The 576716-nt window shown below is 43.2% G+C and overlaps 3 protein-coding genes across 3 annotated transcripts; 2 read left to right on the top strand and 1 right to left on the bottom strand.

Annotated features, from left to right (window-relative positions):
• The first annotated feature begins 148237 nt into the window (after positions 1-148237).
• On the top strand, positions 148238-401662 carry LOC126203955 (uncharacterized). Its single transcript, XM_049938348.1, has 9 exons — positions 148238-148543; positions 352863-353051; positions 356240-356377; positions 358258-358413; positions 368970-369188; positions 378044-378212; positions 386325-386535; positions 393938-394202; positions 399701-401662. The coding sequence occupies exons 1-9, from the start codon at positions 148289-148291 to the stop codon at positions 401381-401383; spliced, it is 3285 nt and encodes a 1094-aa protein (XP_049794305.1). The 5' UTR covers positions 148238-148288; the 3' UTR covers positions 401384-401662.
• Positions 401663-475978: 74316 nt separating this feature from the next.
• LOC126203892 (ADP-ribose pyrophosphatase, mitochondrial) lies at positions 475979-477618 on the top strand. Its single transcript, XM_049938275.1, has one exon. The coding sequence runs from the start codon at positions 476127-476129 to the stop codon at positions 477051-477053; it is 927 nt and encodes a 308-aa protein (XP_049794232.1). The 5' UTR covers positions 475979-476126; the 3' UTR covers positions 477054-477618.
• Positions 477619-490772: 13154 nt separating this feature from the next.
• On the bottom strand, positions 490773-540667 carry LOC126203891 (uncharacterized). Its single transcript, XM_049938274.1, has 12 exons — positions 540418-540667; positions 540111-540327; positions 539860-540032; positions 539596-539690; positions 538387-538563; positions 531265-531490; positions 528077-528373; positions 526882-526999; positions 524156-526599; positions 519308-519535; positions 514488-514629; positions 490773-492482 (listed from the first exon to the last, which is right to left on the bottom strand). The coding sequence occupies exons 1-12, from the start codon at positions 540501-540503 to the stop codon at positions 492276-492278; spliced, it is 4410 nt and encodes a 1469-aa protein (XP_049794231.1). The 5' UTR covers positions 540504-540667; the 3' UTR covers positions 490773-492275.
• Between the last annotated feature and the right edge of the window lie 36049 nt (positions 540668-576716).

Raw genomic sequence — 576716 nt, 5'->3', positions numbered from 1 at the left:
AACAGAAACACAGCTAGAGTGTGTGTGTGTGTGTGTGTGTGTGTGTGTGTGTGTGTGTGTGTGTGTGTGTGTGCGCGCGCGCGCGCGCGCGCGCCCCTTGACAATGACTGTCTTCACTAGAGCCAAATTGTTTTGCAGTTAAGGGAGTTGCAGAAACTAATGAAGTTTAATTGTTTCATTCGATTTGCAACATAATGGACTTCCGCGCACTTGAAATCGTTAACCGTCGCTACAGAAACCGTTATACCATGTACTACATGTGAAACTGTTTCGTCAAACTGTGAATTCGCGAATGTTCTAGCATGCTGGAAACGGACGAGCGTTAAAAACGGATAAGCTAACTTCAATGAACAGCGAGTGAAAGTGGATTTTAAATTCTGTCGAAGCTGTGTATTTGATATTATCAGCTGTAACATGGGTGTCAGCAAAGTTATTGGCGAACAATAATGGATTCCAATTCGAACAGTATCAAAAATTACTAACGACCTCTCTCTCTGGCCAAAGGAATACGACGGACGATAATATTAACGCCAGCAGAATCACATACCGAGCAAGAGTATGTATCCGCTGCAAATCACAAGTGATTGACATATTTTAATTATGCCGCCGCTGTCGACAATTTCACGCATCACCGACCACTCACAAATAAGCTGCAGCGCGAAGTTCTGGCTCTCTACAAAGACTCAGAAAGAATTGTCAACTTGTTAAATGTAATTTCTTTCTTCGTAACGAACGTTTGGTAGTCAACGGTTTTGTAAAGATACAAGTAGTTTTTCAGTGGAAGTATCTACAATTAAGCGTTATTTATCGTATTATTAGTGGTAGTGATTACTGGGAAGAGGAATTCCGCCTTATTCAAGACACCTTTTTTCTGTTTTGTTTCACCCAGACATGTTTCAGCACTTTTGTGCTTCAGTGTGTTATTTTTATTTTCTCACTGTAAAATTGTTGTTACATATTAATATTTAGCGAAACTTTTGGTACATAATATTTACAATTGTGAGTGAATGAATAATTGTTGTAAAATATTATACGTCATTTGTTCATTGTTAACAGTTCAGATATTTATTAACGACCTGATGCACTACGTGTTGTTTATAACATTATGTCAAAAAGAGTAGATGTATGCATTGGTTTACATACCTTACATAATACTATTGGGCATTTATTTTAGTAGTTATTCTGCTGTACAATCTACAACTTCTCATCTGCAAAACAGCAAAACGTATTTTTTATTTTGCTGTTTATTATGCATTTACAAACGGAAATGAATATATATATATCAGGTTTTTTCGTGTGTAACTTAAGGTTTTGATATTGTGGTGCTTTCTCATACGTTGTTGGCGAAGTGAATAGACAGATTTCGTGACCTATGGTCGCTTCACCCTGCACTTTTTCCGCTTTTTCAAAACATAGGCAGAATTTTCGCCGCTAATACGTGTGACTGTGTAGTGTTCATTTGTTTCGTAGAACGTTTGGCTAGATGAGGCGCCCGAGTTTGAAGTGTATTTGGCATCTGATCTGTGTGTGTGTGTGTGTGTGTGTGTGTGTGTGTGTGTGTGTGTGTGTGTGTGTGTGTTTTCAGGACTGGGGCGCGGAGAGGGAGAATTTTTTTGTTTGCATGGTTTTTCTATAGTGACGTAGAGAGTTTATTGCACAGTGATGTGTATTCATTGAGTACTTTCTTTCCTTGGGCTACTGATGTTTGGATGTGATAGTTTCCATCTATAGTTAATTTATGGTATAAGCAGAACATTATTGACAATGTTATAAACAACACCGCAAGGTCTTGATTTAAGGATGTGTAAGTCAGTTTCAATGTTTGTTGAGTGGTGATTGTGTGCTATCAGGTAGTCTGCAAATATTAAGTGTGAGCTACTGCTTTTCAGTGCTCTAAGGTGTTCTGTGTTCCTGGTTCTGAAATTCCTGCATGTTTGGCCCACATATACAGACTGACAGCAGTTGCAAGTAATTTGGTATATACCGGACTGGCTGTATTTGTCAGTATTGCTGGTTCTTACATGTCTGCTTTGTATTGTGTTGTTGGTTCTGTATGCTATGTTGAATCCTTGTTTCTTTAGTGTATTACCCACCTTGTGTGTGACTTTGTTGTTTTAAGTCACTATGTGCCATTTGTTGCTTACTGTCTGGTGGTGGTGGTTGTGTGTGTGTGTGTGTGTGTGTGTGTGTGTGTGTGTGTGTGTGTGTGTGTGTGTGTGTGTGTCATGGTTGTGTGTTGTTTTTGTATTTTGTGGCTTATTTTGTCTACTCTCTTTGCATCGTATCCATTCTCCTGTGCAATTTGTTTTATTGTGTTCAGTTCTTGTGTGTAATCGTGTTTGTTCATGAGTATTTTGTTCAGTCTGCCTAGCAAATATCTGAAGGAGGCTTCTTTGTGAGTTATGGGGTGATTGGATTGGTTATGAATAATGGTGCTGGTGATTGTGGGTTTCCTGTAGATTGTGAATTCAAGTTTGTTGTTTCTTTTGTGTATGGTGAGATCGAAGAAATCAAGTTTTTGATCTGTTAGTGTTTCAATAGTGAACTGTATTTGTGGGGTGGATGGAGTCTAAGTTGTCATGAAGAGAGAAGTTTTAGATTGTGTAGCAGAATAGCTACCAAAATAAATGTCCAATACTACCATGTAAGGTATGTAAACTAATGCATACATCCACTCTTTTTGCCAATTAGCTATAAATAGAACATTATGTCAATGTTATAAACAAAACCGTAAGGTCTTTATTTAATTATCATTTCATAGGGCATCAGGTCGTTAATAAATATCTAAACTGTGAACTCTGAACAAATGATGTATAATATTTTACAACAATTATTCGTTCATAATTGTCAATATTATGTACCAAATGTTTCGCTAAATGTTAATATGTAACAATAATTTTACAGTTAGAAAATAAAAAATAACTCACTGAAAATACCTCAAAATGTGCTGAAACATGTCTGGGTGAAATAAAACGCCGAAGAAAAACGAACTGCATGTAGGAGTGGACATGGTCCATGGATAAACGAACACTTGTTTTGATCCACTGTGCCTTCCACAATGACGAGATCACCCACGGAACCCCAGAAAACACCGCCGAGACCGAAACACTCCCTCCACATTTGAGTTCAGACATGCCACGCCAAACATGTCAACAGCCACCTGTCTGTGGACGTCCAGTGGCGTTACTGGCGTGCAAATTCCAGCCTTCGTCGCCGATGAACACTACGTCACCGTGGGTGCACGAACCAGGCGCATGCTACGGAGGTCCAAAAGCAGCAACGTTCGCTGAACGGTCGCTGAGAAGACACTGTTGGTACCGTTTAGCTGCTCAACAGTTGCACGTCTATTAGCCCGTACACATCTTCGCAGCCGTCGTTCACCCCTGCATCTATAGCTAGTGGTGCGGGACGCGAGCGGTTTACAAATTATGCCGTTTAAGAAATGCTTCCGCCCCTGGCCCGAAAACCAGCGATTATGCTCTTGTGGACGTCAGATAAATCGCTCCGTTTCGGCATTACGATAATGACTGCACTGTTTTCCACGTCCCGCCGATACGCTTCATATACCCTCCACTGCTAGTGCTGCAACAAGCCGTCTGTATGTTGACGTCACACACAGGCGGTTGTCGCATAAACGTGACCTTGCAGTTTCCAGTTTTGGAGTATAATAGTTCAAATCCCAAACCGCCAGTCGCACTTTGATTTTCCATGGTTTCCGTAAATCGCTTAAAGCGAAATCTGGAATGATTCATTTGAAAAAGATACGTCCGATTTCTTAACCCATCCTACTCACACCAGAGTTTATGATCCGTCTCTTTAAACCCACTCTTCCTCCCTTCAGTTCTTTTACCGTAAGAATGGCGCGTGGTAAAGGGTCTCCATACGTGTTTGTTGTGCTGTGCATTTCGTTTCCTGATAAATATGAATTCCTGGCGCGCCTAATGGACGGTTCGAAGTCGCTTTCAGTCCCCTAGGACCTGAGGCAGACACTGGAAGCAAGCGCCGCGAAAAGTCCTGTGTCCGACACTAGCGACAGAGGCAGACTCCAAATTTCCATTAAAGAAGCGAATATTATACTTACACACACGTGCATACATTTGAACAGTCTTCAAAGAAACAACTGGTCATTTACCTGTCTTGGAACGGGTCTTCCATGAGCTCGGAACCGGAAAGAGAGAGAGAGTGAAATGGTGTGTAGAGCTACTGATCGCCAGAGGCAAAACACTGTTTAAACGAGACATTTCGCTTTCGTTCCGTCATTGAGATCAGCCGCAATTCTCCTCCTACTTAATCGTTTGACTTCACCATTAGCAGAAGTCTAACATAAACATATTTTAAATTATGAACGTTTTAGGCTGAGGTGAAATGAGTTACATACGCGTATTATCTGAATTACGGTTACCATTGTAGCTCTGAGAATGCCACCTTAGTATGGGGACATATTGTAACTCTCCCACTCTAAGATACTGGTCATGCATGTGTATGCCTAATAGGTCGAAAAGTCATGGCTATCGTCGTCAAAAAACGATAATTAAAAGGGTAAGTGTGCAGTTGGTTAGTAGAGTGGGCAACGCAAACGTAGAACATTATATAAAATTGTGCAGTTACACACTACGGAATAATAAAAGCAACACAAGATAATCCAGATAATGAAAAGACATCTGTAAGCTGCCCACAACATAACGTCATTGCTTAGCCAGTTAATTATTCGATTTGTATTTTTACGCAATTATTTTGAATCCTGTAAACTGAAAACATATTTTTCGCCTGTACTAAGGACATATTTTGTATAATGATCGATAAATACTAATTTTCTCAAAATCCTCAAATCCAAAGTAAAACTATCTGAATAACAATCCTTGTCTCCTAAAGACAATCTGGTAGATGGTATTCACGAACTAATCGGCGAGGGGTTAGAAACCACAAATCTTATAACAGAAAGCGGATCTATCACAGACTATACTCCTTTGATGCTAGTATCTCGTCTTTCGGCCGGTAGTCTCATTAAATCTCACCTTTAAGGACAGAGAAATTTACAACATACTGGCAAACTACACCGAAGAGCCGAAGAAACTGGTACACCTGCCTGCACGCGGAAGTGCCGTAACACGACGTGGCATGGACTCGACTATTGTCTGAAGAAGTGCTGGAGGGAATTGACACCATAAATGCTGCAGATCTGTCCATTAATCCATAAGAGTACGACGGGGTGGAGATCTCTTCTGAGCAGCACGTTGCAAGGCATCCCAGATATGCTACATGATGTTCAAGTCTGGGGAGTTGGGTGGCCAGCAGAAGTGTTTAAACTCAGAAGAGTGTCCCTGGAGCCACTCTGTGGCAATTCTGGACATGTGAGTAGTCGCATTCTCCTGCTGAAATTGCCTAAGTCCTTCGGGATGCACAATGGATATGAATGGATGCAGGTGTTCAGACAGGATGCTCACGTACATGTCGCCTGACAGAGTCGTTTCTAGACGTATCAGGGGTACCGTATCACTCCAACTCCACACGCCCACACCATTACAACGTGTCCACGAACTTAAACAGTCCCCTGGTGACATGCAGGGTCCATGGTTTCATTGAGTTTGTCTAAATACCCATACACAACCATCCATTCGATACAATTTGAAACGAGACTCGTCCGCCCAATCAACTTATTTGCAGTCATCAACAGTCCAATGTCGGTGTTGACGGGCCCGGGCGAGGCGTGAAGCTTTGTGCCGTGCAGTCATCAAGGGTACAGGAGTGGGTCTTCGGCTTTGAAAGCCAATGTCGATGATGTTTCGTTTAATGGTTCGCACGCTGACACTTGATGGCGCAACATTGCAATCTGTAGCAGTCGTCGTTGGTCCTGTTCTTACAGTATCTTTTTCAGGTCGCAGCGATGTCGGAGATTTGGTGTTTTGCTGGATTCCTGATATTCACGGAACAATTCTCATGGGAAAATCTCCACTTCATCGTTATCTCGGTCCGTTGACTATAACACAACGTTCAAATCCTGCCACTGTAGCAGCACTAACCGATCTAACAACTGCGCCAGACACTTGTCTTATATATGAGTTGCTGACCACAGCGGCGTATTCTGCCTGTTTACATATCTCCGAATTTGAACACGCATGCCTATACCAGTTCCTTTGGCGCTTCAGTGTATATCGTCTTAAACAGAAGCGTCAGGTCTTAAGTATAACGACGCCCGACAAACTGAAGAAAGGCACTGAGGCACTTACTGCATATCTCATCGCCAACAGCAAAAGTAAAATTTATTCTTCCACTGCAGCAGCCACTGGTGAAGTATCAGTGCAACAGCAGTGCAGTAGCGAGTCGCATATTTAGCTTTCATATTTGTTTTGTAGTGTGATTCTTCTTTCCGAGTGTTTGTGCACTTGTGTACTTAATTACATAAAATCCTTGCGTATTCTCGTATTTGAGAGGAGTTATATTGCTTATTGATAGCTGTAAAGTATAAATTCGCGGAGTCGTTAGTCAGTTGTTTGTTTTGGACAGGCAGTGCTTTCTGTTTACTTCGTAGAGTCAGTCAGCAGGAGACAGAGGCCAGTGCAGTTTCATCTGTGCTTGCAGAGTGACGCGTGCGAGCAGCAGTAGCAGAAACTAGTAGTATATTCAGTTTATCCTATTAGTTCCGCAGGTTTAATTCAAATTACTTTGTGTGTTTGTGTGCTTGCTTGGCGAAATTTTTCGGATCTTTGCGTATTTTCGAATTAGAAAGGGGTAGTATCAAAATTTGATACCGATAGAGTGTAATATCGCTTAGGCGGTTGTCATTTGTACTAAGACAGGGGTAGTACCACATTTTAATATCTGTATAGTGGCGTAGTCGTGGTCATTTGATTGCTTAGTTCGTAAGTAATTGTTCATATATCGCTGCTCAATCTGGCGGTGGTGACGCAACTGTGCAGTCGCATATTGCTGTTTTATTTGTCGCAACTCTATACATCCAGATATTAGCAGTAGGATGGATAGGGTGTGTGCGTGCCGTATGCGGGCGCAGGAGGAACTGGCCGCAGTTCGCGAGCACCTGAGCGTGCTGTTGGCCACGGTCAGCCGCCTTCAGGCTGCTGCCTCGAGGTGCAGCGGCGGCGGAGGGTCTGGCACATCGCTTGAGACACCCCAGTATTCGCTTGCTGCGTCCGCTGACTCAGTCGCCGAGACACCTTCTAGTGTACCAGGCGCGTTGGGGCCGCCCTCACCTCAGAGTGAGTGGCGGACTGCAACGCGCTCGCGTCGCTCGAGGCGGAGCGCCAATGTGGAAGCTGGCCGGCTGGCCTCGCCCGTTCATCCTGTCAATGGGCAGGTGGCCGCTCCTTCAGCAGGGCCCGAGCAGGCACACGGGGGCAAAAGCTTGCTGTTTATTGGGAGCTCCAACGTTAGGCGGGCGATGGAGCCCCTCAGGGAAATAGCGTACAGGGCTGGAAAGAATTCCAACGTGCACTCGGTTTGTCTGCCGGGGGGCCTCATCCAAGATGTGGAGGCGGCCTTACCTGCGGCTATCGAGCGTACGGGGTGCAGTCGTCTGCAAGTAGTTTCTCGCGTCGGCACCAATGATGCCTGTCGCTTGGGTTCTGAGGCGACCCTCAGTTCGTACAGGCGGCTGGCGGATTTGGTGAAGACCGCTGGCCTCGCACGCGGGGTGCAAGCAGAGCTCTCTATTTGCAACATCGTTCCCAGAGTGGATCGGGGTCCTTTGGTTTGGAACCGAGTGGAAGGTCTCAACCAGAGACTTCGTCGACTCTGTGACGGTCTTGGTTGCATATTTCTAGACTTGCGATATTGGGTGGGGAATTGTAGGACGCCCCTAGATAGGTCAGGGGTGCACTACACAAAGGAAGCGGCTACTCGGGTAGCAGAGTACTTGTGGCGTGCACATGGGGGTTTTTTAGGCTAGGCAGAACTGCGAGGTGTCCTGATTAACACTCACCAGTCGACGTGCACGCAGGGAAATCAGGACGCGCTCAGTGTAAAGACACTTCAGCTATCAAGATATTAGCAGTAAATTTTCAGAGTGTTCGGAATAAAGTTTCTGAACTTACTGCCCTCCAGGAAGCGTGTGGCGCGCAAATTATTCTCGGAACTGAGATCTGGCTGAACCCTGAGATAGAAAGTTCTGAAATATTTAGTGAGGGTTGGAACGTGTATCGGAAAGACAGATTAGACACCGTAGGAGGTAGTGTCTTCATTGGAGTTGACAAAAATATTGTGCCTACTGAAGTCGAAGTAGAGTGTGTCTGTGAAGTTATCTGGACACGTTTAACAGGGCTAGGAGAAATAAAGTTAATTGTTGGGTGTTATTACCGGCCACCAGGTTCCACCGTGTCAGTTCTAGAATCATTCAAAGGGAGTCTACACTCTGTTTCACAGAAGTACCCGGATCATGCTGTATTAGTCAGAGGCAACTTTAACCTACCTAGTATAGACTGGGATGTCTATGGATTCATTACAGGTGGTACAGACAAGCCGTCGTGTGAATTACTTTTGAACACATTATCCGAAAACTGTCTTGAGCAGCTAAATCGACAGCCAACGCGTAATGGAAATATTTTAGATCTGGTAGCCACGAACAGACCAGACCTCATCGACGGTGTCAGTGTTGAGACAGGGATTAGTGATTATGATGTCATTACGATTATGGTTACGAAAGTTAAAAAGTCGGTCAAGAAGGCTAGGAGAATATTCTTTCTAGAAAGATCAGATAAGCAGTTGTTAGCATCCCACTTAGAAAATGAATCGACTTCATTTACTTCCGGTACGATGGACGTGGAAGAATTATGAGCAAATTTTAAACGCATTGTAAATCACGCATTGGACAAGTATGTGCTGAAAAAGTGGGTTACGGACGGGAAAGACCCACCGTGGTTTAACAGCGCAATTCGGAGAATGATCAGGAAGCAAAGACAGTTGCACTCGCGCTACAAGAAAGATCAGGAGAATGAGGACAGGCAAAAGACAGTAGAGATTCGTGCTGCTGTAAAAAGAGCGATGCGCGAAGCATACAACCACCACCACCACCACCACCACCACCACCGTCATACCTTAGCAAAAGATCTTTCTGAAAACCCAAGGAAATTCTGGTCTTACGTAAAATCGGCAAGCGAGTCGGAGGCTTCCATCCAGTCACTCACTGATCAGTCTGGCCTGGCAACGGAAGACAGCAAAACGAAAGCTGAAATTTTAAATTTAGCATTTGAGAAATCTTTCACGCAGGAGGATCGTACAAACATACCGCCGTTTGAGTCTCGTACAGATTCCCGTATGGAGGACATAGTGATAGACATCCCTGGGTTTATGAAGCAGCTGAATGGGTTGAAAATAAATAAATCGCCAGGTCGTGATGGGATTCCAATTCGGTTTTACAGAGAGTACTCTATTGCATTGGTTCCTTACTTAGCTTGCATTTATCGCTAATCTCTTGCCCAACGTAAAGTCCCGAGTGACTGGAAAAAAGCGCAGGTGACGCCTGTATATAAGAAGGGTAGAAGGACGGATCCTCAAAATTACAGACCAATATCCTTAACATCGGTTTGTTGCAGGATTCTCGAACATATTCTCAGTTCGAATGTAATGAATTTCCTTGAGACAGAGAAGTTGCTGTCCATGCATCAGCACGGCTTTAGAAAGCATCGCTCCTGCGAAACGCAACTCGACCTTTTTTCACATGATATCTTGCGAACCATGGATGAAGGGTATCAGACGGATGCCATATTCCCTGACTTCCGGAAAGCGTTTGACTCGGTGTCCCACTGCAGACTCCTAACTAAGGTACGAGCATACGGGATTGTTTCCCAAAAATGTGAATGGCTTGAAGACTTCTTAAGTAATAGAACCCAGTACGTTGTCCTCGATGGTGAGTGTTCATCGGAGGTGAGGGTATCATCTGGAGTGCCCCAGGGAAGTGTGGTAGGTCCACTGTTGTTTTCTATCTACATAAATGATCTTTTGGATAGGGTGGATAGCAATGTGCGGCTGCTTGCTGATGATGCTGTGGTGTACGGGAAGGTGTCGTCGTCGAGTGACTGTAGGAGGATATAAGATGACTTGGACAGGATTTGTGATTAGTGTAAAGAGTGGCAGCTAACGCTAAATATAGATAAATGTAAATTAATGCAGATGAATAGGAAAAAGAATCCCGTAATGTTTGAATACTCCATTAGTAGTGTAGCGCTTGACACAGTCACGTTGATTAAATATTTGGGCGTAACATTGCAGAGCGATATGAAGTGGGGCAAGCATGTAATGGCAGTTTCGGGGAAGGCGGATAGTCGTCTTCGGTTCATTGGTAGAATTTTGGGATGATGTGGTTCATCTGTAAAGGAGACCGCTTATAAAACACTAATACGACCTATTCTTGACTACTGCTCGAGCGTTTGGGATCCTTTTCAGGTCGGATTGAGGGAGGACATAGAAGCAATTCAGAGGCGGGCTGCTAGATTTGTTACTGGTAGGTTTGATCATCACACGAGTGTTACGGAAATGCTTCAGGAACTCGGGTGGGAGTCTCTGGAGGAAAGGAGGCGTTCTTTTCGTGAATCGCTACTGAGGAAATTTAGAGAACCAGCATTTGAGGCTGACTGCAGTACAATTTTACTGCCACCAACTTATATTTCGCAGAAATACCACAAAGATAAGATAAGAGAGATTAGGGCTCGTACAGAGGCATATAGGCAGTCATTTTTCCCTCGTGCTGTTTGGGAGTGGAACAGGAAGAGAAGATGCTAGTTGTGGTACGAGGTACCCTCCGCCACGCACCGTATGGTGGTTTGCGGAGTATGTGCGTAGATGTAGATGTCACTATTCCACCAGTATAGCAACAGTAATTCCAAAGAATCTTCATCGTGCTTCCCAAAATATGGAAGAACTGATGATCACATTGACAGGTTAAGTCATAGAGCGTCGTTAGTGGAATCACAATGGTAAATATTTCTGTTAAAAAGCCACTCATAACATAGAAATTAGCCACGACGGACTACCTGTTACCGATTTCCTACGAAGAGTTGAAGAGCTTTAACTAGAGAAGTATCGAAGAATGGTGGGAGTCTTCTACAAGTGTGGGAAAACACTTCGCACTTACTCTCGCTAGCAGTGTGTCACGGATATGGCATCTGCACGGCGCCGGTTTCACACCATTCTCACTGTGTAAATAATGGTTATAATGAGGATAATATCCATATCTTCCTCGGTTAAATAATTTTGCATGATTACACAAATTTCCTGTTGAAATATTTGTTGGAAATGACTTGCCGACAAAAGTTATTATCAACGTACACAAGATGTTACATATGTTTCAGTCTATTTGGAAATCCACATTTAGCAATGAAGGTTGTGGGAAATTGATATCAAGTAGTAAACTGATTATTAGACAGCAATGTACAGGATGTCCCACATACAACCGGTGCGTCTCACGTACCGGTTAATCAGGTCTAGTTGAATTGCTCGTGAAGTGGCAACATTGCCGCCAATGTTGGCTACACTGCATTTTATCGGAAAGTTGAGTGCAGCAGTATGATCGTGCGTCAGTTGTTGTGAGAAGCTCATATTATTGAGTTGGTACAGAAATGGAGCAGTTTACTTTAAATCAGCAAATTGATATTGTGTAATGTTACACAAAGACAGGCTTCAGCAAGGAATGTAAAGAAGCGAAGTATCCTGGTACAAACTGCCGACGACCTGCACTGTTCGAGATCTGTATAACAAATCGAGGGCTGTAGGATACGTTCACAATGTGCAGAGGAAAAGGCAATAAACAGTGAGGACCCCTGAAACCACATACAGAATTCGCACGGACATTACGAGACATCTCCGCCAGTCGGTAAGGAGGTTATCGCAGCAGGTTTGTGTGTCTCGTACATCGTGCATTAAAACATATGAAATTAAAACCTTTCGCTTGAGTATGGTGCAAGGGTTAAAATTTGAGGAGCAGTTGGGAAAAAAAAATAAGAGTTCGTTATTGCAGCTGACTGTTAACAATTGCTAACAGCTCCTTGGATCCCTTGCTTTATATCATGTCAGAAGAGACCTGGTTTCATTTGTCATGTTATAAACTCCCAGAATGCAGATACTGATCGCAGGACAGTCCATATATTCTGTATGAAGAATCTCTTCAGACACCATAGGTGTTTGATGTGCGTTGTCCGACATGCGCATTATTGGCCCTATATTTTTCAATTACACCTTAGTACTGTATATCTGGAGTTCTTTGACTCTTTCTACGCACAGTTAACAAATGCAAAGAAGCTGTAAGCAGTATTCAAACAAGGTGAACCAACCGCTTACGCATCAACCCGAAGTATGGCAAACATCACCAACGTGTTCCCCGAAGACAGATTTGTCAATAGATGCCCCTGCCCCCCCCCCCCCCCCCCCCCCCAAGCTCCTTGGACTTAACATCGTGTGATTTTTATGTATGGAGGGCACTGGAAGCAAATTGTTCGCTGACAGTCCTCGCACAATAGATGATCATAACGGAACATTACTAGAGAAATTAACACCACCATCCAGAGTCATTAAGGTACGTGTTCCTGGTAACGTCATCAGATGACGTCAGCGAAGCCGGGATGCCCACGGCCACCGCTTCCAGCATGTCTTATAACAGGTAAGTATATGTTTTTTAACGTTAGTATTATTTATTCTTTTCTAGTTAGTTCATTGTTATTTGAATCTTGGGCGTGAGGCGCACCGGTTTTACGTGGGGCACTCTGTACAATTAATTATCAGTATAATAGCGGACCGGCCGCTGTGCCCGAGCGGTTCTAGGCGCTTCAGTCTCGACCCGCGCGACCGCTACGGTCGCAAGTTCGAATCCTGCCTCGGGCATGGATGGGTCTGATGTTCTTAGGTTAGTTAACTTCAAGTAGGTCTACGTGTAGGGGACTGATGACCTCAGATGTTAAGTCCCATGGTGCTAAGAGCCATTTGAATCATTTCATAACAGCGCTGCTGTATGAGATCTGACACGCCAGTAATAAAAACAATGATGACGAGAGACAAGCTAAAAGAAAGTAAAACTTAGACTGATACCGATTCGACTCTCAGCACAGCAAATTACAAACAATAGGACCTGTTAACTCACAGTCACTTCTCCTTTCTCCCCATGTAGGTTCATTTCTCCTATTCTTTCGGCTCACTACATCCACCGGTATTGTGATCAAAGCTGTGAATTTCGTCTATGAACGAATTTATATGGTGTTAAATTAGTTCGGGATCTAAGCAGTCTCAAGGTATTACTTTTAATTATGTTTACCGGTGGAGTTCCACTTGCTCTGTCAACACAACCATTATTGCTTGTACAAGTATTTCAGCAACGAAAGTCAAGCGCAGAGCATTGTTGCATCAACTAGGTTATTCAAAAAACAGTTGGATAATGCCCCATAATATTAAATGGAAATTATTATCGTTTATTATAATTGCACAATATCCTGCCAAGGAATACTACAGAAAGTGGTGAAGTTTTAAGTACTCTCAAGTAGCTCTCTTCCGTTCTTGGCGTAAATTTCCAAGACATTTGCACCGCCTCCCATAACACCTGTTGATGGTGCTGGAATTAATGACCGCTAGTCACGGAACATGGAAATTAGTTCCGCAAGGAAAGCGACGGACAAAGGCGAAGCCGCTGGTAGTAAACCGTACTGACTCAAAGGTGTAAGAGTCAAACTATCTCATCGAAATATATGTTACATTAATTAGTCTTTCTCTTACGCGCTGCCACATGATGTCCCAATTCCGTCAACTTCTGCTTCTATCTCTTGATCGTCGTCGTTTACATATCTTAGCACCGATGAGAATTTCATATCAAGCATGTACAAAGATGGTGTTTTTGGTTGGTTTGGGGGATTAAAGGGACCAGACTGCGACGGTCATCGGTCCCAATGGTGTTTTTCTAGTCACGTTCTGCTGTTCGGAATCGTAGAGCAAACTGGTCTGGTTACATCTCCAGCTTACATTAACATTACTGCCGGATATTTTTACAGATCTGTTTCACAATACTGCATCGCCCTCTACTAAATTTTGTCTGTTTAGAATGCGATTCCTAATCAGTACCGAAGCAGGGAAAGGGAAAGTAAGGTCATATTACGTATCCTGCACCAATATTTTTGTTTAGTTACCTTTCAACTGAAGCAACACTATTAAACTCATTAAATGTTGAAGACATAGATTTACGTACTTGTATTTCCTTACATGACCTGCGGAAACTGCTCGTATTCCGGGTATTATTCTTCTGATTGTATTTCCTGTCTGTTTCATACCGACTGCAGGAAGAACCATTTTAGTTATACCAGCTTAACTCGACTCAATGACATATCAAAACTTATTACATAGACTGGTTCTGTGGTGTAGTCGTTAGGGTTACATGTTATTTATTAGGACATCCTACTGTCAATTCTTCGGAACCATCTCGATTTTTATGCAATGGGAAGATGTGGAAAATAATCCAGCCTCTACAGGCCAAACGAGAAGATATTTGTACAAATAAGAATCAAAACTGATACGTACGCCGCCGGGGTGATTGCACCAGGGTGGCAGCTACATAATTTATTGTGTTGAGTCCGAAATATTTCTAGCACCAAAAATCTGCTGTGCGCGTTTTTGTTTACGTTTTATATTTCCTCAAAGCCCACAGAGACCATGACGATATAGTGAAGTAGCATCTTTAACATAATATATACAGCTGAAGTTTTTAACGATTCAGGAGTGAACAATGTTTCAAGAATAAGATATGCACGGGCCTATCACAACGAGGGAGAGACTACTATTTTCTATTCGTGTGCGAATATACTTATTCTACCCACATCCATAAAAAAATTAGTAAGATTCCTTTTCACAACTCAATACGACCACAAAAAGTAAAAACTTTGAAAATTACAGGAACTACGAAATACTGACGCGCCGCATTCTTCTCTCGAGTTTACTTACCGTCGGCTTGGAAGAATATTAGTGATATCAGACACAGAAAAAAAGCTTTGGCACAATGTTTAAGGTTTACTCAATAGAAGATACACTTACCTACAAGCAACAGATACAGAGCAAAATTATCACATACAAGCTACTGATACCGTTGTGGTCTGTCTGCTAGACCAGTATATCGCCTATCATTCACTCATTTAAGTCAACCCATCTCGGAATTTGGTATCTTGAAAATAACGTGTTTCATAATATTACTTGGGGTTGTGCGACCTATGTAACTAATGGCTGTCTGATCATCTAGACTCTCCTCAGCTATTCGAATATCACGGTGATGATTTTATCAACGAAGGAAAACTTTTCATTATTAATACGTCTGCTTAAATTGTAATTATTCACAGTACACAATTGTCATCTGAAACAAGACAGATGGATTCCAGGACTGCTGGAAAATCGTTAAAGAGAAAATTGACCTTGACTTTGCGAGAAACACAAACGACGTTACTTTCATAAAAGAAAAGAAAAAAAAAACAGAAATAACAAGTTTGTTGAACATGATTTATTGTTATAACAGTCATTATCCATGAACAACACAAGTGATGAAATGTCGCAAAACTCGGCATTTCTAAACTCGCCTCAGTGAGTACTTGGATGTCTAAAGAGCACTGGGTAGATAACAGATTATGTGAATAGAAGCAATGGTCGTAGACGAAGACTTGTTGCTGCTGAGCGACAGGAACATGAAAACCATGTGTTCCATACTGACATGCATCTACCGGATGGAAGTGTGATGGTAATTCACAAACGATCCGATGATTATTACATATGTAGTAAAATAAAGTAAATGATGGCAAAGTGTGCTTTGCTAACCACTGTTGCAGAAATTAAACGGAATACGGAGCATCGGTAGGGAAAGATACGCAAAAAGACACATGAATATTGTGTGTTCCGTGTATAAGTCTACTTAGAGCTGAGTGTTACCACTTGAGTCAGTCAGTTATAAATGCAGTAAGGTTTTTCACATTACGTGCCACAGTCACGAATTTATTAAAAGACAGCTCCATTTTCCACTTTGGTTGTTATGCAAACACTGTCCTCTATATTATACGATCAACTGATTTCAGTGCTGTCCCATTTTCGAGTCTTACTCTTATTCTCGTGTAAAATTACGGTACGAGTAAAACTTGAAAGTGGTAAAGTGCTGAAATCAGTTGATCGTGTAATATACATGACAGTGTTTATGGAACACCGAAGGTGGAGAATGGAGTTCTCTCTTAATAAACGCAGTAAATACCAGAGTCAGAGAAAATTAGTACTCCTCATTCCAAAATCAAACAGGGAGTGTGTAAAAAAATAATTTCTTCCTGTAGCATAGCAGTGTTTTGCTCTGGATGTGGTTAATTACTTGAAATCACTGTCCATCTGGCAGCTTCCCTACTGTCCTACGTACGGCCCTAATTTCAGTAGATACTCTGCAAGTAGTATGTGGCATCACTGCACCTGAAGTTTCACTCTTATCACGCTGACGATCCCTCGTGGTTTTGCCGGAACTGTGTCAGAAAGCCACGCTACGGCTCGATGCACACGAATGATTGATTGTCGCCAGCTCCCAGCATTACTACTTCGAGAGGTTAGCAATAAGTGTAAAACGTAAGGAGCCATGCGCACTATGGCAGTGACGCGACCAGATAATTGGGCGATGCGCATGTATTCGCAACCCTAGCACCAGCTGTTGTCAGCCTGCCGTGGATTCAGCCGATTTGGATGTGGGATTATTCACTGAAAATGTGAAGAAATACCCTGAAATAGGGATACTTCCCGCAAGGAGTATCACGATAAGAAGAAGAAGAAGAAGAAGAAGAAGAAGAAGAAGAAGAAAGACTCTTGGTTTCAAGTTGTAAAAAAGTTTTGTGACTGTTTTGAGGTGAAACCCGATTAGGGGACAAACAGTACAGGCAATTATAATTGTTAACCTATTTTGTAAAGCACCTGCTTGCGAAAGGCAAGGTCTCGACTTCGAGTCTCGTTCCGACATACAGTTTTAATTTATCAGCGCACACTTCGCTGCACAGTGCAAATTTCGTTCTGGTACCTATTTTGTGTTTGTGATTAGAGGCGGTGTTTTTGCCGGTATGTGACCATTCAAAACTTGAAATAGACGAAACCATCAAATGGTTGCTCCCTGGTGAGTATCCATTTCATCTGAATGAACGAAGCTTCACAATTTAAAATACACTGCTCTGCAAATCTTAAGGAGGAAAATAGCTTCCGTGTGATGTGTCACTGCCAAGTAACACAGCTCGAAGAAACTTGGGACACACATAGAAAGAAATGCTACAGTAGAATACAGAATGTAAATGAAAAAGGTATGCAACGAGATGAGGAGGACTGACGCTTTTACCACACTGTAGAAAATACTGCAACTAGGCACAAGTTTTCTTGAAATGATTTTATTATATCATTACTAGTTTAGGGCCTGCACCCATCGTCGGATGGTAGCGTTGGCTTCTTCTACATTTGTGTCATTTGCAGTTGTGCACTTCCACTGTTGCTCCTGATTTTCGCTTTACTACACTTTGGAATCACTTTTTTAGCTAGACATTTTTTGTTAAATGCTATACCAAGTATTATTTTGGTTAGCTGCGGTGCGGTGTTCTCCAACCGAAATGGACAAAACAGTGTCTTTATTACCACGCCATGTAAAGAGAACTACGCATTACTTCAGAAAGTGCAAGCTTCAGCTAATGAAAATAATACGAGGGTCACTCCAAAAGAAATGCACACAATTTTTTTTTAAATCCATCTTTTATTCTACATGTTTGAAAGTTTTACAGTGTGTAGATACATCCTTTAGGAACAATATTTTCATTTCTCCACATAATTTTCATCCCTCTCAACTGCCTTACGCCATCTTGGAACCCGAACCGGAAAAATTCTGGACCAACCTCTTGGAGCCACTGTGTGGCAGCGTGCTCAAGGGAGTCATCATCTTCAAACCTTGTTCCACGAAGAGAGTCTTTCAGTTTCCCAAAGAGATGATTGTCACATGGAGTCAGGTCAGGACTGTAAGGCGGGTGTTTCAGTGTTGTCCATCTGAGCTTTGTGATCGCTTCCATGGTTTTTTTACTGACATGTGGCCGTGCATTGTCGTGCAACAGCAAAACATTCTCCTTTTGCCGATGAGATCGAACAGGACTCAATCGAGCTTCAAGTTTCTTCAATGTCGTCACATATGCATCAGCATTTATGGTGGTTCCACTTGGCATGATGTCCACAAGCAAGAGTCCTTCGGAATAGAAAAACACCGTAGTCATAACTTTTCAAGCAGAAGGTGTGGTTTTGAATTTTTTTCTTGGGTAAATTTGCATGATGCCACTCCACTGATTGCCTCTTCGTCTCTGGTGAAAAATGATGGACCCATGTTTCATCATCTGTCACAATTCTTCCAAGAAATTCATCTCCACCATTCTCGTACTGTTCCAAAAGTTCGCTGCATACCGTTTTACTTGTTTCTTTGTGAGCTACAGTCAACATCCTGAGAAACCACCTGCCACAAACCTTTTTTAACGCCAACACTTTCAGTATTCCGCAAACACTTCCTTCCCCAATCCGAACGTAGCGTGACAATTCGTTCACTGTGTTGTGTCTGTCAGCAGTCACCAATTCGTTAACTCTTTGCACATTGTCTGGAGTGTGTGCAATACGAGGCCTGCGGCTGCGAGGACAATGCTCAATATTGCCGTGCCCGCTTTGATCACGAAACCTGCTTGCCCACCGACTAACTGTACTGCGATCGACAGCAGCATCCCGGTACACTTTTCAACCTCTTGTGGATGTTTCCCACTGTCTCGTTTTCACAGCACAGGAATTCTATGACAGCACGTTGCTTCTGACGAACGTCAAGTATAGCAGCCATCTTGAAGACATGCTGTGACGGCGCCACTCAAGGGAACAGGTTGAACTAAGTTTAAAAACAAGCAGGAAGGCTGTATCTACACACTGTAAAACTTTCACACATGCTGAATGAAAACTATTTTTACAAAAATAGTGTGCATTTCTTTTAGAGTGACCCTCGTACTTCTTTCAGCGTTTAGCAAAACATGTCTAGCTGAAAAAGTGATTCCAATGTATATCAAAGTGAACATCAACAACAACAGTGAATGTGCACAATTAGCAAAGGACACAAATATAAAAGAAGTCAACGCTACGATCTGACGATTGGCTCAGGCCCGAAACTAGCAATCGTATAATAAAATCATTTCAAGAAAAGTTGTTGCTGGTTGCAGTATTTCCTACAGTGTAATTTACGAAAACAGCTGCGGTGTTCTCCAACGAAAATGGGTAGCACAATTACAGTGTTATTCGAAGGCAAAACATACACTGTAGTCATTGCGATTCATGATGGTCCGCTGTACATACAAAAGGCGAGACATGGTTCTTAATAGGGTGTGAATGATCACAAAGGCTCGTATGCTGGCCACAAGACTGGTTAGCAGTTCTTGTGGTGGGGTGTTCCCCCAGAGCAGTGGCAGCTACTGGATGCTCGTTGGTGGACTTTGACGTGCTGCAGTATGTCTCCCTAACATGTCTTCCCCCACAGGCGCGACGTGATTTAAATCGTTTCAAGAGCTCCTACAGTTCGGTGCGCCACGCACTGTAATCGATAAAAATGAAATCAGGGCCGAGCGCACCCCTGAAAATCCGTAGGTGAGGAAAAAGTATAGTAACACAATAATGTTGGCTGCTGAGTGCACCGCTTTCAAAAACCTGGAGATCAGTACAACAATGCTCCATTATTCCTCCCGACACCATAAAATCTGGACCAGTAAAACCGTCACGTTCGACCATGTTCCTGAGTGCACTGTGTGTTCACATCTGCCGCGTTATGACGATACGTCCAGTATCACTACTCATACTGAATCTGCTCTCATTCAAGAATAGCACGCGAGACCACTCCTCGCTGGTCCAGTCCCCATACGCTTGGCACCGTCGCTCGAAGTACTGGTCGTCGGACAGAGAGACCACCTCAATGCAGTCATCGTGCAACTGCAAAGCGTTGGATTGTGTGCCTTGCAGTCCAGTAAATCTGGTTGCAGCTGCACGCGCTGTTCGAAGCGGATGCCCCTTCTTGCCAGTTGGACGACGTATCACTGATCTGCTGCTACAGTTGACCATGGTTAACCAACACCTCTCCTTCGGGCAGGTCCGCAGACCAATAGTCTAGTGCCTAGCGTTGCTGCCTCTGGATCACAGGGTCCCGGGTTGGGGATTTTCTCTTCCCGGCGACTAGGTATTTGTGTTTTCATCATCATCATCATCATCATCATCATCATCCGTGACAGAGGCGAGATTGGACTGGGTAAAAATTGGACTATGTAAAAATTGGGATTTGGTACAGGCGCTGATGACCGCGCAGTTGAGCCCCCCCCCCCCCCCCCCAACAAAGCAAACATCATCATCCTTCGGGCAGCGGTGCCTGTGGTTCTGAATGCTCCTCATCTACATCTACATCTACACTCCGCAAGCCACCCAACGGTGTGTGGCGGAGGGCACTTTACGTGCCACTGTCATTACCTCCCTTTCCTGTTCCAGTCGCGTATGGTCCTCATGCACGTGTCACAATGCTGTGAACAATACTAAACTCCTGAACTACACACTTCGTCCTCTTCCAGTTTCCCCATAATTCTTCCCCGTGTGAGAGAAGTCATCCGAATGATGTCTCCGGGTCATGATTTAATGAAGAAAACTGCCACAATACATCGTAATTGCTTGCTAATAATCTTTTTCTGTCCCTACAACTGCCTAGAATTGCGGGGCCAGCCGCACGTGGCGCTATAGTCATACTGACCTCACGCCATGTCACTACTGGGAGACCTCTGGCAACTTGCCTCTGCACTTTCATTCGTTTTAACCGAGTCGTTACTATGTTACGTTACTCTGTCCATCTCGTCCTGTAGTTTTACAGAGTAATGTCTATCCTGTTAATTGAGCCGGTTCAGTGCAGTCACTGCATTATTGTACACCGGCCACGAAGCCTGACTACTAATGCCTAGGCCCACACTGGTTGCCTTCCAGTCTAGCACAGTTGCGCGACTTTCGCTGCAATGTCGCCGTGTCGCGACCACGCGAGGTTATTACTGGATACTATGCATCGAGCCTACTCCAGCTTTTCTCAGCAGCTTTCTCCAGTGGACAAAAACGAGGTACAACAGGCTCCAAGGTGCTTACATTTTGTCAAATCAATCAAAGATGTGCTCAGCAAAATATCAGCCAGGAAACTCTAGGGTCACGCAAGCAACTACGCATAGCGCCCAGCAAGGTTTGTGATCGGTGTTTCGTTCTCCCACAGTAAACTTCGCCAGCATAGAGCTCCAACGGTAGAAACGCCTATAGAAGACCGCTCCGTAGGTCCGTGTATCATTTGTCTGTGAGAATTGACAGTAGACTTGACATTTCTCCACACAAGTCAATGTTAAGAGCCTGACACATATCCTATCCGACCTTCATGGCCTTACTGTAACACTGCCGTTTCATACAGGGGATGATGTGGTTATAAATATGCCTTCCAGATGACACCACATTAACAAAATCAGAAATGTCTGAAGCACTCGCTCCCTTTCGTCGGCGTAGCTTTAAATACAAGATTCATCAACTCAATGTTTCGCGCATCCAATAGCGTTTTTCCTCTTCTCGAGCTAATTCTTAAGTCGACAATGGAACTCCTTTTCGCTTGCTGGTAGACTATATTTAAGGGAGCAGCTGTCTGTCAACCAGCCCACAGAATATTTCCAGCCAATGCCTTGATGACCGACCCACGTTGTGAAGGCTGTACTTGTGTTGCATTAGGTAGCTGTTCGCCCTTGCCCTCGGCAATTACGTATCAGGCGCCCCTGAATGCCACTGACGCAGACTGGTGGCAGAAGGGAGTTAGCGGCGATAGTATCAGCCCCCGGCTGGGCAATACCATTAGTAGTGCGTTTTGGTCCAACAGTAAAGATATGGCAGGTGGCGCGACAACCGAGAGAGCCAGCGGGCGACGTAAGTGAGGACGCGCTGAGAACAGCCGAGGCCGGCCGGTGTGATAGGCGGTGTTTTCTCGGGACTGACGACGGGACTATCTGCGCCGGAATCCCACAGCCGGGACACACACGAAGCGAGCTGGGGGCGGGGGGGACGCTTGGCTGGCGCCATCCCGAGTTCCACGCAGCTCTGATGCATCATCAGCTGCGGCACGCAAGCACGCACGCGCCCTGCACGCAGCCGGCCCCTGTGGGTGGGCCATCAGCAAGGGACCGAGGGGTGGTGGAGGGGAGTGAGGTGGGGGGGGGGGGAAGAGCTTGCTAATCGACGGCATCGTCGCAGTCACGGCTGCGCTTCTCGCAGCTCGCCGGCAGCTGCGCGCTCTGGGTCTCCAATAGCCGTCCAACTAGCGAGCGACGATTCTACCTGTTCTTTCCAGCGACAGGAATGCAATCCTGTACACGAGCGACTACCTTCAACCAAACACCTTTTTTACGAATAACTCCATCACCCCATCATCACACGACAGAAAAACATACTTCATTAAGAGAGATGACACCGTCAGCTGTATTTATACGACTGGCGTTCAATAAACAGTGCAACACATTTTATTTCGGAAAAGTGGGTTGGTTTTATTCAGGATTCCAATTCATCATGTTATTCCCCATTCTTCTGGCTACAAAACATTTTTTTTTCTCAATATAACCTCCGTTCAATGCGACGGCCTTATGCCACCTCAGTGGTTGGGTCTGTATGCCCGCAGGCTACCACTGTACTGGTCGACGTCGGAGCCAACGTCTTTCTGCATCAGTAAACTCATCACCCACGTACTGCTTCCAACAGAGTGCACCCTTCATTAGGTCAAACAGATGAAGTCGGAAGGTGGGCGAACCCAGCAGGTACTCACCTTTCGTTACCCCAACTAATGGACCAAAGTGTCAGCACTACCAACAGAAGATGCCGAGTTGTGCAGCGAGGCGTTTGTTTATGACCCGTCGATCACCACGAATGATAGTGTCCGCACGTTCCAACATTGCAGGAATCACAGCTTTGTGCGTCCAGGTCTGACAGGTTTGCGCTACCTCATTTTCATGACGGCAGACCCCTCGCCCAACAACTCACTGTGCTTTTGTTCAATGGCAGGTATCCGTAGACATTCTGCAAGCATCTACGAATATCTGCAATGCTCTGTTTTTCCGCCAAAAGAAACCCAGTGACAGCTCTCTGCTTGAAATGCACCTCCGTTGCAGACGCCATTTTTAAGATTACGCGTCGCGCCGACATCTATGGGAACTTCAAGAAACTAGAAGCTGAGGTGGGAATAATCCACGCTGTCCTAGAACAAATTCCGTACTTTTCGAGCGAAATTGGCCGATAAAAAAGTGTGTTGCATTACTTATCAGACGTCTCACGTAAATCTTACTTTAGTTTCAATCGTTTTCAATGCTACGAGCATTTTTCGAGCGTGTAGTCAGGCAGGAATCTAAGAGCACAACTTAAATTAATGCGAATGAAACTAGCAGCAATAGTCTTTATACTTTAGCTTGTCACAAGTATTTATCTGCGATCGAATCCTTACACCAGAAGATAGAGACGAAAGATTCCCGCCACAATATTTTTAGACTATACCACCATATACGAAACATTTTTATTCATCAGATGCATGTTGTAAACTACAACGAACTTCTATAGCTTCACTCGCCACACGCTCTCGAGAAGGTGATTTTTTTTTAAATTTTGTTTTTATGAACCAAATCGCAGATGTATCATATAGTGAAGTAGGCTACTTCATCGTTTGGATCTTTAGGAGCGAGTTACAACGACATTATATGCATGTTCTTTTCTTTGACACTCTCTTAAACAATTTTTCAGGTTCGTGGAGATGTGTTCCGTCTATGCAACTAATTGAAGGCAGTTTGTTTATTGCCACACGCGTTTCGCATATTTTATTTGTGAAGCATCTTCACGAATAAAAGAAGCGTAACAAGTGGGGCAATAAACAAACTGCCTTCAATTAGCTGCATGGGCAGAACGTACCTCCATGAATTTTGAAGCAACTAACGAACGACGGAAAACAGGAAAAATGACGAATTTTTCTGGTATTTCTATATATGTGTTTGTACCATGTGTTAATACACTCAATTCATAACTCATATTCCGAAACGTAAAATCTAAAACAAGGCGTCGATGTGAATGAGAATAAAATGACAATGTCAGATTTATGACAGTTTCCAGAACACAGTCAATATTCTATCGCTATCATGCATTCATGGAAGCACATGGTCAGCGAAATTTGAACAGTATTACGCACTGTAACCACACTTTTCGGTCCTGTGAAAAACATGCTGCTGTGACCATGCAGTGCGGATGCGCGGATCTGAGGTAGATTGCTTTTGATTGGTTGGCGCGAAGAGAACTGACAACAGCGTTTCGGTTCGCTGGACCGTATGGAACCGCTTCTGAAAAGTTTACAGAATAATGTTGGGCTCTCCTTCGAAAACAAGACCGTTCGGTGCGTTCGTGTACCTAACCGTTCGGCAAAATGGCGGAAAGATACAGAATTGGTCCCCTAGGCAGCACACCGGTCTCCCGCGGTTTTTGCAGAATTTCTACGCAGTAGAACCGCTACTATTCGGTTAAGCAGCTCCTCAACTGATATTACGAGCCCGAGTGCACTCCTTACTAGGCTTCTCACCACGCAAAAATCCTTGACAGTACTGGGAATCGAATCGAGTCCCTGTACGGCATCTATCTACAGTGAAACACAGGTACGCAGACGGACTGCGAGGTAAATGGTTTCTCTTTAAATGTGAGACTATTCTTGAGTACGTAACTCTTTCGAATATTCTGAAGAATGATGTCAGTAAGAGATCTGGATTGTAAATTAAGTATCTCTTGTCACCTTTTTATAAACAGGTTTAACACTTGCATATTTTAATCTATCTGGAAAAAATTACCGTGCCAATGATGCTTTACCCTTATCACTAAGCACATTACTTTAACCACTTTTCAGAATTCTGTTTGCAATTCTGTCAACACCACATGAGCTTTCGTTTTTTAGAATTTTTGAATTCTATAAATTTTTGTGAACGATATTGGTGATACTTTAAGTTGCTTTAAGTTTTGTGGAATGATATTATTAAACTATTCACTTGCTTCTTCAACTGTACCACTTAATTCTGTTTTGCTGCTACTTGTCACAGATGGTAGAACAAAATGGTGCCCTCTGTTCGGAACCTTCTTTCCAGCTACGCACTGCCGATCTTCACTCCATTAACAGGAATGGTGGCTCAGTATAGACGACGTCCATTTCTTTTTACTGCCTATGAGATGCTTAATGAAGATTATACGGTTTCTACATGATCACCTGGTAACACACATGGGTCTGAAGAAATCGACATAGATTGCGCATGATATAAACCTACAAATATACATGAAGGTGTCATCCCTACTGCAATGAAGCGCCAAATGAAGTGGTATAGGTATGCGTATTCAAATACAAAGACATGTAAACAGGCAGAATACTGCGTAGCGGTCGCCAACGCCTTTATATGACAATAAGCGTCTGACGCAGTTGTTAGATCGGTTACTGCTTCTAGAATGGCAGGTTATCAAGATTTAGGTGAGTTTTAATGTGGTGTTATAGTCGGTGCACGAGCGATGGGACACAGCATCTCCGAGATACCGATGAAGTGGGGATTTTTCCGTACGACCATTTCACGAGTGTACCGTGAATATCACGAATCCGGTAAAACATCAAATCTCCGACATTGCTGCGGCCGGAAAAAGATCCTGCAAGAACGGGACCAACGACGACTGAAGACGATCGTTCAAAGTGACAGAAGTCCAACCCTTCCTGAAATTGCTGCAGCTTTCAATGCTAGCGTGCGAACCATTCAACGAAACATCATTGATATGGACCTTCGGAACCGAAGGCTCACTCGTCTGTCCATGATGACTGCACTACACAAAGCTTTACTCCTAGCCTGGGCCTGTCAACACCAACATTGGACTGTTGATGACCGGAAACATGTTGTCTGGTCGGATGAGTCTTATTTCAAATTGTATCGAGTGGGTGGACGTGATGGGTATGGAGACAACCTCATGAATCCATGGACCCTCCATGTCAGCAGGCGAAAGTTCAAACTAGTGGAGACTATGTAATGGTGTGCGGCGTGTGCATTTGGAGTGATATGGGACCCCAGATACGTCTAGAGACGACTCTGACAGGTGACACGTATAATAAGCCTCCTGCCTGATCACCCGCATCCATTCATGTCCATTGGGCATTCTGACGGACTTGGGCAATTCCAGCAGGACAAATCGATACCCCCATACATCCACAATTGCTACAGAGTGGCTCCAGGAACACACTTCTGAGTTTAAAAACTTCCGCTGGCCACCTTACTACCCAGAACATTAACATTATTGAGCGTATCTGGGATGCCTTGCAACGTGCTGTTCAGAAGAGATCTCCACTCCCTCGTACTCTTATGGATTAATGGACAGATCTGCAGCATTTATAGTGTCAGTTCCCTCTCGCACTACTTTAGACATTAGTCGAGTCGATGGCACGTCGTGTTGTGACACATCTGCGTACTCGCGGGAGCCCTACACGATATTAGACACGTGTACGAGTTTCTTTAGCTCTTCAGTGTGCATAAAAATGTATTTAGAGTTGTTGTATCATGGTTTATAGGAAGATAGACGTATGGAGAAAACCATTCGTCGAAGCAGTCAGCCTAGAACTACTATAACAAAAACGCTCGGGCGCAACTCCTTTGCTTCTTGTCTTCTGTCTCAAGACTAGTATGCAATTCTCCACGTTAGTCTATACTGCAGAATACTCTCTCTCTCTGTGGAACTAAGGACACCCATTCGATAGTTTTTTTAGCTTTGGGGGGGGGGGGGGGGGGTCTAGACCTGGAGCTATTAACTATTTTTAATATTTTGGAACAGTGACATGTAAGTAGCCATAAAATAATTCCGTTTGTGAAACTGTTAAAAAATGCGTAATAACGACTTGGAATTTTTTTTTTAAGAGAAACACCTGACTACACAATTTTTTCCTTTCCCTGAGAGAATGGGGGAGGGGTGCCCCCAACCCCCTTGCCTCCAATCATGAGTGCCATTCTGTATAACCGCTGCAATCTATATCCATTTCAAATGTTGATGGTGTTAGGACAGCAACCAGCCATAAATTTACTTTGAGTTCCTTTATTCAAAGGAAACCGTTACCGGTTTCGAATCGTTGCGATTCATCATCAGACGGTTTACACGCTTTCTTTCTGACATTTGGTGTGTTTTTATAGATTAATTGTCCTAAAATATAAATAAAACATAATTACAAACACGCCACACACAGATGGTTGCGTTGCAGATTTTCGTTGCATGTGACTTACGTGAAGCGTCGGTTTCGAGTGATTGTTTTCAGAACGTTCATCCAAACGATGTAAAGGCATTCCCACTGCATCCTCGTTGTTGCACACGTAATAGTTCTCACTGTACACTTTAGATTTGTCGCTGAGATCATTCCAACCACGCACCACATTTTTTGGTACATACAAAGAGCTTACAAACATGAGTGTCACAGATGCTATGATATATCGTAACATTTCCAAAAATTACTTTCCAGCCTCCAAAGCAAATAATATTAATACACCTATCTGCAGATCAAGTAGAAAATTTATATGTTACTTTAATTCTCATAGTGCCAAATGTAATAAAATAATATACTATTTTACCTATATAGTTCTAAATATATATAAAAAACTTTATAATTAAATTAGCAATATCAGATTTAAAAAAAATTCAATCTCTCTGTACTAATGTAAAAGGCATTACACTTTTGTAAAAGAATATATGATCCTTTCCAAACATAGGACATCATCGTCAAATGTTACGATATATCATAGCATCTTCAGAAAAGTCTTCACAACATTAAAATTTATAATCGATGTTAAATTTCTCTTTTTTAGAAGAGTACATCGTTACTGACACACTGCCGATTTGCCGCGCAAAAGGAAACGCGCTTGGCCGTAGCACATAGTAGTTGCTCGTAAAAGAGTAGCGAATGAAACAGAGTTGTTTTTGAGAGTGACTGACATCTGCCAGACACTGCACAAATCGTCGATCCCATACTGTATCTTCCTATAGCATTCTGCGTCCGTGAACAGCGTCACGCAGCTTTTGACAGTCCAGATGCACGGGACTACATTGTTTTGAAATTAATCAAAATATACACTACTTCTTTTTTGACTCGCGTGGTATTCTTTGAGGTTTCATTTCATTGCGAACTATCGGATAAAGCAGAAATCATGCCAGAGGCCGAAATCCGGAAAAGTCGATTATTCGATACTGTTTCTTCAACGACAAAATGGTTTGTTGCTATTGCCAGTCTGTATTTTGTAACGTCTCTACTTCGGCTATTCACATTTATTTTGCAGCCCGAATAAAAAAGTATTCTATCTTTAATTTTTTTTCTAATATAATTTCCTGCGCCTTGTCTGACGTAATCTGACTACATTCCGTTACTATTGTGTTACTTTTATTGATGTTCATCTTATGATATCTTTACAAGACACTATCCATTTTAATCAACTAAGTTTGTTTTTATTTCTTCTCCCTGGACTACCTTCGACGAAACACTTTCAACACGAATAGCTGCGAGCTGATCAACCTATCATCACGCGACAGAGAACTATTTGTGCATGCAGTCAACACAGAGCACACACAACGGAACATTAGCTCTACGATTAAACACATGTTATGTGTTTAACCAATTGTGGTCAGCGCTATTAAGACTACGCTAATCCTACATCAATTCAGTGCACCTAATTTTGAAAGCACTATTAGATACACATGGTTCGCATCGAAATTAACGGATGAAAGAATAATCTTTCTAAATGCAAAAGAATTGTGTTTCGCGGTATCTTTCATGAAGAAACCGCGCGTCTGCAAGACGGTTGCTATCATAAAATACGCGTGGTGCTGCGAAAATCTGTGCTTCGGTTGTTTCTATGATAAGTATCACCCACAATATTGTTCTGGCGCATTAAGCAATGTGGACGATAAAATATTAGATTTTGTAATATTGTAAGACAGAAGAAATTAATAACTGAATATATCTTTATAACTTCGCACATCTTACACTGTTCGTTGATATTCTTTGAAATGAAATTGAAAAATTCGGTCGATTTTGAAGGGAAAAAAAAGGTACATGAGCAGGATTCGAACATGGTAGCCGTGAACTTTCACCGCTGCGCTACGTTGACTTGCTCGGAATATATGTAATGTTACGGATATACAAAGCGCGCAATGAACTTCAAAATCGATTTTCTCAAAAACCAAGACCCGTCGCTACAGGTACTCAAGGTAAGTGCCTCTACAACATAATTGAAGTGCATCAAAATCCGTGATTTACAGTATGGGCTGTCTCCTTGTTAGCAGTACTCTCCGAGTCAGAAACGCAAGAAAGTTCATCTTTGTTAACGGTGTTTAGCATAAATTTCATGCTTTTTCGAATCACCCAACACAGCGGACACACGTAGAATGCAGCACTTATTGCCAGAATTTGCGTTATTGGTGATATTTATTTGGTCAGAGTAGGTATTTCTCCTGGAGACAAAGAGGACACTAACCCTGAAAAGATCTAGAAATTCTAACGAAAAAAAGAAGCAACTACATGGAAATTTATCTTTCCATTCGTGAACACTGTCACAGATCACACCGGGAAAGTACTCAGTAAACATGATATTGATACAGTATTTAAACCAACAAGAATGGAGCGCTAATATTTAATTAATTTAATTTAATCGTGGTAAGGTCTTACGAGACCAAACTGCTGAGGTCAACGGTTCCTAAGCTTACACACTATTTAATCTAGCTTGAACTTACACTGAGGACAACACACACACACACACACACACACACACACACACACACACGCCCCCCGAGGGAGGGGGGGGGGGCAGCGTGATAAGTCGCCCCAGACCGAGCAGCTACCCCGCGCGGTACGCGAATATTTGCAACGGTACTACGCCCGCCACTTGCCACAGCAGTAGTATACAAAATCCCTTGCACTTGTGGCCAAGTGTGTATACAAACAACAAAACGAAGCATTAGCACCTGTAAGGGACGTAAGAGCAACTGTCGCCAGGGCTGTAGCAGATAATGCACTGGAACCAGGGAACCACCAAATTCTCTTCTCTGATGTTGTGGTATTTATCAATGTCTAATCGTTCTACACCAGGCTGTACAGAGGGGCCACACCAATTCAAAAACACAAAAACAAAATTAACAGAAAACAGGAAGGACAGATTAACAAGTTGTGGGTCTTAGTGCTACACGTAAATAAAACCAACAGCGCCAACTCCTCCCCACTACAAGCTCGTAGTACACGTCGATTAGACTCCGCGATCTCAGGAGCGGTCTGATCACGTCACGAACCGACCGCTGTGTGGATGCGTACAAATAGTTCGGCTTGCTGAGCTTGTCTGAGACTATAACTGTTTTCCGAGTCCAGCCGAGCGGTCAGGGCGCTGCAGTCATGGACTGTGCAGCTGGTCCCGGCGGAGGTTCGAGTCCTCCCTGGGGAATGGGTGTGTGTGTTTGTCCTTAGGATAGTTTAGGTTACGTAGTGTGCAAACTTAGGGACTGATAACCTTAGCAGGTAAGTCCCATAAGATTTCACACGCATTTGAACATTGTTTTCCGAGTCGTTCGAGCATCTGATGATGCACCCAGCATTGGAACACGAAACGCCAGGGAGAGAATTATGCCTTGGACCACGGCTTTATGTCCAAGAAACAAACATCATCAAACAGAGTGTAAACATCTTGGGAAATGCTACAATTTACAAGAATTCATAAATTGCTTCTAATTATTTTAGTAGTTCCAACTAGCATTATTTTTCTATTTTAATTTCCGTGGTACACTGGATAAGTTCAGTCTTCACATTGTACCACAATTAGTAACAAAAAGACTACTGCACACCGATTACTACACCGATTACTACAACGTACGTTACGACTACTCCTCCAGCCCAACACCATGAACCCATACTTGGTCAGCCTCTTCATGGTTTTGCATCCGATAGAGGGCAGGAGCCTTCTGATATTCGGGAACTGTGCGTTTCGCTCGGAATCCCCGTGGTCGTGAATGGTCTTGACGCCCGCTGTCCTGCCTGGAAATCAAAACAATTATCTTCCCAACGTATAATCAGTATCTTCATACAATATCACTTAAGTAAACAGCGACAGTCAAAGAAGTAATGTATACTAAACATCAGCAGCTGATGAAATAGGTGGCAAACGCACACGTCCAACCTTGAATGAATGGTTGTGGGCGTTACGTCTGCAGCATCCGTCGGTTTTACCATGTCAATTCTTCACACGCACAATTGGGAGCGCTGCAGCCAGACAAGGTATGCGACTACCACACGTTATGTTTACTTTAGTAACTCCTCTTCGCATATGCACCTCAGTACATCGCATCAGAGAGTAATCACCTGTCACCTCACTATGATGGAAATACCGATCTCACATACTTATATGGTTGACGCCGTTCCCTATTTATTGAACCTAGCAATATTAAGGCCAGGAGGTGGTCTTTTACATCTAGCGAGGCATTCTGTATGTTCTACGTTATATTCATTACCCCAAGCATATAAGTTTTATATGGGATCTAAAATTTAGAAAATCCTACAACATTAACAGTACAGAAAGAAGCAAAGACAAATTGCATGCAGGTAGATTTAAATTGAGTGCTAATAACCGTGTATACGAGTAGCGGTGGAAGATATATACCAACGCCCGCTAGCAGCTGAAGGTATTAAAATATAATTTTAATTAAGATTTCACATACAGTATCACAGCCATAAAACAAAAACATTCGCAAGCCAGTCCTCTGTTGCTGCCATCCGTATCTGTAACGAGCTACCCTGCACTCAGCGCGCGATTCAGTGCCCGATGCTTTGAAGAGTTGAAGCGTTTCCTTCGGTCAACCTCAAAACGTCTGTACAAAAATTAAAGTATATGGCAAACTTCCCCCTAACAAACAATAAAGCAATTCCTCCCATCTTCTTCCAATCAAGTTCCAATGTTCCGCCACTTTCTTTTCCGCACCTTCAGAAATTGTGTTTTGACATATTATTCCTCTCCCTCCCCCCCCCCCCCCCCTCCCTCTCGCATCTTTTTGGTCCGTGGATATGTACAATACGATACTAAAGTTCTGTCGGTCAGCAGTTCTTCTCATGCTGTCGTTTTAGTTATACTTCGATTAAAACAACCTTATGATTGACGATTCAAGTGGAAGAGGCTAAACAATCTCAGTTGTTCACAGAGTGCGACGTTATAGATAGCCAGCTTGTTTCGTACGTACATGCAGAGATTGGAGAGCTTGGCTCGCTGCACGCCGCTGTACTCTGCCAGTCAGAAATTCATCATCAAGCCAATAACAGTTTCGTCCAACTGAGGATACCGATCAAACTTGCTGAAGTGGACAATAGTCGTCGTCAGTGTCCTCCCTAGGAAAAATTCCTTCATACTCACTTGCAGTAACGTATACAAACATGAGACTTGTGATTGGCACACGAACAGGTGTTCTCGGACAACAGCGAGTTACTCCTTACACTAATATTACAACTATTTGTTATCGCATTTCGTTACTGAGCCTTAGGGTTTCTGTGAGGGCGCGCGCGATCCTACTGGCGCCACTTGTGCGCACGTTCCATCGATTCTGATCCTCGTCATATCATCTTTGCTTGGTTGTGTGTTCCCTCTGAGGCGGTGTGGTAGTGAGTGATGTGTGGGACACGGAGCTAGAAGGATGTGCCTGAGCACTCGGCGTCCTGGCGATTGTAGCGAGTTGAAAGCGATGAGTTGGGCTCTGGGGTTCGTGTTTCCCTGCAGCGGTGACCATTGCTACCGGCGAGTTTGGCGGATAAGGAGCGGCTCTCGTCGCACGCAGCCTGGTCACGAAGTGCAGTCAGTCAGTTGTGGTGTGTTAAATATTGAGCAACTTGTTAGCAGCTACGAACAGGAGGGCAGTATTATCTGGTACCTACCAGAAGTGGTGAAGCTATTGGCATCCTTGCCAATTATCTGAAATTATGTTGGGTTGGGATGTTTGGGGGAAGAGACCAAACACCGAGGTCATCAGTCTCATCGGATTAGAGAAGGACGGGGAAGGAAGTCGGCAGTGCCTTTCAAAGGAAACATCCCGGCATTTGCCTGGAGCGATTTAGGGAAATCGCGGAAAACCTAAATCACCTAAATCAGGATGGCCGGACGCGGCTTTGAACCGTCGTCGTCCGAATGCGAGTCCAGTCTGCTAACTACTGCGCCACCTTGCTCGGTGAAATTATGTATGAAGACGTGTGTGTGTGTGTGTGTGTGTGTGTGTGTGTGTGTGTGTGTGTGTGTGTGTTGATTGTAATTTCAGTTTGTTGTAGACCTTATGGCCTTTCCTGGGGTGAGATATTGGATTTTGCCTGTGACTAAAGTTGTGTGCGCTCAGCCTAAAAGTACGCACTTGTGGGTCATGTATGCGCGTGCGTGCTTGTATTTGCACATTCTCTTATTCCGTGTTGAGGACTCCTTTGGGTTATAGGTATATATTTTAATCGGTTATCTGCCATTCGGTGCGTATCCAAATTGCAGTGTCTATTAGTAAAAAATGAGGCCCCAATAAAGGTATATCTTCTTTAATCTTTATTGATTATGACGTGATTATTCTTTTAAATGACTTTGTATATTAGTTCTTGTTATTTCTAGGAAGGCTAACTTGCAATGATTATGAGCCGGCCGCTCCTGTAATAGTTGGTTTCCTTGCAAATAATCTTTAATTGCCCGTTTAAGTACTGCTTTGTATGTTAACTTCTGCCAAACTTGTGATGTTTGTTGTTTGGTACACGCTGACAGCCTTGTATCGGCAGAAGCTCAAGCGTTGCTGTTCTGCTGGTCCGGGGCAGGCAAGAGTTTTCCTTCTGTTTCGGCAGCTTTCCCGTCATCGCATGAGCCCTAGGTGTTGGCGTATCACATGCGCTTCTGCGGATCTCCCGTTCCAGCCCCACGTTGAGTAGTTTATTGCCGTTCTTTTGGAATCGTGCTGCGGTGGGGATGTCGCGGGACTAGGAACTGGATTTAGTGACTTTGAAAAGGCAATTTACTCTGTGTTTCTATTATTGTAAGCTCCTTGTGGGCGTGTGAAGGAAGCCTTTGGATAACCTGAGCACTGAATTTCTTGATTTATTTTTAAAAAATAAGAGTTTGTCATTGTCATTTTAATGGTGTTCTAGGGGCCCGGTAGTTTATTTAAGTACTTGGTTTATGTCTAACGGCCTTGTGGCTGATCAGTCAAGTATTACTGTCTGCTTCGGGTTTTACACGTGGGTAGCGTTTGGTCAGCTTGGTCGTATTCGTCTATGTGCGAGCAGAATAACATTTTCTTATGACACCAAAGTATCGTCATTTGCCTTACGCTCGCTAGTATCGATAGTAAAAGGAAAATTTAAAGTTAAGGTGTACCTCTAGTGGTGAGGCGGCTGACGAACTTTGCACACCAACATTATATGCACTTGTGTCTAATTTATTGCCTTGGTGTAGGCCTGGAGCTTACCGTTGCAGTGGTGATGTATGCCCTTTAATGTATTTTATTTAACATTTGTTGAACTTGTGCTCAAGTCCTTGTGCGATCAGCCCATAGTTGTGATGATGGTCACGCGGACAGAGTGCCGCCGCGGGTTTCTTGAATCAATTAACTGTCTACAATCGGACCCCCACTGTATTGCAGACTTCATATGTTCTTCCAGTACCATTTTCTATTTTATGTATAATGCAAATGCCCTTATACGTTGTGATATTAACTTAAAAACCTTAACTACTGGTATGAATTTGACAAGAATCTTGGTAACTGCTAGTTGGCTTATGGTTGAATTATTATTAATAATAAATATTTGTTTGGGAATGGTAAATGAAGCATCAAGTTGTGCCACCCTTGCATTTGTTTTCCTTAAATTAATCCCAATCCTTTTCCCGGGTCTCAAATTCTTTCCAACGCAAAGATAGTTTGATAAAAAATGTATCAAAAGTCATATTTTTTTGAACTCGGGGAACGTTCACGTTAGAATTCACACATCATTAAAACTAAACAAATTTATACGTGGCGATCAAAAGTTTTCCGTTTGAGGATGTTGCTGCAGCGTATATGCAATGTAGCACGACACCGATGCAGATATACGGTTCAAATGGCTCTGAGCACTATGGGATTTAACATCTGAGGTCATCAGTCCCCTAGACTTAGAAGTACTTAAACCTAACTAACCTAAGGACATCACTCACATCCCTGCCCGAGGCAGGATCAGAACCTGCGACCGTAGCAGCAGCGCGGTTCCAGACTGAAGCGCCTAGAACCGCTCGGTCACAGCGGAAAACATAGAAACAAGGTGACAACTGTTGCAAAACGGCACTATCTCAAACAAATGCACATGCGAATACAGCAATCGAAGTACCTTTTTATATTTCATGTGACACCTCCTACAATCGAATGAAGCACAAACTGAGACCATTCGCTCAGTCCGCGGTCAGACTGTGCACATTACTTCAATGATTCGGACTGTACACATCTCGTCGCAACGACGTTAACGATTGCAGAGAGCGTCAATGTCATTGCCGCATACGCTGAGGCTCAGAAAAATGTTGAAGCTCGTTAAGGGTATGGTACTCTGTTCCCCGATAGGAATGTTCCGTTTGCGAAGACGTTTCGTAGTATTGTCCACCTGTTAAACTGAAAAGGGAAGTCTTAAACCTAGAGAAAGAGTCTGTGACAAACGAAAATAACACAGTGAATGTTTTAGCTGCGGTTGCTGCAAATCCTCAAATTAGTTCTCAGCGAATTACGCAAGGTTCAGGAATTTCGCAAAAAAGTGTTCCATATATACTGGATGTACACAAATGGCATCAATTTGATTTATCGCTGCATGAAAAATTACATGGTGATTTTCACAATCGCCTGAATTTCTGCAACTGGATCCAGGAACAACTGGCAGTCAATGAGGATGTCATTTCACACACTTTTCTCTGGTGAATCAAATTTTAGGAATCGTGGTCAAGTGAATCGACATAATATGCATTATTGGTTGGTGGAGAACCGCCATTGGGCAAGGCAAGCTGAACATCAACGCCCATGGGCTGACAACGTTTGGTGCGGTATTTTAGGTACGCAGGTAATTGGCTCATACTTCATAGAAGGTAACCTGACAGCTCAAGTGTACTCGACATTGTGGATGTTTTACCCATACTAATGGATGATGTTCCACTTCAAACAAGACTGGACGTGTGTTTTCAAGACGATAGATGCCCAGCGCATTATTCACAACTAGTTCGAGAAGTTTTGAATCGAAACTACCCGGGTTGATGGACTGGACGAGATCCTCAAATGTGGCTCGCACGTTCACCCGGTTTGACCTCTGCCGACTTTTTACTATGTGGATGGCTAAAAGAGTGTGTTTACATAGATATCAGATCGTCATTCAGATACAGAGTTTCATGACAGCGTTCCCCAAATATCAAATTATGTACTTCGATTTCCGTAATCGGATGTGTATTTTTGTGAGATTACCGTTTTGCAACATTTGTCACACCATTTTCATGTGTGCCGATTCCAGCGCCATCTATAATGAAACGAAGTATGTTTTATACAAAAGTTACGTATTTTTCACGGACAATCCAAATCTGCAAAAAAATAAAACAAAAGAAATTCCTATTTAAGATTTCGAAGTCAGCCCCCCCCCCCTCCCTACCGCCCCCGCGAGTGGTGAAGGAGGGTCACAAGTGTTATGTTAATAACAGTTTAAAATGCCTCACCTCGTATTAGTGTGGCATTCGTCTCTTTCCGACGAGCACACGGTAAATGTGGAAACTTGAACTATGGCGACGTCATTACCAAATGGGACCAAACTTGGACAAACGTGCTGCTGTTCTTTTCTTGTCCGCAGAAGGCGAAGACATATCGGAGAATAAAGAACGTCTATGGGACAGCAAGTCTGTCAGAAATCGCTACTGTGGACAAGGCGCGCTGCTGCTTCATGAAAACGTACATCCCGATATAGCAAATGCCTTAAGCAGAAGTTACACCAGTTCAAGTGGGGGGACACTCGAGCACCCACATCCTGATTCCTCCCCATGCAATAATCACACCTATGGTCCTCTCAAAAAGGCCTTGAACGATGACGATTCTCGTCAGAAGTGGATGTGCAGCAGGCTGTTATGGACTTCTTCCCGCAGCAGGACACAGTGTTAGCACACATGTTATCATCAACCTGGTGCGTTGGTGGTGTGATTGTCTCAATGCTCATGGCGATTCTCCATACCGATTCTGAGTGGCGTCCCTCTTACATTGATCTTTGCAAGAAACATGTATTCCTTAAACCCAAATGGTCAAGTTTGGAGTCTGAAAATACTAGCTTCCAACTGCTGCTTTGCAAGTGTATCTAAATACTAACAAAGCGAAATAGCAGGGACGATCCCAATACTGGCAGCAGTGAGATGAATGAGAACAGGAATTTAACAGCCACGATGTAACAGCCATATGTGCCAAACCTCGTTGACAAATTCAATGAAATGTAACTTCTGGGCTGGGAGAGAGAGGGGGGAGGGGGAGGAGAGGGGACGGCGTGGAGAGGGGATGGGATGGAGAGTGGAGGGATGGGAGGGGATGGAGAGGGTGTGGTGGGCAGTGGATGGGGAGAGGGGGGGCAGGAGAGGGGTGGACCAAGAGGGAGGTTGCGGACCAAGAAGGAATGATGATAGGGAGAGGGGGGAAGGGGAGTGGACCAGAGGGAGGGGCAGTAGAGTGGTGGGAGAGGATTGAAAAGGGGCAGCAGAGGGTCAGAAGAGGATGGGAGAGGCGCCAAGGGGAAGCAGGTAAGGGGAAGCAGGTTGGGTAAAGAAGGGGATGCGGGGGGAAAAGGGGGTTATGGGGGAAGAAGGGGGTGGGAAGAGGAGGGAGAGGGAAGAGGAGAGAGGTGGGGAGGGACCTGAGAGGGGAAGAGGGAGTGGGAAGTGAAGGTGAAAAGGGTGGGAAGAGAGTGAGGAGGGGCAAAGTGAGTGGGGAGTAGTGGGAAGGAGTGGGGGAGAAGTGGAGAGAGGGGGGGAGAGGGGGAGAGAGGGGGGAGAGAGGGGGGAGAGAGAGAGGGGGGAGAGAGATGGGGTGCAGGGGGCGATATGGAGTGCAGGGGGCGATATGGAGTGCAGGGGGCGAGATGGGGTGCAGGGGGCGAGATGAGGTGCAGGGGGCGAGATGGGGTGCAGGGGGCGAGATGGGGTGCAGGGGGCGAGATGGGGTGCAGGGGGCGAGATGGGGTGCAGGGGGCGAGATGGGGTGCAGGGGGGCGAGATGGGGAGATGGGGGGGGAGATGGGGAGATGGGGGGGGAGATGGGCAGATGGGGGGGAGATGGGCAGATGGGCAGAGGGGGGGAGATGGGCAGATGGGCAGAGGGGGGGAGATGGGCAGATGGGCAGAGGGGGGGAGATGGGCGGAGGGGGGAGAGATGGGCGGAGGGGGGGAGAGATGGGCGGAGGGGGGGAGAGATGGGCGGAGGGGGGGAGAGATGGGCGGAGGGGGGGAGAGATGGGCGGAGGGGGGGAGAGATGGGCGGAGGGGGGGAGAGATGGGCGGAGGGGGGGAGAGATGGGCGGAGGGGGGGAGAGATGGGCGGAGGGGGGGAGAGATGGGCGGAGGGGGGGCGAGATGGGCGGAGGGGGGGGCGAGATGGGCGGAGGGGGGGGCGAGATGGGCGGAGGGGGGGGCGAGATGGGCGGAGGGGGGGGGGCGAGATGGGCGGAGGGGGGGGCGAGATGGGCGGAGGGGGGGGGGCGAGATGGGCGGAGGGGGGGGCGAGATGGGCGGAGGGGGGGGCGAGATGGGCGGAGGGGGGGCGAGATGGGCGGAGGGGGGGGCGAGATGGGCGGAGGGGGGGGCGAGATGGGCGGAGGGGGGGGCGAGATGGGCGGAGGGGGGGGCGAGATGGGCGGAGGGGGGGGGGGGCGAGATGGGCGGAGGGGGGGGGCGAGATGGGCGGAGGGGGGGGCGAGATGGGCGGAGGGGGGGGGGCGAGATAGGCGGAGGGGGGGGGGCGAGATGGGCGGAGGGGGGGGGGCGAGATGGGCGGAGGGGGGGGGCGAGATGGGCGGAGGGGGGGGGGCGAGATGGGCGGAGGGGGGGGGCGAGATGGGCGGAGGGGGGGCGAGATGGGCGGAGGGGGGGGGCGAGATGGGCGGAGGGGGGCGAGATGGGCGGAGGGGGGCGAGATGGGCGGAGGGGGGGCGAGATGGGCGGAGGGGGGGCGAGATGGGCGGAGGGGGGGCGAGATGGGGGAGAGGGGGAGATGGGGGAGGGGGGAGATGGGGGAGGGGGGAGATGGGGGAGGGGGGAGATGGGGGAGGGGGGAGATGGGGGAGGTGGGAGATCGGGGAGGGGGGAGATCGGGGAGGGGGGAGATCGGGGAGGGGGGAGATCGGGGAGGGGGGAGATCGGGGAGGGGGGAGATGGGGGAGGGGTGGAGATGGGGGGAGATTGGGGAGGGGGGAGATGGGGAGGGGGGAGATGGGGAGGGGGTGAGATGGGGAGGGGGTGAGATGGGGAGGGGGTGAGATGGGGAGGGGGTGAGATGGGGAGGGGGTGAGATGGGGAGGGGGTGAGATGGGGAGGGGGTGAGATGGGGAGGGGGTGAGATGGGGAGGGGGTGAGATGGGGAGGGGGTGAGATGGGGAGGGGGTGAGATGGGGAGGGGGTGAGATGGGGAGGGGGTGAGATGGGGAGGGGGTGAGATGGGGAGGGTGAGATGGGGAGGGTGAGATGGGGAGGGGGAGAGTGGTGGTCATGGGGAATAGGAGGAGGAGGGTGAGAGCAACAGGAAGAAGGAGATACAATGTCTCCCCAAAAAACAAACACAGATGATTACACTAAGTAGGACAACATATAACGACATTTTATTTATGAACTTACACAGTGCGGGAGGAAGACTTCAGTGTTAAATTGGTAGGTTAATTGGGTTATACACAGGATGTTAAATTTAGTACAGAGCTGACATCGCTGGTAGCAATAATGGTTTTAAGGTGACTGGGCATTGTATCAAGCTGAGCTTGGATGATAAATATGGATACGCCGTTGAATGCTGCAGGAACTCTATGCCAGACTTATTCGATCAAAGTGGCTCGGGAGTGTGGCGTAGTATTACTTCCGAAACCCGTTAACAGTGGTTTTCAATGGCTGAAAACATGTGAACCAGTTGAACACCGGCTTTATCGAGGTAGGTCACGTTAGCACAGACAATACAAGCTTGGTTATCTTACTGAAAAACGGCATCATGAAGACCTCGAAGATAGAGCACTGCAAAAGGCATTACAACGGCAGAAATGTAACAGCTGCTGTCCAAATTACTGGCTATTCCAACCAGAGATGATAGTTTTGTGTACCCAAGGATAAGAAAGCGGCAAGCTGGATCCATATGAAGGTGAAGAATGTAATCAATCACACAACGTTCGTTCTCCTCTGGGACTCCGCGCTATGTACGACCATCTTGATGCTGTACAGAGAACCGAGCCTTCCTTGTCTGAAAAGATGACGTGGTGCCGTTTCTTCGCCCAGTGTTGTCACTGGTTGCACCACTGTTGACGTCCCTCCCTCTCCTACCGCGTCGAGGGAAACCGCAACAATAATCGGCGTGCTGATAGTCCGTGGAGCTCCAGACGATGTCGCTCTGTCCATAAGGGTGCTTGCCTTTTTGAAAACAAGCCCTGTTCCCGACTCACTGTACGTGTCGTTGCTCTACGATCCTGGACGATTGTGTGAACCACACGTCTGTCGTCCTGTGCGCCTGTCGTTCGGGATCGCTGAGGTCTTGCATGGCGTTCAGTATGGCCCTCCTGAACCCATACATTTCATATTCGCATGACAGTCGTGGTATCCTGACCAAAGCGAGCAGTAACGTCGCTCAGAGATAGACCACAGTCTCGATAGGCCATATACCTGATACTGTCAATTTACGACAGCTGCTGGTAGATATATTTATTTATTTATCTTATGACTTACCGAATTATATTTCACACGTACAAACATTTCAGTTGATACAAGATGTTATAATAAGATATGAATCAGTACAAGCCGATACATCTATACAGGGCGATTCAGCCTCCAGAAACCACGCCCTAGATTTTCATATTCTCTCGCTCGCTAGTCGCAAACTATTAGTCTCACAGAGAAAAGTGAACAGGATCTTTTTGTAGTAAATTTTGTGTAGTTGAATTTTGTACAGTCATACATTTTCGTTGGATAGCACGGTTTTCGAGTTAGTCAAGAAAAATGAGTTTGAAGGCAGATTATTTACGTTTTTCTTGAATAATTCAAAACCTATGGCCTCTAGCGAAAACTTGTTCCAGCACAAAATTTAACTACATCAATTTTCTTGCAAAAAGGTCCCATTCATTTTTTCTGTAGGACTAATGTTTGCGCGTAGTGAGCGACAGAATATGACTACTTTGGAAGTAATATTTGAGGGTGTAGCAGGTTGCATAAAACCCATAGATAGGAGCAAATGAATCACCCTGCATATATGTATGAGAGCTGGAGAACCGGCAATAGCTCAAAGAAGCTGAGACATCCATTGTCCATCATAGCTGGATATCCAAAGACTCCATCCTGTTAATTGCTGCAGTATTGCTTATACGAAGTCTTTCTAGGTACCCACGAATTTTCCTTTTGGGCAGTAGTGAAAAATGTGGTGCGCGGTTTGTTACGATGTTCCGCAGTCGCATTCGTCATAATCTGTAATTCCCTTCTTGTGCAGCGTTGCTTTGGTCACAGCGTGGCCAGTTCTGATACAGTTGAGGCAGCCCCATGTTTTTCTTGGTTGATTCGTTCGCAGTGAAACATCCCCTTAGAAAAATTAATGAATTACTGTGCTGATAAACCTCTTACATTATCTGATTTTCAAACAGCCGAGCAGAACTGAACGTACTCAGACATTTCGCTCTTTACCTATTCTGATCAACACTAAACTGACAGCCAACAGTTTTAGCGCAATGCAATCTGACGTTCAATAATCCCTACAAGAGAATGGCCCTGACTAACATTAACCTATACGTTACCTCACAAAAATCTTCGTTACTGGAACTACTGCAATACAGCGAGCGCCCCTACTGCCAGCTAAATAAAAGACTCAAACTACTGAAGGCACTAACTACTGATAGGCATAGTTAGCAAATGAAAGATTTTGATAGAGAACAAACAATGTATTTACCTTAATAGTGTTCAAAACTCATAAAATATATATATATATATATATATATATATATATATATATATATATATATCAGTCCATGATATCCAATATTACAAATTTACTCTTTCTGATGGACACACGTCCAGATCGTCCGCTCTCAAAATTCCGCCATCTCTCTCTCCACATCCACCACTGCTGGGGGCTCACCTCCAACTGCGCAACGCTACGCGCTGTTCACATCCAGCTGCCCAACACTGCAATAGCAAACAACAACGCAAACCAGCCCCAGATTGCACACAGCACAGCCAGTGATTTTCATACAGAGCGTTACGTGGCGTTACCAACAAAAAAACCTAAACAGCCTACTAACATAGCCCCCATGCTCTCCACAAAAAATTTTACAAATTGTTTTTGGCAGTGGCCAATACAGATTTGAAAAAAAATTTTCATAGTTACAATAACAAAGATATCAAATGCACACACTTATTGATACACTGTTCATCAAAAGCAAAAATTGTTCTCATGAAGACAGTCCTCATCATTTATCACAACAGTAATTACAGTTTTTTTCACAAAGTCTCATTAGTAAAAGAAATTGCACACCGAAGTAGTGGATTTCCATGCAGTCTTGAAGAAGTAGTGTTGTTCCAACGGAGAGACAGTGCTGACTCTTGACATCCAGACAGGTAATGGGCCACAACAGAGAAAACCCACAGCAGAGTCAGTCGAAGTTGAAGAATATTGGTAGGTAGGCCATCACAGAGCATACCACTGTAGTCTTGTTAGAGATTACGATATTAGTGGACCACCAGAGGTGCAGACCCACTGCATTCCTTGTAGAGACGACCAGCAGCCATCTGTTGCGACTGTGCAGGTGCACAATCACCATCGAAGAGTCGTGCGGACAATATAGGAAATCCATAAACCACCACTTGTGCACTCACAGAGTTTTTGGAGTTGACCTTAGAACCAGCAATGCTGTTAACCAGTCCCTTGCTGAATTATCAACACACATGCAAACACTAATGGTCCCAACTTCTCACATATTGTGCTTATACTATGACCAACAGAAACATGTGCACTGAAATGAATGCTTACAAGTTACTTAATTTGCTGAACTGGTGTCCATTACAATTTTATAGCATGAGAATACAATTACAAAGATACAGAAAACATCATTAAAAACATAATAATACAGATAACATTTGTAGTAATACAGGCTTTACAAAAGAATAGAAATAAGCATATATATCAGTGTTACAGGAATTATGACATAATTAAATATATAAAATAATGAGAATAGTTTTCAAAACATTAATTTCACACATGAGCATTGAAACAGAACATAATTAATAATGCATATAAACATCTTTACAAAGAAAATAACATATTATTAATGCAAATTATATTTGAGGATAACAGTATTCCTCATCATAGTGCATTGGGTAACACCCCAATGCAGAATCCTGGCAGGGTCGCCATGTGAAACATCCCCTTAGAAAAATTGATGAATTACTGTGCTGATAAACCTCTTACATTATTTGATTTTCAAACAGCTGAGCAGAACTGAATGTACTCAGACATTTTGCTCTTTACCTATTCTGATCAACCCTAAACTGACAGCCAATATTTTTAACGCAACACAATCTGACTTTCAATAATCCCTACAAGAGAATGGCCTTGACTAACATTAACCTATACGTTTCACAAATCACTTACCTCACAAAAATCTTCGTTACTGGAACTACTGCAATACAGCGAGCGCTTCTACTGCCAGCTAAATAAAAGATTCAAACTACTGAAGGCACTAACTACTGATGTGCATAGTTAGCAAATGAAAGATTTTGATAGAGAACAAACAATGTATTTACCTTAATAGTGTTCAAAACTCATTATATATAATATATATATATAATCAGTCCATGATATCCAATATTACAAATTTACTCTTTCTGATGGACACACGTCCAGATCGTCTGCTCTCAAAATTCCGCCATCTCACTTCCCCACATCCACCACTGCTGGCGGCTCACCTCCAACTGCGCAACGCTACGTGCTGTTCGAATCCAGCTGCCCAACACTACAATAGCAAACAACAATGCAAACCAGCCCCAGACTGAACACAGCACAGCCAGCGATTTTCATACAGAGCGCTACGTTGCGTTACCAATGAAAAAACCCAAACAGCCTACTCACACCAGGTGTTGGATCTATGTTGCCAGACTTCTTATGAGCATGGAAGGACACTCACTGATTTCTCAACTCAGCTCTTAGATTATAGCTTTCTGGAGCGGGTTGGCTCTTGTTTATTTGGATTGGTTCTCTAGATTTTAGTCGGGTGGGTGGTTATTTGTTGAATGTTTCAAGAATTGGTCTCTGGATGTTTTGACTTTTATTAATCATGTCTTACTGCTGTTGTCGTCGGAGTATGCAGGAGCAATATTGGAGGGTTCTGATAGCCATGGTGTTGGTGTGGATTTAAGAGATGCCACCTAACAGAAGACCATAAAGAGCTACAAAAATTGGCCCAATGATGGAGGCACTCCGTGAGGAGGAGTACGTGGATAATGGGGATGTTACTGATGCAGCAAGATGTGGTACCAACGTCGACCATTAGAGTGGCAGCATGCGGTTGTAGAGGTCCTCCCAGTATGGTGGCCTAAGGAGGTCGCATTGAACGGAGTTACATTGAAAAATACGGTTTTTGTAGGCGAAAGAGTGGGGAATAATATGGTATTTTGTATCCCAGAATAAAACCACCCTGCTTTCAGAAAAATAGTATGTTCCATTACATATTTAATGTTCTTCGTTTGTTATCTATTGGTTTTATCTTCTGTCCTGTTAGTTCTAAATATTTCCTAAATTGTTCATAAATGTCTAACCCAAAATTTGGGGTGTCGACTATACCGTAATATTTTATTGGTGAAGATTAGATTCAATTCTGTGTTTGCCATTCTGTTGGCTAGGTGGAATGAGCTGATTTCAGTTTTTTTACGGTTCGGCCAAGTGTCCACTTTCTGTAAACTGCCAGAGGTTTACGAGATCGTTACTGTTTGTTCACCTTCCTCGAATGTGCTGCATTCTCTCTGTCGTTGCGCGCGCGCGTACACACACACACACACACACACACACACACACACACACACACACACACACAATGAATGTAGGGTTACTCCTGCCCATTTTGTGTGGCTGCGCTAAAATGTTTATACGAAAGTTTAACTATACTACTGCATAAAGAAAGGCCGGTGTTTAACGTTCTTGACCTATTTATTTCAAACTTTAACACGACACTTTATTGAACATTGAAACGGAGTTAGGCTCTACATTTTTTATACGATAATCTACACGTTTTCTATTATAACCGACTGCGAGAATGAAAATACTGTGGTGTGAAGATGCGTGGTTTCGTTTCCTTTCTCGCAGTCAGTTTCAGCGGGCAGCAGGGGGACAAATTGTTCTTCCCATGTGTGTTCTTTTTATGTATAATTCTGAACAGTAACTGTGTACACGTACTGTTTTGTCTTCTTCCTCGCAACACTGTTTTAACAGAAAACAGGTTATTTGTATTTATGGCTTGTCGCCTTATTATTTGAATACTTCTGTGGAAATTGAAAAGTCCAAAGTATTGTAATCAAACCCATTTATAGGTTAAGTACTACGCAAAGTATCATCATTGAAGCTACTGTCCTCACAGATCCAGCAGCATGAGATTTGTCTTATACCCTGTATACCAATGACCCCAACCAGTATACCTATTCACTTTAAGCGACTTTAGTTCCCGACTAGGTCTCGTTGGCAGTAACAATGAACGCCGCTAAAGGTGTAAGATATGGGGGGGGGGGGGGATTGCACATGGAGAGGGGGGGGAGGAGGGAACGGATAGAGGTGGGAGGGAGGAGGAGTGGCGAGAGACGGGCAGAAAGACGGGGAGGAGACGAAACGCAGATGTAGGGGGAGGAAGAGACGGACGGGGGGAGGGGGGAGGGAGGGTTGATTAGGACGTATATCGAGTCCCCATACAGTTTTTTTTAGCTATTGTAAAGCGCTTCCGGGCTCGTTTGAAAACTTATACTATCAGTTGTACGGAGTTCATGTGGTAGAATGAGATTCTCTTGGAAAATCTTGAGACATTATCGTACCAGATAGGTTCATACAACACTGCGAAGCAAAGCTGCACTGAATAAATTCAAGGGAGCTGTTCTCAACTACTACTGGAGAGTTCCTCTTAATCATAGCCATCTTCACGCCGTTGTAACTAGCCTGTTTCGACCACAACAAAGTGAAATATTGATATTCTTCCTGAAAATGGCTGCCAGGCGGATTTAGGGAATGTAAGTAATTTATGTAAGCTTCAAAGCAATCCGATTTTCGTAGGGCCTTATGACAACAGTAGGAAAATTAAGGAGCAAACACAGGCACAAGATGATTATTTTTGCTCCCCTCCCTGTTATGGAACGAGGCAGGAAAAGAGTGCCAGTTAGCGATATACCTCACTGTCGCTTACCATGCGCTGTGAAGACTCTTCCGCAATATTTATCTTGCTGAACAACACACGCCGTGTTCATTGCTGCTGTGTTTCAGTCAGCTTCTGAACGCAAGCAAAAGCACGATCTATTCTTGACGTCTCTGATGCTATGTATGAAAAACTCATTTTAAGTAGTAATTTACCGTCGTCTGGACGGGAATTTTTCTAATTACAACGACAAGCCACGCGTTACAAGCATAGCTTCTCCGTATTATAACACACACTGAACGCTAGAATATTCTCGCACTTAAAGGGTATTCTGTGTCCCACCAGCGGTCCTTCATTCCAACTGGTATTCCTGACACGTACCACTTGAATGCCTCACGTCCCAACGAGACAAATGACTCCCACTTCCAGTGGAACAACGCTTCTCAATCGCGAGCGGACCACACTGCTCGGTTCCCAACAAACATTGAAGCAAGCCGCACAGATAAAAACGAAGACACTTTACGGTCTTCCTCAGTGCAGGTACCGAAAGGCATTTCTTTCCCGAAGAGTACTGTAGTGAATCTCTCAACAACAATCATCATCAATATCAACAAAGCTACAAGATCTCCTTTTACTACAGTATGCGAAAGAAATAACAGAAAGAGCGGAAATGAAAAAAAAAAGAAAAGAAAAAAAGGGCTTAGAAAAGAATACGTGGCGAACCCGTTTCAAAAACAACTTTTTCATTATTAATTAAGTTAAGACTAATTTAATTTGTAGCACACGTTTAGTCTACCATTAGCTTACAACTGTTTAATTCTGCAGTTTACTGGATGTATGGTCAAATTCATGCACACTTTTATGAAAGTAATTATATTAATACAGTTCAAAGAAAATATTTGTCCTTCTCGCGAGTTTCACGTTAAGACTCTAAGAACTGTCGGATTACTCCCTCTGCTACTCTGCAGTAACATCATAAATCATAGACAATCAAATGTATAGATCTCCATAGGTTGTCCTTGACTGGGTTATTTTTTGTTTGTTTGCTCGGTCATTATCCGTAGCAAGCACAGAAATATTCTTTTTGTAAATGAAAACCGCCTGTTCTTGTTACAATGTTGTTTTATTTCTTCCACATGCGTTTCGCCTTTTACTTGAAGGCACCTTCAGTGAAATCTAGAATGATAATTTTGTTTTGATATGCGTTATTTGTAGATTATAAAATAGCCCACGTCTCGTTTATTACGTAAATAAGTGATTAGTTACAGTTCTTCGCATTTTTGATTAGTCTCTGCGTTTTCAGTCATCTTGCCAAATGCTGCAGGTTACACTACTACTTCACTTACAAAACATAAACACGTTTTCAAGTTACGAACATTTTTCTTCACAATTTTCGTATTCTTTGCCCTTATTGCTGTGGAGCACTATTGTTCGTAACATGAAAATGTGTTTGTGTTTTGTAGGTAATAGTGCGACCTCCAGCGTGTGACCAGATGAGAGGAAACGCAGAGGCCAACCAAAAAGAACTGTAAGTAATCAAGTATTTACGTAATTAAACGAGACGTGATTTGTTTTGTAATCTACAAATATAGCATATCAAAACGAAACTGTATCACTCTAGGTTCAACTGAAGGTGCCTTAAAGTAAAAGGCGAAACGCGTCTGGAAGAAATAAAATAACGTTGCAGCAAGAACAGGCGGTTTTTATTTGCAAAACGAATATGGCTTACTTTTATTTATAAGTATATTCGCACCGATTTTAATTTTTTCCAAGATCTAAATCCCACTTTCCTTAACTGTTAACGCCTCAGCCAACACCGTTGTGTTTCCGACTCCAGAACTGCTAACAGAAACACTTTAAATGAGCTGCCACCTACAAATAAATACAAAAACTCGAGAAGTCTAACTACATTAATAAAGATCTGTTGGTTCTTATTAGTATTAACAAGAATCAGAACTGTAGAGCTTAGGATCAAGGAACACGAGCAGTAATGACGAAAATCCCATTTTGCGGCTCATATGTGGACACCGCGACCTTCGCTCAACAGTTATTTATATAATTAACTCTATACGGCGAATCAGTGTCACCTCTATACTATCTTGATAGATAAATCCAAGGTCCTCTGCTGATCATTTTTCCACTTGTTCTGTTCAGCTTGTGCCACTTTTATTCGTCCTGCAGTGTGATGTCTTCTGTCCCATTCCCTATTACCGCTACTTCGTATTATCGTTGACATCTCTCAGAAATGAATACAGTGTCGAACAAGCGTTCAGATTTCCGCATGAACAGTTAAAGTCTACGCGGGGTGAAGCCGCGTCCTGTGATAGAATGGATCGTACCCCTCGATGAAAGAATGTATTTCATCTGATGTATCTCTCCCACACTACGAAGAAACGCATAGATGCATCGTCCCATTATATCTGCATCTGAATTATCCTGCCACTCCCGCATGGTTCTTCCAAAAACTCTGTTCTTTGTTCTAATATCTTCCACTTTTTCTGTGTAACCTCTTCCTAAACTGTGCTGTGCTGCATTCTTCACAGTTAGTAGCCTTAAGGAACACAGTATTAATATTATGAAAAGAAGTTCCATAGAGGTGGCCCTGTACGAACCTGTAAATCTCATTAATACTGCTCCTCTGCAATCCGCCTGGAGCCGGTTCAGATGTTATTTGACCGATTTCTAACTATTACTCCCACGGAATACCAAATACTTGCAACTATTCATCTGCGCTAAAGTAAACCTGTGCATGAATAATAAGACAGAAGAACACAAGGTTTAAAGAAGTTGAAAGGGATGTACACGAACTCCGAATTAATCAGGAACACGACTGCCACTCAGAAACAAACAGCAAAATTCCAAATGTTTCCATGAAAAATTCAAAAAGACTGACCCATTGGACAGAAGAAAGATGAGAGAAATGTGGTAGGAAGCAGAAACAGTTGAAATAACCGCACCTCATAATGCTAACGCGTAGAAAAGGTAAGAAAGAAGGAACGGAAGAAAGAAAAAATAGTGTTCACTATGCCGGCTTATGGAACGGTCTCACAAAATATGGCGATAATTTTTAAGCCTCGAGCAGTCAAAACTACATTCCAGGTTAATAATTTAGTGAGGTATAGCCTGATACATGACAATGCTAACAAGAAAGACAACATTTAAAAGTTGACGGTATATAAAATACACTGCACATCCTTGCTGCAAAATATATCGGACAGACAGGAAGAACATTTTCGGCAAGATGCGAAGAATATTAAAACGCTTTCAGACTGAGGAATTAAGACTAGTCAGCAGTAGCCAACTCCCGATAAAGCATAGAAAATGACTTGAAAATCCTGTACATGGAACAGAAAGAAAGAAACCTAAAATTGCTCAAAGGATCAGGAATTGCCATTCAGCAGAAAAGACGTTCAAGAATCTTCTTAACGTGCCAATGAATGACAACAGAACTGTACATTTACTTATTTTAATGCAGATGAACAAAAGTATTTAATACTTCAGGTAAGTAATAGCCAGGGGGTGGCCCAATAGAGCCTTTGGAAACATGAACGCAAGACACCAGGAAAAGAGTCAATTGGGTACTCTTGGTCACCACATACAAAGACGACACGGCATGCTGTGCGGTTGCAGTGTGTGGAATGGACGATTTTATGAACACGAGGTCCCGTAGTTCAAATGGTTCAAATGGCTCTGAGCACTATGGGACTTAACATCTATGGTCATCAGTCCCCTAGAACGTAGAACTACTTAAACCTAACTAACCTAAGCACATCACACAACACCCAGCCATCACGAGGCAGAGAAAATCCCTGACCCCGCCGGGAATCGAACCCGGGAACCCGGGCGTGGGAAGCGAGAACGCTACCGCACGGCCACGAGATGCGGGCGTCCCGTAGTCCAATGCATATTTTATTTTATGAACGCCACAAATTAAGCATCGCCTCTTACAACGCATAATTGAACTGTATCAAGTATGGCTGAAAGCGAGTAATTATTACAGACTATGCCCACTGGGGGACAATTTTTGTTTCCCAAAATTTTGCTTCTCATAAAAAACAGTAGCGCGTATGTGGTGGGATTTTAGGCGCAGGTCACACCAATATTCAAGAAAGGAAACAGGGGTAATCAAAAAAATGGTTCAAATGGCTCTGAGCACTATGCGACTTATCTTCAGAGGTCATCAGTCGTCTAGAACATACAACTAATTAAACCTAACTAACCTAAGGACATCACATACATCCATGCCTGAGGCAGGATTCGAACCTGCGACCGTAGCGGTCGCTCTGCTCCAGACTGCAGCGCCTAGAACCGCACGGCCACTCCGGCCGGCCAGGGGTAATCAGCTGCTTTACAGACCACACTGACATCTATTTGCAATAGGATTTTGGAACATGTACTGTGTTCGAACATTATGAAACACATTGAAGAAAACGATCAGTTGACACACGGCCAGCACGGATTCTGGAAATGTGATTAATCTGAAACACAACTGGCTATTGAGGTCTATCGACAGGTATCTCAAGCTGATACTATAGTTCTAGATTGCGGAATTATTTTCAACCCTTACTCACATGCGCCGTCTAATCAAATTGCGTACCTATCGAGTATGATCTCAGTTGTGCGACTGTGTTCGTGGCTTCCTGTCAGAAAGGTCACAGCACGTAAAATCATCGAGTGAAGCGTATGTCATATCTGACTTTGCTCAAGGTATCTTCTTGGTCCTCTGCTGTTCCTAATACAAATAAACGATTTAGGAGACAATCTGAGCAGCCCTCATAGATTGCTAGCAGAGGATGCTCTCGTTTACCTTCTCCTAACGTCATCTGATGATAATAACCAATGGAAAAATGATTTGAACAAGGTATCTGCATGGTGTAAAAAGTCGCAACAGACTGACTAATGAGAAGTGTGAGGTCTTCCACATGAGAACTAAAAGGAACCTGTTACATTTCGGTTACTCGATAAATCACACAAACCAAAAAGCTGTTATTCCACTAAACATTTACTACGAACAGCTTCGGACGACCGCATAGATAACGCTGTGGGGAGAGCCAACCAAATTCTCTGTTCTATTGGCAGACCACTTAAAAGCTGCAACAGATCTACTAGAGAGAGAAAGCCTGCACTAAGACTGGCCGCCCTCTTCTGCAGTATTGCTGTGCGGTGTGGGACCGCATCAGATAGACGGAGGATATCGGAAACATTCGGAGGAGGACAGCTCTTTTTATATTACCGCGGAAGAAGGGCCAGAGTGCAACGGGCATGATACTCGAGACGGGGTGACAATCATTCACACAAAGGCGTTTTCCGTTGCGGCGAGATCTTTTCACGAAATTTCAAAACTTTCTCCACCGTATTCGAAGAGATTTTGTTGACTCCCACCAACAAAGGCAGAAACGACTATCGCGATAAGGGAAATCAGAGCTCGCACAGAAAGATTTAGATGTCCATTTTTCCCATATTCGATTGGAAAGTCGATCGATTGAGAAACAGTCTGAAAGAACACGAAATGTATACACAAATTGAGAATGCGATAATACACCAGCCGAGCCATTTACTAGAAACACATGAAAATTTGTGTCGGACCAGGTCTCGAACCCGGATTCGCGGCTTACCACAAACTGTCGCCTTTACCACTTTGGCTATCCGAGCACACCTTCGGGTCCGATCCAAATCTGCACCTGTCCTACTATCTGGAGGCTTCCTTGGACAGCCGAAGATGTTAAGGCGGCCGCTCGACAAAAGCGCGAAATCCGGGTTCGAGTCCTGCCACTGCGGCTATCCGAGTATGCGCGCAGACTTCACTATGTGAACGTAGATTTGTATCGGACCTGGAGGCGTGCTTGGATAGCTGAAGAGATTGAGGCGACAGTGATGAGGGAGACGTGTTAAGGTAGTCCGTACAGTTGTGCAACGCCACAGTAACAGGGTGGCGTAGGGGTTAGTGCATCTGCCTGCTGAATAGGAGGCCAGGGTTCGCATTCCCGGTTTAGTACAAATTTTCATTCATAATTTCAGTCTGCCTATGATGATGACGAGGTCCCATAGTTCGCGGAGCGTAGGGGGACGATGCGGGAAACCCGCTCCGCCCACTAGGCAAGGTCCTAGCGGAGTTTGTTTGCCATTGCCTTTCTCCGACCATAATGGGGATACATCATAAATGTTCACGTGTTTCTAGTAAATGATACAGCTGGTGTATAATCGTATTCGCAATCTGCTAATACATTTTATGTTTTTAATACAGCTGTAGACTGTAAGCACTGTCTCTTCCTTCAGATATGCATGCATGAATGAAAGAGATTTACATCGAACTACAAGACACTGTAAAATACAGACACTGCTATGACTGTAGTTTGCTGTGAGCCTTCTGCTAAGCACTGAAGTATAAATTGCACAATAGTCGTGAAAATGTGAATGCAGATGCAGATGAGCGCGCACCTAAGGGGGCGACGTCCTGGTTCGGGCTCCAGCGGCCTAGGCGCCGTCGGTCTATGAGGCGGCGCCGGTCAATCTAGCATCGCAGGCCGCGTCCGGCCCCACTTCACTTGTTGGGTCGGCGGATCAATACGAGCGGCTCGCAGCCAGACGGGCGGGCGGGCTAGCGAGAGGACGCAGACGGAACGAGCTGACAGGACGCAAGTGAGCAGGAGAGGACTCTTGGTCGGGACACGGGGCGTCGACGCGCCTTCGAGAGCAGACCCAGCGACGCCACACACACACACACACACACACACACACACACACACACACACACACACACCTTCACGGCGCACGGGCGGCCTCGGAAACCGCGCCGGTTAACGAGCCCGTCTCAAAGCGCCGGCCCTCGGAATGGCTTGACCCCTAGGTTAGCGTTTCCTGATTACCCCGCTGCCGCGCTCGTCCGCCCCAATCTGATGACCCCCCCCCCCCCCCCTCCACACACACAAAGCGAGAAGAGGAGGGCGCCCGCCGCGCTGTTTCGACGAAACAGCAATATCTTCCCCTAACGCCGCGCTCACCAGCACACGGTCTAGTTCATCCACGTGTGCAACTACATCTTGCGATTGCTGAACAGGTTCAGAGTGTGCGTCGTTAAGATAGATAAGATGTGGGCGTTTTTAGAGAATTCGTGTCCAGGGGGCTATGTGCAATGGACTGAAATGTGCCTTCTTGAGTCAATTAGCTTCGGTCTTCTCACAGACAGCCAAAAAGAGACCATGCGGGGCAACTAATGCGTGCCCAAAGCAGAAGGATGTGGCGTGCCACTGAGGGGGCGGGGGGATATGAATGAAGGAAATATTCTTTCTTTCGACTATGTTATTCAGTAGTCGTGTTTTAATTCCCATTATATGCGTTTAGCGATTTTTTTTATTTAAAATTACTCATGCGCGCTATCTGTGTGAGTTTCCGCCTTTACGCAGCACGGAGCGCTAGGACGAATGCTTAACTTTTTACATGCTTCAAGTCTTCAACAGTGTTTGTCAGGTTTTACTATACTGTATTTAAATGAAGCCAAATGTTCGTAATTCTGTACGTGTGGTCCTATTGCAGCACCGCCCTGCCTGGCTTTGTGTGTGTGTCGCCCTACTCCGCGCGATCTTGACCTTACAGCATAGGAGTAAACAAAATCTTTTGATGCCCTAAAACGACGAAACACTGTGCTAAACAGTAACTACTGCAGCCAAGACTTTTTCTTCAAAATAACCTTTATATGTTTGCTGCACCATCCAGCCTGATGGAAAGGATACGTCAACACTGACATTGGATGTTGATGACTGGAAACATGTTGTCTGGTCGGACGAGTCTCATTTCAAATTTTATCGACCGGATAGACCTGTACGGGTATGGAAACAACCTCATGAATCCATGGACCCTGCATATCAACAGGGAACTGTTCAAGCGGGTGGAGGCTCTGTAATGTTGTGGGGCGTGTGCACTAGGAGTGATATGGGACCCCTCATACGTCTAGATACGACTGATAGGTGACACGTACGTAAGCATCCTGTCTGATCTCCTGCATCCATTCATGTTCGTTGTGAATACCGATGGACTTGGCCAATTCCACGAGGACAATGCGACACCCCACATGTCCAGAATTGCTACAGACTGGCTCCAGGAACACTCTTCTGAGTTTAAACACTTCCGCTGGCTACCACACTTCCCAGACTTGAACATTATTGAGCATATCTGCCTTGCAACGTGGAGATCTCCACCACCTAGCACTCTTACGGATTTATGGACAGCCCTGCAGGATTCATGGCGTCAACGCCCTCCAGCACTACTTCAGACATTAGTTGAGTCCATACCATGTCGTGTTGCGGCACTTCTGCGTGCTCGCAGCGGGCCTACCGATATTAGGCAGGTGTACCAGTTTCTTTGTCTCTTCAGTGTATATAATCTTCAAAACAAAAGCTTTACGTTGATTTCATTTTGAATCTACAGTTTCCTGTGCAAAGTAGTTTTCTTAGCCGCTGTCTCTCCTTCCGAGTAGTTTATTTGTGTCTAATTTAGAATTAGGGACACTCGTTTTCTTCTAGATCCCATAGTCCTTTATTCATGAGTTATGTGCACATCGCACTGACTTTTGTATACGGTGGTATACGGTTGCAGAAGAAGCATTCACGATGTGACTCCGTTAAGCCTTCTTTTACCTTGTAAATTACAGTTAAAGTCAAGTTATAATTTTCTTATGTATTTAGAAATTACTTCTGAAATCAGTTGCGTTGTTGGATTTAGAATTGACGATCACCAAACTTACAAGTCCGTGTGAGAAAGTTTCAAATTTGAAACTGTCTCGTAGGGTCTGCCAATGGAGTTAGTTTGATCGTCTCCATAATGCTCTTGCGTTTGCTTTATGATCACATGATGAAATTAAGCACTTTTCAATTAGTCTTCTCTATCTTATTAATGGAAGCGTGTAAAGGACGTTGACTGAAGAATCGGTCGAACGAGTGTTTTATAAGGCCTGACGTATTTTAAATGCTGACTCTTCCTTATTAACGCAGCATGACGTATTGGTTTGCACAAAGAGAGAGCAGCAACATAACGAATGAGTGATATGAATTGCATGTATTATATTATGAAACGGCTTAGTTTAAGGCAGGCTTCAAAACATCATTCAAGTAGTAGAACGTGGGCGGGTTGGTAAGCACCTGCAGAATTACAAATGAATTGGTATGGATAGAACAAAATTAATGTGGCATATTTTGAATATAAAACAAGATTATCTCAAAGGTACATTTTTGATGTTAATATAATATGGTGGACCCACTCCATCGCTACCTCGGAGATGCTATGTCCCATCACTCGCGTACCGAATATACACCACGTTCAAACTCACTTAAATCTCGATAACCTGTCATTGTAGCAACAGTAACCGATCTAGCAACTGCGCCAGATAACTGTTGTCTTATATAGGCGCTGCCGACCGCAGTGCCGTATTTTACCTGTTTACATATATCTGTATTTGAATACGTATGTCTATGCCAGTTTCTTTGGCGCTTCAGTGTAATTGTAATACGTCTATTCAAGACAGATGAGAAAAGCCCCGAAACTTATCTTGGTATAATCAAAGTGGCTGGTTGCTGTACTGTATATGTTGAAGTAATGTAAATGTATGATAGATTAGTCCAGATAAAAGAAGAAAGATTTTATCGCAAGGAAGCTTAGAAATCATCGATTTTGTCAGCGTTGATGTCTTCAGAGATTGGGCGCAAGCTGCGATTGGCTAAAGATCGGGCAACGAAATTGGGCATGGCCTTGTTGCAGTGTGAAGCTTCGACTTACCTAGGGACACAGCAGAAAGCTCATATCTGCGTGGCCTATTGGGACTAAAATCCAGCTCCTCTCCAATAGGAGTCCGCTGCGCCAACTAGCGTGATGATGATAGTCAAAGCCATGTACCCGAAAAAAAAAAAAAAAAAAAAAAAAAAAAAAAAAAAAAAAAACTAGGGAATTTAAAGTTAGTGTGTTCTTGACTGATAAAAAAAAAAAAAGAATGAAAAGCAGAGAGAAAATGACAAGAGACGAAAACCGGTACAAATGGGGCATTATCAATGTCACGGTGATTTGAGCAAGAGCGTTACCTAGGCGATAGATGTATTACCAAAAATTTATAAACGACAATCCTACCTGTCATTCCAACATCACTTTTAGAGGATTCCACAGAGGGTACCTTGCCAGCATCGATGTCACTTACCTGAAACAAAATGAAATAATTATTAAAAATTTTAATTTCAACTACACAAATAACAAATACAATAATCTATAGCGTGACCCAAAGATCAGTTAACATTTGAAAATGTACTAATTCGCGAAATAATGTAAGTAGGGAAGTAAAACTTGTCACATATAGCCGAAAAGACATGGCTGTTTGTCGAAACCCTAAAGGGATGCAAAAACTGGGCAACAGATGGCGCTGGACAGCAAAAAGTAAATGACGCCCAATGAGAATAGTGTATAACATCAGCTATAGTGCGAGAGGGAGTCCGATGTGCCATTAATCGCGCAGTGTTCACTTTACCACAAAAGGCACTGTCAGCGAAGCTTTACTATCAGAATGGAGAATCCGCTGTTGCAGTTTTGCGAACCTATCACGACAAGAACGGTATTCGAACGTGTGAAAGTCCCGTGACAAGTGTCGCTGTGAAGAAAATGCTCACGAAGTTAGAAGCCACGGGCTGATCACACGATCAGCCCCACTGTGGGCGACCAGACAAGTGCTACTCCTATTCGCACGTTCAGGAAGAAAAGAAGACGTTAGAGGGGGTTCATCTCCGTATGGTGAGCAGCATTCGCGAAGTCGCACGTCGCCCCGGCATTCCGCGCACTACTGCTTGAAAAGCACTAAGGCGTCCCCTCGAATGGTATCCGTACAAAATCCAGCGTCGTCATAATTTGTTAGCCACCGATTTTGTGACGCGGAGAGTATTTGCGGCGAAGGCACTTCAAAACCTGGAGAAGGATTACGATTGGCTGTCTAACGTGTTGACAGACGAAGTCCACACTGCGAGGGTCTGTCAACGTTCTCAACTGCAGAACTTGGGCTACCCAAAATCTCAGGACTGTCATGGAAAACCTCTGCATGATGAGAAATTCACAGTACGGTCTGGTTTACCACGTCAATCGTGACCGGACCATTTTCCCACGAGGAAATGCGATATGCTGCTTTCCAGACAGTTAACGTGACGGGTGCGAGGTACGCTGGTATTTTACCGAATTGTATCATTCCTAGCCTCGCTGATGAACACGACTTTTCTGCAGTTGAGGGTGTTGACAGACTCTCGGAGTGTGAAATGGGCTTCGTCTGTCACAGCACGTTAGGCAACCAATCGTAATCTTCCCCCACGCATTATTTGTTGAGGATCACGTGCCAATCCACCATCTCCGTCACGCTCGACTTCCCAGGTCCGCAGACCTCATTCCGTGTTATTACTATTTGTGGTGTTACATGAAGTCTCAATCTACCGCGACCGTCCGAATCATTACGGGTGTTAAAAGACAACATTCGACGACAATTTCTCACCGTACCTACTGATATGCTGTACAGTGTTGTTCACAACATTGTTCCTCGACTACAGCTATTTTCGTGAATGATGGCCGAAATGTTGAGAAGTTGTTATAGAGAATATCGTCTTCACCAAAAATCAATTGTTATGCTATTTATTGCTTTTGTTTTACATGAAGCGTCGTCTGTTGGTCAAATTGTGCACTTCTTTTCTTTCAATAAAAGCGCATGCTATTTCAAGCTTGTGTGTCAATTTTTACCTCTCCACCTACATTATTTCGTAAAGTATTAAAGTTTAATTGTTAACGGACTTTCGGGTCACCCTACATAAAACAATATCAATCAGTGGAAACAGTAAAAACCGTAAAAAAAAAAAAAATTCGGCAGCATGAGTCCGGAGCGCCTGAAGTGGGACGACTACAGGGAACTAGTTCGAAAAGCAAATACCAGGCTAAGTTTCAGGGGTAGACTTCTACGCAGCGTATTTCATCCCCGAAAGAAGTGGCTAACAATGATGCGAAGGTCCGAAAGGAAATCGGCTCGCTTTGTCACGTAATCGTGAGAGCATCACACGGAGATACCCATTAACTTTCTATGGCAGACGTTAGAAGAGAGGAATTGCGTCACGGATAGGTTTACTGTTACAATTCAGGGCATTTACGTTCCAACACACTGGTATTACTTCCTCTGGAAACTAACATGACATGACAAACTTAAGAAATTAGAATTCATGCAGAGTCTTGCCACAACTGCTCTTCCCATGCAACACTGGGACAGAAGAATGGAATTGGGAAATTATACTGGTACCTGAAAGACTCGTCGCTACACACTGTAAAGTGTCTTTCGGAGTGTAGGTAGCAAAACTAAGCAAACTGTACCATTTTGGGAAATAATATGGAAAATACGAGTAATGTAAGTATTAAGCTGTGATAAAACTTAATGGAAAAATCTAAATATAAATGAAAAATATGAAACAAATACTGATTTTCGTTATCGTTAGTACTATTTAATGTGTGTCTAACAGAAATTAACGACTACATACAGCTCGCAATACCAAATACCCATAAAGTAAACATTCACTGCGTAGTAACACTAGCATTGACTAGATTATTAGTGTTATTTAGAATACGCCACATTAGAGAAAATTTAATTTTCAGCAAACTTATGATGGAAGAATGAAATACTGACGATATCGAATATAAGAGTATTATATGGACAGGGATAGGAAGGGAGTGAGCGTAGATGCGTGCCGAGAATAGATCAAAAGGGATGTAGAGCGGGTAATTACATCGTGAATGAGTTTGCACAGCAGACTGCGACAACAGCGTAGCGTCGGTAAATTGCATGCAGTTTTCTTTTTTTAAAAAAAAAAAATGTTCCACTGTGTCTGAATCGGTTCAAAGGGCGGTATTTGGAGTATGAACACAAGCGTACTAAAGTATTTGCTATCATATTAAGAGTAATAAACATAAGACAAAAGCAAGCGCGGTATAGCCGACGCATCGCGTGTAGATTACGGAGGAATAGCGTGTAACTGCAAGAGAAACAGCAAATGGATCAGATAGCTGAAAATAATCCGTGACCATACTTGAAAATAAAAAAACATCCTCGCTGTAAAATCTGTGACTACCTACAGGAGACAGAGTTGCAGAACACAGAAATAGAAATTACAGTTAATGTACTTTTTACAGCCAATTTCTCCTCCTGTTTCACGTTCGGACGTCGTGTACAATTTGTTGTTGTTGAATACTTGCACATCAGGTTCCCCACAATTCCCGTTCATGGCATTCGAACCACTGCATGTATGTGGCAAAGTGTCAACATGAGGAATGTCAGGCTGAAGATCCTCACAACGACAAGAGACTCTCGGGATACGTGTGTCAAAAGCAATCAGAGGGCTGTTGACGCGTGCAATTTTTCAGAACATGACAATATCTGCTAAAGAGTTCATCACGGACACACTTTTTTTGCCGCCATCATTCAGTGTCATGTCGTCAAAGATTATCGCGGAAAATATGTCGTCAGCCACACATATCGAGAGGTACGACGAGGTACGACTTGAATTGTGGATTATTATTTCTTTTCTAAAACGTACCCGAAGGAAAAGATGATGCGACGTAATGTACATTTGGAATACTGAAACATTTATTTCTACAGGCAAAGTTTGTGCATGTCGTCCTTTCTATCCCACATTAAGGACTTCAATACCCAGTGAGGTGGTGCAATCGTCAGACACTGGACTCGCAATCGCATTCCGGACGACGGCGCTTCAAAATTTCGTCCGGCCAACCAGATTTTGGTTTTCCGTGCTGTTTCTTAATAGCTTATGCCCAATTCCACAATAGTTCCTTTGAAAGAGAACGGCAAACTTCCTTCCCCTTCCTTCCTAATCCAGTTTGTATTCTGTCTCTCATGATCTCGTCGTCGACGGATAGTTAAACTCTCACATTTCTTCCCTCCTCCTACGAACTTTAATGCAATAAAACTGCCACTCAACAGATCTGAAAGGCAACCTATTCTATTTTGCCACAGTGACGAGGTTAACAAAAACTGTTAAGTAGGATAACAACAAATTAGAAAACTGTTTCGACCTACACTGATACGCGATACAGAACGATAATAGCATAAAAGCTCATTCTGAAAAGATTACGAACCAAGAACTGGTGTCATGGAATCCCCCGAATACCTCACACAGAAGATGTTGCACCTCCATGGAAGTAATATAGTCCAGTCAAATTGCAGATATACCTTACAAAAGTTGGGGTAGAAGAGTTTATTTTTTCAGCTCGTTCATATGGTTGGAAATATTAGAAAACCGAGTTTTGCCAACAAAATTTCGCTTGGGAAAACTTTCTGTAGACAAAAAACTTGGAAAATTTCGGCCTTTTTTAAGTTTTTCCAAAATATCTCAGTTTCATTTGCTCCTATCGCTTTGACGTCTATTTTCTTTTTTTAAAGAGCACACAATTCTCTACAAATTTGATTCTTGCCATTTTTTCTACTCCCAATACCTAAGGCTCTACAGCGCCTCAAAAAATGCCAATTTTTCAAATTTTGAGCATAGTGGCAAGATACCTTATTTTTGAACACTATTTTTTCAGTTTCTGTTTGCGTAGTATAAAAACATTATACATCATGTTATATGTTGGAGTTTACCACCTCACTTTCGGGTATTCAATTTCTCTGTATGCAACATGAGGGTTGCTGGGCACCCAACTATTGTGATCTCACATCACTACCTGAAGTTCACTGTGGGCCACCTCAGCCCTGGTATTTGTAAAACTATAAATATAAAAATACATCATTAAGAGACTTACACACACACACACACACACACACACACACACACACACACACACACACACACACACACACACACAAAATAAATTGTCTCAGGAAACTGAACTATTATTAGCTGTAATAGGCAACCTAATTAGGTAGGTAATTATTCTTGTGTATAAAAGCCACACAGTTGACATTAAAAATAAGTAGCGTTATTACAATTAAAATGCATTGTCAGTTACTAAAAAATGTTGACAGTTCTGGTGTGTAATACTTGTAATATCGCACATTAGCGCACTTGAGACAGATATGAGCATCACTTCCAACGTTTTGATGGGCCAGGTTCCTCAGTGTCATCAGAAATACCTTGAGTTACGGATTCAGGGTCTGTACTTAGAGTTGATCCCAGATTGACTTCTCAGCAAGTTCGTTGATTTCGTCAGCGGTTTCCTCAACATCCTCCATAACATCTTCACTGTCTTCATATAAAAATTTTGGCACGTTTTCACATTTGACCCCAATACATTTCTTGCCTTCCCCCATGAACCATTGACCTTGCCGTTGGTGGGGAGGCTTGCGTGCCTCAGCGATGCAGATGGCCGTACCGTAGGTGCAACCACAACGGAGGGGTATCTGTTGAGAGGCCAGACAAACATGTGGTTCCTGAAGAGGGGCAGCAGCCTTTTCAGTAGTTGCAGGGGCAACAGTCTGGATGATTGACTGATCCGGCCTTGTAACATTAACCAAAACGGCCTTGCTGTGCTTGTACTGCGAACGGCTGAAAGCAAGGGGAAACTACAGCCGTAATTTTTCCCGAGGACATGCAGCTTTACTGTATGATTAAATGATGATGGCGTCCTCTTGGGTAAAATATTCCGGAGGTAAAATAGTCCCCCATTCGGATCTCCGGGCGGGGACTATTCAAGAGGACGTCGTTATCAGGAGAAAGAAAACTGGCGTTCTACGGATCGGAGCGTGGAATGTCAGATCCCTTAATCGGGCAGGTAGGTTAGAAAATTTAAAAAGGGAAATGGATACGTTAAAGTTAGATATAGTGGGAATTAGTGAAGTTCGGTGGCAGGAGGAACAAGACTTTTGGTCAGGTGATTACCGGGTTATAAATACAAAATCAAATGGGGGTAATGCAGGAGTAGGTTTAATAATGAATAAAAACATAGGAGTGCGGGTTAGCTACTACAAACAGCATAGTGAACGCATTATTGTGGCCAAGATAGACACAAAGCCCATGCCTAATGCAGTAGTACAAGTTTATATGCCAACTAGCTCTGCAGATGATGAAGAAATTGATGAAGGTGACTGGAATTCGTCAGTAGGAAAAGGGAGAGAAGGAAACATAGTAGGTGAATATGGATTGGGGGGAAGAAATGAAAGAGGAAGCCGCCTTGTAGAATTTTGCACAGAGCATAACTTAATCATAGCTAACACTTGGTTCAAGAATCATAAAAGAAGGTTGTATACCTGGAAGAATCCGGGAGATACTAAAAGGTATCAGACAGATTATATAATGGTAAGACAGAGATTTAGGAACCAGGTTTTAAATTGTAAGACATTTCCAGGGGCAGATGTGGATTCTGACCACAATCTATTGGTTATGAACTGCAGATTGAAACTGAAGAAACTGCAAAAAGGTGGGAATTTAAGGAGATGGGACCTGGATAAACTGAAAGAACCAGAGGTTGTAGAGCGTTTCAGGGAGAGCATAAGGGAACAATTGACAGGAATGGGGGAAAGAAATACAGTAGAAGAAGAATGGGTAGCTCTGAGGGATGAAGTAGTGAAGGCAGCAGAGGATCAAGTAGGTAAAAAGACGAGGGCTAATAGAAATCCTTGGGTAACAGAAGAAATATTGAATTTAATTGATGAAAGGAGAAAATATAAAAATGCAGTAAATGAAGCAGGCAAAAACGAATACAAACGTCTCAAAAATGAGATCGACAGGAAGTGCAAAATGGCTAAGCAGGGATGGCTAGAGGACAAATTTAAGGATGTAGAGGCTTGTCTCACTAGGGGTAAGATAGATACTGCCTACAGGAAAATTAAAGAGACCTTTGGAGAGAAGAGAACCCCTTGTATGAATATCAAGAGCTCAGATGGCAACCCAGTTCTAAGCAAAGAAGGGAAGGCAGAAAGGTGGAAGGAGTATATAGTGGGTTTATACAAGGGCGATGTACTTGAGGACAATATTATGGAAATGGAAGAGGATGTAGATGAAGATGAAATGGGAGATAAGATACTGCGTGAAGAGTTTGACAGAGCACTGAAAGACCTGAGTCGAAACAAGGCCCCAGGAGTAGACAACATTCCATTAGAACTACTGATGGCCTTGGGAGAGCCAGTCATGACAAAACTCTACCATCTGGTGAGCAAGATGTATGAGACAGGCGAAATACCCACAGACTTCAAGAAGAATATAATAATTCCAATCCCAAAGAAAGCAGGTGTTGACAGATGTGAAAATTACCGAACTATCAGTTTAATAAGTCACAGCTGCAAAATACTAACGCGAATTCTTTACAGACGAATGGAAAAACTGGTAGAAGCGGACCTCGGGGAAGATCAGTTTGGATTCCGTAGAAATGTTGGAACACGTGAGGCAATACTAACCTTACGACTTATCCTAGAAGAAAGATTAAGAAAAGGCAAACCTACGTTTCTAGCATTTGTAGACTTAGAGAAAGCTTTTAACAAAAATGGCTCTGAGCACAATGGGACTCAACTGCTGTGGTTATCAGTCCCCTAGAACTTAGAACTACTTAAACCTAACTAACCTAAGGACATCACACACATCCATGCCCGAGGCAGGATTCGAACCTGCGACCGTAGCAGTCCCACGGTTCCGGACTGCGCGCCTAGAACCGCGAGACCACCGCGGCCGGCCTAAGCTTTTAACAACGTTAACTGGAATACTCTCTTTCAAATTCTGAAGGTGGCAGGGGTAAAATACAAGGAGCGAAAGGCTATTTACAATTTGTACAGAAACCAGATGGCAGTTATAAGAGTCGAGGGGCATGAAAGGGAAGCAGCGGTTGGGAAGGGAGTGAGACAGGGTTGTAGTCTCTCCCCGATGTTATTCAATCTGTATATCGAGCAAGCAGTAAAGGAAACAAAAGAAAAATTCGGAGTAGGTATTAAAATTCATGGAGAAGTAGTAAAAACTTTGAGGTTCGCCGATGACATTGTAAATCTGTCAGAGACAGCAAAGGACTTGGAAGAGCAGTTGAACGGAATGGACAGTGTCTTGAAAGGAGGATATAAGATGAACATCAACAAAAGCAAAACGAGGATAATGGAATGTAGTCAAATTAAATCGGGTGATGCTGAGGGGATTAGATTAGGAAATGAGACACTTAAAGTAGTAAAGGAGTTTTGCTATTTAGGGAGTAAAATAACTGATGATGATCGAAGTAGAGAGGATATAAAATGTAGACTGGCAATGGCAAGGAAATCGTTTCTGAAGAAGAGAAATTTGTTAACATCGAGTATAGATTTAAGTGTCAGGAAGTCGTTTCTGAAAGTATTTTTATGGAGTGTAGACTTGTATGGAAGTGAAACATGGACGATAACCAGTTTGGACAAGAAGAGAATAGAAGCTTTCGAAATGTGGTGCTACAGAAGAATGCTGAAGATAAGGTGGGTAGATCACGTAACTAATGAGGAGGTATTGAATAGGATTGGGGAGAAGAGAAGTTTGTGGCACAACTTGACTAGAAGAAGGGATCGGTTGGTAGGACATGTTCTGAGGCATCAAGGGATCTTAAATTTAGCATTGGAGGGCAGCGTGGAGGGTAAAAACCGTAGAGGTAGACCAAGAGATCAATACACTAAGCAGATTCAGAAGGATGTAGGTTGCAGTAGGTACTGGGAGATGAAGAAGCTTGCACAGGATAGAGTAGCATGGAGAGCTGCATCAAACCAGTATCAGGACTGAAGACCACAACAACAACAACAACAACAACAACAACAACATTTCTTGCAAATTGAAGAACATTTCAAACCCGCTTTTCTGCAAGAGCACGCTCCGCCACAGTTCAGCTTGCATGAGCATGAAACAATGTGAAGAAGTGCTTCAGGTGCTGGATCTTGGCTCATTATAACGGGTATTGGAGCGTGGTCACTGTGATTCCAGCCCCATTTCTCAGGAGGTTTCCAGTTTCCCTTCCAACTATTGGAATTGTTCGTAAGTCCGCAACGAATGATGTTGTGCAGCATCTAGTGTACGTGGCAACCGTGCAAGATTCAGTTTGCTTTTTGTGGCAGACTTGGCGAATAGCTGGTACCGCATATAATCTAGTGTGTAGGAACTGCTGACACCTCCACTATACAATGCGATGGTAACCTGTTCTGTTGCTGTTATTATTTCTTCACGGGTAGCATGTGGTTTATTCAACGTGCAAAGCGCTGAGGTTAGGTGTTCATTTTTCGCAACAATATTGCAGCACTTAATTTTTCCTTGACCAAAAAAAAGCGGATGTTGTATCACATCCGCTAAAGGCGTGAGTGAACAGAATATATTCACTGTCAGACTTGTAAGATGCAGTGGAAAACCACTTGTCTTCTGCATTTCCTCTTCCTGACTTTAAGAAAAATAATTTTTCAATGCCTTGCCCCAAACCGGTCATGAACAGAAGCAGGTCAACATCTTCTCCTACAATGACAACACTTCCAAAATCTTTGGTTCCTGAAATGACAGATGTTACAATCGTAACGTCAGAATCTTCTTGTGCCTGGTGCACTTCAACGCTACACTCCAGAAATTCCTTTTTAAGAAGTGCGATCAAACGCATCTTGTTTCGTTCGTTATACAAGAGCTTGTCCTGAGGGACTTGGTTCACCATCTCTGATTCAACCACAACGTCAACCGAATAATGTATTTGGACCAACGAATCCTCTCAGCACTCTTTGTGCTACATTTGTCTCCCTCACATGGATATCCATCAAATACAATAGCAAATTGAGGTCCAAATTGACGTTGTAGGTAAGAAGCATAGCTTTGGGCTATTGACTTGAAGCAAACATTTCGAGTCCAAGTCACTTTGTGGATAAGGAACCCTCCATCAAAATTTCGTTTGGCATATGGCAGTCTTAACTGCTTGGTTAAAAAGTCATCAAAATTTCGTTTGGCATATGGCAGTCTTAACTGCTTGGTTAAAAATTCATCAGAATTCCCTTTTCAACATAAGACGCATTTCTCTTTGAAACTGAACTGACCTTTTTCCTGCGACCGACGTAGCACGCCTGTTGGTTCCTGAGGATGTCGAAGGCTAGCTGCTATCATTCTCTCATTAATGTACTTCTTGTAGCATGCTTCATGCACCATCACTTCACTGAGCGCTTTCAAAAAACGGGTGTGAGCAGACTCCCTGCGTTTAGCACTACAATCGATAAGTGTGCTCAGTCCTTTTTCACATTGCATCCACCACTCACCACAGTTTTTTCGCAAATGAAACACAAATTCATGTCAGACATACTCATTTTCAGCACCACAACATATACTGAATGGAAGCGACTCCAAACTGTAGGACCCTTATTGTTGTGTGCTAATAGCTGTCAGCGCGCTGTGAACAATCACTAGAGATAATTGCCTTCCGCTCGCCAAAGAATAAATACGCTTTTGTCCGCTAAAGAACAATTCCTACATACTTTTACTTATAACTGATCATTAACGTCAATCAACTGTAGAAAATGTGCGGCACCTGTATGCAATCGTATTACATACTGTAACACAAATAAACTTCACGCAATCCGGCGTGAATGTGTTCGTAGTTACTGAATATGATGCTGTTTGTTCTGGCCCTCTAGCAGAGTGAGATGGTAAATTCCAATGAATAACATGACGAGTAATATGTTTATACTACACAAATAGAAACTGAAATAACAGTGTTCAAAAATTAGGTAATTTGCCACTTCGCTCGAAATTTGAAAAATTTAGATTTTTGACGCGCTGTAGCTCCTTAGATATTGGGAGTAGAAAAAATGGTAAAAATCAAATTTGTAGAGAATTTTGTGTTCTTTAAAAAAGAAAATAGACGTCAAAGCGACAGGAGCAAATGAAACAGATTTTGAAAAAACTGAAAAAAATCCAAAATTTTCGAAGATTTTTGACTGCAGAAAGTTTTACCAAGAGAAATTTTGTTGGCAAAACTTGGTTTTCTAGCCTTTCCAACAATATGAACGAGTTAAAAAAATAAAATCTTCTACCCCACCTTTTGCAAGGTACAGGCTTTTTTTCTGACAGTTTCACTGAACTAATACTGGAGATAGCAAAACGTTAAAATTATCAAGAAATGAAGGAGATATTACAAAATAGAAAAGAATGGTTGCGCCGGAAAGGGAACGGGGACCCCAGTGTACAGTGTCATTCATAAACATTGCAACTCCTCGTCATGTTTAATGGTGTGCGTTGCACAGGGTGGTCAGAAAGCGATTGATAAAAGTTGATGCAGCATACGCTGTGCCGAGAAATAATTCGTAAGAAAAGAAAAATCGATACATGTGCCGTTTCGAAGTTAGTTAGCTAATCAAGCCGTTGTGGGCGCAAATTCAAGCGGCCCGCCATATACAAATAGTGTCAGTTGTTCTTAGAGCGTAGATGACAGTGAACGAGACTATTCAGCCTTTATCTCGGATCCGATCTTCATACCGTCCAATGTTCTACAGTTAGATTTTAGGGACAAAAACGAAGAACACGTTAGGCGACACCGTCCCCGACGCGCGGCTTGAATTTACGTGCAGAGCAACGGCCTAATTGGCTAACTTCCATGCTAATTAACTCGGAAACAGCGCTACGTATCTAATTTCTTCTTAACAATTACTTCTACGCACAACCTACCCTGAATCGTCCTTACACGTACTTTCAGACTGTTTCTGACCATCGTTTATATAACGTTTCGCGTCTATAGCCCATGTAAGCCAACTTCCAGGGAAAAAAAGGCTATAAAATTGATTCCAAGTTTAGCAGGAGGTTCGCTAGGACCAAATGCACCTATTCGTAGTATTACGGCTGGCACAGTTAAAACAGTTGACAAATGTGGTGGTTGATACTGAACTACTACCCGCAGCTCAGAAGCTTGTGACCAACAGGAATGAGAGCCAGTGACAAGCTCCAGACAGTAGTACGTGCCATTCTGAAACCACTTTCAGAAATGCAATTACATGAAGATTGTTACTTCGACCTGAATGGTTTCGAGGGATGTAATAACAGGGTGTACCTGAATTCCATTTACAGACTTTGAGGACGGGTTCCTCGCACCAGAACAAAAAAAAAAAAAAAAAAAAAAAAAAAAAAAAAAAAAAAAAAAAAAAAAAAGATCAAGTAAACATCGGCTCTAAAACGCTTACTTCAACGGGTACGAGCACTTGCTCATCTTCGCCACTTGTGAAACACGTGTTTTCTACTGAACAAGTGGTTATAGCTCTTAAGGTATGCATTTGAGCGCCCATGTGTTCAAGACATTTTCTCGTTTTCGTGTAAGGAACCTGACATCAAAGTCTGTAAAGGGAATTCAGTTATACTCTGTACTGTATATTAATTTGCGTCATCTCTTCAGTGTACTGATATTTCTAAAATAATCAAGGTCTCCATTTGTGTCTAGGTAGTATCAATAGCCGCTGCTTCAGTAGCAGTAGTAATAGTTTTATTCATCCACAGATCTCTTTTATAAGGTTACTGGGCATTCGTGGTATTACAATTTAAAAACAACGCAAAGTAATTCATATACACAGACTTACTGGTCTAGTATGACAAGGTTGGGACAAATAATAGTCCGTGGGCTTACAGTAGGAACTATCCCGCCATTTGCTGAAGTAATTTAGCGAAACCACAGAAAACCTAAATTAGGACGGCTGGATGAAGATTTGAAGCCTCCAACCTGCAGAATACAAGGCCTCTCTGTTTACCTCTAGTGTAAAACACTTTTTTACAAAAGTTATTTAATAATTTAAAGGCTAATGCTACACTGTTCATTTATCACTCCCAGTCACTGTATAAGTACACACACTATACGCACGTTGTTTCATAACACTACACTCACTATCAGCCGAAGGCAGGACAATTTTATTTACAGCCACTTCCCATTTGCTAGCCTGAAAAACTGAGTCGTCATCCCTCTATAATGAGTGAGATGTTCAGCTTAGAAAGAGGATAAGTTAACAGAATTATACATTGCATAGCTTTGGGAATGGATTTTTCCAGAAATGGAAAAAAAGAAGAAAAAATATAGTGTGAAAGTGTTGCGTCAAATAACAGATGTTTTATTAACGTTATTATTTATTATTTATTTCTGTTACGTTTTTTTACCAAACCCCTTTCTGTGTTATCTAAGTAACCCTTCAATGTATAGAGTGTATTACTTAGTTACTTTTTAACTACCTTTTTAAGCAAGTATGTTTTAACAATTTCTTTCATCTCCTTTGGCAATTTATTGCGAAGTTATATTCCTTGGCAGAAAACACTGTTTCCAGTTTCATGTTTATTATTCTTGTAAAGTGAAATGTTCAGTGTATATCTTCGTCCGTGAAACTGGACAAAGCGGTTTGTACGTAATCATCAATGTTATTTTCGATGTGAACAATTGATTAGTACATGCACTCACATGGTGCAGTTAAAATTCCCAGTATTTTGAACAGATCTTTACAATGAGCTTGACTATTATTTTTGGTTATTATTCTTATGCCACTTTTCTGCAGTTTGAAAATTTTGTTCGTATTCTACAGATTTGTTCTCCATTAATCTAGTAACAGCGGTACCAAGTATGTTTTCATCATGATAAATGTTTTGTATTACTCAGTTAAAACCGTTGACAATAGTTGGTTTTTCTCGTCCTTTTCTTCCTCGCAAAGTGTGCGATGTCTGAAAACACGTTTTACTAAAACTTATTTCTTTCTGACTGGTGCTGTAATAAGAGAGACCATAACGGTGAACGGTGAGACGCAGCTAGGCTGACAACGAATTCTACTAGCACAGCAGTACTTTTCGTACGGCCCCGCTCCCTACCTCACAAATCGCGTGGCTTCTTCGCAGCTGCCTACTTAACGTCAATCAATAAGGGGTGTTTGTGAAAACGGAATCGTTTTTACGGATGTGCCCAATCTGAATTATAAAGCGAAAGGGTATCGTTCATATCCTCTGAGAGCTATATGACCAACAACAGAATTAGCTCAGGGGTTGATGAGAGAAATTTCATCGGAGCACAGTAACGGCTGGAGTAACGTCAAGAAAAATGGAACTGTGTACAAATTTCCCCATGGGCTACAGAGGATATTGCCAAAATACATACACTTTATGTCAGCCCTTGCTCTGAATAAGATATCCTAACCACCAGCTTGGAAAAATAAAACTAACAGTGTTCTATGTGACACATTAACCCAATCTGTAATATGTGAAGTTGGTTACCACCTTGTAATCGATTAGACATCCACAGGACTACCACCAATAGTGGGTAACGTCTGAGGATTAGAATACGGCCGAAATGCTTACAACAAGTGACATACACGGAGGTGATAGGGAAGCGACATGCACATATACAGATGGCGGTAGTATCGCGTACACAGGTAGTTGGCGCTAGACACATGGAACATTCCATCTCTGAAATCGTTAGGAGAAATTTCAGGCATTACGTCTCACAAAAGATAACGCAGCAGCCGACGCCCATCACTTAACGACCGAGAGCAGCAGCGTTTGCGTACAGTGTCAGTCCTAACAGACAAGCAACACTGCGTGAAATGACCACAGAAATCAATGTGGGATGTACGAAGAACGTATACGTTAGTACAGTGTGGTGAAGTCTGGTGTAATGGACTATGGCAGTAGACGACCGATCCAAGTGCCTTTGCTAGCAGTAAGGCATCGCCAGCAGCGCTTCTCCAGGGCTTGCGAGACCATATCGGTTGGACTCTAGACGACTCGAAATCCGTGGCCTAGTCCAATGAGTCCCGATTTCAGTTTGTAAGAACTGATGGTAGAGTTAGATTGTGGCGTAGACCCCACGAAACCATTGACCCAAGTTGTCAACAAGGCACTGTGCAAGCTGTTGGTGGCTCCATAATAATGTGGGCTGTGCTTACCTAGAATGGATTGGGTCCTCTGTTCCAACTGAACCGATCATTGACTGGAAATGGTCGTGTTCGGCTCCTTGGAGACCATTTGCAGCCATTCATGGACTTCACGTTCCCATGACAACTTGCCATTTCACTGGGCCGCAACTGTACGCGATTGGTTTGGAGAACATTCTGAACAATTCGAACAAATGATATGGCCACCGAGACAAGCCGACATGAATCCCATCGAACATTTATGGGCCATAATCGTGAGGTCAGGAAGTGTACAAAATCCTACACCGGACGGCTATAGAAGCATGGCTCGATATTTCTGCAGGGAACTTCCAATGACTTGGTAAGTCCATGCCACGTCGAGTTTCTGCAGTATGCCGGATAAAAAGAGGTCCGAAACGATATTAGGAGGTATTCCATAACTTTTGTCACCTCAGTGTATGGCACGTTGAATAAATCTGAAGAATTTGCTTACAGAGAAAACTTCATGAAAAAGGCAATAGAGTGCACACTCTTTTTGTCGGTGAGGTTATTAGAGACGGACTACCGATTCAGCTGGAGGAGGATGTGAGGAAGAATCTCTCGCGATTTCTTGAAGGAACCATTTAAGCATTCGGCTCAAAGTATGAAACGTAAGGACTGGAAGTTGAGGATGTGATTACCACTTGTGATGAACGCCAGTGCAGTATCTTCGCCACTGCGGCACATGAGCGAAGTACTTTGAAAGCACGAAGTTATAAAGGAGGCTATGTAATAACTTACTCTGAAACCTATTCCGAAAATAGCTAATTTTCAGTTGCGTGTTGCGGCGCAGGGCAGACTTATTAAACTTTTTGGCACGTCGCCGGTTAGTAGAAGACTTGGCTTCTATCCGCTAGCTATGTCTTTTGTACTGCTATCACGACGAGGTGCGAACGGTTCGCCAGACGCTCGCGCACGCATGCATTCATTGTGCGTGGCTGCACCACGCAGGAAGCCGCCGCGCCTCACACGTGAATGTCGATGCTGAATATTACTGACACTGAATGCGAAACACCTGTCTCGGGCAGGAAACGACACGTCTCGAGAACTGTCAACCGATGTTTCCGGCACCACCTCGAATAGTTTCATTGTGACGTGTCTGTTGCATATTATTTCCCGGCACATGGCTGCAGTGTATTACTCTGTGCTTCAAGGTCTTTATAGGAGTAGAACGTAACTATAAAAAAGCAAGAAGACACATACAGATGTACAGATGAAGGAACAGATACTGCTGGCATTAAGATGAGCTATCTGTGTGCGGTTTTAACCTTTAAGATCTCTCTATGCTGTCTCAAGTCTCATTAATATACGTAGAAACGTTCAGTGGCACATTAGACCAGCAGTTTTACTACAGATGTTTTGTAATTCTCTGCCGGAAGCCAAACAGTGACAAGAGGAAATTACGGGTTGTTCCTTGTCGACTTTATCATACTTTTCTTATTAGAAATAAGAGTACTCGGTCCAACGATGTATAATGCAATTCTACAAAGTACCAAAGATTTACAAAGCTTTAACAGAGTTGCTGCTAGGTGGGCGCGTCGTACCAATACCTACACTATGTGATCAAAAGTATCGAGTACCCCCAAAAAAATACGTCTTTCATGTTAGGTGCGTTGTGCTGCCACCTACTGCCAGGTACTCAATATCAGCGACTTCACTAGTCGTTAGACATCGTGAGAGCAGAATGAGGCGCTCCGCGGAACTCACGGACTTCTAACGTGGTCAGGTGATTGGGTGTCGCTTGTGTCATACGTCTCTATGCGAGATTTCCACACCAGTAGATATCCCTAGGTCTACAGGTTCCCATGTGATAGTGAAGTTGAAACGTGAAGGGACACGTACAGCATAAAAGCGTTCAGACCGACCTGTTGACTGACAGAGACCGCCGACAGCTGAAGAGGGTCGTAATGTGTATGAGGCAGACATCTATTCAGACCATCACGCAGGAATTCCGAACTGCATCAGCATCCACTGCAAGTACTATGACAGTTAGGCGGGAGGTGAGAAAACTTTGATTTCGTGGTCGAGCGGCTGCTCAGAAGCCACACATCACGCCGGTAAATGCCAAACGACGCCTCGCTTGGTGGGAGAAGCGTAAACATTGGACGACTGAACAGTGGAAAAACACTTTGTGGCGTGACGAATCACGGTACACAATGTGGTGATCCGATGGCAGGGTGTGGGTATGGCGAATGCACGGTGAACGTCATCTGCCAGCGTGTGTAGTCCCGACAGTATAATGCGGAGGCGGTGGTGTTACGTCGTGGTCGTGTTTTTCATGGAGGGGGAAACTTAATCTTATGATCATAAATTATGGATCAAAACAATAAACATAAATCAATGATATAATAATGAAGAGTTTATGTATTCTTCCACCCCTTCTTGTTTTGAGTGGCACTATCACAGCACAGGCCTACATTGATGTTTTAAGCACCTTATTGCTCCCCACTATTGAAGAGCAATTCGGCGATTGCATCTTTCAACACAATCGGGCACCTGTTCATAATGCACGGCCTGTGGCAGAGTGGTTACACGGCAGTAACAACCCTGTAATGCACCGGCCTGCACAGAGTCCTGAACTGAATCCTATAGAACACCTTTGGGATGTTTTGGAACGCCGACTTCGTGATAGGCCTCACCGACCGACATCGATACCTCTCCTCAGTGCAGCACTCCGCGAGTGCCCAAAAACCTTCCTGCACCTGACTGAACGTACACCTGCGATAGTGGAAGCTGTCATCAGGGCTAAGGGTGGGCTAACACCATATTGAATTCCAGCATTACCGATGGAGGGCGCCACGAACTTTTATGTCGCTGGTTCGATCCTCGCTAAGCGTCGTTTTTTTGAACTACTAATTCGGATTCAGTATTTGTTATCAAACTGAAATGTTATTTGAAAAGCGTCTCCAATAATTTATTAATAAGTCTTTTAATCCTTAATTAACGATCGCATGAAAAGGAGTCTCCAGAAAACAACATTTGACACGACAATGGGAAAAGTCTTCCTATGGAAAGAATTTCTGGGTGTTAACGAAGTGTGCTTCCCCACAGACATTCCAGAAGAGTCTTGTTCTTGTAAAATGAAAAAAAAATCTCATTAACACAGTGTGCCACATATCGTGAAACAAACTCTGGCTGATTAAAATTATTCCCGACGCTATTACTGAACACTGACATAGAGCGTGTCTACCCTTCGTGTTTACGACGGCTTGCACTCTGCTGCGGACATTTCCAGTGATGTGTGAATGTCTGCGGAGGATTGGCAGCCCGTTCTTTCTCAACAGCAGAAACCAGAGGACGGTAGCGGTGCTGGACGCTGACGTCTGGAGTTAAGCTGACATTCTAACTCATCACAAAGGTGTTCCATTAGATGCAGTTCGCGACTCTGGGCATGTCAGTTGATTTCAGGAATTTTAGTGTCTACAAGCCACTGCCTCAGAAACGCTGCTTTTGACAGGGTTCATTTCATACTGACACAATCATCGTCCCGGAACTGTGCCTCGAGAGCACGATTTCCCAAACTGTGTACCGCAGAACATTGGTGCGCCTCGGGAAGTGAGGAAGTGCTCCCCGCGCAAAAAACAATTAATAACATGGCGTTTCCGTTTTCGACATTTTGACATTACCAATTACTGTTTTTAATTTTATTATGATTTCTGTGTTATCAGGTACGATTTAAAATTTTAGTAACCACTGAACAAAATAAGTTTCTTTCATTTTTATAATTTTATTAATCTTTAAATTAAATGTGATCAATCAAAGTAACAGGATTCTTGGAGAGTTTCCTCAAAGGAAAAGTTTGGGAACTCCCGGTCTAACAGTAACAGGTGCACAATTCTGTAAAATGTGTTCATATCCTGCCGCAGTTTAGCGTTTTCCTATACGCAATAAGGGGACAACACAACTACGAAAAACACCCTCCTATCCTAACAGCATCTCCTCCGCACTTCACTGTCGGCGCTACACGTGATGGCAGGTAGCGCTCTCCAGTTATTCGGCAAAGCGAAACCCTTCCATCGGACTGCCATAGGGTATAGCATGATTAATCACTACAAAGCATTCGTCCTCAGCCATCCACTATCCAGTGAAGTCGCTCTTTACCTCAAGAGTCGCTTAGCACTGCCTACGAAACGCGTGGCTTATGAGGAGCTGCTCGACCATCCTAGATGGACTACTTGTGGCACTCTGGAACTCACGGGTGATTCCTTTCGCCAATTTCATGCGACTTTTTACAACCACCTTCTGCAATACTCGACGGCCCCTCTTCCTTAGTATATGAGGTCTACTTGGTCTTGCTTTGTATGTGGATGTTTCTTTGCGTTTCCATTTCACTGGGTCATCACCAACTGAAGACATGGCCAGCTTTAGAACAGTTGCAATGTTCCCGATAGATTTGTTACTCAGATGACATGCAGTGACTGACCCGCCATGTTACCCGAGGGCGCTAATGCGCTGCTTCGTGGACTCGGGTAGGCGCGCCGGCCCCGGATCGAATCCGCCCGGCAGATTAACGACGAGGGCCTGTGCAGCAGCCAGCCTGGATGTGGTTTTTAGGCGGTTTTCCACATCTCCCTAGGTGAACACCGGGCTGGACTCCACGTCCTGCGTCAGTTACACGACTCGCAGACACTTGAAAACGTTCGCACTCTTTCATGGCTTACACTAGACGCAGACAGCTGGGGTACACTGATTCCATCCCGGGGGGTTGAGTGTGTCAACAGGTATGGCATCCGGAGTCCCTGAGTTCTCCTGGCTGATCCATTCTGCTGTTACTGCTTCTCTACTGGCAACACAATACCTCTCGCGTCCTTTTATACTGGCGAGTCAACCTCCCGTGTCATCGAGTGGTCGATTCTGGGTTACATAGCGGTTTATTGATCAGGTAATGGTTGAGTAATCAACTACGCTACGACGAAGTGAAACATTGGTGGCATCAATTGCCAAAATTTAAATGAAGTGCCTGTATCAAAACACTGCCTTCAGTGCTGCGTTCGAAAAACAATCGTTGCGGTTCTTTTCGCCTATACACTGAGGTGACAAGAGTCATGGAATACCTGACAATGTCGTGTCGGACCTCATACTGCCCGGCGTAATGCAGCAGCTCGGTGTGGCATGAACTCAAGAAGTCGTTGATTGTCCCTGCAAAAATACTGAGCCATCCTACCTCTATAGCCGCTCGTAATGGCGAAAGTGTTGACACTGCAGGATTTCGTGCACGAACTGCCCTCTCGATTACGCCCCATAAATATTCGATGGGATTCATGTCGGGAGACCTGCATGACCAAATCATTCGCCCGAACTGTCCAGAATGTTCTTCAAACCAATCGCCGACAATTGGGACCCGGTGACTTGGAGTACTATCATACATAAAAATTCCATTGTTGTTTGGGATATGAAGCCCGTGAATGGCAGCAACTGGTCAATGATCGGTTCAGTTGGACTAGAGATACCAGTCCATTCCGTGCAAACGGAGCTCACACCATTATGGAGCTACCACCAAGCTTGCTCAGTGCCTTATTGAAAACTTGAATCCATGGCTACCATTAGCTCTTCTGACAATTCTACGTAAACGCCGCTGCTCTCTGTCGTTAAGTGAAGCCCGTCGGCCACTGCGTTACCCGTGGTGAGAGGTAATGCCTGAAATTTGGTATTCTCGGCACACTGTGGATCTCGGAATATTGAAATCCCTAACGATTACTGAAATGTAATGTTCCGTGAGTCTAGCACCAACTACCGATCACGTTCAGAGTCTGTTAACTCCCATCGTGCGGCTATAATGACCTCTGACACCTTTCCATATGAGTCACCTGACTAAAAATGACAGTTCCGCAAATGCCCTGCCCTTTTATACCTTGGGTACACGGTACTACCATCCGCTATCCCATGACTTTGGTCGCCTCAGTCTAAGTTACAGCAGGGTCGCTACATTAAATCTTGTTCAGCTCCCTTCATGCAGCTGCGTTACAAAAAAAGTTTCGGACATCTCCTCATCGTGCCGAGAGAAACACATAATCAACCATCTGCTGAGCTGCCTGCAGAACGCGTCAACGTCTGCAGTGTTTTTGCTTTCCTGGAGGAAACGGCTGCATTGTGGTAACAGCTGGCTTTTATTATAGCGATGCATCCGATGTTAAAACAAGCACGTTTTTCGATCAGCAGAAGCGGTATACGTCATTAATGACTGTATACACTGGTATGCATAATTAAAGCAACAAACGGGAAGTTTGCAATGTTTAGTTTATTTTCCACAAAACAGTATAAACAGGTGATAGCAAAGTAGAAAAAATGTAAAGAATACAGAACGTTATCAACTGCAAAATGCATAACGATAGACATAAATGTTCTTCCTTTTCTTCCACCTTAACAGATTTGCACACACATTCTGACAACTGGTTAACGTGCTCAGTATGGAGCGTGACTATCTCTGGCACCAATACACGCCTAACAACGACGGGACATGCTGTGAATGATGCATAGCTGCTCAGAAGTCTTGGAGAGTCGTTGGTGGATGCTGACTTGATGCAACCCGTCTCCCTAGTGCATCCCTGACATGCTCTATGGGATTGAAATCGGGAGAGTGAACAGGCCACGCGTACATTAGCTTTCTTTGCCAAAATAACATCAACCAGCCGTGCTCTATGAGGTCGGGCATTATCGTCCATCAATAGCATCTCCTCACGGTACCTGACAGCAGTTAAATCTTGCTGATTCACTCGTAAAATTTCATGTTGAGGTGTTCGAGTGATCATCATGATCCCTGCTCACACCATTAGGGATCCTCCTCGACACCGTTCCCTTTCCACAACGTTTGTGTCCCGCAACCGTGTTCCACGTGCCCTTCAGATGCTATTACGTCGGGAATTACTTTCGAGACCAAATCGGGACTCATCTGTGGAAAGAACATTGGCCCACTGCTCGACTGTCCAGGTGGCATGTTGACGGCTCCGCTCTGGACGTTCCCCTCTGTGCAGACACGCCATAGGTAAACAGACAGCAGGTCTAATGGCTCTGAGCACTATGCGACTTAACATCTGAGGTCATCAGTCGCCTAGAACTTAGAACTAATTAAACCTAACTAACCTAAGGACATCACACACATCCATGCCCGAGGCAGGATTCGAACCTGCGACCGTAGCGGTCGCCCGGTTCCAGACTGTAGCGCCTAGAACCCACGGCCACTCCGGCCGGCACAGCAGGTCTCCGACAATTAAAATCACTCTGCGGAAGCCTTCTGTACACCGTTTGCCTCGATACAATACGATCATGGGATGCTGCGAGGTCAGATGCCAGTTGAATTTCAGTACTGAGGTGGTACTGTCGTGCCCTTACAGCAAAATAACGGTCCTCTCTCTCTCTCTGTCGCTGTCCTGGTCTCCGGGATACAGTTTCGGTCTCTATAAACTATCGCCTCATATGAGAAAGGACAGAACAACTCACATGCAGCCATCGGGACATATGAGTTGGCGACTCCACTGCTTCCATTCTTCCTATGGCCTTCCACAGCATAGTGTCTGTAGGCGTCTTGTCTGTGCCATACTGCACCGTCTGTGACTGTGTACACAGCGATTGTGGATGTGGGAATACCCTGCAAACACTATCGCAGCTTGATAGGTGTCCTGACTCCATTGTTGACATTGTTGTCTACTGATCGGAATGCCATTTTCCGTGCAGAACACGATCGTAACGACACCTGATGACAATTGACAGTTTGTATAATTCTATCGAGAATTATACGCAGGACGGGGATACAGCAGTTTGTTGCTTTAATTTTGGATGCTAGTGTATGTGGCTGCACCCACTACCTTGTAAGCTTTTGAGACCCTGGATACTGCTAGGTGCAATGTGGTATAGCTCCAAGGTTTGTAACTGTATGAATATGCCTGTTTCCAGAATGAATTTTCTCTCTGCAGTTTAGTGTGTGCTGACGCGAAACTTCCCGGCAAATTAAAACTGTGTGCCGGACCGACACTCAAACGCTTGACCTTTGTCTCCCGGGGGCAACTGATTTTCAGTATGTCTCTTTCTTATAGTTCACTGTTAGCCGTAATCTGCTAATTATTCGTCATGTTTCTCGCACTGTTTCACAACAATATGGAGGTGGACATGCCACGTAAAAGCAACAGAGAAAACAGAAGAAGAAAAATAGAGCGAAAGAAAGAAAAACTATACGAAACTTTTAATTATTCTTGTACTCATGAACGATATCTGTTTCTAAGTGGCCATATTAAAGATGCGAACACTTGTTATAGATCTGCTAAGAGTAACAGAAGCAGCTACCTGAGTTCGATAGAAGAAACCACGACAAACAACCCAGTATGGCCAGTACTAAGATGTGAACTTGTCGCAGGAATACGTAAATGACCTTGGGCTTCGTTTCCTGGGGCAGATAATAATAGATTCTCTGAACGTAAGTGAAAAAATTGAGGACTTTTTGCTCAAGCACAAATATACTCAAGCATATATACATACTTCCCAACATTACACTTGCGGAACATAAGTTTGGTATAGCCTGTCGGAGATTTAAGTGTTGTTTGAAGTGCAGAAATGATCATATCTGTCATCGTAGAAATACAGCGGTGTTACCGAATTGTTCCGCATCGCTGAAGGCTCCTCCTGGAATCATTTAGCGACTTTGGTGATGAAATGTATTTCAGTAGGCTTCTCTCATATCTGCCACTCGTGGAAACGCATATCATTTTACCATATTCAGCAATTCCGTTTGTAAGACTCTTTTCCAGCCTCTGCGCTTTCAATGAAGTACCACTGTATTTACTAGCAGTTTATGATGCGAGATATAGTAAAAGACGAAAACGCTCCTGAACAGCCACGTAGCAAAGTGTGCCAAGAACGCAGTGGCACTAAGCAACAATACCCCATCGAAGTAAGCAATCATGAGAGGTAAAATGTTGCAGAATCGCCCTATATATCGAAGTTCATTATAAATAGTGATTTGCTGATTTTTAAATTTCAAAGAAATGTGCATGAATTCTGAAGGAACAAATGTCCAGGTATCGATGAAACAAGAGTGGATTTCTTACGTCCATCAGGCCAAACGGCGAAGCAAGTGCTGTACAAAATAGATACTGAAATTTATTTAACAGGCAAAGTTCCAACAGATTATGAGAAAGCAGATCGGATGGATTTGTAAATACTCCACAATCAGTTTCGTATCACATGCACTAAAAATTATGAGAAGAGTACTGCTTCTTCCAAAACCGGAGAGGGAAGCATTGTACATTAGGAGAGGACGAGATTGGTCTTAGGAGAAGCAGAGATACTCCACAAGCGATTCCAGCACTGTGGTTTTCGGAAAAACAAAGAAAAAGGATTGAAGTCGCACATGTGAAGAAGGCTTCCGATAATGTGTAATACGATATGTTTCCCATTGCTAGGCAGCGTAGTATCAACAACAGGAAGGTATTCCACTCTTTTTACGAGAACGGACCGAAATAGCACTGACTGAATTGTACAAATGCCAAAATCAGGTCTGGCTTATATCACGGTTATTTACTGTCATCACTAACATTTTATTTGTACATTGAAGAGGCAATCAGGGAAGTAAAAGGATATCTCAACACGGAAGGAGTATGGCAGAAAATGAGCGGAACAGTATTTGCTCGTGGCACAGCACCGGTATCCGAAAATGAACAGGAACTGAGTCGGGCCCTCAATGAGATGGGACGTCTGATAACAAGGTACTGGTGTGCGTAGTAGGTGAACATGTTGGATGGCTACAATTCATCATAAATCGTCCAACTACTCAGGGATTACTTATCTAATACTGTCTCCAAAGGAGAATAGATAATGAAAGATTATGCAAGAAGAACATTAATTAGAACAAATAAAGAAGGGCTATGCAAGACAAACATTGTAACAAGAATTTGACAAGGCAAATGAACGTTTGTTAACAAGGAACAGCTGTTAACATCCAAAAGTACAAATCCTGAGACCAAAAAGTTTAGTGAGCACAGTTACGAAGATTGAGATGTGGACTTGCAGGTTAATATTGAACATCAGTAGGATCGAGAAAGTAAGGAATAAAGTGTTCTTAAACGAGTGAAAGAGAAAACAGGTAAAAGAGAGAAAATGGTTGCTGAGAACTGTAATTGAAGGTATGATGGAAGGAAAAGATCACTGGGGCAGGTCTAGTCGTATGGCGTTGTTGGCTTGGAGACCACGAGGGGCAACCTCATGCGCTTAATTGGGAAGGGTTTTCGTATCCTTCGCGCACATTGGCGCCTTTCCTTTGCGAAGCGTTAGAGTTATATGTTAGGTACATATGATACGTGTATATGACGTGTGTGTGTGTGGGGGGGGGGGGGGGGACAGGGTGAAACCTGGTGCCGGCATAGCACCAAGGACTGAATTGCACTGAACTTGCTCACCCGCTGAAAATCTTTAGAAAAAAGGCCTGCATGTTACGACCCGATGGCTGGAGGCAAATATCAACTCAACGGGGAAAGACCGACGAAAAGAGGAAGATAGAGGTTGCTGTTTCACACGGCGTTGCTCAAGCAGCCGTTTCGGTGGGTCTGCGTCAGCTTCTCAACTGGCGTCATTCAGGAACCTTCAGTACCCGGAAGACTATATCCTTTCCTACGCAGGCTAGGCGCACGCGCAACTTCCTGGTCTCTTCAAATGACGATTAACTAGTTACTGTGTACCCAAAACATCTGGTGACGACGACTTGGTAATAGGTCGAAACCGGTTACGGTACTATTGTGAGACTTGAGCCTGAAAAATACAGGTGTCCAGCTTGTCCTTTTATCACACGGTATCCTGTGAACCGTGGATGAAATGTAATAGGCACGGTGCCCCACTGCCCACTATTAACGAGTATACGAGCATGCGTTATAGGTTCTACATCTACATGGATACTTCGCAAGCCACCGTGCGGTGCGTGGCGCAGGGTCCCTGTGTCACTACTAGTCATTTCCTTTCTGTTCCACTCGCAAATAGAGCGAGGGAAAACGGTCGTCTATATGCCTCCGTAAGAGCCCTAATTTCTCGAATCTTATCTTCGTGGTTCTTACGCGCAACGTTTTATATATTTATTTTTTTCATTAACAGAACAGAGTACCCCACCGCCTTGAAGTGTAAGGTGGATCGGATGTTCTAAATGTAACCGCAAAGAGTTATTATTACAATACCCTTGGTAAGCAGTTTTTAATGCTATTTTAAATAATATAAAGAACATAAAATATAAAAATTTCCTCTACGCTCGCAGAGAATTGAATTCTTAACATTTGTTAAAGTGATTCTATATCATTTCTTTCTGCCTAGTTGAGGAGAATATAATTCATACAAAGCAAATGTAAAAAACAGTAAGTGTTGTGAAAATGAGTTGCAATATGTAGAGAAGTGATACACTATTACACATCCAAATATTGCATAAATAGCTTCTTGGTTGACAGCCTATTTCTACCTCTTTCATGTGAGAATATCTCAGCAGGACCTCGAGCTATTCTCAATGGAAATGGTTTGTGTTTACATATGTTTATTGTGTTTGTGTTCAAATGGCTCTGAGCACTATGGGACTCAACATCTGTGGTCATAAGTCCCCTAGAACTTAGAACTACTTAAACCTAACTAACCTAAGGACATCACACACATCCATGCCCGAGGCAGGATTCAAACCTGCGACCGTAGCAGTCGCGCGGTTCCTGACTGAGCGCCTAGAACCGCTAGACCACCGCGGCCGGCATTGTGTTTGTGTGTGTTGATATATTACTTGGAGTGTTGCATTTCAGGACACTACACGATATTCAAAAATGGCTCTGAGCACTATGGGACTCAACTGCTGTGGTCATCAGTCCCCTAGAACTGTGGTCATCAGTCCCCTACTTAAACCTAACTAACCTAAGGACATCACACACATCCATGCCCGAGGCTGGATTCGAACCTGCGACCGTAGCAGTCGCACGGTTCCGGACTGCGCGCCTAGAACCGCGAGACCACCGCGGCCGGCACACGATATTCAGTAGTTGGTTGGTTGTAGTTGTGGTATATTCTGTGTGATACGTTAGATGCACACACACACACACACACACACACACACACACACCTGGTGCTGTGCAGATTATATACTGATTGAGCATTTGATGCATGGAACACATGAATTTTAGCTTTACGTGAAGAATACACTTATGGTTGTAAATCCGTTGGGAGAAATAGAATGTAGTTCATTGATACTCAAGTGCAGTATTCCTTACATAAGTTAATACATTAAATTTGTACTTTTATAATAGTTTATACAAAAATACATTTTATAAAAAAAATTCCTTAATTGTGACTTTACATAAAAAAGGGACTATACTTCTGTTTACACCTAATAAGACGAATAATACAGGGCTATTACAAATGCTTGAAGCGATTTCATAAATTCACTGTAGCTCCATTCATTGACATATGGTCACGACACACTACAGATACGTAGAAAAACTAATCAAGTTTTGTTAGGCTGAAGCCGCACTTTAGGTTTCTGCCGCCAGAGCGCTCGAGAGCGCAGTGAGACAAAATGGCCACAGGAGCCGAGAAAGCGTATGTCGTGCTTGAAATGCACTCACATCAGTCAGCCATAACAGTGCAACGACACTTCAGGACGAAGTTCAACAAAGATCCACCAACTGATAACTCCATTCGGCGATGGTATGCGCAGTTTAAAGCTTCTGGATGCCTCTGTAAGGGGAAATCAACGGGTCAGCCTGCAGTGAGCGAAGAAACGGTTGAACGCGTGCGGGCAAGTTTCACGCGTTGCCCGCGGAAGTCGACGAATAAAGCAAGCATGGAGCTAAACTTACCACAGCCGACGGTTTGGAAAATCTTACGGAAAAGGCTAAAGCAGAAGCCTTACCGTTTACAATTGCTACAAGCCCTGACACCCGATGACAAAGTCAAACGCTTAGAATTTTCAGCGCGGTTGAAACAGCTCATGGAAGAGGATGCGTTCAGTGCGGAACGTTTTTTCAGTGATGAAGCAACATTTTTTTCTTATTGGTGAAGTGAACAGACACAATGTGCGAATCTGGGCGGTAGAGAATCCTCACGCATTCGTGTAGCAAATTCGCAATTCACCAAAAGTTAACGTGTTTTGTGCAATCTCACGGTTTAAAGTTTACGGCCCCTTTTTCTTCTGCGAAAAAAACGTTACAGGACATGTGTATCTGGACATGCTGGAAAATTGGCTCATGCCACAACTGGAGACCGACAGCGCCGACTTCATCTTTCAACAGGATGGTGCTCCACCGCACTTCCATCATGATGTTCGGCATTTCTTAAACAGGAGATTGGAAAACCGATGGATCGATCGTGGTGGAGATCATGATCAGCAATTCATGTCATGGCCTCCACGCTCTCCCGACTTAACCCCATGCGATTTCTTTCTGTGGGGTTGTGTGAAAGATTCAGTGTTTAAACCTCCTCTACCAAGAAACGTGCCAGAACTGCGAGCTCGCATCAACGATGCTTTCTAACTCATTGATGGGGACATGCTGCGCCGAGTGTGGGAGGAACTTGATTATCGGCTTGATGTCTGCCGAATCACTAAAGGGGCACATATCAAACATTTGTGAATGCCTAAAAAAACTTTTTGAGTTTTTGTATGTGTGTGCCAAGCATTGTGAAAATATCTCAAATAATAAAGTTATTGTAGAGCTGTGAAATCGCTTCAATCATTTGTAATAACCCTGTACATTACTGCTTGTGTACAATATACTTTAACAATATGCAATGTGTCATTGGGGAGGACGAGCCCCAGAATAAAAGTTCTTCGAGTATTCTCCTCCCAAGCGACGTTACCTTATTACTGGAGTCTTAGTACGTGATGTCACTGCTTCTATACGTATGTTTGTTTGTTTGTTTAATAATTGTTACTGGTTGATGTGTTATTTGTGACTGCGTTATGGCATGCAGTGTCATGTGTTGTTGGTTTGGGTCCCTCCCGTGCTGATCCCTTGTGAGTCACGTTCACTAAGTGAGTTGGTTCCTTCCTCGGTTTCGGTATGTGTGGTCGTGATTGTGTCCTCCCAAGCGATTTGTTGTGTTGTTTGCGCTTGTCTACGCCTCTTTCCGTATGGGTTTTGGCACTTGTATTCTTCGTGCAGTGTGTTCGATACATTACCGGCTACCCTATTTATTGTGTTCCAATCATCTGAATTACGCATTATTGTGGTGATGTCACTGCCGTTCTGTGTAGGTCTCACGTGTGTTAGCGTGTTGCATAGCAGTGTGACATGTTCTGATGTCCCAGCTTCTCCGCAAATGCGTATTTTATTGTTATCAGTCCAATGCGGTTTAAGTGTACCGGGTACGGCCCGTGGCCGACAAGGAAACTGACCATCCCCCGGCTGCGGTCGACATGTTTTAGCTGTAATCTTTCGCGTAAGTCAGGAAAGAAAGCGTGTTCATGTTTGAATCCGCCCTTGTTTCATTTAGGTTTTGTTTACAATGTTGGTTCCTGTAATCTCGGTGACTTTATCTAATCTGTCCGTATTAAGCCTGTAAAGTGCAGCTCTATAATGTATTGTTACGTCTATGGGCAAGTCCCCATCACAAAGAAAAATGCCTCTAGTGATGCGGTGGCTCCGCTCCGCTCATTCTCAGCAGCACACTACGTTGATCTCTTCCTCCAATTGTCTTGTTAGTCCGTATGTTCGTCTGTGAGCCCAAGCACTTGCGGCGAAGCTTGCGATAGATTCAAATATCACAATGTACTAGGTCTTTATCGTCTTAATAGGTAATTTGCACTGGGTTTTGTTGAGTCTAGCTAGTTTTTGCTTGATTTTGGAGGCTTTGTTAATTGTCAGCTTGATACGACCGTTGAAGGTCTGTTTTTCATCAAGATGCAGTCCTGGATAACGTATCCCCTGTATGCCAGTATTGTCTAATTTTAGAATTGGGTTCTTCTATATAGTGTTCCTCTGAGGAGTAAATATACAGTTTTGTTAGGCACTATTTTTAATTTATTTTCTTTGCACCAATTGTTCATTTTCTGAAACGGTTCCGTGCCTTTGGTCTCTACTGCTGCTCTCGAGTTGGCTGACACTACTAAAGAAGGTCATCTGCCTACGACACCACACGTTTTACCGTGTCGTCACCGCCCAGGGTGTTCAGTAAGGGCTCGATTGCTATATCCCCAAAATACTGGTCCGCAGATCGAGCCCTGTGGGCATCCCAGTGTTGTTCTCGTGACAACCTTGCGTGTACCACCCCTCCACTCCGCCACTCTGCCTCCGCAGTAGTCGAGGAGACTATTCTAGAGGAAAGCTGGCAGCCGCACTTCCCTTAACCTAGTGAAGAGGGATGGGCACCACAGGTTGTCAGAAGTCTACGACGATTAGTATGACGGCCACGCATTTGTCGCTGATGCCATTTGTTACTGTCAGTGCTTGGTTGACGGCGTCTTCTATTGGTGTACCTCCCCTGTAGCTGAATTGATGAGGCGTTAAGCCGAGGAGGCCCCTGTGCGATTGTAGGGGGTCACACAGGAGCCTGACCTGTACCTTGGAGAGAGTGTTTAAGAGGCATATCGGTCGGCAAGTTTTGGAGTCTGTTGGCTCTTTGTCTTTTGATTTCCTGATTATTACTATATAAGCAGTTTTCCAGAGGTTTGGAATTCTGCCTGTTAGTAGTGCCTCGTTGAACATATTCGTAAGAAAGGATGTGATTTATGTTACTGTTTGTTTTAATGTTGCTGAAAGTATTTTGTCTGGGCCCGGTGCTTTTCAGTTTTTAAGCCTGCTGATTGCCGTCGCGATCTCTTCTTGTCAGAATGGTATGGTTACACTGCCATTGCTGTGTAGTTGCCTCATCCTGTCAGAGTGGTGTCGCTCGTCTTGTGTAGGATCGTCATCTGGGAGGAGGCTGTTCAGGAGGTATTCTGCTGTGCTTCTCCGTCCTCTGGTCATTGTGCCGTCAGTTAAGTGTTGACAGAACTGTCTGTGTCTTAACTCGTTCTGTATCTGTCTTGAATGGTTGTTCCCAGATGTCGTTCTCTAGTTAGGTTTTGAAGACATTGGTCCAGTAGTCTTGCCTTGTTGTCTTTAGTTGTTTTTGTTATTTCTGTTTAGCGTCACGATACAGGTCGAGTCTCATCTGTCTTTCAGGAGCTTTCTTTGTTGTTGGTATTACTTTCTTTTGTCCCGTGAATCCTTCCTTAATCTTTCTAGTTCTGTCGACCACGGTTGTTTGTCCCCATCCAGTTTTTGCCCTTGATATAGCTGCTTCCTGTGATCTTTGTAGGACCTCTGCCAGAAAGTGCACTTTGTAATCTACACTGCCTTTAACACTGTGTAGTGACGAAGCTTCAACAAGGTCTCTAACTTTTTGGCAGTTCGTCCTTCCTGTGAGTGGATGCTGCTGCTAATGATAGATGTTATGTATACTGACATATCTGTCTGCGCATATGAAGATTGCGTTGTGGTGGCTGTGCATGGAGGCTCTATCTAATACCCTTCTTATGTTGACTACTGGAAGAGATTTTGAGTTCCCCAGAGACAAATCTATTTTACTTACGCCACCGGTGTCTCCGCGGTAGGTTTCAATATGAAAAGGTTTCATTCATTTACCATGTCAAACACTAGTTGTCCTCTGACGTCAGTTCTGAATTCCAGAGGGGGAATTTTGCATTGATATCGATTAGAATGAGCAGCCTTTTTCTTTCTGAATGTCGTACAGTGTCCTTTATTTCGTCTAAGAAAGGTTCGAGTACTGAGCGCATATAGACGACATGAGCCTTATATCCTATCCGCCTGTTATTTATGTTTTGGAGATGTGTTCAGAGCAAAACTAGGTGATTTGTGTTATTGTGAGGTTTTTCGCATTTGGCGTTCCTACTATTGTGATGTGACGAAAGGGTAGCCCTGGAAGTTTCTCGCCTCGCGGGCGATGCCTGCTTTGGTTTCGTCTAAGAGCCTGCCTAGTTCCATGTTTACTGGGGTACTAGCCTGGAAATTTAGTTGTGTCCAGAAGGAGTATCTAGTGAAGAGAACACTTGAGTGTGATTTCTTTAAAATCCAGAAACACACGTCCATGTTCCCCCACCAAGTCCTTGTATTCTTTCCCTAGGTTTAGGCCCTCTCCTCTTCGCGCACATGCCTCCCCTATGTGCCGTGCGTCGAAACGTTCCGCAAAGTTTGTTTTTTGACTTTGTACCTGTCTGGTGGAATCGCTGGTTGTATAGAATCTCTTTGCCACAGAGGCTTGTGGTGCGAATGTGTTCGTGAGACGGTGTGTGGCAGGCAGCGACGGAGATTCTTGAGTTATCAGGGGCGCGAGGAAGGTGGCGAGCAGGGCCCTGTGCTGGGAGCAGTCCATATGTGTGCTGGAAAACGACTTGGCCACACCTGGAGTGACAGCGAGGCCTTCTTGTAGTTGAGAGCCGCTGTTTGGGAAGCTGTAATTTGGAGAGGAGCTCCCCTTTTGCATGCACAACACTGGTGTTGCGCGAAGGAGATCGGCGGTTAAAGCAAACGTTCGAAGTCCACACAGCCGTCACTATATTGTCGCTGCGCCCTGTTGCATTCACACACGAGTTCTGATAACTACACGTCAAGCTGAGTAACATTGTTATTGAATACTTGGGCAAGTGTTCTAGTTGTTCATCTTGCAAAAATTGTAATTGAGTCAGCGCCATTAGTTGCACTATTGCGTAACTGGTCATTTGTTTGTTTTACCTGTTCACGTTACAAGGTTGTCACTGGGTTGCCCTCGTGTTGCCGTTTATTTGTAGGCATGTGTGGGAGCAGTGGTAACTGATATATATTTCAAGTGTTATCACGCCAATTTAATAATGTGTGTACGTGTGAAATAAAATAAGATGGCAAGATTACGGCTCTGTAAACCCACTGAGATAACAGCAGCCGATAAATTCTAATGCTGCAGATTTCTTCTTGAGTTAACTTTGTAACTGAATAATTCACGCATCTTAATTGAGCGTTCATCCGAAGAAGTTTGCACCTTAACTTGTTTGAAATTGTGCGGTACTCGTGTACAGTAAATAAGCAAACTCTAAACTGTGGCAAAAAAAAGTGTGTACCAAACTTGTGATAAGGAGTTCCCGCTGCAATTTGTTGTGTACGCCAAGTGCTCTGGTTAAGTTGCATTTCTCTGACTACTGTTTTTATGTTTTAGTTGCTGTCAGTTTGTTATTCTAAATTTGTTTAAAGGTTACTTCATGCATTTTGAAATAGCCTTGGGCATTTTAAACCTTTCATCACAAATGGTTATCGAGCTTGAGTTGAAACTTTTAATAGCTGTTACAATTGCTTTGGTCTCGAACTGTTGTGTACGAATTGTTGTTAATAAATTTGTTTTAAAAGATGTCTGAATTCATGTTAGCCGGCACCTCACCACTCCTTCACAGTTCCTAACATACCACCCTAAAAGTTTGCATGGTTGTTTGTGGTTCGTAGGAAGATTTTCAATCCTTAGGATCATGCTGTCAGTTTGTTCTGTAGTTGGGAAGCAGATTTCATCCTCATTTTCATGGTTATTCAGCGAATAGTCTGCTAAGCCACATGCTAGCTTATAAGTTTTCATAGTATAGATGATTAACGGTATTCAGTTTGGTGTTCCTGTTTGTGTGTGGTTGGTGTTCTTGACTGTCCGTTTGTTGCCCCGATTTCGAGTAATTTTGTAGCATAGCATGTCTTCCCTGTTTTATCGTTTCTGGTAATGTGGTGTCTGAAGTGTGTTCGTTGAGCATTTCCCCTGATAGTGACTTCTTGGTTTTAATCTCCAACGGGCACTTGTTCATGAAAGCTGACTGTTGTATGTCCGTTTCTGGGGTGGCTGTGTCTGGCGTTGTGACGGTGCAAGATGCGTCTTTGTATTCAGCTACGTTCCTGTTTTGTTTTTCATAGTGACTGTGTGTGTGTGTGTGTGTGCGTGTGTGTGTGTGTGTGTGTGTGTGTGTGCAACCCCCCTTAGACAAAACGAACTGGTGGTGTAAAGCGTCTACACTTGTTTGAATCATATTCTACTTGTTGTGCAGGTGCTGTGTAGTTTGTTTGTGCTTGCCTGTGAGATGTTGCATTTCTTGTGAAATCTGTAACATCTTCATTCTCAGGACGTTTACGGATGTCGTTACATTTCTCTGTGCGTTCTCGCAGTATTTCGTCTTCCCGTTCGTCAAATCGTAAAGGGAGACCACTCTGGAATCAAACATGTGACGTTTAAGGTACCTAGACACTTCATATTCAACTATGCTCTGCTTGCACATATAAATCGTCTACGTAGTCGGTAATGCTGAAGTACCTAAATTGTATTCTCTCCCAAAATTGACGCATTACATTAGTATTAATGAGGAAAATTCGGCGACAATGCAGTCGAAGGATATTTCATCCTCACGCCTTAAATTGCGAATTTTCATTCCTACCTTAAAAATACGCGTCTGTCTTCTGGTAAAATGCATTTGTAACGAAATAACAATGTTTTGTCATCAGAATGAGAGGATAGTACTTTTGCGTAAACTACGCATAAATAACGAACAATGGTTGCAATTTTTCGCTGTAGCTGCTGTTTATTTAGGCCAAGTACTGTCCTATTATCCGCAATGTCCATGTATCAAGTAGTGGAGTGCGTGTTACACATTTACTGCTTCCACGAAGTTCCAACCTGGCACCACAGTTAAAGCTAATCCGACTGCCACAAAGCTCCTTTCTTCCAAACTTGACACACTGTCTGAAACAGACCTGAGGAAAATTAAAGGCATGATGCACCACAGTTTTATAAAGAGTATTAATAAACTGGAGAACACGTCTATTGTCCGTGCAGTACGTTTCTGGCTTACTTCCGACCGCCTTGTTGTTAAGAACAGCAGCGCGGAACTGCCAAGTCACTGCTGCAGGTAGAAGGGAGGTGATAGCTAAAGCCGAAGGGAGAACAACCTGTTTTAATCTTGTCTCAAGTTTAGTAGAGTCATAACAACGTCATAAATTATAAAACTTTGTTGCCTCAGCCGATGAGACAAGTGCTTAAAATTAAGCAGCAGTTGTACCTCCTGTTTGCAGAACGAAACCAACTACGGAGCAGGTTAAGATAGACACACAATCAAAATCGAAAGTTTTCGGTACAGAGGCAAGTAGAAGACGTATTACAGTTTCCAACGTGAAGCTAAAAATGTCTGCCTAGAAATATCTGCTCTAGACGTAATGTGTCGAATCCTGGAACAGTTACATTTCATGAGACGTATTTAGGAAACCGTATGGGAGAATGCTTTATCTACAGAGACTGACCATGCTCCGGTGCCCTGGCTGTTCGTTCATCGCTCTAGATAGAAAAACTTAATGGCTGTCACATGTTACAAAAGGTAAATCGGCGTATATACTTATTAGAAGGCCATTCCGTAACACTCTTACGCTTATGCTAGGTCTGCATCGTGTTCAGGCTACCTGACGTAATATTGTAAAATTTTCCCCGTCACTTGATCGTATCACCCACTCGTTCTACGTGCATTCATTTCCCACGCGTAATACACTGGACAGTGAGAGTACAACTGAGAAAGGAAATAATCTAGCATTAATCGAGCGCCGGAATGTAGGAGAAACTACGGGGTTCGCTACTGCACTGACGTAACTAATTACGGAGTCACTGTTTCGTATGAAGCACTGAATCGCACGAATATTGTTTACTCACAACCCATGTGTGAATCCTGCCAACTGATAACCTTTCTTCTTCTTTTTCCTCGCCTTATCCCATATTTCCACAGTGTCGGCATCTTTACCTAGATTTGACAATGTTAGCAGTAGACGTTGACCGAATGTCCTTGTCCCCGTCCGTTCCCCGCGGGGACAAGATGTGTGTACCTCGTGTCTGTGTCTAGTGTTACCTCTTTCGTGAAAGTGTGGAAATGTGTTTCGAAATGTTTGCGAATCGTTTAACTGAGGCGGGACTTGAGAACCGGGCCTGTAGTTACCTAATAGGATGTGGGAAACTGTCAGAAACCGACCTCCAGGCTTGCCGGCACACCGGCTGTCGTCGTCACTCTGCGGATTCGATCCTGGGACGGACCACCTCCCCGAATTCCGGAAGCGTCGTACCAATGCGCGCAGTCATCCGCTCAGGTCTTAATTCTGTCTACTGACGATTCGGATATATATTTCAAAGATGAGTGTGTGTTTTCCAAAATCAGTTTCTTGGCATGAGTGATTCACAATCACGTACTTGGATAATTCTCATTTCTTTTCCAACCGAAAGAGAAACTGCAAGTCGCACTAAATCAGTGAATAAAATCTAAAAATCGAAATAAGCAGTAATTGACAGTGTACGCTGGAAACATTGAAATACCAGTGCAATAAGACCCCGTTCTACGACGTTTCAAATTCTGAACAAAAGAAAATTACCAAAAGTGTTTTTGAGAACTGTTTAACTGGTAAACAGTTTACTACCTAAGAAGAGGATACAAACAATTATTAAAACTAATCAGTGAACCGGAGATTAGCTCCATTTATAGCGAGTCCGTTAACAACGCGAGAACAGCTGTGTGTGGAGTAAAATAGTGAATCTGCAGAGTAACAGCCTACAGGGAAGATGAACGTGTTTTTCACGTATGCAGGATTGAAGGATTCGGCAGGATTGCGACGAGAGCATGTTAGGAGTACCTCACGCAGGTCTTAGAAGAAGCATTCTTACCTTTATTGCAACGAATGTACGGAAGTGCATTAGTGTCGTGTAACAGCAACACTGACTCTTGCTTATTTACGAGTAACGTAATGTTAAGGCAACTATACGACGTGTGATCAAAAAGTATCGGGAATTTAATTTCGCGGTCCTTATAGGTTCGCCGCGCGGGGTAGCCGTGCGCTCTCAGGCGCCTTGCCACGGTTCGCACGGGTGCCCCCGTCGGAGGTTCGAGTCATCCCTCGGGCGTGTGTGTTGTCCGTAGCGTAAGTTACTTTAAGTTAGAGTAAGTAGTGCGCAGGCTTAGGGACCAATGACCTCAGAAGTTTGGTCCCATATGAACTTACCACAAATTTCCAATTTCCTTATACGTACGATTTTCAATTTTTTGTGTTGTCGGTACAAATGTTCCTGATGTACGGTTGCATTTCGAACTTTTCTGGATATTTAGTTTATTACACACTGTCGAGAAGGTTAGACTTTCGAAAAAGATGGGTCAAATAATTGACATTGAATTTCGCTTGAAAAATGGAATAATGTGCAGCAGCGCATTCGAAATGTTGACCGTCGATTTTGATGATTCTAATATGAGTAAGACAAGAGTTTACGATTGACATAAGCGTTTCGAAGAGAGTCGAGAAGACGTTGAAGAAGACAACCGCCTGGACGCACTAGCAAATCAATTACAGAGGAAAGTGTGGAAGAAGTAAAGAGAATTATTTTGGAAAATGGCCGAATCGCCGTCAGAAGGGGTTGTCGATGAAGTCAGCATATTCTTCGGCTCATTCCAAGTAATTTTTTTCGGATGCTTTGGGCATGAAACGTGTAGCAGCAAAATTTGTTCTGAAATTGTTTAATTTTGACCAAAAATGACGTCGCGAGACATCTCTCAGGAATTGGTGAATGAGGCTGACAACGGTCCACACGTCCTAAAGAACGTTATAAAAAAGGTGACGAAACATTGAGGTGCGGGAGTGACGTCGAAACCAAGGCCCAATCGTCCCAATGGGAACTACCTGAACAGCCAAGAAACGAAAAATCGACAAGTTCGACCACAATTGAAGGTTCTTCTCACTGTTTCCTTCGATTAAAATGGGATAGTGCATCTTTAGTTCTTGTCTTATGACCGTACGGTCAATAAGGAATACAGAATGGAAGTTATGCGCCGTCTACGTGATGCAATCCGCTGGAAACGACCAAAACTGCGTCTAAGCCACTGGAAATTTCATCACAATAATGCTCCCGCACACACCTCAATGCGTGTTCGTAATTTTTTGGCAAAACACAAAACCGCTATGTTGCCTCAGCCACCATGTTTGTCGGACATGGCCCCCTGCGACTTCCTTTCCCGATGCTGAAGAGAACCATTAAGGACATCGTTTTGCCACCATCTATGATATAAAAACAGAATCGCTGAACGAGCCGAACACTATGACGAAAAGTGAGTTCCAGATGTTCTTCCAAAACTGGAAACAGCGCTAGCACAAGTGTACCATATCTAAGAGTACTCTGAAGGGTGGACAAAGCTGATTTTTAGGAATAAAAAAAGATTACTTAAGAAAATAGAAGTTCCCCACTCTCTGATCACAACTCGTATATAAGTGAAATTCAAAATGCTATAATGAATTTTTAACCAAATTACCAGATGATAGAATATGGTGCATATAGAGACAAACTAAGTAGCTTAACGAAAGAATTTTTGAAATCCCCTCGCAGCGACATCAACAACTGCTTTTAAAACTAAGTTATACATTATTACAGCAGGCCAAGTAACTTTTACTCAATGTTGTACTTCACTTCGAAGTTTCACCTGTGCATGACAGTTTTTTCAACGTCAGTCACCAAGTCTTTGTGAAGACCTGTCGGAACGTTCTATCACTCGTCCATTTTCTCTAAAACTGAAATCCGCTCCTTGGTCACTGAGCCATTCGAGAATCGCTGTGTGAACGTCCTCATTGCCGGAAGATCTGAGATTGTTTCGAATCAGTTATTCGATTGTCTGAACGCTATCGTCTGTGGTCGACGTTTTTTCCCGATCAGCAAAATTCACGGCTGAGCGGTCTTGGTCAAATTGTTGGCACCATTTCACTGCGCCTGGATGTGACTTTGCACTTCGTCCAACCACCGCCAAAAATTCACGATGCAGCTTAGACGTTTTGTTCAGAAGTATCGTATAGCCCCAGGTTCGGAGTTCATTTCGAGTTACCGCTTCATTCCCGGCTCACATTTTCATGCATCTGTTACGCATACCGCAGCAGAAACATCTCTGCAGGAAACCCGAAAAATGTTATCTGTTCTGACAATGAGCCACTTTTGCTGCGCAATGGCACTAGCGTGGGACAACATGTTTAACTCACATTCAGAAGCCGGTACGTATACAGTACGTCTTTCATGAAACATGCTACAACTGTAGTGCACCAGCTTCTAAAAATATTATCAAATTTTGGCTCATCACCGGTATTCTCCTTGTAAGTGTACTGTCATATCGCTGGCTTAGTTGTGGAGTATCTTTGCGGGCAGCCGCGCCTAGAGTCGAACACGGGACACGAAACTTACGTTGTGTAGTGTGTAGCTCTGCATGTAAGAAGCATTGTTAGTATTCAGGTTGAAGTGTTGCTACAAGTGGTACTACAGTAAAGTGATTAAATACGCAAGTAATTCAGAGGTACGTCAAGAAGCAATTTTAAAATGTGCAATGCTGCTGATAACGTATTTGTGTATCCTCTCGTTGCGTGTCGCACAGTATCAATCATCCGCGCCGTGTTCGGTCTCTCAGAATGAACTGATGTGAATCAGTAGGAATTAGTTACTATAAACGTGTGCAGTCAAGTGCCAGTGTCTTGTAGCGAGCGTGAGGACGTGCGTTCGATGGTTGGTTGGTTGTTTGAGGTTTAAGGGACCAAACATCGAGGTCATCAGTCCCTTGTTTCAAATATACACCATTCTGCTAACGGGACATCTCAGAAAAGTCTGAACAATAAAACGGAAAACAGGGAAAAACGTAAAAGGACAGTCACGTTGTCATTGGTAAAAACAAATGAGGGAAGTCGGCAAGAGAACGAACCCAACACTATGCTGAAGCAGCATAGGCAAGACCACCGGTGACTTAAAAGGTACAACTGCTATAATGCAGAAAATACGTATGGGAATAGAAAGACTAACCAAGCCTTAAAAAAAGGGTAATAACATAGTAAAAGGGGAAGAAAAGAGGATTCCGGTCAGGGAGGTGAATCGGGAATCTCTGAACACTGCCTACAGTGGGAGACACCCAAACACTCACCGCCCTGCCCCAACACCAGAGAGAGTAAAAACCTTAAAACTGAGAATAAAAACCACTCTCCCGGAGGAAACCGAGAACCAGAGAGACCATCCGGGAATCGTCAGCCAACATCAAAGGTAAAGTGTGGGGGAGACTGTACTTAGCACGCAGAGCCAAAAGAAGGGGGCATTCAACCAAAATGTGGGCCACTGACTGGAAGGCTCCACAACCACATAGCGGGGGTGGCTCATCACGCAAAAGAAAACCATGGGTCAGCCTGGTATGGCCAATGCGGAGACGACACAGTGTGGTCGAGTCCTTTCTGGAGAGGCGAAAGGAAGAACGCCATGGGCCTGGTGTCACCTTAATTGCACGAAGTTTATTAGACAGTGGAGTAGCCTCCCAAGAATTGGCCCATGACTGTGCGAAGTGGGATTTGATGTGAAGCCGTAAATCCGCTGCAGGAGGGGTTACAGAAAACGGGGGGTAAGTAACTGCTCCCCCAGCCAAACGATCAGCGAGCTCATTTCCCGGGATACCCACATGGCCAGGGACCCATAGGAAGTCAATGGAACAAGCAGCACGGTGAATATCAGCGAGATGGTCATGGATGGCAGAGACCAAGGGATGGCGCGAAAAGCACCGGTCAATAGCAATAAGGCCACTCATCGAGTCCGTACATAACAAAACGCGGTTGTGTTGGGATTGTTTAATAAAGATAAGGGCCCGGGAAATTGCCATCAATTCCGCAGTAAACACCCCCACATGTAGGTGGCAGCAGATGATTTTCCGTTCCAACAGAGGACGTGAAGGCATACCCAACATGATCAGCAGATTTAGAGCCATCAGTGTAAAAAACAACAGCATCCCGAAACTCCCATAAAATTTGGCGGAAAAAGGAACGGAACACCACCGGGGGGATGGAATCTTTCGGACCACGGCGGAGATCCATCCGAATTCGAGGCCGAGGAACTAACCAAGGAGGGGTGGAGGGGAGGGAGCGAGGAAGACAGGACAAAGAAGGAAGCTGAAAATCACGGTAAAGAGACGCAAGGCGCAGCCCAACCGATAAACCCGCCCGAGGGCGGGAGTCGGGTGGGCGACGTCCATGGTCTGGGAACAGGATAGAATAGGAGGGGTGAGTGGGAGAAGAACGGATAGTGAGGGCATAAAACACCAGAAGCTGGGACCGCCGAACAGAAAGGGGTGGGATCCCAGCTTCAACCAGGAGACTATCAACAGGGCTAGTAGGGAAGGCACCGGTGGCCAAACGGATACCACGATGGTGGACTGGATCCAGCACGTGCAGTGTGGAAGGAGCAGCTGAACCATAAACTTGACAACCATAGTCCAAACGAGACAGAACTAGAGCACGATAAAGACGGAGGAGGAGGGAACGGTCCGCACCCCAAGAGGAGTGGGCAAGGAAGCGAAGGACATCGAGTTTACGGAAACATCCTACCTTCAGGAGTCTGATATGGGGCAACCAAGTGAGCTTGTTGTCGAAAAGAAGACCCAGGAAACGAAACTGTGAAACCACAGGCAATCGTTGTGCAGCGAGATAGAGCTCTGGATCAGGGTGGACCGTAGTACGGCGACAGAAGTGGACCACCCGCGATTTTAAAGGAGAGAATTGAAACCCGTGTGAGAGGGTCCATGCAGAGGCACGCCGTATAGCCACCTGGAGCTGCCGTTCTGCAGATGCCATCGAGGAGGAACTAACCCAAATGCAGAAATCATCCACATACAGGGCAGGGGCGACCAAGGGACCGACAGAGGCCACAAGTCCATTGATAGCAATGAGGAAAAGAAGGACACTCAAGACAGGACCCTGAGGGATGCCCGTCTCCTGGGTCCGTGGAGAACTAAAAGCAGTACCAACTCTAACTCTGAATGACCGATGGATCAGGAACTGGCGGATAAAAGTCGGGAGTGGGCCCCGAAGACCCCACTGATGAAGGGTTAGTAATATGTGATAGCGCCAGGCCGTGTCATAGGCCTTGCGAAGGTCAAAAAACACTGCAACCAAATGGCGGCGCTGGGAAAAAGCCTGCCGAACTGCGGATTCCAAGCGAAGTAAATGATCGATTGGAGATCGTCCCTCTCGAAAGCCACACTGGTAAGGGGACAATAGATCCCGAGATTCGAGGACCCAAGTGAGCCGACGGGCTACCATCCGTTCAAGTAACTTACAAACAACATTGGTCAAACTAATTGGCCGATAGCTGTCAACAGATAGGGGTTTCTTACCAGGCTTAAGGACAGGAACCACAATGCTATCCCGCCACTGAGAAGGGAAGTCACCCTGGAGCCAGATACGGTTAAACACCCGAAGAAGATGGTGCCGTTGTGGAGCACTGAGATGTTGAAGCAGTTGGTTATGAATGGAATCTGGGCCAGGGGCCGTATCATGAGAAGAAGATAGAGCAGAAAGAAATTCCCATTCAGTAAAAGGTTCGTTATAAGATTCTGACTCACAAGTGGTGAAACATAAGGTGAGAGCTTCAGCCTGCTGTTTTTGATGAAAGAAAGCAGCGGGATAGGAGGCTGACGCCGATGCCACTGCAAAATGGGTCGCAAGATGTTCGGCGATAACTAATGGGTCCGTACAAATGCCATCTGGGAGGTGAAGGCCTGGTAAGGTGGACTGCCGATGGCAACCTTGGAGAGAACGAAGTGTAGCCCATACCCGTGACAGAGGGACAGTGGAACCAAGGGAAGAAACGAATCGTTCCCAACATATCCGCTTGCTCCGTTTGATTAAATAACGGGCTTTAGCGCGAAGGCGTTTAAAAGTAGTAAGGCTGGCTACGGATGGGTGCCTCTTGAAGTGTTGCAAAGCTCGACGGCGATCACGGATGGCAATGGCAATGGCCGGACTCCACCACGGGACTTGCCGGTGACGAAATAGTCCAGATGAGCGCGGGACAGCAACGTTAGCAGCGCGAACAATCGCGTCAGACACGTCACGTAGGACGTCATCAATACAACCCGACAAAGAGGGAGAAAACTCGACCTGTGCAGTGTATAGAGGCCAATCGGCGCGGTGGAAAGACCAACGAGGTAACCTGTCCATCGGGGAGCGCGAAGGGAGCGTGATAATCAACGGGAAATGGTCACTATCACAAAGGTCGTCGTGTGGCGACCAGTGTAATGAAGGGAGGAGAGAGGGAGAAGAAAGAGAAAGATCAATGGCAGAAAAGGTACCATGACCGGCACTGAAATGAGTAGCGGAGCCATCATTAAGAAGGCACAGGTCGTGGTCCGCAATGAATTGGTCTATAAGAAGACCTCGTCTAGATGGAAAGGCACTGCCCCACAAAGGATGATGAGCATTAAAATCCCCAAGGAGGAGGAAGGGAGGAGGAAGTTGCTGAAGAAGGGTGGTTAAGGCAGCAGGTGTAAGAGCCCTGTCAGGAGGGAGATAAAGATTGCAAACGGTGACTGCAGAGTCTAAGTGGACCCTAACAGCAACCGCTTCCAATGTAGTTTGGAGAGGAATCCACGTGCAAGCAATGTCGGTACGGACCAACGTACAAACGCCACCAGAAGCCCGCAAGGGTCCGACCCGATTTCGACAGAAAACACGGAACCCACGGAGGGTCGGTGAGTGAGCATCAGTAAAATGAGATTCCTGGAGAACCACACAAGCTGCAGAGTAGGACGAAAGAAGGGATTTCAATTCCGGAAGGTGTCGATAGTAGCCATTACAATTCCATTGGAGAACCACAGAACGATGGTTTAAATGAGGGCTGAACACGCTAAATCCAGTCATACTGCCGGGTCCCCACCCGTCACAGACAAGGAGGGGGCGACATCCATAAACGACAGGTCAGAATCCAGTTGTGAAGTCGGGGAAGGGACCTCCGGTGACACCAGAGGCTCTTTGTCCCGGGACTTATGTTTCTTCTTCTTTTCAGGCTGAGATCGAGGAGGGCTGTGTGGCATAAAGGAGCCAGCTGCAGCAAGATCAGGAACAGAAAGAGACCGGGCGACCTGGGGGCCGACAGACCGCGGCTCTCGCGGTCGCCGCGCGGCAGCAGACCTTTGACCTGGAAGGTGCCGGGAAGGGGCATCCCGGGAGAGGCGCCCTTGACCGGCAGACGCCGAAGGAGTGGGACACTTCTCCGGCTGGGGAGGGGGAGCAGCGCCCAGAGGAGAAGGTGTGGGAGCCGCAGGGGAGGGGGGGAGGAGTGGGGTCCGGGATGGGGGTAAGGAAGGGGGGGGGAAGGGGGGAAGATGTAACCAAGGCGTAACTTGATGTCATGGACACAGGGTGCAGTCGTGCATATTTCTTACGGGCCTCTGTGTAGCTTAAACGATCGAGGGACTTATACTCTTGTATCTTTTTTTCTTTCTTATATACTGGGCAATCTGGTGAACGTGGAGAATGACTACCACGACAATTTACACATACAGGAGGGGGAACACAGGGACTCCCCTCATGGAGTGGACGTCCACAGTCACCACAGAGAGGGTCCTGGGAACAGCGAGAAGACATGTGGCCAAAACGCAAGCACTTAAAACACCGCATAGGAGGTGGGATGTACGGCTTCACATCACAGCGATAGACCATAATCTTAACTTTCTCAGGAAGGGTATCCCCTTCAAAGGCCAGGATAAAGGCACCAGTATCAATACGGTTATCTTTAGGACCCTTCTGAACACGCCGAACAAAGTGAACACCCCGCCGTGCGAGATTGTCCCGAAGTTCCTCATCAGTTTGAAGGATGAGGTCCCTGTGGAAAATCACACCTTGTACCATATTTAGAGACTGGTGAGGGGTAATAGACACAGGAATTGTGCCAAGATGGGTACAGGCACGAAGGGCCGCAGATTGGGCAGCTGAAGTAGTTTTAATCAGCAACGAACCCGACCGCATCTTGCTCAGGGAGTCCACTTCGCCAAACTTGTCTTCAATGTGTTCCACAAAGAATAAAGGCTTGACACTGGTGAAAGTATCTCCATCAGTCCTGGTGCAAACTAGATAACGGGGGAAAGGTTTTGCCCCTAGACGACGGGCCTGACCCTCTTCCCAGGGGGTAGCCATGGAAGGGAAGGCCGAAGGGGCAAGAGAAGCAGCACTTGAGGAATCAGTACCACGCAGAGAGACGGCCGCAGAACGGCCAGAGTTTTGGACCCGTATGCGTTTCATCTGCATAGCGTCCGCCCTGATACCACCCACTCCGATCAGGGGCTCTCCTCACTGGCGCCACCCAGCCACAGCAAGGGCCGTCTGGCACGGCGGCCATTGCCGGGAGTTCCGATGCTCCAGGATGACGAGCAACCACTCCAAGGCATGCATGAGGAGGTCACAGCTCAGGTATCAGAAGTGTGATCCCTGTGTGTTCAGGGGGCTCAACCAAAAGGGTACATAGCGACCCCACCACACGGGCTGGCTACCGTGCTGGCTATGCACCCTAGCATCAGACCACGACGTGAAAGAAAAGGTGGAATGTACTAGGAGGGCGCACGTCGGAGACACTAGGTAAGGTGCTCTCCCCAAATGGCTCACACTACGGAAGAGAAATTTTGGAATGGAGGTCAAACCCCAGAGGGGGACCAAGGAATGCCAAAAAGAGGAGATAAGTACGCAGCAAAGCCGGAGAGTAAAACCAACAGAACCAGGAGGATAGCGGGGCCAACATAAGCAAGGACACCAATAGAGAGAGAGGAGAGGAGAGGAGAGGGCGAGGGGAAAGGAGTATGGAGGGGAAAGGAGGGGAAGGGAAAGGAAATGCAGCCCGGGAGAGAAAGAAGGCTGCAATGGCTCGGGGCCCCGTGCTCGCCACGCACGTATCCACACAAGAGTTGTGGACCCCCTGGGGGGACGTGCGTTCGATCATCGCGTTTCCGCATTATCAACAATCAGCCGCGCCGTGACGGTTACGCGCACGCTCGTACAAGTGAGAACTGAAAAATTAGCTTTAGGAACAGTGTTATACCATTACTAGTGACAAGGAGGACTATTACCAGGTATCTGTGTCCGCCCCTGGTAGCTGCGTGGTCAGCGCGACGGAATGTCATACCTAACGGCCCGGGTTCGATTACCGGCTGGGTCGGAGATTTTCTCCGCTCAGGGACTGGGTGTTGTGTTGTACTGTGTTGTCCTAATCATCATCATTTCATCCCCATCGACATGCAAGTCGCCGAAGTGGCGTCAACTCGAAAGACTTGCACCAGGTGAACGGTCTACCCGACGGGAGGCCCTAGCCACACGGCATTTACATTTTTACCAGATATCTGTATGTGTGACGAGCGTAAGAACTTTCGTTCGATCATTCGGCTTGAAACGTCCCCTTAGAAAAATTTATGAATTACTGTGCTGATAAACGTCTTACATTGTTTGATTTTCAAACAGCTGAGCAGAACTGAACGTACTCAGACATTTCGCTCTTTACCTATTCTGATCAACACTAAACTGACACACAATACTTTTAGCGCAACGCAATCTGACTTTCACTAACCCCTACAAAAGAATGGCCCTGACTAACATTAACCGCCGGCCGAAGTGGCCGTGCGGTTAAAGGCGCTGCAGTCTGGAACCGCAAGACCGCTACGGTCGCAGGTTCGAATCCTGCCTCGGGCATGGATGTTTGTGATGTCCTTAGGTTAGTTAGGTTTAACTAGTTCTAAGTTCTAGGGGACTAATGACCTCAGCAGTTGAGTCCCATAGTGCTCAGAGCCATTTGAACCATTTGAACTAACATTAACCTATACCTTTCACAAATCACTTACCTCACAAAAATCTTCGTTACTCGAACTACTGCAATACAGCGAGCGCCACTAATGCCAGCTAAATAAAAGATTCAAACTACTGCAGGCACTAACTACTGATAGGCATAGTTAGCAAATGGAAGATTTTGATATATATAATCAGTTCATGACATCCAGTCTTACAAATTTACTGTCTCTGATGGACACACGTCCAGATCATCCGCTCTCAAAACTCCGCCATCTCTTTCCCCACATCCACCACTAATGGCAGCTCACCTCCAACTGCGCAACGCTACGCGCTGTTAACAGCCAACTGCCCAACACTACAATAGCGATTATTAAAACAATGCCAACCAGCCACAGACTGCACACAGCACATCCAGTGATTTTCATACAGAGCGCTACGTGGCGTTACCAACATAAAAACCTGAACAGCCTACTTACAGGCTTCCGCATCATCAACAATCACCCGCATCGTGTCGGTTACGCGTAAGCTCGTCCGAATGATCTTTTGGACTATTAATCATCAAGAATGTTAATTGGGAGAAACATTTATGATTTAGAGTGTAAACAGTGCAACCTGTGGTTTCCATATCGTCTCAGAATATAAATGTTAATACCAGACATAGGACAGTGTTGTGTTTTAACGTTGAGTGGCTCCCCTAAACCTTTCATATTTCGATAGATAATTTCAGGCAAGCCAACAGCAGTGTGGAGAAGGATAATGCGACCGCCGCGGGATTATCAGGTACGTGGTGTGAACAGGGCGCACGGTCAAGTAACGACATACACTTTAAGTTACCCCACCCTTTTGTACTCCCGCGCGTGTTACATCCTGACATGACACCCAGTGACTTATTCCTCTTTCTTCAGGTGAAGGCCACTGCACGGTAATCCTTTCCAGAATGACGTAGAGGTAATTTTCGAATGCCTTTTACAACCAAGGTCTTTGTCAAATTATCCATCGTTGGTATAGGGTGTTACAAAAAGGTACGGCCAAACTTTCAGGAAACATTCCTCACACACAAAGAAAGAAAATGTGTTATGTGGACATGTGTCCGGAAACGCTTACTTTCCATGTTACAGCTCATTTTATTACTTCTCTTCAAATCACATTAATCATGGAATGGAAACACACAGCAACAGAACGTACCAGCGTGACTTCAAACACTTTCTTACAGGAAATGTTCAAAATGTCCTCCGTTAGCGAGGATACATGCATCCACCCTCCGTCGCATGGAATCCCTGATGCGCTGATGCAGCCCTGGAGAATGGCGTATTGTATCACAACCGTCCACAATACGAGCACGAGGAGTCTCTACATTTGGTACCGGGGTTGCGTAGACAAGAGCTTTCAAATGCCCCCATAAATGAAAGTAAAGAGGGTTGAGGTCAGGAGAGCGTGGAGGCCATGGAATTGGTCCGCCTCTACCAATCCATCGGTCACCGAATCTGTTGTTGAGAAGCGTACGAACACTTCGACTGAAATGTGCAGGAGCTCCATCGTGCATGAACCACATGTTGTGTCGTACTTGTAAAGGCACATGTTCTAGCAGCACAGGTAGAGTATCCCGTATGAAATCATGATAACGTGCTCCATTTAGCGTAGGTGGAAGAACATGGGGCCCAATCAAGGCATCACCAACTATGCCTGCCCAAACGTTCACAGAAAATCTGTGTTGACGACGTGATTGCACAATTGCGTGCGGATTCTCGTCAGCCCACACATGTTGATTGTGAAAATTTACAATTTGATCACGTTGGAATGAAGCCTCATCCGTAAAGAGAACATTTGCACTGAAATGAGGATTAACACATTGTTGGATGAACCATTCTCAGAAATGTACCCGTGGAGGCCAATCAACTGCTGATAGTGCCTGCACACGCTGTACACGGTACGGAAACAACTGGTTCTCCCGTCGCACTCTCCATACAGTGACGTGGTGAACGTTACCTTGTACAGCAGCAACTTCTCTGACGCTGACATTAGGGTTATCGTCAACTGCACGAAGAATTGCCTCGTCCATTGCAGGGGTCCTCGTCGTTCTAGGTCTTCCCCAGTCGCGAGTCATAGGCTGGAATGTTCCATGCTCTCTAAGACGCCTATCAATTGCTTAGAACGTCTTCCTGTCGGGACACCTTCGTTCTGGATATCTGTCTCTATACAAACGTACCGCGCCACGGCTATTGCCCCGTGCTAATCCGTACATCAAATGGGCATCTGCCAACTCCGCATTTGTAAACATTGCACTGACTGCAAAACCACGTTCGTGATGAACACTAACCTGTTGATGCTACGTACTGATGTGCTTAATGCTAGTACCGTAGAGCAATGAGTCGCATTTCAACACAAGCACCGAAGTCAACATTACCTTCCTTCAATTGGGCCAACTGGCGGTGAATCGAGGAAGTACAGTACATACCGACGAAATTAAAATGAGCTCTAACATGGAAATTAAGCGTTTCCGGACACATGTCCACCTAACATCTTTTCTTTATTTGTGTGCGAGGAATGTTTCCTGTAAATTTGGCCGTACCTTTTTGTAACACCCTATGAATGTGCAGAGCAGGACTAACACCTAGTTTCAAGATCGCTGTTATAGTTTTTCTAGGTGATAATTGAAACTCTACGACAAGCCCTAGGGTCTGCACAGCCAGCTGCGGTGTTGCGCGCCTCGGGGCAGCGGAGTGTTGGCGCCGCTTGGCAAGCACGCTCGTGCAGGCGCACAGTTGCGCAAATATCTGCGGGTGTCTGGCAGGCGGGCAGGCGGGCAGGAAGCTCTTTATCCAGCTATCGCAGAAAGCAGCCGTCCCCCAGAAGGGCGGCTCCCGTCCGGTACGTATCGCAGCAGAGTGGGCGCTGGCTGGTGCGGCCGGACCACCTCACGGACCGACACAAAGGAGCCTTCTGACGCGCTGCGCCACTGCTAGGCGGCGGGGGCTGCGCCCATTAAAGGAGCTAATTTCACCAAGGCGCCGTAATTAAACACTTGTTGCACAAGAAGACCGGCAACAAGACACTAAAGGAGGAGCGGGAGGAACAGGTTGCCTTTGTTGTCACACTATTCCTTCATCTACTCTCTCTCTCTCTCTCTCTCTCTCTCTCTCACTCACTCTCTCCCCCTCCGTGTGTGTGTGTGTGTGTGTGTGTGTGTGTGTGTGTGTGTGTGTGTGAAGGATGCCGCCGCTTCTGCTTATTACCAGCTCTTCCTTTACTATGTACCACAAAGCAAAATCAATAAAACTAACTTACACCACCTCACCGACAACTTTTTCCTACAAAAGGCTACGAGAGCTAGTTGAGTAAGCAACAAATAAAGTACCAGGAAAATTTTTGAAACTGTCCGTTTTTCTTTTGCTATCGCACCGGCGATCAGCAGTGTCGGCGAGGTGATTGGGAGGATGGAGGAGGGGGTTAGACGAGCCAGCTGGGGAAACTGTGTATGAAAGAGCCGCCGCTGGTCCAGAGGGGAGCTCATTAATTTACGGCTGGCAGCGGGCCGACGCGCGCTCCTCTCTTGCGATCAGCGTCGTGAATGCTCGTAGTTTAGCCTCATTAGCAGCCGATACCTGGAGTAATGGCGTGTCTCTGCCGACGGCAAAGCGGTAGCAGGGTGTACTATGAAACAGAAAGGGGGCCTGTCTCCGCAGCTGAGGTCGCTAATGCATCCAGAGCCCGACAGCTCGAAATGGTAAAATGTCCACCGGTAAGTATGGCCGGAAAATAGTGAAGTGCTGATGGCCTATGAGTATGCACCAGTGTCGAGGTTTGAATCCCAAAATCCTTTCCTCAGCGAAAAACGTTTTGTAACAGATACCAACCACTAAACTGATGGAATAGTTTTTTGATCATTTTCACCTATTCCTTGCCAATGCCCGTTTCAAACGTTTTATTCGTCATCAGGTAAGTGCATTGTATACAGACAACGAACTAATAATTACCTGTATCAAATGTTCCCCACTCGCAGCGTCTTTGTTTCCATCGCGATGTATAATAAGGAACACACTTCTCTGTAGTCACCACACACACACACACACACACACAATAGTTTAAGTTTTGGCTGGGACAACACCCTCAATCAAGGACGAAGTCTCAGAAATAAATTAATGTTTCAAACCGCCGGTTCCGAACACGCGCTTCGAGAGGTTTCCCTTGGCTGTAAGGCGTATGCCGGAACTGGTAAGCCCTTCCATTTATTCCCAACTGGGATCCCTCATTTGTCCCTCAGCTTGTCTGATAATTGGCTGAAAAGAACCTCGACTCTTAATGAGCCGGATGTCAAACGGCCCGCCCTACTCCTAGGAGTGATAAAAAATCTATGCAGTCACCATCACGTCATTCCGCACAGTAATGCCTACGAGCATAAGCTGCGTCGTTACATAATACATATAGAGTCAAAAATACTCTTAAAACACCACGTCTTTCATATTACGATAGGGGTAAAATAGGCATTACATGGCAGGACGGTGACGATGTATCATATTATTCATCACGGCAATTACAGATAATGAAAATAGGTATTTAAATACGTCATCCAATATTTAGTAAAAACGTTCCCAGGTTTCTCTAAAAAGCTCGGTAGGAATGCAAGGTTAATTCTTTATCGAGGTGGAGGAGGAGGAGGAGGAGGAAGAATATTGGTGTTGACGACGATGTTGGCTGGTTAGTTGATTTGGGGAAGGAGACCAAACAGCGAGATCATTGGTCCCATCGCATTAGAGAAAGATGGGAAAGAAAGTTGGCCGTACCCTTTTTAAAGGAACCACCCCGGCATTTGCCTGACGATGTTATTAAGAGTCTGAGCGTAGTGAAGGGTTGGGTGGGAGAGTGGAGGAAAATAGGTTGTGTACTATTTAATAAACGATCCCTGAAACTGCTCTAAGCGATGAAGGGAATAACAGCAAACTTAAACACGGATGGCGTGACCGCGGTAGGAACCCCGCCCCCTCCTGAATGTGTGTCCAGTGCCCTAATCCAATAAGCCACTTTGGTCGGTGATCCTTTATAGTCATAGACAATTTACTGTCATAAGTCGCCAAATCTAATACGTGTTACACTTGTGCGCATTGGACTGTGGATAAATTTATGTACACAACGTGCAAAAATAAAAGTGTAAGTCTCCTTAATCATATAAAAATGAACAACTATCCAGAAATACTGAATCTTCAGGGAAAAATGTTCAAATGGCTCTAAGCACTATGGGGCTTAACATCTGTGGTCATCAGTCCCCCTAGACTTATAACTACTTAAACGTAAATAACCCAAGGACATCACAGACATCCATGCCCGAGGCAGGTTTCGAACCTGCGACCGTAACAGCAGCCCGGTTCCGGACTGAAGCGCCTAGAACCGCTCGGGCTCAGCTGCCGGCAATCTTCAGGGAAATGAATAAGAATAACATGTGGAACGCTTCACCATTTGCGTGTCGTTAGTATTACTTTATGCAGAAAATCGAATATTTACATCTTACGTCAAAACAGACTATGCACTTTTGTCCTTCAGACAAGTTCTCATTTATAAGAAATTTTATTGCTTACAGGAGATACGTTATTCTCCAGTTATTTTCTTTTCGCATTCTACCGTACATCCTTTATGCAAATAAGCCCGCCAAGAACAGAAGTATAAGTTCCTCTTCCTCGCAAGAAACCGGTAAGGCGAGTCTGTACAGGAAACATACTACGCGATTTAATTTTAAATGGAGGTTTTCTGCTTCAGAAGTCAGTGAACTCGGTTTCGTACCACCGTAAGAACAGTGCGTCCGAAGAATTTCTCGTCAAAAAATTTAGTGTTTCCTCCTAAACGACAAGTGACAGTCAAACTGAAGAATAAGGGGGGAGTGCGTTTCGAGGTTACGTAATACTGTCTTAAATGTCAGAAGTAGAGACAGAAAATTCGTCTGCACGTGTGTGCCACGGACGTTGTAAGACCTAAGTTTCTTTTTAACTCCGGCGCGTTTTGTTTCTCTAGCGTGAAAGTTTGGAGACTGCTGCTAGAGAGAGATACGCAGCCGATTCCATGCCCGCCGGCAAGCGCACTCGTCAGCTTTCGCTGAGAGACTTCGTTTCTATTCCAAGCGCAACAGTCAGCAGCGACCTTCAAGTAATGGTTGGTTGGTTTGTGGGATTAAAGGGACCAGACTGCAACGGTCATCGGTCCCTTGTTCCAAAACTTAGAAGCTACCACACAGAGTAAAAAAATGGATAATAGAAACAACAGACAACACAGGACAAGAAAAACTCAAAGAACAGACATAACAAATTAAAATCACAGGGAGTGTGGCGGTGGTTGGCCGACCATTGAATAAAAAAAGAAAAGCCAACCACCGAGAACACATTAAAAACTCAGTTTGAAACCGTAGGCCAAAGGCCAGAATCAACACAAAACAATAAAATAAAACAAACACTCAAATTAAATGATAAAAACCCCCTGCCCGAATAAAACGTAAAACTAAGCCAGCCATAGCAGGCTCATCAGTGAGAGCGCAGGGACGCTGACAGGGGTCCGATAGCCATAGAGGCGTCGGATGTTGGCCCAGACCTGCGATGGAGAGACATGGAGGCCAATGGTGGACACATACCGCTCCCAGCACTCCTGCTTGCTTTGGCGGATAAGGCGGCGGGCCCGCGCACGCAGCCGTTTGAAGGTGATGAGGTGTTCAATGCAGGAATGTCGCTTGTGACGCTGTAGCGCCCGCCGGCGATCTTTAATCGCCTCAGCGATCTCAGGCGACCACCAAGGCACAGTCCGCCGCCGAGGGGACCCAGAAGAACTGGGAATGGCAGATTCTGCCGCAGTAACGATGCTGGTGGTGACTGAGTGAACCACCACATCAATGTCGTCACTAGAGAGAGGCTCAATAGCGGCAATCGAGGAGAACAAGTCCCAGTCAGCCTTATTCATAGCCCATCTGCTGGGGCGCCCAGAAGAGTGACGCCGTGGCAGTGACAGACAGATTGGAAAATGGTCACTACCACACAGGTCGTCATGCACACTCCATTGGACAGACGGTAAGAGGCTAGGGCTACAGATCGATAGGTCAATGGCGGAGTATGTGCCATGCGCCACACTGAAGTGTGTGGAGGCACCATCATTTAAAATCGAGAGATCGAGTTGCGCCAATAAATGCTCAACGGTGGCGCCTCGATCTGTTGCCACTGACCCACCCCACAGAGGGTTATGGGCGTTGAAGTCGCCCAGTAACGAGAAAGGTGGCGGCAATTGGGCTATCAGCGCAGCCAGGACATGCTGCGCGACGTCACCATCCGGTGGAAGGTAAAGACTGCAGCCTGTGGCGTCCACACCCGAACAGCGACAGCCTCTAATGCTGTATGTAGAGGGGCAGACTCGCTGTGAAGAGAGTTAAGGACATATATGCAGACGCCACCAGACACCCCTTCATAAGCTGCCCGTTTCTTATAGTAACCCCGTTAGCCACGGAGGGCGGGGGTTCGCATTGCTGGAAACCAAGTTTCCTGAAGTGCAATGCAGATGAAAGGGTGAAGGCTGATAAGTTGGCGGAGCTCAGCTAGATGTGGAAGAAACCGCTGCAGTTCCACTGGAGGGTGGTATTGTCCATGTCTGAGAAAGGCGTGACGGGACTGGGAAGGCAGATTACGCCGCTGGGTCACCTGCTGCCTCCGAATGAGCACCTGTGCTAGTGCTTTCCATGGCGTCTGAGGGACCGGCGAGATTGAGGTCCTCAGCGGACGCCAGAATCTCCACCTCGTCCTCAGACGCAGTGCTTGTAGGAAGCGGTGGGATGGGTGCCACCGCAATGTCGTTAGCCTTGGGGACTTTCTTCTTCTTCTGTTTCTATCGCTGTGCCTTCGCTGGTTCAGGCTTGGAGGGCTTCACTGGGTCAGTCTCAGGGACGGACGACGACCGTGAGGCCCTACGACCAGGGACTGGTGGTTGTTTGAGCCACTTGCAGGTGTCCGCTTTTCCACTGGTCGGAACTTGCGAAGGTAGGTCCCCAAGGGACCCCTTCCTGGCGAGAGTAGCCGAAGAAGTCTTACTCTTCTCCGGCTGGGAAGGGGGAACTGACGTCCCCGATGGTTGGGGGGGGGGGGGGGGGGCTCCTGAAGAAGATGGAGCAGGAGCAACAGGGAGTGAAGTGCCCCCCACAACCAAGGGGGCCGGTGGATTCTGACAGATCTTAGAGCCAACGATAAGTGACGATGGGAGAACCGTTGTTGCAGCAGCGGCGTAGGACGACGTCATTGCCACAGGATGGAGCCGCTCATACTTCCGTTTAGCCTCGGTGTAGGTCAGGCGGTCCAGGGTCTTATATTCCATTATCTTTCGTTCCTTCTGGAATATCCTACAGTCCGGCGAGCAGGGGGAATGGTGTTCTCCGCAGTTAACACAGATGGGAAGCGGAGCACATGGAGTATTGGGATGCGAAGGACGTCCACAATCTCGACATGTGATGCTGGAAGTACAGCGAGATGACATGTGCCCGAACTTCCAGCATTTAAAACACCGCATCGGAGGAGGGATATATGGCTTCACATCACAGCGGTAAACCATCACCTTGACCTTTTCGGGTAAAACATCACCTTCGAAAGCCAAGATGAAGGCACCGGTGGCTACCTGATTATCCCTCGGACCCCGATGGACGCGCCGGACGAAGTGAACAACTCGTCGTTCTAGATTGGCGCGTAGTTCATCGTCGAACTGCAGAAGAAGATCCCTGTGGAATATAGTACCCTGGACCATGTTTAAACTCTTATGGGGAGTGATGGTGACGGAAACATCCCCCAACCTGTCGCAAGTGAGCAACCTCCGTGAATGGGCAGAGGATGCTGTTTTGATGAGAACTGACCCAGAGCGCATTTTGGACAAGCCCTCCACCTCCCCGAACTCGTCCTCTAAATGCTCCACAAATAACTGGGGCTTGGTCGACGTAAATGATTCCCCATCTACTCGCGTACACACGAGGTACCGGGGTGAATAATCTCCACTGCTTTCTTTGGACAAACGTTCCTCCCATGGAGTGGCCAGGGAGGGAAATGATCTCTGATCAAATTTCTTTCCATTGAGGTTAGACCTCGATCGCTTCGAGACTGCTGGTGGAGGCCCACCAGCGAGAGATGATGTACCACGCTTCATTGCGGGTCATCCGCCCTGATGCCACCCACTCCGACCGGGGGCTCTCCCCACGGGCGCCACCCAGCCGCAGCAAAGACCACCTGGCAGGATGGCCTTTGCCGGGAGTCTCGATGCCCCAAAGGGATAGGCATCCACTCCTCGGCATACGTGCAGAGGTAGCAGCTCAGGCATCAGCAGTGCGATCCCTGTGTAGTCAGGGGGCTACCACGATAAGGGTACATGACGACCCCACCACAACGGACTGGCTACCGTGCTGGGTGTCGGGTGTCGAAAGATCCATGTACATCACGAGGGCAAAGATGGAAGTGCACAATGGAGGGAAGGGATGCTATCCGGAACACACTGCAGCGGATGTGGCCGGAAGCTCGATGTAAGTCCAACTCCATTAAAATATCAGGTGTGCCAGATCTTAGGGCAAGATGGATTTAAGATGCACCACATAAGGTGTCCTTCCCCAAATGGTACGCACTAACGAAAAAATTTGGAAACAGAGTGGTCAAACCCCTCAGGGGACCATCACATTAAAGGCCGAAACAGTTGAGACTCCTTTTAGTCGCCTCTTACGACAGGCAGGAATACCGCGGGCCTATTCTTACCCCCGAACCCGCAGGGGGGGGGGGGGGGGCTTCAAGTAATGTTTCCTGGTCCAGCCACGTTGGTCTGTACCAAACGTTTAGAACTACGTAGAGAGCAATTAGTAAGTGTGTAGAGATACAATGATTCATGTTCCTCTTTTTTTCAATGTAACTTTTTTTCTGAAACAGTTGCATTTGGAAGCTCTGTGGCAAGAACATTAGGTCAGCTATCCTACCTCAGAAGCAATTTATAATAGTATTTCTCTGTTTGATATTGTCAGGCAAGACGCTTCTGGCAACTGACGACGACGATGATGATGATACTAACAATTGTTTTTGGCATTTATGATAATATGTAAGACGTAAAAAAAGCTACCTTACGATTGACTCTTCACGGGAAACAGTGTCACATTTTTTGTTTAAACTTTACACACTTTTTAAACAAATGCTCCGAATTGTAATTGTAATTAAAAAGAAAATGCTATTGCGCAGGAACATAAATTGTTTTTCTAGCAAACAGATCTAACGTTAAAGCCCATTAACACAGTAACAGTTTCTTTAGCTTAATTCATCAAGGACTACATTATTATTTCATAACGAGCTACAAGCGTTTTTTGATTATTTGCTTTTCGCTAGAGTTGCCACTCATTAAGTGCATGATACGACAATGGAATCCTTAATAAAAATCAACTGCAGCAGACCTTCATCCGGCTTAACTGTAAAAATGGGTGTATCGAAATGCAAGAACCGGGATATAAATTTGGGATCCACTAGGTATAATCCAGAGCGCCCAGACTCTTACTGAACTCCGTGAATCCGCAAGTTATGAGTAGCACTTGCTGCACAAGGGAAAATCAAAATGAATATTGCGATTACCAACGGCTATATTTAATGCATAGCGACACAGCGATAAAAATTACAGACTGTAAATGCAAGTTCAAAAAATTTTATATGCTTAGTAAGGGTTCCATATTAGTCTCCTTGGTCATACTGGCAACATCTAAAAGATATCCGTTTCACGACTTATGTTGTTGTGGTATTCAGTCCAAAGACTGCCTTGGTGCAGCTCTCATTCTAATCTATCTTGTGCGAGCTTCATCTCCCAGTACCTACTGCAACCTACATCTTTTTGTATCTGTTTACTGCACTTATCTCTTGGTCTCCCTCTACGATGTTCACTCCCTTACACTTTCCTCCAGTACTAAATTGGTGATACCTTTGTCTTAGAATGTGTCCTACCAACCGGTCCCTTCTTCTAGTCAGGTTGTGCCACAAATTTCTCTTCTCTCCAATTCTATTCAATACCTCCTCATTAGTTATGTAATCTACCCATCTAATCCTCACTATTCTTCTGTAGCACCATATTTCAAACGTTTCTATTCTCTTCTCGTCTAAACTTCCACACAAATACTTTTAGAAAAGACTTCCCAACACTTAAATCTATATTCGATGTTAACAAAGTTCTCTTCTTCAGAAATGCTGCATCGTATATCCTCTCTGCCATCATCAGTTATTTTGCTACCCAAATAGTAAAACTCGTCTACTACTTTAAGTGTCTCGTTTCCTAATCTAATTCCGTTAGCACCATCTGATTTAATTCAAATACATTCCATTATCCTTGTTTTGCCTTTGATGATGTTCATCTTATATCAACGACGTAAATCCTCAAGCGTACGTGGAATCACGGACGCAGGGGCGTTATGCACATTTTGAGTTGTACAATTGTTTTCGGCAAAGGAGGCCCATATAGAGCGTCTTTTCATGGCGTCGTTATGTCCAGTACGATCAATACAACGGTTTGGAAGAAGTTGATTCAAAAAAATTGCGAACCTCCGTACCCCGTGCGGGAGTGTTCCATCTTGCTGAAAGAAATTTTGAACTTGCTTTTACAATCTGTAATGCTTATCCATGTATCGCTATGTATGAAATAGTTAGACATTAGTAATCGCTATATTCATTTTCAATTGACCTGTTATATCATAAAAGGAAATTGAGATCATATTAGTTTCTGACAAGTGAGTGTTGGAAGCAATTTGTCTTCTCAAGGTCTCACTAGTTCTGTGCCTTAAGTGTCCAGCATGAACTTCCGCGCTGAGGTAGTTCTTATTTTATTTATTTATTGATTTATTTAACCCGGTACTATTTGGGGCCATCACTTCCTCTTTTACATCTAAACAGGCATTCTACGCCCGCGCTCTGAAAGCTTTTTAAACAAAACAAACTGTATTATCTGTTACATGTCTGCGTATTTGCAGCCCTCTGGCGCTAGCGTGTAACATAGCAGTATGTAATGTTATTACGCTCACGCCGTCCCAACTTCGTCCAGTCCGAGTTTCATCCGCTTCTAAAACTTAAAGAAAACCTTCAAGGAGTTCACATTGATAGTGATTAAGCAGCGCAAGCATAGGTGAGGTTGTGCTCCGCCAACATTCTACTGTGACGGTATCACCTAGCTGCTCTCTCGTAGGGAGAAATGTGTTCGTCGCCAGGATGACTATGTTCAGAATTACATACACATCTACATGATAACTATGGAATTCATAATTAAGCGCCTGGCAGAGTGTTCATCGAGTCACCTTTAAGTTTTGTCTCTACCGCCCCACTCTCGAAAAGCGCGCGGGAAAAACGAGAACTTAAATCTTTCTTTGCGAGCATTCATTTCTCTTTTTTTAATCATGATGGTGATTTCTCCCTGTGTAGGTGGGCGTCAACAGAATATTTTCGCAGTCGGAGGAGAAAGCTGGTGACTGAAATTTCACGAGAAGATACTGCCGCAACGAAAGACGGTTTTGTTTTTTTGATTGCCACTCCAATTCAGGTATCATGCCCATCGCACTCTCTCCACTATTACGCTATAGTGCTTTACGAGCTGCCCCCCCTTGAACTTTTTCGATGTCCTCCGTCAGTCCCGTCTGATGCGGATCTCACACCGAACAACAACACTCCAGAAGAGGGCGGACAGGCTTAGTGCTTGCAGTCTCTCTTTAGTAAATCTGTTGCACTTTGTAAGTGTTCTACCAATAAATCGAAGTCTTTATTTTTCTCTACCCACAATACCACCTTGGTGACTGTTCCAATTTAAGTTAGTCGTAATTGTAATCCTTAAGTATTTAGTTGAATTTACAGGCTTTAGAAACGTGTGATTTGTCGTGTAACCGAAATTTAGCGGATTGCTTTCCGTACTCCTGTGGATGACCTCACGCTTTACTTTATTTAGAGCCAACTGCCACTTTTCGCACTACACAGATGCCTTGTCTAAATCGTTTTAAAATGGGTTTTAATGATCTGATGACCTTACAACACGGTAAACGACAGCGTCATCTGCAAACAATCTAAGATGGCTACTGAGATTGTCTCCTGTCGTTTATGTAGAGCAGGAACAGCAGAGGGCCTGCTACACTTCCTTGGTCAACGCACGTATTACTTTTGTTTTACTCGATGACCTTCTGTCAGTTACTACGAACTGAGACCTTTCTGACACGAAAACACGACGCCAGTCACACAATTGATACGAGACTCCACAAGCAAGCAATTTGATTAGAAGGCGCTTGTGAGGAACGGCGTCGAAAGCCTTCTGGAAATCTAAAAATGTGGAATGAATTTGACATCCCTATTTTCTCAGGCTTATTTGTTGCTAATAGGTCAAGTACGTTTTTGCAACCATTTACACTTCGAGTGAGCCCCTGAACTAATTGTTCGAAGTAATTTTCTGAGAAAGCATCCAGTACAATTGCGGACGATGTGCTATGCCTATCGGCTTTAAACATGTATTTTTCCCAAAATATAGAGGGCAGATTGAAGTAACCATAAACAAAAACTGTATGGATGGGGTACCTACTTGAAGTGAGATTCCAATTTTCATTTAACTGTTCAGCAACTGCATCGTCTGAGTCATGGCGTCGGTAAAACGAACCAATTATTAATTTATTCCGATTGCCAAGTATAACCCCTAACGATTTTAACTCACAGAAACTATCTACTTCAGTTTCACTACAAGGTAAACTACTTCTGGTGACAAACACTCCACCACCGACTGTATTTGATCTGTCCTTTCTTAACGCGATTAGGTTCTCTGAAAACATTTCGGCTGAACTTATTTCCAGCTTTAGTCAGCCTTCCGATCTTACACTACGTCAACAGCAGTATCTGGACACCCCCCAAAACATACATTTTCATATTAGGTGTGACGTGCTGCCACATACTGCCAGGTACTCCATATATGAGGCCTCAGTAATCATTAGACATCGTGAGAGCAGAATGGGGCGCTACACGGAACTGACTGACTTCGAACGTGGTCAGGTGATTGGGTGTCGTGTCATACGTCTGTACGCGACATTTACACAGTCCTAAACATCCCTAGGTTCACTGTTTCCGATGTGATAGCGAAGTGGATACGTGAAGGGTCACGTACAGCACAAAAGCGTGCAGGCCGACCTCGTCTGTCGACTGACAGAGACCGTCGACTGCTGAAGAGGGTCGTAATGTCTAATAGGCAGACATCCATCCAGACCATCACACAGGAATTCCGAACTGCATCAGCATCCACTGCAAGTACTGTCACAGTTAGGTGGGAGGTGAGAAAACTTGCATTTCATGGTCGAGCGGCTGCTGATAAGCCACAAATCACGCTAAATGCCAACCAATGTCTCGCTTGGTGTAAGGAGCGGAAACATTGGACGATTGAACAGTGGAAAAACGTTGTGTGGAGTGACGAAACACGGTACACAATGTGGCGATCCGAGAACATTGTGGAGGTATGGCGAATGCCCGACGAACATCATGTACCAGCGTGTGCAGTGCCAACAGTAAAACTCGAAGGCGGTGGTGTTCATGTGTGGTCGCGTTTTTCATGGAGGGGGCTTGCACCCCTTGTTGTTTTGCGTGGCACTATCACAGCATAAACCTACATTGATGTTTTAAGCACCTTCTTGCATCTCGCTGTTGAAGAGCAATGCGGGGATTGCGATTGCATCTTTCAACAAGATCGAGCACCTGTTCATAATGCACGATCAGTGGCGGAGTGGTCACACGACAATAGCGTCCCTGTAATGGACTGCCCTGCACAGAGTCCTGACCTGAATCCTACAGAACACCTTTGGGAAGTTTTGGAACGCCGACATCGTGCCAGACCTCACCGACCGACATCAATACCTCTCCTCGGTGCAGCACTCCGTCAAGAAGGGGCTGCCATTATCCAAGAAACATTCCCGCATCAGACTGAACGTATGCCTGCGAGAGTGGAAGCTGTCATCAAGGCTAAGTGTAGGCCAACAATATACTGAATTCCAGCATTTCCGATGGAGAGCGCTACTAACTTGTAAGTCATTTTCAGCCAGGTGTCCGGATACTTTTGATCACGTAGTGTAAAGCGATTTGAGATTCGGTGCATTATAATTAGCGCCTGCAGCTCTACTCCTTTCTTAACACAGCTACGACAATTTGCAACTAGAATACTGATTGTTGCTAGGTCTACCTTACTGTATTTGCTTTGCACCCTTTTCGACTAATGCCCTTTCTGTAGTTTTCCGAACATTCTGATCTGACAAACAGCCCACACAGCCCCTGTTACCTGTGTAGCCACTTCCTGTGTGTAGTCGACCCCTGACCTATTACGCGGAACTCAGAAATCCACCACACGACGGCCCAAGTCGAAGAATCTGCAGTCTACACAGTGGCAGAAGCACCTGAGCCTCCGATTCAGACCCTCCCAACTCGGCTCTGTAGCAAAGGAACACAATCTGTCCTGTCGAAGATGCTGCAGGTGATGAGCTCCGCCTTCGTCACTTCAGCTAGCCACCTCAGGCAGAATCTGTACCGATGCAAAGCGACATAGATCGCTGGTACCGACATGAGCCATTACCTGCAGTTGGCTGCACTCAGTGCTCTTTATGTCATCCGGCAGCACAGGGTCTTCGTCAGCCGCAGACAGAGCCAGAAACCCGTTTGGTAGACGAACTGGGGAAGCACTCTGATCGGACATCGGGAAGTCTTTCGCTGCCTAACACAGCTTGGAACGACCTTCCACTATACCAAGGGCGAGTGGTCAACCTCAGAGCAGGCATTACCCGGGGTGGCCACAGTTGTGGAGCGATAGGGTGACTCATGTGATGTCCAACACCCCCCCCCCCCCACCCTCCCCCACTGGCTCCTCAACTCGTCAGATCTGAATCCGATCGAATAAATCTGGAATATGACTGCACGTGGCGTCACACCTCATCGCCACCCCCCCTCCTCCCCGGTATTTACGGGGATTAGGTGATTTGTGTGCGCAGATCTGGAGCCAACAAGCTCAAATGACCTACCCAGGCCTCAATGCTTCCATGTCTCGACGTCCCGCCGCTTTTTCCGTGCTAAAGGTGGGCATACCGGCTATTAGCCAGGTGGTCATAATATTCTGGCTGCTTAGTGTAAATTTTGCACGCTGCAGGCAGTATGCGCTGTCGAACTTCTTGCCACGTTAAAACAAGTAGCAGACAGGAACTCTATCCAGAACCACGTTTATTGCGAGAAAATACCGTCATAGCTATCCAGGCAAGACTGATTACCCGTTTCATATTTGCCAGTGCTTCACTCTCACGCCCGAAATACCATGAAGTTACCTGACAGCGGAATGCAAGGTGTCGGATTAGAGTCTCGGTCTAGGGCACAGTTTCAGTCTGTACAGCAAATGATTCATTCTGTAAGAGTTTCTCCTAATGGCTTATCGTGTACACCTACATCTACATCCATACTCCGCAAGCCACCTGACGGTGTGTGGCGGAGGGTACCTTGAGTACCTCTATCGGTTCTCCCTTCTATTCCAGTCTTGTATTGTTCGTGGAAAGAAGGATTGTCGGTATGCCTCTGTGTGGGCACTAATCTCTCTGATTTTATCCTCATGGTCTCCTCGCAAGATATACGTAGGAGGGAGCAATATACTGCTTGACTCTTCGGTGAAGGTATGTTCTCGAAACTTTAAGAAAAGCCCTTACCGAGCTACTGAGCGTCTCTGCTGCAGAGTCTTCCACTGGAGTTTATCTATCATCTCCGTAACGCTTTCGCGATTACTAAATGATCCTGTAACGAAGCGCGCTGCTCTCCGTTGGATCTTCTCTATCTCTTCTATCAACCCTATCTGGTACGGATCCCACACTGCTGAGCAGTATTCAAGCAGTGGGAGAACAAGTGTACTGTAACCTACTTCCTTTGTTTTCGGATTGCATTTCCTTAGGATTCTTCCAATGAATCTCAGTCTGGCATCTGCTTTACCGACGATCAACTTTATATGATCATTCCATTTTAAATCACTCCTAATGCGTACTCCCAGATAATTTATGGATTTAACTGCTTCCAGCTGCTGACCTGCTATATTGTAGCTAAATGATAAGGGATCTTTCTTTCTATGTATTCGCAGCACATTACACTTGTCTACATTGAGATTCAGTTGCCATTCCCTGCACCATGCGTCAATTCGCTGCACATCCTCCTGCATTTCAGTACAATATTCCATTGTTACAACCTCTCGATATACCACAGCATCATCCGCAAAAAGCTTCAGTGAACTTCCAATGTTATCCACAAGGTCATTTATATATATTGTGAATAGCAACGATCCTACGACACTCCCCTGCGGCACACCTGAAATCACTCTTACTTCGGAAGACTTCTCTCCATTGAGAAAGACATGCTGCGTTCTGTTATCTTGGAACTCTTCAATCCAATCACACAATTGGTCTCATAGTCCAATAGGGGCTGCTGCCAATAAGTTTCAGAGGGAAAGCTGATTATTAGCTAACTGCTGGCCGGAGGCAGAAGTCTGTCTATCTCGAAAGACTGTAATTATCCACTTTAGGACCATAAGCAATGACGTTGGCTACGGAATTCGCGTATTTCTGCTCGGTGTATGACTCAGTGCGTGCCCTCGGATGTGTACAGAAGAAAAACGCCTAATTTGAATGTCAGTAATATGAAGTCAGACATTGTGGCCTAGCCGTAAAGTGCGCGCCTGGAAAGTTACCATTAGAAATCCAGGCTTTGTACGTACTTCTGAGTCTTGCAGCTACTCTTACACTCTATACTAGACGGAATAGTGCAAAGGATAGCATGGGCAGCGGACGGAAGAGGAGCAGAAATCCAGGAAGAAGGAAAGACGGAGGGACGAATAGTGCGCTAAACGGTTCGTCGATGTCAGAGTCTATGGTAACTGCGCTACTGTTCAGTTGGACAAGAACGGAGGAGAAATCTAATTTCTATCAGGTTACCTTCCATTCGGAAAGTTAGTGCACTCAGCGACAGTTATGTGGCAATCAAAGAAATTTGACTGACGCCCGAACAACAGGGACTTACATGCATCGAGAATAGAAAGTAGTGCATTGAGAACGGCTATCCACTAGCCGAATTCCGGATTTGAGTAATAAAATCTAAAAAAGGACGAATGATTGGTGCACTCTATAATTTATAAACTAGTTCCTACTTGACGAAGGAACTACTACAGCTTTAGACGGAAGTACTTACTGGAACTATATAGAAACTTTCTAATCGTCAAGGGACGCTGAAATAATAAGAGTAGCCAATTGTTATAAAGCAGAATTAGCCAACTGCAAACTCGAGATTGCATCTGTTACTTCCACTAGTTCTTTTCTGCCTGCCAAGTTATTCCGATGTCCTCCTCGGTAGCTGCGCGTTCAACGCGGCGGATTGCTAATCGAAGGGGCCCGGGTTCGATTCCCGGCTGCGTCGGAGATTTTCTCCGCTTGGGGACTGGATGTTGTTTTGTCCTTTCATTCGTATCGTCGTAACTGGCATTTCACTATTAAGACAGCTCTATGGGACTGTCCCGAAAGCCAATAAAAGAAGCTATTTCGACAGCGACTTATGGCCATGACCGCTTTTGCAACACGCTGCTGTCATCCTTCACAGATCGCTAAGGTATTGTTTAGAAAGTAGTATCTACGACAAGAGAAAGCTCAGGCTGCCATCGCTCAGTAGACTCAAGACTGGTGTTACAACTAAGAATCATTGTCATATTCTCATTCAGCTGTTCACTTTGCATTAAGGCTATATTATTTTCCTCATTTTTTTACTGGGGTAGGGTCTACCTTCTGGACAAGTCAAATATGAGTGAATATGTCCTACACCGAATAAGTAATAGTTATGTACTCAGTTCAAATGGTTCAAATGGCTCTGAGCACTATGGGACTCAACATCTTAGGTCATAAGTCCCCTAGAACTTAGAACTACTTAAACCTAACTAACCTAAGGACATCACACACACCCATGCCCCAGGCAGGATTCAAACCTGCGACCGTAGCAGCCCCGCGGTTCCGGACTGCAGCGCCAGAACCGCACGGCCACCGCGGCCGGCTGTACTCAGTTCACTCAGTGTACACGGAGAAATAATATGAAGAGAAAAAAAGAGAGAGAGCAATAAGGAAAAAAAACATTAAGGCCAATAAAGAACACCAGCAAGAAAGAAGCTACTGCTTTGTCCATCTTACACAATACGGCAATGACAACCCCCTGGGGCTCTGTTCACAATGTGGGCAAAATAAAACTAGTGAAGAGAATGTTATTGGCATTTTGGGACAATGTGGTCTAAACAGGAAAGAGATCATTATAACAGGGACAGACTTGGAGCAACAGCATACAACGGACATGCAACACTGGCGGCATTAACAGTACTCTTCATGATGTTCCTTGGAGTTGTTATTTTCATAAAATGGAAATAAATCTCGCAGAGACAGTCTATGGGATCATAACATTGGCACAAATTCATCTGTTACTTAAAAAAAAGTTTTCTGTCCTCGTCAGACAGGTGTGATTGGCTTAAACAAGGCTTGCAGTTTCACACCCGGGTGTGATTTTCTTTGTTATTGAAGTGCTTCTTTGACAGAAGTGTCAGTTAGCTATTTCTTTTTTAAAACCTGCATTCGCTTTACAGATAAAAGAAAACCTCCCTGGTGAAAAACTTCGGCTGCGGTTGTGTGGCTGTTGTCATACCGTGATGTGCATAACTTGAGGAAAATAACTTATCGTGATGAGTCATTGTCAAGTAACATTGCTCGATGAAACTTGGGCCATACAAAGAAACAACTGTTTCAGTATAGTACAGAACGGAAAGAAACACACAATGGGATGAAGACAAATGACACTTTTACTCAAAGACAATAATCACACTGATGCCTCTGCGATTTATGATGATTCCTAGCCACAACAAAAGGCGGGACATGGTTCTTAACAGGGTGGATGTCAGCACTTCATGCTCTGAAATTTGCTCCAACACTGCCCTTGAGGTTTGTAAGGACTTCATCTTGTAGGGCGTTCCATTCCTCCACGAGGGCGGTTTACAATTGCTGGACGGTGGTCGGCACATGTGGACGTACTGCAAAGCCTCTGCATCCCGCACGTGATCAATAGGATTTACCCCCTTGTTCCTAGAGGATCCTCCACCTGCCGTATTCGATGCCATCGTGCACTGTCACGCATACAAATGAAATTAAGCCGAACGCACCATTGAAGAGACGCACGTGGGGAAGGATGTGTGTACCGTCTTCAAAGATTTTGAGTTCGATACGTCCATGCAACGTTATACCTCACTACAATGTAACATCTGTACCACGAAAACGATTATGAGCGACAATACAGGACGTACCCTCACATGGCGACAGGTGAGAATATTAATGCACTCAGGAACACCGTAGAGAATAACCATTTTGGTGCTCATACACCTCATTAAAAACCATGCCCCGCATTTTGTTGCAATGTCCAGGAGATCATGTTGAATCTCTGCGATTACAATGTAATTACTGTCTTTGAATAAGTCATTTCTGATCGTCTGAGCTACCTTCTGTACTATACAGTAGCAGTTCTTTCTGTGTATGGTCGAAGTTTCATCAAGCTATGTTATTTGGCAGTGACATAACCCAAAAGTTATTTTCGTTGTGTCTATTCGCTGGGGCTCTGTCAAGCCTTGATTTCTTACCTTATAAAGGCAGATTTAGTTGCGGCACTGAAAATGTCGTGAGCAAGATAGCCAGTTCTCTCCCCCTGTGATCTTTACATGTGTGTAATGCTGAAGCATCCAGTGTGCTACAGCGCAGCCCGGAAAAGCGTTCTTGTTGCTGGCCGTCAGGTAGAGCCGGTAGGCGCGTCTCACAATCTGATGAATCGTGCACAGCGACGCATCCACGTCAACAGCGGCCGCTTCCATCATATATAAAGAGCAGGTTTCTTGGTTTTTTTAAGTACTGTCATTCTTATAATTATTTTCTGGGTCAGTTTCGTTTTTGACATCCTGTATGTGCGTCCCCTATATACAATACACTACAACGTATTATACACCCGCGTAATACAGATCTAAGCAAACTTGGCCAACATCTGATCTGTGGCTAGTATTGCTTTATGACGTAAAGCGAATAATCGAAAATTATTATTATTATTCGACCCAGTGGCTGATAAAGGAAGCAAACACCTAGCGTCTTATCGACTTTGCATATCTAAGTACGATTGAGGTACATACTTAAATGTAACAAATGCTGCTCCAGTAGGATGCTCCTCTTAGCCGTTTACCAGAAACTGAGTTTCAAAGATTTACGAGCCAGTCGAATACCACAAGAGACCGCCAGACAACTGGTGAATGTAGGCCTACCAGCCGAAGTGTCTTGTCCGTATAATAGGCCCATAATAATAATAATAATAATAATAATGTAAACGTATCTTTGCAGCCTAGAGTACCGAGAGATCTTCCTTAGAGTTTATGTATTTTAACAAACAGCTAACACACTTCTGCTATCGAAGAGAAGCGATTTGCAACGTAGCAGGTAGGAAAGCAGGCACCCCCGGCTCATTCCAACCAACTGAGAACACAGATTTTTTTCCACATATGATCTACAAGCAGAACAAATACAGTGCAGGTTATTCGAAGCAGGTGCGAACTCACAACGATAGATGTATGAATGATGATAACGATCAATGCGAAAATTTGTTTGATGCCGCTCTCAACGTTGTCTATCCCGTGAAAGTCTCTTCACCTCTCAGTAACTACTCCAGCCAACATCCATTCCAACCTGCTTACTGTACAGGATATTACATAAAAAATGACCTAATTTCAGAACCCCATTTTTATGATAAAAACATACAACAAACAAGGAATGGATTGAAATATACTCACAAAATCTTAAAGTTTAGCTCTTCTACTACAAATGCTCTATGTGTTCACCAACAGCAGCACAAACACCACCTAGACTAAAGCTGAATTCGTCAAACTTTATACCATGTATCTGCTTTTACATAAGTTATGGGGGCTGTTATTCTGTTCTTCACTTCTACGTCATGAGTTAAGGGGGAGATAAACACACATGCCTTCACATTCCCTGCAAGAAAAAATCGTATGTGCCATTTCTCCTAAAAAAATGGACGGTTCCTTCTTTTTTTAGGAAAACAGAGTGACTGGACTGAGCTATCTTCAAATGCTGCAGAATTAGCTTTTTCCGCAACTTCATGAGGACTTCAAAGGCTCTTTTTCTAAAACGATGGAGCTCCATCACACTTGCGTAACAAAATTGCTCTGAGCACTATACGACTTAACTTCTGAGGTCATCAGTCACCTAGAACTCAGAAGTAATTAAACGTAACTAACCTAAGGACATCACACACATCCATGCCCGAGGCAGGATTCGAACCTGCGACCGTAGCGGTCGCTCGGCTCCAGACTGTAGCGCCTAGAACCGCACGGCCACTCCGGCCGGCTGGCGTAACAACCTGCATCAGTTTCTCGATGACACTTTGCTTCAACGCTGGATAGGGCGCACGGGGGTCCGAGACACCGGCCTGCATTCTTGGCCTATAACATCGTCAGACATACCCTATGCGACTTTTTCTTGTGGGGACTTGTAAAGGAAAGTGTGTTCATCTCCCCTTTAAAAAAATGTTCAAATGTGTGTGAAATCTTATGGGACTTAACTGATAAGGTCATCAGTCCCTAAGCTTACACACTACTTAACCTAAATTATCCTAAGGACAAACACACACACCCATGCCCGAGGGAGGACTCGAACCTCCGACGGGATCAGCGGCATAGTCCATGACTGCAGCCCCTCAGACCGCTCGGCTAATCCCGCGCGGCCATCTCCCCTTTAGCTCATGAACAACAGAACAACAGCCGCCGTAACTTCCGTAAAAGCAGATACACTGTGTTTATGACTTATTTAGCTATCGTCTAGATGTTGTTTGTGCTGCTGTTAGTGGACAGATGAAGCATTAATAGCAGCATAGCAAAAACTCGAAGATTCTGTATTTTGCAATTCCTCCCATGTTTACAGTTCTTTCCATTACCGAAATGACGATTCCTTGGTGGCTGGATGCTTCCTATCAAGAGACAACTCCTTTTAGTGAACCTGTGCCACCAATTTCTTTTAATCGCAATTCCTTATTATATCACAAACTTCGCTTCGAACGTTGCACAATGATAATAATTATTGTTATTGTTTTTTCTAAAGAAATATTATCGTTGTAGCTACACAAATCGATCGCAGTACCGGGCAGAGTTCTAATCTGGCATCTTTGCCTTAGTCGGTTGCTCTAACGGCGCTGTTCGACTGTTTTGCTCTCGTTCTGTATTCAACAGACTCGTCTAAGTTTGTACCACAATTTCTCACATGAACTCAGAGGTGCATCGCAGTTGATCATTATTTCGTACATGTTAAGTAAGTACTGCAATAGTGCGAAAGATAGGTAAAATCGATAACCCATTCGTTGTTATGTTTCCCTTGTCAGTGAGTGTCACACTACAAATTTAAAGATCTGCGTTACGCTCCTCAGTCAGTCCTATTTTTCCGGTAACTTATCGCTTCTTTCACCTCTGAAAAGGATTTGTTAATTAGAAAAGTGCAAAGTCGTAACGTAGTACGGAATACACATCAAACCGTGTGCCCCCCTGTAACTGGCTGGCCAAATCAGTTCGAAGGTGGAAGAAGGCGAGGACATACCACCTCCAATAGGACTTTAACTACAAATTACTGTAGTGTTCAAACTAAGCATCGGAATGGCAGCTTTACTTTAGATATTATTCACAAATAAATATCAAATAAATGCAGAAAATATACCTAATTGTACTGCCCCCTTACTTGCTGATCAAATTTAACATCACATGGCAAGGGATAAAATTACTACATACACCCAATCGGAAATATGTGGGACTCATTTTGAGTCGTACTCTGACGTACACGCAGCACTGCAAGAATATGAGAATGAATGTGAAAGTCAGAAAAAATACCCTTCTTAAGATCACCGATAGTAAGCGGGGCTCTCGACCACGAACCGTGAGAACGACGACACTATCAACATGTTACAATGCTGCAAAATACGTGTGTGCAGTCTAGCACAATTTTACCCATGCAAGACGCTAAATGAAACTTGTTGGCTTATTGCAAATTGTCTGAAAACTATGCCACTTGTAAAACTATGAGCTCGCAGGCATAACGCCACCAGATAGTAGTCGTAATGTGTCTGGCAACGCGGGGAAAATAAATCAAGTTCAACAGGAAACACAGCCATTAATGGGGACGTTCCAGCAGCCCTAAGCTTGAGCTCCAGACAGAAGCAATTTCCTCAAGTTCGCTTCAGTCTTGCAAACAGCAGCAGCTACACCAAGGAGACTTGAAAATTGTGAATTTCTCGACTTGAGAATAACACTACCTGGTCCCTCTCTTCAAAAACCGTCCCACCTGGGCATGAACGAAATGGATCATGTGGAGGTCACTCCATCGTCATCGCTCTGGAGTTGGAAGTTTCAAGAGTAATCTTCACAAAAGGTATTTCTCTGTGGATATCAACAACTGTGACTGCAGAGAACCAAAGACCATCGAGCACACTGGATTGTCAACAGTGCCCTGCATCTTGTGCTGAAGAATCTTGTGCTTCTGACTCCCAGCGCAACTGAATGTTCATGATTTTGGTCAACAGTAGTGCAACATCATTAATTTTTCTTTTATTTACTTTTTATGGTAACAACCATGTATTGTATCTGTTTCTGACTGGAGCAAATAATAAGCCATCTTATAGGATTATGTCACTAATAAAAGGAATCTAAAATAAAACGATGCATTCCAAGACTGGGCAGTAAAGAAAAATATAACAACGGAAACCTCACACTGCCCATTAACAGTACGACTGCAGCTATCGAGCAGGTCTGTGACGGTACAGATCGAAACCGCAAATGGACGGGGAATGTTTCTTGAGGGCGGGTCGGCGAAGTGTCCAGAGGTTAAATACCTTACGAGCGCGTAATCACGAAAACGTGAGTTCCTCCCAAAACCCTCCTCCCCCCACTTCCCTCCCGCAGTTCCCAGCCGGCGTCTTCTTGTAGATGGAGACGTGCGTGGGATCGCAAGGAGGCGGAAGTCTGCACAAAGCACGTGGCTGCCCCCCGCCTACACATTAGGAGCATCGGCGGCCGATGACCTCTTTCCACTTGTTAAATACAAGCTAGCACACAATTTCGGTTCTCGTAGAGGTTGGGATCATTACTGACGGTGCAGCCGTGGCCTGTCCCTGCAGTTAATTAATAAATCCTAGAATTAACTGGTGAAACCTATGACTTGCAATCACGGTGTGGTGAAAGTCCGAAATTTTTTACTATATGCATAGATTTCGAACTTTTACCAAGAGACATTGGTAAATCTTAGGATGTACCCATACCAGCTGGTAAAAGCGTATTCATTAAAAAAAACAGCTTAGCAATTTATTGAAATAGGTTGTATTTAATGTAAATTTGTGTATGTCAAACATTCTTACATTCCATTGTGATTATAATGAGCAATATTCCATGTTAGTGAAAAATGTTGTAAAAAAATGTTACCCTGCGAACGTTAATTTTTGTTATAACATAGCTGACTATCGTGGCATTATGAATAGCATAATAAGGAAGACTATTTACATAAGCACTGTTTAGTTAAACGCTTTTTTAAGCAACTGCACTTTTTGAGCCATTGTCCTCCGTCAAAAGATTGTTTGGCAAACACTTCCCATAGATTAATTTCTTCTCTTGCTACTTATTCGACGTTGATAAAATTTTCCTTGCACAATGTAAATTGGTTCCTACGCAGCGGTGAGCGGACTGAGAAATCTTAGGATTTACCAATGTGTCTTGGTAAAAGTCCGAAATCTATGCATATAATGAGACATTTCGGACTTTTACCACAGGTTTCACCGGTTAATTCTATGCTTTACCGATTATCTTACTTTTACAGTAACACCAGGCTTCCCGACACGGTATTTGTACCCAGCTCTTCTCAGTGGGGGTACCAGCCCACATAAATTCTGTATCACAATATCTTGTAGTTCCCCAAAATTTTTTGTTTTATTTCTTCGACTGATTTTGGCCCTGTACTTATACACGCATGTACACACACAATTTCTAATCCTTACTACTCAATTCCTAAAATTTCTTAGCATCTTTTTAATTGAAATAAATAGGTCGCATATATCGTTTTTTCTTAACTAGTTGGAGATACGTAACGAGTTAGAACGAAGGCTCAGAATTAGACATTGTGGTGTTACGTTAGGTCAGTTGAAGAACTTGAGGCAGCAAAAGAGAGATGAAGTCGTAATGTAAGTTATACCCACACACCTAGGTAATTAATAATTTGCATTAGCAAAGTGGAGTGCAATGAAGTACTGGAAAGGATAAAGAAACAACTCTCCTATAACTGGCTAAGAGAAGGAAATCAACCTGGGTGGGACATATATTGCACGAAAAGAAAATATAACAACAGGAACGGAATGTACAGTGGAAGGACAGATTAAATAGAAAGGAGAAGAATATGAATGCCAGATGAAGCGGAAAGAGGAATAGCATTAGATACAGCAATATTGTCAGGGACCTGCCAACAAACTGAAAACTATTATTATTATTTCTTTACTTTCTCAGACGTTAAGTCTGGTTAAAAATGGAAAGTGACGCAGACCTTGATCAAGCGTCACTTCCTTTTAACTGTACGGTATATGTTATATTGCATTTAGGAACTTTCGGGTAATTGAACATGTATCAATAATTACGGATTTCTGTAATTTTATATATAAGTTTGGATGTAGCTGTATTGCATTGATGTACTAGTGGATATTGTGTGGTATGACTCCTGTAGTTGATACTATAATTGGTATGATGTCAACTTTATCCTGATGCCACATGTCTTTGACTTCCTCAGCCAGTTGGATGTATTTTTCAATTTTTTCTCCTGTTTTCTTTTGTATATTTGTTGTATTGGGTATGGATATTTCGATTAGTTGTGTTAATTTCTTCTTTTTATTGGTGAGTATGATGTCAGGTTTGTTATGTGGCGTTGTTTTATCTGTTATAATGGTTCTGTTCCAGTATAATTTGTATTCATCATTCTCCAGTACATTTTGTGGTGCATACTTGTATGTAGGAACTTGTTGTTTTAAAAGTTTATGTTGTAATGCAAGCTGTTGATGTATTATTTTTGCGACATTGTCATGTCTTCTGGGGTATTCTGTATTTGCTAGTATTGTACATCCACTTGTGATGTGATCTACTGTTTCTATTTGTTGTTTACAAAGTCTGCATTTATCTGTTGTGGTATTGGGATCTTTAATAATATGCTTGCTGTAATACCTGGTGTTTATTGTTTGATCCTGTATTGCAATCATGAATCCTTCTGTCTCACTGTATATATTGCCTTTTCTTAGCCATGTGTTGGATGCGTCTTGATCGATGTGTGGCTGTGTTAGATGATACGGGTGCTTGCCATGAAGTGTTTTCTTTTTCCAATTTACTTTCTTCGTATCTGTTGATGTTATGTGGTCTAACGGGTTGTAGAGGTGGTTATGAAATTGTAGTGGTGTAGCCGATGTATTTATATGAGTGATTGCTTTGTGTATTTTGCTAGTTTCTGCTCGTTCTATAAAGAATTTTCTTAAATTGTCTACCTGTCCATAATGTAGGTTTTTTATATCGATAAATCCCCTTCCTCCTTCCTTTCTGCTTAATGTGAATCTTTCTGTTGCTGAATGTATGTGATGTATTCTATATTTATGGCATTGTGATCGTGTAAGTGTATTGAGTGCTTCTAGGTCTGTGTTACTCCATTTCACTACTCCAAATGAGTAGGTCAATATTGGTATGGCATAAGTATTTATAGCTTTTATCTTGTTTCTTGCTGTCAATTCTGTTTTCAGTATTTTTGTTAGTCTTTGTCTATATTTTTCTTTTAGTTCTTCTTTAATATTTGTATTATCTATTCCTATTTTTTGTCTGTATCCTAGATATTTATAGGCATCCGTTTTTTCCATCGCTTCTATGCAGTCGCTGTGGTTATCCAATATGTAATCTTCTTGTTTAGTGTGTTTTCCCTTGACTATGCTATTTTTCTTACATTTGTCTGTTCCAAAAGCCATACTTATATCATTGCTGAATACTTCTGTTATCTTTAGTAATTGGTTGAGTTGTTGATTTGTTGCTGCCAGTAGTTTTAGATCATCCATGTATAGCAAATGTGTGATTTTGTGTGGGTATGTTCCAGTAATATTGTATCCATAATTTGTATTATTTAGCATGTTGGATAGTGGGTTCAGAGCAAGGCAGAACCAGAAAGGACTTAATGAGTCTCCTTGGTATATTCCACGCTTAATCTGTATTGGCTGTGATGTGATATTATTTGAATTTGTTTGGATATTAAGTGTGGTTATCCAATTTTTCATTACTATGTTTAGGAACTGTATCAATTTAGGATCTACTTTGTATATTTCCAATATTTGTAGTAACCATGAGTGGGGTACACTATCAAAAGCTTTTTGGTAATCAATGTATGCGTAGTGTAGCGACCTTTGTTTAGTTTTAGCTTGATATGTCACCTCTGCATCTATTATCAGTTGCTCTTTACATCCTCGTGCTCCTTTGCAACAGCCTTTTTGTTCTTCATTTACAATTTTGTTCTGTGTTGTATGTGTCATTAATTTCTGTTTAATGATTGAAGTTAATATTTTGTATATTGTTGGTAGGCATGTTATGGGGCGATATTTAGCTGGGTTCGCTGTGTCTGCTTGATCTTTAGGTTTCAGATAAGTTATTCCATGTGTAAGTGTATCAGGGAATGTGTATGGGTCTGCAATGTAACTGTTAAATAATTTAGTTAGATGTGAATGTGTTGAGGTGAACTTCTTTAACCAGAAATTTGCTATTTTATCATTTCCAGCAGCTTTCCAATTGTGAGTAGAATTAATTTCTTGGGTGACTTCATGTTGCAAAATTATCACTTCAGGCATTTGTGGTATCATCTTGTATGTGTCTGTTTCTGCTTGTATCCACCGTGCATGCCTGTTATGTTGTATCGGGTTAGACCATATGTTGCTCCAGAAGTGTTCCATGTCTGTTATGTTTGGTGGATTGTTTATTTTTATGTGTGTGTTATCTATTGTCTGGTAAAATTTCTTTTGGTTTGTGTTGAATGTTTGGTTTTGTTTCCTTCTATTTTCACTTTTTTTGTATCTTCTAAGTCGTTTGGCCAATGCTTGTAATTTCTGCTTCTTTTCATCTAATTTCTCTATCGCTTCTTGTTGTGAGATTTTACCTAACCTTTTTCATTTTGTTTCTGACATTTCATTTCTTATAAATTGTGTTAGCTGTCCGATGTCTTTTCTCAGTTTTTCTATTCTGATCTGTAGCCTGTGTTGCCATGCTGGTTTTGTGGGTTTCTTCTGTGTGTTGGTTGGTTCTGATCTCTGCCTAGTGTGTATATTTAGTGTAGTGAGTGCTCCTATATAAACCAGTAGTTGTAACTCTTCCATAGTTGTGTTTTCATTTATTTTGTTGTGTATGATTGTGTTGATAGTTTTTATTGTTGTTTCGACTTGTGGGTTATTTGGCGGTCTATTCAAGAATGGTCTAATGTCTGTATTTGTGTCTTTGTATTCTATATATGTCAGCTGAAATTTTTCTTCTATATCTAACATGTGTGTCACTTCGTGTTCTATTTGTGCTTGTTCTGGTGGCTGTCTTAAGATTTCGTTTTCCTCTGATTGTTTAATTGATGCGTGGTGTTCTTTGTTTGTTTGCTCTGGGATGTTTGAGTCCATTACTGTATTTTCTTCTTCTTCTGATTGCACATTATTTTGTTCCAGTATTTGTTGTACTTGTTGTTTGATGTTTTCTAATTCTGACTGGGGTATCCTGTTATTTTTGATTATTACACGGATCTGATCAGCTAGTCGTTGTTCTGTTAAAAATTTTAATTCTGGGTATCTGGTAATAAATGTTGTGTATACTTGTGATCTGTATCCAGTTGTGTCGGTTCCTAGGTTTGTTGCTTGGTAATAACAGAACATGGGGTGTCGATTAACTTCATCTGACCATCTCATCCTCTGTCTTTGTTTTCCTTCTAGGGTGGTTGCAGGAAGCATATCCTGCAAAACACCTCTATTTGGATTTAAATCAGTTTCCAGTTGGCTAGCAGTGTCGTTACCATTGTGGGCGGGCATAGGGTTCAAGCGTCGTCCCCGACCATGACGGCGCTTGTCCGTGGCTTCTTTAGTTCTGTCCTGAACCAACTCATCACACTAAAAGGGGGGTTAGCCCTATTAGTGGTTTGTTCTTTTCGTCGCCTTTTACGACTGGCAGAACATACTGGAAGCCTAATCTTTTCCCTGGCCTCCACGGGATTTATTATTATTATTATAGTAACCCCATTTTAACAACGGTTCATCATAACTTCTCTCCGATTTCTCGTATCTGTATCACATATTTAATTTTGACGCACACAGAAGGAGAAGAAATTCCTTGTATATCCTGTAGTCTCTTGTCACCAGGACACTCAGCACTAAGAACATTTTAACAATACGAGGCGACGAATCGATATTGAGATTTTTGTCCTCAACTGTGGCATCTGAAGAGCAGGCAGATCACAAGAACAGGTGGTTCGCATCCGCCGCGATTTCAAAACAATGTGGATGAGGTGTAGACGTTGGCTGAAGCATGCATGACAAACTCAATCTTGCTATAGTAAAAACAAATTTTCCTGCCGGCAAGTTCTTCGCGTAGCAGAATCCGGTTAGTATTTCTGGTGATATACTGGCATAGCGTCGGTCTCTGCTTTCGAGGATTCTCCCAATTCTTTGTTGTACCGTACTCATTCCTCGATAGTTTTCTATATTTTTGGAGAAAGACGTTTTATGATACTTGATGTTTTTCTTCTCTGTCGTATACTGCCTGTTTGGCGAAACTCTCTGTAATTTCGTTTCCTGTTATTCCAACATATTTGCCGTTGCCGTTTACTGTCTTGGATTTTTCTCAACACGTCCACTATTTTGTATTCTACGGAATGATCCTTTCGGTGGTGTTCTTTGGCTACTGAGTGGTGGTTATGTTTGGTTTGTGGGGCGCTCAACTGCGCGGTCAACAGCGCCCGTACTAAGTCCCAATTTTCACACAGCACAATTTTTTTGCACAATCAAATCTAGCCACTGTGTCAAATAATGATGATGACGATATGATGAGGAAAACACAAACACCCAGCCCCCGGGCAGAGAAAATCCCCAATCCAGCCGGGAATCGAACCCGGGACTCCGCGATACAGAGGCAGCAACGCTAGCTACCAGACCACGAACTGCAGGCGACATACTGAGTGCTGATCTGAATCAGACAAATAATGACATTGCTTTCGGTAATGTACAGAATAGAAATAAGAGTTTCGAAGCTGTCGTGGCGCATAGCTAATTTCTGAAAGTTTTAAGAAAAAAAAATCGTACTTTTTAAAACGATATAGCGTTGGTGAAGCTAATTTTGCTCTTAAAACTGGCTATCTTCATAAAACTGTGGTTCACTAGCAGCCTGCACGAGGCCGCGTGAATACTACACCAGCTCTTTCTGTATCGATCAACAAGAATATCAGTGCACTATACAAGATTGTGGTTAACAGGTGAAAACAGTTACTTTAGTTGTCCTGCATAATCTGTACAACAAAATTTGAAACCTTAAGCAACAGAAACTTGGCAAAACACCTTTGTAACTGCTGAACAGAATATCTTTACTCCTCACACGTAAGGATCTAAAGACCTTTATTCATAATTTTTCTTTCTGAAATTGAAAATAATTACGTACATGTTACGTAAAATATACTGGTTCAGGTTTTACAAGATTATACATAAAGAAGCTTAAAAATGTGGTAAGTTAACGGGTGTTTTCATCTATTCCTTACTATCTTCAACGCACACGAATTTTTCAAGCCGAAAATAAAATCCGTGAGCAGAATTTACATGGCCTTGTCCAAGTTTTTAGTTGGTAATCCAACTGACGTAAACGAACAAAGTAAGCCAGTAGTCAGTTTCACGGTCCTACCTACATCGTATCTGCCAGTAAACCGATAGCTCTATTAAAAACTGATGATTTCAAGAGCAAAACTCAGAATTTTTTTTTACTACATATTATGCGCTCTTAAAGTTTTGGAAATGCACTGAATTTTCTAGACCAAGATTAATGCACCTGCCATCCCCCATTTTTATTCTACGAGAAACTTGTGTTTCAACCATTGCACCACCTGCTTGGTATTTTATTAAATACTGTTTGGATCCAAATGATGAGCTGCTTTTACACACTTGTGCGTTGGAATGATAGATACTGTAATAATATGATCAATTACAGAATGTTCAGGAAGTCTGCAATGACGAATCTATAAATTTGTATGTTCTCGCAGTACTATACAGTTGAACATGTTTTATCCGTAGCTTACAAAGTAAATTTCCACAATGTTTGAGTTGACCTACTGGCTACAGAGGTATCATCAGAGTAGCTGGATGACATTCACAGAAAATCGAAGTATTTTATGCCATTCCGATAAAGCTGCACACACAGTGTCTGAAAATAAGTTACGGAAACTGTTAAGTCTGCTCTGCTTGGAACGAAAAAGCGTTCTCCGGAATTGTTTCTTCGGTGGATACAAAAAGGTGAACAGACATTCGGGAGAAAAAATAACCAGTTGGGAGCTGACGCGCTGCACGTGGAGTAGTACGCATCATTCTCTGCTGTTTCAGAAATATCTACCAAATAGTAACTAAGCTCAGCGACTATACTGAGCTGATTGTCAATTTCGTGATTCTATCTGCGCTTTGTTTTTCAATAAAACCGTTCACGTTACGAAATTTTTATGTTGTTATCAACATTCAACGACAACGTTTAGTTGCATATTGAATGCTGGACGGAGTAGGTCCCACAACATGGAAGAAACTGACAACGAATACCAATCAAACAATTCAGGACCAATGAATGAAAGACCCTTTCTCACGTTATTTGGAATATGAGATGCATACGTTTCTCGAAATTTATCATATATCATGCCTATGCTCCTTTCTTCGCAGACGGAATATCTACTGGAAGATGTGAACACCGATTGGGTGTTTTTATCCGTATTGTAATTAAGAGGATTTAATTTTTCATACACCGGACAACACATTCTAAACGAGTGTTTCAACACTGCACAGGTTGGGAGGAAGTCAAACACTGTGCTACATCATTCATCAGCATCTCCAGACACATTTTTAGCATTCTTTCTGATAGTGACGGCCGGCCGCGGTGGTCTCGCGGTTCTAGGCGCTCAGTCCGGAGCCGCGCGACCGCTAAGGTCGCAGGTTCGAATCCTGCCTCGGGCATGGATGTGTGTGATGTCCTTAGGTTAGTTAGGTTTAAGTAGTTCTAAGAGACTGATGACCAAAGATGTTAAGTCCCACAGTGCTCAGAGCCATTTCTGATAGTGACACAAAAGTAACATTTTTGTCCATTCGTTATTGGTTGACTGGACACAAAAACAGTGCAGGGGTACATTTAATGGGAAAAACAACTTTGTTTGAGGATATTTTAACCACTGCGTAATGTGTTGCACTAAGACGCAGTGGAAGGACAGATCAATGGATATTCGCGCTGGGAACACAAAGCACAATTTCACCTCGCATGTCTTAGACGAGACGTAATTTCTTGGTTTGTGTAATTTTCCAAGTCACTAAATCTAAAGTTACATTTGGGTAAATGAAACTGAAACATCTCAGACAATGATAAGCAATGTTGAAATGCCGGTGGCGTTCACAAAGACATTGTTAAAATACCTGCAATTTCTGTTATTTCACTTATTTTAATGTCAGTGACATGTAGTGTGCTTGTATGAGAACTGGATTCTAGACACTTACAGGCTTTACGAAATTGCGAAATTTCGGTCTTACAATTATTGTTTTTCATTCTCATTTTTTTTCTTTTTTTAACCTCTTACGGCATAACATTCTGTCTCGCTCGTTTCTCATAGTATTTGACATGAGCTTCTCGCAGTATTTGAAGACTGTGTGTTAGTATGTAGACATGGATATGTACACATATCTATTTACAAATGACATAGCAAGAACTTACTGCGAAATGAGAAAATATGACGAAGAAAAATGGCCCTTTTACTGTAAGACTCCTGTAAATTTTTGCTCCACTGAACAAGACAATTCCAAATCTAAAAAATATATAGCGCTCTTGAAGAAGGGAAAAGATTAGAAGGTAAGACTAAGAAACTGAGGACATCGAGATCTTCAGAATAATCTCTTACTGGACAATGATGAGGAAGATTTGGCGCTGTCCTTGTCGGTGAAAGAAGCAAAAGAAAGGTTTAACGTTCCATTGACGGTAGCTCATTACAGACGGAGCAGATACTCTTGATTAGGAGAGGATGGTGGTAGGAAATCGGTCGAGACCTTTTCAACGGAACCACTTGTCTTCAGCGATTTGGAAAAAAATCACGAAAAAAAATGAAGATAGCAGGGCGTTGATATCAACCACCATTCTCCGAATGCGAGTCCAGACTGCTAACCACTACACCACACACTGTCAACTTCTTCTGTGGGCTCATTTTTTTATGACTTCGGTGTGGTTTTGACAGCATATGAGACTAGTAATACTACAGTTCGATCTTTGGCGTCCTACACGAATTCACTACGGGACAGTTGGGTGGTCTTTTTACGCGCAAACAGCGGGCTTTGTTGCCCTAGTCTCTGGCATTGGAAGCAGTCAGTTCCTTCCATTATCACGCAAAGCTCTCAAGAGCCTGAAGGACGAACGCAAGCTGTCGCTTACGTCTTCGAGTCCACAGTTTTGCTCTCTCTCGGGTCATCAACATCCAGCTCGTAGACGACTATTATTCCCGGTTCGTTCCCCAACGATAAGTAAGAGGGCAGAGTCCAGGTTCGCTCCAGCAGCACTAGCGCTGGCAAAGCTTCGCGAAGAGAGCTGACAGCACGAAGCGATCGAACTGAATAACAGTACAGAACGTGAACCCTGATGCTATAAATCATGTTCTCCTGGCAAAACTACCGTCCATTGCTTTATGTTACAAGAAACTGAACAAAATTCGTCTCGGCTTCACATAACCGTGCGACATTTATGGGCAGGTGGTTACCCTCTTTCACCCGTTTATGTGCGGAAACGCCGCCAGAGTATCTGCATATCTGCGCCGCAAACTGGCAACTGTAGACAGAACAATACGAATTATAGCGCCGTAATAGGAACTTATTTTTCCGGAGAAGCTCTGAAATCCACGAACTAAAAATGCATGACGTGGATTATAATGAAGACACACACTGACTTACGTAATACAGAACCGCTACGATGACTGCGACCATTATTACTCCAACGTTGAACGCGAGTATCATTAAATAAGAACTGAGGAAAAATGTGAAGAAACGTACGGAAACATACTACAAATTATCATTAACATCTAACGATGCCATAATAAAAAGGTCAACAACGGCATCGACGTGGAGGGCGCTTTAATAATATTCAGATTGTAACCGATAAGCGCTATAAGCATCGCATGGTAATGAATTAATCGTCCCCTGATATCTCGCGAAATGAATGTGCGATGGATTCGTTAGCCAATCACTATTGCACATCTCCACCTATGAACCACTGGCTTTCGATGAATTCAGAATCTTAGACGGCCAATACTGTGTCATGCGGAAGCAGCCATTACTGTGCATCTGCACTCAATTTACTAATGAAAAATTCTTATGTATTGCTGACACTGAAATCCTGTATCCTTTACCTTACTTGTGTTCTGTACAATGAAAAGAAATGTGAAATGTGCGTGTGGTTAGGGCCTCCAGTCAGGGAGACCAGTCGTCTGGTGCAAGACTTAAGTTGGCGCCACTTAGGCAACTTGCGTGTCGAATCTGTACAATAAATGCTTTTTTTTTAATTTATGCAACACTGATCATCTCTCAGGAGGCTGCACTATGTGGTAAGTATCACGTGGGATACTGCAGCAAGCAATTTGAGAAGGTACGTACATGTAACAGAAACACCTATTAGGTCTGTGACCTATCGAAATGTCGTTAAAGAGAACACACGGTTTCTTTCACTTGCAATGAACTGAGAATGTAACAAAAATGTGTAGTAATTATTTTATCATTATTACGCTTTGTTGAGCAAATATTCATTATCGTAAGACCCTCTCATTTCATGTATGAATTTTCATCTTCTGCAATACCGCAGATTTCCTAAGCAGATGCTCCAGAAAAATTATAACGAACAATAAGAACAGAATTAAATTTAAAATGAGACTGGCATCATGTAACACTCAAAATGAGACTGGCATCATGTAACACTCAAAATGAGACTGGCATCATGTAACACTCAAAATGAGACTGGCATCATGTAACACTCAAAATGAGACTGGCATCATGTAACACTCAGAAGTTGAGAGGCCATAGCGACAAAATGAGAAAGGCAAGATTGAATACGTTGACAGAAGCAAAGAGGGTGAATGAAGATATGGGTTTAACGTTGAGTCAGAAACATGTCGTTAGGAACGGAGCACAAGATCGCATTGGGGTAGCTGTGTCCTTTATTAACAACTATCTCGTTATTTTCCTGGAGTTCTTTAATGAAACAATGGAAAACCTAAATCTGAATGGCTGTACGGGAATTTGAGCCCGCTCTTCCCGAACGCAAGCGCAGTCTTGTCATAAATCTCAATTGTTTTCTTAACCGCGAATTATATGCGAGTGCAACGACAGTCTGTAAGCCTCCGTATAAGCTCGTCCTTTGTTTTTACTGTCACGGTCATTCCACGACATATAACCGAAAGAACAGGTGCTTGTAACCAATAAGCCAATAAACCCCTCCACGATGCACAACGACTCTCCTGTAGCCCCTGCCACTTGAGGTTGAAATAATCTCAGGGACGCTATCGCGATTACTGAACTAACCGATGATTAAGCGTGCTGCTCTCCCTTGGATCCTCGCAACGTCTAATTAACCTTGCCTGGTAGAAGTGCCGGACTGCAAAGTAATACACGAGAATAAATCAACCGATGGTTTTTCATTCTTCCATTGAATGTTTCTGGCAACTTTCATTTCCAGCACCAAACGCCGATACTGTGTAGATATTCCTGCATTTCGTTACAATTTTCAGGTGTTGTGTATTTTCTATATACAAAATCACCACCTTCGAACACTCTCACGCAGCTTCCGACGTTATTAGTTCTCTCATTATTTACAAATATCGTGAAGCCTAATATTGCCTTGCGGCGCTCTCGAAGTTACTGTTTTGTCCGACGATCGTTTTTACGCCCCGATAAGATCAACTAGTGGTCTTCCATACGCTAGGAAGTCAATGTAAAAGCGAAGACAGCCCGGCATCCAGTAAACTCATATTTTGTTCACCAGGCAACAACACCAAGATGTATGGAACAACTTCCGAAGCTAATGAAAGAAGAATGCGAGCTGAGGTACACAGTAGCGGTGTTTTTGAATTACAGTTTCTTCCTCTTCTTCTTCCTTCTCCTCCTCTATTTTTCAGCTCTAATCTCACAGCGTTCCGCCTTCGTAGCCGAGGTTGCGAACGCAGCCCTTTGTTGTGATACTCGACTCGTCGGTAAGCCGGTTCGAATCTTGGTGGTGGAATATTTTCACTGGCAATATCTGGCCGGCAAGGGGAGACGAGGTGGTGGCTTAGTTTCTTATCACCAGTCTTTGCGCTAGTGTCCTAGATTAAATTCCAAACCCCTTCGCAGTGTCTCATGAAGTGAGTATATGTGACATTCTTGACGGTGAACTGTCTGTCGGATTGGGATGTTAAGATCTCGGCTTCATCCCTTGGTGCTAATAGTGAGCAATAAGCTATGTGCTGGCATCGGGTTTCACATTCTCCCTTGCCTCTATGCAATACAACATAAGCCTAACACTATACTGTACAAACCATCCACAAGACACGGACACACACTTGACACTTCATAGCAGGTCGGAAGAAGGCGACGGCAAACCATCTCTAACTGCCTAGAGCCCAGGACGACTATGTAAGATTCCTGCGTCTGCACCCAACCTTCATTCCCTGAGTAAGGGGCTCTGTTGTGTATGTGCACACACGATGTAGGTCACTGCGAAATCCGATTACAAATTGCCGGATTTTCTCGATCCCAGCTCAATCTATCCTGCAAATTTGCTTCTACTGTCTATTCCACAACGAGCAGATTTTTTTTTTTTTTCAAATTAAGCGTAGAAATTTGGATCTTTTGTTGTGAAACGCACATTCTAGCTACACAATCGTTTTGGATTTGGCGACAGTCAGCAGCTCTTTTTTTGTTCACCAGTAATAATAGTTGTTTCTCGCTAACTTGTCATATTTTCTGTATTATCCCGTGCAACCACACACCCCGAGATTCCAGTGGTATAACATGTTCAGAGCGGAGGAAATGCTTTGTACTGAGTTTTTCGGCTGGAAACGGAAGACTACGCCCCAGATTGTTAACAATAAATGATCATCGAAGGGAAATACTCTGTACTGAGTTTTTAGGCTGGAAACGGAAGGCTACGCCCCAGCTTGTCAACAATAAATGATCATCGAAGGGAGAGCACTACCTCCGTTGGGTCCAGATTACGAAGAAGAACTATGTCACTACCTTATCGAAGAAACCATGTCAGCCATCTCCCAAAGCCGTTCGGCGAACCAAACAAAATATTAATCCGGATGGTCGAATAAGGATTTGAACCTCGGTCTCCCTTTTTTAAAAAAGAAAAAAAAGGGAATCATAACGATTGACTCGCTGCGTCAGCACATTATACTTACTCCCGTATCATGCAGTCACTTGATCATGATGAATGCACCTGAGTTCCACATGGTATCTTGGTCTATACTAGGTAAGCTATCTTATAGCTTGTGGAAGGGGATACTTTCTGCAACACCTTCACGTCCCCCCTTCCGGTTTCATTCGCGAATGACGATTGGAAAGAATGATTGTCGGCAAGCTCCTGCATGAATGATTATTTCTCTAATACCTTTCATTTTCTCATAGTGATCATCTTGTGAGACATATTTAACAGAAATTAATATGGTACTGGCACCTATTGGTACATATGTTCCAGGAATTTCAACAGCAAGCCTTCCCGTGATGTCTGTTGTCAACTGTGTCACTGAAATTTATTGACCATCTACGTAAATTGCTTGGGCTTGGCCATGTGAAGAAACGTGTCGCTCTTCGTTCTCTCTCTCTCTCTCTCTCTCTCTCTCTCTCTCTCTCCTCCCCCCCCCCCCCCCCCCCCCAACGTTAATCCACACTAGTAAGTGGTACACACTGAAGAGCTTTAGTCAAGACTCGATCGTACTAGTGTTTCGTAAGCCAGTTATTTTGGGTATAATTTACATTCCTTTAAGATTCTCGCAATTAATCTCAAGTTGACATGCCCTTTTCCTAAAATTATTTTCATGTGGTCATCCCACTTGACGCCAATTCGAGTGGTTATTCCTAGGTATTTCACGTTTGTTGCTGCTTACAATGAGTTATCGCCGAGTACCAAACACTAATTGAGCTCGTCACCTATTGGTTGGATGGTTGGTTGGTTGGTTGGTTGGATGGATGGATGGATGTTGTTTTTGTCGTCGTCCTCAGTCCAGAGACTGGTTTGATGCAGCTCTCCATGCTACTCTATCCTGTGCAAGCTCCTTCATTTCCCAGTACCTACTGCAACCTACATCCCTCTGAATCTTCTTAGTGTATCCATATCTTGGTCTCCCTCTACGACTTTTACCCTCCACGCTGCCCTCCAACACTAAACTGATGATCCCTTGATGTCTCAGAATATGCCCTACCAACCGATCCCTTCTTCTAGCTAAGTTGTGCCATAAATATCTCTTCAATTCTGTTCAATAACTCCTCCTTAGTTACGTGATCTACCCTTCCAATCTTCAGCATTCTTCTGTAGCACCACATTTCGAAAGCTTCTATTCTCTTCTTGTCCAAACTATTTATTGTCCACGTTTCACTTCCATACAAGGGTACACTCCATACAAATACTTTCAGAAACGACTTCCTGACACTTAAATCTATACTAGATGTTAACAAATTTCTCTTCTTCAGAAACGATTTCCTTGCCATTGCCCGTCTACATTTTATATCCTCTCTACTTCGACCATCGTCAGTTATTTTACTCCCTAAATAGTAAAACTCCTTTACTACTTTAAGTGTCTCATTTCCTAATCTAATTCCCTCAGCATCACCCGACTTAATTTGACTACATTCCATTATCCTCCTTTTGCTTTTGTTGATGTTCATCTTATATCCTCCTTTCAAGACACTGTCCATTCCGTTCAGCTGCTCTTCCAGGTCCTTTTCTGTCTCTGACAGAATTAGAATGTCAGGATGGATGGTTAAAGGGACCGAACTACTACTCCGCCTATTGATGAGCAATACATTACTTTTACTTACATTACGGGTCAACGGACAGTCCCTGCAGCAACCGACGATCCTCAGCGATCTTATAGCATCTCGTTGGTCTTCTGGCGTTATGATCTTCCTATGGACAACTGCATATTTCGTGAATAGCCTCACGTGTCTCCCTACGTTATTCACCTCATAATGCATACTCTCGCTTTATTCCCCCCCCCCCCCCCCACGAAATTATCTTTACATCTATTTCACCCAGTTAAGAACGACGTCTTGAGTACGCTTGGATATAGGATGTAGTAGGGATGGTTACAGCTTGTTTTGCCAGCCTGTCGGTTCTACGTTCGGTGAAAGTCATCCTTTCTATTATATTTTCCTTATGGATTATCTTTCCTTTTCTCTCTTGCTTTCCCTCAACTTTCTGTAGAGTGTGAGTGTGTGTGTGTGTGTGTGTGTGTGTGTGTGTGAACTCAAGAAGGGTGTGGATGTATTATTGGCTGCAGGTATGGTCAAAAGCCGGTGAATGGGCGAGTTTTTTCCTGGCTGAAATTTTTTATGCAGCCAGTCAGGCCGCAAGGGGGGAGAGGGCGTCATAACCCGTGACTTAGTTCGCCCTTCTCCGGCTTCGGATTCACGCTTGGTGTTATGTTCTGTTTGTTATACATATACTTCGAAAGTCGGCAAGTTGGTATTTTGTTGACTAAACGACATTGCCGAACACTGTCGAATGGCCTCCGGAAGTCAAGGAACAATTCAGCAACCTGGGCGTCGTTCTCGACAACGCCCTGGATCTCATGAACGAATAGTGAGCTGTTTGCGGAATCGAGGTTTAATTTTATAAGAGGAGATACTTGCTCTCCAGACCGGTCAAACTGGGGATTTTATGTTGCGACTACAGGGGATATTCGTACGTTCCGTGCTGCAGCTACCAACGCTGTAACGGCAACACTTCCCATGTCGTGTCCGTAGCTCGTGGTCTAGTGCTCAGGCCAGCTGCCTCTAGATCGTGGAGTCCTGGGCTCGGTTCGCGGCCGCGTCAATTTTCTTCCCCCGGGGTCGGCTCGTATGCGTTGCCCTAATAATTTCGTTTAATCTTTTTTCAACACGCAAGTCGCCGAAGTAACGTCGAGTAGAAAGACTTTAACCAGGCGCCGAACAACCCCGGACAGGGTGCCGAGTTCCTCTAACTCAGTTTGCCATCCCCAGCACCTGCTAGCAAACTGGACAGGTCAGTTTTTCTAGTTCCCTGTCTGGGAACCTCGAATCTGTATTAGCGAGCGCCTATCCGTACCTTTGTTCCGGGGAGACAGGTACTGTTGAGGAGCTGCAGTTATCGGGCAAGGCAGTTACCTGGGCGAATCTGCAGCGAGCACACGCGTTTCAGCCACACAAGCACCTCATTGAGCGGACGCGCGAAGTGGCGGTTGTATGCTGTTGTATCTGTGGTGTAAGGGAAGATGTCTTCGTTGGCTGGCTGTAGGAGGATACAAGATGAGAGACAATATTTATAGGTGGCGTGGTGAATGGCAGCTAGCTATAAACAAAAAAAGTAGGTTAATGCGGATGAGTACAAAAAAAAAAAAAAATAGTATTCTTCGAATACTTCATTAGTAGTCACCCGCTTTACACACGTTTCAAGATCTAGGCGAAACGTTGCAAAGCTATATGAAATGAAACGAGCATTTGAGGAGTGTGGTGGTAAGGTACGGCGAATAGCCGAGTTCGGTTTATTGCGCGACCTATTCTTGAGTACCGCTCGAATGTTTGGGAACCGCACCAGACTCCACGGCAATTCAAAGGCGGGCTGCTGTATTTGTTACCGGGAGGTTCGGGCAACACAAGTATCACGGAGATCCTTTAGGAACTGAAATGGCAATCCCTGGAGGGAGGCGACGTACCACGAACACGCACTATTGAGAAAATTTAGAAAATCTGCATTTGAAGCTGACTGCCAAACGGTTTTACAGCCGCCAACACTCGCGTAAGAAGCCGAAGAGCAGAGAAATTAGGCCCATATAGAGGCGTACAGACAGACAATTATCCCTCGCTCAATTTGCGAAAGGAAAAGGGAATGACTAGTAGTGGCATAGGGTACTCTCCGCCACGTCCTGTACTGTGGCTTGCGGAGTATGGATGTACACTACTGGCCATTAAAATTGCTACACCAAGAAGAAATGCAGATCACAAACGGGTATTCATTGGACAAATATATTATACTAGAACTGACATGTGATTACATTTTCCCGCAATGTGCGTGCATAGATCCTGAGATGTCAGTACCCGAAACCACCACCTCTAGCCGTAATAACGGCCTTGATACGCCTGGGCATTGAGTAAAACAGAGCTTGGATGGCGTGTACAGGTATAGCTGCCCATGCAGCTTCAACACGATACCACAGTTCATCAAGAGTAGTGACTGGCGTATTGTGACGAGCCAGTTACTCGGCCACCATTGACCAGACGTTTTCAATTGGTGAGAGATCTGGAGAATGTGCTGGCCAGGGCAGCAGTCCAACATTTTTTGTATCCACAAAGGCCCGTGCAGGACCTGCAACATGCGGTTGTGCATTATCCTGCTGAAATGTAAGGTTTCGCATGGATTAAATAAACGGTAGAGACACGGGTCGTAACACATCTGAAATGTAACGTCCACTGTTCAAAGCGCCGTCAATGCGAACAAGAGGTGACCGAGACGTGTAACCAATAGCACCCCATACCATCACGCCGGGTGATACGCCAGTATGGCGATGACGAATACACGATTCCAATGTGCGTTCACCGCGATGACGCCAAATACGGATACGACCATCACGATGCTGTAAACAAGAACCTGGATTCATCCGAAAAAATGACGTTTTTCCATTCGTGCACCCAGGTTCGTCGTTGAGTACACCATCGCAGGCGTTCCTGTCTGTGATGCAGCGTCAAGGGTAACCGCAGCCATGGTCTCCGAGCTCATAGTCCATGCTGCTGCAAACGACGTCGAACTGTTCGTGCAGATGGTTGGTGTCTTGCAGACGTCCCCATCTGTTGACTCAGGGATCGAGACGTGGCTGCACCATCCGTTACAGCCATGCGGATAAGAAGCCTGTCATCTCGACTGCTAGTGATACGAGGCCGTTGGGATCCAACACGGCTTCCGTATTACCCTCTTGAACCCACCGATTTCAATTTCTGATAACAGTCACAGGATCTCGACCAACGCGAGCAGCAATGTCACGATACGATGAATCGCAATCGCAATAGGCTACAATCCGACCTTTATCAAAGTCGGCAACGTGATGGTACGCATTTCTGCTTCTTACACGAGGCATCACAACAAAGTTTCACCAGGCAACGCCGGTCAACTGCTGTTTGTGTATGAGAAATCGGTTGGAAACTTTCCTCATGTCAGAACGTTGTAGGTGTCGCCACCGGCGCCAACCTTGTGTGAATGCTCTGAAAAGCTAATCATTAGCGTATCACAGCATCATCTTCCTGGTGTAGCAATTTTAATGCCCAGTAGTGTAGATATGTATGTGTAGACTCTGCGGTTAGGAAACGTATGTCTCGACCAGCGAAGGGCCACAGCTCGCTGACACCATGTGCACTTTGTGAAGTATTACCGAACACCACCATGTACAGTTTCTCTAAAGTGTTAGGGATGGAACATGTTGTTTTGGAGTGGAAGTAAGGCGAGAGCAATGAGCCCTCACGCACTGTACGTTCAAGGTTCAAAACTTGAATGTACCAATGCAGGACGAGAGGCCAGGAAGTGATGAACTGCGTACACATCTCTCCCGGCCAATAATGCCATACGATCATTTCAGTTCATCGGTTAAGTTCACTTTCTTCTGATCAGATTCAGTGTAACAGTTGTTGTTGTTGTTGTGGTCTTCAGTCCAGAGACTGGTTTGATGCAGCTCTCCATGCTACTCTATCCTGTGCAAGCTTCTTCATCTCCCAGTACTTGCTGCAACCTATATCCTTCTGAATCTGCTTAGTGTATTCATCTCTTGGTCTCCCTCTACGATTTTTACCCTCCACGCTGCCCTCCAATGCTAAATTTGTGATCCCTTGATGCCTCAAAACATGTCCTACCAACCGATCCCTTCTTCTAGTCAAGTTGTGCCAAAAACTTCTCTTCTCCCCAATCCTATTCAATACCTCATTAATTATGTGATCTACCCATCTAATCTTCAGCATTCTTCTGTAGCACCACATTTCGAAAGCTTCTATTCTCTTCTTGTCCAAACTATTTATCGTCCACGTTTCACTTCCATACAAATACTTTCAGAAACTACTTCCTGACACTTAAATCCATACTCGATGTTAACAAATTTGTCTTCTTCAGAAACGCTTTCCTTGCCATTGTCACTCTACATTTTATATCCTCTCTACTTCGACCATCACCAGTCATTTTGCTCCAGTGTAACAGACTGTTCTGTAAAAGCAAGTGAAGAGTCAGGGGATAAGTCACCCGTTACGAGGTAGGTCAAAGTAGGCGCGGTAGGGAAGTGTTTGGTCGAGCCAGCCGTGACAGCCGAGCAACAAGTGGAGGAAGCGTCAAGTGTGAGCGGAGTGAGATGGCCCGAGGCGCTCGGCGCAGCCTTCGCCGGCCACCCGGCTGGACCAACTGGCTCAGCTGTGCGGCTGGTGCCTGGTGGGGTGTGGTGGTGCGTGGTGGGGGCAGGCAGAAGCCCGCTGGACCTCCTCCGGGCGCCGCGGCCGCCGCTGCGGCTGCTGGCAGCAAGGCCACACCAGTCTGCGGCGGCCCGTCAGCCGGGCACTCAGTCAGTGAGGGAGTCGGTGAGTCGGCCTCACCACCATGTGGCTGGCCGCGTTCGGCCCACTGTTGCTCGCAGCTCTGCTCGAGGTCGCGGTCGCGGTCGCGGTCGCGGCCGCGGCCGAAGGCGCGGCGTCTGCAGCGCCGGCAGCCTCTGCCGGGACGGCGGCTTCGGCGGCGGCGGCGACTCACGGGCACCACCACCACCAGCAACAGCAGCAGGTGTCTGGCGGGAGCGTGGGGATCGCCGCTGCGCAGTCGTGGATCCCCTACCGGCACTCCGCGCTCTCTCTTCAGGTAAGGCGACAGGGCGCACACGTCCAAGTCATAACATCTGACATTTTTGTTAATGAATGTCAAGCGAGGCAGTACCTATTCCCAAAGATTTTTACTTGACGGGAAAACAAGCCATCATGTCGAAGGGAGAGGGGGCATGACCCGCCCCTTCACCACAAAACATTATTATTTTAGTCAACGCATTTACATTCGTACCTACGCCAGTTTCAAAATTCCTCAGCTCATGTTCGGAGAAGAAAGAAGCCAGAAAAGGAAGAGTCTGCACAATGCCAAGAAATTCCTTGAAATTACAGGCTATGTTTAGCAAGAACACTTGTTTGAGGGACTACTCAAGTCGATGGGCTTGCAGCTTGACTGCTTGTAGAGGCAAAGGCTGACAGTACCTGTTGTCAAAAACAAACCCGACACGGTTCCCGAGTCCCGGGATACAATCGGCGAACGATAGAATGTGGAGTGAGGGAAAACAGAAAGGGATAAACCCTTCACTAAGAAATAAACTAACAAGAAGAGTGACATCTTGACTGCGCAAAAAAGACTGGAAGAAGCATCGCCATTTACAGTCTCGCGTCGACAGTCTGCAGACTTATGTTCACAATAGTGGCAGAATATGCATAATGTTGAGTGCATGCTTCGATTTTGTAATGAAATAATGACGTCGACAAATTTGTGAAAGTGCGTGGGAATTACAACTCTTAAATAAAATGCATTATAAATCTACCGGCACTCTTCAAACTTTCGTACGAATACTTTTTCCCTGAGCTGAAATTTCTTGCACGTTACGCTAAAATGTACTAACCACTGATACAAACAAATTATTATAATATTGAAACATTTTATATATCTAACTGCTATTATCATTAAAATCGCGGGCATCTGTGTTGTGCTAAAACAAGGAGTAACGGCAAGAGAGTGGGGTAGACACTAAAAAAATGGAACCCCTCCCACCCCAATCTCCCCACCCGCCCAGAAACGAACCCTTGATTCACGCAGCGTCGTGAAGACAATTGAAGAGCTACTCTAAGCCCAACAAACGGTCTTGGCTCAAATGGCTCTGAGCACTACGGGACTTAACATCTGAGGTCATCAGTCCCCTAGAACTTAGAACTACTTAAACCTAACTAACCTAAGAACATCACACACATCCAGGCCCGAGGCAGGATTCGAACCTGCGACCGTAGCGGTCGCGCGGTTCCAGACTGAAGCGCCTAGAACCGCTCGGCCACTCCGGCCGGCCATACGGTTTTGGCTTCGATAGTTTATGTTAATGGCCGGTTGCTAGCGATATGGAGTTCCAATATTCCCGTTCACTGAGGCGTTAGGCTGAGAATGAACAGCCGTCACTAACCAGCATCGCGAGCTCTCGTAAAGCCTAACCACGGTGGCACGTTCTCTATGTTGGACACAGAGCGTGTGGAACCATATCAGTGATCTTCACCGCCCGAATTCTTGCTGTTATGAAGAAGTACACTCCCAATGTGAAGAACAAGCTGTTGACAACTGTCGTGTACACTTCCTGTTGCTTCATCCATGTAGCTACGCGTAACACAAATGCAGCCCTATTATCGTTAACTGGTTAAGCGGAAATGGTATACCTCACACAAGTACTTCTAGTGTCTGAGGTGCATCATTTAAGATTCACCGATGCATCGTTAATTCAGATGCTTCGTGTCATCATTATGGAAAAAAAATTATACATTTTCACCGGCACCAAGTACTACATCGACGTCCTTCAGCGTCAGCACGTGTGTCCTGTCAGTGCAGAGGGAACGCTTCAAGTGAGCAGAAGAAACTATGTCAAAGTCTCTCCTGTATACCTGTAGAAGGAAGGCACATCGTTGAGACTAGACAAACGAAAACTGCAGTCTTTACGACTCTCACTGCAAACCACGTATTAGTTCGTTTGCTGTTATTCTTCTGACAACTCCGAATCTTGCTTTCCACGATATTCCGTGTTAACACTAAACCTTCGCCTGTCAGGTATTGCTCAGGCAACTGTGCTGTCAACACTGAAAACCTATTATGATGTGGTCAAGGTCATTTTCTCTGTATGTGACGAGACAAAGTCTAACAGTTCAAGACTGTGGATGTAACGGATGTTATGAAGTCTTTAAAATTTCACCTACTTGGAAATGCTGACTTGGAATCTACGAAAAACCTGAGGGAATTAATGATTATGGTTTCAACCACAAAAATTCACTGAACGTAATCATCCGAACAATAACGAATCTTAATGTACTAATTCTCTGAAGACGTTAAACCATAATCTTCCTTCCTTTCATTAATATACTACGCAAACACGTCAAATAATAAGATGATGGAGCTACCACGGTTGTCACTACTATTAAGCCCAATAGGATAGAATCACGAAGTGTATGGTATTCACCTGCCTTGTCCTCTGTATAAAACTTTTACAGTATCAATACTAAGAAAACGAAACACTTCAGTTAGCTGGTAACTCACGTTCTTTTAAACGCGTCATTTTTTGCTAAACTATGATATTAATAGTTAGTGAGCGTCAAATATAGTAGATAAAGCGAAAACGTGACGTCAAAAACACTCATTAGAAGGATGTCATGAACGGCATAATCACAGAACCAGAAACAGTAAAACAGTCATGCAGGAGTACGGAACATTACCACAGAATACTTCTTTAAGATTCCATGAGGCGCTCTCTCCTCAGAGAAGCTTTACTGAGGACAGAAGCTGTTACGACGTGCCACAGGCGCTATCTCATAGCGGACGCGGTTCACGAATTGGGCTGGCCCACCAGATAACCCACTAGAAGCGTCTCCAGGTTGCGTTATTCTAAAAAATCAAAGTCAATAATTTCGGTCTGTGACGTCCGCTGCTGGTCTGTCATACTGGAGCAAAAAACACAGTATCAATTAAACACGTTTTAATCTGTCACACTAACGATTAATAATTTCAGTGCCGTGAATTAGTCTGATTACATAAAAGGCCGAGTCTGAAGTATCTGAACTACTATACTTCTTATAACAAAAAGAAGAAATTATTTACTTTAAAATCGATGTTTTTTCTTAGACAGCCACTCTCTAAAATATGCACTGGTAAAGCGCCAGATGTCTACAGGACATTTGTGATCGGTTAGTCTTCTGCCACACATTCACTGCTGTCAATATTAAGATCGAAGATACTGTAGTGCACAAATATGAAAATTCTGCGAAGAATAAAAGCGTTTTTATTTACATATACGCAGCTTTATTCTTAACTAAGTTAGTCTTATTTCGTCATGGCTAGCCACATTTCAAGTAATACCTAAGAAGTGTCCAGCGTACACTCTGTATTAAATAAACACGATGTAACTGGTGTCTGTGCAGATAATTTTATATGTGGTACCTTGATATGTTCACACATCAGTATGTTGATTATATTTTTCCGCATCTAACAACATTCCCACAAATACATCACAAACTTTACGTCCTGATGTTTTCTGCATGGTCGAACCTGTCCATACGGCCATCTGCACCACTAAGTGGACTACGCCTGTAACTATGGACTACACGTTTGCGTCCATGTTTCAACACCTGACTTGCTGTTCGGAGAAAATATGTATTAATGGTTTGCTCTAGCCAAATGTACTTAGAGATATTATCCAACTATAGAACATACAATTTGAAATAGCTATGATTATTAGTATGCCAATGACGTAAATACTGATGTAATATTATTCAGTGCAGCGTCCTCTGCCACCAAAAAATTATCTGCAGTTCCACCCGTTACTCTCTGTATAACCACAGTAGTATGGACAGTGCACCGTGGGATCCTCATTGAAAATAAGCAGAAGTTGTGGGGGCACTTACGTGTCTCATTCTTTTGTTCTTTTTTGTAACAGAATGAACCATTTTTGTGTGTAATATTTGCACGTGGTACAAGAACTGCGTGTTGACAAAGTGGTGGATGTGTAAGCTTCATGAGCAAACCGTGTCTGCGTAGTAGTGTACGTGTTTAACGTCGAATGAAAGTAGTAGCATAGGCAGAGTGGGTTGGCGTTTCGTTCGAGATCGAATACTACTACAATTTGACGAGCGTAGGCGTAAAAATTACTTGTGTCGCTGCTGGATCTTGTATTCGCCTTAGTATTTAGAGAAGCAACGGGAAAGCTAAATCAAACAGCTTGAAACAATTAAAGCTGCCACTCCTAAATGAGTGTTCCGTGTCTTAAACAGCGTCCCACTTCGCCCACAGTAACCTAGGAGTAAATACGGGTATACACTGGACACCTTAGCGAAATTGTGCTTCTTCGTTTCTGTAAATTTCAGGGTTTTGATGAAGAATCTATTCAACTAAAAGCCATTGCGACACATAAGAGTACTATAAATACAAGGTGTTTGTAAATGCGTTTCACATACTTTGAGTGGTTGTGATTGGTGGCGAATGCAAGACATGGGTAAGTGAAATATATAATTATACACATTGTTTTTTTAATTTGCTGGCTTTCCGGATGCACGCATACAGCTCAATAGTGCAATGTCAATTACGACGATACGAAAGTAAGGAGAACACAAAACCCAGTCACCGAGCGGACAAAATCTCCGACTCGGCCGAGAATCGAATCTGAGTCCCTACAGTTAAGCAATCCGCCGCGCTGACCGCACGGCTACGGAAGCGGATCATTATACATTTGTTCCTGTACTATTCCTATTGGAATCTGAAAATTATTGTCCATAGTACAAGCCCTTAAAGATTATATTTTGTACTGAACTTCAGATGCAATGTGGAAAGAATTGAGAAGACTGTGTGCAACGGATCTTAGATGAAAGCTTACAAAGACTAAGAAATTGCCATGTATACCGCGGGTAAAATATACGAAATAGTGTACATTTGTAAATACGCCCAATGTGCTGTAAGGCTGTAAGAAACTTCAAGTTAAAACTTTTGGCGTAGTATTCGCGGGTTAAATTATCTTCAAGTTCGGTGTATCATTTCAAGGTAAGGACACCTGTTTGACAAACATGGCGTTACATTCCATTATGAATTCACGGTCTATACATAGGAGGAAGGTACACAGTGCAGGCCATACGCCTACGTATGTACTCATTAAGCTAGTGTGCAACGTGTGGTAGTGGTGTAAGTAGTATTGCAGTATTTTTTCCCGCAATTCCTTTTACACAGTGTACAGGAAGAAACATTGTGATAAGCGAGAATTTCTCCAATTTTACAGATTTTCAGATTTAGGAAGGTGTGCTTCCAGAATTTCTTGAAACGTCTCCTACTGCTTTTTGTTGAGGATTAAGCATTTCCGTGAGGCAGCGTGCAGATCATCTTTGGACCTCCCCCCCCCCCCTCTCTCTCTCTCTCTCCCTCTCTCCCCCCCCCTCTGTCTCATTGCCCCTCTCCCTCTCTGCCCCACCCCCTCTAATCCGACTTTGTGAGTGTCCCAGGCCGTCCAACAATAGTAAAGAAACGAAAGGGCTTTGCAAACTGATACCTTCGTGATGAATTACACTTCCTTAAAATTTTTTCAATAAATCTCACTTCGTAATTTGCCTTCCCCACGACTAGATTTACGCTGTCGCTCCGCCTTAAAGCGCTACAGAGATATACGCCAACATATGATTGACATTGTTTCCAGTCACCAATCACCTACCGTTTAGGTAATAGCTATTGCACCCTTTTGTGTATTTATGCGATTCACATTAAATTTAATTTTGCTGTGGCCCAGTTGGCCAATCTTTCAGACACGTGCTGATCAGTCCACAAACCCATTGGTACACGAGTAGTGCGCAAGGGCAACTTGTGTGATAATGTTTATTGCTCATGACGCTTGCAGCAGATACATTCAATACTGATGATGTCAGCGGAGAATTGCGGCACACGTTGATGGCTCGCAGTTAGCGAACTTTGTTTACTGGTCTAACGAACTGGGAGTCTCTGGCGCTTATTGGACAGGCGTGTGTTTACAGATCCGCCAGTAGTTCGGCTGTGGTCTAATCGCCGCCCTGAATGCGTGTATTCAGGCGCGAGGAATACACGCCGGCGCCGAGCTGAGGAAACAGTGATAACTCTTGTGACAGTTGTAATCAGCGCCGCTGTTGTATCTATATAGCTGGCGCTCTGTCAATAGCGTTGGCGCCTAATGTGGGACTTGGGGGTGGCAGACGCGGCTAGGGACAGATTCCAACGCATGGAATTCTGTCCACAAAGAAGGAAACCTTCCTCAAAAGTCATATAAAACTGAACTTAAGTACCACAATAGGTAATAATTATTTAATTGGTTCAAAAGAATTTTTTTTTCTTAAATGCGAGCTTCGTTTAGTAAACGGCAAGGATACGTGAAACACTTATGTTTTGCCTGGAGTGCCAACGAGTTTCAGAGAAAGTAATTTCGACATTCATGGTGTTTCAACTTTTTTTAGGATTGCCAGCTTTTTATACAGCGATATTTTTCTATTCCCACACGCCCTTCCTAACACACACGTGAAAAAGACTATCGCTGCTAAACAGTGTGGTACATTTTTAAATACACTCAATGAACTTCATACAAAGTTTAACTGATCTTCGCATTTATCAGTAAAAGCGTTCATTTCGTCTTGCTGCGGGCAACTTCATATGCGCTTAGCTATTGCGTGGCATTCTAAAACATCACTTACACGTATCAGAATGTAAGCAGCTTGTATAAATCATAATGCAAGCAATCCGACGTTAATTGAGCCAGCGAAGTGTACTGACATATCACAGTGGGCGCATCATCACTAGTCTTGGATAATAAATGCTATTTTGGAAGTGTATGTTTGAAAACTACACTGAGCTGACAGAAGTCAAACGATACCTCCTCATATCGCGTCGGACCTCCTTTCGCCCGGCCTAGTGCTGTAACTCGAAGTAACATGGAATCAACAAATCTTTGGAAACCTCCTGCAGAAACATTGAGCCATGCTGCTGCCTCTATCGGCGTTCGTAACTGCGGAAATGTTGCCGGTTCAGGATTTTGTGCACGAGCTGACCTTTAGATTATGTCTCATAAATGCTTGATGGTATTCATGTCGGGCGACCAGTGCGACCAAATCATTCGCTCGAACTGTCCGGAATGTTCTTCAAACCAATCGCCGACAATTGTGGCCCGGTGACAATGGCACATTATCATCCATAAAAATTCCATCGTTTTCTGGAACATGATGGCTGCAAATGGTCTCAGAGCAGCCGAACACACAGATTTTTAGTCAATGATCAGTTCAGTTGGAACTGAGGACCCAATCCATTCCATGTAAACGCAATCCACACCATTATGGAGTCACTACCAGCTTGCACAGTGTCTTTTTGATAACTTTGGTCCATGGCTTTGTGTGGTCTACGCCATACACTAACTCCACATTTAGCTCTTACCAAATGAAATCGGGACTCAGCTAATCAGGCCACGATTTTCCAGTCTAACGTCCAAGCGATACGGTTATGAGCCAGGAAAGGCGACGCAGGCGTTGTCGTGCTGTTAGCAAAGGCAATCACGTCGGCCGTGTGCTGCCATAGCCCATTAACGCCAGATTTCGCCGCATTGTCCTAAAGGTATGTTCGTCGTATGCCCCACATTGATTTCTGCGGTCATTTCATGCAATGTTACTTGTCTGTTTGCACTGACAACTGCATCCAAACGCAACTGCTCTCGGTCGTTAAGTGCATGCCGACGGCCACTGCGTTGTCCGTGGTGAGGGGTGATGCTCGAAATTTGCTACTTTCGGCGCCCTCTTGACACTGTGGATCCTGGAGTACTGAATTCGCTAACGATATTCAAAATGGAATGTTCCAGGCGTATAGCTCCAACTAACATTCCACGTTGGAAGACCACCGCGTTTACGGTCGTAATTACGTCGGACACGTTTTCACATGCGTCACTTGAGTAGAAACGATAGCTTCGCCAGGGCATTGCCCCTTTTTATCTTGTGTACGCAGAGCTACCTTTATTTGTAATTATGCATATCGCTATCCAATGACTTGTCACTTCAGTATATACACGAGTTAAATGTAAATTGATTACTTTAGCAAGAACGTTATATGTTCTCCACTGGATGTGCTTTCATTCTGACGATCGAATGAATGCTGCAGTTAATGGTTCAAGTGGCTCTAAGCACTATGGGACTTAACATCTGAGGTCATCAGTCCTCTAGAACTTAGAACTACTCAAACCTAACTAACCTAAGGACAGATGTTTAGTCCCATAGTGCTCAGAGCCATTTGAACCATTTGAAATAAAATAAAGTGTTTTGGAGTGGTTAAGATTCTATTTTAGGACTCACTGTTGTGTACTACCTGAGAAGATACGTTAAGACCTTCGCTTGTCTCACTTCATGTTCGTTTAACGGCGGTGAAAGTAAAACGCGCCTCCTTAAAACGCAGAGCAGATACAGCGCTATGCATCTACAAACAAGTATTTCTGTCAGAGGAGGCTACGTCGAAAGCTCGACAAACGAACAATCCACGGACGAAGCATGCAAGCGGTGAACGGGAAGCACCTTGACAACTGTTGGAGGCCAGCGGTGATGGCGAAGGCAGTGACACGGCGGCTTACGTCATAGCTGACGCCGCGTCATGACTGCGAGATCCACACGCAGGAAGAATGCCTAGGAACTCGACCGTGCCGACAAAGAGTACGAAATAAAACTGTGTGTCTGACTATGGGAATAACTCCGAAGAAACACAGACACGCACGACAATTACAAGGTGGCTTTACCGTCGACAAAATGTACGTGCCTCTCAAGCTGATTAGGTATGGGTACTTCATAAATACTACACGTAATTATAATGTATGTAACAGCTTCGAAGCTGTCATTCGGTATGACGCCGCTTAGGCAGACAGTTTATTTATTTAGGAGTTTTTGATTTCGCTTCGCGTGGAACGCCGTTCCACAGTATTCTGCGGTACAAAAATTCCAGGTCAGCGAGAACAGAACAACTCGACCGCTGACGTATTTTTTTTTCTCAGAACTGTAGATATTCCGTTTCATCGTGTATTAAATCATCGACTTGCTCTGATCTTTTAAGCACTAACATATCCTTTGTTGTCTAGAATGTATGCCAGCGATTCACCCTTATCGTTAAAATGCGCTCTGCAAGAGCGTTGCTTGGCGGATTATAGAAGAGTATCACTAAGAATGGGTTACTTACAATCACTAAACTGTTCACTTTATTACGAATACTCGGCTCTTATGACCTCTGTTGCTTATTCCCTCACCGTTCTGTTCTGGTACGACTAATGAAAGGAGGGAAATATGAAGTTCCTCTCAACATCAAGGCCTCTACTGTAGGAGAATACGTTTATGAGCGAGCCTGGTGTCGAAATGAATCTTGAACCAGGAAGGGCTCCCTATATGAGAGTCTCCTCAGCACGACGACTGTGCTACTGACGCCAACTTGCAGTGAAACGAATATACGAAAGAAATTTGGTAACTTTACAATTTAGCATATAGCCGATATACAGTGTACTGGAAAGGAAGCACTAAGTCAGTTTCACAAAGACGCATAAAAATCTGTCGTGATCTTTACAGAGGGCCCATCCGAGAAATCGCCACAAAGAACACCTACACATACATTTCTTCTTCAATTCAAAAGACAATCTGTGAACTACTTTTTGTACAACGTGAAAGTCGGGGAGCAGGTGCTTCCCAGGTAAACATCTCAAACGTCTCGCTACCCAGTTTCGTACCTGCAACAAGGAAGGCGTTTTCTTGTATAGGGATATTAGCGACCAACACCATTCCAGAGCGTTTAGAGTTCAACGGCGATTCCGCAGCGCTGATAATTCGCCGTCTGCGAAAAGTGGTGACGACTGTCGTACACTATGTACTGTCCGCCACACATGAACACACAGATATTAAAGACGACGAAAGCACGCCGTAGTGGCCGTGCGGTTCTAGGCGCTGCAGTCTGGAACCGCGAGACCACTACGGTCGCAGGTCCGAATCCTGCCTCGGGCATGGATGTGTGTGATGTCCTTAGGTTAGTTAGGTTTAACTAGTTCTAAGTTCTAGGGGACTAATGACCTCAGAAGTAGAGTCCCATAGTGCCCAGAGCCATTTTTTTGAAAGACGACGTAAGATGCCTTTAGTGTTTCAAAACGATGGTACGTCTATGATAGCCCTAAAATCCTGCTCTTTCAAGCATAGAAAGGTGACTTTTCTTCACACCCAGTGAACGTAGATAGGGTCCGTGCCTCTCAAAAACCACTCACCAAAAAAGTGTTTGGAAAACAATGGCAGTAGAGGCACTTACAGACATCCGTGAAAAATCAGGAACCCATTGTACATTTTCCTCGGTTTGCCAGCATGATTGTGCGGATGTGATGGACGCCATCGGTCGACGCAGTCCGTGACAATTCCCCAGCGCCGCCTGCCACTGGGAACAAGGTTAATCCCCTCGTCTGCAGTCGCTGTTCTATTCCCCGCGGAAGCTACGCCTCGCTAGATAAGCCGCGACCAACCAGTAGTCTGTTTTGCCGTCGTCCGTATCGCCCTCCTCCGAACCGCAACAGCGGTCAAACGCAAGAAGTTAACCCATCACCTACTACTCGGCGAAGTGTACGGAAGTCTCTATCCGAGTGGTAGCACTGTCATATTTCTGCCTGAGGATAGGGAAAGGAGGTAGCGACGGACAACAGTAGTCTTACAAGTGGGTCGCTGTTAAACGCTACACGTCTATTCGCCACAGTAGAACAATTGAACAATGACCGGCACTTCCATATGACGAACACTTATCGCAGACAACATCTACTCACAGCGTAATGTAAATCATTTCCCGTTTCGTTTGAATAAACTTCAGCCTGCTTTAATTCTGACGCATCGTAATAATCGAATGTAATATTCTCTTTGTAAACTTTTTCGCATACGTAACGGCGCATTTATTTAGGCACCTTCAAAACCAAGTCTCGTGGGGAGAACATTGTTTCTGAGAGCCTCCTTGCTTCCCCTTCCATGATGGGCGTGAAAGACTCTCAATTACCATTTTTACGCAAACAAGTTGGTCAGTTTCGAGATATGTCAAACCACGAAGACTATTTTCTAGATGTACTAGAATTGGCTAAACGAGATTCTTAGCAAAATACGGGAAATATCACTTCTAGAAGTGCGCGAGAGTTCGGTAATGAATAAAAACTCTGCACTTCAGAATACGGGGGGGAAGCGCGAAGACAAGTCCCACTCCTGAACACTGCGCACCACCTGCTGTAATTTGCAATCCACTGACTTGCCAATTCCGTCACTTCGTTTGTGAGTACCGTCATTCGATTTACCATCAAGTCATCATCAATAGCTTTAACCCTTAACTACACCCGGTATTTAGACTGACGTTAGTAACTTCGTGGGATAGTTTTCGACTCCAAAAACAAAACCCTCTGAAACTAACTAACTGCTATGTTTCTCGAAACTGTTGTTGACGAATCAATAAAAGAAATGCTTGTATTTACGAAAAATTAATCTTTATTAAAACAGGAAACATGACCTTACCAACATTGACCTCTTAAACGGAACCTTTGGAATTAACTTAAAAAAAGAAAAAACTGAAAACCTACTTAATTTTTGTTTAGAGCCATGTTTTGACATGAAGTGATGATCAATTAAGTAAACTATAAACAAAAAAATAAACGATGACTTTCAATAAAAGATGATAGTAGGTATGTAAACGAATCAAACAACCACTTATTTTCGGCCATCACAATCAAGGCATACCTTTTTGTCAATGGAATTGTCGCATCGTTACACCTTTGATTTTTGGGTGACTCGGTCGCGGTTGCACTTGCACTGCAGATTCATCCTCCCTGGTATCGTTTTCGAAATTTTTGCAAAGAACTTCGTCCATTGCAATCTACGAATCTCTACAAAAATTTCCGGAATACATTTCCCTCTTTGATATTTGCTTTGATCAATGCAGTGCCGGCTTATTTTATAAAATCTTGGTGCACCATCTTGCTACTCGTTTTTATACAAGTTTTTCCGTAAAAATAGCCCGACTGTCTTAGTACTTCTTGGTTTCTTTACGAACATTCTCGTCTTCTGGCCCTTCAACGTCCTCTATTTCGCGGTCAGTTTCGCGGGTAGATATTTTTGTTTCAATGTCACTAAACCTGACTGCACCTTGAAAAGAATCTGGCGTATCTAATGACTCAGTAGTCTCAACAATAGCTCGAAAATTTGATGATCATTCGAACGTTGCTCCCTTCTGTCTTAAAACAATTAAAAAGAATTTCTTATGGAAAGTAAGGAAAGTAAAGTTTATAACTTCATGAGGTAGATTTCGACACGAAGTGGTACGTACCTACGGAAATAATGATCGCATATGCCTACATAATGCAAAAGCGCAGCGGGTATTAAGATTACAGAGAAGCTGAGTGGCAACGCTGCAGTAGGAACGGAAATTTAAACGAAATAGCGACGCATGGGGTAATAAATTAACCCACGAATACAGTTAAGGGTTAAACCTGGTGACGAGCTATGCTTGCACTGCGAAGTGACGGCGCGCAATACGTTGAATTGGAACTTGACTTAACCTGGTCAGATGACAAAAGTCGCCGCCGCAACATCCGAGCATATGGTTCGCTTAGTGGACTAATATACTCCTCAAATTGGTTTCAGTTCAGGAAAATAACACCAGTATACTGAATTATCCATTCTTTGCTACTTTCACACACTGTTTATTTTAACGAAATACAGCACTGTGTTGTGTGTGGCAAGAAACGTTTTTATGACAGTTAAATCTTCATTAATTATTTATGCACAGCCTTATTTCGAGAGTATAAAGGCAATTACCATCACTGAAACAATACGAACGTCAAGGGTGTCAACAAAAGGCTTTGTACGTAGAGTGATGGAGGCTACAGGCGAGTCACATAATGACGGTACATTAACGACAACCTGTAATTTTTAACGCAGCTCTTAATTGACCTCTTACAATAATTTCATTCCCGTTATCCTCTTGAACATTCCTATACTGAATATGACAATCTAGTGGCGGTGCTGAGAAAATTACATTACAAAGGAAGCTCGGTTGACGCCTAGTGGGCCGTCGACTTCTAAGTGCTTAGAAACGAAACAATACCGTATCTGAAGATCGTGGAAAATATTCCCAAGGGAAATTAGGGAAACCATGGAATACATAAATCTAGACTTCCGGGCGGAGATTTAATCATCTATTTGGATGCGGAACTTGGTGCTTTTTTTTTTTCTGGTTTTAGGGCGCACAACGTCAACGGTCATTAGCGCCCAGACTACTGTAGAAATGCACCGCGAGTCACAAGTTTAAAACAGCAACGAAACGGAAAACACGGTGAAAGACATACTGACAGGCATAGGATTAAAAAGGGAAACAGCATAATCAAATGTCCTTTGAGAGGGTTGTCAAATTGATAAAATGAAGAACGCGAGCAGCTGCTCGTGGGTCATCCGCTAAAATGGCTTCTACAGTACATGGCAGGCCAAGATCGAGACGCAGGGTGTTAAAATCCGGACACGACGTTAAAATGTGGCGGACCGTCAGCAATTGCCCACATGGGCAGAACGGCGCCGGCGCAGCCGTCAGCAGATGGCGATGGCTGAACCGGCAGTGGCCAATTCGCAACCGGGCCGAGAAGGGCGTGAGGAGGACGTCCAAGCCACGGGAAGAGCTTTCAAGGCCCGAAGCTTGTTGTCTGGAAGTGCAGCCCAATCGGCATGCCACAGCGATACAATGCGCCGACAAACTACCCTGCTACAATCTGACGAAGGGACACAACAAGAAGCTGTCCGAGGCTGGAGGACCGCAGCCTTGGCCGCGGCATCTGCAGCTTCGTTCCCAGGGATACCGACATGGCCAGGAACCCACATAAAGCTAACCGGAGAACCGACGCTCACCAGCTGCTGAAGAGAGCGTTGGATCCGGTGCACGAAAGGGTGAACCGGGTACGGATCACCGAGGCTCTGGATAGCGCTCAGGGAATCGGAGCAGATGACATATGCAGAATGTCGGTGGCGGCAGATGTAAAGGACAGCCTGGTAGAGGGCAAAGAGCTCAGCTGTGAAGACCGAACAATGGCCATGGAGCCGGTATTTGAAACTTTGTGCCCCAACAATAAAAGAACACCCGACCCCGTCATTGGTCTGAGAGCCATCTGTATAAATGAAGGTCATATTAATGAACTTCGAACGAAGTTCGACAAAACGGGAGTGGTAGACTGAACCGGGGTAACCTCCTTCGGGAGCGAGCAGAGGTCAAGGTGGATGCGAACCTGAGCCTGGAGCCAAGGTGGCGTGTGGCTCTCGCCCACTCGAAAGGTGGCAGGGAGTGAAATATTAAGGTGTTGAAGGAGGCGACGAAAGCGAACTCCAGGGGGTAGCAGGGCGGAGACATACAACCCGTATTGACTGTCGAGAGAGTCATCAAAAAAGGAACGATAAGACGGGTGGTCGGGCATTGCCAGTAGTCGACAGGCATACCGACAAAGCAGTATATCGCGCCGGTAGGTGAGTGGCAACTCACCAGCGTCAGCATGAAGACTCTCGACGGGACTAGTATAAAACGCTCCGATCGCAAGTCGTAAACCCCGATGTTGTATGGAGTTGAGGCGGCGTAAGATGGATGGCCGTGCAGAGGAGTATACGAAGCTCCCATAATCCAGCTTGGAGCGGACGATCGACCGATATAGGCGAAGTAGGACGGTTCAATCCGCTCCCCACGACATACCACTGAGAACACTGAGGACATTGAGAGAACGGGTACAACGGGCAGCCAAATAAGACACATGTGGAGACCAACTAAGTTTCCTGTCAAATGTAAGACCCAAAAATTTTGTTGTCTCCACGAATGGGAGAGCAACGGGACCGAGTCGTAAGGACGGTGGGAGAAACTCTTTGTAGCGCCAGAAATTAATACAGACCGTCTTCTCGGCAGAAAAACGGAAGCCATTGGCGACACTCCAGGAGTAAAGACGGTCAAGAGAACGCTGAAGACAGCGCTCCAGGAAACACGTACGCTGCGCGCTGCAATAGATGGTAAAATCGTCCACGAAAAGGGAGCCTGATACATCTGCTGGGAGGCAATCCATTATTGGATTGATCGCTATGGCGAAGAGAGCGACGCTCAAAACTGAGCCCTGTGGCACCCCATTCTCCTGGCGAAAGGTGTCTGACAGGACAGAACCCACACGTACCCTGAACTGTCGATCCATTAAAAAGGAACGAATGAAAAGAGGGAGGCGACCGCGAAGGCCCCATGTATGCATGGTGCGGAGAATGCCCGCCCTCCAACAGGTGTCGTAAGCCTTCTCCAAATCAAAGAACACAGCCGCGGTCGGGCGCTTCCGCAAGAAGTTATTCATAATGAAGGTCGACAAGGTAACCAGATGGTCAACAGCAGACCGGCGCCTACGAAATCCACATTGTACATTGGTAAGGAGGCGTCGAGACTCGAGCAGCCATACCAATCGAGAGTTAACCATTCGCTCCATCACTTTACAGACACAGCTGGTAAGCGAGATGGGTCGATAACTGGAAGGCAAGTGCTTGTCCTTCCCCGGCTTAGGAATCGGGACAACAATAGACTCGCGCCAGCATGCGGGAACATGTCCCTCAACCCAGATGCGATTGTAAGTACGAAGAAGAAAACCTTTACCCGCAGGAGAAAGGTTCTTCAGCATCTGAATATGAATAGAATCAGGCCCTGGAGCGGAGGACCGTGATCGGCCAAGTGCGTTTTCGAGTTCCCGCATGGTGAATGGGGCATTATAACTTTCACGATTCGAGGAGCGGAAGTTAGGTGGCCTAGCCTCCTCTGCCTGTTTGCGGGGGAGGAAGGCAGGGTGGTAATGAGCGGAGCTCCAAACCTCTGCGAAAAAGCGGCCGAAGGCATTGGAGACAGCCTCAGGGGCCACAAGGACGTCATTCGCGACCGTCAAGCCAGAAACTGGTGAGTGGACCTTAGTGCCAGATAGCCGGCGCAGGCTACCCCAGACAACAGAAGAAGGAGTAAAACTGTTGAAGGTGCTTGTGAAAGCAGCCCAGCTGGCTTTCTTGCTTTCTTTAATAATACGACGACACTGTGCACGTAATCGTTTATAATTGATACAATTCGCCACTGTAGGGTGGCGTTTAAAGGTGCGTAAAGCACGTCGACGAGCACGTAAAGCGTCCCTACATGCTGCAGTCCACCAGGGGACCGGTACGCGACGTGGAGAAGAAGTAGGGTGAGGGATGGAATATTCAGCAGCAGTGAGAATGACTTCCGTGAGGTGTGCGACCTGACTATCGCAGCTTGGGAATGTTTGATCCTGAAAGGTCGCCCTGGAAGAGAAGAGCCCCCAGTCGGCTTTGGAGATGTTCCAACTAGATGAGCACGGAGAGGGGGTATGCTGCAGGAGATGGATAACACACGGGAAGTGGTCGCTCGAATATGTATCAGAAAGTGCATACCACTCGAACCGGCGTGCAAGTTGGGGAGTACATATAGAGAGGTCTAAATGGGAATAGGTGTGAGATGTGTCCGAAAGAAAAGTAGGGGCGCCAGTATTGAGGCAGACAAGATTGAGCTGGTTGAAAAGGTCTGCTAACAGGGAGCCCCTCGGGCAGGATGCTGGAGAGCCCCAAAGGGGATGGTTGGCATTGAAGTCTCCAGTTAACAAAAACGGTGCAGGTAGCTGAGCAATAAGTTGCATCATGTCTGCCCTGGTAACCGCAGACGACGATGGAGTGTAAACGGTACAAATGGCAAATGTAAAAGTGGGGAGAGTAATGCGGATGGCAACTGCCTGCAGGCCGGTGTGCAACGTGATGGGATCGTAGTAAATATCATCCCGGACCAGCAACATAACCCCTCCATGAGCTGGGATACCTACCACAGGGGGTAGGTCAAAACGCACAGAGGTGTAGTGTGCCAAGGCAATTTGATCGCATGGGCGTAGCTTCGTTTCCTGGAGGGCTACGACGAGCGGACGGTGCAAGCGGAGCAGCAACTTCAAGTCCTCTCGGTTGGAGCGAATGCTGCGAATATTCCAGTGAATAAGTGCCATCGTAAGAAAAAAGGAAGATGAAGGAAGGGGTCACCTCGAAGGCCGCTGAGGGCCTGGCTTCGAGCGAGCACTGCCGCCGCTATCATTAGGCGGACAGTCAGCGTCCATTGGGTCTATAGGTTCATCGGCCATCTTGGGAAGATGGCCGGGAGGGGGAGCTTCCTCCGCCGGTGAACGGCCAGACGTTCGGCTACCAGCGGTGCGGCCAGGCGAAACTGATGACGGCCTGGGGCGGCAACCGCTGGGTGGCGCAGGAGAAGAAATGCGCCGTGGCGGAGAAGGAGAACTGTGCTTCCTATTAGCCTTCTTGGAAGGTCGTTTGGTGGAAGTACTGGTCGATGGCTGGGAGGTTGAGGTACGTAGGAAGTCTGCACGGGACAGTTCCTTCTTGAAGGCCCGTGCATCTGACTTCTGGGTCTTCGTCTTAGCAGAAGCTGATGAAGGGGCTGGTGTCTGTGGGGTGATGGGAGGAAGAGGAGACGTCGACCGCGCGATCTTAGCACTGGCCGAACGGACGACCGTGGTGCTGAAGGTCAGATCGCAGGTCTGGGTTGCCACCTCCCTGGTAGTCCGAGGAGAGGCGAGGACAGTACTGTATTTCCCCGCTGGGAGCAGCGTGGGCTTCCTACTAGCCAATAGCTTGCGAGCAGCCGAGGTGGACACTTTCTCTTTGACCCGAATTTCTTGGATACAGCGTTCTTCCTTATAGACAGGACAGTCGCGGGAGGATGCGGCATGGTCACCCTGTCAGTTCACACAACGAGGAGACGGAGGTGGACAGTCACCCTCATGGGCATCCCTGCCACAAGTGACACATTTAGCCGCATTGGAACAAGACTGGCGAGTGTGATTGAAACGCTGACACTGGTAGCAGCGCGTAGGTGTCGGGACATAGGGGCGAACAGAAATAACCTCGTAGCCCGCTTTGATGCGCGATGGCAGCTGAACACTATCGAAGGTCAAGAAAAGTGTCCGGGTCGGTACAAGGTCATTGTTGACCTTTTTCATGACCCTGTGGACAGCCGTCACGCCCTGCTCAGCGAGGAAAGATTGAATCTCCTCGTCAGTCAAGCCGTCGAGGGATCTAGTATAGACCACACCACGAGACGAGTTCAAAGTTCGGTGAGCCTCCACCCGGACAGGGAATGTGTACAGGAGTGTGGCCCGAAGCAGTTTTTGTGCCTGAAAGGCGCTCTCAGTTTCGAGTAATAAGGTACCGTTACGCAACCTGGTACAAGATTTGACAGATCCGGCTATGGCATCGACGCCCTTCTGGATAACGAAAGGGTTGACAGAGGAAAAATCCTTCCCGTCCTCAGATCGAGAAACGACGAGGAACTGTGGGGCAGGCGGTAGTACTTTTGTCACTGGTAGCTGGTCACGTTTCCGTTTTTGGGCAGAAGTCGAGAGAGATGGATTGAAATCCATTGCGGAGGAATCCCCCATGATTGCCAGCGTCTCCGATGGCGCGCTCCTCCCTTGTGGGGACCCTCTCAGAGGGCACTCCCGCCTTAGGTGAATGTTTACACCTCAGGTCACACCTCCCGAGAAACAGACGGAGGGACCAATCGGCATGGTCAGAAGGTATCAGCTCAGGCAATCGCCCCTCCCCGGGCCTGGCCTGTACCAGGGGGTACGCGCGTGCCTTACATGTCTACCCAGGGCGGGGAATTACGCGTTACCCCGTCACCGGCTACGCGTGCGAACGCGTGGGTCGGCCTTCAGGTGCGCACAGGGAGGAAGGAAGAAGAGGAAAAAGGAGAGAGAGAGGGAGAGGGAGAGAGAGAGAGAGAGAGAGAGAGAGAGAGAGAGAGGACAGTGTCTCAAACGCCGAGGCGGAGACCAGAGAAGGCAAGGAGAAGAAGGCAATGAGAAGGCAAGGAGAAGAAGGCAATAAGAAGGCAAGGAGAAGAAGGCAATGAGAAGGCAAGGAGATTATGCAGTAGAAAGAGTAAGGAAGACAGTGAGGTGGAGAAGAGCAAAGAAAGGAACCAACCAAAGGAAGGAAGAAACGAGAAGTGAAAAAGCAAAATGACCGCAAATAGAGGTCGTGGAACCGTCCGTCTCCGGACGCAGGCGCTAACTACCCCCGTGAGGGGGAGGGGCTCCTTTTAGTCGCCTCTTACGACAGGCAGGAATACCTCAGGCCTATTCTTACCCCGGACCCGCAGGGGGAGGAACTTGGTGCGATTGCATCAGTTTTCGCTAGGAGCATATGCCCATTGAAGTGTGTACAAAGTGTCTCGTTATTCTTGTAATAACTGTGACTCAAAATTTTCAAGCAATAGCGACGAACAACAAATATGTACCTCAGAGTCTACTGCAAAAACAATTATGATAGAATATGAAGTGGCGTCGACAAAGAGGTCATTACAATCGGCGCACAATCTTGCACAAGAGATGGATGAGTCTGAAAACGGGTGATATATTTTTCGAAGGATCTATCCCAGCATTCGTTTTATTTAATTTAGGGAAAACTAAACGTAGCAGAGCAGGTATTTGAACCCTGCTCCGCGCTAATGAGACTCCAGTGTATTGCATTGCAATAATGTTTTAAAATCCTAGCAGGCCTACTCCAAGAGATTCTGAAGATAAATAATTAAAATATATTACTTGTGCATGTCACCGGTCTCCTTTAGAAGTTCCTTCCCAACTCTAGGCATCATGAGCGTGGTTGTGTTCATGCGACACACACAGTGCAGGTTTTCCTCTATGCATTAGAATTGAAAAACAATGTATTTCATTAAGAAAAAGTAATTATGTCAGTCATCCTCCTCCGTAGGTGAGTTGTCAGTATATGACTGCCACGCGTAGGACCCGGGTTCGATTCTTGTTACCGCCAAGGGTTTTCCCTCGGTGTGCGGACTAGTATGGAGTGCACTCACTTGTCGCCCTCGTGAAGCCGATTGAGAAGCTACTTGACCCGCTGGCCCGGGCTGAAAAGTCCACAAAATAGCCGGGAGAGCGGTGTGAGAGCGGTGTGCTCACCGCATGTCTTTCCACGCCGCATTCGCATGACGCCGCAAGGCGGAGGATGACATGGCGGCCGGTGGACATCCTATGTGACTCTACGGCCTGGACAAGGAGCTTGTTAAATACATCATTTCAAAGTATCTTCCAGTGCCAGAGTGCGTTAAAACTGTGTGCGTTTTGTAATTTGGAAGGGGCATTACTTTCAGTATTGTAACTGTGGTGCAAGCAGCGCTGGTTCGGATGGGATCACGATCAAGCTGTTCGCGGGCTTTTCGTTCTGAGCAGTCGCGGCGTGCACTACTCTTGATAGCAATAAAGTGAATTATTTGTTCTAACTGAGGTTTTCTTTCCGTTCAGCGAGCTGCATGGACTTTATAATACTGAAATAACGCGATAAATGGCACCGCGGAGTGGAAAAGTACCACCCATAAGCTCATGCCCTAGACGACAAGAATTTGACCCATTTAACCCTAACAACTTATTTATTTTACGCGATAAGAAGAACGAGAATTTTTCATACAAGGAAGTCATCGGGAAAAACTTCGTTCCCACACGAAAGACATGCACAAAATAAACTAGTATTGGAAACGATTAAGGGTGATAAGCACAAATGAAGAAGAATGTTACCTCATCTACTGGCTTGTCATTTAATCCGCAGTTTACGGCGAAAATTACCTTAAGGGCCGGACATCATATTTTACGTTACAAAAAGACTGAAGTCTGTTCTTTTCCTTGATGTTACATAGTGACTACAGCGACTCATCTTTTCTACTCCCCCATGAAGAGTGAGAACTTACGAAGTCTCAGAACGTGCTTTTCCACAACGCGGAACGCGCGGTTACAGAAGACTATGTAAATCGGAAGAAAATCATCACGCAACAACTGAAAAAAAACCTTTGCGAAATTTAACTGCCTACAAAACATGTGCCTTGTAATAGCTAATACAAAGAGTAAACATAAACCGAAATAGTTGAATATATTTTCAGAAACTCTGCCACTAGCCAGAAAAAACATACAGTAAAAGCACCAGTAATTTCCTACAGTTGTGGAGGAATGGCTACTCTGGTATTATTAACACAATACTGGAAAATTCTACAGCGCTATTCTCCGAGAAGAAACTTGGATCACATGACCTATAAAAGAAAACTACGGCACACAGACAACATCAAAGATAAATTTAGGGAACTATGCCTAAAATTTTACGGACACCTATGTAGGACAGATAAAAAAGAATAACAAAAATTTTAACATTGTTAATGCAAGCAAATTAAAGATTACTCAGGTGGAAGGAACCGAGAGGACCTGCAACAACTGAAAATTGCGGATGAAGAAATTCAGAATAGAAAACAGTTCAGAAGTAAAATTAAAAGCAGGAAGCTTCAACAAGTCAACAAAAGAAACAACAGGGAAAAAATGGACAGATGAAAGGGAAGAAAAGCACAGTGAATTAATGAGGATGTTTAGGAGAGAAGAAAATGAAATGAAGCAGTGATTGGTTCAAGCACAAACGCTCTCATAAAGTGAAATAACCGAGAATTATGTATACACTTCACAGGGACCTTTAGACAGAGAAAATGAAGCAACTCTCCAACTAGAAGCGAGGTCTCCTTGAAGTGCAGAAATCGTACCGTAAATTATGCAGGCTGAAAACATAAAAGTAGCCATGTGCCATGTGAGTTGCGCCTAGATGACTGGAGCTTCAATCCCTCAAGTTGACAAATTTAACAGATGCTTGGAAAACACTTTTTTGTATACACAGGTTCTCAGACACTTTCACCCTTCGCGAGTAGGTTACTCACGCACTCCGAAGAAGGACGTTTGAGGCCAACACGCACGGTATACGCAATGTTTGTGTTTTTGAATAGCGCCTCTTACTGCTGGCGTAAACACTACTACCAAAACAGCTAAAAGCATTCAGTAGGGATCTCGTGCGCACGTGAGTTTGGAAACACAGCAAAAGGAAAGCAGCCTCAAACTACCGCAAGGATGCATATTCCTTAACTTGTTGCTGTTAGTCGCGTTAACGGGGGTAGAAAATGTCGTATTTCGTGGGGAGTTATTTTTATAATACTAAATTGAGACCTTCCTCAGTTTTCGCCTCTGTGTGAGCGGGAAACGGTTCAAACAAAGGGATAATATATCGAAACCAGCATGACGTAATTCCATTCACGAAGATGTCATATCAGCCAATAAGAGATGTTATAAGTGAGTAGGTACGGAAGTTGCCACGGAGGGTTACTCGTCCCCCTCTCCTACGATGCTAACTTGAGTTTACATTTTTTAAAAAACTCAGTCCTAACACATCAACAGTAACTCAATCCATTATATATACTGACTCAATCGTTGCGATGTTACACAGGCTTCAATTGTCACAGTCTACTTACTTCACTATAGTGTACGTCACAGCGGACTGTGAGAACGACTACTTTTTATAATGGCAAGTGTAAACAGAGGCTGGGCAGCTTACGGATTTATTCGATCTCTTTTTCGATAGCGACTGTTGTAACACAAACTTCGCCACCATTACTGACGTGTATTTTTATACCACCCAACCGGTTGTCAAACGGAACGCTCCTATGTCAGCCGCAGTTAAAGCAAGTGACAGGCTTCGGTTTATTGCTACGATACTAACAATCAGATCATGCTGTCTACGAACGAGATTGAGTGCAAACCAATCGTGCGTGCCATCCTAGAATATTTCCTATGTATACGGGCCAGCACCAAGTGCGGAACCAGCACCAAAACTGAACTATCAGGGGACGTTGAACATATAAGGTAAAGGAGGATATTTTCGTAATTCAGATGGTTGGTGATAAATTTTTCTTGGAGGGGTGACGCGCCCCTTCGGCTTGTTGAGTCCCGGGACATTACTGTTGGCAGATAATGTGGACCTAGAAGAATTGCGAAAAATTCGAAATCGGTAACGGTATGTTTTGAATAAAGTAATCTAAAACCAATTTGTAACTGACTGCTGTACACCATCAACAATTTATTTATATCGCTGGTTTGTTTGACCTACTGGAGAGCGTAACGAAGATGCTGAAATAACTGAACTGTCAGACACTTTAAGATGCACACGAACCATCTTGAGAAAGTGTACTTACAACGCTACAAGAATCAGCATTAAGCGAGGAATCCAACCATGTACTAAGACCTCCTACATGTCGCTCCTTTAGAGATCGCGAGTACAAGATTAGGCTACTTGCAGCATGCAGAAAGGCGTTTAAGCCGGCAGTCTTCTCACACTCCATGCGTGAACGGAACGGGAGGAAGTCGTAAGAACTGGTATATGGGCATGTACTTTGTCATTCACTTCACAATGGTTTACCGAGTTTATATGTAGATGAAGATACTATTGACAAATTCCGCACCAGAAAGTGAAGCGGCGATGTAAATACTGTCGTCAAAAGCGTCCAACAGTCCTGTCATGTATAGGTAACTTTACGTGTTGGAGTTAAAGAACAAACGAGGACAGAAATTCCACACTGACGTCACAGAGCGGCTTTGGTAGGACAATGAGGCGCCGAATACGGAGTCTGTGCTTTTGCTGGAGACTGCCACACAAAGCGAGCCGGCTGCCGTGGCGCGTTCCAGAACCACCGTGTTCGCAGAGGGCAGTTCTTTTTCCTAAGAAGGCGTCGAGAAAACACACGCCATTTCTTTTCAGCCGTTTCGCCTTTCAGGATATACGCCAAAGGGAATTAAGTGGGAATAACGTTTAATAAATTAACGACGCTGTCCATGACAATATGTGGAATTCTTTTCAACTGCCGTTACTGAAGAAAGTCTGTAAGTTCTCTCAAAGGTAATTAACTGATTCCGAAGATGTATGAGGTGTTTAATAGTCACAGCAAGGCCGTAACTTCAAAGTTTAAGACAATTCCACCACCTACTTTGTCCATGGAACGTTTCTATCGGACTCAAACGTTGACATTTGACTTACTTACCGAATTAAAGTAATAATTTTTATGTTGCATTTAGCAGTCACGTGGTGGATGTTACGCAGTAATTGTGTGCCTAACTATGTGCCCAATCACGACGTTGTTTTCAATAACCCTGAACTATCTCCCAGCGTCAAATTTTTTCCACTCACAGATTATGCCCGTCTTTGTAGCGGGACTCGACAGCTGTGATGCTCTACTCGAAAGAGAGAGTTCGACTTATAAGAGACACTGTTGAGGATGATTCTTGCGTCTGAAGGAGACCCTCAACATTCCTTACACCTCTCCTCCTCTTCCCCCCCCCCCCCCAAAGAAAAAGAAAAGTTCTATATTCTACAGGAATGGGTTACAAGCCTAAAGACTAGCTTCTTTCATACATCACTCTAGTCTTTTCATTCCCACATGCAAAAACAAACTTTTACCTATGGGGTTAATTGAAGGCGACAGTGTACTGCGACCGGCCGAGAAGCTCGAATTCACGATGAACTATCCAAACTTCCCCCAGCAGTTATGAAAGTAGTATTTCATAAGTAAACCTGAATAAATGTTGCACCACGCGCAAAATTTTCAACTTAGTTTCGCGATTACTTTGTGCGTTATTCAAATCTTGAAATCGTCAAACCATTGTAAAACAGCCTACAGCTGCTTGTTTGGAACACCACCAGATGTAATATACACTGAAGAGACAAAGAAACTCTTACACCTGCCTAATATCGTGTACGGCCTCCACGAGCACGCAGAAGTGCCGCAACACGACGTGGGATGGACTCGACTAATGTCTGAAGTAGTGCTGGAGGTAATTCACACCATGAATTCTGCAGGGCTGTCCATAAATCCGTAAGAGTACGAGGGGGTGGAGATCTCTTCTGAACAGCACGTTGCAAGGCATCCCAGATATGCTCAATAATGTTCAGGTCTGGGGAGCTTGGTGGCCAGCGGAAATTTTTAAACTAAGAAGAGTGTTCCTGGAGCCACTCTGTAGAAATTCTGGACGTGTGGGGTGTCGCATTGTCCTGCTGGAACTACCAAAGTCCGTCGGAATGCACAATGGACATGAATGGATGCAGGTGATCACACAGGATACTCACGTACGAATAACCGTCAGACTCGTATCTAGACGTAGAAGGGGTCCCATATCACTCCAACTGCACAAGCGCCACACCATTACAGAACCTCCATCACCCTGTTGACAAGCAGGGTCGATGGATTTATGACGTTGTCTCCATACCCGTAAATGTCCATTCACTCGATACAATGAGAAGAGACTCGTCCGACCAGGCAACATGTTTCCAGTCATCAACAGTGCAATGTCGGTGTTGACGGGCCCAGGCGAGGCGTAAAGCTTTGTGTCGTGCAGTGAACACGGGACACGAGTGGGTGTTTCGGCTCCGAAAGCCCATATCGATGGTATTTCGTTGAATGGTCCGCGCGCTGACACTTGTTAATGGCCCAGCATTGAAATCTGCAGCAATTTGCGGTAGGGTTGCACTTCTGTCACACTGAACGTCTCTCTTCAGTCGTCGTTGGTCCCGTTCTTGCAGGATCTTTTTCCTGCCGTTGCGATGTCTGAGATTTGATGTTTTATCCGATTCCTGATATTGACTGAACGCTCGTCAAATAGTCGTAAAGGGAAATCCTCACTTCATCGCTATCTTGGACATGCTGCGTCCCATAGCTCGTGCGCCGACTATAACACCACGTTCAAACTCACTTAGATCTTCATAACCTGCCATTGTAGCAGCCGTAACCGATGTAACAACTGCGCGAGTCACTTGTTTGCTTATATGAGCGTTGACTGCAGCGCGGTATTCTGCCTGTTTACGTATCTCTGTACTTGAATACGCATATCTATACCAGTTTCTTGGTGCTTCTGTGTATGTCTCTAGTGTTTGCCGTTTCCTATTGGCGTAGCGCGTACAGCTCTCCAGGAATATCTTTTGGCAACTGTCTCTCTCTTCTTTCTCACGTCGAGACGTCGATACTAGCTGCAGGCAGAAGATCTCATCAAAAAAACTGAAATTCAGCTTTATCCCTTCAGATGACAGATGTGTGTTCATCGAAATTTCGCACGCTTTAGCGATGCTGATCCACGTCACGTACGATAGCAGCAGCAACATAAGCACTGCCGGGAAAGCCTGAAACAATCCGGACCTTTTTCCGTTTATATTCACTCTTCACTTGCAACGCTTACTGCAGTGTCTTGATCGCTGCCTGAACAGCATCGGTTACACTGATACTGATAACGGTGTTAGTGCAATACATTGATGTCGTTATTGCTTTTTTATAGGTCTCAGCGTGGCGTATTTGTGCAACAACTGGACTATCAGCGGGAGTTAGTAGGATAAACTGGCCACTATTAACACCTAACTCGAGCAACTTGAAACCTGTCTTTCGACAGAGAAAATAGCTTCCAAAACTCCACCCAGAGCACTGCTCCACAGTAACGTATGACCCATCGCGATCCTTTACCGCGTGTCTTTTCTACAAGACGAGGCACCATCACAAATGAAGCTTACATAAGCAAATCATCAATTACACTACTTGAAAGCAAAACAAAATCTAGAGTGAAGCCGAAAAACAGCTGTTCCGTGGTAAAAAAAGTTGTGACCAGGGACCGAAGAGCCGCCTGTGTGTACAGAAGTTAATTTACTGGGCCCGAAGGGCCAAAGGCATTCCACTGCAGAGAGAGAACGCCAGAGCTGGCTAAAAGCGTCGCCCGGTGCTCGGTTTCACCCCCCTGCCTTTCCGCCACCCTTCTATCCTGCTGCAGACACCGCCCCCTCTGTTCGGAGTCTGCTCATACAATACTGCCGCTTGTTAGTTCCCTAAGCTGTGTTTTCTGTAACGGATATGGGCACTGTAGAAACGCATGCCTCATTCGGTACGTAAATGACGGCGCTGACTCTATAACTAGAGCTGTATCAGTTATCCGCAAACTATCGTACGGTATACGGGAGAGAGTTCCGCTTCACATTACATTCACAACCAGCACCCGGGAAGAATTTATGCTCTATTTCCTCTAATTTTACCGTCGTAAGGATTACCAATTATGTGGGAGAAACTAATATGATTCTGAACACTGAACTGCTACATGGTTTCGGAACATAAATTTTTCGAACATTATGAAATACCTCCAAGAAATCTATTTATTGACACAAAACCAATAGGGATTCACAAAATGCGAGACACAAATGCCTCTTCATTCACACTAAGTAATGAATGCTTTCGACGGGGGATCTCAAGTTGATTCCATATTTCTCGGTTCAAGGCTTTTAACACCGTTCTCCATAAGGAGCTTCCAATCACATTGCGTGCGACTGGATTCGTGATTTCCTGTCAGAAGGTCATAGCTTTTAATAACTGACGATAAGGCACCAGCTGAAACAGAAGTAATATCTGGGGTTTCCCAATGAAGTATTATTCGCCCTCTGCTGTTCTTTATCGATCTATATAAACGATCTAGAAGCCGATCTGAACAACCCTTTTACATTGTTTGCATTTGAGACTTTTACCCTCTAGTTAAGTCATCAGAAGATCGAGGTGAATTGCAAAATGATTTAGACAAGATACCTTTATTCCGCAAAAAAGTGACAATCCCACACAATTCAAAGTAGGAGCCCTCCACAAGAGTTTAAAAAAATGGTATATTTCGGTTACACAATAAATTACATAACTTTAAAGGTGTTCTATTCAATCAAATAGCTGGAGGTTACAATTATGAACAGCTTAAATTGGAAATACCACATAGTAAACGTTGTGGTGAAGGCAAAGGCAGAACACTTAGAAGGTGCATCAAGTCCCCTGGGGAGAGTGTCTCCATTACGCTTTTTCGTCCTCTTCTGAAGTACTGCTGATTTCTCTTCATAATATTTTGCATACAGCCGCTGTACCACCAGTGGTGCCTGTTTTGTCCGACAGAACAGACATCACCGAGCGAGATGGCGCAGTGGTTAGCACACTGGACTCGCATTCGGGAGGACGACGGTTCAATCCCGTCTCCGGCCATCCTGATTTAGGTTTTCCGTGATTTCCCTAAATCGTTTCAGGCAAATGCCGGGATGGTTCCTTTGAAAGGGCACGGCCGATTTCCTTCCCAATCCTTCCCTAACCCGAGCTTGCGCTCCGTCTCTAATGACCTCGTTGTCGACGGGACGTTAAACACTAAGCACCACCACCACCACCACCACCACCACCACCAGAACAGACATCACATATCTATATCCTAAAATGGCTGAAGGTATTGATGCAGTTCAGAAGAACATGATTGTTGGCAGGAGGTTAGTACAAAGTTTAATGTGCCAAAAACAACATTTACGAAAGTAGGGACTACTGTGCAACAGAGGAAGCAGGAGAAACAAAATAGATATACCCCCAATTTTCGGTAAAGATATTGAAGAAGAGCTTCTTTAGTATTGCTGTGGAAGGTTCTTCCTTGGGCTAGCTCCTAATTATTTCTGACAGTAGCATTGGCAGAGACAAACAACATTCAACCCTTTGTTAAAGATGAAATTTCTGGTGTAAAGCGGATTAGTCTTTTTCTTACACACCACAAAAGCAAACTGTCACAAAGGAAGCTTATCATATAGTCAAAGACATACGTCAAAAAAGTTTTGCATCACCTCGGTTCGGAAAGTTCCGGAATCTGTACAGAAAATTGGAACAGAGATCAACATAAACATCATTTCTGCCCTTTTTATTGCTCATGAAAACCTTACAGTGCATGTTGTACCACCATACAGCGAGACCTTCAGAGGTGGCGGTCCAGATTGCTGTACACACCCGTACCTCCAGAACCCAGTAGCACTTCCTCTTGCACTGATGCATGCCTGTATTCGTCGTGGCATACTATCCACATGTTCATCAACGTATTGTTGGTCCAGATTGTCTCACTCCTCAACGGCGATACGGCGTAGATCTCTCTGAGCGGTTGGTGGGTAACGTCGTCAATAGACAGCCCTTTTCAATGTATCCCAGGCATGTTCCATAGGGTCCATATGTGGAGAACATGTTGGCCAATCCAGTTGAGCGATGTCGTTAACCTGAAGGAACTCATTCACAAGATGTACACTGTTCCCACTTTATTATCACCTGTTTGTACTATTTTGTGGCAAAATAAACGGAGCCTTAGAAAATTTCCGCTTGTTGCTTTTATTTTGGATACCAGTGTAAATGCTATGTCATGGTGTGGGGAGTAACAGTTGGCGTGGCTAGGCAAAGTTCTCTATCTTCCTCAGTTGATGAAAAACATTATTAGTAGATAAAGAAGCATCATCAACTATGAATGTCGTGTCCGTGTTAAAATCACGGAACTGTCTGCAGTTTACTGATTAAAATACCTCCTTGTCGTCCTATGTCAAGCAACAGACAATGAGCCTCATAGAGGTTATCCGAGGAAGTACTGGGCCCAGAAGCCGACACGCTCATGTGTGTACCCAGACAGCAGCCAAAAAGACACGCTTCGACACCACACGGAACGCTCGAAGCTTACGTTGTCAGCTGTTATGTTAGTGACAAACACACATGAGCGTGTCGGCTGTCGGGATCAGTATATTTAATAGTTTTAACATCCGTATTTAAACAACTGTCTACTGTATGAATTTGTTAGCTGTGGTTGCCCCAGTTTTAAAATTATCTGTAACTGACAGACTTCCTGCATATTTTCACAGCTTACGTCATCAGAAGTGAAGCGGTTTATCTGACTTCGAAAAATGTATGATCATGATCATAAACATCTTTGCAGATGACGAGGACTGATTTTGCTACAGCTTTTCAGCTGTTCGCGTGCATCTATGTTCCAAGTGCGTCGTGGGCGGATGTAGTGAAGAATCTTTGCGATTACTGATAAACTCGGCGCGCTGTTGATATCAGAGAGGAACATGTAGCATGGTGGTGCGTGAAGGACATTCCACACGCTATCGTGGAACAGTTCACCGCAGAAGTCAACCAGAATGCGACCAAATCGTCTATAACATCATTCAGCGAATCTTACTGTGTACCGGGCTCAGAAACAGGTTGGTATTTCGTGACACGTATTATATAGGTTCTTACAAGCGTTTTTATCCGACTTACGCTCTAATGAATGAGTGGTATCTGTGTGTCCCTGTGCCACACACTTTGCATTGTTGGTGTTGCTAGAGCGACTATTATGAAGGTCAGTAAGAATTATCTGCTACTAGAAAATCAAATTCAGAGACTACCATAAAAACGGGCCAGTTTCCGACGTAGTTTCAGAGAAAAATACACGAGAACGTAGGTAAAAGATTTTGAAAGAAATATTCCGCAATTGCTGAGAAGACTTTTTTATTAAAAAGTCACGGTCAGCTTAGCGCCACTAAAAGCAGCATCCTCAGGCGAGAACGATTCTTTTTAATACATCATCGCCGAAAGGTAACGGCCTCTAACAGCCATTTCCCATTGTTCGCGTCATATTGTAAACAGCGCGCTAAAAGCGAAGGGGGCTAGCAGAACCGCGCCACAAGCAGGAAGGTATTTGAGCGGCAGCAGGCAAGGCAGTCAGGTAAAAGAAAATATTTCCAGTATCTGAGCTATCGCCATTGCATGTTTGTCACGAAGGGAGCAGAAACGGAAACTTCAAAAGGTGCGGGAGTAATGGTTCTTTTCTATATCCATCATCATCATCAACCAGTTTTTAGCCACAGATGAGAGAACTTCTCTTCCAGACTTCTACACATACTGAAAAAAAAAAAAAAAAAAAAAAAAAAAAAAGCTTCTGTACTATCAGACCGCGACATTTCCCTCTTCTAGTTATTTAAACACTCGACGTTTCGACTCCTCTACTAGAATCGTTTTCAGTAGTTTCCTGTTGTCCACGGTCTGAACGGGGGAAAACAAGTGTGTCTGGTAATTCCACCATCCGCTTGCATTCCAGTACATCGTCGTCTAGGCCGTATGTTAGCAGGAAGTGTTCACTTTCTGTCATGCAAAAGCGCTCATCTGGAAACAGAGAGGTCGCGGGATCGAATCACGGTCGGACTACGGAAATCTGCCTTTACTCTAGCCTTCATCTCTGAAAGAGATAAGCAGTCGCTAGAAACGACACGTGGTTGGTCGTTAAACGGTAGGTCCCCTTTCGCTCGGTAGGCTAACTGGGTTACATTAGGAACACGCAAGTCGCCGAAGTGGTGCCCAGTCGAAACACTTGCACCTGGCAATTGGGCCGCAGGAAATTCTTATCGAAAATGGAAATCGGGGGGGGGGGGGGTGAACAGCGCCGATTACGCCCGAGCCGGACACGAATTGCTCGCGGGAAAGAAAATGCGTCGAATGAGAGAACGTATTGGTTATTCCGTGTCATTAACGACTTGCTCGGCTGAGAATAAGGACTTGGAAGAGTAAGAAAAGTATCGAAACGGCACAAACGTATGAAAAAGAAGACAGGCGAATAACGAAACTATACTTCCACTCTCGTGGAATACTCGTTACTCACAAGAAAACCACACGGCAGTCGGACTTCTGTATTTTTATAGTTATGGTACGTGGTGTACAGAACTCCAATACCAATCCCTAAAAACGCTTCGATACAGCTCTCAAAAATTCTCCAAGCGTCTTTAATACCCTAAAGCAAGGGTAGTTTTCCAATGGTACGTGAACGCTAGCGTGCCACATTGGGGGAGGGAGCGCATAATCAATGTTCAGTTCCCGGCCGACGGAAATTTTTTAAACGAAGTTGCATCTTGTACGAGCATTTCCGTGAAGTACATAAACACAAAAAAATTCACTTCGTAAACTTGTTAAATTCAAACAATTTTTGTTAACAATATTCTATAAAAGATCGGTAATTAAGGATTTATAGTTGCAATGAAAACTATTTCTTGTGCAGTAAGTCATTAGAAATATGAAGACGATCATTTTATTAAAAATAACAAATACGTCTTAATTAGGATTTATGTGATGAACTGTTGATTTAAATAACGTAGGTATTCGAATTTACCGAAAAACAAAAAAAGAAAAAATAACTAAAACAAGACTGCCAGTTTCGAGTGATACCGATTTCTTTTTGCGTCTTTACGTATTTTACGCTTCTCGGAAGCGTTCGCAGAAATGCACCTTTCTTTAAAAATTTACACTGGCCAAGAGTCGAACCCAGATTAACATTCTAGGAAAGAGCCACACGCCCTGTCGAAAAGTCGACCGTACCTTAGTGCATTGAAGACTCCCGGATAACTTCAGACCCGACTTTCTCCAGAATTTTCGAGAGATGCTTCGAATTGCTTTGGGACATTGATATTTGAGAACTGAACAAGTACAATAAATGTAAAAAACTAACAGAGTACCCGACGTTGGCCAGTTATGTATTTATTCTAGCCTTCTATTAGTCCATCTCCTCGTTGCCCTCTCTCTGTCCTCCTCCACCACCACCACCACCACCACCACCACCACCACCACCCCCCCCTTCCTTTATCTCTTCCACTCGAACCCCCCTTTCCGTCCATCTCCTCCTCCCCATCTCTCTGCCTATCTCTTCCTCCCCCTTTCTTTGTCCATATCCTTCCCTCCCCCCTCTCTGTCTATCCCCCTCCCTCGTCTCTGTCAATATCCTCCACTTCCTCCTCTTCCTCTCTGTGCCTATCTCGTCCCTTCTCCCCACTGTCACCCCATTCCTCGTTCTGCATTCTCTCTCCACTTTATCACGCTCACCCCAATAGGTGGCTTGCCGTTCTTACCCCTACAGTATTTCTTTACAGACTGTAACTAATACGTCTACCAAATCTGACTGAAATCTTACCAGGGATCTAGGATGAGTTTTTTACCCGTGGCTTTGGCCGCCATGTGTGTGTGTGTGTGTGTGTGTGTGTGAGTGTGTTGTCCTTAGCGTAAGTTAGTTTGTCAGATTAAGTAATGTGTAAGCTTAGGGACCGATGGCCTCAGCAGTTTGGTCCCATAAGATCTTAACATAAATTTCCAATTTGGCCGCTATGTAAAATATATTTCACAAACATTTGACGTATTTCACGAGTTCATTTTGACACATCTCAATGTTTATGGCATCGTTATCTCGTGAACCACATGCTGTATAAAGATATAAATTTGCATTTACATCCAGTGGTACGTGTGCCTGCTGTCTGCGAAATGCTGTGTGAACGGGGTTAGTGATCAAGAAGTAATAAATTAATATGTCATACATGATGCGACAGTTTCTGACGCATCTCAGTGTTTCTGACATCATCTCTACTGAACTATCTGTTGTACAATGAAATGTTTTTGTGGTACATTCAGTGGTACACGTGAATACCATCTGCAAAATATGTCATGAATGTAGCTGATAGTAAAGAAGTAATAAATGAAAGGATCATGCTTTGTGTTGCTGTTTTAATGTATGAACAGCGAATTTTGTGGGGCTCGAAGCGAAAAAAGTTTCGTAAATATTTGAAACTGTATGTAAAGGCTATTTCAGATCTCTTAAATGCTCTCATTCTCAATGACTAAAGTATGAATATCCTCGTGTCGTGGGGTACACTGCATTTCACCCATTCGCCCTTCACAGGTGAACAGTTCTTACCCCACAGCGATTTTTTCCAGTCAATGAGTGATACGTGTACTAAGTTTGGTTTAAGTCGGTCGAGTGGTTTAGGAGCAGATGCGGAGCATGCATGCGTACATATATTTTTACAATCTGAATGGGTTACAAAATTCCGATTGGCGTGTGACCACCTTGCCAGTGAGGAATACATACGATGTACAACAGCCCAATACATACGATGTGCAACAGCCCTGCTCCGGAGGTGCGCCTGGCACCGGCAGTGCCTAATGCAACTCCGCCACGTGTCTGACAGCACGGGGCCTCGCCGCCGTACGCATATGTCGCGCATGCCTCCGCGTCTCTCCATCTGGGCCCGTGGCGGCTGGGATCGTGACGGGCAACCGGCCACTCGCTCTCACTCTGTAGCAGGTCTTAATGATGCCCGCCTCGGGCCGGAAGGTGATGGAAGAGCACAAAAAAAGCTGGAAGGAGAGGGTAGGAGGTAGATGCCGAACCGCGGTCGTACCGCAATAAAGCCTTAATGTCTCCAAATTGCTGTACAGTGAGAGGGGGGAACTACGGACTCGAACGGCGCGTTTCGTAAGACACGCGGCGACACGAGTCGAACTGTACCTCACTGTTCCCACAGCGGAGTGCGCTGGCGGAACTTAAGAACACGACAGCTGCTGGCAGGCAATTCAGTGAATTAAGTGATGGGCTTCCAGAACTGAATTATTGAAAAACTACAACGCTCAGCCATACATAGCTGTAATAAGTGTCACTGGGGCGAACACAGCACATCAGTATACACTACTGGCCATTAAAACTGCTACACCAAGAAGAAATGCAGATGATAAACGGGTATTCATTGGATATATATATTATACTAGAACTGATATGTGATTACATTTTCACGCAATCTGCGCGCATAGATCCTGAGAAATCAGTATCCAGAACAACCACCTCTGGCCGTGATAACGGCCTTGATACGCCAGGTCACCGAGAAAAAACAGAGCTTGAATGGCGTGTACAGGTACAGCTGCCCATGCAGCTTCAACACGATACCACAGTTCATCAAGAGTAGTGACTGGCGTATTGTGTCGAGCCAGTTGCTCGGCCACCATTGACCAGACGTTTTCAATTGGTGAGAGATCTGGAGAATGTGCTGGCCAGGGCAGCAGTCGAACATTTTCTTTATCCAGAAAGGCCCGTACAGGACCTGCAACATGCGGTCGTGCACTATCCTGCTGAAATGTAGGGTTTCGCAGGGATCGAATGAAAGGTAGAGGCACGAGTCGTAACACATCTGAAATGTAACGTCCACTGTTCAAAGTGCCGTCGATGCGAACAAGAGGTGACCGAGACGTGTAACCAATGGCACCCCATACCATCACGACGGGTGATGCGCCAGTATGGCGATGACGAATACACGCTTCCAATGTGCGTTCACCGCGATGTCGCCAAACACGGATGCGACCATCATGATGCTGTAAAAAGAACCTGGATTCATCCGAAAAAATAACGTTTTTCCATTCATGCACCCAGGTTCGTCGTTGAGTACACCATCGCAGGCGCTCCTGTCTGTGATGCAGCATCATGGGTAACCACAGCCATGGTCTCCGAACTGATAGTCCATGCGGCTGCAAATGTCGTCGAACTGTTCGTGCAGATGGTTGTTGTCTTGCAAACGTCCCCATCTGTTGACTCAGGGATCGAGACGTGGCTGCACCATCCGTTACAGACATGCGGATAAGATGCCTGTCATCTCGACTGCTACTGATACGAGGCCGTTGGGATCCAGCACGGCGTTCCGTATTACCCTCCTGAACCCATCGATTCCATATTCTGCCAACAGTCATTGGATCTCGACCAACGCAAGCAGCAATGTTGAGAGACGATAAACCGCAATGGCGATGGGCTACAATCCGACGTTTATCAAAGTCGGAAACGTGATGGTACGCATTCTTCCTCTTTACACGAGGCATCACAACAACGTTTCACAAGGCAACGCCGGTCAACTGCTGTTTGTGTATGAGAAATTGGTTGGAAACTTTCCTCATGTCAGCACTTTGTAGGTGTCGCCACCGGCGCCAACCTTGTGTGAAAGCTCTGAAAAGCTAATCATTTGCATATCGCATCATCATCTTCCTGTCGGTTAAATTTCGCGTCTACACCACGTCATCCTCGTGGTGTAGCAATTTTTATGGCCAGTAGTATCTCTCTCTCTCTCTGTCTCTCTCTCTCTCTCTCTCTCTCTCGTTCGTGTGATAAAGGCCTGTTCAAGAGAATATTTTCATTTGGTGTCTAATATGTATCTCATGGTCTCTGAACACTTGGTACCTGAACAGGGGACAAATGTTTCAATTTCTTCTTGGTCCGAAAATTTTTCTTTCATCCTTCTTTGATATTGCTTTCGTACTATATGCACGAGACAGCGACTGAAAAGAAGCTAGATTTACTTTTGTATACTGTCCGTCCCAAAAGTTGCGAGACTTCTTTTCTTCCTAGCGTTTAAGTGGCCTCAGCGCAGTACTACGGTGGTACCTTGAAATAACAACTGTGAACAACAGCTGTTCATTCGGCAACTCAGTTGCAAGCAGTCACGTCGTGGACTTGCGGTCGTAGTGTGTCAACGTTGTTGTTGTTGTTGTTGTTGTTGTTGTTGTGGTCGTCTTCGTCATCGTCACAAACCGCAATGGAGTAACATCTTTAAATAAAGTGTTCAAAACATTCTCTGCAACGTTTTGAAGAAGAGAGAACTGTGCGCCGTTTGTTACGCACACCTCGACTCCCGAAACAAGAAGGACGACGCCCGTACGTCTCCCGCGACTTGACTCAAATGCAAACGAGAACAATTCTGTTCTGAAATAAAACATCACGGATGATAAGAAGTGATGTTTTCAAAAAATGGTTCAAATGGCTCTGATCACTATGGGACTTAACATCTGAGGTCATCAGTCCCCTAGAACGTAGAACTACTTAAACCTAACTAACCTAAGGACATCACACATATCCATGCCCGAGGCAGGATTCGAACCTGCGAAGCGCCTAGAACCGCTCGGACACTCCGGCCGGCAGTGGTGTTCTCAATATGAACCTACCAGAAGATGACAAAGTGCAGAAATTCATATGAAGGGTCAACGCTTTGACGACATAACTGACATTCAAGCCAAAGTGACGCGCTAGTTCCACAACATCCCAAAGGAAGACTTTGCTGGCAGTTTCACATGGTTTTATGAACGTCCTGTGCGTTGTACTCAAGTGGGAGAAATTATGTAGAAGATATGAAGCACTACAACCACCATATTAACTTATCTCTATTTGTTACTAAACCTGTTTCGAAATTTTTTTGGCTGACGGCGCACATGGAATACATACAGGGTGGGGCAAATAAAAGTGCCCCTGAGAACAGAGCTGTAGGGTGCAAAGAAACGTAGCAGAGGAAAGAAAATACAGTACTACCCTGACTATATCAGATGTTAAAAGTGACCAACAATTATCTCTTGGCACTTCTTGGCCATGGTCAGCAAGCTTCTGAAGGATGCTGAACGGCTGGAATTGCTGCAGTCTTATCCGACATGTTCTGCTGCAGTTCTGGAAGACTATGACGGTTGTTGCGATACGCCTTAGAGTTGAGGGGTCCCCACACTAAGTGTTAGCACACTGACATATCAGATGACCTGGGTGGCCGCGACCAGACTGACCTCTGCTAACAACTCTGTCAGGTGTGAAGATTGTATAAATGTGCTCGAAGGTTCGACCGGCTGTATGAGAAGTTGCTCCATCCTGTTGGAAGTAACTGTAGGTTTCAGCGAAAATAAATGCAGACATTGCTCGTTTGTTCTTCCTCTCTCTCTTGTTGCTTGTAAAAACTCAGTTTAAGAAATTACGTACCCCAGTGTCATGCAGTTATGGTGCACCTGCACTTACATGAATATTCTTTTATTTATTTTTAGAATTTTGGGTATACTGGTTTTGGCATCCTCCTAATGGAAACTTTGTAGTATTGTAACACGTTATTGGATCAAATGGTCATTACAGCCACGACTAATGTCAATTGTCCAATTTATTCCAGTGGTCCCCGCCGATTCTCTCGTGTAACTCTAACTATTTAAGCGGCGAGCATAAAGTGGTGCATGTCGAAATATCACTTCTTTGACACACTTGCTCGTGCACTTGGTGAAACTACAGACCGGTATTCACCTGTTCATATTGGAGTTCCGCTAATAATCTGTTCTTCCTTGCCCTTGACATTGGTAGGTCTGATCATGACACGTTGCTTCTTCCTCAAAAATGTTTCCATACGGGTATTCGACTAGCTACAATTACTGATTTCATACCAGGTGGTTGTAATTAAAGTGCAGTTACAAAGGTCCAGTGTAGACTGTAATTATCGTACGGCAGCGAAACTTGGTAGACACTGTAATGCGATAATGCGAAACAGATTTAAGATTGAAAAAATTGCTTCCAATATTGGCCACCAGGTCTTGCATTTTTAATGGAAAAAAGACGAATAGAATTGTTTCATATGTTATGTTTTAGGAAATGGAGAAGGGGCAGAATATTCGTTCTTGATGCAATAATTTACCAACAGTCGTATGTACTGTAGAAATTTATTTTATTTTATGAACTTATATGTGCTAGAAGTTCATAAAATAAATTTCTACAATACATACAGCTGTTGGTAAATTATTGCATCAAGGTGGTCATGCCAGCCGTCGTCCCACGATCCATAATGGATCAACGAAAAAAGAAAAAAAAAGAAAAAGAAGAGGGGCAGAATAGGTCAAGTAAGTGGGAGAAGGCGTAATATTGATCGTATTTCTAACCACCGCACACACAGTTTATTCGATATGAGCACTGGAGACTTCGACAAGATGCTGCATCCGAAATACGACGTGATCAACTGTTGCTCGAAGCAGTTCCGGTAGAATATGAGCAACGTATTCCTGTGTACTAGCCTTCAGATCAGGTAGAGACCTAACGTGTCCCTTATTAACGCTTTCTTTTAGACATCCCACAGAGCCGAAAGTCATATGGATTTAGATCAAGTGATCCTACAAGGCATGCAATTGGAAAACCTCAGGAGATTGCCAGTTCATGGAAAGTAGCATTAATCACATCTTTCACTGGGCGAGCGACGTGAGGTGTTACCCCATCTTGCATGAAAACAATGGTTTGCAGCCAGTTGTGCTCTCCAAAAACAGGGATGACATGCAGCACAAGGTGGTCTCTATAACATGCAAACGTCATGGTACACCGCATAGGCCCTCTTGGTATAGTCTTTTTAAAGAAGAACGGACCTAGAACAAATTTGTGCTTGTGAATCCACACCACAGTCACATAAGGCGACTGCGATGGCTCTTCGTGCAGAACACGCGGCAGTTCTGTATATTCATTGCTCCCTGTAATGTAAAATGTGCCTCGTCACTCTACAGAATATTGCCCTGTCACATATTATCAACTTCAACCTGTGTCAGAAACCTAAGAATAAATTCAGAATGCTGCTGCGAATCACAAGGTTTCAGTTGCTGCACCGCTTGGATCCTGTACGGGTACCAGCGTAAAATAGACCGCAAAACTGCGCACTGTTGACAATGCGACGGACAATTCTCGTAACACTCCACGGGCAGTACCCGGGGTACGTGCTGCATGGTCAATTACAGCAACAGCAACCTCGTTAGTAACTCCACCAGGATAGGACGCCTTTCTCTTCCAGAGGCCACACCAGGATCACCTGTGTTTTCGAATTTCATTATCAACTTCTTTAAACCATTTAATGACATCGGACCTCTCCTCAGACGTTTCAGTTGCAGCACTGTAACTGCTGCCGTTCACGTACAGTACCGTATCAGCGCACGAGTCTCTCTTCTTGATAGCCTTACCGTTCACTCGCATTGTGACTTGTCAAATGACAGCGTGACGTCATACCGTCATACAAACAGTGCACAGCGCCGGATTTGCACCTGGTGGCCCAAATTGTAACTAATTTTTTTGCAGCGTAAATCGGTTCCGAATCAGCATATCTACCAAGCTTCGCTGCCGTACGATAATTTAATCCCATACTGGACCTCTGTGGGAAGCTGCACTTTAATTATAAACATCTGGTACTTGTCGTATCATCACGGTCATGGAGACCTAAAACGTGTTCGTATTCCCCCACTTATATGCAAAGTTTAACTTCGTAGTTCAAAAGATGAGTTTTACAGCTAAACTACGGCTGTTTTTCGACTCAGCCCGTGTAAGATACGTCGTCCTTCTAGTTAATGATCCGAAGAACATGAAAACGGAACGGTATTAATGTTCCGAGCTGGCAGTCGATAAGTCTGTTGCCACTAATAACAGGAACATGCTGTGCGGGAGCGCCCGAGTACGCCCACACACGCAGCCAGGCAGCCCGACAGAACCACTGGGGAGAATGGCGGCCATCAGTCGCGCCGGAGAATGCGGACGAGCCCCGGATGCCGTGTAGCAGCGCCGTGATTAACGACGCGCAGATATCCAGCAGGTTCCAGAGGTGGATGCTGCGCTGCCGGCCAGGTACGGGGCAGGCGACGCGACCCGTCTTTGTCGCTCGCGATTAGTGTTACCCGAGAGGCCATAAAGAGCGCCGCCACGCGACACGGGAGGACCGCGCTGCGTCGTGTCGCTTCGTCTCGGCCCCAACCTGTTCGCAGTGTCGCCACCATTTGCTGTTCCCTGGCTCATTCGTGACCGCCTGGTTGCAGTTCCACTGACGTCGAAAAAAAAAAAAAAAAAAAAAAACTTCACGGTTTGACGTCCCGTCGACGATGATGTTATCACAGAATAAGTACCTGCTCTGGAGAAGCACAGTTGTAACGTACATTTCCTCGATGCGCCCATACAGTCCTCCTCCGGCTATCGTGAACGTCAGAGCTAGGGAAAAATGTTCAAATGTGTGTGAAATCTTATAGGACTTAACTAAGGTCATCAGTCCCTATACTTACACATTACTTAATCTAAATGATCCTACGGACAAACACACACACCCATGCCCGAGGGAGGACTCGAACCTCCGCCGGGACCAGCCGTGCAGTCCATGACTGCAGCGCCTCAGACCGCTCGGCCAAACCCTCACGGCTCAGAGCTAGTCTCCGGAATCCAGGGGAAAGGAAAGGGAGGGCGAGGGGAGGGGAGTATGGTGCCCATGCTGGACATGATTGATCGGTCTTTCCCCAATAAATCTACACACTAAAATATCGGAACACTAAAAACACAACACATTACCATGTAGGAAAAGTGCTCGAGTTCACAACGGCTTCCAGTCGTCTCCATACCGATAAATAGAGATACTGAATGATTTTCAGCGAATCAATCTTACACCATTCTTCCTGCAAAATAGTGGCAAGGATATGGAAAGAAATCACGCACCCTTCTCTTCAAAATAAACCACAAACGCTCAATACTACTGTGATATGGTTACTGTTGTGGCCGCGGGGAAGGGGTGGGGGCAGGTGCGTCGATTCATTCTCATGCTCATAAAACCACTCCTGGACGATTTGATCTTGCGGAACGAACTCTTTACCATGGGATGCACTAGGTCAGTCAAAATGGTAACATTATCTTTGGCAGTAATGCGACCCCACAGAGTACCAGTGGGCCCCAAGCAATACCACGGTACGGCTGCCCATATCACCATCGAACACCCCCCCCCCCCCCACACACACACACCGGGTGATCAAAAAGACAGTATAAATTTGAAAACTGAATAAATCACGGAATAACGTAGATAGAGTTGACACACATGCTTGGAATGACATGGGGTTTTATTAGAACCAAAAAATACAAAAGTTCAAAAAATGTCCGACAGATGGCGCTTCATCTGATCAGAATAGCAATAATTAGCATAACAACGTAATACAAAGCAAAGACGATGTTCTTTACAGGAAATGCTCAATATGTCCACCATCATTCCTCAACAATAGCTGTAGTCGAGGAATAATGTTGTGAACAGCACTGTAAAGCATGTCCGGAGTTATGGTGAGGCATTGACGTCGGATGTTGTCTTTCAGCATCCCTAGAGATGTCGGTCGATCACGATACACTTGCGACTTCAGGTAACCCCAGAGCCAATAATCGCACGGACTGAGGTCTATCTTTCACGCATCTAGCAATTTTTTTTTTTGGTTCTAATAAAACTCCATGTCATTCCAAGCATGTGTGTAAATTTTTACCTCTCTATCTACATTATTCGTGGTTTGTTAAGTTTTCAAATTTATACTGACTTTTTGATCACCCGGTATTTCACTCTTGGGACAAAGTCTGCTAGAATTTGGAAACAGCGTGAAACAAGACTGATCCGACCAAGTGACTTTCTTCCGTTTTTCCATTTCTCTTCGGCAACAAGTTTTCTTGTTAAGGGAATTTGCTTTAGTGATTACTGGTTTTGGAATTCCAGCTCACCTGCAATTCCCGCTTATAAAACTCCAGTCGTGTTGTTTTGGTGCTGAAAGAGTACGTGAGTACGACATTCAGTTCTGAAATGTGTTTTGCAGCTGTATCCTCTTGTTTTTCGTTACAATTCTATTCAATGACCGTCTGCGTTGTGACTTGTGGATGATGTTTTTCCGCCTTCCGTGCACGCGGTATAAATCTTCGATGTTGTGTCTTGAAACACCGAACACCTTCGTTGCGGAAGCACCCTCGATACGAACACCAAAAATTTGCTCGCGTTAGAATTCACTTAGCTTCGTCTTAAGGCACTCACAGTTCTGACCACGACTGACACCTGAAACGTAGTGAGGACACTGTACATGTGCAGTTCGCTGTCACGTCAACAGCGCAACATGCAGGCTTGATTAGCATCTGCACTGATGTTCAAGTAGGCGTTTCTCGCAGTGTTTTCGTAGTTTTGCCCACCCCTGTACGCTGGCCTAGAATCTGAAACGGCGTTCCAGTGCGCGGGAATGGAATTCTGATTGAGGCATTTCCGCTTTTCTGGACGAGTTATGCAATTTTGCGAGAAAGCACGTGCTCAGAAGGCAAAGATCTCGTTTCACACAGAGTCATCAGTTACCAGGAGGTGGTAGTGGATGAAAATGACGGACTTGGCAAGGCTGAATTTAAGCCATTAAATTCTATTTGTTGCTACGAAAACTGGAAGCGTGGTGTTTTTGTGTGTCTTCAGACCTAATGAATTTGAACTGTATTCCTGTTTTACTGTTGCGGAGATTACCGGCGTAATTTTCTGGGAGCCGGCTGGTGCACATTTTCCAGTCCAGGAGTAGAATCGCGCAATTTTTCCGAAATTAGACTGCTACACAGGGTTCGCTAGTGGTACAAGAATAGTGGCAATTTAATCCTGCCTCACAGGTCGAAGTGAGCCGACCCTCATTTAGACTGATTGAATAGTGTAGCACTGTCACAGAGGATTAATCCGGCACCACCAATAAAGGTTTCCGAGCAAAACTGCGGGGTAGCTCGTCGCCTTTTTGTTTCGTCTGTCGCACCTAGCTATGTTTACGCGTGCTACGGCCGTGACTTTTACTTTGAGCGGTGCCACGGAAGCTCCGAGAACGGAGGAAACTAACGTTTCATGGTGAAGGAAATCGGCCGAGTCCAGTTCAAAAGAACCGTTCAAGCATTTGCCTTAAGCGATTTAGGGGGCCGTTCTTCTTAATAAGAATCCAAAGTCTTACCGTCACGCCGCCTCGCTCTTTAATAACCGTTGGAGGAGGTGAGGCGAAGTAGCGAAGACAGTGTTCTCGTTTCCGTGAAAAGCGGCCATCCTAGGCTAGATTTTTCCACTGTTTCCCTAGTTTCTTCAGCATACTGTCACGGCTGTTTAGTTGCCATCGACTTTCAATATGCCTGTAGCCATGACGTGGAGGGTGTAATGTGTATCAGAATCATTGCCATTGGCATCTCTCCCAACACCCTAATGTAATGCTATTCATTGATGGATGTAGAAAGAGCGATTTCGAATTACAATGAAGCAACCATTATGATTTTTAACTCTCACTGGGACGCTGATTTTCGGAAGTTTCAGAATAGTTTTTACACGATGCATAGCGCCCCTCTTGCAGAGGCTCCCAGTGCTGTTTGCCCACTTCTGTTTTACACTGTTTCGCTTACTAAACAAACCTGTGATGAAACAGTCAGTACATTTTTTAATTTAATTTGCGAAGGGTCAGAAAAATGGTTCAAGTGGCTCTGAGCACTATGGGACTTAACTGCTTTGGTCAACAGTCCCCTAGAACTTAGAACTACTTAAACCTAACCTAAGGACATCACACATATCCATGCCCGAGGCAGGATTCGAACCTGCGACCGTAGCGACTAGAACCGGAAGGGCCAGAAACCTATGAACGATAATCCGCAATTGGTTGACTTAGTTTTTTCTAATATGTGGGTTTTTCGCATTTAATCGCTCCAGGTAGTTAGTTAGTCTCAGATTTTTGGTTTCTGAGGATGACTCCAAGGACTGGTTGTCGATCGAGGTCTTTTCGCCTCTCTGTCATCTGCCTCCAGATACTACGGGCGCTCACTTCGTCTCTGATGATGTGTTCCAATTACGAACGATATACTCATTTCTCTTTCCTAGGTATTGTTCGATCCAATAGCAAATCTATTCCAATCCAAGCTTGTACTCAGTCTCGAAAGAGATCAGTGTCAATCGCTATTTTCGACATAACCTCCGCGAAAAAATTCCGTACAAAATTTTCAACTGAGAAGAAATTGCACCAGTAAAAGATACATGACAAATTCTACTTGCAAAGGATTCAATTCAGCCCACTTACGTCATTATATCAACCAACATGTGGCGGAAGTATTATGATAGTTACCTGCCCTGGATTCGTTGCTATGCGGTTTTTGAAAATGAAATAGAATACTGAATTGAATGAGTATGCGAAGCACATACGGCTCATGTTGAACTGTGTTTCGCTACGAGATCGCTAGGTAACTGCGAAACTTAAGGAAGAACAGAGTTTAGAGGTTAATGAGCGGTCAACATCGAGATAGTTTGAGAAGCAACAACAGCTTATTTTGTGGAGCAAAGTAAACATCGAGTGAATTCACACTTGCACTGCTGGGATAGTAGCACAGCCCAGTCGGAAGTTCAACATTCCTACTCAAGAACTTTAAATGGGTATTCCAGGTAGACTGTGCGATAAAGCCGCTGCCTCCATCGTAGGGTGAGGGTAAGAGAAGCGATATTTGCCCGTATACATAGCCATGTAACCCTGTTTCTCCGACACTCCATACGTGAATCGAATAGGACAGACAACGGCTAATACTAGTACGAAGGACTGGCAGCGTTGTACAGTGGTTTACGGAACATTAAGTGTATATGTAGAGACAAACGCGTTTGTAAGGTTGTTGAAGGAACCGTCCAGGCATGTACAACACCTGATTTAGCGAACCCACAGAAACCACTGGGCGCTAAAATGCCTGTAGCACAAACAAAAACGTAAATCCTATGTTCCCGGACACTAGTCCAGTGACCAACATCGCTCAGTTACGCAGCACTTGATAACCGCACAAAAGATACAGGACAAAAATCGTTAATATACACTACGTGATCAAAAGTATCCGGACAACCCCAAAAACATATGTTTTGCATATTAGGTCCATTGTGCTGCCACCTACTACCAGGTACTCCATATCAGCGACCTCAGCAGTCATTAGACATCGTGAGAGAGCAGAATGGGACGCTCCGCGGAGCTCAAGGACTTTGAACGTGTTTAGGTGATTGGGTGTCACTTATGTCATACTGTGATGCGAGATTTCCACACTCCTAAACATCCCTAGGCCCACTCTTTCCGATGTGATAGTTAAGTGGAAATGTGAAGGGACATTTATAGCACAAAAGCACACAGGCCGACCTCGTCTGTTGACCGAGACAGAGACCGGCGACAGTTGAAGAGGGTCGTAATGTGTAATAGGCAGACATCTATCCAGACCATCACACAGGAATCCCAAACTGCATGTACTATGACAGGCGGGACATGAGAAAACTTGGATTTCATGGTCGAGCGGCTCATCATAAGCCACACATCACGCCGGTAAATGCCAAACGATGCCTCTCTTTGTGTAAGGTGCGGAAACATTGGACGATTGAGCAGTGGGAAAACGTTGTTTGGAGTGACTAATCACGGTACACAATGTGGCGATCCGATGGCATGGTGTGGTGCGGCTAATGACCGGTGAACGTGATCTGCCAGCGTGTGTAGTGCCAAGAGTAAAATTCGGAGGCGGTGGTGTTATGGTGTGGTCGTGTTTTTCATGGAGGGGGCTTGCACTCCTTGTTGTTTAGCGTGGCAATATCACAGCACAGGCCTACATTGACGTTTGAAGCACCTTCTTGCTTCCCACTGTTGAAGAGCAATTCCGGGATGGCGATTGCATCTTTCAACACCATCGAGCATCAGTTCATAATGCACGGCCTGCGGAGGAGTGGTTACACGACAATAACATCCCTGTAATGGATTAGCCTGCACAGAATCCTGACCTGAATCTTACAGAACTCCTTTGGGGAGTTTTAGAACGCCGACTTTGTTCCAGGCCTCACCGATCGATATTGATACCTCTCCTCAGTGCAGCACTCGATGAAGAATGGGCTACCATTCTCCGAGAAACCTTCCAGCACCCGACTTAACGTATGACTTGCGGGAGTGGAAGCTATCGTCAACGCGAAGGGTGGGCCAAGACCATACTGAATTCCAGCATTACCGATGTAGGGCGCGACGAACTTTTAAGCCTTTCAGCCAGGTGTCCGGATACTTTCGATCCCATAGTGTAGGTACGTGGCATGTTTATGAGAAGTGACCAGCGTCACAGGTAACTTACGTTCTGTTGGGAAGCCAGTATAAGAATTTGCGAGTACATATATTCGTTTTTATATCACAGACTGACGTCGTTAACAGAAATACAGTAGCACTGACAAATGACAAAATAGTGTCGGTCGTTTTCGCGGCATTTTCATTTACTCAACGTAACTCAGAACTACTGGACCGAATAATTTATTTTCGTTTCTATTCCGTAATCAAAAGAGGAATCGATGTTGAATTAACGGAAATCATTGGTGCATCTTGTATCTGCTGGCACGTAATAAGACAATCAACAAAAGGCTTTAGACAGCAATTTGAGCAATTTGTAGCGTCCTGTGATAGGGTCGGAACACCCGACTGCAGGTGCACATCAACAGAAACATCAACGAATCACTAGTTATAGGGTACGTACGATGACCCATTGACAAGAGTATTCTTAAATAATCTAATACGGCCTTCCGTTGGAAGACCAAGTAGATGTCTCGAGAAACGTTCCTTGCCCGATTATTTAACGGAATTTGAATCCCAAAAACTACAAATATTTGTTCTGTGTTCCTCTCGTTGGCCACAGATCGCCTCACCGTTTCACCTGAGGAATATAAACAGTTCCTTACATATACAACGAGATAGATGTATGTAGAGCATTTTCTCCATTTTCAAGCCGAGTCACGTCTGAGGTGAAGCTCGAAGTCTCGAAGATATTCAAAGCTTTTGTGTCAGTCAGCTCCCGATGAAAAATGTAGTGATAGGTCAAGCTTTAACGCCGACATAATGGCAGAAAAAAGACTGTACAACGTTACCACTCCGAAGAGCACAAAGGCAGACAAATAGTTTCATGGGGCCATCACAACCTATAACTTCCACTCGCGGTTATTTTCTGACGACGCTGGAAACCTGATGTATAGTTCGCAGAAAATGTCTGTGAAACAATGTTAGCCAAGTCATTCAAAGGAGTAGGCGTTGCAGTGAAGGTGTCCGCAACAGAGTGCTTGTACGGGAGACAAACGCTTTGCTACTCGAGTGGGTGTTTGGCATGCAATAGCGAATGGGTCGCTTGCATCCAGGAGCACTGGTTTCCTACAGGAAGACTTCTGAGCCGCTTGGAAGTTCTCTCGTGGTCGTTTGTTCTTTTGGTTGCATTTGGTCGTAAAGGGCTGCTGCCTGGGTAATAGACGCTAGCTAACTAGGCAGTCAGGTGTTGAAGACGACGCGATGCTGACCGGCCACAGTATCGGCCTCTCCCAGCCGCGTCACTGGATGCGGTCAGGAGAGGCACGTGGGCAGCACGGTGACGTTCCCGCCATTATCAGTTTACCGCAACCGGCATCCGCTAGAGCTCACTGAGGTTAGAGTGTGCCTGTGGTGAAGAAGGTACTCCAGAACATGTCATCTGGAGGTGTCCGCTGAATGCCGATGTAGATGATACTGATCGGCAGCAACAGCAACTGCCTCGGAATAGAATACGCGATGTCAAGGAGCTATTGCGTTGCGAAACAGAATGGTAGATATTTTATAATACTGCTGATGCTATTTCAAGAAAAGCTTGGGAGCCACACCGTATGTGCAGCCATCGTAACAGCAGAGAGAAGAACAGCCTTGCGCCGTGTCTCGCCACTTAAGTAACCACAACCGGAGTGACGTGGGCCCACGTTTGACTGCACTCGTCACCGGCAACAACTATGCCGCCTCGGAACATGGGGAATCCTTCCCTGCAACCGGTGAGCCAACAAACAATGAAGAGGCAGATGCAACCACAGCGCCCTCCAAGTGCTCAAGGCACCGGCAGGGCGTGCCTAAGGACTGGGGAGCGAAGAAGTGCATTGTAGAATGTGACAGACAAAACCTGACGCTGTTATAGCAATGGTAGACATAGATTTGGTAGTAGGTGTAGTTTTCATTCATAGTAGAAATAGATAGTAGTAGTAGTAGTAGTAGTAGTAGTAGTAATAATAATAATAATAATAATAATAAGCAAATAATAATAATAATAAGCAAAAATTACAAGCTTTGGCGAAACGACTTAGAAGATACAAAAAAAGTGAAAATAGAAGGAAACAAAACCAAACATTCAACACAAACCAAAAGAAATTTTACCAAACAATAGATAACACACACATAAAAATAGACAATCCACCAAACATAAAAGACATGGAACACTTCTGGAGCAGCATATGGTCAAACCCGGTACAACATAACAGGCATGCACGGTGGATACAAGCAGAAACAGATACATACAAGATGATACCACAAATGCCTGAAGTGATAATTTTGCAACATGAAGTCACCCGAGCAATTAATTCTACGCACAATTGGAAAGCCCCTGGAAATGATAAAATAGCAAATTTCTGGCTAAAGAAGTTCACCTCAACACATTCACATCTAACTAAATTATTTAACAGTTACATTGCAGACCCATACATATTCCCTGACACACTTACACATGGAATAACTTATCTGAAACCTAAAGATCAAGCAGACACAGCAAACCCAGCTAAATATCGCCCCATAACATGCCTACCAACAATCTACAAAATATTAACTTCAGTTATTACACAGAAATTAATGACACATACAACACAGAACAAAATTATAAATGAAGAACAAAAAGGCTGCTGCAAAGGAGCGCGAGGATGTAAAGAGCAACTGATAATAGATGCAGAGGTGACATATCAAGCTAAAACTAAACAAAGGTCTCTACACTACGCATACATTGATTACCAAAAAGCTTTTGATAGTGTACCCCACTCGTGGTTACTACAAATATTGGAAATATACAAAGTAGATCCTAAATTGATACAGTTCCTAAACATAGTAATGAAAAACTGGAAAACCACACTTAATATCCAAACAAATTCAGATAATATCACGTCACAGCCAATACAGATTAAGCGTGGAATATACCAAGGAGACTCGTTAAGTCCTTTCTGGTTCTGCCTTGCTCTGAACCCACTATCCAACATGCTGAATAATACAAATTATGGATACAATATTACTGGAACATACCCACACAAAATCACACATTTGCTATACATGGATGATCTAAAACTACTGGCAGCAACAAATCAACAACTCAACCAACTACTAAAGATAACAGAAGTATTCAGCAATGATATAAGTATGGCGTTTGAAACAGACAAATGTAAGAAAAATAGCATAGTCAAGGGAAAACACACTAAACAAGAAGATTACATATTGGATAACCACAGCGACTGCATAGAAGCGATGGAAAAAACGGATGCCTATAAATATCTAGGATACAGACAAAAAATAGGAATAGATAATACAAATATTAAAGAAGAACTAAAAGAAAAATATAGACAAAGACTAACAAAAATACTGAAAACAGAATTGACAGCAAGAAACAAGACCAAAGCTATAAATACTTATGCCATACCAATATTGACCTACTCATTTGGATTAGTGAAATGGAGTAACACAGACCTAGCAGCACTCAATACACTTACACGATCACAATGCCATAAATATAGAATACATCACATACATTCAGCAACAGAAAGATTCACATTAAGCAGAAAGGAAGGAGGAAGGGGATTTATCGATATAAAAAACCTACATTATGGACAGGTAGACAATTTAAGAAAATTCTTTATAGAACGAGCAGAAACTAGCAAAATACACAAAGCAATCACTCATATAAATACATCGGCTACACCACTACAATTTCATAACCACCTCTACAACCCGTTAGACCACATAACATCAACAGATACGAAGAAAGTAAATTGGAAAAAGAAAACACTTCATGGCAAGCACCCGTATCATCTAACACAGCCACACATCGATCAAGACGCATCCAACACATGGCTAAGAAAAGGCAATATATACAGTGAGACAGAAGGATTCATGATTGCAATACAGGATCAAACAATAAACACCAGGTATTACAGCAAGCATATTATTAAAGATCCCAATACCACAACAGATAAATGCAGACTTTGTAAACAACAAATAGAAACAGTAGATCACATCACAAGTGGATGTACAATACTAGCAAATACAGAATACCCCAGAAGACATGACAATGTCGCAAAAATAATACATCAACAGCTTGCATTACAACATAAACTTTTAAAACAACAAGTTCCTACATACAAGTATGCACCACAAAATGTACTGGAGAATGATGAATACAAATTATACTGGAACAGAACCATTATAACAGATAAAACAACGCCACATAACAAACCTGACATCATACTCACCAATAAAAAGAAGAAATTAACACAACTAATCGAAATATCCATACCCAATACAACAAATATACAAAAGAAAACAGGAGAAAAAATTGAAAAATACATCCAACTGGCTGAGGAAGTCAAAGACATGTGGCATCAGGATAAAGTTGACATCATACCAATTATAGTATCAACTACAGGAGTCATACCACACAATATCCACCAGTACATCAATGCAATACAGCTACATCCAAACACATATATACAACTACAGAAATCCGTAATTATTGATACATGTTCAATTACCCGAAAGTTCCTAAACGCAATATAACATATACCGTACAGTTAAAAGGAAGTCACGCTTGATCAAGGTCCGCGTCACTTTCATTTCGAACCAGACCTAAGGTCTGAGAAAGGAAAGAAATAATAATAATAGTAGTAGTAGTAGGAGGAGGAGGAAAAGTTGTGATGTTGATGGGAGGTAGTATTATGTAGAATAAAATTAAGTATAAATGAGTATTGCATAATTTCTGTGCGAATCAATGCGGCGTGTGTTTAAATTACTGGTAACAGGCTAGAATGGAATGGAATGGAATGGATGGATGGATGAATGAATGAATGAATCAATCAATCAATCAATCAGTAATCAATCTCACTGAAGTGGCACTTCAATTTGCCTCACTAGCGTGAGTGCTTCCTGTTCCAGTTCTCCCACCACAGAAAAATTCCTGGCAGTACCAGGCATGAAACCCTGATCCTCTGCATAGGAATGGGACACGCTATTCGCTGAGATACGGAGGTGGACCCTAAACATATTTGTTTATGCAGCCCCTTTTTAGTTTTGCAGAAGGGCGCAGCCTAATGCCCAAAAGGAGTTAGCTGGAAATGTCCAGTAACGGTATGATGAGCACGTCGATGAAGGATACGCCTTTTCTGGTCCTCAAATTTGGATCTTATTGAACCACTAGACTCTGTATTGCAAAAATACAGGTCTATTAACCTCTGCAGCATCTCTCTGCAAGCAAACAGATAACCTTTCCTACACCACAATTCAAGATTTACACGTATCGATCCTCAGAAACATTCAGAATGTGCTGATGTCTTGGTTGGCTCAATACCGCATTACGTGAGTGTTCATATTAAAATATTTATCCAACCCGTGTAGTGCACTGAAGGTCGACCTTGATGCATCCTGATACAGCTGACACAACGATGAGGTTCTAGTGCAAAACTACGAGGGACGTTCAAGAAGTAATGCAACACTTTTTTTATGGCAACTATTCCACACTTGTTGGCTACAAAACTTTATTTTTGAACATTGTCTCCTTTCGATGCGACGGCCTTACGTCACACAACTGGAAGCGACTGTATTCCCGCATGATACCACTCTACTGGTCGACGCTGAAGCCAACGTCTTGCTACATCAATAATCTCCGTATCAGCCTCATAACGCTCAACCAATTCCACACAGGTGGTCCTTCGTTGCTTTTTCTGGCCTTCTGTTGGGCGGCGTGGAACCCAGCGGGCAAACACCTTTTGAGTGTCCCAACTAGTGGACGACTGTGCCTCTACTAACTACAGGGACGTCCAGTTGAGCTGTGAGGTGTTTGTGATCCCCGTCAATCACCTCGAATGACAGTGTCCGCACGTTTAGACACTGCAGGAGTCACAGCTGTGCTCGCCTGGCCGGCACGTCGGACATGGACAGGTTTGCGCGACCATGTTGCGATGATGACCTACATCTCGACCAACAACTCAGCGTGCCGTTGTTCAGTGCCAGGTCTCTATACACATTCTGCAAGCGCCTCTGAACATCTGGGATGCTCTGGTTTGACGCCAAAAGAAACTTAATGACAGCTCTCTGCGTGGTATGCACTTCCGTTAAAGAACCATTTTGAAGGCCACGTATAGCGCCGCCACGCATCGGAACTTCATGCAAGTACACGGGCTGAAGCGGAAATATTCCAAGATGTCCCACAACAAATCCCGAACGTTTTTCAACCGAAACTGGCCGATAAAAAAATGTGTTGCGCTACTTACTGAACTCCCCTCGTACCGTACGTTTGGTTCCTAGCAGCAAGTGTTTCCGCGGCTGCCGCGCGACGCTTTCTCTCTGCAGCGATTTCCGTGCCAAACCGACCGCAGCTCGGCGCCGGCTGTATTTATAGCGGCAGCAGTGGGAGTGAGGGTTTTGACACGCAACAGCTGCTGGCGTCTGTTTATGTCTCCAGAGCACGACGGTCGATTAACGGCCCCCTGAACGACTTCCCATTTTCTATGACAGACGCGCAGACTGCGGGGAAGGACGCAACACTGCGAACCGAACATTCACCGACTTCCACGGCGCAACGTCAGTATTGACAATCCGCAATAAAGTACGTCTACAGTTCTGTGCGTCATGTTTGACAAGTTTTACTGCTGCGATATTGCATTTAGCTAGTCGTGTACGCATTTCAATCTTAGTTAACAACTTGTTTAAGACAAAGGGAAAAACAAAAAAAGCACGAAACACTAATAATGACGTGAAAACATACATCATTACGTACAAAAATTGAGAACATTGTGTCCAAAATTGTGCTGCGCAAAATAAGCAAACGCCGCAATCCAGCGGGACTGCATTCCAATTCCGTTATCTGCATATGGCAATGCAATGGGGTCTTCAGTGATTCATGATCAATGATCTGTCTTCACAACAGAATCTGATCATTTACTTTAAGTTGCATCGGATCCTTCATATTATTATCTTCTTTGGGATTTGACGTTTCCGAGCTTCGAAACAACCATATTCACTTATAACAGCACACACTGAACTTTTAATAACTACTTCCCCTTCAGCAGTGTTACAAAAACAATCTCCGTAACAGTTCTTCCGCCAAGACTGCCCATTTACATCATATTCCCGCCATTTACAACTTCAAATGGCTCTGAGCACAATGGGACTTAACTTCTAAGGTCATCTAAGAACTACTTAAACATAACTAACCTAAGGACATCACACACATCCATGCCCGAGGCAGGATTCGAACCTGCGGCCGTAGCGGCCGCGCGCTTCCAGACTGTAGCGCCTACAACCGCTCGGCCACCCCGGCCGGCGCCATTTACAACTAACCTACCGCCGAGACTGTCACCAGCAAAGAAGAACAGAGATATAATATAAAATCAAAGCGTTTACAACTTTGTCCGTGATAACCGCTAGACATCTTCGAAAAAATTAATAAAAATTTATTCAAATCTATGCAATATGAATCCTAAAATGAGAAACAACTAATTTTTTTATGAAAATGAATATAGGCTATACAAAGTTTTTTTACACCCAACTGGAGTTACCGATACCCACTGGTACCTTACATTTCTTACTGCGCGATTGACTTTATTCCATTACAGTAGACAACTGCGAGTATGAAAAAAAAGGACCTATGGACCTGTGTGCGTGAGCGTGTATAGTACGGGGACCTATCGATATGTACCGGTAACCGAACAACCTACAGCTAATGTTGAAAGGAATCTCATGCAAACAATTATTTACGGAGCTATCGCTACTTTTTTTCTAGCTTATAAACGACACATCGGAATAACAAAGCGATTCATTAAAAAAATTATCACATAACAAAGATATCATGGATTGTCGTTTGTGTTCTGCTTCCGGGATTCGGAAGAGCGCGCCGGCCACCGGGTGGAATCCAGCCAGCAGATTAACGACGAGGGGTTGTGTGCCAGCCAACCTGGAAGTGGCTTTTAGGCGGTGTTCCATTCGCACACTCTCACAAGGCTAACACTAGACTGAGACAATTGGGGTAAACAAATTCCGTCCCGAGAGAGAGGGGGGTAAAAGGGTAGCGACATGGTAAGCATCCGGCTACCATGTGAAATTTACAATTCCAAATCCGATAATAGTCAAGCCGATCCCACATAGCTGCTGGATAAAGGAATAGGATGATGATGATTTCATGGATCCGCACCGTATGAAAGAAGCATGTCGATCGCAAAATACTGCGAACGTTTCATATGTGAAGCAAACGAAAGAGCGTTATAGGAAGGGAGACACTGTGTCTCGTGCTAGCTTGGGTGGCACAACTACTAGGCTAATGTACGAGGATAAATCAATTATTATCCGCAATTTAGTTATATTTTTGTTAATTTGGTAGTACCGGCGTTTCACGTTGATGGGGCATGCTTTGTTTATTTGTTGTTATATCTTTGCAATTTTCAAGCTGTTAGGTTAGTTTCGCTATGGCTGCCGTGCTGTTAATCATGGCTGCTCCGCTGTCTATTTGCACCAAAGAAGAGCAACGTTCAGTGATCCGTTTTTTTTTGTGGTCGGAAGGGGTATCAGGAGCCGAAATTCATCGAAGACATTCGGTACAGTACGGGAACAGTGTTTTGCCACAACGAAGTGTCTGCGAATGGATTGAAAAATTCCGAAATGGTCGCACATGTGTTACGCACGATGAAGGAGCCGGACGACCATTTACCGCCTCAAATGAAGAGACCATTGAGCGTTCACGTGAAATGATTCTCTCAGGCAGACCATTAACTATTGACGAAGTGGCACATCGTCTGCAAATTAATCACGGTTCTGCCTACAAAATCATCCACAACATACTTGGTTTTCATAAAATTTGTGAAAGATGGGTCCCAAAAAAACTCAGTTGCATAAACAAACGCGCTTGGACATCTGCAAAAAACATTTGGATCGCTATGGTAACGAAGGGGATAACTTCCTAGACAGGTTCATTACTGGTAACGAAACATGGATCCATCATCACGAGCCGCACAGAAAACGGCAAGTATGGAATGGAAACGTCCACGCCGTGCAAGAAAAAGTTCAGTGTACATTACACTGAGATGATTACTGCCAGGCTAAAGCCTACAATTCGAAACAACCGCCGAGGATTGCTGTCAAGGGATGTTGTGTTGTTGCACGACAATGCCCTCCCGCATACTGCTGTCCACACTGCTGAAACGCCCCAGAAACTCAAATTTGATGTACTGGATTATTCTCCATATAGTCCCAATCTTGCCCCTTCTATCACTTGTTTGATCCACTCAAGCAGGCATTAAGGGGCCGTGGATTTGCCTCGGACGAAGCAGTGAAAGAAGCGGTGCATTCCTGCCTCGCAGCTCAACGGAGAACCTTCTTTTTAAGAGGGCATCAGGAAGCTTGTATAGCGATGGACGAAGTGCGTTGAAACGCAAGGAGACTGTGTCGAAAAATGATGTTCTTGTAAGTTTCCTATTTGATTACAATAAAATTTTATAACTACTTTGCGGGTAATAATTGAATTACCCTCGTATTTGAGTTAATGTAGGGTACTCTTCCGTGAACAAATTTGTCGGGTATTTTCAACACGAGCCACAACGTCTCCCGTGCGGCTGTCCGTTTCCGCCACAGGCGGTAGGTCGCTCTCATAATCAAAACACTTTCACGTTGATTACTGACTAAACCATCGGCCAAACAAAAAATGGAAGAGGAAAGTTTTTCTGACAATTACCTGTACTTCCTGCAGACACATTTTCGCATCGGAAAGTCGCCCTGTTTGTGTCCAGGTGTGTTCAAAAAATAACGGGCATATAATAATTTCGAGTGTTGTCTCAATCAGAATCACACCAATTTTTCGTTATTCTGCAAAAATGTCTCAAAAATATTTGTATGGTGTTAGTTATATCGGATTGTTGGTCTGTTTACAGCTATGAAAAAAGGTTAGACCTGTTTTGCTAGTATCGGTGATTATTTATTTTGTGTAAAAATGAATCAGAGATTTTATATTAAATTTTCCTTTAAGAACGGAATAAAACTGCAACAAAGCTTTAGATATTTTAAATGCTGCTTGTTGCGGGTCTGCTATGGGTGGAATACGTGTTTATGTGTGGTATAAGCCGTTCGAAGATGACCGCGAAGACTGAGTTGACGAGCGTCCTGGACGCCCCAGTATGTCATCAGCCGACGAGTTTCTTTCAACACCGAGACATCAAAAATTTGTTTCAAACGTCAAGCGGGCCGTTCTTCCACTGCCTCCCCTATTTCACCACGTTTTACCTCCAGCTTCAGCCATTGAGGTGCTAAGAATGTCATACTGTCACAGCATTTTTTTTTTCCAGACAGCAAATGATGTGATGCTTGCATGAAGTTTGGCAGAAATTGCACCAAACGTTACAATGACGCGTTGATACGTACTACCTTTATATTTAAACCCATGGGCTGTAACGTCGTAGGGGCAGTCATCTATGAACGTAAAGACTCCGAAAATTACGGATTCTGTACAAATATCATTCATCGAATATTTTAAACGTCACGGCTTCTCGTCCCCAGCCCTATCCTAGGAGTGGTATGGGTATATCACCCCAACAGTATTTTTAAGTAAATAATTAGCCATGGACATATAAAATTAGGTTTACATTGCTCCAGACGTTTCTGAGTTGATTTTCTGTGTGACTTCTCTCCACTACCGCCCCAGTCCCTTTGGAAGGTAAGTGGCTCTTACCTCAGTACTTCTTCCACACGGCAAGTGATATGTGTGCCACGTATAGTTGAAAAATAGATCCAGCTTGTGGAGGTGAGGTACATTAGACGAGTTCTGTGATCCAAACAAAATGGAAGAATGAAAACAAAAAGTTCACGGTGTTGGGGCGCTGTAAGTAACTGATCAAATACGTTACCGGCCTACTGTCGACGTGGTTGGCGGCCGGCTCTACGCTCTGGCATCTCACGAGCACCTACCTGGAGAAGTCTATTTAGGGAAGAAAGTGGCTGGTGTAAGGCGGGCTTGCGACAGCGCAGGCACCGCCGCGCCGGCGCCCGTGCCACCTGCTGGTGGTGACGTCACGGCGCCTCGGAATGCGCGGCGCGCCTCAGCGGCTGCTACGGCCACGGCAGACAGTGCGACGCCACGGCACGGCTCGGTGCTGGCGCTGCCTGCCTCCAGATCGCAGATCGCGCCCGCCGGCGCGCTTGGCAGGTTGCGTAAGCCGAGACGAGCACGGCCTCCTTCGCGGTCGGACCGCTAGCGGCGATTAGGAGGCACCGCGCACCTCCACGTGAGCGAGTCGATACCGCTATGTCACGCCAGCCACGTGCAAGGAAGACGATCCCTGCAGAGCTGTTTTATTTTATTCGAGCTAGACATTTTCCCGCTGGGCCTCTCGAACGCACAGTCCGACTTCTCAGACGCAGGCTTGGACGGTTGCTCTGTACGAGCACGTCTTCTTCAGTTTAGACCACTACGACGGCTAAAATTCTCAAAGTTCTGACAGCTGTTTGTGGTGTGACGGTGCATCATACTTTTGAGACTATGTACCGTACTCCGAAACGGGTCTGTTGAGATTCGTGATTCCATGGTGCTGTCCATAAGCAGTAGATTATGTACCAATAGCAGCTTCCCCGCGATTACTTCTCTCTCTCCTTAGTCCCAAGACTAACAAGAACAAGACCATTACATTACATTACATTACACACTCACAGGCATCGATCACAAACCCACAAAAGACACTGAAAGTTGATTTAATATACAGACATGGCACCAAAATTTAATCAAATGGTTCAATTGGCTCTGAGCACTATGAGACTTAACATCTGAGGTCATCAGTCCCCTAGAACTTAGAACTACTTAAACCTAACTAGCCTAAGGACATCACACACATCCGTGCCCGAGGCAGGATTCGAACCTGCGACCGTAGCGGTCGCGCGGTTCCAGACTGAAGCGCCTAGAACCGCTCGGCCACGGTGGCCGGCAAATTTAATCACACAGGAAGTGTAATACACTAATTTTTGTCCTTTAATGAGATAGTATGCAGAGATATATGTATATCATTTATCTCGATGTATTAGAATCGCTAGCTTAAACTCGTTCTTTTATATAAAACAAAAGAAATTCCTTAGAGTCTTACTTACTTCCCACTTCTTCTTCTTCTTCTTCTTCTTCTTCTTCTTCTGCCAAGATGCATGTAACAACCCGCCTCTCTAAATTAATTATAAATAATAATCTTGATCTGAATTACAGTGGCGTATTATTTATGGAATGTGTACCTTAAGTGTGACTAATTGTCTGTGCAAGTTTCAGCAGCTTAATTCCGCCAAGAAACGAAATTCGGTGATGTGACGATTACGCACCATCGGCGTACTACCGTATGCATACTTAAATCTTTTCTCTTAGAACGTGGAGTCTAAATTGTTTGTTGTTCGAAGTCCGATTATTCTTGTCGAGCACTGCGACATATTTCACCGCATTATACTCGTACTACTTTTTAACACTATCAACCATCTCCCAGTTTATCGCTCCCCTGCAACGATCCTTGGGTCTGGTTTCATCACAACGGGAAAAAATAATGGCAAAATGCGCAGAAGCAGCTGCAGTGGAATTTTGTTCAAATCATATCTTAACTGAAAACTAAAGACAATCATTTTCACTCCTACTGCAGTCTTTCTGCTTTTCCCAGCTCAGAACAATTGGTATTTGAGACACAGTAAATCAAGCACTTCATTTTTATTCTGGTTACACTTTCTTATGGGAAATATAACAAAAGTCTTTCACCAGAACGTGAGCCACACGAGATGATGATGATTGGACTTAGGTAGCTGCAGGCCGCGGTGGCCGAACTGTTCTAGGTGCTTCAGTCCGGAACCGCGCGACTGCTACGGTCGCAGGTTCGAATCCTGCCTCGGGCATGGATGTGTGTGATGTCCTTAAGTAGGTTACTTTTCAGTAGGTCTAAGTTCTAGGGGACTGATGACCTCAGATGTTAAGTCCCATAGTGCTCAGAGCCATTTGAACCATCAGATAGCTGGCTCGTTGCTTACCTGCCAATGAGGGAAATAACACGAAGTAAGAACAAAAAGAATTAAACTGTAAACAGGTACTATTTAATGAATTTTTTCTTACATTGCGTTTCCAGCCTTAATAAATGAAAAGAAAAAAAGATGAAGATGTGGCAGTCGACGACAAGGTCATCAGAGATGAGTCATTAGCTCAAACTGAACAAAATAGGAGCTTACCTAGTATCAGAACAGATATGAGACTGCATCCGGGGTCTTCTTGCAGATAGAGCTCAACACATTGCTATTAACGAAACAAAATCAGCAGAGACTCGTGTAAAGGTATTTCAGGAGTACCTCAAGGGAGTGTGACAGGACCATTACAGTTTACAGTATGTATAAATGATGTAATAGATGGTGTCGGAAGCTGTAAACGTGGTCGCAGATGCTGAGGGTGCCTAGAAGAGGTAGCCAGGACACTGCAGCGAAATGCAGCGCAGCGAAATGCAGCGCGGCCTGCAAGAGGATTGGTGACAGGTGCAGGAACTGGTACTTGACCCTGATTGATATAGCGTAGTGTGCTTAATTATGTGAAGAAATCCACTATTGTACCACACACACATCGCTGGGGAACAGTAACTACCATAAAATACCTAGGAGTAACCATCTGGAGAGAGCGAAAGTGGAATGGTCACATGAAGCAGATTCTACGAAAAACAGATTCATTGCGAAATGCAATTTATCTCCGAACGAAGTGGCTTGCAAAACACTTATTAGAACGATTCTTGAGTACTGCTCATCAGCCTCCGACCCTTCCAGGTTGGATTAATACGAGAGATGGGGACCAACCGACGAAGGCCGGCGGTCGTGTAGTCTAACGATGGCATTATGGAAATTGTCATCAACCACAAGTGGCAAACACTACTAGACAGGTGCTTTGCACACGTATGTTATTCAAATCCTGCTAGACTACTTTCTTGGAAAGCCGGTCTGTATATTAATATCTCCCACCTAAGTCTTGCGAAATGACCAAAACGATAAAATCCGAGTAATTGAGCTAATACGGAGGTTTACCAAAATCATTCTTCCCAGACGACATTCGCAAATGGAATAGGGAGAAGGGTGGGAGGGAGCGGGACGAGAGGGCGGGGGGAGGAGGAGAGGAGGGGAGGGAGAGAGAGAGAGAGAGAGAGAGAGAGAGAGAGAGAGAGAGAGAGGGGAGAGAGAGAGAGAGAGAGAGAGAGAGAGAGAGAGAGTGTGTAAGTGGTACCAGAAATACTTTCCATTACTGTGTGGCTTGTGGAGCAATAGATGTACACGTAGACTAGCGAAGGCCAGGGAAGGAAATGGACGCATTATTTACCAACGAACCATTCTGGCATTCGTCCTGAGCGGTTCATGGCAATACGAAAAACCTAAAGCTGGATGGAAATTTCAACAGTGTAACGATTTGCAATCGGAATTCGTTTAGACTAGTCCTTACATCTGCGTTTCGTATACGTCCAGCTAACTGTATATTCACGGCGACTGTCACAATTTTTATCAAATTGCGTTTATATTGTCGCTAAATTTTTCAGAAACGCCGTGTGGTCTTCCTCCATGGCGAAAGCAAAAGGGAAGATCTGCTTGTCGCTGGGCAGTGCAACTGCTACGTGGCATCGTGTATTTCAACACACTAAAAAAAAAACTGATCTCCTTGATTAGGCCCAGAGAACTGCGCGATGACGAACGGCCGCCGTGTCATTCTGTCGTATGGCGTCGTTCGAATGCGGTGTGTAAGAGCAAAGGGTTAGCAGCACACCGCTCTCCCGGTCGTTGTCGGCTTTCCAAACCTTGGAGCCACTACTACTGATTCGAGCAGACCCGAAATGGCACCGTGAGGTTCAACGGACCCTGTTCCAGGCTTCCCATTAAGGAAAAATCCACGAATTGACCATGCTGCAGTGCGAGAACATTTTATTCGACGCTCCTTCTGCACATTCTTTTAATTTTATCTACCCTGTGTGGCTCCTTGTCGTTACCAATTTGGGCTCTTTCAATAAACTTCAGTTCAACTCTTACATTTCTGGTCATCAGTAATGTGGTATCATACAGAGATCGCGTTGCCAAAACAAAGTTGGCAATGTGAATCGGATACCACGGACATCAGCGAGCTCTCATAGCAATCCGCAACGATGTATGGCGAGGCACTCCTGAAGACCAGGCCTTCATTCCCAGCATAGCAGCACCCTCACGCTTAGATCAGTATAGAATGTTCGGAAATTCCAGTTACAGATTTCTAGGACTTTTTAGAGGGGAGCGAGCAGACTATATTTTGAACAGGAACCCAAGTCCGGAAACGTAAAATTCCCATGTTACAAACACTTGAAAACCAGTTGGTAATGCAACCACTTTTACAAGTAATTGATTAGATGATCCAATACATCACTTGTTTTATAATTCCACTCATTAATAGACAAATAAATTGTCTCGTGTACTCGTAGACGGATTCTCTTCAAGGTGATGCAGTACGGCCTCTCTTAGTTCGGGTGTGCGGATTCTCCTTGGAGCACCACAGTCACACCTGCTGACGGTGAAGGCGCCCTTTTTCGAAGATGTTGCGTAATTGTGGCAAAAAGAATATGCGATGGGGTCGGACGTTGTGGACAACAATCTTGATAAAGGCGACGAGCAGCTCTTCCGCTATCGTCAGCTTCGCCATTCAGAGGAGTAACGTCGGTGTATTCTGCAAAGGTGCACTCAACCATGTTGCTGTAACACTCAAAGACACGTGAATCAGGCTCCAACTAGGCCAGAGGGGTAGGACCCCAGATGACATCAGCTGATCCGACGTAACCGGCCATCTCCCATGACAACCCTGTTGCACAACTACTGTTTTCAAACGGCTGTAGCACGAAAACAGTAAGTCTGCGGAAGCTCTAGAAGTTCGCAACGAGAATTTCCGAACATATTGTATGGATCAAAACAAACTGCAAAACGATTTAGAAGAAATATCGGAATGGTGCGAAAAGTGGCAGTTGACCCTAAATAACGAAAAGTGTGAGGTCATCCACATTGAGTGCTAAAAGGACCTCGTTAAACTTCGGTTACACGATAAATCAGTCTAATCTAAAAGCCGTAAATTTAACTAAATACCTAGGCATTACAATTACGAACAACTTAAATTGGAAGGAACACAAAGAAAATGTTGTGGGGAAGGCTAACCAAAGACTGCATTTGATTGGTAGGACACTTAGAAAATGTAACAGACCTACTAAGGAGACTGCCTACACTACGCTTCGCCGTCCTCTTTTAGAATACTGCTGCGCGGTGTGGGATCCTTACCAGATAGGACGGACGGAGTACATCCCAAAACTTCAAAGAAAGGCAGACGTTTTCTATTATTGCGAAATATGGGAGAGTGTGTCACAGAAATGATACAGGATTTGGGCTGGACATCATTAAAAGAAAGGCGTTTTTCGTTGGGTCGAAATCTCCTCACGAAATTCCAATCACCAACTTTCTCCTCCGAATGCGAAAATATTTTGTTGGTACCGAATTACATGGGGAGCAACGATCACCACGATAAAATAAGGGAAATCAGAGCTCGCACGGAAAGATGTAGGTGTTCATTCTTACCGCGCGCTATACGAGATTGGAATAATGGAGAATTGTGAAGGTGGTTCGATGAACCCTCTGCCAGGCAGTTAAATGTGATTTGCAGAGTATGCATGTAGATGTAGATACAGTCGAGGCAGCAAGAGCTTTGTCCCAGTTTGAGACCTCAGCTACAGCAGTCAACGTCATCGAGTAGGATAGTGATAGCTGAAGTATCTGATGGACTCGTTCATTTAAAAGGCTAACACTGTACTGCAAGACAACAGTTTGTTAATTAGTGCATCAAGTAACGCTTTGCAAGTCAATGACAGTCGTAAATTATCGACTACTCTTGTGACAAAGACGTGTGTCAAAGTTAAGTAAATCTTTTATTCATTTATGTAAGTTGTAGCGTCATAAGCCTTCTCCCAGAGCAATCGAAGAACCCACAGACATGGCCGGACGGAAGTAGTTTCGCTGGTCAAAAGTTATTTCTTATTTTTATCTATTTTATTACATTTTTATCGGAAGGGCTTTCTTGTGGTTTCCATCAATCAGCTTCCGTCACTTCTCATTACTTTATCTGGCACTGACGCACTCGAGTCAGCTTCGCCTACGCTCTGAAAGAGAGCATTATGGAATAATGCAACAGATTAAATAAAATAAACTAAAATAAGGAAAAATCGTTACAACCGCATTCCTCCCGAATAAAAAAAATGGGCTACCTGCGGCGGACACTTTAAATACACTACCCGAGACTAACACTGGACAGAACATTGATGTCAAGAATTTGTCACTATCACTGCTGACACGGAGAGCTCATAAATAGGGCTGCAAAGTTCATTAAGTAGCAAGTTACGAAGAAAGAAATGGTAAATCCACTTAATCTTTTTAGTAAAAATGACCCGTACGACTATAATACAAATTTCGTTGGTGACGATAAAAACAAAGCAATCACAATATTTTGTAACGCGAGCAGTAGCAGCAACCGTGCACACAAGAACGGGACGTATAATTTTCAGGAAACTGTACAGGCGTCATCCCGTTCCCAGGACGAGGCGGTAATATATGCGCGCGCTCCCTGTGACCCAGGGCCTGGGGACGAGGGACCACTGACCAAAATCGCGGAGCCGCATTCCATCTGGTGGAGGGGCCCGCCCGGTGACGGCGGCCGCGCGCAGAACAAAGACGCGCCGATGGCCGGGGTCAAACTAATCACCGCAGGGTCAAGCGGCGCGCGAACCGAGCCGAGGCACGCCCCTAAATTAATGGGACGCTCCAGCGCTCCGCTCTGCTCAGATTTCTGCATACGGGTGAAACAGCAACTTACCTCGGCACTAACACGCTACTAATGATATGGGTATCGCCAACATACTAGCCTCTAACGAGGACTTGTAGCAGCGTTCTTGAAAACAGATGATGCTGTGACAGAAGACGACGACGACAACGACGAAGACGACGATTATTCCAGGGCGCTCAACAGTATGGTTATCAGAGTTCTTTATTTTGATTTTAACCACACACGTTTCACCTTTTCATACTGGGCATCATCAGCAGTTTTTATTTTCTATAAAATGCGTGAATGTGGCGTACTATCAATTAAAACTTAGTCTGTGTGCATGTAGTGCCTACAGAAGCAGCAATGGATACATCAAAATAATAGAAGAATGGAAGCCAGTGGACTGCCTAGCATGAATAAGTGAAACATGTTTGGTTAGAGACAAAATAAAGATTGAGTGGCAGAAGACGGAATTTTTGTTATCTACATGATAATCGTCAATGAAATAGCAGGTGACGAGTAATAGCAACAAACATTCACAATGAACTAAATCCATAATGAGAGTAAAGTACTTCCCCATAAACAGTTTTATTTGGAAAACGATTCACAGAGACACATTACTGATCTGAAACACTGTCTGGCAATGATAACACAGACAAAAGTTGCTTATTAATATTTTAAATGGATAACAAATATCACTATGTGAGCACACATGTCTACATGCTCTTTCACGCCCCTTCAAATCAAATGGTTCAAATGGCTCTGAGCACTGTGGGACTTAAAATCTGCGGTCATGAGTCCCCTACACATAGGAACTACTTAAACCTAACTAACCTCAGGATATTACACACATCCATGCACGAGGCAGGATTCGAACCTGCGACCGTAGCAGGCGCGCTGTTCCGGACTGAAGAGCCCAGAATCGCTCGGCCACGACCCTTCCTCACGCTTAAATAAAACTATAATATAGCCGTGACACGTATCACTAGATAGTACGGGAATTAGCTGGATAAAGTTATTCACTTCTACAACTGGCTGACTGTTTAGGAATACAGTGAAACTGCCTGCTACTTTGAGAACAGGTAGAATTTGCTTAAAAGTTCTATAGACCCTACTATGCTACAAGTTACTAAATGGATTCGCAATTTGAGAATACGTACTGACACCAGCTGTTTGTGAGACACAAAATTTTGGGCCGCACCGGGACTTTAAGCAGCATTTCCCGCTTACAGCGAGCAATCGCCTCAACAATTCCGATTACCATAAACGCTTCTAGGACCGAATTCCACATGTCACGTTGTCCACATTCCTTATGCTCGCACGTTTCGCGATTCCCGCACAGGTAGATACAAATATTTTACTATCATCATTTTAGCCCGTCCAGGAATATACTATTGATGAAACTTCCTGGCAGATTAAAACTGTGTGCCGGACCGAGAGTCGAACTCGGGACCTTTGCCTTTCGCGGGCAAGTGCTCTACCAACTAAGTTAACCAAGCACGACTCACGACCCATCCTCACAGCTTCAATTCCGTCAGTACCTCCCACACAGTTTTAATCTTCCAGGATGTTTCATATCAGCGCACACTCCGCTGCAGAGTGAAAATCTCATTCTGGATAGATTACTGATGACTACAATAGCTATGTATGTTTACATAAAAATATCCTTCAGGCATGCATTCATTGTACACTATTCAGACACATATATGTGACGTCCCATAAAAAGCGTGAATAACTGCCTTTGCAGCGTGGACCGCTGCTTGACGGGCAGGAAGTGTGTGAATACTCCAGTGCCGTGGTCAGCTGCACTAGGTTTCTCGATTGAGGATCCATTACGCGAGCAGCCCGATTCAGGCGTTGCCACAGACTCTCGATTGGCTTTAAATCACGGAAGTTCGCTGGGCAGGGGAGTACGGTCAACTCGCCATGGTGCTCTTCGAGCCACGCACGTACACTGCTAACTGTGTGACACGTTGCATGGATCTGCTGGTACATGTCTTCGTGCCGAGGAAAAAACAAACAGCATGTAGAAGTGGACATGATCCCCAAGGACAGATGCATCCTTATGTTGATCCAGAATGACGAGATCACCATGGGAATGTCACGAAAACATTCCCCGAACCATAACGCTCCAATCTCCGGTCTGGACCCTTCCGACGATTGTTTCACGGTGTCCGACTTCAGGCGTTTCACGCCCGATGGAACATGAAACGTAATTCATCTGAAACGACCACCTGTCGCCACTCACTGGACGTCCAGCTGCTGTAACTGTTTGCAAATTCCAGTCCCCTGTGTGACTGGGATGTGATTGACCGTGGCAAAATTGTATTCTTCATCAGCCTTAATTTGTTATTTTGTACCTACAACTACAGTTTCCCACTGAGTGCTGTTACCTTAGCAACGAGGTAACAGCACTCAAAGGGACAGAAAGGCAGAAGAAATGCATGTAGTTGGCGACTCTATCCTTTATTCTTTAAAGTTTACTTCCTTCACGAGAGATCTAATGTGTTCGATTTTGACTTACACCTACAAGAGTGTTATATTACACTAATCCGTCTGTGCTGGACCTGTAGATACAAGGTTGGCTCCGTCTGACAAATATTTCGAAAGGAACCGTCAAATCCTTCATAATCGTCGCCTGGGTGGGTCTCAATTAGGAAGACTACTGAATCCATGTTAACTCATCCACAAATTATCACCACGCTTCCTGGCAACTAAAGCGATGGCATTTGCTTTTTCTAATTTCTCAGTAACTTAATGCTTTGTCAGAAAATATAAATTTATCGCTCTCGGTAGCTGATCTTGTACTGCTCCAACCGTCTTAATGCTACAGCATTAGACAGTTAAGAAATTTGGTAGTTACGTAACGAACATAGAGTGAATACGCCAACAACGAGAATGAAGCACACCCCTAAAATATACTGACGTTAACTGAAATGTAGCGACATTCGAAATAGCCATGGTGAGAATGACTTATTAAATGCTTTCAATAGGAATCAAGTACCTACGTTAGAATTTAGTCATTGGAGCGGTAAATTATAAATTCCTGAATTTTTCATCCGAAGGAATAACTGGAGTCTCAGAATGCAAACAGATTTTGTTTTTCCTCGTGGGTTGGACAGAAGGGTTCCTGCGACAGGAATGTGTAGCGGTAGGTACTTACGATTAATGTGTATTTCAACAAACCTAATAACGTTTCGGGAAGCATTTTGTAAAATAATGAAAAAGATTTCTAATGAAAAACTATTCTATTGCACAATGCAATCATTTCCTTGTAATACTGTACCACGTAAAAATTCATTCGGACAAGATAGGCGAGTAATTGTCTAAAATCTCAGCTGACAAGTAATACAGCATTAGCAACATATTAACTTTTTTTGATCAGGTATACGTTCCTTATACGATTGATATCCTACCGCTAAGCTGTTTGCATTCTGAGACTCCAATTATTCCTTCGGATGAACAATTCAGACACATCGCACAGTCGGGTGAAATGCAGGCTGGGACCAATTACTCTGTAGCTCTGCATTGTACGCAAATTGCATTATTGGGAAGTCCGTAATTATTTCCACTTGAATTACACTCCCAGCGTCTCTAGTTGTCATGATTGCATGTCAAAACATGCGCTGTTAATGTAAAATCAGACTGTTCACCGTCGATGTGCTAATGGCGACTCACCCTCCCGAAACATTCGTTATTCTGCTTACAAAAGCAGACACTACTGTAATAGGCTATCAACGCCGACTTTGCGCTACATGGATAATCCAAGTTAGCAGAAATATGCAGACAATTTTAACATCGTGGCACCATAAATATTCAACTACTTGTTATTAGTTAGTCCAGACAACGTAAGGCGTCATCTGATGAACAACGTATTTAGAGCCGGTAATGGCAACACACAATAAAGTTTCAAAAATGTGTTGTGAATTCAGTGGTTGTTGCTGTTAGAAAACGTGTTTTACCATAAATGACAGAACTCTCGAAATGTCATTTACTGACAAAAGTAATTTGGTTATACTTGCCAAAACAAAAATATGACAAGGTCAGATGAGGCACTATGTGTGTACGTGGGGGGGGGGGCTTTCCACTTCTGATTCCACTACTGATTACCATCTTTGTATGGGAACTTTACCATTCATACAACGTGTGACAGTAACAGGTGTACTGGGACACAGAAATATTACAAATTTCTTCGCAATATATGTAGCTTTCTGAAAAATAAGTTGAATTTGGCAGCTAGCCATTTAAAAAAATTCAATATGTACGTCCGAGGACAGCGTTATTTCTTTCCAAGAATTTTACATTAACGAGACAGTTTCCAATCATCATTACTGATTTCTTCATATTTCAAAACGTAGGCTACAACTTCTGATTATCTTGCACAAGAAACTGAACCAAGGCATCAAACCGCTCGTTTAGATGTGATCGTTCTCTCTTGCCGTTAAGAGATTCCCTCAACTTAACGACGAAAAAATTACTTCCAAACAGTAGTGATTCTGGACGTACCCTAATATGACGCGAGGTGGAAACACGTAATGCACCCACTAACATGATCGTTTTGGTGGTCCAGGTGTTATGGTGTGTGAAGGCATAATGCTGCATTAATCTTTGAAAACGTTACTGCATTGGCCTTGTCAGCATTATTCTGACAGTGTACTACTTCCCCATGTGTGTCTTTTTAGGGGTACATTCTTCCCTCACTTCATTTGTATGGATGGCAACAAGTGATCGCGTCGAACAGCGCAGGTGGAGCAGCTCTTGCATGGAGGGGATATTTGGCAAATGAACTCACCTGACAACTTTGTGGCCAGCATGGGAGCACGTTGCAGTCTCATTGGTGATCATACACCCTACTAAGAATCACGTGCCGCTTTTTGTAATGCCCAGGGGACCATCATAAATCGCGGCGATTTCGGAGTAATTATTGTCTTTAAATAAAACTGCCATTTCTGTTCGCCTCATTGCGTATTTCTTTCAGTTAGCATCTGTACTACATTGTAGCAGTTCTTTCTACGTATGGTCCAAGCTTCATGAAGTTATGCTTCTTGGCAGTGACACATGATACGAAAGTTATTTTCTGCCTTCAGTTTTGCACACCAGTGTGTTTCCTCCAACTTAGATCTCTTGTAATGATCACAAGGGTAAAATTAATGGAATTCGGTCGTCTACAGAAAGTAACCTGGCTCACACCCTACCATGGCCTGCGAGGTACAGACCTCCCCCAATCGCCTAGACCTCACACACAGCCAGTTTCTTGGGAGGACCAGTGATCTTCTCGTTTGGGTTTCCGCCATTGTGTAAAAGTCCTAACTTTTAAGCTGGCAGGGACCCTCTTCTTATCTCCTCCAGTTTACAACCTTCGCAATGGCGTGCACTACCAGGGATATCATGTAATTTCCGCCTTCGTATTCGTGCGAGGAGAATTTGCTGGCAGATCTGCGCACAGGCCTTTTTTTTTTCGAAGTTTTGTTGCCTCAACCAATTAAACATGAGTTGTGAACCTTGACGCAGTATCAGCCTTTGGTCGTCGAGATTTACTAGTATAGAATCAACGAATCTCGGGCTATTAAATGAAGTAAGGAAATATGCACTGATGCTTTTCACTATGGAATGTGCTATTGACTTTTAAAACAAAAAATACTCTTTGTCGCAACTATTTATATATACTGTTTGCAAGAAAAACTCTGATCGGTTATGTCATTTCGGAGCTCTGCAAGATGGTGAACGTGGTTTGTCTCACAACTGACGTACGACCTAGAGAAACTGCTACCGACTAAGGGAGCGCAGTGGTAACGAACTGGACTTGCACTCTGCGGTTCAAATGCCCATGCAGCCATCCAGATTTTTCGTGGTTTCTCCAAGTGACTGAAGGCAAATGCTGGCATTGTACTATAAAACGAACATTCCCAACTTCCTGCCCACAGCCAGAACTTGGGTGCCGTCTCTAATGATCTTGCCATTGATAAGACGAGGCATTAAGCCCTGAAGTTAGTTCCTTCGAATACTTGCTGTCGAAGCTAAATCGTACAGCTTTTCTACGTACTGAAGGTTTCAAGTTAAAAGCTGATAAGCTCGAAAAAAGCGTTTTCTGATGTTTTCCACTGCAAATTTCTTTAGCGCCACACACAATTAATTTCGCCATTGAACTTAAGCTTAATATCCATCACACAAAGGCAAAATACTGTACAAAACAAAGATCAGTACAATTACGATCACACCAGCATACGTTATTACGATGAAAACCTTTAAAGTATAGTTGACTCTTCTAGGAACTTACGCTCCCGGAATTTTAACAGCGACACACTCCATGACGCTCAGTGCCCCTCTGGTAGCGTCTGCCACTGAGTTGCATGACAATAGCCGTGATGTTTCCGCGCTTACTAAACGAACATGTGGTGAAACGCAATGATCTTCTTTGCACGCCATCTCTTTCCTCCTCCAATCCTCTCTGGTACGGATCCCATACAAACGACCAATACTCAAGCATTGGTCGACGTATGGATTTCTAAGTTACCTTCTTCGTGAGGATAGTATACTTCCTGACGATTCTTCCAATAAAATTCCATCTGCCGTCTGGCTTTCCTGTGGTCATTGCACTTACAATTGCACCGTACGAATACTCCCAGACATTTTATAGCTGTGCCGGCTATCTGTATCTGTTCGATAATCGTATAGTCATACAATAACCAAGCGTCGATCCTCGCATTGGCAGAACGCAAGTTCCGTAAGTGACCTCCTCCGTGGGTGGTCGACAGTTTCTTTGAATCGTCTGCAGTCGTCTGGCATTTCCCTACAATATCCTGGGGTTGCAACTTCTCTATATACAACAGCATTATACGCAAACAAGCGTCATCGAACTTCTGACTTTACCAACTAGGTAATTTATAAGTATATTGCTGGAAAAAAATTAATACACTTGGAAGGACGACATGGATTCTGATCAGACGACGGCAAATGCCACCTGGGGCACAGTAGATACAATGGTTTGAACGTCGTCTGCTGACCGGCGATATCGTTCGTCAACAGACAATTTATTTGCATAGCTACCAGAGTGCCATCTGTGTCCACCCTTCAATAGGGAATGCTCACAGCCAGAAGGCTCAGCGTGGTGCAAACGCGTGAGGCAAGCGGGCAACCATGCCACGGGGGCGCAATCTTGCTTCCTTTAGCCAACTGAGGAAGTTTCAAAGGCAGGATGGTCCTTTCGGAGAACTGCCAAAACAAGCTCGACACGCCGCGTCAGTTGTGACACGATGCTGGCACGAATGATGACGTGAACATTCTCATTCTCAGACGTGTAGACGAGATTGAGGAGGCACACGCAGTGCAGACGCCCGCCAGGATCGTCGTATAGTAAGGGCAGCAGTGGCACATCGTACAGCTACCAAGCATAGATGACAGAGCTTGGCACCCCAGACGTGTGAATACGAGCCGTTATTAGCAGTGGGACGACGTGGCACAGCTCTAGCCCGTCTTCCACTCACGCCATGGAATTGGACACCATGGTCTTCAGTGATGATGATAGATTACGGTGGGCACTGTCTCGTAGAGTCCATTCATACAAGACCCACTGGCCTCACCCCAGGCCTTTACGGCCTGTGGTGCGATAAGCTACGACTCTTTCGTTTTCGGTGTGTCTAGGGATGCTAATCAGAGCTCGGTGAGTGCAGAATGTTATTACATTCGTTCTTTTGCCGTTCTTGTAACAGAACGGTCGTGTGTTGTTCCAACAGGATAACGTTCGCCTACACTCTGCCCGTGAAACTCTCGTACTCTGCAAGAAGCGCAGCAGCTTCCCTGGACAGCACGATCTCCAGACTTGTCTCCAATCGAGCACTTGTGGGATGTAATGGAACTAGAAGTGACTAGTGCGACTCGACAACCAACAACTCTTGTAGAGCTACGTGAACAGTATTCGCCATCTTTGCGATCGACTGGATGCGAGAGACAGCGCCTGTACTGCCGCCCCTTGAGGCTCCACCAAGTAATAATATGGGTTTTTCAGCATTGGTCGATACCTGGTACCTCAGAAACGCTATCGTTCGATGAATGTAGTCACTTCATGTAGTCACTTCATGTAGTCACTTCATGTAGTCACTTCATGTAGTCACTTCATGTAGTCACTTCATGTAGTCACTTCATGTAGTCACTTCATGTAGTCACTTCATGTAGTCACTTCATGTAGTCACTTCATGTAGTCACTTCATGTAGTCACTTCATGTAGTCACTTCATGTAGTCACTTCATGTAGTCACTTCATGTAGTCACTTCATGTAGTCACTTCATGTAGTCACTTCATGTAGTCACTTCATGTAGTCACTTCATGTAGTCACTTCATGTAGTCACTTCATGTAGTCACTTCATGTAGTCACTTCATGTAGTCACTTCATGTAGTCACTTCATGTAGTCACTTCATGTAGTCACTTCATGTAGTCACTTCATGTAGTCACTTCATGTAGTCACTTCATGTAGTCACTTCATGTAGTCACTTCATGTAGTCACTTCATGTAGTCACTTCATGTAGTCACTTCATGTAGTCACTTCATGTAGTCACTTCATGTAGTCACTTCATGTAGTCACTTCATGTAGTCACTTCATGTAGTCACTTCATGTAGTCACTTCATGTAGTCACTTCATGTAGTCACTTCATGTAGTCACTTCATGTAGTCACTTCATGTAGTCACTTCATGTAGTCACTTCATGTAGTCACTTCATGTAGTCACTTCATGTAGTCACTTCATGTAGTCACTTCATGTAGTCACTTCATGTAGTCACTTCATGTAGTCACTTCATGTAGTCACTTCATGTAGTCACTTCATGTAGTCACTTCATGTAGTCACTTCATGTAGTCACTTCATGTAGTCACTTCATGTAGTCACTTCATGTAGTCACTTCATGTAGTCACTTCATGTAGTCACTTCATGTAGTCACTTCATGTAGTCACTTCATGTAGTCACTTCATGTAGTCACTTCATGTAGTCACTTCATGTAGTCACTTCATGTAGTCACTTCATGTAGTCACTTTGTAACCTCCCCCTCACTTATCGACCTTAATGACAGTGAAAATTAAACCGCGTGTACCTAATGGAAATTTGGGAAAAGCAATCGTCACCGAGGTTAATTTGTCGGTAAAGAGGGAGGAAAGGGTTACATCTAAATGAAAGGAAAAATGCTAATGAAACTGGTGGAAATTAATTTTGAAATAGGGGTAAAGTTAATAAAGAAAGTAAATGTGCGGCCGTTACGTTAACAATCAACTAGCGGTAATTAGATATTTGAGATTTGGGGGAAATTACGGTCGCCAGTCCTAAGGACAATTACTATAGTAACTGAAAAAGAAAGATTATTACACATATAATTAGCACTAGAAGCGTGGCAACTGAAGGTTGACAAGTGTAGTGTGAAAACTGAAAGTTTGTCAGAAGTAATAAATTTCGCTACACTTCATTTAGCAAAAGAATTAATAAAACCGGAAAATCGAAAGTTAATTTAGTGACTGAAGTTAATAGTGAGCTTTCTTTCTGAAGCACATCGAAATTCAGTAAAATACGGTTAGTCTTGGACTACCTCAAGAATCATTTCAAAAGCTACTTGAATCTACGCAATTTAGAAATAAGAGATTTAACTTTGAACTTGAATTAAATGATTCTGAACAATTAACAATAGTAAAATTTAGTACGTACCAAACTGAGCTGCAGTCACAGGTAAGCTAAAATATGGTAACAAAACTAGCACTCTTAATTTGTGCTTGTGTAATCTAAGTATTGTAGCCAGCTATGAATACTTTAACTGAACTTTGAAATTAAAGCAGTGAAATGGAATTATGCTGGCGTTTGAATTTCAACGACACTCGGGTTCATTTCGGAAAAGGAAGGGACCCTGCTTGGTAATGCAATTGGGACAATGAGCAACAAAGGTTCATGCTAAGTAGCTGTAATTTTGTGATGCAACAATTTTAAAAGTTTGAAAAGCTGAGGTCTGCCATACAGTTCTAAAACTTTACGTGCTTCCAGTCTTCCTTGTTGGTTGATTGAAGGTTTGAAGCCGTCGATCGAGGATGTGGCGACAGTCACTCATTGTCGGCCGTCGCTGTTGCAGAAGCTGGATGTTGGCGCGCCTTCTTCTCGACACGGTCACCAGGCGAAACGGGCTCTTGATGTGCGCCAGCTAATGCTTCCCGTCCGCGACACCATGTCAGAAACTATCATCGCAAGTCGAGCGCAATTACATGCTGCCAAACCCCGAAAGCGCGGCAACTCGCGGGAGCTTCACACCACACACCTGCTCCACTCGCTACTCCAGCCAGACTCTCCCATGCTCTGCCCGCGCTCCACGCGGCAGAGTTAACACTACCAAAGATCCTACACACTTTGATTCTTCACACGACCTATCGATGTAATCGTTCGATAGCAGTTTTCCCTAGGCAGGACCCAGCGTAAAAATACAAATAATATTTACGAAACAAACCAATTATACATCGACATAAATGCATATATATATATATATAGTACTATATATATATATATATATATATATATATATATATATATATATATATATATAGTAAAACAATTACAATATGTAAAAGACACAGAAATGTCATATATTCAGGTATCAAAAATAAGGAAAAAAATTATAGTACAATAGATGGAAATAGGAGGATATGCATTTCCGGCGTTACAACTTCATGTAGTCACTTCATGTAATCAAAATGCACTGTTGCAACAATAAATCTTGAGTGCATGGGAAACCTCTAAAAGGGTGTACTAATTTTTTCCCCCGGTGGTGTATATTGTAAAAAGGAAAGGTTCTGTTACAACCCCCTGGAGTACGCCAGAACTTATTTTTACGTCTGAAGATCTCTGCTTTAAAGACCACATACTGTGTTCTGTTCACTAGGAACTCTTTAGTCCAATTACCCAGCTGATCTGATATTCCATACGGTCGTATTTTCTTCACTAGGCGGTAATTTTACTGTACTATTATATAACTGTTGGTTCTCGAGTACAATTTCTCTTCCTTATACGTAACTCCCCATGTTGCAACGTTGTCACAAAGCATACTTTGTCACTGGTTTCTCCACAGACGGCCGACCGAATGACATTTTGAGAAATAATATTCCTGTTTTTAAAATTTAGTCCCGCATTGCGACGCTGAATAATTTGGGCGCGAATTTCAGAACCCCTGTAGAGAGGATAACGGGTAATGGATAAAGCGAATGGAAGCTGAATGCGTTGGAATGATCATCTGACCCCTAAGTCGTTCAGCAGACGTGAACTGAAAGTTTAGAGGATTCGATCTAAATATGTAGGGAAAACCAATGAAACGGTACGCACCTGAGCAGGCGCTGGTTCTTGACTGGAAATTAATACGCTGGAATGATATTATTCACATCGTTGACCAGGAAAGCATGGTTGACGCGCGCGCTATACGTCTGTGTGTGTGTGTGTGTGTGTGTGTGTGTGTGTGTGTGTGTGTGTGTCAGATGCACGCACGCACGTTCCCACGCACACGCTTTACGCCTCCCTCCTCTAGTCGCAGCGTGACGCCGGAAGGTAACGCGTCAGGGGGTACGGCACGTGACAGGAGTAATTAAGAAAGATGCGCCGCGGCGCACAAAAGCTGCCGCCGGCAGTGTGTTAGCGTTACAAGGTGAACTCGCTCAGCGCCGCTAACGGCTTTTTCATCTGACGCTCATCTGTCATCTGGGCGAAAGTGCTCGGCGGAGGCATTAAAGTGTCATCTGCTGCAGACTAAACGCTCTCTCATTACCAAATGAAACTTTACTTATAATTTACTGCATGGACGACATTCCATGAGTTTCAATTCAATAACATGAACAGTGTGCTTCCACAACGCTCACTGCTTTTCGCAGATAACCGAGAAATAGAAAGACGCAATTTTATTAAGTATCTTTTGGCTATATCATTACACTTTCCACCTCTTTTGGAACCGTTTCAATACCGACACCGCAGCCATGTCGTGGATCGTAATGACCACTTCAACATTCACTTTCTGCACGCCTCTTTATAACGCATGGCGGAGGGTACAGACGCGAGAATGGTAGCTTATATTATGGATGATAAAAACTATTATTCCTTTTTCGTCGTTATTTTATCTGTCCAATTACTAACTGTGATCGATCTCAGAGGGCAAAAGGCTTCATCCGCAGGTCCTTACCTAGTAATCGAGGTACAGAATGGTTATAATAAAACTTTCTCTACTTGTGAGTGGCCCCACGAAACACGAGTAATTGTAGGACAATGAAATTTTGTGGAAATATTTGTAAGGACGTGCGGAGGACAAATAACGAATAAATCATTGAAAGAAACACATTTTAATTTTCCCAAAATACGGTAACATTTGAAACTTCCTGGCAGATTAAGTCTGTAAGCCGGACCGAGACTCGAACTCGGGACATTTGCCTTTCGCGGGCAAGTGCTCTACCATCTGAGCTATCTAAGCACGACTCACGCTCCGTCGTCACAGCTTTACTTCCGCTGTGGCTTAGCCATGTCTTCGCAATATCCTTTTTTCCAGTAGTGCTAATTCTGCAAGGTTCCCAGGAGAGCTTCTGTGAAGTTTGGAAAGTAGGAGACGAGGTACTGGCGGAAGTAAAGCTGTGAGGACGGGGCGTGAGTCGTGCTTGAATAGCTCAGATGGTAGAGCACCTGCCCGCGAAAGGCAAAGGTCCCGAGTTCGAGTCTCGGTCCGGCACACAGTTTTACTCCGCTGTAGAGTAAAAACCTCATTCAGGGTAACATTTGGTCATTGCATGCCATGTTTAAGTTTGAGGTTACTAACGTCGTTAAATATGACGAGTATCTGCACCCACGACAGCCTGGAACCATACTACAGTGTGCTGTAACGCTGCCTTTACGCCACAAGCAGAACATGCGGGACGCCATATTGTATTTGCCGTTTTCGCTTCAAGCTCATATTTGTTGCGTTTATAATACAAGTTACGTGCTGCGAATATATGTTGTTTGTAAGCATGAGCACGTTGATGATCTTTCGAAAACGCGTTCTTGGTACGGTTTGCTGTAATAAAACGACGGGAAAGAATTTTAGCATTTAATCTAAGTAGACTAAATTTTAGCATAAATGACTAGAAATAATTTCTGTAATATTCGATGGTATACAAATATAAGTGCGCTCTCTCTCAGGAGTGAGCTTGTCCGATTTTGTAAAGTTCAATAAGCTGATTTCATTACTGACTTGAAATGCAACTTCCGTTATAGCGTGGTTCATGGATACTGAAGTTTTTATTCATGTTTACTACAGACGGTACAACGTTAACTATCATATGGACAAGGGAATAAATGCGAATTTTAATAGAGCTAACGTAAGAATTTTACGCGCATCCATTTCCGTGAACTAACTTTATGGTTTGCGAGCCACGTAATACCGAAGCTGCCATTGGAGGGTGCTATAGTCACAAATCTCGTTAACTAAAACATTCCATGTGATGCGACGCTGTCTCTCGTGAGGCTGCACTTTCCGTCCGCGTCTACGTTAGCTGTCTCGTTCCGTGCGAGGACGGCTTAAGCAATAAAATATGAAACGTGGGCTCCATGACTGGGTTAGCGCCACGTAATCTTAATTCTAGCTCCTATACAGCGTAAATTGCTTATGCGCGCGGAACACTACAATGGCTTGCTGGTAGCCTACACACCAGGCGTCTCTAGCAGCGGCTGCACTTTACCGTGATTTTATACCTTAACGTTGTTCGGAACTACGACCCTGTCTAGTATTACCTGACATCCCGACTAAAGGAGCATTTATAAATGATCTACCAGGAGATTTCGAAAGTGAAGTTACACATTATTACAGTGGGCCAAATAACTTTTTATTGAATGCTGCACTGCACTTTAAAGGGACACACATGCGAGAACATGACACTATTTTTCAACCCTCTCTGAACAACGCACTGAACGTTCTATCAATCGTTCAGTTCTCGACGATAGAACTCTGCTCCTCGGTCACCGAGCCATTCGAAAACCATTGTGTGGAAGTCCTCATTGTTGGAAAGCTCACCATCCCCCCCCCCCCTACTCCTCCCCACGACGTTCCTCCTCGACTGACAAGAGATTGTCGTCTGTGGTCGATGTCGAAAGGTTCCCTTCTCGATCAGTAGTACCCACGTCTGTGCAGCTTTGGTCACTTTTGCATATTTCACCCTGGCTGAGTGCTATACTGCATTTAGTCCATAAATTGCGAAAAATTCGCAGCGAATCTATGTGTATTTTAGATGTTTTTCCGGCAAGAATCACATGTCTTGCGTACTGAAACTTTGGGGTACATCTCCTGTTGTCACACTATTTCATTCGCACACGGCAAAGCACGTGTCTTGCGTACTGCAGCGGAACTGTGTCTGCAGAAAAGCAAACTGTCATCTTATAATGCACCACTCCTGTTCCGCCATGTTCAGCGTGGGACGGAATGTGTAATTTACTTTCTGAAGTCCCTACGTAGTTCCAGAATATTACTTTGGAGTTATTGTAGCCTCTTTAATAGTGCAGAGACTAGCACTGCTCGGTAACTGCGGACGAAATGAACTACACAAGACTGGTCTATCGTTGAGAGTCAGAGTAGCTAGCCTTAATAGTTGCAATGATTTTTCGTATACTATCGTGGACAAAAGAATTGTAATTAGCTGCTCTGTTGGAGACAATACACTCCCAGAGCCACGGCGACGTAATAGTTCGGCGTGTCAGGTGACTCGCATGTTGGCAGACCTCGTGCTGATCGTCGGCATGACACTCAATGAAAGGATGGGCAAGACGCAGGATATCAGCGAATTTGTTCGCGGCATGATAAATGGGTGCTCGACGCACCCAAAATACCATCTCCACGGGCCTGTTGGTTTTGGACTGTTCATGTGACACTGTGTAAAAGGAGTCACCGCAACGAGGAATACCACATTGAGCACAGGGGTCGCCTTCGACAGAAGCGGGTTTTAACACTAAACAGAGAAAGACACAGCCATACAACCCGGAACCACATCTGCGGTGTGGGGTGGAGAAGCCACCGCCCACTCGTCTTTCTCTGCCATTTACTAGTCACAGCGCTCACAGCACGTTGAGCACGAACATCGCCACAGGACGCTCCAAGTACAGAAACAAAACGCTTAGACTGACTATCCGCGCTATGCGTTGGTACAGATCGGTGGGAGACAAACTTCGAATACAAAATGAGGCCAGGGACCTCAATGTCGCTTACCAACCAAGCACCTTTCATGCATACGCTGGATGAATTGTTATTTGGGGAAAGTTGTAATGGGATGAAATGGGGCTTCTGAAAGTAACAATTATTTCGAGTTGTTCAAGGGCCTAGTGCAAGCCTTTCAATTGGACATCATATCAGCGACTGCCCCACCCCAATAACGTAACCACCAAAAGGGGATCTTGAGTTTAACGTGGAGTCCAAACAACGTGTCGCTCCTGGCAAATCGCGTTGAGAGGTGAAGCAGACTGAACATTACGCGCTCTGACCACGATTCGATCCTGCAACCATTCGGTTACCAGCCACGTGCTTTATCACTAGACCATCATGCACAAGGAGATTTCTGATGCAACTACTAGCGCCTCTCGCCGCGACCGGCACAGAATGCTGTGAATCAGTTTGTTCGACAACAGAATCCATGGGCGAAATGCACTTTTACGTAGCCAATGCACCACCCCATCATATCTGAATATTAGAATGCTTCAGGTAACACTCGATTACATCGGGATGCTTCTGAGGTGCCCTCCATTACGTGACCTCAAACCCGTAGAACGTGTGTCTAACGCCATCGTGCGGGGCTTGAACTCATCTTCTACATCTCTCTGAATAGCTGGAGGCATCTGAGCCGCCACGAATCAAGATGGTTCCAATGCGGTTTAGCCGTCTCACGGAGTCTCCAGCAAGATACGGCGCCGGCACCACTGTCGTTAGAAGGAAACTATTAGGCATATGTGGTTAACTGAAATCATTGCTCACGAATGTGGCCCCAAGTTGGGAATCTCGTAAACACATTTTCAGTACGTTATTACATAATTATCACTTATCAGCCACAGTTCCAATTGGGTTCTACTCCACTTCAAGCTGCTATTGTAGGCAACAACATTGTAAAGTGAACTTTTAAGTAACACTCCAGTAGGAATCGCCGGAAGACTAATTATTCGGTTTGTTATTTACAAGTTACAATGATCATTTGCAACTTTTATCAAGATGTGAAACGAATCAGTTTATAGACTACATATTTCAATTCAACTGCTGGTCATATGTTGTTGTTGTTGCTGCTATTGCTGTTGCTGTTGACTTCAGTCTGGAGACTGGTTTGATGCAGGTCTCCATGCTCCTGTATGTTGTGCAAGCCACTTAATCTGCGGATAACTACTGCCACCCAGATCATTTTGAGTCTGCTTACTACTCTTGGTCTCCTTCTATAACCGCCCCCCCCCCTAATATATCCCTCCGGTACCAACCTTGTGATCGCTTGATGTCTCAGAATGTGTACTACGAACCGATCCCTTATACTCTCTTTTTTTCCCAATTATATTCACTATCTCTTCATTAGTTACGCGATCTACCCGTCTAATTTTCAGCATTCTTCTGTAGTACCACATTTCAAAAGATTTTATTTTCATCTAAAGTGTTTATGTTTCCCTTCCAAACATAACTGCACTCCATACCAAAATTCCAGAGAAGGCTTCCTGACACATAAATCTATATTCGATGTTAACAAATTTCTCTTCTTCAGAAATGCTTTTTTTTTGCCACTATCAGTCTACATTTTATATCCTCTTTACTATGGCCACCATTTATTTTGTTGCCCAAATAGCAAAACCTATCGACTGCTTTAAGTGTCTCGTTCCCTAAGCTAATTCCCACAGGATCACCTGATTTAATAATTACATTCCATTCTCCTTTTCTTGCTTTCGTTGATATTCATCTTATATCCTCCTTTCAAGACACGGTCCATGCGGTTCAACTGCTTTTCGAAGTATTTTGCTGTCACTGAGAGAATTACAATACCAACAGCAAACCTCAGAGTCTTTATTTCTTTTCCCTGGACTTTAATTCCTACTCCACATTTTTCTTTTGTTTCCTTTACTGCTTCCTCAGTGTACAAATGGAATAACATCGGTTATAGGCTACATCCCTGTCTCACTCCCTTCTCAACCACTGCTGCTTTTTCATGCCCATCGACTGGTCTGGTTTCTGTGTAAGTTTTAAATAGCCTTCCGCTCCCTGCATTTTACCCCTGCTATCTTCAGAATTTGAAAGAGAGTATTCCAGTCGATACTGTCAAAAGCTTTCCCTAAGTCTACAAATGCTGTAAACGTAGGTTTGCCTTTTCTTAACCTATCTCATAGAGTAAGTCGTAGGGTCAGTATTGCCTGGCATGTTCCTACATTTCTCCTGGATCCAAACTGATCTTCCCCCAGGTCGGCTGTTACCAGATCTTCCATTCTTCTGTACGGAATTCATGTTAATATTTTGCAACAATGACTCATGAAACTGATAGTTTGGTAACATTTACACCTGTCAGCACCTGCTGTCTTTGGAATTGGAATTATTAGATTCTTCTCGAAATATGTATTTCGCCTCTCATACATCTTGCACACCACATGGAAGAGTTTTATCATGGCTGGCTCTCCCAAGGTTATCACTAGTTCTGCCTGAATGTTGTCTACTCCCGGGGCCTTGTTTCGACTTAGGTCTTTCAGCGCTCTGTCAAATTCTTCTCGCAATATCGTATCTCCCGTCTCATCTTCCTCTACGTCGTTTTCTGTTAACACTGCCCTGAAGTACATCTCCCTTGTTTAGACTCCTTCCACCTTTCTGCTTTCCCTTCTTTGCTTAGGACTGGTTTTCCATTTGAGCTCTTGATATTCATACAGGTGGTTCTCTTTTTTCGAAAGACCTCTTTAATTTTCCTGTAGGCGGTATCTATCTTTTTCCTAGTGATGTAAGTTGGCCACATACAGCTATCAGAAGCTAACAAAATATTTATACATGTTTATTCGTCGTGGTTCATGGTGTGGGTTCCTGTAGTCATGTCCTAGTTCATAAACCACGGGCAACGTATGAGTGGCCAAGTAAGTGGTCCCGACAGTCGGGATACCAGTTACTTTGGAATAAGGCTGGGCATCTCGGACATATTCCAAGTCGTGGTCACCTTTGTGCTCATACGGCAAAGACTACCAAATCCACCGGTTAGTCCCTCAACCGTTAGGGGTAATACCCAATGGGACTCAGGGCAAGTAAGGCTATCAACCTGCTTCCCTGGTACTTTAAATATGATGCTGGCAACAATCAGAGCAAAATGCCTCGGACCTTTGGAGGTGACGGAGTCCCACCTCTAACTGACAAACCAGGGACTCCTAAGATATGACTTGGCAAACAAATGGTAATGAGATGGGGAGCTATTAATATCAATGGGGGCTACTCTGGGAAGAAGGTAGAGCTGGCAGAGGCTGCAAGTAAGATGGGGCTGGACGTTTTAGCTGTTAGTGACATTCGGGTAAGGGGTGAGAAAGAAGAGGAAGAGGGAGAATACAAGGTCTACCTGTCAGGAGTCAAAGCAGGAACAGCACAATGGGGTGTAGGGCTTTACATCAGGAAAGAAATGGAACCCAGCGTAGTTGCAATAAGGTATGTAAACGAGCGACTGATGTGGATAGATTTGACAGTGTCTAGCAAGAAAATTAGGATTGTGTCGGTATATTCGCATTGTGAAGGGACAGATCAAGTTAAGATGGATAGTTTTTATGAGGCACTCAGTGATGTAGTTGTTAGAGTAAAGGACAAGGACAGTGTTCTGCTCATGGGTGATTTTAACGCCAGGATTGGAAATCGAACAGAAGGGTATGTAAAGGTTATTGGGTAAATTTGGAGAGGATATGGAGGCCAACAGGAACGGGAAACAACTCTTGGATTTCTGTGCCAGTATGGGCTTAGTAATCACAAACTCCTTTTTTAAACATAAGAACATTCACCGGTATACTTGGGAAGGCAGGGGAACCAGATCTGTCATTGACTATATAATAACAGATCAGGAATTCAGGAAGGCTGTAAGGGACACACGTGTATTCAGGGGATTCTTTGATGACACTGATCATTATTTAATCTGCAGTGAAATTGGGATTGTGAGGCCGAAAGTGCAGGAGGTCAGGTCCATATGTAGGAGGATAAGAGTGGAGAAACTTCAGGATAAGGAAATCAGGCACAAGTACATAACAATGATCTCAGAAAGGTACCAGGTAGTTGAATGTAGTCAATTACAGTCATCGGAAAAGGAATGGACAAGGTACAGGGACACAGTACTAGAAGTGGCTAAATAATGTCTTGGAACAGTAGTGTGTAAAGGTAGGATGAAGCAAACAGCTTGGTGGAATGACACAGTCAAGGCAGCCTGTAAAAGGAAAAAGAAGGCGTATCAAAAATGGCTACATACTAGAACTCAGGTAGACAGAGAAAGTTATGTTGAAGAAAGAAACAAAGCCAAACAGATAATTGCAGCATCCAAGAAGAAATCTTGGGAAGACTTTGGAAACAGGTTAGAGACTTTGGGTCAAGCTGCTGGAAAACCATTCTGGAGTGTAATTAGCAATCTTCGAAAGGGAGGTAAGAAGGAAATGACAAGTATTTTGGACAGGTCAGGAAAACTGCTAGTGAATCCTGTGGATTCCTTGGGCAGATGGAGGGAATATTTTGAAGAGTTGCTCAATGTAGGTGAAAATACGACCAGTAATGTTTCAGATTTCGAGGTACAATGGGATAGGAATGATGATGGAAATAGGATCACATTTGAGGAAGTGGAGAAAATGGTCAGTTGATTGCAGTGCAATAAAGCAGCTGGGGTGGATGAAATTAAGTCGGAACTCATCAAATACAGTGGAATGTCAGGTCTTAAATGGCTACACAGGGTAACTGAAATGGCCTGGGAGTCGGGACAGGTTCCATCAGACTGGAATAAAGCAGTAATCACACCAATCTTTAAACATGGAAACAGAAAAGATTGTAGCAACTACAGAGGTATCTCTTTAATCAGCGTTGTGGGTAAAATCTTCTCAGGTATTGTTGAAAGGAAAGTGCGAGTATTAGTTGAGGACCAATTGGATGAAAATCAGTGTGGGGTTAGGCCTCTTAGAGGTTGTCAGGACCAGATCTTTAGCTTACGGCAAATAATGGAGAAGTGTTAGGAGTGGAACAGGGAATTGTATCTATGCTTTATAGATCTAGAAAAGGCATATGACCGGGTTCCTAGGAGGAAGTTATTGTCTGTTCTACGAGATTATGGAATAGGAGGCAAACTTTTGCAAGCAATTAAAGGTCTTTACATGGATAGTCAGGCAGCAGTTAGAGTTGACGGTAAATTGAGTTCATGGTTCAGAGTAGTTTCAGGGGTAAGACAAGGTTGCAACCTGTCTCCACTTTTGTTCATATTATTTATGGATCAAATGTTGAAAACAATAGACTGGCTGGGTGAGATTAAGATATGTGAACACAAAATAAGCAGTCTTGCATATGCGGATGATTTAGTTGTGATGGCAGATTCGATTGAAAGTTTGCAAAGTAATATTTCAGAGCTAGATCAGAAATGTAAGGACTATGGTATGAAGATCAGCATCTCCAAAACGAAAGTAATGTCAGTGGGAAAGAGATATAAACGGATTGAGTGCCAAATAGGAGGAACAAGTTAGAACAGGTGGACGGTTTCAAGTACTTAGGATGCATATTCTCACAGGATGGCAACATAGTGAAAGAACTGGAAGCGAGGTGTAGCAAAGCTAATGCAGTGAGCGCTCAACTACGATCTACTCTCTTCTGCAAGAAGGAAGTCAGTACCAAGACTAAGTTATCTGTGCACCGTTCAATCTTTCGACCAACTTTGTTGTATGGGAGCGAAAGCTCGGTGGATTCAGGTTACCTTATCAACAAGGTTGAGGTTACGGATATGAAAGTAGCTAGGATGATTGCAGGTACTAGTAGATGGGAACAATGGCAGGAGGGTGTCCACAATGAGGAAATCAAAGAAAAACTGGGAATGAACTCTATAGATGCAGCAGTCAGGGCGAACAGGCTTAGATGGTGGGGTCATGTTACACGCATGGGAGAAGCAAGGTTACCCAAGAGACTCATGGGTTCAGCAGTAGAGGGTAGGAGGAGTCGGGGCAGACCAAGGAGAAGGTATCTGGATTCGGTTAAGAATGATTTTGAAGTAATAGGCTTAACATCAAAAGAGGCACCAATGTTAGCACTGAATAGGGGATCATGGAGGAATTTTATAAGGGGGACTATGCTCCAGACTGAACGCTGAAAGGCATAATCAGTCTTAAATGATGATGATAATGTTTATTCGTAGATACGTCTGGGGTTACAGATGACGACTCGACGAAACCCAGAAGGCATAAAGAAAACAGACACACATCAGGAGATAATCTATCTCTCCAAGTTTTTAACTCACGTTATAGGTGCTGAACACGGGCAATCTTTGTGGCGGTGCGAACGTCAATACCTGCCTCCAGCTCATTGAAGTTGCTGCTGCTGCTTGCGGAAGCGCGTTGACAGCAGCCTGCTTCAGAAATCTATTCACTGGGATGTCTCTCTGCAGGCGCGAACTAATTCGATGCGACAATACGGAGCGGATGGTTTTTTGCACCTGTCCCTTCTGGCGCGCTCTGCAATTAAGCTCTGCAATTAAGCAAAGTCAAATAATACGAATCGAAACTTGGAGAGGGGCTCTACCCACTGATATGTGTCGCATTCCTGTAGGTGCCATAGCTTTCGCACAGACGGCTTCTCAAACCCCGAGAGGTACTTCTGAATAACCTTATATTGATGTCAGCTCCACTGCCTCCATAAGTCACTTACCAGATCTAACACTGATGTTCATGCGTTTGCACTGCTGGCCATTGAAACCGCAACTTCAAGATGAATAGCAAATAATGGAATTTTATTCTTCGGCCTACGCAGTATAACATGAAGAACGCATAATTAAATTTGTAGTCGATCTGGGGGAGTACAGGAGGTGAGCTTTAGCACCCACAGTTGTCAGCTTAGGCAGCAGCGATGGTACTAACACAGCTAGCTATGAAGTTGAGCTGAGACTGGATGACAGATGCAGGTACGTAATAATTCCACGTTGTTTGAACTCTATGCCAGAGTTCATCAGCTGTAGTGCCGATTATTGTATACCAATGTAATGACCTACTCTTAGCAGTAAATATTTTTCTGCTTATACGTTCATTCATGCGCGCAGAATTTTTTCGAAGACTGCTGAAGATTTATTTTAAAGTTCGACATCGATTCGGATAACGTCTAGCACTTTCGAGGCGTTACCATGTCTTTAACGACAGTACCAGAAAACATGACACGAGGATGAAGAGCAATTAATAAATAGTGATTAATTATTAAAATACATTAAGAAAACGAATGATAAGCTACACAGTTCACTGTTAGCCCATAAAGGCAAGTTGCCATAACCAAATGAATACGGAAAGAGCGCGCTTTTTTGTTTTAGTCTGAAGCGTGGACTATAGGATGAAACTCTTTCCAGATATCCCTCCTCCGCTAATGGGACACATTTGCAGTTCTCTACTTTGTATCAATTAATTTTCATCTTACATCGTCTATAGTCTCACAAAACACTACTTCGATAAAGACCATCCGATCGCGAAAATCCATTATTTCGCGTTGAAAGTGATACTTCACAGCAGCAAGATAGCGTACTATATTTCCGTACTAACAATAAGTCACGACCAACCTGTTTGCTTCAGTAAGAGAGATCGATTCGACGAGTACGAAGCGACAGTAGCACCACAGTTCTCAGACTCCTCATACTCACAGAACTACAGTGGGAGCCAAGGAAGCCCATTAGCACTGATGTAACAGCGGCGCCTAGATTTCTAAAGTATGCAACCTGCAATATTGGAATCGCACTCGTTCCATTTCTGTTCTCTACTAGGGTTGTGGGTGGTGTTCAGAGAGAGTGGCGTAAGGCACAGTTCTGGAAATTTCGAATAAACTCAGTACAAACATGGGTTACCACATTCTGTGTCGGAGCAGTCCCCTGAGAGTAAGGTTCAGAACGGGACGAGGTGACATGTCAAAATGAGAACGACTTATTCGTTTTACACAACAGACACGCTTCACTTCTTTTCTAATATTAAACTGTGATAAATCTGTGGCCCGCCAAAGCAGGCCTAACAATCAGCACTGTAACAATAATATGCTGATACATGGCAAACTACTTTTTAAAGTTTCTAGCTCCAAATCTGTTACAGATGTCATGTATGTGAGCGTGAAGCAGCATCCGAGACTGTTCGATTAAATATCGGAAAGGCCCTTCCTTGCTGCCCGTTTTAGAAGATGGAAAAGAGAGGCAGAACCCAGGAATCGTTTGCAGCTTGACAAGCTGGAGATGGTGTGCCTTACACACGCGCTGGCAGCCAAACCACACATTAGGGCCATTACAGAGGCGAGAATAAAGAGAACGAGCTTCAAAGCGAGGAGTAAGCGGTAAGCCGCTGCTAACGGCAGCTCAGCCCTGGACGGCACTAAGGCGTAAGCCGTCAAAGGGGCTTATCTCGGAGAGCGCCTCGGCGGAACTCATTTCACGAAGTGCCGCTGCTCTAACGGCCATGCCCGGCGCTGCAAAGTGACTGCAATATCCGCTCCGTTCCCGGGGTCGTCACTCGCGTTAATCGAAAGCGAGGCCTGTTGTCGGAATGCCGTCCTGGGACAGCCCTGCAAACACATCGCGAGAGCGCAGTATCCATCATGACGGAGGTCGATATACACGGAAAAGCGATGGGTCCCCAGTTGCCCCTCAATCAATAAAGATGGTATCATTACACGATACACCGACCGTTTGTCACCGTTAGGCTGACAAAAGTGTTACCCCTCGGGTGATTAAGGTGTATTTGCAATGCATGGCAAATTAACAAAATTACAGTTGTAAAATAGCAGTTATATATGTACCTGGGACAATAAGTTATGCGAAAGTGATGATCACCTTTCTCAAATTAACAACAGCGTTTGTTTACTTCCAGTAGCAGTCAGCCACAGCTGACCAGAGACGATGAAGATACTTGGACTTCTAAACAGGGTCCTACAAAACGATATCGACAGACTTCGAGGGGTCGTAGATGGAACAAATTGAGTGTAGGTGCCCATCCAACGACGCTACAGAGCATCTACATCTACATCGATACTCTGCAAATCACATTTAAGTGCCTGGCAGAGGGCTACAGAGCGTCAAAGTTACAGGCGCCGGCACCTGCCGTAGGCCACCCCTTCGGCAGCAAACGTGACTTTGTACGTTAGCCGACTGTCTGTGGAGCGTCTCTCATTAGACCTGGGTTGTTTGCTATTCAGAGATTGCGACCGATTGCCACGGTTGCCGGTGGAGAAGATTGAGTAGCTGCTGCGTAGACAGGCCCTGTCCCCTACGAATGTGATTCTCTGTTGTCTCGGTGGATGTAGACAGACCCTGTCTCCTATGAATGTGATGCTGTTGTCTCGGTGGATAATTATTTCGGACACGGCTTCCGCAGTTTATTGTTCTCATTGAATCCTCTAAACTCTATGTTTTTCAGTACACAGGATACTCATTTTACTAAGGTTTGAAGCTCCTCTTCTTGTTCTCCCGTGTTTTCGATTTAAAAACTGAGTTGATTTGAAAATCAGCCTTGTGAAAACACAATTAGTTTATTTTTATATTTACCCAGACATGTTTGGACACCTGTGGGTCAAATGTAAATACAGAAACGTTCTTGAGAAATGCGCAATATTCTTCTTCATGGCTAGATTTCAGGTGAGCACTAAAACCGGTGTATAATAATACTGCTCAGTTAGCGATGTAATTTTAATGTGAATGTCCAAACAAAACAAAGCAAACTGCACATATTGTCATTCTTACGCCTAGAGCAGTTAAATTACCACCAATGTGATATTGTACCTTAAAGAAATAAAAAAAAAATTGACCCCAGAAGATGACACACAGGTTTCTAAACATGTCTAGGTCAATATAAAAATAAACTAATTGTGTTTGCATAGGGCTGATTTTCAAAACAACACAGGTCGGTGTGTAACAGGGACATACCGACACCGTTGAAATTGCAGGGGATCGTGTCTCACCTACGCAACAGCCACTGCCGTCGAATCCGCTGGAGTTTGCGGGAATCTGTTGCGTTCAACTAATAGAGATTTCGAGAATTCGGCTCTTTTATTCAATTTACAGGAAAGGAAATATGACTGCAAAGGAAAGAGGAGAGAACAGGAGACAATGTAAACGCAGGCTTCCGCGGCCCTTGTCACAGTCAATAAAATTCTTCTGTGTTTGAGGCCGCATTGTCAACTACAAAATTCCGACGTTTCGGCGACTATTGCAAGACGCCTTCCTCAGGGTGTACTGCTGACTGCTGTTAGCAGTACACCCTGAGGAAGGCGTCTTTCAGTAGTATTTTATAGTTGACAATGCGGCCTCAAACACAGAAGAAATTTATTGACTGCAACAGGAAACAAGTTTCAAGGAGTGAACATTACTATTTACTCTATTGTTACAAGAAATTAAAATTAAAGAAGATGTTCACAACGCCCGCGTCCGGCATTGTACGAGTAGCATGCCTGACTTCTGCGTACCACTGACTGACGCACTCGCTCTAAATGGTTCAAATGGCTCTGAGCACTATGGGACTCAACTGCTGAGGTCATTAGTCCCCTAGAACTTAGAACTACGTAAACCTAACTAACCTAAGGACATCACAAACATCCATGCCCGAGGCAGGATTCGAACCTGCGACCGTAGCGGTCTTGCGGTTCCAGACTGCAGCGCCTTTAACCGCACGGCCACTTCGGCCGGCCACTCGCTGTAAGATACTGGCCACGATGCGACCATCTTCACGTGCTGCATGTGTCCTTCCCACTATGCCTTGTACTGATTCCACTGGTGTTTCATGCATCAAATTCTTCAGATGATACCACAAGAAAATGTCCAGTGGAATGAGGTCAAGCGAGTGAGGCGGCCAACTTAAACGGCCTTCTCGAAAAATCCAGCGATCACAAAACATCTGTCCTATCTGGGTTGTGCTGGCAGCTAGACTGAAGTGTTGGGGTGCCCCTTAGTGCTGGAATCACACATCTCGACGGACTGCAAGTGACACCTCCTCTAGTAATTCCTGCAGTACTTCTCGAATGAACGTTTCATAGCTATGGTGTGTGTGTCGAGAAGGAAGTATGTAGGAGCCAATAAAATAATCTTGTATCATGCCAATGCATAAATTTATGGTTAAATTTTCTCGATTACCATGTCCGTGGGTGACGTGGACATTCCATTCCACCCAAATATGACAATTGTGAGCGTTGCGAACACACTCGCTGTTGAAAGAAGCCTCATGCCAGCGTATTACCGCGGCGTGGCACAACGCTGCAAGGACCACTGCCAGAGCTCCACATGCGGAGCAAAATCATGGACCGTCAGAGCCTGTGCTTTCTGAAAATGGAATGGATGTCTTCCCTTCTCCTGAATCTCCCTTCAAGCTGTTATGTTGCAATGCGTGTACCGCAGCGTGAGTGCTTCTGTAATTTGTCTTTTTCAAATTGAATTACCCGTACGCTTTCCACGCGACCTTCGCCGTTTCGACGTCCTCTGAAACAATCCATTTCACCCAGATGCTGATAAATAGCCGCAAACGTAGAATGATGTGGCTGAGGCCTTTTTGGATTTCTTTGCCTGCGGTCGCCAACAGCGGCGTGCCATTTTCTTCCGCCCCGCCAGGAAGGGAATGCACATCGCACTGCTCTTACCAAGTGAAGTTCTTCATGATGTGGCACAACAGGACGATACAAACTACGAATGAGCGGCGTGTTTCTACCGGGTATGTTTGCTTTCCCCTCTGCCGCCATAGCTGTTAGCGGTCTCTACAGAGTAGTTGTGAGACAGGCGCGGACGTGTTCGGAGTCATCTGATGTCCAGAATGCTGTCAAGTACACTGAGAAACGTTTCGCCTGCGGTCCGACAGCGTTCACTGCCGAAAAGCTGGCTCAGCGGCTGGCGCCGGCGTCTGCAACTTCGACGCTCTGCAGCAGTCTTCGAACGTCGCGCCAAGAGCTGTCAGGGTGGTGCTCTTTGAGCTAAGGTACAACTTTCATTGGACACTGTGGGATGGCTACTTAACAGCATTTACTGCCGAAGGGATGGAAACCAAGTATCGAATATCAAGGATATAATCTACTCACTGAAAAAGAAGAAAGTGCGCTGGTCCCTAAAGGGGATATCTAAAAAAGAAGTTCATTTTTATCTAACAAGGGGAAGGCCTCAGACACGGCCAACCGATTCGACTCAAATTTGGCAGGTCGCTTGTGTACAACCTAAAATGAAGGAACCTAAGGTATTTTGGGTCAACACCCCCGCGTTTTTGAGCAAATCACCCCTAAAGGTTATAGCGAGCAATTGACTGAAAATTGGCGGGATCGATAGCTAATTGTAAGTAGAGCATTTTTCATCATCAGGTATGGGGGTCCGAAAACGCATACTTTTCCAGAAATCGAGGTAAGAAACTTTTATAACTGCTGCTTCTGTAGCCACATGGTAAATGCTTTTCGCCGACAGCACCGATAGCGCAACGGCCAGGGTAACTGTCTGGAAATCGGAGAACCCGGGTTCGAATCTCGAAGAAACCTAGCGGGTGTTGTTCTTTTCGTTTGTAATTTTCCATATCTCAATTGACAGTGATACGAGGGTTAATAAGGTAAGTAAATCAATAAGCCAGTTACCTTGGCCGTTGCGCTATCGGTGCTGTCGGCGAAAAGCGTTTACCATGTGGCTACAGAAGCGGCAGTTGTAAAAGTTTCTTACCTCGATTTCTGGAAAAGTATGCGTTTTCGGACCCCATATCTCATGGTGAAAAATGCTCTATTTACAATTATCTATCGATCCCGCCAATTTTGAGTCGATTGCTCGTTATAACCTTTAGGGGTGATATTCTCAAAAACGCGGGGGTGTTGACCCAAAATATCTTAGATTCCTTCGTTTTAGGTTGTACACAAGCGACGTGCCAAATTTGAGCCGAATCGGTTGGCCGTGTCTGAGGCCTCCCCCTTGTAAGAATTGCAGTCTTCGAATATCACACCGAGAACTGTACTGATAGCGCTCCTTGAGCTAAGTACATCTTTCATTGGAGAGTGTGGGATGGCTGCTTAACTGAGACGCGACACACTACGTTTTAACAGGGCCGCTGTTCTCGTTAACGTATTCGCATATTGCTGTGAGCCGAAGGAGTCTATTTATCGTGTCGTCTCCTGAGAACTCGGATGTCACTGCTGAGGGGACTCGCTCGCCTACACAATCTCACAAACTACCGCAATCTCCCGGACAAGTCGCGTTTCAAGAGCTAGAGGTAGGCCTGCCAGAGCCTCGTTCTCCTTCATGCGTCACTCACTGCTGTTCGCTGACGAGGCGGTGTGTTGGAGAAGATAGCATCAGAGGCTGGAATACATCAAACGGAGAGCAAAAGCAGCTTTCAGGCTAGTCCACCTCCAAGCATCGCTTGTCTCCACACTAGTTAATTGCTTACCCTTTTTCACTTCGTCGATACAACGAACACCAATTTACAGCATGTGGAGTAGGGTACTTCACGTGCAACTATCACTCCTCCCTCGGCTCTTTTCTGGCGCCATTCGCGAAAGTAGCCCAGGAAGAACCACTATTGGTAAGCTTAGAATCTAATTTTACCTTGATGTTTTCCTGCTAAGACGTACGTAGCGGGAAGCATTATCTTGGTCGAGTCTTCTAGGAGCCATTCAGAAAAAGACCCCCGAAAATCGCCAAAGGACAGGCAGAACGCATGAGTTCACTGTTTCAAACATCATGGTTTTACAATAACGTGAAGTTTACTTCTATCAGAATAATGAGCGCCCACTGGGTAACGCAAATGTGAGTCTGGACAAAACCATAAAACTGTAGAACACAAAGTCAGTCAGTCAGGTTCTCACAGATGAATAAAGCCCACTCCCGCGTATTAGTCACAGGCTTCAGGAAGGTGAGCCAATTGAAGGTATCGCCATGACAAAGGACGCACAAACACTGGTAATCGAGCTTTTCTTATCTAATTGAACGTGTTTACAGTCTTTGGTGCTTAGAGTATTTATAGTTTTATCCAGAACCACTTTTGTGCTATACAACAGGCACTCATAGCTACTTCATTTGGTGTTCACAAACAGAACTGTACTGGAAAAAATTATACATGATACAGTGAACTATTGTGTTATGCCACTAATTTTATGTGAGTGAAACGTCCTCACTTGTCAGGATCCTAATCTTTATCGAGCTCTTACTGTTTCAAATCAATGCTAGTCACAAACAGTACATATTATTATTATTATTATTTCTTTACTTTCTCAGACGTTAAGTCTGGTTAAGAATGGAAAGTGACGCGGACCTTGATCAAGCGTCACTTCCTATTAACTGTACGGTATGTGTTATATTGCATTTAGGAACTTTCGGGTAATTGAACATGTATCAATAATTACGGATTTCTGTAGTTGTATATATATGTTTGGATGTAGCTGTATTGCATTGATGTACTGGTGGATATTGTGTGGTATGACTCCTGTAGTTGATAGTATAATTGGTATGATGTCAACTTTATCCTGATGCCACATGTCTTTGACTTCCTCAGCCAGTTGGATGTATTTTTCAATTTTTTCTCCTGCTTTCTTTTGTATATTTGTTGTATTGGGTATGGATATTTCGATTAGTTGTGTTAATTTCTTCTTTTTATTGGTGAGTATGATGTCAGGTTTATTATGTGGCGTTGTTTTATCTGTTATAATGGTTCTGGTTCCAGTATAATTTGTATTCATCATTCTCCAGTACATTTTGTGGTGCATACTTGTATGTGGGAACGTGTTGTTTTAAAAGTTTATGTTGTAAGGCAAGCTGTTGATGTGTTATTTTTGCGACATTTTCATGTCTTCTGGGGTATTCTGTATTTGCTAGTATTGTACATCCGCTTGTGATGTGATCTACTGTTTCTATTTGTTGTTTGCAAAGTCTCCATTTATGTGTTGTGGTATGCTTGCTGTAATACCTGGTGTTTATTGTTTGATCCTGTATTGCAATCATGAATCCTTCCGTCTCACTGTATATATTGCCTTTTCTTAGCCATGTGTTGGATGCGTCTTGATCGATGTGTGGCTGTGTTAGATGATACGGGTGCTTGCCATGTAGTGCCTTCCCCTTCCAATTTACTTTCTTCGTATTTGTTGATGTTATGTGATCTAAAGGGTTGTAGAAGTGGTTATGAAATTGCAGTGGTGTAGCCGATGTATTTATATGAGTGATTGCCTTGTGTATTTTGCTAGTTTCTGCTCGTTCTAGAAAGAATTTTCTTAAATTGTCTACCTGTCCATAATGTAGGTTTTTTTATGTCGATAAATCCCCTTCCTCCTTCCTTTCTGCTTCATGTGAATCTTTCTGTTGCTGAATGTATGTGATGTATTCTATATTTGTGGCATTGTGATCGTGTAAGTGTATTGAGCACTTCTAGGTCTGTGTTACTCCATTCCACTACTCCAAATGAGTAGGTCAATATTGGTATGGCATAAGTATTTATAGCTTTTGTCTTGTTTCTTGCTGTCAATTCTGTTTTCAGTATTTTTGTTAGTCTTTGTCTATATTTTTCTTTTAGTTCTTCTTTAATATTTGTATTATCTATTCCTATTTTTTTGTCTGTATCCTAGATATTTATAGGCATCCGTTTTTTCCATCGCTTCTATGCAGTCGCTGTGGTTATCCAATATGTAATCTTCTTGTTTAGTGTGTTTTCCCTTGTCTATGCTATTTTTCTTACATTTGTCTGTTCCAAAAGCCATACTTATATCATTGCTGAATACTTCTGTTATCTTTAGTAATTGGTTGAGTTGTTGATTTGTTGCTGCCAGTAGTTTTAGATCATCCATGTATAGCAAATGTGTGATTTTGTGTGGGTATGTTCCAGTAATATTGTATCCATAATTTGTATTATTCAGCATGTTGGATAGTGGGTTCAGAGCAAGGCAGAACCAGAAAGGACTTAATGAGTCTCCTTGGTATATTCCAAGCTTAATCTATATTGGCTGTGATGTGATCATCATTATCATTATCATTCTTATTATTATTAACCTATTACAGCTTTTGTAGGTTTTACGTCGCCTTTTCCAAATTCTTTTGTAGGTTTTAAGTTATCTTTTACAAATAATTTAAGAGCTTTGGAGGTCTGCTTGCTTAAAGTACCCTCCAGGGCTCGAGCTCTCCGAATTTTAACAGTGAAGCATAACGCCTATCTTGTAAAGTCTGCCAATGGAATCGTATAACCACCTCCGTGACGCTATCGTACTTCCTAAAAGAAAAAAAATGGTTCAAATGGCTCTGAGCATTATGGGACTTAACATCTATGGTCATCAGTCCCCTAGAACTTAGAACTACTTAAACCTAACTAACCTAAAGACATCACACAACACCCAGCCATCACGAGGCAGAGAAAATCCCTGACCCCGCCGGGAATCGAACCCGGGAACCCGGGCGTGGGAAGCGAGAACGCTACCGCACGACCACGAGATGCGGGCTCCTAGAAGAACCCGCGACGAAACGCGCTACTCTCCTTTGGATCTTCTCGTTTCCTCTATGCATCCTACATGGTAGAGGTCACAGACTGAAGAGTAATATTCAAGAATTGTTCCAACGAGGGTTTCGTAAGCTATCTCATTTCTGGAGTTCCAGAGAATTATTCCAATGAATCTCAGTCGTGTTTTCCTCCTCTACAAGCGCAATACGTTAGATATACCTAAGTTGAGGATTGACTGCCAAAATATGGAGTAAGCACATATCCTCTGCATATTGTACTGCGCTTCGCTCCAATTTCCCAGCTTCGCGAATTCTCTGCATACAACAGACGTCAACCCCTTACGACCTTCTCCACTACACAGGGTGATTTAGCTGCCCCTAGCAATGGGTTTTATGCAACCCGCAACGCCTTCAACTACCACGCTCAAAATTTTCATATTCTCTCTCTCACTACGCGCAAACGACGACGGTTGCTCACAAAATTATGCACCGCATTTTTTTTCTCATCCGAAAACAATGCTACGAATGCAAAACGTTGCGTATGTATTATTTGAAGTCTCCTAGAGTGAGCGCGCGAAGTTTCCGTCTCTTCCAACAGATAGCGTAGCTGCAGGACAGTTTCAAAACGGTGTCTGTAGGTGACGTACGTTACAAGCAACGTGCCGTCATTGAATTCCTCACTGCAGAGAAAGAAATTGCGGGGAAAATTCACAAACGCTTGTGCAAAGTCTATGAAGCATCTGCTGTCGATAGAAGTGCAGTTAGTCGCTGGGCACGGAGGGTGAGGTCATCAGAAGGCTGTTCGGCGAAGCTCCACGATTTGCAGCAGTCGGGGAGACCATCCAAGGCAGTCACACCTGATACGTTGCAGCCAGCTGATGTCATTCGCGAGGACAGACGCATTACGACTCGGCAGTTGGAAGACATTTTGATGACAATGAGGAGGTGATTCACACAGTGAAGCACTGGCTCCGCACCAGGACAAGGATTGGTACCGATAGGGCGTACACGCCCTCGTTTCGCGCTGGAGGAAGGCCATATAAGGGGATGGAGATTACGTGAAAAATGGAGTGTGTAGATAAAATATCATTCTTTCTTACGTTTAATTCTCACTGCATTCAATAAAGAATGGTTGAAGAAAAAATGCGGTGCATTACTTTCTGGGAACCCTCCTATTGGCCCTACAGAAAAATATGAACAGGAACGTTTTCTAGGAAATTTAGTGTAGTTAAATTTTGTACTGGGACTTGTTTTCAGTAGAGGCCGTAGTTCTGAATTATTTAAGAAAACCATACAAATGTAACGTTCAAAACTTTTTTTTTTAATAACTCGGAAACTGTGGCCTTGAACGAAAAAGTGTAAAAGTTAACTACATTAAATTTCTTACAAGAAGGTCCTGTTAATTTTTTCTGTATGACTAATAGTTTGCACATTGTAAGCGAGAGACTAGGAAAATCTCGCACGTGGCTTTTGAAGGCGTTGCAGGCTGGATAAAATCTGTCATTAGGAGCAGATGAATCAGCTTGTATATATGGAAATGGTAATGATGTAATGACAGTATAAAATTTCCTGCTAGTACGCCTTTAACTAACATCTGGAGACCTTTCATAATTAAAAAGTTTTGTTATCTTTTTGCTAGGAACTATTCAGTACCATCACAATGATCGGCTAATGGTCCGACCGGTTGTATTTTCTTCATTAGGGGACCGTACTGAATAATATATTTGATGTGTAGTCCAGGTTCACCCTGTCCATTTTGTACTGGGGGTTATAATTAAAGTGCAGCTACTATCAGAGGTCCAGCAAGGGCTGTAATTTTCGTATGGCAGCGAAACTTAGTAGATATTCTAATGCGTTATTGTGAAACCGATTTATGGTGAAAAAAAAAAGTTTCAATTTTGGCAACCAGGTGCAAATCTGGCACCGTGAATGCAAGAAAGGTGTAGAGAAATATTTCCCTACCTAATGGATTAGGAACGAGACGTGGGCAGGAAAAGTCAACCAAATGAGAAATTCTCAATACTGGTTTTATTATTAAACGCTTACACAACTTGTTCAATACGAGGGTCGGAGACGCCGACGAAATGCTTTACAGCGCCAGATTTGCAACTGGTGGCCAATACTGGAACTAATTTTTTTTTCAGGGTAAATCGGTTCCTCAGTAACACACTACCGTGTCTACCAAGTTTCGCTGCCGTACGACAATTTGAGCCCACACTGGACCTCCGTGAGTAGCTGCACTTTAATTATAACCAACCGGTATATGTGGTCTAAGTGGGGTTAAAGCCTTCATTAGTTCTGCGACCTATTGTCATCCTGGCTCATACCGAATTTTATTCTAAGCTTCCACCTCTTTTTCGTTTCTAGTTAGAGTTTTGGCTCTTTGATTCTCAATTGAGCCATGGTAAAAATTGCTGTTTTGAAGAGCGCGCCGCAGCGCGTTGTGTGAAGCAGTCGCCCTCCGTTTCTGGCGGTGGCGCCGCTGTGGCAATCGCAGCTTTGGTGTCTCCCTCTGGTGGGAAAGGGGAAAGGTTGTCTGTTCACGTGCATTTAAGGGGCGCTATGAGCTCGCCAGTTGGTCAGACTGGGTGAGTCTGGAGTCAGTCTGGGGTCAGGGGTCTGTCTCTCGTCCGGATTTGTGGGGCAGTTAGTGTCTGTCTGTCGTCCGGAGTGTTAGTATGTCTTTCGTTCGGATCAATCTTTAAAGCCGGATAAATGAGTGTCTTTCCACTCCGCCAGCAAGAGAACTCAGTGAATGGTCGGGGCTTAGTTCCTGCATCTGAGTTTGCGCGTTAGGCCGCCAGTCTGCTCGAGCTGCTCAGGCAATGGTCATTGGCGGTTGGATCGATCGGCTGGTCGGTCGCGCACTGAGACACAAGATGACTTGTCTGCCTTGAGCGTCGGCGCATGTGAGGTCGCCACGTGAGTCCAGTGGGCCGCGGCGTATAGCGAGGGGTAGTGACTTCGCGGTCGACACGAGAGCAATAGGAGTCAACCCACGACATCTGTCTGGCCGGTGTGAGCTGCGACGCCGTGAGACGGGAGATCGGCGCGCCTTCCTGCGTCCGTTGAAGCGGCTGGCAGCGAACGGTTCGGGAGAGCGATTTGTGGGTGCTGCGCCAAGTCTTCTCGAGAAATCACAGTTTATGAGAAGTTAAGTGGTTGGTGATGTGTTGTTTGATTTACTCTTGTTAAATTCTACTTGTTTTCTAGGTGAGGTCACTAGCCGTTTTGTTTTGGGGTCGTCCCACCATTCTTCTCCGTTTGCCCATCCGCGGGAAAGTGGTTATTTATGAATTGGGTGGTCGGGTTTTCACCTGGGGAATAGGAGCGGGTTAGAGCAACCTGCAGTTCAGGTTGTTCGGTAATCTCCCTATCAATCTGCCGTACGTTAGTAACTGCCTCTGTCATGTTTGTCGGATTTGGTGTGTTAACGAATTCATTGCTTGGAGTGTAACGGCCTAATTCCTTAAATATGTTTTAATCTTGCCTATTATCTTGAGAGGCGGTATACGTGTACTGTAGAGCATGTTAACTCGTTTGGCCAACCTTGTATAATTTTATGTAAGATTGCATTTCATGGGCTTTTATTTAAATGGTCATTTTTGTATATAAAGTTGCCACCCTTCCACCGTAAGACTTTTCTTAGAAGTTAAAAATCAAGTTGCAACTTGGGTGGCAAGTTAATCTTTTAATTTTAGTGTTTTGTACTATTTCCATCCCTCCTACGGGGTGCATAGTTCGTGTGCTTGTGTGAATTGTTAAAACTTTTAGTTTAAAGTAATCTGGTATGTTGCAGATTTGCACTAGTGTAGTCTTTCAGAGGTGGTTGTGAGGGGGGGGGGGGGGGGGGTGACTACGGCCGTGTAAAAAGGGAGCGGCAAGGTTCTCAGCCCGAAAGCTCATACACTCAAAAATTTCTTTCTTTCTGCCTCTGAATAAATTGTAACTTGTTATTTAGAAAGTGCTTTCTGCTTATAATTTTAAATCGGTTTCTTTTCTTTTAAAAAAAAAAAACGCTTTCAGGAATAAAATTGCCATTTGTTAAAAGCAAGTTGATTATGATTTCATCAGTTAGTTCCTGGCAACTACTTCCATGTTCACAGAGTGTGATTAAATGTGTTAATGTTCTTGATAAATCGCTAGTAAATAAAATAAAATTTTAAGAATATTCTTTGAAATGAAATCCACGGTTCACTGATTTACAGCGACTTTAAGATGGGATCTTACGATTCCGAAATCGATCGCAATATGATTTGAATACCAGCGCAAACGGCAGACAAAAAAATATATTTGACACAGTAAAGAAACTGGCAGTTGAGAGCTCCAGTTCATATTCAGTCATAAAAATAAGAAAAACATGCCAGTACTTGCGAGAGTAGTTGCTTTTCCACCCCCCGCTAGCCTCATGGCGTGCTGGCAGCAAAATCGGAGCCAGATGTCCTTTCGACAGGACGTCGGCGCGCCAGCCAGTGTCGGTTCCCGCTGCGTGTCCGCCGTCCTGCTCTCGGAAACAGCGAGGACCGTGGGGAAATTACTCCAGGATTCGCTCTCCCCTTCCCACTCTCACTCGTCCCGCCCTCTCCGCAGCCGCCACGCAGCCAGAAAAACGGCCCGGGCCGTCGTCCTGTTTGCCAGCCAGTCCTGGAAGTCGGGAATTTCGTTTTTCCCCGAAGCCTTCGGCAGACGGCAATTATGCCGTCCGGCAACCGGTATTCAACACACCGCCATTTTTTTCCTTATTGCTCGTATCATCCTCCTCCACTGTAAATACGCAATCTGGTCATCTGTAACACGTTTCTAACTTTCAACAACAGCCTTTCCTGTATGCCTAAATGATGGCATACAGTGACGTGGCTGCTTCACTGTGTACTTTCCTACGGTCTCGTGATAAGAACTTGTGACATATCACATCAGAACTTCGATTCTTTTGCTGCAGATCATGTCGCACGCTTTCAATACATTCACGAGCCAAAACATTATGACCACTGCCCGGCGCGACAACGGATGCTGTTTAGTGCCATTGAGCACAGGTGACGTCGTAAGGAAAGTAAATAAACACAGCAGAGTCGAATCGGGAATCATTACAGCGACGATGCGGGACCGCAAATTAGGAAATTCACTGACATAAGCTACGAGGAGCGTTCTGTAGGTCATGCAACACATTTTTCCTGGCCAATTTCGATTAAAAAATGTGACGTTTTTCATGGGACATCGTGGAATATTCCCTCATCAACCCCTATAGTTTCATGAAGTTCCGATAGATAGCAGGGCTACACATAGCCTTCAAAATGCCGTCTGTAGCGGAGGTGCATTCCAGACTGACAGCTGTCATTGAGTTTCTTTCTGTGGAAAAACAGAGCATCGCAGATATTCACAGGCGCTTGATCAGTGTCTAAGGAGACCTGACAGTGAACAAAAGCACGATGAGTCGTCGGACGAGGCGTCTGTCACCATCGCAATAAGATCGCGCAAACCTGTCAAATTCCCGTGTGCCGGTCGGCCGCACACAGCTGTGACTCCTGCAATGTTGGAACGTGTGGGTGCTCTCACTCGAGGTGATCGACGGATCACGATCAAACGCCTTGCTGCTCAACTGGACGTACCGGTTGGTTGTACTGACACACTCGTCCACCAGTTGGGGTACTCAAAGGCGTGTGCCAGCAGGGTTCCTCGCCGCGCGAGAAATGATCGTAAAGAACAATGACGGATCATCTGTTTTTTTTTTTATTTTGGTTTTAGGGCGCAAAACTGCTATGATCATTAGCGCCCGGTCCGCGACTGAGGAAAGAATAAAAACTGAAAATGGAAAACAGCAAAAATGGGAACGAAACTCAAAAAATTGGACACTAAAAGCAGAAACAAGGCATAAAAGTCCACTACAGAGAGGGGTTGATGGTCCCCGATAAAACTTCAAATGACTGACGTCATTTCACTGTCACTAATAAACTGGAGAACGCGGTCGGCTGAGCGCGTGTCATCTGCTAAAATCGACGATAGATTAGGCGGTAGCTGTAGACGGGAGCGTAGCTGATTAAAATAGGGGCATTCAATTAAAAGGTGTCTTACCGTCCACAGCTGAGAGCAGTGGGGACAGAGTGGGGGAGGATCGCCGCTTAAAAGATGTCGATGGCTAAAAAGACAGTGCCCTATCCGGAGTCTAGCTAAAATTACCTCCTCCCGACGACGCGTTCGGGAGGAAGAGGTCCAAGCGCAAGGAAGGGCTTTCACTTCCCGCAATTTATTGCGGGGAAGTGTTGACCAATGCGCATGCCATAAATGAGCAACTTTGCGACATAAACCGCTCCGTAGATCGGTGAAGGGAAGCGACTGAATAGCTGGCCGAGGAAGAGAAACTGCAGCCTTGGCTGCTATATCAGCCGCCTCATTCCCACAGATACCAGCGTGTCCCGGGAGCCAGAGGAACGCCACCGAGACGCCCCCCAGGTGGAGCAAGCGCAGACAGTCCTGAATCCGGTGGACCAGAGGGTGCACAGGGTAAAGAGCTTGGAGACTGAGGAGAGAGCTGAGAGAATCTGAGCAGATTACGTACTGTATCCGCTGATGGCGGCGGATGTAGTGGACAGCCTGGAGAACAGCGAAAAGCTCCGCAGTATAAACCGAACACTGGTCGGGAAGCCGAAAGTGATTTGGGGCGTCGCCAACAATATAGGCACTCCCTACACCCAACGATGTTTTCGAGCCGTCGGTGTAAATAAAGGTGGCGTCCGTCATTTGTGCACATAGAGCAGCAAATGCCCGACGATAAACAAGTGAAGGTGTACCATCCTTGGGAAATTGACAAAGATCACGGAGCAGACAGATCCGGGGACGGAGCCAAGGCGGTGCTGTACCCCAAGTTGTCAAGAAGGTTTTAGGAAAGCGGAAGGAAAGAGAATGGAGCAGTTGACGGAAGCGGACTCCCGGGGGTAGTAGGGAGGAGGAGCGGCCTGCATACCCTACATCAAAGGAGGCGTCGAAAAAAGGGTCATGGGCTGGATTAGCAGGCATGGAAGACAGATGGCTAGCATAACGGCTCAGAAGGACCGCTCGCCGATTGGACAGCGGAGGTTCAGCAGTCTCAGCATAAAGGCTTTCTACAGGGCTAGTGTAAAAAGCTCCAGACGCTAAACGTAATCCACGGTGGTGGATAGAGTCGAGACGCCGAAGAATAGACGGCCGAGCAGAGGAGTAGACGATGCTTCCATAGTCCAATTTCGAGCGCACTAAGGCGCGATAGAGGCGGAGAAGGACCACTCGGTCCGCTCCCCAGGAGGTACCATTCAGGACACGGAGGGTGTTGAGCGTTCGCAGACAGCGAGCCGAAAGATAGGAAACGTGGGAGGACCAGCACAATTTTCTGTCAAACATAAGACCCAAGAATTTAGTGACGTCTGAAAACGGAAGGTTGACAGGACCTAGATGTAAGGAGGGCGGAAGAAACTCCTTACGTCGCCAAAAATTAATACAAACGGTCTTACTGGGAGAAAAACGGAAGCCGGTTTCGAGGCTCCAAGAGTGGAGGCGATCGAGACATCCTTGAAGACGTCGTTCAAGAAGGCTGGTCCGTTGAGAGCTGTAGTAGGTCGCAAAATCGTCCACAAAGAGGGAGCCCGAGACGTCAGGAAGGAGACAATCCATAATTGGATTTATAGCGATGGCAAACAGTACAACACTCAGCACGGAGCCCTGGGGTACCCCGTTTTCTTGAGAGAAAGTACGGGAGAGAGTAGTGTTCACCCGCACCCTAAATGTTCGCTCTGCCATAAATTCGCGAAGAAAAAGGGGCAGCCGGCCTCGAAAGCCCCAAGAGAACAGTGTGCGGAGGATGCCTGTCCTCCAACAGGTATCGTATGCTCTCTCCAGATCAAAAAATATTGCTACCGTTTGGCGTTTCCGGAGAAAATTGTTCATGATATAAGTGGAGAGAGCAACAAGATGGTCAACTGCAGAGCGATGCTTTCGGAATCCGCATTGGGCAGGTGTTAAAAGACTGCGTGATTCCAGCCACCAAGCTAAACGGTAATTCACCATACGCTCCAAAATCTTACAGACACTACTCGTGAGAGAAATGGGGCGATAGCTAGAGGGGAGATGTTTGTCCTTTCCAGGTTTCGGAATGGGAACGACGATAGCTTCCCGCCATCGTCTGGGAAAGGTACTGTCGGTCCAAATTCGATTATAAAGGCGAAGGAGGTAACGCAGACTATGGGTTGATAAATGCAGCAACATTTGGACATGGATACCATCCGATCCAGGGGCGGAGGAGCGAGAAGAAGAGAGGGCATGTTGGAGTTCCCGCATGGAGAAAACAGTATTGTAGCTTTCGCGATTTTGAGAGGAGAAAGCAAGAGGTCCCACTTCCGCTGCACGTTTCTTCGGGAGAAACGCTGGCGGGTAATTTGAGGAGCTCGAAATCTCAGCAAAGTGCTGACCCAATGAGTTAGAAATTGCGACGGGGTCCACTAAGGTATCATGCGCGACAGTGAGCCCAGAGACCGGGGAGAAACTAGGCGCGCCTGAGAACCGTCGAAGCCGACTCCAAACTTCCGAGGAGGGAGTGAAGGTGTTAAAGGAGCTAATAAAGAATTGCCAGCTTGCCTTCTTGCTATCGCGGATGACGCGACGGCATCGCGCACGGAGTTGCTTATAGCGGATACAGTTTGCCAAAGTAGGATGGTGACGGAAAATGCGAAGAGCACGTCGCCGCTCACGGATTGCGTCACGGCATGCCTCGTTCCACCAAGGAACTGGGGGGGGGGGGGGGGGGGGGGGGGCGCCGGGGCAATTCGGAGGTGCGTGGTATTGAACGTTCCGCAGCTGTAAGAATAACGTCGGTAATATGTGTGACCTCATCGTCGACGCTGGGAAAGCGACGGTCATCGAATGTCGCTAGAGACGAAAAAAGTGTCCAATCGGCTTGGGCAAACTTCCAGCGTCGCGGGCGCATATATGGCAGTTGAGGCTGCAGCCTAAGGACACATGGAAAGTGGTCACTCGAGTGTGTATCATCAAGAGCGAACCATTCGAAGCGCCGAGCAAGCGGAACAGTACCGATCGCAAGGTCCAAATGAGATAAATTTGTCGTGGAGGCAGACAAAAACGTGGGGACCCCAGTGTTGAGGCAAACTAGATCCGCTTGGTGGAAGACGTCTAGCAATAGGGAGCCACGTGGACAAGGATGTGGAGATCCCCAAAGCGGGTGGTGGGCATTGAAGTCCCCAACCAGCAAATAGGGGGGTGGAAGCTGACCAAGAAGATGAAGGAGATCAGCTCGTGCCATTGGTGTGGACGATGGAATGTATACAGTACAAAGAGAGAACGTGTATCCAGAAAGGGAAAGACGGACGGCGACAGCTTGGAAGGAACTGTCTAAGGGGATTGGATGATAATGGAGAGTAGCATGGAGAAGAATCATGAGTCCTCCATGGGCTGGAGTGCCTTCCACAGAGGGGAGGTCATATCGGACGGACTGAAAATGAGGGAGAACAAAGCGGTCATTAGGACGCAGCTTTGTTTCCTGAAGACAGAAGATGTCCGGCGAGTAGGATCGTAAGAGGATCGACAATTCATCCCGATTGGCTCGAATGCCGCGGATATTCCAGTGGACAATGGACATAGGGTGAACAGAAAATGGAGGAATGTGACCAAGGGTGCTGTCAACTCAACGACCGCTCAGAGCTTGCGACCGACAGCATGGAATGGCATTCAGCCGAAGGCAGAAGATCCTGATCCATAGGTTGGTCAGGAGCAGCTCCTGCCACCAGCGATCGGCCGGTTGACCGGCCACCAGCAGTGCGCCTCGGCGACACAGAAGACGGCCGAGGGCGATTTCCGCCAGGTGGCGCTGTGGATGGGACACGCCTTGGCGGAGAAGGAGAGGAATTGGGTTTCTTTGTAGCCTTCTTGGAAGTATGAGGTTTAGAGGAAGGAGGAACCGATGGTGGTGAAGTTGCCGTACGTAAAAACTCTTCACGAGTATGCTCTTTCTTCGAAGACTTGGTGTCTGACTTTTGGGCTCGAGATTTAGCAGAACCCGACGAAGGGTGAGCCAAAGAGTGGGCAGGTGAAAGTGGTGAAGTTGAACGGGCGATCTTTGCGCTGGCCGATCGGACGACCGTGGCACTAAAGGTGAGGTCGCAAGTCTGCGTGGCCGCCTCCTTTGTTGGCCGAGGAGAAGCAAGGACAGTGCTGCATTTGCCTGTCGAAGGCACGGTGGGCTGTCGACTGGCGAATAATTTCCGAGCAGCAAAGGTCGACACCTTTTCCTTCACTCTTATTTCCTGGATAAGCTTTTCGTCCTTAAAAACTGGGCAATCTCTAGAGGAAGCAGCGTGGTCACCCATACAGTTGATGCAGCGAGGGGATGGAGGTGGACAAGCACCCTCATGGGCATCCCTGCCACACGTAACACATTTGGCCGGATTAGAACAGGACTGGCTGGTGTGATTGAATCGCTGGCACCGATAGCAACGCGTAGGGTTTGGGACGTAAGGACGAACGGAAATTATCTCATAGCCTGCTTTGATTTTCGATGGGAGTTGCACTTTGTCAAATGTCAAAAAGACAGTGCGGGTTGGAATGATCTTCGTGTCAACCCTTTTCATAACCCTATGAACAGCCGTTACGCCCTGGTCTGACAGGTAGTGCTGAATTTCTTCGTCAGACAGTCCATCGAGGGAGCGTGTATAAACAACTCCACGCGAGGAATTTAAGGTACGGTGCGGTTCCACCCGGACAGGGAAAGTGTGTAGTAGTGAGGTACGCAGCAATTTTTGTGCCTGGAGGGCACTGTGTGTTTCTAACAACAGGGTGCCATTCCGTAATCTGGAACAAGACTTTACAGGACCTGCAATTGCGTCGACACCTTTCTGAATAATGAAAGGGTTGACTGTGGAGAAGTCGTGACCTTCGTCAGACCGAGAAACAACAAGGAACTGACTGTGGTTGAGACTCAGTGAACTTACGTTTGTGAGCAGACATAGTGGAAGGTGAGGAAACCATTGCGGAAGAATCCCCCATGATTACCGGCGTCTCCGATGGCGCGCTCCTCCCTTGTGGGGGCCCTCACTGAGGGCACACCCGCCTTAGGTGATTGTTCACACCTCAGGTCACACCTCCCGACAAACGGACGGAGGGACCAATCGGCACTTTCGGAAGGTATCAGCTCGGGTAATCACCCCTCCCTGGGCCTGGCCGTTACCAGGGGGTACGTACGTGTCCTACCTGTCTACCCGGGGCGGGGAATTACGCGTTACCCCGTCACCGGCTACGCATGGAAATGCGTGGGTCGGCCTTCAGACACGCACAGGGAGGAAGAAAGGGAAAGGGAAAGGAAAGAAGAGGTCTCAAACGCCGCAGCGGAGAAAAGGGTAGAGAGAAGAGGTAAGGAAAAGAGAAGGACAAAGGAAGGACGAAGACTTACAAGTAAGGAAGGCGAAGAATGTGGTACATTTACAAGCGTCCGTCTCCGGACGTAGGCACAAACCATTCCCCCAGAGGGGGAGAAAAGGAAGGAAAGAGCCAGAGGTGAGGGGGGGGGGGGGGTGAAGATGGGGGATGGGGAAGGATGCGGAAAGGGAAGGTATGCAGCCCGGAAAGGAAGGAAGGCCACATCAGCTCGGGGTCCCGTGCTCGCTACGCACGTATCCACAAAAGAGTTGTGGATCCCCTGGGGGGGGGGGATCATTTGTGCAGACTTGCTTACGCGTTACCAGGTTGACGTGACGATTTTTAGTCTATCATAGTCACAGGCGATGAAACATGGGTTCATCATTTCGAACCGGAAACAAAACGGCCATCCATGGTATGGAGCCACAACACCCGTCCTTCGAAGTAGTAGTTCAGAGCCGCACCCTCAGCCGGTAAAATCATGGCGACCGTCTTCTGGAACTCTGAAGGAGGTATTCCACTTGACGTCATGTCTCATGGCGTAGCTATCGTCTCTGAAGTGTTCACAAAACTTCATTGGATTGTTCCTCCTCATACACCCTACAGCCCTGATCTCGCACCTTCCAACTTCCGTCTGTTTGGCCCAATGAAGGATGCACCCGTGGGAAGCAGTACGTGCATAATAGAGAGGTTATTGATGCAGCTAGACATTGGCTCCGACATAGACCAGTAGAGTTGTACCATGCGAACATATAGGTCCTCCAGTAAGGAGGCGATAGGCCGCCGCATTTAACGGACATTATGTTGAAAAATATGGTATTGTAGCCAAAAGAGTGGGGAATAATATGGAATATTGGAATCCCGAATAAAACCAACCAGCTTTCAGAAAAAAAAATTGCATTACTTATTGAAGAACCCTCGCACTTTCACAAGGTGCGGACTGCTTGAGCCCCGCGTTTGCAATGGCGTAACTAGGAAACGGGGAAGATGATCGGGGAGTTCGCGTACTGCTGTCGTAAGCGCCTATGGCACGTAGTTAAAGGACGGCAAGTAGTTAAAGAACGGTGAACCCACAAGTACGTGACAAGGTGTTGGACGTCAACGTCTGATTACAGACTACGTAGGTCGGAGGCTTGACAGCTCTATAAAGCTGGACAGGCGGCGATTTATGGCTGGTGCAGGCACACTGACGAGTCATGACATTATGACCACCACCTCAACTGTTTATCAGTCTACCTTTGGAACACAATACAGTAGCTATTTTGTGTGGCACGGATTCGAAAGTCCATGGTAGGTTTCACTGATATGTGGCAGGAGACGTTTCTTCACAGGTCAGCCAATTCCTGTAAATTACGCGCCGGTGGTTTGTGTGCGCGGAGCTAGTGCTCAATTGCTTCCCAGATGTGTTCCGTCGAGTTCTTGGTGGTCAAGAAATCAATTTGAGTTCACTACTGTGCTCCTCAAACCATTTTATTAAGATTCCTGTCTTGTGACACTGACAGTTATCCTGCAGGAAGATGCCATCGCGATCGTGAAGACATCAAGAATGAAGGGATGCAAGTTGTAAGTGGAATAGCGTTCGCGTAGTCCAGAACTGTCATGGTGCCTTCGACTGTTACCACAAGTCCTACGAAAGCGCAGGTGAATGTCCCCCATTGCACTATACTGCTCCACCAACCTGCGTCTGTGGCGCGGTGCATGGTAAGAGGAGCCGTCCGCCAGGACAATGGCATATCCGGGACACGACTATCGAAATGGTGTACGAAAGAACATTATTCATCTGACCATGTCCAATGTCTGTAGTCCCATGCCCAGTGCAATCGTAACTGACGATGTAGTTGGGTTAACGTTCGTTGCAGTGCCCTACACTCAACATGCTCTGAACGGTGTCCTCCGAAACAATCGTGACTGCACCAGCATAGTACTCTGACGTCAGATCTATCACCAATCGCCACTTATTCTGCCTTACAGATCGGGAAAGCCCGTGACCTCCACCTTCTGTGACGAGACATGGATGTCCAATACCCTGGCTGCTCCTCGTGGTTTCACTGTGCTCACGACAGTAGCACGTGAACAGCCGACCAGCTTCTCCGTTCCCAGATGCTGCTTCCAGGCGCTGGACCATAACAATCTGCCCCTTTTTCGAAGTCACTTATGTCATGCATTTTCTCACTTGTGGCTCGTATCGTCGCTAAAATAATTTTCATCCGTCTCTGTTTCACTTGTTTTCCTAGCTGCGTCACGTGTCTGCAGCACTACCAAGCTGCATTCTATCTTGCGGTGGCCCCTGGTGATAATCATGAATATTTGTGGTGAAAGAAATGGAAAGGAAATGGGATAGGAAAGAGATAGGGACGAAATAAAGACTTGAAGCCGCACAGGACATTGTGGGGATGCAAAGGCGAGAGAAGAAAATTTATGCCGCACAGGGACTCGAACCCGGAGTGTCCGCTTCTTCAGTACGGTTGCCGTAACTGCCTTGGCCATCCGGACACGCTTTCCGTCAGAGACAAATTCCCACTCGCCGCACCACAACGCTCCCACCTATTAACCCTCTACTAGTAGATTTCTGAGTCCCGTTGGAGTTCGGACGTTGGTTTGTGCATTCCGACATAAATGAGACACCACTCTTATCTATAGCAATGGTCATAATCTTTTAGCGCATCAGTGTAATTAGTAGATAAAGTTTTACACGCGAAGATAGTACGAGAAGTGTGTGTTTCATTTTTACCATGGGAACATTGGCTCGTGTGTTAAACGTGGCGCTAATATTGACTTTTTAAGATAGCTCCGTCTACATCAGTTCCTCTCAAGTGACGATCACCTGCGTTCCTAAAGAAATATGGTTCAAACACGATACTGCGACACCATATTCTCCATTTACCGTGCGGGAAAATGTTGTATTTTTGTTAAATCTGGATATTTTTGTAAAAAACTGCCCGTATTGGACTCGTCCTTCATTTTGTTCATACTCTCTTGTTGCTAACAAACACGAAGAGCAAAAAGAAGGAACAAATCGACAGCGAAACGTGGAATAATAATATTGTAGGCTTCTTTGGAAAAAGTATCACTGTAATTTCCAAAAAAAAAAAAAAATGACAAGTTAGGTCGTAAAATAAACGAATTTAAATATATATCAACTAGGTTCACACACTGACCGTCATGAAATAAAAATACCTTCTTTGTATTTCCCAACGTCGGGTCGCACAAACAGTATCATTAGCGATTTCGGCTTATTTGTAAGTCATCAGATAATCTGTTTAAAAGAAAAAAATGGTAGTGCAATCCTAAGAAACTGCATTACAAATGAAAATAATACTCGTATGTACACAACTCTACAAGCACTGAAACTGTTACGCAGTAACACGTCAACTGGAAAGCCTAAGACAGATGCTCACAATTTTATGTATGTGAGCATGTGTATGCGTGTATATGTCTGTGTGTGTTCTAGCCGCTCTATTCATCAGATACATAAATTTACGTTTCACGTAACTTTTTCTTTGAAATCAGAAGTAAAAAGATGTATTCCGGTGTCACAGTCGCATCCAAAACCTAATGAGTACTATTCTTTTGATCTGAGTCCATCTACACATCACAAAAATAAAATTCAAAATTCCTTCCGAAACACATGGAGATGTACAGATTTATATACAAAAATGTGAAACGTAATACTTTACCACTTTTATAACATACTACTGTTCAAACCAAAATTTTTACTGCTGTTTCCGGTTATAGTCACCTTTCGTACATTTTTATCTTTGATGAAGATTCAGCTACGCACAAACTTCGATGCCCAACGAGAGATGCTATCTCGATTACGCCTCGTACTGTAATCACAACGTTACACAGGTAAGGGAAGAAGAGCCGCTGGGAGATGAGTGCGGATGTCCCAACTTGTCATAAAGAGCGAACATACTCGTCTGTCTTTCAAGACAGTGAGTGATTCGCAGTTAATAACTGACAGAGATCGTCGGCGTCCACTGAAGATAAGGCACGTAAAGAAGACGCGTACCTCTTCGAGACGCAGGTAGTCTTTCTGTATTACGAAACGGAATGTGGACTACAGTCTTATCAATCTTCATTAGGAAGTACCTCCGACATTTACTTGGAGTATTTACGAGTGTTTCACAGTATGCTGCTGGTCTGTAAAGTTACCACCACTCGTTCTCCGCTCCCCCCCCCCCTTTTCTTCCCATTACATGTACCATTATATGCCCTTGTACGACGACGCTGAGCTTAGTTAAAAATAATTTAATTGTTTTAACGGGAGAAGCCCTCTCCTATGGTGGTCCACGCTTAAGAATTTTCTTCAAAGTAGACTCCGAGCATGCGTGTTTTGTCTGTGTAGAATAACGTGCTATCTGCGCGGACGACAATGTGTAACTGACTGACGGAACAAACGCTGAGAATTAATCTCCGTGGTGGAGGATGCGTAAATATTGTCGCAGCAGTTTAACTGCTAACATGCGCGTCTGACACTGTGTGACTAGTGGAAAGAGTGAAAAAATGTATTCCTGTAAAACAAGTGATCACGTGGTGTCAGCATCCGGTATATAGGACAACACGTATTAAAAAAATCAGTCGGCCTCGGTTGTTTTCTGAAGTGGGGACATGGGCTCGATTCCTGCCTCGGGCATCTATCCAAGTCTTAAATTTTGGTAACTGTGTGTTAATGTGAGTCCATATCAATGGATGTATACGCAACTGCATGACTGCACACGAATTTGGTCGAATCAGAGAAGCTTCACGTATTAAGCTGGCGCAATAGGTGCACAACCAACAGGGAAAAAGCAAACCTGAATTAAGATTTTACACCATGGGGAACTCTAGTTGTTCGCGTCCGGACGCAACACTACAATTCCAAAAATCTCCAGATCCACTCACGAGTTGAATAGGTAGTGACTAATTCGTTTCGACTTTTTTTTACATTAAAAATACTACCTGCAAAGAGAGAATTTACAATTGTTTTCAGCAGATTCCGCGGCATTTGTTATCGAAACAACGATAATTACTCAAATAGCGACGTAAATTTAATTTTTACTTTCTTTTTTCAAAATGAATTCTAGTGTTTTTGCTGTTAACGTGTTCTTTTTCTTGATGGGACGAACTTGCAAAATTGCAGTTTTAGTGATAGGCAGGCCACTAGCTGTAAGTGGCGATCTCTCGTGTGTCGATCAGTTTGCTTGCGACATTACCCGATGTTAGAAATAAGCGCGAGTAATAATCAGGACAGCTTTACCACGAGACAGAAAGACGAAAAAGCAACAACTATTAATTGATTTCTGAGTACTTCCAAACTGTGATCATTGTTAAGCTTCTTAAGTAGTGGCAACAGGCCTTCCAGAGTAGTCATTTTTGTATTATAGTAATGAACGCACGTTCCGAATGTCACTCGAACCTGATGCGTGTGCTCGTAGAAGAAAAAAAATCGTTGCTTTAATGTACAGCCTTTTCTCCAAAATTGCTTGAGATATTTCCGAAACTAAAATGCCTCGGAATTCATATCTTTTAAGGACTGCCAAGTATATATTTAAACTGTGGAGTTATTATACGCTCACTGTCAACGAATGAAAGCAGTAGTTCCATCATGTATGAAAACTGTACATTGTTCGTCAAAATATAAAGGAACTTTTTTTTGGCGGTTTTATGCAGAAGTACTTTTGTTGCTAAACCTAAACCAGATGTTATTGCTACAAATTTTGTCGATACATGCTCAATGGTTAACCGTAATTTGATATATCTAACGACTAAGCTCGTTTAACAACTGTTCAGGTTTCTCAGGAAGTAAGATTTTCAGTCGACTGCGGTCGACGCTTCAATTGTGTAGCCTGCAGGCCTGTGGGTGTGCGTGACTGTTCGTGACACAATCTATTAACAAGGTATGTAAATTACGGCCATATACATGCAATGGAGGTAAAAAATAAAAAAATAAAAAAAAAAGATCCAAGCGCCTCGGCAACTTGCTGGGTCCCAACAATAGTTGGCGTCTGAACGTTGCGGTGCCCGTAGGCTTCTAAGTTAATTTAGTTAACATCTAGACATCTCACCGTAGCTTGTTTGTCAAAATCAATTTGCCTCGAAAAAGTGGAGAGAATGGCAGCCAAATACTTAACCGAGAGAAATCATCGGACATAAGAGTAATGAGGCGTGCCACGAGGGAATGTTACAGTACCAGTACCTAGTTGATAACATCGGAAGATCCATGAGGCTGTTCACGTACACTGAAGAGCCAAAGAAACTGGTACACCTGCTTAATATCGTGTAGGATCCCCGCGAGCACGCAAGAGTTCCGCAACACGATGTGACATGGACTGGACTAATGTCTGAAGTAGTGCTGGAGGGAACTGACACCATGAACCCTGCAAGCCGGCCAGTGTGGCCGTGCGGTTCTAGGCGCTTCAGTCTGGAACCGCGTGACCGCTATGGTCGCAGGTTCGAATCCTACCTCGGGCATGGATGTGTGTGATGTCCTTAGGTTAGTTAGGTTTAAGTAGTTCTAAGTTCTAGGGAACTGACGACCTCAGTAGTTAAGTCCCATAGTGCTCAGAGCCATTTGAACAATTTTTGAATCCTGCAAGGCTATCCATAAGTCAGTAACAGTACGAGGGGTGGAGATCGCTTCTGAACAGCACGTTGCAAGGCATCCCAGATATGCTCAGTAATGTTCAAGTCTGGGGAATATGGTGTCCAACGGAATTGTTTAAACTAAGAAGAGTGTTCCTGGAGCCCATCTGTAGCAATTCTGGACATGTGGTTTGTCACATTATCCTTCTGGAAATGCCCAAGTCCGTCGGAATGTACAATGGACATGAATGGATGCAGATGATTAGGCAGGATGCTTAGGTACGTGTCACCTATCATGGTCGTATCTAGAAATGTGAGGGGCACCATATCACTCTAACTGCACTCGCTACACACCATTACAGAAACTCCACCAGTGTGAACAGTCCCCTGCTGACATGCAGGGTCTATCGATTCATTAGGTTGTCTCCATACCCGTACACGTCTATCAGCTCGATACAATTTGAAACGAGGCTCACCCAACCAGGCAACATATTTCCATTCATCAACAGTCCATTGTCAGTGTTTGACGGACGCAGGCGAGGCGTAAAGCTTTGTGTCGTGCAGTCCTCAAGGGTACACGAGTGAGTCTTCGGCTCCGAAAGTCAATATAGATGATGTTTCGTTGAATGCTTGGCACGCTGACACTTCTTGACGGACCCGCACTGAAATCTGCAGCAGTTTGCAGAAGGGTTGCACTTCTGTCACGTTGAAAGATTCTCTTATGTTGTCGTTGGTTCCGTTCTTGCAGGATCTTTTTCCGGCCGCAGCGACGTCGGAGATTCGATGTTTTACCGGACTCCTGATACTCAAGGTACACTCGTCGGGAAAATCCCCACTTCATCGCTACCTCGGAGATGCTGTGTCCCATCGCTCGCGCGCCGACTATAACACCACATTCAAACTGACTTAAATCTTGATAACCTGCCATTGTAGCAGCTGTAACCGATCTAACAACTGCGCCAGACACTTGTTTTATTATATTGCCGTTGCCGACCGCAGCACCGTATTCCGCCTGTTTACATATCTCTGTAGTTGAATACACATGCTTGTACCAGTTTCCTTGGCGCTTGAGTGTATGACGGCGTTGTAGAAGTCGCAACGGTAGAAAATTTTATCAAGATGCAGGAAGAGCTGCGAAGGGTCGCCGCTTGGTGCAGGGATTGGCAGTTTACCCTCAGCAAAAATAAAAAATAAAATAATTTTAAAGTATTTTGCATAAATAAGCGGAAAGACCCATTTTTGTATGATTAACGATTGCCGTATAACAACTTGAAGTAGCTACATCCGTGAAGTATTTAGAAGTTTTAGTACAGAACGATTTAAAGTATAACGACCACAGAAAACTAATAGCAGGGAAGGCAGATGTCAAATTTAGAGTCATTAGAAGAAACCGTTTCGTGTTTTGTAAGCATTCAACAGCAAATGAATCATCAGCGCTGTTACTTTTGGCCATATTGAGGAATATCACGAAATACGTAATAATGACGGTTGGCTGCAATGTGCACAGAGTGCTGTTAAGTGTTGATCTGTTTGTTAATCTTATAGTTTGTGATTCTTATCCCAAAGATAAGATTTTTGTATCTAGTAAAACAAGCAGGACTTGGTATACTTGGTACAAATGGATATGTTAATGTTCGCGTGGACAAGACCAAGTGTCGATTCCGTTGCAGGATATACATCTTTTATATCACAGCCGGACAGCTTACGTTGTGACTAGCTTTTGGTTGGTTGGTGAAAGTAGCTTGAGATTCTGCACGATTGTCTGTTGTACCTGCAACGATTTGCTACTCGTGCCTCTGACTTGTCCACAACCGAAGGGAATTAACATTGACGTGTTTACAGGAAAAGGCACCAGAAAACAGCCAAAGTTTCGTAAGCTGAACGAAAAAATAATGGAATGAAAGCATCAAGGCGAAATATTGGAAGAGGACACAATACCGGAGATAATGCCGACGTGGAGGTCGAACAATGAAACAAGGAAGCTTTGGCGGCTAGAGAGAAGGCAAATGGATGAAAATGTACCAGGGTTGGTGGTGATATTGAAATTGCGTTTTTCGAAACGGAGTGATAACTTTACGGGCCAAACCCACAACAACGCAAAGGAAAATACACCTCAGTTTAGAATCTTCACGCTACTGAAACACTGTCTGCATTGAACTTTTACAATGTTTTGGCTCTAAGATAGTCAAACTGACAAACCAGACAGCAGATAATGGTGATAAGCCACTACCTCATATCTACATCAACATCCATACTCCGAAAGCCATCTTACGGCGCATGGCGGAGGGTACCTTGTACCGCTACTAGTCATCCCATTTCCTGTTCCACTCACAAATGGTGGGAAATAAAAATGACTTTACATGCTTCCGTATGTGCCCTGATTTTCCTTGTCTTTGCGGTCCTTAAGCGATTTATGTTGGTGTCAGGAAGATCGATCTGTAGTCTGTTGCAAATGTCGGTTCTTTATACTTTCTCACAAAGAAACACCACCAACTCGGCCTCATATTAAGAAGGGGAAAAATTAAATAAATAAATAAATAAATAAATAAAAGAGTACATCAGTACGATATCGGACACAGCAACCGATCCCGTGCGAATATTTGGTCATAATTCTGACAGTACGCATTTATGACCTTCTGAATGTACCAATTTTAAATACTTCCGCGCACCGTTTGTTTGCCACTCGCTCCGCCCCCACTGCAGCCAGCGATTAGCACACTGTACTTGCATTCGGGAGGACGACGGTCCAAGCCCGCACCCGGCCATCCTGATTTAGGTTATCGGTTATTTCCCTAAATCGCTTCAGGCAAATGCCGGGATTGCTCCCTTGAAAGGGGAGACCGATATCCCTCCCCATCCTTTCCTAATCCAATGGGGCCGATGACCTCATAGTTTGGTCCCTTGTCCCACATTAACCAACCAACCACTGCAGCTGCCTAATGCCCAAGCGCGAAGTACTGCACACCCTCTTCCATTCCATGTCGTTTTTCAACGGTACACTTAGATATTTAATAATACTGTATCCGAACGTTACAGAACTGTTTTTGCTACACATCTACATTAACTTACGTTTTCTCACATTCGGAGTCAGCTGTCATTTATCAGCCCAAGCGGAAATTCTACAGCCAACCAACGGCAATATATCTACAGTTTCATCAGCAGTTGCGCACTATCCGTTAGGACACTTCTGTACACAGTGCACATTTATCCGCTACTACTGAACTTGCAAGTAGTTAAATTCGCCCAGCTTGCGTACCTACTTTTTCACGAAACAATATTTGAAATTCACCGGTAAAAATCTTTATCTCACACCTGACGAGACACGTCCAAGAAATCGACTGTGGCGCTCACAATCATCTAATAATCTTTTGACAGAAGCGGGAACAGAGAAAATTTCACTTGCATTTTCTATTCTGTTTGTAACCATAAATTTCGGAACGAGGGGCTATGATGTTACAGGCTGTGTTTTACATTTACTGTGTTCATCTTATGGAGATGAAGGATTAAATCTGTACTACCCTGCATATTAGCAAATTGTCCACCACTAGAAAGAAAACAAAAAGCGAAAGAATGAGAACGAAAATGAGAAAGTGAAGGATGAAGTAAGTGAGAAACAAAAAGAGGGTGTTAAAGATGCACGACGAGGGAATTCGAGAAGTTAATGGAGGAAGAAGAAAAGGGGGGGAGGAGGAGTAGTAATATGTGCTAAACAAGCAGGCACTTCGCTCGATGGGGAAAGAGATGGGAGGGAAGTACGGAAAGCCGAGCTGAGGATGAGGGGGAGGAGAAAATGTATAGGATAGGAGAGAGGAAAGCAACTGGGGTAAGGAACGGGGCATAATGCAGTCGCAAGGGACATGAGGAGAGAAGCGACGAGGCGGTAATGAGAGGGCGGACCCTTGTGTCATAAGTGTCACTGGACACTGGGTGCAGCTGGCGCCTTCATAGACAACGAACGAGCACAGCTCAGGGCTCAGGCGGCCTCGGGTATCATCGTTACAGCTGACACGACAGCAGGGTTCGCCGCCCACGGGTTGCAGCCCGCTAGGCGTTATCATCATTGTGGCCTCTAGTCGCGGACGTGGAAGCTGCCATTCTATGAATTGTTCTCGATAAGCCGGCGATTCCCCTCCACACAACACAATAAAGTCTCATCAAAGCCTGATTTAAGGGACACGGCCACAAATAAACTCCATGATAAACCGAAATTTCTCATAATTCGAGATAAGTAGGAGCGATCCGTAACTGCTCTGGAGAAAATTTAATAGCCAAGACCACATACAGTACTGTTTATTCCTGATCGCCGGTTTCATCAGTTAACCGTGTCATCTTCCGGTCTTTAAAAAACTTGAGTTGAACTGTGTACGTCAAAGAATGCGGATCCATGATGTATTTAATTCGTCATGTAAACGTAAGCAAGTACAGAAAAGCGCACCGTTACGCAATTTAACATCTAAGAAGCATCACTGGCATGTTATGCGCGTGCTCATCACTAGTTACACTAGGTCCTTTAAACGGTATTTTTTTTTTTAATTTGTGACGAACTGCTTTTGTATTTTCAACAAACCTGTGTAGAATGCCCTACATAATATCAACTACAATCTAAATACGGTATGTGTAACAGTGTCATAACGGAAAAGGACGTCTAACAAGTTTTTAAAGATGAGAAGATTAGTCTTAACTGTTGAATAAATAGTACCGAATGCGACCATGGTTATTAAATTTTCTCCAATTCAATTGCTTTGAATTTTCGTCTTTTACCCGACAGTGTAGGGCTTGAACTTCAGTTAGGACAATGACGGTCTGCAGTCAGGAAATCTGGTCAGAATCAATCTTTCACTCTGCGGGGCAGTACGCGCACTCCGAAACATCCATTCTTCCACCAGGAGAGGTTCTGTGAAATCTGGATGCTACAACAGAGGTACGAACGGAAGTAAAGCTGTGGTGACTGAGGCTGACTCGTGTCTGAATAGACCTGTCGGTAAGAGTACCACTCGTGAGAGGAAAAATTGGTTGGTTGGTTTTTGCGGGAGGGACACCAGACAACGAGGTCATCGGTCCCATTGGAATAGGGGAGGATGAGGACGGAAATCGGCCGTGGCCTTTCAAGGGAACCATCTTGGCATTTGCCTAAAGCGATTTAGGGAAATCACGGAAAACCTAAATCAGGATGGCCGGAAACGGGTTTGAACCATCGTCCTGCCGAATGCGAGAGAGAGGAAAAGATCTGGAGTTCAAGTCTTGGTCCGATATACAGTTGAACCTGCCTTTTTTTGGTGGGTGAGGGGGAAGTGTCATCAGTTTTTTGTCTAGTTTGATGCGGCCCACCAAGTATTCCTCTCCTACGCCAACCTCATCGTCTCACCATAGTACTTACACCCAACATCCTCAATTATTTGATGGATGTATTTCAATCTCGGTCTTGTCCTACAGTTTCTACCCTCTAAAGCTCCCTCTGTTAGCATGGACGTTATTCCCCGAAGTCGTAAGTGATGTCCTATCATCCGGTCCCTTAATATTGTCAGTCTCTTCCACGTACTGTATTGCTCCCCTCGCCTGTTCTCCGGAGAACTTCCTCATTTCTTTTCAGTCCACCTAATTTTCATAATCCTTCTGTAGCACTTCATCTCGTACACTTCCATTCTCTTCTTTTCCACCTTTCCCACTGTCCATGCTTCACTGCCATACAATGCTGTGCGCAACACGTCTATTCTCACAAACTACTTCCTCAAATTAAGGCCGATGTTTGATACTAGTAGACTCGAATGCCCTCTTTGCCTCTGCCAGTCTGCTTTTTACGTCGTCCTTGCTTCGTATGTTGTGTGTTACTTTGCTTCCAAGCGAGTATAATCCCTTCACTTCCTCTAATTCATGCTACCCAAGATTAATGTCACGTTTGTCGCTGATGGCATTATTGCTACCCCGCACTTCTTTCGCATGTTTCGGTTTACTCTCAATCCACAGCGTGTGCTCATTATAGCGTTCGTTCCATTCAACGGTTGCTATAATTCATCTCTTTCACTTAGGATTCCCGTCAGATCACCGAAGTTAAGTGCTGTCGGGCTAGTCTCGCACTTGGATGAGTCACTGTCCGGGTCTGCCGAGTGCTGTCGGAAAGCGGGGCGCACTCAACCCTTGTGAGACTAATTGAGAAGCTACTTGACTGAGAAATTGCGGCACTGGTCACGAAAATTGACAACGGCCAAGAGAGCGGTTTGCTGAACACATACACATGCCCCTCCGTATCCGCATTTGCTGCGCGCCTAAGGGCTGAGGATGACACGGCGGCCGGACGGCACCGTTGGGGCTTCATGGTCTGTTCGGGCTGTGTTTTTTACTTTGGATATCTATTTCATCAGCTAATATCATTGGTATCCTTCCACCGTGAATTTTAAACCCACTCTTGAACGTTTCGTTTATTTCCATAACTGCTTCTTCGATGTATAGATTTAACAGCGGGGGCCAAAGCCTACTCCCATGTCTCAGGACGTTAAAAAAATGGGTTATTTTTCATCAATGGCTGCGTAACTTTAAAATTATGCAACAGTCTAGTTATCTAAATTATTGGTTGATGCATCATTAATTTTTTAGGAACAGACTGTTGCGAATCGATGTTACGATAAGTCACCATGGAAACACACACAAAAAAATCCAGCCCTTGGCCGACTCAAATACATCACGTGTAAATTTATGAACTACTACATCAGCAACAATTTATAAGAATAACTCAAGTGGACTAGTGGAGACTCCTGCAAGCAACACCAATCAGTACTGGGGGAATCACTTCTCAAGATCAATTGCTTCCAAGTCCGGGATTGCATTACGTGTTTGCTTGAAGAGAGACGTTTCATCTTACTTCGCATGTGAAAGACTTTTTTTGTGTTTCAATGTTCCAACTCAGAAGAACCTTTAACCTACTGTTTGATTTTTTTCTCTATGCAGGTGTGAAATTTTTACTTAAACATTCTCTGTAACTCACACCTTGACTCTGCATACTCATGATGGTGCTACCACTGCGCTACGGACAATTCTGTACACACTATGGTTTTTTAAGTTTCGTATTTATTTAACACGATCCTCTGCAGTCCGACTCGCAACAGCCTACAAAATGATAAGACACGCTTGTCAGCTAACAGAAAACGACCGTAATATCCCACGATAAATGAGCATCAAAGCAGATTTTTTTTACTGTTAACTACCAGACACAGATGACGTCCAACGCAAACAATGAAGGCGCGAAACCGAAAGTGTAATGAAGTGATCCTTGTACTTCGTAAGATTCTGTTAGCTACAGAATCTTCCTTAGGACAGACTGTCATTTCAAGACATTCTGCCATCACACAAGACGACAACGAACTTTTTCACCCGTGCTTCTGACGAACATCCTTACTGGTCTGAACAAAGAGCCCTGTTCACGCACAGTGGGTAACTACTGTTTAGCAGGGGTTTAACTCCTCTTGACAATGACATCGTTTGAGATGAAGTCATGACAGACGCAACCCACAACAAACTAATGAAATATGTTGACTCTGAAGTCGATTAAGGAAATTAGGGACAGCTAAATGTAAATACCTAGCTCGGGATTTAAATCCGACTCCTGCCAAATGGTTCCTGAAACTATTCACTGTATTATAAATTTTGTTACGTTCTACGCTAACAATCAAGCTGAATACCTTTACAGTTGACATACCAAAACAGAACAGCTGGAGGTTGCATATATCTAACTGATAAGTTGAGTCCTGGAAACAGTATGTACCTTTAAGCCCACAACTCGATTCCGTAAGGCGTCATAGAAATTATATGGCGCAGTGCGTGAAATGTTTATTTGTGTGCTTGGAGATTATGTTGGAATTGTAGCCAGGAGTGTTGCAGTTACAATGCATTTGTCTGAACACCTAAGAAGTGCTTGTGTTGCATATACATACAAATAGTAGAACAGAAGATTAGTTTAAAGTCCCGTCGACAGACAGACAATTAGAGGCGGGGTAACTTGCTCAGACTGAACGAAGATTGGGGTAGGATATCCAAAGAGTCCATTTTCATAGCAGTCAAAAGCAATTTACGGAAACTAAATCACGATTACTACTCCTGAATTCTTATCCAGTATACTTCTCACAGCACCACCTCATCATTGTCAAAAAGAAGGGCTAAATATTTCTTTGGAGCTTCTTTCATGTTTCCTAAAATTTAGTTTCATTGGTTTTGTAGAATCATCAATGTAACTTTTTGAGGAAATATGCTTCAAGCATTTTAGTGGAACATCCAAATTCAAACTCCACTGGGATATAAACCAATAAAATTGTCATAACTTCTGAACGGTTTGCGCTAGGACGTTCAATCTGCACGGTTGGCCGCGGGGAAGATGGAAATTAGTATGGTTTGGTATAGCGACGAAGCCCACTTTCATTTGGATGTGTTCGTCAATAAGCAAACCTGGCGCATTTGGGGGACTGAGAATCCGTATTTCGCGATCTCGAAGTCTCTTCACCCTCAACGGGTGACAGTGAGGCGTGCAATGTTCCGTCACAGAATAATCGGTGCGATATTGCTTGATGGCACGGTGACTTCCGAACGGTACGTGTAGGTTTTGGAAGATTTCATCCCCATTATCCAAAGTGGCCCTGATTTCGACAATATGTGGTTCATGCAAGATGGAGGTCGACCCCAGTGAAGAGGGAGTGTTTTTGATGTCTTGGGGGAGCACTTTGGGGGCGCATTCTGGCTCTGGGGTATCCAGAGGCCAATGGTATGGAGCTCGATTGGTCGCCATATTCTCCGGATATGAAAATATGCTGCTCCTTTTGTGGGACCATGTTAAAGACATGGTGTACAGCAATAACCTCAAAACCATTGCTGAGCTGAGAACAGGAATTCAGGAGGTCATCGACAGCATAGACGTTCCGACATTTCAGCGGGTCGTACAGACTTTCTCTATTCGTCTGCGCCACATCATTGACAATGATGGCAGGCTTATCGAACATATCATAACCTAAATCCGAATATCTGTAGTGACGTTTACATGTTGAATGAAGTGTGGACACGCCGTAGCTTGTAACTAATTTCCGTTTTTTTTCATATAGTTCAATAATTGTGACCCTGTACATGTAAGAAATCGTTAAGGCAGTTTTCGTTGCTGCCACCACTGCGTATGTGACAAACTGATATGTGACATTAGTAATAAGTAAAATGGCCCGCCCGGTTGGCCGTGCGGTCTAACGCACGGCTTTCCGGGCGGGAAGGAGCGCCTGGTCCCCGGCACGAATCCGCCCGGCGGATTTGTGTCGAGGTACGGTGAACCGGCCAGTCTGTGGATGGTTTTCAGGCGGTTTTCCATCTGCCTCGGCGAATGCGGGCTGGTTCCCCTTATTCCGCCTCAGTTACACTATGTCGGCGATTGCTGCGCAAACAAGTTCTCCACGTACGCGTATACAACCATTACTCTACCACGTAAACAAAGGGGTTACACTCGTCTGGTGTGAGACGTTCCCTGGGGGGTCCACCGGGGGCCGAACCGCACAATAACCCTGGGTTCGGTGTGGGGCGGCGGAGGGGTGAAGTGGACTGCGGTGGTAGTCATGGGGTTGTGGACCTCTGCGGCTGCGGCGGGGACGGAGCCTCTCCGTCGTTTCTAGGTCCCCGGTTAACATACAATACAATAAGTAACATAAAATTCTGGACCCTTTCGTAGAGCAAATCATATTCTCTGGCATTCTTTTCAGTGGATGAAACCGTAATAGATTGCCCAGTCAATATACTGTCTGCGATGCAATCCCAGTGAGTAGCTAAGTATAGTAGTTTTATTGTTTACAGAACAGTGATTAAAAAATTTATAAACAAAAGAGTCATCAGTATTCAGACTAGTTTGATGCGGCCCGTCACGAAATCCTCTCCTGTGTCACCCTTTTATCTCAAGGTAGAAATTGGAACCTACGTCAATTATCTGCAGGATGTATTCCAATCTTTGTCTTCCTATTCATTTTTTATCCACAACTCCCTCTAGTACCACGGAAATTATTCCCTGCTGTCTTTAACCCATGTCCTATCATCCTTTCTCTTCTTCTGGTCGAGGTCGCCGATTCTGTGGAATTCCTTCTCATTCTTTATGTCATCAGCCCACGTAGTGTGCCATGACTCTAGACATGTAGCTGCAAAACAAACAAAAACTGCATAACTATTTTTTCGAGGTGATTATTAAAACCCTACGAGTCGTATGTAGACCTGCACGACTCCACCCGACAGTTTTCGCCGTCAAACCGCGAGGCGGTCGGCAGTCTGGTGTGTTTACAGAGGTGCCTTCCGCAGCCGAGTGTGTGTGTACTCTGAAGCCTGCAGATAAGGCGCCAGCTTCCACGTGACGCACGCCTCAGACGTATCGCTTCCCGGCTTATCAGTCCAGCTGGAGCCTGAGGCGTCAGAGCGCTGGAGGAATCCTCCGCCAAGAGCGGAGAGAGTGCTGCCGGCTTAAGACTAACAAGACGCCGCACGTGCGGACCAACAAAGCGGAGATTAGCAAAAGTAGCCGGATCAGGTAGTTGCTGTCAAAGGGGCTACTTGTGGCACCAGTGACAACACACAATGAAGACGCACAAGGGGATTCGTCCCCTACTTGGAGATCACTGCCTCATAACCACTTTCGCAAGGCAATAAGACGCGCCTCAACAACAAAAAAGTATCGACAAAATCACATTTCAAGGCCTGAAGATTTCCGAGCGCTGTTAGCTGCGAAACTTTTCGATCATTGGAACACAGGAGCCGGTACCTGAGGGCGTAGACAGTAAGTCTAGCAATCATTAAGTTGCTGGTACGACTCTTGCTGCCAACAACTTTCTTTACTGTTATTTGAATCAAACGGAAATGTTAATTAACACATACTGAATCATAATTTTCTACTAAAAAACATATTTTTTAATATTTACTATCAAAAACAGTCTTGATCTCAAATTACTTATTCCGGTGACTGGTTTCGACCACAACTGTGGTCATCTTCAGACCAATGAGTAAGAACCTCCTTCTGGTGATTTACCACAAGAAGGAGGTTCTTACTCATTGGTCTGAAGATGACCACAGTCGTGGTCGAAACCGGTCGCCAGAATAAATAATTTGTGATCAAGACTGTTTTTGATGGTAAGTATTTGCAACAACATTGATCACTGTTCACTCCTACAATGTATTCACAAAAGTATTGTTTTTTAAAAATTAGTAATCATTTGAAGATGAGAGTATTAACAATGAATTAAAATCTGATACATATACGGAAAAAGTCAGATGGAAAATAAAATACTATTTTTATTTCTAGACTTATCAATATTACGGATGTATGTAACTTGTTTTTCATTGACAATAACGAATTTTGTACGCTTCTATGAAATTTTGATTCATTTTCATACGACCAGTAATGAAAAATTTTAAAATAATATGATTAAATATTTATTACTCAGAAAATTCAGAAAAAAGTAAAAAATGTTGCTACTAGCGAGAATAGCAACAGAGACTTTGCGATTACAAGATATACACGCAACGCACTCAACCACCTGTGGCTCTGTTAAAATGGTAAATGGTCAGTGTTTCACACTTAATACCGAGTGGATATCTTCAAAAGCGATTATTCAATTTTTTTAAGTCCGTCTCCAGCAATACGGAATTGAATTCTGCATTTTACAACCTATTAACTTCGGTCATCGTCGCCTATTTTGTTGCTCGAATAGCGAAAGCCATCTACTACTTTTAGTGTGTCGTTTCCTAATCTAATTCGCTCATCATCGCGTGATTTAATACGACTACAGTCCATTTCCCATGTTTAGCATTTGCTGATTTTCATCTTATATCCAGGCTTCAAGAGCCTCTCCACACCGCTCAACTGCTCTTCCAAATCATTTGCCGTCTCCGCTAGAATTACGACGTCATTGACAAACATCAAAATCGATATTTCTTGACCATGAACTTTCTTTTTCTTTTTAGTCACAATCTACTCAGTGTACAGACTGAATAACATTGTGTATAGGGTATAACCCAGTTTCGCTTCTTTTTCAACTGCTGATTCCTTATAACGCCCCTCGGTACTTAGAACTGGTATATGTACAAGCTGTAAATAACTTTTCGTTCTCTTTATTTTACCCGTCTATCTTCAAACTTTCAAGGAGTGTATTCCAGACGACATTTTCAAAAGCTTTCTTCAAATCTACAAATGCTGTAAATGTAGATCTGCTATTCTTCAACCTATGAGTTTAGTCAATAGCTCCTGCGTTTCTGGGGTGAAAATTTTTCGTGAAAAGTAAAATTTTTGGAAAAGTGTTTTATGTTATTCAACAGGGAATTACGTGCTCTGCAAAATGGCGAGCTTAGTTTTTTATGCTGATATGCTTCCTGATCTTTACAGGTCATTAAAATGGAGTGTCAAGTCCACAGCAAAGAGCGTTTTCAACAATTTCTATTTTTTGCGATTAGTCGAGGTTGCAAAGCCACAGAAGCTGCTCGAGAGATTTGTGAAGTGTGCGGCGAAGAAGCGATGCCTCTCAGCACGGTTAGTAATTGGTTTATGCGATTCAAAGACGGAAATTTCGACCATTGGCCCCCATTCATGAGGAGCGACACAATTACCTTACTCACGGAGATTAACGCCAACGACGAGGGAATTGGCAGAAATAGTGAAATGCTCCCACAGTACCACAGAGCGCTACCTTCACTCGATGGGAAAGGTTCCTAAGTTGGTCGCATGGTTTCCGCATGCTCTGACCGACAACAAGGAAAATCAACGAGCCACGATCTCCGCCTGTTTGCTTTCTCGTCACTGGTGGACACAAGCAGCGAGTCCTCCGCTGAATTGTTACTAGCGACGACAAGTGGTACCTGTACGTCTATATGCAGCAGCACGAGGAATGGCTTAGCCCCGACCAATGCGCGAAATCGCGAGCAAAACAAGATCCTCACTCGCGCAAAAATATCATGTGCGTGTGGTGGGATTGGGAAGGCATGATCCACCACCAATCGCTTGATCGGATGCAAAAAGTGAAAGCGCAACTTTACAACCAACAGATGCAATGACTCAACAACAATGAATGATTCCGAAGAAATGAATTAAAATTTGTGCCTCGGACGGGGCTTAAACCCTGGTCTCCTTGCTTACTAGGTCGGTGGCACAAAATTTAATTCATTTCTTCGTCTTCACTCATTATCGTAGGTAAAGTTGAGACTCAAATGTCTCAAGGAATCCCATATAGGACTCAACAACGCTGTCCAGCAAAAACGACGTGATCGACGACACGCCATCCTGTTGCTACACGACGACGCCCGCCCTCACGCCGCCAATGTGACCGAGCAAGACGTTCAGTCGCGTGGCTGGGAAAACCATTAATACGAGTGGTGGAACTTTAATAGCGGCAACTATTCATTTACAGCTCGTACAAGATAGATACGTGTTTCAACGTTTTACTGACCTTCAAAGTAGTCACCAGCATTGTGTATAACCAGTTGCCAGCGATGTGGAAGTCGTAGGATACTCTTAGCAGTGCCAGTTGTGTTGACAGTTCGATCGGCGCGGTCTATTGACCGACGAATTTGTAGCAGTTCTGAAGCGAATGCCGTGAAGTGTTTCCTTCAGTTTAGAAATCGGGTTGAACTCACGAGGGCTGAAATCAGTGGAGTGCAGTAGGTGGTATAGCACTTAGCAGCCCCATCAGACCGACAAATCAGTAACAGCTTGCACTGTATGTGCTTTAACATTGTCCTGCAAAATGATGGTCAGGACCTGCAGAGAGTGTCATCACTTCTGTCTCTATGCTGTTCATTTTTGGGACACAACGTACGACGAGATTAAAGACAGTGCAAGCTGTTACTGATGGGCTGCTAAGTGCTAAGTGCTAAGTTTAACTCGATTTCTAAACTGAAGGAAACACTTCACGGCATTCGCTTCAGAACTGCTACAAATTCGTCGGGCAATAGACCGCGCCGATCGAACTGTCAACACAACTGGCACTGCTAAGAGTATCCTACGAATTCCACATCGCTGGTAACAGGTTACACACAATGCTGGTGACTACTTTGAAGGACAACAAAACTTTGAAACACTTATCTATTTTGTACGAGCTGTAAATAAATAGGTGCCATTATTAAAGTTCCAACCCTCGTATAATAATCAGCAGTTCTACATTCAGGCTGACTGAGTCGCAATGGTAAAGTCAAACATCAGGCAACGAATCACTTTATTGCTCATATGACGCATTTCGTAATCTATCCTATCTAGTCTGCGTATGTTTGTTTCGTAAACAACATGAAATGCCAAATGTACGTGCAGTAATCGCTCCAGGATGTCTGATGATGGACAAATTCAGGAAGGCAATCAAGTCATTCCTTGTCTGATATTTGACTTCTACCATTCCGATCCAGTCAGCCTGAATGCAGAGCTACTGACTGTTTTCATTTCAAGTTTGACGTCGTGTAACAAACGACAAAAGAAATTTTTTTCGTGGGATATAATTAAAAATTAACAATTTTCAGATTTTTATCGTTTACTTGTACTGTGAAACCTTCCTTTTTAGCAAATTTCATTACTGTAGATCAACGGAAAGTAGCCTACTAGTTTTGATGAGTGGGTCTGAAAGTATAAAAATATTCATCACAAATGGCCGTACCTTTTTATCCCACTGACTTAGAAGCGAAGGGACGTAGACCTTAGCATGTAACACAAATTTCAATTTGATACGTCTAACAGTGTTTGAAAAGAAAGAGGTCTTAAGAGACGGACTGACGGACGAACGGGTAGTCTGATACAAATGAGCAAAGTTTTTTTGTGTGATGTACACTGATCACCATAATTATTATGAGCACTGTCCACCGCGTCGTTGAATGCCGCCTGGCGGGCACCTGACGTGCTAACGAAAGTACACTACTGGCCATTAAAATGGCTACACCACGAAGATGACGTGCTACAGACGCGAAATTTAACAGATAGGTAGAAGATGCTGTGTTATGCAAATGATTAGCTTTTCAGAGCACTCACACAAGGTTGGCGCCGGTGGGGACACCTACAACGTGCTGACATGAGGAAAGCTTCCAACCGATTTCTCATACACAAACAGCAGTTGACCGGTGTTGCTTGGTGAAACGTCGTTGTGATGCCTCGTGTAAGGAGGAGAAATGCGTACCATCACGTTTCCGAGTTTGATAAAGGTCCAATTGTAGCCTATCGCGGTTGCGGTTTATCGTATCGCGACATTGCTGCTCTCGTTGGTCGAGATCCAGTGACTGTTAGCAGAATATGGAATCGGTGGGTTCAGGAGGGTAATACGGAACGCCGTGGTGGATCCCTACGACCTCGTATGACTAGCAGTCGAGATGACAGGCATCTCATCCGCATGTCTGTAACGGATGGTGCAGCCACGTCTCGATCCCTGAGTCAACAGATGGGGACGTTTGCAAGACAACAACCATCTGCACGAACAGTTCGACGACGTTTGCAGCAGCATGGACTATCAGTTCGGAGACCATTGCTGTGGTTACCCATGATGCTGCATCACAGACAGGAGCGGTTGCGATGGTGTACTCAACGACGAACCTGGGTGCACGAATGGCAAAACGTCATTTTTTCGGATGAATCCAGGTTCTGTTTACAGCATCATGATGGTCGCATCCGTATTTGGCGACATCGCGGTGAACGCACATTCGAAGCGTGTATTCGTCATCGCCATACTGGCGTATCACCCAGCGTGATGGTATGGGGTGCCATTGGTTACCCGTCTGTCACCTCTTGTTCGCACTGACTGCACTTTGAACGGTGGACGTTACATTTCAGATGTGTTACGACCCTTGGCTCTACCCTTCATTTGATCCCTGCGAAACCCTACATTTGAGCAGGATAATGCACGGCCGCATGTTGTAGGCCCTGTACGGGCCTTTCTGGATACAGAAAATGTTGGACAGCTGCCCTGGCCAGCACATTCTCCAGATATCTCACCATTTCAAAACGTCTGGTCAATGGTGGACGAGCAACTGGCTCGTCACAATACGCCAGTCACTACTCTTTATGAACTGTGGTATCGTGTTGAAGCTGCATGGGCAGCTGTACCTGTCCACGCCATCCAAGCTCTGTTTGACTCAATGCCCAGGCGTATCAAGGCCGTTATTACGGGCAGAGGTGGTTGTTCTGGGTACTGATTTCTCAGGATCTATGCACCCAAATTGCGTGAAAATGTAATCACATGTCAGTTCTGGTATAACATAGTTGTCCAACGAATACCCGTTTATCATCTGCATTTATTCTTGGTGTAGCCACTTTAATGGCCATTATGGTATGTAAACGGAGCGGACACGGATGGGAGAGTATCCTAACGAATATATGGGCTGCAAAAGGGGAAATCCACTGAGGTAAGCAGCTGTGACAAGGGCTAGATTATTATTGCGCAGTACCTATGAACGAGTATCTAGAAAACGGCGAAGCTGGTCGAATGTTCACGCGTTATTGTAGCGAGCATCTAAGGAAAGAGGTAGGACGACAATGAATGTAACAAAAGGCGCTAAATGGTTGGACCTCCACGACTCTTCACAGAACGTTCGGGTTCGGAGGCTTGCCTGCTCTGTAAAGTACGACAGATGGTGACTTGTGACATCTGACAGATGGTGACTTGTGACATCTGACAGATGGTGACTTGTGACATCTGACAGATGGTGACTTGTGACATCTCTGTCGAAAGAACACATAGCTGGTGTACGCACAAGTGATTCGGAGTACGTTCATCGTACCTTGCTGAACATGGCGCTCCGCAGCAGATCACTCCTACGTGTTCACATGTTGTGCAAACATCATCAATTAAGACTGCAGTGGACACGGGAATTCGACCGTCGATCAATGGAAACGTGTCGGCTCTTCGGGTGAATCATATTTTTGCTATACTAAGTCGTCTCCACAAACGCCATCATCTTCGTGAACGGCGGCTCGAAACGTGCAGCGCCCCACGGACGCAGACTGGTGGGAGCAGTATTATGCTATGGGAGACATTCCCCTGCACTTGCATGAGATCTGTGGTAGTAATGGAAGAGACACTGACAGTGCGGATCACCTGCATCCCTTTATGCTTGATGTCTTGCCCGACGGCGCTGTCGTCTTTCAGCAGTATAACTGGCCGTGTGTCGGACCCAGACCCATGCTACAGTGGTTTGAGGAGCATTATGGTGATGCGCCTGATGTAAATCCTATGGGACCCATCACCGCGTACACAAATCAGCGACCCGTTATTTACGCGAATTACATGACCTGCGCGTAGACGTCTAATGGCACATACCTCCACAACTTACCAACAAACTGGCGGATCCCTTACGCGGAATCAGTTATATATTTCGTTCCAAAGACGGAGAACTAAGCTATTACGCAGGTGGTCATAAAGTTTGGGCTCATCAGTTTTCGGATTTTTTTCCTTTGGTTGTACTGTGAAACCTTGGCTCTTGCCAAATTTGACGATTCTAGGACTTGGAACAGCAGTTGAACGGAATGAACAGGGTCTTGAAAAGAGGGTATAAGATGAACATCAACAAAAGCAAATCGAGGATAATGGAATGTAGTTGAATTAAGTTGGGTGATGCTGAGAGAATTAGATTAGGAAATTAGACACTTAAAGTAGTAAAGGAGTTTTGCTATTCGGGGAGCAAAGTAACTGATGATGGTCGAAGTAGAGAGGATATAAAATGTAGTCTGGCAATGACAAGGAAAGCGTTTCTGAAGAAGAGGAATTTGTTAACATCGAGTGTAGGTTTAAGTATCAGGAAGCCGTTTCTGAAAGTATTTGTGTGGAGTGTAGCCATGTATGGAAGTGAAACATGGACGATAACTAGTTTGGACAAGAAGAGAATAGAAACTCGAAATGTGGTGCTACAGAAGAATGCTGAAGATAAGGTGGGTAGATCACATAACTAATGAGGAAGTATTGAATAGGATTGGCACAACTTGACCAGAATAAGGGATAGATTGGTAGGACATGTTCTGAGGCATCAAGGGATCACCAATTTAGTATTGGAGGGCAGCGTGGAGGGTAAAAATCGTAGAGGGAGAAAAAGAGATGAATACACTAAGCAGATTCAGAAGGATGTAGGCTGCAGTAGGTACTGGGAGATGAAGAAGCTTGCACAGGATAGAGTAGCGTGGAGAGCTGCATCAAACCAGTCTCTTAGGACAGAAGACCACAACAGCAACAGGCCAACGGAAAGCACCTTTTAGCTTTTGATGATTGAGTTTACGAGTATCAACATATGTGACATAAATTATTGTAGCTTTTCGTTGCACTTACTTAGAGGCTTGTATTTATTATATCGCCAAGGGACTAAAGACCCTAGCATGTGACACTTTCCACTTGATACGTCTACACGTTCCTTTCAAAAAGGGGTTTTAACATTCGGACAGAGACACGGACAACAAACCGATGCTGTAAAGGTTCCTTAAAACATCTGAACTTGGGGAAAAACCCATTACCTTCTAAGACAAGCCGTAAGGTTAGTGTTGCCTGGCGTTTTTCTACATTTCTCCAGACCCAAAACTGATCATCCCCGAGGTCAACTTCTATCAGTTATTCATCTGTTCTGTAAATAATTCGTGTCAGCAGTTACGACCATGACTAAAACTCACTGCCGACTGTATAATGGAGTACCCGTAAGGCTAGGGAGCTTTACGTTACTGACGACTCAAATTCGTCTCAGGGAGCGGCACACGGACGCGAACCGCAGACCGCCCGCGGCGGGGCGGCGGGTCCGAGGGAGCAGGAGGAATGCTGCCCGGCTTATCTGCCTCCAAGGCCGGCTGGACCAAATGCGTGCCCGCTAGTCGCGGCCCGGGCCCCCGGCCTCTCACAAAGGCGTCCACATCGCGCGAGCGCCAATTAAGTGACCGCCGGCAATGGCCAGAGCAGGGTCCGGCCCGAGCAGTCTCCGAAAACAACAGGTGTCTGCAGCCACCGTCAGAGTAACGGCACAAGCCGCTCTCCCTGCCATGTACTCGATCCTTCCAGACCGACAAAAGACGCGTAAGTTACTAATCGAGTGGCGAACACTGCCAGTCTCTCCTAGTCCAAGCCTTTGACCGCTTTTATCACGACGTAGCCTCACGTAATTTAATAGTAAGCAGCAAATTCAAATTCAGAATTTCCTCTTGCCTAAACGATGGGATGATTCCCACACAGCCGGACACCTATCGTTCTTCCAAACATCAAAGAGAGAGCGGGAATTATACATTTAAATCCTTCAAGAGCCCTTAGCGTATCTCTTGACAGGTCATCGATCTCAGGCCACCCATTGGCACCGAATTGGGCGAAGACAAACCTCCGAATGTTCCATTGGTGAAGGAAGCACACCAGAATATGCTATCTGGAGACGTGCGGTGTGAGCCGATGTAGCTGATTCCGATCGGCAGCAACTCACTGGACACACTGGTCTTTCAAGGTTTCCATCGTGTTCACAGGACTGCACGCATACGTTCCTGGTTTGACGAACAATCACTCGAGCATACCAGAGCACTTCGGCTGACTATTGTATCACCCGATCTTAATACCACAGAAAATGTCAGGGACTATTTGGAACAGCAGGTGAAACGTATCAATGCATTTGATAGCTCACTGGGATCTAATAAGCAAGAGTGGTCTCAGCTAGATACCCATACCAGAATAAACTGGAGGGAATACTTTCTCGCGGCACTATAGTTTTTATTGACGTCTCATTAACGGGACGCGCCAAATTATTGCATTCACTGTGGCGACAGTATAACATACTGATGTAATTAATGTCTGTCACAAGGTAACGAGGCAACTTGAATCAACGAATCATTCATTTAACTTCAGCACTCTTACCAGTGTTTAAACTCTGTAAAACAAGCAATCAGCAATACCAGAATCTTCACCACATACCTAAATTTCCCAAAAGATTTCAGTAAACGTGTCAGGTAAGGGAAAATGAACAGGTTTTTTTTATCTGCATGACAACTGTTTATGTCTTTATGCGGCAGACATGACCTAACTCCAGCTACGCGTTAAGTCAATGACGACTTCCCTGTTTGCTCTGTCATTTAGCGCAAAGTAGATTCTCGTTTCCATACCACTAATTAAATTCGTAAACAAAGCTTTAGCAGTTACGAAAACGCCACTGCAGTAACTTCCAGAGAAGGAACGGCAGTCAAACACAAAACAGAACCTCACACGTTATGTAAAAATATCGACTGTTTCCGCTAATCATTAGCAAAAGATTATTTCTATAAAAAACATTACAATTATCTAATCAGTAACACTGCTGTAATCGTATTTTATTTCGCTTTTCTTATGGCTGTGAACTCATTCTGACACCATGGTCATTTTCAAGCTATTTGCAGAACACCTAAGATTTTGGTACATAATTTTCGTACCTTTCCATAAGTTACAAATTATGTTACAATTTTTACCTTACAATTTGGAACTTCTTACGTCCTTAGCATATCGCTATCACTGGTGCCGTAGACATTTATTATATGTTTATAACTTGATGGCGTTTCATTAATGTCCAATTGCTGAGCACTATTTTTGAAACGTTTGATTTGTTTTTAAAATTGACGGCTTCTGTTGACAGCCTGGTAACGATATACTATGGTTACATCTCTGGTTTTTAATCTATGGATTTGTGTGATATTTTCTTTGTACTGTTTACTGCAGAGTAATAAAACTCTATCAAATTAATAACGTATAATTGATTTCGGCAGCATTAGCAATAACGATTTACTAAGGATGTGAGTATTTACAATTGAGTATATCCAAATTGTAAGGTAAAGATTACGACGTAATTTATAAGTAATGAAAACGTACAACAATTATGTACCAACATCTCATATGTTTTGCTGGGAGCTTGAGAAAGACCATGGTGCCGAAATAAGCTCATAGCCGTAAGCACAGCCGAATAAAATACTGCTGTAGCAGTGTTACTGGTTATAATTACTGTCTTTACGAGAGATTTACATCGCTGCAGGCCCACGAGAAATAAAAAAAAATCTATGCTGTAAAAGAATTCGCATTAATTCCTGACTTTTTAAGGAACGTTATTGCTAAAGCACCTGCGAATCATACATCAAATTACTTTTAGTTTCGGACCGTTGTGGTCACTGTAGTATCATGCTGAATAACATCCGACACCAATAAAAGTTTTTTCAGAAATAAGAAAGCCTGGAAAGAAGATTACAGTTTACTCCCTGTGAAGACTAGGTCAAGAGAGGAAGCACAAGCTTGGATTGAGGAAGAACATCGGCCGTGTCCTTGCCAAACGAGCCATCCAATCGCGTTATGTGATTTAGGTACACCACTGGAAATCTCTGTCTGGATTGCAGGGCGGATATTGAAGCCCAGACCTTCAAAATGTGAATCCATTGGCTTAATTACCACCGACACATCGCACGACGAATAAGAAAGGAATAATTTCAATACCCAGTCTGGTTTAAAACTTTGGACTTCTCACAACACTTATCTATATGGCAAGTCATTTCCCGTATCATCCTAATCTTTCATACTCTCTTTTTACGCACTTCTGAAAATGTGAGCTTATATTACTTTACACTTTCAAAGGCACTTTAGTAAAAGCTTTTAGGTGCAGTATGTTTCAGAGAACACACCAATTGTGTAAGGACAGGGAAGTATGCACAGTTTCGAGTAATGAAGTTTATATCTACAAACGTTTGCCTAGTTTTGAATATATGAAGATCCCGGTGTTTTCCATCTGGCGTTTTTAGCAGTTTCAGGGTTTATGTGTGGCTACGTAACTCCTTCGTAGCTGAAGACAACGAACAACGTTAGTGCGGTGGTGCTCGAACATGGTCGGCAGAGTTTATATTCCAAATCTCTCAATTCATGTGTAATGATGAGTTCACGTGTAATGATGATGATGGACGGTATTTGTGATAAATTGTATATTTTACGGAATAGGTTAGTTTGACAGGTCCCTTGGTGCCATCTGAAGGGAACAGGCTACATGCCTGTACCAGGTTGATCGTCTATTGTTCTTTCTAGAATTCTGACGCTTCTGGAGAATTTTCTGGCCTGTTCCGTTTCCAGGGACACTCGATATAGTTCCACACTCCACGCGATAGTTGGGCCACAGGAAAGACTTTGGACTTGTCTTGCTAGATGCAATGAATCTCTAGTACATCTGGGGTTTCCCTGACGTCCCAAGATTTTTCCAATGCACTCCTGCCCTTCATGTACTGTTCAGCGTTCCTGGAAAGAGCATATACATCACAGCAGCCCAGTTGAGTTGAAATTGGCTGCTTTTGGTCATTTATCACGTTTTAGTTAGTTATGAAATATGTATTCCCATAAATGTGATGCTTCTCATTCGATTAATAATAAAATTCGTAGCTTTCTTCATCGGATCCACTACAGATGACGAACTGCAGTTGTGATGTAGGTTGTGGGTTCATTTAAGTATGATACGCAATCGGTCGCTTTTTGAATTTGATGTGGCTTACTGAACCATTAACAAGCCACCCCATGCTCATCTGATGGCAATAGACCATATCTGGGTAGAATCTAGGGTCTTGGTGATTGCTTTATATCTTGGTACCCATGACAAATTCATTCTGGTAAAGTTATGTGCGTGTGCGCGCGTGCGCGCCAATGCAAGCTGGCTAGAATGTATATTCTCGGAATGAATTTGTAATTGGTACCAAGATGCAAAGCTATCACCACGACCCTTGCGTCCAGCTGCACATTGTTCAGAAAATAATGTTTCTTTAACATCTCCATCTGATGATAGGTCAGTAAGGGCTCGAAACTAGTTAACGGTATAGTAAATCGTATCGAATTCAAAAAGCTACTGGTTGCATATCGTACCTACATGAATCGCCACTTTCTATAATTGTGCGTTACAACATAAATACAGCTCTATATTGCACAATAAATCATCAAAGTTATTCTTCTGACGCCCATTCTCACATAAAACGCCCAGAAAATAATTGTGATACGTCACACATATTTCAATATTTCCGGCGAAGAAGCATGTCTAAAGCTCGTTTTCTGACTGAACACAGCACAGGGAATTATTAATAGACATTTGATTCCATTAACAGCGACCCCAAACGAAGCTATCGACAGTTGACAGCATCTTCAATCTTTCATCCTTTACATCACGAAAATTACCTAGTTTTTACTATAAATCCTCTTTAGATGTGTTAGGCGATGCGATAATCGGTTAGTTTGATCTGTTGTCCTACAGTCAACTTAGTTGAATCTGTATGTGAACTTCTTGTAGAATGACGTCACCTTTCATTGTGACGATCTGATGAAGCACTGTTCGTATGCTTCTATCGAATTTCCACACTAGACATCAACGTAATGTAACTTTCGAAGGTTCGACGTCAGTTCTGGCCAATTTACATCTTTGGATCTTGGTCCACAAAAGGTTTATTTGGTAAATGAATATATAGCGAAGCTTACATAGTACAACACGCGAATCAGCCGATCCCATTGAAAACAGTAATGTCCTCCTCTAACAGGAAAGGAAAGGCAAGGCAAACTTCAAAGAAGATTGGTGATATTGTGGAGAAAGCTTTAAAATGCAATGACAGCAGCACTGTTGCAAAACACTTAATCTGAACTGGTGTATATTGTCACACTAGTTTTTAATTAAAAAACAAAAAATATGCAAGCCATTATCATTAGGGTATGATTTCCTTTATATGTAGTGTACGAAGCATAGTAAATCCACGCCTACTCAGAAGTAAATACAGTCATATATGGTGTCTGATCTTCGAACACGTCCGCAAGAACAGACACGACGTATATAATTAAGGCACACCCCAGGTTCAAACTCTTACGGAAATCAACGAAATGCCACGAGTAATGAGGATAATGGGAAAGGGGCACTACATTAGTAGTGGGTGGGTAAGTTGAGAATTTTGGTCTGACGGGAGGCGTGCTAGGGAAGTCCGTGTCGTTGCGATAACCACCATGTCCGAATGGCGCTATGGTCAGCGCATCTGCCTGGTAAGCAGGAAACCCAGGATCGAATTCCGGTTCCGAACACATTCTTAACTTTCTCCATTGATTTAAATCACTGCTCACTAGAAGCTAATCATTAATACCTTTGTGTCTTGATTCATAATGGTTTAGAGATCAAAATGTGTCCGAAAACAACCAACACCACATGCACTGAAGCGCCAAAGAAATATAGGCATGCGTATACAAACACATATATATGTAAACAGGCAGAATACGGCGCTGCGGTCGACAACCCCTATGTAAGCAAACAATTGTCTCGCGTACTTATTACATGAACTACTGCTGCTACAATCGCAGGTTATCAAGATTTAAGTGAGGTTAAAGTGGTGTTATAGTCGGCGCACGAGTGATGGGACACAGCATCTCCGAGGTAGCGATTAAGTGGGGATTCTCCTGTACGACCATTTCACGAGTGTACCGTGAGTATCAGGAGTCCGGAAAAACATCAAAGCTCCGACATCGCTGCGGCCGGAAAAAGATACTACAGGAACGGGACCAACGACGACTGAAAAGAATCTTTCAACTTTTCAGAAGTGCAACCCTTCCGCAAATTTCTGCAGATTTGAATGTTGGGCCATCAACAAGTTTTAGCGTGCGAACCATTCAAGTAAACATCATCGATATGGGCTTTCGGAGCCGAAGGCCCACTTGACTGCACGACACAAAGCTTTACGCCTCGCCTGGGTCCGTCAACACCGACATTGGACTGTTGATGACTGGAAACACGTTGCCTGGTCGGACGAGTCTCGTTTGAAATTGTACCGAGTGGCTGGAGGCTCTCTAATGGTTTGGGCCGTGTGTAGTGATATGGGGCCAGTGATACTTCTCGATACGACCGTGACTGGTGACACGTACGTAAGCATCCGGCCTGATCACCTGCATCCATTCATGTCCATTGTACATTCCGACGGACTTGGGCAATTCCAGTAGGACAATGCGACACCCCATACGTCCAGAACTGCTACGAATGGTTCCAGGAGCACACTTCCGCTGGCCACCAAACTCCTCGGATATGAACATTATTGAGCACAACTGGGATGCCTTGCAACGTGATGTTCGGAAGAAATCTCCACCCCCTCATACTCTTACGGATTTATGGACAGCCCTGCAGGATTCATGGTGTGAATTCCCTCCAACACAACTTCAGACTTCTGCGTGCTCGCGGGGTCCTACACGATATTAGGCGGGTATACCAGTTTCTTCAGTGTATATCAAACGTAAAGGTTTAATTAACTTTTCTACCCACACTTATTCTTACTGGCACATTCACATATATCAATGTTTGCCAGGAAAAACACTGGTGAACAAGAACTGCCTGTCCTTGATACAGACTGCGGGTTTTCAAACCCAACGAAAAGTGGAAACGTCCAAAATTCGCTTATATTTGTACGAATGTCACTGTCTGTTCGTTCGGGCAATTGAAGAGTTGAGCTCATTAAAGTCGACAATCACTTAAACGAGAAGGATGGAATGAAATAGGGCTTGAATTGTGCAGTAGGAGCTTCGATAAAACCTCGTTTACTTGTAAATCGAAGAGTAGACAAGGGCAAACACTATGGTAGCAAATACAATACTAATGCAACTAAATGAATTTTGCTACTTGGGAAGTATACATCAGATGACAACAGAAGAATTGTCATGACGACGTAAGATTTCCGAAATGAGAGATATTTATTAACAAGGAACCACCTTAATACTGAAACAAGAAATAAATTCAAGACATTTATTTGGAGCGTTTTAAACAATGGCTATGAAGCGTAGGCTTTGGGGAAAGAGAAGAAGAAAAGTAAGTTGAAGCAACACAGGTGTGGATACGCCGAAAAACATCCCGGTATGAAAGAAAACACTGTGGGCAATTACTAAAAGAAATTTGAAACTTATTCATCAGGACTATGAGTAATTCTCGGGACGCACTACTACCGTCTCTGCTCTATTCCTGTTCGTGTGTGTGTGTGTGTGTGTGTGTGTGTGTGTGTGTGTGTGTCATTCAGTTACAGAGTAATACGCGCAGACGAACAAACCATCACTTCGTGGAGCATGTTTCTGTCCGCAGCGCCCTAAAAACACTGCGAGGCGAAACATCGTTTGGGGCTGCAAGGTTCCGAAATGGCCGGGCGAGGAGCATTTTATGTCCCAATAACCTGCAGGCTTGGGATCGTAAACGCAGCGCAGCGCTCGCCCGCAACAACGGATAGGCGGGCTGTCCAGGCGATGGCCCTGCGCGGCTGCCTCGTTACTTCCAGCGACGAAGCAGCAGCAGCAACCCGTGTGCCCAGATGCAGTACGTAAGATACTATCCCGGTCTGTTCTTCATGTCACTTAAAGAAACAATGCTGGTCATTGTGAAGTAAAGCATACAGTCTAGAACAAATACGAGAGCAAATGTTTTGCGCAGTATCTTTAGACGATCGCGTCACGCTCTTGTCATTTCTGAGCGTGCAATGAGCACGTACACATGCCTAGACCAATAGAGTCTCGCGCTAAGTACTGAGGGCGTGCTGTCATTCGATTGCAATGCGGCCAAAATTCGTTAACGTGTAATTAATGTATATGGTGTAACATTCATGAGTGACAGAAAACTGCAGCAGTGGTATAGGAACTTTGAATCAGGACACACACAAGTTCATGATGCAGGCAGTCAGGGAAGAAAGTGAGTGTCAGCCGACGATGAAGATCAGCGAGTGGAGAAAATCATCGGTTCACAGTTTCTGTGTTGAGTAGAGTTGTAAAACTACCGTAGACTACCAGAAGTAAGAGTAGACTGCGGTAGCTATTCTACTAGCCCTGGTCAGTTAAAGGCGTACCCGCATTATTTGTGCATCGGTTGTGTTGCGTACCTATCTGGCATTACCTCATATCGATCGCTTCGTTTACGTATGCTATTAGTGTCTTGCCAGATTTCCCAAAAAACGGGATGCAGTGAAACGCCTACAAACTGAATGAGGATATGCGAATGGTCACATGACCTAAGGAACATTTTTGTTCTACAGTTATGCTTCTATCTATTACTTAAAGTGAACACAATTTATAGAAAAATCGAAATTGTTAAAAGATTAATTCAGTTTTTACTCGAAACTGTTGATTGGTAACATCAAAAAGAGGAATGTTTTATTAAAAACAAAAAATACAGATTTACCAAACAGTTCTAGAAAACGCAAATTTCTCAAAAACAGAAGAAATAGAAAATCGCAAAATAAAATACATATATCAAAACATCGCCTCAGTACTTCTACAAGCTTACGTAAGAATGGATCTGAGCACTATGCGACTTAACTTCTGAGGTCATCAGTCAAGCTTACGTAAGACATTTGTCTGCTATTCATCAACAATTACAGGGAGCCCTTCCCTTTGATCATGATGAACTACGCTCTGTTGAGTGCAAAATAATAATATATAGCTTTTTGTGTTTGTGCATGTAAACTGTAGCGTATCAAAAGTACCTGCTACGTTTACATAAAATCGTAGAAGTTACACGTTCAACTAAGTTTTATTACTTATAAAATGCAATATATATTCTTTAGTGATATAAAATACATAATGTACAGAACGAACAAAGAAACAAAGTGAAGTCGTCAGCTCCCAGTTTCTTGCACATTCATTCATATTGCTTTCCCTACCTATGCTGCCAACATAATCGGTAATTCGACCATTTTCCACGTCATTTATGTACTATACCAAAATAACCGAAACGTTGGTTTGGTAGAGCGCAACTCTAGTGTTGAGATATGCGCTTTCCGAAATCTCAAGGTCAGCTCTCTATACCACTGAATTAAAGACTTCAGTACCCGAAACTCTGTATGAGATGGCTTCCAAGATGCTGTCCGACTATTACAAAACATAGCGAATAGGCGTCGCCTTAATGTTTCTCCAGCGCTACCATGATGGAGGAGAGGATTTTTTAAACAAAATTGTCACAGAGGAAGAAACGTGTATTTCGAAAATTAAGAAACAGAAGAGCGACAGCTGATGCGTTCTCATTCCCCGAGTAAGCGAAAGAAGTACAAGTGAACCTACTCCATCAGAAAGTTACTGTGTTCTGGGACCGAAAAGAAGTTTCGTTGACGGAAATCATGGAACGTCACGACCATGCCTCTTACAACGCGACTCTTCGGCGTCTACGAAGAGCAGTTACGAACACAAGAAGAGGAATGTTGTCTTGGGGCCTTGTGCTCCTTCATGACAGTGTTGGGACACAGTCTGAAGCTGCAACAAACATGCTCATTAAGCGTTTCCGACAAGTGTGTTATCACCCACCATACAGCCTGGACTTTGTTCCCCCTTATTTTCATCTCTTTGCTCACATGAAAACGCTGGCTATGAGAACAGCATTTTAGCACAGAAAACGAGCTGCAGATTAGGGTAGAGAATTGGCTGAAACCGCAGGCGGCTGCCTTCTAGGACGAGAGTATTAGATTGGTACCACGCTACGACAGATACCTAAGTCGGGAGCGGTAATATGCAGTGAAGCAGCTGGAAGGTGTAGCTAAATGTTTCAAATAAAACACTTTTTATTTACTTGAGGTTCCCATTTCGCGACAGAAAAAAAAAACACTGGTCCCGTATTCAGCCACTGTCTTAAACACAACAAGCATTCAGACTGCCCATTCTGACCATCGAAACGTTTGCACTGATATCACACTCAAAGGGCCAACTGTATAAAACAGATGATCTTATATTAGCAGCAAAAATTGTACTCGAACCAATTTAAACTCTGAAATCTGCGTTACATAAACATTAACGTCAGGTTATTACGCAGTAAACTATGGTCAACGTTGGCTAGGAAAATTTTGGGAATCAAAACAGTTTCAACCGAACCGGTAAGATTAAAAACGGAAAGATTTCGCGTTTGGGTGAAAGTAAACCGTGACAGCCATTCACGTTCCAAAGGGTAAATACAGCTAGAGAGTTAATACAAGAAAACTTTCTGATGCTGCTAATGCATTTTGTAGGCTAGCGGTCGCGAAGAGAAAGAAGGGGAAAGAGAACATTTCTGGAATATTTTCGTTCGTGGTCTCAGTTTCCTCTCACAAGATCACGATTTTACAGTATCAAAGACTGTTTTACGCTATCCTGACTGAATATATTCAAGCCGTCTACATAAAGAACTGATACATAAAGCCAAGAAGATATCACTAGCACTGGAAAGTCATTTTCAGTCAGGACGTAGGCTGACCAACTTCAAGACATGAAGCTATGCAAAGAAATTTTTCACAAAAGAAAATATAAACATTTTACGTGTATTCAAGTAAAGAAGGTTTGTGTCACTTATGGCACTGATCGTTTGATTAGCGATGACTTTAAACTGTACGAGGGTGGTGGGGTTGCACTTCCTACTATTAGTGCGTATGACGAGAAAATACCGAAGAAAAAGAAGAAGAAGATGATGATGATGATCTTGCAAAAACGTCCGTTATCTCTTGATGACTACGCCGAGCGGGGAGACAGAGTGGTTAGTACACTGGACTCCCATTCGGGAGGACGACGATTCAAATCCGCGTCCCGCCATCCAGATTTTGGTTTTCTGTTATTTCCCTAAATCGTTCCAAGCAAATGCCAGGATGGTTCGTTTGAAAGGGCAAGGGCTATTTCCCTTCCAATCCTTCAAACATTCCGTGCTTGTGCTCTGTCTCGATGTCCACGGGACGTTAAACCCTAATCTTTCTTCCTTCTTGATAACGGCAAAGACTTCTATCGGAGTTGCCCTGATCCCCTTCCATTGTAGCCGAAGAAAATGACTAATATGCCGTCAGTTCCCTTTTGTGACGTAGACTTGCTATTATATCTTCGAATTCTTATTCGAACAGTTATTTTAAGGTTTGTGTAACCTAAGTGTATATAATATTTATGTTCCCTGTGCACCTCCTGGAAATAAATGTGGGCGGTAACCATCATGATTCCGTATTTTCATCAACTGACTTCAAGAAGGAAAGTATCCCAACACCTTTTCCTCTGTTTCTGAACTGAACCTGTACAATATTTGAATACCAGTATGCTGTCACTGTTTCTTTTATTTGGATTAACTGTGTAAATTGGGATTTCTAATTTAGTCTACTAAAGATAATTTTTTCCCGTTAATCTCTCTGAAAGAATTGCTATCGTCAGTTCACAACCAAATGACACTGCAAAAGAACAGATTTCCTTTCGCACAAGTACGTGCGAAAACAAATAACGAAGAAGCTGTTTATGCTCTCACACTGCTGAAATTCGAAATAATTTTTCCGGTCCGTAACGTTAAGGAGAATAACAGAGACGTAAGTAATGAGTGCAGGTAATAGTTGCTCACATAACAAATCTTGGAGATATTCGTAAGTGATGTGGAAACATCTCTTACAAAATTGCTGCATAGGTTTCAATAGCAGTAATTAAGCAAAAAGCATTACATTTTTAGCTACTGAAAATGCGCCTTCACTGCTATGACAACCGCACGCGCGTTGTTGAACATAACAGGAGTAATAAATTTCAGAATACAATGCAGTCGCCATTTGTACAGATTTTTTCATTTCGTTTTACCCGTTTGAACAAATTAGTCATCTTCAGAAGCCTACAAAATTAGAGACACTTTAAATCATTGGCTCTTGGCCACACATTTACATAAAGTATAAGAGGCGTGTTACAGAATCTTCCTTGTATGTTAACTGGGGACCTAGAAACGATGGAGAGGCTCCGTCCCTGCCGCAGCCGCAGTGGTCCACAACCCCACGACGACGACCGCAGTCCACTTCACCCCTCCGCCGCCCCACACTGAACCCAGGGTTATTGTGCGGTTCGGACCCAAGTTAAACCCCCCCCCCCCCTCCTTTCCCAGGGAACGTCTCACACCAGACGAGTGTAACCCCTGTGCTTGCCTGGTAGAGTAATGGTGGTGTACACGTACGTGGAGAACCTGTTTTCGCAGCAATCGCCAACATAGTGCAGCTGAGGCGGAATAAGGGTAACCAGCCCGCATTCGCCGAGGCAGATGGAAAACCGCCTAAAAACCATCCACAGACTGGCCGGTTCACCGGACCTCGACAAGTCCGGCGGGCGGATTCGTGCCGAGGACCAGTCGCTCCTTCCCGCTCCGGAGAGCCGTGCGTTAGACCGCTCGGCAAACCGGGTGGGCCGAATCTTTCTTACAAGGGAACCTCCCCATCGCATCCCCCTCAGATTTAGTTATAAGTTGGCACAGTGGATAGGCCTTGAAAAACTGAACACAGATCGATCGAGAAAACAGGAAGAAGTTGTGTGGAACTATGAAAAAATAATCAAAATGTACAAACTGGGTCGTCCATGTGTAATATATGCAATATTAAGGGCAGTGCGAGACGAGGAGCGCCGTAGTCCCGTGGTTAGTGTGAACAGCTGCGGAACGAGAGGTCTTTAGTTCAAATCTTCCCTTGTCCGAAAATTTTAACTTTTTATTTTCAGTTTATGTGAAATCACTTTTTGGAGTGATTATTACATCCACAAGAAAACCTAAATCTGGCAAGGTAGAAGAATCTTTTTACCCATTCGCCAAGTGTACCAGTTAGGTGGGTCGACAACATATTCCTGTCATGTGACGCACATGCTCTCACCAGTGTCGTATAGAATATATCAGACGTGTTTTCCTGTGGAGGAACCGGTTGACCTATGACCTTGCGATCAAATGTTTTCGGTTCCCATTGGAGAAGCACGTCCTTTCGTCAACTAATCGCACGGTTTTGCGGTGCGGTCGCAAAACAGACACTAAACTTATTACAGTGAACAGAAACGTCAATGAACGAACGGACAGATCATAACTTTGCGAAAATAAAGAAAGCAAAATTTTCAGTCCAGGGCAGATTTGAACTAAAGACCTCTTGTTCCGCAGCTGTTCACGCTAACCACGGGACCACGGCGCTCCTCGCCTCCCATGGCCCTTAATATTGCCTATCTTACGCATGGGCGATCCAGTTTGTATATTTTGCTTATTTTTTCATAGTTCCACACAACTTCTTCCTGTTTTCTCGATTGATCTGTGTTCAGTTTTTCAATGCCTATCCACTGTGCCAACTTATAACTAAATCTGAGGGGGGGTGCGATGGGGATGTTCCCTTGTTAGTATCACCAAGGTCTACTAATTTATACCCATAATTTTGTAGGCTTCTGAAGATAACGCATTAATTGTTTGAAATCGATCAAGTGAAATAATAAAAATATCTGTGAAACTGACGAGTGACTGAATTTTATTCTGAAATATTAATTACTGTGTGTGTGTGTGTGTGTGTGTGTGTGTGTGTGTGTGTGGGCAAAGAAATGTTTATTGGCGAAGTATTAATCGATATTAGGTCTCGATACTGCAGTGGTTACATATTGGACTTCACATGTATAAATATGTGGTTCAATTCCAGAATATTCAGAGAATTTTTTTTGCTTGTATCCCTTCTTTAGCATCTGGCAATGTTTCTTAATATGTAAAATGCCAAGCTGCGTCATGGTTTGGTCTTCTAAGTCTGGATGGGTAAGTCTGGTTAAAGGGCTGAGCGACGACCATGTTTATCACTGTGGCAGTCAAATCAATCATTGGGTTGCTCAAAGCTCTGCCTTAACAGACAACGCCAATGTAAACTTCTGCCGCTCTCTGCGACTATAGTTTCTTTAGTGGTGAATAATTCGGCTTTAGAACATACAGCTATGGAAACTATTGTTCACACAGAAAACCAAGTAAATCCATGGCCAACAATCAGTAATATGTAGGTTTTCGGTATGCTTGGTAAACTTGTGAAGTCTGACGCGTCGCTACGGTCGTCTGCACAGCTTGTGTTCGCAGTCAATTCGGCAGCGCCAACACGCGCCTAACAAGGTGTAGCCCTGAATTATCAGCTGCCGAACGATGTATTCTCTACGAAATTAGTTATAAAGACATCTACGTTCTAGAAACACATCGCCTAAACACGTCACGTGCTCTTTCCCTAACTTTCGTCAGAGGCCGTACGTGCTAAGAATAGTATCGCTTTTTTTTACGTTTGTTTTTGTGTGTTCTGACTATTTCGATGTTTTTCGGCTATAGAGAAGTTTCTTGAAGAAGTCTGGAAAGTTTCTTCCGCATGTTTTCCACTACCTTTACAACACTAAACCTTTAATTACAAACACCATGTATCTAAGATGTAGGATTAATTCCTGCCGTCGAAGCACAATAACTGCAAGGGTTTTTGCTTCAGCAGCCAAGCTTGCATCGTCCTAATTTAGCTCAACACTGAACCTCTTTACGTGATCCAAGTTCAGTGTTACACAATACAGGAAACTTGTGAACTGGATTCGTGAACATCTCCGGTCAGTGACGTTTATACAACCGGCCCCTAAATCTCTCATTCCATTATTTCACTGACTCCATTTGTACTCTTTACATGTCTTCTGATATTTTGAACGCTTGCTTTCGATCGAATTATAAAGAAATGGACACACATTTCGCCTCGAATTTCGAAACATTTAGAGCCCAGTTCCTCAAACATACATTTACTCAGCTGAAAAAAACCAGACAAAGCTTTATCGTCATTGGATCCACACGATTTAAATGCGTAACGTATTTCGGTGCAATACTTGCAATTAAGAGTTTTCATATTTTTCTTTTCTATACTCTAAGTACATCCATCTGTTGGACTTGCAGCATCTGCTGCAGCTTTAATCCTTTTGCTTCAAGCAGCGAAATAACGTAGCACATAAAACGACGAAGACAAAACAAAATCAAAGGCGAGAGATTCGATTTCAGAAACGATGTTTTGCTTGACATTCTTCATGCTTTGCCCGGAGGGGGTGAGGGGATACCAACGGTTTTGAAGAATGTTCCGGCAACAGAAAATATCTTTACTAACAGACTCCGTTACTGATGGAATGAATATAGTTACCGTCAATACTCGTGAGAGAGCAAAAAGTCATTTTAGGTAAACGAAATATGCTGTTTAAAGGTATTACAAGACTTCCATGCATACGAATGAAATCACAGCACCCCACTTAAAAATATGCTGCGAGAATACCGCTGATATCTAGCTAACTAACGATCGTTATGCTAATGAAGAGCTTACCACTTATCTTCTTCATCTCTGCTGCTGGGATCAGATAACGTGACCTCTTTCATCCTCACTTACCTGGAACAAAAATGAAAAAGCCATTATAAGTAACACTATCCTCAATACTGAGAATAAAGGAATGTGTGTAATAGTAAAGTTGCACAGAAAAAAAAACGATCTAAGAATGTGTGGAGCAATAGCTGTATATACTACACAAATATTTACCATATATGTGGAAAAGCAAACTACGAAGATTCACCTCTTTTGAACCTACACAAGAAGCGGCGGATATTTATCACACACCACGGCGTTCATTTTTTATTACACAAGAATCTACTTCGTCTTAGTCGTTAAGCCGCCAAGCACGTATTCAGATTTCATTAACATCTTGCAGGTTCAGTACTATCCCCCGCTGCTCTCGCAACAAACACACAAACACACACACACACACACACACACACACACACACACACACACACACACACACACACACACACACACAGAGAGAGAGAGAGAGAGAGAGAGAGAGAGAGAGAGAGAGAGAGAGAGAGAAACGTGTGTGGATCTTGTCTTAATACCATCACGTTCACCTCTCGTGATGTGTTACCCGATTTTTATTTTTTTAAATCGAGGACGTGCCTGTCTTGAGACGACCACACCCGTACTAAACGCATATCGCGTTTATTCACGAGAACGGGCACAGTAAAAGCACACAGGTGCAACAGAATATCTAACTAGTTACAATACTGACACAGAAACAAATGTAATTGTCTTTACCGCCGCGTGAAAGCAGCCCCGATGAAAGTGTGTGATGGGAGGGTCGAGACAGCCCGAGGCAAACCTCTCAGGTTTCATTTATCCGCGCCGACGCACGTGTCTCAGCATATGAGCGTTTTTATAAATGCATACACGTCATGTACCGCCGGTTAATACTGTTTCCTATCTCTCTGTGCGCGTAAGGAGAGAGACAAGCCACGCACGCTACGGCCGCAGCGAGCGATCGATAACAAACGTGGACTGAGAGAAAGGGGAACGCCGGGGAGGCACCGGTAGTGATAAATAATTGAACATTAGCACACAAAGGGTGGAGTTAGATGGATCAACTACAGGCAGCTGCCAGACTGGGAGTAGGTCCTAAGCCACAATTCACAACCTGGCGAGATGCCAGCAAGGACGACTTCAGTCACCTCGAAAGGGAGAATCACGTATTTCGTCAAGTAAAAAGCAATGCGACCCAACCAGCAAGTACCGATCCCATCAGGTGGCTTAAATTAAATGCTTTACTCTCAATATCAGCACCAAACCAGTATCGTCAAGTCTAGAAACCTAATTATAAAACAAAATGGTTCAAATGGCTCTAAGCACTATGGGACTTAACATCTGAGGTCATCAGTCCACTAGGCTTAGAACTACTTAAACCTAACTAACCTAAGAACATCACACATATCCATGCCCGAGGCAGGATTCGAACCTGCGACTGTAGCGCCTAGAAGCGTTCGGCCACTCCGGCCGGCTTATAAAACAAGGAAACTAGTGTGTAAGCCGTAGTAGCTCTTTATAACTGTCGAAAACTCAGATCCGCTTTAATCCAAACTGTCTACTAATGCTTACTGTCTAAGACGAGGCAAATTAGACTTCTTGTGAATCAAGTACAAAAGACAATGGAAAGAAAGTCATTCACGGTGATCTGGTAACAGAATGTAGCAGCAGAGTGAAATTATTGCAGCTGGTGATTTTGTGCCGCTAACTATAACGGTAATTGTGGGTGTGCGTGCTTTAGTATGAGCTTGTTCCAGAGGGTCGAATATCAGATAAAACATTCAGTCTCTCAAATCAATTTCGGAGCTCTCGAGGGAACGAAAATGTAAATTAATGCAGATGAATAGGAAAAAGAATCCCGTAATGTTTGAACACTCCATTAGTAGTGTAGCGCTTGACACAGTCACGTTGATTAAATATTTGGGCGTAACATTGCAGAGCGATATGAAGTTGGACAAGCATGTAATGGCAATTGTGGGGAAGGCGGATAGTCGTCTTCGGTTCATTGGTAGAATTTTGGGAAGATGTGGTTCATCTGTAAAGGAGACTTCTTATAAAACACTAATACGACCTATTCTTGAGTACTGCTCGAGCGTTTGGGATCCCTATCAGGTCGGATTGAGGGAGGGCATAGAAGCAATTCAGAGGCGAGCTGCTAGATTTGTTACTGGTAGATTTGATTATCACGCGAGTGTTACGGAAATGCTTCGGGAACTCGGGTGGGAGTCTCTGGAGGAAAGGAGGCGTTCTTTTCGTGAACCGCTACTCAGGAAATTTAGAGAACCAGCATTTGAGGCTGGCTGCAGTACAATTTTACTGCCACCAATTTATATTTCGCGGAAAGACCACAAAGATGAGAGATTAGGGCTCGTACAGAGGCACATAGGCAGTCATTTTTCCCTCGTTCTGTTTGGGAGTGGAACAGCGAGAGAAGATGCTAGTTGTGGTACGAGGTACCCTCCGCCACGCACCGTATGGTGGATTGCGGAGTATGTATGTAGATGTACTTCGGCACCAGATTAAGTATACAACTATCAAAATTCTACTTCTGACGTCTACACACACAGCACACATAATCGACTAGAACTCCCACTTTCACTAATTATATACTTAATAGTACACTGACTGCTACCCCTTCACCCTCTCCCCCTAATACGTTCCGATGGTATTAAAAAAGTTCTGTCATTCATGACTACCTGCTTTGGTATGAATGTAACAAATTCTTGAAGTGCGCGGGCTTTTCTTGTAGGTCAACATCCCACATGTCAAATGTAAGACAACGCATTAATAATTTCTAAAGAGTCACTGGAGTAGGCAATGTCAGGTGTTCTACAACATTTACCTGACATCTGAATATTTACACTGTAGCTAAAAAAGTCTTCTCCAAAATATGAAATGAAATAACTGGAAAAACAAACAACGACGAAGTAAGAGATACAGATTAAAATTTTTGTGACTTACAATTAGTTCAGTATTTTAAATGGTATGTGAATAAGGAGTTGGTAAGCCAGGCGATAAATTTTGAGGAAAAGAAAATGTCATGCAAGATGGATGGGAAGTTGAAAGAGTTGAATAAGTAGGGCGAAGAAGTGGGACTTGTTTAATTTTTCACACTACTCTTCTTCACAAGTCAAGAGGACGAGGAATGTAAAAAAAAACATGAAGTGAATGGAGAGGAAGGAGAAAAATATGACATGAGAAACATTACTGGAAAAACCTAAGGGAGACTGGAAAGGGAAAAAATGAGGAACATGAAATGTGGAAAAGAGAGAAGTAGCATTGCTAGCGAAAACGACAGAAAAGTAATACTGTTAAAACGAGGCAAAAGGGAAGTCAGTGAAGAAAGGAAGGATCCAACGTAGATGCGGACGAAGGTCCAAATGGAGGAAAGAGTAAATGCGAGAAGAGAAAGGGGATAAACTGGAAAATGGGAGGGAAAGTTGGTGGGCTGGGTAGGGCAAAAGAGGTGGATTTTGTGGAGAAATGAGTGGGATTTGGTAGAATAATTGGAACGAAAATCGGGGTACAATAACGAGGAAGAGGATAATGAACGAGTAGATAGAATAGTGCCTCCCTGTGGGGGCAGATAGTACACCCCTCGGCAGTCCCGTAGGGAGTGCAGACTGTCGTCCAGCGCTCCAGCGCTCCGGGGCTGCTGGAAGGGCCCGGCGCGGCGGCAGGTGGTGCGTAATGTATTCAGTGTGTCCAGCGGCCCCAGGGCGGCGGCCGCGCGCGCCCATGCGTGACGCCCCTCCGACATCTCGCGGCCAGGCGCACGCAGCGCCCCACAAGCAAGCCTCCTGCTAACCGCCTACTCTACACTAATCCCAACGGGCCTCCAGTCCTGCGTAGAGGGCACAGCGTAGTCTAACACCGAACGGAGAAAGCTGCCTGTGCCAGTTCAATGACCGCATTCCTTTTTCGACGGAAGCATGGGAACGCGATTACCTACAAGCCAGCAAGCGTTATAAAAACTTGTACGACAGCATCTTGGTAGGACAACGCTTTTTGTTTAAAACGCAACGTACGTCTTTTTCCGATGTTACTTCACGAGATGCACCAGCACATTCATACTCTGGTAGTTGTAACTAACTGAATATGGTGTTTATAACCAAGCCGTTATTGCAATTTCGTTTTCAGACTTTGTGTACAGTGTAAGTCAGAACAAATACTGCTCATGACACGTTTCAGGTGACGCCTAGCGTCGATAGAAAACGTCGTTTGCCATTTATTACAGGCAAAATGTTTATGTAAAACGAATTTTCTTAGTACACACGATAGACCAGTCCCATGTTACTTTAACATCGTATCTCCTGAAAAAATACACCACTGGCCATTAAAATTGCTACACCACGAAGATGACGTGCTACAGACGCGAAATTTAACCGACAGGAAGAAATGCTATGACATGCAAATGATTAGCTTTTCAGAGCACTCACACAAGGTTGGCGCCGGTGGCGACACCTACAACGTGCTGACATGAGGAAAGTTTCCAACCGATTGCTCATATACAAACAGCAGTTGACCGGCGTTGCCTGGTGGAACGTTGTTGTGTCGCCTCGTGTAAGGAGCAGAAATGTGTACCATCACGTTTCCGACTTTGATTAAGGCCGGGTTGTAGCCTATCGCGATTGCGGTTTATCGCATCGCGACATTGCTGCTCGCGTTGGTCGAGATCCAATGACTGTTAGCAGAATATGGAATCGGTGGGTTCAGGAGGGTAATACGGAACGCCGTGCTGGATCCCAACGGCCTCGTATTACTAGCAGTCGAGATGACAGGCATCTTGTCCGCATGGCTGTAACTGATCGTGCAGCCACGTCTCGATCCCCGAGTCAACAGATGGGAACGTTTGCAACTATCAGCTCGGAGACCATGGCTGCGGTTACCCTTGACACTGCATCACAGACAGGAGCGCCTGCGATGGTGTACTCAACGACGAAACTCTGTGCACAAATGGCAAAACGTCATTTTTTCGGATGAATCCAGGTTCTGTTTACAGCATCATGGTGGTCGCATCCGTGTTTGGCGACATAGCGGTGAACGCACATTGGAAGCGTGTATTCGTCATCGCCATACTGGCGTATCACCCGGCGTGATGGTATGGGGTGCCATTGGTTACCAGTCTCTGTCACCTCTTGTTCGCATTGACGGCACTTTGAACAGTGGACGTTACATTTCAGATGTGTTACGACTCTTGGCTCTACCCTTCATTCGATCCCTGCAAAACCCTACATTTCAGCAGGATAATGTACGACCGCATGTTGCAGGTCCTGTACGGGCCTTTTTGGATACAGAAAATGGTCGACTGCTGCCCTGGCCAGCACATTCTCCAGATCTCTCATCAACTGAAAACGCCTGGTCAATGGTGGCCGAGCAACTGGTTCGTCACAACATGCCAGTCACTACTCTTGATGAACTGTGGTATCGTGTTGAAGCTGCATGGGCAGCTGTACCTGTACACTCCATCCAAGCTCTGTTTGACTCAATGCCCTGGCGTATCAAGGCCGTTATTACGGGCAGAGGTGGTTGTTCTGGGTACTGATTTCTCAGGATCTATGCACCCAAATTGCGTGAAAATGTAATCACATGTCAGTTCTAGTATAATATACTGGCCAATGAATACCCGTTTATCATCTGCATTTCTTCTTGGTGTAGCAATTTTACTGGCCAGTAGCGTATGCAGTACAGTGAAATAATTTTGCAACCACATTCTGTGCTATATGTGGATACTGCCTGCAAAATGTGTTGCGAATAGAGATGGCAGTAAAGAAGCAATAACTTTATACGACATGCCTGACGCTGCAGCTTTACTGCAGTAACAGCGAAAATGTAGTATTGTGATTTTTTTTTCTTTTATTATTTTGTGGGGGGCATCAGGGTGTAGTAGTTTCGATAAGCTTTGAAATTATGCGTAAAGCTTGTTGGAAGACACTAAGTGCTGTTATTCTCAAATACTCGTTAATTATAATCTGGGTAATCTGCGCACCACGAGTTACACTGCCTCAAGCTACATACGCAGTTTCTAACTTTAACGCTTAGCTTATTGTGATAAACCTCTAAAGCAGGAATGTACAGACTTGCTAGCACCGCGGGCCTCAAGCCCCCTCTCTTTGACTACGTAAGAACGATAAGTTCAAAGATATCGTGCTGTCAGCCAAGTCATTATTCCGAAGTAGGATCCCCTGCCCCGATGCCAGCTAGAATGGGCTCAAAAGAACAACTCTTTCCACTTCGGGAGGGAATGAAAAACGAGTATAAAAACTGACAAGTGCAAGTAGGACTCGCACCCCGAGGGTTCCAGTTAGGCATATTGACTGTTCGTTCATCCCGGAAATACAGAATATCTACGATTTTTGGCTGTTATCTATATCGATCCTGGCAAGATATCAATGCCTGGCATCCCAAGATTTTCGAGAATATTTCAATTTTGTGTTTAAATTTTTGTGCAGTTTTTTGGCATTCGCTATCTTAATAGTTTATTTTATTAATTTTAGAGTTACATTAACATGCTATGCTAATTGGCTAGCGCAGATGTGTTCACTTGGTCTGCTCTCGTCCCTGTTACAATTGCTGGGAACATCTGATGGGAGTCTCCAGATAAGAAAACATTACAACCGGTCGCAGGGTTATTACTGTTACACAAATGTCGAATTGTTCAGTGGAATGCTTCAGCGGATATTTCACGGGTTATTGGAACTCCATCCCAAACAATTGAAAGTGCACTCCTGCATCCGGCTCCAGTATTAGTTTGCTCTGGAAGATTACAGACGCTGAATGTGTCGTAGATGTAGACTGTCAGCGAATGAGTAGTTCGTAAAAGACTGCGACGCGAACGCCGGCGTGGCGCCGTAGACAGGCGGCATTAATGGGCATCACCGCTACACTGCAAAGGCATCGTTCAACAGTGGCAGAGGATTTCAGTTCATTGGAGCTCAGCGAACCAGCACGAAATATTTGTGATTTATATGTACAAACCTTCCTCGTGTATCACTACCTGTTATTGAAAACCAGATCAAAATCCCAGTAGTAGTTCCTAAGTTTTTTGGGTTACATATGCTATGTAAGTTTGTACTGGTAAAATATTTTTTTTAGGGAATAATTACAAATTAACCATTTTTATACTTTTCCTTTACTTTTACTGCGAAACCTTGCTTCTTGCCAAATTTCATGTGTCTAGATCAACAGGAGCCATCCTACAGGCTGTGGTAAGTGAATCTGCGAATAGCAAAAAATGGGCGTATTTTGGTAATTGCATTTACTTACAAGCTTAAAATTTTTATGTCCCAAAGGGACCAGAGACCTTAGTATATGGCATATATTTCAACTTGATACGTTGACCCGTTCCTAAGAAAAACGGTTCTTGCCATTAGGGGGGAGAGATGGAAACAAAGTGATCCTATCCGTTGTTACCAAAGTACGGAAACCTAAAAACGAAAATTTTACAAGAACGAAGTATGAGGAACGGGCCGCCATCAGATCAAGGGCGGGCTGCGGCCCGTGCATCCCTACCTCTTAAGTAGTAAAATTTCGTTGCCCCTGGACGCCGCTAGTTAGGCAGTACTCCAGCAACGACCGAGTGGCGCGGCTGTGTGGCAGTAGCGAGGCGCAGGCCAGTACAGGAGAGTTTCAAGTTTTCGCAGAATGCAGTGAAACTGATATCTGTACAAGGCTTGCTCTCTATCTATTGATAAGAACAAGAGACACTGAAATACCAGCAGACCTGCGCCAGCCTGGCTCCATCTCGTTCTAGCTGTCGGAATAGCATGACTACACTAACCTATATGAGCTATGTTCCATAAATTTAATACGTTCGAAATACTATTTTGTAGTTTTACCAAATACACGTTCGGGTAAGACAAGAATCCTCTATTTCTCCTTCCAATTGAAAGATCAACTGCTTTTCAGCGATCTGCACAGCCCTAAAGCTATTTTCTGGAAGCCACTTACATCTTACAAAATTTTCTATGAGCAAAAGAACAATTCGTTTTATCTATATGACAAATACTGTATGCTGTGTTTCACAATTAATACACAATTGGCGATTACTTTATTAACAGTTATGTCAATCAAAAGTATACTGAAAGTCCTTTCCTTTTTTCCGATCCCCTGTAGTCAGTCAATTCATGGTCAAAACTGGTAGGAGACTTCTGCAATTCCTCGGAGAACCAACCGTACTTGCGTATTGGCTATTATTACAATGGGGTCGCCACTCCCAATTTTTGAAATTTAGGAATGGAGAAGCCAATCTTTCTGAACGCGCAGAAAATTTTCATTGTTCACAGGTTTCGGGCAGCCGGCTGTAGGGTCGTGACAGACCTCCCAAAACAAAAGTAAAAATGTTCTACTGAAGAACTATAACTATTAAAACACAGTAATGCGTTTCTGTTGCATTATATTAGTGGAAACTATTTCTATTGAGTCTCAGGTGCTTTCAGGCGCAAAAATTATTGTGATGGACAGGGAAAAGTAAATGTAAGGCGCGTTTCCGACTGAGGCGCTATAATATGCGACTGTTGATACGACGCAAAAACAACCCGCAACGGTGGAACGAAACATACTTGAACCAACTTAAGTGGTTCACACTGGAATGACAGCGATATAAAACCAATGCAATTCTCTGTTGTATTCCCCAGCTCAACATGGCAAGCTGGTTGCTCCTTGCAACTGTATCGAATGATACATGGGAAGGGAAATTTCAAACTGCACGATGTTCCGAAAAGAAAATGTTTTAATGTAGATAGGGCAACGCTACAGCCATCTCTGTGGTTAGTTTCTCAGTAAAATTTCTACTTTTCACAGAAAAATTTAATAATCACAGTTTTGTGATTCGCTCGGGTTCTCCACTATGCAATCTTTCTCGTTCGATTTTGAGGAAACCATTCGGATTTTTAGTGTTATCACAGCTTGATAATGAACTGAAATGATTTTCGTTTCGCTATTTCTATAAGTATTGTGATACTTCGAAATTAAGTAAAACACAGCGCATATTTTGACAAGTTTGCCACGAAAACTGTAGTAGCTGGCCAGTTCACGTTTGGTGCATGTTAGGTCATACAACGCTGAGTACCAAATGTAGCTAACTTATCGAAAGGCTACAAGAAGAACCATACCTCATTCCATTCTCGAGTGACTAGCTAAAATGGTTCTGTGACGTGGCTGGAACGACGCACCACACGCGAGGTTATACTGCCGCCCACTGTGTGTAGTTGCTGGTCGGTTCGCTCCCGCGGGAACACCGAGTGTCGCACGAATAACCGTCGCGTCGCGAGGCCTTTACTGCAACGTGTATTTTGTATCGCACATGGTACCGCATTAGCGAGAACCGCACCAATCTGAACTTCGTGGGTGGAGTACGATTACGCATCGAAAGCCTGCCGACGAGCTTGAAACAGTTAATTCCGAAATTCTGGAAAATTCCTCTGCAGTGAGAGCAGAGAATAAGCCGAGATGGTTATCTTTAACAACCTTGACGCCGGATGAAAATTACTCCCGCATTCAGCCAAGGACAGTGCGGCGGCACTGCCGTTCACGGGAATGCTGCGAGGTGAACTCACAGCAGCGGAATGCGACGCGGAAACGAGAGGGAGAGTTGTTATCAGATGCAGCACATTCACGCACTGTCGGCCACCTTGCAATCACTTTCGACTCCACACCCCAGATCATTTTTTGCTGTACCTTCCTCTGTAATGGTGCAAAAGCGTGGCGCCCTACGTTACCCCACATCTACATCATACTCCGCAAGCCACCTCATGGTGTGTGGCGGAGCGTACTTTCGGTACCACTATCTGATCCCTCCAACCCTGTTCCACTCGCGAATAGTGCGTGGGAAGGCTCGATGAAGCTTCACACAGCAAGTTGCTGACGCATGCGAAAAAAAAAGAAGGGCCAGAACTCAGAACTTCATCTGAGGCGTAAATTTGTGGGAATCAACGCCCCAGAGAAAGGGATGGCTTCATCGACGCCCTTTAAGCTACCCCTACGGCCTTTTCGTGCCGCTTCTGAGTGGCACTTAAAGTGAGAGAGTATTTTGACAGCACCTATACAACGATATTAATTAACAAGTAGAGGTTCCCAGTAGTGCGACCGACTTCTTGAAACAATCCATATGGTGATGTACGCTAAGGTCCAAGGGATCACACCCTGCAGCCATTCACCCTACTCCACCCTCATTTGAGAGTAATCGACGAAAAAAAAACAAAAATTAAATTTCGCGTGGTGCTCTACAGAATTAAAGATGGTAACAATTTACAGACGGGTTGCATAGTGTAATGGTTAAGATGCTGACCTTACATCCGAAAGGTTGGCAGTTCGAATTTTGTCAGGTACATTGAATTTTTCTTTATTTTTAAATCTTTGTCGGAATTGCCTTGATTATTATTTTTATTTAGTTAATTGCTTTAAATGTAATTTTTTCTTTTCATTTGTCACGGCATATTAATATCGTATGAAATACATAATTTGCTCTCATTTTTCTTCATATCGGTCGTTTCCTACTTGGAATCCTTGTTCGTGTGATTGTGATTATTGTTATGTATTAACTTCGATTTAATTGCTTCCATTTTGTCATCTGATATTTTCTTCCATGTTATTGCACTCATCATCTATATTTCTCAATTTGCTTGAATTCCGTTTTACTTATAGCCCCGAATTTGTTTAGATCGTCGTCCGTAGTGCAATTAGAATATATGTTTTAAATGTTTGTATGACGATTCTCATCCAAAAAGATGTACATCTTTTAACGAAAGATACGTTCTTGACATCACTGCACAGTCAATACAGATTATTTCATCTTTCGTTTTTTAACAGACAGGTATTTTCACATGTTTAACCACTATGGTAGATAAATAAAGTAATCAGATTCACATGCACAACGGTTCCAAAAAATAATGATCAAAGTCATTTTGATAAAGATTTAAAAATAATAAAAAATTTATTGTACCTGACAAGATCCGAAGCGACAACCTTTTGCATTTGAGGCCAATTGTCTAGCCATTAATCTACGCAACCAGTCTCTAAACTGTTATTTTTAAACCTACACAACATCAAGCGAAATTCCAATTTATTTTTTTCCATCCCACCAGGAGAATGGAGGCACGCTGTAGTTCATTGCACCTTAACCTACATCTTCGTAAAGATTGTTTCAAAAAGTCGATCCCACCCCTAGGGACCTCCCCTTGAAGTACATTACGTACTGAAAGTTTTTATGAGTTAAAAAGGACTTTTATCACATAGGGAAAATGGAAGACCTTATTGCATTGTTGAACAAGAATGTCCAAGAAACAAAATAATTAAGGAAGACACTTTTGATACATTAAGAACACTGGACTTTCCTGCTACGAACAAATCTAACGAACTACCAGTTTAACGCTACGAGGCCTGGATTGTTTTCCTCAGCCCCTCATCAGAAGACCGCGTGATTTCAACATCGCCGTTCTGACCTCAATCGTAGAGGCGTTAATAGAAAGGGTTAAATGTGGGTAAGAGGGCGTGTGACGACCTGCCCTTCGCGTGACACGTGCACCGTGGCACTTGGTAGAACTGTGGTGAAATTTGGTGTCATTGTGACATCATTAAACCACCTTACATCTCACATTAACTTCTGAGCTGTGGCCTGTTTTTGCGTGTGACGACACCTTGCTGTTTGAAGCGTCGCCAGTCCGAGGGTGAAGTCGCAGGGCGCCGCGCTTTCACACCATTAGAGACGAACGACGTACGCACCTTTCTGCTAAATTGAAGACAGTTATGAGATTTCGAAAAAGTAATCCTTTATTTTTGCCGCGCAGTATAAGTCGATTCTTGTATCTAAATCCTCTGTAAAAGAAAGGTAATGCTGTCATAAAACCCAACTGATACGCTAATATCTGAAAGCGCTGAATGTTATGTGCAGTTTCTAGTGTTGCATTTTTTAACTGTTCTTTCCTTTTGTTCTTAGCAGGAAAGCCCGGTGTTCTTAAGATGTTAGTAGTGTCTTCCATAATGACTTTGTTCCTTAAAACACATTTAACAGTTGCACAATACAATAAGGTCTTGCACTTTGCTGCTGTCATAAAATTGCTTTTTTAACTGACAGTGCTAATTAATATATTTCTATACAGTGAAAATACTGCCTCATTCTAAATGACGAAAGAACGTACTATCGCGGTACACAAGTATTTTTGGTTCTTTTTCTTATGTGGTACTTAGTAAAAATAAATATCTATTAAATACTGCAGTATTATTTACTTTTTTAAATATTGTGGGCTAGCATGAGACTTTGAAATAACTCAATACCACGATAACGAACGTACGGACCTCGGCTATTCCGAAGCACGTACCGAATAATATTTTAAACACAACGCGCGACTCACCGCCTTCTAATAGATACTTCGCGTGAGCGTTGCTATTTTGAAATGAAAATGTGTGTGCTTTTACGCAGCCTGTAATAATCTGGTCCTCAGGGGTCTATTGGTCATTATGTACCAAACTCCATAAAGTAACTGAGATATTGTTCCATTAAGTTTCGGGTGTGCAGCCGCAAGAAATCTCCTCCTAATATTTCGGCTGTATAACGTTCAGCCATCTTCAGAGTGAGCCGCAAGACTGCCGCTCCAGTGCTCGCTTCGTCCCTTTATACTGTTGTACCGCGCGACTGCGCATGCGGCCACAGATGCAAATGCGCCAGAGACGTTGGTCGGCGGCAGAGACGTGCATAATGCGCGAGTTGTATCTATGACTTCGCAGTTGATCTTTGTTGGCATATCGATATATCATTGTGAGCTGCACTGTGACGACGTCTTTGCGAGTTTATTACAGCAAGTGCCGGATTCCAGGATTTATCAAGTTTGAAACCACTATTTCTATTAATTAAGTTCGTTGTCAAGCGAATTTCAATTGCCTCCTTTACTATCGAGTCCCAAAAGGACGATGTAGTTGCCAAAATTTCGACGTTGTCATACATCATACTGTGACCATTATCAATACAGTGCTCTGCCACTGCCGACTTGTTAGGTTGTAAAAGTCGTGTGTACCTCTGGTGTTCTGTACATCTTTCTTGGACAGTACGAGTTGTTTGTCCGATGTAAGAAAGGCCACATTCACATGGAATTTTGTAAACTCCAGATTTTCGGAGCAGCAAATCGTCTTTGACGGAGCCCACGAGTGCAGCTGTCTTAGGTGGAGGACGAAGCGAACACTGGAGCGGCAGTCTTGCGGCTCACTCTGAAGATGGCTGAACGTTATACAGCCGAAATATTGCGGCTGCACACCCGAAACTTAATGGAAAAGTCTTTGCGCCGCCAAAACCTGAAGATTCACAACTGAGATATTGTTATGCTCGTTGAATGGAATATTTTTCATTATTTATTATTAGTTATTTGCAAGGAAAAACTGGAGAGAATCTCATATGCCGTTAAGCGGCCAAACTTGAAACACACTGAACTCATTCAGTATTCTAAATATTAATAAATGAAATTATTTTTACTCTGCTAATTCTGAAACTATTGGAAGATCAAAATAAAGAAATCTCTCACATTTACGTTTAATATTATGACGTGAATTTCTAATTATAAAATATCGTCAGCGTAATGGCCGACCAAATGCTGCTACGGAAGATGAGCTCCCTGCAACACGAAGTTCTGAAAATAAATTTGTTAATTATAAATGATGATTACTATCATGAGACGTGCCCACTAAATCAATAATACACACCTTCACATAATAATAGTGAGTATATTTTGCTAAATTACAGCCAAACTTACATTAAATATCAGACTGCTATACAATGGCGACCTTCCGATGGACGAAACAAAATAGGCGATAGAGTCCAAAAAAACAATAATCTCTGGTCATGTTCATTTTCATTACACAGAGATTATAGACAATGAATGTTCTTTGTTAGTCACATCGCTGTTTGTGAGCTTTGGTGGTAATAATTACACTTTTTGATATTTATTATACATCGCGCACACGTACGCAGTCTTGAAATAATTTATAGTTCACACGTCACACAAGCAAAAGCCATTTTCTTTTTCAAAATGTCAATTTATGTGACGTACCGTCTACTATTAAATGACATTACAAAAATATGTACATTGTAATCTGGCCCTTTTTTTTACGCGAATATTACTTTTTGTCAACAGGCATTTAGACATTGGCCAATCGTCTGGGGTTCGATCCCAGTTCTGTTCCATAAATTTCTTTTTCTTGTCCTTTAGCTCTTCTTCAATCTCTAGCAAAATCTGTTAATGACAAAAGCGCCAAGATGTGCCGTGCGACAGAACATACGATAAAGGCATCGTACAACTAGTAGCTTCAGCGAGTTCAGAACTTGGAGGAAGGCAAGGGCATAACATTTTCAACATTTGCCGCAGTGGTCACACCGAAGTTAAGCGCTGTCGAACTTGGTTAGCACTAAGACGGGTGACCGTCCAGGTACGCCGAGCGCTGCTTGCAAGTATGGTGCACTCCATCCTTGTAAGTTCAGTTGAGGGGCTGCTCGATTGAGAAGTAGCGGCTCCGGTTTCGTAAACTGGCAAAATATATATTTCGTTGCCCCAACAAGGAGACAGCACCTACTCGATATTACCCATTTCGTCCAGATTTGCAGGATTTGGACACAAATACAAGGGACAGAAGTGGGAGCGCTCCCGATGGCCAAGCATTTGGAACCAAAAAAGCATTTTATGCGCGGGTCAGACGTGCCATTTGTCATCTCCGTTAGTACAGCTTGCAGAAGCTGTTTTTAATTTTTTTACGTTACTTAACACTGCAAATAAACCGAAACATTGTTAAACATGTTGTATTTATTGATATTTTCAGAGAAATCACCAAGAGGAAAAGCAAAGGCAAATGTGACATTGCAAATAGATTTTCAGGAAGTGATTGTCAGGCGTTCACGAGAACTTCGTATGTAATATTTTTATTATATACTTGTTTTGTAAATAAAACCGCATTTTCTTACTGCAACTTGTTTCTCCCAGACGCGTTTCGCCTTTTTCTTACTCTACGGCGTCTTCCGATTGTTATTTCTATTATTTCACAGATGGTGATTTACACCTACTGGGGTGATATTTATCGCAAGCAGTAATTTTTTCGGCATCTTACGCATGTCACAAGGGCCGCATATTTACAAGTTTAATGGTTATTTTAAAGTTTGTATAGAAAAACAAATTTTGTTTACATTTATAAAAGGTTCTTCTCACACTTTGGCAGCAAACCAAGCCAGATACTGGCGAGGATGGTTGGTAACGTACAATGAAATGTATTTTCATGTAGCTTTCTTGGGATATGATATCTCTTCCTTTCTCGATGAAATAAAAGCAGTTTTTAATCTTTTTCATCAAATTCTCTACCTGACGAAGACACAGGATTCGACTGGCGGAGTGCATTAGGGAGGAATCACTTTTAATACCGTACGACAGCAATTCATCACCCTGAAAAATCTCTTCCTATAATTGTTTATTTGTTTGGCCTCCCCACGAACAAATTAACAGTTATTCTTCAGGCAAATTTCAGGCATTGTCTATCACCCTGGACAACGCAGCAGCGGAAGGCGTTCACTTAACGATCGAGAGCAGCGGTATTTTCAAACTGCTGTCAGTGCAAAAAAAACAATCAACACTGAATGAAATAACTGCGCAGAAATCACTGTGGGATGTACGACGAACGTTATCAACTAGGACAATGCGGCGAAATTTGGCGTTAATGGGCATGGCGGCACCTACCAAAGTGAGTGTCTCTGTTAACAGCACGACATCGCCTGCGCCGCCTTTCCTAGGCTTGTGACGATATCAGTTGGATATTTGACGAATGGAAAGCTGTGGACTGGTCAGATGAGCCCCGATTTCAGTTGGTAAGAGCCGATGGTAGAGCAGATCCCCACGAAACCACGGAGCCAAGTTATGACGAGGCACTGTGCAAGCTCATGGTGGCTCCATAATGGTGTGGGTTGTGTTTACATGGAATGGACTGAGTCCTCTGGTCCAACTGCGACTATGTGCAGCCATTCAAAGACTTTATGTTCCCAGACAACGATGGAATTTTAATTGGTGACAATGCGCTGTGTCACTGGGCCATAATTGTTCGTAAATGGTTTGAAGAACATTCCAGACAATTCGGGTGAATGAATTGACCACCCATATCGCCCGACATGAGCCCCAGCGAACACTTGTGGAAACATAATCGAGAGGTCAGTTCTTGCACAAAATCCTGCTCCAGCAACAGTTTCGCAATTATGGACGGCTACAGACGCAGCATAGCTCAATATTTCTGTAACGGACTTTGTGTGTCCATGGTACGTCGAGTAGCTGCACTGCACTGGACAGGAGGTGATCCGACACGATATTGGGAGGTATCCCATGACTTTTGTCACCTCAGTGTACCTCATTCCTCGGCCGACACGCGGCAAAAGTGTTTTTTGCCCAAAACCTTGGCTATCTGGAGCTCCCACTTTTTGTCTCATTTTTCGCGAAGCCCTGCATATACCATAAATTTGGACGAAATTCTTGATGAGTATGCAAGGTCCCATTGTGAGGTAGGAAAAGCTTAGCTCAGCGCCAGAGTTTGTGGATCGATAACCGCCTAGGCCGCAGCACCAACGAGCAGACGATTCAGCGAGGGAGCAGCAGTCTCTCATTTCCCGCAGAGTCGGGTTGTTTTGAGTGTCCCCTGCCGGTAGGACAGAAGCGGAACACGCGCCGGCAGCCCGCCCGGAACATGTGGCTCTAATTGGCCCTCGCGCCTGTTTAATAAACAGACGGCCGTCGCCCCCGGCGCTTCGCTCGGTGTCTCTGTCCCTACTCCCCTCTCTCCACGCCCAGCCGCAGACACTTAACGCCCGGCATGAGCAAACATTTGTCCTCGCGTATGACAGCCCAAACGGCCACAGGCGGTGGCGGCAGGAATGGGAGGACTCCCAAAAATTCGGCGTACGTCTGAGGAGATGTGCCAACTGCTGCAGCACGCCAGCCGTCATATCACTGAACAAATTTCTAATACTGTCCGTGCTGTGACTGCTAGCTATCAACTGCATAAAAAAATATAAAAAAACTGTACAATAGAGGCTTTCGGCGCTACTAGTTTATAACAATAAAGAGCTAATTAACGACAGCCAATGTTTTAGTCCGAACGTTGGTCGCCAACGCATTCGCTTCTCATGCTCAACAAACCAGAGGGTTGTGGGCAAGGGATTCTGACAGGTGGAATCGCTGTTGGCTCTTGCAACTTGTCGGCGTTGCACCCATTTTGTTACTGTTACAAAGCAGCGTTTTACAAGCTATTTCATCGGTCGATAATATGAGGAAAGAAGATGATTTACTAGTCATTGCATTCGCAGTGTTGTTTACGTTAAAGCAATAAACTATTCGTCAGAAGAAGAAACGACGCTGGTGACTTTTTAAAAACTACTTTTAAGAATCAGGGAACAGCACGGCGGGACAAGATTAATAACTGTCCTTAGAGCTGAATTGTAATATGAGCTATTTCATAATTTTTCCGAATGAAAGCTACAGATGTCAATACAGATTTTCCACATCGTGCACATTACTTACCAGCATTTCACTTATTTCCCTCCCAGCGTCTAATCTTTTCGATTTGGTTTTATAATAGCAGTTCTTAGGCTCCCACGATAAAACTCCATCAGCTTCAATACTGCGCCGGCCGGAGTGGCCGTGCGGTTCTAGGCGCTACAGTCTGGAACCGCGAGACCGCTACGGTCGCAGGTTCGAATCCTGCCTCGGGTATGGATGTGTGTGATGTCCTTAGGTTAGTTAGGTTTAAGTAGTTCTAAGTTCTAGGGGACTGATGACCTCAGAAGTTGAGTCCCATAGTGTTCAGAGCCATTTGAACCATTTTTCAATACTGGTGGTATCAAGTTGGTATCCCACCGCTGTCCACGGTGTCTCCAGACATCATCTTGGGCCACCTGGGCTACTTTCGAAGCGGAACAATTCTTTGCGATTCCGGGTCGAAGACGTGTCTGGAGATGCCCCAGTCAACGGTGGGGTACCAGTCTGACTGTAGCCCGCCATACGGCCCGACAACCAGGTGTAATGGTTTCAGGTGCCATTCTTTTCATAACACGACGACGTCCTGCATGCACGCAATCCTGGGCTTATATTTCAGCGAGATAATGCCCGCCTGCACACAGCTAAGGTCGCCAGATCTCTCCCCAACTGAGAGCGTTTGCAGCACTATGGCCAAGGCTCTCCGATCACCTCGAGATTTTGTGATTTATCACGCCAATTGGATACAATCAGGCACAATATCCCTCAGGAGGACATCCAACAACTCTGCCAATCAATGCCAAGCCCAGTAACTGCTTGCATAAGCGTCAGAGGTAGACCAACGCGTTATTGCCTCGCTCAATTTGTGAAGCTCTTTCTCCTGAATAGATCGTCCTGTTTTCCTAATATTCAATTCACTTGTGAGGTTTGTCGCTACATGTACGTCAGATCTACAAATTTCCGACCCATTCGCATAATTCCTTTGTGATATGTCTCTCTTCTTCTTCTTCTTCTTCTTCTTCTTCTTGGAGTGTATGTTCGTTTTGAAGTGACGTTTCGACAAGTTCACCATTTCACGCCAGAAACGAAACACTATCCATGCTAGACGACGGAAGTCCCTGACCGTTCAATAGAATTTCATCCAGCGTAAAGGTTGTGCTCAGTGTCCTACGGGGCGAATGGAATTGTTTGTACTGAAGACATTGAAGGCTATTAAATAATGAAAAAATATAGAAGTCCTCTAGATGATTTATACAAAAATACCTAGGAAGAAATTTAGCTAAAGAAGAAAAGAACTGAAAAATCTTTCATCAGAACAATGCGCGTCTGCTCTCAATCGTGTTTTGGCAATGGATTTACTGAGCAATTTGTGATACGAATAGTGAAGAAAACACCACCTGTTTTGAGTCATCAGTCTTCTGACTGGCTTCTACGGCCCGGCACGAATTCCTCTCATTCGCCAACTTCTCCATCTCGGAGTAGCAATTGCGTCCAACGTCCTCTGTTATTTGTTTGATATATTCCAATCTCTGTATTCCCCTACATGGTCCACAGCTCCAAGTATCCCTTCTTCTTGCTGGTGTTTCCCCACGTGTTACTTTTATTGCCAGTTCTGTGGGGAACCTCATTTCTTACCAGTCCACCCAATTTTCAACGTTCTTCTGCAGCACCATGCCTCAAACGCTTCGAAGCTCTTCTTGTCCGGTTTACTCGCTGTCCATGAGTCACTTCCACATAATACTGTGGTTAAAGCGTACATTCTCTAAATAATTTTCAACTTAAGGGCAATGTATGGTTCCAATAAACTACTTTTACCTGGGAATGCACTCTTTGTCTTTGCTAGCCTGTTTTTATGTCCTTCTCGATCTTTTTGCCACATCTACATCTACATCTACATTTATACTCCGCAAGCCACCCAACGGTGTGTGGCGGAGGGCACTTTACGTGCCACTGTCATTACCTCCCTTTCCTGTTCCAGTCGCGTATGGTTCGCGGGAAGAACGACTGTCTGAAAGCCTCCGTGCGCGCTCTAATCTCTCTAATTTTACATTCGTGATCTCCTCGGGAGGTATAAGTAGGGGGAAGCAATATATTCGATACCTCATCCAGAAACGCACCCTCTCGAAACCTGGCGAGCAAGCTACACCGCGATGCAGAGCGCCTCTCTTGCAGAGTCTGCCACTTGAGTTTATTAAACATCTCCGTAACGCTATCACGGTTACCAAATAACCCTGTGATGAAACGCGCCGCTCTTCTTTGGATCTTCTCTATCTCCTCCGTCAACCCGATCTGGTACGGATTCCACACTGATGAGCAATACTCAAGTATAGGTCGAACGAGTGTTTTGTAAGCCACCTCTTTTGTTGATGGACTACATTTTCTAAGCACTCTCCCAATGAATCTCAACCTGGTACCCGCCTTACCAACAATTAATTTTATATGATCATTCCACTTCAAATCGTTCCGCACGCATACTCCCAGATATTTTACAGAAGTAACTGCTACCAGTGTTTGTTCCGCTATCATATAATCATACAATAAAGGATCCTTCTTTCTATGTATTCGCAATACATTACATTTGTCTATGTTAAGGGACAGTTGCCACTCCCTGCACCAAGTGCCTATCCGCTGCAGATCTTCCTGCATTTCGCTACGATTTTCTAAATCTGCAACTTCTCTGTATACTACAGCAATGCCACAATGTTTCCAATAATTCTTTGGTTTCGTCTTCTTCCACCACTTTCACCGTATTTGGCAGCCTCTGGCTTCCACCAATTCCACAAATAAAATAACGTGTTCCCGAAAATCGCTCAGTCCAATGAATACTATATTTTTTTGACATCCCAGGATCGCACCTCTCGCAAAAAAACGTAGCTACCGGAGAAAAAATAAAAACTAAAAAAGTGCATCGACCTTAAAGGGTACTACGTGGCAAAAGAATGTATTTTTGATCTGCCATACGGACAACTTTTCCCTTCCATTTTGTAAGTTGACAGAAATATACTAATTGTTTTATTGAAGATGCTTAAAACAAATCATATAAGCTCTCCCACCACTAGAATACGAGAAACATGAGTAAATAATATCAGAGCTTAGTAAGAGAGCAAAATATTTACTGCTTTTTGTGTGTATAATTCGAGAGCCACCAGCCAAAGAATGCCTGTGAATAAGCCCAAGCGAGTTCCCTGAGAATTAATGCAAAAAAAAGTGTGTGGTTAATTTGAGGGACTGAAGGAAATCCGCGAAAATATTTTCATTTTTCTCATCTCGTCGGCTGTGGGGAACAGCAGGTAAATGATCTGCTTTTAATAATCTACAATCGTTACGTTGCCGGTAGCATTATTTGTTAAGATGCTGTCATTTCACAGAAAGAAACGGTGGAAATGAAATCCTAGCATTCAAATCGCTATTAGTCACGAGGGAGTGTCCCGGCCGCTGTTAGAAGGTTTCCCGGTCGGTGTCCCGCTATTAAGGCGAGAGCGTGACGTAAAACGCGTCACGAGCAACTTTACTGCTCTCGAGGGCAGCCGAGTTACACAATCAGCGCTACAGGTGCGACCCTGGCCGCCTGTTCGCTGGCTCGCTGCCCTCGCCACTTGCAAAGTAGCCGCGGAACCACTCACGAACAGCGCCTTGCCGAGATTCACATCTGCGACCGCCCAGTGTAAACACAGCCCGCGCGCCGAGATCGAGAGTTCTGCGGTGTTTACGAGTTACCAGCGCCGTAAAGTAGTTACCATTGTTAGTTAGCCACGACTTGAAGCGGAAAACGACCGCCCTCTACGCCTTGCACAGTGTTCAAAGCATACTCTCCGACTAGAAGAAAGGAGGAGGAGGAGGAGGAGGAGGAGGAGGAGGTCGGAGTTGCTCTTCAAGACAAAATGATGATTCGAAAGTACTATGTGTGGCACTAATGGGCATAGCTCACGAAGTAAACTGCAATATTATTTCGCGAAACAACGGTATTATATGACAACCAGACTGTTATGCGATACAGAATGTTGATGATACACAGCAGCAACCAGCTGTTTACGTATTAAATGGCAGCTGCTGGTTTCAGATTCATACGTTCGTCGTCAGGCAGTTTACATGCTTTTATCATGATGCATGGGCATTGGTCGTAAGATGAGTCGCTCTAGAATAAACAGACATTCACAGTTTTAAAAAGTCTGACGGTCAAATGAATCCATTTCTCGCGACATTTTACTTGATCCATAAAATTGAGGAAATTCAACCGTAACCAAACTTTGTCTGCTGCTAATGTTTTGGCTGTAAACTATTCGGCCATTTGAAAGAGTCGGAAAGAGTAATGGTAAAGCTTCTTTAACTTTTGAAACTTCCTGGCAGATTAAAACTGTGTGCCCGACCGAGACTCGAACTCGGGACCCGAGTTCGAGTCTCGGTCGGGCACACAGTTTTAATCTGCCAGGAAATTTCGTATCAGCGCACACTCCGCTGCAGAGTGAAAATCTCATTCTTTAACTTTTGTTGTCCTGTCGTCATCAGTTGCGTATCATATTACGTAGATACTTTTCAGGCTAGGTCAGTTTATACACATCTGAATGAACGATAATTATCATGCCGCATGCATTCCGCTTTTATTTTTTGAAAGGCATCGGTCGCAAGGTTTGTAGATGCTGCTCTATATGTGATCTTCTGGTCCATGTCAGTAATCATAAATACATAAATAAATAATAAACGTCATTGGTCTGCCCAAATAACCAAATTCATCTACTAATTTTAGAGTGTCATTTCCTAATCTGATATCTTCTGCATCCACGTCGTCGACGACGACGACGACATTCTGTTATCCTTTTTGTACTTCCCAATGACAACATCTTCCAGAATAGACTCCAGCTGCAGACGTGAATGTGGGTAGGGGGCTATTTTAGTACGGAATATTTTACGCAAGAGGAAGCCATCTCCACTTTGTACAGCTGCGTTTCCTCGGGAAGTATAACGGCTGTAATTTGCCTTTGCTTTCAAGTATCCTCACTGCCTAAATAGTAGGGTCATATTAATTAAAGTTACAAGGTCAGCTCATTCAATCATCCAAATTGCTGCCCTGCATCTAGTGAAAATAGTCTGCCCTTCTTCGGGAACCATATGTTAGTCCTGCGTATCCACAGACACCCCTCAGACGTAGCTGCGCGATATGGTGACATTTATAGTTGACACTTCAAGGCACCCCATCCGGCACAAGCCGTCGTTCGTCCCTAATATCTGGGCCATTTTGAGATTCTGACTGTTTACTAGAGGCCGACGGCTTTCAAGAACGCCAATCCTGACCTCCGGCGGAACTGGCGGGAAATTCAAATTGAAATTTGTCCACGTGTACGCGGCGCACCCTATACACTTGCGACGCGGCTCCAGCTTTGAGTTAGGAGTGATTTGCTGAACAGTGGCCCATCTATACACTGTTAAAATCCGCGACAGCCGATGGCGATCCCTGCCAGCAACACCATGATGACACACACCTTAATCTGAAGGTGGCAGTTTTTCTAATCGAACCACACTTGGTACCCCTCACATGGTGGAAACGTTAAAGTGCCAGTGCCTGCACGACCTCAGAGACACAGATTTACAGACTTGGAGAAATCGGAATCTGGCCACTATTGAATGAGCTGATGTTTACACACATTAACCATCGGTGGCGCCGAAGACCGTTACCCATTCCACTCGCCATGATGCAAGGGGAACGGTCTCCACACAATCACCCAACCAACCAACCAACCAACCACAACCAACCAACCGTCCACCCGCCCATGTAGTTATCGACGTGTCCAACCAACCAACCAACCGTCCACCCGCCCATGTAGTTACCCACGTGTCTACCTAGCTACGCAGCTAGATATCCACCTGCGTATGAAGCTAAACAGCATTGTTCTATCAGGGTTGTGACCATGATCAGCACGTCTGCACGGAACCAAAGTGCGTGAACTACGATTTTCATTAAATCAGTGCGTCTTAATTCGGAAAAGGATGCCTACCAACTTGAGGCGAACTAATTGCTGCGGGGGCCTCATCAACCAAAGACTAACGAAGTAGCAGTTTGTGGTCACAGTGGACAATTTCTCTAAAGAACAAAGGAAGGAATATTTTAGGGTATAACGTCTCGCCCGACAGTCATTAGGGATGGATCACAAACTCAGATTGTGGAATAACGAGCAATGAAATCTGACACGCACTTTTTAAGGGAGCCATCAGAGCGTTTGTATCAAACGATTTACACATAGACTGCCCGAATGCGTACTACCACAGCGCCTCCATACTCTGACAAAATAAACTAACGTCGTCTGGTGAGAGCACCTCTCTCGAACTTAGAAATAAAAGCCGCGATCAACTACGCAAGACCATTGTATAGTTGTAGCGATCAGCAAAATGAGTTAGTTTGCCTGCTGTCAGTTTCAACACAGCATGTTGTCCCCGTTCGCATCCCGCCTCACTGAGGCGGAGATCGGTTTCACGGTCGTTGTTTTAGAGCGGCGCGACGACTTGTTTATGATAACTACATCGCCCGCGAGCACGTGCGTTCTGGCGACCGTCCAGGCGAGACGAAAGCGGTATGCAAAACAGGAGATTCCGCGCCCCAGGGTCAGGGTCCCCACTCGCTGCATATTCATGCCGCGGGTCTTTCAGCTGGACAGCCGCTGCCGCTGCCAGCGAAAGTGTCGCGGAGGAGAAGAAAAAAAATGTAAATGTCGTTACCTTTTGTGAGACCTGTCTACGGACATAGCGCAGCGACGCGAAAATGTCAGGTGTCGCGAAAGGCTACCAGCGGCATTTTTATCGATAACTCTATAATATTCAGCACATGCACCAGAACAGCAACTTTCACAGTTACAATCCGACAGAGGTAGCTAGACGAAAAGATCGGAAAAAGTTTGACTATATGATAGGCGATCAGTCATTGCAATCAGTCACAACCCACAATTACATATGAGGTTGTGTTCAGAGCGATTCGAGGTGGAGCCATAACGTAAATGTGGCCTTGGAGAAGTAAGTTGTCTCATACAGTCCTACAAGAAGGCATCAAAAAGTTCCTGAAATGTATTAATTACAATCATTAGGATCTTATTCTGCCCCATTACCTCCAAAGTAGTTCCTTTCGGAGCGAATATACCGATCCCAACGGTTGTGATACTACTGAAATCCAGTCCGTTTGAATCTCTTCCACTGTATCAAATCTCGACACCTTTCACTTTATTTTGGCCTTAGCGAAGGGGAAGCAGTGAAACAGAGCCAAGTTATGAGTACGGCGGGTGGGGAACAACTGTCACCTTGATTTCTGTCAAAAACTCGTGAATATTGTAGGCCGTATGCGATCAACCTTTGTTGTGCGCCACTTCTGTGTACGTTTTCGTCATATCCTTCCCATACGTGTTCGTATACTGTGGTAGAACTCTTTCTGCACACGCACACACTATTTTGACTGAGGTGAAGGGGGGCTCTTCCACTGCGACGACTGAATCTTAAGTTCCAGGGCCATAGTCTTAAACACAACTTTATTCGCCAATGACAACATTTAAAAGAAAGTGTGGATCGTCTTGAAACAGGTGTTGAAGTTACCTGCATATTTCCACGCGATGCTGCTTCTGGTAAGCGCTTGAATCTGTCTTTGCATAAACTTCGCTGCAATCCTTCCAGTCTTCAATTCTACCAACACAATACATTTACATATACCGTAACGTATTACGAAGGTGCTTCAGAGGTCTATGATGGTCTTTCTGCGATATTGCAGAATCAGATCCCCACATCTTCTGGTGTGTCGCCAACTGACGACCGGCTGGAACGGTAGTCATCAGTCGATGTTCGCTCCTTTGTGGAACGCTTATACCATTTGTAAATTTAGTCTGATCTAAGCGTTGTCTGTAAAAGCTTTCTTCAACATTTGGCGCGTTTCTGAAATTTTAGAACAAAACTTCCTTACAGATCAGGTGCCACAAAACTGCAAACTCTCAGTAACTCGACAACGGTAATAGGCTTACCAACAACTAACCGAACTACTCATTTCGCAGCCACTTCGTCACACTGATGCAAGAAGGACGTATGGGAGAGACACACACACTGGTGTTTCAGTGTATTTGTAACCACTCGTGCACAAAATTCACATTTGATACTTCCTCTTTGGTTGGTTGTTAGGAGAAGGAGACCAGACAGCGTGGTCATCGGTCTCATCGGATTAGGGAAGGATGGGGAAGGAAGTCGGCCGTGCCCTTTCAGAGGAACCATCCCGGCATTTGCCTGGAGTAAAAACTTCCTCTTTGTACTGGAAGATTCCCGAGGAAGCGTATTTAAAGTATTTACAGTATCCTCATTCGATTAGTTCTTGGGTACTATTCGTCAGTCAGGGACCATTACAAAGGTGGAGTAACGGAAGAGCGAGAAGATTCAACAAAGGTCTCCGAGCTTCGTCTCAGGTTTCTTGAGTTGTCGTGGTAGATAACGTCACATAAATGAGAAGTGCAGATGGAGGCGTTATAAGGCATGCAACGGTGGCGATGGTGATGGCGGCGGGGCGGGAGAAAAAATGTCATGCTTACGTGCAATAAAATCTTTTACAGACAAGGAACTTTCGCATTTCTGTTAGGTGACTTAAGATCTTAGATTAAATTATAGCCCGCAGTGACCTACGACACAATAACGCCTGCGTATTATAGCGAGTGTGGCTGCGTGCATCTCACACAGCGGCCAAAGTAAAGCTAACCCGAACTGCGTTTTCGACATTTCGTGACAATGTAATCTAAACGTAACTGCATGTGTAGTTTCAGCAAGTTGGACCTACAGCACTCGCAGCACATGCAACCATGATAAAGAGGAATAGATCATATACATTGTCAATACTCCGATATCTAGATTCCTACTACCTGGTTTTATTTACGTTTGTACTAATTGTGTAAATGAATGGATGAACTGGTTGTTTCAGATGGCAGTAACCACTACGCCAGCTTACACTGTGACGGGATAGAGACGTCGCTTCCTAAATCGGGAGTTGCGGGTTCGTATCCTGTCGTAGTCACGAATATGGATTTTAATTTTCTGTCACAAAATGTAACAGAGAGAAAAAAACTTATTACTGATTAAACATACTGATGAAGACAAAGTTGAACGTAACAACAATATGTATGATAAAAATAAGGCAGATGAACAACAAGAGCACACGAGACGTATGACATTTACCTGTTTATGTGACAAATACCGAAACGCATGGTGTTTTCAGTTCTCAGTTAAACTAGTCTCTCGAAAACTGCCACATTACACAGATCAGTATGTTGCACAAAGCTAACGGTGCAGCAGTTTCATCAGGGTAATCTGGCTTTCACCCCAATTTACATGCCAAAGACTTCTGTTACAGTTATTTTCTATTTCAGTCGTCTATGGGCCACTTAAGGTCCACGACAAGCATACAACCAATACAAGAGTAGTTGTGTTTTTTTTTAGTTTAAGCCAGACGGTTTTCATCATTTCAGTGGGTCCCAAACAGCGTTCATCTGACCGTTTCGCAACAGATGACAGTTTTTCGTCTCTGAGAGTCCCAAATGTCAATGCACTTGTTCTGAGATGTTTCGGTCGGTTTTATGCCTATTTGCTATATATTGTTCTTGACGCGGCAGGGAATTATTCTTTTCGGTTTCGAGACAATGATGTTGAAGATGCACTTCGTGCATTTGGAATCATTCACCACGCGAAGCCACAAAATCTAAGTCTTTGTCTGCCCATGAACATCTATATTTTAATGCAGTTTCTATAATTTGCACCCAGTACGCTGTATAAGATCTCTCTCTTTAAGTTCTTATTATGCTAGTACACGTTTCTCAGGCAATATGAGATAGATGTTTGTAAACACATTGGCTTTATGAGTGAGTCCTAATGATTAATTTCAGTACTTAGAAATTTTTTGTTATAAATGTTTCGTGTGGTCTGGGAAGCTACTTCCATTTCTATGGCTCTTGCTCTGAAGGAAAAGCATCATATAGTAGCTGCACATAGTTCATAATTGAATAGATAATGTCCACAGGACACTGTGACCGCTTTCGATGCATAGACTGTGTCCTGTTACACAATGAACGTGGAATAATGAGACGACGACACCTGCTTGTTATCACCGATTTCATCCAAATTTATGGTACATGCATGACTGCCAGAAATGGCAGCGACAGGAGTGAGAGGTTCATATGGCCAAACATTTAGATGAAATATTATTTACGGCACAGTTCGAGTCAGGCATGAGCTACTTATTCTAGTATAGTCACTAAGGAGAGGTTGGCGCAGAACAGTGATCAGTGAGTCATGTTTTTGAATCACTATTAAGAAACAACTTTATTTTCAGTTTTTATGTGACTTACACTGGAAATGAACTGAAATAATATTCAATATGTTGTATTTATTAATCTGTTACATATATAAAGCAGAGTGTGTGTATGTATGTGTCTGGGATCTCCTCCCAAACCCCTTGATCGATTTAAACCAAATTCGGGACAAAAACAACAGGCCTCATAAGTATCAGTACTTTGGGATTTATAACCTACTAGCTCCAGTAGGAGCTGAGGTACAGACAAAGACGTGTTTTTTCCTGGCCTTGCAAAACAGGAATGTTGCGTGAGAACAGTATCGGTCTGCCAAGTCAACCTGCTCTGCAGGGGAAGCTTATGTGTCAGGGGCACAAAACGATTTTCTGAGCCCCAGCATTTTAGGCTGTCGTGCATGACAGGCATGCTGTGTTGGAGAAGCCCTGGCATACTTTATCAACCTGCTTTGCATGGTGACTGGTACGTCAAGGGCAAATAACTGATTTTCAAGTCCCGGAGATGTAGCCTACGCAGCATGACACACTTGTTGTGGGAGTAGTCTCGGCCTGCTTTATTGAACAGTATTGAAGGGGCTGCACATGCTGATGGGTATGGCTGAGACAGTTTAAGCTGCACAGAGGATGCTTGAGATAGGTTGAGGGTGTTGAGGGGCAGTAGGCAGGTCGAAAATGAAGAGAGGCAGGCAGATATGGAAAGAGACATAGTGAAGAGGCCATGGTCAGAGAGAAGGAGAGGAGAGGAGAGAGGGAGTGAGTGAGTGGGAGTGAGTGGGAGTGAGTGGGAGTGAGTGGGAGTGAGTGGGAGTGGGAGTGAGTGGGAGTGGGAGTGGGAGTGAGTGGGAGTGGGAGTGGGAGTGAGTGGGAGTGAGTGGGAGTGAGTGGGAGTGAGTGGGAGTGAGTGGGAGTGAGTGGGAGTGAGTGGGAGGGAGTGGGAGGGAGTGGGAGGGAGTGGGAGGGAGTGGGAGGGAGTGGGAGGGAGGGGGAGGGAGGGAGGGGGAGAGAGGGGGAGAGAGGGGGAGGGAGGGGGAGGGAGGGGGAGGGAGGGGGAGGGAGGGGGAGGGAGGGGGAGGGAGGGGGAGGGAGGGGGAGGGAGGGGGAGGGAGGGGGAGGGAGGGGGAGGGAGGGGGAGGGAGGGGGAGGGAGGGGGAGGGAGGGGGAGGGAGGGGGAGGGGGAGGGAGGGGGAGGGGGAGGGAGGGGGAGGGGGAGGGAGGGGGAGGGAGAGGGAGGGGGAGGGAGGGAGGGAGGGGGAGGGAGGGAGGGGGAGGGAGGGAGGGGGAGGGAGGGAGGGGGAGGGAGGGGGAGGGAGGGGGAGGGAGGGAAGGGGAGGGAAGGGGAGGGAGGGGGAGGGAAGGGGAGGGGGAGGGAGGGGGAGGGAGGGGGAGGGAGGGGGAGGGAGGGGGAGGGAGGGGGAGGGAGGGAGGGGGAGGGAGGGAGGGGGAGGGAAGGGGAGGGGGAGGGAGGGGGAGGGAGGGGGAGGGAGGGAGGGGGAGGGAGGGAGGGGGAGGGAGGGGGAGGGAGGGGGAGGGAGGGGGAGGGAGGGGGAGGGAGGGGGAGGGAGGGGGAGGGAGGGGGAGGGAGGGGGAGGGAGGGGGAGAGGAGACAGATAGGGATGGGAGCATGAGGTGAACAGACAGAGGGAGGAAGAAATGGACACAGAGTGGGAGGAGTAGGTATGTTCAATATATGTGGCAAATGCATCTGCAGGTGAGACCCCAGGGAAAACTCTAGCATTTTCATGAAAGATATGAAATTAAAGGTAAAGAAAAATTTTAGAATTGCAAATAAATTTTCAGGAGAGCTATTATGCATATATAAATTCTCCATACACAAAATTCGATACTTCCATTATTTTACAGTTAATGATTTATATGTATTGGTCTGACACACAGTGTAATAAGAGTGAAGGCAGTAACTGTCTCGGCAGCTTTTCCACGTTATAAACGCCGTATTTTTACTCTTACATGCTTGTTTTAAAGTTTTTATACGAAAATCTTGGTTTATATTCATGGAAGGTTGGCTTTCATCGTACAGGCTGGCAATAAACCACGTGCAATGCATCATTTAGCCAAAAATTCGCAAGCATAGTTGGTGACGTACAATGGAATGTATTCCGATATAGTCTTCTCAGGATGTGACTGCCAGGAACTGCTCGAGGATCAAAATGAAACTAATGATTACAAAGTCCTGTATGCTTTACTTACAATCCCTTCTTGCACAGTGTCCCTCAGGGACACTGTAAGTACAATCCTTTCTTGGAAATTAATGTGTACTCCTAAACTTTTCTTTTCTTTTAAGGCCTTCTATGAATACATAAGCAAATACAATATATTGAGCATTATTTCGGTTTATTTGCAGTATAAGTAACGTAAAAATTGAAAATAAAAATTTTTCCCCTTAGGACTTGAGCCCTTTGCCCTCCGGTTACTGTTTTGTGCTCTCTCCGCTGCAACAATCGTTGCCTTGCGGCTATGTTAACATAAATGGGGGGGGGGGGGGGGGCGTTGGGTTGTTTGGGGAAGGAGACCAGACAGCAAGGGCATCGGTCTCATCGGATTAGAGAAGGATGTGGAAGGAAGTAGGCCATGCCCTTTCAGAGGAACTATCCCGGCATTTGCCTGGAGTGATTCACGGAAATCACGGAAAACCTAAATCAGGATGGCCGGACGCAGGATTGAACCGTCGTCCTCCCGAATGCGAATCCAGTGTCTAACCACTGCGCCACCTCGCTCGGTAACATAAATGGCTCATGCCTCGTGCAACCGGCGCGAAAAATGTTGTATTTTCTAAAGTCTTGGCCGTCTGGCGCAACCACTGTTATCGCGTTTGTTTCTGGCGAAGGCCTGCATATACCTTAAATGTGACGAGTAGGCTCGGTCCCCTTGTTAGCCAGAAAGGAACATCGAGGAGCTAACAACACGAAACGGATAACGTTTTTCTTTCCGACAGTGGATTCAAAAAGAGTCAGATCCCCGCAATTTAATATACCGCGCTTTTGGTTCCATAGTGGTGTGCAACAGTCGGCACTGTTGATCAGTGAGCAAAATACAAGTCTGAGGAATATCACACCAGTTTCGTGATCTGATTGAAGAGTTACCAGCAAATAGAAACAACAGTCATTCTTAAAGAAGCAAAATCTTTAGATGTTAAAGTGAGTGTTGCATGACTTTTACTGTTGACGATATAACATATTGCATACTGCCAACAGTGAAACGCAGACAGATCGCAAATGATTTGAGGGTATGTAATATTATGTCGGGTTGGTAACATCAAATATACTCTTGTCATTACGAACAAGTGCTTTTATACCGACATACTGAACAATAATATAATAGAGTGTGCTATAAGACTGGACGTTACAACACTCTGTATATTCCAGTGTGTCGCAGTCACATGCCTTACGGCTGGTATTAACGTGTAACATTTCAGTCAGCTTAAAGCATCGGTGCAATCAGCCTATAGATCCACGTATGAACATTTCGAACAAGGAAGATTTGACAGAAGCAATAATATGCGTTCAATGCAGCGAAGACGCCGGAAGAGTATCAAAGTGCAAGGGGACCTGAAGAATACTGAATACTGTATGGTTATTTAATGTTATTCGCATTATTTAAGAACTAAGTAGGAATGCCGGAATATAATCTTTCAACAGAAGTACAAATATAAATTGCACATACTGGATATCAACGCAGGATATGACTAACACTGACTGCACTGTAAGATCACAATATGCAATCGCAACTCAACGGCTTGCGAATGGATTTATCAACTTCATAATGCAGTGGAGGCAGGCTAAGCTAGTTTGGCAACAGCGCGTGTATTAATTTGGGAATTCTAACAAGGTGTTTAGTCAGTTGTTAGAATGTAACGTTCCAGTTCCTACGCTTCATTCGTTGATTTATAATGTCACGTTAACAGTTGGAATATTGTACCGAAGAAACTGTCATCACATACAGCATGTGGCAACACAATGTACGAGTATAATGCACAACTAGTTAACGACTAGTAATAAAGTTCGGATCAACTGAAAAGCCAGACTGGTCAACGTCGTATCTGAATGCTATGCGAAAATGAAAAGTAATTCATCGGTCAATGAGGGCTGGCACGAAGTCGGTGTTCCAAAACATCCCAAAGGTTTTGTACAGGATTCACGTCATGACTCTGTGCAGGCCAGTCAGTTACAGGGACGTTATTGTCGTGTAATCATTCCCCCCACAGGCATGCATTATGAACAGGTGCTCGATCGTGTTAAAAGATGCAATCGCCATCCCTGTATTGCTCTTCAACAGTGGGGACCAAGAAGGTGCCTAAAACATGAATGTAGCCCGAGCTGTGATAGTGCCACGCAAAACAACAAGGGGTGCAAGCCCCCTCCATGAAAACACGACCACACCGTAACACCATCGCCTCCAAATTTTACCGTTGGCATTACTCGCGCTCGCAGATGATGTTAAACGGGTATTCGCCATACCCACACGCTACCATCGGATCGCCACATTGTGTACCGTGATTCGTAACTCCACACAACATTTTTTCGCTGTTCAGTCGTCCAATATTTACGCTCCTCACACCAAGAGAGGAGTCGTTTGGCATTTACCGGCATGATGCGAGGCTTATGAGCAGCCGCTCGACCATGAAAGCCAAGCTCTCTCACCTCCCGCCTAACTGTCGTAGTACTTTCAGTGGATCTTGATGCAATTTGGAGTTCCTGTGTGATACTCTGGATAGATGTCTGCCTATTACACATTACGACCCTCTTCAGCTGTCGGCCGTCTCTGTCAGTCAACAGACGAGGTCGGCCTGTACGCTTTTGTGCTGTACGTGTGCCTTCACGTTTCCACCTAACTACGAGGGCTATCCACAAAGTACATTACGTTTTGGAATTAAAAATAAATAAAGCATTGGAAATTTTTTATTATATACAGATGAAAGCCACACTTAAATACTACTTTTCTACATAGTTGCCATTTAAATTAAGGCACTTATCGTAGCGATAGACGAGCTTGGAAATTGCTTCGTCGTAAAATTCGGCCGCCTGCGCCTTCAACCACGTGGTTACCTCTTCTTGAAGCTGTGCGCCGTCATCAAAACGCTGCATAGCCAACCACTTCTTCATTGCTGGGAATAAGTGGAAGTCGCTTGGTGCTAGGTCGGGACTGTACGGCGGATGAGGAAATAACTCCCACTTAAAAGATTAGAGAACTTCACGAGTGGCATTTGCCGTGTGGGCCCGGGCGTTGTCGTGAATCAGCAAGATCTTTGAGCCCAACTTTCCCCTGCGCTTGTTTTGTATTACTCTTCTGAGGTTGTGCAGAGTATGGCAATATGTTTGAGAGTTTATTGTAGTGCCTCTTTCTAGGAAATCCACAAAAATCACACCTTTTCTGTCCCAAAAGACAGTCACCATCACATTCCTTGCCGACATTGTCTGCATACATTTCTTGGGTTTTTGGGGGGAATTTGTGTGCCCCCACTGCATTGACTGCAATTTTGTCCCGCAGTTCACATGCTTAACCCATGTTTCGTCTCCAGTAACGATGCGATCGAGTAATGAGTCGCCATCTTTCTCGTAAGCGTCCAAAAATGTTAACGCTGCAGCCATTCGCTGATTTTTGTGAATCTCTGTCAAGATTTTTGGTGTCCATCTTGCACAAAAAATTGTGGTAAACAAGCTTTTCGGTAATGATTTCGTGCAACAAACTTCGTGAAATTTGTGGAAAACTCAGAGAGTTCCGTTATTGTGAAACTACGCTTTTCACGGAGCGCGCCATCGACTTTTTCGACTAGTTCGGCAGTCACTATGCTGGGTCTTCCACTTCGCTCTTCATAGTGAACGTTAGTTCGGCCATTTTTAAATTTTATGATCCATTGACGCACTCCACCTTCAGTGATTATGTTGTCCCCATACACTTCACAAACCTGCCGATAGATTTCTATCGGTGTACAGTTTTTTGCAGTCAGAAACCTTATTACAGCACGCACTTCACACTTCGCGGCATTTTCAACTAACGCTGACATTTCAAACTGTCACAGTAACTCAACGGAGTACAGCACGAACCTCTCACTAGCACGGCAGGATGCCGACTGTGCGGCGGAATGCCATGACACCAGGATGGCCGCGCTAGCCCCGCCCCTAACGGACACAAACGAAAACGTAATGTACTTTGTGGATAGTCCTCGTATCACATCGGAAACAGGGGACCTAGGGATGTTTAGGAATGTGGTAATCTCGCGTACATACGTATGACACAAGTGACACCCAATCACCTGAGCACGTTGGAAGTCCGTGAGTTCCGTGGAGCTCTCTTACGATATCTAAGGACTACTGAGGTCGCTTGATATGGAGTACCTGGCAGTAGGTGGCAACACATGAAAAATTTATGTTTTTGGGGTGTCCAGATACTTTTGATCACATAGTGTAGAGTGGAGGCCCAAACGCAGTAGCGTTGGCTGAACGGTCGTTGAAGAGGCACGGTTGGTAGCCCCTTGGTTCATATGGGCTCAGTTGTCGAACAGTTGCACGTCTATTCGCCCGCACACATCTCCACAGCCGCTTTTCACCCGTATTATCTATGGCCCGTGGTGCTCCGCAGTTGCCTCGGCGGCGGTTTTGAATAGCTAAGTTTTGCCGTGCGTGGTATACTTTAACCATGGCTGCACGTCAACAATTTCCAAATTTAGATGTTTAGGAAATGCTTCCACCCTTGCCCCGAAAGCCAATGATGATCTGCTTTTGGACGTCAGAAAATTCCCCGTTTCCGCATTACAAAGACTACTGTTTACCGCCTCCTTCCAACAAGTTTTACATATCCCTCACCGCTAGTGCTGGCACCTGCCGTCTGAGTGGTTCCTGCACGTTGATGTCGAACACGTGGTCACATGTGAGTGGACAGTTTATCTGGCAAATTATGAAAAAGCGGATCTCGCACTAGACACGACAAACGCTAGGGGAAAATAACATAGGTCAGAGTGTAAGAGAGAGTATTTCATCATTGTTCGATAGTCTCATATTGTACCAAAGGAGAAAGGGGGAGTGGGGGGGGGGGAGTGGGAATGTAAACAGTGAGCAGGTCCAGAAGTCGTGGACTGTATGAAGGCAATGATTATGGTTGCCTAGAAGACAGTTTACGAGGGCTGCACGTTCAGGGCCGCAGTCGTTCTGCAAGTTCCGGAGGTGGCGTGGATTGGGTTGACTTCTTTTTCCTACGAAAGACAACTGATCACGGTCGCTAGGAAGCTATAATGCATCATTTGAAGCACTTCATTTACACCAAACGAGGAGACAGGATAATCTATTTGCCCATAATGTATACCATTTCAAGCTTAGCCTGATGAGAGCTTTACAGAATTACAGTAGTTTAACACTCAGCTTCATCCGATGCGACAGTAAACCGAGGAGGTGAAGAAGAGTGTTCTGAGCCACATTTCTGCACCTTCAAGTCCCAAAGCAAGACGTGCATCCATTGGTGAAATATACCTTACTGTCTCCATTTGTCTCCCAAAGACATGAAAAGTCGATATCGAAATACTGCACTTCGGTTGTTCTAGAAGGGGGTTCTTCTGGTATTAAGGTACGCTGGCGTGTGGAAAATAAGAAATGTTATGGAAAACACAGAACTGAGGCAACTGTTGGGTGAATAGTGATCTGAATATATTCGAACGAAGTTCAAAGTAGTACCTATCGCATTCGTAGTTTGTAACAAAGGGCGCAACGCCATTGTAACGATGCAGAAAAAGGGGTCAGCCCTCCTTGGGCGTTCTCACAATCGTGATTTTATAACTGAGAATTATTCTCAGGTGTATCAATGCGCACTGTACACACAGTGACGGACACCCTGGCTACAACGAATTGTTTTCTGAATTTCTACAGAAAGAGAAGCGGGAGCACGTGCGAGCGTGGCAGCTTAGGGCTAAAAATCGCTTCTGTGCCAACATTGCTAATGGTCCTTCCGTAGCCGTTTCGTAACGAACTTCGCACAAGCGAAGGAACGAAGATTAGGCTGGTTCAACTGGCTCTGAGCACTATGGGACTCAACATCTGAGGTCATCAGCCCCTAGAACTTAGAACTACTTAAACCTAACTAACCTAAGGACATCACACACATCCATGCCCGAGGCAGGATTCGAACCTGCGACCGTAGCGGTCTCGCGGTTCCGGACTGAAGCGCCTAGAACCGCACGACCACCGCGGCCGGCGAAGATTAGGGTTTAATGTCTCGTCGACGACGAGGTCATCAGAGACGTAGAAAACTTTCAGGTGGTAAAGGAAGTCGGCCATTTCAGAAGCAACTTTGGAACATTTTCCGTACGCGATTTTGGGAAACCACGGAAAATCTACATGTGAATTGTTTTAGAAGGGTTTAAACCGCCTTTCTCCTAAATGTGAGTACTGTCTCGAAAAAACTACGCCGGCGCTCTTGGCGACTGGAGATGGAACAACATCAGTAGAATACTCGGAGCTTCATAACTATCGTAGGTGTATCACTCCAGACCACAAACGTGACCACTTACAAAGGGAGAATCAGCTGCGGGCTATGGACGAAAGAACTCAGTTCCGCTCGATGAGATCTGCACGACACAGACCCCAAAGAAGAGTTCTCGGAGGGCAAGGGTGGAACAAGCTACGATAGGTCCTGTGGTGTGTGACACTGTTTGAATTATCCAGAAAACAAGTTAGATGGTTGTGCTGACAGGAAACTAGAATCAGAATGGCTATAACGAGCTACCAGAGAAACGGGTTTTTCCGTCTGTTCACCTTAAGGACGACGATAACATTAGCTGCCTACACAGGCTGCCGCAGCCTTTTGATGCATCATTTCAGTCTTTCAAGTTAACAGAATTCGCGTCCACCTGCGTGGTTCTACGCACGAGAAACAATCAGCAATCATGGATCTACACTCCTGGAAATGGAAAAAAGAACACATTGACACCGGTGTGTCAGACCCACCATACTTGCTCCGGACACTGCGAGAGGGCTGTACAAGCAATGATCACACGCACGGCACAGCGGACACACCAGGAACCGCGGTGTTGTCCGTCGAATGGCGCTAGCTGCGCAGCATTTGTGCACCGCCGCCGTCAGTGTCAGCCAGTTTGCCGTGGCATACGGAGCTCCATCGCAGTCTTTAACACTGGTAGCATGCCGCGACAGCGTGGACGTGAACCGTATGTGCAGTTGACGGACTTTGAGCGAGGGCGTATAGTGGGCATGCGGGAGGCCGGGTGGACGTACCGCCGAATTGCTCAACACGTGGGGCGTGAGGTCTCTACAGTACATCGATGTTGTCGCCAGTGGTCGGCGGAAGGTGCACGTGCCCGTCGACCTGGGACCGGACCGCAGCGACGCACGGATGCACGCCAAGACCGTAGGATCCTACGCAGTGCCGTAGGGGACCGCACCGCCACTTCCCAGCAAATTAGGGACACTGTTGCTCCTGGGGTATCGGCGAGGACCATTCGCAACTGTCTCCATGAAGCTGGGCTACGGTCCCGCACACCGTTAGGCTGTCTTCCGCTCACGCCCCAACATCGTGCAGCCCGCCTCCAGTGGTGTCGCGACAGGCGTGAATGGAGGGACGAATGGAGACGTGTCGTCTTCAGCGATGAGAGTCGCTTCTGCCTTGGTGCCAATGATGGTCGTATGCGTGTTTGGCGCCGTGCAGGTGAGCGCCACAATCAGGACTGCATACGACCGAGGCACACAGGGCCAACTCCCGGCATCATGGTGTGGGGAGCGATCTCCTACACTGGCCGTACACCACTGGTGATCGTCGAGGGGACACTAAATAGTGCACGGTACATCCAAACCGTCATCGAACCCATCGTTCTACCATTCCTAGACCGGCAAGGGAACTTGCTGTTCCAACAGGACAATGCACGTCCGCATGTATCCCGTGCCACCCAACGTGCTCTAGAAGGTGTAAGTCAACTACCCTGCCCAGCAAGATCTCCGGATCTGTCCCCCATTGAGCATGTTTCGGACTGGATGAAGCGTCGTCTCACGCGGTCTGCACGTCCAGCACGAACGCTGGTCCAACTGAGGCGCCAGGTGGAAATGGCATGGCAAGCCGTTCCACAGGACTACATCCAGCATCTCTACGATCGTCTCCATGGGAGAATAGCAGCCTGCATTGCTGCGAAAGGTGGATATACACTGTACTAGTGCCGACATTGTGCATGCTCTGTTGCCTGTGTCTATGTGCCTGTGGTTCTGTCAGTGTGATCATGTGATGTATCTGACCCCAGGAATGTGTCAATAAAGTTTCCCCTTCCTGGGACAATGAATTCACGGTGTTCTTATTTCAATTTCCAGGAGTGTAGATTACAGTGGTATGTACCTAAGACGGGAGAGCGGGTGGTGGAGGGGGGCGACGAGCAGCAGCAAGAGGACAGTGTATCACACTTGACGCTCGAGCCAATGGTGACATTCTACCGCGTCTGTCCGTAGCTTGCGCTTCAGGGTGCGCGTAGAACATTATGTTTCGATTTTCATGTACGAAGTTACTTAGCCACTGCCCGTGTTCATTACAAGTGGCGTAAAGCAATCACGACCAATCTTACGTTAAAAGGCGACGACGAGAGTTTTCTGAGGAAATTAATGTGTGCCATGCGATCCTGCCCTCGGACGATTTCGAAATCCCGCCACCTGCTGTGTACGGCGCTGCTGTTAAGTGACACTCTTTGGTGGCTGTTTTCGCGACCTGGAGCGTGCAGCAGCCAGGCTCGACAGCGAGCAGTGCGGGCAATATGGGCCGCCTCTAGCGGTTGTCAGATAGTTTTCATCGTTGCGTCGCGGAGGCATGCAGTCACGAATACACGAGGGGGCGTTCAGTAATGCCACACATTTTTTTTTCGGACAGTTTTGGTTGAAAACTGCGGAATTTGTTGTTTAACATCGTGGAATATTCTCGCTTCAGCCCCTATAGTTTCATTAAATTCCGATAGTTGGCGGCGCTGTACGTAGCCTTGAAAATTGCGTCTATAATGGCGCATCGCTTCAAGCAGAGAGCTGTCATTTTCTTTTAGCAGCAAACCAGAGCGTCGCAGGTATTTATAGGCGCTTGCAGGATGTCTACAGGGACCTGGCAGAGATCAAAGGCACGATGAGTTGTTGGGCGAGACATCTATCATCACCGCAACCAAGTCGTGCAAATCTATCCGATCTTCCGTGTGCCGGCCGGCTGTGACTCCAGCAATGTAGAAATGTGTGGACACACTCATTCGAGGTGTTCGACGGATTACAATCAAACAACTGCACAACTGGAAGTCTGTTGGTAGTGCTGACAAATTCGTCCACCAGCTGGTGTTCTCGAAGGTGTGCGCTCGCTAGGTCCTCCTCGTCGCCTAACAGAAGACCATAAAGAGCAACGAAGGACCATTTGTACCCTACGAAGGATGCACTCTGCGGAAAGTTGTACTTGGATGATGGGGAAGTGGTTGATGGAACAAGACGTTGGCTCCGACGTCAAGCATACAGTCGCTCTCAGTAAGATGGCGTAAACCCGTAGCATTGAACGGAGGTTTTGTTTAAAAAAAAGGGTTTTGTAGCCAAAAGAGTGGGGAATAATATGGTGGGTTGGAATCCTGAGTAAAACTAACTTGCTTTCAGAAAAAAATGTGCTGCTTTATTTATTGAATGCCACTCGTAGGTTGTTACAAGTTTTCGGTCACGCCGCTGCAGGCACCCGAACCTAGTTGCATGTTGTTTACAGTTCTTTTGGGAGTGGAAGCCTTTTCTGTATTTTGCTCGGTGTTTTGCTCGTTTGATTACTGAGTGGGGGATTGATTGAGCATCGTTTAGAGTCGCTACATTTTAGTGTTTCGTGTTGTTGTCCCCAGCTTGCTGACGCCTACGTGGTTTTGCATCGGGTTTAGTGCTTATATGTCTACTACTAATCAATTATGTATCAAGCATTCGGAAATTTCTTTAGGATCCTCTGTGTTTCTGGAATATCCCGTACACGTGGATTCGTACAAATACGTTTGTTTCGTATGTGAACCGTGTGCAGGCTTACATGGTCAGTTTGTATTTGTCGGTCGGATGTCGTTCATCAGTCAACATGTGTTCTGGTTGGTTTAGGCACAACCTTTTGCAACATTCCTTTTGATTCGCTTTGGGAGGTTTTCTCAGTGACGTGCGGTTGCTAATGGAGTGACGTTCGCTGGGAGTGTGAAACGTCGGGGGGCTTGAGCATCTATTAGCCGATACTTCATACGGTCAGCTGTACTTTTAGACTTTTTTATGGTTGCACCGTCTTAATGTAATGAAATACTGCTTTCTACTCTAGTCAGCTTTGTGATGTGCAATGAAATCTGCACAGAGTTAGCTGTCACGCTGTATGCTCCTGGAAACGAAAGTGCGTGCATCTTGAATAATTGTCTCGGCTGGGACATGGATTGCTAACTTACGTACAGGTGCTTAGCGAACGCCATCTCAGAGAGAGAGAGAGAGAGAGAGAGAGAGAGAGAGAGAGAGAGAGAGAGAGAGAGCGAGAGAGAGAGAGAGAAGTTACGTTGTCGTCTGCGCTGATATGTCTTGTCTTTTGGATTATTATGGCGTTTCAGTATCACTTGTATATCGAACACACGGCTGCGCAGTAGTTTTAAAGCACCGTCGTGTGTTGATCAGTTTGGCTCGAGTTTCACTTGTTGGTTGGATGGAAACAACGATATGCATGTGCCTGTCGTGATGTGAACTTTTTGTAAACTTGTTGGTTCCGTTGTCGTGCGCGCATGCTTGCATTTTATTATGCTGTTGCCTTTTGGTGCGTACGGTACAGTGCCCGTGTGTTCGCCTTCGAGGTTGTGTGTTGTCGTGAGTGGCGATTCTGAGCTCTTACACCAAAATCATACCAGTGTGACTGGTTTTAATACTTTCGGTGGGTGACTTAGCGTAGGGGTCTGATTATTAATGGTACTCTCCTACGCTTATGGTGTAATGAAAGCGACCATGCTAGTGTGTTTAGTGTTCAGGTTTACTTCTTCCAATAATTTGGAAATATAGGTTATGGCTAGTGCCGTTAGTATGAGAGGGGGTTACCACCCTACAGTTCTATTATTTTCTAATAGTTGCCTACTGGCGTAGTGTAAGTCACGCAAAGTTAACAGTGACCGCTCTGGTTATGTAACTTGGGTTTGGCACATGTCTATTAATTTGTGGTCAATATTAGTACTGTGTGTAAGTCAAGTATATTTTCAATTTTATACTTTACGGGGCCTGAAACTTAAGTCGTAATTAAACGACGGCTCAGTGTTTTTGTTCAAGATTAATTTCTTCGAGCAGATGTTTGTGTTTCATTACTTTAAGTGTTATCTACCAATGTTAAGTTGGAATGGGACCATTATAGTTTTACAGATTTTTGTTCCAGAGCGTCCACTTTACATACGTAGGTCGTACACTCAGATTTTTGAGGGACGCGCGCCCTCGTTGCTACCGGCGTCGCGCTACTCGAGATGGGCGGGACTTCTCGTGTGACACCTGGTTCACAACTACGTCGGGTGGACCGCACTGGCATCGGATCGCAATCTTGTAATGAAAGTTGACGACGAATAGGAGGAAAAAAATCACTCAAAAAGGAAAGTGACAAAATATTTCAGTCCAAACACCGCTCAGTCACAAACATTCCAGTTGCCCTGGTACAAAACGTTTCTTGGGAGAATGACAAGCAGAAGAAGTGGTTTGATATGTGGAGCCCGCTCCAGGATAGTCCAGGTGCCTTCTTACTTGGACGCCAGTTCAATGAGGTGACAAGAGTCATGAAATACCTCCTGCATCGTGTCGGAACTCCTTTTGCCCGGCGTAGTGCACCAACTCGACGTGGCAACGACTCAACAAGTCTTTGAAAGACCCCTGAAGAAATATTGAGCCATGCTGCTTCTATAGCCGTCCATAATTGCCAAAGTGTTGCCGGTGTGCGATTTTCTGCACAAACTGGCCTCTATTATGTCCCATAAATGTTGAATGGGATTTGACTCGGGCGATCTGTGGGCTAAATCATTCGCTCGAGTCATCATCCAGAATGTTCTTCAAACCATTCGCGAAAAAGTGTGGCGCAGTGACAAGTCATCCATAATAATTCCATCGTTGTTTGGGAATATAAACGCCATAAATGGCTGCAAATGTTCTCCAAACAGCCCAACTTAACCATTTTCAATCAATGACCGTTTCAGTTGCACCAGAAGACCCAGCCCATTCCATGTATACACAGCTGGCATTATTATGGAGCCACCACCAGCTTGCACAATGCCTTGTTGAGAACGTGGGTCCATGACTTGGTGGGGCCTGCGCCACACTCGAACCCTACTACTAGCTCTTACTAACTGAAATCGGGACTCATGTGACGAGGCCACGGTTTTCCAGTCGCCTGGAGTGCAACCGATATGCACACGAGTCCAGGAGAGGCGCTGCAGACGATGACGTGCTGCTAGCAGAGGTACTGGCGTTGGTCGTCTGCTGCCATTGCCCATTAACGCCAAATTTCGCCGCACTATCCTAACGGAATGGACAGTATCTTGAAAGGAGGATGCAAGATGAACATCAACAAAAGCAAAACGAGGATAATGGAATGTAGTCGAATTAAGTACGAGGATGCTGAGGGAATTAGATTGGGAAATGAGACACTTAAAGTAGTAAAGGAGTTTTGCTATTTGGGGAGCAAAATAGCTGATGATGGTCGAAGGAGAGAAGATATAAAATGTAGACTGGGTGACAAGGAAAGTGTTCTAAAGAAGAGAAATTTGTTAACATCGAGTATAGATTTAAGTGTCAGGAAGTCGTGTCTGAAAGTATTTGTATGGAGTGTGGCCATGTATGGAAGTGAAACTTGGACGATAAATAGTTTGGACAAGAAGAGAATAGAAGCTTTCGAAATGTGGTGCTACAGAAGAATGCTGAAGATTAGATGGGTAGATCACATAACTAATGAGGAGGTACTGAATAGAATTGGGGAGGAGTTTGTGGCACAACTTGACAAGAAGAAGAGACCGGTTGGTAGGACATGTTCTGAGGCATCAAGGGATCACAAATTTAGCATTGGAGGGCAGCGTGGAGGGTAAAAACCGTAGAGGGAGACCAAGAGATGAATACACTAAGCAGATTCAGAAGGATGCAGGTTGCAGTAAGTACTGGGAGATGATGAAGCTAGCATAGGATAGGGTAGCATGGAGAGCTGCATCAAATCAGTCTCAGGACTGAAGACTACAACAAACAACATCCTAACGGATATGTTCATTGTACATCACACATTGATAACTGTGGTTATTCCACGCAGTGTTGCTTGTCTGTTAGCACTGACAACTCTACGCATACGTCGCTGCTCTCGATCCGTAACTGAAGGCCCTCGGCTACTGCGTTCTCTTTGCGGAGAGGTAATGACTGAGATCTGGTATTCTTGGCACGCTCTTGACATTGTGGCTCTTGGAACACTGAATACCTTTACTATTTCCAAAATGCAATGTCCCGCGACTTAAGCTCCAACTACCATTCCGCATTCTAAATCCGTTAATTCCCGTCATGCGGCCATAATCACGTCCGAAACCTTTTCACATGCATCACCTGAGTAAAGTGACCTTTGTCGTCTGTATATGTGCATGTCACTATCTCACTATTTCCGTCAGCTCAGGTTGTAACTGACGTAGTTGGGCACTGACTTCCTCTATAATGCAGGCTTACGCCAGTTCATTGGAGCAGTTGTGAAGATTCATGCAGATTTGTATCTTGTTTCGACGAATACGTATTGACTGATGGCGTTTGTCTGTTTGTGTTTTAAATGGTGCACGTTACAAGACCACCAAGCGGTTAGGGGGAAAAAAAGTATTAGGAGCGCAGATGAACATGTTAAAAACATAACACCTATTTCTTGCGCCACATACGGTTCTCCAGAGCCAGACGTGCAACGTTAATCTTTGGCCCCACACCGCCTTTCGCGCTCCAAGGCCAGCAGGTACATGTCTCATATCAGACGCGCGGGCGATGAATCCGAGGCAGCGAGGGAGGCAGTGGAAGCGGAACGAAATCCGCCACGCCCCCTTATCTGCCGCACACCCAATAAAGCACGCACGTCTCGGAAGCGCGGACTACCAGTTTTTTCTGGGCAGGCGCTTGTCTGGGTGTCGACGCGGAACCCTGCGGTCTACGCACAGTGGTTACGGGCTCAGCCACGGTCGCGGCTACCTACTAATTACTCAGCGACCGCCTTTCTAGGGTACGTACAACGGAAACACTTTGAAGGTCCGCGGGAACGAATTCGCAACAGCGTGCAACCTGTATCATCATCTCTCGAGGCGGTCAAGCCACTCACAGAAACTCGTGTTATCTGCTGACGGCATTCGCTCCGCTACGTCTGAACAACATCCTTTTGTTTGTAGTTCCACATCCAAATGTACAAACCATCCTTCCGTGCTTCGAAACACGGTTTCGAAACCGCACAGAAGCCCGCTGAAAGCCTGCAAGAATGAAACATAACTTTTGGGAATGCAGCCGAGTAACATTCTCGACAAGCACCAACATTTTGAACGGATTGTAGTTAGTAGCTGCGACGACCTAGAAAACCGGGCGAGGAAGAGCGCAAGTGGGGCGCGGCGTTGTTGGGGCCAAACGTCTGCCGTAGCGGTTGGCAAGAGTGGTGCCTTTGCTCAGTGCGGTTTTGGCGGGGTACGACGCAGGAGTCCGGTCTGACCTTTGCGAGCACTAGACGGTGGCGTCTGTTGGATGATACCCGTGGGTTTCCGACTACGAGTAATCTTCGTTACACCCTTCTCTCGGCGCTATCTAAGCAAGCGTTTGTCAATGGGCGCTGGATTTTACGAGAGACCACGGTGAGCGTCCGAATAGTGTGCAAGTTACTTCGTGTCGTGTGGTGGTTATTTTGACTCTGTATCCTGGTTTTCCGTTGTTATATATATAAACGTGATATTTATGAAGGTTTTGCCTAGTACTACGCGAGTCCATTTCTGTGAATGTGTGTGGGCTTGTGGCTGTCACTGCCCCAAAAAGATTTTAGAATCTAAGGGTACAGATTGCAGACGTAATTCTTCAGATTTAGGAATTTTACTTTATAGTCAATGAAAACTGTTTAATCTAGCTACCTTTCTCCTGTCCGCTCCCGGTAGCTCAGCGTGTAATAAAAAAAACTGAGTGAACGGATCAACGAACAACCTGAACGAGTGTCATAAGACGTCCGCCACGAACAAATTCAACGAACAATATAGAACAAAATGAGATTAAAAAAGTGGTCAGCGCGACAGAATGTCAATCCTAAGGGCCCCGGTTCGATTCCCGGCTGGGTCGGAGATTTTCTCCGCTCAGGGATTGGGTGTTGTGTTGTCCTAATCATCATCATTTCATCCCCATCGACGCGCAAGTCGCCGAAAGACTTGCACCCGGCGAACGGTCTACCCAACGGGAGTCCCTAGTGACACATTTATTTATATTTTTTCTGAGGCATGTCTATAGTTACCTGTTGGCTAGTATCATGAGCTCGAATTGTTTAGTAAACTCTGAAAAAACTGAAGAAGATTTTCTGCATTTGCAGTACGTTAATTTTTACTAAATAGTTAACGAGTTGTCTCTGTGTTACAGCATAGGTAACTGTAACTTTTGTTAACTGTGGTTTTGTTAAAGATGCCTAGTACCATGACAAATTGTTAATGAAAGATTATAGTACCGTGGTAGCGACAACCGCCGTCCTATGTCAATGGAGGATGAATTATTGCTACTGCCGTCGCCCTGCCACCGCCTCTACCATCATAAATTTAAACCACTTTTGTCTGTCGTTTTGATAATTACTGGTGATAGCCGATGTTTGATATTTGTGACAATCATTTGATGGTATGTTTTGCTGTCTGTAATGCAAATGTATTTTTTTTTAATAATCTTTACAAAAGGAAGTGATTTTATGCTGTTGCCCTTTAGAGGTGTTTGCCATCAGTTGGTTATTGAAATTCAGTCTTTTCAGGGAATTTTATTCTTGGATTTTTGGTTCAAATGGCTCTGAGCACTATGGGACTTAACTTCTGAGGTCATCAGTCCCCTAGAACGTAGAACTACTTAAACCTAACTAACCTAAGGACATCACACACATCCATGCCCGAGGCAGGATTCGAACCTGCGACCGTAGCGGTCGCGCGTTTCTAGACTGAAGCGCCTTGAACCGCTCGGCCACACTGGCCGGCTTGGATTTTTGCTTTAAAAATAAATTCATTAGTGCTTTTAGAAACTTTAATAAATTTATTATGGCTCAGTACCTTTCCACTGAACACCAGCTCCCTACCGCATTTCAAGAATAATCCCCGTCTCCTCCTACGCTGCCGAGTCCGCCTCTAGTGACGTCTATTGGTGAATTCCGCTTTTCACAGATATGTCCGGATCATTGCGATCAGATCTGCAGCACAGCAATGCTCTTCAGGTATGTTTACATCTGTTACTCCGAAAATCACTATTACCTTGGTGAATAGTGCAGTAGCATGAAGATTGTCGGTACACGTCTGTTCATGTCCCTGTTTCCCTGATTTTCCAAGATACATAACGCTGTTCTTGTGGCGACTTCTAGTGGAGGAGTATCTCTCTGATTTTCTCGCCCTGAATAAATAAGTGTGATGACATGCGCAATTGTTCTCGAATATCTCTCTCTCTCTCTCTCTCTCTCTCTCTCTCTCTCTCTCTTACTTCCTCAGTATTCTTTCAATAAATCGATATCTGCAATCTGCCTTACCCACAACTAGATTTAAGTGGTCGATCAAACTGAAATCGCTCCAGAGGGAAATTTCCAGACACGTGATTGGGTTGTGACTGATGGGCGAATCTGTAGCCAAGCGATATCAGATCGTTTGGTCTGTCAATACCCATTACAATGCATTTATTTATGCTGGCCGAACGCTGTCTGTCTTTATACCAATAGCTGATTATTTTCAAAGCTTCAGACTTTTTCACAAAAATTTTCTACGTGCGTGGTCTCCTAACAGTCGCAGAACACTAAAACATTGTGTACCACATTGTTTATACACACGCGTGGAAGTAAAAGTCGTTCACACTCAGCTGAGCTACTACGGTCGATATTTTCATTTCTCACAACGTCTCTTCTTTACGAACGACATACTGCATCCTCTTTATTCTACGTCATTAATCCAGTTACATACCTGTTTGTATGTTAAGCAAGTGTGTATTTTGTTTACTATGCGGCGGTATGGAACTGCATCGAGTAATTTTCGGTAGTGAAGAAACACGGCATCAGTGTCATCTCCGTTATATAAACGCTTCTGCATCTCGTGTAAGGACACAAATTGTGTTTCACACGGCCGGCCGGGGTGGCCGAGCGGTTCTAGGCGTTACAGTCTGGAACCGCGCGACCGCTGCGGTCGCAGGTTCGAATCCTGCCTCGGGCATGGATGTGTGTGATGTCATTAGGTTAGTTCGGTTTAAGCAGTTCTAAGTTCTAGGGGACTGATGACCTCAGAAGTTAAGTCCCATAGTGCTCAGAGCCATTTGAGCCATTTTTTTTGTGTTTCACACGAATTGTGCTCGTAGAATACTTGCTACTACTACGAAACTGTTTCGTCTTCAAGAGAATCACCATTCGCGAGAAAAACTTGGTCTATATTGTAAAAGTAGGTAGCGTAATTCATAGTAAAGTCCAAAAATAAATGAATTAAGATTTTGATAATGAGAAAAGTGAGCCTCTTCAGTAATAAGCAGCTGTACTTGCAGACGACAAGCTGGAAACGAATGTTCAAGAAAATTAAAAATATATAGCAACCTTATCATGTAATAATAATATACATAAAAATTATTAAATAATTCTAGCAAGTACTGATCATTATTTCAGAATAACTATTAAAACAATTAGATGTCCTAGTATACCAAAAGGCGTATTGGGAAACTTTAGAGAAATTGTAAGCTCTACCTAAAACGGACATAACTTCAAAACGCACTAATATGTATATAACGTTCTTGGCGCTGAGGCCGCATCATGGTTGAGTTGAACGACTTCCACGAACTTCACCGTTGTTTATTACCTGGTGTCAACGATGTCCAGCAAACATTACGTTGGACAATCACAACCGCGTCCGAGAGTTGTGTTGAACAGAGATGATAAATCAAATTTAGAAAATTCGAAAATTTAGCGCTAGCTGACCGTAGCCTACGAAAGCACGTAAGATGATTTCTGGAAATACCAAGGTAATACCACAAGCTTCGTCTTACTAAGGCGGTATGGTAAAAGAGAAAAAAAGGTAGTAATTGGGTGTGTACCAATACATTTTGGCAGAGACAGAGCCTACAATCTTAGTCTAGTCTATAGACAAACTCTGAAGAGGAAACGTTCGGTTGGTTGGCTGGAGGGGGTTGGGGAGGAAGGGATCAAACAACAAGGTCATCAGTCCCTCGTTCCAAGAGTGGTGCATCCAGAAGTTCATAACAGTAAAAGGGACGAGGCTAAAAACGTAGTGGACATCTATTATACATCGTCAATAATAAAAGCAAGTGAAGGAAACTGGAGAATCAGCATGTGAACGTCACCTGGGCTCTGCATGCGACGGAAACGTCCCATCCACAAATGTCCCACCCCTGATTTATTATAGTCAAGAGTGTCCACTATTCAAAGGAGTACGACACTTAGAATAGAAAATGGGTGCGGTATAAAGGAGACAAACCGAATCTAAAAGCGCTTACTACAGAGCAAAAGAGGGATCAAAGAAACAACATTTAAAATCCTAATATCACACACTAGTCCCGGTACTAGAGAGGGCGTCGTCTTTTCCACTTCTGCTCTATACGTCCGGCCCGGGAGCGGCAGGGGTCGGAACGCCAGACGCTGCTGATTTCCCCTCATTAGCTAACAAATTTCGAGTCCTATCTCAAGTTAACCAGATATTGATAATTTAACAGCCACGCATCCGTCTCGACAGTCATCAATGATGACAGATTTAAACTTCGAAAGATGCTACTCGAATGTAAAATTTTACACAAGGGTAAAAAAACATACATCTCGTCGTAGCAACACGTTAAAAGGATATGGAAGGTTTCTCTGTTATGTCTAAAATTTCACTTGTTTTTAATCAGAAAATTAATTTTTAGGTATGCTGTTTAATTTATTTCACGAGTATTTATTACATTCCCAAATTTTGTTTAGGTTTAATATATGTACAAAGCTCAGCTTCTCCCTGAGTGAATATTCATTGTGTTCGAACTCTTTTGCAGCTATCACATGAGAAAGCCTAATTTCTCCATCAGAACTGTTTTTCCTGGGAACGGGTACAAGTATCAAGTTGAAATTTACTTCAAATACTCAGGTCCCTTGGCAGGTCCCCAGGCGTAAAAGATTTAAGCTTCTAAATCAATGCAATCGAAAGATAGGGCCCTTTACGTAGCACATTTTGATACCCGTAGACACAGTCATCAAAGCCTATAGAAGAACTATCTATGTATGTAAATTTTTACGGAACTCTCCGAGCGCGAGTCATGGCGGTTTCTTCTTTTTTTTCTTTTCCCAATACCCTGCACCGATCGCGATTTATCTGGGCAAAAAGAATTGCTCGAGTAATGCACAGTTTTCGTCAGGATTCTTTCCCTGAAGCAGCGTCATCAGTGAGCTATGTTCACTGTTGTTCACCCCGACCGAGGCCCACGAGAAAGACAGGCCGCGGCACGTACGTCACGAAGATAGGCCCGAACTCGCTCGCTCAGCTCAGGAGACAAAATGCGTTTCTAAACCTGTTAATTCGCAGCTGGGCGTATATGTACTAACGAGAATTGCATCTGATACCGGAATCCGCTATTATGAAGTATTATTGATTACAGCGCTACTACAAAATTTAAGATCAATACTCGATATAAATGGTATAAAGGCTTGTTTATAGCATTTAGTGTGTTCTGCTTAACAGTCCTAATTTCATACAAGAAGTAGTGCCTTATGCAACTGATAATGATTTTGGCAGGATTTTACTTTTATTGTACCCCAGTACAGCTGTAAAAAATTGTAAGTAGGCCTGTGGACTTCCGATCATTGTAGGAATAATAACAGGAAGACTCCATAATAGCGGATTCCAGTAGAAGAAGCAATCGTTTGTACGTACACACCTAGTTACGAATTAACAAATGTAAAAACGTAGTTTGTTTGCTCAGTAGAGCGAGCGAACGACCGCAGGCCTACCTTCGTGACGTACGCGCAGCGGCCTGTCTTTCTCGTAGGCCTTGCTTTTCCTCAAGTAGCATCAGTGAGCTACGCTCACTGTTGTTCACCCCTCTGACCGACGGCCATTCCTTACGGCAATTTAAATCCCAGCTCGCTTCGGTCTGTGACGGTCAAATCAAAGTTTCTAAAATACAGCGGCAGAAGGTGGCGGACCAAATGGTCCTCCATATGTTAGAGGAGAAATGTGCTTTTACCAGCTGACCTGTCATCTTCCAGGGCGTGCTGAGAATACGTCCGAATTTTTTATGCGAAAATTCTCAAAGCTTTTAAATTAAAAAAACGTTACTGTCGTTCTACATCTTTATTGTTCATGTCTATATATTTGCAGCTCTCTATCGCTAGAGGACTCCTCATTGCAGCCTCTAATATAGCGGTGTGTAATTTAACTACGTCGGTGGGTGAGAAACGGCGTGCTGTAATCGAGTTTAGAATTCGAAGAGTTCGTCCACACATGGACCATTGTCTCCTTCAGCATGACAGTATCAGACCACACGGGAGCGCTGCGACACCTGCACCATGTGTTCACTGTCCTCGATCATCCTCCATACAGTGACGACCTGACGTCGTCCGAGTTTCACCTGTTTCCAAACATGACCACCACCTTCGAGAACTTCACTTCGATAGTGACGAAGCGATGCAAGCATAGGTGGAGGTTGTGGCTCCATCAACAAAGTCAAACATTCTACAGTGACGGCATCAACAAACTGGTCACTCGTTGGCGAAATGTGTTCGCGCCATGGTGGCTAGGTTGAGAAATAAACGTGCATATATGAAGAATGAAGATGTAGAATGTTAATAAAATTTCAGAATGAGATTTTCACTCTGCAGCGGAGTGTGCGCTGTTATGAAACTTCCTGGCAGATTAAAACTGTGTGCCCGACCGAGACTCGAACTCGGGAAAATCTCATTCTGGAAACATCCCCCAGGCTGTGGCTAAGCCAGGTCTCCGCAGTATCCTTACTTTCAGGAGTGCTAGTTCTGCAAGGTTCACAGGAGAACTTCTGTAAAGTTTGGAAGGTAGGAGACGAGATACTGGCAGAAGTAAAGCTGTGAGTACCGGGCGTGAGTCGTGCTTCGGTAGCTCAGATGGTAGAGCACTTGCCCGCGAAAGGCAAAGGTCCCGAGTTCGAGTCTCGGTCGGGCACACAGTTTTAATCTGCCAGGAAGTTTCTTAATAAAATTTGTTTTATTTAAAAAGCTTTGAGAGTTTCCAAATACAAAATTTGGAGGCGTTGCTTTTAAGCACGTTCCCGTAAAATCCTTGTGGTCAGCTTCAAATGTAGAGTATTTGTTGGTACGCTGAAACACTACGCAACTGCCTCTGTAGCATCTTATTTTCATTAACATATTTTATTGGTGCAGTATCTTCTTTTATATTCCATATTCTAGAAACAGCTCTGTTTGCGGAAGGAATCTTTGAATGTCCAGTGCAGTACGCACTGTTTGGAAACTTCCAAGCAGATTAAAATTTTGCACCGGAAAGGCACTCAAACCCGCAACCTTTCCTTTCGCGGGCAATGCTGTTACCGGCTGAGGCATCTAGGCACAATTCACGACCCACCGTCTTAGCTTTACTTCCGTCAGCAACTGTCTCCCGCGTTCCAAGTTTCACAGAGGCTTTACCCGGGAGCGCTAGACCAGCAAAGTACGCACGACAGCTTCTGTAAAGTTTGGAAGGCAGGAGAGGAACCACTGAAATGCGTTCTACAGCTCTGCTAGAAACTCTGATAGCTCATACGACAAACACACAGTGACAGTGAAAGGGTTTAAAAACGGACAATAGATCAGACAGTTAATGTTAATAAGAGCCACCTCAGGTCTGTTAAGGTACATTTATTATGACAAGGCCAGTTCGTCAGTTGACACCGCCAACAGTTTTCGTAACAAATGCTCGCCTGTGAAGCTGGGCCACTTTTTGTAAGCACGGGTTATGCTACAAAACATAGAATCATGTGTGTTAGAGCAGTTTCCAGATAATTTAACAGCACTTACGTGGTGCACGTGGAGAAATGTGTTAAGTTTCAAATGCATAAAACAAATAGTAGACGAAATCGTCGCAGTGATGGGTACAACAATGCAAGAAAACACGTAACGTTACAAAACGAGGCTCTAGAGGTAAAGCAAGGAGACCCGGAAGGGCCATCTGAAGGTCTAATTATAATAAACCTGAAGCCGATAATGGTTTGATTGGTGTTTACATTACAAACCTTATAATTATCAAAGAATTCTGTGAGAATGTGTGACGGAGACTGCTGGCAGTGTAACCCGATGATGTCCTTTGAACGAAACCTGTCGTGATGTAACAAATGTACACTTTTTGACATAAAACCCCACCGGCGGCCGGCCGCTTCAGAGGCTAAGTCCGCGCCGATCGCGACATGAGACAAATAAACTGGCCAACTCGCTAATTCTCTAAGTCCGGCTATCTGCTCAATCTGGCAACACTGTAGACTGCGGCTCTTCCTGGAGGATGTCTTGCCCGATGTTAGAGAAAACGTAGCCTGTTTACGCCCGTGGTCTAGTGATAGCATGTGTTCTTTCGGTGTACGATGTCTGTGGATCGATACCAGCTGGGGTAAAACATTTTTATAGCTGCTTCTGTCTGAATGGTGAAGACGTGAATTTAATGGTAGCGCAGATTCAATCTATTTTACTTTCAGACACACCGATAGCAAAATTTTGTCCAGTAAGCATTTTGCGGCAGATTTCTCGAAGACTGTCCTCCTCTCGACGCTGTATGCGGCAAAGCTCCGGGATCCACTTGCTGGCTAACGGCAGCGGCCGTGGCGACAGCAGCGGCGCTGCACTCCCCCGTTCTTTATCGAAAGAGCCTGCTACCGCTCATCGCTTTTGATAATTTAAAACGCTTTATTATTATTAAATGTTGCTCCACAGAAAATTTCTACGATTTCCATCCACGCTCGGTAGCAACGGAGACTACTGTATTACATTAATCGGCAAGAGCTGAGTATGGCCCGAAATTAATTTTATAGACTGGGACGAAATTAAACCAACACACTACATTCGATGAATTTATAAATGCTTCATACCTCGCTTCTTTTACTTCCAAAGTCAATTATTTGTGCAACTTTTGGCCAATATTCGGATGTTTTCGTCAAGGCAGAGTGAGCGTCTGTGGTGTAAAGTGTATTACAGTTTCTGTTTCATTCCTTGTGGTAAGTCTATGCGATAAGCTGTGTGAATACCTTGCAATGCATGCTCTGTAGCAGTGCAGGAACACTGCATGTTTAGAGTTCGATGAATGGATTCATGAAATATTTAATGTTGATCGGAAGTGATAGTTAACGTCATCAGATTTAAACCAGAAAGAGTTATTGTTTTTGAGGTTTCAGAGAACAGAAAGGAGTTGCTAACGCCGGTGTCAGAAAAACTCTACAGTTAAATGCTATTGCAAAAATTTATAGGAGAGGAAGTATATTAATGAACATGTTCACTTCATAAACAACCTCCTGACATGTTAGACCTATTTGACGAACGAAGCTCAAAGTCGTATCGTTTCCGAAACTAGTTCACAGTGAAGCACCCTGGCATTTGCAAAGCAGACATCCGTGATATTAACATAATTTACTAAGTCGAAATTGCACGAAGATTTGTGCGTAAAGGAATTCCTCAGATTTCGTGTAAGGAATTTTTACTAGCAGTTTGCAACTCCATTAATTAAAATGGAATATAAAAAGGTCGTGTACAGCGGCTTTCTCCGAGATTGGAACTGCCATCTTAGATAGCACTATCATCGCAACGCATAAGGGAACCACTGAGCTAACGACAAACTGGCCCTAACAGGCGGACTATAGTCACTGCGATATTGCCTGAGCCTCGAAGCGCAACATTAAACACACAAAGAGGTGTTACTTATGTGAAATACGCCGTTCTTGGAGTCCAGAAATTAAATAAACTTTGTAAGTGTCTCGTCTTACAGTGGATTATATCGTATGAGTCTTCGATGCAAAAAACGAACGCCATGTGAATTTAGCGATGTAATACCGGGCTACACCCGGAAGTAAATGCACTATCACAGTGTTGACAAATATTTGCTACGACGTTGCCTATTCTCAGTTCTCTTACGAGGCAGCTCTTCAGCGAAATGCTTGTCGTGATTGTCCGATACGGTTCTACAGAGGGGAGACGTGCGCGCACGTTTGGTTTTTATGCGGCGTTCACTCCTGATAGTTTCTGACGTCGCCTTGTGGGCTATGTATACATTTGAGGCAGTCAATTATCATTAATCCAGAATGATACAAGTTTCAGCTTCCGGCGTGGGAGAAGGCTGTTGACAACTGACATTATATCATTTCAACGTAGGAAGTCAAAACGGATGTTTCAGTGTTTCTCATTCAGCATAAAGCATGTAAAATAATTTTGCATCGAAGACTCATACGATATAATCCACTGTAAGACGAGACACTTACAAAGTTTATTTAATTTCTGGACTCCAAGAACGGCGTATTTCACATAAGTAACACCTCTTTGTGTGTTTAATGTTGCGCTTCGAGGCTCAGGCAATATCGCAGTGACTATAGTCCGCCTGTTAGGGCCAGTTTGTCGTTAGCTCAGTGGTTCCCTTATGCGTTGCGATGATAGTGCTATCTAAGATGGCAGTTCCAATCTCGGAGAAAGCCGCTGTACACGACCTTTTTATATTCCATTTTAATTAATGGAGTTGCAAACTGCTAGTAAAAATTCCTTACACGAAATCTGAGGAATTCCTTTACGCACAAATCTTCGTGCAATTTCGACTTAGTAAATTATGTTAATATCACGGATGTCTGCTTTGCAAATGCCAGGGTGCTTCACTGTGAACTAGTTTCGGAAACGATACGACTTTGAGCTTCGTTCGTCAAATAGGTCTAACATGTCAGGAGGTTGTTTATGAAGTGAACATGTTCATTAATATACTTCCTCTCCTATAAATTTTTGCAATAGCATTTAACTGTAGAGTTTTTCTGACACCGGCGTTAGCAACTCCTTTCTGTTCTCTGAAACCTCAAAAACAATAACTCTTTCTGGTTTAAATCTGATGACGTTAACTATCACTTCCGATCAACATTAAATATTTCATGAATCCATTCATCGAACTCTAAACATGCAGTGTTCCTGCACTGCTACAGAGCATGCATTGCAAGGTATTCACACAGCTTATCGCATAGACTTACCACAAGGAATGAAACAGAAACTGTAATACACTTTACACCACAGACGCTCACTCTGCCTTGACGAAAACATCCGAATATTGGCCAAAAGTTGCACAAATAATTGACTTTGGAAGTAAAAGAAGCGAGGTATGAAGCATTTATAAATTCATCGAATGTAGTGTGTTGGTTTAATTTCGTCCCAGTCTATAAAATTAATTTCGGGCCATACTCAGCTCTTGCCGATTAATGTAATACAGTAGTCTCCGTTGCTACCGAGCGTGGATGGAAATCGTAGAAATTTTCTGTGGAGCAACATTTAATAATAATAAAGCGTTTTAAATTATCAAAAGCGATGAGCGGTAGCAGGCTCTTTCGATAAAGAACGGGGGAGTGCAGCGCCGCTGCTGTCGCCACGGCCGCTGCCGTTAGCCAGCAAGTGGATCCCGGAGCTTTGCCGCATACAGCGTCGAGAGGAGGACAGTCTTCGAGAAATCTGCCGCAAAATGCTTACTGGACAAAATTTTGCTATCGGTGTGTCTGAAAGTAAAATAGATTGAATCTGCGCTACCATCAAATTCACGTCTTCACCATTCAGGCAGAAGCAGCTATAAAAATGTTTTACCCCAGCTGGTATCGATCCACAGACATCGTACACCGAAAGAACACATGCTATCACTAGACCACGGGCGTAAACAGGCTACGTTTTCTCTAACATCGGGCAAGACATCCTCCAGGAAGAGCCGCAGTCTACAGTGTTGCCAGATTGAGCAGATAGCCGGACTTAGAGAATTAGCGAGTTGGCCAGTTTATTTGTCTCATGTCGCGATCGGCGCGGACTTAGCCTCTGAAGCGGCCGGCCGCCGGTCGAGTTTTATGTCGAAGTGTGTACATTACTACAGCTGAAATGGTTCTTACTAACATTAACGCGAATCAGCTGAAGCGCGCAAGATGATCAAGATTACAAGATTAGAGAGCGGCGCACCTCTACATCTACATCATGCTCTGCAAGCCACCTAGTGGTGTGAGATGGATGGCACTTCTGGTACCACGCGTGGAATGACGCGTGGGAAGAATGACTGTCGGTAAGACTGTCTGGTTCTATTTTCTCGAATTTTGTTGTCGTGGTTATTACGTGAAATGTGTATGGGAAGAACTAATACGTTGTCCGACTTCTCTCGGAAATTTCAATAGTAAACCTCTCCGTGGTGCACAACGCCTCTATTTTAACGTCTACCAATGGAGTCTGTTGTACATCTCGGTAACGCTCTTGCGCAGGCTAAACTATCCCGTGACGAAAGGCACCGTATTTAGTTGTGGCTTCTCTCTCTCTCTCTCTCTCTCTCTCTCTCTCTCTCTCTCTCTCTCTCTCTCTCTCGTATCAGTAGTACATGGTAAGAATCCCATATTGATGAACAGTACTCAAGAATCGGTCAAGCACGCGCCTTAACGCCATTTCCTTCGTGGAAGAGTGGTATTTCGTCTATTGTCCTGGATATTTTACGTGAACCTGAGAATACAGCAAATTTAGAGAATCTGTGTCGCCAAATGTACAGGCTGGCCTACGATTTCACCCTAAACTACACCGCTATGCCTTTACTGGAGACTGGTGTGGTTATTAAGGGGGACGGTGCTGTTGCCGTGTTGCAGGGAGTGCAGAGCGTGCTGCTGTCGATCGAGGAGCGCCTGCGCAGCCTGGACGCGAGCGTCTACTCCTCGCGCTACGCGCCGCGCTGGGAGGTCAGCCTGGAGCAGCAGGGGCGACGCCTGGAGGCCGTCGAGGCGCGGCTGGGGCGCCTCGAGACGCTGCTTGAGATACGGCTCGACAAGCTGGCCGAGGTACGCACTAACAGTACTACCGTCAACCTAATGAGTGACAATCATTGAACTATATGAAAAAATGATAAATTACTTACAAACTAAGGCGTGTACACACTTCATTCAACATGTAAATGCCACCACAGATATTCGGATTTAGGTTATGATATGTTCGATATGCCTGCCATCAACGGCGGTGATGTGGCGCAAACGAATAGCGACGTTCTGCTTGATCCTATGACGTGTCGGAACATCGATGCTGTCGATGATCTCCTGAATGGCTGTTTTCAGCTCAGAATTGGTTTTAAGCTTTTTTGCTGCACACCTGTAATATAGCCCCACAAGAAGTAGTCGCATATTTTCAGATCCGGAGAATATGACGGCCAATCAAGCTCCAAGCCAGTGGCCAATGGGTACCCTGGGACGGTCCCTTAAGTGCTCCTCCAGAACATCAAACATTCTCCTGCTTCGATGGGTTCGAGCTCTGACTTGCATAAAGCGCATCTTGTCGGAAACAGGGTAACTTTGGATATCGGGGATGACAATCTTCCAAAAACTTCACGTACCGTTCGGTAGTCACCGTGCCATCACGGAATATCGCACCATTATTCTGTGACTGGATCTTGCACCCACACAGTCACCCAATGAGGGTGAAGAGACTTCTCGAGCGCGAAAATCAGATTCTCAAGTCCCCCAAATGCGCCAATTTTGCTGATTGACGAACCCATCCAAATGAAAGTGGGTTTCGAAAAATGGTTCAAATGGCTCTAAGCACTACGGGACTAATCAGCTGAGGTCATCAGTCCCCTAAACTTACAACTACTCAAACCTAACTAACCTAAGGACATCACACACATCCATGCCCGAGGCAGGATTCGAACCTGCGACCGTAGCGGTCGCGCGGTTCCAGACTGTAGCGCCTAGAACCGCTCGGCCGCCAAGCCCGGCAAAGTGGGTTTCGTCGGTAAGCCGAAGCATACTAATTCCCATCATGCCCCACGACCAACTGTGCAGTTTGTATATCCTAAACCAAACCGTTCAGAAGTCATAACGATTTTATTTCATACAGTTCAATAATTGTCACTTTGCACTACCCACAGTTGCTGCCTCACTCGCCTCGAGGACAACTTCACGGACGCCAACCACTACAAAGGACTCTAAGTTAAATCCTTATTAGGATTACGAGGTGCAGCTAAGCACTGGTTTGCATTACACCAAGCCGACAGGGTACAAAGAGTAAGTAGAGATAACAAAAACCATAAGTAAGGTTAAATTCATGGTGAAGCACATGATTATGATCTGGTCTTCAGTCGAAGATCGTTTGATGCACATCTCCTCGCTGGTCTATCCTGTATAAGTTTATATAAGCTTCTTCAGCTTCGAAAAACTGCCGTAACTACATTCACTTGAAACTAGTGACTGCATTCACTCCTTGCTCTCCCTCTACAATCCTACCCACCCACACACACGCTTTCCTCCAAGAGCAAATTAAGAATCCCTTGGAGTTGGAGGGGAGACGTCGGGCATCTTAAAAATTTTAGAGGGAGATAAAGGAATGTTATCAGACCGAAAATACAGTAATAAAAGACTTTCTCATGACGTGATGTATCACCCCTACACGTTTGGTACAGAGACTTTGGAAAACCCTGTATAAAGAGCACAAGGTGATACACTAAAAACAACGATGCACCAACAGGGAAATATCCGAATCGAGCGCTAATCGGTAGAGGTGACATAGATGTACAGACAAAAAAAATTACAATTTCCTAAAAAAAAAGGAATGATTCATTCAAGAAAAAGAGCTTTATAAACGGAGACAGTCAAAAACGCTTTGGTCCAGCTTTGCCCCTTGTGCAAGCAGTTATTTGGCTACGCACTGATTGATGAAGTTGTTGAATGTCCTCCTGAGAGAGATCGTGCCAATTTCTGTCCAATTGCTCCCTTAAATTGTCAAAATATTAAGATGCTTGGAGGGCCCTGCCCATGATTCTCCAAACTTTCTCAGTTGGGGAGAGATCCGACGACCTTGGGAGCTAAGGTAGGTTTTGACAAGCACGAACACAAGCAGTAGAAACTCTCGCCGTGTGCAGGCGGGCACTATCTTGCATAAATGGAAGCTCAGGATGGCTTGCCACGAAATGGCACCCTACCATCATTCCGGTTGTCGGGCCGTACGTCAGGCAAGAGCTTGGTTGGTATCCACCACTGTCTGTGGCGTCTCCAGACAAGTTTTCGGATTGGAATCTCATTGACTGGAGTAGGACTGTCTCCTGCGATGAGTCCCGCTTCGAAATGAGCTCCGATGGCCACCGAAGATGTGTGTGGCAATGCACTGGGCAGCGGTGGGTACCAACCTGACTGTCGCCCGCCAAACGGCCCAACAACCACAAGTGATGGTCTAGGTTGCCGTTTATTTTCATAGTAGGATAACTTTATCACCTGCAGCACCCTTACAGCACACCAGTGTATCGACGATATTCTACGCCCCTTTTTGTTGCCCTTCATGGCAAGCCATCCTGGGCTTACATTTCAGCAAGATAATGCCCGCCCCTCTACAGCGAGAGTTTCTACTTCTTATCTTCGTGATTTCCAAACCCTACCTTGGCCAACAAGGTCGCTGGATCTGTCCCCAACTGAGAACGTTGAAAGCATTACGGGTAGAGCCCGCCAGCCATCTCGGGATTTTGACAACCTAACATGTCAATTGGACAGAATTTGGCACGATAGTCCTCAGGGGGATACCCAACAACTCTGTCAATAGATGCGAATAATTGCTTGATAAGAGCCAGAAGTCGACCAACATTTAGCGATTCTTGATCCATCCGGATAATACCTTCGTGGTGCGATGTTTTTTCTCTTACAGTGTATTTTAATTTCAATACCTTTCAGCATGTCACAGCATGATGTACGTAAGTAAGAGCTGTTACAGTGTGGCGAAACTGTTTGTGGACTAACCGAAACGCCTGAAACTGCAATAATTTGCTGAAACCATTAATGTGATGATTTGTAGAAATTAGATGATTTTGACATCATATAATATTATACTGACATAATAAATTATTATATCAACTTTTTATCATTATAATGAATATACGGTGTCCACGTCCGTGTGAGCACAAAGTGCCAATGTGGTCATGATCTGAAAAGTGACGAGAAGAAATTAAAAAAACAGACTTAGTGGTGTGTTTAAAAAAGTGTGTCCTTTCCAGTCGGTCAGCTCGCGGCAGCTGAAAGAAGAGCTGTCGAAGGACCAAATGAGCCGCAAGTTTGACTCTGCTTATGAACGACTGAACCACCGCCTCGGTTACATGGAAGCCAGGCTGGACGTGGGGGTCTCCAAGCTGCAGGTACGTGCACTTGTCCGTTATCGTCAACTTCTTACTAAATACTTGTTTAGGTGATTACAATAACTGTATGCCTGCGAGAGTGGAAGCAGCCGTCATTAAGGCTGTGTGGGACAACACCAAATTGAATTCCAGCAATACCGATGGAGGGCGCCACGAACTTTCAAGTCATTTTCAGCCAGGTGTCCGGATACTTCTGATCACATAGTGTATTTCGTCGATGTATCATTGTGCTGTAATGGTGCCGCGGGTGACAACCAAATGGGTTCTGCTACAAAATGAAATGGCATCCCAGACGATCACACCTGACTGTCGGGCCGTATGGCAGGTGACAGACAGGTTGGTATTCCTTCAGCACACTGTCCAGGGCGTATCCAGGCACATCTTCGGCCTGGTTCACTGACTGGAGTGGAATTGTGTTCAGTGATGAGCCTCGCTTCGAACTGAGCCTCGATAACCAGCAAAGACATATCTGGAGATGCCATGGACAGCAGTGGGATGCCAACCTGGCGTCGCCCGCCGTACGGCCCGATAACCAGGAGTGATGGTCTGATGTGCACTTTGTCATTCGCGGCACCTTTAAAGCACAGCAGTACGTCGACGATATTCTACGCCCCGTTTTGTTGCCCATCATGGCAAGCCATCTTGGGCTTACACTTCAGCAAGATAATGCCCGCCCTCAAACGACGACTTTCTTCTGGCTGTGTTCATGCTTGCCAAATTCTAGCTTGTCCAGCAAGGTCGCCGGATCTGGCATAGCAGTAATAAACCATACACACAGATCTTGCTCGGGGTAACTCTGTTTATTAGAGAAAACCGTAACAGAATCCTTACAGTATCAAGTTACCTTCCAATAGGAATGTGGAATGCACTCGACGACTGTGATATTACTTTCAAAATGATGGACCACAGAAGTCCGTTGTCTTTCCCTTTCAGAGTTTATTAAAGCAAATCTAAATTTCGTCTAGTGCCTAGCCATTATCAACGCACCATTTCATAGTTTCAAGAAATGTCCTAGTATGTCAGTCCCATATTGTTCGGGCTTCTGTAACAATTCATTAGCCGGCCGGAGTGGCCTAGCGGTTCTAGGCGCTACAGTCTGGAACCGCGAGACTGCTATGGTCGCAGGTTCGAATGCTGCCTCGGGCATGGATGTGTGTGATGTCCTTAGGTTAGTTAGGTTTTAGTAGTTCGAAGTTCTAGGGGACTGATGACCTCAGAAGTTAAGTCCCATAGTGCTCAGAGTGATTTGAACCATTTGAACAATTCATTAAAGGCTAGAATGAACTGTGACATAAGCCCGAACAACAGGGGACTGACATACTAGGACAGGTCTTGAAACTATGAAATAGTGCACTGATAATGGAAAGATACTAGCCGAAATCTAGATTTGCTTTAATAAAGCCTGAAAGGAAAGGACGACTGACTGCTGTGCCCTCGCATTTTGAAAATCTTTACAGTAGTTACTGGGATTGGCCTTCACACACTGACCAGAAAAATCCATTGGGGAACTGTAATTTATGATGTACAGACTATACACTAACACTTTGGTGGCATGCTACAAAGCAAAGAGAGAACCATTAGAACACTCCAAGAGCACAGGTTGCTGAGCGACAGGCAAGTGAAACGCCCCCCCCCCCTTCCGAACAGTGCAATGGAATAACCCAGTGAGCAGTACGAGAATGCGTTTCTGTTCATGTGCCACGTTATCTTCCGCGAGACCTAGTTCCCACCTACCTCAGGCGTACGAAAGTACTATACTACTATATCCAGCCGGCTTTTCATTTCACTCTGCCGAGTAATACTAGAGAGACGACGTTCTTGTTGTGAAGAGCTACTACAGCAGCCCCTCGTCATTGTCACGTAATGCCGCCCTGTTGCAGTCCAGCGTGGAGATGGCCAGCGAGCGTGTGGAGGCGGCGGTGCGGGGGCGGCAGTCCGGCGCCAGCACCGACGCCGCCCTCCTGGACCTCAGCGTCAACGTCGCGGACCTGCGGCGCCGCGTCGACGACTGCCAGGCACGCAGCAACGACACCGTGGTAAGAGCCGACGGCCATGGGCGTCCGCAGAATTTATCCGGGGCAGACCAAGATTTAAAAATTGCCACTTTTGATATAAATGAGTTGCTCAGTTTCGAGACGTGTCACGCCACAGGAAATAAATTTTACAGGAAAAAAATACCACCTTTTATGTGTGTGAATTCTGTAATGAATAAGAATTCTGCTGTCCTGATTCCAAAGAATTCTGCTGTCCAGATTCCAGGCGTGGCCCCTACCCCTTTAGGGCGCCTATGCTTACGACCCCATCTCGGCATTCCTTGAGAACCACGCTGACGGGTGCGATGCCGTCGTCACTGACCATATCCCTGAATGATAAGATACGCAGAAGCTCTCTAACAGAGACGGCCGATGCAAACAGAAGAAGAAGAAGAAGAAGAAGAAGAAGAAGCTAAACCATAGCAGTCAAAATCTGTTACAAAAGCGATGGGAACAGAGTAGCGAGAAAGACCTAACAAGTGTGCAGTTCCTGCCTTCAATTGCGGGTGGCATCCAAAAGTTCCCGAAATATGATAATTAAAAGTATTACTGAACATTTTGTGAAGGTGGCGCATCACAGACCGTAAATTTTTGAAAAAAATGTTGTACTTTACGACCAAGAGCTGAAAATAAATAGTTTGTTACAACTGGTTTCAGTCCTCAGACTTATCAGGTATCTTAAGACATTTAAAACACGATACATGGCGATATGAAGCCTATGGCGGCAAATAGCATAAAATACATAGTAAATCACCTGCCAAGTACTGTCAATAAAAATGCGGAACGAAGACTAATAGTGTTTGACATATTTTATTACTGACTGTACATTATATTTTACTACCTGACACATAATATTTGATGAATTTTATGCTATTTAACGCCCCAGGTTTTACAACGCTATGTTAGTCGTTTTAAATGTCGTAAGGTGCCTGGTGATGGTATCAGGACTCAGACTTATTGTAATAAAGAAGTATTTATTATAAGCTCTTGGAGGTCAATTTTATATTTTATTTTTAAAATTATTACTTCTTGCTTAGATCTTATTCTGTGCCATCACCTTCAGTGTAGTCCTCTTGGGAGCGAATACACTGGTCTCAACGTTTCTGCCATTTTTGAAACGCATCCTGAAAGACTGTTAGTGTATTCAGTACTCTCTGCTATTTCGTTTCAACATTCCCCATGAATCAAATCTTCGGCCCTTCAACGTTTCCATCTTGGAGAAGAGGAAGAAGCCACAAGACGCACAGTCTGGTGAGTACGGCCGGTTGACGAAAAAGTGGAATCTTGTTTTTAGTCGAACAATGGTTCAAATGGTTATGAGCACTATGGGACTTAACATCTCAGGTCATCAGTCCCCTAGAACTTAGAACTACTTAAACCTAACTAACCTAAGGACATTACACACATCCATGCCCGAGGCAGGATTCGAACCTGCGACCATAGCGGTCGCGCGGTTCCAGACTGAAGCGCCTAGAACCACTCGGCCAGTCGAACATTCCTGAACAATGTAGGCGGTAAGCTACAGTGCTTTGTCGTGGTTGATTAGCCAGTCGTTCGAACGCCATTTTTGTGGTATCTTCTCTTCATGTGCTCCCTCCACCTTCTTAGAACATATTTATTGATCATCTAACCAGGAGGAACGAATTCCTTATGGCAGTCTCTTTTATATACACGGTCCAGTCACCGCCACGTCAACGTTCAATAACCACTCACAGACGGCAGATAGCAGCACCAGCAGTAGAGGGTACATAAAGCGTGTTCGGAGGATGGGGAACTCCGTAAGCCACCTAATGATGATTAGCGGATACTTTTGGAACAAGTAAATGATGCCCCCTACGTTGTTCCGCTCGCGAATGGTGCGTCCGAGGCACGATTGTCGGTGAGCCTCTGCATTGGCTCTTATTTGTCGAATAGTCAAACAAGATATTATTTTTGCCCATGCGCCTCTCACTTAAATGTCCACGACGAGATATTAGAGCCAACACAGGGGCTTACCGACAATCACTCTTCACACGCACCATTCGCGAGGGGAGCATGGTAATGGGGGGTCACTTAGTTGTATCAAAAGTACCATCCGCGAACCACCACTTGGTGGCTTGCGGAGTATGATTCATATTTAGACATGTTGTCGGAATGCGTAAACGGAGCAACTTATCTTAAGTCCAAAATGGCATGATCATTGCCTTTTGGACCAAGGGTGGAAGCACTTCCGAAACAGCTGTTTGTAAACTGTTCACATGCCACCATTGTTAAAGTATAATGTGCATGGCAAAATGGCGCTACCTAAAACTAGAACGACGGCTGCAGAGATGTGTACGGGGGAACAACCTCTTGAGCAGCTGGTCGCCCAGATGAGCCACATGGCTACCAACAGTGTCTCTACAAGACCGTTCAGCGAACGTAGCTGTATATGAGCCCCCGCAGCAGGCGCCTGGTTCATGCCCCCTTGCTCACTGCTATTCATCGGCGACTAAGGCTGGAATTTGCACGCCAATACCGCTATCGGACGTCCAATTAGTGGCAACCTGTGACCTTTACAGATGAATAACGTTTTATGCTCGATTGGGCGGATGGCTGTAGGCATGTAGGGCGTGTAACTTCTGACAGCTTACACGTCACCTGGAAGCAGGAGCGTTATGGTCTGTCGAACGTTTTCGTGGCATTGCCTGGGTAATCTCGTCATTATGGACGGCACAATGAATGGACACAAGTATGTATGTATCCTTGGTGGACCAAGTCCACCTCTAAATGAGGTTTTCCCTTGGTACGATGGTATGTAGGGCCAATGCAATGTGTCACACAGTTCGCAGTCCATGAGCGTGGTTTGGAGGGCACCAAGATAAGTTTACCTTACTCCTATGGCCACCGACCTCGCCGGATTTAATCCCAATCGAGAATCAGGGTGTTCGCGCCATAGACCCTCAAACGAGAAACCTAAAGCAGCTGGTACCTTCCAGAACTTCACTGAACTCTTCCTGCACGCCTCGCAGCAATCCGCGCTGCAAAAGTTGGTTATTCAGGCTCTTGACAGGTGATCACATTAATGTGACTGGAAAGTGTATGTAAAAAGGACTTAATACTACCCTTGACTCGGTGAGTTTTCTTTGGCCGAGGAGAAGGGCTCCTCTGCTACGAGTGCTGCATAGTTCAGGGTAATAGCCATAAATTAAACTTGCGTGAACAGTGAGACCCCCTGGAAGATTCATTCGATTAGGAACTGAAGTTCCCTGCAAACTCCCAGGCGATGTTGTTGTCGATGATGCAGACCCGTTTTTGAAATGCTTATATCAGTCCACAAGCTTGCTTCAAGGTTTAGTGCGTTCACGCTGCGGTTTTCCCAAGTTGGGAAAAAAAAAACTTCATAAAGAAACGTTGCTCTTTCAAGTCAGCCATTGCTATACCGCAAACTAATGGGAACCAACGACTAATCAAACCCCTCAGCTCGCAGCCACTTGCCAGACTGATTGAAGACGCACCTAGCGGTATTTCTGTATGGTTACTCGTATAAACATTTGAGCGCAAAATTCAAATTTCGGGTTCTTTCGCATACAACAGATCACTGAACAAAAGTAAAAAACTGGAGAGTCGTAAATAGTGATTATACATAAATTACGGGAGAGAGATTTATGAAGCAGGTAGTGTAGGTAGGAAATTTAACTCTTTCTCAATAACATTCCTTCAGCACACTGAGTCTTGCTTCCTCTAAAACAAATAACGGTAAAATCAAAAATAAGCGAGGACAAGAGAATGACAACTCCTGCGGTTAAGGCATCTTATGCTAGGAAGAGTGCACTCTACCTAATTTAGAGGCCAACTGTGGTCAAGAGTTGAAAAACAACATTATTGTAAAATCAGTCAGTCTTATTATGAAGTAAAATTTGCGCACGATGTAAAAACACTCCAAGGATAAGGCAAGACCTATTTGGAACACTATAAAACATAACAAACAGACAAGAAACAATTTGAACGAAACTGAGACCTCCGAAGATAGCTCTGGCACACACACAAACAAGGCATTCGTCACCAGACTGAATTATTACTTCCACACACTGGGGACCAACTTTGTGCCCACTAATAATCAACCAAACACAGATGCATTACATTTATTTGTACAGATACTATATACACCACCAAGAGACCTTAGTTGCAAACATACAAACAGAACAGACATTAGTAACAGGCATTTCGTCAGGAGCTGAGGAGATTACAAAATTAATCAGGTCACCAAGTAACAGTAATTCTGCTGGCTATGATGATGATTCTAGGAGATTATTGACGTTCTGAATTTGCTATGATTACACTCGAGCTATCTTTAATCAGTCAATGACTCAAGGCATTTTTCCTGACATTTATGTATGCTACATATGCTGTGGTAGTACCCACCTATAAAACTGAAGATAAGCAAACAATATCTAATTACAGACCTATTTCAACCCTTCCATTATTTTTAAATGTGTCGGCGAAAGTGGCCTAAGATGAACCACTAACTCATTTAACTGAGCAGATGATGTTGCGTGAATCTCAGTTTGGTTGCCATAAAGTATTCTCCTTACACAATGAATGAATGAATGAGCCCAATTGTTGAAGACCATTTATAGTTCTACGTAGCTTACAGTTGTAGCTCCTCTGTGTAACCAGTGGCCGTAACGGGAATCGTTTCAGGCGAGAGAGAATGGTTTCGAGGTGGTAGGGAGTGAGGAGAGCTACGTGTCAACAGCAGCAGGTAGATTCCGTATGTACAAAAGGCCTCGGTTTGGCTTACCAAAGTGATATTTCCAACATACTTTCTTTTACTCCAGAATTTGAGACTGATAATATTTTCAGTCAGCAAGATTATTGGTAAACACATACATTGGTGCTATCATGACATATACATTGCTACCTATGCAATGATTACAGCAGGTGGTTAACTGACCACGATAGTACTGCGTCTGTTTTTATAGTCTTATCGGATGCTCTGCAGTCGTACAAACTATACAGGAAGCGAACAGAGATGTAACAATATATAAAATGGACAAAGACGAGCTGTACATATACACCACCCTGTCGAAGTCAGGACGGGGCAATATTACATTTTACATGGTGTATTGGAACTGAGCCGAAACAGAAATGTCTTACAATGCTGGTAACTGTTGTTACAGAAAAACGACATCAATAAGCGGTAAGACGACTGCACAGCCAACTCTGAGCTAGAGGCCACAGTTATCAGCTGAATGCAGATCTTACATTTGGTGACGATTTTAACATGGATTTTAAATGCGTCGCCACACATACGAAAAAATAGGACACTCGGAGAAGTAAACAGTTGCTTGTTGTGACGCGAGTTTGTGGAAATACTAAATACTCTAGTGTGAAGACTGTAAGGCTTACGGACCTAAAGAAAAAAATGGAACAACGACGCTATCGAGTAGTTCGTTTGTTAAATAACACAAACTTGTGGTCGCAGTTTTATGGGTACACTACCAAAATTTCATGGCGAACAACGTGATTATACGAGTAAATTTTGAATCTGGATGAACTGCATAACGAGGAACGGTGGATCAAATCGAAAACAATTATTACATGCGAAGAATATGGTTAAATGAAGCGCATGTCTCTAGTTTTTCTTTCCATGATTTCCAATACGCTTGTAACAATCGAGTATTACTCTTACATACCAAAGGCACTTTTGTCAGCTGTTCTTTCGACTGCTGAAAGTCATTGTGTACAATAATTCTCCCTCTTCGAACACGGCCTAAGTAATTCCCAGCGAATAACATTCTATCTATCTATCACAGAATAACGCAAAAGGCTAAGTATCTGAATTTCTAGTGAACTTTAATCAACAAATCCGACACGGGAACTGTTAATTACACCTTAGCCGCCACCCAACTTTTATTACGAAGAGATTCACAAATACTTTCAAGATGTCAATAAATTAAGGTCATTAAACTGTCAAAAAAGCAATTCTGATGTCCAGCGGTAACTGAGACGGCCTGGGCAACACCGTGTTTATGAGCAATAAATCAATTCATGCAGTTGTGTTATATAACAGCTTGATATTAAATTCAGAGAAAAACCTGCTTCCAGTTGGCATTTTAATGCATAACAGTGTGACAGCATGCATTTGTCTTCAAGCTTTAATTTTAACTATGCGCTACACATATTATATAATCCATCGACAATTGCTGTAAGCCAAGGTAGTTTCGTTTCGTTTCCTTTGCATAACACAGATAACAGTTATGGTATGTAAATGAAGACTGAATGTGTAAGCCTGTTACGTCACGCAACCACGTTCCATAACCCCCGAATTAAAAACGCAGCACTACAGGCACTCAGTAAGAAATGCCAACAGTATCACTTTTGATGTATGTTTCATGGTAACATACGCTACGGTCGACTAGACGCTTCATAGATCTGTTTCAGAAAAAAAAGTGCAGTTTGAAAACTCAGTTTATCTTTGGTGGTTGTGATTTACTACTGCAGCTTACACCCATCTGCGTCTGATTAGTGGCCTATACAGTACTTACTGTGGACTGAAATTCAAATATTTTATTCTGTCTCTGCGCAATACGTTAGTATCCAGCATGTTGGTTGGTTGATTGATTGATTTAAAGGGGGGGGGGGGGAGGGGGTCATTGGTCCCTTCCTCCTGATAAAACAAATATAAAAGAGAAAGACTAAAACAAGCGAGACGTAGAGCGCAAAACCAAAAGGAAGGAAGAACGACAGAAAGCCAACAAACATTACAAGGAACAAAAGAGGGCAAGAAAACCACAAAGAGAAACAGGCAGAAAAGATTAAAACAAGAAAGCACATTACACATGGCTGGCTGACCACAAAAATAAAAAATAAAAAGGAGAAGCCAGCCACTCCAACACATTAAAACCTCCACCCTAAAAGCACTAGGGTGGACGACACAGAGGGACAAAGGACATCGAAAACTTAGATCAAATGATAAAACCCACGCTTACGTATAAAACGTAAAACTAAATGAGCCCATGAGGCGTTATCAGATAAAATTAGCGGCAATGAGTCCGGTAACCGAAGATTTCGTCGCAGGGCAGTCAAGGTAGGACAGTGCACTAGAATATGGGCCATCGTCGATCGGGCGTCACACCGACACTGAGATGGGTCTTCACGGCACAGAAGATAGCTGTGGGTGCCCCAAGCGTGGCAAATGCGGAGCCGGCACAGAACAACAGACTCCCTGCGAGAGGGCCGCATGGAGGATTTCCGCACATTCGTAGTCTCATTAATGACACGCAGTTTATTGGGCGTACTGAGGTTACGCTATTCCGTTTCCCAAAGCAGAAAAACATGGCGGTGAAATAACGAACGCAGCTCAGTTTCAGAGATGCCCCTCTCCAGAAGCGGTTTCCGCGTAGCCTGTTGGGCCAGCCTGTCAGCAAGTTCGTTGCCTGGGATTTCAACGTGTCTCAGGGCCCACACAAACACCACTGAACGACTGGACCGCTCCAGGGCATGAACTGACTCGTGGATGGTGGCTACCAAAGGATGGCGAGAGTAGCACTTGTCGACAGCTTGTAGGCTGCTAAAGGAGTCAGTACACAGAAGAAACGACTCCCCAGGGCATGAGCAGATGTGCTCAAGAGCACGGGATATAGCCACCAGCTCTGCAGTGAGAACACTGCAGCCTCAGGCAAGAAATGCTGTTCAATATGGCCCCTGTGAACGTAGGCGAAGCCAACGAGGCCATCAGCCATCGAGCCGTCGGTGTAAACCACTTCCGAGCCCCTGAACACGTCAGAGAATCGAGAGGAAGTGAGAGCGAAGGGCCGCGGGGTTAACCGAGTCCTTAAGGCCATACAAAAGAACCAGACAAAGCTGGGGCCTAGGTGTGCACCATGGAGGCGTTCGTGAATGGACTTCGAGTATAGGTGGTAAAGGCACGGACTCCAGTTCGGATAAAAGCGATCGGAAGCGAACAGCAATTGTAAGCCACGACCTGGGCCGCCGATGCAGGAAATGAACCGACGTGGGTGGGAAAAGGAGACGGTAATTAGGATGTGCAGGAGAACTACGAACGTGTGCAACGTAACTGGCGAGTTGCTGTGCACGCCTAACCTTCAATGGAGGGACTTCTGCCTCCGGCAGGACGCTGCTGGTCACCGGACTCGTCCTAAAAGCTCCCGTCGCAATTCGAACGCCACAGCGGTGCACTGGGTCACATAAACGCAACGCTGAGGACGTCGCCAAACCATAAACCGGACTCCCATAGTCAAGAGGAGATTGAACAAGGTCTCTATAGAGCTGCTGCAGCAGCGTAGAGCGATCTGCGCCCCTAAATGGTGTTGCTCAGGCAACGGAGGGCACTGAGGTGCTGCCAGCACTTCTGCTTACGCTGACGAAAGTCAGGAAGCCAAGTCAATTGGGCGTCGAAAACCAGTCCTAAGAGTCAATATGTCTCCACTACATTGAGAAGGTCGGCATTAAGGTAAAGTTCTGGTTCCGGATGAACGGTACGACGCCGAAAGAAGTGCATAACAAACGACTTTGCAGCTGAAAACTGGAAGCCGTCGGATAGAGCCCATGACTGCGCCTTGTGGATGGCTCCCTGTAGGCACCGCTCAGCAACACCAGTACAGGAGTAGCAGTACGAAACGCAGAAGTCGTCTGCATACAGAGAATGTGAGACGGACGGCCCTAAAGCTGCTGCTAGGCCGTTAATGGCCACTAAAAATAGAGATACACTCAATACAGAGCTCTGAGGGACTCCATACTCCTGGATATGAGGAGGGGGGGGGGGGGGGGGGGAACTATAGGAGGCACCAACCTAGACACGGAAAGTACGGAGCGACAGGAAATTGTGGATAAAAATCGGGAGCAGGCCTCTGAGATCCCACTCGAATAATGTGGCAAAGGTATGTCGACAATTCATGTCGTAAGCTTTTCGTAAATCAAAAAAGACGGCAACAAGGTGTTGGCGTTTGGGAAAGGCTGTTCGGATGGCAGACTCGAGGGACGCAAGATTATCAGTGGTAAAGCTACCCTGGTGGAAACCGCCCTGGCATGGAGCCAGTAGGCCACGTGACTCAAAGACCCAACCCAACCGCCGTCACACCATACGTTCTAGCCGCTTACAAAGAACGTTGGGAAGGCTGATGGGCCGATAGCTATCTACGTCACGCGGGTTTTTACAGGGCTTGAGCACTGCTATGATGGTGCACTCCCGCAATGTCGATGGAAAGACGCTATTGCACCAGATCCGTTTGAAGGTGGCGAGGAGATGTCGCTTGTAGTCAGACGAGAGATGTTTAAGCATCTGATTGTGGATCCGATCTGGCCCAGGGAGCTGTGTCAGGGCAATGTGCAAGTGCACTGAGAGGCTCAAACTTGGTAAGTGGGGCGTTATAGGGTTCACTGTGGCGTGTAGCGAACGACAGAAGTTTCTCTTCCATCCGCCGTTTGAGAGTGCGAAAGACTGGGGGATAATTCTCCGACGCAGAGGCTCGAGCGTAGTGCTCAGCAAAGTGCTCGGCAATTGCGTTTGCATCGGTAGTTAACACGCCATTTATGTTAACGCCAGGGTCACCTGTTGGGGTCTGGTACCCAAAAATACGTCTGATTTTAATCCAGACTTCGGAAGGTAACGTTTGGCACCCAATGGTCGAGACATACCACTCCCAACACTGTTTCTGTCTTTTTATAAGCTGGCGAACGCGGGCACGGAGCAGTGTAAAAGTTATTAGTTGCTCTAGGGCAGGGTGCCGCTTTTGTCGCTGTAGAGCTCGCCGATACTCCTTAATTGCCTCAGCGACTTCCGGCGACCACCAAGGGACTGTCTTTCGTCGGGCACACCCTAAAAAACGAGGGATCGCGTTTTCCGCCGCAGAAGCGATCGTTGTAGTGACCTGCTTAACCACAACATCGATGGCAACATGTGGGGGAGATTCAACGGTGACAGCAGAGTTGATGGCTTTCCAGTTTACCTTGCTTAAAGCCCATCTGGGTACGCGTCTGTGGGCATGACGCCAGGGCAGTGAAACGACGATGGGAAAGTGGTCACTACCACACAGGTCGTCATGAGCTCTCCAGTGGAGAGACGGGAGAAGGCCAGGACTGCAGACGGAGAGATCAATGGCCGAGTATGTGCCATGTGCCACACTGAAATGTGTGGTGGCACCTGTATTTAAGAGGCAGAGGTCGAGTTGGGACAGTAACTTTTCGACATCTCTACCTCGGCCAATTAGCACGGTGCCACCCCACAAGGGGTTATTGGCGTTAAAATCTCCCAAAGGTAGGAAAGGTTTAGGGACATAATCCATCAATGCAGCTAATACGCTCAGGGGTGCTGCACCATCTGGAAGAAGATGTACATTGCATACAGTTATTTCCTGCGTCGTAGTTATTCTAACAGTCACAGCTTCAAGAGGGGTTTGAGGGGGTACAGTCTCACTACAGACTGAGTTCAGGACATAGACGCAAACTCCACCTGACACTCGCTTATAGTCGCTATGGTTCGTGTGTGTGTGTGTGTGTGTGTGTGTTACTACTACTACTACTACTACTACTACTACTACTACTACAACTGAGGGACGCGCCCCCTGGTCTGGCAGGCGGCGCTGGCCAGCTCGAGCGCGCACCGGCTGGAGGACATCGCGTCGTCGCTGGCGCAGCTGCGCTACGACTTCAACCGGACCCTGGCCTCCGCCAGCACGGAGCTGCACGACGCCAGCGACCAGGCGTCCTCCGGACCTGGTGTGCCAGACCCCAGCGACTACGTCGAGAAGGTCGTCGTCGCCATGGAGAAGCAAGTCAGCAACCTCGCAAACAAGGCAAGTCAGCGCTCTGCTGCCGAATTTTTATTTTATCCATTACCGGTGAACCCGGCAAAGCTTCGCAACTGCCAAATATGTACGGATCTACGTCCTAATCTAATTTTCTCTCCCCCCCCCTCCCCCGGTCTTTCGGTCCTCCACCGCCACCACCTCCTCTCTTACCAACAGCCACCCCATCTCCCGCTCTCCTTCCATCTGCTGCTCCCACCCCCTCTCCATGTGCATTTCCTCCCTTTCCTCCCTTTCCCCCTCTGTACCTCTCCTCCTCACCCCCCTCTCTGATCTTATTTATTGTTACTGCAAACGAAACTTTGATTGGCAACTGAAGTCACTTAAAATTAATGGATAAATTGGTTGGAAACATTTGCATATGGGGTATGCGAAAGAGCTGCATATGGGAGGATAGTAGCTTCAATGGCAGAATTTTGCATTGTTTTAATCTGCGAACGGGTAGGATTAGCTACGAAGTTTCGGACGATTCAGACTCCATAGTAGTAGTCTAATCACAAACCGGAAAGCCATAAATACAACATTCCTGTTTTCAGTTCACAAATCGGCTGCGAGGAAGAAGACAAAACAGCAAACTGCTGTGTATATAATTTTTGTTTAAAATTATATATAACGAGAAACAATATACACTGAGGTGATCAAAGTCAGGTTGGCGATACACACACACACACACACACACACACACACACACACACACACACACACACACACACACACACGCGCGCGCGCCGCCGTAGTATCGCGTACACAATGTAGAGAAGGTTCAAATGGCTCTAAGCACTATGGGACTTAACATCTGAGGTCATCAGCCCCCTAGACGTAGAACTACGTGCACCTAACTAACCTAAGGACATCACACACATCCATGCCCGAGGCAGGATTCGAACCTGCGACCGTAGCAGCTGCAGCAGCGCGGTTCCGAACTGAAGGGCCTAGAACCGCTCGGCCACAGAGGCCGGCTAATGTACAGAAGGACAGTGCATTAGCGAAGGTGTCACTTGTACTCAGGTGATTCGTGTAAAAAGGTTTCCGACGTGATTACGGGCGCACTACGGGACTTAACAGACTCTGAATGCGGAATGGTAGTTGGAGCTAGACGCACGAGGCATTCCATTTCGGAAATCATTAGGGAGTCCAATATTGCGAGATACAGACACACTACTTTTCACACGACAGCTCAGTGGCCGACGGCGTTTGCTCAACGACCAAGAGCAGCAGTGTTTGCATACAGTTGTCAGCACTAACAGACAAACAACACTGCATGATGGCAGCAGTCGACCGACGCGAGTGATAATAGCACGACATCGCCTGCAGCGCCTCTACTGGGCTCGAGAGCATATCGCTTGCACCCTAGACGTTTAGAAAACCGCAGCCTGATCAGACGAGCCCCAATTTCAGTTGGCAACACCTGATGGTACGCTTCGAGTGTAGCACAGACCTCACGAAGCCATGGACCAAGTTGTAAACAAGGCACTGTGCAAGCTGGTGGTGGTTCCATAACGGTGTCTGCTGTGTTTACATGGAATGGACTGTGTCCTCTGGTCCAACTGAACCGATCATTGACTAAAAATAGTTACGTTCGGCTACTTGGAGACCATTTTCTGCCTTACATGGAGTTTATGTTCCCAAACAACGATGGAATTTTTACAGACAACAATGGGCCATGTCACCGGGCCACAATTGTTCGTCATTGGTTTGAAGAACATTCTGGACAATTAGAGCGAATGATTTGGCCATCCAGATCGCCCGACATGAATCCCACGAACGTATATGGGACATAATCGAGAGGTCAGCACGTGGACAAAATCCTGCACTAGGTGTGGCACAAAGAGGTGTGACACGATATCAGAAGGATCCCCTGACTTTTGTCACCCTAGTGTAATATGGTAAAAACGACATGTCTAATGGTTTAAATGCTTTGCTGTCGCTTCGTGAGGTCTGTGCTACACTCGAACCGTACCATCAGCTCTTGCCAACTGAAATCGGGGCTCGTCTGACCAGGCTGCGGTTTTCTAAACGTCTAGGGTGCAAGCGATATGCTCTCGAGCCCAGTAGAGGCGCTGCAGGCGATGTCGTGCTATTATCACTCGCGATTCATAGCACAGCATTTCTTTCTCGCAGTTGATTTTAAATAAAACCAATACATTGTTCTTTAAAGAAATATATAGCCCATGCCCGTCTGAATGTTTATTAGCGTACAGAGAAAAATTTTAAGAAAATCGGTCAAGAACTTTTAGAGGGTTTCGTTACCAACGTCTTGCTTTTATATATTATTATAGACGACGGTTTTCGGCTTAGTTAATGAAGAAATACGGAGACTATCCACTTATCTGCATTATTTCCGCAGACACTGTTTCTATCTTTCACCTAATCTTCAGAAGCGTTAATACGCTTACGATATTACTGCCGCTTTAGCAACTGCGTTTTGAATGTTGCAACCGAGAAATAACCTGCATACAGAGCGTAAAAAGTTCCTTCCGTCCATCCTCGGAGTTTCTGTAGCGGGGCACGAAATCGCAAAAGCGTCCGCGGCCACAACGCATGCACTCTCAACCCGTCCCAACACGCGCCGCGCTATCTCCCCGAAGCGCGCCAGACACAGCACCCGTCGTGCTTGCTGCACGCTCCGAAACGACCTGGTAACATCCCACAGAACGTGTTCCTCACCGCGATTTGCGATCGCAAATCTGCATCTGGAGAGCAAATCACACAGCCTACGAAAATGGACGCGCGTAAAATAGGTGCGTTAACACTGTTCGCAATCAACGAAGAAGAGCGGAGAAAATCGCGAATGTCTGTTGTGGTAATTCGTACTTTAGGGCTAAATAAATACTGCCGCTCCTTGATTGAGTCTATGAAGATATACATTTGTTCCCGTGAGTATATGCTAGCTATGTTGTCCCCCTTACAGCATGAACTTCACTGAATGGCGAGTGAAACAGCCAGTAATGTAGTCTGCAGTATTGTAGTACATCGGCCCATGTTCGCTGGTACATTCACAAAAACAAAAAAACTCTCCCCTGACGAATAGCATACTTATTTATAGTATTAAATTAATAAGAAAGCCCCAGAATCTTTTTGAAAAAAGGTGAAAAAATATAGATTAGTCAACTGCGAACCTGTTCCTTTCCCTTTGCAATTCACGATTCTCCAATCTAGGCTAAAGTTTTAACACTGTAGTAGTGTCTAAGTTGAGTGTTATATAACTTGTACGAATATCTGAAGGCTGTAACTATAGACGTCATTATTTGATATTTAATTGTAACGCTTCGTACCAAAAACGACGCCCTTTTGATAAATCATCAATGCAATCTTAGCATTGAAACTGCATAGTTTCACACGACACAAGTTATAAACAAAAAGCACGAAGTAAGAGAAGCGTTTACTACACATATGTAGTTTACAGTCTTTATACCAAACAAATCGCACCAAAAAGATGCGTTTTCGAGATTCTCAAAGCGCCGCTGCTTGGAAACAGGTTCTATTCGTAACAAGTACTTTCAATACCAAAGCAACCAAATACAGAGTTCAACTATATGACTTAATCCAATAAGGCGTCTACAGCGTTCTGCTTGCAACGTAAAAGCGATGTTGTATCGCACTGGTCACATTCCTCTCCACGAACCAAAAATATGACTTGACAGTCTTCCTTTCAAGCTTTGCACTGTTGTGAAACGTGCCATCCGATGCTGAGACGTCATTGAACTACCAGTTCCTCGTCCATGAATGCATTCCACGTCCTGTGAGAGGATGCCTTTATAGCGATATGCGGAGCGCGAGGCAAATAACGCGACGTAGTGAGCCGCAAAATTAATCGGAAACGTTTATTGGCAGACCCAGATTAATTAAATGCACTCCTACGCTTGCTAAGTCAATTCAAATAACGGTCGCCAGCTTCGCTTTGACCCGTGAGGCATGGTTAAATTTCCCTCTACTCCAATATCAATCAGTAGCTGAAAGCTCGGTGGCTGCCCTTATACTCATAGGAGATTATACCACTGGACTGGAAAATACTCTCTGATCGAAAGTATCCTGAAAAACCTATGTAAAGTGGAATCGACCGTTAGCTGTCACGAGAGGCGGACCAGCCAGTATAAAAGGAAGTGCGGAGTATTTTGTTGCCAGTGGAGAATCAGTAGCACCAGAATGGTTCTATCAGGGAAACTCTGTGACTTATAACGTGGGCTAGTCGTTGGACGTCACCTTAGTAACAGATCCATCAGGGACATTTCAACTCTTACAATTCTGCCCAAGTCGATTGTTGGTGATGTCACTGTCAAGTGGAAACGCGAAGGCTAGACAGACCTCTTGTACCGACGAACAGAGAACGTCTGGAACTGCCGACGGCCGACGATGCCGCAAAAAATGCACGAAATCGGCGGAAGGAATCACGCCAGAGTTTCAAAGTGTGCAGCAGTCAGCTAGCAGTTACTGTGCACAGAGAGAAAGAGAGAGAGAAAGAATGGGGTAAAATGGACGAGCAGCTCCTTAATTGATTAATTGAGAGGGGTTATGGGTCCAAATGGCGAGGTCATCAGTCCCGCGATTCCAAAGTGAATTACAGAAGAAAGAGGGTCTGCTAAAAGTGGACGCATCCAGTCAGGGGAGTCAAATAATAAGATAGTGATCATTAAACACACACAGTAAAGACATAAATGGTGAGACCAAATCTAAAAACTGGAAGAAAAGGGGGGCGGTCATGAGGTCACAGGCCGAGAAGACTGTAAAAGAAGTCCCAACCACCCCCAACCTGCCACTGCTCCAAGACTAAGGTAGAACCTTATAATTGGAAAGAAAAACCACTTTCACGGAGGTAACTGAGGACTAGTTCAACCATCCGGAGATCGTCTACTAATATTAAAGTTAAGAAATCGGGACGACTTTCTTAGCACGAAGGGCCGAAAGAAGGGGACATTCCGCCAATATGTGAGACATCGTCAGTCTGGCTCCACAACCACACTGTGGAGGTGGGTCATTACGTAGGAGTAAACAATGGGTGAGCCGGGTATGACCAATGCGTGAACGGCATAAAACAGTGGACTCCTTCCGAGAAGAGCGGAAGGAAGAGCGCCACACTGCAGTAGACTTCTTGATTGTGCGGAGTTTATTACTATGAGCAGTAGCGCTCCAGGTGGAATTCCACTTTCGAGCAGAGAGAGATTTGACGTAGATCTGAATATCCGCAGCTGGAATCATGAAATGAAATTGGGGGGGGGGGGTGTAAGTATCTGCTCTCTAGCCAAACCGTCAGCCAGTTCATTCCCTGGGATGCCCACGTGACTTGGGACGCAGAGAAAGACGACTGAACAGGCGGCACGCTCAATGGCAGAGAGAAGGTTATGGGCAGCAGAGACCAAAGGGTGACGAGAGTAGTTTCGCTTGATAGCCTGCAGTCTGCTCATGGAAAAGCGTGAAAGCTAACTGATGCTTGACGTTGTCTAAAAGGCGACGCCACTGGACAGTGGAAGACTGTAAACAATGGATTTGGAGTGATTAATCACGGTATACACTGTGGCAATGCGAAAGAAGGATCGGTTTGGCGAATGCATGAAGAACCTCGCCCGCCATTATGCGCAACACCAACAGCGAAGTATGAGGGAGGTGGTGTAACTGTATTAGGGTTTTTCTTGCGATTAGTTTCTGCTCACCTTTTCGCATTTAAGAAAATGTTGAAACGGATGAACACGTTTTGCAGCATTGTGTACTGCGTAAAATAGGGGAATCGTCTGAAGAAGACGATTGTATCAGCATGACAATGCATCTTGCCGTAAAGCAGAAGAAAGATGGTCTGCTAAAAGTGGATGCATCCAGTCAGGGGAGTGGTTTGTGGACAATAACATTCTTGAAATGGACTGGCCTGCAACAAGTCCCAACCTGAACAGAATATACACTCCTGGAAATGGAAAAAAGAACACATTGACACCGGTGTGTCAGACCCACCATACTTGCTCCGGACATTGCGAGAGGGCTGTACAAGCAATGATCACACGCACGGCACAGCGGACACACCAGGAACCGCGGTGTTGGCCGTCGAATGGCGCTAGCTGCGCAGCATTTGTGCACCGCCGCCGTCAGTGTCAGCCAGTTTGCCGTGGCATACGGAGCTCCATCGCAGTCTTTAACACTGGTAGCATGCCGCGACAGCGTGGACGTGAACCGTATGTGCAGTTGACGGACTTTGAGCGAGGGCGTATAGTGGGCATGCGGGAGGCCGGGTGGACGTACCGCCGAATTGCTCAACACGTGGGGCGTGAGGTCTCCACAGTACATCGATGTTGTCGCCAGTGGTCGGCGGAAGGTGCACGTGCCCGTCGACCTGGGACCGGACCGCAACGACGCACGGATGCACGCCAAGACCGTAGGATCCTACGCAGTGCCGTAGGGGACCGCACCGCCACTTCCCAGCAAATTAGGGACATGTTGCTCCTGGGGTATCGGCGAGGACCATTCGCAAGCGTCTCCCATGAAGCTGGGCTACGGTCCCGCACACCGTTAGGCCGTCTTCCGCTCACGCCCCAACATCGTGCAGCCCGCCTCCAGTGGTGTCGCGACAGGCGTGAATGGAGGGACGAATGGAGACGTGTCGTCTTCAGCGATGAGAGTCGCTTCTGCCTTGGTGCCAATGATGGTCGTATGCGTGTTTGGCGCCGTGCAGGTGAGCGCCACAATCAGGACTGCATACGACCGAGGCACACAGGGCCAACACCCGGCATCATGGTGTGGGGAGCGATCTCCTACACTGGCCGTACACCACTGGTGATCGTCGAGGGGACACTGAATAGTGCACGGTACATCCAAACCGTCATCGAACCCATCGTTCTACCATTCCTAGACCGGCAAGGGAACTTGCTGTTCCAACAGGACAATGCACGTCCGCATGTATCCCGTGCCACCCAACGTGCTCTAGAAGGTGTAAGTCAACTACCCTGGCCAGCAAGATCTCCGGATCTGTCCCCCATTGAGCATGTTTGGGACTGGATGAAGCGTCGTCTCACGCGGTCTGCACGTCCAGCACGAACGCTGGTCCAACTGAGGCGCCAGGTGGAAATGGCATGGCAAGCCGTTCCACAGGACTACATCCAGCATCTCTACGATCGTCTCCATGGGAGAATAGCAGCCTGCATTGCTGCGAAAGGTGGATATACACTGTACTAGTGCCGACATTGTGCATGCTCTGTTGCCTGTGTCTATGTGCCTGTGGTTCTGTCAGTGTGATCATGTGATGTATCTGACCCCAGGAATGTGTCAATAAAGTTTCCCCTTCCTGGGACAATGAATTCACGGTGTTCTTATTTCAATTTCCAGGAGTGTAATACATTTGTTATGAGTTAGAACATGGACCTCGTTTCACACCCGAGCTTCCAACATCAATATCTTCTATGGTTTTGGCTCTTGAGGAAGAATGGATTGCCATTCCTCCACAGACTTCACCGAAAGTGTTCCCAACTGAGCTCAAGCAGTCGTAAAGGCAAAGGGTGGACATAACCCGTATTAATGTCCACTAATAGGTGTCCAGATACTTCAGATTAGATAGTGTATGTGTGGCGGTAACGTTCTTGCGCTATAGTGAGGGCGTGCTTTTGAGTAGTATGATTTCTCATTGTTTGATGCTGTCTGACACTGCACTGGGCACTGATTGGCTACAGTGTTGCCTATCAATCTGCTGTTGCTCAAAAAATGGCTCAAATGGCTCTGAGCACTATGGGACTCAACTGCTGAGGTCATAAGTCCCCTAGAACTTAGAACTACTTAAACCTAACTAACCTAACGACAACACACACATCCATGCCCGAGGCAGGATTCGAACCTGCGACCGTAGCGGTCGCGCGGTTCCAGACTGTAGCGCCAGAACCGCTCGGCCACCATCGGCCGGCTCTGCTGTTGCTATCCACGGTCGTCACAATTACTCTGTGGTCAATAGTTTAGCTCATCCTTTGTCCCATGCGTTGGGAACTCACGATGTTGTCGCGACGGCCAAATGCAGTGGTAATATTGAGTCTTGCCCAGCCTGCTCTCGACAGTCGCGCCGACAGCCAGCACAAAGAATGACGACATACTGAAGTATACCATTCGCTGAAGAGGCAGTTTCGCTCTTCTGTGCTAGCAGCAATATGATTCAATTACCGAGATGATTTTTGGCGTGCGGGGCGCTCAACTGCGCGGTCATCATTGCCCATACACAGTCCAATTTTGTTACACAGTCCAATTTTGTTACACAGTCCAATTTTGTTACACAGTCCAATTTTGTTACACAGTCCAATTTTGTTACACAGTCCAATTTTGTTACACAGTCCAATTTTGTTACACAGTCCAATTTTGTTACACAGTCCAATTTTGTTACACAGTCCAATTTTGTTACACAGTCCAATTTTGTTACACAGTCCAATTTTGTTACACAGTCCAATTTTGTTACACAGTCCAATTTTGTTACACAGTCCAATATATCCACAATCACAAATGACGATGAAATGATGAGGACAACACAAACACCATTTCCCACGCAGAGAAAATCCCCAACCCGGCTGGGAATCGAACCCAGGACCCCCATGATCCAGAGGCAGCAATGCTAGTCCCTAAACTACGAGCTGCAGACCTCAATTACTGAATCTGTATAGCCTGCGCTATCGAGTGAACAGCTTATATTAATCTCTCCGCCCAGAGACGGAAAATAAATGATTTCTACTCATCTCGTTCTGCTGAAATTTTAACAGAGAGAGTTGTGAACGGATATTTTGTTTTAAATGATCGAATTCCAGCTGCCCATGAAAAATGCTGTAGTTTCTGTTGTTGCGTTTCCTCGTTGCTCAGATGACTGGGAGTGAGTGAGGTGTGCGTGTCCGCAGGTGACCAACATGTACAACGAGCTGTGGCGGCGCACGCAGGTGCTGGAGACGCTGACCAAGGACTCCATGTCGCTGTCCAACGCGACGCGTCGCGAGTTGCAGGATGGACTGCGGTCCCTCAGCCGTCGGGGGGCCTTCCACGCCGACCGCGAGAAGCAGGACACCGTAGGTGAGTGCACTCGCTGCCGGTCGCTTTGGAAACAGATCGGTGATGTCTAAGCCCAGATGTGTACATAATGTTACCCAGAAGTCCGCGGAACTTTGGAGCTTTGTACGTGGAAAGTTGTGAGTATAGGCGTAAGCATGTGGATGTGGTTATGTGGCTAGTGGGGGAGGGGGTGTACTTCCCCACTACATCGGAAAGGTTGGCTTCCGCGTTAGAGTCCTGGTCCAGCTCACAGTTTCAACTTGTCACGTGTGACCAACTTATCACATACTTTGACCACAGTAGATTTCTTTCTCACGTTTCTTTCATATCAGATCTTTTGACCTACGCCCAGTGGTAAGTATCCCCCAACACCGACGCGGAATGGTTATATTCACCTAAGTGTCTACGTACAGAGATGATCTATGGTCGTGAGGTTCTCTCTGTTGTGGGAACAGCTATTCAAAATTTTGTTGTGCCTTTCCTCCACTGCATTCCGTTGCACAGTAAGCGACGTACGTGTAGCAACTATCAATAGTCAATGAAAACTTTTTCCTTACAGATACGACACATGTCTGCTGTGGTGCATAGTGGCAAAGGTAATGGACCACTAGAGACAAGGTCTTTCTTATTTGCACAAATTCAGCAAAGAAGCCTGACGAGTCTCGAAAATGTCGGTGCAGTTCAGAGTCTCTCACTGCCTCTGCTGACTTGCAAGACTGATGTGTCAAGACACAAATGAATTACTGACACTGGCTGCGAGTGGGCATTGATGGAAATCAATGGGATAAGACGAAAATTTGTGCCGGACCAGGATTCGAACCCGTGTCTCCTGGCCTAGGGGTTCGAATCCCGGTCCTGCACAAATTTTCAACTTTCTCTATTTATTTAAAACAGTGCCCACTAGCAGACAAAGTAAGTAATACATTTGTGTCTTAATTAGCAGTGGCTGCTGGGTCACATTGATGTGTTAAAGTTAACGTTATATATTGTAGTTAAAGAAACAATACCGCGTGAATGAGTGTTTAGGACTGCCGCGTAAATTCAAAAGCGCGGACAGCCATAGCACATTGTCATTGATTGTAAAGTATCTCGAGTAGAAGCTACAGTTGATGCAAGACGATTTTTTCGCTCAGAAAGAAAATCCTTGCTCACTTGAAAGTAGCGTATGAAAGTGGAGATTTGTTTCTGAAAGTGAGTGACAGCTGCCAGCCACAGCACGAATCGCCGATCTTCTTCTGCCTTTCGTGTAGCCTTCTGGAGTTGCAACTTCGCTGTAGCCCGCGCACAGCCTCATGGAGCAACCAAGCTCCAGTTGCGTGTTGTTTCATTCTTTTGCAGTTACATGAAATTTACACTTTTTTACTTTGTTACGCAGTATTATTTCAGCTTCATTTTCAAGGCAACAACCGAAATTTCACCGTTCCCGCGGTAACAGCGTATGCGCTAAGTCAATTATGGTAATTTACTGATACCTCTAGAATCAGAATAGCCAGTTACGGGGTATAGTTTCTTGAACGACGACATACTGCGTACACCCGAATTCCGACATTATTTAGACAGTGTTCAGGGGTATATTCAGAGTATTTTAGTATCAGGGACCCGTCGTCTCCGATGGCTCGTCACACAGAGTAACACACTGAGGTGACAACAGTCACGGGACACCTCCTAATATCGTGTCGGTCCTTTTGCCAGCCGTAGTAAAGCAGCTCGACATGACATGGACCGAAAAAGCCTTTGGAAGCCCCTTGCAGAAATACTGAGCCGTACTGCCTCTATAGCCTTTAATATATGCGGAAGTGTTGGCTTTGCAGGATTCTGCGCTCGAACTGACCTCTCGACTACGTCCCATGTCGGGTGATCTGTGTGGCCAAATCATTCGCTCGAATTATCCAGAATGTTCTTCAAACCAATCGCAAACAGCTGTGGCCCAGTGACATGTCATCCATAAAATTCCACTGTTGTTTGGGAACATGAAGTACATGAATGGCTGCAAATGTCCTCCAAGTAGTCGAACATAACCATTTACAGTCAATGATCGGTTCAGATGGACCAGAGGACACAGCCCATTCCATGTAAACACGGCACACACGATTATGGAGTCAGCAACAACTTCCAAACTGTATTGGTGATAGCTTGGGTCCATGGCTTCGTGGGGTCTGCGCCACACACTAACCTTACCGTCAACTCTCACCAAATGAAATCTGGTGTCATCTACCCATGCCAAAGTTTTCCAGTCGTCTAAGGTCCAACCGATATGGTCACAAGCCCAGGACAGGCACTGCAAGGGTTGTACTGTTAGCAAAGGCACTCGAATCGGTAGTCTGCTGCCATTGCCTATTAACGCCACGTTCCGCAGCACTGCCGTAACGGACACGTTCGTCGCACATCCCACATTGATTTCTGTGGTTACTTCAGGCAGTGCTGCTTATCTGTTAGCATTGTCAATTATACGCAAACGAAGCTGCTCTCGGTCGTTATGTGAAGGCCGCCGCCCACTGCGTTGTCCATGGTGATAGGTAATGCCTGAAATTTGGTATTCTCGGCACACTTTTGAGCCTGTGGATCTCGAAATACTGAACTCCCTCACATTTCCGAAACCGGCTGTCCCACGCTTCTACCTCCAACTACCATTTTGCGTTCGAAGTCTGTTAATCCCCGTCGTGCTGTCACAATAACGTCGGAAGCCTATTTATATTAATTGCGTGAGTAGAAATGACAGCTCCGCCAATGCACTGCCTTTTATACCTTGTTTAAGCGACACTAAGGCCATCTGTATTTGTGCATATCGCTATCCCATGACTTTTGTTACCTCAGTGTGTGACTAACACTACCGGAAAAAAATCAAATCCGAGCAGTACTGAATGCAAGCTTGAGGGCGAAGTCTGAGTTCCCAAACAATACACAGGATACATACTGTCGATATTTCCACTGTTGTGTAGATATGTTCGGTGCACCACAGATAAAAAATTAAATGGCGGCAAGAAATTGATCGAAATGAAAGTACTCCGTAACGAACCACCAGGGACCACGGGTCTCTCATACCCAAATACTGAAATATCCCCCACAACTTGCGAAACTTTTTGAATGATTTTGTGATGCCTTCAGCGGTCATTCTCTTTATTTCATGTACGGCTGTACAATTTCGGCCTTAGGCTATTTTGAAGTATCTAAAACCGAAGCATTATACTGGATACATTGGTGACACTTGTGATGCTGACATAGGAAAAAATTATATCTATAGGTATAGTAGGTGCATTATAACTTACTCGATGGATGATTCTTTACCAGTGTATTATGCCATGTACGTCCTTGCTCCTATGACCGCATGAAATGGTCATAAAATAAATCAGAAAGGTTTATCGCTATTTTAGGAGCACGTTACTTTGGAGCAGTTTCTTGTAAAGCATATATACAGGGTGAGTCACCTAACGTGACCGATGGATATATTTCGTAAACCACATCAAATACTGACGAATCGATTCCACAGACCGAACATGAGGAGAGGGGCTAATGTATTTGGTTAATACAAAACATACAAAAATGCACGGAAGTATGTTTAACACAAACCTACGTTTTTTAAATGGAACCCCGTTAGTTTTGTTAGCACATCTGAACATATAAACAAATACGCAGTCAGTGCCGTTTGTTGCATTGTAAAATGTTAATTAGATCCGGAGATATTGTATCCTAAATTTGACGCTTGAGTACCACTCCTCCGCTGTTCGATCGTGTGTATCGGAGAGCACTGCAACATACATCGCGTTTCTACAGAATGATCTGCCAACGTTGCTTGAAAATGTCCCACTGGAAACGCGTCGACGTATGTGGTATCAGCATGATGGTGCACCTGCACATTCCGCAATTGACAGGATGTTCGACGGGCGTTTCATAGGACGTGGAGGACGCATAAATTGGCCAGCCGTTCTCCTGATCTTACACCTCTGGACTTCTTTCTGTGGGGTACGTTAAAGGAGAATGTGTACCGTGATGTGCCTACAACCCCAGAGGATATGAAACAACGTATTGTGGCAGCCTGCGGCGACATTACACCAGATGTACTGCGACGTGTACGACATTCATTACGCCAGAGACTGCAATTGTGTGCAGCAAATGATGGCCACCACATTGAACATCTATTGGCCTGACATGTCGGGACACACACTATTCCACTCCGTAATTGAAAACGGAAACCACGCGTGTACGTGTACCTCACCCCTCATGGTAATGTACATGTGCGTCAGTGAAAAAGACCAATAAAAAGGTGTTAGCACGTCGACGTAATGTGCTGTTTCAGTCTATTCTGTACATAAGGTCCATCACCGTTCCTTTTGGATCCCTACGTAATTCGGTGCTCTCCGATACACACGATGGAACAGCGGAGGAGTGGTACTCAAGCGTCAACTTTAGGTTACAATATCTCCGGATGTAATTAACATTTTACAATGCAACAAACGGCACTGATTACGTATTTGTTTATATGTTCAGATGTGCTAACAAAACTAACTAGGTTCCATTTAAAAAACGTAGGTTTGTGTTAAAAAACATACTTCCGTGCATTTTTTTATGGTTTGTATTAACCAATTACACTAGCCCCTCTCCTCACGTTCGGTCTGTGGAATCGATTCGTCAGTATTTGATGTGGTTTACGAAATATATCCAGCGGTAACGTTAGGTGACTCACCCTGTATACGTACTTAACATTAAGAAGATTATATTTATTTTTCTGAAACTCGCCAGTTAATCTACTATGCCTTTGCTTTAAATTATATTTAATTATCTTTCCTCATTGGTGTAAATATGACTACGTAATTTCTTTGAAGTAAATTGTAAATATTTGTTGCGTTATTGTGGGAGCACGTCATTTGTTGAATAGTTGTTACATAGATCTTACATATAAAATCGATCATAGCAGTCTAATGAAACAGTACTCAAAACTATAAGAATCGAGCAAAAAACTGCTTTATGGTTGCCTGATCTTCCGCACTACAATCATATTTGATTTTGTTGGTGGAGTTCACGCTTTCCCTGTGTACTTTACCTACAGTAGTATATTTCTTTTCACGTGTTCTCAAGATCGCATCTTTCGACATAGGAGTACGACTCACTGTCAAGATCCCCCATGCTGACGTAAAAAGGGTCCGATTCTTACAAGCGCCTACGTACAGATGCAAATGGATTGCAACGAGGTTGCCTTCGCTAAGCATAGCTTTGTTCTGTCGCTCTACCACTGCATCCCATGGTACATCGCACACGAAGTGCGTATCGTCCAACTCTACATACATACATACATACATACATACATACATAATCCTTTACCGCCATACCCTACTTACGTACAACTAATACTGTACACTATTAACACAAAGGCCGAAGAGACAAAAGAGTATTTAACCGTATAAACTAAACTCTGCCCGAACAGCCCATGAAAGCCCAAAGGTACTGACCAGCCGCAGTGTCATCCATACCGTGAATTAATGAAAACGTTTTCTTTATAAACACGACGTATACCTCATGACCAACATCTGAAGTGGTTTACAGTGAGAAAGTTAATGGGCTACTGGAGGCAAGGATTCCAAGATTTTGGGCACTCAGAAAAGAATCCTGATGATCCTACAAATAATTGTTGTTAGAGTTCAGATTCGTCCCCTGCTGCATGCACGTGATGAAAATCACATCTCTATGCTAGATAAGGCGCAAGTAGCTTCATTCGTTCTCTTAACAGAAAGAGGATAACTCCGTGGCGACAAATACTGGAGGATTGTGTAAAGAAAAAATAGTAGTTGCTGATATCAGCGCAGATCTTTACTGTCAAGGCAGCCATGTCACCAATTTCTGTAATGCGAGTTTGTTGGTGCCTCCTGGAAGGTTCTAAATAACAGCAGCTTCAAATGCTTCAATTGGCTCTGAGCACTATGGGACTTAACATCTATGGTCATCAGTCCCATGGAACTTAGAGCTACTTAAACCTAACTAACCTAAGGATATCACACACAGCCATGCCCGAGGCAGGATTCGAACCTGCGACCGTAGCAGTCACGCGGTTCCAGACTGAAGCGCCGAGAACCGCTCGGCCACTCCGGCTGGCCCAGCGGTTCAATTGTTGAAATAATTCAACTTTACGTACGAAATTAGAATGCAATTTTAAAAACGTAATGAGTATTTTGATACCTGATAAATACAGCAGTGCTCAATTTCCAGATTTGAGAGAACAGATATTGCCTATCTATAACGCAGTGTTCATCACACCGACAAGAAATTACTGTCTCGTCTGCACCACAGAGGCGACACGGTTATGCCTCTTTCCAACGTTTCTCCAGATACTCCTGGGAGGTAAAAGCAGACACAGCTCAAGCCACCCAATGTTTGCGATCGCCTTCACCACAGGTTTATGCGTTTGACGCCCCCTTTAACAACCCCAACAGAAAGAGAACTTCAAATAAATCACATGGAAAATTATTCACTTCTTACAGTTAATAATTCAAAATTTTCACCAGCAGCTCCCCATTAACGAGCATAAAGTCAAGAGAAGTTAACGGCCTGCCAACCAAGAATATTAAAACTACAATACAAGACACTAAAGTCACGGCCCCCTTCAAACGGAGACCACAGTATAAATAACAAGATACTTAAGTACATTAGAAACCCGCTGTCTTAATACAAAAGATGGCCTGCGCACTGTGCTAGAATGACACACGCAGGTTTCACACTACTCACGCTTAGTACTCTTGTCACTGGGCAGTGTTTTGTACTCTGAACACCACTATTCAATATAGATCTACCGGAACCAAGAGTGAATTCCTTATTTACGCCTCAGCAAGGGATAATCAGTCACACTGTTTCCTGCTGTGAACACAAATTACGAACAGATTGATCACCAATGCCACTTAAGAGGAAATAGCGGGTGCCCACCATTAGTAGCAGCAAGGGACGAGACTCCACATAGCGTACCTAGGCATCCAGTATCAAGTCGTACTGTACACACTCTTGCTAATACATTAGAGGCCATGACCACCAGTCCGGCGCAGACACACTTCTCAAATCGTAACACGGCGACGCGAGCATCCAACGCTAAACGTAACGGTCACTGCGAGACTCCACAATACAAGCTACGCCCATACCACGGTCAAGCACGACCTATAGCGCCCCGGAACAGGAAACCAAGACTCACAGCGCAGGAAGCGTCGCGCTTAAATAGCAGCCAGAAGAGGAAAATCAAAGAAAAAACACGCATGCCAGCACAACCAGGATTGCTGCTCCGACGAGAAAGAACCATTGGCGCCAGTGATTTCCCCACGGCTCACTGCGTGTAAAGGCAGTCTTTTTCCTCGCACAAAGACTTCATTTTTAACGAAAATCGGTAACTTGGCGATAATTTGTGGTTTATCAATGATAATCTGTACCGTCTCGCAAAAAATCAGTGAAACTTACTTCTATATCTGTGGATCATCATTCATTGTCTTGCTCACCAGCAAAAACAAACACAAATTTAGTATCCAAAATTTCACACTCATTAAATGACATATACCATCATGTTTAGCCTCAATGGCTTCTCTCCATAAATTTTATTCGAGGATGGACCACAGCTTTGGTATCACAATCCTCTGAGGGCGTGGTTCAGGTCTGTTATTGGGTTCACGAAGAGCGCTACAGAAAAATTCATGTCCCAAATATGATCATCATTCCCTTTTCTACTAATCTAAACAGCGTGTCGCTATCATAATATAGAATATTGACTTACGAACAAAATTCTGCTGCTTCATTTTCCTCTGGTGTCAATTTTCAGTAAAACTCAGCCTAAGCTTTATATTTTGCCTTGAAATGATTCCATTGATGTTAACACGTTTGTGCTACCAGGGATCGAGCCCTAGTCCTTTATGCAGCCATTACGACACACAGACCACGGAGATAACCCAAGTTTCTAAACGAAGACGAAATACCAATTACAATTGCCACCTATAATTAATTTTTTTCTGCGATGCCAAATTGTGAACTAACCAAGGGGGAGGGATGTTGCACATGTTGACTAACGGAGTATAAGAAAACGATGTTATCTCAAATGAGTCGGATAACTAAACCAAAGACGATATGAAGACATTCTAAGTTCAACGTACAACCCATCGGTATGTCCTACAGGTTCGCTGCAGGAGTCTATGGATGTGCTGGCTGGCATCGTGCACCGGCGGATGTCTGAACTCGGCCGCAAGCTCGACTCGAGCTTCCAGATGCTGATGCTGGCGCAGAACTTGTTCCTTGAGAGCTGTCACAGGCTGCAGCTGGAAGAGCCGCAACTGGAGGCCAAGCTGACGGCTGTTCTGGGGAGAATCCTCGACACGCTTCACAACAAGTAAGCATGTGGCTCATTAAGGTGACGAGGGAGGACGACGATTACTGTAGTACCTAGGCGACTCTTGGTATGCAGGTAACGGCCATGAATGGGATGCTGCACTTTGCATGCGGTGCTATAGCAACGTTGTTGGCAGAGTTTGTAAGGAGGCATAATGTCTGAAGGACAGCGAAAAAACCATGAACCACGAAAGGTTACTGTAAATTACGTCGACGAAAATAGTACTCTATGGCGCGGTTCACATTTAGATGATATGGTATGCGATGTGAGTCGCCGCACGACAAACAAAAAGACAGCGCAAATCACGTTTTTTTTTTTTGTTTACGAATTCCACAGTAGTAGTCCAGACAGTTTCCCCATTTTGGAGCGTCCAGTATCAGCTACTCTGATAAATCAGGGTATAAATATTTGACTCGTCATTTCTCCTGCTGTGGAGATACTCATTACAAAAACCGAAGCTGATGAAAGTATGTGAATGGCGTAGAAAATGCCACCGCGAAATGTTTATTTTTTTTATAACGCCACCTATTTCGGTATTTTAAAGTGATGCATATTTAAATAATGCTTATAAATGAATAAACCTCGGATAGTACTTATTCAATGGTTCAATTTCCCAAAACAGTCCATGATTCAGCTTGAGAAGTATTCAGAAGAAACTTTGCTGGATATGAAGTGAGATCAGTCACCATGAATGGTGTAGCATGGGTGGTGTACTCTGCGTAGAGGGAGAGAATTGTATTTGAAAAGGTGGACGAAGCCCACGGTAATAAAAATCCAATGTGTCCTTGTCTCCGTCCAGTTAGCTTTCAGATGTCATTTATGCCTATCACAAAGTTTCTTGAAATTTGTCGGCAATATAAGAAAAACAGAAACACGAGTCAAGTTTCACAATCTGCATAGCAGGCGTCAATATGATCACGCGCAGCGCACAGCTGTCAACCTCGTCGCAGAAAAGCTCCAACATATCTCAAGCATATCTCAAGCATTTTCTCGAGAACGGAAAGACGTATTTCTCTCCTTCCACAATTTCGATATTTTGTGCAAACCAATATACGACCTAAAACCCACCAAATGTAAACTAACCAGTGACTACACTGTCTGCTGCAGGCTTTTCAAAACACGTACAGCGGTTTCCTTACTTGCGAAGCATCAAAATTGTGCAATAACGGTAAGTGCAAGCTGCGGAAAAAACAAGTTTTTTTTCTTTTTTAAAGGAATAGTTTCCTCAAAATTGAATGAGAAAGACTGCGGGGACTACAACAAGCACGAATCTCAAAACAGTATTGCCTCAGTGTGAACCGCGCCTACGGGAAGTGTTACGCCATCTGGTCACACCAATCTGATCTTACTGTCGATTACTGTTATGTCACTTTAGTTCCAGTATTCCTTTTATTTGTAAAAATAATAAAAACTCTAAAAGGAAGAAAGTGAAACTGGAGGGAATAATGGAAAAAGCGAAGCGGCTCGTCTGACCTCTGAGACCGCTTTTGGTAACTTCCAAGAATGATTGCCTATCGAAGTTGCGGTGTCCAAACGATACATATCGAACGTGCGATCGTAAATCGCTCGTGCGACTCTGGTGGCGGACGTTATGAGTATGTTTACGGTTGTCGCTACAGAAACGACAAAAGAAGAGCGTTACAAAAGTACTTGTAATTGCAAAGGAGACGACTTACCTTACTCTTCGTCGGTGTTGGCATCATGTGAAAGTCCATTACGGTGGTCTGGATGGATAATCTGGAAGAGTCGAACCATGTATTCTTCCTGATACTCGTTCGTTTTCCACACTGTCCGCAATGAAATTGTAAACGGTATTTCAGCATCGAAACTGTTCTTACGAAGTTTTACACACTTCGAACCACCACAGTCTACATAGTCCCTTCATTCCTCGTCCGGTGGTACTCCACATTTGCGAAAAAAAGTCGAACAATTTTCTACGCTGGATAAACATGGAATCAGATATTTCCATGTGAGGGAATCCGCCGAAGAAACGTCAAGAACACCAGACATCCCACTCACTAACGACTAAATCGTCTGGGATTCCTTAGCAACTCACAAATAATTCGCGGAGGTATGTAATTTAGAGCAACTAAGGGAACGTCGGAAAACAGGGAAAATGACGATCACAAATTATTGGTCACAACGCCCGCCACCAGAGTCGCATGATCGATTTACGATCGCACGTTCGATATGTATCGTTTGGACACCGCAACTTCGATAGGCAATCATTCTTGGATATTACCGAAGAATGGGCTACAGCCCGTCTGCTTTGACAAATGACATCAGAATTTGCCAAAGATGATTTATTACACAGATTTAACAGCTCAGACGAGTGCTCATAAAGCAATGCAGGAGAAAACCACAGACCATAGATAATACAGACCGCGCACGCACCAATCTCTGCCTTGCTGACCTTAGAAACCAACATCTGTTTCACGTGACTCGGGGCAGCAAGCTAATTCGTAGCAAGCCGAATCTATCACTAGGCGCTATGCGAAGTGGCGTGACAACTTTTCTCATTTATATCTGAAATCAAGCACAGATATTAACAATAAAATGGCTTGATGTATGGCTATTATACGTTATGTACCAGTACAATTAAACTATTTTTTCGAAATGTCTGATATTAATGCGATCGTTATCGTTATTTCACGTGGCCATTTGAAAATTATTGACAGTTCTTTTCATAAACGATAGAATTACAGTTATTTAGTGAATGCCTGTTTTTGTTGCACTGCCAACCCTTAATTCACCGCTTCCACAGGAGCAGAAATCGAACTATCGGTTTGGCAGGCAGTATTAGTTCTCTGATGATTCCTCAACAGTATGTGCAAAATATTTTCTTACGCTTTTATAAAAAATGAAATCCGTTTATAGCAATAATCTCCATTTTTCCCATAATAATGGCTTAAGGGTTAAAATGGCTCTAAACACTATGGGACTTAACATCTGAGGTCATGAGTCCCCTAGACTTAGAGCTACTTAAACCTAACTAACCTAAGGACATCACACACATCCATGCCCGAGGCAGGATTCGAACCTGCGACCGTGGCAGCAGCGCGGTTCCGGTCTGAAGGGCCTAGAGCCGCTTCACCAATAATGGTTTATATTTTATGACTTTTGCTTAAACCAGCACGGATACAAAATCAATGGACATAATATATTAGAAAATATTTTAGCGAATTCCTGTAGTGAGTTAGATCTGTCATTTTAAAACGTTAGCTTTTCACTGACTTTTATATCCAAGGACCAACTAACATACATTCTAACTTTCAATACATAAAAATATCTCTGAAAATATTTCGAAGTAGTTCAGTTCCACATCTGAGATACTCGTCAATTTACCTAATCTGTGGGATGCAACACAAGACTTATCGGAGTATATGTAAAGATAATTTTCTGCTTTTAATCAAAGTACAACATTTGATCCGTAACAAAAATGTCTTAAACTGTGCACTATAAATGCATAATGGCATACTAGGCTTCGCGCCCCGCGTCACGTGACTTAGATGTCTGTTTCAGTAAAATTACGTCACCTGCATATCACGTTCATTAATATTTCGAACATAATGTTAAGTATATCCTAGTACTTCTGTAAAAAAATGCAGGAAAGAAAAAAAAGTGATAGAAGTAACGTTAACATGAAATACCTCAGTTGACATATACAGGATGAGTCATAAGGAAAGGTACAGGGTTTGAGGGGTGATAGTATAAGTGATTCTGAACAAAAAACTTCGTATGGACATATGCCCTACTACGAATGGTTTCCGAGATAGAACGTATGTAATATTACTTTGTTACTTATTTTTATGTTATTCAAACATCGTTATTGACCGCAACGTACGACGTTAGTTTGGAGGAAGCTGGAACGAACAGTTTGATACAGGACACTTGTGTTCCATCAGATCGGGAAACTACTTCAAATCGGGCTACAAGGAGTACCTAAGCTACAGTGCATGCGCGTCGCGCCACGTTTTTAGTATCCTCGCGCTGCCTTTGGACAAACTGTAAGTCCTAGAGAAACATGAATCGGTCCTGTTTTTGTACGAAACAGTAATTTTGTACTGCGACATGTTTTCGCTGGAAGGTGCGGGTTTCAAGTGATTCAAGAAATGATAAAGTGATATTACATGCGTTCTATCTCGGAAACCACTCGGAACGTTGCATTTGCCCATATGTAGTTTTTTTTATTCAGAATCACTAATGCCGTCGTCCCTCAATGCATGTACCTTTCCTCCTGACTCACCCTGTATATGAGTTGTACCCCAAACTTCAGTCTGTGTGTATAGGTTAACTGCAGTACGGTATAAAAATTTAAAGTACGTTGATTTCTTATATAGGTCAACTGAAGAATAGAATACTAGTGCTAACAAAAACGAAGAAATCGTACGTAACATCGGCACTCTGTACCTCAGCCTCACTTTTTGTGAAACTAAGTGCCAAAACTATCACCACAGCATAACTGTAATAATGGTGCTTCTTTATGTAAGTACAGATACATTTTCGTCAAATCCTGCCTTACCACTTACAACTGTCCCACTTGTATCTGTGTAGTCACCAGAAAATAATTTTTTTGTATTTATACAGTGATCAACAGTATAAACATGTACATGAATGTATAAACACCTGAGGATGGGAGCAAGCCCGAAACCGGTCGTGTGACAAATAAATAACCTTTTATTGTGACTGGTAGCGGATATTCTTCGACACCCTATAAAGGAACAGTCACGGAGTTCGACAGCATCCACTGTGGATAAAATTCAGATTCAAATATTTCCGGCGACATCAAACTCTTTTCTTTAAAAGCAAGTAAACCTCTTTGCAGAGACTGTAGACATTTCTTGATAATTTTATTTCTTCCTCCACATACAACATGAACCATGTAACGTAACGTAAGTAATGATTATTCGTGGCATACATCACATTACATCACAACCGTCTGGAGCAACAGCACGACAGACACTGTCTCTATACAATTCAAAATCACGCGACATATCTCTTCGTTTTTTCCAAAATCGTCGCGGTTTTGAGTCGACGCGCTCTTATTCCCTGTGGCCATCGGCTGGATGGCAAAGGCAACCAGCTGCTCTCACGGCTGGATGGGTGAATGGGTGGGTGGGTGAAGACTGCCTTCGTCGGCAACTGCTGCTTCGCTCATGGAACAGACACCACATAAACGAACAAATTACGATGCACAAATAAGAAAATGTTTAACAGCTACACTTATCTGTTACGGTCTGAGTATGTTTTGCGTGACCACGAAAGCTACTTAAGAATGTTCTTGTTCCCATTACAACCGTCAATAAAGGTTTTCATCTCTCCTTTGTAGAACTTTCACAGTAACTGGTGACTAAATCTACGCCCAAACTCTGCAAAGCCACTCTGAAGTGCACGACAGAGGGTACTTCCCGTTGTACCACGTATTAGAGCTTCTTCCCGTGTCATCCGCGTACGCGGCACGGCAAGAATGACTGCTTGAACATCTCTGAGCGCACTGCGGTTAGTCTGGTCTTCACGACACCGGAAGTGCGCGTCATTTACGACGGTGGCCGAGTTTCGGTTAGTTCTGCACATCTGACGTCACAAAACAGTCAGCCAATGAACAGAGAACGACGTTGCCAGAGCTCGACTGCAGTGCAGAGCACGGATGAGTGTCTTCACAGTTTTAGAAACGTTCACTCATAAATAAAGTAATTGAACAAAAGCAATGTCTTGATAGCAGACTCTTTTATAGAAAGTTTGGAAAAAGCATTCTTTATACCAATTGCTTCATATTCTATTAATTAATTAAACCAAACAAGCAATAAGCCTCCTAGTTCAGGCGATAGCAAGGAGAGGTGTTTGTATCATTCTCACGAACTTTTTCGCAATAAAGAACAGCGGTAATTGTTTATTTCGTATTATACTTCGACGAAACGTAATTCATAGTCATACCAACAGTGTTTGTCGGTATTTTGCGTGATATGTTAGAGTCCTCCAGGAATGCTCTTGAATGACGAGTTACGTTAGCATAATGGTTAAGGTGTTAGGCTGCTCAGTGAAAGGATCTGAGTTCAAATCTTGACCAGTGCTTTATATTTTCTTTATTTAAAAACAATATCGAAGTGTATTACTTCATGAATTTTACTAGTTTGAATGTAATTTTTTTTTAATTTCTAGTGCTTTGTCTCTTCTTTATAATCGTAATAAGTTTTCGGTTTTTCTAATTTAGTCCTCCAATATTTCTTTTTACAGCAATTAGAAACAATGAAAAGGGCACACATACAATATTCATGTTTAAAAAAAAAAAAGTTGACATGTTCCACATCCACGAGGATCTCCTCAGCATGGATCTATGGAACGAAAAACTAATCTAATCTAATCTCTCCGCAGTCGCTGTTTTACTATTCATACTGATGTATATTCTTTTGCGACAGTATTAAAAGTATTATTTAGAGCAGAATTTCGGCTCGTACGTTGCCGAGCTACTTGATTGTCGGTCGCAATTCTTTGCTTCGCTGCTTTGGCAGCATCATCATATTCAATGTTTTCGTCGACTGATCTGCGTTTTGGCAAGTATTTGCTGTCCGTTGTGACAAAAACAATTTTTTTGCGCACTGTGCCTCACTGACAATATAGTTTTTTCTATGTTTTATTTACGTTGACAATTTAGTTTTGCGTACTTCGCCAACTTTGTTTTAATCAGAAAAAAATCGAAATGACTCTGGTATAAATAAAACTTTTATTACAGTCGCGAAAGATGGAATATTTCTCAATATTACATACGACACCTATCTGGTACTTAAATGAGACATTGTTATACAGTAAATTTTATATGAAATTTAGGTATCTTGTCCACATTTAATTCTCAACATTGTGGCAACTAAAATCGACCATACGGAAGGTATACGCTATGGACTTTTACCTCTGCAAACTCTTCAAAATTTCGTGCAGTGGTTTACTACATTTAATGCTGCACAATAACTGCGTTGAACATCGAAACAAAATTAAGTCATTTACGGGGGGAAGGTATCAGTCAAGAAGATATGTAAAAATCAAATTTTCGGGCCAAATAGTTTTTGTGAAATCGAATGATAAGTGTCAAAGCAGTCGAAACACCATGTGTCAGCACAGGCGAGCAGTGCAGTGATGACAAAATCGCGCACAGCGCGGAATGCGGGGAGTACGTCTCTGTAGCAGCGAAAGGGTTAATGCGGCCGTGGTAGCTTTACTTCATAAACTGCGCGCTCCCCCTAAACGTAAGTTTGCGAACTATACTATATTATGGCGCTGCTTCTCTTTGCGCGTGCGTCGATTGCAACTGGCAACGCAGCAATCTCCCGCGTGTGGGCGGGCATGCGCGAGCCGCCAACATAAAAGAATTGAACTATAGTGAGGTTTGTTTGTGTGTGTGTGATTGCAGGAGCGCCTCGACGATGCAGGAGGTGCAGCAGGTGCACGAGATGCTCAAGTCGCACCACAGCCACCTGGTGCGCACCGTGGCGCACAACACGAACACGGTGATGAAGGCGGCCGAGGAGGCGCGCAACCAGGGCCGCCAGATCGAGCGCGCCATCCAGGAGGTGACGGAGGCGCTCTCCGCAGCCGGCAAGGACCACGCCGCCACGCTGCGCCACGGCCACGACGCCGTCGACACCCGCCTCGCCAACATCCTCGGCGCGCTCCAGGTAGTTTTACGTAGCTTACAGTTTCTCGCTGCGCATGGATGTAAGAGGTCTCACACACCGTCGCTATACTCTACAAACTGCTGAGAGCTGTGCTGAACGGCGTTGCGTATGAGGCACGCGCGGTTCCAGGGGCCGGGACAAGGGTACGAAACGTAGCACTAAAAGCAGCTGAGATTTGTTATTTGGACAGCAAAACAACTAACCATCGTCGAAGTAGTGACGATATACTCTGAAGAGCCAAAGAAACTGGTACACCTGCCTAACGTCGTGTAGGGCTCCCGCGAGCACGCAGAAGTGCCGCAACACGACATGGACTCTACTAATTATATGATACCGGAACAAACACTGGTAGCAGTTACTTCTGTAAAATATCTGGGAGTATGCGTGCGGAAAGGAGGTGGCTTACAAAACACTCGTTCGACCTATACTTGAGTATTGCTCAGTAGTGTGGGATCCGTACCAGGTCGGGTTGACGGAGGAGATAGAGAAGATCCAAAGAAGAGCGGCGCGTTTCGTCACAGGGTTATTTGGTAAGCGTGATAGCGTTACGGAGATGTTTAGCAAACTCAAGTGGCATACTCTGCAAGAGAGGCGCTCTGCATCGCGGTGTAGCTTGCTGTCTAGGTTTCGAGAGGGTGCGTTTCTGGATGAGATGTCGAATACATTGCTTCCCCCTACTTATACCTCCCCAGGAGATCACGAATGTAAAATTAGAGAGATTCGAGCGCGCACGGAAGCTTTCCGGCAGTCGTTCTTCCCGCAAACAATATGTGACTGGAACAGGAAACGGAGGTAATAACAGTGGCACGTAAAGTGCCTTCCGCCACACACATTTGGGTGGCTTGCGGAGTATAAATGTAGATGTAGAAGTAGTGCTGGAGGGAACTGACACCATGAATCCTGCAGGGCTATCCATAAATCCGTAAGAGTACGAGGGGGTCGAGAACAGCACGTTGCAATCCATCACAGATATGCTCAATTATGCTTATGGCTGGGGAGTCTGGTGGGGAGCGGAAGTGTTTACACTCAGAAGAGTTTTCCTGGAGCCACACTGCAGCAATTCTAGAAGCGTGGGGTGTCACATTGTCCTGCTGGAATTGCCCAAGTCTGTCGGAATGCACAATGGACATGAATGGATGCAGGTGGTCAGACAGCATGCTTACGTACGTGTCACCTGTCAAAGTCGTATCTTGACGAATCAGGGGTCTCATGTCACTGCAACTACACATGCCCCACACCATTACAGAGCCTCCACCAGCTTGAACAGTCCCCTGCTGACATGCAGCGTCCATGGATTCGTAATGCTGTCTCCGTACCCTCGATAAAATTTGAAACGAGACTCGTCCGACCAGGCAACGTGTTTCCAGTTATCAACATTCCAATGTGTGTGTTGACAGGCCCAGATGAGGCGTAAAGGTCTGTGTCGTGCAGTTATCGAAGGCACACGAGTTGGCCTTCTACTCCGAAAGCCGATATCGATGATGTTTCGCTGAATGGTTTGCAAGCTGACACTTGTTGATGGCCCAGCACTGAAATCTGCAGCAATTTGCGGAAGGATTGCATTTCTGTCACGTTGAACGGTTCTCTGTCGTTGGTAAAGTTTCTGCAGGATCTTTTACCGACCGCAGCGGTGTCGGGGATTTGATGTTTTACCGGATTCCTGATATTCACGGTACACTCGTGAAATAGTCGTATTGGAAAATCCTCACTTCATCGCTACCTCGGAGATGCTGTGTCCCATCGCTCGTGCGCCAACTATAACACCATGTTCAAAGTCACTTAAATCTTGATAACCTTTTCTATTGTAGCAGCAGTAACCGATCTAACAACGGCGCCAGACACATGTTGTATTATACAGGCGTTGCCAACCGCAGCGCCGTATTCTGCCTGTTTACACATCTCTGTGTTTGAATACGCATGCCTACAGCAGTATTCTTGGTGCTTCAGTGTGAAATGTAGACAAGCAACATCAGGTAAAGTGTGTGTCAGAAAAAGAAAGCTGTTGTCATTGAATATAAATTTAAGTGTCGGAAAGTCTTTCCTTCAGTCTGGAGTCTAACCTCGTATGGAAGTGAAAAGTGGAAAATAAACAGTTCAGAAAAGAATAAAACTATGGTACTACAGACGAATGGTTAAGATTAGGTGGTAGTGAAGAGATACCGAATCGAATTGGGGATACAAGAAATCTGCGGCTCAATTTGACTAAAGAAAGGGACTTGTTAATAGTACACAGTCTGACACATCAAGGAATCTTCACTTTGATTTTGTGAGAATATATATAATGAAAGGAAGGAGAAGGAATCAGCAGTGGTCTTTTCAGAGGAACCATTTCAATATTTTACTGGAGAAATTTAGAGAAATCACAGGAAACCTAAAACTGAACGTTCAGACAGGGATTCGAACTGTCATCCTCCCGAATGTGAGTCCAGTGTGTTAACCATTATGCCTACCTCACTCGGTACTATGAGAAGAATACTGTAAGCAGGTTCAAATGGATATAGGTTGTTGTAGTTACGCAGATATGATGAGACTAGCACAGAACAGAGTGGCATGGACAGCTGCAGTAAACCAGTCTTCAGTTAGAAGACTGTAACAACAACAGAAAACATTGCTATAATAATGCACCTAGTTCACTGGTTCCTGCGTACTTCACAGCCTATGTGGTACCTATTAAATTATTGATCGATTTCTGGAACCTGTCATCTGGTTGAAGCTGGAGTGTTGTAACTTGTTACTAGTAATTAATAGTTTAGGCACTCCCTACTAGCTATGATCCCTTGGAGACAGCGGTTAGAATACAGAAAGAAGCAAGGACAATTTTAGCAATGACACCAAATGCTCCTTTTGCAAACTGATGAGGGATTTGTAGTAGTTGGTTGCAATGCTTAAAATGAGTATGTCAATAATGCACTTTCACACAAATGTGATACTGACTTTACTGACATTTGGAAGGAAATATACAGCACACATGTAGCACCAAAACTATGTGACAAAGACAGAGCTTCCTCCTATCTCAGTAACCTACGTGTTTTACACTACTTCCTCCCATCAAAAGATCACAAAAAGTCAATAAATTTAGTACTATAGCATACACATTTATGGAAGTAGAATTCCAAGATTTACCAAATTTGTAGAGTTGTCAATCACATAAGTATTATTTTTATTCCATTCTGAACTGATGCCCATTGCCAGCAACAGCATGAAGTATGTCCACCACAGGCCAAATTACATTATTGTATTCATTGTTGTATGGAAGTAATCAGCCTCTGAATGTCCTGACATACCTCCAACACTTGCTGTGTCATTTCATGAAGACTGGCAGGCGGTATGAACATATACATATTACTATACCATCTCAGACATGCTCTACTGGTGACAAACCTGGGAACCAATCGCACACCAGCCAAGGATCCATACTTCCCTTGAGGCATTTGTGCTGTGAATGGTGGTGTGAGTTCTTGCATTTTCTGCTGGAATATGCCATTTTGTATTCTATCCATGAAGGATATGGAAACATTGTTTGCCATTATTGTCCCACTCTGGTGAACATTCAGCCTCCCTTCAACAATAATCATCACCATCACATCAGGCATATTCTCATATCCGGTAACTCCCCCACCATGATTCCAGGAGATGGAGAGACATGGGTCTCGAGAATCACTGCTTTGTGTGTCCTTTCACCAATCTTCAACAAGCAAATTTCCATCAATCTGGCGACCACAAAAGAAGTGAGACTCATACTGAACAGTAGGGAACACCACAGGATACCACTTAACAACCCAGTTGACACTGGCCTTAGAGCACGCAAATCTGTCATCTGATTTGGCATCTGTGGTAAATGCTGCATGACAACTTGAGATCTCAATCCAGATTCCACTAATCTGTTCCAGGCAGGCCAATTACTTCTGCCTGGACTTCAGTTGTTGTCATCCATCTATTCGTTAGAGCAAGTCTAACAGTCCTACGTACTCCTTGTTGTGTAGTCCTTCTGAAAGGACCCATACATAACCCTTTTTGCCACACTGTGGTCCAGAGTCCATCTTGTCCCCACTCATTCAGCAAACACTGCATGACAGCTACCTTTTTGTGTGAACTGACAGTTTAATGTCAATCATCCAATTTTTCTCAACATCCAAAATATGGTGATAAACTGCACGAGCATGTTCTCTAGGCATGTGTTGTGATCTCCACTTCACCATCAAAAGACAAGGAATACTGGCAAAAGAAAGAGTACATCTCCAATTTCTCATAGTGACACTCAGATAATTCTTTAGTGGCAAGAGAGAACAGGCACCAAGAGACTGTTTTTCTTTAGATTTTAGAGTTAGGGAGGGACTTAAAAAAAAAACCCGTACCATCAAACAACAGAAAATCACTCTTGAGATATGTCTTGCAAAGAGTGTCCCAATCTCATAAAGAGACTGAAGAAGAAATGTTAAGGTAGAGAGAGAGTAGTTGTAGTTGGTGTTCTGATTGTGGCGGTGCTCGATGTATGCCTGACATGGAATTATTAGCTTGCTTACTTCATTTATACTATCATGATCAAGCTAAGTCACAAACTAAAGGGCTAAATACTTCATTCTCAGTACTCTGAATATGTATTAGCTAGTTCTTTCAACCAATTTGTGCCCAATATTGCAATTAAAGTCACTTGTTATCAATCTTTAGCTTCTATGGGGTCCCTTCTTGAAGCTGATTCTTCTCTTTCTCTTTCTCTTTCTCGTCCTCGTCCTCGTCCTCGTCCTCGTCCTCGTCCTCGTCCTCGTCCTCCTCCTCCTCCTCCTCCTCCACTCCTACACATGGCCACAGTTCTCTATCAATTTCATACGTACAGTCACATCAAGCAGTGCTTTTCAAAAATTCCTGAACATACAGTTTGTGTTACATTAAAACATTACACGACTCAGTTTCAAAATGGCAACTATGCACATGAAAGACACTTCTGGAATTAGAGATAATGTTAAACAGACCATTAACAAACCCTATTGGATACCTATAATAGACATGCTCTACAATCATACTCCCATTACTTAGGCAGTTACACCTAAGGCTTACTATAAATAAATATAATTTGAAGTAGGCTACACCATGGGTGCAAACTGTGCGGTTAAGAAAACAGTGTAGCAGATGTTTTTAATAATCAGGCAGAAAGCTCCACATACTTTTAATCATTTTCACCCACTTTTATGCACAATAAGGTGTGAAACTTATAAATAAAACTCAGTATGCTTTCGTAACAGTCCTATAAGCATACTACGTGTGCTGTGTAAAGTACAATATGTAATAAAACATAGGTTGTACTGTTAGGCTGTGACTTTTTTTCCTTTTGTAGATTAGGCCAGTGACACCCCAAAAGGGCACTGAAGTTCTAAGTGAGAAATGTAAATTTATTGTTAATCTGTAGGTGTTTCAAACAAAACTTATAATATACACAAAAATTCTAAATGGCAAATTTACCTGATTATTTACACAAATGTAATTTGTATGTTTTATTTCAGGACTTGCAAGATCAGCTTGGAGAAATGGTTCCAGATAGAAGTGAGACATCCAGAGAAATAATGAATGCAGAAGCATGTCTTGGAAATCAGAAAATTATTACAAGAATTGCTGCAGAAATAGAGAAACACAACACATTGTTAATCACAAGCTTAAAAGATAGAGGTGCTGTTACCACCTGTCCTTCAATAGACATACCTGAATTCACAGACAAGATTGCCTTGGCATTTGAAGGGAAAGGAATAGTAATGTGTAAAGCTAATGACGACTCAAATGATGTCTCCCAAATAATACAACCATTTGACAAAAGCTACACTCCTGAGAATGTATTCACACAAAGCAATGAACACCATGATAATGATGGTAAAAGTAATGATATTCCAGGCCAACATGATGAAGTGTGGAACAAGAGAAAGGAGAATATTTCAAGTGCTTCTAATGGGAAAAGTGCATCACTAACTAGTAGCAGCAAAAGTCACCCATTGAATTACAGTAACTTAAACGATATAACTGAGAATTCATCTTCGGAGTCAGAAGGATTATTTAAAACTGAAGGGAACAGAGAAAACTCTGAGTTAGGCACAACCGGAAACTTTGCATCACAGATACAAGAGCAGCACAATAATTCATCACAAAGCCAATGGAAAAACATACTCGCCATCATTCACGATACAGATACTGGAGAAAGTAAAGAAGTACAAAAGCCATCACTAACTATTGTACATGAGAAGTCATCAGGGGAGAGGGGCAATGAGTTCAGTTCTTCCTTCCACATTCCAGATGCCATTCACGATCAGCATGACAGCAACACAACCCTACTGACCAGGACACCCACTGAGCAAGAAATCCAAGTTATTGCATTCTTACGAAAACCAGAAGATGATGAGACAATTGAAAAAGAAAATAGCAGTAATGTAATGAGGAGATCGATGAATTACACTAACAAACCCAAAAGCGTAAATACAACAATGCTTGCAGAAGAAAAACACCAAAATGCATCCCATGATAATTCTGGAGGTGTGAGGACTTCTGGAAATAGCGAACATGTTAAACAAAGTGATGAAACAGAACATGCAATTACAGTAAGCACAAAATCAGTAAACTATACAAATGCACGCAACTTCATACAATCTGAGGCTAACGTCACAAGCAATGAACCATACAATTTAGAAATGAATTTTACAAACAGTGGCCCAATTGCTGTAGATCAGGAACACAACACTGAAGTGTATGTATCAGAATTTTTGAAAAAAATAATGGAAACCTATGGTACAGACACACAAGTAAATAAATCAATACAGGACTTCTGGAAAGTACTTTTGGAAAAGAATCACCACCTCAAAACTGATGAACACACTGTAGAAAATGGTACAAGTGCAGAATTACCTGCTACTTCAAAAGAGGAACCAAATGAGAACAGCAGTTACAATGATGATTATATAAATTATAAGAATTTAGAATTTCATGCTCAGAGACTGAACATTTCTACCATTCCAGAAACAATAAAAGATGTTAAAATAAAGCAATATGTTAACAAGTTAGAAGAAATTGCTCATGAACTGTCAAACAGGAAGGAAAGTTCACTTAACAACACTGGAAGTACCATGAATCACACACACATTCATACAGAACAGCAGTATCTCTCTGCACAGCTGACTGAAGAGGATGACATGTCATATTACTAACAATCTATATGTGAGTGTAAATGGACTGTTTTGTGTGTGTGTGTGTGTGTGTGTGTGTGTGTGTGTAGAGAGAGAGAGAGAGAGAGAGAGAGAGAGATGTATAAAAGCCAAAGAATACTACAAAAACTTGTCCAAAGAACAATGAAAATAAATTTGCAACAAACACGTGTTCTAGAAAGTGTATGTGCTGTGAAGTTTGTAAAATATTGTACCATAGTTTAGCCTATTGTGTCTGCATAAGAAACTGTAAATTTTTTGTAATAAATACAAACAAAGTGGTGTGTTTTTTATTTATTTGAAACAAAATAAGCAGGAAAGGTAAGATCAAAGCATCCACAGTACAGAAGTGGGAATGGTAAACTTCTCACATGATACACTTCATTCAAATAATCGTGCTAGTGGTTGGCTGAAGTAATCAAAAAGATTGTAAGTTTTATAACACTGGTTGTTTCTATTTATATTATAGATTCAGATAATTTCATAAGATTGACTTGAAATATGGGTAGTGTGTGAAGTGCATTGCATTACTAAGATGCATCTTCAGAATGATTCAACAAGAAACCAGATTGACTTCCCAAAAACACTTATTTTCATACTCAATAGATGTTTTTTTTTTTTTCATTTACAATTTACCAAGTGACTTGGAAGACCACTGAACAGCTTTAAGTTAAACTTTCTATGTAAATATGCGGTAAAGTATTTGTCATTTGCAGAGAATTTTGCAGATGAATACCTTGAAACATGAGACAACTACTTTAGATGTTTATAGAATACAAATCCAATTCAGTTGCCAAAGATTTTATTAATTTATTCCACTACTGGTTTCAAAGTTTCAAAATGTTATCTTCAAGTGAACATTATGGGGACATGAGTGAGTGGCGATCAAGTCAGTCATGGGTGATAATACCCATGTAAAACAAATGCATGAGAGCAAAGGATTAGCAACCTAGTGACTTGTACAACTCTATTTTAGATCCAGAAAGACTATACGAATTGTGACAAAAAAAATAAAGACTAATGAGTGATGTGTGTAAATATTTTTCTATTATTTTGAGCTTCTCCTCATTACAGAGGTTTATCTCCAACATAATAATTTACTTGGAAATTACAATACAAACAATAAACGTTCTTAAACTATATTCTCAAAATATTCCTCCAGGTGTTTCGATCTCGTGTGTCTTCTTCCTCTGCGCCCATTCTCCTCATTGTGTGCTGTACATTTTGGAGCCAGGTGGTCATAGGTCGTCGTCTTCTTCTTCTTCTTCTTCTCCCCTCCGTTCCCACTCCAGTATCAATTTTGGTATTCTGGTTTTCTCCATTCGTCGTACATGCCCGTACCACTGTAATTTCTTCCTATCCATTATGTCATATATTCTTTCTTTTATTTCCATTCTCCTTATTATTTCGGTGTTCCTTATCTTTTCTTTCCTGGAGATTCTTGCCGACCTTCTCCAGAAGTCCATCTCTAGAGCTTGTAATTTTTTAATGTGCTTCATGTTAATTGTCCAGGTCTCCGTTCCATACAGAACCACACTCTCTAATATGGATTTGTATATTAATTTTTTAGTTCTGCTCATTACATTCCTGCTCCATAAGACTGAGTTAAGCATCCCAATGACACTCCATCCCCTACTAATTCTTTTATTGATTTCTGACTCTGATTTTACCTCGATTTCTAAAATGGATCCCAAATAACAGAAAGTGTTTACCTTTTTGATTTTCTTTCCTTCAATGTATAGCTCATCTGAATCATTAGTCAAGTATTCTGTTTTATGGTAATTAATCTTAAAACCCCAAGTTTTGTATGCTACTGCTAGTTGATTGCACATATAGTTAGCATCCTCCCCATCTTGTGCTATGACTACTGCATCATCAGCAAATAATAAATGATGTAGGTAAACTCCATCTCTTATTTCTAATCCCATACTATAACATTTAGGAGACCATGTTCTAAGGCTAATATCTATACAGATTTTAAATAATGATGGTGACATGGGACAGCCCTGTAAAAGGGCTTTGCTTGTTCCAAATTTCTGTGAAAGTTTATTACCGACTTTCACTTGGCAAATGTTATCTTTATACATCTGTTGTATTATTTTAATCAAGGAAGGGTTTATGTTTGCTATATGTAGTGCTCTCCAAAGTAATTTTCTTGGAACAGTATCATACGTTTTTTCTAGATCTATGAAAATTAATCCTATATTTTTTGATTTTTCCCTATGTTTCTCCAAAATCTGTCGTAATGTGAAAATATGGTCTACACATGATCTCTCAGCCATGAATCCACATTGTTCTTCCTGGGTTCTAAATTTTTTTCCAGTTTGTTTTTAATTACTTTCACAAAAATTCTCATTAATGTGTTTGTAACACAAATTCCTCGATAATTTGAACAAATTTTGCGATCCCCTTTCTTAAATATTGTATTAATGTAACCTAGCTTCATCTCGTTGGGTATTTAATCTCGATGTATCATTTTGTTGAAGAGCTGTGTTATCAGTTTCACAATTTTGTCACTACCATATTTCAGACACTCCAGATTGATATTGCCTGGTCCCGGTGATTTACCATTCTTTCCTGTTCTCAACACCTGAAGTACTTCACTTTCTAAAATCTGGATCTCATCATCTTCATGTCCTTTTTCTTCCCATGTTCCTTCTTCTAGATATTCTTCTCTGTCCTCATTTAATAATTTTTGGAAATACTCTTCCCATTCCTTTTGTGTTATCAGTTGGAGATTAGTTTTTCTTTTTGTATCCTGTCGAAGCCCTTTCAATACTGACCATGCCTCTTTTGCTCTCCCAAATCCTAATATATATATATTTCCAATGTTAAAAAGACCATACAGATCTTTGCTAAAAAGCTGATACAGTGGTACATGGAAACTTAATTAATATGAAAAAATACAAGGTGTGACAAATGCAAATGAATATAAGAGTGCAATGTGACTGTCAATCATTCAACATTTAACAGTACTCCACAATTCAGCTAAAATTTATAGGCATTTGGAAATACCTAATTATGTTCACTTACAACAAAATACAGAATTTATCAGTTTTTTCTTTTCTTTTTTTACCAAATCTATACTCAGTAAGCTTATAAAGACATAACGACAGCCTCTATTAATATCCAGAACATTATAAAGATAATAATGCAGTATACCCCTAATCAATTATTTTATTATGTAAATAACTTAACAAATTGATAACAATAACAGAAATTCCTGATTGGAGCAATACATAAAATAAGGGAAGGGTAACCACACATCTAAAGGGCACAGATGTGTGGAGCACAAAAACCACATACACAACCACAGACACACCCAAATGCATACTTCATGGTGAAACTGACTATTGGTACTCAGCTATTAAAGAAGTTGCCACAGCAGATGGAAGCGGGGAGTGGTAGTGGGAAAGAGGCAGGTCTTTGGGCAGATGACTCTCCAGCCATACAGCAAAACAAATGGATTGCAGAGCAGAGAGAGGGGGAGAGGGAATGTCCAAACTGGAAAGGAAGTTGTGTGGACAGAAGAGAGAAGAGAAAATTTAAGATGAGGCAATGGGGAAAGGTTAGCGTGGGTTTAGGCCAGGAGATTGCGAGATCACAGGATATGCTGGAGAGACAATTGCCATCTACATAGTTCAGAGAAACTTCTGTTGGAAGGGAGTATCTAAATGGCCTGTGAAGTGAAGCAGCTGTTTAAGTCAATTGTGTTGTGGTAGGCAACATGTTAGGCAACTGGATGGTCAAGTTCGTGGTTTGCATAGTTTGACAGTGGCCTTAAGTGAATAAACAGTTGGTTATTTGTCATGGCCACACAGTATGCTGCACAGTAAATGCAGCGCAGCTGCTACACAGCTGCTTTCATAGGTGGTCCTGCCTCTTACTGGGTAGGAAATGCCTGTGGCTCGCCTGCGGTAGAGGTGGTGGGAGTATGTACGCAACAGGTCTTACACTTGTGTTAACCACAAGTGAATAACTCAGTGGGGTGCAGGGTCAGAGTACAATTGGAACAGGTATGGGCAAGGATATTCTGTAGGTTGGGTGGGTAGTGAAACACTACTTTGGGTGACTTATGTAGGATATAAGGTAGAATATCTTTATCTCAGGCAGGACGAGACATATATGATGCCCTTGGGGAAGATGTGGCTGAACTATCCAAGACCACAATGATACTAGGTGTGATCAGAGGAGTGCCAGATTGGTGGCTGATTGACAGGTTTACTGGTGTCAGAGGAACAGATGGCAAGGGAGATTTGTTTCTGTATGAGCTGGATAGGATATTGCCTGTCAGTAAAGGTTCAGGTAAGATTATCAGTATATGTCAATAATTCCTGCTTTCCACTGCAGATGTGGCACCCACAGGTGATGAGGCTATAAGGAAGAGACTTTTTGACATTGAATGGGTGACAATTGTCAGTGTGGAGGTACTGTTGCTCGTTAGTGTGCTTTTTATGTACAGATGTATTTATGGAGTCATCTGAGAGGTGAGGGCCATTATCTAGAAAGGTGGCTTGAGTTGAGAAGGACCAGGTGAATTCGATTTGGGAGTAGGTGTTTAGGTTATGGAGGAAAGGGTGAAAGTTGTCCTTGTCATGAGTCCAGATCATAAAAATGTCACTAATGAATTTGAACAAAAGAAGGGGCTTTATGTGTTGACTGGATAGTTAAGGTTCCTCCAGATGGCCCTTAAATAAGTTGGCATAGGATGCCACCATGTGAGTATCTATGGTATTACCACAGATTTCTTTATAGATTTGTCCTTCAAAAGTGAAATAATTGTGGACCAGGATGTGGTAGGCTAGGAGGATTAGAAAAGAAGTTGTGGGGATGGGGGGTGATTGGTTTACAAACACACTGTATCCACAGTGACCAACAACGAGTCCGATAGCAGCAGAATATGAATTGTGGAGAGGCAGTGCAAGAAGTGAACATTGTCTTGAATGTAGGATGGGAGGTTACAGTGGGTGGTTAGAGACTGTAGTTTGGAGGTGTTTGTCAACCTGAGCAGGACTTTGACAAGCAGAGCAGGGGTTTGTTCTTTGGGAGCACTGTTCCCAGCAACAATGGAACAACCAGTAGGGAGACCTTTGGGATTAGGTTGTGGAGCTTAGGAAGTAGGTAAAAGCTAGGACTGCAGGGTGATGGAGGGCAGTTGCTGGTTTGAGGAGGGAGATGGATTCAGGTGACAGGTTTTGGGATAGAACTATGGCCTTGAGGACCTGCTTGAGATCTTATCACACCTCTGGGATGTTCAGGCAACTGCTCTCAGTGATCAAATATCAATAACCAGTTTCGCTGGGATCACGGGAGTGTGTGTGTGTGTGTGTGTGTGTGTGTGTGTGTGTGTGTGTGTGTTCGTTCTTTTGCTAAAAAATGAGCAATGAGCAAAAGCTTCATTGTCAGTTTGTATGCTGTTTCCTATTATGCGTTTCTGCGGTCCAGACATTGGTTCGCTATAGGTAAGTGGTGCGTTTCCCTTCTTTTATGTATAACTTGACAAATGGAAATCTATGTGGAGCATATTGCGTATAACCTAGATTAAACTTGGAAAATACAGTGTGTGAAATACATTGCACAAAGAAAACATATGTTCATTAATCAAACAGTGATATCATCACTGCTGGAAATTTTATTTTTTGCACAGTCATTTTAAAAATTTGCTTAATACACTTACAGAAATTCCATTTGCTCTGTTCAATATAATTTTTTTGACAAGGCAGGCAAATGTGCAATTCTTTTCCAAAAAGGGTGGAAATGAATCCCTGTGACAAAAACACAGTTTTTTGCACAGAAAAACGATCAGTCAAACAGAGAAAGTGCTATACAAACATTGTAGAGTTTATTTCACCATAAGGAATGAATCACAAATGACTTGCCAAATCAGTATGCACGCAACAGTATACACTACTTTATATGTTGCCAAATGTCGTGGACAAAAACTAAATTTTTCCAGGGCTCATACCCTGGGTTCTATTGGTGATGTTTTGGATAGTCTCTGGGCTAGGGCTAGGGATGATTAGTATACTCAATGGAAGGGTTATCTTACTGTAACTCACATAGAGGACAGGGTCAAAGTGTGAGTATTAGACAGATGGTTCTTTTTGCATTATATGTGGCCTATAGTGCACTTTAAGGGGCTTATGGTGGCACCATTTAGTCCCTTGTCAGTTTTTGAAAACATGGTTTTGGTACCAAAACCAAGCTACAGATTCCAAGTTGGCTATGCATAGCAAATTGCTGTAATTTTTACAATACACTCCTAAGATCTCGATCTAGAACTTCCATGAAAATTTTCTTTTATCTTTATCCATTTCCGAGACAGAGGTGTTCAGTTACCCTACTTCCACATATAAAATAAGCACATAAAAATATGGTGAGAGATGAGAACATTGTTTATAACATGATGTAGCATGGAGGAATATGCATTAAAGTGTTCCTGTTATCACCATACGAGTTCTGGAAACCCCATATTGTTGTTATTGTTGTTTTTGTTGTGCTGAAACATATGCAAAATTTTTGTGCATGTAAAATCTGACTGAGGTGAAGAATTAGGTAGTTTTGCATTATTTTTCAATTTTGCATCAGGAAACTATCAAAATTTTACTGACCCACAAAGTTCTTTTCATGTGTGTGACATGTCCTGTTACAGCAGGGAAAACAGGGGAACCCGGTGGACAAATATTCTTGACAGAGCACAAAAATGGCAAATATGCTCCTATTTATTAAAAGACTGACTCAAAATTGGGTTACCAGCTGTCTCATTCTGCCCATTTGAGCACCTTTAAAATTTTTCTCACAACTTTTGGCATGAATAGAGGAAGAGACAGTGGAAGTGCGCAAGGAATAACAAGAAAGAGAAAATGAAAGTGGGTGAGAGCCTGTGATTGTGAAGAGACAGCAGTCGTAGCAAAGGAATGAATGAAACAGTAGCTGTAAGAGAGAACAGGAGGGAGACAGTAACAGTGATAGAGAGACACAAAGAGATGATGACAGTGAGTTGAGCTAAATGAGTGAGTTCAAATGGCTCTGAGCACTATGGGACTCAACTGCTGTGGTTATCAGTCCCCTAGAACTTAGAACTACTTAAACCTAACTAATCTAAGGACAGCACACACATCCATGCCCGAGGCAGGATTCGAACCTGCAACCGTAGCAGTCGCACGGTTCTGGACTGCGCGCCTAGAACCGCGAGACCACCGCGGCCGGCTAAATGAGTGAGTGAGAAGGGCAAGTGAGAGCGGCAGGTATGAGCAACTTACAGCGATGGACTAGTGGGTGTGAGCGAGTTAGTTATGGGAACTTGTGGGACAGAAGTGAGATGAATGTCAAAAGAGCATGATTATGTTTGCATGCCAAAAATTTTGGGAACATTTTTAAAGGTGCTGAGGAAGGTCGAATGTGGCACCAGATAACCCAATTTACAGTCGGAGTCTTTGAATAAATGGGAGCATATTTGTCTAAAAGTGCTCCGATATGAGCACTGTTTTATACAATCCATGAATATCAGTTATGCACATTATTAGTGATATCCATAGTGAATCACAAGCAAAGAAAAGTGGTCAACAAAAATCCACAATTTAATAATGTGCATTCGTAAATCAGTGTAGACTGTATGTTATAAAATGCAAAGATATTCATAACTGTACCAGCATCTCAGAATATGAAACTGTTGGGAACAGCTGACTAATAATGGTATCACGTGGCCATTTCCCATTTGCACCTTAATGTGTTCAAGAGCAATTTGTGTTAATTATTCTGATGCCACATACTGAATGATGAAATGTGTATAATCAATAACAACAGTGAAAATGGAATAATGAAAACAGTGAACTTATGCTTGCAAACCCTCTTCAAATGAGGTAAAAAAATAGTTCCACCAGTCAAAACATTAGTGAACACCTTTTTTATGGGGGGTGGGAACACACAGAATGATAGTTACTGACAATATTGAGAAAATAAAGAATACTAAGTAAACCAACTTCCTATTTTGCAGAATTCTAAAAATTCTAATTTTTTGCAAGCTTAAATAAGTCAAACGTAAGATCAAGTTAAACAGATTATGTTGTGAAATAAGTTTAATTTTACTAAGAAAAAATACCAATTCTTATATTGCAGTGTTTACTTTGTGTGGATCCTGAATTATTATTTTCATCCTCCACCATGAATAACTCTTGTTTACTTTCACTCTCCTCTCCTATTGTCTACTAAGGGGAAGACACCACCAGCTATTTAATGTTTTACTGGCACAGTTCAGGTTCTTCCAGTATCAGTGATTGTTAGTAACATTATCTTGTTCTTTTTCACACACTGCTATTTACAATTCTCAAGTTTTTAAAATGAGCAGCAGGCAAATATTTTAACTGACATTGTAGTCATGATTATACCAAATATAATAGAGGATTTTTTCAAAATGATTTTTCAATACATACTTATTTCCATTTCCCTTTATCTTTTTGTGTTGGACACTGGAGTCTGGAATGAACTCAAGGTTCTATGTCACACCAATGGTGTTCCATTGGATTCACATCGCAACACTTGACAGGCCAGTCCATTTCAGAAATATTATCTGTTCACATACCACTGCATTCAGCAGCTGCTTTATCACAGGGTGCATTGTCATCTTGATGCAATCACCATCTCTGAATTGTTCCTTTGCTGTACGTAGTATATAATGCTCTAAAATGTGTTCATATACTTTCACGTACAATATCTCCTTAAGTGCAATATGGGGATGACGTACTTTCAAATTTAGCATTTTCTGAAGTGCAATAAGGGGACCACATCCTAACCATCTAAAACATCCTCGTATTGTAACACCACTTCCTCTGTATTTCAACGATGGCACTACAGATGATGGCAGATAATGTTTTTCAGACAATCGCCAAACCCCCACCCTTTCACTGGAGTGTCCAGGGTATATTGTGATTCATCATGGCTAATCACTTGTTTCCAGTCAGCTACTGTCCAATGGCATTGCACTTTACACAACCTCAACTGTTGCTTAGCATGGTAGCTGTTAATTCACTGTTAATTTGTATTTCCAGTTCACTATCACACCACCAACAATCAACTTGGCCAGCATTAGAAGGGTTTCAATGTTCATGACTAATTTGTTCCTCAAGAACCATCCAATGACTGATCCATGTCTGAAGTCACTGAGACGACCTGACTGACCCATTTTGCTGTTACTCCTTCTGTACTCCCCACCTACTTTTTATACTTCTTGGTCTGCCTGTCTTGACACATAGGGGTCAATTCCATGTTACATAGAGGTGTCCAGATACTTTTAATAAAACCTATTTTGGTTTTGCTTAATAGTTTCAAGCTCTTTCTGCTGCAATTTGAAATTCTGGGACTTTTTCCCTTGTATGTACTTGTACATAAACATTCCTGATAATATTTGTGACAGGCATCTTATTTTCCTAACACTAAAATGATAATCATGTTACCATTGGAAAACACGGGACTTACACCTCCTACTCATTCTTGATAAATTAATAGACCATTAATCACTCCTAGTTTTTCTGTACCTTTTTTCCTTTTGTTTAGTAGCCACAACCTATACATTACTTGAGAAACAACCAGAGATACACAATCCATGTAACACAGCAATGAAGCAGTTCAGTATGCACTTGTTTCACTATACAGTGAGACCACTGTCTCCTATGCCTGTTTCTGTGATTAAGGTTTATCTTATGCAGGTCTATATAAGATAGACTGCAGTTTTGGAATAAGATATAGTACACTACAGAAGAAAAGAAACTTTTTGTTTAACATTGTAAAGCAGTAAATTTTATGACAGACAGAGCAAAAGCTCAGATTGGACAAAGACAGGGAAGGATATTGGCCACAGGATTGTTTGAGGAGCAATCCTAAGGTGGGTATTACACTACTACATTTCTTTGACAAAGATCTTTGATGTGGCACTAAAAAGCGATATTACACTGTCATCATATTTTTTGTCAAAGTTCAGGATAGCGGACAACAGCAATTTATTATATGCTGCAGTTGCTTGTATCACAATTGCATTGTGTGTGCATCTGTAAGAGAAGCGGTCATAAAAAAGGAAATATACTTGGGTGAAGCCATGGGTTTTACGTCGAAACAATACAAGCATTCAGCAAAATTTCTTACAAGAGCTGCAAGTGGAGGACATCAACTCTTATTTAAATTATTTACAGGTGGAAGAGAATGTATTTCAGTATTTGCCCAGTAAAGTGGCTCCTCAGTTGCTAAGCAGAATACTCACTTGAGTAATGCTGCACGTGCAGAAGACAGGTTCACCATAACACTGTGATTTCTTTCTACAGGACAGCTACTCTACCTTACTATACGGCACTCTAATACCACAGAGCACATTAACCAAAATTATTCCAGAAATGTGCAAAGCAATTAATAAAGCACTGAAGGAGGAAATATGAAGATAAATAAACGTTTGTTGTGTTATATTTTTTATTAATTAATATTCTAACAAATAGAAAATTAATAAAAAACACAAAACAGATGAAGCACTTTTAACTTGTGGCATCCAGAGTCAAAAATAGAAAAACTATAATGGAGAACTAAGAAAAAAATGAACCAAATTCGGCCATCTGCTTTACCTATGACTGAGTCTCTGTGATCATATGCCTACAAATTGTTACACTCAGGTATTGCAGTCATCTGGTATTACAATTTTTTTCTTTGTGAAATGCACAGTTTTACATTTCTGGACAGTCCTATCAAATTGCCAATTCTTGCAACCCTTTTACATCTTATCAAGACCTGACTGAATATTAGTGCAGCTTTTTTGAACAGTATTTCATTATATATTACAGCATCATCTGTTAAAAGCTTGACATTACTATTAATATCATCTGAAGGAACATTAATATAAAATACGAACAGTGAGAATACGAACACACTTCCCTATGGCATACCAGAAGTCACTTTTACATCTGCCGGTGACACTATATCCAATATAACATGTTGCATCCTCCCTACCAAGAAACCCTCACTCCAGTCAGAAATATAAAAATATCCTATATGATCATACTTTTCATAGTAAGCATAAGTGTGGTACTGAGTCAAATGCTTTTAGTTTGTTCCTGACTAGTCAAAATATACAATGGTTCACACACAAGACTGGATAGGGGGTGCATCTGGTGGGGTATGGAGGAGGTTTAAACGGACAGTGATGAGTTCAGAGGTGGATCAGTTTAGCTTTGTCCCACTGGAGTGGTAAGTATGAGGTATTCTATGACTGGACATGTCACTTCACAGATTGCAGCTTATCTATATACTATTGCAAAGAAGAAAGGAATCCAGTGTATTTTGGAACATTCAACTAGGTACATATGTTGTAATGCTTGTAGGACACAAAAAGGAATTGCAGCAGATAACAAACTAATATTTTTCTTCAATTATTTCCTCATCTCCCCTCCTCCCACACTCATTTCCAGTGCCTTCATCACATACACAGTTGTGCACTATATATTACAAATTTGTCAGGAATGTGACTTCTGATGATACGGTTAGTGAAAACAATTGGACAGTCAAGAGAGTCCCCTTGCCATACGTCATCAGTGTATACAATGACAAAATCTACATGCCTATATAAAATACTTTATAAGCAGGATGTCAAACTTAATATTTAGATTGCATTCCTTTACAATCTAATCCGTTCTGAACTAATTAAATTCTAAAATAACTGTGTCTCCCAAGAAGCCTTACAGGTTTATCTCAGCATCTCACATCAAGTCGTGACACACAATCCTCAGCACAATAGCTAGGAGTAGGGGTGTTCCTAAAAGCTCACTAACCAATCTAATTTGCATTTGGCTCAGCACTTCTAATATTTTTAAATATGATGGCCTAGCAAACTCATAAACCTTGCACACACATTTCACCAACAAAAGACCGTGTGAAGGCTTTATAAAACTCTAGTAGACATGCTTTGTCTGCTACCCATGAAATATGACTGATACATTCTAAGGTATTCAGAGTTTTTAAGAATAGGTTCCTGGTCTCTAAACCAAAGCAACCAGATAAGCTTAAAATCAAATAAGGCCCAGAAACCATGTTATTTCTTTATAATTTGAAAGAGTATCACACATAGTTAATTCATTAAAGTTAAATATGCAAGAGGAACAAGCAGATTTCTTAGTTTAGAACTTAAAATCTTTCTTCTCTGCTTATTTCTCCAGCCCTCTCTCAGTTGTAGTTGACAGGTATTTGTTGTTTTGAGTTTGGAGGAAAAGCAGAAGACATGGAAACTTTCTACACAGGACTGCTTACTGTGGATGTTATTTTGTTAATGGCAACAGCAAAGATGAAATGACACATATCTTGTTAAAGTAATCAGACAGGGTGCTGCCAATGGGAAACAAAGGCTGTATGAGGATGGAAAGACAACCTCAGAAGTCCCAACTGTGGAATGGCTCATAGATATAGTATCTGAAAGTATAAAAGAAGTGAGGTGTGAACAAAAAAGAACCTACATGAAGACACCTATGTGTCAGCAATTCCAGAAAGACACCTGTCACTCCATAAAGTTTTCATAGCTGGGCAGGATCAATGCTTTGGCTGTAAGGTGGAGCATGTTAGTAATACTACTGGTCAATTTCTTGACACTGACACAATGCTCAAATACACTGAGTTGGCTGCACAACTTCCAATCTGCATAACTGGGCACCTATTTTGGAATTTCTTTTGCACATTGCTCTCTCAGGCGTATCACCCAGATTGAGAAGTGCTCAGTGGAGTGCATACTGATGACAAGAATAGCCCCAAAAATTGATTGATTGATTGGTTGGCATAAAAGACCGGGGAGGGGAGGGGGCAGCCCCTTGTTCTGAATATAACAATGCCATAGGGGTGAAGAATAAAACAAGAGCAACTGACAACACAAAATGGAGAGAAAGGAAAAACCACAATAACGACGGAAGGGCAACCACACTTAAATGGACAAAAGGGGACAAGAAAACCACAGAAATGCAAGAACCAGGTAGAAGAGATTAAAATGGCAAACAGACTACCATGGCTGGCTGATCATGAGAATAAAAAGGAGAAGCCAGCCACTCTGTAACACATTAAAACCTCCACCCTCAAAGCACTAGGGTGGAGGACACACAGACGAAGGACATGCGCTAAAACTTAGATCAAATGATAAATCTAACCCTCATGAATAAAACATAAAACTAAATCAGCCGATGAGACGTTGTCAGATAAAATTAGCAGCAACGAGTCCAGTAATCGAAGATTTCATCGCAGGGCAGTCAGAGTGGGACAGTGCACTAGAATATGGGCCATTGTCAAACGGGTGCCGCACCGACACTCGAGCAGGTCATCACAGCACAGAAGGTAGCCATGTGTCACCCAAGCGTGGCCAATGCAGAGCCGACAGAGAACCACAGAGTCCCTGCGAGAGGCCCGCGTGGAGGTCTTCCACACATTCGTAGTCTCCTTAATGGCATGCAATTTGTTGTGCATACAGAGGTTATGCCATTCCATCTCCCAAAGCCGTAAAACCTTGCCGCATAGTACTGAACGCAGGTCAGTTGCAAAGAAGCTGATCTCCATAAGTGGTTTCCGTGTAGCATGTTTGGCCAGCCTGTCGGCAAGTCGTTGCCTGGGATGCCAACATGACCTGGTGTCCAGACAAACACCAGTGAACGACTGGACCATTCCAGGGCATAGATGGACTCTTGGATGGTTGCTACCATAGGACGATGAGGGTAGCACTGGTCGACAGCTTGTAGGCTGCTCAAGGAGTCAGTACACAGAAGAAACAACTCCCCAGGACATGAACGGATGTGCTGAAGAGCACGGGATATAGCCACCAGCTCGGCAGTGGAAACACTGCAGCCAGCGGGCAAGGAATGCAGTTCAATAGGTCACCCGAAGTGATCATCAGTCATTGAGCCATTGGTGTAAACCACCCGGTACATGTGAAGAACTGAGAGGAAGTGGCAGCGGAGAGCCGCATGGATAACTGAGTCCTTAGGGCCACATGAAAGGTCCAGGCAAAGCCACAGCCTACGTGTACACCATGGAAGAGTACATGAATGGACCTCAAGTATAGGTGGTAAAGGCAAGGACTCGAGTTTGGAAAGAATGGATCGGACACGAACTGCAATTGGAAGTCCTGACCTGGGCCACCGAAGCGGGAGATGAACCGCCATGGGTGGGAAAAGGAGACAGTAATTCGGATGCACAGAAGAACTACGAACATGTACAACATAACTGGCCAGCAGTTGTGAACACCTAACCTGCAATGGAGGGACTCTGGCCTCTGCCAGGACGCTGGTCACCGGACTCATCCTGAAAGCTCCTGTTGCTAGGAGAACGCCACAGTGGTGCACTGGGTCAAGTAAACCAGAATCCCATAGTCAAGGCGGGATTGAATGAGGGCTCTGTAGAGCTGCAGCAGCATAGAGCGATCTGCACCCCAGTTGGTGTTGCTCAGGCAGCAGAGTGCACTGAGGTGCTGCCAGAACTTCCGCTTAAGTTGACAAAACTGAGGAAGCCAAATCAATCGAGCATCGAAAACCAGTCGTAAGAATCAATATGTCTCCACTACAGTGAGTGAATTGTCATTAAGGTAAAGTTCTGGTTCAAAATGAACGGTACGACGCTGACAGAAGTACATAACACATGACTTATGAGGTTGAAAACTGGAAACCATGGGGTAGAGCCCATGACTGCACCTTGTGGATGGCTCCCTGTAGGCGCCACTCAGCAACACCAGTACTGGCGGAGCAGTAGGAAATGCAGACGTCATCTGCATACAGAGAAGGTGAGATGGATGGCCCTACAGTTGTTGCTGCTAGATCATTGATGGCCACTAAAAATATACACTCAATACAGAGCCCCGCGGGACCCCATTCTCATGGATATTGGGGAAACTATGGGAGGCACCAACTTTGACACAAAGTATGAAGCAACAGGAAATTTTGGATAAAAATCAGGAGCAGGCCTCTAAGACCTCACTCGTATAATGTGGCAAGGATATGATGTTGCCAGGTCATATCATATATGCTTTCGTACATAAAAAAAGACGGCAACCCAGAGTTGGTGTATGGAAAAGCCTGTTTGGACAGCAGACTCGAGGGACACAAGATTATCAGTGGTAGAGCGATCCTGGCGGAAGCTGCCCTGACATGGAGCCAGTAGGCCATGTGACTCCATGACCCGACCCAACCCAACTGACACACCACAGTGGTAGAGCAACCCTGGCGGAAGCTGCCTTGACATGGAGCCAGTAGGCCATGTGACTCCATGACCCGACCCAACCCAACTGACACACCATACATTCCAGCAGCTTACAAAGAATGTTGGTGAAACTGATGGGCCAATAGTTATCCACATTAAGCAGGTTTTTTACCAGGTTTGAGCACTGGGGACGATGGTGCTCTCTTGCTCGCACCAGATCCCACTGAAGATGATGAGGAGATGTCGTTTGTAATCAGATGAGAGACGTTTAATCATCTGACTGTGGATCCGATCTGGCCCAGGAGCTGTGTCGGGGAAATATGCTAGAGCAGTGAGGAGCTCCCAATCTGTAAATGGGGCATTATAGGATTCACTGTGGCATGTAGTGAATGAGAGGACTTTCCCTTACAGCCACCATTTGAGAGTGAGAGAGAATGGGGGGAGTTCTCCAACGCAGAGGCTTGGGCAAAGTGCTCGGCAATTGCAATTGCGTCGGTAAATAACACGCCATTTATGTGAACACCAGGAACACCTGTTGCGGTCTGGTATCCGAAAACACGTTGACCTTTGTCCAGACTTGGGAAGGTGACATATGACACTCAATGGTCAAGATGTATCTCTTCCAACACTCCTGCTTCCATCGTCTGATAAGTTGGCAAACGCAGGCAAGGAGCTGTTTAAAGGCTATGAGGTGCTCCTGGGAAGGGTGCCGCTTATGTCGCTGTAGAGCTCGCCAATGCTCCGTAATTGCTTCAGCGACTTCCAGCGACAACGAAGGGACTACTTTTTGCCGTGGGCAACCTAGAGAGTGAGGGGCCATGTTTTCTGAGGCAGAAACGATTGTTGTTGTCATCCGTTCAACCATCACACTGATGTAACCATGTGGGGAAGATTCAACAGTGACAGCACCCAGAGGTGAAGTTTCCCAGTCCGCCTTGTTTAAAGCCCATCTGGGCAGGTGTCCATGGGCCTGACGCCAGTGCAGTGACAGGAAGATGGGCAAGTGGTCACTACCACACAGGTCGACATGTGCTCTCCAGTGGATAGATGGGAGAAGTCCTGGGCTGCAAATTGATAAATCAATGGCTGAGTAAATACCATGATCCACACTGAAATGTGTGATGGCCCCAGTATTTAAGAGGCAGATGTCGAACTGAGACAGGAAAGTTTCATCTCTGCCTCGGCCAGTAAGCAAGGTGCCACTACACAAGGGGTTATGGGCGTTAGGCGTACTGCACCATCTGGATGAAGATACACATTGCAGACAGTTATTTCCTGCATCATCCTTATTCTGACAGCCACAGCTTCAAGAAGGGTTTGAAGGGGCAAAGTTTCACTACAGACTGAGCTTAGGACATAAACACAAACTCCACCTGACACTTGAATATAGTCGCTACAGTTCCTGTAATATCCCTTATAGCCACGGAGAGCAGGGGTCCGCATTGCTGGGAACCATGTTTCCTGGAGGGCAATGCAGAAAGCAAGTGTAAAGCTTAACAGTTGCTGTAGCTCACCCAGGTGGTGGAAAAAACCACCGCAATTACACTGGAAGATGACATTGTGAGACTTGGAAGGCATGGAGCATTCAATGAGGCAGTTTACACCTCAGGGTCACCTGCTGCCACCGACTTATTGCCTAAGCGGTCTATATCCATCATGTCTGAGGGTCCAGCGATATCTAGGTCCTCAGCAGATGCCAGAATCTCCACCTCATCCACAGACACACAGGTTGTAGGTAGCGGCAGTGTGGCTGCCACCCCAAGGCCCTTGGTCTCGGGGATCTTCTTTTGGGGTTTCTCGCAGTGTTCCTTGGGTTTCCCTGGCTGGGAGGACCTCACTGATTCAGTATCCAGGACTGAGGATGAGCATGAAGCCCTATGACCAGCTGCTTTTGGGCTCTTTAGCCACTGGCAGGTGTCATCTTTCCCACTAGCAGAAACCTGGGAAGGGAGTGACCCAAGGGACCCCTTCCTCCCAGGAAGAGCTGAAGAAGTTGTAAGCTTCTCCAGCTTAGAAGTGGCGATGGATGTCCCCAATGTCTGGGGCGGGGGGAGGTTGTTGCTCCTGAAGTGGGTGATGAATGAGGGAGCAACAGGGAGGAAAGTGTCGTCCCCCCCCCCCACCATCAAGGGGGCATGTGTGGTCTTCTGGTTCTGAGAGGCGACAGGAATGCGAGGAACTGATGGGGTGTCAACTGTTCTCGTAGCAGCAGCATAAGAGGTGGTCATAGCCACACAATATAGGTGCTCAAATTTCCTCTTAGCCTCAGTGTAGGTCAGTCGGTCCAGGGTCTTGTATTCCATGATTCTCCTCTCTTTCTGTCAAATCCTGCAGTCTGGGGAGCAAGGTGAATGATGCCCTCCTCAGTTGACACAGATGGTACGCAGGGCACATGGAGTACTGGGGTGTGATGGACATCCACAATCTCAACATGTGACACTGGAAGTACAGCGGGAAGACATACGGTTGAACTTCTAGCACTTAAAGCACCGCATGGGGAGAGGGATGTATGGCTTGACGTCACAGCGGTAGATCATCACCTTGACCTTCTCAGGCTGTGTGTCATCCGTGAAGGCCAAGATGAAGGCACTGGTAGCAACTAGATTATCCCTCAGACCCTGATGGACACGCCGCATGAAATGAACACCTCGCTGCACTAAATTGGCATGCAGCTCGTTGTCAAACTGCAAAAGAAGGTCCCAGTGGAATATAATACATTGACCATATTTAAGGTCTTATGGGGTGTGATGGTAACAGAAACATCCCCCAACTTACAAAAGCAAGTAATGCCCATGACTGGGCAGAGGATGCTGTTTTTATCAAGACTGACCCAGAGCACATTTTGGACAAGCCCTCCACCTCCCCAAACTTGTCCTCCAAATGCCCCACAAAAAACTGAGGCTTCATGGTCATGAAAGATTCCCAATCAACTCTCATACATACAAGGTACCGGGGCAAATAAACTTCACTGCCATCCTTAGCCTGGTGTTCCTCCCATGGTGTGGCCAGGGAGGGGAACAATTTGGGGTCATATTTATTAACACTGAAGTTCGACTTTGCTGGCTTAGAGACAGCTTCATGGCATGTCGTCTGCCCTGATGCCATCCACTCTGACCAGGGGCCCTCCCCACTGGTGCCTTCCAGCCTCAGCAAGGGCCACCTGGCAGGATGGCCATTGTCGGGAGTCCCGATGCCCCAGGGTGACAGGCATCTACTCCTTGGCATAGGTGGGGAGTTAACGGCGCAGGCATCAGCAGACCAATCCCTGTGTAGTCAGGGGGCTATTACCAACAGGGTACATGGCAGCCCCATCACAATGGACTGGCTACCATGCTGGATATGAGTTGCAAAGAATTCCATGGTCATTGTCGGCACAGAAAACGACACTGCACAGTGGGTGGAGGAAAACGCACACAGGGAGATGTCCTCACTCAAGAGATGGAGGATGAGCACGACTGCAATGTCAGAACGAGAAATTGGGCTAAAGATCTCCATGCACGATGGACACGATGCCCCAAGTAAGGTGTCCTTTCCCAATTGGCTTGCTCTTTGGGAAAATTTTGAAAAATGGAGGTCAAACCCTACACGGTTACCATCACATAAAGGCCGAAAGGTGAGACTCCTTTTAGTCGCCTCTTACGACAGGCAGGAATACCTAAGGCCAATTATAGCCCTCAGGCCCACAGGGGGGACCAAATGGAAGTCTAAGGCACTTTGCACATATTAAAATCCCCCGAAAGAGAAACAGTCACAGAAACTGCATGTCGAGTTTGGCAAGATCCTAGTGGCCTACAAAACTGTGTAGGCAGGTATATGGAACCTATACACAAGGATTTTCCCTGCGATTCAATTCTTCCACCTATATCTTGCACCCACTAATGCTCTACTGTAGAGTAGGAGCCATTTAGCAGCGAGGGTTTTCATTAAAAGCTAGCTCACACAATGTGTGCAGAAAACTGAATTTTTCAAAACTACCTTCTTCCTTTCTAATAATAATTAATATATTATTTATGAAAGGTAGTAATCTGCTACTGATACAGACTTCTTTAGTTTTGAGTGACTTTTCAATGAGGAATATAGATGCACGAGACTCACAGACATCCTACTGCATGTCTTTCTTGGTAGCAAAGAAAACAGCGTGTCTGACGTATGCAAAGGAACAGTTCAATTCCCGGTATTGTCAAGAATTTTCCTTTGATGGAAGGATTGGAACATGGTGTACTCTGCTTCATAATGCCCTTTGAAGACCTATTTGAGTGAGAAGTAGCAGTACCAAGGACTGGGAAACTGATTAACCTGGAAGAGTGGTGTGCTTACCACATGTCCCTCCATTCTACATCCGAATGATGTCATCAACAGGATGAAATGGCAGCCTGTCAGTGCTGAATGGCCATACCACTAGCACCGCATAAACATTCCACTAGCACGTAGGCAAACAAAAGTTAGCTCAAGCTGATCATTGAATACTCATGCAAGACTACTATAACTGTTATGTGAGAGGTGTGCCAGAGGATGCCTGTTAATGGCAGCTTTGCCTCAACAGCCTACCAGCCCATCAGCACATAGCTCACTCAGATTGACTTATGTTATAGAATCTTTGCAGTCCAGGACAATAATGTTTCAATGTTGTATTAACTGGTGATCACTGAATCGTGTCCAGGGATAACAACACAGGACAGACAGCACTAAATGGCCTTCAACTAAGTCATTCTGGGTTTACCACATCCATACTGAGACAAAGCTGGTAGGGCTTCCTGAGGTGGTTATCATTTGACACAACCCAGGAGGCATGGGTAGATTATCAAATGCTGTATATACAGTCAGCATTACTCCAACCTCCTTCCACTTTTTTGAGTGATAAGGAGAATTGACAAATCTGATGGTTCTTTGAATAGGTGAAACATGGAGACACTACAATTAGCTAGTTAAGTTTGACTGTGACACTAACTCTTATACCACTTTTGACTAAAGTGGTCTTCTGTCTAGCTTTCTCTTAAAATATGTTCCTGTAATTTCACTGTTTGAAACTGCTGCTGACAACTTTGAGCAACATAATAAGTAGTGTGCAGCTTGCTTGAACCTACAACATATCTACGTCTACATTCATATTCTACAAAACAATTAGGTACTTCTCACTGCACTATATATTATGGTTTATATTTACTTCATTACATATCAAATTTGGGAAGAATGACTGCTCTGCACAAACAGTCATTACTTCAACTTTATGAAATGTATTCACATATTGTGAATACAATATTATATCAGGCATATGGTTAACTATAGACACATGAAAATTTGTGTTGGAACGGACTCAAGCCCAGACGTCCTACTTATTGTGAGTGGTCATCTTAACCACTTCAGCTAACCGCACATGCCCCCTGACTGATCCAAACTTCAGTATATCATAGTGTCTACACCCCATATTGCTCACACATTGCTCGTGTGAATCCTGCGAAGCGAGAGAGAACACGACAAAGCATGGACTTGACTAATATCTGACATAGTGCTGGAGGAAACTGACACCATGAATCCTGTAGGGCTGTCCTTAAATCCGTAAGAGTATGAGGGATGGAGATCTCTTCTGAATAGCATGTTGCAAGGCATCCCATATATGCTAAATAACGTTGAGGTCTGGTGAGTTTGTTGGCCACTGTAACTGGACATGAGGGGTGTCCCATTGTCCTGCTGGGATAGCGAAAGTCCATCAGAATGAAGAATGGACATGAATGGATGCAGGTGATCAGACAGGATGTCACCTGCCAGAGTCATATGCAGATGTATCAGAGGTCCCATATCACTCCAACTGCACAAGCCCAACAGTATTACAGAGCCTCCACCAGCTTCAACAGTCCCCTGCTGATATGCAGGGTCCATGGGTTCATTAGGTTGTCTCCATTTCCGTTCACGTCCATCCACTCGATACAATTTGAAACGAGACTCGTCCAACCAGGCAACAAGTTTCAGTCATCAACAGTCTAAGGTCGGTGCTGACGGGCCCAGGCGAGGCATAAAGCTTTGTGTTGTGCAGTCATCAAGGGTACACAGGTCGGCCTTCAGCTCTAAAAGCCCATATTGATGCTGTTTCACTGAATGGCTCGCACACTGGCACTTATTGATGGCCAGCACTGAAATCTGCAGCAATTTACGGAAGGGTTGCACTTCTGTCAAACTGAACAATTCTTTTCAGTCATCATTGGTCCTGTTTTTGCAGATCTTTTTCCAGTCGCAGCAATGTCAGAGATTTTATGTTTTACTTGATTCCTAATATTCACCATACACTCGTGAAATGGTCATGTGGGAAAATCTCCAGCTCATCGCTACCTTGGAGATGCTGTATCCCATCACTTGTGTGCCGATTAATACCCCATTCAAACTCACTCAAATCTGGATAACCTGCCTGATCTAATAACTGTGTCTGACACTTGTCTTATACAAGTGTTGGCGACTGCAATGCCATATTCTGCCTGCTTACGTATGCATTTGAATATGCCTGCCTACACTAGCTTCTTTGGCGATAGAAGGGCTGAACCAGAAGTATCCAACATCATGTATAGATAGCAGTGATTTTTTCAAACAAGTGACTACAGTAAAAAGTACCAATATTATAATGCCCAAGTTTGAAATTTGACAATGCTATGTTGTTTAGTATTCGTTTTGCAACCATCAAAAATACACACATTCACTGAATTTGTAAACATAGATAAAACTGCTCATTGTTATGTGATACAATATTTCTACTCTGCAGGACAATATTTCTACTCTGTGGGAGTCTGCTCCTTGATTTACAACAATAAAATATTGATTGGCAGAGTTTAAGCAAAGCCATATGACCTACCAAGATGAACATCGAAGTTTTTGACTAAATGAGATGAACATACCAGAAACTGAAGAAAATACACAAAATTATATTGGACAACTGTCGACTGGAAGCGCACAAGCTAACAGACATTGTAAGCATTTCAAAAAGTGATGCACTTCACATACTGACTGGAAATTTGGACATAAGAAAGCTGTGCGCAAGATGAGTTCCACGTTTACTCACAATGGAACATAAACAGGTAGTGAGGATATTTCTATTGAGCTTTCAGTCATGTTTCACTGCAATAAAACCTAGTTTTTGCATTGATTCATAATTATGGGTGAACCGTGGGCCCATAGGATCACACCTGAGATGAAAGAACAGTTGAAACAGGAATTGAAAGGGGAGAATTGGCTCCAAAGAAGATTCAGACAGTTCCTTCTGCTAGCAAGGTCATGGTGTTTACTTTTTGGGATGTGCAAGGGATACTTTTCATTATCTTCAAAAAGGAAAAAAATCAATCAATGGTGAGTATTATGTGAACTTATTGCAGCATCTGGGACACAAAATCAAGCAAAAATGGCTGCATTTAGCAAAAATAAATAAAAGTTTTGTTTCATCACGATAATGCAGCAGTTCACAGTTATCACCATGGCCAAAATCAATGAGATGAAAGTTTGAATTGCTTCCTAATGCACTTTATTTGCCAAGACTTAGCTCCCTCTGCTTATTTTCTGCTTTCAGACTTGAAGAAATGGCTTAGTGGTATAAAGATTTGCCAAAAATGAATAGGTGGAGTCTGCAGTCCATAGCTATGTTGCAGAGTTCGATGGGTCTCGACATAAACAAGGTACAGGAGGTGTTGAAGGTTTCTGGGAAAGCCATTGCAACTCATATTTGCAGTGCTATGAGAATTAAAATGGACTGCACGCCCTTATCTTCCTTCATAAAGGAAATTGAGTTCTGCATTTCTGAATTTGATTCATTACCTTAATTTTTAGTTTCTTTGTCATCCACAAGTCTCTGGACACTAATGTGGTTACCACTGACAGTCTTTACCAATTGCCCAGAATTTCTTTGGGTTTTTTGCAAGAGGTGTTTTGTACAATTTTGATACAGTCCCCACCAAAATATTCAGGTAGTGCCCTTTGGACAGCCAAACAAGTTTCATTCAGCATCTCTGTTTCTATAACCTTTCTTTTTGTCTATTACAGAGTAGTTCCCCGGAACTTTCTTTACATTGGCTACTATGGAAGCTCTATCCCATCATGAACTGTTTTGCCAAGTATGTATCTCTCCAGAGCTTGATCAACCATTCTTTGAAAGTTGGATCACAGTTCTTATTCATGCTTCTGCTCAAATATAAATGTTTCTCCTTGAGGTATAACTCTACTGCCTTTTTATCTAGTTTACTGAAGAATGGTTCATCCTAAAGCCAGCAGTGTTCTCAGTCTTGTTTACGTGCCTATTGGTGACTCAGCATCTCAATTATTTGCTGAGTTATTAGGTTTATTCCTTAAATTATTTACTTAACATTCAAATCTTTCTACTTGCTTTAGTTGCCTTATTTTAGTTTGGTGATCATTATTCTACAACTACCTCACATCCACTAACACCAGTTTTGATGTAGACATCCTAAAAAAAAGGTCAAGTCTATTTAATACCGTTACATATAATGCATTTTCATCCTGAGGTGACTTCTGAACCAGCTGTTCTGCACAGTTTTTGGAGAAAGCATTTAGTATTGTTTACAGGACATCTTGTAATGCCCACCAATTAAGAAAATCTCATTATGCCTACTGACTTGGATGACTAAATTCTCCTCCAATGATGACAGAGTAACTAGAGAACAAATATACTGGCAATCTGAGGTTCCTCTTAAGTATTTCTATTACTTCAGGGAGTGGGTATTTTGGTTGATAGAAACACCACATTATACAAGACCTGTCTAAAAAGTATCCAACATTTGGCCAGAAAAAATATTTCTAATACCTGTTTTGGTTGGGACCCTAATCCCCTTTAAAGTAGGCCCCTTGTGCTTGCACACACTTTAGACCACCGATCCTTCTACTACCTGAAACACCTCTGGAAGTCTTCTTCTGGAATGGTGTTCAGCTCCATCGTTGTGTTCCACATTATCTCTTCTCTACTCTTGAAACGGGATCCTTTCAGTGGCATCTTCAATTTTGGAAACAACCAGAAGTCACAAGGAGCCATTTTTTGAAAGTAGGGAGGTTGGCGAATGTCTGTAATTCAATGTTTGGCCAAGAAATTTTGGATGAAGTGGGGTGAATGTGCTGGGGCATTGTCATGATGCAGTTGCCAGTTTTTCACCGTCCAAATGTCTGGTCTTTTGCACTGAACTGCATCATGGAGTTGCTGGAGAACATCCTGATGGTACTCCTTTGTCACTGTTTGTCCTTCTGGTGTGTATTCCTGATGCACAATTCTACAGACATCAAAGAAGACAGTCAGCACCACCTTGATTTTGCTTTGCACCTGCCGCACTTTCTTCAGCCTTGGAGACTCGGGATGCTTCCATTGCGACGACTGTCTTTTTGTTTCTGGGTCATAACCGTACACTCTTGACTGATCTCCAGTTATGTTGTTCAGAAACCCTGGATCATTGTTGGTGGTGTACAGAAGGTACTGTGCTATGTCAAAACAGACGTCTTTTTGTTCCAATGACAACTTGGGCACAAATTTCGCAGCCACTCGGTGCATGTTCAAATCATCATGCAAAATTGCATGTGCAGAATCTTTACTCGCTCCAACCTCTTGGGCAATCTTCCGCATGGTCAAATGACGATCTGCCTTCACCAAATTTTGCACCCTCTCAACAATAGCTGCACTCCAAGCAGTTTGGGGCCTGCCAAAATGCTGGTCACTCTCCACTGATGTGCGGCCATTTTTGAATCAGTTGAATCACTCTAATTTGTGTTACACCCATTGCATATTCTCCAAACACCTGCTGAATCTTACGAATCGTTTCGCTTTGAGAATCACCAAACTTTTGACAATATTTGATGCAATAACTTTGCTCAACACATTCAGTCATCTTGAGAGAATCGGTAATCCGAGAAACACGTTGTGTAGCACCTCACTCAGCGACAAACAGGCAGCGACTGATGCACTGGCATGGGGACAAAACTCACGCATGTGCATAAAGGTCTTTTTCCTTTACTGTGTACAGTGGCGCTGCACTATCGTCTCTATTTTGCGCGGAAAAATCAAAGGTTGGATACGTTTTAGACAGACCTCGTATATTTTTGCTCACCCTTGATCCTGAGTCTCGCCTACGCAATCTCATATGCAGCTTCAGTTTATTGGATTTGAGTTTTTGCCTACTGTGATGGATACATCACTTGTATTTCTCTTTAATCTAGTCTGCTGAAATAGATTTAGATTGCTCCCAAAATATCACTACATTTAATTTTGGGTTTTAATCAGCTTTCTGTACATTGTACTGTGTGGGCTCCACTGCTTTTTAGGAACACCACAAACTCTCGCGTTTGTTGTGAATGCTGTGATAACTAATCACAAGGATTTTAATAGTCTCATCTGTGAGAGACATTTCTTAGGGTCTTACCCAACTACTTCTGGGTTTTCAACAGCTATCACTGCCTGGACTGGGTGGAAAGTTCAATAACTTAAAACAAAGTCTTGTGTGCATCCTATGCAGACAACTACCTGGGCAGCAGTCTACGCTGGGTAGTGCACCCCTTTGCCCACTTAGGAGGATTCTAGTGTTCTCTCCAGGTAATCAAAGCCTAGTTTGTGACAAAATCTTCTATGTCTCTGGTTCAAACTTCCAGTCACCTGAGAACAGAGGACCATGACCAGATCTAGGGATGCTGCTGCAGACAGTTTTACAGAGATTTTTTGAGCAAGGCTATTCTTCTCAATCTTCTCTGTCAGTCACTGGAACCTTTCAAGTATGAGCTGTAAGCCCAGACAACATGTATCATTTGGAATAATGTATATCTCAATCTGCAGCTTGTTGCACAACATTCCTTCAAAGGCTGCTGTATGTGAATGAAATTCAAAGCATAAAGTTCTTAGGTCTTACCAAAGGTAACTGTTTACATAGGAAGGATCACATTGCTACACTAACAAGCAACTTCTTGAAACAAGTCAGTACAATTTTCAGCTACTTACACTACTGAAAACAGCAACTACTACATCCTGCACCTCTAAGCAACATTGACAGAGGACCTGCAATGTGGCTGGTGCAATGTGTTTCTGAGTAGTAAACAAGCAACCTCACTGATTATTTTTTATTTTTATGATGTTATGCTAATAGAATTACTGGAGCCCTTTCAGAGTGGAAGCTACAATGTCCAAGAGTTTGTTTGTGTGTGTGTGTGTGTGTGTGTGTGTGTGTGTGTGTGTGTGTGTGTGTGTGTGTGTGTGTGTGTGTGAGAGAGAGAGGGGGGGCAGTGGGGGGGGAGTCATAGCAGGGAGGCAGATCATTGGTTATCAGTGATTAGTAGATAAAATGTGTTAAAATGAGATAAAACATGGAAGAGCAAAACACACACACACACACACACACACACACACACAGTCATCTGCAGAATCACACCCTAGCTCATGTCATCCTTTGTGACAGCATAGAACTGGGAAGACATTCTAAAACTGTCAATTAAAACAAGTAGTATAAGACAAATGCTAAAATAATTGCACAGGGAAATATGACTGACTGACCACATACATACATAGATAAGCCAGCCATCCTGATAATAATTTACAAACTTTTAACAAAAATTTGAGGAAACTTGTCGCATGTTTCACGATACCTTACAAAATGTACCACAGGCATTTGATCATCAGTTAAAATAAAGGGCAAATCTGCCTGAAAATAAGCCGCTGCCCTCTCACCTGGATATAAAACACAGCCTACTACAATGCGGCACATTGTGATTTGTAGCCACAAGCACCACACATTGGACGGTCCTATCATCTGAGCAAGATTCCATGTGTCATAGGGCCATCTCCTATGTGAAAATGAATGAGAAGGCCTTATTCATGACCACATGGCTAAGAGGAGGTAAGCCATGGCCAAGTTGCTGACTTTACCAGACATAGCTTATTGTCTGCCACTATCAGCCACTCTTCTTCCCATCAACACGACTCTGTAGCTCAACAACGAGGTGAGGGCATACAGGAGGATGGCACACTGAACTACTTGAGGATCATGACATACCACTTGACTGCTACATGTGCCCTGGCACTCAGCAAAAGATAGTTCCTTCCCCCAGCCTTTGTTAGTTGAGAAGGGTGTAAGTGTTGTAGAGAGTGAAGACCACTAAGCGGGTTGGAACACGTGAGGGATTAAGCAGCCGCAACGCATCTCATATCACCCACTAACCACAAGATCACAAGTAATTCCACACTGAAGACAATGAAGTCTTTAGACAAGTCTGATCTTCAGGACAAAATCAGAGAAAACAACAGAAATCAACAGAGACCCATTGATGAACATTGATGTATGGTTGTGGTACTCATTTAAAATGTCATAAGTTATTGTATTAAAAACAGATGCAAGAGTGCAGGCTTTCCTGTACTGCATTAAATCTAAAATTACTGTGAACCTCTGCAGTAACAAGGATAGCAGTCACTTAAAACCATGGATTTGTGTTTGTACGTGTTCCACACCAAGAGGCTCTTTGAGGTCATGCAGTGGTTAGCACACTGGACGACGATAGTGAAAACCCGCGCCTGGCCATCCTGATTTAGGTTTTCTGTGATTTCTCCAGGCAAATGCCAAGACGATTCCTCTGAACAGGCACCACTGATTTCCTTCCCCATGCCTGAAGCAATCCAAGTTTGTGCTTCATCTCTAATTACCTTGATTCTGATTGGACATTAAACAAAATCTTCCTTCCTTCCAAGTGACTCAAGCACATACTTCACACAGATCCAGAATGGTCTTAATGCTTGTGTACCATTGGAGAAAAGGTCTCCCATAGCTGGACAAGCAGCAGTATGGTCTGCTGGTGCACTGGAAGCAGCGAGGAACTTATATGCTTGACACATTATGAGGTCTTGCCACCACATGATCAGCAGCTATTCCCCAGCCTCAGCGCAGAGACTAGGGATGGGACTGGTCCCGTGAGCACCCACGGCCAGCTTGATTCCCTCATGGCGGGTAGTGTCAATGAGTCAATGGTCCTCAGGTAAGAAGGACTCAATAATATGTGCACAGTGCACTCTTAGTCTAGCTGCAATCACACGTAAGCCCTATAGAACTGGAGCAGATGTGACCTGTGGCTGAAGCACTTTGAATCCTCGACTTCAGATCCTTTAGGTGCAGTGTGATGTGGCAACCATGACAGTTTCAAACCAAGAATGAGGCCTAGAACCTTCAAGTCCTTAAAATACGGAATGGTGCTCTTCATTTGCAAGGTATGTAAATTAAAAATGTCAATAATAATTAAAATTAACTCACTTATCAGTAGAAAATTGAAAACCTGACTTTGTGGTCCACTTTTCCAACCTATTCACTGTAAGTCGTAACTGACAAGTTACTGTTCCAATGTTGGAGGAGGAACATAAAACTGACAAAGTGTCCACAAATAAGGAACACTACACACTCATTACTGTACAAGTTATACTGTTTACGGCTATAGCAAAGAGGGTGACACTTAAAACACTTCCCTGTGGAGCATCAGTCTCTTGCTCAAAACTGATAGCATGTCACGAACTCCATATGTAAAATAGCGTTTAGATAGGATGGGCTAAATGAACATGGGGAGGTGGTCACAAAAGATCCATTGGTAGAGCTGTTCTTGAATAAGCAGTGTCATACACCTCACAGATGTCAAAAAATATCCTTATAATATCGTTTACAAAGGAAAGTCTATTGGATAGCTGCCTCTAGCATGCTCAGGTTGTTGGCAGCAGATCGAGATCACCTTAATCTACACCGAGTGGCTAAGGAGCTGCTTGGTCTGTAATACCCAAACCAGACAACAGCTGACCATTTGCTCCAAGGCCTTCCCTACACAGATCACTAAGGTGAGGCTCTGATAACTAGTGGGACACATTTGTGCCTTTGCTGGTTTGAGAAGATGTATCAAAATGGTCTCCTTCCACGAGGCGGAAAATAGCCCTGCCTATCATATCAATTTAAAACACCCTAAGATGATTTCCTTGGATGCTGTTTGCAACTTGCATAGCACACTATCAGATTTGAATGTGACTGAGTGGAGTATCATAAGACTCAGAGTACCAAATCCAGCTCGTACATGGAGGACTCTGAATTATCAGACCTGATGTCCAATCTACCCTCTCCATGGAGGCACAGTAGCTTGGAACACTGGATCCTGGCTGGCGGTGGTGGTAGTCATCTCAACATGCTCTGCCATTGTCTTAGCAATGTGTCTTGTTTCAGCACCATTGCTATGGGCAATCAACTGTGTTTAACGCAAATCCTCCTGATCGCTTCTCTTACTTTTGTAGAACAAGTGGAGTGGTTGATGGAGTCCACGAACACTTTCCATGACCTTTTCTTAATTTCCTTGATGATGCACCATGATCTGACTCACTACTCAAAAAGCTGTAAGATTTCCTGCTGTTGGGCTGCACTTAAAGCATCATTCATGCGCATTCTGAGCAACATGCATTGGTCCAAGTACAGGCTGCCTTCCAAGATGACCCAAGAGCTTAGGGATGGATAAGTCTGCAAAATGGTGGATCACCTATGAGATGTAGTCCACTCATTCTTGGATGCTGGCATAGTTTTCCAACACAGCCAGCAGGCTGAACAGTATTCAGTAAACTCTGTTGATCATCCATCTCAGTGGCTTCCTTTAAAGGAGCACTGTGCCTGGTATATGAATCCAGGGTGAGACGTGGTCATTTGAATGAAAGTAATGTCCACTAAGTGGAACCTGCAATATCTAGGAAACAGAATGAGCAGTATATGCCTGAGGATGACCCAGTAGAAGTGTTGAAACAAATGGGACTGCCAACTTTGAGAATGCACAGCTCCTAAAACACCAAATCCCACAATACACAGCCATCTAGCATTCAGATTCATCAGTAAATAATGAGTAATAAAGCTGAACAAAAACACCAGTACTTTTCAACCTCCTTTTGTATTTTAAGTTACTTGGCAGACACCAATCACTTTCTGAGGATCATGTTCATTCAGTAAGTGCATGTTTATTAGGTTCTACATACAGTTATTCTCTTGTTGCAATTGAAATCTGTTTAGAATTTTCTACAACTATCAGATTATGAAAGATTTGGCATGCTTCCTATCTGTTTTGCCGACTTGCACTGCCATGATTCTTACTTATTATCCTTAAACTACTTCCAAATAGTGTAAGCCACAGATACACTCATTTTTGCCTTGCTTGAATTTCCTATCAAGACAATTCAAAACAAGAAATTAAATTCCAGCTCAAAACACAAAAGGTATGCACCAATACAGATGTGAAACTACCACTTTCTTCATATGATGCTTTGTTAGGTACACTTAAAGGCTGTCATCCCTGACAAGGAATTTCATCCTATTGGCCTTGTGCCCATATTACACTCAGTGAATGAGACAGGGAGCATACTTTACCACCTCCATAGACACTCTACAGACAAATTTCCCTATTCCAAGGGCTGTCCCATAGTTCTGCCTCATAACATGCCGTGTGTGTGTGTGTGTGTGTGTGTGTGTGTGTGTGTGTGTGTGTGTGTGTGTGTGTGTGTGTGTGTGAGAGAGAGAGAGAGAGAGAGAGAGAGAGAGAGAGAGAGAGAGAGAGAGAGAGAGAACGCGCACGCTGAAATTAAGATCAGGTTCAAGACAATAAGAAAAAAATTTAATGGGTGTCCACTAACGCACATCTTTTAGTTGTAACTTCAAGTCCAAATTCTTACTATGAGACACCTGCTGGCTCATATTCACCTTCAGGCAGGAAAATATTAAATACTGTTGATCAACATATTTAAAATAAAATTTACAGTCCTAGTCTAGCTTACAGAATTGCTAGTTCCTTTTTCCAGGAGGAGGGGAAGATTCATTGAGAATGGTCAAAAAGGAATAGCAAGTCACTCAGACCTCAAAATGAGAGTGAGATAAAGCACTAAACAAAGATTGAGGGGGAGGCATCAGAGAGGAGGAGGTAATAGATGGTACATTCCATAAGTACTGTGCCAACTTAAGTCCAGAGACGATAAGAACAGAAATAAACACAGGTTGGGGAAAAAATGAAAAGCGCAATTATGAACTAAGACAGAAAGAAAAAAGGGAAAGAGGGGTGTGAGCAAAACAAAGGGGGAAACTATTAACACAGTTAAGAAGGAAAAAAAAACATAGTACTGTTATAACGTCAAGTTTAACACACACATTTCAGTACGACACAACACATAAGTCACAGAGTAAGGTGCCAAGCAAGACATGTGTACACGTTAGCATTCGAATGAGCACTGAGTCCCAGTCTAGCGGCCGCTGCTCGGCTGGCCGCTTAGGTGGCACAGCTGCTGCATGGCTGGCAGACAGCGCCGCACGTAGAGGACGCGCGTAATTGCGCGGCGGCGCTTTGAATGATCGGCGAGTCACAACACTTTTCCCCCCCTTTTGAAAGTGTTGCACTGGTCTTGATGGAGGTGTCCTGGAGATGGCTAACGTCCATAGGCGTTGTTTGACTTGCCGTAAAGTCTCAAGGAGGAGGCTTCCCGTACGGACGGAAGTGTCCGCGATGATAACGGGTCGAGATGACCGGAGACGTAGGGGTCAACTCTGCTGGGGCCCCATGCACCAATCTGCCCGTTGTGGCAAGTCCAGTTGATATGACAGGAGACATGGGCGATGTGTCGGCGTCCGTTGGAGGAGGAGGCGAGTAGATTTGCTCTGGCAGAGGATGGTCATCCGGTTCCTGCATGGGACATCTCCTGGTGGTGTCCGCTCTTGTGCTGGCTTCGCGATGACGGTGAGAGGGCTGCGTTGTGAATATTGAGAGATGCCAAGATCCCGAGCGTCAGGTAGAGCCGAAGGTGGTGTAGCGGCATTCGGAACAGGCGTTGCCGGCACACGAGGCCGAAGCTGGTCCGAATGACGCACTGCAACACCCGTGTCCATCTGGATTTCATACAGGCATCTGCCACGGGGTCGTAAGATGCGGCCTAGGCTCCATTTTGGCCGCCTGCCATATCCCCGTACCCAGACGAGGTGGTCGGCGGTGAATCGGCCAAGTGAAGGCACCCGCGGCCGTGAGGTGGAAGGCCGCAGAAGATGAAGTAGCGTGCGGGGCTGTCGGCCATGTAAGAGCTCAGCCGGGCTGTGGTCGCCCATGGGGGTGAAACGGTAAGACGCCAGAAACCGGAGAAGTGCATCATCAGCAGCAGAAGAAGTCAGAAGTTTCCGCATCTGAGCCTTAAATGTGCGGACCAGTCGTTCAGCCTCACTGTTGGATTGTGGATGGAACGGCGGGGCCGTGACATGCATAGCGACGTGACGAGCACAAAAATCCGCAAATTCGGAAGAGGCAAATTGCGGACCATTATCAGTAACAAGAGTAGAGGGGAGGCCTTCCAAAGAAAAAATGCGGGCGAGAGCACTGGTGGTTGCCGCGGTGGTAGGCGATGTGCAACGGGAAATGAAAGGAAAGTTAGAGTAGGCGTCAATTACGAGGAGCCAATAAGTACCTAAACAGGATCCCGCAAAGTCAGCATGAATGCGCTCCCAGGGTTTCTCAGGCGAAGGCCATGGTGACAAAGATGACTTCGGGGCAGCGGGCTGTGACGCACAAGGGCCGCAGGCAGGAACCATGTGTACTATTTCAGAGTTGATGCCAGGCCAGTACACATGACGGCACGCCAGACACACGCTAGTGCCCTTGGTGAAGGAGGCGCAAGACCGAAGCACGCAAAGACGCAGGTACCACAACACGCGGTGAAGCATTGTCAGTGGAAAGGAGGATAACACCATCCCTAGCCGTGAGGCGGCAGCGCAAAGCGTAGTAGTTCCGCAACGGATCAGAAGTCTTAGCGGACAGGCGATCTGGCCAACCCTTCTGAATACAGCATAAAACCCGGGAGAGGGTAGGGTCAGAACCCATAGCAGCCGCCAGCCTGTCCCCAGTGATGGGGAACCCGTCCACAACCCGCTGCTCGGCAACATCCAGGTGGAAACACAAAAGTTCGTCCCTATCGAATGCCTTATCAGGACCCATGGGAAGGCGAGACAGGGCATCAACATTTGCATGTTGAGCCGTTGGCCGGAAATGAATCTCATAATTGAAACGAGATAAGTAAAGAGCCCAACGCTGGAGGCGGTGTGCAGCCTTGTCGGGAAGTGACGTTGATGGATGAAACAAGGAAACAAGTGGTTTGTGATCCGTAACAAGATGAAATTTTGAGCCATAGAGAAAAACACCAAACTTATGAAGAGCATAAATAATGGCCAAAGCTTCTTTCTCAATTTGAGAATACTTTTGTTGGGCATCCGTGAGCGTTTTGGAGGCATAAGCAATGGGTTGTTCCCAACCGTCAGAAAAACGGTGCGCAAGGACTACACCGACCCCGTATTGAGAGGCGTCTGTGGCAAGAACAAGATGTTGGCCAGGTCGATAAGTAGCCAGGCACGGGGCCTGTTTCAGCATAGTCTTCAATTTCTGGAAAGCCGCATCGCATGATGCAGACCAGTGAAAAGGCACGTTTTTATGCAACAAGCGATGCAACGGCTGAGCCACCGAAGCCGCAGACGGTAAAAACTTGTGGTAGTATGCTATTTTCCCCAAGAAGGCCTGAAGTTCCTTAACAGATGTACGGCGAGGAAGGGCATCGATCACAGCGACAGTTTGCTGAAGCGGACGAATACCATCCCGAGAGAGTTGAAACCTCCAAGTACGTGACAGATGCCTGAAAAAAATTGTGATTTCTGAAGATTACACTTAAGACCGGCAGTCTGTAAGACATGAAAAAGCGTGCGGAGATTTTGAAGATGTTCTTCAGTGGTGGAGCCAGTGACAACAATTTCGTCCATGTAATTGATACACCCAGGGACAGGAAGCAATAATTGTTCCAAGAATCGCTGAAAGAGAGCAGAGGCGCTAGCAACCCCGAATGGCAAGCGTTGGTATTGATAGAGGCCGAAAGGCGTGTTAAGGACCAGAAACTGCCAGGAAGCAGCGTCGAGAGGAAGTTGATGATAAGGTTCTGACAGGGCAATTTTAGAAAAATACTGGCCTCCAGCAAGTTTAGTGAACAGTTCTTCAGCACGGGGCATAGGGCAAGTGTCGATGAGGCATTGAGCATTTACAGTGGCTTTGAAATCGCCACAGAGACGAATATCACCATTTGGCTTAGCAACAACAACAGGAGAGGACCACTCACTGGAAGTGACAGGAAGCAAGACTCCTGAAGTAGTGAGACGATCCAACTTCCCGTTTTACCCAATCACGAAGGGCCACAGGAATGGGCCGAGCCCGAAAAAACTTAGGCCGAGCAATGGGTTTGAGCGTGATATGAGCTTCAAAGTCGTTTGCACGGCCTAACCCAGGAGAAAAAAAGGGACGAAAATGTCGTCGACAAGGAATCCAGTTGAGCATAAGGAATAGCATCAGAGACAATATTGACAGAGTCATCTATGGAGAACCCAAAAACGCGAAAGGCATCGAAACCAAGAAGATTTTCTGCGTTGCTCTGGTCGACCACAAATATGGGAACAGTGCGAACGACGGATTTGTAAGATACCTCAGCATGAAACTGTCTCAAGAGAGAAATCTTCTGTTTATTGTACGTCCGTAATTGCCGAGTGACAGGTGACAGGAGTGGAGAACCCAACTGAAGATACGTCTGAGAATTAATTATAGTGGCAGCAGAACCGGTATCCACCTGCATGCGAAACTTCTCGACCAAGGATTTGGACAGTGAGGAATAACTTCCCTGAAAGGGAAGAAGTGAAATTGACAAACACAGAATCAGTATCAGCGTCATGTTCATGAACATCATGTACGCGGTCGGATTTGCAAACGGAAGACACATGACCTTTCTTTTTGCAATTGTGACACACAGCCCAACGTTGGGGACAATCCTCGCGTGAATGTTTCGTAAAACACCGCGGACATGAAGGAAGTTGCCGGGGGTTTTGCTGCAGTTTCTTAGCGGGTTGTTCACGGTTAGGCCGAGGCTGCGCGTGGGAGCGCACTGCGGCCACGTCGGCCGGCGGGGACGCGCCGCACGCGTCGTCAACAGCGCACAGAGGTATTTCCCCGACATCACCCCACGCCTCTATTAGCGCCCCAGCGGCGCGAGAAATTTCAAAAGGCTGCGCAATGGAGAGAACTTCCTCTAGAGTCGGATTTGCCAACTGAAGGGCCAGTTGCCGAACTTCTTTGTCGGGCGCCGACCGGATAATAGCATCCCGTACCATGGAATCGGCATAGGATTCTTTGTGAACGTCAGTAACAAATTGACACTTTCGACTGAGGCCGTGAAGTTCAGCAACCCAAGCGCGATAGGGTTGATGTGACGGTTTTTGACAACGATAAAAGGCAACACTAGAGGCTAACACATGCGTTTGCTTTTGAAAATAGAAGGGAGCACATTTCAGCAAAGGACAAAGACGCAGGATCCTTCAAAGGAGCCAATTGCGACCACAACCGATACATTTGAGGCGAAATCCAGGAAAGGAACAGAGACTTACATGGTTGTTCGTCCGTGACATGAAATGGCAAGAAGTGCTGTCGAAGACGTTTTTCATAATCAGACCAGTCTTCCGCCGTCTCGTCGTAAGGAGGAAAAGGAGTAGCCATGGAAACCTGTGGGTCAACGGTGAAAAGGAAAAATCCACTACCTCGTCGCCAATTGTTATAACGTCAAGTTTAAGACGTATATTTCAGAACGACAACACATATAAGTCACACAATAAGTTGCCAAGCAAGACATGTGTACACGTTAGCATTCGAATGAGCACCGAGTCCCAGTCTAACGGCCGCTGCTCGGTTGGCCGCTTACGTGGCGCAGCTGCTGCATGGCTGGCAGACAGCGCCGCACGTAGAGTACGCGCGTAATTGCGCGGCGGCGCTTTGAATGATCGGCGAGTAACAAGAACATATGTATAAAAATGATAAAAAGTATACTGAAAAGAGAGATAGGGGGATGTGTTAGAGGTGATTAAGTCCAGCAGGGTGTCGGGATTTAAGAATGTGCCTGAGGGCAAGATCCCTCTCCTACTTCTCTTTTTATCTGCTGTCCTAGTTAGTGACTGGGCCATTCATTTCTTTCCCCTTAATCTATCTTTACTTCTCACGCTGTCGTATCATCTCTGGACTGAAGATGGTAAAGTGCTTATGAATTTACTACCTCTGACCTGCAACACCTCCCTACATCTTTACCTTCTTTATCCTCACTACAGGTACGTCTCGCATCTTGGGTTATGAGTGACCTGCCCATTCTTTTTCAGTTTCCCCAACCTACCCATCTCTCCTCCTCTGAGAAAGGAACTAATAATCTGAAAATTAGGGTAGTGTTGGCACTTTTATTTTCATATGGGTCAATCAGCAGTGATAAACATTTCAACCCCTGAAAGTTAATATTGGCCAGAAACTGTATTCTATTGGTCCTGCTCTCTACAAAAATAGCTTGTACATAAGACACTCGGCAAGTCAATTTATGTGTATACTGGTGAAAGTGTTTTACTGTTTTATATGTATACTTATTTAAGATTACAATCACATACTTGACACATTTAAGCATTTATAGTGTACAGTTCATAAACTTAAACCTTCTTCAATGGAGTAAAATCAGTAATGCTGCAAATATGAATTTTTAAGTTTTCCAAAGGTTTTGGTAATTGCATTTATGTTTTTGGGAAGTTTGTTATCAAGTTTAACTGCCATCTGGAAAGTACCATTTTGTAATAATAATAATATATAAGTTCTTGTTTTACCTGGTGAAGTGATCATGAATATAACTTTTTTTTTTAAATCTGCAGTCCTTACCTATTATATTTATTTAAATAATATGAGGGTTTCCATAATTCAGAGGCATGTTAATGGAGGAATATCACAGATCCTAAGTAGAGGCTTAGTAAGTTCTCTTGGTTTGCATCCAAACATTATTCTAATAGCATGCTTGTAATTGCAGTTTGAAAGTGCTGATAGATGTTTTAGAGTTTCCCAAAAAAAAGTGACCCCATATTTAAGTTGAGAATGAAAAAAGGCATCATATGCATTCATTACTGTTTTCTTATTACAGCAGGATTTTAGTGAGCAAGGAAGGTAGCATGTCTTGCTCAGTTTTGCTTTAAGGTATTCATTGTGTATATTCCATTTTGAATTGTTTTGCAGTCACAGTCCTAAGAATTTAGTTCCTGTATTGTTACCAACTAGTCCATCATTGATAGCAACCAACTAGTTCATTATTGAATGAAATTTTCACTCTACAGCGGAGTGTGTGCTGATATGAAACTTCCTGGCAGATTAAAACTGTGTGCCGGACCGAGACTCGAACTCAGGACCTTTGCAAAGACTTTGCAAAGGCAAAGGTCCCGAGTTCGAGTCTCGGTCCGGCACACAGTTTTAATCTGCCAGGAAATTTTAGTTCATTATTGATAGAGACAAATCCACCCCACGAACCATGGTCCTTGCCATTAGTGGGGAGGCTTATGTGTCTCAGCGATACAGATAGATGTGCCATAGTGCAACCACAATGGAGGCGTATATGTTGAGAGGCCAGAAAAACATGTTGTTCTTTAAGTGGGGCAGCAGTCTTTTCAGTACTGCAGGGGCAACAGTCTGGATGACTGACGGATCTGGCCTTGTAACATTAACCAGAACAGCCTTGCTATGCTGGTACTGTGAACAGCTGAAAGCAAGGGGAAACTACAGCCATAATTTTTTTACCCAAGGACAAGCAGCTTTTCTGTACGGTTAAATTATGATGGATTCCTCTTGGGTAAAATATTCCAGACATAAAATATGTCACCATTCAGATCTTTGGGCAGGGACTACTTAGGAGGATGTTATAATCAGGAGAAAGAAAACTTACATTCTACGGATTGTAGTATGGAATATCATATCCCTTAATCAGGCAGGTAGGTTGGTAAACTTAAAAAAGGAAATGGATAGGTAAAAGTCAGATTAGTGGGAATTAATGGAGTTTGGTGGCAGGAGGAACAAGACTTCTGGTCAGGTGAATACAAGGTTATAAATACAAAATCAAATAGGGGCAATGCAGGAGTACGTTTAATAATGAATAAAAACATAGGAGCACAGGTAAGCTTCTACAAACAGCATAGTGAATGCATTATTGTAGCCAAGATAGGCACGAAGTGCACACCCTACCATGTAGTACAAGTTCAAATGCCAACTAGCCCCACAGATGAAGATAATGAAGAAATGTTTGATTCAATAAAAGAATTTGTTCAAATAGTTAAGAGAGATGAAAATTTAATCATCGTGGTGGACTGGAACTTGATAGTAGGAAAAGGAAGAGAGGGAAAAGTAGCAGGTGAATGTGGACTGGGGGTAAGGAAGGAAAGAGGAAGTTGCCTGGTAAAATTTTGCACAGGGCATAACCTAATCATAGCTAACACTTGATTTAGATTCATGAAAGAACATTGTATATGTGGAAGAGTCCTGGAGACACTGGAAGGTTTCAGATAGATTACAGAATTGTGAGACAGAGATTTAGGAACCAGGTTTTAAATTTTAAGACCTTTCCAGGGGCAGATGTGGACTCTGACCACAATCTATTGGTTATGAACTGTAGATCAAAACTGAAGAAAATGCAAAAAGTTAGTAATTTAAGGAGATGGGACCCGGATAAACTGAAAGAAGCAGAGGTTGTAGAGTGTTTCAGAGAAAGCATTAGAGAACAAATGACAAGAACAGGGGAAAGAAATACAGTAGAAGAAGATTGGGTAGCCCTGACGGATGAAATAATGAAGGCAGCAGAGGATCAATTAGACACAAAGACGAGAGTTAGTACAAATCCTTGAGTAACAAACGAGATATTGAATTTAATTGATGAAAGGAGAAAAATATAAAAATGCTGTAACTGAAGCAGGCGAAAAGGAATAGAAAAATCTCAAAAATGAGAGCAGTAGGAAGGGCAAAATGGCTAAGCAGGTATGGCTAGAGGACAAATGCATGGATGTAGAGGCATACATCACTACGGTTAAGATAGATACTGCCTACAGGAAAATTAAAGAGACCTTTGGAGAAAAGAGAACCACCTGTATGAATATAAAGAGCTCAGATGGAAAACCAGTCCTAAGCAACAAAGAGAAAGCAAAAAGGTGGGAGGATTATATATAACTCCTGTGCAAGGGCAATATTATGGAAATGGAAGAGCACGTAGATGAAAATGAAATGGGAGATATGAAACTACATCAAAAACTTGACAGAGCACTGAAAGACCCAAGTCAAAACAACGCCCATGGAATAGACAACATTCCATTAGAACTACTGATAGCCTTGGGAGAGCCAGCCATGACAAAACTCTACCATCCAGTGAGCAAGATATTTGAGACAGGCGAAATATCCTCAGACTTCAAGAAAAATATAATACTTCCAATTCCAAAGAAAGCAGGTGCTGACAGATGTGAAAATAACTGAACTATCAGTTTAATAAGTCACAGTCATAAAACACTAACAATAATTCTTTACAGATGAATGGAAAAACTGGTAGAAGCCGACCTTGGGGATGATCAGTTTGGATTCCGTAGAAATGTTGGAACACGTGAGGCAATACTGACCCTACGACTTATCTTGGAAGAAAGATTAAGGAAAGGAAAACCTACGTTTCTAGCATTTGTAGACTTAGAGAAAGCTTTTGACAATGTTGATTCGAATACTCTCTTTCAAATTCTGAAGGTGGCATGGGTAAAATACAGGGAGCGGAAGGCTATTTACAATGTGTATAGAAAGCAGATGGCAGTCATACGAGTCGAGGGGTATGAAAGGGAAGCAGTGGTTGGGAAGGGAGTGAGACAGGGTTGTAGCCTATCCCCGATGTTGTTCAATCTGTATATTGAGCAAGCAATAAAGGAAACAAAAGAAAAGTTCAGAGTAGGTATTAAAATCCATGGAGAAGAAATAAAAACTCTGAGGTTCGCCGATGACATAGTAATTCTGTCAGAGACAGCAAAGGACTTGGAAGAGCAGTTGAATGGAATGGACAGTGTCTTGAAAGGAGGATATAAGATGAACATCAACAAAAGCAAAACGAGGATTATGGAATGTAGTCGAATTAACTTTGATGATTAGGAAATGAGACACTTGAAGTAGTAAAGGAATTTTGCTATTTGGGTAGCAAAGTAACTGATGATGGTCGAAGGGAAGATCAGTTTGGATTCTGTAGAAATGTTGGAACACACGGGGCAATACTGACCCTACAGCTTATCTTACAAAATAGATTAAGGAAAGGCAAACCTACGTTTCCAGCATTTATAGACTTAGAGAAATGCTTCTGATAATGTTGACTGGAATACTCTTTTTCAAATTCTGAAGGTGGCATGGGTAAAAATACAGGGAGCGAAAGGCTATTTACAATTTGAACAGAAACCAGATGGCAGTTATAAGATTCGAGGGGCACGAAAGGGAAGCAGTGGTTGAGAAGGGAGTGAGACAGGGTTTTAGTCTGTCCCCAATGTTATTCAATCTGTATACTGAGCAAGCAGTAAAAGAAAAAATTGGAGTAGGAATTAAAATCCAGAGAGAAGAAATTAAAAATTTGAGGTTTGCCAATGGCACTGTAATTCTGTCAGACAGCAAAGGACCTGAAAGTGCAGTTGAATGGAATGGACAGTGTCTTGAAAGGAGGATATAAGATGAATACCAACAAAAGCAAAACAAGCATAATGGAATGTAGTCAAATTAAATCAGGTGATGCTGAGGGAATTAGATTAGCAAATGAGATACTTAAAGTAGTAAATGAGTTTTGCTATTTGGGAAGCAAAACAACTGACGATGGTCGAAATAGAGAGGATATAAAACTTGGACTGGCTGTGGCAAGGAAAGGGTACCTGAAGAAGAGAAATTTGTTAACACTGACTATACACTTAAGCATCAGGAAGCCTTTTCTGAAAGTATTTGTATGGAGTATAGCCATGTATGGATGTGAAACATGGACAATAAATAGTTTAGACAAGAAGAGAATAGAAGCTTTCGAAATGTGGTGCTACCTAAGAATGTTGAAGATTAGATGGGTAGATCAAGTAACTATGAGGAAGTACTGAATAGAACTGGCGAGAAGAGAAATTTGTGGCACAACTTGACTAGAAGAAGGGATCAGTTGGTATGACACGTTCTGAGGCATTAAGGGATCACCAATTTAGTACTGGAGGAAAGCGTGGAAGGTAAAAATCATAGATGGAGACCAAGAGATGAATAAACTAAGCAGACGCAGAAGGACGTAGGTTGCAATAGTTATTCAGAGATGATGAAGCTTGCACAGGGCAGTGTAGCATGGAGAGCTGCATCAAACCATTCTCTATATCGAAGACGACGACGACAACAAGAGACAAATAGGACATACATTTATTTGTTTGGAGCATCGTGGTCCAATTGCTAAGTTGTTTTGTGGCAGTATTAACCGACTGCTGTAATTCTTCCTTTCTTTTCCCTTTAATAGAATTGCGGTATCAACTACTAATGACTGTTTCATTAGCATTCACATTTAAGCTTACATCATTTGGTATATAATGAACAGAAAGGGCTCCCATTACTGATCCTTGGAGTACATCGTATTTAATTAGTTTATGCTCTAGCAAATGTTCAGAATTAGATTTTAGGTTGACTTTTGAATATTTGATGCACACTGTTTATGACTGCTCAGGGAGGAAATGGTACAATAGTTGGGCAGACCCTGAATATCAATTTTTCAAGCTAGAGAAAAATAGGGGGAAATTGTTCATAAAAACCTATGTGGCTCACTGGATGGATGTGAAGAAGAATTATGACGACTTAAAACCACTCACCAAATTCCTATCATTGGCCAAAATCTCACACATTGTGCCCAGAAGCATCTTTAATGGTTTATTTTAAATGTTTATTACTACGAAAGGATGGACAAATAGTAAAGACCAAGATTAGCTATTAAAATTAAGAACCACTTGTGTTGACAAAAATTCTGCCTTACAACTTCCGGTAAATATCTCTCTCTCTCTCTCTCTCTCTCTCTCTCTCTCTCTCTCTCTCACACACACACACACACACACACACACACACACACACACACCCACACCTTGACCCAATTATGTCACAAACCATGTTCATCTGACTACAATGACAGAGAGAAACTTGGAGGATTCACTGTGATGTTCCATCGCCATGGTGCACTTTTAACTTTGAAGTGCCTGTCCATCAGGTAGAAGAAAACCCAATGGTGAGTACTCAAAAATATGTACAAAGAGGAACATCTATAGAAGTCAGCAGCTTTGACCAGTGACTAACAAAACATGTGACTAACGACAAACAACAAGGCGGCTATAATGTGATATCAGTGACGATCTTTTCAAGTGAGCTAAGCTAGAGATCAGTCTACTAACACAACTGCTTTTTTTAGTTTCATGTTTTTTATCTTCACCAACTAACAACCAAACTGAAGCTGTTACCTTCCAACGTGACCCAGGCCTCAGACTAAGCCAGAGATCTAGCTGTCACCACAACCAGGTTTTTTTGCTTTCACATTCATTGGCTTCAACAACAAAACTATGTATAAATGCATCAAAATGTGACATGGCAACAGCCGTTAACATTACGTCACTGGTCAAAGTGGATGACTCATATCAAATATTCCTCTTGACCTCAGAACATCGCCCATGCCGTGGGCTCCTGTGGAACATGTAGGTCACAGCTCATTGTTTCTGCTGTGTGAAGTGGGTGATTTGAAAGTGCCCTGATCTTCAAACTTACTTTATATCCAAATGGTACAGTTCTGGACATTAGGTCCTTATCAAAACTTTATCTACTAAGCACCCTCTACAATCCCTGGAAGACTGTATAAGCCATGGGGCTTTGTAACCCAATAATCTGTCTGTTATAATTGAGGCAAATACACTGCTAAATAATGAGTCACCCTTCAGAAAATAGGGAAAAAAATCTATTTGGTAACTGAAGACAAAATCTGCAAAAACACAGACTATGTACTTACATACATAGGTTTTGATGTTGATCCCTACATCGGAATATTTTATGATCTGAAGATTGCAATGGCCTAACCGGTAATTGTGAAAATGTACAATTTATGTGATCATGACAGGCTTTTGCAGACAAAGTGTATTTGCTTAGAACAGTGATGTAACAGCTGTATCACAGGGTGTCTCTGTAAAGCTCTACAACTGCCAAATCAATTAACTCAAATCACACTGAGTAGAATAATACTTCATTAAACTGACTTTTTGGGTGAACAGGGAAATCTTATAATATATAAAGCCTTATAATATATAAGTTTCATTGTCTGATGAGTTATATCATTAGCAGAGTCTGAGCATGTGAATGTTTTCCTAAAACCCTATCTTGTCTGCACTTGTGAATTCCAGGCAGTAAAACATTAAGTTCTGTTGGATGGCTATTGGAAATGAAAAAAGTGGCGGAGTAGTACACATATTGCTTCACAGTGATTAAAGAAGTGTTACCTAAGTGAACATTGTTTTTCCCACCTAGTGCTCACTGGGTGAATGTGGTAGTTAATCTTACATGAATTCATACAGTTAACAAAACTTCCATGGGGAAAATATCTACAAGCATGGCACCATTAGAATTTCCACATGCTTGAGCAACCATCTGCACAAATTTTGTGTAGTGAAACCACAGACTGTTCTGGCTGCCCTTTTCTACACTGAGTATACTCCTTGTGAATGCAATGAGTTTCACTAAAGTATGATCTCGTACAATGTGATATAATGGAAGTACAACAAGTAAACAAGTTTTCACACTTTAGTGAGAGAGAAACCGGTGAGTATTCATACTGTAAAGAAAATAGCATTCAGTTTTTGTACAGGATCCTTAATATTTTCAAGAGAGCTTTCATCAACTTCCACCATAAGATTTTATTCGAACTTACTGAATGTCATTTGATACCCCTGTGACCAAATTTTGCTTCTATGTGAGTTCCGTGTCAGAAACTGTACACACTTTTAGATATATGCTGATCTGTTTCCACTGCCTACAACTTATTCATTTAAATTTTCATCAACATGTAACCTCTAGAACCTTCCCCCCCCCCCCCCCCCCCCCCCGCTTATCGTTTCTAAGGTAAACAACAATACTTGTAATTTATACAAAAAGCAACAATTCTGTGAGCAAGGGCAGGCCAAGTAACCCTTACGGAATGGTGCACTATGCTTCAAAAATACACAGATACATGACACTATTTTTCAAAAAGTCTCTGCAGACAATAGTCAGAATGTTCTAGCAATCCTACAGTACCTCAACAACAGAAGTCCACACTTTGTGTATTGAGTTGAAATGATTAGAATACAAACATCCAGTCCCCCAAGTGCAGAAAATACCCGATCTGGCTGGAACTGAACCTGGGACCCTGCATTCTAGAGACAGCAACGCTAGCCGCTAGACCCCAAGCTATGGACATGCAGTGAGGGAAAGAGGAAGACAATTCCAAACTACTTTTTTTTATTTGAATTGTTTCACTTTACCTATAGTCATAAACTTTTAAGTCCCTAGCGATAAAGAAGCATTTCTGGTATGAATTTCCAGATTAATATAAATTGCTAAAAAGCATGTAATTAGTTAGAAGCCTCAATCTTTGGATTAATTGAAGCATTTGATAATGCTTCATCAACCCACAGCAAAAGTGTCACCTTTCAACCACCCCAACATGTCACGTTATGCTTGAGATCATCCTATCAACACATCCTACAGAAACTAATATAGAGGTAAAACAATTTTGACGTTATGTCTCAATCTTTTTGTACACATATGGTTCTACTCGTCACACCATTATGTTGTGGGTCAAAGCCGACATTAGGTATTGTTAAGTCCAATTGATCCCAAATCTTCTACACCACACATACAATTGACGGAAATACGGAAGAGTCCGATCCCACCGTCTGCTTTGACCCATGACGTCACAAATATGGCGGAAACAAAAAGAAACACACACACTTTCCACAAGAAGCCTAATGACACTAACGGGACAAGCGCGGGAAATGGGGTGTTTTGGGTGGGGGGCAAACTAAATATAAACAAATTTAGACGCCTTGCATAGCTACAACGTGTAAGTGAAGACAGCCATGCATGAATACCCATTCACCTCCTCAGGGGTCGTAACCCCTGCAACCCATAGAAGATAAAGATGCTTCAGTAGCTGATTAGTGTTTTTTGTCTTTCTAAAAAAAAAAAATCTCACAGGATAGAACGAACAGATCAGAAAGATAAATATAATAAACTAAAACAGAAATTGGAGGAAACAGGTAATTAAAATAAGTAATAAGTGTTTTTAAATTTTAAAAAAATCTCACGAGATAGAACGAACAGATCAGAAAAGTAAATAAAATAAGATAAAACAGCACTGGAGACAGCCACACTCAAACCAAACTCCGTGCCGTCATGACGTCACACATGACAACACCCTTACATCACGGGTCAAAGCCGACGCGTGGGATCGGACGCTTCTATCGACCCCAATTAACATCTGCCTTTTCTGTTATTTTCCCAACATATTGAGTGACTGAAGTAAATCAAAAGATGACCAACACTACCTGAAATTCACGTATTTTTTCCTGCTTTACATATTTCTATTTAATATTCTGAGCGTGTCAATAGTTTTCCAATACATATACAATAAAATAAAGTCTGTGTAGTACTGATCTGGTAAAATGTGGCATGTGAAAGACGCACACTCATAATATAGAGAAAGTGACAAGTAATTTAGTAGAATATAAGGGGCATTCAAAAAGAAACGAGCCTGTATGTTAGAAGTATTGACCCTGGCTGTTGAGACGCTTGTCCCACTGTGACAAGGCAGTGAATGACTGTCTCATGAAAGTCCCAGGGCTGCAATGTTAGCCAGTTCCACACGTACAGCTGGACGACGTCTCCGAGATGAATAGTTGGCCCCTCAGACTTTTTAAGGGGACCAAAAATGGTGTAATCACAGGGAGAGAGGTCCAGACTGTATGGAGGATGGCTGAGAATCTCCCATTTTAATTTCTGCAGGAGTGCCATGACTGTGTTGGCTGTATGAGGCTTTGCAATGTCATGGAGCAGAATTACCCCATGGGTGAGACTGCCTGGTCATTTTGATTTGATCGCTTGGCAAAGGGTGGTCAAGGTTTGCATGTAACGCTGGGAATTCAATGTTAGCTTGTGCTGCTGGAAGTGAATCAGAAAATTACGCCATTTTTGGTCCCATTAAAAAGGCTCTGAGGGGCAAACGATTCACCTCGGATGATGACGTCCAGCTGTACATGCGGAACTGGTTAACATTGCAGCCCAGGGAATTTTATGAGACAGCCATTCGCTGCCTTGTGCCACAGTGGGACAAGTGTCTCAACAGCCAGGGTCAATCACCATAGTAAGTCAGCTACAAATGTTCTTATGTGGTGCAAAAGTTATTACATCAAATAATGTGACTATTATCTAGCTTAATCTGTAATGCATAAAAATTTTAATTTTTAGTAATTTCATTTCCAATTATCTATCACTCTGAGATTCTAGGACACTGCTGAAATATTTGAAAATATTTCTTATGCTGGGTGGTCCTACATTTTGATTTCATTTGCTTTCACAATTGATCAAAAACTATGTCATATACATAATCCATTTTGAAGCTAGCAGAAAGTTAACCAATCTGCAAGCTATTGTATACAAAAGCAGCACTGCAGCCTCGTAACCACTTTGGGTTTCCACATCAAATCATCAACAGTAAATCTGTGAATTTTATTTAAATGCTTCCACTCTGTACGAGGATACTAAAAGAATAGAAAGATACTACATAATTGAAATGTTAGAATGGTCTGTCTATTCGTCTCACAGGTGTGAGGAGGAGGGGGGGGGGGGAGAATATCAACGTTATGTTTAGCAGTGAGGTTTAAATTTAAAAATATTACTGGAAAACATGACAAAAAGCCAATAAAAGCAGCACCTTAATTATTATATTGCCATTTGTTTGTTTCATAATGTAATGTAGGACAGAGCTTGATATGTAGCAAATTAATGCAAAATTATGGTGCAAATTGTACTGGTAAGTACAGTTTTGTTTTACCTTGCTACACGGTTTAATGGTTAAAAGAACGAATCATACTGTGGTCAGTATTCTTTATGCTCTAGTTCAAATCTTCCTCTCTATTGCATATTGCACAACGCCAACACGCTTTACTATTTATTTCATAACGTTCCAAACTGACCACTGAATTAACGAAGGACAACAATTCCTGTAAGGAGCAACATGAAATGCCTAAAAATTCAGCATCATAGTCGCAGCGAAACACCAAAACGTTTAAATTCACCCACGCTTTACACGTAAACGTACCGGAAATAATAAAGTTCATTAGGGTGGCGACGAATTTTTATTTACCAACTTATTTTATTTTTTTTAAGTATGCCTTCACAGTGAATGATCAAAACCCACAACAATGCGCAAATGGAGAATAAAATCGCGCTGCCAAGGAAAAAGATCTGAGAATAGTGAGTGCACTTTTAACTCACCTCAACCTTGGCGCTGTTCTGAAAAATTGTTTGAGCTTTATGAGTCAGCTGTGCAAAACAGGAGCTCAGTGTTGTCATTTTCTGTCGCGCTGTATAAACAACATCAGGCTCTTCCGAATCAAATTCATCTGTAACAAAGAAAGATAGCATCACTCAAGTGTGAAGACAGTGAATCACGTAGACGTAAATATTACAGTAATATGCAGCCTTCGCATTAGAAACGAGACACTGGCCCGGCACTAGCTAACTGCACGAAATTTTTCAAAGCTATCCCCTCCCCGCTCCTGTCTCTTGAGAGATGAACGAAGGTGCCATCGACTGTTTTCAGTACCGGTACTTTATTATTTCTCTCTTCGGAAATTTTTCAAGAAAACACAAACGGGGTAAACATGAAATTATTTTAGCATGACAATGTAAGTTTGGGGAATGGCACTCCTGTGAAACTTCTAGGAAAGTGCATTATCAATTTACTGTTGTTCTCTGTGAATGTCAATCGTTCCGTTCGTAGTAACAACCAACCTCAACGCCTGTTGACATATCTGACAGGTGCTGTCAGTACAACATTGCTTCCGATTGAAAATTATAGATTAATGTAGTCGCAACCCCATAACATCTCTATACTTCATTGCGCACGTGTAGCACGTACCGATTAATATTTCTAAATCCACAAATGCCTTGTCAAATTCTTTTTCTAGTATGTCAAGCCACCGAAAGCTTAAACCCGTTGCAGCCATGTTTTCGTTTTAAGAAAGTCACGTGACTACTGAAGCAACGTCGGCAAAGAGAACCACCGCACAACCACAGCTTCGCGCTAGCATTTGTTATACACATCCAGCTTCACCAACATACATTAACCAAAATATAATAATATCTAATATGTACGCACCTCACGACAGATTGCCTTGTTATTTTTACTGTGTAACTAACGATACATATGACATTTTGCGCTTTACTTTAGAATCTTCTTTAAATACAAAATACTGGTGAATATTTGTTGCCTTAATAAGTACTTTATTCTAGTAGTAGCAGTTACTATTCATCCGTAGATCTATTTTTACAAGATCATAGGATATGTCAAAGTATTTACAAGTTTCGACCAATTTTAAATAAGCTACTTCGTATACACAAACATTTACAGACTTCCAGTTACAGACAATCATTAGATTTACTACTGGTATACAATACTTCTTTTACAAATAACTTATTAAATAATGTAATGCCACACTGTTCACTCATCTCTCACTAGTTATAATAATAATAATAATTTTATTGTCATTCGGCCATTACAGCAATAGACAATGTCATATACATACTAAAATACAATTAATAGTTTGAAAGAAACAACAGGTTTGTTGTTAACATTATAGTGTTATATTACAGTTGATAAATTCTCTTATATCATAGAATGGGTGGAGGACTAGCCAGTCATGAATTGTTTGTTTGAATAATTGTTCAGGTAATTCTTGAACAGATTGAGGAAGATTATTAAATAATTTGTACCCCATGATTTCATAGCTGTTGATTGTCTTTGACTATCTGTGGTAAGGAATGTAGAGGCACCCATTCTTTTTTGTATTGTGGCTATGTACATTTTCTCCGGTTTTTGTTTCTGGTAATTTCTTCTTCATATAAATTAGAACATAGTATATGTACAAGTTTCTGTTCACAGAACAATGGTTTGCCGTGTGCCTTATATGCAGAACCAGTAATTATCCTAATAGCTTTTCTTTTTGCAGTATTAATATGTCATGTACACAGCTAGAGTTCCCCCACAAAATAATTCCATATGTTATTATACTTTGAATGAATGAAAAATAGGATGTTCTAACATATTTTTCAGGAACACAATCCATAAGTAGCATTAACAGGCAAATAACTCTTGGCAACTTACCACTAACATATCGTACATGTTGACCCTAAGATAATTTATCATCTATGTATACCCCAGAAATTTGACATAACTTGGATCATCTGACAGAAGCTTGTCTCTAAGACTACAAACCATCTGCTGTGTTTTGTTTTCATTCAGCAGGAATCCATTTGCCTTGAGCCAATAGGATGCTTGGGTCAATTGTCTTTGCTGCACAAGTGTTAAGGCTATTGAAATAATCACTAGCATGAAGAAATGTTGTATCATCTGCATACAACACAGTGGTGAACTTGATAAATAACGACAGATCATTTATCATTATCAGGAACAAAAAGGGGCCCAGCACAGATCCCTGCGGAACACCTACCTAGACTTTTTCTATACTCGACATTTCTTTCCCTACACAAACAACTTGCTTATGATTCTGAAAATATGATTTTATTAATTTAAGGCTGTTATGTCTAATGCCACAGAATTCCAGTTTTTCTAGGAGTGGCTTATGCTTTACACAGTCAAAGGCTTTGCTTAGATCACAAAATGTGAGTTGAGCATAGCCCTTATCCTCAAACAGTTGATGTAAGTATTTGACTACAAAGTCTATAGCATCCACAGTAGACAACTTTTTCCTAAAACCATATTGAGATTCACTAATTATTCCTAATTTTTCAAAATAAACAGTTAGCTGTTGGTAAATTACACATTCCTGTATTTTAGAAAAAGCTAGGACTATGGAGACTGGTCTGTAACTGGAAGGTGAGTCTATATCTCCCTTTTTATATATTGGAACTACCATAGCCACTTTGAGTTCTTCAGGAAAATATCCATCAGATATGCATTTATTTATACAGAATGCTAAGGGGTACACAATATAATCTATTACTTTCTTTAGTAAATTACAGGATATGTCATATATATCTACACTGTCTGAATCTTTCAACCGTTTTACTATGCTTAGGACATGACTAGGTGAGACCTCGGAGAACATAAACGTACCTGTGTCTGTTGGTGTTCTGCAAACATTTTTAGAAAGTAACTCTGATGAACTGATATCAGGTTTGATTATAGTATTTCCTACATCTTCAACATATTTAATAAAGAAATCACTGAATTTTTGGGGACTTATATTAATTTTTTTGCTTCTTACATCTTAAGCAACACCATTTATTAATTTCCATGCAGCTTTGCACTTATTTGTGGAATCATCAATGGTATTGAAATTATGTGCTTTTTGGCTTCCACGATGGCTTTTTTATACTCATTCCTGCATTTTATATAGGCTAATCTGGCATGTTCTGTTTTCTGATTGCTACATATATTGTGCAACACCATAACTTGGTTTTCCATATTTGATAATTGTTTAGTGAACCATGAACTTTGTCTGTTTGTAGCCCTGTTTGTAAAGCCTTTGTCACTTAATTTGCATTTCTTTATGGGGATGTTGTCATTAAATTGTGTCAGAAATGTTTTAAAAAATCTCTCAAATAATAGTTTCCCTGACAAATCAGCACTAAGATTATAACTTGTGTCACCATGACATTGGTTGAACCAGTCTCTCTCAGCAAGGGACATACAGAGCTGAACAATTTTGTCATCTGTGACAGGTCTGGTGATTATAACATTTCGGACAGGCTTAGGAATATTACTATTATCAATACGGAACCTACTTGTGTAGTTTTAAGATACAGAGTCATGATCTGAAAATAGAAACGCTGTAACATCACATGATTCCTCCTTAGTTTTAAAGTTGACAAAAATATTGTCAAGATATGCTTTATCTCTTGTGGGCCTGTTATTGATTGAGTGTAAATTGCACTGTCTTAGAAGGTTTTTCAACTCAGTCACAGTATGTTTATATGTTGTTATATCAAAATCTGCTTTCAGATCTCCACCAATTAGTATGTCATAATGCAACCATCTGGTCCCTCTTAATACATCTAACAGCATGTCGAATTTTTCTAGAAATACAAACTTAAAACTGTCCATAACTACACTAGTGGCTTCAAAGTTCTGTACCTCACATAAATAATCTAGGTCCAACTTAACAATGGAGCAGCTGAATGACTGATTAATATATATTGCCACACCACCTCTTATATGCAATTTTCTACAGTAACTATTTGCTACATTACAGCTATCAAGTGTGGAAGTACACTCTCAGTAACTCAATGTTCACTCAGAAGAAAATATCAAATTTGTTATCTAGTCCAAAGCTGTTTACAATAAATTCTTTATCTATTAGTCCTTGAACATTCAGATAGCAACTTTTAAGATAATAATTGTTGTTCATTTTAGATTGAACGTTTTGGTGAGGTGTTATGAAATTTGTAGTCATTGCATTTGTAGTCACTGCATACACTATACACACATTGTTTCATATCACTTCACTCACCACACAACCAAAGACACACACATTAGTCATCTCTGGGCCATTTTCTGTATCACAACTTCCCATTTGCTGTTCTGAAAAACTGGGTCATCATCCCTCTATAATGAGTGAGATGTTGATCTCAGAAAGAGGAAGAGGTGTTAGTACTGCATTATGCATAGCTTGGGGGAAAGATTTTCTAGAAAAGGATAAAAGAAGGAAAAAAACATAGTGTGAAGATGTTATGTGGATTGTAGGATGTTTTATAATCGTTGTTATTATTTATTGGAATTACTTTTTTTTACCAAACCCTAGTCTGTATTATCTAAGTACTCCTTCAGTGTATAAAATATATTGCATAACAGGTACTTTTTAGCTGCCTTTTTAAATAAGTATTTTTGCACAATTTCTTTAATCTCTAATGCTTATTTATTGTACAGTTTTATTCCTTAGTAGAAAATGCTGTTTTGAGTTTTATATTTATTTTCTCTTGGTAAATGGAAGTTGAGTCTAGCTCTTGTTCCATGATCATGGACAGAGATGTTTGTGCAGTAATTACCAATGTTATTTTTGATATGTACAGCTGAATGTAAATGTATTAACACAGAGCAGTTAATATCCCCAGTGATTTAAACAGATCTTTACAATGAGCTCAACTATTATTTTTGGTTATTATTCTTATGGCTCTTTTCTGGAGTTTGAAAACTGTATTCATTTATTGTGCATTTGTTCCCCAAAAAAGAATGCTATAGCTAATAATTGAGTGTACATATGAATAGTATGTAGCTAAAAGACACTGCATGTTACACACTGATGATAGGATTCTAAGGGCATAACATGCTGATGACATTCTGTTTGCAAGTACCTTTGTGTGTTCACACCACTTCAACTGAGAATCAATATTCATTCCTAGAAATATTGCATTTGTTACACATCTATAGAGGTGCCATCTACATTTAATTTAACATTGTCATTTTCCCTCTTCAAACTGAAATTCGTGGTATTACATTTATGTCCACTGCCATTTTATTGCTTACTGAGCAATCGTAAACAACATTGAGATTTTCATTTGCTTTCTCTGCAAGGACTATGCAGTGATTGAGCAGCTACAAAGGTAGGTGAGTGTCGGATGTGCAGAAGCATGTGGAAGTGTATCATGTGACTCACAGCTAATCACGTGCCAGTGAGATTCTTGTCTTTGTTCTGTGTTGGTCGTGCTGTGTTCGGAAGTTTTAACTGTTTATTTCAGTCTTAGTGTTCTGTGCTGAGCGCTGACTACCTTCATAGAATTCATTATGAGTGATGGTAAGCAATCACGCCAAGTGTTACACAAACAGGCAAGAGAAATAGTGTTCCGTGTCTACCAATACTTTAAGAGACAATCTACTGCTGAATCCACGCCGGCATAAGACGTGGGTGGCAACATTGCCAAATACCAGGAGCAGGCAACTGAAGTGTTCCATGTCTACCAATACTTTAAGAGACAATCTACTTCTGAATACACGCCGGCATAAGACATGGGTGGCGACATTGCCAAATACCAGGAGCAGGCAACTGAAGCCTGTGGTATTGGTTTGAGGACCGTTCAGAGAATATCCAGTGAAGCTAAGAAGTCTATGCAACCCTATGGCTCAGCTGTTTTCAGATCACCAGGGAAGCAACACAACCGCAAAAAAGAAAAGGGCCAGCTAGAAGATCTCGCGAAAAACGTTTTCGGCGAATAGTGTTCAGCATGTATGCTGAAGGCGAGTATCCAACAGCAGAGAAACTAGTTTCACTTATGAAAGAAGGTGACAAGAATGGACACTACAGCAAGTATACAAAACAAATAAAATTAAAAATTTGGCACTATTCCCTCTTAAATAAGCTCTTTTAGTGGACGAAGAAAATACTTGTGATCTCACTTGGCAGCCATCTTCTGCCGGTATAAGAAGTACACTTTGATATAGGACAAGTCAGCAGTGATATTGTGAAAAGTGATTTGGATTAATTTGGTGATGGTTAAATGAAGATATAGTTACACGAATAGAAATAAATAAATAAAACAGAATAGTACAAATAGATGAATACATGAAACTTCCTGGCAGATTAAAACTGTGTGCCCGACCGAGACTCGAACTCGGGACCTTTGCCTTTCGCGGGCAATCATCCCAGTATTCACCATAAGTAATTAAGCAAAGCCACAGAAAATCTAAATTTGGAAGGATTGATGGTTATTTGAACTTCACTGCTCTCAAACATGAAGTTGCAGTCTAAATTGGTGCAGGCAAACATGTTCATATGCAAGGCTCATGCAACAAGCATAAATATATACATAACAGTTAAACGAACAGACAAATTTATATGTACTTCAGCATTCTCAAGATTCAGAATAAATTAACTGGCAAAGAAAAAAGTGACAATTTCTTAAAAATATGACCACTAACAGACTCAGATGACCAGAGTAGACATCTGATAAGATTGGAAAGGTGAAAGGGTCGTAATCATCAGTTGAAAATTTCTTTGAAGCAGAGACTAGAAAAGGGAGGGAGGGAAGAAGGGAGAGATTAAGCATTCTAGTTCTGCTTGAGCACATACTCTAATGACATTTCAAAACTTTCTGATTCACTGTAAGAATAATTAAATAACTTATCTGATACAAAATTCATTATGTTTTCCTGAATAAAAAAATCATCACTTACCATGTATCAGTGTTAGCCACAATGCATACAGCTTCAGACACTTCCTGATCGACAGGAGGATGGCGTGCAGATAGAGCTAGATCTCTGCGCAGAGCAGATTCCCAAGCTCGAACAGGCTGTATGCAACCGTGGAGAATAAGATCTGGAAGGTAGTGATCTGTCACTCCCCCTAGGAGAGAGGCTGCCATTCCAGAGCCTACTGGAAGGTTCGAGTCTTCACTTCTATTGCTGTTGGGCAGAACATAAGTAATACTGTATTTGCAACAGACTACACACTGCCTTTGTTGTACATCTTGCAGATCATAAGAACTTGACAAGTAAGACTATATGGTATAAGTAGGTGTACACTTATTTTTCTTGCAGGTCAACATGAAAAAGAAAGGTAACAGAGCAAAGTACTTAGCATCATGGAGCATAATTATATTGGCTTTTGGAATATTTATGTACAGTAAACTGCCGTTTATCCGAAATGATCGAGGCAGCGGCCAGTTCGGATAACGAAAATTTTGGATAAACCGAAATCCTCCTGTTTTCATGCATGAGACACCCCGGAGTTGTGTCAATACTGTGAAATATGATCTTAAAACGTGTGTAGGGTATGTAGGATGTTACTGATATGGTTGTGAATAAGCCTGCATGTTTTTGACTGAAAAAATTGTGTCGACATGTTAACAAGTTGCCAAAGTATGATTGAAAACTCAACGTTTTTAAATGGAATAACAATATTTTGCATGAAACCACGCAACACAAACAAGAAACATGCTAAAACTTCAACCAACACACGCACATATTGACGAAACTCATTTTTGACCCACGCCAGTGCACTGATTAGCAGTAGACTGCCGAAAAACACCAGCGAATGCATGGCTCCAGGCACAGATAAGTTGAAACTTGTCAAGTGTCAGTCTAGCTCGCCAAAAGCGAAGTTGCACAATGCATCAGACAGTGCCAACGTGAGCTGAGAAAATGGGTAAAAATTGTTTGGATAAAGCAGATTTCGGATAAATGCGATTCAGATAAACTGAAGTTCACTGCACTAAAGAGGGAGCTAATGGTTTTAACAACTTTAGCCAGAAAGCAGGTACACATGGGATGGCAGATGGAATTACTTTCAGGTAAAGGAAATGTAATGGCAGATAGGAGCTTTGCGGCAGACTGTTTGGAATGCCTCAGCACCTCAATTAAATAAGAGTGCCCACACAAGGCAAGAGTCCTAGCTTATGTCGAGATGCCATAGTTCTTCAATCTATCACGGAGATTCATTACAGGAAAAACTAATGTTGAGTGAAAAATCCATTCTGAAAAAGAACTCTGTAGCTAACAATAAGCCATTCTCTGTCATGTCCATAGGGTGCTAGACCAGAAATCTAGACATCTGTGGAGTTTAAAAAGTAGGAGGGTCACAGGGACAGCTTAGAAGAATGTCAAAAGTGTGCTGTGTGCTTGGATAGCTCAGGCTGTAAGAAAACTGTCTGAAAATGGTAATGGTACACAGCTGACATAAAATATTTATTTGTGAAGTCTCCAGAATGAGATTTTCACTCTGCAGCAGAATGTGCGTTGATATGAAACTTCCTGGCAGATTAAAACTGTGTGCCTGACCGAGACTCGAACTCGGGACCTTTGCCTTTCGCGGGCAAGTGCTCTACCAACTGAGCTACCGAAGCACGACTCACGCCCGGTCTCACAGCTTTACTTCTGCCAGTATCTCGTCTCCTACCTTCCAAACTTTACAGAAGTTCTCCTGCGAACCTTGCAGAACTAGCACTCCTGAAAGAAAGGGTACTGCGGAGACATGGCTTAGCCGCAGCCTGGGGGATGTTTGCAGAATGAGATTTTCACTCTGCAGCGGAGTGTGCGCTGATATGAAAGTTCGCAGGAGAACTTCTGTAAAGTTTGGAAGGTAGGAGACGAGATACTGGCAGAAGTAAAGCTGTGAGACCGGGCGTGAGTCGTGCTTCGGTATCTCAGATGGTAGAGCACTTGCCCATGGAAGGCAAAGGTCCCGAGTTCGAGTCTCGGTCGGGCACACAGTTTTAATCTGCCAGGAAGTTTCATATCAGCGCACACTCCGCTGCAGAGTGAAAATCTCATTCGAGATGAATACATAATTACAGAAACATGTGTAATACATAAGCCTGTGTAACACACTGTTGTTACTAAATGTATACTATCAAATGCGTGGGTTAAATAACCAAAAAGAAGTTTTAAACAAACAAAGGGAGATTTCTACCAGAGGTACAACCACAGATTTTTCGGACATAAATGATAATTTTCATAGAAAGTATAACAAGCCTGTTCTGGCACGTTACACACATTATTGGTCATCAAGTACAGATTTACTGATACCGCTGTTTTCAATATACATTATACACAGGTCCAGTGAAACTCCAGCGGTGGTGACTCATTTGAAACCTCTATTCCATAGTCCTGCTGGATCTACTTACATTGGGAACACAGTTGAACAAAAACACTGTTAACGCAAATTGAACACTGAACTCGCACCCTCTATCGTTGGGGTCCTGTATTATATATTTATGTACCTTGGCACGTCCCTGTCCCAGCAGTGGCACATATTGGCCGACACTGTAAGCTCACACCTTGACTAACTTAAAGCCCAGAATAAAGAGAGCAGCGATTACCTTTTATATCTGTGTAGCGAAAATGTAGTGCTGCCACTGGTCAATTGAACATCACATAGTCTGTATAAGACATCTACTTTAGATGCAAGTAGTACATGAGACTAAATGAGAAAATGCATCTAATTAGCAGTTACAGTAGTACAATCTCAGGACGCAACCTCGAACTGTTAAATTTCACATATCTATACCTAACAGGTGTCAGACATACAATCTCATTTTATATTTAGAGCATAACAAATGCATCAACTTTTCAGTGGTGAAGAATACTGCAGTGTGTGTTAGTAGGGATTTTCCGAATTCTACACTGGGAAAGGAATGTGGAAAGATGAAAAATATGGCTGCATCAAATTGGAAGGAAATATATATTTCCGTATGAGTCTGCTAACCTATGTGAAACATACACAGTCCAGTCACATTAATGTGACCTCCATCTATGTTCAATGTCAACACGCAATAACGACTCAGAGACGACAGGTGGCAGCACTAGCAGTAAAGGGTATACAAAGTGTGTCAGGGGAGATCAGAAAACAGTGCACAATGCAGTCATCGTCGTATTGCAGGAACAGAGCGATTTATCTTATATCCAAGAGGGCATGATCGTTACCTCTTGGATCAGGTGTGGAATCATTTCCGAATCAGCTAGGTTTGTAAACAGATAATGTTCCACTATGGTCAATATATACCGTGTATGGAAAAATAGTGCAATCCAAAAGTGGTGGTGAGGTAGCTGTAGTGTACCAGAAGCCATAGATGACAGAGATGAACGACAGCTGGGGAGATGTATACGGATGACTGTTGAGCAACTGACTGCTCTGATTAACAGTGTCTCCTCAATAACTGTTCAGTGAACACCACTGCGTATTGGCCTGTGCAGTAGATGCTTGGTTCATGCACCCATCATGACTCGTGTTCATTGGCAATGAAGCCTAGAATTTCCACACCAAGACAGCAACTGGATGCCCCTGAGAGGTGACAGGTGGCGTTTTCAGGTGAATCATGTTTCATACTTCATCGGATAGAAAGTACACTCTGCAACAATCGTCAGAAAGGTCCAGGCCAGAGGAGGGAGCGTTATCACCTGGCGAATGTTTTGATGGCATTCACTGTTTGACCTCATCATTCTTTAAGGCACAATTGATCAACACAAGTATGCATCTATCCTTGGGAACTATGTCCACCCCTACATGCAGTTGGTTTTTCCTCAGCATCATGTCATCTACTAGCAGACCGAGCGAGGTGGCGCAGTGGTTAGACACTGGACTCGCATTCGGGAGGACGACGGTTCAATCCCGCGTCCGGCCATCCTGATTTACGTTTTCCGTGATTTCCCTAAATCACTCCAGGCAAATGCCGGGATGGTTCCTCTGAAAGGGCACGGCCGACTTCCTTCCCCATCCTTCCCCATCCTTCCCTAATCCAATGAGACCGATGACCACGCTGTCTGGTCTCCTTCCCCAAACCAACCAACCAACCATCTACTAGCAGAACAATGTAAATGTCACACAGCTCACAGTGAACACGTGTGGTTCAAAGACCACCCGGATGAGTTTACCATATCCTCTGAACACCAAACTCGCCAGACTTAAACAAAATCAAGAATCTGTATAACCACTTTGATTGGGATGTTCGTGCCATGGTTCATCATTTAGGAAATCTAGCTCATCTGGTCATAGCACTGGAGTTGCCACAGCTCCACAGCCATGTCAGTACCTTCCAGAACCTCGGTGACTCTCTGAGCATCTTGCAGCAGTCTGTGCAGCAAAAGGTGTTTATTCAGGTTGAAATGGCTCTGAGCACTATGGGCCTTAACACCTGACTGCATCAGTCCCCTAGAACTTAGAACTACTTAAACCTAACTAACCTAAGGACATCACACACATCCATGCCTGAGGCAGGATTCGAACCTGTGACTGTAGCGGTCGTGCGGTTGTAGACTATAGTGTCTACAACCTCCCGGCCACTCCGGCAGGCCATTCAGGCTTTTATCAGTTGGTCTCGTTAACACAACTGGATGCTGTAAATATTTCTCTCATGGTGGACTACTTAACAATGAAAAAAATGAGCATACGGCATTGTTGGCCAGGACGCCCCATCCGGGGAAGTTTGGCCGCCAAGTGCAAGTCATACTGCAATTGACGCCACGTTGGGTGACTTGTGTGCCAGTGATGAAGATGAAATGATGATGAGGACAGCACAACACCCAGTCCACAAGCGGAGAAAATCTCCAAGCTGGCCAGGAATCGGACCCGGGTCTGCTTCCACGAGAGGCAAGCATGTTACCAACCAGCTAAGCAGGCCGACACTTAACAATGAACATATCTCTTTAATAAGCATCTGTATATATACAGGATAATGGGTAGAGTGCTGGAATACAAAAAACAATATGTGCAAGACCGATTCTCATTCAACACAGTTTTTTTTACCTCTTTGCTTAATATTATGGTCTTTTTAATTCTACTTTATTCATAACAGAGTTGTGTAAGAGCTTTAAATAACATATCATATTATATTTTAATATCTCTTTTCATTTATTGGTTTTATTTTACACCTGGTCAATTTGAGATGAATTCCAGGAATTGTGTTAAGAAACAACATTTCATGCCTTATATAATTTATATTCTGAGGAACCTGAGAAATAATTTAACATTTTCTGGCCATATTATTTTTCCCCAAAAAGTTGCTGAAGGAAATAAGTTGCCAGTTATAATGTTCTCCATTAAGCCTATTGTAAAACTGTGATTTTCACAAAGATAAAAAAGGTAATGACTCCAGACCAGGACATCAGAATAAAATGTAAGCAACAAGGCAGTCTGAGGGGAACAGATACAGATGGGCTCAGGCAGAAAGATGTAGGTCGACTTTATACAGTCAAATGATAGTCTGGGTCATCCTGTTGAAGTCATCCTCCAGGGTATGGTGAACTCACCTAACAATCTTATGAGGGTCATAGTATGGATGTTCTAGACTCCAACAGTCTAGATTTGGACAAGCTCATTGAACAGCTGGGATTCAAATTGCCTACCATGATCCACAGTAAGGTGGAGTAGGGTACAAAAATTTGTGATCCACATACTCAAGAATGCTTGCCACACAATTTCATCCAAAATGTCAGGAATTGGTGTCGACTCTGGCCAGGATATGAAACAATGAATGATGGTTAAAAAGATGCTGGTGGCAGCCAGAGATGTGAAGCGTGACAACAGTATCAATATGGGCATGGGTAATCCTCCCTGTAGTCTTGGAAAAATTATCAACGGGAGTACAGGCATGCTGGCCAACATTACTACACTGACAAGCAAGATAGAAATGGTCCCATCTGCAGCAGTCTGAGCAGAGGCTGTGCTACAGGAAGTGATGGGTAACAAACCTGGTAGGGGCCTTAACACAAGGGTGGCACAGGTTGTGGATGCTGTCAAAGACCTGCCAGCAGAAGGCGGCTGATATGAAACATTGTGGCTTCTCAGTCTTGCCAGCGCTGGTGTTACAGAACAGATTTGTGTCTGTGTTAGGGATAGAAACAAACTCTAATATGAGGATGATAAGAGGTAGAACTAGTAGTCCTACAATGAATGTGGCAAAATGGATGCAAATGGTGATCCCGGCAACTCTTGAAAAGCAATTGCAGTAATATTGTCCATTTCTGAGGTGTTCCGAATGTATGCACTGAAATGAGAGATATATTCCAGTTGGCAGAACTGGCATGGTGAGTAGTGATTGTTGGTCTGCTGGAAGGTGTACGTGATTGGTTTGTGCTCGATAAATATCTTGAAGTTCCTGGCCGCCAGCAATCTACATCTACATAACTGTTGCGCAGTTCAAAGGCAAGTGCTTGGCGGAAGGTTCTTCGATAAACTTTAACACTATTTCTCTACCATTCCATTCCCTAGCAGTGTGTGGGAAAAATGTAATTTTGAATTTTACCATGTGAGCTCTGATTTCTCTTATTTCATTTTATGTTTGTAGGTAGGTATCAAAAAAATATTTCCAGATCCAGACAAGATAATGGAGACTGAAATTTCGCAAAAGATCTCTCTTAAATCGAAAATGCCTTTTTTTAATGACTGCCATCTCAGCTCGTGTATAATATCCATCACACTCTCTCCCCTATTTCGCAATAACACAAAACGAGTTGCCCTTCTTTGAACTTTTTTGATGTCCTCTGTCAATCCTGTCTGGTAAGGATCCCATAATAAACAGTAGTACTGGAGCAGAGGACAGACAAGCACAATGTAGGCAGTCTACTTCTGTTGCATCTTCTAAGTGTTCTACCAATAAGACACATTCTTTGTTTTGCCTTCCCCACAGATTATCTATATGACCATTTCGGTGTAAGTTGTTAATAATTGTAATTTCTAGGTATTTTGTTCAACTGGCAGCCTTTAGGCTTTTATGATTTATTGTGTAATTGAAATTTAATCGATTTCTTTTAGTATTCGTGTGGATGATCTCACACTTTCCATTATTTATGGTTAATTGCCACATTTTTTATCATACAGTTTTCTTGGCCAAATCATTTTGAATTTGATTTTGATCTTTTGAGAACTTTGCTAGTTGGCAAATGACAGCATCAGCTGCAAACAGTCTAAGATGGTCGCTCAGATTGTCTCCTAAATAATGTATATAGATTAGAAACAGCAGAAACAACAGAAAATTATTCTAATCTAATCTAAGAGGGCTCATAACATTCCCTTGGGGAACATAAGGGATCACTTCTGTTTCACTCAATGACTTTCCATCAGTTACTATGAGCTGTGACCTTTCTGACAGACAACATGAATCCAGACACACAAATGAGAAGCCACTTGTGAGGAAGGGTACTAAAATCGAGAAACATGGAATCAATTTGAGATCATCTATCGAGAATAAAGAGCTAGTTGTATCACACAAAAATGACGTTCTCTGAATTCATGCTGACAGTGTGTTAACGGATCATTCTCCTCAGGGTAATTCATAATGTTCTCATTTCTTCATTAGAAGAAAGAGCTACTTGTGAACGATGTTTTCTGAATCCATGATGAATCTGTGTAAACGTATCAGTTTCCTCCACTCAGCTTGCTGCGCCGATAACAGGTTGCGCTGTCAAGATACCATGACTAGAGTAGCCACGTAGTCAGCCCGCAGTTCATTTATCGCAACGGTGTGGGCAACACAATGAATAGGTCGAACTTTAGCGAGATTGAAAAAAATTGACAACAGGCGAATACATGCTTGTAACGAAACAGGGCACAAGTGCCGCATGGGAAACGTTTTCGTGTGTTTATGAGGCCACTTCAAATAAATCGGTAGGTGTGTCTCAATGCAAACTATGTAAAAAGCTCTTAAGTACTTATTCGGGAACCTCGAGTATGTTACATGTGTGCAAATTTGACAAGCAGTTCCCTCACTCCGTAAATATCTTGGAAGAGGACAAAGATTTAGTGGCCGAATAGTGCGTCAAAATGTGTGATAAGGACCTGAGACCATTTAGCAGTATAGAGGGAGAAGGATTTCTTAATTTAGGGCAGACACTGATCGACATAGGTAAAAAATATGGTTCAGTTGATATTAAAAATATTATGCCTTCCCGAGTGACAGTAGCTAGGAAAGTTCAAACCTTAGCTGATAAAGTGTGCAGCAAAATGCTCCCAGATATAGTACATGCGATTCGTTCTGGTATATGTGCCAGTACAATTGATCTATGGACAGACAATTACAAAGGGGTGCATTACATGTCTGTGACAATGCTTTACATAAATTCAGACTGGCGTTTGAATAAATATGTACTGATGTGTTCTGCGTTTCCTGACTGCCCAAAAACTGGCTCGAATATTCGAAACGAGTTGTAAGATCGCTTAGAAACTATGGGTGTTTCTCGTGAAGACACTGCCAAACTTACGTTTGTCACAGACCAGGGCAGTAACATTGTCAAAGCTCTCGAAATATATCAGCGACTTCCATGCATGGCTCATAGTATAAACACAGTCTTGAAACATGTTCTGAACGAACACTTTTTGACAGAAAATGTTCCAAATACAGTGCAGGCTACGGTTTCCTACTTCAAGAGAAGAGTTCTCTGTGTGAGACTAAACTCATCTTTAAAGCAGTGGGTTTCAACTCGTTGGAATAGTTATTTTGACATGCTTGTATCAGTCCATTCGCAGATTGATTCAGTGAAGGCTGTCTTACATAACGAAGGTGCCTCTGATAAGATGTTGGGTTATGACCACCATATAACTGGCCAGCTTATAGCATTTCTTAACCCGTTTAAAGAAGCCACAGTTGATCTAGAGGGTGACAAGGAGCCAACCCTATATTTAGTTCTACCTTGGTTTTATGCCTTAAAAGCTCACTGTACTGTACGGGATAATGATGAAGAGGTTTGTAATTTTTATTCCATCTGAATATTATAGAACCACTTGTGAAATATGTATGTTGATAAAATGGATTTTCAGAACATGAAACCTTAGAAAGAAGCCACCGGTGCCTCCCTACAACAGAAAATGTACGTTAGTATGTTGCATAAAATTGCAACGTATATGGTGCCTGACTACCACACATTAAGAAAGTTAACCGAAGAAAAAAAAATTGATGTTTACCAAGCAGCACGACAGATGTGTGCTGAAGGAAAGCTCCTAAGATAATGCATATATTCTTCATCTACATGTACATGGGTACTCTGCAAGTCACGCAAGTGCTTGGTTGAGGGTTCATCGAACCACTTTCAACTTATTTGTCTCCTGTTCTTGAATTTCGCGCCGGATAAAACACCTACATCTCTCCATCTGAGCGCTGCTTTTTAGTATTTTATTCTGATGATCATTTCTTCCAATGTATATGGGACTCAACAATATATCTTCGAATTCGAAGGTTTAATTTGGTGATCGACATTTAATATATAGATCGCGCCACGTCAAAAAATGCCATTGTTGTAATGATCCCCACCCCAACTCCTGTATAATGTCAGTGACATTCTTTCCCCTGTTTCTCGGTAATACCAAACGAGCGGCCCTTCTGTAGACTCTTTCGACCTCCTCCATCAATTGTACCAGAAAAGACTCTCCAACTGTGTAGCAATGTTCCAAAAGAGTGTTTTGTCATTAAAACGCCTACAACATTTTCTGTGTGTCCATTCCTATTTAAGAAGGTCGTAATAGTAATCAGAGGTATTAAGTAGAATCTACAGCCTTTAGATTTGACTGGTTGATCTTGTAAATGAAGTTTAACAGACTTAGTTTAGTACACACACGGATAACCTCGCTCTTTTCATTATTTATTGCCAACTGATAATTTTCACACCAAAAATATATATCTTATTTAAATCGTCCTACAGTTAGTTTTGATCTTCTGGTGACTTTACTGGACGATAAATGATAGCATCATCTAAAAACTATTATAACTTCAACTATGTGTTGTACGATCTTCACATTATTCTGCAAATATTAATTGGAACCTGTATAGTTTCAGTACAAGTGCCCAATCACAGGACCCAAGAAACAAATCCAGGACCATACAAAATGGCGAAATTTGAGGACTGGGCAGAAGAGTCTCCTCTCCTACGTGATGAAGTCAGCAGATTTACAAGAACACTGTGTGAATGAGGGAGATATTTTACAGTGGTGGAAAAATAACTCCCAACAATTTCCTCGACTTGCGTGTGTGGCAAGAAAAATATTAAATATACCAGGCCCTATAGCCTCTAGTGAGAGAATTTTTAGTTGCACTGGAAACCTAATTAGCGGAAATGATCATTTCTTAATGCAGACAGACTTAACGATCTCGTCATAATCAATTCGAACACTAATCACCAGACACATTAAGAATACAGTAGAACATTAAACAGGAAACTATGAGTTTGAGTGCAAATTTACTAATTAAGAGTGCAGTTTTCTTTCTTGTGCTTTCTGGGTGTCAATTTCTGAGAATGAATACAGTTCATTTTTATTTTAGACTAAACGTTTTGATTTCAATCCTCCCAAGTGACATTCATTATTGTTTGTAAACCATTTTCTCTTATTTGTCTTTGCAAAAGTAGCCAAATATTTTTAGGAGTTTCTGGTTTGGCCTAAATAAAACTTTCAGGGGAACTGAAGGAAAATTTGTAAATATTTTATATTGAAAAGTGTTCTGCAGAATAAAATATTCATTTGTCGATTAAGGCAATACACATTATGAGTTTAAATTACAATTTATTTTGTTGAGTTTCACACACATTGCGAAATGTAATTTTATTCCTGTATTTCTATATTAAGGGGAATCCCACTAGCATGGTCAAGATGCTGAAGACCTAGACAGTACAAATGCTTTTAAAATGAAGAGCGTCTTTTTCCATGAATGTATTGTAGTAGGAATATAATGGAAACACTGAGCCACTCTCCACAGCATCTACGTCTGCGTCATGAGAGTTCAGACCCGTCGTTTAGGTCTGTGTTATGAGTCGTCGTTTAGGTTTGCATCATGCAGGTAAACACTCGTCATCTAAGTCTGCATCATGAGGATCCGAACTATGGTCCCTCATGACGCAGACCTAGACTACAAGTGTGAACTCTCATGACGCAAACGTAGACGCCGCGAAAAATGGCTCACGTCGCCGTTGTATCCCCATAACTATAGTTTTTAGACGAACTGGATACGAAACAAGTGCTTTGATTTACTTAAAATGCATTTTGGCAATTTAGAATGCTTTTGCCAACTTCAAATGAATTTGCAGAACCAGTAAAATACACCCTGGAAAAGTAGTTAAATATTTGTATAACTGGTGTCATACTTGGCTGAAACATACTAAAGTTAAAGAATCTAGACTTCTAAAATCTTAATTTGGTTCTCATAGCAGTGCAGTGGTTATCAGGAGCATAGATAATTTATTCTTCTAGGGAGGGGACCAATCTTCTCTTGGGGGGGGGGGTGGAGGTTCACTTCTTTAGTACAAATATCCATCCATTTCAGTGTTGAAAACTGCAACACAGACTGCACTGCGTTCCACTAAAACAAAAAACACTATGTTCATGGGCTTGGGGGGGGGCGACCCCTGCCCCCCCTTCCCCGTTATCTACGCCCCTGGTGGTTATCTGTAGCTTTTAGTGTACAAAGGAACTCCATTTTCAATGATTCTTCTGCTTGCTACACAAACCTGTTTGAGATGTGATCTGATGGTGGTTCGAATTGAGAATATCCAGTATTGAGAGATTGTGAAGTCTCAAAGAAATCCTTTTATATTTGACAACTAGCTGAAAACCTGGCATTGCCTGGGCATTTATTTATTCCATACTCTCGTAGTCCATCTTCCCTCCCTTATTTTCTCTCTATCCATTTATTCTTCTTCCACTATCTCTGTGTGCACCTCCCCCCTCCCCATCCCTTGGCCCATCTCCCCTCACCCTCTATCCTTCCCCTTGTCCTCTCTCTTTTGGACTGCACCTCCTGAGTTCATCTCCTCTTCACCTGTCTATGAAAACTCATATATATCTGTCAACTTTTATGGTGATAGGTGAAGCAGTATCAACGTTTATTGCTAGGTAGCATTTACTGTAATATTTTTAGATATGCAGCATTGATAGTTTCGTTTTCTGGTGCGTAAAGAAATGATGTTGAAGGTGTCCCGACAGGGGAATATGCGACATACAACTGGCCATGTGAAAAACATGATTTTCAAGATTGATGCCACAAACATATAACGACTGCCCTTGCGATTTATATATCGACATTGCAAATGCAAGCTGCACTGGAAATTATAACCATTTAAAGTCGAATGGCATGTTGGTAGGAATCATAGTGACACGTGGAATCAAACTGTCTTCACCTTTGTACTTTCCTTTTAAAATTGTGGCTTCGATTACGTTGTTCTTTAATTTCTTCACCACAATCCGGGTGCCATTACTAAGACATGGCTGGTTTACCTTTCGCAACATTATGATTGCCGATCCGACTTAATTGCAGATTGGGAGGCGGTAATCCGGGCAAATCCAGCGAATTTAAAAATTATCTTGGTTAGTAACGGAATAAACCTAATTGTATGTCATCAATTCGCTAGGTATCATATTTTGAATGTGAAAACTCATTTCGTAAACATCAAGGCTTTTTGCAGCCAATATAACACGTTCGCTCAACCAAAAATGATTTGCAACTGTTAAACGACATTTGCTGTGCGTGAATTGTTAAACACAATGACTGTGAATGTGTCAGACATATCTCAAATTTCAGAAAGATTATAGACCTTTCGTTTAAAAAAAGGTATATATACATATACAATCACACACACACACACACACACACACACACACACACACACACACACACACACACACACACACACATATATATATATATATATATATATATATATATAAAGATGCATATGGAAATATTCAAAAAACTTCTCCATGGAAACATGCGTACATGAGCCAACGTTCATGGTAACCCACAAATGATGTCAAAATCTTTTGTAAGGTACTCTATTCCATGCACTGTCCGAAATATTATGTAGACAGTGATGTTCCTCTTGATGGTCAAGTGTGCAAAATTTCTTCAAAATCGGAATAAAACTGTAGGTTTTTTGGAATGTTTATTTTGTCTCCTTTGGTAAAGTATTTTCAGAAAACTGTGTTTAATAACTCTATTTTAGTGGCACTATCTTCGGTAAAGCTATCATTGCTATCACACAGTGAAGGTATTGATTGTGTCTTGCTGCTGCTGTACTTCACATGCAATCAATGTTTCTTTGGATTTTCTGCTAGATTTAGAGACAAAGGATCATTGTGGAAAATATTAAAAGCATCCCACACTAAAGTTCAGGCTACATTTCGAACTTCTGTAAAACTTCACCAATGTTGGGGATTTTGATTTCTTTCAAATTTGGCTTGCTTTTTTCGTTGCTTCAGCAACAATGTTCTGATCTGTTTTGTGTAGCGAGAGGAACCAGTTCTCTTACTAACTTATTTGTTATAAATATCTCGATTGCTGTCGATAATATTTTTTTGAAATTACGTGATATGCTGCCCACACTTCCATAATCAGTATGGAAAGAATGGAGGTTGCCTCTGAGATAGGTTTCATACGATTTTTTTAATGGATATATTTTGTGTTACTTTTTGGTGAGTTTGGATGTTATGGTATACAGTCTTGGTGGGTTTGGCTGTTATGATATTCCATATCACTCCAACGATCTTGTGGTCACTAATCCCTGTATCACTCATGATGCTCCCTACAAGCATGGGATTATTGGTTGCTAAGAGTTCAGGATGTTTTCGCTACTATTTACACTTTGACTGGTCTCTTGAAGTAATTGGTAAATAATTTTCTGAAAAAGCGTTCAGTACGATTTCGGATGATGTTTTATGCGAACCACAGAGTTTAAACATGTGTTTCGCCAACATATCGAGAGTGCACTGAGGTTACCACCAACTATTATTGTATGACTGGGGTATATATTTGAAATGAGATTCAAGTTTTCTTTGAATTATTCAACAACTTAATCACATGAATCGGAAGGTCAGTAAAAGGAACCAATTATTATTTTAATTCAGTTGCCAAGTATTGACTCTGTACATACTAACTCACAGGAAATGTCTACGTCAGTTTCGCTACAAGATGGGAACTTCTGAAAGCCACAAACGCATCATGATCTACTGTATTTAATCAATCGTATATGAATAACTGGCCGAACCTTTCTCTGACTTTAGCCAGATCTCATTACCTATAATGGCCGGTGTTTCAGTGCTTTCTATTAGCGCCTGGAGCTGTGGTTCTTCACCAGCACAGCTACGACGATTTACTGCTAGATTAGATTAGATTAATACTTGTTCCATAGATCGTGAATACGACACTTCGTAATGATGTGGAACGTGTCGGTTAGTAAAAGATGTCTGTACAAGATATTACATTACACAAAATATTGCATGACACTAATGTTTAAGCTGTTTTTTTTGCCCCCTTAATTTATATCTAAAAATTTAGCCAATGAGTAGAAGGAGTTGTCATCTAGAAATTCTTTTAACTTATTTTTAAATGTTAGTTGGCTATCTGTCAGGCTTTTGATGGTGTTTGGTAGGTGACCAAAGACTTTTGTGGCAGCATAATTTACCCCTTTCTGTGCCAAAGTCAGATTTAACCCTGCCTAGTGAAGATCATCCTTTCTCCTGGTGTTATAGCTATGCACACTGCTATTACTTTTGAACTGGGCTGGATTATTAACAACAAATTTCATAAGTGAATATATATACTGTGAGGTTACTGTGAGGATCCCTAGATCCTTAAATAGATGTCTGCAGGATGACTGTGGGTGGGCTCCAGCAATTATTCTGATTACACGTTTTTGAGTAATGAATACTTTTCTACTCAACGATGAATTACCCCAGAATATGATGCCATACGAAAGCAGTGAATGAAAGTAAGCTAATTTACTGAGATTCTTATCACAAAAATTTGCAAATAACCCTAATAGCATACGTAGCTGAACTCAGACGTTTCAGCAGACCCTCAATGTGTTGCTTCCAGTTTAACCTCTCATCAATGGACACACCAAAAATTTTGAAAATTCTACCTTAGCTACAGACTTCTGTTCAAAGTCTATATTTATTGCTGGAGTTGTGCCATTTACTGTACGGAACTGTATATACTGTGTTTTATCAAAATTTAAAGAGAGTCCGCTTGCTGAGAACCACTGAATAATTTTGTGAAAAACATCATTTACATTTACATCACTTAGTTCTTGGTTTTTGGATGTTATTAATATACTTGTATCATCAGCAAAAAGAACTAACTTTGCATCTTCATCAATGTGGCTGGCTCTGAGCACTATGGGACTCAACTGCTGAGGTCATTAGTCCCCAATGTGGAATGGTAAGTCATTAATGTATATCAAGAACAGTAAAGGACCTAAGACCGAACCCTGTGGGACCCCGTACTTGATAGCCCCCTAGTTTGAGGAATCAGCTGTTGTTTTAACATTACATGAACCACTTATTTCAACTTTCTGCATTCTTCCAGTTAAGTATGAATTAAACCATTTGTGCACTGCCCACCTCAAACCATAATGATTTCAAGATTTTAAACATGGCTGCAGCAGCAACTGTTAAAATTCTTCAGAATAAAATGATGACAGCCAAAAACAGTTGCAGGATAAAATTTTTTTATTAAAATTCTTGACCTGGTTTCGGTACATATAAATATAGCTTTATCAGAAGTAAACTTCTAAAATTACATCATGCAATGGAGAATAATAAAACAATTATGCCAAAGGCGTCGTCAGTAATTAAGATATAATCTCCATTTGTATAACATGTGTAACGGTTATCTAAAAGAATTCCATGATTTACACAATCAAAGGCCTTTGAGAGATCACAAAAAATACCAATGGGTGATGTCCGGTTATTCAGAGCATTTAATATTTGATCAGTGAAAGCTTATATAGCATTTTCTGTTGAAAAGCCTTTCTGAAAACCGAACTGACATTTTTTTAGTACTTTATTTTTACAAATATGGGAGGCTACTCTTGAATACATTACTTTCTCAAAAATTTTTGTTAGAGCTGTCAGAAGAGAGATTGGGCGGTTGTTGTTCACATCCGACGTATCCCCCTTTTTATGCAATGGTTTTACAATGGCATATTTCAGTCTATCGGGGAAAACACCCTGCTCCAAAGAGCTATTATATACGTGGCTGAGAATCCTACTTATCTGTGGGGAACAAGCTTTAAGTACCTTGCTGGAAATGCCATCAATTCCGTAAGAGCTTTTACTTTTCAATGCGTTTATTATTTTACTGATTTCAGAGGGAGAGGTTGGTGGAATTACAGTTGTTTGAAACTGCACAGGTATGGCCTCTTCTATTAGCAGCCCTGCCTCTTCTAGTGAAGATCTAGATCCTATTTTCTCCACAACATTTAAAAAATGATTATTGAAAATATTTTCAATTTCTGATTGTTTGTTAGTACACTTGTCATTCAGTTTTATGGCACTGAAGTCTTCCTGTGCTTTTGGTTGCCCTGTTTCCCTTTCAATAATATTCCAAATTGCTTTAATTTTATTATCAGAGTTACTGATCTCAGACATGATACACATGCTTCTGGACTTTTTAATAACTTTTCTTAGTACCGCACAATAGTTTTTATAATAGTGAACAATTTCGGGGTCAGTACTCCCTCTTGCTGTTAGATACAGTTCTCTTTTACGGTTGCAAGATATTCTTATTCCTTTAGTTAGCCATGGTTTTTATACGTTTTCTTGGAATTAAGGTACAATGGGCTAAAGTAGCAGGTCGCCTCACAGATGGTAAGCAGCTCCCCATCATAGACCTTCATTGAGGTTGTGTAGGCGTAATCTTCTTTGAAAAGAAGTCCAACAGTTGACAGGAACCTCTGACATGTTGCTGCAAGCTTACACCTAATGCTCGGTTTACACTAGCAAGTTATTGCAGCAATTTACTAGCGCGGAGGAACTTGCGCGCGATTTGCGAGTGTAAACATATCGCCAAGTCGACTTGCGACTGCAGCAATTTATTGCGGAAGTGATTTGCTGCACGTTTTCCGCTTCCAGTGTGAACACCACGCAAGAAGTATCTGCAAGTAACTTGCAGCTTTTAGGATTTATTTCTATTTCCTGCAAGTAGGAGGTGCAAGTTATAGTAAGTATGTCGTCTGCATAACACTCATATTTAACATTTTACTTAATGTGGTGACTTCATTTTATGCAACCATCTTACGTATTATATGCAAACAAATTTCAGAAATGGAGGAGAAACGGGAATGGATGAAGCAGGATACAGGACATTTTATTGAAGCCGTGGAGAGCTACCCCGAAATATGGGACGTGCATAACCAATACTTTAAGGATAGAATGAAGAAGATGAGCGCATTAAATGAAATCTCGTCGATATTCGACTCATCTATAAAAGAAGTACATAGAAAGTAGCATAACTTCAAGACACAACCCCTTTACCACCTGCAACCACTCGCTTGTTGTTTTACGAGTCTAGAAAAAGACGATGTGTAATTATTGCATGTTCTACTTACTTAGCTTGTCACTTTCCATTTTATGAGCATTAGAAAAAAAAAACATTTTTATAAGCATATCATTCTGTAAAATGCAGTTTATTTCAATAAAAATTTAATTTCATTGTTGTGTTTTCACATACCTTCAAATAATTTTCCCTTTTCAAGACGTTAAAAAAGGCTCTCATACATCGGGTACGATCAGGGAAATCGTGCTGACAGGAATATGAAACAAGTACATTGGGGACTTGTATGAGTCTCCTGGAAAGAAGAGATTTCAAAATTCAAACTTTTTTGGTTGTACGTTTCACATAAACAAATGGAATGCCTATTTTATTCGTAGCTCACCGGTAGCTATAAATCATAGAGTGACTAGCAAACGTTCCTTTGCTAAAATAGCAGTACCGAAGTTTGTGTCTCGTTTTGATTTGACGGGCGCTATTAACATCAACAAATACTCAGAATCATTTGAGGACATTCTGCAAAGATTCTCAAAAGTATCCATGCTCTCGATACTAAGTTCTTGCAAAAGGTTATTACAGGCACCATTTTGCGATCTTCTCATTATCTACTCTGTAACCCAATTACTTCTCTTTTTCACGTCCTGCATTACAATTACAAGAGCTGCAGCATATCTCACCCGCCTACTTGTCATTTTACACTTCGCCTGACACTCGTAGTGGTACTGAAAGCAGATGTAAACAGTATCAGCAAGTTGTTGACGTAAGTTTCTTGCCAAAGAACTTGCGGAAGAATCTTGCTTAATTCTTTCGCTGCTGTGTAAACACAGCTGCAAGCGGCTAGCAATAACTTGCAGCAATAACTTCTGCAAGCGACTTGCTTGTGTAAACCCAGCTTAAGGCTGGCATCGACCACCAGCGCCAGCTGTGTGTCATATGCTGGATGAACCAAAGTGTGGCAGCAACAAGGCTGAAGTTCACGATTTGACCAGCAGATCGTAGAACTGTGCCTGGTTGAAGTGTGCAATTTCTGGCTGCAGACGCTGCACATTTAAAACGAGCTCGAAAGTAGATCAATATGGAATCCAAACCGAACTTGATCTTGTCTTTAGTTCAGTTCAGAGACAATATAACTCATTGCTGTTGTTGTAATGGGCCAATATCACAGCTGTAGCCACTAATGATTATAACGATTTATATTTCCCTTTGAGCGTGCTTATCCAGAGCATATCGATACAACAGTAATAGCTACCGAAATTAGAATTCAGATGTGCATAAAAGGGTTTTTGTCAACATATAATGCTGCTCAGGTCATGAAACTTTGTGGTGGGAAAGTGATTGTTCCTCGTTTAGCATCAACAATTGCTCGCCACTACAGTTACAAATAAATGTTTAAAAACAGGGCGAATAGTGGGATATTAAGATATCAGTTTAGCTCAAAATATAAACAAACAATTTTACACTAAAATCATGTGATAATTCCTGTTTGATGCTGGCGTCATGTGCAGTATACTATGCTCACACCATAGGTAGCCCTACTATATGGACATAAAAGATAAATATCCGTTGGGTAGCACATGTGACTACTATGCTGTACAGGATGCTGCTAACAAAAATACATGTGTTTCTCATCTTAGAATATTATTCAAGAGTGAGGGTTCCAGACGAAATAGTATTAACTGGGAATACTGAACATACACAAACAAGGGTGGCACAAATGGTAACAGGTTTGTTTCACTAGGACACTTAGAGGAAATGCTGAAAAACCTTAAATGTCAGATACTTAGAGATAGATGTCAATTATCCCATCGAAGTCTACTAAAAGAGTATTAAGAGTCAATGTTAAATGAAGACGCTAGAAAAATACTTCAGTCCCTTACTTCTTGCAGCTGTAAAGACTGTGAAGACAAGATTAGAAGGTTGACTGCTCGGTCAAAGACGTTTAAGTAGTCATTCTTCCACTTCCATTCATTTTCCTAGAAATTGATTACACAGTACTACACAATCTTTGACACAGACAAGAACTTCGTTGCGCCTTAACATACTTGGTAAAGTATATTTTCCACCAGGATTAAGCCTGTGGCTGCTAATAATTCCACGCAATGCTACAATCACTAAATACTTTCTGTCATATGACGATGAGTCGCTAAGCGATTTGCAATCGTAGTAAAATATAGATTGACTCATCGAAAAGGGAGTATGTTTTAAGTTGTTTCTGAAAATTTGTTCTTGATATTTCGTTAACGTTTCTGTAAGCTATTAAGCTGAAACGCGCACAATTACATTGACGCCTGCACAGTTAATTTCGTTTGTCACCATACTGAACATAATGTCAGTAGAAAATCAGACCGCGTGTGTGGAAACACTTTAGGTCGACCTTCGTGGGTGATGGTGACGGGATTCATGAACAAGTTTTCGTTGTCTGTGGATACGCGGCTGCGGATACAGAGCGGCTGATCGATACTACAATCGGTAGCTTTGCCTATCGATGTCAAATTATATCGTTGTTTTGTTATTGTTTCTGTTTCTAAATCTGCGAAATTTGTGCTGGCAAGTGGAAGCGATGTGATTGGCGGATTGTTTGTGAGTTGTGTAGATTGGTACCGGGTTAAAGTTAAGGTGGACGTGCAAATGTGTGGTATATGAGGATGTAATGAATGTTTTCGTATTGTATCATTTGTTGCTGGTTCTGACGCAAATGTTCGGTGCATCCTTTAGACAAGCGTCTCAGTGCAGGATGATGCATTTTAAGTGCCGAGGAGGTTTCTACCCCAGAACAGACAATAGTGTTGCGAGATTTCCTGTACCCGACGAGAAAATCCAATGGGACATCGACTATCCTGAGTATAAACCAACAAATTACACGGCTGCTCATATCAAAGGCCAGAGTTGGGCAGATCCGGTGATTTCGCATCCTTCGTTTCATCCACAATGGAACCAACTGGATGGCAGTGTTAACCGCAAAAGTCACGTAGGAGTTTACAAAATTGAAAATTTATTTCCATTGAATCCTGTGGGACGTACTGGAGTTTGCGGTAGAGGGTGTTTGGGTAGATGGGGACCAAATCATGCAGCAGACCCGATAGTAACGAGATGGAAAAGGACGAGCAACCATGAAATTGAGCTGCATCCAACGTCTGAAAAGAAAATCCTCCAGTTTGTTGCAATACAGCGCAGGGATACACGAGAATGGGCAATACCTGGCGGAATGGTGGATCCTGGCGAGGTGGTAACAACCACCTTGAAGAGAGAATTTTTCGAAGAAGCACTTGATGCTTTAGGAAGAAAGCCTGAGCAGTTGAATGAAGCAGATGCAATCGTGGCGAAGTTTTTTGAAAGTGGAGAAACAGTTTATAAAGGTTATGTAGATGATCCACGTAACACAGATAATGCGTGGATGGAAACCGTCGCAGTGAATTTTCATGATGAGACTGGTTTGTCTGTTGGCAAATTGCCTCTTTCTGCAGGGGATGATGCCGTTAATGTTAGATGGATGGATGTGGGAAAGGATCTGGAATTATATGCAAGTCACATAGAATTTATTGAAGCTGTGGCCGAGAAACGAAATTCACATTGGTAGGGTTACTTGGAATCCGAACTAAAAAATGTTTCCTATGGTGTAATTTGTTTATAACGAATTGGAAAAAAATCCAGAAAGTTAAGTTGACGATCTCTGAAATTTTTGTAATTTTCTTAAGGCTCATGTGTTTGTACTGAGTTTTTCAGCATTGTGACTTTATTATGATTTCGACAAAATCAGTATAACACAAATGATTCAAGCAAATGTGATCACCATATATAACGCTATTTCCATGCAGCATCTACCCATTTCCTATATAGGGAATTCTTGTACGTTTCCCCGCATAAACCTTGGGTTTAATCTGTACAAGCATTCTGTCTCAAAAATATAATTTTCTAGGTTCTTTTTTGAATTAGGTTAATAAATTTATTGTTTTTCTTAAATTGATCTGATTGTAATACGATTCTTTTATTACACTATATATGCTGAATTTGTGACGTTCGTTGACATTCCACTGAGAAGAAACTGAGGAATCTGTTTTGATACTCATCTGTAAGTGCTCTGAGAGAGTGATTTTGACTAATTGCTCATGCCCAAAGTAAATGGTTGTTTTGCAGTGTAATCTCAATCTAGAATTCTACTTTTTATTTGAACTGTATTTACATTTTGTAATATAGCATATTGAGTTGGATAATGATTTCTTCAATTTTAATTTAATGGGTTGTGCTATCTATACTGAAATTACACTTAACCCATCACCAGCATTTGAGAATTGTGTTGTTTGATGCTGAGGGCAACAAAGAACTGTGGTGCTCTGTACAAAGCTGTGTTAGAGAGGCCAATGAAACTCCAGAAGTAAAATTGGGAAATACGGAAGCGTCCGATCCCGCCCGTCTGCTTTGACCCATGACGTCACAAATATGGCGGAAACGACTACAGACCACGATTACAATATGGCGCATATAAAGTCGTTACGTACACATTATGAGGACGAAAATACATCGAAAAACAAACACACACACGTTGCACAAAAAGCATAATGACACTAACGGGACAAGCGCGGGAAATAGGGTTTTTTTTGGGTGGGGACAAACAAAATATAAACAAATTTAGACACCCACCCCCATACAAAACCACGCAAAACGACATCACAAAACTCCACAAATACCACTAATTGTATTGTATTGTATTTATTGGTCCAGTAAATCTTACATGTAAAGTACAGCACATTAGATATTTGACAGGTCAAGTCAAAGTATATCGTACAATTAAAACACTTTAGAAATTAGAAAATTATGTTTACAAAATTTTACAGCACTTCATATACTGGGCAAGTCAGTATGTAAGTTACAATTAAACTACATTAGAAACTTGAAGTTTACAACTGAATACATGTATAAGCCAATATTAACGATTACAGTATTTGCATGATCCTCACTTAAGCTCTAAGGATTTTTGAGGAACTCTTCTACACTATGAATTGACATGTACACTAGAGAATTACATTCACAGATTTTTACTTCATATACTGGGCAAGTCGGTATACAACTTATACTTGAACCCCATTAAAAACTTGAGAATTACATCTGAATGTATTTATAGGCCAGTATTAATGGTTACAGTATTTGCATAATCATCACTTAGACTCTCGAGGATTTTGGAGGAACTCTTCCACGCTATAAAAGAAATGTGTCAACAGATATTCTTTTAATGCTGCTTTAAAATTTTTTACATCAGTGTTTACTTTAATTTCTCTTGACAATTTATTGTAGATAATTTTTCCATGGTGTAATGTTCCTTTTAGGCACAAACTGGTTTTTGTATGGAGTACATGAAGGTCAGTTTTCTGTCTTGTATTATGATGATGAACATTTTCATTTTTGGGGAGGATACTAGGATTTGTTATTGTATATTTCTTTATAAACATTGCACTTTCAAATAGGAAAATACATGGAAGGGGAAGAATCCCCATCCTTTTAAATAATGGTCTACATGGTTTGTTCCTTTTTATTCCAGCCATGATTCTCACTATTCTTTTTTGCATCCTGAAGAGTTTTAGGCAGGATGGCGAGTTACCCCAGAAAGTGATCCCATATTTTAGGACAGAATGTATATTAGAATAGTAAACTGTCATTAGACAGTCCTTATGACAGCAGTTTTCTAGCACTCTCATTAAATAACACATGGTACTTAGCTTCTTTAATATGTTGTCAATTTAGTTTCCCATCTAAGATTATCCTGTAGCAAGACCCCCAGAAATTTTGTATTAGGCACACTTGTAATATCTGTGTCTGACATCTGAAGTCTTATATCCTCTTCAGTGTTTCTCTTGACATTATGAAAATTTAATGCTACTGTTTTACTTTTATTTATTATTAGTTTGTTTTGGTTGAACCAGTTTACAACATTTGTTAATGCCTCAGACAGTCTTGTCTGTGGTATCTCTGCAGTCTTCCCACTGACTAATATGCGTGTGTCATCTGCAAACTGGATAGTGCTGTGGTACAGGTTGGTTGATGTTAGGTCATTTATATATATCAAAAATAGGATGGGGCCCAGTACCAAGCCCTGCGGTACTCCCTATTTTACTGCTTTATAATCAGAATAGTGTCTTGTTGATTTATTTTCTTTGTGAAAATGTATTTCTACTACTTGCTTGCAGTCAGTAAGATATGATCTAAGCCAGTTGTTAGGCATACCTCTGATACCAATTCTTTCAAGCTTCTGCAGCAGTAGGGTGTGGTCTATGATGTCGAAAGCCTTAGACAGATCAAGGCATATGCCAGTTACTTTTTGTCCACTATCAATTTTTTCGAGTACTTCACCCAGAAATTCATATATTGCTGTTTCTGTTGATCGGCCTTTCCGGAAGCCATGTTGGGTTGTGGATGATATTTTGCACTTTTCTAGAAAATCTAGCAACCTATTATGAAAATTTTTTTCTAGTATTTTCGAAAATGTAGATAGCAACGCAATAGGTCTATAATTGGCTATGTCTTCTTTCTTACCCTTTTTGAACAGTGGTTTCAGTTTCACTGTCTTTAAGCAGGAAGGAAAGACTCCATTTGTTAATGAACTGTTGAAAATGTGGGCTAGTGGTATTGCAATGAGGTCACCCACATTTTTAATGACATAATCTGGAATCTCATCAACACCTGTTGTAAATTTTATTTTTAACTCTCTAATTGATAGTATAATTTCCTTAGGGTTGGTTGGAGTAAAAAATAGGGAGTTGCAGTTTCTATTTTGATTTGATGGTTTTGTAGCAGGATTATTTGAAGATTTTATGTCGGAGAGTAATTTTTCACTAATATTTGCAAAGTATGTATTAAAAGCATTGGCTACTTATTCTGGATTTGTAATTTTTTTGCCATCTTGGATTACCTGGAGATATAAATTTTGGGAGGTCTCATTTCCTACTTGTTCTCTGACTATCTTCCACATGGCTTTCATTTTGTTCCTGGCCATTTTTATATGGTGATCATTTGTGGTTTTTTTAGCTTCTTTTATGACTTTGTGAAGCACTCTCTTATAATTCTTGGAATACACCAGAAATTCTTCTGTAACATTTTGTGTTTTTGAGATTTCATAAAGTATCTTCTTTTCAGCACATGATATTTTAATGCGTTTCGTCAGCCATGTAACATTTCTTTTTCTAGTTTTTAATGTTTGGTTTTTAACTGGAAAAGAAATATTGAAATAATGGGAGAATATTTCCATGAACATGTCAAACTTTTTACGTGTGTCCTCATAGTTGTCTATATCATTTCATGTTTCTTTTTTTAGCTAATTAAACACAATATCATCTGGAATCGGACACTTCCCTTGACATATATAGCTCAACAACAGCTCCCGAGCCCATAAATTGGGATCGAACACTTCCCTTGACCTATATAGCTCAACAGCAGCTCCCGATCCCATAAATTAGGACCTAACACTTCCCTTGACCTATATAGCTCAAACACATCTCCCAATACCAACATTTACAGCCACACATTGGGATCGAAAACTTCCCTCGACCTGTTATCCTTACGACATCTCCACATAAAGCCGTCCCTGGTCCGAGACGCCGGATCTTTAAGTAAGCCTCATTTCTTCACGACATACTGAACACTTCATGACTTCATCAAAAAATCCGAATAGTTGAAGAATTTTTATTAGAGGCAACGCACTGTCCCCCATCATAGTCGACAACCGAAAACTGTTGACCCTGTCAGTCATATCCATACCTACCAAAGACATAAAAAAAGCAATTTACCAAAATTCACACACGACACCACACTCGCAAACTAAACCAAAAACATCACCTAAGACATCACCAGAGAGCACCACCGATCGCATCAAGACAACACCTAAAACACGCCACTGTCACAAACTAAATTCCGCGCCGTCGTGACGTCACACAACACAACAGCCTTACGTCATGGGTCAAAGCCGAGGGTGGGATTGGACGCTTCGGTCGACCCTAAAACTGTTATGAACAACAAATAAAAGCTGAGGGGTTATAGATAAAAAAAATTGAGTGAGTACAGGGGAGGCATGTGAGTAAGCAGCTGGAAAATATACATTTATTTTGTAGCACGGTGTTTCCTGACAGGAGTAAATAAGCAAAATGAGTGTTGGAAGACAGGTATAGCAAAGTGAAATGAACTTTCCCTTTGCCTCACTTCACTGTTAAAGCTAGCATGTTATGATTTGGGTTAACAAGTGAGTGTCACCTATCTCGTTACGTGGTTTTATCGTCATGCAGAATTCATGTGATATTTCTTTTTCTTCATTTAAAGCTACATTTATGTTGTGGTTCTCAGCCCAAAGACTGGTTTGATACAGCTCTCCATGCTACTCTATCCTGTGTGAGCTTCTTCATCTCTGAATAAATATTGCAACCTACATCCTTCTGAATACTGTATTCATCTCTTGGTCTCTGCGTTTTTTACTCCCCGCCCCCCATTTCTATTCTACAACTTTCATTTTAGCTATGGACTACCACTTTTAGCATGCTATATGTTTACAATATAACGTGAATAATGGGGAGTGGCTCTTAGGCAGTTACCTTTCTGCTATGAGTTGGTAAATTAAATCTCAATCACCTGATGACGCACTTTCAATTAACACAAAGGCAGTTGTGGCTTTGAATAAAAGCATTCCACAACCAGTGTAGATAATTTCATTCACAGTTTAATATGTGTTTTCTGTAGTAAGCAGAACCATCTCTGAAAATTGATGTCTTTTGCCCCTAAAAACCTCAATACGTCTATCATACTTCAATGCCAACTGAAGTAAGGTTTTGGGAGTCTGTTTTCTGTAACCTTAATGTGTTTCAGCCAGTGTATTCATTTTAATTTCTTTTTTCAAGAAGTTACTGCAGATTTGCTGAATTCATTCTAAGTGGCAAAAATAGTTCATTTTAACTACTCCAAATGCATTTTAGCAGGCATGTGGTTTGTTTTCTTTATTATGTTGTTAGTGCAACCTGCTGTCAGCAGCAGCTGGCTTAACGGATCTAGTGAAGCTTGCCAGGCTTGGGGAAACCCAAGTTGGCGTACTTTAAGCACTGTGCTTCAGTACTCGTGTACACTTGTGTCTCCGTTGCAGCAGGTTAATCTGCTTTAATGGTTGTGGCGGAGGTAAGGACAGGCAGGCTGGATGGTGATTTTGTACACCTCTATCTACTACATATGCTCAGACTTACTATATTTTTGGAATCAGCTCAGACTCTCCTTGTTTTTTAGTGCTGTATGGAGTTGCAAAAATGTCCCTGGTTTGAGAATTTTACGACTGCTGGTATGGTTTTTAATTTTGGATCTGTATGTTCAACATTGCAGTTTTGAACAGTCTCATACAGCTGTGCCTCTTTCAGCCGATCTTGGAGCAATTAATGATGTCAGTTGTATGGTGTGGCTACCAATTCTGCCTCAACTATTCACTTACTATTACTTGTATGGCAACACAACAGTAGCACAGTTTTTGCTGTTTTAGTGTGCGAAGTAATTTATCTACATGTTTTTGATCATCTTATCTGAAGTTGTTTTTTGTCTCACTGTTTATCACTGGGCAAAAAAAGTGTGGATTTTATTGTTAACCTGCAACAGGAATATACATTTTTGAAATTGTGTAATGAAATTAATTATGAACATGTTTATTAGACATTATGTGCTGAAGAATCTTCCATTGTACACAAAGGAAAGGATGATATTGAAGACTATGGGAGTACTGGTACTGCTTCACCAGATATGAGAGTTTTTTTCCCCCCAAAGTCAAAAGTAGGAACTGTGATCTGGAGTGTGCTGCTAAAAGAGGCTACATTTTCATACCACACTGTTAGACACTAACTCTGTTTAAAAGTTATGACACATAATTTTCATCTGCTAGAGCCGAAATAGAGGCAGTTATCAATAATGTTATTTTGCCATTTATATTTGATAATGAGTTGCATTTTTTGGAAAACATTAATTATGTAACAGTAATGATGGATAGCTCACTCTGAAGTGTAATAAAACTTGTTCAGATTCATATAAGCTATGTAAGCCGGGAGGAGTGAATTGAAGTTAAGTTAAAAGTTTTAAATTTTGGTGATGTGTCAGGTAAAGCTGCTAAATTTTGACTTGGAATCTTTTGCAGTGTGTGAAAAAATAGGAATTTGAAGAAAAGTTGGTTTGTTCTACTACATCCTGATATGTGAAAAGAGGTACATGAGAGAAACAGAGGCACTGATATTTTACACTTCTGTGTCCTACATTCTCTTCAGCAGCAGACTGATTATGTTGCTACTATTGTATCTGTTCAGTACAGCACTGAAAAATAGTCAAAGGTAACAGAGCAGCACAGCAACATTAATAGAATGGAATGTCATCTAACTCTTATATAATTTCAGTCTTACACAACTTTGTGATTAACTAGTGCTGAAATACAACTATTTTAAGGGGCTCAGCTGTTTGAAAGTACCGAACAGATTTAAAAAATGTATTCAGTACTGTGTACAAAGAGCGAGCACCATTCATCAAAGAGAGCCCGCCTGGCTAGCCGTGCAGTCTAATGTACTGCTTCCCGAGTGGCAAGGCGTGCTGGTCCCTGGCACGAATCTGCCCGGTGGATTAGGGTCAACATCCGGTGTGCCGCCCAGCCTGTGGATGGTTTTTAAGGCAGTTTTGCATCTGCCTTTGCGAATGCGAGCTGATTCCCTTCATTCCGCCTCAGTTGCACTAAGTCGGCAATCTGCACACACACACTATCTCCACATATGTGTACACCATAATTACTCTACCATGCCAATATTTGGGTTACACTCAGTCTGGTATGAGACACAGTGTAAAACACCACAAGAAGACCGATCCTCACCATCAGTGCCCGAAGATGGCCACGGAGTACTGCAGGTAGCCTTGCTCGGGACCTTACCGCACCCACTGGAACAATTGTCTCCAGACACACATACAGACGACTGAACAGACATGGTTTATTCGCCCGGAGACCTGCAAGGTGCATTCCACTGACCCCTGGTCACAGGAGAGCCCGTAAAGCCTGGTGTCAAGAACACAGTACATGGTCATTGGAACAGTGGTCCCAGGTTATGTTCACGGACAAGTCTAGGTATAGTCTGAACAGTGATTCTCGCTGGGTTTTCATCTGCCGTGAACCAGGAACCAGATACCAACCCCTTAATGTCCTTGAAAGGGACCTGTATGGAGGTCGTGGTTTGATGGTGTGGGGTGGGTTTATGATTGGTGCATGTACACCCCTACATGTCTTTGACAGAGGAACTGTAACAGGTCAGGTGTACCGGGACGTCATTTTGCACCAGTATGTCCACCTTTTCAGGGGTGCAGTGGGTCCCACCTTCCTCCTGACGGATGATAACGCATGGCCCCACCGAGCTGCCATTGTGGAGGAGTACCTTGAAACAGAAGATATAAGGCGAATGGAGTGGCCTGCCTGTTCTCCAGAGCACGTCTGGGATGCTCTTGGTCGACATATCGCTGCATGTCTTCAAACCCCTACTTCAGGAGCTCCGACAGGCCCTGGTGCAAGAATGGGAGGCTATACCCCAACAGCTGCTCGACCACCTGATCCAGAGTATGCCAACCCGTTGTGCGGCTTGTGTACGTGTGCATGGTAATCATATCCTACATTGATGTCAGGCTACCTGCACAGAAAACAGTGACATTTTGTAGCACATGTGTTTTGGGATGGTTTTTTCAACTTATCACCAATTCTGTGGACTTACAGATCTGTATCGTGTGTGTTTCCTATGTGCTTATGCTATTAGTGCCAGTTTTGTTTAGTGCCAAGTTGTGTGGCACCGCATTCTACAATTATCCTTAATTTATGAGCACGAGTGTAGATGATAAGTTCACCAAACAAAATATTAGTCTCCCCTTTACAAGAACAGACTGGTTGATTTGGAGTACTATAGATGGTGTAGAGTTGGTACTCGTTCAATTTGTGTACAATGAATGGTGTACCACTCAGAGTTATGTAACATGACATAAAAGCATGGTTCTAAAAAGTTCCTAACTGACAGGGCCGGAGACAAGGATAGTTCCTTGCCAACAGAATTTCTGCTGTCAGTGAATGCAGAGCCATATCAATCAATTTCTACATGAACAATGTGAATGAAACAGCATGCAATGGACAATTGAAGTTGAGTACTTGATGAAAGGCCATTGCTCCTAGCAGAAGACAAAGCAGCAGGTCTTCGGTGGACCAAATAGCACAGAAACTGCACAGTAGCAGACTTGAGGCGTGTGGTGTGGTCTGACGAATCTAGTCTTTTTATCACTATTCAAATGATGTAAGGCAACAAGTATGTAATTCAGGCCTGAGTTGGTCCTGTCATCTGGGGTACTTCTTGTACCACGATTTGGGCCCATTGTTTCAGGTTACTGTGAGCATGAACCAGGAGATCTATTTCAACTTCCTTGTTGATCAGTTGTTGCCTTTTCTTGCACATCTTCAGGGCAAGTATTGTTTGGCACACTCATCTTTAGAGATGACAACAGCTGTGTTCTCTGGGCTGCACGTGTGTTACATATTGTATTGCGCCCCAACTAGCCTATTAAATCATCCAGTCTTAATCCCATAGAAAATGTCTGGGACTATGTGGAGCAGTAGATGAAAAACAGCAGTCAACATTCCCACTTTCTGGTAGCTCGGTGGAAACTGATCATGAATGATTTGCTTCAGCATGTGGTTATGACATGCCCGAAAAACTCGTGTGCCGTCTTCCTCACCTTATTAAGGCCATTACCGAAACTAGAGGTAGGTGCTACATCAGCAGATATTGTAAGTCAGTGAACTGAGTCAATGTGAAATGTTAGCTATCTTTATTGCATCAAAATATTCAAGGACTGAGAAATAAAATTAATGACTTATATCTGAAACATAGATGAATTAGAGTCTTCAAACCCAGCTGACATAATCTGTCTCCCTGAACATCATGTGACCACTGGTATAGAACTTTTAAGTGTTACAGGGTTTAGGTTAGCATCTCACTTTTGTAGATCAGAAATGGAGAAAGGAGGAGTTGTCACATTCATCAGGAACTGTCATAAATTTAAGAGCATAAGACATTCATAAATTTTGCCTAGAACAGCATATGCAACAGAAGTAGAATTTCACAAAAAATCCTTAACAATATTAATTGTATATCGAGCACCTGCAGGTAAGTTTAATCTGTTCGTAAACCACCTTGAAGCTGTACTGGCCCATTTAAAAAAAAAAAAAAAACTTATTTGAGTTAGTAACACTATTATTCAACTTAATTCCCACTGTAAAGTTCCCCACTAGGTTAGCCAATTGCTCACAAACAGCCATTGATAATATCTTTACAGAAAAGTCCAATGAACAAAATTATATTACAAAACCAATAGTCAATGGCCTCTCAGACCATGACATGCAGTTCCTTCTGTTAAATGTTAATACTGAACAGGATATAAAATCTATTAAATCTGAGCCCAAGAGGGTAATCAATAAGCCAAAAATTGATTACTTTAGGACACTCTTCAGAGACATTCACTGGACTGATGTTTACAGTGCTCATGGCATGAATGAAAAATATACACTTTTGCTAATAAATATTCGAACACTGTTTTCCCACCCCCCAGAACTTACCAAGGTCAGAGCAAAGTCTACAAAGAAGCCAAGGATTACTCAAGGAATAGGGGTATCTTGTAAAACAAAAAGAAAACTGTATCTGTCAATCCAAAACAGTTCCGATGTTGATGCTATAGCACATTACAAGAAATACTGCAAAATATTAAAGGCTGTAATACGGACATCAAAGCAAATATATCACAAGGAAAAGACAGTCATATCAGATAGCAAAATAAAGACAATATGGGATATAGTGAAGGAGACCGGTAGAACCAGACATGAAGAGGAACAAATAGCATTAAGAGTAAATGATACATTGGTGACAGATGTGTATAGTGTTGCAGAACTTTTTAACGAACATTTTATAACTGTTACTGAAAAGATGGGGTTGTCAGGTTCGGTAGATGCTGCTATGGAATACCTCAGACCAGACATTTCAAGTAACTACTCCAGCAGAAATAATGTCCATCATAAAATCTTTAAAATCAAAAACATCTAGTGGGTATGATGAATTATCAACAAAGTTAATTAAAGAATGTGATTCTGAGCTAAGTAACATATTAAGCTATCTGTGTAACCAGTCGTTTAACAGTGGAATATTTCCTGAATGGTTGAAATATGCTGAAGTTAAGCCACTGTTTAAGAAGGGAGATAAAGAAATAGCATCAAATTTCTGTCCAATTTCACTGTTGCCAGCATTCTCAAAAATTTTAGAAAAAGTAATGTACAATTGACTTTATAACCATCTTATCTCAAATAACATACTGTCAGTCACAGTTTGGATTTCTACACTTACAGTGAAAATGTGCTTAACTAATTAGACAAAAAATTGCAGGCAACTGGTATATTTTTTGCCGATGATACAAACATTGCAATAAATAGCAAATCAAGTGTAGTCTTAGAAAGATCAGCCAATTCTTTGTCATTAAACTTTGAAAAAACATACTACATGCAGTTCAGAACTTTTAAAGGGTGTCCCATGAGTATATGCCTAACATACGATGACAAGCAGATAGAAGAAGTGGACAGTGTTAAATTCTTGGGATTACAACTTGATAATAAATTTAACTGGGAGAAGCACACCACAGAACTGCTGAAGCGACTTAACAAATCTCTATTTGCAATGCGAATTGTGTCAGACATAGTGGATATAAAAATGAAAAAACTGGCATACTATGCTTACTTTCATTCCATAATGTCATATGGGATTATTTTTGGGGGTAATTCGTCAAGCCAAGCTAAAGTTTTCCGGGCACAAATATGTGCAGTAAAGAGTTATATGTGGTGTGAACTCAAGAACATCCTGCAGAAGCCTGTTTACGGAACTAGGGATACTAACTACTGCTTCCCAATATATTTATTCCTTAATGAAATTTGTCATTAAAATATATCACTTTTTCAAACCAACAGCTCAATTCATGGAATCAATACTAGAAATAAGACTAATCTTCACAAGGATTTAAAGTCACTTAGTCTTGTACAAAAAGGTGTGCATTATTCAGGAACACACGTTTTCAATAACTTGCTAGCAGTCATAAAAAGCTTAACAACCAATGAAATTCAGTTTAAGAGAAGCCTAAAGGATTTATTGGTGGCCAACTCCTTCTACTCAGTAAAACCAACTGATTTATGTATATATATAAGTACAATATAACTTCTGCACAGTTTCAGTGCAGTAATGTGTTCATTGTAAATAAGTAGTTGTATTACATGTTTATTACCTTATAAATAAAACTTTTTTATTTTAAATTAAGTGCATTAGTATTTGTAAAATGACTCTTTCATATAGTGTTCATTAAAAAAATGGCAATCATTCCACTTGGGACCTGTGGAACGGTACATTAGCTTATTTGTTTTAGTTGTAAATAATTGTCATGTATTGTTGTTTTTCTGACACGTTCTACATTCTGGAGGACATCCTCACTATGAATCAATTGGAATGAAACTAAATCTAATCGGCATGTCGTCTCACAGGAGTGAGTAATTGTTTGTCTGGTGTGCTTATTATGTTTATAACTTAAGTATTTTCACATATGACTTAGTACTATGATGTAATCAGCACAAATATTGATTCAGTTGCTGCCGAGATTTCAATCGAGCACAAAAATTGGCAACTGTCTCTACAGGTAGAAAAATATGAAGTGGTATGCTAACTGTAGAGATGCAGCAGCCTATGCTTACAAGTTGTAAAGAATATTTTTATACATGCAAACTTAAAAATTTCAATTGCTTTGCCTTAGAAGCAGAAATTCTGAACAACCTAAAATGTTCCTCTGTAAATTATACAGGGTGATTCAAAAAGAATACCACAACTTTAGGAATTTAAAACTCTGCAACGACAAAAGGCAGAGCTAAGCACTATCTGTCGGCGAATTAAGGGAGCTATAAAGTTTCATTTAGTTGTACATTTGTTCGCATGAGGCGCTGTTGACTAACTACCTGAACGTCAACTACCCGAGGCGATGGATCGGCCGCCAGGCAGCCCGTGACAGAGCACTTCATCACTGACCTCCAAGAAGCCCTGATCTTACCCCCTGCGATTTTTTCTTATGGGGTATGTTAAGGATATGGTGTTTCGGCCACCTCTCCCAGCCACCATTGATGATTTGAAACGAGAAATAACAGCAGCTATCCAAAGTGCTACGCCTGATATGCTACAGAGAGTGTGGAACGAGTTGGAGTATCGGGTTGATATTGCTCGTGTGTCTGGAGGGGGCCATATTGAACATCTCTGAACTTGTTTTTGAGTGAAAAAAAAAACCTTTTTAAATACTCTTTGTAATGATGTATAACAGAAGGTTATATTGTGTTTCTTTCATTAAATACACATTTTTAAAGTTGTGGTATTCTTTTTGAATCACCCTGTATTGTACCCTCCAGATTTTATATATTTTGACTTGTAGTCAATGAGTATATAAAGACATTAGCTTTCCTTTTTCCAAAGGAACACTGCAAGAATGTAACTTAAAATTTCCATATTAAATTGCATTTCATAATTTTAAGATTCACTGTATTTTTCTTCATAATTGCGTTTGGCTTTTCCACATCTCCTGATTTCATTATTTGGCTTACTTCTTATATTATTCTCTTAAACAAAAATCTCAGTGTTGCTGAAACTTAACACAATACAAACCATGTTGCCACTCTGGTATCATTAATGAAGCTATTTTATATTGTGGTCAATATACATCATTTTGAAAAAAGCATCAGCTCTATAGTTGTATTTTTATTCTTTACTGGTTTCAGTTAATTATGACCATCTTCACAGGAGAAAAACTGTACATTGTGTGAATATGGTTGTAATAACAGAAACCAGTAGAGAATAAACGTAAAATTGAAAACTGATGGTACAAATATGCTTTCTTTTTTCAAAATATCTAACAGGCGAAGACAATCACTTATGACAAGAGCATGTTATTTGAAAACTGCTTAGAACTGCCTTGCCTTCTTGTTGTCTCTCTGCTGGATGTAAATTCTTTGACATGAGCAGATTACATGACTATATTACTATTTTAAATGCAGAAATGAATGAAGGTGCATTCTAGCACTATGTGAAAATGGTTGCAGAAAACTTATAAATAATGATGTAACAATGGGTAACTGTGCATTTATTAATGATTATTTCAAGTGATTTGTTTAAAAAGAACATCATATGTCAAGATACATTTTTAATGTTGGAATGTAAGTTCAAGTGATATATCTTGCATTATTATTTAATATACATTACAAACAGCTCACAGTAATGATACTGTAATCAAACAGGGACTATATAATTGACAGGACCTAAAGAAGACGCCTTTCTCTCAATATGATGTACTAATGAGTTACTTAGAATGTGAATTTTGTGCAATGGTATTTTCCATTAAATAATAAAAAAAATTACTTTTACTTGCACATACAGGTGTAACTTCAACGTAAAGTGAAATTTCCCTATGAATGACTTATGATGCATATGTTACATAAGAAAATAAGTTGCTTGTTTATTAGGACAGTACATAGAGAAAATAATTCAATAAATAACTAATAAATACTTAAATAAATAAATAAAAATAAATAAATAAATAAACAAACAGCATTGTGTGGTACAAAATACCTCAGTAATATAAAGGCACTTCAGTAACCAGAAAATCACAGAAAAATGGGGGATAAGGGCTTGCACAAATGGCAGTGTTGGTTTGAAAATTCCTGTAAACAGTGAGCTGCATATGCATGATATGAATTAATATACTGTTTTTGGAAGTTGCTGAAATGTGGATATAATGTGTGTTTTACAAACTTTAATCTGAAAAAGCACGAAAATAAAGGTGTGAATGCTTTAGAATACCCTTTAAGCAGGTACAGGTTCTCATTTCAATGATTTTGAAATCATTATCTGGTAACAGGTAAGTGAAGTAACAAAATTTCAGTTAAGTATTCAATACAATCTAAAAAGATAGGGAGCACTACTGCAAACTTATCATTAACAGGAACATAAGCTTGAATCCTAGGTAACTTCAGTTCCCATTTTAGGAAACAGTCAAACTGTAGACATTGATTCTAAGTACAATACCTGGAAAAAGTTCACTTCGTATGAACACATTCAAATGAATTATTTACACGAAACAAAGTTCTACGCAATTTTAGACAAATTATTTACAAACATTTTAACAACATTTTTCCATTTTATTTTCGTCGGAGGTCTATAGTCTCCTTGTCTAAGTGGAATATATCACAACCCTGAAACACAACATTGATCTGGTATCCTACTCAGTTTTTAATTACATATAAAAGTGTAATTTGAATTCATTATTTCTTGTGCTAGTAAGTAGGGTTATATATTTCACAACTAAGAATACTGTTCAGGTCTCTGCTTCTCTCTTAAGAAGTGCCTTGTGAACACTAATACACAAAAGACATTTACATTTTTAATGAATTAAGGGGTTTGTTTATAAATTTATCACCTGGGCGAGGATGGAGCTGGAATGCATTTAAGCTTTCCACAAAAACAAAAAACTGTTACCATGTCAGTTTCACATGAGTCTGTCTGTCTCATTTTATCGAAATACAAAAATTTTGTCATGCTGTGTGCAAAATCTCTTGCGAAACACCAGTTTATGCAGATAGGACACATGACCTGATTGTTTCTTGTAATACTTCTACCACCACACTTAGAGCTGTATATGAAAGTTCCTAGAAATTTTCCTAACTAATTCATCACCTAAAGCTAACACCGTAACGTTGTGTGACTTGTGGGCTGTGTGTTGAAGCAACAGCCAAAAGTAGTGGAATGTCATTTGCTTCTAATCCTAGAGCTGATGTCAGTGTTGCCACGTCACAGAAGTCTACAGAGAGCAGCATTTCAGCCACTGCCTGACTTCGAAGGTAGAGTTCTCGCAGTTTTGATTCCACGTGTTTGAGGCACTGTCACAAAAACACGTAAAAGGTATTAACACATACTGTAAGTGATGATAAAAAGGAAGGAATGTTAACATAAAATACAAGTTATACAGGATATTGAGAAAGCAACACAGTTCTCTAATGTAACAATGTAAATAATCCATTTTTAACAATATACTGCAATTGGATAGATAAAAAAAAAAAAAAATTACTCGCCAAGCAATGTCAGGAAAACACACATAAAAGAGGGTTACACTTATGCAAGCTTTCGAAGACAGTGACCCCTTCTTCTGTCAGAAGGGTTGAAGGGGGTGAAGGAAAGGACTGAACTGCAGACCAGAGGAGACTTACCAGACGGGATACGAAGCAATGACTGATTCTTGGGGACTGCATTGGACGAGATTTGAAAACCTGAGAGCTTAAAGATGGATGACAGAGTAATATGCAAGATGGAGATTACTGCTAAGACATTGTGCACAAGTTAGTAAGAGTGAAAAGCTAAGTACATTTTATGTAACAGAGGTGGGAGGGGGACAGGAAAAATAGACAGGTCAGAAAATGAAAGATGTAGAAAATTAAATGGATTGAAGAGAGGAGTAGTTACAGTGAAAAAATGCTGAGATGGAAGAAATTAACATAAATTAAGGCCAGGTGGGTAGCATGAACCAAGGACATGTTTTAGCGCTAGTTCTGAGAAACACATGTCATATGCCACCTGAGAAACTGGTGTTTGGGAGAAGAATCCAGATGGTGCATATGACGAGGGTATGGTGGGCAAAATCTCACACAGAATGGAACTCATTTCAGCGCATGATTTTAGGAAACAACGTGTCATGTATCAGCTGTTATGTAAAAACTGTTTGGCCTTTTACATTGGCATGACTACCACCAAGCTATCAATTAGGATGAATGGCCACAGACAGAAGGTGTATATAGGCAACACACAATATCCTGTTGCAGAGCATGCTCTACAACATGACTTCAGTGCCTGTTTCACCACACGTGCCATCTAGATTCTTCCCCTAATACCAGTTTCTCAGAACTTCACACGTGGGAACTGTACTACAACACGTCCTCCGCAGTTGCCACCCACGAGGCCTTAATTTACATTAATTTCTTCCATCTCGGCATTTCTTCACAGTAACTATTCCTTTCTTCACTACATATTAGTTTTCTACATCTTTCATTTTCTGACCTGTCTTTTTTTCGCTGTTCCCCTTCCACCTGTTACATACAATGCACTTAGCCTTTCACTCTTATTAACACACGAACAATGTTTTAGCAGTAATTTCTGTCTTGTATATTACCTTGTCATCCACCTTTAAGCTCTCAGTGTTTCAAATCTCCTCTGGCGCAGTCCCCAACAATCAGTCTTTCCTTCCCTGCAGTTCGGGATGACTCTGCTGATATCTACCCCTTTTGTTAAATCTCTCCAGTCCTTTTCCTTCATCTCTCTTTCTTCCCCTTCAACCCTTCTGCAAGAAGAAGGATCCACTGGCTCCAAAAGCTTGCATGAGTATAACCTTCTTTTATGCACATTTTTCTGCTGCCGCTTGGTGAGTCGATTTAGTTTTATCTATCCAATTACATTACTTCAACACACTTGTTTGGAATAACTGACACCATCAATAAATTTCTGTAAATAGTAATTTCTAGCATGAATATAACAGACTAGGGAAAAAACATGAAAATAATCCTACATAGCTATTTTAAATTCTGTAACTATTTTCAACCCCACAACATAACTGTATCTAAACTACCACAGTAAAAGCACAATATATTGCAGGTTCAGATATAATGCAGTGTAAAAATCCTATTGCAGTCTGCATGTAGTCTTCCTGTAGTAGCATTTACCTCGGCAACCTTCAAGCTCTGAAAGCAATAACCGAAAGGAACAGGAGTAATTAAACAATCTTAAGTTTTTGTTATTATCATTATATCACGACTGTCACTCAACAGAAAACTGAATACACATCTCAAAGTTAATAGTTTGATGCAATCAACAAAGTGACTATAAAAAGGCTCGACAATAATCAAAATTAGTACAACTGTAAGTTGCATCACACTTTATTCATTCAGAATCCACATTTCTGTGCACCTGTTATGGTGTGAACAAAATGGAAAGCATTTCACGTGAGAGGTTATGCAGCTTGTGGAGAGAGCAATACAAAAGCAAGTTTAGCATGTCAATATGGTGTATCTGAGGAACAATCAGGGGATGGATGACAAAAAAATATATAAACTTAAAACTTTTGTAAACAAATATCAAACTGGTGTAGGAATGGACAGAACAAGGAAAAGATGGTGACCCTGGATAGGAAGAGAAGTGTCGTAGAGTTGTTGGTCATTCAAAAGGAGAAGAATGATAACACTAAAAATGAGATATAAACCCAATCATATTACAAATGTAATTATAGATGGTTTTCAATAAAGCAAACTCAAGGTGTATCACTTTTCGGGCCAATTACTAAAGCTCAAGCTGCAAAACTGAACTTTGATTTACATGGCAACTATGATGACAATGCTTCCAACAGGTGGTTTTCCAGGTGGAAATATCACCATGGAATTAGCCAAAAAAGCATAGAAGCAATGGTGAATCTTCTTAACAGTTTCCTGAAATTTTACATGAAGTAATGGCAGATAAAAATTTAAATAATTGTCAAGAGTAAAATTATCATTAGAAAACACTTTTATTGTGGACTGCTTCCAACTAGAAGTCTTTATGTACAAATTTCAGGAAATAAGTTGGGTTTCAAAATGAATACTAACAGAATTACCCTTCCCTATACCACAAATAAATCAGGTAGCCATAAGCTGAAGCCCCTTTGCATAGGCAAAAGAAAAAACTTGAGTGTTTCATGCATGTGAACCATGACTTTTCAATGCAGTTCACTTACATTCAAAAAACGCTTGGATGACATGTGACATCTTAATACAGTGGTTTCAAGAAGAGTTTGTTCCATCAGTGAGAAGCACCTGTGACATTTAACATCAAAGAAGCAGCTCTGCTAATTTTTTATCACTGTTCAGCTCATGCACCTGTTGTGACTTGAGGTCAGAAAATGTAAAAATCTGTTTTGCCTCGACCTTAATTCAGCCACTGTGTCATGGTATCGATAATCTCGTTTGAGTGGAGTTTATCTAATTGCTGTATTTTGTAAGGTTTTTAAATATTTTGCCTCTAATGTTCTTTAAATTTAAATACTGTACTATACATTGTACAGGTAACATTGCATTAAGTGCTCTTCCAAACTTTCCGTGCACTGTTTGTCATGCCGTAGCTCGCTCTTGATATACAGTGGTCACGATATAACTCAGGGGTAAAGCATGCCTCCTAGCAACTTCAGTATATTGGGCTTCTATGTAGTTTCAGAATTAAGAGATTCATCTGTACAATACATTTCAACTCAGAATAAAGCATAGAAGCAACTAAGTTTCATACAGCTTTAGTTTTAGAAACAGCGAACAAGATGTTTCACATTAGGAATGTGACGCTCAAAACTCACACCTGATGAGAGTGTACCTGAACAGAATCTCAGACCTACAACTAAGAAAGAATACTGTAAAATGCTAGTATAAAATACGGTTATAATCCAAAAACTAATATCTATGCTTGGGAGAGAATAGTTTTAGGGGAAAATAACTTGACACACTTTCTGGTTTTTCACAGATATTCCGTTTTAGCAAGATGGAAACAGTACATCAAATACTGCTCATTACATATTTCATGTAAAGCTCACCACTGACAGAAAATGTCAGTTTGTTTCTTGTTACAAACAACAAATTTTCCAAACTGGTATTTTTCGTGCCTGTTTGCGCATACTGGTCCCAAATTAGTTTTGTGCAGTATTTTATTCTACAGTATGAAGACTAAGCATGGTCCAGCAGCACCTAGCACTGCTGCACGGCAATAGCATTTAGACAGTGCAGCACTCACCAGTCAACAAGACAGAGCAAGTTGAGGAAGGAATATAATAGTGAACAAATGTTTATTGATCTTCGTTGTTTGTTGAGGTCATAAATTGATGAAGAACAAGTCATGTGGCCACAAAGAGCTAACATAGCACAACACATTATCACTTTCCAGCTGTTTTGTGAAAACATTAACATCTCATTTGCTGGCCATCACTGCACTGTATGTTAGCTATCGCTATGTGAAAAGTGCTTCACATCCTGTTGGAGAACTGGTTATTCCCCATGTTTATAGTGACTTTTAATACACACTGTTAAAACCTAATACCTCACTAGGTTAATCTGCGACTGCTCTGTGAAAGGCATACAGAAAATTCCACTTAAAAAAAAACATTATGTTAGTAAAGATATGAAAACCGACTTTTTCATTTGATGTTGGTCACCCAAAGAACACATGATCAGTAGTATTTCATTGGTTTGACATCTATACCCAACTAAAATGAAATGTTAAAGATATGCTGATACATCAGGCAAAATGTGTGTGATGACTCTTAGGAAAGATACCTGGTCAATACATCACACTGCTTAGTTTAGCACGTTGGTGTAGGAAGGCAAAGACAGAAGAGCTGAGTATTACTTACATCTATACTCTGCAAACCACTATGAAGTGCATGGCAGAGGGTACGCCTCATTGTACCAACTCTATGGTTTCTTCCCATTCCATTCACATACGGAGCAAGAAAAGAATGATTGTCTGAATGCCTCTGTGCATATACTGTAATTATTCTAAGCTTATCTTTGATTCTTATGCAAGTGATACATAGGAGGTTGTAGTTTATTCCTAGTTATAATTTGAAACTGCTGCTTGAAACTTGGTTAGTAGATTTTCTCAGGATAGTTTGTCTATCTTCAAAGAGACTATCAGTTCAGTATCTTTGTGATAGCATCCAACAGATCAAACAAACCGGTAACCATTCACATTGCCCTTCTCTGTATACATTCAATATCTCCTGTTATCCTATTTGGTATGTGTCCCAAACATATGAGCAATATTCTAGAACCAGTCACATGAGTGATTTGTTAGTGATCTCCTTCAAAGACTGATTACACTTCCCCAAATTCTACCCATAAACTGATGTCTTATCATCTGCTTTAACTATGACTGAGCCTGTGAGATCATTCCACTTCATATCCCTACAAACTGCTACACCCAGTATTTGTTTGAGTTGGCCTATTCCAATGGTGACTCACTGATATTATAGTCGTAGGATACCATGTTTTTTCATTTTATGAAGTGTACAATTTTACATTTTTGAACATTTAAAGCAAGTTGCGAATCTTTGCACCACTTTGAAATCTTATCAAGATCTGGCTGAATATTTAAGCAGCTTCTTTTGGATAGTACTTCATTACAGATAATTGCATCATCTGCAAAAGCCTGTTATTACTATTAATATTGTCTGCAAGGTCATTAATATAGAACATAAACAGCAAGGGTCTCGACACACCTGAAGTTACTTCTACATCAGACAATGACTCTCCATCCAAGATAAGTTGCTGTGACCTCCCTACTAAAAAGTCATCAATCCAGTCACAAATTTCACTTGATACACCATATGATCGTATTTTTGACAATAAGTGTAGGTGTGATATTGAGTCAAATGCTTTTTGGAAATCAAGGAATACTGCATCTATCTGCCTGCCTTGACCCAAAGCTTTCAGTATGTCACATCAGAAAAGCGTGAGTTGGGTTTCACATGATTGATGTTTTCGGAATCCATCCTGGTTGGCATCTTTGAGGTACCTCTTTATGTTTGAACTCAGAATATGTTCTAAGATTTTACAACAAACTGATGTCAAAGATACTGGACGGTAGTTCTGTGGATCATTTCTACAACCCTTCTTGTAGATAGGTTTGAACTGGGCTCTTTTCGAAGAACTGGGCATGGTTTTTTTTTCAAGGGGTCTATGACAGATTATAGTTCCAAAAGGGGGCTGACTCAGCCAAAAATTCAGTATAGAATCTGGTAGGCATCTGGTTGGGCACTGGAGTTCTGTTCAGTTTTAACAATCTCGGCTGTTTCTCTACACCACTGACACTAATATTTATTTCGCTCTTCTTTTCAGTGGTATGAAGATTAAATTGAGACAATTCTCCTGGGTTTCCCTTTGTAAAGGAACATTTGAAAACGGAGTTATGCATTTCTGCTTTTGCTTTGCTGCACTCAATTTCAGTTCCTATCTAATTCGCTAAGGACTTTACACTAACTTTGGTGTCACTAACAGCCTTTAAATATGGCCAGAATTTCTTTGTGTTTTGTGGAAGATTGTCTGATAATATTCTGCTACAGTAGACACTGAAATCTTCATGCATTACTCTCGACAGCTAAATGCATTTCATTCAACATCTATCTATTGCCCTACGCTTTGTTGTACACCTATCATGCAGCAATCTTTGTTTCTTTAGGAGTTTCTTTACAGTGACTGTATACTGTGGCAGATCCCTCCTGTTACAAACTGTTCTACTCTGTACAAATCTATCCAGTACATGGGGATATTCTCTTAATCTTACGCTGTAGTTACTTTACATACTCCTGTACTGTGCTGAAAGTTCCTCACTGAGATATAACACTACTGATTTTGTGTATAGTTTGCTGGACGCTATATCTTTCTGCATGTTTTAGTTGTCCTTTGTACTTAAGTAATCATTGTTGTTACAACCACATCATGGTCACTGATATGTTTCAATGTGGACATCCTCAAAGAGATCAAGTCTATTTGTTGCCATTAGATGCAATATACAGGGTGTACATAAAGTCCAGGAACACTTTCAATTATTTATTGCACAAGAACTAAACATTGTACAAATGTCATACATATTGCATTTTGAAGAGAAACTCAAAGTTTTTTTTTTTTTTTACAAACATTCAATATGCGAACCATGAGTGACCTGGCAGACGTTAATACAGTAATCAAATTCTCGCCATACACATCCCAGCATGGCATTGTCGACTGTGGCAGTCGCTTCCCGTATTTTCTCCCGGAGCTCCGCTACATCATGTGGTAGAGGCGGTACATACACCAGATCATTAATGTGTCCCCACAGAAAAGAGTCACACAGAGAGAGATCTGGTGATCGGGGAGGCCATTTCATGAACCCCAACACACAGAAAGCTCGCTCCGCACCTGAACTCGTCATGTTTGCGACTACAACTATCAGCAAATTACCAAACTACGCTCTTCAAAATGACATATGTATGATATCTGTACAATGTTTAGTTCTTGTGCAATAAATAATTGAAAATTTCCCAGACTTTATGTACACCCTGTATTTCCATTATGAGTGGGATTCCGAATTATCTAATTTAGGTAGTTTTCAGAAGAGTCATTTAGTAATGTTTCACAGGATGTCTTATCATGTCCACCATTATGAACACTCTAATTTTCCCAATTGATTGGTGGATGATTAAAGTCTCCACCGATGATTACAGTATGATTGGGGAATTTATGTGCAAGTGAACTGATGTTTCCTCTAAAGTCAGGAGATGAATCTGGTGGCTGATAAAAGAAGCCAATTATCATTTTATGCCCAGCCCTGAGCTTGCTCAAACAATCTATTATGCAGCTTCAGTTTCTATCTCAGCGAATTTGAGTTTCTTGTCTACTGTGACAAATACACCACCTCCATTTCCCATTTGCCTGTCCTTTCGATATACACTTCCCCAAATATCTCATTGCTATCAATTTCAGGTTTAAACCAGCTTTCGGTACCTAGTACTATGTGAGTGTCACTGCTTTTCAGGAGCTTTTGAAATTCTTGCAGTTTGTTGTGGATATTTCAGCAATTAACCATCAGGATTTTTATACTCTCACCTGCGGGAAGTATTTGTTTTGATCTTACACTGATACCTCTGCGTCTCCTATAGCTACTGTTATCTGGATTAGATAGAGAGCAACCTAATCTAAAAAACCCTTGTGTGCAATCCACTCACAGTTGGCTAGCTGAGTAGCAGCCTCTGATGAGTAGCGCACATCCGACCCATTTAGGGGAACTCTGCAACCTCAACCCTATGACGCAAGTCCACGAAGTTGCAGCCTAGCTTGTCACAGAATCTTCGAAGTCTCTGGTTCACTTCTCCCACTCGACTCAGAGTCAAAGGGCCATGATCAGTTCTGCGGACAATGCTGAAAATTGTGGGCTTCGCTGAAATTCCATGTTAACCATTAGAATTTTAATTACCTTCAGGAGGTGAAATTTCAGCACCCATGAGTTGTGAGATCATAAGTGTGACATACTGTTCTTTTCTAAATTGCCCCAATTATCCACATCTACATGACCGCTCTGCAGTTCACATTTTGGAGTTTGGCAAGAGAACAACTTTCTTCCACTCTTCAAGGGCATTTGGGAAAAATGAACACCTGAATCTTTCTGTGCAAGCAAGCCGTAATGTCTCTTGTTTTTATAACAGTAGTCATTTCTCCTTATGTAGGGGGAGTGAACAAAATATTTTTGCATTCAGGAGAAAGTTGGAGATTGAAATTTCATGAAGAGATCTTACTGCAGTCAAAAACTGCCTTTGTTTTAAGGACTGCCACCCCAATACATCTATCATAACTGTGACATTCTCTACTTCATTTTACAGTTACACAAAATGAGCTGCCTTTCTATGTATTTTTTCAGTGTCTTCCAGCAATCTTATCTGGTAAAGATCCTGTATTTCACAGCAATTCTACAGAAGAGAATGGGCAAGCATAGTTTAGGCAGTCTATTAGATCTGTTCCATCTTCCTAGTGTTCTGTCAATAAAACACAGTCTTTGTTTGCTTCTCCTCCACCACATCATCTTATGAGGGTAAGTTCCAGTTTAAGTTTTTCATAATTGGCATCCCTAGATATTTAGGTGTATCGGCAACTTAAAATTTTATCGTTCATCATGTAATCGAAAAATGGATTTTTTTAAAGTACTCATTTGGAGGACTCCACAGTTCTTATTGTTCAACATCAGTTGCCAGTTTTCACACCATGCAGATGTCTTTTTTTAAAAGCATTTTACAATTTGTTTTTATCTTCTGATGACTTTACTAGATGGTAAAATACAGCATCATCTGCAAATAATATAAGAGGGCTGCTGAGATTGTCCCCTAAATCATTTAAATATATTAAGAAAAGCAGCAGACCTATAACACTTCTTTAAGGAACACCACATATCACTCCTGTTTTACTCTATGATTTTCCATCAACTACTTTGAACTGTGATGTTTCTGACATGAGATCATGAATATTGTCGCATAGATGAGACATTACTCTGTAGGCAAGTAGTTTGATTAGAAGCAGCTTGTTATGAACAGTATCAGAAGTCTTCTGAAAATCTAGAAATACTGGATCAGCTTGGGATTCCTGTCGATAGCACTCACTCATTTCATGGAATCAAAGAGCCAGTTGTGTCCACAAGAATGATATTTTCTGAATCTGTGCTGGTTAAGTGTTAACAGATAATTTTCTACAAGATGTTTCATATGTAAAACATTCTCCGTTTTCTTGCCGCATCAATTTGGGATAAAATCTCGAGCTTCTGATGATAGCTTCCATCATCATCGTCAGGAGCAACTGACCGTCTTCACTTCTGCTGTGGTGGCCATATATAGATCATAGACGGCTTCTGATTGGCTGGCTTGTGATTGGTAATCGATTACGTACTGCTGTCAATGTCTGCACTTGTGGTGCCACCACTTCCGTGGGAACATAAAAACAGCAAGGAATGTCTCTGCTGCTTCTCTGCTTCAAAAGCTCATTTCCATGCACTGCTCAGATAACATCCACTACCATGGTTTAAGTTCTTCTTGGTCATTCTTATTTTGACAGCGTCCTTAATAACAGAATCCCAATATGTGGAGGCATGGGACAAAATTTTTGTTTCATCAAACAGTATTTTATGTTTGTTAGTGAGGCTGTACGGTAATAAATTTTATGAAATTACGGATGGTATGGCAATTGGCTTTCTGTTGTCTCCATCAATGCCTAACTTTTTTATGGAGGATTTTGAGGAACATTCATTAAATTCAGCTTCCTTCTGTCCATCCTTATTTTATCGTTATGTTGATGATACATTTATGGTCTGGCCACACTGCGCAGAAGCTCTCTAACAGTTCATGGAATACATGAACAGCATACATCCGAACATTTGGTTCACTGTCAAGATGGAGAAAGAAGGAAGGTTGCCATTCTTAAGACGTTTTAGTACAATGACAGGCGGACGAGTGTCTCAGCCACTCTGTGAACCACAAGCCAACAGATACCAATTTAATTCTTAATGCACAGAGTTTCCATCATCCTGCTCAGAAGAGAGCTGTTTTGAACACGTTGCTATTTAGAGGAAAATCTGATGAGGATTGCTTGAAGTCTGAAATTAACCATCTGAAGTATGTGTTCCAAAAGAATGGCTATGGAGCATGTGATATAAAGGCAGCATTCTCCAAGAAAAGGAAACGTGAAAATGTTGCACACTCCCAGGATGAAACACCGATTGCGGTTCTTCCTGTGGTTCTCTATCCAGTAAAATAAGAATAGTTCTGGGTAGATGGGGTATAAGAAAACTAAGGAGCTGATACGCCCTGTTAAGGTCAGTCTCAGCCTCAGGGTCCCTGGAATTTATAATATCCCCTGTGAGTGTGGAAGCAATTATGTAGGTTGGACCATTCGTACCGTTTCCGACCACTGTGAAGAACACCAACGGCATATTAAAAATAGAGAACTAGAGAAATCAGTAATTGCGGTGCACAGCCCCACTAACAAACACAAAATACTGTTTGATGATACAACAATTTTGTCCCAAGCCTCCACATACTGGGATTCTGTTATTAAGGAGGCTGTCAAAATAAGAATGAGCAAGAAGAACTTTAACCGTGATAGCGGATATTATCTGAGCATTGCACGGAAACGAGCACTTGATGCAGAGAAGCAGCTGAGACATTCCTTGCAATGTTTATGTTCCCATGGAAGTGGTGGCGCCACCACTGCAGACACTGACACTGTCTGTGACAGCAGTACATAACTGCCAACCAATCACACAAGCCATCCACGGGCTATATAAGGCCACCACAGCAGCAGTGAAGACAGTCAGTTGTCCTGATGATGATGATGGAGGCTATTGTTGAAAGGTCAAGATTTTATCCTGAACTGACGCAGCAAGAAAACCAAGAATGTTTTACATATCAGTGCCATCGCAAAAGACTTCGTTCTCAATATGTTTCATAATGTTCGAACATAGTGTATGTTAAAAAAATCTGTCAATGAGGTGGATCTGTAATTCAGTAGATTACTTCTATTTCCTTTCCTGTTTACTGGTGTGGCCTGTGCAACATCCCAGTCTTTAGATATCGTTCTTTTGTCAAGCAAGCACTTGTATAATATTGTTAAATATGGAGCATACTATGAAAAAAACCTAACTGGTGTAGAATCTGGACCAGAAGACTTGCCTTTATTAAGTAGTTTACTTCAATACACAGAGCATATTATTCATGTTGGTAGCTGTTCTTGCTTTCAATTCTGGAATAATTATTGCATCTTCTTTAGTGAAGGACTTTTCCAAAACTGTGTATAGCAGCTCTACTTTTGTGGTGCTGTTATCATTAACCCTTTCGAACTTAACGGGACATATATGTCCCACAAGAAGTTCCAAGTAGACTTGGGATAAAGGCATCCCAATTTAACAATGAATTTGCAAATTACAGTCTTTTAAACTTCCCTCCTTGTGTCTGGACTGTTGGCAGCACTTGTGAAACTGTCATGGCAGCATAGTTGTGAATAAATCACATGTTCGTGGTGATATTTGTATTGTTTCTTGAAGAAAATAATTGAAATAGAGCTAAGAAAATGTGAGTGTCATATATAAGTATTATCTACACCCTTTTATGTTGCATTGATTTATAATTCGCATGATTGTGAAAGTTTATCGCGTAGAGAAAAAAACAGAAATAGTGTTTTTGCGACTTGGGATGTATATGTCCCACTAGTTCTTTTTCTTGGGACATCATTGTCCCACAGTTCTCAATATAAAGAAACACACTCTAATAGTTTTTATATTCTTTATTATTTCAGAAACACTGACGCAGGACTGAATCAAGGATGGTTTCCGATATGGATAAACATATCTTGCAGTGGCTTGAAGAAGACAATGATGACTGTACTGATGATCCTGACTTCTCTTGCAGTTCTAAATAACATGATAGCAGTGCTTCTAACACGAGTGATTCTGATGACAGTGACCCAGACAACAATGAAGTTTCGTACATCGGAGGTTCAACTAACAGTGTAGTGTTGTGGTCAAAGGTAGATGCAATGTTCAGACCTCGAAAGACTATGCAAAAAATGGCAATTCCAGTTGTATTAGCAAAATTGGGTAGGAGTGCTTCAGAACTAGACGTCTTTGAGAAAATATTTCCTCCCAGTCTTTTTATATTTATCTCTCAGTGTACGAATCAGAGACTAAAAATGATAAAGAAAACCACAGTTCAGAGCACAGATCCTTGAGAAATTAGGTTGGTTCTTGGTGTTATGCTTGTAATGTGTTACAATAGAGTGCCCTCATTTTCGGACTATTGGTCACACAATACTTCAATGGGAAATGTTGCTATAAAAAGAGCAATTTCCAGAGATAGGTGTAAAGTGTTACTTTCTAAACTGTACTTCAACTTCCCTGAGAAACCAGACACAGCTGGTAAGCTTTACTACCTAGAGCCAATAGTCGCTAGTCTGAAAAACACTTTTCAGAAAGCGAGGTTGGAAAGTACAGCACAAAGCACTGACGAGTCTATGGTAAAGTTCAAAGGAAGGGCAGCCTTGAAACAATACCTTCCTATGAAGCCAGTGAAGAGTGGGATAAAGATATGGATGAGGCGGGATTCTGTAACAGGCTACACATATGACTTCAACATATACTGTGGAAAGGATGCAAATAATCTGGATGGCACATTGGGTGAGCGTGTAGTTCTACAGCTCTCAAAAACCATTAGAGACATTAATGTAATGTTGTCATTTGATAGATTTTTTACATCAATTCGTTTGATGGATACCTTGCTGTATGCAGCTGTTGGTACATGTATGGCTAACAGGACAAATGTGCCAAAGTCAACAAAGAAACTTGCTCAGTGGGGAATGTGAGTTCCTTTGCAATTTGTCTGGTACATTGTGGTGTAAATGGTAGGACACCAAAGAAGTAATGTTGGTCAGTAACTGTCATTCTAATGATGTATGTACAGTGAACAGAAAAGCAAAAGATGGATCTAATTTGGTTGTAGAATGTCCAGTGGCACTGAAAACTTATAACGGCTATATGGGTGGTGTGGACTTGGCTGATCAGATGAGTACACAGTATGATTTAGACAGAAAATCTAATAAATGGTGGAAGAAAGTGTTCTACAAACTGTTGCTAACTAGTGTTGTAAAGGTGTGGATTTTACAAAAGGAAATTCAACACCAGACAGTGCCACTAAAACATTTTCTAGTCAACCTAGCAGAGCAGATGATTGCCAAGGGACAAAAGACTGCCAAGGTACAATGGAAATTCTCAACTAGGCGCCCTTCTAAGAGAGCAAGAGTTGTGCAGAATGTAGGGCTACACCTCCCTGAAGAAGGATCTACAAGAAGGAGGTGTGTTTTGTGTTCCAGCAACAACAAGGAAACAAGAACAAAAACTATCTGTAAAATGTGCCTGCATCCATTATGCAAAAAGTGCTTTGCAACAAATCATATGTAATTATAATAAATCAGACACGTGTAATTCTTTGATAGTGAATGTGTTCTACAAATTGTTACTAACTAGTGTAATAAAAAACTGATTGTATACATCTTGTTTTCTATATATATTTCAGTAATCGCTATTGCTGTTGGGTACTGGTGGGACAACGTTTGTCCCACTCAGTAAGCCTAGTGGGACACCCGTGTCCCAGGGCCTAATTGCAGGAAGAGAGTTCAGAATTGACAAAAATGTATTCGTAATATTATCAAGACTAATAAAACACTATGTTGTCAAAAGAAGAAGTTTCTATATAAAATTTAAAAAGTCCGTCTTGAAAGGGTTAACATTACCACTGCAATTGAACAGTGAAGGTATTGAGTATCTCTTGCTGCTGCTATACCATACATATCACTCTTTTCTTGAGGAGGTAGGAACTAATGGTTCTAAAAGCTACAATCAGTTTTTTTTATTTATAACTGTCTATTGGCAGCACTGGAATTTCACTTCCTAAAGGTAAGTGCTTGCTAGCTGTTCTTGCTCTCTTTATAATTTGATAGTCATTTTGAGTGAAACTTCCTTTTAATACAACTAGCTTTGATGGAAATGCAATAGCAAAGCCCTGCAGCAATCTTTGTTGCGGAAGTGAGTCTATCATAGCTACCCCTAGTTTGTCTCCAGGGTGTGAGCACTACTTTGGCACCCCCAGCTGATAATGAAGTTAGGTTGACGAGCTGATCAAGCTCTAATACTCAAATTTTATTTGTAGTTAGTTCTGTTTTTGGGTTTACACAAAAACACATTTAGTAGACTCTTTATTTATCATCTCACATTCAAAACTAGAACATACAATTTGTCGGTTGTTTTAAAAATACCAAAAATATTTAAGGAAAGTATAATTTCTAAGCTTTAGCATCTGCAACATCCTTGAAATTATAAGTTTCAATATAATGTTAAATGACAAAGGTAAATTGGTGAGCCTGCTTTGTGAAAATGGTGATATGAAATGCTTTTTACTTTTAGTTTAGAAACTGATGATTCACTGTGAGCTACTGTGACAGGTAATATTAGGTAAATTCTATGTGCTGTGGATAAAATTGGAAAATAGTGAAATTAGATTGCTTTACAATTAAAAATTCAGTATGATTATGGAGCTGTGCAACTGTCAAGAAATGGTGGCGCAAGCTCTGTTTCATTAAAGAGAGTGCTTTGATATTATCAGAGTTTAAGCTGCTGTTCAATTTATTTTGTAAATTTAAGCAGAGCCTCTTCTGTTATTCTGATCTTTTTTCCAGTTACTTAAGTTTTGTAAATAAGAGAAAGTTGCATGGTTTTCATTTAAAAGTTCGAAACATTAAATTGAGCCTAGCACATGAGAGACAAGTTTGTTCTTTACCACTGGTAAGTATGAGTGGCATATTCACTCCATCACCTACAAACAAGTCACAGCACTGGCAATAGGAGACACAGAAATTACCTCTCTGGCCATTGACTGGTCTGTCCTAATGTCACTTCCTACCACTCCTCAAAAACTGCAAGCTATATTGAGTACAGAAGATATTTCCAGCATCAAAATTACTGAAAGGAGTATCCAATTAAATATGTGAGTCCCAAGTGTTTACAAGCCTGTCACTCAAATAAAACACATCTGTTTCTCATGTTCATATGTAAAATAAATTAGTAATACAGTAGCTTTGCATGCAAATTAATAATTAGCTTATAGTTCATTTCAAATAATTTACAACTTTTACAGTTCAGTACCGAGTGAGTGGAGGAAAGCGCAGTTGCCAGCACATGCTGGGCATGTCAGCTGGTGACCACAGTACAATGCCCTTGGCATGGAACCTGGCAGGCTCACTTGACTACATGAACAGCAAGCCATGCAAGCCAACCAATCTGTGATCTTTCTCAAACGATTTTAAAGAAACCATTCGGTAACAAACTCTCATTCTTCAGTAATAAACTCTCATTCTTCAGTAATAAACTCTCATTCTTCAGTAATAAACTCTCATTCTTCAGTAATAAACTCTCATTCTTCAGTAATAAACTCTCATTCTTCAGTACTAAACTCTCATTCTTCAGTACTAAACTCTCATTCTTCAGTACTAAACTCTCATTCTTCAGTACTAAACTCTCATTCTTCAGTAATAAACTCTCATTCTTCAGTAATAAACTCTCATTCTTCAGTAATAAACTCTCATTCTTCAGTAATAAACTCTCATTCTAGCACATCTTATTTTAATTCATCAACTTCATGATGAATTGCCTATAATTTCATAAATAGTCATAGTTATAGTGATATTTCAATAGTAGGTAAACTACTGCAAGCAATTCATAGTTTGCTGTCAAAAATAGGTGCTGCTACGAATTTGTGTTTGGTGCATGTTAGGTTACATGATGCTGCGTATTAAATGTAGATAACATATTGGATTAATCTTTAAACTTGGAACGATATCACCATCTGTTCCCCATCTCGAGAAAATGGCATATCTGTAAAGTGCTCCGTCACGAACTCGTGTGTCAGTGTAAAAAGCTAGAATGAAATATTCATAAATCCCTTGTATCTTATAAATGCTTTGAGATACGAAACAAGATTTTGGCAAATGACAGTGCATAAAGATGAGTGTGTCGCCATATGATTAATGTGCGAAACCTCCATATGTACCAAAATATTCAAGCAACTACAGATTTTTTCAATGAAATAATGCAACTACTGAGGGCCATAGATAACTGGTGAAACAAGAACTATTGTGGGTTTTGTAACAATATAAGGAAAGAAGTTATACTTTTACTTTTATACTGAGATTGGACCATTTGATAAACTGTTGATCTGACTTGAACTCAGTTGTTAGTTTAATAATACACTCCTGGAAATGGAAAAAAGAACACATTGACACCGGTGTGTCAGACCCACCATACTTGCTCCGGACACTGCGAGAGGGCTGTACAAGCAATGATCACACGCACGGCACAGCGGACACACCAGGAACCGCGGTGTTGGCCGTCGAATGGCGCTAGCTGCGCAGCATTTGTGCACCGCCGCCGTCAGTGTCAGCCAGTTTGCCGTGGCATACGGAGCTCCATCGCAGTCTTTAACACTGGTAGCATGCCGCGACAGCGTGGACGTGAACCGTATGTGCAGTTGACGGACTTTGAGCGAGGGCGTATAGTGGGCATGCGGGAGGCCGGGTGGACGTACCGCCGAATTGCTCAACACGTGGGGCGTGAGGTCTCCACAGTACATCGATATTGTCGCCAGTGGTCGGCGGAAGGTGCACGTGCCCGTCGACCTGGGACCGGACCGCAGCGACGCACGGATGCACGCCAAGACCGTAGGATCCTACGCAGTGCCGTAGGGGCCGCACCGCCACTTCCCAGCAAATTAGGGACACTGTTGCTCCTGGGGTATCGGCGAGGACCATTCGCAACCGTCTCCATGAAGCTGGGCTACGGTCCCGCACACCGTTAGGCCGTCTTCCGCTCACGCCCCAACATCGTGCAGCCCGCCTCCAGTGGTGTCGCGACAGGCGTGAATGGAGGGACGAATGGAGACGTGTCGTCTTCAGCGATGAGAGTCGCTTCTGCCTTGGTGCCAATGATGGTCGTATGCGTGTTTGGCGCCGTGCAGGTGAGCGCCACAATCAGGACTGCATACGACCGAGGCACACAGGGCCAACACCCGGCATCATGGTGGGGGGAGCGATCTCCTACACTGGCCGTACACCACTGGTGATCGTCGAGGGGACACTGAATAGTGCACGGTACACCCAAACCGTCATCGAACCCATCGTTCTACCACTCCTAGACCGGCAAGGGAACTTGCTGTTCCAACAGGACAATGCACGTCCGCATGTATCCCGTGCCACCCAACGTGCTCTAGAAGGTGTAAGTCAACTACCCTGGCCAGCAAGATCTCCGGATCTGTCCCCCATTGAGCATGTTTGGGACTGGATGAAGCGTCGTCTCACGCGGTCTGCACGTCTAGCACGAACGCTGGTCCAACTGAGGCGCCAGGTGGAAATGGCATGGCAAGCCGTTCCACAGGACTACATCCAGCATCTCTACCATCGTCTCCATGGGAGAATAGCAGCCTGCATTGCTGCGAAAGGTGGATATACACTGTACTAGTGCCGACATTGTGCATGCTCTGTTGCCTGTGTCTATGTGCCTGTGGTTCTGTCAGTGTGATCATGTGATGTATCTGACCCCAGGAATGTGTCAATAAAGTTTCCCCTTCCTGGGACAATGAATTCACGGTGTTCTTATTTCAATTTCCAGGAGTGTACACAATTTCAGGATTCTATCGCAATTTCAACTGCATAGTGTTAGTGAGACAAATATTTCTAAACTCTACTGTGATTTGACAAAAGAAGCAGATTTTAATATGGCGACAAGAGAAGTTAAGTATTTATCAAAATTCGTCGCAGTCCTTCATGAATGAATGTCTCCTCAACTACCTTCTTTGTATGGCTGACAACTCACGACCATCCCTACGATGTTACATTTGCAGCAATTTCTTTTGTCAGTATTTCAACCTCAGTGATCATAAACTTCTTGTCATTTTTTGCCACATTACTTTTCACCTAGGCCCATATACTCTCAGTCACATTTAAATGAACTTGATAGGGATGAAGTCTGATTAACTATGCCCTTTGCCATTAGCCTGTTCATCGACCTGGTAGCATGAAGTTTCGGTTTGTACAGCAGTACAAGCTCCATTAAGTTCGCTTTATACATGATAGTTTCAACTTTATCTCATGGAAGTGTTCTTTATACCTAGAGCAAAATATCCGCTTCCTGCACTGCACTGTTGGAGCTTTACATATCAACAGATTGGTAAGGTGTTTCATCCATCACTATTGTCAAACTCCAAGGAATGTTTTGCAGCAGAACATTATCTTCCCAACCAGTGAATGTGTTCTTTGATGATACTTTTTACTGCAAATCTCGTATTCAGATGTGCTGCACTGTTGTTATTAATGCAATGCCAACACAAAACATTTGTTCACAATACCTGACACCTACAGAATACTTCAATGCCAGAAAATATGACTTTACAACGAGAACTGATGAACCTTGATGCATCTAATGCATGACACCATGTGGTACTGTTTATTCATGGTGTGGCAACACGGCACTTTACCAGCAGAACTGCTGGCAGCATGGTAGGGAAAGCTGGCTTGGCGTTGTGGGAATGTTGTAACGTCCCCCTCTCAGCAGCCAAATGTCAAAAGTTGCAACTAATTTTAAATGCACTATAGTGAAGCTTAGCCTCTGGTGCCCCATGGAAACGGAGCCAGGGTGTAGTGCACCATTCTCCCTGACCTCTGATTGTAATTATATTTGTGATCACAATGATCATCTATTAAAAAAAACAATTCATTCAATCTACAGGTGACAAATGCAAAACTAATCTCTGTACCACGAATGTCTAACTTTATGGCAGCCAAGAAATAATAGCTGAAGTTTTTGCTAATTAGCTTCCATATCTGTTACAATGTAGGGACTGTTGTTAGAACATTAGTCTAGAATTGGATGCACCAGCACTCTGTAAGTGTTCACACATGCAACTTTTTTCTAGGATCCTCCCACGGCGTTCAAGATATTGGGCTTGTATTCAGGAGGATGCTGGATCAAATCCCTAATCTCTAATGACCTTATCATTGATATGACATTAAACACTTAAATCTTCTTTCCTTTCCTTCAGAAAGATTCCAGAAGTTTACTGCTAATTTTGTAATCAGTTACTATTAAGTTCTTTCAATTTCTTATGGACATTATCTTAAATTTGTCCTTTCTGTCCTGTTTAAATTAATCTGCCAATAACTCAATGCAATACATTCAATTATTTTTATTAAACATTGTGGCATTCCTTTTCTGTCAAACATATTACATTATTCCTTTCCTGTCAACATCGTCACATGCTTTCATATCAAAAGTGAGCAGCAAATGCATTTCTTTGTTGTACTTCAAGTTCTTCATGGCACTGTCTCATGAAAAATGTTGTCTATGGTGGATCTGTATTTACTCAATCCAATTTTCTATGAGAGTAGTTATGTATTATACAATTGGCAAGCTTTGACACATTATTATTTTTGAAACTATTTTATTTCTATATCAACAACATATACCACTATAATTCTGAGGTACTTTTGTCTTGTTTCTGCAATTTGTATAAGAATTACTTCCCAGTTGCTAAAGAGCAGCAATTTGGGTTTAATGAGACTGGATGTTTCTAAATATTCATTTCCACAGTATGTCCATCGAAGATAACCTATGTGGAAGTGCAACAGGTGTGCCACATTTACATAACCCTTAATACTGGAAAAAAATCCAAATTGTGCCATTCCAAATCAATAAACTGGGTTCCAGAAGTAGTGATGAGGCTCCATTTGTGGAGTTCCAGGGTATCTAGACGGATAATAAACTGAGGTGGCATCAGCATATGGCTATGTTAACCAATAAACTCAGTTCTGCCTGCTTTGCACTCTGAAATATGTTGAACTAGAGACTCTCACTCAATTCCCTCCGAAGATGTCATCTGGGCACTAAGGTGAAACAAGTCATTATGCCACCACAGGCTGAGTCACAAGAACCATCACTAAGACAATTATTAATTCATACTCAAAGGTACTATGTTATACATTTTAGTTTCCACATAAACATGAACAGCAGATCCATTTCAAACTGGTGACAACCTTCTGAACTTCGTGAATAACATGTTTAATTGAACCCCTCCTTTACAGAAAGTATCTTAATACCTTCAGAAAAGAAAAAGAACAGCAAAAAGTGTGAGGAACATGGAACAGTGAGCCTGATATAGCATGCAGACAAAAATCTTGCTGAGGATGCTCAACAGAAGGCTATATGGAAAGCTGAATTGTGTAATAGGAGATGAACAATTTGGTTTCAGGTGAGGAGTGGGATGTTTCTAAATATTCATTAGGAGAGATATATGGAGAAGAAAAGGAAGGTGTATGTTGTGTTCATTGATCTAGAAAAGGCTTTTGACTGTGTCAGATGGGACAGACTGATGGAAATCCAAAGGAAACATGGAGTTGACTGGGATAGACGGCTAAAATTAGAAATTTATATTTGAACCACAGAGCAAGAGTAAGAATAAGAGGTGTGATGAGTGAAGAAATAGAACTGGGAAGAGGTGTAAGACAAGGTTGTTGTTTATCCCAAATGCTGTTCAATATATATCTGGAGGAAATTATTAGTGAAAGTTTTGATGGAAGGAGAGGAGTTTGTATAGGGAGTCGGAGAGTAGAGTGTATAAGATTTGCAAATGACATGGTTGTGATGGCAGAGTGTGCAAGAGAGATGGAACAAATGTTAGATGACCTAAACACAAAATTGGAAGAATATGGAATGATGATTAACAAGAAGAAAATGAAAAGCATGGTAATTGGAGGAAAGGGGAGAAAATGCAGTATGAAAATAGGGGGAGAGGAAATATAGCAAGTGAATAACTTCAATTACTTGGGAAGTGTAATAATGGATGATATGTATTGCTCAACACAAATTAGGAAAAGTATTGCAATGGCAAAAGAAGGATTCAAGAGGAAACAAATTACTTTGTGGACCACTAAACAAAGATCTGAGGAAAAGATCTGCCAAATGTTAACATCTGGGGTGTTGCACTATATGGTGCAGAGACCTGGCCATTGAGGACGGAAGAGAAAAGAAGATTGGAGGCACTAGAGATGTGGATATGGAGAAGAATGGAAAAAGTGAAATGGGAAGACTGAATAAGGAATGGAGAAATAAAGAAGAGTTGGAGAAGAAAGAAACATGCTGAAAGTTATCAGAAAGAGAATATGGAACTGGATTGGACATTGTTTGAGGAGGGACTGTCTATTGAAGGAAGGAATAGAAGGAATGGTGGAGGAAAGAGGGGAAGAGGAAAAAGAAGATATCAAATGCTGGACAATATAAAAGAAGACAAATATTCAGAAATGAAAAGACTGGCTATGGACAGACAAAAGTGGAAGAGGCTTAACCCATGACAAGACCTGCTGTAAGGCAGAATACCATACTACTACCTTTAAACTGAATTGAAATTAATACACTGTCAAGGAGTTGGCATATACTACAGCTAGGAAAGTAGATTTTCTCTAATCTTTTTAATATATAAAGCCTAAAATTAATATTCAAATAAATTTTTGATACCAACTTTAACATCAGCTTGGGAATGCCAAGGGGGACAGTCACGCACCAGTGATGGCTAGGCTACAGCCATCTTGTATGGCCTTTGATTTTATTTTTTTGCTATCTATGTTGGCTATGATACAACACAAACTGTTGGCTATAGTGTTTCTTATTAAATAATAATATGCATCCTGGGTCACTGTGATACACGTAGAAAAATAAATACTCACTTGATCTACAGGTGTGTGTAGTCGCCACAAAAGCAGAAGGGATTCTAGCATGTTAGCCACCAACTGTGACATTCCAACATGGACACCCAAAGTCCCTGGCCTGTCTGTCACATAAGCATGACTGGAGAGTAACTGCACATCCCTGTAACAGGGAAAATAATAGATAATATAAACAGACAACAGAATCCAGATAACAAACAGAATTATTCAAACAGGCAATTGTGTTTGCCACAAAATCAGGCTGTTTTCGTACACAGTATAACTGTAATGAATAGCTGTAGATTTCCTTTTGCTGAAAGTGTATGCACTTGAAATCGTACAGGAAATCTTATATTTGTGACTAACAAATTAACTTATCCACAAAAATTGGCGAAGTAGGACTCCAGTAATTAAACATACTGATGCGTTCATGTTATTTGTGTACTTCATAGCTCATGATTTTCATCCTGTGGTGCACACTGGTGAGGAAATGTTTACTGAAAAATAGTAGGAAGGTATTTTTGGAAACATCACTGAAGAAGAAAATTGCAGCTAGCTACATTTGTTGAATGAATGATTTATTTTGCCGTAGCTAGTTTTGAACCTAGTCCAATTATAACAGATAGCAGTGAGGATTTCTTGTACAAATGTGACACTTTTGTCTTGAGAAAAAGATCTGCTTTGTATATTTACAAAAAAAAAAAAAAGTTCTGCTTCATTGATAACATTACATGCTGAACATTGAATGAGACTCCAACAGTGAATGTTCACTCCACTGTGGTATGCTGCGACTTCTCTTCCCTCTAAACGGTTTGATCCAGCCCACCATAACTTCCTCTCTTGTCGCAATCTCTTCATCTAAGAGTAGCATGTACACCCAACATATTAAATTATTTACTGTAGTTATTCCAGTTTGTCTTACATTACAATTTTTGCCCTCTCCTTTTGCCCCATATCATGGACGATATCCCTGATGTCTCAACACTCACAGTCTTCCTCTCCTTTCTTTTAGTTTGTGTTTCTTGTGTATTCCTTGCCTTACTGATTTTGCAGAGAACCTCATTTCTTATCTTATTACTTTACTTTTCAATAATCTTCTGCAATATCACATTGCCAAATGCTTTATATTTTTCTTTTCAGTTTTTCTACGTTCCACAATTCACTTCAATGCAATGCTGTGGTTCAGACGAACATTCTTAGAAATGTCTTTCTCAGCATAAGACCTGTGGTTGACACATTCCTGTTTTGGTGAGAACTGATCTGTTTGCCTGAGCTAGTCTGCTTCTTATATTCTCCTTGCTTTTTCTGCCACATAATAGCAGAATATATAACAGAATTATGTGGTTCAGATTCAATATCTGACACTTTTTCCTCATTCTGGCACAGTCTCCACACCTTTTCTCTGATCTACAGCAATTCCTCCTCAGCCCAGTGTGCCCCCTTACTGGATGTTGACCTTCTCTGATGCTTCCTTAAAGATACTTGTCCACATCAAGCCTAAACAATGAAAATACCGCCTTTTCAATACCTGCCATCTTCCACACTAAAAAGACTCTCCCTTATGGTCTGGCCACCTGCTGACAGGACATCAGCAGTAATAAGCAATCTCTTGCCTAGTATGCTGAAGGTCTTAACCAAGACCTTCACACACAGGCATACAGATCATATAGTTGTATGGTTTGCCCCAAGAAACTAATCTCCATTGGTATAATGAATGAAAAACACCATATAGGTCACTATTTCTTTTTTTAAATAATGATGACCAGTTTTGATGAGACTAGCAGATCGTCTTCAGGTCTGGTGCTGTAAGCTGCAGTTCGTCAGATGAAAACAGGTTTAAAAAAAATAATAATAAAATAAAAAAACCGTGATTCAGAAACTGATCCAGACATATCTCCTACATCCTATCCACACATGCCCCTTATCCTCCAATCACACCCATGAACCAAATGCCAAGGAACACCCACACCACCCCTCCTTTCCTTACATCACCCCAGACTGGAACTACTTAACCACATCATTTGGCAAGACTTCAAATATTTATCATCGTGCCCGGGAATGAGAAACATGCTACTCACAATCTTTTCCACCTCTTCCACAGTACTATTCCACTGACCACCATAACTATGAAACATTCTGAATCCACTGTCATGCTACAACCTTGACACATGGCCTGCACACCTGTGGAAGACATACCGTATTTACTCGAATCTAAGCCGCACTTTTTTTCCGGTTTTTGTAATCCAAAAAACTGCCTGCGGCTTAGAATCGAGTGCAAAGCAAGCGGGAGTTCTGAAAAATGTTGGTGGGTGCCGCCACAACTAACTTCTGCCGTCAAATATATGTAGCGCCACACAGGCATGCTTTGTAGGCACAAAGATACATACTGGCACCAAAATCTCTGCGTCAGTAAATAAATTAAAAAAAAAAAAAGTGGAAGACGAGCCTTTTTCCTCCGCCCAGAGTTTTGACCACTGCATTTTGGTACATTATCCAATGAAGTAAATACAAATTCTGTATTGTTGATCTTCGAATGTAGCAGCATTTCAATGTACTACGAAAATCCGACTGGCAAGACTGTTTGGGATGTTTGTCAATATGGCCAACTCTATGTTCTGAATTTTTTCCTACCTGTGAGAAGAGATGGTTGCTAATAGGAGCTTTTATGAATTGTGAATCACATGTAATATTCTCTTCGCCATAAGATTAATACGAATATAAACATTTTGCCATGTATTGTTTCGTGTTTGCTACTATCTCATTTAAATCCTGTCTGCCTAATAAACTACGAAACTAGAGTGAGACAACAGCAAACGGGGAAGAATATACATGTCATGTTTATATTCGTATTATTCTTATGCCTGATAGTGATAGTCAGAAATGAAGCACGGCAACTGACTAGATTTTAAAATCTAAGATGACTCTAATTTCTGTGCAGAATGTAATGAACTAAAGAGGCGCCTGCAAAGATTTTGGAACGGAGAAAAATTTCGTTCAGAACATCATCTATCATACGCAGTCTGTTATTTGGTTCTTGTTGATCGTTATCAAAGAAAGCAGTAGTGTAAGTAACAACAAATGTTTCGCTAATGAGACGACTCCTCTCTATTTTTTATTTGTAAGCGGCGGTAGCGCACACAAAAGCAAGCCACGCCGCGAGCGGCGACAGGCCGTAAACACGCACTATCAGAATGCGATAAACAATGCATGACACAGTGCAGTAATGCATTTTCAGCTTGGAGTGACGTAAACACCTATAACAAAGAGAACGGCACTTATCAGATCAAAGAAAAATAAGCAATCAATTCAAACCAGACGAAGCACGTGAAAAAGGAAGGATATCCGTATAAATCTGGACGGAGCGCCTGACGCATAGCAATGGCTACCTGGTAAACCGTAACTGCTAAGCTTACGACTCGAACCAAACTACTGCAGCTGTATCGTCATTCATTCGACCTAAATTGTGTCTCATATTACAACTAGACGAACTTTGTTTCGATTTGGAGGTGCGACCTAAAACTTTTCTCTCCCCTTGAATTTCGAGTCTCGAATTTCAGGTGCGGCTTAGATTCGGGAAAAATCTTTTTCCTTGATTTCGAGTCTCATTTTTCAGGTGCGGCTTAGATTCGAGTGCGGCTTAGATTCGAGTAAATACGGTAAGTGCAAGCCCTGCCAGCACATGCTTTTTAAGTCCCACCTATGGCCACTAGAAAAACGATCATGTCATTTATCAGGTAGGGGTGTGTGTGTTTTCTGTTTGTTAGCTCTGAAGGACACTGCACTTAATGCCAGATTAAAAATACAAAGCTTATTTCCGCGAAGGGAAATATGTAGTAGATAAAGCTTTACACAGAACAATGTTCCTAGGGGAAACTAAAGATACTGAAATTGCAGTACATGTGCAGTGGACACTGTGGGTACTACACTGAAAAGTGTTGATATTTATTCACCTATATTCTTCATACACCCATTTGTGAATGTTAAACCCTTCGTCTCTATGATGGCTTGAACTCTGACTACAGAAATGTATGGCTTATCAGGAGCTGCTCAACCACTGTACCCCAATTTCTTTAATTCCCCAGGCATAGTCATCATGCCAGTTGTAGCACTTGGGATTTTCCACAGATGTCACGTCCCTGTCTGTCAGTACATGAGATCTGCCTGCTCTTCATTTAATACTCCACACCTTTTCTACTGGTGGGTGTACCTCTCATGACATCTAGTGGTCAGTTCTACATTACATAGGGGCGTCCGATTACTCTGATGTGATAGTGTACAATTCTGTGCTAAATAAATGTCTTTTAATCATCCCAGTATTCACCATAAGTAATTAAGCAAAGCCACAGAAAATCTAAATTTGGAAGGATTGATGGTTATTTGAACTTCACTGCTCTCAAACATGAAGTTGCAGTCTAAATTGGTGCAGGCAAACATGTTCATATGCAAGGCTCATGCAACAAGCATAAATATATACATAACAGTTAAACGAACAGACAAATTTATATGTACTTCAGCATTCTCAAGATTCAGAATAAATTAACTGGCAAAGAAAAAAGTGACAATTTCTTAAAAATATGACCACTAACAGACTCAGATGACCAGAGTAGACATCTGATAAGATTGGAAAGGTGAAAGGGTCGTAATCATCAGTTGAAAATTTCTTTGAAGCAGAGACTAGAAAAGGGAGGGAGGGAAGAAGGGAGAGATTAAGCATTCTAGTTCTGCTTGAGCACATACTCTAATGACATTTCAAAACTTTCTGATTCACTGTAAGAATAATTAAATAACTTATCTGATACAAAATTCATTATGTTTTCTTGAATAAAAAAATCATCACTTACCATGTATCAGTGTTAGCCACAATGCATACAGCTTCAGACACTTCCTGATCGACAGGAGGATGGCGTGCAGATAGAGCTAGATCTCTGCGCAGAGCAGATTCCCAAGCTCGAACAGGCTGTATGCAACCGTGGAGAATAAGATCTGGAAGGTAGTGATCTGTCACTCCCCCTAGGAGAGAGGCTGCCATTCCAGAGCCTACTGGAAGGTTCGAGTCTTCACTTCTATTGCTGTTGGGCAGAACATAAGTAATACTGTATTTGCAACAGACTACACACTGCCTTTGTTGTACATCTTGCAGATCATAAGAACTTGACAAGTAAGACTATATGGTATAAGTAGGTGTACACTTATTTTTCTTGCAGGTCAACATGAAAAAGAAAGGTAACAGAGCAAAGTACTTAGCATCATGGAGCATAATTATATTGGCTTTTGGAATATTTATGTACAGTAAACTGCCGTTTATCCGAAATGATCGAGGCAGCGGCCAGTTCGGATAACGAAAATTTTGGATAAACCGAAATCCTCCTGTTTTCATGCATGAGACACCCCGGAGTTGTGTCAATACTGTGAAATATGATCTTAAAACGTGTGTAGGGTATGTAGGATGTTACTGATATGGTTGTGAATAAGCCTGCATGTTTTTGACTGAAAAAATTGTGTCGACATGTTAACAAGTTGCCAAAGTATGATTGAAAACTCAACGTTTTTAAATGGAATAACAATATTTTGCATGAAACCACGCAACACAAACAAGAAACATGCTAAAACTTCAACCAACACACGCACATATTGACGAAACTCATTTTTGACCCACGCCAGTGCACTGATTAGCAGTAGACTGCCGAAAAACACCAGCGAATGCATGGCTCCAGGCACAGATAAGTTGAAACTTGTCAAGTGTCAGTCTAGCTCGCCAAAAGCGAAGTTGCACAATGCATCAGACAGTGCCAACGTGAGCTGAGAAAATGGGTAAAAATTGTTTGGATAAAGCAGATTTCGGATAAATGCGATTCAGATAAACTGAAGTTCACTGCACTAAAGAGGGAGCTAATGGTTTTAACAACTTTAGCCAGAAAGCAGGTACACATGGGATGGCAGATGGAATTACTTTCAGGTAAAGGAAATGTAACGGCAGATAGGAGCTTTGCGGCAGACTGTTTGGAATGCCTCAGCACCTCAATTAAATAAGAGTGCCCACACAAGGCAAGAGTCCTAGCTTATGTCGAGATGCCATAGTTCTTCAATCTATCACGGAGATTCATTACAGGAAAAACTAATGTTGAGTGAAAAATCCATTCTGAAAAAGAACTCTGTAGCTAACAATAAGCCATTCTCTGTCATGTCCATAGGGTGCTAGACCAGAAATCTAGACATCTGTGGAGTTTAAAAAGTAGGAGGGTCACAGGGACAGCTTAGAAGAATGTCAAAAGTGTGCTGTGTGCTTGGATAGCTCAGGCTGTAAGAAAACTGTCTGAAAATGGTAATGGTACAAAGCTGACATAAAATATTTATTTGTGAAGTCTCCAGAACGAGATTTTCACTCTGCAGCAGAATGTGCGCTGATATGAAACTTCCTGGCAGATTAAAACTGTGTGCCTGACCGAGACTCGAACTCGGGACCTTTGCCTTTCGCGGGCAAGTGCTCTACCAACTGAGCTACCGAAGCACGACTCACGCCCGGTACTCACAGCTTTACTTCTGCCAGTACCTCGTCTCCTACCTTCCAAACTTTACAGAAGCTCTCCTGTGAAGGTTCGCAGGAGAGCTTCTGTAAAGTTTGGAAGGTAGGAGACGAGGTACTGGCAGAAGTAAAGCTGTGAGTACCGGGCGTGAGTCGTGCTTCGGTAGCTCAGTTGGTAGGGCACTTGCCCGCGAAAGGCAAAGGTTCCGAGTTAGAGTCTCGGTTGGGCACACAGTTTTAATCTGCCAGGAAGTTTTATTTGTGAAGTATTTTGCACTGGATATTACCATCAGGTAAAGGTCTTCACATACTGCTAACAGCATTTGTCAAAAGCTAACAAATGCTGGTGAAACTACTAGTACCTATCATGTCATTGGAAACATCAGCACATTATCACAGAATGTAGGCTTTTATTAAGGAGTAAGCAGCAAAGCATAGTGCAATTGATAGTCGATATTGTCATGTTATGGATGACATGAGTGTTTTAGAGTGCACTATTAGTTCACTGTGTTCTGTGAATCACATCATGAAGGAGAATCTTCAAGGATGTGGAACAAATCAAGACAAATATTAACAAAATAAAGCAGCTATTAAAAATAATTCTGTAGTTTGTATTAACAATAGAATATTATTAGACAGCTACCTATACTACTATTTTTGCTAAATATAGTAAAATTACCAGGAAAGACATTCATCTGGAGCAAAAAAGGGAGTTGTTCCCTCTAATACTTGCTAGCTGCTATTTACTTCCTGCTAGCTTAAAATGTGCAGGACTGTATCATGATTTAATTTGTATTTTCCACAGAATGACAGTCACTAATGACCAGCTTGTATAACTTCACACGCACTGCACTAGCTTGCGAGAGAGGAAGTCAAGTCAGACTTGCATCAAAGCTACGTACCAGGATAACATCCCCTTGGATTGTCATAATTGACAGACTGACAGTGGTCTTTAGACATTTTTTCACACCCATTTAGGCAATGCTGCTCTGGTTTCCGATTTCTGCCCCATATAATATGATAGACAAACAGCTACAATACAATAACCCACACAATGCAGTTCACACAATTCACAGACAGATAGATGGTGCACGTGACTTCCCTTCTGTGGTGAAAGGAAGGGCATTCAGCCACACAATTAAAATAAAGTATGATTTGCTAAATAAAGAAGACAATGGTACCAGCATGAAGAGATTAATGCAAGGAAAAGGAGACATAACAGAACCATAGCGATTGTTTACTACTAGTAACACAATTCACAGATACAATCACATGTGAGTTACCCAGTTGTGATTGGATTTAACATCTTATTCGTCTTCAGATAGCTTTAATCTTCAGTTGTTCCATATTATAAACTGCCCAGAAATGTCACCTTGTAAAAGCATTTACAACTTGATTCTACAGCCGAACATAGAATATGGTCAGCAGCTATCTCTGTATGGATGTAAGATTAGGAGAAAAAGGGCATCACAAGACCAAATTTTTGAACTTACTTCCCGATTGATATATTGTATTTAACTGTGACTGTCAATAATGTTGCAATACTTTAACATTTACCAAAGAATGACAGCCACTTGAAATTCCATGTGTAATGGCCTGATTGGCTAACTACAATGCTAATTACCTCGGAAATGGCACAAAAATGGATTTTTTTCCTTAATAATTATTTCGCAGCACAACTTACCCCGCAAACTCTTACAAGCATTTCATACCTTGTGTGTGTGTGTGTGTGTGTCTTTGCCTTTTTTATTTGATTTTTTCTTTTTTATTTGATGGTTTTTACCATTTCTTTCTTTGATTTTAATAGTTAGTTTCTGTTTCTTTATCTTTTATTTGTTACTTTTTTGTAGCTTTTCTCTGCACATACTTCCTGGGTAAGTGTTGCCTCCTTTAACTCTGAGTGGAATTAACTTACAACAGTTTCAAAGGCTTACTTTTTTAATTGTTGTACATATTTAATGATGTTATTTATTTGTGGATGGGATTTATGGTTTGCAATGCAAAGCTATGAAGGTCAAGTGGAAATGGCTATCCAATGAGGACTGGAACAGTGGCTTGGATTGTGTTGTTCAGTAAATCTATACATAACTGCACACTACATCAGTAGAGCAAGGATAAGTTGAGATTTTGGGTCTGACAGGAGGCTAGGGTAGTCTATGTGATGACCGTGTCCAGAGGGTGTAGTGATCAGCACATCTGCCTGGTAAGCAGGAGACTTGGGTTTGAATCCCAGTCTGGCACAAATTTTCAACTTTCCCTATTGATTTGAATTAATGCCCACTGGCAGTTAATGTCTTTAATTCCTTTGTGTCTTGGCATATTTTTCAACTGTTTTTAGAGTTTGCTGAATTTCAGGTTTTTGTGTCCCTCAATTCCTGAGGAAGCTGCATTATTTTGTTGGTTTTTGTTTTGGTAATGTTTTGTGTTGATAGTGATGTCATTCACTGGTTGTTTCTAGAGGCTCATATTGCTACCATGTTTATGGTGTCACCTGTCAATTAGCACAGTGTCCTATTGTTTACAAATCCTGGCACTACCACACTGCAATGTAAAAACAACTACTACATACTTTTCTCTTCTTCTGCATTTACCTCATATAATGAAATAAATCCCTGTGCAAGATATACACTACTGTGAAACTGCATACAGAAATATACTAACTATTTCAAACATAAGAAATGAAGGAAGATCATATGTCTAGCGAGTTGGGGTGATTGTATGAGGCACCGTGTGTGTGTGTGTGTGTGTGTGTGTGTGTGTGTGTGTGTGTGTGTGAGGGGCGGGGGAAGAGGAGAGGATTAACATTCAATATCCTGTTGACAATGAGACAATAAGAGATTGGAGCTAAGCTCAGATTTGACAAGGATGGAGGAGGAAATAGTCTTCCAAGCATTTATCATAATCAATTTAGGGAAACCACAGAAAAGCTAAATTTTGACAGATGGGTAGAGATCTGAAGCCAGTTGTCACAAACATAATTTTGGGTATAGCAAAAATTTCCATTTTATTCCTCTGATTATCTCTGTGCAAGTTCGTTCTACACACAGAAGTATCTTTTCAAGCATTGTAAATTCACCTTGCACAAATGGAAACCTTGAGGCAATGAGCATGTGATCCTTGTTATACACAAATAGTAGAAAGAATGAAATATACAGTTCCAGCTTACCTTGGAAATGGGAGTTCAAGAAACGTTTTATTTTCAAACGGGTCCAGGTTGTGTTGACAATTTTCATCATCTTTAACACTTGAAGCCATATATCCAGTAGGTGTAACTACATCTTCATCAGAGAGGGCACTGTACTCATCAAAGAGAGCATTTCCTTCCCTACTAGTGTCTGTATCTACATATGTAGGTCTAGAGTCAACTGTCCGGTACTTAGACGGAGTGTCACTGTCACATGTTTCACTATTTTTGCATTCACACAGTGAACACTTCAAACTAACGTTCACACTTGTTACCTTGTTACTTCCACACTGCCTACAATGTGTATCTTCAGACAATGATTTAAGGTTTTCAAAGTTCCCCCTCGCTCCATTAATTTCATCTTCTTCTGGAGTTTTCTCCTGACCTGTCCCATCCACATAATTATTCAACACACTCTCACATCTTTCAAAATTGAATCTGACACTATGATAGTTTTTTAAGTAACGTTCATTATGATGCACATACTCACTGTGTCTCCTGCATATAGATGACTGTTTGCTTGATGGCTTCTTACATAAGGGAAAAGAAAGTGACTGAGATCGAGTAACAGGTTTACTAGGCCTTATCACAGTCTTGCATCTGCTCTCCCTGCAGTCACCTTCATCCTCCAATTCAATATAGGATGAATGCACCATAACTATTCGCCCCTCACAATTGCTGTCTATCAGGCTCACCCTATCTGGGTCCCAATTCCTCTGACTGTCATCAGCACCACAATCAGTTTTCACACTTGGCATGACAAAAGGACTGTCATTGCAAGACAATGATTTACGACTAGTTTTACATTCACTTTCACAGCCCAAAATACTATTACTACATAGAAATCTATTACCTATTTTGCAAATTTCAGAATTACATAAACTTTTCCACTGATTGTCCAAGTAACCATGCTTTTTACTACGTTCTTGTTCAACCAGCTGTGTAAAACCTGTACAACTGCATGAATCCCTACATAGAAAAGTACTTTTAGGACAATTGGTTGGAAATTTATCATAATCTGTAGACTTTATATTACCATTACTATCTACAGCACTCACAACTGGTTTGTCCACTTCCTGATGACTTAAACTTAAATGTGAAGTCCGTGTTTCTCCATGATTATTGTTTTTAAGTCCCACTAGTTCTTCATTGTCTCCCAGTACAAATATAACATTTTCAGATTTTGTATTAGCACTACCGATATGACTATCAATGCCTGAATCAGGCTCATCAATACAGTCATATGAAGTATTATTAATGTGAGATTCAAATGATACCATGCTGTCAAATTTACCACTTGGTACAGAAGTCTGGGATGGAAAAACTGATCTACTAGTATCTGCTGCTGACATCTGTCGTTCACAGCTCACTCTTTCCAGAAGCCTGCTCGAGCCATCTGGTTCCGAATATTCCTTCTGGAGATGGTACATAACAGCTTCTGTTGGAATGCGACAGAGACGGTTGACTTTTTCTGAAATCACTTCAGGATGAAGTGCATTGTTATTGACACTGTCCTCGAGAACTTCAATTGATGTTGTAGTGGGATGCAGCTGAGAAGACACTGAAGCAGCACCAGCAAGAGAACTTGTCATCCGGTTGCAAAAGCTGGTGGACCGTTTCATACCACACAAACTCACTGGACTCTGCGTGGAATTTTCTGTCAATGTTCTAGAGCTTTCTGTGCTCAGTGCCCTGTGGAACTGAACATCTGGCTCAGGGTTACTGTCTGATGCAATTACCTGAGAATAAGTAATAACTGGAGCCGGAGAACTATCACTGTCACATTTCTTCACTAGATTGCTGACTTCATGGTTATCCCATTCAGCTCGTGCTGGAGAACACATATTGCCTGCTGTCATCTCGCATGAAAATTTTGCTGCACTCTTTAACTTAAACAACTCCCTCGCCACACCTTTCTTTTGAACTGCCTCCTCTGATTCAGCTACTTTTGAATCACTAATATTGTCACCCATTGCAATGTTAACACTTTTCTCACTTAACTGATAATTGGAAACATTAAATGGTGTTGCCAACATATAGTCAGCAGGCTTGTGTAGAACTTTTGACGGCTTATGTAAGTCATCTACTGTCCCTTTGAGATGTAACTCATTGGTAGCTTCTGTGAGAGTTGACACAGAGACTGCACTGGATTTCATGCTGGCAAGTGGTGAACCGTCAAAGACACATTGTGCATCACTGGCATAAATTTCAGATGGCAAGGAGATGTTGCTATGCTTCTCTAGAGCTCCACAGCGTATGAAGTATGTCAGGCAGCTCACTATTTTGCCCACAAGATTGGTCTGCTTGCTGCTTGACGATGTCACTATGGTACGTGCCACTTTAGTTGGTGAAGAAATTGCACCACTGAGGTCTCCAAGTTGAGCCCACAAGGCACTGTATGGGTGTGACCTTGACAGTGAGTTGAGCTGTAGAAATAAGAAAAGTAATAAGCAAAAGGGTATAAAAGTATTAGGAATAACAAGAATAAAAGCAATCACATAACATGACATGAGGAAATTGGGCTAAAGGGGGGGGGGGGGGAGGGAGGATGAAGCTCATGATGGTATTTATAAATTTAAGTAATATAAATTTCATACCAACAATTACACGCCTAGTAAGCTCTTTTTTTGAAATGTTTCCAAGGAATGCAAGAGATCAGTTTTACAGATAACAAAGACAACAATGTATGATGAAAACGAGATATTTACCAACTGAGAAGAGCAACAATTTCTTGAAGCACTTTTACAAGTGTTTTTATCTGGCATTACTGTGGCTACCCAGCCCAAGTGATGTGTCAGTACAGCTGTTATCAAGGTACTCACAAAACTGAAACAAAGAAACCAACAGTGTAAGAAACAAAAGCAGGAATAAAGGTGGATGGGAAAGTTAATGAGGACTCGGGCCACAGACATTAATATGGCATACAGTATTTGTTGACTTTTTTCTTGATCACTGGCACTCCATCTTAAGGCTAAGAGTGGTAAGGCCAAGAGTGGTAAGAACATGAAAAATACTACTGACGCTCACAGGAATGAGGCATTTTTTCCCCAAAATCAAGCATAGACCAGACAGTATGTGAGTTTTTTGTATAATAATCAACAAGTCTCGTTCAGTTACAACAAAAATTTGATTTGATTTATCTGAGATTACTGACTGGGTAGCTTCTTTCTTTAGTTTGAGCAACACATTTCAAAACAGAGAATCTTTGGTCAGTACTGTGTATGTACTAATATATTTTCCACTCTCACAAATCACACAATAGTTAAATATAAAGTGTAGATGCACTAAGTTTTCCATTGGATTTGGAAATTTGTGATAAGTTCTTATGGGACCAAACTACTGAGGTCAGTAACAAGATGAGAGTTCCTGGTATGAGTAGCTTATACACTACTTAATCTAACTTAAACTAACTTATGCTAAGGACAACACAAACACCCATGCCTGAGGGAGGATTCAAACCTCCGACGGGGGCAGCTGCACGAACCGTGGCAAGATGCCTCAAACCGCGCGGCTGTCCCGCGCAGCATTTCCATTAGCACTTACATTAATTTATCATGAAGGGAGCAAATACTACTCATACCAGAAACTCTCATCTTGTTAAATATAAATGGAAATATTTTCTACCATATGACTGTTTCCCTTACATTTGCTACCTGCTATACCCCTCTATTCTAAATGAAAACTCAGTTATTGTAAATATACCAACAAAAAATTTTTTTTGAAACAGATGAGGAAAAAATAGTATATATTCTGAATATAGTTCACACGGAAACTGGAATAAAAATATCTGAAACCACATTAGTCAGATTAATGTATTGAAATCTAAGCTAGTAAATTATAATTATTACAATCTGATCACTTTACAGAAACAATAAAAAACTAACAACAAAAATTTCCACTTACAAATTGTTGCTCTTAGTGTCAAGAGCAGCTATCAGGTGACAGAGGTCTTGAAGGAAGCCATAAGCAAGATTAGTATGCAAGTGTGTAGGAGCCATTCCAAGACCCATCCAAAGAGGACATGATGGACGAGGAGCTGTAAAAAGCCCTTCCAGCCACTGGCACAAGTCTTCCCAGGCTTCCATCATAAGATGGACGAACATATCCTTGCGGAGGTAAGCACGATCAACTGCAAGCTGCAGCCTCTCAATCATTGATTCCAGAATAGCCATGTGCTCAAGCAGAAATGTCTCCATGTCCCTAAGTGACATTTCCAGATGTAATGAGATACGAATAACTAAGATAACGAGAAAGTCTGTCTATTAAAAACATAAAAATAATGTTATGTAACAAAAATTTCACACTCACAAGAAATACTTGAACTATTAGCCATAATATTGCCACGCTATTACACCTGATGCTATACAGTTTATTGTCAAATCATCACACCAGTATTACAATTTGTCACAACATGCATCCGAAAAGCAGTGGCTTAAAGGCATCAAATTCTAAAAGTAGTGCAATACCTGATATCATATGTAAATCTATCAGCAGAACTTTTCTAGTTCTTGGGGGACCAGCCTACCTGGGTGCATTTACAGGTTTGAATTTGTTGCTTTGTTTTGTATTCCAAGAATTTTACACTAAGTACCTCAAATTATTATTACAGTTACAGATCACAAAATGTTTATACCGGGTTATTAATTTTGCTCAGTAATGACTATCTTCCACATCTGAGTAACTGTCTAATAAGATGCTTCACGGAGTCAACAGGTGTGCTAGAATTGTACATGTGGTACATACATTTCATATATAATAAAAGCGGATAGATAAAAAATCTACTTACCAAGCAGCAGCAGCAGGTGAACAAACACACACACAAAAGTGCCAGTGGTTCCTTCTTATGGCAGACGATTTGAAGGGGAAGGAAGAGGGTGAAGGAAAAGGACTGGAGAGGTTTAGGGAAAGGGGTACAGTTCAGAAAATTCACCCACAATCCCGGATCAGGGGAGACAGAATGAGAAGGAAAGACCACATACTACAAAACTTATTTGGTTTATGCTTAGGGAACTCAAATGGGAATCCCTGGAAGGAAGGTGACATTCTTTTTCAGGAACACTATTAAGAAAATATAGAGAACTGACATTTGACGTTAACTGTAGAGTGAGTCTACTGCCACCAATGTACATTTTGCAATTTAAGATAAGATCAGAGAAATTAGGGCTCCTAAAGAGGAATACAGATTGATCTTTTTCCCCTCGCTCTATTTGCGACTGGAACAGTAAAGGAAATGAGTAGTCGTAGCAGAGTACCCTATGCCACACACCATACAGTGGCTTGCAGAGTATGTTTGTAGATGCAGATCAACTGCTTTGACTGTATCCTTTTTATATATGCTGATGTGGCATGATTAGAAAACTGTGTGTACTCAGGTCTGAAGATGGGCCATTATTAACTGACATTAACAACCTGCATTAAATTTCTGTCATTCACAACAACAATAAATATATAAATACATTCCTAGCTTACTGTGGATTTTTGCTGCAATTATAACACAGCTCCTGAAACCGACATCCTTAGTGAATCTGTAATTACAGATTGTATAGTTATTTGCAGTTAACAGGGGGATGAGGGTTGTAAAAATATGAGTGTGGATGGCCTACCCAATAATACACCGCTCATGATTTTACGGGCGAGTTTTCCTGACGTTTCCCTTTGTTCCTGTGCATACTCTTACATTTCCCGAGTGACTGTGCTTCTCAGCAGAGAAAGTAGCACAGGTATTGATGTAAGATGGTGAAGGTGTGCTGCAGAAATGTGTTTACTTCTTTCTGTGAGTCTTCACAGTGGCATGTTCAGTCCTAGTGTACTTAGTTGTGACATCATGTTGAGATGTGGTCAGAGCTGTTCCCATTATTGTGGGCTATTAGTTGGACTGTTTTTAGTCCCTATAGTGTAAAATAGGATGTACTCCATTCTGATGAGCATTGCCCTATAAATGCCATTCTATGTTGTTTGGTGGAACATATTAGGCTGTTGATTGTGATTTGTAATGGGTTTTCTGTGTATTTTACATTTATGTTTACCATTGTATTTACTGATTTTTAAATCCAAGAAATTTATGCCATTATCAGTTTATGTTTTAGTGCAGTTAATTAAACTCTATTGCAAACTGATCAATTTCTTCTACTGTTCTATCAAACAAGATAAATGTAACACAAAACATAGGTACAAGTGTTCTTAATGATCAACTACCATTAAGAAACCAAATGTGCCTCCAAAACTTCATACACCTCTTATAATTTGAATTGATAAAAATAATAATCAACTGACAGAGAGAATATTCTTAATTGGCCATTGCCAGCAACTTTCAAACCTAAATAATTAAATGTATAGCTTTAAAATGATCTGTACTACAAAGACAAATCTTTGCTATAGACCCCGAAATCTGCCTTAACTGTACACTCTTTGGCACATCAAATCAGCAGCCAAAGTAAAGTAAACAAATGTATACACCATCTTGTATTTAGCACATGGGTCAGCATGGTTTGAGAAAGAGAACCAAACCTCTAGGACACAAATTGGAAAACTTGCCAAGAAATCAACATTATTGTCCGACAATGGGCTCAGGCACAAAACTAGTAATGGTACATTAAAAACATTTCTAAAAAAAACTTGTGGCCGGTTGCAGTATTTCCTACAATGTAATGTATTATAATAGATTTCCACATATAATTCTGCACATAAGATAAGTTGTATTCTTTATTGCTAAACATTTTTATGTAAAATAATCATGTTGGCTTCTGAAAAACTCAGTTCATACACCCTTCCTGATTTTTTTCCTGCTTTTTTTCCTTTTTTTTTAATAGTAGCAAAGGTCACTTATGATAATAAGCATCAACTCAAGAGCAATGTTTTGCACATCACTATATTAAAATCTTTGTAAGATTTGCAAATGCTTCACATACGACACAAATCAACTGGTTTCTCAATAAGGATTTGTATATTACAGCTCAAGTCTCAAAGTATTAACTTAAATTGATACTTCACGACATGAAGGACCTATCATATTTGCCACAAATAGCTTTAAATACAGGCACCAGAACCATAAAAAAATACTATATGACTACTCTGCTAAATAGGTAACATACTTTTCTTGTCCTGATGAAAGTGCAATGGCCACAGCCAACCCCAGTTTAGTGCGTCGCTGATTGGTCCCAACAGAGGATGAGGTCTCACTGCTAGAGGAATTTCTTGAACTGAACAGCCCAGAGCTAGCACTGCAGGCCACTTCAAGTGACGTACTAACACTACGAAGCCAACGTCTTCGCAAACTTGCCAAACTCCCTCCAGACACACCATCAACAGAACCAGAACCTTCAAAACAAACAAAAACACATTAAGACATACAATTTAATAGGAAGAAAAATGAAGACTGTGTTCACCTACTGAAATCTCAGCACAAACAACTTACACTCAAATTCCAAACACCAACATAGTCTCTGCAGTTACACAAAATAAAAGACTGATGTAAGAAATAAAAATAGTTTTAATCTCTTTTTTAGCTGTCCCGAAGCACAATGAAAATGACATATTTCAGCACAACAAATATTGAGAAATACAAACAGTCTACAATTATACATTTACGGATTTAGACACAAAGCTAATATGTTCAAATTCTTAAAAGTTAATAACTGAATAATACTAAAAGGAGAGCATTTAAACTTTAAAATTAGGACTCTTAATTAAAACAGAAACATTTAGCCAGAGTTCAGCATCTATGACGTTCGATTGCTTTATTTCTTTGTTGATAATCCTCGGTGTAGACATCACAAGTTGTGATACTGGCTGAAAAATGGGGGGATGGAAGTTAATACTGACTAATATAAATGATGTAGCCGACAGGTGCACAATTGCATTTCATAATTCTTTACTTTTACTGTCCACAACTCCCCAATATTACACAGTTATATGGCCAGTTAACTATTACTTCACTATAGATAAGCCTCATTAATAGTTTGCAAGCAAACATCAACATACTGCTACAATAGCTTACTGTTGATCATCTATGAGCAGTAAAAACCTAACCACACATTTCACAGTCTTTCAAATAAATTGAACAGACACTGTAATTGCTTTAACACACAGCCTAGTGGTGTAACACTTATTTCACGGTTAAGTTGATGCATTGTTGTTGTTATAAGCAACACAAGTTTCTTATCTGAAACTCGGCCGTAGATTGACCATCTTGGGACCAAAAATCAAGCTCTTATATATCAGCACGATAAAAGGCACTGAAACTAAACACTGTTTGATGTTTAATTTACAGAAATTATAATTAAAACTTAATTCATTAAATTAACTGAATACATCGAAAAATTCGGTCTTTTTGACCCAAATAAATACTTTAAGATTACTAGTATTACTTCTTCCAAATATTTATAACTAGTACAGAATTTATATTTGTTTATGAGTCAACAATAGAATTTAAATTACAAAACAATTACCGATCTCATCTTATAATGAAAGATACTAACCAGGAATAGCCAAAATAAATTAGAAAATCAATAACATATATAAAACTAAGCACAAAACTAGATCTGGTGTTCTATTGTTTAAAATTGAGGGCCAAACTTTCTCTTACATGAAAATGCAGATTATACTCATGTATTTTAGGGAAAATAAAAATATCCCAGCTTGCTTCATCACACATTTGTTGAACAAAGTCAGCTGACGGCAGAGGGAGCAGCATTAATAAAAATCACGGAATGATCCTGGGTACTTTCTCAGAGAACAGTCTCTGACAATAAGGTGAACAGCTTGTTCTTGGGCAGGCTGGAGAGTCCCACATTTCCAACATGTGCATCACAGCACTGAACCTGGCATGACTGGTTCTCATCCTATTCGATCATGACCACTCCTCTTCACGTCAAATCCTGGTAGAATGGCAGTGGATCTTTATTGTTGCAACATTCCATCTCCTGCACCACTCTTCTATAAGGGGTCAAACTTCTTGTTTTCTCCATTATGCCACAGTGGAGTGCATGTTATCAAGCGGTCTGGAGGAAAGTCACTTAAGATTGTAAGAACTGAAAGGTATTGGAGTCAGTTGGGGGTGATGCGGCTTCCTCCATGCTCAGTCAGCTGCTTCTTGGCATCACAATTCAAGTGGTGGAATCTCATTGATGGTATGCAGCCAACAGATCAGTGTGGATTTTAGTGTACACATAATAATTCTTGATTCATTCAGATGGTTGTCTAGTTTCCTTGTATGAACACTGTGTTGCTGTACTGGGGCACAGTATTTAGTTACTGGGTATACTAGTGTCAAAGCTGCAACCCGGAGAGTGGAAACTTCAGCACCCTCGGTTGTGCTAGCCAATATCTTTATTATTTTATTTTGAGTCTTTAGCTTTTGGCTAGTGTTTTCCAGGTGTTTTTTTTAATATGTTAACGAACAATCAAGTCTGACACCAACGTATTTAGGCTGGAAATTGTACCTAATTATGCACAGGAAACAAACAGCCTAACTAAGAAATTCCCAATATGGCAGAGTAAAAGATGGCTGGGAATGAAATTAAAACTGGTATATATAAATTAGCAGAAAGTATAGTTTGGAAAACTCACCCCAAAAAGAAGAGGAAATGGACTGAAACATGTGTCATTTGGCTAACTGAAGACAGAAGACTATGCAAAAACACAACTGGTGAACAAAGAAAAGCTGAATGCATAAGAATGTTTTCTTGAGGAAATGTGCAGTGAAGTAGATGAAAATATATGAAACGGAAGAACTGATATAGCCTACAGACCAGCAATTAAATTTTTTTACAAATACAAAACAATGAACTTGGATACGGTAGAAGGCAAAGAGGGGGGTGGGGGGATGCTGTTTGGTGAAGAATACACTGAGCAACTGTATGATGAAACACCTTTGTTGGAGGATGTAATAGGAAAACAGGAGGAAGCAGATGAAGACATCAAAGGAGATGATATTCTGTAAGAAGAATTTGAAAAATCTTTTGAAGATCTACAGGGCAACAAAGCAATGGGTATTGATGACATTCCTGCAGAGCTGACCGAGAATGTTGGTGACAAAAAATGATGCTGCTGAAACTGATTAGATCCATCTATTAGCACACGAGTGATAACAACTGACTTCCAGAAATGTCACAGTACCAGAACTAATGAAGGTGCTATCAACAAAATTTGAACAGCACTGAACCTAAGGACCAACACTGCATGCAACAAAAATTCTCATAAAGTTAATTATGAGGGGAATTGAAGAAAAGGAGCAAGATATGCAGAGTGAATTCAGGATAGGATGAGGAACAGGAGAAGTGACTCTGACACACGAGGCTTCTTATCAAAAAGGTTGGTTGGTTGGTTTGTGGGATTAAAGGGACCAGATTGCTATGGTCACTGGTCCCTTTTTCCAAAACTTGAAAACACCCACACAAAATAAAAACGAATAATGGAAACAACAACAGACGACACATCACAAGAAAGACAGACAGAGACCAGACAAAAGGAATTAAAATCACACGGGGTGTGACAGTGGTTGGCCGACCATAGAGACACAAAAGGAGAAGCCAATCACTGAGAGACATATTAAAAACTCAGTCTAAAATCGTAGGCCAAAGGCTAGAATCAACACAAAAAACATAACAAACACACAGATTAAATGATAAAAAACCCCTGCCCGAATAAAACGCAAAACTAAGCCTGCCACGGCAGTGTCATCTGTTAAAAGGGCAGGGAGCGTATCAGGCAGCGCAAATGTCTGCCTGACCACAGCTAAAAGGGGACAGGCCAACAAAATGAAAAGGGGACAGGCCAACAAAATGTGGGCCACTGTCAAAGCTGCCCCGCAGCAACATAGAAGAGGGTCCTCCCGACACAGTAAATAACTGTGTGTCAGCCGGGTGTCGCCAATGCGCAGCTGACAAAGGACAACTGAATCCCTGCAATTGGCTCGCATGGATGACCGCCACACAGTCGTTGTCTCCTTGATAGCATGGAGTTTATTGGGTGTGGTCAGACTGTGCCATTCAGCGTCCCATAGCGCAAAAACTTTGCGGCGTAAGAAGGCTCGCAAATCAGTCTCCGGGAGGCCAACGTCCAGAGATGGTTTAGTGGTGGCCTCTTTCGCCAGGCGGTCAACATTTTCATTGTCGGGTATCACAACATGGTCTGGGGTCCACACAAAGACCACAGAGCGGCCGCAATGGGCAAGAGCATGGAGGGACTCCTGAACAGCCATTACCAGACGAGAGCGAGGGAAACACTGGTCGATAGCTCGTAAACTGCTCAGGGAGTCGCTGCAGATATACCGAAGGACTCACCTGAGAAGGAGCGGATATACTCTAGGGCACGAAAGATGGCGACCAGCTCAGCAGTGAAAATGCTGCAGCCAGCCGGCAAGGATCGTTGTTCGTAATGGTCCCCTAGAGTTAGACCAAAACCGACATGACCAGCAACCATCGAACCATCAGTGTAAAACATGCCAGAGCCCTGATATGTGGCTAGGATGGAATAAAAGCGGCGGCGGAAGGCCTCCGGAGGGACTGAGTCCTTCGAGCCCTGTGCCAATTCGAGCCAAAGGCAAGGGCGAGGCACACACCACGGGGGTGTACGCAGAGGGGACCAGAAAGAAGGTTGAAGAGGGAAAACGCCAAGCCCGGAGAGAAACTCTCTGACGCGGACCGTGATCGTACAACCCGACCGGGGCCGATGTTCTGGGAGATGGACGACTGACTGCGGGAACAGGAGACGATAATTAGGATGCCCGGGCAAGCTACAAACATGCGCAGCATAAGCGGCCAGTAAATGTTGGCACCGTAACCGCAATGGAGGGACACCTGCCTCCACAAGTATGCTGTCCATAGGGCTGGTCCGGAAAGCACCAGTGGCAAGTCAGATCCCGCTGTGAAGGATTGGGTCCAGCACACGCAACACAGATGGGGATGCTGAACCATAAGCCAGGCTCCCATAATCCAGATGGGACTGGATTAACGCCTGGTAGAGTCGTAAGAGGGTAGATCGGTTGGTGCCCCAGCTGGTGTGGCTCAAGCATCACAGAGCATTAAGATGCCGCCAACACATCTGTTTAAGCTGCCGAATACATGGGAGCCAAGTCAACCGGGTCTTATCAAAAAGCAAATACAGAAAAATAAACCAACTTACATTGTCTTCGTACACATGGAAAAGGCATCTGATAATGTTATCTGGCAAGGGATGTTCAGAGTGCTGAAGAAAGCACGTCTCAAATACAAAGACATGCAGCTGACGCACAGCTTCTATGAGAACGAAGTGGCTGTGATTATAAATTTTCGCCAGGAACAAGAAGCAAAAATTAGAAGCAGCTTGGGACAAGGATGTGCTATTTCTCCTCTTATATTTAATGCTTACATCCAAGTTCATGAAATTTCTGAGGTGGGGATTAAAATTAATGGACAGAAATACAAAAGAAGATCTAAAGAAGGTCTTCAGCACAATGTAAAGAAATTTCTGTAATTAGTATGGTATTAGAATAAATAAGCAAAAGCCAGAAGTAATGATATGCAGTGCTGATTCCTCCACTCTTATTTCCCAGTGGGTATTATGATTTATTCAAAATAAACTGCAGCTTTGGCTGCATGAATAACAGACAGTACAGTGATTTTCACTTGGATAACACTTTCTTTAGCACTATATATAAAGGTGTACACTCTCTTATAGATTAAATTTTTCAAAGGTTTCAAGTAAAAATGAAAAGTACTGGTGACACACACACACACACACACACACACACACACACACACACACACACACAGCATTCTTAAGTTATGTGTGGATAGAAATCGCTGCTCTAAGTGAACTGTGATCTTCACTTATGAACAAAAGAAACAGGGTTTAATATCTCATCTTCACCTGGTTGCTAGAGAATGATCTCCCCCACAGCAATCAGCAAGGATATGAAACACACCAATTATGCAGAACCCAATTTACGATTTTCTTGTATGACATCCTGAAAGCCACAGATCAAAGTAGTTAGGTGGCTTACAATATTTCTTGACTTCTGAAAAGCATTTGACTCGGTATCAAAACCTATGCTTAATATTGAAAGTACTATACCATGAGGTATCAAATTTGTGGTTCGATTGAGGATTTCTTTGTAGGGAAGACATAGCATGTTATCTTGTTTAGTGAATCATCAACAAAAGTAGAAGAAACTTCAGGTGCACCTCAGGGAAATGTGTGGGGAGCTTTGCTGTTTATGCTGTATATTAATGACCCAGAAGAAAATATTAACAGCAGCCTCACTTTTTTTGCTGATGATGCAGTTATCTATAATGCCGTACCATCAGAAAAAAGATGCATAAAAACTGATCAGAACGTGATAATATTTCAAAGTGGTGCAAACACTGGTAACTCACTTCACAGGTACAGAAATGCAAAATTGTACAACTCACAAAATGCGGAAAAATAGTATCCTATGATTACAACGTAAATGAGTCACAACTGGAATCAGGCAACTTGTACAAATAACTAGGTGCAACATTTTAAAAATATATGAAATGGAACAATCACACAGACACAGTTGTAGCTCAAGTAGGTGGTAGATTTTGCTTCATTGGCAGGATACTAGAAAAATGCAGTTTACAAAGGAGACTGCTTACAAATCAATTATTTTCCCATCGGCACACTGAATGTATACAAGGAACGGCAGCACAAATGACCACAGCTTAAACAACTCATGGTTGAGTGCCATGAAAATGCTGAGAAATCTGAATCAGTAGGCTCTCAAAGACAGATCCCAATTATTACAGGAAAGACTACTTACAAGTTTCAAGAAGTAGTACTGAGTGAAGACTCTAGAGATATTCTTTCGCACCCTATATATCACTCCCACAGGGGCTGTAAAGACAACATTAGAATAATTACATGATACATAGGGCGATTTAAGCAGTTATTCTTCCCATGTTCCATACCTTATAGAATGAGAGGAAAACCAAGATGTTTGCTACAATGCTAAGTAATCACTGTTATGAATTTCACAATTGAATGCATATGTAAATGTAGAAATCAGCTCTGTCCTCCGCTACATGCCTTAATCATTTTTTAAAAAAAGTGCAGAAAAACCTAAATCTGAACAGTTGCGCAGGGGCTTGAACTTTGCTTCTCTTAAATGCTAGTACAGTGCATTAATGTGCCACTTCACTCAGTTTTACTTATGAACACTTTTTTTCTTTGAGTATAATGAACAAATTTCATAAGAATTCTACTTTACTTACTGTTGCGGGAAGCAATGCTTCCTGTATAGCTTGGCCAATATCCAACTGAACTAACACTGCTTGGCGACTGAAGAGACGCATCTCCACAGAAACCGCTATCAGCTTCAAGGCTGCTGTACTGCGCTTTTGTGTGTAGATCTGCATATGGCACATCCAGTGGTCCACTCCCAGGCTTCCCTAAGAATGAAAATGCCACAAAAATGTAGTAACGGCAGATTTTAGCTCGCAACACTTTAACAAACAGTGTTACAGTTTAATATCCCATGAACGTAGATGTCGTTGTCTATTGAACATGTAGTTTCCCGAGTGTCACACCAGGGCCACAACATTGTTACTTTGGTTGGGAACAACGATTTATACTTTTTCAGTTTTTATATGGGTATTTTCTCTATTTCAAACACATTTCCTGTGTTTATCCTTTTACCGTCGTAAAACTACAACATTAGTAACTATCTACCTAGTTTCTGCTGACTTTACACAGATTTCTGACAAGATATACTACAATAACAAATATCTGTACCATTAACAACTATCAATCAATTTTGGAGAGCTTTCATATGCTCCAGTAAAAGAAAGAAAATTGTAGAGTGAAGAGCTTATGTAACTAACTTTAGAAAGCAGCAGTGTTACAACAAAAAAACAAAGATTCAAAATGGAAATATCACAACACACAAACTGTAAAATCAATAGCTCATGGAATAAGCAATAAGATGATGGAAAAAAATGCTCCAACAATAAAACTACATAACAATTAATTAATAAACATAAATATTAATAAATGACAAAACAGGAAAAAACGTTATAGGAGACTGTAGGATTTATAACCTAAGACAAAAAGCTCTAACCACTGTTCAGTCATTGTTCTTAAGAGTAAACATTTTTTCCTTAGGTCACACTGGAAAACCACAACAATTTTTCCTCCTACAGGCCATGGAACATTTCTTTTATATTTTTGGCAACACTGCACAATTCATCACTGTCTGATGACTTCAATCAGCAACAAATAGTGAAGAGCAATATATGCTCAGCATGTTTAATCATTTATAAACCTGTTGAAATGTTATCAAATACATGTGGCAAAAGTGTTTCAGACTCTTGTAATTCTATATTACAACTGAAAACAAGGAGTTGATAGGTAGAAGTTTTTTCCGTTTTGATTTTATAGTGGTTCATTGATTTTGAACATACATGACAGCAACTGTAGCTTACCAGCAATTAAATCGGAGCTGCTAGACAGCAGGCCCAGAGTACCATCACCCACTGAACTAATCGAGCTACTGTACGAGTCTTCCAAGCTGTGGTCACTGTAACAAATCATACGAATAAGACATATGGTATAATTTTCGGTAAATGTGTACAATACGTGTGATACAGAATACAAGTAAGAAACACTGAAGAAAAACTTATCACTTCGTGTAACACGCGCACTAAGATGTAAATCTAAATATAAGAACAATATTTTAACATAAGTACCTGATCTTCTTCGTACGGTGGCCTGCTCCTGGTGATTGAAACACTTTAGTGCACATAAGTCTATCAGGGGACTTTAACGCGTGAACTTTAAATGCTGTACCCTTGAACGACATCGCAACTGATCCAAATATCATTTCACCCATTACAGTTACATCTTGATTTGGACGCAAATACTGAAATGAAATCATCCAGTTACAAAAAACGGAAAAAAAATATCAGATACCTTTACAAAAATGAAATCGTGTTCATACCTGATAGCCAAATCCATTTGTAATTTCCACAAATGCTTCATTCTTTTTCTTTTTATCAGATTTTGGTTTTGATCCAAACTTCGTTTTAACCTGTTGTGTTTCAATGGCAATTTTCTGAACTGTTTCAGAATCGAACAACAACTTACGTCCTCTCCAGTCACACTCTCTGAAGAGGATGACACGGACTTGATCCTTACTGAAGCTAAATGGTTTCCAGCTATTAAAAAGGAAATTAAACTTTTTACAACGCGGAGTAAAAATCAAAATTATGATAAATTTTAACAATATGTTTCATTATGCGACCTACCTTACTGATTCATTTTTGCCAAACGAAACATAACCTTGTTTCTGATTTTTCTTCCTAGACGAGAAAATTTTATTTAGTAAAGCCATTTCAAAATACAATTACACTCATTTCATCGCTCTTGTGTAGCACATCTTCATGGAACCTTATTTCAGCGCACTGCAAACCAGTGCTATATTTACGTGCGCACCAGACTGTAAATAAACGTCACGTGTGCTGCCTTCACGAGTCAGTCATATGATTATTTGGTCACCTGCTGGCAAAACATCCGGTTAGTGTGGCAAACCTGCCGACGTAAAATACAGTGAGTAAGTGCCTTAATTTCTATAGGAAGATCAAAGTACTTTAGCTTCAAGGATTGGTATATGTGGCACACTTCCCGTGGACCCGCTAGATGGCCAACAGCTCGAAATATTGCGACTTCATGCTTTGCGAAAAATGACGTCCATTTCCGACGTAGGTAGGCGGGGTCAGGCTTGGCTATCGTGCGGAGGCAAACATGCGACAGTGCACAGAAGCGTGTAGGAGCTAGCGCATCATGGAATCGCGTAGGCTGTTCACTTCACAGTAGGTTCCGGCGTGCTCAAACAACAGTTACGAGGAAACAGACGTATTATTGCCGGCGGAAGTGCAATCTGCGTTATGTGGCGCTACACAGTCTGCATACAGTAAACAATTTTCGCAGTGGAGTTTAAGAACAGTAGAACTGTAAATGTATTCTGAAACAATCCGTAATTCTTGAATTTTCTTTCGTTTTTGAAACATCTATTTAGGCACTTGGCATTTTAGTTTTTTATAATCGTGGACACATGAAGCCAGAACAATTGCTTTTACAATTGTTAGAGGTGACCTAGTGTCATAATGATTATTATGAACGTTCATTTTATAATTATTACCCATTTTAAAATGCAGCACATGAACGCATTATCTTTTCTTTCTGCGTGTAAATTAAAGGAGTTTTTACAGTACACATGAAGGATATGTCGTTCATGAGAAGGCGAAGCACTTATGATTAATTGAAGTATTTTGTTTAGTCACGCTGTCATTCATTCATTGATTAATTCATTCATTCTTTATGTAGCGTAGGATCCACGTTCAACGAGAACTTGTAAGGGGTGTGCAGCAAGTCACATCAACAGAGGTATTGTACCGCAACCTATTTCTCTGTTAACAATTGCCTGTAATTAAGTTGGCAAGACAATGGGAATGTTGGACATCACATTTTATCAAATAGATTACAGTTTCAAAAGTGGCTTTCTTCGGGGCAATAAGAATCTGTGCCTTCCTGAACAACTGATTGCTGGAAACAATTCCGTAAGAGTAAATTCTGTGTATAATATGCACGAAGGAACAGCAGCATAGTGTACGTGTTTCTTTCACGATTGTGATGTACGTGTTTGGAAGAAATAATTTAAGTTTTCACTGCATGTCTGTTCCGAGGAACATTCCATATCTGTAACAGATCCTCATATTGCGTCACGATATTTGTCACAAGTTTTTCGCCACGCTGTATCAAAATGATATGATCGTAATTCCTAGTATGCTATAGAGCAAATAGTGTTAAGATGTACGGGGTGTAAACAAAAGTTTACAACGGGCTGTGGCTTAGGTGACTTTTGTAGGCCAATTTGAGCTTTTTTTTCCCAAGTTTGTTAGAGCCTAAGGGTCCTATCAAATTGTTCGTATCTACTTGTCGTGAGCCACTGCGGTGGGTATACTGTAAACAGTTACCATTTACACCATGTATGGAGATTTTGGCTTCGGAGACTGGTCTAGAGATGTGTTATTGCGCCAACAAAAAGGTTTAGAACATCATAATAACAAGAATCAGCCACAAATGTTCACATAAAGCAGAGCTATAAATGACTGTTCATTACTTTTCATTTGAGGTCTTTGCATATGTGTAAGAGAGAGTTTTAAATTGTTGCCCCATAGTGTTTTCTCTCTGTGCTTTCCACGAGTTGCAGACACTACATCGAATCTAAGAGCCCTTTTCAGAATACTGCCTATAGAACGTTGGGCCTATGAAACGTTGGTACTGCCTCCCAGGAGATACTGGAGTGGAAACTGGAATATTTCAGCTCTTTGGCGGTATGTACGCTGTGTTGAATGTGGGGCTATGTCGCAGGTTAATGCTGGGTGTCGGACTTGAGAGATCATTTACTGACCCAAAGCTTCAGCAGACTACATGTTTCTCCCTATACTTTCCATAGTTTACACACACTAACCTAGGCAACGGTCGTCAAATTTTTTTGCTTAAGAGTCAATATTGACATTGTAGGGCAACACCTCTAGCCCCATACGAAAGGGCTGCGGTGGTGGAGGGGGGGGGGGTGAGAGCACATTACACCAAATATATTTAAACGGAAAAGAAAATAATATAGTGAAACTATAAGCATTTTTTTCTTTTGAAGGCTTACATTGCGACTAACGTTCTGCACCGAAGCGGGTGCTGTGACCAGTGCCATCGCAAATCACTCATATTTGTTTTTGTTATCCGGGCACATTTTCTAACAATATTCACACCCTAGAACCAAAAAGAACTCCAAGTGGCTGCAGCAGACCGCTTTCAGTCGGACTTTTGTATTAGGCCAAATAGCCCGCATCTCGTGGTCGTGCAGTAGCGTTCTCGCTTCCCACGCCCGGGTTCGATTCCCGGCGGGGTCAGGGATTTTCTCTGCCTCGTGATGGCTGGGTGTTGTGTGATGTCCTTAGGTTAGTTAGGTTTAAGTAGTTCTAAGTTCTAGGGGACTGATGACCATAGCTGTTAAGTCCCATAGTGCTCAGAGCCATTTTTTAGGCCAAATATAACAGAAGAGGCCGTTTTGAATAATATCACTTAATTGTCACAACGGCTTAGAATGGTGGATGACAGCTCTGTATATAAAGGGTTTACAAATGAGTTGCATCTGTTATATGTGTTTTTATTTTATTTCAATTTTTCTTTGAGGGAGTGGGGGGTAACTATAATTGGACTGAGGTATCAAACATTAATACTGTAAAAAATTATTACTCTCCATACAAGTGAGGTAACAAGAATAATGTAATTCACTTATTTTACATCAGACGACTCAAACAAAGTTTATTCTAAACAAATTACGGAACAAGGTTCTTCTTTCACAAGCTGCGACATCGTCACGAAAAGGTTCTTCTGTCAAATTCACTGACAATAAAGGCGATGTATATTAGAACTGGTCTGACATCTGCTCGGCAGGCAGCAGCGCTGTTCAGGGCTTTACAACAGCCACTTTCCTCTTCCGGGCCACTTCAGAACACCTTACCCTATCTACACTACTGGCCATTAAAATTGCTACACCAAAAAGGTGACGTGCTACAGACGCGAAATTTAACCAACAGGAAGAAGATGCTGTGATATGCAAATGATCAGCTTTTCAGGACATTCATACAAGGTTGGCGTCGGTGGCGACACCTACAACGTGCTGACATCAGGAAAGTTTCCAACCGATTTCTCATACACAAACAGCAGTTGACCGGCATTGCCTGGTGAAACGTTGTTGTGATACCTCGTGTAAGGAGGAGAAATGCGTACCATCACGTTCCCGACTTTGATAAACGTCGGATTGTAGCCTATCGCGATTGCGGTTTATCGTATCGCGACATTGCTGCTCGCGTTGGTCGAGATCCAATGACTGATAGCAGAATATGGAATCGGTGGGTTCAGAAGGGTAATACGGAACGCCGTGCTGGGTCCCAACGGCCTCGTATCACTAGCAGTCGAGATGACAGGCATCTTATCCACATGGCTGTAAAGGATCGTGCAGCCACGTCTCGGTCCCTGAGTCAGCAGATGAGCACGTTTGCAAGACAACAACCATCTGCACGAACAGTTCGACGACGTTTGCAGCAACATGGACTATCAGCTCGGAGACCATGGCTGCGGTTACCCTTGACGCTGCATCACAGACAGGAGCGCCTGCGATGGTGTACTGAACGACGAACCTGGGTGCACGAATGGCAAAACGTCATTTTTTCGGATGAATCCAGGTTCTGTTTACAGCATCATGATGGTAGCATCCGTGTTTCGCGACATCGTGGTGAACGCACATTGGAAGCGTGTATTCGTCATCGCCATACTGGCGTATCACCCGGCGTGATGGTATGGGGTGCCATTGGTTACACGTCTCGGTCACCTCTTGTTCGCATTGACGGCACTTTGAACAGTGGACGTTACATTTCTGATGTGTTACGACCCGTGGCTCTACCCTTCATTCGATCCCTGCGAAACCCTACATTTCAGCAGGATAATGCACGACCGCATGTTGCAGGTCCTGTACGGGCCTTTCTGGATACAGAAAATGTTCGACTGCTGCCCTGGCCAGCACATTCTCCAGGTCTCTCACCAATTGAAAACGTCTGGTCAATGGTGACCGAGCAACTGCCTCGTCACAATAGGCCAGTCACTACTCTTGCTGAACTGTGGTATCGTGTTGAATCTGCATGGGCAGCTGTACCTGTACACGCCATCCAAGCTCTGTTTGACTCAATGCCCAGGCGTATCAAGGCCGTTATTACGGCCAGACGTGGTTGTTCTGGGTACTGATTTCTCAGGATCTATGCACCCAAATTGCGTGAAAATGTAATCACATGTCAGTTCTAGAATAATACATATGTTCAATCAATACCCTTTTATCATCTGCATTTCTTCTTGGTGTAGCAATTTTAATGGCCAGTAGTGTATCTTACTGTTAATTGCTAACCTACATAAATTAGTATGTTATATTAATCACCAACAGTAATTGCAATATGAGACACGGTCACAAATGATTATTAAATGTTACGAATGTCATTTTTGTTTCACTCATTGCATTGTATTACAATAACTTTGATTTGATATTAATTGGTTCCAACATGTACCACATACGATGATGACCGTCTCTATACCGCACATTCAGGAATCCATGTAACTTTCGTCTGACATTTATATCACAGGATGTGATCGGCGCTGGGTGCGCACGCTCGTGAGTTATTACCAAAGGAATACGAACAGTAAAATATTCTTCCTCTCACTACTAACCAAAGTGGTAGCGCTACATACCACTTAGCCCCTGACGTAAGCGCCAAACTTGACGTATTTCACGGGCGAATTCACCAACGTCAATTAATATTCAGCACATTGTGTCTTTAAGTATTTTTGTTTGTTATTGAGCAAGAAATATACGTTCTTAAGAAGCCCTTAACGTTAGTTGACGTTTCTAGATTCTACTGTTAGTTCCTGGAAATATTCCGTTATGAAATACGACTGAGAAGCGCAGGCCGCACGAACGCTGAATTCGGGCCTCATGCGACCCGCAGACCGCAATTTGACGACCTCTGCCCTAAGGGAATGTGTGTTATTGTAGGGGAGTTTCTCATCTCCACCTCAGAACGGTTGCACTAAGATTAAAGTTACCTCTTTTTCACGTGGTATACACTATGTGATAAATGTGTGTTCTGTAGTAGGATTGGACGCTGCGTACTTGCCGCTACTTGTGCTACCAGAACATACCTCACGGAATGAAGCTACAATTTGAGAGAAGATTCTGCTCATTTCTTTCAAACTTAAATCTGGTCACGAACCAAGTTCGCGTAGTGCTCTAAGTCGTATATTGTATATTCCACATTCATTTCCAACTGGTGACGAGTCTAGAAATGGGGTGGACAAGGATGACAGTTTTAGACTGTGCTGCGCAGACACCGTGGATAGTCGGAGAATTGTGTAAGTGAAACTAGCCTCGTTGGAATGTGGCATAAAATGTGTACTGAAGGAAGAGCACCATTTCGATTTTGTAACTTCCGTGAGGCTATGATTAATACTGAGTGCAAGTGTAAGTGAAACTAGCCTCGTTGGAATGTGGCATAAAATGTGTACTGAAGGAAGAGCACCATTTCGATTTTGTAGCTTCCCCGAGGCTATGATTAATACTGAGTGCATCTCCAATTCTTATCAGTCAGATCGCCATCTGGCCGATGGCGGTGTATGGTAGTATGTACCATCAAACCGGTTCTCTGTCCAACAAAAGTTTCCAAAACGTGTGCTGGAACGTTATCTGACCAGAAAGCTGCTAGTTTCTCCGCAGAAACGAACTGAGGCGTATTCTGCTTTCTTGAGTAACGTGGCATCTGTTGGTTTTTTTGGCTCAGAGAGGATGAATGCTGGGATGCTTCATTTGAAAATCCTGCGGCCGAATTCCTGCGCCTCTTTGTTCACTCAGAGCTTGCGGTCAGTCTCCAGTGAAGTCGTCGACGAATATTCGTTGTATTCCATCTTCATTCTCGGTGACGACAACATGCTTTCCCTACAGTCGACACACTAGCTTATACTGCCAATTTAACTTCAGATGCAACTCTTGGCAAGATTAATAAGGCACAATGTCTGTTATGTCTTTCAGCCAAAAACATCTCCGAGACTGAACACCGGTAACAATTTTAGACATTTTGTCCGTGGTTAAAGGTCAGCAGTTTTTAAAATATTCATCAAAAGCAATCAAATTTGCGGTTTTTGATAATCAGAGCTGATATCCACTTTTACGCGTATGATTATGACCACCAAAATGAACATGCCTTTGAACTTACATTTTAATGTTAATTTTGACATGCACTTATTTTAAGGGATTTTCGACATCCTCCGTGTAATTGTCAGTAGTCAAGGTCGAAACTGATTAGTAGTGCAGAATAAAGAGCGCCAATTACAATGGAAGATTCCACGTGAAAATTGTTTTCGCTCAACAGTAAAGAGAACGTCCAATGTTTATAAAATATTCTCGGCTTTCAAGCCGCGTAAAAGTGGTTAACTGCCCACGAGCTTTCGGCAGAGAGCTCCTCTGCCATTGTCATTTGGTTGACCGTCGTGTGAACGCCGCTGCCGTGCTTATATAGTCCTGCCACCACCAGCAACGTCAGTGGTTCCCAGTCCCGCACCATAAACGACCGCCGCGCCCCTTTCAACTCCCCAGTCACGGGATTCCCGGCAGTACTCAGCTGCAATCCACGGTCATTATTGAGGGTGTTGTCCATTGCCTCATTTATTAAGCTAGCGCAGAAGCTGTTGGTCCGCTTAATAATAGCAGCATCGTCCCAGTGCTCGCCCCGCTACATTTGATTTTTCGGAATAGCGTAGGCGTAAACATCTTCCACGTTATATGCAGCGTTGTCTGGCCGACATAAAACTACCCACGCCTACACGTTATTCTGTGTACTCCAGGTGTTCTGAGGCGTACATTGTCTTTCACAGGCTTCGTTAGTTGCTGGCTCTTTGCTCGGGGCCTGAAGACTGTGTCGGTTTTATGTTTCTTCAGGAACCGGCTAATCTTCCCTGTTACCGAGCCACAAAACGGTAAAAACGCAATCTTCTTCGTGTTTTCTTCGGAAGCCATCTACATTCGCGGCTCAGATGAAACTGCTTGCGAAAGTTATTTGTTGTTGTAACGTTTTCCTTGAAAATTGTGGCTCAGTTCCCTCGGCAAGTTTTCGGCGTCTGACGCGGTTTGAGCTCGATGTGCGAAGGTCATCAGAACAGATCGTTTTTGTGAAGGGTGGCCTTAGCTGGTTTATTTATTTATTTACTCGTGTCCAGAACATAACATACATACATAGGGTGGTCCATTGATAGTGACCGGGCCAAATGTCTCACGAAATAAGCATCAAACGAAAAAACTACAAAGAACGAAACTCGTCTAGCTTGAAGGGGGAAACCAGATGGCGCTATGGTTGGCCCGCTAGATGGCGCTGCCATATGTCAAACAGATATCAACTGCGTTGTTTAAATAGGAACCCCCATTTTTGTTACATATTCGTGTAGTACGTAAAGAAATATGAATGTTTTAGGCGGACCACTTTGTTCGCTTTATGATAGATGGCGCTGTAATAGTCACAAACATATGGCTCACAATTTTAGACGAACAGTTGGTAACAGGTAGGCTTTTGAAATTAAAATACAGAACATAGGTACGTTTGAACATTTTATTTCGGTTGTTCCAATGTGATACATGTACCTTTGTGAACATATCATTCCTGAGAACGCATGCTGTTACAGCGTGATTACCTGTAAATAACACTTTGTCCATGGCCAGTAGAGCACATCAGCAACATCCACGAGCACTTAAAGTTCACTATGGAAGTAGAGAAGGGCGGTTCCTTGCCGTTGCTGGACGGCCTTGTCCGCCGTAAACCCAATGGGTGTCTCGGCCACAACGTTTACCACCCGCACGGATCGGTATCTGCACGCTACCAGCTACCTGAAACCAAATCCCTCTAAAACACAAGTATGTGCTTTCCATTTACGGAACAGAGATTCTAGAAGGAACCTAAACATAACCCGGAGAGGACAACAACTGACCAACTGCGATACCCCAAAATATCTAGGACTAAAGCTAGACCGTTCCCTCACCTTCAAAGTCCACTGCAAGGACACAAAAATGAAAGTATCTGCTAGGAACAACATCATTCGGAAACTGACAGGTAACAATTGGGGCGCACAACCAGATGTTCTTCGCACATCTGCACTGTCCTTATGCTTCTCTGCTGCTGAATGTGCAGCACCCGTGTGACAGAACTCCAACGATGCCAAACAAGTGGACATTGCCCTTAACCAAACAGGATGCATTGTCACTGGTTGCTTGCGGGCAACTCCTATTAATAAAATACATCATCTATGGACATAGCACCTCCACATATCAGAAGAAGAACAGCAGCAGAACAAGAGAAGCGGAAGCAGGAGACAGATCCAATACACCCCTTGTTCAGATGTGAATACCAACATCCAAGATTAAGATCAAGAAAGAGTTTCCTCCGTTCAACAGAACCACTCTTAACGTCACTTGCAAATCGTCGAATACAGCTTTGGCGTATCTCACCATCAGAGAGATACTGGAACAACCCTAAAGAAGAGCTTGCTAAAGGATGTCAACTCCCATATAAAGTACGAAACGTCCTCAACAGGCTGAAAACTGGTGTATCCCGATGCAAGGTCATTTGAAGAAATGGGGTTTCCCTCCAGGAGATGAACTATGCGAATGTGGGGAACAGCAAGATCAACACCTGCTCAACTGTAGAAACCTCCCAGACCCATGCCCGATGGACGATCTGGTTATCGCCACTGATACAGCTGTACAAACGGCGGAATTTTGGATGTCACATGGAATATAATCATGTACTTATATTGTTTGTAAATTGGTGTCATATGGAATTTAATCATGTGCTTATATTGTTTGTAAATTGCTGTCTATCGGCTATATGTGTCTGTTACGTTCTGGACACGAGTAAATAAATAAATTGACAGTGTTGTATTAGGCCATCTCCCCCTTCCCCCCTCTCTTTGTCCAGCCCTTCCTTCACTTCTCTCTGTCCATGTCGTCCACCTCCTGTCTCTGTCCACCTCCTCCAACCACCCCACTCTCCACTCTCTGTTCATGTTCTTGTTCTCCCATTCTCTGTGCATCTGCTCCTTAGCCCTCTGTCCATCTGCTCCTTACCCCTCTGTGCAGCTCCTCCTTCCCCCCTCTAACTCCGTCTCTCCTTCTCCCTCTCTTTTTCCACTCTCTGTCCATTTCCTCCTCTCCCTTTTTCTGTCCTTCTTCTCCTCCCCTCTCCATCTGTTCCCGTTTTTCTCTGTCCATTTCCTCCTCCCCTCTCTCTGTCCATCTTCTCCTCCCCCTCTCTGAGCTTATCTCTTCCTTTCCCTGTCTCTGTCAATGTCATCCTCTTTCCTTTCTCTGTCTATCTCCTCCTCTCTCTGTTCATTTCCCCTCCCTCTCACCCCATCTCTCCTCACCCCTGTCTGTGTCCATCTCCACCTTTCCCTCGATGTCTGTCCATCTCCTGCTCCCCCCTTCCCTCTCCACTTTATCACGTTCACCCTAATAGGAGGCTGGTGGCTCTTACCCCCACAGTATTTCTTTCCAGATCGTAACAAATATATGTACCAAATTTGGTTGAAATCATTCTAGGGATTTAGGACGAGCTTTCTACCGGTGGCTTTGCCTACATACACACATGCCAAATGTATTTCACACATATTTAACATATTTCACATGTATTTGTGCAAATATTGCACCCGTATGTCTGGAGAATTTCTCGCTGCAGTTTCATTTCCAAGAAGCTCAACGTTTAGGACGTCGAATCTGCTGAACTTTGGACTGTACAATGAAATAATTTTACAGGCACATTCATTGTTATGTGTGATTACAGTCTGCGAAATGTGTTTCGAATAGAATTAGTAGTAAAGAAGTAATAAATTAAAAAATCATGCATGGTGCGGCAGTTGTTCACAGGTCTCAGCATTTAGGACGTCGTGTCTCCTGAACTATGTGTCGTTGCCACTTGTATACGCATATGGGGCTTCAATCACAGACTCTACAAAAACGCATATTTAGATTTCTCCGCTTTACGAGGATTGGGCCGTGGTTCTCTTGCCACAGTTCGTTGTGTTAGTACCAAGGAGTATTATTCTGGTAGTAACTCAGTTTCTCGAAATTTGTGATTGAGCTATCTCAATATGAATCGATTCAATTACTACCAAGATCTCAGCTCCGATTACTGTCACTGACATAAATGCCTCAGTAGATGGACTGCCTGTCTTGGCACTATCGCAGAATTCTTTACACCGGCATTTAATGTAAAAAGTATCCACCAAATCAGCTGGAAGTTTCAAGCTGAATTGATAGATTGATTTCCAGAATTTGTCCATACAGGAAAATGTTCTGAAGAGATATACACACTTTAAATAATTTCCGTTCAGAAATACGAGAAAATTATTGGCAATACTGTAGCTACATTCTCTTGAACATTGTACATGATACATCAATTCTGAGTACGTTTTTTCTATATACTGTTTATACTGTATAACACAACAGAGAAAACAGTTCATAGGTGTGTGTTAACCAGTCAGGCATAAAAGGAATCGAACATATCTGATAAAAATATAGAGGACAGTCAAAAGTAAATGACAGACTATGAAGCGTGGTTAGAAATTATCTGAGAAGGCTGTCACAGGGTAGGTTCTGCTGAGAAATGATATGTTGCGCAGTTTCCGATTTAATTATCATTGAAGTTAGCCAATCAGGTCATTGTGAGAGCAAATTCAAGCACCATGCGAGACACAGTGTCGCATAACGTGTTGTTAATTTGGTTTCCTCAAACCGAACAAACGTAGCTTTAGCTCGCTTCCGAAAAAGGCACGTTTTTAACTGGTAACTTCTGAACAAGTGGTAACTCATGGACCCACATATGCCTTCGCATTATCGCATTCTGGCACGTGCAAGTGCTTGAATTTAATCACAGAACGGCCTGATTGGCTAAGCACTCCGTCTTCAGGCCACAAGTGGCCCCTCGGGCCCATCCGGCCGCCGTGTCATCCTGAACTGCGAATGCAGATAGGAGGGGCGTGTGGTCAGCACACCGCTCTCCCGGTCGTTATGATGGTTTTCTTTGACCGGAGCCGCTACTATTCGGTCGAGTAGTTCCTCAATTGGCCTCACGAGGCTGAGTGCACCCCGAAAAAATAGCAACAGCGCATGGCGGCCCGGACGGTCACTCATCCAAGTGCCGGCCACACCCAACAGCGCTTAACTTCGGTGATCTGACGGAAAACGGTGTATCCACTGTGGCAAGGCCGTTATGATTGGCTAAAGTCAATGCTAATTAAATCACAGACGGCGCAATGTATCCAAATTTTTTCGTAACAATTATTTTTCAGCAGCCGGCCTTTGTGGCCGAGCGGTTCTAGGCGCTACAGCCCGGAACCGCGATGCTGCTACGGTTGCAGGTTCGAATCCTGCCTCGGGCATGGACGTGTGTGATGTCCTTAGGTTAATTAGGTTGAAGTAGTTCTAAGTCTAGGGGACTGATGGCCTCAGATGTTAAGTCCCATAGTGCTTAGAGCCATTTGACCCACTTTTTTATTTTTCAGCGTAACCTATCTTGCAACACCTTTATAAGTTTTTCAGACTGTTTCTGACCATCCTGTATAACGAGCATGGCGAAGTCGTTGGTAACGTAGATGGTAATAGAGAAGTGTCCTGTATTGGAAATCAGTAAGCATCAGTGCGAACGTTCACAGCTTAGCTATTTGTCTGCTCGACGTGAGGTAAGCGAGTCGTGTGTGCGTCTGCGTTCACAGTGGAGGCTGAGAAAGAAGAACAGCGAAGTGTAGTGGGATTTTTGACTGTAGGAGTGTCAGGTAGTGAAATCCACGCCCAAATGTCTGCTGTGTATGGCGGACAAAGTGTGTCACGTGCGCGTGCGCGTTTGCGAAGAATAAACGAGTTTGAGAAGGTCGAGTGTCACTGAAAGGGACAGGACAGGTTCATCACGTCATTACCCCTTCTGTCCTTGCTGCGGTGGAAACTGCTGTTACAAATAACCGACGGCTAACGGTTGGAGATATTCGTATCACATTGGGACTCAGTAACGGCATCGCACACCCCGTCATGACAGAGCACTGAAGTTCCGGAAAATCTGTGCGCGGTGGGTTCCCCTCAGCGTGACGGATGAGCAAATCTTGAACAGAATGTCGACGTCGCCTCGTCGCCTTGTCACCTGGAACTCTGTCCCGTTCCGTCACGAAAGATGAAACATGGTGTCAACATTTTGAGCCGGAGAGTAAACTTCAGAGATAACAATGGAAGCATAGGGCTTAATCCTCGCCGGAAACGTCCAAAGCCGTGCACACCAGCTCCGGCAAAGTCATGGTGACTTTTTCTTTGTCTGCAAGGGCCCTCTGTTCATTGACTTTCTGGAACACGTCAATGAACGCACAGCCGTACGTGAACATTCTGCAAAAACTGAAGCTCGCCATCAAGTACACATGTTCAGTAGAGATGGGTCGTTCGCGAACTAACGGGCTCAAAGGAACGGTTCACCAAGATGAACGGAAGGAGATAGGAACGAATTCTAAGGAACAACCCAACCCCTCTACTTATAGTTCCCGGGAACGGGAAACTGTCGGTCTCGTTCCAGACTCGGTCCAGTTCCCGTTTTCTCGGTCTCGCTCTCCCTCGGCCGAACTCGTCCTTCTTCGCGTGGCCGCTCGTCGCAGTTCCACTGCCGACTGCTCCTAGTTAGTTCAGTATCGAGTTGCTGTGCGTTTCGTTTGCTGCGCACGCCCATTCTAGATCTGTTCCAAATCTTTTTTTGAACTCTGGACGTTGGTTCTTTTCGTATTCTATTCGGCGTCCACGACCGGTAATTAAAATGTATTATCTAATTACGTAAATTACATAAAAATTAATTGGTATGTAACACATACATCTTTTCGTGTAACAAAAGGGCATATCAGCTTACTTCACTATTTCCATAAATAGCAGAAGACATACTTATAAAGATGCAAGTTTTTTTGTTATTGCACAAGCAAAGGAAGTCGGCACGGCACACACGAGTGGCCATTTTCCATCCTTTTTTGATCCAAGGTAAAACAGCATGTTCATTGTTATAGTAGGCAGGCCGACTTACAATCGAATGAAGCCTGCACTCCATAGTCGAGTGTCTGGTGTCATATTTTGTAAAGAGAATACGATAACTTCTACAATATTATTTCAGTGGTACGGGGTGGCGCACGAAAAATCGGCCTCGAGTGCTAGACTGCTCATTGTCGCCCACCAATCGTCATCTGTTGTTTCGAAGTTGTTGTTTGCATTAGCTTATTTGTTATTTCTTTACTGCCTAATTATTACATCTTTATCTATTCTGCTCGTAGCGGTCAACAAATCGTGCGTAATTGGCTAGCAGTCTGTAGTCGGAGCCGGTTTTTCGTGCGCCACCTTGTACACTACCGGCCATTAAAATTGCTACACCAAGAAGAAATGCAGATGATAAACGGGTATTCATTGGACAAATATATTATACTAGAACTGACATGTGATTACATTTTCACACAATTTAGGTTTATACATCCTGAGAAATCAGTACCCAGAAAAACAACCTCTGGCCGTAATAACGGCCTTGATACGCCTGGGCATTGAGTCAAACAGAGCTTGGATGGCGTGTACAGGTACAGCTGCCCATGCAGCTTCAACACGATACCACAGTTCATGAAGAGTACTGACTAGCGTATTGTGACGAGCCAGTTCCTCGGTCACCATTGACCAGACGTTTTCAATTGGTGAGAGATCTGGAGAATGTGCTGGCCAGGGCAGCAATCGAACATTTTCTGTATCCAACAGGACCTGCAACATGCGGTCGTGCATTATCCTGCTGAAATGTAGGGTTTCGCAGGGATCGAATGAAGGGTAGAGCCACGGGTCGTAACACATCAGAAATGTAACGTCCACTGTTCAAAGTGCCGTCAATGCGAACAATAGGTGACGGAGACGTGTAACCAATGGCACCCCATACCATCACGCCGGGTGATACGCCAGCTTCGCGATGACGAATACACGCTTCCAATGTGCGTTCACCGCGATGTCGCGAAACACGGATGCTACCATCATGATGCTGTAAACAGAACCTGGATTCATCCGAAAAAAATGGAGTTTTGCCATTCGTGCACCCAGGTTCGTCGTTCAGTACACCATCGCAGGCGCTCCTGTCTGTGATGCAGCGTCAAGGGTAACCGCAGCCATGGTCTCCGAGCTGACAGTCCTTGCTGCTGCAAACGTCGTCGAACTTTTCGTGCAGATGGTTGTTGTCTTGCAAACGTCTCCATCTGTTGACTCAGTGATCGAGACGTGGCTGCACGGTCCGTTACAGCCATGCGGATAAGATGCCTGTCATCTCGACTGCTAGTGATACGAGGCCGTTGGGATCCAGCACGGCGTTCCGTATTACCCTCCTGAATCCACCGATTCCATATTCTGGTAGCAGTCATTGGATCTCGACCAACGCGAGCAGCAATGTCGCGATACGATAAACCGCAATCGCGATAGGCTACAATCCGACCTTAATCAAAGTCGGAAACGTGATGGTACCTATTTCTTCTCCTTACACAAGGCATTACAACAACGTTTCACCAGGCAACGCCGGTCAACTGTTGTTTGTGTATGAGAAATCGGCTGGAAACTTTCCTCTTGTCAGCACGTTGTAGGTGTCGCCACCGACGCCAACCTTGTGTGAATGTCCTGAAAGGCTAATCATTTGCATATCACAGCATCTTCTTCCTGTTGGTTAAATTTCGCGTCTGTAGCAATTTTAATGGCCAGTAGTGTATTATTTTACTGCAATTAGCTACATGACGCTACAGTTGGCTAAACGAGAGGTTTTGCAGAATCACGAAAATTACTTCTAGAAGTGTGTGAGAGTTCTGTAATGAATAAAAACTCTGTACTCCAGAGGGGAGGCAAGTGCCCCCTTTTGGCGCCTTCCATCTTCAGTCACCTATGTTACTAATTTTCAGTTTTTCATAAGAACCATATACCATGCACAAATGAACAGTGAAAGAGTGAAAATGAAAGGGTTTCAAAAAAGAGCAATCTCCAGTGAACTAGATCCCATGGATGAAAGAGTTAGCCCATCTTTAGTGTTCAGGAACGTCGACGGGTGGCACCAATTGTGTTACATGATAGTGCCCTGCCCACATGTTGCCAAATGCAACCACGCTGCAAAAGACTAAGCTGCAAAAGATTCGTTGGGTACTCCTACACGTCTTCCATACAGTCCTGATCTCTCCCCATGCAATTTCCATATGTTTGAAGCCCTGAAGAAAGACATTCGTGTCCGTAGATTTGGTTCGGACGAAAAGATGCACCTCTGTGCACAATCATGGTGCACAGCAAACATTTCTCCACGATGGCATTGATTGTCTGTCTCACAGTGGACGATTCCGTTTGAAATAATAAACAGTACACTTACTTTTTCCCATGTCTCGTTTTCATTTGACTGGCTCTTATACTCTAACAATGTTTTGACGTTTGCGCTATATTTGAGGAGAAAGTTGATTTGCCTACGTCCATCAAACGAAACTACAGGTGATATGGTCAGTGCGGGATCGACAACGAAGTGGACGACTTGAACGGAGATACAATTATTTAGCGAAACGTCAGATGACATATTCTCTACTGTTACTTTGAATCTCTGCAGGATCTTGCAGTTTCATGCTGATAAAACTACAACTTAGTCTCGAGTCAATTCACAGTGACACAGATCGCGGTGTTAAACGAAAACAGCTGCGTGACGTAACAGAATGAGTTGTACAACCTCAAGATAGGGAGTTATCGTGGTTTTTGGGTTTCCTGCTGATAGTCAGTACAAGACTGAGCAACGGTATTCTTTAGTATGAACTGTCTCTGCTCTTTAGCTAAGCCGGTGTACAACTATGCGGCAAATATTACCTGTGCACTGAGTAATGCATGTTCTGTCGCCTATGTTGTTGGGGTCTTCAGTCCATAGACTAGTTGGATGCAACTCTACATCGTAATCTCTTCATCGCTGCATAATTGCTGTACCCGACATCCATTTGAATATTCAAGCCTTGGTCTCCCTCTACAATTCCTCCCTACTTCCCCGGACACAAACACACACACACACACACACACACACACACACACACACAGAAACTGCCCCGCATTACCAAACTGACAGTTTCTGTATTCCTCAGGATGTGTCTATAGACCTACACATTCTTCTAGTCAAGTAGTGCCATAGATTTCCTTTTTCCCCAGTTCGATATAGGACCTCATCATTAGTTATTCGGTCTACTCACGTAATACATAACATTTTCCTGTAGCACCTCATTTAAAATTCTTCTTCTTGTCATGTCTATCAGTCACATATCACGTCAATGTAAGGCTACACTTCGTACAAATATTTTCGTAAAATACTTCTTAAAAGTTAATTTATATTGGAAGTTAACAAACTGCTTTTTCCCACAAATGTTTTCCTAGCTATAGCCAGCCTGCATTTCATATCGTCTCTGGCACAATCATGATCTGTTATATTGCTGTCCAAAGAATAAAAATCATCTGTCACTTTTATTGCGTCATTTCCTAATGTACGAGCACGTCCTTCAGCGTCGCCTGATTTAATTCGACTACATTCAGTTACACTTCTTTTACTTTCCTCGATGTTATAACATAAACATCTTTTCATGAAGCTCTCCACTACGTTCAACTGCTCTTTCAAATCCTTTGCCTTCTCTGGCAGAATTAAAATGTCATAAGAAAACACCAAAGTTTTTATTTCTTCTCTTGAACTTTAATTTCCTTTCCAAATTGTTCCTTAGTCAATTTACAGCGTGTTGAATGTAGAGACTGAACAATATCTCGGATAGGCTACGCTCTGTCTTATTCCCTTCTCGAATACTACCGGTACTTCCCTTTCATGTTCTTCGTTTCTTAACAGCCGTCTAGCTTCTGTTCCATTTTTCGTTGTTTTATTGTCAATCAAAAAGCTGTGACAAACAGGACAACAAACGCGAAATACACTCTTTGCACGTTCGTTGAGTTTGGCTTTTCTAGCTTCACTTACGAGAGTAGCTCCATCTACACTCCTGGAAATTGAAATAAGAACACCGTGAATTCATTGTCCCAGGAAGGGGAAACTTTATTGACACATTCCTGGGGTCAGATACATCACATGATCACACTGACAGAACCACAGGCACATAGACACAGGCAACAGAGCATGCACAATGTCGGCACTAGTACAGTGTATATCCACCTTTCGCAGCAATGCAGGCTGCTATTCTCCCATGGAGACGATGGTAGAGATGCTGGATGTAGTCCTGTGGAACGGCTTGCCATGCCATTTCCACCTGGCGCCTCAGTTGGACCAGCGTTCGTGCTGGACGTGCAGACCGCGTGAGACGACGCTTCATCCAGTCCCAAACATGCTCAATGGGGGACAGATCCGGAGATCTTGCTGGCCAGGGTAGTTGACTTACACCTTCTAGAGCACGTTGGGTGGCACGGGATACATGCGGACGTGCATTGTCCTGTTGGAACAGCAAGTTCCCTTGCCGGTCTAGGAATGGTAGAACGATGGGTTCGATGATGGTTTGGATGTGCCGTGCACTATTCAGTGTCCCCTCGACGATCACCAGTGGTGTACGGCCAGTGTAGGAGATCGCTCCCCACACCATGATGCCGGGTGTTGGCCCTGTGTGCCTCGGTCGTATGCAGTCCTGATTGTGGCGCTCACCTGCACGGCGCCAAACACGCATACGACCATCATTGGCACCAAGGCAGAAGCGACTCTCATCGCTGAAGACGACACGTCTCCATTCGTCCCACCATTCACGCCTGTCGCGACACCACTGGAGGCGGGCTGCACGATGTTGGGGCGTGAGCGGAAGACGGCCTAACGGTGTGCGGGACCGTAGCCCAGCTTCATGGAGACGGTTGCGAATGGTCCTCGCCGATACCCCAGGAGCAACAGTGTCCCTAATTTGCTGGGAAGTGGCGGTGCGGTCCCCTACGGCACTGCGTAGGATCATACGGTCTTGGCGTGCATCCGTGCGTCGCTGCGGTCCGGTCCCAGGTCGACGGGCACGTGCACCTTCCGCCGACCACTGGCGACAACATCGATGTACTGTGGAGACCTCACGCCCCACGTGTTGAGCAATTCGGCGGTACGCCCACCCGGCCTCCCGCATGCCCACTATACGCCCTCGCTCAAAGTCCGTCAACTGCACATACGGTTCACGTCCACGCTGTCGCGGCATGCTACCAGTGTTAAAGACTGCGATGGAGCTCCGTATGCGACGGCAAACTGGCTGACACTGACGGCGGCGGTGCACAAATGCTGCGCAGCTAGCGCCATTCGACGGCCAACACCGCGGTTCCTGGTGTGTCCGCTGTGCCGTGCGTGTGATCATTGCTTGTACAGCCCTCTCGCAGTGTCCGGAGCAAGTATGGTGGGTCTGACACACCGGTGTCAATGTGTTCTTTTTTCCATTTCCAGGAGTGTATTACCTGAAAATAAGACAAGCGTTTCCTTATCAGGGGCACATACATCATACAGAGCTGTTGCTCGGCACAGACCTGTACGAATCTCCTCTGCAAACGTTTGCAAAGAGTCTGCAACTAGTTTTCCGAGAAGATGTTACGTTATTTAGCGCAAAAACGAATTGTTAATTAAAACTGCCTCGTGAACATCTATGTGCAGTTTCTATATGTCAACAAACTCTATGATGACAATTGTTTTTATCATTATGGTGCTGGATAAGTGATAGAGTCGGCCATCTTTGATGCAAACCTTACTACTAGACTGGCTCTTAGAAAATGTTCGTTACAACACAGATAATAAATCCAATGGGGAGAACGAGACAGCAATACAAGACGTGAGGTAGGCATCCCACTCGTAAGTCGAGCTAGGAGAGGATCTAGGGAAAATACTGAAGTGTTTTCTCACGAAATACTCAACGTAGCCCTTGACATGCAACAGTTCAAAAAGAAAAACTTGTTCTATTAGCATGACCGATGCAGTAATATGCCATGGCAGGAACATTCCATATTCTCATCCTAATTAGTTTGGAAGGGGTAAGAACCGCTATACGCGGCATTCTTTGTGTGGGGCAACAACCTTTCAACAGTGCATATTTGGTATAGCAGAAAATACTCTGAATACTGGATGCTGCATGTGAACTTCGGAAATAGCCAGTAGACAGTGCGTATTTGTCGAAACAGAAAATATTTTAAACAGAGCTTACTACTGTGAACTTTGAAACCCGATATTTGGCAGTGAATAACTGCTATAGCAAAAAAAGTTGAATAATTAATATTAACTGTGGCAAAGTTTGGTTTAACACGGAACAGGTATTATGGACAGTGTCTGAGGAGACTTTTGTATGATAACAGATATTACGTTCGCTAACATTTATTACACTCACAATGAATATTAGTGAAGAACTTGGTCGGGAAATTTAAAATGAAATGGCCAAAATGAACTCTGAATTGGTGGACTAAAAAATCATGTTAATTTGCTAGGAATATAGATAACGAAATAAATACTGAAAGGGAGGTAATTATGAGATGCTAGCAGTAATGAAAATAAACTGTAGGAATATGAAGAGAAAATCAGAAAAGATGAGGTTAGAATTAGGAATTGATCGTAGACTTCGTAAATGAAAATATGGAAACAGAGGTGGAATATGTGGAAAAATGTGTTGAAAAGGGGAAACAGTTTAATCTTAACGGTGAAATAATGTGTTGTGAAGTTAATTATTGTAGAGAGGGAAACAGTAACATAACAATCGGAAAAGTAGATAACATGCACTAAGAGTACTTAAGTAAAGTGACTTGTGAGAAGAATGAGACTGTTTGTGACGTTGTGATCCAGAGTGGGGACGTACTTATAAGTGTAACTATCCTAGATGAAAGAAAAAATATTAATAACATAATTACTGGTAAAATATGTCTGATATCTGATTGTGATTAAAATGAAGCATCGATGAAAATTTTGAGGAAGCACCTGAAAATATTTTCTCAAATACCCGTTATCAGGAGGACTATGCTTTCAGCTTGAGGTTGAGGAGCATAACCCTTTCAGAGGACGGCTTCTGGTCATGCCATAGGAAAATGGGAAGCCGTAAGTAATCGTGATCAGCATTTTTTAGATCAATAAATGTATAATATTGCTATAATGTATTGTAAATTCGTGTTAATATTTCACTGATGTTATGTAGGAACGACCAGGAATGCTGTATTTTTTTTAATGTTTAGATTAAGAAAAAGACAAGAGCAGGACTGTCATAACAGCTGAGTGCTTTGTGGTGTGGCGGAGGGATTGACATGTATCGGCTGAATTGGTGTGTCGACAGCCAACAGCCGTGTGGCCAAGGGCACGGCAGCAACTTGAATGACGCACCACCTGCTGATATGCGGCCGTGTCGTAATGGTAGATGTTTTGTTTATAAACAAACTATTTGGCTATTCGCTTACTGAATGAGAACACAAAGTATGCATCATATTAAAGCTTTCTGGTAATAGTATTAAATATTTACGTCAGTAACTTTATTGCCATTTTGGTTTTCAGGAAGATAACGCTGTTGCACATACCTATTGTGTATATCTTTTAAATGTACGTTGCGTGTATTGTGGTGTTGAAGGTGAATGGAAACGGGATGCTACATAACACCTGATTCCACGACCAGCGTCTGGAACGATAACTGGCTCCACAGGTACGATAAACAAGCAATGGACACATGGTGTGACAGTGTCGTGAGTGAATTTACTCAGATGTGTAACACTTTATCTGAAAAAAAGGCATATGATTGTTAAAACAAACTTTGATTATGATTGCAAAATAAAACAGAAGAGCCAGATGATACAGTTGATTATATGTAATGGATATTAATGTTATCCAACAGCAAGGAATAGTGCATTACGAATAAAAATGAAATTTTGAAGAGCTGATAAATCAAAATAGCAGGAAGACTAAGAGTATATTGTAACAGTGTGGATAAGGCCATAGTAGGACTGGAACTTTGTTCAGTTTTTTAACATTTTCCATTTTTCATAAAAACAGGAACTCTTAAAAAATTTCGGTTGGAGGGACATGTGCCGTTTATGCCCCGTTTCAGACTACATTCTATTATATTTTATCATACAATGCATGAAGGCTCAAGTTGCTGCAAGTTAGCAAGCAGGCAAGGTCGACAGACCTACCCTATCCCCCAAAAGATATATAGCCGGAGAGCATGAGAATGAAGAGTCGTACTGAAGATTGCTTAGAGAACAGTGATTCACCTATTAGCATTGGCGTCAATAGAATAACTTTAGTTATTTATATTTACTGTTTAAAGGGAGATTGTACATTCGTAGGGGCAAAATATAAAAATTTCTTTTTTTGCCCATAAACATTCCTTGGAGTGTATTTTACTAGAGAAATAACGGCATTTTAGCCCTTAAAGGCTTTAAATATTCATTTACTGTAAGAGCAGCCACGCCCCCATTTTGCCTTCTGTCAACTTCTAGAACTACAAAAACCTAATTTGCTGATATGTGAAAATATTTCGTGCTCACAGTTGGCTGCCCTGTTAGTGCGCTGCATTAACTTGCTCCTTGTCCTTCTAGAACCCAAATGAATCATTTAATACTGTCTTATGTCTAGAATTTCTAAAATAGTATTTGTAGGTAAAGATACATTGAAGTAGGGTGTTTATAATGCAGCTCTTTCATTTAATGATGCAATGTGGGGAGAGTTAGGCTGCTTCAAAAGTTAGGCATACAACCTGGGGAAAATATGGTGATGGTATGTTCCGAATTGGGTACTGTCTGTGTGAAGAAAGCAGATTATGAAGTGACTGTGACAGCTGGGAAGGCAAGAATGCACTCAAAGAATGCTAAGAGAGCCAGGGAGGACGAAGAAAATGCAGATGACCAAGGGTATGGTGCAGGGTTGTTCTAAGGTCAGTAACAAACTATGTTCATCTTTAAAACTGGATTCCTCAGATTTTATTTTTTTAATGTTTAGGCACATTTTTTCAGTAACTTACCATCACAGAACCGTGAAACTTGTTCAACTTACAGAAACTGGGCTGAACAACAGTGATGCATTTTTAAAAGAAGTTTAGAGTAATATTGTAGAAATTATGAGTTAATAAACATTAAATAGGTGGAAAAAATTATTTATAATATTATCATGAACCGTTCACTACATAAATGCACCTAAAATTGGCAAATTTAACATTGTAAGTATATAGGGTACAATATCCCCTGAAATGTTTGTACCTTGCTCCAATTATGATGTTATTTACACTGATGGCTTTGTACGAGGGTTGCCCAGAAAGTAATGTACCGCATCTTTTTCTTCAACAATTCTTTACTCAACATAATATTACACACATTGAAGAATGGTGTTTTATCCAAACACCATATTTTTCCAAGTTATCTCTATCCCGTTCTATGGCCTTCCTTCAGAGCGAAACAAGGGCTTGTATACCCTGTCGGTACCAATCCTTGTCCTGGTGGCGGAATCAGTGCTTCACTGTACGAATCACCTCCTCATCGTCCTCAAAATGTCCTCCAAGAATGGCGCCCTTTAATGGCCCAAACAAGTGGAAGTCCGAGGGGGCTAGGTCAGAGCTGCAGGGTGGATGGGGCAAGACTGTCCAACCCTGTTTTGCGAAGTATTCAGCAGTCCTCAGACATGTGTGGGGCCGAGCGATCTCGTGTTGCAGTAAAACATCTACTGGGTTGCTGTGGCGCCAAGTCGTTGGAAAAATGGTTCAAATGGCTCTGAGCACTATGGGACTCAACAGCTGTGGTCATAAGTCCCCTAGAACTTAGAACTACTTAAACCTAACTAACCTAAGGACATCACACACATCCATGCCTGAGGCAGGATTCGAACCTGCGACCGTAGCAGTCGCGCGGTTCCTGACTGAGCGCCTAGAACCGCTAGACCACCGCGGCCGGCAAGTCGTTGGAAGCGCGTCTTGAGTTTTGTTAGTGTGTTGAAATATGCTTCTGAATTAATGGTACTGCCTCTTGGCACCACATCAATGAGAATCATCCCTTCACAGTCCCAGAACACGGTGATCATGACCTTACCGGAGGAAGCAGTTGTTTTGAATTTTTTCTTCGGCGGGGAGTGGGAATGGCGCCATTCCATCACTGTCGTTTTGTTTCGGGCTCAAAATGGTGAACCCAGGTTTCATCGCCTGTTACAATCCGGGACAAGAAGGCCTCGCCCATCAGCTTCAAAACGTTGCAACAAATCAATACAGATGTTTTTGTACTTTCAACATTGCAGCACAGTCAGCAATCGTGATAATCTAATATATAAGAAACTATCAGCCTCGATTGCGGTAATGAAACCAGCCTTTACCTAGGTTTCAGCCTAAATAATTGAGCCTTCTTCAGAAGATATACCTGAATCTATAATTTGTCTAAGAGGGCATGGTGTAGAAATAAAACTAAAACAGCCTGAAGCTCCGCCGAACCGGCTCTGACGACCTTACCCTCCATGCTCAGCGAATAACTGTACTTCTGTCGACAGCAGATGCTCCGTAGACTTTGCACAAGTGTTTGTGAATATCCCCCACAGTATCTTTCTCTGCACTGAGAAATTCAATGACGACATGTTGCTTGTAACGTACATCACCTACAGACGCCATTTTGAAACTGTCCTGCAGCTACGTTATCTGTCGGAAGTGACGGAAAGTTGGTGCGCTCACAAAGGAGACTTCCAATAATTCATCCCTAACGTTTCGCATTCTTAGCATTGTTTTTGACTGAGAAAAAGATGCGGTGGATTACTTTCTGGGCAACCTTCGTAATAATGATTTCAGTAACTCTAATTTCGTAGTCAAAACTTTGCTAAAGATTTCATTTAATGCTATTGATCATTTGGTGGATTGAAACGATCAATCACGACCGGGCTGCTCCTCTGTCAATTTCAGAACAAACTTTCAAGCAGTTCACTTACACAGCATACGACAGACTGTCAAGCAGTCTGGAATATGTTTCACACAGCAACCTATACGTGATACGAGTGGATACTGAGTCTTACTCAGATTAAGTAAAGCTGAACCAGCCTCTGTAGCGTTTGTAAAGACAGTCTGCAACTAGGTATTCTAGAGGTGATATATGTGCATGTGCAGGATGTTACGATATTTTGTGTAAAAGTGAACTGTTGATTAAAACTGCAGTTATGTGCGTTTTCAATATGTCAACAAACTCCTGTGATCACAGGTGTTACGTATTACTATGGTGCTCAATAAGTGATAATTAGATTCCACGATCTTTTTGATGCAAACTTTACAACTAGAAACAAGCCTGCTTGAGGAACATCCGCAACTGAACATTATAGCACAAAGTGTAAGTGTCCTGGTGTTCATTGCATATTATTTATCGAGGCACATTCGTCGACCGCTGTTTTCTGACATTATATGGAACTCCTTTTTTTGCTTTTTATGTGTACTACTGCATGTAAAAACTATTTATTAGTTCCGGTCGCTTGTTTATTTTCGGTACAATACGTTATGATGGGCATGTAGGAACCCGAAGCCGGTCGTGTTTTAACTACTGAAAAATAAGAACGTTGCAACTGAAGCGACATTTTTAACATCTGCCTTACTACTAGACTGGTACTCATTGTACTAAGGTTTGCAGCTCCTCTAGACTGGTTCTTAGAAAATATTCATTTTAACATATTGTTTCGTGATTTTGAAGTTAAAGTCATAAAAAATCATGTGGCATCTCAGTGTTTCGAACCTTCATTGTCGTAGTGTTGAAATATTTCACACGTTACTTCAAAGATTCGCTGTTTAATGCTTGCATATTGGGATGTGCGACCCACAGAAAAGAAATCCAGTGGTGCCAACGAGGCAGCGGTGGAACACGGGAGGTAAGTACGAGGTGCGACAGTAAAGTAATGAGACTGATTTTCTTTGCAAGGTGTGGCAATCCTACAGGCTTGCGGAGGCACAATATCTTTGACTTGGTCTATAAGCTGCCTCTAGTCCAAGTGGCACACCGATGCAACTGCTCAGTCGTGAGTTGTGTTGTATTAAGTTAACGTGTGTTTGTGTCTTTCGTCACGGAAATGGAACCGCATAATATTGCGCAACGGTATGCCATTTCGTTTTGCGTTAAATGGGTGAAAACGCGATGACAACTTACGGTAAGCTTCAAAAGGCTTTTGGAGATGAGGTTATGTCAAGATCTCAAGTTTTTCGTTGGAGTAAAATGTTTAGTGAAGGCAGGACGACCATCAACCTCATGGACGGATGTCAACTTGGTCAGGGTACGTGAACTCGTACGATCTGATCGAAGATTATACGTGAAAATGATTGCAGAAGAACTGAACATCAATCGAGAAATGGTTCGTGTAATAATAACTGAAGATCTTGGTATGAGAAAGATTTGTGCAAAAATGGTCCCCAAAAATCTCACACCACAACAGCGAGAAACACGGAAAAATGTGGCAGCCGATCTGTTGGAGCAAACAGAAATCAATCCAGAATCGTTGAGCTGTGTTATCACTGGTGATGAAAGCTGTTTTTTGTTTTTTTCAGTACAATTCAGAGACAAAACGCCAAAGTTCGCAATGGTGCTCAAAGGGATCGCGCAGACAAAAAAAAAGCTCTCATGTCAAAGTCAAAAGTGAAATGCATGCTCCGTCCTTGTTGCAACATTACCGTCATGATTCATCGTGTTTTACCTGATGATGTGGCTTCTAGGCTACGAAACAGGCAGCTAAATAAATTGTTTACAGGAGCATCCAAGCCGTTATATTCAATATATTTGTTGCATATATATTCTCTGACTTCTCCTATAGTTTTTGGCATTCTGTGGGACGACTCCCAAGGAAATTATTCCCTAATGTCTTAACACGTTTCCTATCACTCTGTCTCTTCATCTACTCAGTGTTTTCCACAAATTCCTTTCCTCGCCGATTCTGTGGAAGACCTCTTCTTCGTCCACTTGCTTTTCAGCATTCTTCTGAAACACTATATCTCAAATTCTTCAATTCTCTTCTTTTATGTCTTTCCGATGGTTCATTATTCACTTCCACACGATACTGTGTCCCATTTATACGTTATCAGCAATTTTTTCCTCAAATTAAAGTGTAGGTTTGATAATAGTAGACTTCATTTCGGCGGGAAATGCCTTCTTTGACTGTGATAATCTGCTTCTTCTATAGAGTGTTTGATTATTATAGATGCAAACGATAGGGGTGAGAAGAGAACAACGAAACTAAAAAATAGTCCCAATATATATAGAGGTCCGGAAACCAATGATTTTTCCCGATACGAAATGTTCGCAAGAGCAATCATGCCAATGTTACAATACTGTTAATCTATAAGGCTAAGTTTAGTTCAATTAACACTGAATTTGAGGCATAAATTACGAAGTGATAAACGGTCCATATTTGAGTTAATCGTCATTCCGGGTACCTAAGTACTGGTAATAATGTTGAGATAAAAAATGTATCGTCCATAGCCCTCCAACATCTTCAGTTCCCACACCCTCAGCTTGACCCCGTTCAATTTTGTTTTGCTTGGGTAAATTTAAGGGCCTCGTTGCTAGTTTCGAAGAATTCTGGGAACGCATTGTGTATGGCAGTCAGAACACGATTAAGATTTTTAATCGTGTGTGGGCACCGATGAGGAGACATCCCGAAGCCTACCTCCACATGAACGGTGGGCATGTTGAACTCTTGTATTGTATTTGTCCTCAACTGCATATCTACACTTTAGATCCTCGTGGACAAAGTTGTAAGGTGTTCATATAGGCGACACCATAGTTTCCGGCCGTATGTTTGTTATGATTATTTGCTTGTTTCATTGTCTATTCTCCATGTTCGTTTGTACCGAGGACAGAACAGGGAATAAAAATTGGAAAAGTGTAAAAATACAAAATCTGGACAAAGTTTGTGCTTCTTCGTTTTTTTTAGTGGTGTGCTAGAACTATTATCAGATGGACCTGGCACGCCTGCCTCGCGAACAGGATGCTAGGAATTTGTGAAAGAAGATGGCGAGTGTCATTAGACTTATGTTAACTGAAGCGTCGAAACCAATCTAAATTCACCCTCGGATGGAAGTGCAATATGATGAAATGTTTTGAGCCGAACACGAGAATACGAGTGAGCAGATCAGTTCAAACTGGTTATTATAAATGTTAAAGATTCAGCACGCCCAGGACACTCTGTGCACTCAGAACAACATTACGAGAGCTAATGAGTTGATTCCGGAAAAGAGGAGTGTCATAATGAGTAATATTGCAGCAGCTTGAAAGTTATTGTCTGATCAACCCACCATATAGTTCACAACATTCTGATGTTCAAGAAAATGTGTGTGAGGTGAGTTCAAAATATTTGACCACAGAAATGAAAGAAAATCGTATAGATGGGTGCAGGGAGCTTTCACAGCGGTACGAGGCTGATGGTGATTTGGGGGGGGGGGGGGGGGGGAAGGCATTTCCTCAACGTATTGTAATAGGAATTTAAAGGGCATTTTTAATCGACTGAAAGAAGCTCTTTGTGGCTCAAGGTTCGCTGACGTGAGGAAGTCCAGGCAGCAGTGCTTAACTGGCTGCACACGCGTCCCAAGAAAACTTTGCACGTGGAACTGAGAAACCTGTCCAGCATTGGCATAAGTGCAAAGAACTTAAAGAGGATTACGTTGAAAAATAAATGTTGCATTCCATTCACGTAATAGATTCTTTTAAAGAAATCGATTTTTTATTGAATGAGTATTGTATAACAGCCAAACACCTTGTACACTGCTCCAGCCGAGTGGTCAGCGCGACATAATGTCATTCCTAAGGGCCCGAGTTCGATTCCCGGAGATTTTTCTCCGCTCAGGGACTGGGTGATGTGTTGTCCTAATCACCATCATTTCATCCCTATCGACGCGCAATTCGCCGAAGTGGCGTCAAATCGAAAGACTTGCACCCGGCGAACGGTCTATCCGACGGGAGGCCCTAGTCACACGGCATTTTATTTCCCCTGTATACTCCTTGTTCTGTCTGTCACGTATTGTTTTCCTTCCGAGGCATTCCTTCGCCTCTCCCATTATGTGGTCGCCACTTTTGACGCTAACGTTATTGCTAATCTCATTTCTGCTGCTCATTACTTTCATCATTCCTTGGTCGACTTTTAATTCATATTCTGTGCTCATTAGAGTGTTCAGCCCATTCAAAACACTGTGATTCTTCGTCAATGTCATTGAGGATAATACGTCATCAGCAAATCTAAGCTACGATATCCTTTCAGTTCGAATTTTAATCACTCATTGCTTATACGTTTTTGATCCGAACGCTTTTCCATTCTTACCCCATTTTTCTGAAAATTTCAAACTTGCACCATTTTACATTGTCGTACGCAATTTCTAGGTCGACTAGCCCTGGGAAGGTCTATTGATTATCAATAGGCCTTACCTCCATTATCAAGGGCTTAAGATCTACCTCTCTGGTGCCCTTGCCTTTTCTAAAGCCAAATGATCGTGATTTAACAGTTATTCAGTTTTCTTTTCCATTCTTCTGTGTATTATTCTTGTCAGCTACTTGTTGCATGAGCTATTAAGTTGATAGTCCAAGAGTTCTCGCGTTTATCTGCCTTTTGTATCACTGAGATTATGCGGATGGCGTTCTCCAAAAGGGCTCTGAGCACTATGCGACGTAACTTCTCAGGTTATCAGTCGCCTATAACTTAGAACTAATTAAACCTAACTAACCTAAGGACATCACACACATCCATGCCCGAGGCAGGATTCGAACCTGCCATCGTAGAGGTCGCTCGGTTCGAGACTGTAGCGCCCAGAACCGCACGGCCACTCCGGTCGGCGGCGTTCTCCAGTCTCATAGATACTACACATTGATTTGAACAATCGTTTGGTTTTCACTTCCCCCAAAGATTTTAGAAATTTCGAAGGAATGTCATTTATGTCTTATGCCTTAGAGTAGATTGGAAGTGGCTTGATTTGTGACATGATATACTAGTACGCCCACCATTTTGTTACGTACCACACTGGCCGTACTGTTATTTCGCCATAGGCCTACTTCGTGAATATTGTCACCATACTTGCAGGATCCCCTGGAATGTCTAGTTATTTTTGTAACGTAATCTGAAATTTGTTCTTTATTGTTATTTCAGTTCCCCATGAGATGGGTGGCTGGCAGCGGATAATACTGCTCTTCAGCCAGACTGTAACATATTACATTATTGATGCACAATACAGGGTTGTTCTCATTAGCATTTAAAAAGTCCCAAAGCGACGTAGATGACGCTCAGAGTAGTAATTTAATATGAGACACGTGGGGCCACAATGTTGGGAAATACCCCAGAAGTGGATGGCAGATCTTGGACATATGACGTCACCAGATGACGTATCTCGCTGTACGTGCAGCGGTGGAACCTATCGGTCTATCGCACCTGATTGGCCCAATCCAAGCCTGGTATTCACGTCGGTGCAGCTCCGTGCCTAAGTGCGCGAGTTGCTTGCGTGGAGTTCAGCTTTTGAGCCTTGCGTCTGGAAGGCAGTATTTTTTGCTTGCGTTTGACAGGTACGTGTTTACATTGGCGCAACATTCAGTATTTTCTTCAGCGGTATTGCGGTCTCCGCAGGTTAACTGCAAAGTGCAGTACGACTAAAACGTTCCATATTGCGTCATAAGTGAATAATTATAAGCTTCCCAATTGCATCGCTACCAATAAATGACCAACGTGTTCTTTACTAAATGTTGTTGTTGTGGTCTTCAGTCCTGAGACTGGTTTGATGCAGCTCTCCATGCTACTCTATCCTGTGCAAGCTTCTTCATCTCCCAGTACCTACTGCAACCTACATACTTCTGAATCTGTTTAGTGTATTCATCTCTTGGTCTCCCTCTACGATTTTTACCCTCCACGCTGCCCTCCAATGCTAAATTTGTGATCCCTTGATGCCTCAAAACATGTCCTACCAACCGATCCCTTCTTATAGTCAAGATGTGCCACAAACTTCTCTTCTCCCCAATCCTATTCAATACCTCCTCATTAGTTACGTGATCTACCCACCTTATCTTCAGCATTCTTCTGTAGCACCACATTTCGAAAGCTTCTATTCTCTTCTTGTCCAAACTAGTTATCGTCCATGTTTCACTTCCATACATGGCTACACTCCATACAAATACTTTCAGAAACGACTCCCTGACACTTAAATCTATACTCGATGTCAACAAATTTCTCTTCTCCAGAAACGATTTCCTTGCCATTGCCAGTCTGCATTTTATATCCTCTCTACTTCGACCATCATCAGTTATTTTACTCCCTAAATAGCAAAACTCCTTTACTACTTTAAGTGTCTCATTTCCTAATCTAATTCCCTCAGCATCACCCGACTTAATTCGACTACATTCCATTATCCTCGTTTTGCTTTTGCTGATGTTCATCTTATTATCCTCCTTTCAAGACACTGTCCATTCCGTTCAACTGCTCTTCCAAGTCCTTTACTGTCTCTGACAGAATTACAATGTCATCGGCGAAACTCATCGTTTTTATTTCTTCTCCATGGACTTTAATACCTACTCCGAATTTTTCTTTTGTTTCCTTTACTGCTTGCTCAATATACAGATTCAATAACATCGGGGAGAGGCTGCAACCCTGTCTCACTTCTTTCCCAACCACTGCTTCCCTTTCATGCCCCTCGACTCTTATAACTGCCATCTAGTTTCTGTACAAATTGTAAATAGCCTTTCGCTCCCTGTATTTTACCCCTGCCACCTTCAGAATTTGAAAGAGAGTATTCCAGTTAACATTGTCAAAAGCTTTCTCAAAGTCTACAAATGCTAGAAATGTAGGTTTGCCTTTTATTAATCTTTCTTCTAAAATAAGTCGTAAGGTTAGTATTGCCTCACGTGTTCCAACATTTCTACGGAATCCAAACTGATCTTCCCCGAGGTCCGCTTCTACCAGTTTTTACATTCGTCTGTAAAGAATTCGCGTTAGTATTTTGCAGCTGTGACTTATTAAACTGATAGTTCGGTAATTTTCACATCTGTCAACACCTGCTTTCTTTGGGATTGGAATTATTATATTCCTCTTGAAGTCTGAGGGTATTTCGCCTGTCTCATACATCTTGCTCACCAGATGGTAGAGTTTTGTCACGACTGGCTCTCCCAAGGCCATCAGTAGTTCTAATGGAATATTGTCTACTCCCGGGGCCTTGTTTCGACTCAGGTCTTTCAGTGCTCTGTCAAACTCTTCACACAGTATCTTATCTCCCATTTCGTCTTCATCTACATCCTCTTCCATTTCCATAATATTGTCCTCAAGTACATCGCCCTTGTATAAACCCTCTATATACTCCTTCCACCTTTCTGCCTTCCCTTCTTTGCTTAGAACTGGGTTGCCATCTGAGCTCTTGATATTCATACAAGTGGATCTCTTCTCTCCAAAGGTCTCTTTAATTTTCCTGTAGGCAGTATCTATCTTAGCTCTAGTGAAACAAGCCTCTACATCCTTACATTTGTCCTCTAGCCATCCCTGCTTAACCATTTTGCACTTCCTGTCGATCTCATTTTTGAGACGTTTGTATTCCTTTTTGCCTGCTTCATTTACTGCATTTTTATATTTTCTCCTTTCATCAATTAAATTCAATATTTCTTCTGTTACCCAAGGATTTCTATTAGCCCTCGTCTTTTTACCTATTTGATCGTCTGCTGCCTTCACTACTTCATCCCTCAGAGCTACCCATTCTTCTTCTACTGTATTTCTTTCCCCCATTCCTGTCAATTGTTCCCTTATGCTCTCCCTGAAACTCTCTACAACCTCTGGTTCTTTCAGGTTATCCAGGTCCAATCTCCTTAAATTCCCACCTTTTTGCAGTTTCTTCAGTTTCAATCTGCAGTTCATAACCAATAGATTGTGGTCAGAATCCACATCTTCCCCTGGAAATGTCTTACAATTTAAAACCTGGTTCCTAAATCTCTGTCTTACCATTATATAATCTATCTGATACCTTTTAGTATCTCCAGGATTCTTCCAGGTATACAACCTTCTTTTATGATTCTTGAACCAATTACTAAATAAAGTTACTAAAAAAGTCTGAAAAAAAGAAGCGGCAAAAGGGAGAAACACAAAATAAAGAACAACTTTTGCTTGGTTACAGCGAGGACAATAATTTTGTAACTTTTACAACATATCACATTTACAAAAGGTGTTCGAAATTTGCACAATTTACTTGAATGTAAATATTGCATCGCTCAATAATTCCTTCACGCACAACCTCGAAAATACCCTCCATATTTTGGATCTCCGCTGCACGTGCGACGGGGTGCGTCATCTGCTGATGTCACACCTTTAACATCTGTCATCCACTTCTTTGGTATTTCCCGACAATTGCGGCCCCATGCGTCTTCTATTAAATTACTTTTCTCAACGTCATATACGTCGCTTCGGGAGTTTTTAAACGTTAGTGAGAAACAGTCTGTATAAAACAATAAAGGCAATAAAACTGGTTTAAAGTTAAACTTAGGTGACAATTTGATGAGTTTTCCACATCGATATGTTACTTACGTGGCGGTTCGTGATGCCAGTACTGTTACGATATAAAAGTGATGCTGGTGATGAATGAAAAATAACTTTATATGCTATGGAGAAGGAAAAACGTTTATAGTATGAGACGATGAAGAATTGTACGAGGAGTAATTTTAAGCACTCTGTTCTTAATCAGTTGTGTAAGATCAGCAGCAGCTGCATGATACAGGAAATTTACCCCCTTGATTTAACCGAAAACCACTGCAAATTCTTGGAACTGTGTTTTTGTCGTTCTCTGAGAACTACTTGACTGATCGACTGTTTCTGTATGGAGGACCATTTCACAGATTTTCTGTCTTTGCTTGGCTATCAGTTACGGAGCCAAATACTATACGCATAACCAGCAATAGCTTCACGCCGTAGCTTTACCCGTAACAGGTCCGGTGGAGCTTCTCACTTCTGCTAACAGAGGGCAGGAGGAGTACCTTTCCGCGTAGCTGCATTCGTATTCCTCACTTGTCAGTCTCGAAGCGAAGATACTTTTCGGGCATTCACTCTAAAACGCAACGAAAATACCTACCAAGTCACCGAGTGTCATTCATTTCACAGACTGTATAATCTCCTTTTTTGCTTTATAAAACCAGGAACTAAAATAATGCAACGAACGAAAAATTGCCATTAACACATTTTTAACGGCTATTAGTTATAGGTATTAGATCTACCATTTTACAAAGGGAAATTTCAGTTTTCTGAAGCAACTTTTAGTTAAATTAGTTTCTAAATAACCCAGAAGCTTATGCCTGTGAAATTGCTTACGCCCAGAGACCGAATCTCTTGGAACACTTAGTGCGGAAACCATAGGTACTCCTTTTTTTGTTTTAGCGGAACTTGTATTGTTGGCTCTGGAAAATTTTTGAATAACATCGGAATCAAGTATGACTTATAGTACCCTGTCTTAGGATATGAAGAATTGCTGGCTGATTTCAGATCCATCTTTACTTACATACTTTTTAGCGAAGGACAGTTCACATTAAGAAATTTAGAAGAGTATTATCTTTATTATGGTAAGTAAGATTAATCGGCGCCCTACAAATGGTTCGGTGCAATTTATGTTTAAAAAGTGATTTACGTGTACTACGTTTCACTAAGTTATCGAACTGCTTTCTGTTTGTTATAATTAATATACAATACAAGCAAAGGCGTCACCAACATTTGCGCTATACCCCGAACATGAGCAGCGCGTGGAAGGCTCGTGGTAAAGTTTATCCAGCAGTGACTACAGCCATTATTTGAGTTGATAAAAAAGGGAACACAGTGGAAAATGTACGGCGACATACTGGAACAATAAAAACCGTAATCTGCTAAGTAATGGTTCAAATGGCTCTGAGCACTATGGGACTTAACTTCTGAGGTCATCAGTCCCCTAGAACTTAGAACTACTTAAACCTAACTAACCTAAGGACACAACACATATCGATGCCCGAGGCAGGATTCGAACCTGCGACCGTAACGGTCGCGCGGTTCCAGACTGTCGCGCCTAGAACCGCTCGGCCACCCCAACCGGCGCTAAGTAATGCCGGAGAAGGAATTCGTACGGTGATATGTTTAATAACCTCTTCGATCTTTTCTACGTACATTTCATAAATGTGAAGACAGATTACAGAAATAAGTACTCATATTAGGTATTATAGTATATATATAAAAAGAATGTTCAAATGTGTGTGAAATCTTATGGGACTTAACTGCTAAGGTCATCAGTCCCTAAGCTTACACATTACTTAACCTGTATTATCCTAAGGACAAACACACACACCCATGCCCGAGGGAGGACTCGAACCTCCGCCGGGACCAGCCTCACAGTCCATGACTGCAGCGCCTTAATTATAGTGTCATCCTATGTCTCCTTATCATTGATTTTTTTAAGATTAGTGTACGGAGAAAACCGACAGAGGTTGCGTATTATTTGCTAAATTGTCATTTTTGAAGGTGCGAAACAGTTAATTAAGCAAATAATAAGCGAAATGTGGCGGTCTTATCTGAACTTTAATTTCCAGCAGTCGTTATGTCTCTTGGGTTTGCTATGCTGATGTCGTAAGAACAGACGTCGCCAGATGCTTCAATTATGCAATAATACACTGAGAATTAAAGATAAATCGAACAGTTAAATATGGCATTTTCGTTAGCATCTCGAAGTTAAATTGTATAAAAAAAAAAAAAAAATGGTTGAAATGGCTCTGAGCACTATGCGACTTAACTTCTGAGGTCATCAGTCGCCTAGAACTTAGAACTAATTAAACCTAACTAACCTAAGGACATCACACACATCCATGCCCGAGGCAGGATTCGAACCTGCGACCGTAGCGGTCGCTCGGTTCCAGACTGCAGCGCCCAGGACCGCACGGCCACTTCGGCCGGCAAATTGTATCAAAATAATCCGACGTTGTCACATAGCAACATATCCATATGGAAATCAAGCTCAATGCTACAAGATACTAATAAAAAATGATATTTCAAACTTCGTAATGAAATTGACAGTGAAACCTTTTTTCACTTACTTTCAGCAAAATGCATTTCCCCCTTCATTTCTGACTTTTCTCGTAGCTTAAAATGTATTACATATGTACATTTAATAATAACATGTATTATTAAGGCGGGGATGACCAATGACCACTTCATTGGGGATGCAAAACCACTCTCGAACTCGTAAGGGAATTGTCGAAATGCCGTGAATAATAATGGGCAAGGGGCACTGCATGGATAAGTTGAGAATTTTGGCGTGACCAGAGGCGTGCTGTTGTAGTTAGTGCAGTTGCGATGACCGCTGTGTCCAGATGGAACAGTGGTAATTGCATCTGTCTAGTGAGTAGGAGACCCAGGCATGCTAGGGTAGTTCAATCAGTTATGATGAGCACTGTATCCTGATGGGTCCGCAGCTCGTGGTCTAGTAGCTAGCGTTGCTGCCTCTGGATCACGGGGCCACGAGTTCGATTCCCGGCCGGGTTGGGAATTTTCTTTGCCTAGCGACTGCGTATTTGTGTTGTTCTCATCATTTAATTATCATCATCAGTGACAGTGGCCAGATTGGATTGTGTACAAATTGGACTGTGTAAAAATTGGGACTTCGTACAGGCGCTGCTGACCGCGCAGTTGAGCGCTCCGCAAATCAAACATCATCGTGTCCAGAAGGCACAATGGTCAGGGGATCTGTCTAGTAAGGTGGAGAGACAGGCGTGCTAGGGTTGTCCGTGCAGTTGCAATGACCAGTCGGACACATCAAGCACCATCTGACGCACATTTCTAATTTCATCGTCGACTTCAGTTATGCTCACACACGCTCACCGACCACGCGTTCTCCTCGACCTAAGGATTTTTACTTCCATATCCAGCAACAATATCGAACTGAGACATCCGTCCACGCGGTGGCCCACGGTTTGGCGTCACATCTACCAGCCTTTTCTTCCCTCCAGTGTACG

This window comes from Schistocerca nitens, chromosome 9 (assembly GCF_023898315.1).
Source record: "Schistocerca nitens isolate TAMUIC-IGC-003100 chromosome 9, iqSchNite1.1, whole genome shotgun sequence".
In the NCBI taxonomy this organism is placed as follows: domain Eukaryota; kingdom Metazoa; phylum Arthropoda; class Insecta; order Orthoptera; family Acrididae; genus Schistocerca; species Schistocerca nitens.
This window is presented reverse-complemented; position numbering and strand designations above follow the sequence as displayed.

Excerpts from the sequence above, each read along its gene's own strand:
- LOC126203892 (XM_049938275.1), top strand. The coding sequence starts at position 476,127 with ATGAATGTTTTCGTATTGTATCATTTGTTGCTGGTTCTGACGCAAATG.
- LOC126203955 (XM_049938348.1), top strand. The coding sequence starts at position 148,289 with ATGTGGCTGGCCGCGTTCGGCCCACTGTTGCTCGCAGCTCTGCTCGAG. Across the intron at positions 378,213-386,324 it reads CGAGAAGCAGGACACCGTAG|GTTCGCTGCAGGAGTCTATG; the intron begins GTGAGTGCACTC and ends TATGTCCTACAG. Across the intron at positions 386,536-393,937 it reads CTCGACACGCTTCACAACAA|GAGCGCCTCGACGATGCAGG; the intron begins GTAAGCATGTGG and ends GTGTGATTGCAG.
- LOC126203891 (XM_049938274.1), bottom strand. The coding sequence starts at position 540,503 with ATGGCTTTACTAAATAAAATTTTCTCGTCTAGGAAGAAAAATCAGAAA. Across the intron at positions 540,328-540,417 it reads GGCAAAAATGAATCAGTAAG|CTGGAAACCATTTAGCTTCA; the intron begins GTAGGTCGCATA and ends CCTTTTTAATAG. Across the intron at positions 514,630-519,307 it reads GTGGCTAACACTGATACATG|GGATGTGCAGTTACTCTCCA; the intron begins GTAAGTGATGAT and ends TCCCTGTTACAG.